The 576,716-nt window shown below is 39.1% G+C and overlaps 2 protein-coding genes across 4 annotated transcripts; both read right to left on the bottom strand.

Annotated features, from left to right (window-relative positions):
- Positions 1 to 105,961: 105,961 nt before the first annotated feature.
- Positions 105,962 to 108,097, bottom strand: TLX3 (T cell leukemia homeobox 3). The gene is made up of 3 exons (XM_049858885.1): positions 107,677 to 108,097; positions 107,084 to 107,327; positions 105,962 to 106,172 (listed from the first exon to the last, which is right to left on the bottom strand). The coding sequence occupies exons 1-3, from the start codon at positions 108,095 to 108,097 to the stop codon at positions 105,962 to 105,964; spliced, it is 876 nt and encodes a 291-aa protein (XP_049714842.1).
- An 11,575-nt stretch (positions 108,098 to 119,672) lies between these two features.
- On the bottom strand, positions 119,673 to 504,081 carry RANBP17 (RAN binding protein 17). 3 transcript variants are annotated; one of them, XM_049874299.1, is made up of 28 exons: positions 503,931 to 504,081; positions 498,041 to 498,187; positions 490,860 to 490,950; positions 488,362 to 488,528; positions 479,054 to 479,119; positions 471,548 to 471,652; positions 469,453 to 469,618; positions 467,025 to 467,098; positions 464,402 to 464,521; positions 462,342 to 462,488; positions 461,571 to 461,743; positions 460,069 to 460,262; positions 397,950 to 398,055; positions 385,187 to 385,322; positions 219,763 to 219,836; positions 218,593 to 218,673; positions 208,359 to 208,422; positions 208,159 to 208,267; positions 195,411 to 195,514; positions 189,779 to 189,867; positions 181,988 to 182,095; positions 178,798 to 178,880; positions 167,213 to 167,427; positions 165,077 to 165,215; positions 152,625 to 152,791; positions 123,839 to 123,937; positions 121,847 to 121,974; positions 119,673 to 120,062 (listed from the first exon to the last, which is right to left on the bottom strand). In XM_049874299.1, exons 1-28 carry the CDS (start codon positions 503,946 to 503,948, stop codon positions 119,963 to 119,965), a joined length of 3,270 nt encoding a protein of 1,089 aa, XP_049730256.1. In that variant the 5' UTR covers positions 503,949 to 504,081; the 3' UTR covers positions 119,673 to 119,962. The 3 variants fall into 3 exon arrangements, with proteins under 3 accessions (XP_049730256.1, XP_049730257.1, XP_049730258.1); XM_049874300.1 differs by lacking the exon at positions 464,402 to 464,521; XM_049874301.1 differs by lacking the exons at positions 119,673 to 120,062; positions 152,625 to 152,791 and having other exon boundaries at positions 121,881 to 121,974; positions 503,931 to 504,079.
- Between the last annotated feature and the right edge of the window lie 72,635 nt (positions 504,082 to 576,716).

Raw genomic sequence — 576,716 nt, 5'->3', positions numbered from 1 at the left:
AAAAGAAGAGGAGTAGCAATATTAATTTCTGACAAAATAGACTTTAAAGTTGAATCCACCACAAAGGATAAAGAAAAAGAAGGACACTACATAATGATTAAAGGGACAATTGACCAGGAAGATATAACCATATTAAATATTTATGCACCCAATGATAGGGCTGCAAGGTACGTAAAACAAATTTTAACAGAACTGAAAAGTGAGATAGACACCTCCACAATTATAGTAGGAGACTTCAACACACCACTTTCGGAGAAGGACAGGACTTCCAGTAAGAAGCTCAATAGAGACACCAAAGACCTAATTGCTACAATCAACCAACTTGACCTCATAGACTTATGCAGAACACTCCACCCAACTGCTGCAAAGTATACTCTTTTTTCTAGTGCACATGGAACATTCTCTAGAATAAACCACTTAGTAGGTCATAAGACAAACCTTTGCAGAGTCCAAAACATCAAAATATTACAAAGCATCTTCTCAGACCACAAGGCCATAAAAGTGGAAATCAATAACAGAAAAATTAGGGAAAAGAAATCATATACTTGGAAAATGAACAATACCCTGCTGAAAAAAGCCTGGGTTATAGAAGAAATTAAGGAGAGAATAAAGAAATTCATAGAATGCAACGAGAATGAAAATACTTCCTATCAAAACCTCTGGGACACAGCAAAAGCAGTGCTCAGAGGTCAATTTATATCGATAAATGCACACATACAAAAAGAAGAAAGAGCCGAAATCAGAGAACTGTCCCTACAACTTGAACAAATAGAAAGTGAGCAACAAAAGAATCCATCAGGCACCAGAAGAAAACAAATAATAAAAATTAGAGCTGAACTAAATGAATTAGAGAACAGAAAAACAATTGAAAGAATTAACAAAGCCAAAAGCTGGTTCTTTGAAAAAATTAATAAATTGATAAACCATTGGCCAGACTGACTAAAGAAATACAGGAAAGGAAACAAATAACCCGAATAAGAAACAAGATGGGCCACATCACAACAGACCCAACTGAAATTAAAAGAATCATATCAGATTATTACAAAAAATTGTACTCTAACAAATTTGCAAACCTAGAAGAAATGGATGAATTCTTGGAACAACACTACCTACCTAAACTAACACAATCAGAAGTAGAACAACTAAATAGACCCATAACAAAAAAAGAGATTGAAACGGTAATCAAAAAACTCCCAACAGATAGGCAGGGCCAAGATGGCGGACTAGGTGGACGCTACCGCGGATCCCTCTTGCAACAAAGACTTGGAAAAACAAGTGAATAGATCACATACATAACAATCTACGAACTCTGAACAACGAACACAGATTTAGAGACGGAGAACGAACAAATACGGGGAGGCAGCAATTGTTTTCAGAGCCTGGAGCCAGGGTACCAGTTAGGTGACCTTTGGCGCCTGATTTGGGGCAGAGCCCAGGGAGGCAGACGGCACAAACAAGGGGCCCAGCCCTAGCCCCCGAACTCATTCCGGGAGGGGGCCCAGCCGGTTCGCGAGGGCGGTGTGGTGGAGCAGCCGGTGGGAGAAGTCCCCGGGAGGCAGTGACTGGTCTTGGAGTGGGGAGAGCAGCGTCCCAGCCGTGGAGCCGTCCTGCTGGGATTTTGGCGGAGCGCGGGCGCGGCATAAGCCCGGGGAGCAGCTCCATCCCCCTGAACTGACCCGGGGGGGGGTCCAGCTGGTCCGCGCGGGCGGCGTGGCGGCGCGGCGGCGCAGCCGGTGGGAGAAGTCCCCGGGAGGCAGTGACTGGTCTTGGAGTGGGGAGAGCGGCGTCCCAGTTGGGACACGCAGTCGCGGGGCAGGCACGGGGAGCTGCTCCGCTCTCCTGAGCCGACGCGGGGGGGGGGGGGCCCAGCTCATTTGCGGGGGCGGCGCGGCAATGCAGCTGGTGGGACGGGGAGTCCCCGGGAGGCAACGACTGATTTTGGAGTCGGGAGTGCACCGTCCCAGTAGGGGAGCCTTAACCTTGGGCGTGGGGCTGACAGCGGAGGATCTGACCGTGACTCCAGCGGACCAGACCCCGCAGGGGCAATCTCCACACAGTCAGCACACATAGGCGACGCGCCCCGCGGAAATCTCAGATATAATAGTCATTCCAAGCAAGACAAGCAACTCTGGCTATATACCGAGGTGTTACTCTCCTATCTCGCTGATCCCTCCCCCACCCTCCCCAGGCGACTTCATTAACATCTGAATAGCCTGAGCCAGAGGGAGAACTCTGATAGGGATCTGACTGCATTTTTTTTTTAGCGGATTTTCTGGAAAAACTAGTTTCCCAGTGATGGCTCAGAGACAGCAGTCCATATCAAACCACATAAAGAAGCAGACCATGACAGCTTCTACAACCCCCCAAACAAAAGAATCAAAATCTTTCCCAAATGAAGATACAATCCTGGAATTATCAGTTACAGAATATAAAAAACTAATTTACAGAATGCTTAAAGACATCACAAACGAAATAAGGCAAACTGCAGAAAACGCCAAGGAACACACTGATAAAACTGTTGAAGAACTCAAAAAGATTATTCAAAGAACATAATGGAAAAATTAGTAAGTTGCAAGAATCCATAGAGAGACAGCATGTAGAAATCCAAAAGATTAACAATAAAATTACAGAATTAGACAACGCAATAGGAAGTCAGAGCAGCAGACTCGAGCAATTAGAATGCAGACTGGGACATCTGGAGGACCAGGGAATTAACACCAACATAGCTGAAAAAAAATCAGATAAAAGAATTTAAAAAAATGAAGAAACCCTAAGGATTATGTGGGACTCTATCAAGAAGGATAACTTGTGAGTGATTGGAGTCCCAGAACAGGGAGGGGGGACAGAAAACACAGAGAAAATAGTTGAAGAACTCCTGACACAAAACTTCCCTGACATCATGAAAGACAAAAGGATATCTATCCAAGATGCTCATCGAACCCCATTTAAGATTGATCCAAAAAGAAAAACACCAAGACATATTATCATCAAACTCACCAAAACCAAAGATAAACAGAAAATTTTCAAAGCAGCCAGGGAGAAAAGAAAGGTTTCCTTCAAGGGAGAATCAATAAGAATAAGTTCAGACTACTCAGCAGAAACCATGCAGGCAAGAAGGGAATGGGATGACATATACAGAGCACTGAAGGAGAAAAACTGCCAGCCAAGGATCATATATCCAGCAAAACTCTCTCTGAAATATGAAGGCGAAATTAAGATATTTACAGATAAACACAAGTTTAGAGAATTTGCAAAAACCAAACCAAAGCTACAAGAAATACTAAAGGATATTGTTTGGTCTGAAAACCAATAATATCAGGTACCAGCACAATACAAGGTCACAAAACAGAACGTCCTGATATCAACTCAAATAGGGAAATCACAAAAACAAACAAATTAAGATTAATTAAAAAATAAATAAATAAATAAAATAATACACATAACAGGGAATCATGGAAGTCAATAGGTAAAAGATCACAATAATCAAAAAGAGAGACTAAATACAGGAGGCATTGAACTGCCAGATGGAGAGTGATACAAGGCGATATAGAACGTTACAAGTTAGGTTTTTACTTAGAAAAATAGGGGTAAATAATAAGGTAACCACAAAAAGGTATAACAACTCCATAACTCAAGATAAAAGCCAAGAAAAACGTAACGACTCAACTAACATAAAGTCAAACACTATGAAAATAAGGATCTCACAATTTACTAAGAAAAATGTCTCAGCACAAAAAAGTATGTGGAAAAATGAAATGGTCAACAACACACATGAAAAGGCATCAAAATGACAGCACTAAAAACTTATTTATCTATAATTACCCTGAATCTAAATGGACTAAATGCACCAATAAAGAGACAGAGTCACAGACTGGATAAAGAAACACGATCCATCTATATGCTGCCTACAAGAGACACACCTTAGACTTAGAGACACAAACAAACTAAAACTCAAAGGATGGAAAAAAGTATATCAAGCAAACAATAAGCAAAAAAGAAGAGGAGTAGCAATATTAATTTCTGACAAAATAGACTTTAGACTTAAATCCACCACAAAGGATAAAGAAGGACACTATATAATGATAAAAGGGACAATTGATCAGGAAGACATAACCATATTAAATATTTATGCACCCAATGCAAGATACATAAATCAAATTTTAACAGAATTGAAAAGCGAGATAGATACCTCCACAATTATAGTAGGAGACTTCAACACACCACTTTTGGAGAAGGACAGGACATCCAGTAAGAAGCTCAATAGAGACACGGAAGACCTACTTACAACAATCAACCAACTTGACCTCATCGACTTATACAGAACTCTCCACCCAACTCCTGCAAAATATACTTTTTTTTTCTAGCGCACATGGAACATTCTCTAGAATAGACCGCATATTAGGTCATAAAACAAACCTTTGCCGAGTCCAAAACATCGAAATATTACAAAGCATCTTCTCAGACCACAAGGCAATAAAACTAGAGATCAATAACAGAAAAACTAGGGAAAAGAAATCAAATACTTGGAAAATGAACAATACCCTGCTGAAAAAAGACTGGGTTATAGAAGACATCAAGGAGGGAATAAGGAAATTCATAGAATGCAACGAGAATGAAAATACTTCCTATCAAAACCTCTGGGACACAGCAAAAGCAGTGCTCAGAGGTCAATTTATATCGATAAATGCACACATACAAAAAGAAGAAAGAGCCGAAATCAGAGAACTGTCCCGACAACTTGAAGAAATAGAAAGTGAGCAACAAAAGAATCCATCAGGCACCAGGAGAAAACAAATAATAAAAATTAGAGCTGAACTAAATGAATTAGAGAACAGAAAAACAATGGAAAGAATTAACAAAGCCAAAAGCTGGTTCTTTGAAAAAATTAACAAAATTGATAAACCATTGGCTAGACTGACTAAAGAAATACAGGAAAGGAAACAAATAACCCGAATAAGAAACGAGAAGGACCACATCACAACAGAACCAAATGAAATTAAAAGAATCATTTCAGATTACTACGAAAAATTGTACTCTAACAAATTTGAAAACCTAAAGAAATGGATGAATTCCTGGAAAAACACTACCTACCTAAACTAACACATTCAGAAGTAGAACAACTAAATAGACCCATAACAAAAAAAGAGATTGAAAGTGTGATCAAAAAACTTCCAACAAAAAAAAGTCCTGGCCCAGACAGCTTCACCGCAGAGTTCTACCAAACCTTCAGAGAAGACTTAACACCGCTACTACTGAAAGTATTTCAAAGCATAGAAAAAGACAGAATACTACCCAACTCATTCTATGAAGCTACAATCTCCCTGATACCAAAACCAGGTAAAGACATTACAAAAAAAGAAAATTATAGACCTATATCCCTCATGAACATTGATGCAAAAATCCTCAACAAAATTCTAGCCAATAGAATCCAACAACACATCAAAAAAATAATTCACCCTGATCAAGTGGGATTTATACCAGGTATGCAAGGCTGGTTTAATATCAGAAAAACCATTAATGTAATCCATCACATAAATAAAACAAAAGATAAAAACCACATGATCTTATCAATTGATGCAGAAAAGGCATTTGACAAAGTCAAACACCCATTTATGATAAAAACTCTTACCAAAATAGGAATTGAAGGAAAATTCCTCAACATAATAAAGGGCATCTATGCAAAGCCAACAGCCAATATCACTCTAAATGCAGAGAACCTGAAAGCATTTCCCTTGAGAACGGGAACCAGACAAGGATGCCCTTTATCACCGCTCTTATTCAACATCGTACTTGAAGTCCTAGCCAGGGCAATTAGGCTAGACAAAGAAATAAAGGGTATCCGGATTGGCAAGGAGGAAGTAAAGTTATCACTATTTGCAGATGACATGATCTTATACACAGAAAACCCTGAGGAATCCTCCAGAAAACTACTGAAACTAATAGAAGAGTTTGGCAGAGTCTCAGGTTATAAAATAAACATACAAAAATCACTTGGATTCCTCTACATCAACAAAAAGAACACTGAAGAGGAAATAACCAAATCAATACCATTCACAGTAGCCCCCAAAAAGATAAAATACTTAGGAGTAAATCTTACCAAGGATGTAAAAGACCTATACAAAGAAAACTACAAAGCTCTACTACAAGAAATTCCAAAGGACATACTTAAGTGGAAAAACATACCTTGTTCATGGATAGGAAGACTTAACATAGTAAAAATGTCTATTCTACCAAAAGCCATCTATACATACAATGCACTTCCGATCCAAATTCCAATGTCATATTTTAAGGGGATAGAGAAACAAATCACCAATTTCATATGGAAGGGAAAGAAGCCCCGGATAAGCAAAGCATTACTGAAAAAGAAGAAGAAAGTGGGAGGCCTCACTCTACCTGATTTCAGAAGCTATTATACAGCCACAGTAGTCAAAACAGCCTGGTACTGGTACAACAACAGGCACATAGACCAATGGAATAGAATTGAGAACCCAGATATAAATCCATCCACATATGAGCAGCTGATATTTGACAAAGGCCCAGTGTCAGTTAATTGGGGAAAAGGTAGTCTTTTTAACAAATGGTGCTGGCATAACTGGATATCCATTTGCAAAAGAATGAAACAGGACCCATACCTCACACCATGCACAAAAACTAACTCCAAGTGGATCAAAGACCTAAACATAAAGACTAAAATGATAAAGATCATGGAAGAAAAAATAGGGACAACCTAGGAGCCCTAATACAAGGCATAAACAGAATACAAAACATTACCAAAAATGATGAAGAGAAACCCGATAACTGGGAGCTCCTAAAAATCAAACACCTATGCTCATCTAAAGACTTCACCAAAAGAGTAAAAAGACCACCTACGGAATGGGAAAGAATTTTCAGCTATGACATCTCCGACCAGCGCCTGATCTCTAAAATCTACATGATCCTGTCAAAACTCAACCACAAAAAGACAAACAACCCAATCAAGAAGTGGGCAAAGGATATGAACACACATTTCACTAAAGAAGACATTCAGGCAGCTAACAGATACATGAGAAAATGCTCTCGCTCATTAGCCATTAGAGAAATGCAAATTAAAACTACCATGAGATTCCATCTCACTCCAACAAGGCTGGCATTAATCCAAAAAACACAAAATAATAAATGTTGGAGAGGCTGCAGAGAGATTGGAACTCTCATACACTGCTGGTGGGAATGTAAAATGGTACAACCACTTTGGAAATCTATCTGGCGTTATCTTAAACAGTTAGAAATAGAACTACCATACAACCCAGAAATCCCACTCCTCGGAATATACCCTAGACATACAAGAGCCTTCACGCAAACAGGTATATGCACACCCATGTTTATTGCAGCTCTGTTTACAATAGCAAAAAGCTGGAAGCAACCAAGGTGTCCATCAACGGATGAATGGGTAAATAAATTGTGGTATATTCACACAATGGAATACTACGCATCGATAAAGAACAGTGACGAATCTGTGAAACATTTCATAACATGGAGGAACCTGGAAGGCATTATGCTGAGCGAAATGAGTCAGAGGCAAAAGGACAAATATTGTATAATACCATTATTATCAGATCTTGAGAAATAGTAAGAATTGAGAAGAACACATACTTTTGTGGTTACGAAGGGGGGAGGGAATGAGGGAGGGAGAGGGTTTTTTATGGATTAATCAGTAGATAAGAACTGCTTTGGGTGAAGGGAAAGACAACACTCAATACATGGAAGGTCAGCTCAATTGGATTGGACCCAAAGCAAAGAAGTTTCTGGGATAAAATGAATGCTTCAAAGGTCAGCAGAGCAGGGGCGGGGGTCTGGGGAACATGGTTTGAGGGGACTTCTAAGTCAATTGGCAAAATAACTCTATTATGAAAACACTCTGCATCCCACTTTGAAATGTGGCATCTGGGGTCTTAAATGCTAACAAGCGGCATTCTAAGATGCATCAATTGGTCTCAACCCACCTGGAGCAAAGGAAAATGAAGAACACCAAGGTCACAAGACAACTAAGAGCCCAAGAGACAGAAAGGGCCACATGAACCAGAGACCTACATCATCCCGAGACCAGAAGAACTAGTTGGTGCCCGACCACAATTGATAACTGCCCTGACAGGGAGCACAACAGAGAACTCCTGAGGGAGCAGAAGATCAGTGGGATGCAGATCCCAAATTCTCATAAAAAGACCATACTTGGTGGTCTGACTGAGACTAGAGGAATCCCGGCGGCAATGCTCCCCAGACCTTCTGTTGACACAAAACAGGAACCATCCCCGAAGACAACTCATCAGACATGAAAGGGACTGGTCAGCGGAGGGGGGGGGGGGATGCTGATGAAGAGTGAAATAATTAAATCAGGTGGACACTTGAGAGTGTGTTGGCAGCTCTTGTCTGGAGGGGGGATGGGAGGATAGAGAGAGAGGGAAGCTGGCAAAATTGTCACGAAAGGTGAGACTGAAAGGGCTGACTCAATAGGGGGAGAGCAAGTGGGAGTGGGGAGTAAGATGTATGTAAACTTATATGTGACAGACTGATTGGATTTGTAAACGTTCACTTGAAACTTAATAAAAGTTAATTAAAAAAAAAAAAACTCCCAACAAAAAAAAGCCCTGGCCTGGATGGCTGTACTGCAGAGTTCTACCAAACTTTCAGAGAAGAGTTAACACCACTACTACTAAAGGTATTTCAAAGCATAGAAAATGACGGAATACTACCTAACTCATTCTATGAATCCACCATATCCCTGATACCAAAACCAGGTAAAGACATCACAAAACAAGAAAATTACAGACCTATATCCCTCATGAACATAGATGCAAAAATCCTCAACAAAATTCTAGCCAATAGAATTCAACAACATATCAAAAAAATAATTCACCATGATCAAGTGGGATTTATACCAGGTATGCAAGGCTGGTTTAATATCAGAAAAACCATTAATGTAATCCACCACATAAATAAAACAAAAGGCAAAAACCACATGATCTTATCAATTGATGCAGAAAAGGCATTTGACAAAGTCCAACACCCATTCATGATAAAAACTCTCAGCAAAATAGGAATTGAAGGAAAATTCCTCAACATAATAAAGGGCATCTATGCAAAGCCAACAGCCAACATCACTCTAAATGGAGAGAACCTGAAAGCATTTCCCTTGAGAACGGGAACCAGACAAGGATGCCCTTTATCACCGCTCTTATTCAACATCCTGCTAGAAGTCCTAGCCAGGGCAATTAGGCTAGACAAAGAAATAAAAGGCATCCGGATTGGCAAGGAGGAAGTAAAATTATCTCTATTTGCAGATGACATGATCTTATACACAGAAAACCCTAAGGAATCCTCCAGAAAACTACTGAAACTAATAGAAGAGTTTGGCAGAGTCTCAGGTTATAAGATAAACATACAAAAATCACTTGGATTCCTCTACGTCAACAAAAAGAACACCGAAGAGGAAATAACCAAATCAATACCATTCACAGTAGCCCCCAAGAAGATAAAATACTTAGGAATAAATCTTACCAAGGATGTAAAAGACCTATACAAAGAAAACTACAAAGCTCTACTACAAGAAATTCAAAAGGACTTACTTAAGTGGAAAAACATACCTTGCTCATGGATAGGAAGACTTAACATAGTAAAAATGTCTATTCTACCAAAAGCCATCTATACATACAATGCACTTCCGATCCAAATTCCAATGTCATTTTTTAAGGTGATAGAGAAACAAACCACCAATTTCATATGGAAGGGAAAGAAGCCTCAGATAAGCAAAGCATTACTGAAAAAGAAGAAGAAAGTGGGAGGCCTCACTCTACCTGATTTCAGAAGCTATTATACAGCCACAGTAGTCAAAACAGCCTGGTACTGGTACAACAACAGGCACATAGACCAATGGAACAGAATTGAGAACCCAGATGTAAATCCATCCACATATGAGCAGCTGATATTTGACAAAGGCCCAGTGTCAATTAATTGGGGAAAAGATAGTCTTTTTAACAAATGGTGCTGGCATAACTGGATATCCATTTGCAAAAGAATGAAACAGGACCCATACATCACACCGTGCACAAAAACTAACTCCAAGTGGATCAAAAACCTAAACATAAAGACTAAAATGATAAAGATCATGGAAGAAAAAATAGGGACAACCCTAGGAGCCCTAATACAAGGCATAAACAGAATACAAAACATTACCAAAAATGATGAAGAGAAACCCGATAACTGGGAGCTCCTAAAAATCAAACACCTAGGCTCATCTAAAGACTTCACCAAAAGAGTAAAAAGACCACCTACAGATTGGGAAAGAATTTTCAGCTATGACATCTCCGACCAGTGCCTGATCTCTAAAATCTATATGATTCTGTCAAAACTCAACCACAAAAAGACAAACAACCCAGTCAAGAAGTTGGCAAAGGATATGAACACACACTTCACTAAAGAAGATATTCAGGCAGCTAACAGATACATGAGAAAATGCTCCCGATCATTAGCCATTAGAGAAATGCAGATTAAAACTACAATGAGGTTCCATCTCACTCCAACAAGGCTGGCATTAATCCAAAAAACACAAAATAATAAATGTTGGAGAGGCTGCGGAGAGATTGGAACTCTCATACACTGCTGGTGGGAATGTAAAATGGTACAACCACTTAGGAAATCTATCTGGCGTTATCTTAAACAGAAATAGAACTACCATACAACCCAGAAATCCCACTCCTCGGAATATACCCTAGGGAAACAAGAGCCTTCACACAAACAGATATATGCACACCCATGTTTATTGCAGCTCTGTTTACAAGAGCAAAAAGCTGGAAGCAACCAAGGTGTCCATCAAAGGATGAATGGATAAATAAATTGTGGTATATTCACACAATGGAATACTACGCATCGATAAAGAACAGTGACGAATCTCAAACATTTCATAACATGGAGGAACCTGGAAGGCATTATGCTGAGCGAAATCAGTCAGAGGCAAAAGGACAAATATTGTATAAGACCACTACTATAAGAACTTGAGAAATAGTATAAACTGAGAAGAACACATACTTTTGTGGTTACAAGGCAGGGAGGGAGGGAGGGAGGGAGGGAGGGAGAGGGTTCTTTTACTGATTAATTAGCTGAAAAGAACTGCTTTAGGTGAAGGGAAGGACAACACTCAATACATGGAAGGTCAGCTCAGCTGGACTGGACTGGACAAAAAGCAAAGAAGCTTCCGGGATAAACTGAATACTTCAAAGGTCAGCGGAGCAAGGGCGGGGGTTTGGGAACCATGGTTTAAGGGGACTTCTAAGTCAATTGGCAAAATAATTCTATTATGAAAACATTCTGCATCCCACTTTGAAATGTGGCGTCTGGGGTCTTAAAAGCTAACAAGCGGCCATCTAAGATGCATCAACTGGTCTCAACCCACCGGGAGCAAAGGAGAATGAAGAACACCAAGGTCACACAACAACTAAGAGCCCAAGAGACAGAGAGGGCCACAGGAACCAGAGACCTACATTATCCTCAGAACAGAAGAACTAGTTGGTGCCCGACCACAATCGATGACTGCCCTGACAGGGAGCACAATAGAGAACCCCTGAGGGAGCAGGAGATAAGTGGGATGCAGACCCCAAATTCTCATAAAAAGACCATACTTAATGGTTTGGATGTGACTAGAGGAATCCCGGCGGTCATGGTTCCCAAACCTTCTGTTGGCACAGGACGGGAACCATCCCCAAAGACAATTCATCAGACATGAAAGGGACTGGACAGTGGGTGGGAGAGAGATGCTGATGAAGAGTGAGCTAATAATATCAGGTGGACACTTGAGAGTGTGTTGGCATCTCCTGTCTGAAGGGGGGATGGGAGGATAGAGAGAGTTGGAGGCTGCCAAAGTTTTCACGAAAGGAGAGACTGGAAGGGTTGACTCATTAGGGAGAGAGCAAGTGGGAGTAAGGAGTAAGATGTATATTAACTTATATGTGACAGACTGACTTGATTTGTAAATGTTCACTTGAAGCTCAATAAAAGTTAATAAAAAAAAAATGAACACACTCATTAGCAAACTCAAATACATATATATATCTTTTCTCTGTGGCATAAAAAGCAAAGTATATAAATTTAAGTTATGATGAATATCTATTAACTCAATTTAATATCAGTAAGTTACCTAAAAGACCTTGGAAATTATTTTAAGCCTGTATACCATAAAATATAAAAAAAAAAAAAACAACTAGATAATTACTGTTAAATAAAATTTGTTTAAATATTCCAAGCTTTCATTCAACTTCTACTATTTCCCATCTTTTCCTAAATCTAATTTTATTCCTTAAAGGTTTTATCAACTGGCTGTGGAAATCATAAAGTCTCTGCTCAAGGACCAGTTCATTGATATGGATATAACCTTAAGTCTTTTGGCTCCTTGAAATTCCAGTAGAGTGAACTTATTTACACCACTTTTATGATTGGAATCCACCCAATTTCTGCAAACTATAGTAGGCATCATTTTTCTTATTTTCTTTTGTCTAGAAAGGTCTCCACCTAGTTGGAAGGGGTCTTTCCAAAGCTTCCCTGGAGCTATATGCCTTGACAGGCTGTGGGTTAAGGAGATCTGATCCTTCCCTGCCCTCCCTATTTTTGCTTTTGAGTAGATACAAGAATTGCTTTTAGGAGCCAGTGAGTCAGTTCTGACTCATAGGGACCCTATGTACAGTAGAACAAAACACTGCCTGATCCTGCTCCATCCTCTCAATCCTTGTTATGCTTGAGCCCATTGTTACAGCCACTATATCAATCCATCTCCTTGAAGGTCTTCCTCTTTTTCAGTGACCCTCTTTTTTTTTTTTTTTTATACTTTATATTGTTCTTTAAGTGAAAGTTGACAAATCAAGTCAGTCTCTCACACAAAAACCCATATACACCTTGCTATGCACTCCCAATTACTCTCCCCCTAATGAGACAGCCTGCTTTCTCCCTCCACTCTCGCTTTTCCTGTCCACTTCTCCAGCTTCTAACCCCCTCCACTCTCTCATCTCCCCTCCAGGGAGGAGATGCCAACATAGTCTCAAATGTCCATCTGATCCAAGAAGCTCATTCCTCACCAGCATCCCTCTCCAACCCACTGTCCAGTCCAATCCATGTCTGAAGAGTTGGCTTCAGGAATGGTTCCTGTCCTGGGCCAACAGGTCTGGGGGCCATGACCACCGGGGTCCTTCTAGTCTCAGTCAGACCATTAAGTCTGGTCTTATGAGAATTTGGGGTCTGCATCCCACTGCTCTCCTGCTCCCTCAGGGGTTCTCTGTTGTGTTCCCTGTCAGGGCAGTCATCAGTTGTAGCCGGGCACCATCTAGTTCTTCTTGTCTCAGGATGATGTAGTCTCTGGTTCATGTGGCCCTTTCTGTCTCTTGGGCTCGTAATCGCCTTGTGTCCTTGGTGTTCTTCATTCTCTTTTGATCCAGGTGGGTTGAGACCAATTGATGCATCTTAGATGGCTGCTTGCTAGTGTTTAAGACCCCAGATGACACTCTTCAAAGTGGGATGCAGAATGTTTTCTTAAAAGATTTTATTACGCCAGTTGACTTAGATGTCCCCTGAAACCATGGTCCCCACACCCCTGCCCCTGCTATCCTGGCCTTTGAAGCATTCAGCTTATTCAGGAAACTTCTTTGCTTTTGGTTTATTCCAATTGTGCTGACCTCCCCTGTATTGTGTGCTGTCTTTCCCTTTGCCTAAAGTAGTTCTTATCTACTATCTAATTAGTGAATGCCCCTCTCCGGCCCTCCCTCCCTCCCTCCCTCCCTCCGTCCCTCCTCTCCTAACCACAAAAGAATGTTTCCTTCTCAGTTTAAACTATTTTTGAGTTCTTATAATAGTGGTCTTATACAATATTTGTCCTTTTGCAACTGACTAATTTCACTCAGCATAATGCCTTCCAGGTTCCTCCATGTCATGAAATGTTTGACAGATTCCTCACTGTTCTTTATCGATGCGTAGTATTGCACTGTGTGAATATACCATAATTTATTTAACCATTCATCCATTGATGGGCACCTTGGTTGCTTCCATCTTTTTGCTATGGTAAACAGTGCTGCAATAAACATGGGTGTGCACATATCTGTTCCTGTACAGGCTCTTATTTCTCTAGGATATATTCCAAGGAGTGGGATTGCTGGATCTTATGGTAGTTCTATTTCTAGCTTTTTAAGGAAGCGCCAAATCGATTTCCAAAGTGGTTGTACCATTTTACATTCCCACCAGCAGTGTATAAGTGTTCCAATCTCTCCACAGCCTCTCCAACATTTATTATTTTGTGTTTTTTGGATTAACGCCAGCCTTGTTGGAGTGAGATGAAATCTCATTGCAGTTTTGATCTGCATTTTTCTAATGGCTAATGATCATGAACATTTCCTCATATATCTGTTAGCTACCTGAATGCCTTCTTTAGTGAAGTGACTATTCATATCTTTTGCCCATTTTTTAATTGGGTTGTCTTTTTGCAGTTGAGTTTTTGCAGTATCATTTTAGAGATCAGGCACTGATCAGAAATGTCATAGCTAAAAACTTTTTCCCAGTCTGTAGGTAGTCTTTTTACTCTTTTGGTGAAGTCTTTGGATGAGCACAGGTGTTTGATTTTTAGGAGCTCCCAGTTATCTAGTTTTTCTTCTGCATTCTTTATAATGTTTTGTGTACTGTTTATGCCATGTATTAGGGCTGCTAAATTTGTCCCTATTTTTCTTCCATGATCTTCATCATTTTAGATTTTATATTTAGGTCTTTGATCCATTTTGAGTTAGTTTTTGTGCATGGAGTGAGGTATGGGTCCTGTTTCATTTTTTTGCAGATGGATATCCAATTATGCCAGCACCGTTCGTTAAAAAGACTGCCTTTTCCCCATTTAACTGTTTTGGAGTCTTTGTCAAATATCATCTGCTCATATGTGGATGGATTTATGTCTGGATTCTCAATTCTGTTCCATTGGTGTATGTATCTGTTGTTGTACCAGTACCAGGCTGTTTTGACTACTGTGGCGGTATAATAGGTTCTAAAATCAGGTAAAGTAAGGCCTCCCACTTTGTTCTTCTTTTTCAGTAATGCCTTATTTATCTGGGGCCTCTTTCCCTTCCATATGAAGTTGGTGATTTGTTTCTCCATCTCATTAAAGAATGTCGTTGGAATTTGGATCAGAACTGCATTAAATGTATAGATCGCTTTTGGTAGAATAGACATTTTTATAATGTTAAGTCTTCCTATCCATGAGCAAGGTATGTTCTTCCACTTATGTAAGTCTCGTTTGGTTTTCTGCAGAAGTGTACTGTAGTTTTGTTTGTATCAGTCTTTTACGTCTCTGGTAAGATTTATTCCTAAGTATTTTATCTTCTTGGGGGCTACTGTAAATGGCATTGATTTGGTGATTTCCTCTTCGATGTTCTTTTTGTTGGTATGTTTATCTTGTAACCCGATACTCTGCTGACCTCTTCTATTAGTTTCAGTAGTTTTCTGGAGGATTCCTTAGGGTTTTCTGTGTATAAGATCATGTCATTTGCAAATAGAGATACTTTTACTTCTTCCTTGCCAATCTGGATGCCCTTTATTTCTTTATCTACCCTAATTGCTCTGGCTAGGACTTCCAGCACAATGCTGAATAAGAGTGGTGATAAAGGGCATCCTTGTCTGGTTCCCGATCTCAGTGGGAATGTTTTCAGGCTCTCTCCATTTAGGGTGATGTTGGCTGTTGGCTTTGTATAAATGCCCTTTATTATGTTGAGGAATTTTCCTTCTATTCCTATTTTGGTAGAGTTTTTATCATGAATGCGTGTTGAACTTTGTCAAATGCCTTTTCTGCATCCATTGATAAAATCATGTGATTCTTGTCTTTTGTTTTATTTATGTGGTGGATTACATTAATGGTTTTTCTAATGTTGAACCATCCCTGCATACCTGGTATGGATCCCACTTGGTCATGGTAAATTATTTTTTGATGTTTTGTTGAATTCTACTGGCTAGAATTTTGTTGAGGATTTTTGCAGCTACATTCATGAGGGATATAGGTCTATAATTTTCTTTTCTTGTGCTGTCTTTACCTGGTTTTGGTATCAGGGATATGGTGGCTTCATAGAATGAGTTTGGGAGTATTCCATCCTTTTCTGTACTCTGAAATACCGTTACTAGTAGTGGTGTTAACTCTTCTCTGAAAGTGTCGTAGAACTCTGCAATGAAGCCATCCAGACCAGGGCTTTTTTTGTTGTTGGGATTTTTTTTTTTTTATTACCTTTTCAATCTCTTCTTTTGTTATGGGTCTATTTAATTGTTCTACCTCTGTTTCTGTTAGTTTAGGTAGGTAGTGTGTTTCTAGGAATTCATCCATTTCTTCTAGGTTTTCAAATTTGTTTGAGTATAGTTTTTCATAGTCGTCTGATATGATTCTTTTAATTTCAGTTGGGTCTGTTGTAATATCGCCCATTTCATTTCTTCTTCAGGTTATTTGCTTCCTCTCCTGTTTTTCTTTTGTCATTTTGGCCAGTGGTTTATCAATTTTGTTGATTTTTTCAAAAAATCAGCTTTTGGTCTTGTTAATTTTTTCAATTGTTTTTCTGTTTTCTATTTCATTTAGTTCAGCTCTGATTTTTATTATTTGATTTCTTCTGGTGCCTGTGGGTTTCTTTTGTTGCTCTCTTTCTATTTGTTCAAGTTGTAGGGATAATTCTTTGATTTTGGCCCTTTCTTCTTTTTGGATGTGTGCATTTATTGATATAAATTGACCTCTGAGCACTGCTTTTGCTGTGTCCCAAAGGTTCTGATAGGAAGTGTTTTCATTCTCATTGGATTCTCTGAATTTCTTTATTCCATCCTTAATGTCTTCTATAATCCAGTCTTTTTTGAGCAGGGTATTGTTCAGTTTCCAAGTGTTAGATTTCTTTTCCCTGCTTTTCCTGTTATTGATTTCCACCTTTATGGCCTTATGGTCAGAGAAGATGCTTTGTGCTATTTCAATGTTTTGGATTCTTCTAAGGCTTGCTTTATGACCTAATATATGGTCTATTCTACAGAATGTTCCATGTGCACTGGAAAAGAAAGTATACTTGGTTGCTGTTGGGTAGAGTGTTCTGTATACGTCTATGAGGTCAAGTTGGTTGATTGTGGCATTTAGATCTTTTGTGTCTTTATTGAGCTTCTTTCTGGGTGTCCTGTCCTTCACCGAAAGTGGTGTGTTGAAGTCTCCTACTATTATTGTGGAGCTCTCTACCTCACTTTTCAAAGCTGATAGAGTTTGTTTCATGTATCTTGCAGCCCTGTCATTGGGTGTATAAATATTTAATATGGTTATATTTTCTTGGTGTATTATACCTTTAATCATATAGTGTCCTTCCTTATCCTTTCTGATGGATTTAACTTTAGTCTGTTTTGTCAGAAATTAATATTGCCACTCCTGCCCTTTTTTGATTTTTGTTTGCTTAATATATTTTTTTCCGTCCTTTGAGTTTTAGTTTGTTTGTGTCTCTAAGTCTAAGGTGAGTCTCTTATAGGCAGCATATAGACAGATCTTGTTTTTTAATCCATTCTGCCACTCTCTGTCTCTTTATTGGTGCATTTAGTCCATTTACATTCAGGGTAATTATGGATAGGTGTGAATTTAGTGCTATCATTTTGATGTCTTTTTTTGTGTGTTGACAGTTTCTTTTTCCCACTTGATTTTATGTGCTGAGTAGATTTTCTTTATATATTGTCCTTTCCTCATATTTGTTGTTGTTGATTTTGTTTCTGCTGAGTCTGTATTTTTCCCTTGTATTTTATTTTGATGAGTAGGATAGTTTGTCTCCTTTGTGGTTACCTTATTATTTACCCCTATTTTTCTAAGTTTATAACTAACTTTTATTTCTTTGTATCACCATATCTTCTTCTCCATATGGCAGGTGTATGATTACATTTCTTAGTCCCTCTTTAATATTTCATTGTTGTCTTCTTTTATATAATAGCATCACTGTTCCCCTGTTTTGGGCTTTTTTTTTTTAAATCTTGCTTTGTTTTTTTGGATTTCCTTGTGTGGGTTGACTGTGACCCTCTTTTTTACTAAGCATGATGTCCTTCCCCAGGGACTAGTCCCTCCTGATAACATGTCCAAAGTACATGAGTCAAAGTCTCGCCATCCTTGGTTCTAAGGACAATTCTGGCCATATTTCTTCCAGGACAGATTAGTTCATTTTTCTGGCAGTACATGGTATGTCCAATATTCTTTGCCAACACCATAATTCAAATGTATCAATTCTTCTTCAATAGTCCTTATTCATTGTCCAGCTTTCTCATGCATATGAGGCAATTGAAAACACCATGGCTTGTGTCAGGTGTACCTCAGTTCTCAAAGTGACATTTTTGCTTTTTGACACTTTAAAGAGGTCTTTTGCAGCATATTTGCCCAAAGCAATATGTCCTTTGATTTTTTGACTGCTGCTTCATGGGTGCTGACTGTGAATTCAAGTAAAATGAAATTTTTGACAACTTCAATCCTTTCTCCATTTATTGTGATGTTGCTTATTGGTCCAGTTATTAGGACCTTTGTTTTCTTTATGCTGAGGTGTAATCCATACTGAAGGCTGCAGTCTTTGATCTTCATCAGTAAGTGCTTCAAGTCCTTTTCACTTTTAGCAAACAAGGTTGTATCATCTGCATAATGCAGGTTGTTAAGGAGTCTTCCTCTAATCCTGATGCCCGTTCTTCTTCATATAGTCCAGCTTTTCAGATTATTTGCTCAGCATACATATTGAATAAGCATGGTGAAAGGATACAACCCTGATGCACACCTTTCTTGACTTTTAATCATGAAGTATCCCCTTGTTCTATTTAAATGACTGCCTCTTGATCTATATGTACAGGTTCCTCATGAGCACAATTAAGTGTTCTGGAATTCCCATTCTTTGCAATGTTATCTATAATTTGTTATGATGCAGAAGGTTGAATGCCTTTGCATAGTCAATAAAACACAGGTAAACATCTTTTTGGTATCCTCTGCTTTCAGCCAAGATCCATCTGACATCAGCAATGATATCGCTCATGACATGTACTCTGATGAATCCGGCTTGAATTTCTGGCAGTTCTGGCAGCTGCAACTGCTTTTTGAATGATCTTCAGCAAAATCTTACTTGCATGTGATATTCATGATTTTTTTAGTGCACTTTATTCAAATAGACCAGTTTATATTAATATTTTTCAAAGTACATCTGGAAGTCTAAATCATAAGACAGACACAAGTACAGTTTTTGCAGACAAGGAAAGAACTGAGGTTTTAAGACAGCCTTTCAAAAAACAGCAACTGTCAGCCATGGTCTCATACCTGCAACTGTCAGCCATGGGTGGCCTCCAACCCAATACAAGATAGGAACTTGGACACAACGCTCTAGACCAGAAGCAATCTCTCAGAACAAAATGAGACAGAAAGACCACATACTCACCTGTCTGTGACGCCAGCTCAAAAACAGGCTTATACAAGACCACACAAAACAAAGATATGGGGAACTTAATTTCTTAAAGTGTATATAGCAATTTTTGGTAAGACCAACTCTATTCAGTGGAAAAAACAGGTTCTAGATAAAACACTAACTTGCTAGAAGCTCAGATGGAGAGGTCTCAGGCCCTCTGACAAACTCAAGCACAAAACAAAAGCTCCTCAAAGAGGAAAGAAAAGACAACACAAATGGGAGCTCATTTTCCCAAAGTGGAAGAAAAAAAGAAGAGCAGATGGGAACTCATTTTCCCAAAGTGTTCACTGAAATTTCAAATTACTTCTAGCTTACAGTGTTTTTAAACATGAACCCCAAACCAGTATCCCAGTGAGGGAGGGCAGAATTCAGGCTCATTTATCAAAGATGTTAAGTTCTAAGGTTGGAGCTTTTGGTTTCCTTCTTTTTGAACTTAATTCATTCTGCCACCTAGCAACCTAGTCTCTTATTTTAGACCTAAAGTACTAGTTTCTCCAATTAGAATGTACTTTAAAGTAGTTACTGATGATTTTAATTTTAACATTGAGATTCTTTATTGAAAAATCGTATCGCAAGACAAGTCAGGAGCTGCGACCACCCCCTGTGAATTGGTAGCACCTATTTTCTTGCATGACTTGGTGATTCCACCCAAATGTGTATTTAAAAACTTTAGAATTTGAAAGTGAAGCATTACTTTCAGTTCCTCAGAGCCAAGCCAAAATCTTAGTGACGGCCTGCCATGGAATTCAGCAACTGAAAAAACTTTGAGGTCCTTTGTAACAACCTTCATCAAGCCAATTTGTGCACCAAAATCCAGGACAACATAAAAAGACACACAGAAACAAAAGTGAAAATACAGGGCCGACAATAACAACAACAAAAACTCCCAAAGAGCTAAAAGGCATTCCAGCAGGTATGTAAGAAGGTAAGGGTGGGTAAAGGGAGTAACTATAGGAGGAGCAGAATGGGAATAGTGATCAGAGACAGGGTCAAAGACAGGAGTGGAAGAAATGGCCAAAGAAGTTACAGAGCTCTGACATTGCAATTTCTTAATTTGTTTGGACTGTTTAGAAAGAGTGTATTTTAAGAACACAAATCTACAGTCCTGATGCCCTTTAGATGCTTTTAAACACCAATCAAAAACAGAAAAGTGGCAATAAATCTCCCAAAGAGCCATCTATGCAAAAAAGTGGAGGATTGAGATTAGAGAGGATTTACCTTCATGACCCTGGGATTTTGTGGAAATAGATTGAGCACAAGAGGCTTCAGTTGCCATCTGAGCTCTGGTCCTTGACATTCTCAGAGTTCACTGAAGATAAAACTCCTTTGCAATCTTGCCAACTACCCCAAAATGTTGTAGCATGAAACTCTCAGACTCTGCTAAAGTAAAACAAAAAGGCTTATTGAAAGGATAAGAAACACTCGAATGGTGAGAAGTCAGCACACAGAGTGAAAACCAACGAATCCAAGGGGCGGCTGCTTTGCGAGAATAGATATAGGGCAGAATCAGGAACCTCCCAGCAAGATTCTGATTGGTTGACTCTCCCTGGACTTTGCCAGGCTTGCCCCGGATTGCTTAGGTGTAGCCATATTGTCTGTTGGTTTCACCCAGCCAGATGCCCAAGTCCATATGCATATGAATGGGTAGAAGTCAAAGTTACATTCTCAGGAATGCAGAAACAGGACTTGTAACAAATGGAGTTCTGCCTGCTCCTAGGCCAGCTACCCTAAATATGCCAGGCACCTCTGTTCTGAAGCTCTTATTCAACAGAAAGTTCTCTTGGCCAGGGCTGATCTAGAGGTTTGACCAGGTCCCTGTTCACTTATTGTGTCAGGAGGCACATAATGTCTAGTTGTCTTTCTTTTTGTGACGTTAAATTGTTCAGTCTATTTAGGTCTTGTCAGCCTGATTCTTCCTTTTTAAAGTTCACCACTCACCTTTCACCTAAGAGTTTTAGCAGATACTTACCTCAACCCACTCTTTCTATTTCTATCACTCCCTCTATATTTATTAACTTGAATTTTTCTGTAAAGGAGAACTTTCCCTTATCAAGTATTTGGTTATCTTGAGAACTGTTTATACAATAAAGATCAGAAAATGCTTAATAACCAAGTGGAACCCTAAGAGTCTCCAAAGGCGACTAATTCTTTTTTTTATGTACACATGAATTTTAACATAGCTGGTATTTCAATTTATCCCAAGAATTATTTTTTGGTGCTTGAAATAGCCCATCTTTGGCAGTGAGAGCCTGTCTTAGTTTCCTAATGCTGCTATAGCAGAAGTACCACAAGTGGGTGGCTTTAAAGACCAGAAATTTATTTTCTCACAGTTTAGAAGGCTAGAAGTCTGAATTCAGGGCACTAGTTCTAGGGGAAGTCTCTCTCTCTGTTTACTCTGGGGGAAGATCCTTGTCTCAGCTTCTGTAGCCCCAGTGTTCCTCAGTTCTTTGGCAATGTTCACATGGAATCTATCTTCCCCCATTTATGTTTGCTCCTGTATCTAATCTGCTGCTTTTATAACCCAGAAGTGATCTGGTATAGGACACTGATATGGCCTTATTAACATAACAAAGAAAATACTATTCCCACAGGTACGTTGTTTTTGTTGTTAGTTGCCATACATTCGATTCCCAGTCATTGCAACCCCGTATGTTACAAACTAGAACTGCTCCATAAGGTTTTCTTGACTGTTATATTAACGGAAGTAGATTGTCAGGCCTTCCTTCCAAGGTACTCCTGGGTGGGTTTGAACCACCAACCTTTAGGTTAGCAATCAAACAAAAACTATTTGTGCCATCTAGGGACCTTGAGGAGCATTGTAGAAACCTGTAACTTCATATCAAGGACTTTCTCCTGCTAATGTCATCTGTTGTTGCTGTTAATTGCCATTGAGTCAGTTCCAACTCATGGCATCATCGTGCGTCTAGAGTAGAACTGCTCCATAGGGTTTTCAAAGTTGTGACCTTTCAGAAGCAGATTGCCAGGCCTGTCTTCCTAGGCACTTCTAGCTGGTTTGAACTACCAACCTTTCAACTGGTAATCAAGAGCTTAACTGTTTGCGCCACCCAGGAACTCCCTGGATTTTTGGATTTGTGGATGTATAGTTTCCATCAAATTTGGGAAAAAAACTTGAAATTTTACTGTGGTAAAATATATATATATATAGATGGGGCCAAGATGGAGGAATAGACAGACACTTCCAGCGAGCACTCTTTACAACAAAGACCCCCAAAAACAAGTGAAATGAGTATATTTATGACAAGCTAGGAGCCCTGAGCATCAAAGGCAAGCTTAGAAAATGAACTGAGGGACAGGGGAGGAAGAGATGGTTCAGAAGCAGAGAGGGGTTACCAGACCTGAATTAGGGGAAGCCCTCAGGCACCATTCCTGGGAGCTGTGGCAGTGGGCTGGTACTAGCATTTTGCCGCAGTTTCTTCAGGGAGAAGCGGCCAGCCACACAGCCTATGCACACCTCCAGAACCAGAGAAGAATGGCGCTCTCAGCAAAAGCTAAGTACTTACGTATATTTTACCATGCCCCCACCCCCACCCCCAAGCCGGCTTCAGCGGCTGAATTCCCTAGGCCTGAGACAGACCCTGCTGAGTGCCTAGAGCCATGATCCCGGCCTTGGAGAAGGAAAAAAATTGCATTTGGGGGAAAAGATAATTTTCCAGTTCCACTAACTGGGGGAAACTCAGGACAGAAGTGGCTCCTATCTAGGCGTAAATGGTCCATGGACTTTGAGTACTTTTCCTCTCTGGATGGACCTGTGTGGACCAATTTCAGGAGAAGAGCCTCTGGTTGGCAGACTCTGACCATTTCAGCTGTGTGGCAGAGAGTTGGGTGTTTGATGTTTGACATTGCTTTGCCTATTGAACAGGGTCCTCACCTACCCACATCAGGGACCTAAGAACTGGTAGCTCCACTCAGGTCCCCCAGCCACCCACAACAGGGGTCCAAGGATAACTGGTACCTCCCAGTCCTTACAACCAAAAACATTGGGTGCCCATGGTCCATCTGCAGGATCCACCCCCCTGTACACTGTAGGGATCAGGAACATGTTTTCCTCAGAGACACATGGGGGATGATTCTCAGTCCCCTGCCTTGTTCAGAGTGTGACCTCCTGCTGCAAGCACATACCAGTACCTACACCAACCATCCCTGCCCCTCTAGGACTGTACAACAGAGCCTGTACCACACCCTTGATGATCAGCTACCTGGACACACGAGCTGAATTCATACAAGAAAAGTGAATGGACTCCTAGACTGATATACGTGGTAACAGCTCTAGCCATCTGGAGACCGGACTTCAGAGCTCCAAAGGTGAAAAAAATCAAGCTAGTTCACTCAAGCAACCCATTTGGGCATATCAAAACGAAACAAAGCAGAAGCTATGACACAGTAAGCAAACATAAAATAAACTAATACAATCATTTATAGGTGGCTTGGAGACAACAGTCAATATCAAGCCACATAAAGAAATACACCATGATCACCTCAACAAGCTCTCAAAACAAAGAATCAAGGGATCTTCTAGATGAAAGTGCATTCCTGGAATTACCAGAAGCAGAATACAAAAGATTAATATACAGAACCCTTCAAGACATTTTTTTTTTCAAGACATCAGGAAGGAAATGAGGCAATATGCAGAACAAGCCGAGGAACGCACAGATAAAGCAGTTGAAGAAATTAAAAAGGTTATTCCAGAACATAATGAAAAATTTAAAAGGATGCAAGAATCCATAGAGAGACAGCAATCAGAAATTCAGAAGACTGACAATAAAATTACAGAATTAGACAACTCAATAGGAAGTCAGAAGAGCAGAATTGAGAAGTGGAAGGCAAAATTTTTGAACTTGAAGATAAATCACTTGGCACTAATATATTTGAAGAAAAATTAGATAAAAGAATTAAAAAAAATGAAGAAACCTTAAGAATCATGTGGGACTCTATCAAGAGAAATAACCTACGAGTGATTGGAGTACCAGAACAGGGAGGGGTAACAGAAAATACAGAGAGAATTGTTGAAGATTTGTTGGCAGAAAACGTCCCTGATATCGTGAAAGATGAGAAGATATCAATTCAAGATGCTCATCAAACTCCAGATAAGGTAGGTGTTAAAAGAAAGTCACCAAGACATATTATAATCAAACTTGCCAAAACCAAAAATAAAGAGAGAATTTTAAGAGCAGCTAGGGATAAATAAAAAGTCACCTACAAAGTGGAGCCAATAAGAATGAGCTTGGACTACTCGGCAGAAACCATGTAGGCAAGAAGGCAATGGGATGACTTATTTAAAAAACTGAGGGAAAAAAATTGCCAGGCAAGAATCATATATCCAGCAAAACTGTCTCTTAAGTATGAAGGTGAAATTAGGACATTTCCAGATAAACAGAAGTTTAGGGAATTTGTAAAAAACCAAACCAAAACTACAAGAAATACTAAAGGGAGTTCTTTGGTTAGAAAATCAATAATATCATGTATCAACCCAAGACTAGAACACTGGGCAGAGCAATCAGAAGTCCACCCAGACAGGGAAATCAAAAAAACAAAGCAAGATTTAAAAAAAGCTCAAAACAGGGTAACAGTGATGTTATTATGTAAAAGAAGATGACATTAAAACAATAAAGAGGGACTAAGAAATGTAGTCATAGATCTTCCATATAGAGAGGAAGATAAGGCAATACAAAGAAATAAAACTTAGGTTTAAATTTAGAAAAATAGGGGTAAATAATAAGGCAACCACAAAGGAGACAAAGTACCCTACACATCAAAATAAAATACAAGAAAAAAGAGAGACTCAGCAGAAACAAAATCAACAGCAAAGAATATGAGGAAAGGACAATATGTAAAGATAATCTACTCAGCACATAAAATTAAGTGGGAAAAAAGAAAGGTCTACAACAGAAAAAAAAAGACATCAAAATAATAGCACCAAATTCATACCTATCCATAATTACCCTGAATGTGAATGGACTAAATGCACCAATAAAGAGACAGAGAGTGGCAGAATGGATTAAAAAACATGACCCGTATATATGCTGCCTACAAGAGACACACCTTAGACTTAGAGACACAAACAAACTAAAACTCAAAGGGTGGAAAAAATATATCAAGCAAGCAATAATCAAAAAAGAGCAGGAGTGGCAATATTAATTTCTGACAAAATAGACTAAAGTTAAATCCATCAGAAAGGATAAGGAAGGACACTATATAATGATTAAAGGGACAATACACCAAGAAGATATAACCATATTAAATATTTATGCACCCAATGACAGGGCTGCAAGATACATAAAACAAACTCTATCAACATTGAAAAGTGAGATAGTCGGCTCCACAACAATAGTGGGAGACTTCAACATACCACTTTCAGTGAAGGACAAGACAACCAACTTGACCTCTTAGACATATACAGGACACTCCACTCAACAGCAGCCATGTACACTTCCTTTTCTAGTGCACATGGAACATTCTCTAGAATAGACCACATATTAGGTCATAAAGCAAGCCTTAGAAGAATCCAAAACATTGAAATAGCACAAAGCATGTTCTCTGACCATAAGGCCATAAAAGTAGGAAATCAATAACAGAAAAAGCAGGGAAAAGAAATCCAACACTTGGAAACTGAACAATGCCCTGCTCAAAAAAGACTGGATTATAGAAGACATTAAGGATGGAATGAAGAAATTCAGAGAATCCAGTGAAAATGAAAACACTTCCTATCAGAACCTTTGGGACACAGTGAAAGCAGTGCTCAGAGGTCAATTTATATCAATAAATGCACACATCCAAAAAGAAGAGAGGGCCAAAATCAAAGAATTATCCCTACAACTTGAACAAATAGAAAGATAGCAACAAAAGAAACCGTCAGGTACCACAAGAAAACAAATAATAAAAATTAGAGCAGAACTAAATGAAATAGAAAACAGAAAAACAATTGAAAGAATTAACAACACCAAAACCTGGTTCTTTGAAAAAATCTGTAATATTGATTACTGGTCAGTTGGCCCAACTGACAAAAGAAAAACTGGAGAGAAAGCAAATAACCCAAATAAGAAATGAGGTGGGCTATATTACACATACCCAACTGAAATTAAGAGAATCGTATCAGATTACTATGAAAAATTGTACTCTGACAAACCTGAAAACCTAGAAGAAATGGATGAATTCCTAGAAACACACTACCTACCTAAACTAACGCAAACAGAAGTATAGCAACTAAACAGACCCGTAACAAAAGAAGAGATTGAAAAGGTAATCAAAAAACTCCTCCCCACCCCCCCCCCAAAAAAGCCCTGGCCCAGATGGCTACACTGCAGAGTTCTACCAAACTTTCAGAGAAGAGTTAACACCACTACTACTAAAGGTATTTCAGAGTATAGAAAAGAACGGAATACTCCCAAACTCATTCTATGAAGCCACCATATCCCTGATACCAAAACCAGGTAAAAAAAAAAAAGACAACGGTAATAAAGAAAATTACAGACCTATATCCCTCATGAACATAGATGCAAAAATCCTCAACAAAATTCTAGCCAATAGAATTCAACAACATATCAAAAAAATAATTCACCATGACCAAGTGGGATTCATACCAGGTATGCAGGGATGGTTCAACATTAGAAAAACAATTAATGTCATCCATCACAGAAATAAAACAAAGGACAAGAATCACATAATTTTATCAATAGATGCAGAAAAGGCATTTGACAATGTTCAACACCTATTCATGATAAAAACTCTCAGCAAAATAGGAATAGAAGGAAAATTCCTCAACATAATAAAAAGCATTTGTACAAAGCCAATAGCCAACATCATCCTAAATGTAGAGAGCCTGAAAGCTTTCCCCTTGAGATCAGGAACCAGACAAGGATGCCCTTTATCACCGCTCTTATTCAATATTGTACTGGATGTCCTAGCCAGGGCAATTAGGCTAGATAATGAAATAAAGGGCATCCAGATTGGCAAGGAAGAAGTAAAAGTATCTCTATTTGCAAATGACATGATCTTATACACAGAAAACCCTAAGGAATCCTCCAGAAAACTACTGAAACTAATAGAAGAGTTCAGCAGAGTATCGGGTTACAAGATAAACATACAAAAATCAGTTGGATTCCTCTACACCAACAAAAAGAACATTGAAGAGGAAATCACCAAATCAATACCATTTACAGTAGCTCCCCAAAAGATGAAATACTTAGGAATAAATCTTACCAAAGATGTAAAAGACTTATACAAAGGAAACTACAAAACACTTCTGCAAGAAACCAAGAGACCTACATAAGTGGAAAAACATACCTTGCTCATGGATAGGAAGACTTAACATTATAAAAATGTCTATTCTACCAAATGCGATCTAGACATTTAATGCAATTCCAATCCAAATTCCAAAGACATTCTTTAATGAGATGGAGAAACAAATCACCAACTTCCTATGGAAGGGAAAGAGGCCCTAGATAATTAAAACATTATTGAAAAAGAACAACAAAGGGGGAGGCCTTACTCTACCTGATTTTAGAACCTATTATACTGCTACAATAGTCAAAACAGCCTAGTACTAGTACAACAACAGATACATACACCAATGGAACAGAATTGAGAATCCAGACATAAGTCCATCCACATATGAGCAGTTAATATTTGGCAAAGGCCCCAAAGGAGTTAAATGGGGGAAAAGACAGTCTTTTTAACAAGTGCTGCTGGCATAATTGGATATCCCTCTGCAAAAAAATGAAACAAGACCCATACCTCACTCCATGCACAAAAACTAACTCAAAATGGATCAAAGACCTAAATATAAAATCTAAAATGATAAAGATCATGGAAGAAAAAAACAGGAACAACATTAGGAGCCCTAATACATGGCATAAACAGTATACAAAACATTACTAACAATGCAGAAGAAAAACTAGATAACAGGGAGCTCCTAAAAATCAAACACCTATGCTTATCCAAAGTCTTCACCAAAAGAGTAAAAAGACTACCTACAGACTGGGAAAAAGTTTTTAGCTATGACATTTCTGATCAGTGCCTGATCTCCAAAATCTACATGATACTGCAAAAACTCAACTACAAATACACAAATATCCCAATCAAAAAACGGGCAAAAGATATGAACAGACACTTAACTAAAGATGACATTCAGGTAGCTAACAGATACATGAGGAAATGCTCATGGTCATTAGCCATTAGAGAAATGCAAATCGAAACTACAATGAGATTCCATCTCTCTCCAGCAAGGCTGGTCTCAATCCAAAAAACACAAAACAATAAATGTTGGAGAGGCTGTGGAGAGACTGGAACACTTACACACAGCGGGTGGGAATAAAAAATGGTACGACCACTTTGGAAATCGATGTGAGGCTTCCTTAAAAAGCTAGAAATAGAACTACCGTACGATCCAGCAATCCCACTCCTTGGAATATATCCTAGAGAAATAAGAGCCTTTACATGAACAGATATATACACACCCATGTTCATTGCAGCACTGTTTACAATAGGAAAAGCTGGAAGCAACCAAGGTGCCCATCGATGGATGAATGGATAAAGAAATTATGGTATGTTTACACAATGCAATACTACGCATCGATAAAGAACAGTGAGGAATCTGTGAAACACTTCATAACATGGAGGAATCCAGAAGGCATTATGCTGAGTGAAATTAGTCAGTTGCAAAAGGACAAATATTGTATAAGACAACCATTATAAGAACTCAAGAAATAGTTTAAATAGACAAGAAAATATTCTTTTATGGTTACAAGAAGGGGGAGGGAGGGATGGTGGGATAGGGGCATTCACTAATTAGATAGTAGATAAGAATTACTTTAGGTGACAGAAAAAACAACTCACAATACAGGCGAGGTCAGCACAATTGAACTAAACCGAAAGCGACGATGTTTACTGAATAAACTGAATGCTTTGAAGGCCAGGATAGCAGGGGCAGGGGTTTGGGGACCATGGTTTCAGGGGACATCTAAGTCAATTGGCATAATAAAATCTATTAAGAAAACATTCTGCATCCCAACTTGGAGAGAGGCATCTGGGGTCTTAAACACTAGCAAGTGGCCATCTAAGATGCATCAATTGGTCTCAACCCACCTGGATCAAAGGAGAATGAAGAACACCAAGGATACAAGGTAATTATGAGCCCAAGAGACAGAAAGGGCCACAGAAACCAGAGACTACATCAGCCTGAGACCGGAAGAGCTACATGGTGCCTGGCTACAACCGATGACTGCCCTGACAGGGAACACAACAGAGAACCCCTGAGGGAGCAGGAGAACAGGGGGATGCAGACCTCAAACTCTCATAAAAAGACCAGACTTAATGGTGTGACTGAGACTAGAAGGACCCTGGTGGTCATGGCCCCCAGACCTTCTGTTGGCCCAGGACAGGAACCATTTCCCCAAGCCAACTCTTCAGACATGGATTGGACTGGACAGTGGTTTGGAGAGGGATGCTCGTGAGGAGTGAGCTTCTTGGATCAGGTGGACACTTGAAACTGTGTTGGCATCTCCTCCCTGGCGGAGAGTTGAGAGGGTAGACGGGGTTAGAAGCTGGTGAAATGGACATGAAAAAAGAGAGTGGAGGGAGGGAGCGGGCTGTGAGAGCAATTGGGAGTATGTAGCAAGGTGTATATAACTTTTTGTATAAGAGACTGACTTGTAAACTTTCACTTAAAGCACAATAAAAATTAAATATGTATATAAATTTTCCATTTTTACATGTCTGTTTCAGTGACATTAGTTACATTCACCATGTTGTCCAACTGTCACTACTATCCATTTCCAAAAGTTTTACATCACCCCAAACAGAAACTCCAGTACCCCTTAAGTAATAACTCCCTATTCCCCCTTTCACTTAGCCCCTGGTAACTACTTATAAACTTTTATCTCATGCTTTTGCCTATTCTAGATATTTAATATAAATGGGATCATACAATGTTTGTCCTTTTGTGTCTGACATATATCACTTAGCATAATGTTTACAAGGTTCATTGGTGCATAGCAGAACTTTATTTCTCTCTGTGGTTGAATACCCACACGTGTCTGTCAGTTTGTCGTACTGTGGGGGCTTGTGTGTTGCTGTGATGCTGGAAGCTATGCCACTGGTATTCAGATACCTACAGGGTCACCTACGGAAGACAGGTTTCAGCTGAGTTTCCAAACTAAGACAAACTAGGAAGAAGCAGCTGGCAGCCTACTTCTGAAAAAAATTAGTCTGTGAAAACCATATGAATAGCAGCAGAACATTGTCTGATATACTGCCAGAAGATGAGCCCCCCAGAATGAAAGGCGACTGGGGAAGAGCTGCCTCCTCAAAGTAGAGTCAACCTTAACGACGTGGATGGAGTAAAGCTTTTGGGACCTTCATTTGCTGATGTGGCACGACTCAAAACGAGAAGAAACAGCTGCAAATATCTAGTAATAATTGGAATCTGGAATGTATGAAGTATGAATCTAGGAAAATTGCAAATCGTCAAAGATGAAATGGAATGCATAAACATCGATATCCTAGGCATTAGTGAGTTCAAATAGACTGGAATTGGCCATTTTGAATTGGACAATCATATGGTCCACTATGCCGGGAATGACAACTTGAAGAGGAATAGTGTTGCATTCATCGTCAAAAAGAATATTTCATGATCTATCCTGAAGTACAATGCTGTAGTGATAGGATAATACCCATACACCTACAAGGAAGACCAGCTAATATGACTACTATTCAAATTTACACACCAACCACTAAGGCCAAAGATGAAGAAATTGAAGATTTTTACCAGCTTCTGCAGCCTGAAATTGATCGAATGTGCAATCAGGATGCATTGATAATTACTGGTGATTGGAATGCGAAAATTGGAAACAAAGAAGAAGAATTAGTATTTGGAAAATCTGGCCTCGGTGACAGAAGAAAAATGCCAGAGAGCAAATGATAGAATTTTGCAAGACCAGTGACTTCACTGCAAACACCTTTTTTCACAATATAAAAGGTGACTATACACGTGGACCTCACCAGGTGGAATACACAGGAATCGAATCGACTACACCTGTTGAAAGAGGTGATGGAAAAGCTCAATATCATCAGTCAGAACAAGGCCAGGGGCCAACTGTGGAACAGACCATCAATTGCTTGTATATAAGTTCTAGTTGAAACTGAAGAAAATCAGAGCAAGTCCATGAGAGCCAAAATACAACCTTCAGTATATCCCACCTGAATTTAGAGATTATCTTAAGAATAGATTTGATGCATTGAACACTAATGACCAAAGACCAGATGAGTTGTGGAATGACATCAAGGACACCATACACGAAGAAAGAGGTCATTGCAAAGACAAGAAAGAAAGAAAAGACCAAGATGGATGTAAGAGGAGACTCTGAAACCTACTCTTGAACGTCGAGCAGCTAAAGCAAAAGGAAGAAATGATGAAGTAAAAGAACTGAACAGAATATTTCAAAGGGCTGCTGGAGAAGACAAAGTAAAGCATTACAGTGACATGTGCAAAGAACTGGAGATGAAAAACCAAAGGGAAGAACACGCTCAGCATTTCTCAAGCTGAAAGAACAGAAGAAAAAATTCAAGCCACAAGTGGGGAAAATATTAAAGGATACAGGAAGCTTCAAAAGAAGGTAGATGGAATGCACAGAGTCATTACACCAAAAAGAATTAGTCAACATTCAACCTTTTAAAGAATCAGCATATGAGCAGGAACCCATGGTGCTGAGGGAGGAAGTCCAAGCGGCACTGAAGGCATTGGCTAACAACAAGGCACTAGGAATTGACGGAATACCAACTGAGATGTTTCGGCAAATGGATGCAGTGCTGGAAGTGCTCACTTGTCTATGCCAAGAAACTTGGAAGACAGCTACCTGGCCAACCGACTGGAAGAGATCCATATTTATGCCTATTCCCAAGAAAGGTTTTCCAACCAAATGCAGAAATTATATAACAATATCATTAATATCACATGCAAGCAAAATTTTGCTGAAGATCATTCAAAGGCAGCTTGCAGCAGTATATCGACAGGGAACAGTGAGAAATTCAGGCCATATTCAGAAGAGGTTGTGGAACCAGGGATATCATTGCTGATGTCAGATGGATCCTGGCTGAAAGCAGAGAATACGAGAAGGATGTTTATCTGTGTTTTATTGACTATGCAAAGGCATTTGACTGTGTGGATTGTAACAAATTATGGGTAACATTGCAAGAATGGGAATTCCTGAACACTTAATTGTGCTCATGTGGAACTGTACATAGATCAAGAGGCAGTTTTTTGGACAGAACAATGTGATACTGAGTGGTTTAAAATCAGGAAAGGTGTGCATCATGGTTGTATCCTTTCACCACACTTATTCAATCTGTATGCTGAGCAAATAATCCAAGAAACTGGACTATATGAAAAACAGGGGATCAGGATTGGAGGAACACTCATTAACAACCTGTGTTATACAGATGACACAACCTTGCTTGCTGAAAGTGAAGAGGACTTGAAGCACTTACAGATGAAGATCAAAGGCCACAGCCTTCAGTATGGATTACATCTCAACATAAAGAAAACAAAAATCCTCACAATCCACCAATAAGCCACATCATGATAAACAGAGAAAAGATTGAAGTTGTCAAGGATTTCATTTTACTTGGATCCACAATCAACACCCATGAAAGCAGCAGTCAAGAAATCAAGACACATTGTATTGGGCAAATCTGCAGCAAAGGACCTCTTTAAATTGTTGAAAACCAAAGCTGTCACCTTGAAGATTAATGTGCGCCTCACCCAAACCATGGTATTTTCAATTGCATCATATGCTTGTGAAAGCTGGACAATGAATAAGGAAGACCGAAGAAGAACTGACACCTTGGAATTGTGGTGTTGGCAAAGAATATTGAATATACCATGGACTGCCAAAAGAACAAACAAATCTGTCTTGGAAGAAGTACAACCAGAGTGCTCTTTAGAAGCAAGGATGGTGAGACTGCGTTTCACATACTTTGGACATGTTGTTAGGAGAGATCAGTCCCTGAAGAAGGGCATCATGCTTGGTAAAGTACAGGGTCAGTGGAAAAGAGGAAGATCCTTGACGAGATGGATTGACACAGTGGTTGCAACAATGGGCTCAAGTATAACAATGATTGTAAGGATGGTGCAGGACCAGGCAGCGTTTCATTCTGTGGTACATAGGGTTGCTATGAGTTGGAACCAACTCGATGGCACCTAACAACAACAACAACAAAAAATGATTTAAAAGAGAAAAGGAAATTAAAACTACAATGAGATTCCATCTCACTCCAACAAGGCTGGCATTAATCCAAAAAACACAAAATAATAAATGTTGGAGAGGCTGCGGAGAGATTGGAACTCTTATACACTGCTGGTGGGAATGTAAAATGGTACAACCACTTTGGAAATCTATCTGGCGTTTTCTTAAAAAGTTCAAAATAGAACTACCATACAACCCAGAAATCACACTCCTTGGAATATACCCTAGAGAAATAAGAGCCTTTACACGAACAGATATATGCACACCCATGTTCATTGCAGCACTGTTTACAATAGCAAAAAGTTGGAAGCAACCAAGGTGTCCATCAACGGATGAATGGGTAAATAAATTATGGTATATTCACACAATGGAATACTACGCATCGATAAAGAACAGTGACGAATCTGTGAAACATTTCATAACATGGAGGAACCTGGAAGGCATTATGCTGAGTGAAATTAGTCAGATTCAAAAGGACAAATATTGTATAAGACCCCTATTATAAGATCTTGAGAAATAGTATAAACTGAGAAGAACACATTCTTTTGTGATTACAAGGGTGGGGGAGGGATGGTGGAACAGGGTTATTTACTGATTAGTTAGTAGATAAGAACTACTTTAGGTGAAGGGAAGGACAATACTTAATACAGGGAAGGCCAGCTCACCTGGACTGGACCAAATGCAAAGACGTTTCTGGGATAAACTGAATGCTTTGAAGGTCAGCGGAGCAAGAGCAGGGGTTTGGGGACTATGGCTTAAGGGGACTTCTAAGTCAATTTCCAAAATAAATTCTATTATGAAAACATTCTGCATCCCACTTTGAAATGTGGCGTCTGGTGTCTTAAATGCTAACAAGCGGCCATCTAAGATGCATCAATTGGTGTCAACCCACCTGGATCAAAGGAGAATGAAGAACACCAAGGTCACACGATAACTATGAGCCCGAGAGATAGAAAGGGCCACATGAACTAGAGACTTACATCATCCTGAGACCAGAAGAACTAGATGGTGCCCGGCCACAACCGATGACCGCCCTGACAGGGAACACAACAGAGAACCCCTGAGGGAGCAGGAGAACAGTGGGATGCAGACCCTAAATTCTCATAAAAAGGCCAGACTTAATGGTCTGACTGAGACTAGAAGAATCCCGGCGGTCATGGTCCCCAAACCTTCTATTGGCCCAGGACAGGAACCATTCCTGAAAACAGCTCATCAGACATGGAAGGGACTGGAAAATGGGTTGGAGAGAGATGCTAATGAAGAGTGAGCTACTTGTATCAGGCAGACACTTGAGACTCTGTTGGCGTCTCCTGTCTGGACAGGAGATGGGAGGGTAGAGAAGGTTAGAAACTGGCAAAATGGTCACGAAAGGAGAGACTGGAGTGAGGGAGCGGGCTGACTCATTAGGGGGAGAGTAAATGGGAGTATGTAGTAAGGTGTATATAGGCGTGTGTGTGACAGACTGACTTGATTTGTAAGCTTTCACTTAAAGCACAATAAAAATTATTTTAAAAAAATGGTCGAATAATATTTCATTGTATATATATATCACATTTTGTTTATCCACTTATCTGTTGACGTACTACTGGGTTGTTTCAACTTTTAGCTGTCGTTCTAAAAGTCAGAACCACCACTCATCTGTCAGTTTGTTGTACTGTGGTGGCTTGAATATTGCTGTGATGGTGAAAGCTTTGCCACCAGTATTTCAAATACCAGTAGGTTCACCCTTGGTAGACAGGTTTCAGTGAGGCTTCCAGACTAAGGCAGACTGGGAAGAAGGACTTGCTGATCTACTTTTGAAAAAACTGGCCAGTGACAATTTTATGGGTATCAGTGGAACATGGTCTCATAAGTGCCAGAAGATAAGCCTCTCAGGTTAGAGGCACTCAAAATATGACTAGAGAAGAGCTGCCTCCTCATAGTAGAGCTGACCTTAATGATGTGAATGGACTAAAGCTTTCAGGATCTTTATTTGTTAATGTGGCATGACTCAAAATGTGAAGAAACAACTGTAAGCATCCATTAATAATTGGAACATGGAATGTATGAAATATGAACAAGGAAAATAGGAAGTTGTCAAAAATGACATGCAACACTTGAAGATAGATATCCTAGACATTAGTAAGCTGAAATGGACTGGTATTGGTCATTTTGAATCAGACAATCATATAATCTATTATGGCAGGAATGGCAAATTGAAGAGGAACAGTGTTGCATTCATCATCAAAAAGAACATTACAAGATCTATCCTGAAGCATAATACTGCATAATATCCATGCACCTACAAGGAATACCAGTTAATATTGCTATTATTCAAATTTACACCCAAATCACTAATGCCAAAGATGAAGATATTGAAGATTTTTACCAACTTCTGCAGTCTGAAATTGGTCAAACATGCAGTCAAGATGCATTGATAATTACTGGTGATTGGAATGTGAATGTTGGAAACAAAGGAGAAGGATCAGTAGTTAGAAAATATATCCCTGGTGATAAAAACAACGTGGGAGATCGCATGATAGAATTTTGCAAGACCAAGGACTTATTCAATGCAGATACCTTTTTCAATAACAGAAACAGTGACTATACACATGGACCTCACTAGACAGATTACGCAGGAATCAAATCAACTACATCTATGCAAAGAGATAACAGAGAAGCTCAATGTCATCAGTCAGAACAAGGCCAGGGTCAACTTCGGAACAGATCATCAATTCCTCATATGCAAGTTCAAGTTGAAGCTGAAGAAAATTAAAGCAAATCTATGAGAGCCAACATACGAACTTGAGTATATCCCACTTGAATTTACAGACCAACTCAAGAGTAGATTTGACCCATTGAACACTAAGGACCAAAGGCCAGGCGAGTTGTGGGATGACATCAAGGACATCATACATGAAGGAAGAAAAAGGTCATTAAAAAGACAGAAAAAAAGAAGTCCAAAACGGATGTCAGAAGAGACTCTGAAACTTGCTCTTGAATGTAGCACAGCTAAAGCAAATGGAAGAAGTGATGACATAAAAGAGCTCAACAGAAGACTTCAAAGGGCGGGTCGAGAAGACAAAGTAAACTATTACAACGAAATGTGCAAAAACCTGGAGTTAGAAAGCCAAAAAGGGAAAAACATGTTCAACATTTCTCAAGCTGAAAGAACTGAAGAAAAAAATTCAAGTCTCGAGTTGCAATTTTGAAGGATTCTACGGGCAAAATATTGAACAATGCAGGAAGCATCAAAAGAAGATGGAAGGAATACATACAGTCACTGTACAAAAAGAACTGGTCAACGTTTAACTATTTCACGAGGTAGCATATGACCAGGAACTGATGGTACTGAAGGAAGAAGTCCAAGCCGCACTGAAGGCATAGGCGAAAAACAAGTCTCCAGAAATTGATGGAATACCAATTGAAATGTTTCAACAAACGGATGCAACACTGGAAGCGGTCACTCATCTATGCCAAGAAATTTGGAAGACAGCTACCTGGCCAACTGACTGGAAGAGATCCACATTTGTGCCCGTTCCAAAGAAAGATGTTGCAACACAATGTGGAAATTATCTAACACTATCATTAATATCACATGCAAGTAACATTTTGCTGAAGATCATTTGAAAGTGGTTGCAGCAGTACATTGACATGGAACTGCCAGAAATTCAAACTGGATTCTGAAGACGATGGGGAACGAGGGTTATCGTTGCTAAGGTCAGATGGATCTTGCCCGAAAGCAGAGAATACCAGAAAGGTGCTTACCTGTGTTTGTTGACCATGCAAAGGCATTCGATTGCGTGGATCATAACACATTATGGATAACGTTGCAAAGAATGGAAATTTCAGAACATTTAATTGTGCTCATGTACATAGACCTGTACATAGACCAAGATGCAGTCGTTCGAGCAGAATAATGGGATACGGCGTGGTTTAAAATCCAGAAAGGCGTGCGAATTGTTGGAAGACTTGTTAACAACCTGTGATACGCAAATAACTCAACCTTGCTTGCTGAATGTGAAGTGGACTTGAAGCATTTTCTGATGAAGATCAAAGATTACAGCTTTCAGTATGAATTACACATCAACATAAAAAAAAAATTCTCACAACTGGACCAATAAGCAATATCATGTTAAATGGAGTAAAGACTGAAGTTGTCAAGGATTTCAGTTTACTTGGATCCACAATCAATGCCCAGAGAAGCAGCAGTCAAGAAATCAAAGGACATATTGCATTGTGCAAATCTGCTGCACAAGACCTGAGGACTAAGGTGCACCTGACCCAAGCCATGATATTTTCAATCACCTCATATGCATATGAAAGCTGGATAATGAATAAGGAAGACAAAGAAGAACTGATGCATTTGAATTACGGTGTTAGCGAAAAATATTGACTATACCATTATGGACTGCCAGAAAAATGAAAAAAATCTGTCTTGGAAGAAATATATCCACAATGCTCCTTAGAAGTGAGGATGGCAAGGCTTCATCTCATGTACTTTGGACATGTTATCAGGAGGGACCAGTCCTCGCAGAAGAACATTGTGCTTGGTAGATGGTCAACGAAAAAGAGGAAGACCCTCAGTGAGATGGATTAATATAGTGACGGTAACAACGGGCTCAAATATAGTAAAGATTGTGAGGATGGAGCAACACTGGGCAGTGTTTTGTTTTATTGTACATAGGGTTGCTATGAGTTGGAATTGACTCAACGGCACCTAACGACAACAACAAAAGTCAGAAATATATAAAAAGGAATGCTTGGAGGGGAGTCACTCCCGTTTTCCTTTCTGCCCTATTCGAATCCAGTGTCTGCAGGTACCACCACCCATGTGTCAGTTTGTCATACTGTGGTGGCTTGTGTGTTGCTTTGATGCTGGAAGCTCTGCCATCAGTATTTCAAATACCAGTAGGGTCACCCCTGGGGGACAGGTTTCAGCAAAGCTTTCAGAATAAAACGGACTAGAAAGAAAGGCCTGGTAACCTACTTCCAAAAACTAACCAATGAAAATGTTATGGATCATAACAGAACTTTGTCTGATATGGTGCTAGAAGATGAATCTCCAAGTTTGGGAGGCACTACACAGTAGCCGCAACAATGGACTCAAACATACCAATGATTGTGAAGATAGCGCAGGACTGGGCAACATTGCTTTCTGTTATACATACATTTCCCATAAGTTGGAGTGAACTGGACAGAAACTAACAACAAGAAAAGTCTGTAGGTAACTAATCTCATTAGTTTCTGATTTATTCTTGCTGTATTTCATTTTCCACAGTTGAGCAGCAGGGACCTAACTAGTATGAGTGATGGAGGTACTCACTTTGGGCCCACAATTTAAGAGGGGTGCCAAAATACTCTGTAATCAAGACAAGTAATTTTTTTTAATTTAAATAATATTTCATTGTTTAAGGGGAAAGTTTATAGAGCAAATTATGCTTCCATTGAACAATTTCTACACAAATTATTCAGTGATATTGTTTACATTTTTCACAATATTTCATCATTCTCATTCATTCCATTCTGGTTGTACCATTTCCAGTATTATAATTTCCCTGCAGGAGGCCTGGTTAAGTGCTTTGCTACTAAACAAAAAGGTCAAGGCTTGGAAGCCACCACGTACTCTGCAGGAGAAAGATGTGCCAGTCTGCTTCCATAAAGATTACAGCCTTGGGAACCGTACGGGGGCAGTTCTACTCTGTCCTATAGGGTCATTATGAGTCGGAATCAATTCAAAGCCAACTTTTTCTTTTTTTAACTTTCCCTGCTCTCTTTTTAAAAATTTTTTTTTTAATTGTGCTTTAAGTGAAAGTTTACAGTTCAAGTTAGTTTCTCATACAAAAATTTATACACACATTGTTATGTGACCCTAGTTGCTCTCCCTATAATGTGACAGCACACTCTTCCATTCCAAACCGGATTTCCTGTGTCCATACAACCAGCTCCTGTCCATTTTTGCCTTCTCATCTTACCTCCGGACAGGAGCTGCCCATTTAGTCTCATGTATCTACTTGAGCTAAGAAACACTCTCTTCGCGAGTATCATATTACGTTTTATAGTCCTATCTAATCTTTGTCTAAAGATTTGGCTTGGGAATGGTTTCAGTTCTGGGCTAACAGACAGCCTAGGAGCCATGTCTTCTGCGGTCTCTCCAGTCTCAGTCACACCATTAAGTCTGGTCTTTTTACTAGAATTTGAATTCTTCACCCCATTTTTCTCCTGCTCCGTCATGGACTCTCTGTTGTGTTCCCTGTCAGGATGGTCATTGGTGGTAGCTGGGCACTATCTAGTTCTTCTGGTCTCAGGCTGGTGGAGTCTCTGGTTTATGTGGCCCTTGCTGGGTCTTGGGCTCATATTTTCCTTGTGTCTTTGGTGTTCTTCATTCTCCTTTGCTCCAGGTGGGTTGAGACGAATTGATGTATCCTAGATGGCCGCTTGCTAGAGTTTAAGACCCCATATGCCACTCTCCAAAGGGGGATGCAGAATGTTATCTTAACAGATTTCATTATGCCACTTGAACTAGATGTCCCCTGAAACCATGGTCCCCCAACCCCCACCCCTGCTATGCTGGCCTTCAAAGCATTAGGTTTATTCAGGAGACTTCTTTGCTTTTGGTTTAGTCCAGTTGTGCTGACTTCCTCTGTATTGTGTGTCTTTCCCTTCACCTAAGATAATTCTTGTCTACTATCTAGTTAGTGAATACCCTTCTTCCTCCCTCCCCACCCTCGTAACCATCAAAGAATGTTTTCTTCTGTGTTTAAACTTTTTCTTGAGTTCTTATAATAGTGGTCTCATACAATATTTGTCCTTCACTCAGCACAATGCCTTCCAGATTCATCCATGTTGTTTCGCAGATTCATTGTTGTTCTTTATCGTTCCGTAAAATTATGGATTTTCATGCAATATTCATTGCATGAATATACCATAATTTGTTTATCCATTCATCTGTCGATGGGCACCTAGGTTATTTCCATCTTTTTGCTATTGTGAACAGTGCTGCAATGAACATGGGTGTGCATATATCTATTTGTGTGATGGCTCCTATTTCTCTAGGCTATATTCCAAGGAGTGGGATTGCTGGATCGTAGGGTACTTGTCTTTCTAGCTTTTTAAGGTAGCATCAAATCGATTTCCAAAGTGGTTGTACCATCTTACATTCCCATCAACAGTGCATAAATGTTCCTGTCTCTCCACAACCTCTCCAACATTAATTATTTTGTGTTTTTTGGATTAATGCTAGCCTTGTTGGGGTGAAAAGGCATCTCATTGTAGCTTCAGTTTGAATTTCTCCAATGGCTAATGACTGTGAGCATTTCCTCAGAATCTGTTATCCACCTGAATGTCTTCTTGGTGAAGTGCCTGTTCATATCCTTTGCCCATTTTTTATTGTGTTTTTTGTCTTTTTGTCATCAAAGTTTTGCAGTATCTTGTAGATTTTAGAGATTTGGCTCTGAAGGGATATGTCATAGCCAAAATTATTTTCCCTTTCTGTAGGTTGTCTTTTTGCTGTTTTGGTGAAGTCTTTTGATGAGCATAAGTGGCTGATTTTTAGGAGCTCCCAGTTACCTAGTTTCTCTTCTGAAGTTTATGAATTGTTAGTAATGTTTTGTATTGTTTGTGCCATTTATTAGGGCTCCTAGCATTGTCCCTATTTTTTCTTCTATGATTTTTATCATTTTAGATTTTATATTTAGGTCTTTGCTCCATTTTGAGTTAGTTTTGTGCATGGTGTGAGGAATGGGTCTTGTTTCATTTTTTTTGCAAATGGATATCCAGTTATGCCAGCACCATTTGTTAAAGACACTGTCTTTTCCCCATTTAATGGACTTCAGGCCTTCGTCAAACAACAGCTCCTCATAGGTGGATGAATTTACGTCTGGATTCTCAATTTTGTTCCATTGGTCTATGTATTTGTTGTTGTACCAGTACCAGGCTGTTTTGACTACTGTGGTGGTATAGTAGTTTCTAAAATCAGACAGTGTGAGGCCTCCCACTTTGTTCTTCTTCTTCAGTAATGCTTTACTTATCCGGGGCCTCTTTCCCTTCCATATGAAGTTGGTGATTTGTTTCTCCATCTCATTAAAAAATCCCATTGGGATTTGGATCAAGATTGCATCATATCTGTAGATTGCTTTGGGTAGAATTGACATTTTCACAATGTTGAGTCTTCCTATCCATGAGCAAGGTATGTTTTTCCACTGCACGTTTCTTTTGGTTTCTTGCAGTAGTGTCTTCTAAGTTTTCTTTGTATAGGTCTTTCATATCTCTGGTTAGATTTATTCATAAGTATTTTATCATCTTGGGAGCTACTGTAAATGCTATTGTTTTGGTGATTTCCTCTTCAAAATTCTCTTTGTTGGTGTAGAGGAATCCAATTGATTTTTGTATCTTAAGATAAATAATATTTTCATACAATATTCTTTAAAGTAAAACTAATTCAAAGGTCCATAATAACCAAAATAAGAAAATTTTAAATAAAGATCAGTGCCTTGCTGGGACATATTGGTGCCTGAGGCAAGAGGAAAAATATGCACGCCTTCCATGAGGGAGACCAGGTTCGATACTCTGCCAATGCACCTCATGTGCAGTCATCACCCATCTGTCAGTGGAGGCATCTCTGTTGCTAGGATATTGAACAGGTTTCAGTGGAGCTTCCAGACTAAGACAGACTAGGAAGAAAGGCCTGGCTATCTACTTCCAAAAATCAACCAACACAAACCCTATGGATCACAATGGTTCTGTTGTGCATGGGGTCACCTTGATTTGGGGGCCGACTCAATAGAAGCTAACATTTCCAAACAAGGTCACGTTCACACAACACAAATTTCGATGGACGCGATTCAATCCATAACAGTGTGTTTCTGAAGAATTCGTGAAAATATCCCGTGAGACCAAAGGCCAGAATTTGGGCATTTGCTACAGGCAGGGCACTGGTGCCAGAATAATCTACCACTAGTCAAATGAGTGCCTGGTCTCTTTTCCTCTCATCCCTCCTTCCCATCCTGACCCTGGAGCACCTAGCAGCAGCAGGGTGCTTAGAGGATGAGAAGTGGACAAAGTGACAGGATAGGAAAAAAACCACACCCCTCCTTAACTGCTGTAGGTGGTCAAGCCTGGATGGGGCCTGAGTTAGAAGTGAAGGGAGAAGCTGTCAATAGCATTAGAAATTGAAGTTGTGATTTAAATGGACCTGGACTTGTTGCATAATGGTTAAGAGCTACAACTGGTAACACAAATGTTGGCAGTTTGAATCTACCAGGCGCTCCTTGGAAGCTGTATGGTGCAGTTCTACTCTGTCCTATAGGGTCACTATTAGTCAAAATCAACTAGACGGCAATGGGTTTTTTTTTTTTTTTTGGACTTTTAGTACTGAAAATAAGACTGTTCTAATATCTGAAAGTGAACGGAAAAGCTAAGAGGTTTCCTTAAGACACTGTACAGATGGTGAAGGGAGATTAGACCAATTAGGCTTAAAGAGTAGTGATGAGAAAGAATAGAGGGGGGAGCCAAGATGGCAGAGTAGTCGGATGCTTCAGATGATCCCTCTTACAACAAAGACCAGAAAAATAAATGAAATGATTATATATAGGACAAGTTAAAAGCCCTGAACATCAAAGGCAAAGTTAGGAAATTGGACTGAGTGGCAGTGGGAGGGAGAGACGGTTCAGAAGTGGAGAGGAGTTGCTGGACCTGACTAGACGGGAACCAGTGCCCATCAGGCACGATCCCCTGGTGTGACCCCGGCGGAGCTGGCCATGGTGTTCAGGATACAGTTTTTGTAGGGATAGACAGCGAGCCACACAGCCTGCTCACACCTCGGGAACCAGAAAACATAAGCGCTCTCGGCAAAAGCTAAGTACTTGCATTTATTTTACCGCACCCCCAGCCCCCAAGCCAGCTTCAGTGGCTGTCAGTTTCCCTAGGCCTGAGATAGGGCCTGATGAGCGCTCTGAGCCATTCTCCCAGCTTTGGAGAAGGAATAAATTAACAACTGGGGGTAAAGATAATATGCTGGCACCCCTAAGCTGGGTAGCTCAGGACAGAAGTGGCTCCTGTCCAGGCACAAAGGGTCTGTGGACTTTGAGTACCTTTCACCCCTGCATGGACCTGTGAGGGCACATTTCAGGAGATTAGGCCCTTGTTGGAAGACTGTGTATGTGCTTGAGTTCTGACTTCAACTGTTTCAGCTGTGCAGTGGAGAGGTGGGATTTTTTTCTTTTTTAATTTTTATGGTGCTTTAAGTGAAAGTTTACAAATCAAGTCAGTCTCTCATACAAAAATTTATATACACCTTCCTATATACTCCTAGTTGCTCTCCTTCTAATGAAACAGCACACTCCTTCTTTCCACCCTGTATTTCCGTGTCCATTCAGCCGGCTTCTGTCCCTCTCTGCCTTCTCATCCCCCCGCTCCGGCAGGAGCTGCCCACATACTCTCATGTGTCTACTTGAGCCAAGAAGCTCACTGCTCACCAGTATCATTTTCTATCCTATAGTCCAGTCCAATCCCTGTCTTAAGAGTTGGCTTTGGGAATGATTCCTGTCTTGGGCTAACAGAAGGTCTGGGAACCGTGACCTCTGGAGTCCCTCTAGTCTCAGTCAGGCCATTAAGTCTGGTCTTTTTACGAGAATTTGAGGTCTGCATCCCACTGCTCTCCTGCTCCTTCAGGGGTTCTATGCTGTGTTCCCTGTCAGGGCAGTCATCAGTTGTACCCAGGCACCATCTAGTTCTTCTGGTCTCAGGATGATGGAGTCTCTGGTTTATGTGGCCCTTTCTGTCTCTTGAGCTTATAATTACCTTGTGTCCTTGGTGTTCTTCATTCTCCTTTGCTCCAGGTGGGTTGAGACCAATTGATGTCTCTTAAATGGCTACTTGCTAGCATTTAAGTCCCCATATGCCACTCTCCAAAGTGAGATGCAGATATTTTCTTTCTTTTTTTTTTTTTTTGGTGTTCCCAGGGTTCCTTGTTTTTTCCCTTTCCAGTTGGCAAGTAATTTGTGGGATGGTAACTTTAGCACCATGCACAGCTCTTATTTCCCAGTAACCCTTTGCCTAACGGTTTTTTTTTTAATATACATGTAATTTTTATTGTGCTTTAAGTGAAAGTTGACAAATCATGTCAGTCTCTCACACAAAAACCCATATACACCTTGCTATGCACTCTCAATTACTCTCCCCCTAATGAGACAGCCCGCTCCCTCCCACCACTCTCTCTTTTTGTGTCCATTTCGCCAGCTTCTAACCCCCTCCACCCTCTCATCTCCCCTCCAGGGAGGAGATACCAACATAGTCTCAAGTGTCCACCTGATCCAAGAAGCTCACTCCTCACCAGCATCCCTCTCCAACCCACTGTCCAGTCCAATCCATGTCTGAAGAGTTGACTTCGGGAATGGTTCCTGTCCTGGGCCAACAGAAGGTCTGGGGGCCATGACCACCAGGGTCCTTCTAGTCTCAGTCAGACCATTAAGTCTGGCCTTATGAGAATTTGGGGTCTGCATCCCACGGCTCTCCTGCTCCCTCAGAGGTTCTCTGTTGTGTTCCCTATCAGGGCAGTCATCAGTTGTAGCCGGGCACCATCTAGTTCTTCTGGTCTCAGGATGATGTAGTCTCTGGTTCATGTGGCCCTTTGTGTCTCCTGGGCTCGTAATCGCCTTGTGTCCTTGGTGTTCTTCATTCTCCTTTGATCCAGGTGGGTTGAGACCAATTGATGCATCTTAGATGGCTGCTTGCTAGCATTTAAGACCCCAGATGCCACTCTTCAAAGTGGGATGCAAAATGTTTTGTTAATAGTTTTCCTATGCCAGTTGACTTAGATGTCCCCTGAAACCATGGTCCCCAGACCCCTGCCCCTGCTACGCTGGCCTTCGAAGCATTCAGTTTATTCAGGAAACTTCTTTGCTTTTGGTTTAGTCCAGTTGTGCTGACTTCGCCTGTATTATGTGTTGTCTTTCCCTTCACCTAAAATAGTTCTTATCTACAATTTAATTAGTGAAAACCCTCCCTTTCCCCTCTTGTAACCATTAAAGAATATTTTCTTCTCTGTTTAAACTATTTCTTGAGCTCTTTTAATAGTGGTCTTATACAATATTTGTCCTTTTGCAACTGACTGATTTCACTCAGCAAAATGCCTTCCAGATTCCTCCATGTTATGAAATGTTTCATGGATTCATCATTGTTCTGCATTGATGTATAGTATTCCATTGTGTGAATATACCATAATTTATTTATCCTTTCATCTGTTGATGGGCACCTTGGTTGCTTCCATCTTTTTGCTGTTGTAAACAGTGTTGCATGAACATGGGTGTGCATATATGTTTGTGTAAAGGCTCTTATTTCTCTAGGATATATTCCAAGGAGCGTGATTGCTGTATCACAGGTTACTTCTATTTCTAGCTTTTTAAGGAAGCGACAAATCGATTTCCAAAGTGGTTGTACAGCAGTGCATAAGTGTTTCAGTCTCTCTACAACCTCTCCAACATTTTTTATCATTTTTTTTTTTTGATTAATGCCAGCCTTGTTGGAGTGAGATGAAATCTCATTGTAGGTTTGATTTGAATTTTTCTAATGGCTAATGATCATGAGCATTTCCTCACGTATCTGTTAGCTACCTGAATGTCACCTTTAGTGAAGTATCTGTTTGTATTTTTTGCCCATTTTTTAATTGGGTTATTTGTGTATTTGTAGTTGAGTTTTTGCAGTATCATGTAGATTGTAGAGATTAGTTGCTGATCGGAAATGTCATAGCTATAAACTTTTTCCAAGTCTGTAGGTAATCTTTTTATTCTTTTGGTGAAGTCTTTGGATGAGCATATGTGTTTGAGTTTTAGGAGTTCCCAGTTATCTAGTTTCTTTTCTGGTGTTTGTGCATTGTTAGTAATGTTTTATATACTGTTTATGCCATGTATTAGGGCTCCTAGCCTTGTCCCTATTTTTTCTTTCACGATCTTTATCATTCTAGATTTTATATTTAGGTCTTCGATCCATTTTGAGCTCTTTTTTGTGCATGGTGTGAGTTATGGGTCTTGTTTCATTTTTTTGCAGATGTATATCCAGTTATGCCAGAACTATTTGTTAAACAGTCTTTTCCCCATTTAACTGACTTTGGGCCTTTGTCAAATATCAGCTGCTCATATGTGGATGGACTTATGTCTGGTTTCTCAATTCTGTTCCATTGGTCTATGAATCTCTTGTTTACAAGTACCAGGCTGTTTTGGCTACTGTAGCAGTATAATAGGTTCTACAATCTGGTAGAGTGAGGCCTCCTACTTCGTTCTTTTTCAGTAATGCTTTATTTATCTGAGGCCACTTTCCCTTCCACATGAAGTTGGTGATTTTTTTCTCCATCTTATTAAAAAATGTCATTGGAATTTGGATCGGAATTGCATTGTATCTACAGATGGCTTTTGGTAGGGTAGACATTTTGACAATGTTAAGTCTTCCTATCCATGAGCAAGGTATGTATTTCCTCTTATGTAGGTCTCTTTCGGTTTCTTGCAGAAGTGTCTTGTAGTTTTCTTTGTATAAGCCTTTTACATCTCTGGTAAGAATAATTCCTAAGTATTTTATCTTCTTGAGGGCTACTGTAAATGGTATCGATTTGGTGGTTTCCTCTTTAATGTTCTTCTGTTGGTGTAGAGGACTCCAACTGATTTTTGTGTTTATCTTGTATCCTGAAACTCTGCTGAACTCTTCTATTAGTTTCAGTAGTTTTCTTGAGGATTCTTTAGGTTTTCTGTGTATAAGATCATGCCATCTGCAAATAGAGATACTTTTACTTCTTCCTTACCAATCTGGATGCTTTTAGTTATTTATTTAGGCTAATTGCTCTGGCTAGTACCTTGAGCACAATGTTGAATAAGAGCAGTGATAAAGGGCATTCTTGTCTGGTTCCCATTCTCAAGGGGAATGCTTTCAGACTCTCTCCACTTAGGGTGATGTTGGCTGTTGGTTTTGTATAAATGCCCTTTATTATGTTGAGGAATTTTCCTTCTATTCCTATTTTGCTGAGAGTTTTTATCATGAATGGGTGTTCAACTTTGCCAAATGGCTTTTCTGCATCAATTGATAAGATCACGCGGTTCTTGACTTTTATTTATATGATGGATGACATCAATTGTTTTTCTAATTTTGAACCATCCCTGCATAACCAAAAAACCCACTGCTGTCGAGTCAATTCCGACTCATAGCGACTCTACAGGACAGAGTAGAACTGCCCCATAGAGTCTCCAAGGAGCACCTGGCGGATTTGAACTGCCAACCTCTTGGTTAGCAGCCGTAGCACTTAACCACTATGCCACACGTACCTGGTATGAATCCAACTTGGTCATGGTGAATTATTTTTTTGATATGTTGTTGAATTCTATTGGCTAGAATTTTGTTGAGGATTTTTGCATGTAAGTTCATGAGGGATATAGGTCTATAATTTTCTTTTTTTGTGGTGTCTTTTCCTGGTTTTGGTATCAGGGATATGGTGGCTTCACAGAATGAGTTTGGGAGTATTCTGTTCTTTTCTATGCTCTGTTCTGAAATGCCTTCACCAGTAGTGGAGTTAACTCTTCTCTGAAAGTCTGTAGAACTCTCCAGTGAAGCCGTCCGGGCCAGGGCTTTTTTTTGTTGTGAGTTTTTTAATTATCTTTTCAAACTCTTCTTTTGTTATGGGTCTATTTAGTTGTTCTACCTCTGTGTTAGTTTAGGTAGTTAGTGTGTTTCCAGAAATTCATCCATTTCTTCTAGGTTTTCAAATTTGTTAGAGTACATTCTTTATAGTAGTCTGATTATGATTCTTTTAATTTCAGTTGGGTCTGTTGTAATATCGCCCATCTCATTTCTTATTCAGGTTATTTGCTTTCTCTCCTGTTTTTCTTTTGTCAGTTTGGCCAATGGTTTATTAATTTTGTTAATTTTTTCAAAGAACCAGGTTTTGGTCTTGTTAGCTCTTCTGATTGTTTTTCTCTTCTCTATTTCGTTTAATTCTGCTCTAATTTTTATTATTTTCTTTCTTCGTGTGCCTGAGGGTTTCCTTTGTTGCTCTTTGTATTTGTTCAAGTTGTAGGGATAATTCTTTGATTTTGGCCCTTTCTTTTTTTGTTGTTATATCAATAAATGTGTGCATTTATTGATATAAATTGACCTCTGAGCACTGCTATAGCAGTGTCCCAAAGGTTCTGATAGGAAGTATTTTCCATCTCATTGGATTCTATGAATTTCTTTATTCTATCTTTAATGTCTTCTATAATTCAGTGGTTTTTGAGCAGAGAATTGTTCGGTTTCCAAGTGTATTATTTCTTTTCCTGTTATTGATTTCTATTTTTATGGTGTTATGGTCAGAGAAGATGCTCTGTAATATTTCAATGTTTTAGATTCTTTTAAGGCTTGCCTTATGACCTAATATATGGCCTATTCTAGAGAATATTCCATGTGTGCTGGAAAAGAAAGCATATTTTGCTGGTGTTGGGCAGAGTGTTCTGTATATGTCTATAAGGTCAAGACGGTTGATTGTGACATTTATATCTTCCATGACTTTATTGAGCTTCTTTCTGAATGTTCTGTCCTTCACAGAAACGGATGTGTTGAAGTCTCCTACTATTATTGTAGAGCTGTCTAGCTCACTTTTTAATGCTGTTAGGATTTGTTTTATGTATCTTAAAACCCTGTCATTGGGTGCATAAATATTTAATATGGTTATATCCTCCTGGTATATTGTCCCTTTAATCATTATATAGTATCCTTCCTTATCCTTTATGATGGATTTAACTTTAAAGTCTATTTTGTCAGAAATTAATACTGCCACTCCTGCTCTTTTTTGATTGTTGTTTACGTGATGTATTTTTTTTTTATCCTTTGAGTTTTGGCTTGTTTGTGTCTGTAAGTCTAAGGTGTGTCTCTTGTAGGCAGCACATAGACGGGTCTTCTTTTTTAATCCATTCTGCCATTCTCTATTTCTTTATTGGTGCATTTAGTCCATTTACATTCAGTGTAATTATGGGTAGGTATGAGTTTCGTGCTGTCATTTTGGTGTATTTTTGACAGTTTCTTTTTCCCACTTAATTTTTTGTGCTGAGTAGTTTATATATTATCTTTTCCTCTTAATCGTTGTTGATTTTGTTTCTACTGAATCTCTATTTTTGTTTTGTATTTTATTTTGATGAGTAGGGTTGTTTGTCTCCTTTGTGATTACCTTAATATTTACCCCTATTTTTCTGAGTTTAAACCTAACTTTTATTTCTTTTATTGCCTTGACTTCCTCCCCATATGAAAGACCTATAGTCCCTCTTTATTGTTTTAATGTTGTCTTCTTTTACATAATGATGTCACTATTTTCGTATTTTGAGTGTTTTTTTAATCTTGATTTATTTTTGATCTGGGTTGACATCTGGTTGCTCTGTCCTGTGTTCTAGTCTTGGGTTGATATCTGATATTATTGATTTTTTAACCAGAGAACTCCCTTTAGTATTTCTTGTAGTTTTGGTTTGGTTTTTATGAATACCCTAAACTTCTATTTATTTGGAAATGTCCTAATTTCACCTTTATATTTCCGAGACAGTTTTGCTGGATATATGATTCTTGCCTGGCAATTTTTTTCCTTCAATTTATATAAGTCATCCCATTGCCTTCTTGCCTGCATGGTTTCTGCCGAGTAGTCCGAGCTTATTCTTATTGGCTCTCCTTTGTAGATTACTTTTTGTTTATCCCTAGCTGTTCTTAAAATTCTCTCTTTATCTCCGGTTTTGGGAAGTTGCGTTATGATACATCTTGGTGACTTTCTTTTAACATCTACCTGATGTGCAGTTCGATGAGCATCTTGGATAGATATCTTCTCATCTTTCACAATATCAGGAAAGTTTTATGCCAACAAATCTTCAACAATTCTTTCTGTGTTTTCTGTTATCCCTCCTTGTTCTGGTACTCCAGTTGCTTGTTGGTTATTTCTCTTGGTAGAGTCCTACATGATTCTTAAGGTTTCTTCATTTTTTTAAATTCTTGTATCTGATTTTTCTTTGAATATATTGATGCCAAGTGTTTTATCTTCATTATCACTAATTCTGCCTTCCACTTGCTCAATTCTGCTCCTCTGACTTTCAACTGAGTTGTCTAATTCTGTAATTTTATTGTTAATCTGAATTTCTGGTTGCGTCTCTCTATGGATTCTTGCATCCTATTAAATTTTTCATTATGTTCTTGAATAATCTTTAATTTCTTCAACTGCTTTATCTGTGTGTTCCTTGGCTTGTTCTGTGTTTTGCCTGATCTCCTTCCTGATGTCCTGAAAAGTTCTGTATATTAATCTTTTTTATTCTGCATCTGGCAATTCCAGGAATACACTTTCATCTGGAAGATTCCTTGATTCTTTGTTTTGAGAGCTTGTTGATGCGATCATGATTCTTTACATGATTTTACACTGACTATTCTCTCTAAGCCATCTATAAGTTATCGTATTAATTTATTTTATGTTTTCTTACTGTATCCTAGCTTCTTGCTTTGTTTTGTTTTGATATGCCCAAATAGGCTGCTTGAGTGAGCTAGCTTGATTATTTTCACCTTTGAAGCTCTAACATCCTGTCACCAGATGGCTAGAGCTGTTACCAAGTATATGAGCCTAGGAGTCCATTCACTTTTCTTGATTGGATTCAGCTCAGGTGTCCAGGTAGTTAGTCACCAAGTGTGTGGCACAGGCTCTGTCCTATGGTCTTAGAGGGGCAGACATGATTGGTGTAGGCATAGGTATCTGGTTGCAACAGGGTGTCACGCTCTGAACAAGGCAGAGGGCTGACAACCATCCCCCGAGTGTCTGCAAAGAAACTGTGTCCCTGTTCCCTAGAGTGCACAGGTGGGTGGATTCTGCAGCTAGACCATAGGTACTCAATGTTTTTGGTTATAAGGACTGGGAGGTACCCCTTATCCTTGGACCCCTGTCATGGGTGGCTAGGTGAGTCAGTCCTCAGGCCCCTGATGTGGATAGGTGAGGACCCTGTTTAATAGGCAAAGTGGTTTAAAACATGAAACACCCACCTTTCCACCACATAACTGAAGCAGCTGCAGTCTGCCAACAAAGGCCTATTGTCCTGAAATGGGCCCACATGGGTCTGTGCATGGGTGAAAGGTATTCAAAGTCCATGGACCATTTGTGCCTGGACAGGAGCCACTTCTGTCCTGAGCTCACTGGCCTAGTGGAGCTGGCAGATTATCTTTTCCCCGAATTGTAAAGTTATTCCTTCTCCACAACTAGGAGAATGGCTCAGAGCATACAGCAGGGCCTATCTCAGGCCCGGGGAAATCAACAGCCACTGAAGCCAGCTTGGGGGCTGGGGCCACAGTAAAATTAACGCAAGTACTTAGATTTTCTGAGAGCGCCATTCTTTTCTGGTTCCAGAGGTGTGAGTAGGCTGTGTGGATCACTGTCTCTTCCTGAGGAAACTGTGTCTGGAACACTACCACCAGCCCCACTGCAGTTCCTCCAGGGAATCGTGCCTGAGGGTTCCCAGCAATTCAGGTCCAGTAACTCCTCTCTGCTTCTGGACCATCTCTCCCTTTTCCTGCCGCTCAGTCCATTTTCTAACTTTGCCTTTGATGTTCAGTGCTCCTAGCTTGTTATAAATATAATCGTTTCACTTGGGTTTTTTTTGGTCTTTGTTGTAAGAGGGATCACTGGAAGTGTCTGACTACTCTGCCGTCTTGGTCCTGACTTGAGAGGTGGGTTTTTGGGTGCCCATGGTCTGGCTGCAGAACCCACTCACCTGTGCACTCTAGAGAACAGGGACGCAGTTTCCTCACAGGCACTCATGATGGTTGTCAGCCCCCTGCCTTGTTCAGAGCATGACCGCCTGCTGCAACCAGATACCTGTGCCTACACCAATTATCCCTGGCCCTCTAAGACTGTAGGACAGAGCCTGTATCACACACTTGATGACTAACTACCTGGACACCTGAGCTGAATCCAATCAAGAAAAGTGAATGGACTCCTAGGCTCATGTACCTGGTAACAGCTCTAGCTATCTGGTGACAGGACGTTAGAGCTTCAAAGGCAAAAGTAATCAAGGTAGCTCACTCAAGCAGCCTATTAGGGCACATCGAAACAAAACAAAGCAAGAAGCTAGGATACAGTAAGGAAACATAAAATAAATTAAAGCAATAACTTATAGATGGCTCAAAGACAACAGTCAATATCAAATCACATAAAGAAAGAATAGAAATGTTCCCTGCTTCTCTCCTCCCATGTCCTGCCTGCTTAATATGCCACATTTTTGTGAGAACTGAGAACCCAACTCAAATTAATTTGAACAAAAGAGACAAGGCAGCATTCGGTGGATTTGATACATAGTGGTGCAAGGTGCCATCAGGGCCATGGTGACTGAAAACCTCTCAGCTTTACCCTAGTCAGCTTTTGTGATGGTTGATTTTACGTGTCAACTTAGCTATCAGACAGAATCCCACAGTGCTATATTCTTTCCTGGCTTCCTCTCCTACAGTATTGCATTGCAAAATCATTTCTTTGTTAGGCCCCCTGCCCCCTCAGCTTTGCATTTCAATCCTGCTTTTGCTTGGAGGTTATATGTAAACCCAACTGCACCTGCATAGTATGATTAAGAATGTTGGCGATGTAACTTGTATGAAGCTCCTACTTTTAAACCCCTTTAAAAGTAACCTGCCTGCCTGCCCTTGGTGAGCAGTCTTGGCAGCAGCAGCTCCTACTGACTCCATTTTCCTTGTACAATGAAATAAAGGTGCCTTTCTTGTTCACCCACCTCAGTCTCTCATTTATTGGGCAATATGAATCAGGCCAAGTAAGAACCTGGGGTTTCCACCCAGTAACAGCTAGGCTATGGTGCCCAGTCTTTTGGTTAAACAATTGTCTAGGTGTTGCTGTGAAAGTATTTTGTAGATGTGATTAACATCTACCATCAGTTGGCTTTAATAAAAGGAGATTACCCTCAATAATGTGGGTGGGCCACATCCAATCAGTTGAAGGCCTTAAGAACAAAAACTGAGGTGTTCCAGAGAAGAAGAAATTCTGCCTGAAGACTCCAACAAAGAAATACTACCTGAGTTTCCAGCCTGCTGCCTGCCCTTGGTCTTCAGATTTGCCAGTCCCCACAATCGCATTGTCAACAGCCCCTGAATTGGTCTGTTTTCTGTTCATATCCAAGAGACAAAAGAATGCATATCTTCCTTCAAACTATCAAAGAAAGTCTAGGGATTCTCTCTGATTGAAATCACAGGTTCCCCCCCAACCCCAGCTCCACAACAATCCATGGCTTGGGAAATGCTACGCCATGATTGGTTCAGGCCTAGATTACCTGTTCATCAGTCATCCAATCCCTGCGAAGGGTGAAGGGTGTAGAACGTGGTTTGTATTGAATTGTGTCCCCCCAAAATGTGTGTCAACTTGGCTAGGCCGTGATGCCCAGTATTGTGTGACTGTTCATCATTTTGTCATCTGATGTGATTTTCCTCTGTGTTGTAAATCATACCTCTATGATGTTTAGAGGCAGGATTAGAGGAAGCTGCATTAATGAGGCAGGACTCAATCTACAAGATTAGGTTTTGTCTAAATCAATCTCTTTTGAGATATAAAAGAGAGAAGTGAGCAGAGAGACAGGGAGACTTCATATCACCCAGAAACAAGAGCGAGGAGAATAGCTTGTCTTTTGGACGTGGGGTCCCTGCGCTGAGAAGCTCCTCGACAGGGGAAGATTGATGACGAGGACCTTCTCCCAGAGCTGACAGAGAGAGAAAGCCTCCCTGGAGCTGGCACCCTGAATTTGAACTTCTAGCCTCCTAGACTCTCAGAGAATAAATTTTTCTTTGTTAAAGGCATCCACTTATGGTATTTCTGTTATAGAAGCACTAGATAACTAAGACAGACTCTCAGGGCACACCTTGGAATTGATGGATAGGCCAGTCCTACAAATGTCACATGACTGGAAATTTCGGGATCCTGATAAGACATGGGGTGAATATTGGGGCAGCAACTTCATGACTTTTTTTTCCAGTAAATAATGTTTATTGTTGGTTCAGTCTATTAATCTATCCTAAACAATAATAATGATATTGTTCGATAATTTCCACATTTGGTTGGATCATCTTTCTTTGGATTAGAGATAAATATGGATCTTTTCCAGTTGGTTGGCCAGGTAGCTGTCTTCCACATTTCTTGGCATAGATGAGTGAGCACTTCCAGCCCTGTATCCATTTGTTAAAAGATCTCAATTGATATTCCATCAATTCCTGGAGTCCTGTTTTTCACCAATGGCTTCAGTGCAGTTTGGACTTCTTCCTTCAGTACCATTGGTTCCTGATCATATGCTTACCTCCTGAAATGGTTGAACATAAACCAATTCATTTTGGTATAGTGACCCTGTGTATTCCTCCCATCTTCTTTTGATGCTTCCTACATCATTTAATATTTTCCTCATAGAATCCTTCAACATTGTAACTCAAGGCTTGAATTTTTTCTTGACTTCTTTCAGCTTGAGAAATAATGAGTGTTTTCTTCTAACTCCACATCTTCACACATGTCATTATAATACTTTGTCTTCTCAAGCCACACTTTGAAATCTTCTGTTCAGCTCTTTTACTTCATCATTTCTTCCTTTTGCTTTAGCTACTCAACGTTCAAGAGCAACTTTCAGAATCTCTTCTTCTGAAGATCGTTACGGCTGCAGCAGTAACAACAGGGAACTGCCAGAAATTCAGAAGAGGATGTGGAACCAGCGATATCATTGCTGGTATCAGATGGATCCTGGCTGAAAGCAGAGAATACCAGAAGGATGTTTACCTGTGTTTTATTGACTATGCAAAGGCATTTGACTGTGTGGATAATAACAAATTATGAATAACATTGCAAAGAATGGGAATTCCAGAACTCTTAATTGTGCTTATGAGGAACATGTACATAGACCAAGAGGCAGTCATCTGAACGGAACAAGGGGATACTGTGTGGCTTAAAGCCAGAAAAAGTGTGTGTCAGGATTGTGTTCTTTCACTACACTTATTCAATCTGTATGTTGAGCAAATAATCCGAGAAGCTGGACTATATGAAGAAGAACAGGGCATCAAGATTGAAAGAAGATTCATTAACAGCCTGTGTTAAGCACATGATACAACTTTGCTTTCTGAAAGTGAAGAGGACTTGAAGCACTTGCAGATGAAGATCAAAGACCTTCATTATGGATAACACCTCAACATAAAGGAAACAGAAATCCTCACAAATGGACCATATGCAACATCATGACAAATGGAGAAAATATTTAAGTTGCCAGGGATTTCATTTTACTTGGATACACAATAAATGCCCATGGAAGCAGCAGTCAAGAAATCAAATGGCACTTTGCACAGGGCAAATCTCCAGCAAAAGACCTCTTTAAAGTGTTCAAAAGCAAAGATGTCACCTTAAAGTCTAAGATGCACCTGACCCAAGCCATGGTGTTTGAGTCGCCTCATATGCATGTGAAAGCTGGACGATGAATAAGGACAATCGAAAAAGAATCGATGCCTTCGAACTGTGGTGTTGGTGAAGAATATTGAATATGCCACGGACTGCCAAAAGAATGTACAGATCTGTATTGGAAGGAGTATAACCAGAATGCTCCCTAGCAGCAAGAATGGCGAGACTATATCTCACATATTTTAAACATATTATCAGGAAGGATCAGTCCCTGGAGAAGGACATCATGCTTGGTAAAGTAGAGGGTCAACGAAAAAGAGGAAGACCCTCTATGAGATGGATCGACACAGTGGCTGCAACAACGGGCTCAAGAATAACAACTATTGCGAAGATGGCGCAGGACTGGGAAGTGTTTTCATTCTGTTGTACATAGGGTCACTATGAGTTGGAAATGACTTGATGGCATCTAACAACAACAAAACAGTAATAGTAATAACAACAACAAAAGTACATTTAACAATAACAGTAGTAGCCGGTTGTTGATGAAGCTTTCAATTATGTATTTTATTGAACTGTATTTCATAATGCTAAGATGGGACAATGTAAAATTGGAGGCTAGATGCATAAAGGGATTTCCTCCTCTATTCTTATGTTATTAGTTATTTTAAATCTATACTCTGAGATTTCCACCTCTAATGAGGAGAGGGCAGAGTTTAATGACAGAAAGTGCAAGGGCCACCACAGGTGTGGGTAACAATTAGGTGATGGAGACGTGCCATGAGTTTGTGCTCAAACACCTTCCTTCACAGTGGAGAAATTCTTGCTGCAGTTGAGGCAGTGGCATCACTAGGGTTAATGTCACCCAGTGTGGTAACTCATGGTGTCACCAACCCTAGGCTGTCCTCCCAGACCAGACCACACAAAATCCTTAGTAATATTTTTTGTGCTAATGTTACTTGTAAATTGTAATTCCCGTATATCACTCCTTCTTTTCCTTTAATTACTACTTCATTCTCAGAAAAGTTATTGATACAGGCTTACAAATACTAATTTCCACAATTTTGTTGCTAAAACACCAGAAAACTTGACAAAATCAGCAACTATAAAAACACTGGCAGCAACGAAAGTAACATACCAAAAAAACAGATGAAACCATGTGATTCAAAGCATCACCATACTTGGGTAATAATGACAGCTCCAACAGGAGGGCATTAAACCAAAAAAACCAAACCCAGTGCCGTCAGGTCATTTCTGACTCATAGCGACCCTATAGGACAGAGTAGAACTGCCCCATAGAGTTTCCAAGGAGCGCCTGGTGGATTCAAACTGCCAACCCTTTGGTTAGCAGCCATAGCACTTAACCACTATGCCACCAGAGTTTCCAGGAGGGCATTAGAAGGTTCAAAAAATAAATTACCCTTGTAGGCATATTGATACATGTAAACTGGGCTTACAAAAAATATTTCGTTGTTATAACCAACTTTAGGGATATTTTTATACACTGTCATTTTGATGACACCCCCATGACAGTGTCACCCAGTATGGTCTGCACCCCCTCGCCCTCCTAGTGATGCCACTGAGTCGAGGCTCAAGCTAGTTGGAAGAAGGGACTTCCCTTTCATTGACCCCCAGTATTAAACTTTGCCTTGTTGTATTTTATTTACATGACTGTCTTTCTCACAGTGAGTACTTTGAGGGCAGGGAACTAGTTTTATTTATTTATTTATTTATTTTAATAAATTTATTAAGCTTCAAGTGAACGTTTACAAATCCAATCAGTCTGTCACATATAAGTTTACATACATCTCACTCCCTACTCCCACTTGCTCTCCCCCTCTTGAGTCAGCCCTTTCAGTCTCTCCTTTCTTGACAATTTTGCCGGCTTCCCTCTCTCTCTATCTTCCCATCCCCCCTCCAGACAAGAGTTGCCAACACAATCTCAAGTGTCCACCTGATATAATTAGCTCACTCTTCATCAGCGTCTCTCTCCCACCCGCTGACCAGTCCCTTTCATTTCTGATGAGTTGTCTTCGGGGATGGTTCCTGTCCTGTGTCAACAGAAGGTCTGGGGAGCATGGCCGCCGGGATTCCTCCAGTCTCAGTCAGACCATTAAGTTTGGTCTTTTTATGAGAATTTGGGGTCTGTATCCCACTGATCTCCTGCTCCCTCAGGGGTCCTCTGCTGTGCTCTCTGTCAGGGCAGTCATCGATTGTGGCCGGGCACCAACTAGTTCTTCTGATCTCAGGATGATGTAGGTCTCTGGTTCATGTGGCCCTTTCTGTCTCTTGGGCTCTTAGTTGTCGTGTGGCCTTGGTGTTCTTCATTTTCCTTTGCTCCAGGTGGGTTGAGACCAATTGATGCATCTTAGATGGCCGCTTGTTAGCATTTAAGACCCCAGATGCCACATTTCAAAGTGGGATGCAGAATGATTTCATAATAGAATTATTTTGCCAATTGACTTAGACGTCCCCGCAAACCATGTTCCCCAGACCCCCGCACTTGCTCCCCTGACCTTTGAAGCATTCATTTTATCCCGGAAACTGCTTTTGGTCCAGGCCAATTGAGCTGACCTTCCATGTATTGAGTGTTGTCTTTCTCTTCACCTAAAGCAGTTCTTATCTACTGATTAATCAATAAAAAACCCTCTCCCACCCTCCCTCTCTCCCCCCCTTGTAACCACAAAAGTATGTGTTCTTCTCAGGTTTACTATTTCTCAAGATCTTATAATAGTGGTCTTATACAATATTTGTCCTTTTGCCTCTGACTGATTTCGCTCAGCATAATGCCTTCCAGGTTCCTCCATGTTATGAAATGTTTCACAGATTCGTCACTGTTCTTTATCGATGCGTAGTATTCCATTGTGTGAATATACCACAATTTATTTACCCATTCATCCGTTGATGGACACCTTGGTTGCTTCCAACTTTTTGCTATTGTAAACAGAGCTGCAATAAACATGGGTGTGCATATATCTGTTTGTATGAAGGCTCTTGTATCTCTAGGGTATATTCCTAGGAGTGGGATTTCTGGGTTGTATGGCAGTTCTATTTCTAACTGTTTAAGACAACGCCAGATAGATTTCCAAAGTGGTTGTACCATTTTACATTCCCACCAGCAGTGTATGAGAGTTCCAATCTCTCCGCAGCCTCTCCAACATTTATTATTTTGTGTTTTTTGGATTAATGCCAGCCTTGCTGGTGCGAGATGGAATCTCATCGTAGTTTTAATTTGCATTTCTCTGATGGCTAATGATCGAGAGCATTTTCTCATATATCTGTCAGCTGCCTGAATATCTTCTTTAGTGAAGTGTGTGTTCATATCCTTTGCCCACTTCTTGATTGGGTTGTTTGTCTTTTTGTGGTTGAGTTTTGACAGAATCATGTAGATTTTAGAGATCAGGCACTGGTCGGAGATGTCATAGCTGAAAATTCTTTCCCAATCTGTAGGTGGTCTTTTTACTCTTTTGGTGAAGTCTTTAGATGAGCCTAGGTGTTTGATTTTTAGGAGCTCCCAGTTATCGGGTTTCTCTTCATCATTTTTGGTAATGTTTTGTATTCTGTTTATACCTTGTATTAGGGCTCCTAGGGTTGTCCCAATTTTTTCTTCCATGATCTTTATCATTTTAGTCTTTATGTTTAGGTCTTTGATCCACTTGGAGTTAGTTTTTGTGCATGGTGTGAGGTATGGGTCCTGTTTCATTTTTTTGCAAATGGATATCCAGTTATGCCAGCACCATTTGTTAAAAAGGCTATCTTTTCCCCAGTTAATTGACACTGGTCCTTTGTCAAATATCAGCTGCTCATACGTGGATGGATCTATGTCTGGGTTCTCAATTCTGTTCCATTGGTCTATGTGTCTGTTGTTGTACCAATACCAGGCTGTTTTGACTACTGTGGCTGTATAATAGGTTCTGAAGTCAGGTAAGGTGAGGCCTTCCACTTTCTTCTTCTTTTTCAGTAGTGCTTTGCTTATCCGGGGCTTCTTTCCCTTCCATATGAAATTGGTGATTTGTTTCTCTATCCCCTTAAAATATGACATTGGAATTTGGATCGGAAGTGCGTTAAATGTATAGATGGCTTTTGGTAGAATAGACATTTTTACTATGTTAAGTCTTTCTATCCATGAGCAAGGTATGTTTTTCCACTTAAGTATGTCCTTTTGAATTTCTTGTAGTAGAGCTTTGTAGTTTTCTTTGTATAGGTCTTTTACATCCTTGGTAAGATTTATTCCTAAGTATCTTATCTTCTTGGGGGCTACTGTGAATGGTATTGATTTGGTTATTTCCTCTTCGGTGTTCTTTTTGTTGATGTAGAGGAATCCAAGTGATTTTTGTATGTTTATTTTATAATCTGAGACTCTGCCAAACTCTTCTATTAGTTTCAGTAGTTTTCTGGAGGATTCCTTAGGGTTTTCTGTGTATATAATCATGTCATCTGCAAATAGTGATAACTTTACTTCTTCCTTGCCAATCCGGATACCTTTTATTTCTTTGTCTAGCCTAATTGCCCTGGCTAAGACTTCCAACACGATGTTGAATAAGAGCGGTGATAAAGGGCATCCTTGTCTGGTTCCCGTTCTCAAGGGAAATGCTTTCAGGTTCTCTGCATTTAGAGTGATATTGGCTGTTGGCTTTGCATAGATGCCCTTTATTATGTTGAGGAATTTTCCTTCAATTCCTATTTTGGTAAGAGTTTTTATCATGAATGGGTGTTGGACTTTGTGAAATGCCTTTTCTGCATCAATTGATAAGATCATGTGGTTTTTGTCTTTTGTTTTATTTATGTGATGGATTACATTAATGGTTTTTCTGATATTAAACCAGCCTTGCATACCTGGTATAAATCCCACTTGATCAGGGTGAATTATTTTTTTGATGTGTTGTTGAATTCTATTGGCTAGAATTTTGTTGAGGATTTTTGCATCAATGTTCATGAGGGATATAGGTCTATAATTTTCTTTTTTTGTAATGTCTTTACCTGGTTTTGGTATCAGGGAGATGGTGGCTTCACAGAATGAGTTGGGTAGTATTCCGTCATTTTCTATGCTTTGGAATACCTTTAGTAGTAGTGGTGTTAACTCTTCTCTGAAAGTTTGGTAGAACTCTGCAGTGAAGCCGTCTGGGCCAGGGCTTTTTTTTGTTGGGAGTTTTTTGATTACCGTTTCAATCTCTTTTTTTGTTATGGGTCTATTTAGTTGTTCTATTTCTGAATGTGTTAGTTTAGGTAGGTAGTGTTTTTCCAGGAATTCATCCATTTCTTCTAGGTTTTCAAATTTGTTAGAGTACAATTTTTCATAATAATCTGAAATGATTCTTTTAATTTCATTTGGTTCTGTTGTGATGTGGTCCTTCTCATTTCTTATTCGGGTTATTTGTTTCCTTTCCTGTATTTCTTTAGTCAGTCTAGCCAATGGTTTATCAATTTTGTTAATTTTTTCAAAGAACCAGCTTTTGGCTTTGTTAATTCTTTCCATTGTTTTTCTGTTCTCTAATTCATTTAGTTCAGCTCTAATTTTTATTATTTGTTTTCTTCTGGTGCCTGATGGGTTCTTTTGTTGCTCACTTTCTATTTGTTCAAGTTGTAGGGACAGTTCTCTGATTTTGGCTCTTTCTTCTTTTTGTATGTGTGCATTTATTGATATAAATTGACCTCTGAGCACTGCTTTTGCTGTGTCCCAGAGGTTTTGATAGGAAGTATTTTCATTCTCGTTGCTTTCTATGAATTTCCTTATTCCCTCCTTGATGTCTTCTATAACCCAGTCTTTTTTCAGGAGGGTATTGTTCATTTTCCAAGTATTTGATTTCTTTTCCCTAGTTTTTCTGTTATTGATCTCTAGTTTTATTGCCTTGTGGTCTGAGAAGATGCTTTGTAATATTTCGATGTTTTGGACTCGGCAAAGGTTTGTTTTATGACCTAATATGTGGTCTATTCTAGAGAATGTTCCATGTGCGCTAGAAAAAAAAGTATATTTTGCAGGAGTTGGGTGGAGAGTTCTGTATAAGTCAATGAGGTCAAGTTGGTTGATTGTTGTAATTAGATCTTCCGTGTCTCTGTTGAGCTTCTTACTGGATGTCCTGTCCTTCTCCAAAAGTGGTGTGTTGAAGTCTCCTACTATAATTGTGGAGGTATCTATCTCGCTTTTCAATTCTGTTAAAATTTGATTTATGTATCTTGCAGCCCTGTCATTGGGTGCGTAAATATTTAATATGGTTATGTCTTCCTGATCAATTGTCCCTTTTATCATTATATAGTGTCCTTCTTTATCCTTTGTGGTGGATTTAAGTCTAAAGTCTATTTTGTCAGAAATTAATATTGCTACTCCTCTTCTTTTTTGCTTATTGTTTGCTTGATATACTTTTTTCCATCCTTTGAGTTTTAGTTTGTTTGTGTCTCTAAGTCTAAGGTGTGTCTCTTGTAGGCAGCATATAGATGGATCGTGTTTCTTTATCCAGTCTGTGACTCTGTCTCTTTATTGGTGCATTTAGTCCATTTAGATTCAGGGTAATTATAGATAAATAAGTTTTTAGTGCTGTCATTTTGATGCCTTTTTATGTGTGTTGTTGACAATTTCATTTTTCCACATACTTTTTTGTGCTGAGACGTTTTTCTTAGTAAATTGTGAGATCCTCATTTTCATAGTGCTTGACTTTATGTTAGTTGAGTCGTTACGTTTTTCTTGGTTTTTATCTTGAGTTATAGAGTTGTTATACCTTTTTGTGGTTACCTTATTATTTACCCCTATTTTTCTAAGTAAAAACCTAACTTGTATTGTTCTATATCGCCTTGTATCACTCTCCATATGGCAGTTCAATGCCTCCTGTATTTAGTCCCTCTTTTTGATTATTGTGATCTTTTACCTATTGACTTCCATGATTTGCTGTTAGTGTATTTTTTTTTTAATTAATCTTAATTTGTTTGTTTTTGTGATTTCCCTATTTGAGTTGATATCAGGACATTCTGTTTTGTGACCTTGTGTTGTGCTGATATCTGATATTATTGGTTCTCTGACCAAACAATATCCTTTAGTATTTCTTGTAGCTTTGGTTTGGTTTTTGCAAATTCTCTAAACTTGTGTTTATCTGTAAATATCTTAATTTCGCCTTCATATTTCAGAGAGAGTTTTGCTGGATATATGATCCTTGGCTGGCAGTTTTTCTCCTTCAGTGTTCTGTATATGTCATCCCATTCCCTTCTTGCCTGCATGGTTTCTGCTGAGTAGTCAGAACATATTCTTATTGATTCTCCCTTGAAGGAAACCTTTCTTTTCTCCCTGGCTGCTTTTAAAATTTTCTGTTTATCTTTGGTTTTGGTGAGTTTGATGATAATATGTCTTGGTGTTTTTCTTTTTGTATCAATCTTAAGTGGGGTTCGATGAGCATCTTGGATAGCTATCCTTTTGTCTTTCATGATGTCAGGGAAGTTTTGTGTCAGGAGTTCTTCAACTATTTTCTCTGTGTTTTCTGTCCCCCCTCCCTGTTCTGGGACTCCAATCACCCGCAGGTTATCCTTCTTGATAGAGTCCCACATGATTCTTAGGGTTTCTTCATTTTTTTTAATTCTTTTATCTGATTTTTTTTCAGCTCTGTTGGTGTTGATTCCCTGGTCCTCCAGATGTCCCAGTCTGCATTCTAATTGCTCGAGTCTGCTCCTCTGACTTCCTAGTGTGTTGTCTAATTCTGTTATTTTATTGTTAATCTTTTGGATTTCTACATGTTGTCTATGGATTCTTTCAACTTATTAATTTTTCCACTATGTTCTTGAATAATCTTTTTGAGTTCTTCAACAGTTTTATCAGTGTGTTCCTTGGCTTTTTCTGCAGTTATCCTAATTTCATTTGTGATATCATTAAGCATTCTGTAAATTAGTTTTTTATATTCTGTATCTGATAATTCCAAGATTGTATCTTCATTTGGGAAAGGTTTTGATTCTTTTGTTTGGGGGGTTGGAGAAGCTGTCCCGGTCTGCTTCTTTAAGTGGTTTGATATGGATTGTTGGCTCCGAGCCATCACTGGGAAACTAGTTTTTCCAGAAAATCAGCTAAAAAAAAAATGCAGTCAGATCCTTATCAGAGTTCTCCCTCTGGCTCAGGCTATTCAGATGTTAATGAAGCCGCCTGGGGAGGGTGGGGGAGGGAACAGAGAGTTAGGAGAGTAGCACCTCAGAATATAGCCAGAGTTGCTTGTCTTGCTTGGAATGACTATTGTATCTGAGATTCCCGCGGGCGCGTCGCCTATGTGTGCTGGCTGTGTGGAGATTGCCCCCGGGGGGTCTGGCCCGCTGGAGTCACGGTCAGATCCTCCGCTTCCAGCCCCACGCCCAGCGTCAAGGCTCTCCTACTGGGACGGTGCACTCTCGACTCCAAAATCAGTCGCTGCCTCCCGGGGACTTCTCGTCCCTCCAGCCGCGTGGCCTTGCCGCCCCCGAGAACCAGTTGGGCCTCCTCCTGGTTAGTTCAGATGGGTGGAGCAGCTCCCTGTGCTTGTGCCGTGACCGAGTGTCCCGGCTGGGACGCTGTTCTCCCCGCTCCAATACCAGTCGCTGCCTCCCGGGGACTTCTCCTACCGGCTGCGTCCCACGCCGCCCGCGAGACCCAGCTGGTCCCCTTCCCGGGGTTAGTTCAGGGGGGTGGAGCAACTCTCCGTGTTTATGGCGTACCTGCGTCCAGTCCAAATCCCTGCGGGACGGTTCCCCGGCTCGGATGCTGCTCTTTCTGCTCCAAGACCAGTCACTGCCTCCCGGGGACTTCTCCTACCGGCTGCGTCCCACGCCGCCCGTGGAACCGGCTGGTCCCCCTCCCGGGGTTAGTTCAGGGGGGTGGAGCAGGTCTCTGTGCTTGTGCCGTACGTGACTGGTGTGCTGGCTCCAGGCTCTGGAAACAATCGCTGCTTACCCGTATTAGTTCGTTCTCCGTCTCTAAATCTGTGTTTGTTGTTCAGGGTTTGTAGATTGTTATGTATGTGATCGATTCACTTGTTTTTCCGTGTCTTTGTTGTAAGAGGGATCCGAGGTAGCGTCTGCCTAGTCCGCCATCTTGGCTCCGCTGCCTCGGGAACTAGTTTTATTTTTACATCCACCCCTAATCCACATTCCCAATGAATGAATGAAAACCAGGAAATATTAATGCTTCTGCATTAAGGTTATACTAGGACAGCTCCAGCTATTTGAATCCTCCATTTTCTAAGTCTGATTTTTTTCTGGGTTTTCCTGGCATGTCATACAACAGTAATTAGAAGAATCAATTGGTGTCATCCATAGGCTAACCCCTTCTCAGGAGTATTGCCTCTTTACATAGATTATTGTCTTCTTGTGCAGTAGAGGTATAAGTAGAATTGGTGGGAGGTAGAATTGTGGAATGCTTGTTGTTGTTAGTTGCCACAGAGTTGATTATTACTCTTGGTGACCCTGTGTGTGTAGAGTAGAACTTCTCCACAGGGTTTTCAAGGCTGTGACCTTTCAGAAGCAGATTGCCAGGCCTGTCTTCCAAGGTACCTCTGGGTAGGTTCGAACCACCAACCTTTCAGCTAGTAGTCAAGCGTTTCAACTCTTGTGCCACCCAGGGACCCCTATAGCACATTTAGAAACTATTTGTTAGGGATTGAATTGTGTCCCCTTAAAATATGTGTTGTAAATGCTAACCTGTATGCCTTCATGGCTTTAATCCCATTTGGGACTGGGTTGTCTTTGTTATGTTAATGAGGCAGGATTAGTGTGTGTCTTAAATCAATCTCTGATAAGATATAAAAGGAACAGATCAAGCAACAAAGGGAGGGAAAGAGAGATGCCAAGCCACACTGGAGATCTCCAAGGAGCCAGGTAACAGAAGCTGAAGAGACAAGGACTTTCTCCAGAGCTGACAGAGAGAGAAAGCCTTCCCTAGGCACCCTGAATTCAGACTTAGAGCCTCCTAAACTGAGAGAAAAGACATTTCTGTTTGTTAACGCCACCCACTTGTGGTATTTCTGTTATAGCAGAACTAGATAACTAAGACACTATTTATCTTCAAATTTTTATTAGGAATTATTGAAATCCTTATTACTTAATAAGGATTGGGTCAGTAAAATTTGAGAGCTACAAGAAATCAGTATATATAACAAGGGCGGAAAACATTGCAGAGCAGCTCACACAGCCCTATTCCAGCCACCTAATGTCATAGGTTGGGTTCTGGGAGCCAACTCTGAGACAAGGATTTGTGAAGGAAGTTCTCTGAGGAAAAGCAGGTAGGGGTGTGTCTTAATTTGTTAGTGTGGCTACAACAGACACGCAAGTGGATGGCTTTAACAGATAAATTTATTTTCTCACAGTTTCAGAGGCTAGGAGTCCAAATTTAGGGCACTAGCTCTAGGGAAAGGCTCTGTCCGTTTTAGGGGAAAATCATTGTCTCTTTCACCTTCTTTTCCTCCTTTCCTTGGTGGTGTCCATGCAGCATCAGTCTTTCCCCCATTTGTGTTTGCTTGCTTCTGTGCCTAATCCGGTCTTTTTATATCTCAAAAGTGATTCGCGTAAGACACATCCTAGGCTATTTTGGCCTCAGTAACATAACAAAGAAAACCCTATTCCCAAATGTAATTACATCCATGAGTATAAGGGTTAGGATTTACAATGCATATTTTGGGGAAGACAATTCAAAACAGGGCATAGGGAAGTGGGATGGAAGAGAAAGAGGCCAAGCAAAGATGTGGTAGCAAACAAAGTAGATGGAGGGTAACTTCGGCTCACTTTCACAGGAGAGCTCTTAACATTGTCAACAGGACTTACATTGTCCTGATGAGGAGCAAGGGAGCTGGGGTACTTATACCGCTACACATTTTAGTGATTGGTTAAGGGCTGTGAAGTGCGTGTGGGAGGGGGGAAGTGTAAAGGCACAATGGTTCCAGCAGTCTGAGGGCATGCCGTTGACACACAGACCCAGATATTGGCTGTTGTAAGCAAAAGCATATGAGGAGCTGTGTGTCCCAAAACAGTAAAGGAAACAGAGAGGATATGGGGAGAATACTGACAGCATGTGTTAGAGTCCACCCCTTGCACTACTATTATGTCTCCCATTAGGTTCACTCCAGTGATTCTTTAGGTTAATGGCTCACCACAATTTTTAGACAAAAGAAACTTATGTGGAGAGAGAGCAGGATGAGCTATAGTACCTGCTAGTTGATCCTGAGTCTATAGTTGGTATTTATCATCTCTTCCCCTTACCACACAGAATCTCCCTCAACTCAGCTAGCACTTCTGTTGTTCTGGGTTGCTTGCCTGATGGGACGATCTAGACTTTTACCCCAAGTGACTTAAGTTTCTGGTTACCGTGTGCTTGTCAGGCCATGGTTCCTGAATTGTCCACTCACATTTAAAACCAGGCATGGAACCATCAAGAGTTGTTCCAGTGGATCTTCTGAGTTCCGGACATGCTCCTCCTCTCATCCTACATTGTGCTGAAGCAATTTAACCTCCTCATGGGATGAGAAAGGTAAATTACTCCTGACAATATGATAACTCCTTTCTTTATCTGCTGGCCCTCTGGCATGAGAAGGCCAAAGTGACCAGGTAGCATTCATAATTTTAGGGAGCTCTTTACAGTGTGAATAGAACTTACATTGCCCTGATGAGGAACAAGGGAGCTATTTATACCTCTACATCTTTTAGTGATTGGTTAAGGGCTGTGGAGTGTGTGTTTACGGTCCTCTAATGGAGGTATCTCCACTTACCTCACTCTCCTACCATGGGTCAGGACTTCTACCTGCACTAAACCTGAAGTTGAAGAAAGGGGAAGCATGAGTCCCCCGGAAGGTTACTGGGCATGTCGAATAGCCACTCCTACCACCATTCCTTGGTTCCCGAACCCATGTCTTCTCTCCAATGGGAAAATAGCACCATATAATGGCAGTTGGTATATACCACATCTTGAAAGAGCACCCAACCCTGCAGGGGTCACCTCCAAACTTAGCTGTATCTTTGGAGACCACACCAATGTTCTATCAGTCTGGAATCTTTTGGTGATTTTTATATGCTAAGACCAGTAGATTCAATAGTTGTGTCCACACTGATATTCCTCTAATACCATAAAGTGGACCCCTTGGTCCAAGAAGATGTTATGTGGGGGTCCCATGTCAGTAAATGGGACATTTTGTGAGACTTTGGAAGGATGAGTTACTGCCCTTTCCAGAATGGAAAAGCCATTGTCTTCAATTTGTTTCTGATTCATAGTGATCCTATAGGGCAGGGTAGAACTTCCCCATACGGCTTTCACGGAGCGGCTGGTGGATTCAAACCACCAGCCTTTCGGTTAGCAGCTGAGCCAGAGTGGAATGGGCCCAATATTACCAAATTGACACCAAGTATCTGATCATTCTCTCCTAGGAATGGTAGCATATAGAGGGCCTCACAATTGGTTACTGGTGCTGACAAGTCCAGCATTTAGCAATGACATTAGCTATACCAGACATGGTGAGAGTAAGCCCATACTATTGATATTTATCTCTGCCACTATGATTACTCCATTCATGAGCCACTATATGAGCACTGGGGTAGCTACAGAAGCTCACTGACATCTGAATGAGTCATCGTGTTCATAGTTTTTTAGTACCTCTTCTGTAGTGGTTGCTCTCTGATGGGCATATGTGTGATTCAAAGGTCTGCCCATTTTATGTCCATTCCATACAGCCATCTGCATGCTTTTTCCCTTGATCAACTCCTGTTATCTCTGATCTTTCAATCTTATTTTTTCTGGTCCCTGGCCAGACAGCCTAGCCATTTACTACTGCACATGAGTTTGTGTATTTCCTTATACAAGACCAGTTTATTCTCCACACAAAGTGGATGGCTAGGGGAACCACCTGAAGATCTGCCCACCGGGAAGATCTTCACTCTTCACTGCCTTTCAGGGCCAACTCTGAATGGGGCTGTTATGCAACACGGATCTTTTCAGCTTGCACCAACATGTTGAGCTGGCCTATCTATGAATCATGACCAGAATTTTTACTTTCAGACAGCTAATAGTTAAGAACTTCTCATGAGGCCATAGGTATAAGCTGAGGAAGAGACATTGCTGCAAAAGAGGTAGGTGACATGGGGATCTGGGCCACCTGTTCATAAAATTTATTTGTGCCCTTTGGACCTGCTTGAGCCCAGTCCTGGATGTACCACTTCCATTGTACAGTGGAGTGCCATTGTGCCTACTCTATCTTACAACTTAGTGGGTTTGACAGTCACTTGATTCCTGTAGTTAGAAACTCAGATTCTACCAGGACATAATAACGCTCTGTGGCTCTCCTATAGGGCTTAACAGAAACTTTACATTGTGTCTTTACCAAACATCTCTCCAACACAATAGATCTCTTGAGTCATATGGTCCAAGTGGCAGGCCCAGTTATACTGCAGCCTCTATGGCTCTGAACCCCACTCAAGAAATGGCCTCCTTCCAAGTCACCTGATATATATAGGTCAGAACAGTATTTCCTGTTGTAGAATGTGCTGCCTCCAAAACCCAAAGAGGCGTATCAAGCTTGTGCCTCTTTCTTAGTGGTAGAATTTTCCAGGTGCAATAACTTGTCCTTGACCTCAGAGATCTTCTCCCTACATACCCTATACCAACTGATCCCTCAAATACTTCACCAACTTGATGGGTTTCTGTCAGTTTCAACTCATAATGACTATAGGACAGAGTACAACTGCCCAATAGGTTTTTCAAGGAGTGGCTGGTGGATTCAAACTGTAGACTTTTGGCTAGCAGCCAAGCTCTTAACCACTGTGCCACCAGGGTTCCTAGCTGTTCATCTCTCTCTTAATAAAACACTGTGTTCTATTAGCCATCTTAACCCATCCCTTTGAGTCAAGGCCTCCTGGAGACTATTCCAGCCTTGCTGCCCATTATGCTACCCACTGACCTTGCCTTTGGCAGTGAAGTATTACACCTAGACTCAGAGGATAGCGAATACTAAGCTTCTTAATGATGACAATACCCTCTTACATTCGTATCATTTAATGAAAGGAGAACCTCTGGACTCTCTCGCCTGATCATCTGGTGGGTTCTCAAGTGGTCTTACATAATGAGCTTTTTTACGTCTTCTTCAGCACTCTGCCCAAACACATTTCTAAGATATTTACTTCATATCATACGAGCCATCATTTTTTTCCCCCAAATTCTAGAAGCTTTCCCAGCTATGTGTTAGGACTGGCTCCAAGACCCCTACTAGAGTGCCACATCCTGAGCCATGGAAGGATATCTCCATTTCAGCAAACTCTTCCTTATACAACCTTATATTTGCCCCTCATCCCTTAAGATTCACTCTCAGTGAATATTTTTCCTATTTCCACATCCAGCGGTTTCTTTGGTGAATAATTCCTTTTCTACCCTAGCAGGCCCTCTATTTCCCCAGACAGGCCATGCTGTGACATGCTCTAGTCTTTGGTCTAATAGCCCGTAGGAGATATGGGGAGAGACCCTGAGGAGGGCAAGTATCATCTCAAAAGGCATCTACCTTGGTTGAAACACATATATTCTTCAGGCAAGGAGAAGGTGCTGTATTCAGCTAGGCCTGCAGGTTCAGAGGAATCTGGAGTTTCAATGTGGTCAGTCAAGTTCTACCCAGATATGAGACCACTTCAGTTCTCGTAGTCCTGACTTTTGCATAGGAGACTTTCTGAGGCTACGATTCAGGATGGCCTTCTTGTAGTTCTGTTACTTTAAATGCCTGGGCCTCGTTTTCAGCATGGTTTACCTCTGGATGCAGGTATCTGTAAGTACCACCATGGAGGCCTTCTGACTCATGTCATGTCCTGAATTGGAAGTTGGCCAACCTGAGCCTATAATTTTCTTTCTTCAGAAGGCTCAACTGGAATAGATATATTCCGCATCTGGCAGAATCATCATATTGATTCTCTGATCTGTGAAGTGAGGGTTATTATGATAGGAAAGTACAAGTAGAATCCACCATAACTACCTCAACCTATGAAAATAGTAAGCCAAAGAGCAATACCGGCATTACTGGAGGTAATGTCTTTTAGAATGCAGTATATACGGGAAGCAACCTAACTGCCTATCAATGGATGAATGGATAAACAAAATATGGTACATACATATGATGGAATACTACCCAGCTAGAAAGATAAATGAAGTCCTGATACGTGCTACAACATAGATAGAGCCTGAAGACATTATGCTGAGTGAAATAAGTCAGTCACAAAAGGACAAGTACTTCTGTACAAGCTCAGTTACATAACAAGCCAAGAACGAGCAAATGTATAGAGCTGGAAATTTATTAGTGGTTACCGGGGGTGGAAGTGGGGGGGAGGTTTGCTTATGGAACACTGAGTTTTGGTTTATGGTGATGGAAAATTCACATTCATTAAGGGTAATGGTTGTACAGCCGATTAATGTAATTGTCAATAAATTGTATACCAGTAAAAGTTGAATTATCAAATGCTGTGTGATACATGGAAACCCTGGTGGGGTAGTGGTTACAAGCTAGGCTGCTAACCAAAAGGTCAGCAGTTTGAATCCACCAGGAGCTCCTTGGAAACCGTATGGGGTGGTTATTCTCTGTCCTATAGTGTCGCTATGAGTCGGAATCAACTTGATGGCAATGGGTTTTAATGGGTGTGATATATATTTTTACAAATAAATAAAGAGAGAGAGAGCAGTTGCAGAGGCTGCTTATGTGCAACCAAATACCTCATGGGACTTGGTTTCTTGGTTTAGGGTAATGGTTTCAGGGGACATCTCAGGTAATTGGCCTAATACCATTTTTCGTGCTTCTCTTCTACCTCCTGGTTCGTTGTGTAGCGCCTGGGGTCTTAAAAGCTTTCAGGTGGCCATTCAAGGTACAACAATTGGTCTCTATTCACCTAGAGCAGCAGAGGAAGAGAGAGGGTCAGGAATAGGAGGAAGAAATAGAATGCGTGCCCAATTGCATCCATGAATAATGCCTCCTTTGCCATGAGACCAGAAGAACTGGATGGTGCCCAGCTACCATTACTGAGCATTTTGATCAGAGATTCTATGGAAGAATCCTGATCCAAAGAAGAGTGGGGGTGCAGAACAGAATTACAAAGTCTCATGGAATCCAGACTTTCTGAAGCCATTGAGGCTGAATGAACCCTGAAACTGTTGCCCTGAGATAGTCTTTAACCCTTAAACCAAAAATATCCCCTGAAGTCTTCTTCAAAGCAAACAGTAAAAAAAAAAAAAAAAAAAAAAAATTTTTTTTTTTTTTTTTTTTAGTAGCTTAGCTTAATTAGTAAAGAATGTCTGCCTTGAGCATCGTGCTTTTTTGAAGAACTATCTATATGGGATCAAATTGACAAGAGAACACAAAAGCTCAGACAGGAAGCTTAGGGGGAGTGAGTTTATGTTAATGAAGGAGGAACAATTCGGAAAAGGAGGACAAAAATCATTGTACAACTTGAGGAATAATCAACGTCACTGAAATGCATGTGTAAAAATTGTTGAATTGGTATATGTTTTGCTGTATGTACTCTCAACAACAATTTTTTTTTAAAGGACACAGTATATGCTCTAAATCAATCCCTAATGTATAGCCATGTTCGCAGAAATCAAGAGTGAAAACGATACTGGTAACCATGAGATGAACCACTCTTACTTCCACCCCTGGTGACCATTAGCAAATGTTTTGCTTCCTATTCCCTTTTTGGGCTCTGCTGGTCTAGAGGCCTTAGCTCCCAAGGAAGGACAGCTTCCACCAAAGCACATAGCAAAGGTTCTCAGCTAGAAATTGAGACGGTTGCAAGGCCACTGTGGACTCCTCGGGCAAAATGAGTATTTCTGCACTGGCTAGGATGGTTGATTGTATTGAAGGGAAATTGGGTTACTAATACGGGATGGGGGCAAAGAAGAATATGTCTGGAATACAGGTGATGCCCCGGGGTACATCTTAGTACTCCCTTGTCCTGCGATAAAACTTAATGAAAAACTACAACAACTCAATAACTCAGTATTTAAATTACAGGATATAAAAGAACGAGAATGACTTGGCTAGAAATAATCTACAAGATGGCTACGGTCATGTATGGGATTTTGTATCCTTTTTTTGGGAGACGGTTAGCATGCTTTTTATTGTATGAGGGATAGCTGCAACACGTTAGCCAAGCATGATTTTGCTATTGCCTTTATTTGGAAGGTAAGTGTGGTTCATAGAGGCAGGCTGAACTGTGGTGATTTTGTATTGTGTCAACCTGGCTAAACTGGAACTCTCTTACCTGGTATTCCCCTTCCTGTAGGGTTCCAGGTTAAGGCTGGCCATGAGAAAAATTTGTATGAGATTTGGAAGATGAGAGTGAACTAGCAGCCATTAGGCCCTGAAGGTCAGATCAGAGCCCAGGTGCTGCTGCAGCTGGTTACTGTTGTCCCTGATCGGCTGTCTCCTCCTCCCTAGATCTTCTCCTTCAGTTTTCCTGCATCCTGTGCTAGGTGCATGAGCAGCTCTGTGGTAAAGGGCAAGAAGCTGAAAAACAATGTGGGCTTCCAATATGTCTTCACGGGTTTCAGTCTATCTTCAGCCTCCCCTGTTTCATATTCAGTTTTTATTCCCACCTTCCAGCCCTGCTGACCTTCAGCAACTTCAGGCCAACCAGCAGACCCAAAGACAACAGCTTTCCATAGACCATAGAGCCTTCGTGGTTCCTGGTTGGTGACATTTCTCTGATTCTCTAGCTGTGCCCTTCCAGACTTTACTGCTCCAGCTCACCCTAACTCTGACCCTGCATATTTGTTTGTTGTTAGGTGCCATCAGGTTGGTTCCAAATCACAGCGACCCTATGTGCAACAGAACAAAACACTGCCCGATCCTGTGTCATTCTCACAATCGTTGTTATGCTTGAGCCCATTGTTGCAGCCACTGTGTCAATCCATCTTGTTGAGGGTCTTCTTCTCTTTTGTTGCCCCCTACTTTACCAAGCATGATGTCCTTCTCCAGGGACTGACCCCTCCTGATAACATGTCCAAAGTACGTGAGACAAAGTTTCCCCATCCTTGCTTCTAAGGAGCATTCCGGCCACACTTCTTCCAAGACAGATTTGTTCATTCTTCTGGCAGCCCATGGTATAAACAATATTCTTCACCAACACCACAATTCAAAGGTGTCAATTCTTCTTCAATTTTCCTTATTCATTGTCCAGCTTTCACATACATATGAGTGATTGAAAATACCATGGCTTGGGTCAGGGGCATCTTAGTCTTCAAAGCAACATCTTTGCTTTTTAATGCTTTAAAGAGGTCTTTTGCAGCAGATTTGTCCAATGCAATACATCATTTGATTTCTTGACTGCTGCTTCCATGGATGTAGATTGTGGATCCAAGTAAAATGAAATCCTTGATGACTTCAATATTTTCTCCATTTATTATGACGTTGTTCCTGATAACATGTCTTAAGTACATGAGAGGAAGTCTTGCCATCCTCGCTTCTAAGGAGCACTCTGGCTGTGCATATTTAGAACACATTTATACTAAAAAAAAAATTATTTGTTGTTTATACGAAATTCAAATTTCACTGGGTATCCTGTATTCTAATTTGCTAAATCTGGCAACTCGAATTGGAGAATAATAGGCAATAAAAGTACACTAATCTTACCTGTAAGGAGCCCTGGTGACACAGTGGTTAAGCACTCAGCTGCTAACCAAAAGGTCAGTGGTTCGATGCCACCAGCAGGTCCTTAGGAGAAAGACGTGGCAGTCTGCTTCTGTAAAGACTACAGCCTTGGAAACCCTATGGGGCAGTTCTACTGGATCGACTTGGGGCAATGGGTTTATGGTTTTTTTTTTTAAATCTTATCTGTACAGCTTGATTAATGTTTATATAAGTGTACATTCATGAAATGTTGTCCCTGGGTGGTGCAAACAGTTAAGTGCTCTGTCAGTTACCATAAGGCTGACAGTTCAAATCCACCCAGAGTTGTCTCAGAAGAAAGGCTTGAAGACCTACTTCCAAAAGATCACAACCATTGCAAACCCTATGGAACACAGTTCTACTCTGAAACACATGGGGCCCCCAGGGGTCAGAATCAACTCAGCAGGAACTGGTTTAGGTTACGTCCAAGCTCCCAGCTCAAGGTACAAAACTCCAGGCTCCTCCCAGTCAACACCGGCCCCGAGGGGCAACCACTGCTCTCACTTCTGTCACCATGTATCTGCTTTGCCTGTGTCCTTGAACTTCATATAAATGAACTCATACAGTATGTATTTTTTTGTATCTGGCTTCTTTCACTCAACATAGAGTTTTGAGATTCATCCACATTGCTATGAATCAGTGGCTTCTTCTTCTTATTTCAAAGTACCCAAATGGTTGATGAGCAAAAGTTCTCTGTAAAACAATTATACCTAATAAATTCAGAACAATTGGTAGAATTAGAAAAATTATCATTTTTGATCCCTAATGAAGTAATGGAGCTCTTCTGGCACAGCGACTAAGAGCTCGGCTGCTAACCAACAGGTCAACAGTTCAAATCCACCAGCCGCCACTGGGAAACTCTAAGGGGCAGTTCTGTTCAGCCCTGTTGGGTTGTTATGAGTCGGAACTGACTCAACAGCAACGGGTTTGGTTTTTTGGTTAATGAAATAATAGATCCAGGTCATGATCAAGGGATGTTTAATCATTACTAAGTGAAAGGTTGATCAATCTTAGATTCTCTAAAAGTGGAATAGCAGGACTTAGTGGTCAATACACTGTCTCTCGGAACAAAAATGTTACTCTCAGTGAGGGACACTAGTGAGACTCCACATGATGGCACAGATGAGCCATCTGAAGAGGTGAAGTACGTCACAAAACGGCCCATAAGTGCAAATTGAAGGGGTTAATGGCAATTCAGTTCCAATCCAAGGAACTCTAACCAGTGCATAGTTTCAGCCAGTGATGCATGGAATGTGATTATAACTTGGTTGTTAGGTGCCATCAAGTAGGCTCTGACACACAGCAACCTCATGTACAACAGAACGAAACACTACTTGCTCCTGCCTCATCTTCACAATTGTTGCTTTGTTTGAGTCCATTGTTGCAGCCACTGTGTCAATTCATCTCATTGAAGGTTTTCCTCTTTTTCGCTGACCCTCTTTATCTTAACAAGCATGATGTCCTTCTCCAGGGACTGGTCCCTCCTGATAACATGTCCAAAGTATATGAGACAAAGTCTGGTCATCCTCACTTCCACGGAGCACTCTGGCTGTACTCCTTCCAGACAGACTTGTACATTCTGTGACAGTCTATGGTATATTCAAAATTCTTTGCCAACAGTGTAATTCAAAAGGTATCAATTCTTCTTCAATCTCCCTTATTTGTTGCCCAACTTTCCCATACATATGAGGCTATTGAAAACATCATGGCTTGGGTCAGGTGCGCCTTAATTCTCCAAGTGACATCTTTGCTTTTCAACACTTTAGTGAGGTCTTTTGCAGCAGATTTGCCCAATCCAGTAAGTCATTTGATTTCTTGACTGCTGATTCCATGGGCATTGACTGTGGATCCAAGTAAAGTGAAATCCTTCACAGCTTCAATCTTCTTTGTTCATAAGGATGTTGCTTATTGGTCTAGTTGTGAAGATTTTTTTTTTTTGTACTTTAGATGATGGTTTACAGAACAAACTAGTTTCTCGTTAAACAGTTAGTACACATTTTGTTTTATGATATTGGTTAACAACCCCACGACATGTCAACACTCTCCCTTCTTGGCCTTGGGGTCCCTTTTACCAGCTTTCCTGTTCCCTCTTGCCTTCCAGTCCTTGCCCTTGGGCTCCTTTAGCCTTGTTTTATTTAATGGGCCTGTCTAACCTTTGGCTGAAGGGTGAACCTCGGGAGTGACTTCATTACTGAGATAAAAGGGTGTCTGTGGGCTGTACTCTTGGGGTTTTTCCAGTCTCTGTCAGACCAGTAAGTCTGGTCTTTTTTTGTGAGTTTGAATTTTGTTCTACATTTTCCTCCAGCTTTGCCTGGGACCCTCTATTGTGATCCCTGTCAGAGCAGTCAGTGGTGGTAGCCAGGCACCATCTAGTTGTACTGGACTCAGTCTGGTGGAGGCCTTGGTAGATGTGGTCTATTAGTCCTTTGGACTAATCTTTCCTTTGTATCTTTAGCTTTCTTCATTCTTCCTTGGTCCCGACGGGGTGAGACCAGTGTTGTATCTTAGATGGTCCCTCACAGGCTTTTAAGACTCCAGACGCTATTCACCAAAGTAGAATGTAGAACATTTTCTTTATGAACTATGTCATGCCAATTGAGCTAGATGTTCCCCGAGACCATGGTCCCCACAGCCCTCAGACCAGCAATTTGTCCCCTCAGGGAGTTTGGATGTGTCTATGGAGCTTCTATGATCTTGCCTTGTAAAAATTGTGCTGGCTTCCCCAGTGGTAACCAAAGTTACCACTTACCTATTGTCTATTTAGTGTTTTTCCATCCCCACCCTTCACCTCCTCGTAACCATCAAAGATTGTTCCTTTTTGTGTGTAAACCTTTTCATAAGTTTTTACAGTAGTGGTCTCATACAATATTTGCCTTTTTGTGATTGACTTATTTCACTTAGCTTAATGCCCTGCAGATTCATCCATGTTATGAGATGCTTCACAAGTTGTGAGGCTCTTTGTTTTCTTTATGTTAAGGTATAGTCCGTACTGAAGGCTGTAGTCTTTGATCTTCATCAGTAAGTGCTTCAAGTCCTCTTCACTTTCAGCTAGCAAGGTTGTGTCATCTGCACATCACAGGTTGTTAATGAATCTTCCTCCAATCCTGACACCATGTTCTTAATATTGTCCAACTTCTTGGAGTATTCACTCAGCATACAGGTTGAATAAGTATGGTGAAAGGATACAACCCTGGCACACACCTTTCCTGACTTTAAACCACTCAGTATCCCCTTGTTCTGTTGACCAACTACCTCTTGTTCTATGTACAGGTTCCACATGAGCACAATTAAGTGTTCTGGAATTCTTAGTCTTCCCAATGTTATCCATAATTTGTTATCACATAGAAACTTGGAAGTGGGTCCTTCCTTCCCTCCCCTGCCTGATGTAGGCCATGGGAGTCAGAAGGGGTGGTCCACATCCTGCTAGTTAAGGGGAGCCCAGGAAAAGGGGAGAGCTGGAGTTGGCCTCTCAGTGTAGTGTTACTAGTTGCTGTCAAGTTGATTTCTATTCATGTCTGCCCCTACATGTGTCAGAATAGAACTGTGCACCCTAGGGTTTTTAATGGCTGGCTTTTTGGAATCAGATTGCCAGGCCTTTCTTCTGAGGTGCCTCTGAGTAGACTCAAACCTCCAACTTTTCAGTTAGCGACTGAGTGTGTTAACTGTTTGCACCAACCCAAGGACTCCCTGTGTAGCATTAAACCAAAATGAATAAACCACAAAACCCATTGTATTGAGTCAATTCTGACTCATATGACTTTATGAGACAGAACAGTAGTGCCCCGTGGGGTTTCCAAGGCTATAATCTTCATGGAAGCAGACTGCCACAACTTTCTCCCAAGGATCTGCGGGTGGGTTCGAACCACTTACCTTTTGGTTAGCAGCTGAGTGCTTCACTACTACGTCACCATGGCTCCTTCATATAGTGTTACCTACCTGAAAATAACGCATTGATGGAGAATCCACTCCGTTATCTTTCATGGTAAATTGACATACTGGCATTCTGCTTCTTGTCCTTCCTTCTTATTCGATTCATCCAGCAGATATTTAGGAAGGGCCACCCATATGCCAGGTGAGAGGAAGAAAGAATTCACACATAGCTCCTAGATTTTGGAGCTGAGCCACTGAATGAATGGTGGTCCATTAATAGAGATGAGAAGACTAGGGGGTAAATCAGGTTTGGGCTGGAGTAACGAAATCAAGAGGCCTGTTCCGGAGATGCTAAATGTGAAATGGCTATTAGTATCGTTGATGAGGGCAGAGGTAGGAGCCCAGGAGCTCAAGGTAAATGACTGGGTTGGAAAGAGAACTCCTGGGAGTTCAGCAAGTGTATATCGGTCCCTGGGATCTGCTCAGGTCTGGATTTACCGTCTATATTCAAGTTCTGAACCCTAAAAGCTGAGGTCCTGACCCAGACCTGTGCTGACCCTTCTTGCTGACTTCTGCTTTCCCGATAAAATAGAGCGATAAACTTTAGAATAACAGCAGAGGGCGCTGTGGAGCTAAACTGATCCTAGAGCACAATAAAGGTTTAGGGTATACAGGATCTGATTTCGGCTTATAACATTAAAATAATGGAGAAAAGGCCTATACCATAGCTTGGCTTTTAACTTAAAATGAATCATAATCTGTAATATTTTACCTTGAAATAACACCAAATTTGTCCCGAAATGAAAAGAATATAAATAACAAATATTAAAGAACAATTTTTGCATTTATGTGCCGTGGTTTAGGATCCTATGAAAATTCTTTAAACTCAGAATACTAGCAAAGAGCAGGCATTTTAGGAAGGACATATTTTATGCCTAACTATGTATTTACAGAATAAAATTCTGGTCAAATATTTTCTTTTAAGAGTTATGAATAGATAAAATATGGACACAGTAATTGCAGTAAACATGCTCATTGACAGGTGATATTAGCAACCCCCCCCCAGCACATATGAAGCAGTTCTGATGATACAAATTACTTGTAGGGCTTAAATATCACAAACCAAAGGAAAACAAAGGGCAAAATAGTAAATATATGTGCAATTCAAAAATTAAAAAAATAAATGTATTTTTTCATCCACCTGCAGTTTTATATATAAGATGAAGTGAGACTAGCCTGATTGTATTTGTGAAACATTTAACACAGTGCCTGGCACGCAGCAGGCATTCAATAAATGCAAGTTCCTTTCTTCCTTTGCTTGCTTATTGAATTCTCTTTTCAATTTACTTCTAATAAAAAATATTGTGTTTCCCACATAGATTAGTAACATTAAATATCATTCTCCGTTATTGATTTGGTATTTTAGGAATGCAAAAGATAAAATGCAAGGGCTCCTGGCTGACAAAAAATAAACTTACAATTGAGAAGTCACTCCACAGGCTTGTGTTGCTGTTTGTTTTTGATAACGTACAACTACAGAAATTTACAAAGATCCTTTTCAGTAGGCAATGTCTTGCTTTCAGAGCCAGTTTGCTTAGGCATAGATCAACCCAGAGACTGACTGTCGCCTTGCTATTGAATTAGAGCTATGTTTTTGACAAGAAGGGCAGCCATATCATCACTTTAATCACCCAACAATCCACTGTGTCTCTTTATGCTAATAAATAAAACATCCTGTGTTAAATATTTCCTAGTAAGCAATAGCAGACCTGTAATCTCTACCCCTATATGTTACAAAGTAAAATGATATAACAGTAATAAAATCCAATCCAATCATGTCTAGGAGTTTTATAGACAACTAATAGCTGCTATTGCAAAGCGCACATCAGATACCAATTGAAGGGTACTTTTTAATATAATGTACTACGCATATTTCACTAACTGTCTTGTGATATCAAATGAATTTAACAAGATGATTATGTAGGTCAAATGACTTAGTAAGTTCTTTTAAGAATGGCTTTTAGACCTATTATGACTTTTAATGGTGCAATTTGTTAAATGAGTGGAATTTCTAGAATCCTGCCTCCAAGTGCCTGTCAGAGACACTTGCTCTGCCCTGGTGATCTATTTTTAAAACCTCCTTCTTGCTTGTGGCAATTGAGACAAAACGGCCACCAAAGAGCAACTTCTTGCAGCTCATTCCTCATTTTCAATTATTTAAACTACTTCCTTATTGGCAAATTATAATTTGAATATTCTAATTTCCAATAGCCTTCTGACCAAATTTCTTCCAAGTCTATATGAAGATGTCCTGAAACTTCTTTCTTTCTCTTTCTCAAATATTAAATGTGACACTGCATAATTTATCTCAGGAGCTATAAACAAAATAGGTATTATTACGGTTTAAACTTTTTTTAAATGATGGGTTGTTTTATTGTGCATCACTGATGGTGAATGTTTCTCAAAAGAAAAAATGTTTGGAAAAGTGATAGAAGAGACAAAAACAAGAATTTAAAGAGAAGAACCAATGAAAATATGATTGAAATATTTCATCTTTGCACTAGAGTATTTGTCTCTGTCCATGTTGTCTTTTGATACTTGTACATATTCCGATTTGTTTCCATTTGAGAAAACCTACTATCCGAGGTGTTTTAAAAAATTGCACACCAAAAATCACACAGCAATCTACCTTCTATCTTTAAAAATTATTATATAAAGTAACTTGAAAATGCCTTAATAAAATAATTAGCATTAAAAGTCAACATCCTGGGGTGCCAAGGTGGGGGAAAGGAAGAGTCTTTGCTTGGGGGACATTGAGTTTATGTTAATGGTGGTAGAAAAACTAGGAAGAAGGTAGTGATGGGGTTTTACAACGTGAAGGGTGTAATCAATGTCATGAACTGTACATGTAGAAACTGTTTAATTGGCCAGTATTTTTGTTGTGTATTTTCACCCCACACACACAAAGTCAACATCCTTTAAAACCAATCTTATCATCTCTGGTTTCAATACACCTTGTATCAAAATTCCCCCAAACTCCAAATCTAGCCTTAAAATCTTTGTCCTCTCCAGTAGCTCTGGCCAGTAACAGATGCCTCTGTGTCCACGAGAGCAGAGAGCATTCTGGGGCAGAAGTTCCAGATGGAGTTGGAAGGTGGTGGTTCTGTTCTCTCTCCACTCCTGGCTCACTAGATAACCCCAGGTGAGAGTCCCTTGGCCACCTGGAGCCCCTGGTGGCAGCTTGGAAATGAGGCCAACAACTCTTGATACCTGCTTCTTGGAGTTGTTATGAGGCTTAATGAGATCATCACACACATTCTCATTTTCTCCTTCATTGTCTTCAGTGAGACAGAGGTAGGGGGCAGAGTAAAAGCAGAATATGGAAGTCGGCTTGTTTGTCTGGGTGAAAGTCACTATACAACAGTGTTATTTAATTTTTCTACTTCTTTCTGTTCAATGGATGTACAATTCACAATCCTCTCTAAGCCCATCAACCACAAAAACTTAATTAGATATTATATCTCCTTGGTTTAAAATAGTATTTAATTTTCCATAATGTGTTCAGTCAAAATATTAGGATTCCCTAAACAGAAATGTTCCCTCAATTTTTTCCCTTGGGCCTTTATTTCAATTTTTTTGTAGCTTTTAAAAAAATTATTCTCCTTACAGTATGATTTCTGCAGTTTCCCTCTGTGAAACATCACCAACTCCCCCGCTACCACTACTTAATTGGAGATGTAATCCTCACTTAGCGACTGGGCTGCCTCACAGATACCAAGCGCCGCGACGAGTAAATATTAACATCCCCGTTCAATGTGCGCTGCCTCTTATTCCTTTCCCCCCACAAATTGTCTTCCTGCTCCTCCGAGTGTCATCTCAAGTGAGATGATATTAACTGTGCCGTGTATGGGGCTTGCAGCACAGGAGTTGAAATGAATGGGTAAATATCCTGCTCCCTTGCAGAGTAAATGAACACTCCATCTTTGGGCCATACCCAGTGTTGCAGAAATGCAGAGAAAGAGGGCCAGATCCGGGGACCGACACCACACTTTAGGCAAGATCCAAGCCTTCCAATGCTTGACTGACAAAAATTAAATTAAATTAAAGCGAATTTTAAAATGAATAAGCAACCCTCAGAACGCAAAAAACAGCTTGGAACTGTATAAAATGAGGTCAAGATTACCTTCTTACAAGATCTCCCCAAAATACTTCGGTGCTCTGTTTCAGTCCCTGGGAGTCTTATTATTTGGTCAGTTTCCTGTTCTGTAAGACACCTCAGCTGAGACCAACACTGAGGTTGATGTAATAGGGCACCCGGTGCCCCGCGGGGGAAACCTGGCCCCCAACCCAAATAACTCCAAACAGCAATAGGCCCAAATTCAGGTGGAAACTTTGGAGAAGTGGAGAGCAGTTTGTTTTCCTTCCTTGCAGGAGACATTTACGGCTCCCTAAAGAAGCGTTTTTTTTTTAAAGAAGCGTTTGTTTCCCAAATTACAGCAGAGGGCACTAGAGACTACCACACTGCCAATTTAGCGCCACTGTGGCGCTTCGCCGCGACCCTGCGTGGGGACCGGAGACCTCACCACAGAGGTCAGAGCTTTTCACTCTCTCTCAGCCTCTCTCGCTCGGTCTCAATCTCTTCTCTCTCATTTCTCTTTCTCTCAACCTCTCGTCTCTCACCTCTCTGTCAATCTTCTCTCTCAATCGCTCTCTTTTTTTCTCTCTCTCAACGGAGATTCCTCCCCGTCCCCCGCCCCCATCATTTTGTTTCTGTAATACCGCGCTGTGAACAGGTATTGCTCTGGGGACTCCATCCTTACATTCTGATAGGTATGAACGGGTGTCCAGTACGCGTGTCCCCGTTAGCATTGACACATTTGCGTACATAGATGCACATGTATCATTTTTTAATCAAAACTAGAGGAAAAATTATTACATAACAACAATCGCAGTTCTACAGAGGGACCTGTCATGGAGATCCTAAGGGGCTGCGTGAACATCTGTTCAGCATCAGTCCCCTGTGAAGAAATTATTCTTACGCTCATTTGAAAGACAGGCAAACTAACGGTCAGACTGGTAAGACGACTTGCTAAAGATGACAAAACAAGTCTCCATCAGCAAAATAATAAAGCTGCAGAGTGCAGCTAGCAAAGCCTTCCAGAGCCAGACAAGCAGTTATTTGTTATTCCAAATAGCATTTAAGGCAGACATTAGTTATGAAGGCCAAAAATCATGATTAAAATGCTGCTGCTTTTCTGAAGCACCTGGGCAGCTTCCAGGCCATTTACTATGCTCAGTGGCAGCTTTAGCTTCTTCAGAAAGCATTTGTTATGAGGGAGAAGTACATGGTGAGTCAGGTTCCTTCCTGGCCCATCAGAATGAGGGAGGTAGCTCTAGTTGGGTTCCAACCCTAGAAATTCTATCCATCCCAGGGCTCCTAAAGGGACAGTCAGCCTTGGGGTTCCCTCTTACAGAAAGGGTCTGGAAAGGATTAATTGTAGGATAAAGCTCTTTGCTGGTCTCTTTGTGTCTCCCTTCCTTGTATTCCATCGAGGAGGTCAGAATGTCAAGTTTGCAAACTCAGGCTCACAAAGACATACAACTATTTCTCCAAAAGGCAACTCAGTTTCTTTTGTGAGCACCATTCTGCCAGGTGACAGCGAGTGACTCTCAGTCAAGTCAGGGTTTCCCTGGGTTGGTCTCAATGCTGCAAGGCATCAAGGCAAGCCAGACCCTGGTCTTCAGCCACTGCCCATCATATGGCATCTGGGGTAGTGAGCGTCCTCTAACTTTGGTCTTGAGCCCATGAAGGATGCTGCCTGTGGTCTTCATTCTCAACTGTGAGGCTCCTACAGGAAGGAGTTCTCTACAGACATGCACTCAGCTCTTCCACAAGCCCCCACCCCCACCCCATATGGGAGGGAGTCATTTTACAAAGCACCTGTGCCTTCTGGAGCTCAGGAACTCTGGCGCAAGTGCCTAACCACAAAGCTGTTTCTACCACAGGCTTGTATTTTCCCTGAGCTTTGAGTGGAAGCAGGGCACAGGGTCCCTCTGGGACAGAAATCTTGCAGCAGTCTGGGTTTTCAGCTGTTCCCTCTCTTTCAATCTTCTTTTGCTCCTCTGGCCCGAGAAGCTTCAGCCAGCTTTGCTCTGACTCCTTACCTCCTCTCCCAAACCTACTGCTCAGGCCCATAGCCCTCCAGGGCCTGGGCTTTGGAAACTCAAAAGCTTTTTCTCCTCCTTCTACTGTGACATGCCTTCCCTGAGGCAAGGGTGCCACCTGGTCGTGCTGAATGAATTGGGGGGAGGGGGAAGGCCCCATTACCAGAAAATACAGGGAGGAAAAAGTGTTAGCTAAAAATTCAAAATATTATCTGAGCCCACAGACAATAAAATAAACTATATATGAAACTATAAATAGAGGATCAAGGACAAGGAAAATGTAATGGAAATAGAAAATCAAGCCCAGAGGTAGGGAAATTGTCTAGCATACAACTGACATAAAAAAAATAGTTAACATATAATTGAGCTTGGAATTTGTCTCTGAGCTTCCTGGCAGCCAAAGGGTTGGGGAGGGTTGGGTTGGGGTGGGGTGGGGGGGAGACTTAGTCACCCCATAACTCTTATTTACAAAACAGAGAAGATACACAAATTCATCAAAAGAGGTAAAGAGGGCTTTTTCCTATTTGCTCTGAATTTCAAAAGAATTGTCACTGGGAACCTTACAATGGCAGCATCAGGGGAGGCGAACTGGGCATCACCACCGTGTAGAAACCAGCTGCAGTGGTTCCTTGGTCCTGGTTCCTCCAGACCAGATGCTCCAAGTCAGAGCAAAAGGACCTCATGGCTGGCCTGGCATCCCGTCAGCTTGCCTGCTGCCTGCCCCTTCCTTCCTTCAACCCTATTCCTTCCTCCCTTCTCTTTTTCTTTCTTTCTTTTTTGACATTTTTAAATATTAAATGCTTTCAATAGACATAAAATGTACACAAGGAAAAAAAGAAAAGAAAAAGGGTTCAAAAACTAAAAAACAGTATTAAAAAAATAGAAACAACCAGTTGCCATCGAGTCGCCTCTGACTTATGGTGACCCCATGTGTCGCAGAGTGGAACTGAGCTGCACAGAGTTTTTAGAGCTGTAACCTTTTGGAAGCAGAATGCCAAGCCTTTCTTCCAAGGTACCTCTGAGTGGCTTCAAACCGCCCACCTTTGGGTTAATAGCTGAGTGCTTAACCGTCTGTGCCAACCAGTAGTAAAACACCTATCTCACCCCCCTCGCCCCATCTCTGTCTCCCATTCCCCAATTCCCCTCCCTAGAGCAGCTACCGATACCAACTGCTCGTCCAGCCTTCCAGACTTGATCTACGCATATCTTAACATATATGTGTATTTAGTCACTCCCATATTTTTTATAAAAATGTGAGTTATTATGCACACTATTCTGACCCTTGCTTTTTCACTTTGCAGTAGATCTAGACATTGTTACATATCAGCCCCTTTTTTAAATGGCCGCACAGTATTCCATAATATAGATGTCCTGTATGTTATGTTCTGTATGTTCAGCCCCTTATATATTCATTTAGGTTGTTTATAATCAATTGCTTTTTTAAAACGGAGATGCAGTGAATTACCTTGTACAAACTTTTTACTTTTTTAGTACATGTTTATTTGCACAAACATAGAAGTATTGGATAAAGACCTATGAGTGGGGTCATTCAATTAAAGGGTATAGGCATTTTAAATTAGGGGCTGTATTATCAAATTGCACTACAGAATGTTGAACCAATTTAACCTGTCCATCAACAGTATATGACAATGCCTGTTTCCACCACTCTTGCCAACATAGTGTAACATCAACATTTTTATCTTGGGCAATTGGATAAAATGCTCTTTCTTGATTATTCCGTTGTTCTATAATAGAGGAGGAAAACTGGGTGGGGGAATGCTCAAAAGTAGGGGGGTGTTTTGAACCATGTAGGCAGGGCTGGCTACATAATCCATGGGGCCCAATGCAAAATAAAAATGTGGCACCCCCTGTTCAAAAACTATTAAAAATTTCAAGATGGCAATAGTAGAGCATTAAAGTGAGTGTGGGGCCTTCTGAAGGAGTCCTTGGGTGGTACAAATAGTTAACTTGCATGGCTGCTAACTGAAAGTTTGGAGGTTTGAGGCCACCCACAGATTCCTCAGAAGAAAGGCCTGGAGATCTACTTGCAAAAAATCAATCATTGAAAACCCTATGGACCACAAAAATACCATACTTAATGGTCTGATTGAGACTAGAGGAATCCCGGCGGTCATGGTCCCCAAACCTTCTGTTGGCCCAGGACAGGAACCATTCCCTAAGACAACTCATCAGACATGGAAGGGACTGGACAGTGGGTAGGAGAGAGACGCTGATGAAGAGTGAGCTATTTGTATCGGGTGGACACTCGAGACTGTGTTGGCAACTCCTGTCTGGAGGGAGGATGGGAGGATAGAGGGAGTTGGAAGCTAGCAAAATTGTCACGAAAGGAGAGACTGGAAGGGCTGACTCATTAGGGGGAGCGCAAGTGGGAGTATGGAGTAAGGTGTATATAAACTTATATGTGACAGTCTGACTTGATTTGTAAACGTTCACTTGAAGCTCAATAAAAGTTAAAAAAAGAAAACCCTATGGAGCTCAGTTCTATTCTGACACACATGGGGTCACCATGAGTCAGAATCTACTGGATGGCCACTGGTTTGGTTTTTTGTGGGGAGGTCCTTCTGAGTGTGAGGACTCATGCAGTTCCACAGATCACACGCTCATAAAGCCAGCCCTTCATAGGGGGCAGAACAGAAGAATGGAATATCATGCAGTCCTTAAAAGTGGCAAGCCTGACATTCCATCAGGACAGGGAAATAGACATGAAAAAGGAATTACAACGTAGTTCTTGCACATAAACTGTAGCGTCATAAACATGGACGTGCTTGAATAAACAGAGATCAGACACGTATCATCTTAGCGTCTCAGTAAAGAGAGCTTATGCAGCTAAGACCTTTTAGTTAAACCGTATGGAATTGCTGTGTTTGTAGGAAGCCGTTTCAAATGGTTCTATCTATATCGCTAACCCCATCTTGCTCCATTTTGGGATTCCCCAAAAGTCAGACCCTGAGGCAAGGATTTGGGTACACGTAGTTCATTTGGCATGAATTCATTGCCAGGAGGCAATGGTGGGAGAGTGAGTGTGGGGAAGTGAGACAGGAAAGGGAAGGCAGACAATGAAATATGTGTTATCAAGATGGTTCCCATGTGGGCAACTGAAGCTCAATCTCAACTGAGCACCTCTAGGAGACAGAGCATTCGCCTCTCAACCCAGGGCAAGGCTTTATCCACCAGTCCCCTGCGATCATCAGCTGAGGGCAGTAAGCAGTAACTCTGGCCCACGTGCTCCCCTGGCCAGGGAGGTTAAAAGCCCTCAAGCGAGGGGCTCAGGTGTCTGCAGGGAGGTGAGCACCGAGGGGACACAGGCTTGGGAAGGACACCAATAGCCTTCTCCTTAGGGCCCACAACTATAGTCATCTGAAAGGGTGGTCCACAACAGGCCCAAATAACCTCACACAGGTAGCAGCATCTGCTTAGGCACCAACACAGGCATAGTGACGTGTCACGTCATCAGGGTAAATGTCCTCTGGGTTGGTTTGTTTCAGAAGCTGAATTTTTGGGCAATACAGTGAGGACCGCTGTCTGAATGGAAGACTCGTAGAATGCGTGCACTCTTGGAGCAAGAGCAGATGTTACATTTGTGAGCAAGAAGTTGCTTGAGGACTTGGAAAATCAAGGCATCTTTGGTAGATTTCTCTTGTGGTATTTTACAAGTAAGCCATACAGTGGAGTCCCTGTTGGTACAAATGGTTAACACACTGTGCTGCTAACCCAAAGGTTGGAGGTTTGAGGGCACCCAGAGGCACCTCGAAACAAAGGCCTGACAATCTGCTTCTGAAAATCACACATTGAAAACCCTTTGGAGCACAGTTCTACTGACACCCATGGGGAGATATATATATATATGGAAACGCTGGTGAAGTAATGGTTAAGAGCTATGGCTGCTAACCAAAAGGTTAGCAATTAGAATCCACCAGGCTCTCCTTGGAAACGCTTTGGGGCAGTTCTACTCTGTCCTGTAGGATCGCTATGAGTTGGAATCAACTTGACAGCAACGAGTTTGGGTTTGTTTTGTTTTTTATATTAAAAAAACAAAACAAAACACTGCTGTCTAGTTGATTCCAACTCTTAATGAATGTATAGGATAGAGCAGAGCTGCCTCATTGGGTTTCCAAGGCTATAATCTTTATGGAAGCAGGCTGTCACATCTTTCTCCCACAGAGCAGCTGGTGGGTTCGAACTGCCGATCTCTTGGTTAACAGCTGTGTATTACACATAACTTGGGAGGTGCAGCCATGAGGATTTCCCTTTGTTATATGTATTTCTCTTTTAAGTTGAGGCAAAACACTTGTAGTCTCCCACTAGCTGAAAGAACCGATTTCTCAGAGAGTTAGTCACTGACGTCTCAATGAGCAACCTGCCGGTAATAAATGGCTGTCCCATGGCCTCCCTGCAGGCTCGTTCGGGGGACACATGTCAGCGTGTGGCCAGCTCCAGCAATTCCCCAAAGGTGTACTTTTTGGCAGGGGCAAGAAATTCTTTGGCTTTTTCCTTAAAGGGAATATCAGATGCTGGGTTTAGTTTTTGAATCGTGGTATTTTATTGGAAACACCTTCCTAGGAACCTTTGAGCATTAAACACATTTTAAATAAACCAAATAAATAGATATGTGTCTTTAACACAACAGCAAGTTTCCATAAAAAAAAAAAAAATCAAAAAATTTGCATCAGGGAAGGCCCTGTTTGTTTTTAGGGGGCAAGGACTTCATAATATCTGAGAACAAGCACCCTTTTCTGAAGTTATCCATTGGCACCTTCCCTGATGTCCACCACTCTGAGTCACCTGTCGCCTCTCTGGAGGCAGCTGGTGAAATTCATGCCAAGACAGAAAGAAGGAGGCCAGACCGAGAGAGAGACAGAGAACAGCGGGCAAGCAGACGCATCTGTGGTCTTGGGTGTTCCTGCCAGGACTGACACGCTACTCCTTTTTTTTTCCGCCTTGACAAGAGTCTGTTTGTAAATGTACCCGGACTGGCCTGTGGCTCTCTTTTCCTTGTTCAAAGGTCTCTTTATTCAATAGGGCCTCCGTGATTCACTCCACACAGCGCCTTCAAAAGCAACAACGCAGGGGGCTCCCCAGAGGTAGGTATTTGTGGGGGTGCTGTCCTCCAAGTGCCTTGTTGAACATCCCGATTCCACCATCCCCACTATTTATTGAGCAACTCGCATGTGCTGGATTAAAAAAAAGGAAAAGAGAAGCTGCCTTTGAGTTGATCTTTACTCATGGAGACCCCATGTGTGTCTGTAGGGTGAACTCCACAGGGTTTTCAATGGCTGAGTTTTTGGAAGTGCCTACTGAGTGGACTCAAACCGCCAACCTTTTGGTTAGCAGCCAAGTGCTTAACCATTGTGCGACCAGGGCTTCTTATGTGCTGAACGAGTGTTGGGGGAGGTCTGGGCTGCAAATCACCCTTCAGTCGGCTTCATCTCTCTCACCCAGGCCGCCATACCTCCCCACTCACTCAGTGGAGCTGTCTCACTTTGGAGGACATTCTGGAGACCCGTGCTGCCCCCCCGCACCCTCCTGGGAACCTCCCTTTACAACGAAACCCTTTAGTCTTGCTTCCAGTCTCATCTCCAGTCCCTTTCCATTCCCCTCTCACGGCCACCAGGGGGACATGTCTAAAATTCAACATCTCCCCCCCACCCCCGGCCCCCTTGCATAAAATTGTTGAGTGAGGCACCATGACCCACTGGAAAACCTCCCAACTCCTCCACACGAATTCAAGCCTCCTGAGTGGGCCCTTTCATCCCATCTCTTTCACATGCTGTTCCCCCCCATTCTTGTGGGGCTTCTCCTCCCCTGGAAGCCTCTACTCCTCCTGCCCTCCACCTCAGCACCAGCTACACCCTGGCTGCTGGGGTGAATGCTCTCTTTCCAGTGTTTCCTCTGTGCCCAGTCCCTGCCAACAGGTTCTCCGGTGGGTGAGGGTGCCTATGCAAAGGGGAGGGGGATGTTGAATTTTAGAGAAGCCCCCCTGGTGGCTGTGGGGAGTAGAGAGGGATTGGAGGTGAGACTGGAAGCAATTTCCCAGCCTGAGTTCCTCCAGGGCAGGGCCCTTTTTATTGTAATGTCTCCTGCACCAGCCACAGAGCCCAGCATATGGTTGGTGATCAAAAGTGTTCATTAAATCCAAAGGTGAATAAATGGACTTTTGATATTTGTAAGAAGTTAACTACACTTAGGAGGATTCCAACTGGCCCCCTTGCAGGGGAAGGTTTTCATAAAGGAAGAGGACAAAGGGGAGATGAAAGACTGGGAAGGCATTAGGAGCTGGAAGAAAGGACCAAAAAACCACAACAGATTCCATATGGTACCAAGTTTGCAAACTTTCCACCCCTACAGTGTCTTTTTGTGCCTGGCTCACCTATTCACCCAAGGTGGATGTTGGGGCCAGTTGAGGTCTTTTCTCCAGGTAACTCCCAGGCTTCTATTCTCTCTCTTGTCATCTCCACGCTTTGTGTCTCTTACCACCCCAGCCCCCCACCCAGCACACTCTGCACTGCAGCCTATCTACAGTGAGTAAATATAACCCACACTTAGCGCGTATCTAAATTCGTTCATTATGGAAAAGCGATCGGTGTTGATGTGTAAGGACATCCATTTTAATTATGGAAAGGGGCCTTCTTATCAATTATTTAGAGCCCACAGAAAATAATACACTGAAAATAAGAGAGAAAAATTAGCTGTCTCTTATGCCCTGAAAATCTGACACAGGGTCCCTAACGGTACATGCAAACACACACACACACACACACACGCCCTTACACATTCACACGTATGCTCACACACACATGCACACGTGTGTGCTCACAAGAAGAAACATACAAACACTTGGGTCCATTGGTGACTTTGATTTCTATTCTAGCAGGTCCTAAGGCTGTTACATTATGAAAAGGAGTGAAACAGCAGAAATTAAAATGTTGGCTGTGTTTGAGAAAAGCCATTGAAAAAGAAACAAAAAATATCCCGACTCGGCAACATGAATTTGAAAAAATATTTAGTTGAAGTAACCCGATACCCCTTCTGGCCTCAAATCAGTTTACAGAGCTAGTCAAAACAAAGTGAACGATTGAGAGATTTATCCAGACCATTCAGGGTGGAAATACCTCCTGAAGCATCCAATCATTGAGGTAAAAAGGCTTCCCTGGGCACTGGGCATCTAGAGTTGCACAGCTAGCCTCCCTTTGCACTTCACACGCATAGCTGAGCCATTTTGTCTCATAAACATGTTATGTTCAATGTCTCCAGTCTGGATTCTGAACACTGTAGGAAAATGCAGTACATTTTAAAAATCTTTAAAATTGTTTGAGGGTTGAGAACTTTCTGAGTTTGTATGACCTTTGAGTCATGGGGCTGGACGCTGGATAAAACACAAAGATAAGGCAGGCAGCGTGAGTAGGGCCCTGTGTAGTCTGAAGTTTTATCTTTTGATATTTTATTGAGTTTTTTTAGTGCTACTTTAAAAAACAACCTCGGTATCTTACGTATTAAAAAAAAAAAAAACACTAAAAAACTGGCAGGACTGTGGGCTATTTTATTTTGTCCTCATGGGTCTTCTGCATCTTAAATATGATGATCTCTTTTGACTTCATTCGAGATACACTCATTTATTTTCAAAACATGTTTAATTTTTTCAAATTACAAAGTATATCCAGTGAAAAGCGAAAGCCCCCTCCTTCTCCAGTTTCCCTTCGTCATTGGTAACCTGAGGAAATCACTAGGTTGGTATTTATCCTTTCAGACTTTTTCCTATGCCTATATAAGCCTTTTTTTTTTTTTTTATACAAGCCATGCTTATGGTTTTTTAATGGAATATAATATGCATACTGGTTTGCAAGAAGTTGTTTTCACTTAACAATGCATCACGGACTTCTTCCATGTCAGTACCTATCGATTCTCGCCATTCATTTTGGTGGCTGCATCGCATCCCACGTAGGAAAGATTTTATTTGACCCATCTCTGAATGATGGCCATATAGTCAATTCCAATTTCTCCCTCCTACAGACCCTGCTGTGATGAACACATGTAGCTTTGGGCACTTACACTAGTAGTTCAAAAATTCATTTTTTTTAAAATTGAGGTCTTTGAACTAGATTGAGGTGATGTTTGCACACCATTATTAATATACTAAATGCCACTGAATTGTGCACTTTCAAATGGTTCGTTATATGGCATATGAATTTTACCTCAATAAAGTTTTCTAAAAAAAAATGTGAGGCGAAATTCACATGCCATACAGTGAACCATTTTAAAGTGAACAAGTCAGTGGCGTCTAGTGTATCCACAATGTTATGTGACCATCATAATGTCTATTTTCAAAAATTTTTCATCACCCCAGAAAAAAACCTTGTACCCATTAAGTTATCACTCCCCATTCCCCCTTGCATCTACCCCAACCCCTCCCAACCACCAATCTATGGATTTACCTATTCTAGATACTTCGTATAGATGGAATCAAACAATATGTGACTTTTTAGGTCTGGTTTCTTTCACTCAGCATCATGTTTTCCAGGTTCATCCATGTTGTAGCATGTATCAGGACTTTGTTCCTCTTTATCGCTGAATAATATTCCATTGTATGTACATACCACAATTTCTTTACCCATTCAGCTGTGGCTGGACTAAAATTCCTTTTCAGAGAGAGCCGTCATGGTGAAGAGCAGGTTGCTCGGATAAGCTTCACAGGCCGCTCACAAACCAGCCCTGGTCTCCGGTGTTATGTTCTGGAAGCGGCCCAGGCCCTTTCGCCACATATCGTGGAAGACTTCCGCCCAAGAAGTTTCGTCAGTCTTTTTTTTTCTGTGAAGCAAGGGTAAGATAAAAGAGACAACAGCCTTCAAGTGCCTCATGATATGGTGTTTCTCAAATTGGAGAGTGTCTGGTCAGTTTTTATCACGTGAACTAGAGAAAGAATCAGCTCACGGTACAAAGGATTCCCGCAGCTCTGAAGACTGGCCCACAGGGCTGGAAAAAATGGCAACAATAACCCCTCAGACTTCAGCCAGTGTTGTGTGGGCGTGAGGTGGGGCAACTCCTGCGACATATTCACCTGGGGTCATCATCACTTTTGATGATGTGATGTTTCTCCCAAACACTGCAGACTAAGGCTGTATTCGCCTCTCTTTTTTGCTTTCTTCTTTCCGTCATCCCTTAATTCCCTTTTTAAAGTGCCTACTATGTGCCATGCACTGAGGATCCAAAGAAGGTAAGACACGGCCCCTACCCTTGTGAGTTCATGGACACACAAAGAAATCACACTGCTACTGTGGGGTAAGCAGTACAATAAGCAAAACCCAGTTCAGTTGCTGTTGACTTGGTTTCAATTCATGGCAACCCCCCGTGTGTCAGAGGAGAGCTGCGTTTCGTATGGTTTTCAATGGCTGTGACCTTCTGGGAGCAGATCACCAGGCCTTTCTTTCAAAGCAATTCTGGGTGAACTCGAACCTCCAACCTTCCCGTTAGTAGCCAAGCGATCAACTGTTGGCATCATCCAGGGACTCCGAGCAGTACAAGAGAGGATGGGAAGGCACCAAGCAGCTAGATGAAAATGGAAACACCCAGTGGTTTGTCTACATACTCCGCCTTTCCCCTCTACCATTTGGGTGCCCATTTGGCTGACATCATGTAGACAAAACCTGCAGGAGAATAATGGACAGGCTCACTCCTCTCAGAGTCTCTGGGGTGTACAAACAGTCAACATTCTCAGCTGCTAACCCAAAGGTTGAAGGTTTGAGTCCACACAGAGGTGCCTCAAAAGAAAGGCCTCCCAATCTCCTTCCAAAAACAACCCAGCCACGGAAAACCGTGTGGAGCACAGTTATACCCCGACACACGTGGCGTTGCCGTGAGCTGGAGTCGACTCCGCAGCAACCGGCTTTTCGCGCCTCGCACTGGTAATGCCTATCAGGTGACCGTGCTCCGAGGTTCAGGGCACAGGTCTGGTTTGTGGGCGGTCTAGGTTGTGAAGGTGACCCTTGGCCAGCTAGATTCAGGGCCTCCTTCCATGGGCTGATGATACTTCAGTAGCGCCCGGGAGGGGCCTTCTTGAAGGCTGGACTCTTGTTTCCCCTAGAACCTCACCAAATGGGCTTTGAAGTAACCAGGAAACCTCTGTAGCCACGAGAAAGACACAAAGATGGCTCTTTGAACCTGTAAAAGCAGCACAGACCTGGGTTCAAATTCTGCTCCATTCACTAGCTGTGCAACCTCAGGCTAGGGCCTCACTTCCTCCCCCATATATGAGGATAATGCTCTCTCCCTTAGGGAGATTAAAATAGAAACATGTTTAAGCCAATGACACATAATAGACACTCAATAAGTATCATTCTCCCCTTTTTCTGATGGTCTCTGGGTGGCTCAGCTGCTAATCTAAAGGTTGGTGGTTCAAACCCACCCAGTGGCACCACAGAGGAAAGGCCTGGCAATCTGCTTCTGTAAACACAGCCAAGAAAATCCTATGGAGCAGTTCTACTCTGTAACACACGGGGTCACCATGACTTGTAATCAACTCGAAGGCAGGGGATTTGTTTTTGTTGTTATTGTTTGAACTAAAAGCAGTCTAGCTTCTCTAAGTCCTGTTTCCAACTAGGACTAAAGACCAATAAAGGAAATTGGCTAGGGAGGGCCTCAGGCTGGCCCACATTCCCCTCCTACTTTGCAGAAAACTTGGTGTCTTTGAAGTTAGAAATGGTATTCTCTATCATGCTCCTAAAACTCCCCTCTCTCTATTCAGTCCCAAGTCGTGGTGGTTGGTGGCGTTAGCTGCCATCAAATGGGCTGGAGACTCATGGCAATCCCGTGCACAACCGAATCAAATGCTGCCCAGCCCTATTGCAGATCGGGCCTTACCGACAGTTCCAAGTAAACCTCCTTTAAAGGAGCGTTTCCCACCTTCAGCCCATGTGGCCTGGCAGCTCCTGAGAGTCACCCAAATCTGGCCTCCCACAAAAGGCTACAGCCGTGCTGTTCTCTCCTGACAAATTGAGCCCGGGGCCGTTAAGATCTCTTCTGTTAGAACTTTCTAAGGGTGTCATAAATCTTTTATTAACATTTGGTATTATACTAATTAAAACTGTTCTCTGTATGTATTATTAATTTCCCTAGCACTTCTTGCTGGGGTGACGTTTTTAGCCAGCTAAGCAGAATGTAGCCCAGTAAATAAGAAGAAACTCATTTCCAGACAATTAGCCTTGCAGAAAAATAAGTTGGTTAATGGAAGGCATGATGATTACAAATTTTACCTAAATAAACAGGGTATCTTAATGGTAACTCTTCAAGCTAAGTAAACAGATTGGGGTGGTAATGTCCTAAGCAATACTTAAATGTAACTGTTTAATAAATTGGTAAATTACTCATTTCATCTTAGAACAAAATGGTAATACTGTAGTAATAACCTAGTATATATTCCGTAAATATGAAGCATTATCACTTTAGCTCTGTAGAAATCACCACAGTGATATGTCAGCATTGATCTAAAGCTGCAGCATTTTATCTCAAGTTTATTACCCATTTTTGAGAATCGCTGAGATTTTCAGAGCATAATGGCAATAAAAGAAGAATTTAAAAAGCGCTTTAATGTGCATAAGTTAATCAGAGGTATCCTCGGGGGGGAAAGGAAATTTGGTAAAACATGAATTATAAGCATCATTTAAACTTACTTTGGACACTAGAGATAATAAATGGCACCATAATTTAGAAATAGCTTTTAACATCAATGACGGTAAGTACCACTTTACTGTTCATAAGAATTGCAGAGCAATGGTGCTGAGGCCAATTTTATTAGCCATTTTTTTCTTTATAAAAGCAATCCAACCCTTTCCACAACTGAAGAGACAGGAACAAGAGTTACGTGCTAATATGCAAAATGCATTTAAGTTTTTTGAAATAGAGAATAATAAATTGTGCCAAAAGATAGAGTCTGGAGACAAATGAATGATCATTTAAAAAGAATAAGGCGCTCTCAGAGTTTACATATTTGGGGAAACTTGATAAAAAAAAAAAAAAGCCAACAAATTGTTCATACGTTTTTCCATTTGCCGGAGCATGCCTGTGTGCTTTCTCATAGGGAGATGAGGCCATAAATCGCCGCGGTCGGGAGATGCTGCAACAGGAATATATTTTCGTAAATTGTTGCCACTGACAAATCATTTTAAAACTGTATCAACTGCAGGTTCAACTTGCCCTTCAGAGTACCCTGGTGACCTTTCCACAGGGACCCCGACCTCTACTTACCAAACACAGCCAGGTGGGGTGGGCTGCTGGCAGCCTCGCAGCTCAGCTGTGGGTCTGACAGCCACCAGGACTTTGTGAACCACCTACTAAGCGTGCAGCACCCTGCTAAGCGTTATGGGACCTCAGGAGAACAAACGTGGTGAAACTTGGCTTATGTGGAAGAAACACATTCAAGATGTTAGGCCAGAACCTTTCAGGGCTTAGTGGCTCAAGGCTCAAAGTCTGCTTTTCACCTAATGAATTCGGTAACAAGCAAAACAATCCACCTTACTTGATCTTTTTATCTTGGATTTCATTGAGTCACACAAGTAAGTGCCCTCCCTTCCTTGGCTCATAAATAGGCAAAGCAGCTCTCAGGTGAGGCTTCTTGGCCATCTTCTTACAGGCAGGGAGCAGGCCTTTGGCCATCCGAACCCCTCAACCTTGACTTCTCCTTTATATTCCCCTTGTCTCCAGACATGTTGTCACTCTCTGGTCACTAAATATCAGTGACACTCCCTCCCTCAGAGACAGCTCAGGAACTCAGGGTTGCCTGTCCTCCCCCGGAAGAAGCTGCATCTTGTGTAAGAACTACACCCCCCCATAACCGTGTTTGCCCCATATTTGAAGAACACCCCTACTTTGGTTGAAGACTTCAAGGCCAACTCTCAAAACAGCTTAGTAGATCAAGAGTGTTCAGACAGCCAAGTGACCTGAGGCAAATAAACGTTAAAGCCGCTGAGCCTCAGTGTTCTCATCTGTAAAATAGGATTTCAAAACTGTTCTCTAAGATTACTGTGAGGATGAGAAAATACACACCATGGTCCTGAGGACAGTGCTCATCACGTAGTGGGTGCGCCACACATATTAGGCTTCTTTCCTCTCTGGAGTTAGAACACCTGTATTCCAGTCCACACTCTGGAGAACATTGCTAAGTCATCTAACTTCCCTAACACTCAAATAGCATTGCTATGAGTCGGAATTGACTCGACGGCAATGGGTTTGTGTTTTTTTTTTTTTTTTAATACTCAAATTTCACATCCGCAAAATGAGGTATTAGTACGTACGTTCTACATTTGTTCTGAAGGTTAAATGCGAAAACTTGTGCAACATGCTTAGTTCACTACCTGGCCCACAGTAGGTGCTCAATAAATGCTACTTACTATTACTATTTAATAAACACAGGCTGACCACCTGTAGCGTGCCAAACATCAGCAGCCAATGTGAACTAAAACCCCAGAAGGCAGCCCAGTACTGGATTACTAATACTTACAATAATCTGGATTTTCAGCTATCAACAACATTTTCTAGAAGATTCTCTATGGGGGGAGACATTGCCTATACTAAACTCAGACATAACTGGGTTCGAATTCCGACATCACCATTTAATGCCTGACCGTGAGCAAGCTACTCATCTTCTCTGGGTTTGCTTCTTTCTCTCTACGGGGAGAACAAGAACAATATTTATCTTGTGGAAATTTAAAATACTTGTAAGTTGTCTGGCACCTAGCAACCTCCCACTAATGATAATAGTAAATATAACCTAATACTGATGGTGTATCAGGCTCTAGTGAAGTGCTTCATGGATTATGTCATTTAATCCTCACACAACCCCACAAGGACAATCTATCCTTACAGAGAGATCTTACAGACAATAGTGCTGAGGTGTAGAGGTATGAAGTGACTTGTCCAAGACCACACAGCTGACGAGTGGTAAAGCTGGGATTTGAACCCAGGCCTGCTAAGGCTCCATATATGTTGTGGGCACTTCGGCACAGGAGGCAAACCACATAAATGCCATCTTCCGGACCTAGGAAATGTTCTTGGGGAGCACAAACAGTTTATGCTCGACTACCACCCTAGAGGTTAGAGGTTGGGATCCATCAGCCATCCCGTGAAGGAAGGCCTGGTGATCTGCTTCCATAAAGATTACAGCCTAGAAAACCATATGGAGCAGTTCTATTCTGTAACACATGCGGTAGCCAGGAGTCAAAATCGGCTCCATGGCAACGGGTTTGGTTTTTGGTCTTGTCCTACAGCTGGAAGCCCTCAGATTTCGGCAGCAGCCAAGGGCTAAACTGTGGCCCATCACCACCCACAGGAGAACACTACAGCCTGGGCTGGGATGGGAGTGGGGAGGGAGGAGAAGCCCTTTGAGTCCCTTATAAAGCATAAGGGCACTTTCCATCCCTCTTCTGGAGGCTCAAAAAAGGAATAACAGGATGGTAATGACAGCAGCAGCAACAACGTTAATGTCTAAAACACAACCCAGGACTCTGGTTTATGTCTGTTGTTATTTGGGGATGATAATATTCAAATGGGTCTGAGCTTCTCCAGGCAGCTAGGGAAGATGCTGTCTTTAATAACAAGGAGGGTTGAGGGGCCCTATGAATAAAAGCAGCTGAGCTGTTTCCTTGAAGCCCCAACACTTTCTAACCAGTGGCCAGTGGTGTTGTGGATACCATGAACTGCTCCCCAAAACCTGTTTCCTCATCTGTAAATTGGGAATTAGAATAGTGCCCATCTCTTAGATGCGTTATGAGGATTACATGAGATTGTATAGGTGCTCACAACAAATGATAGCCGCTGGGCACCCAGGGCCAGGTCTCTGGGATCCATGAGGGAAGGTACAAGTGGTGGCAGTTCGGAGGGGATTCCGGGTGCTGGAGCCTGGGCGGCGCAGGACCCCATCCCGGCTAAAGGGTCCCACCAGCACCCTCCAACAAACGAACTTGAAACTGTAGGCACCTTAATGAAGTAGACCCTGGCCCAGGGTCCTCTCTGCTTCTTCCTGGGGTTGGGTTTCCTCTCTGCTCTCCCCACCCCCTCCTCCTTAGTCCGCCTCGGTCCTAGGAACAAAAGTGCCCCAGCTGTGGCCCCCCAAAAAGCAGAAGCGAATGAACGGCTGTTTGTCATACTGGGTATTCACTGGCGCCTGTCGAGCCCGGGACCACCTTCCCCAGCCCCAGAGTCTTGGAGGCCCTGGCCCACCTGTACTCACAAGGGTAGACCTAGGTGAGTGGAAGGGGAGGGAGGGCCGGGTGTCTTCCTAGAGCGCTCTGCATCGCTCATGCTGGCCAGTCTATGCCGGCTGGAGGAAGGAGTGGATTCTTCCTGGATGGCGGACGAAGGAGGCAAAGGGTGCGCTGCCGTCCCAGCTTCCAGGCGCTGGAGAGTTTCAGCATGTCCGGGATAAAACGCAGTGATCAATAGGACTTGAGAGCAAAGCCAATGCACTCCGGGTCGCCGGCCAGCGGTGTGAGCTGCGCGAGGTCTGGAGGCTTTTAAAGCCAATCTAAGGCTCTCGCTCCACTTGAGGATCTGGTTTCTTTAATATCCGGGGAGTCTGGGTCAGCACAAATCCCTTTAATGAACCCGAGTCCCGAGCAGCTTTTCCAAGCTGCGATGTGAGATCGGATGGGGACATAGCCGGGCTCCGGCTCTACGGTAACACTAACGCGCAAGGGGACCCGAGCGTTTTGAATCTGCGCAGGGTGAACCTGGGCGTGTCACCTGCCCTCTCTGCTCCCTCACTTTCCTTGTTTGTAGAATTGGAGGCACAGGGCTGTTCTGGGATTTAATAGGATGGTAGAAGGTGTGGAAACCCCAGTTCAAATATTCTGCTCAAATATATTTATTCTTTCTCTTCCCACCCCACCTCCTCTCTACACCAATTGGAAGCATGCCAAAGGAGTCTATTAAATTATTAATTGACAGCCGGTCTGATACTTACAAGAACAACTTTGTCAAATCATTTCAACTAAAGATAAGCCCTCTGACTTCAGGGCCACACCTGGAGCCAGGATCGGTTTCCGATTTCTCACCTTTTCCACCATCAAGACCACTACAGAGCGACCCTGGAAGAACTGACTGCAGTGGAGGACACTGACCCTTCCTGCCGCTTCCTCCAAAGGAGCAACACCTCTGAATAACGCCAGCAGTATTAGCAGGCGTTTAATTAGATTTCTATTCCCCGTAAGTATATTTTAAATGCTTTTATTCCCATTATAAATTGGTAACCAGATATAAGACATTTTTTTTTTTTTGCCCCTTTTCTCTGGAAGACTCCTTAAAGACTATGTAGCCCTGATTTTACAGATGAGGAAACCAAGGCACAGAGCGGAGAAACAACTTGCTCAGGGCCACTCTGCCACTCGAAGAACTCTACAAAGCCTGCGGCTGGGTTGCCTGAAGCAAGGCACGGATCATTGAGACAATTCCCGAGAATCTTCCAAGTGTCTCAACCGAGAAAGTGCACGTCTGGGTCTGGGCCTGACGCTGAGAAGACGCTCGTACAGAGCGGATGCTGGGAAATGTGGGGGCCGCATGGCAAGCCAGCGGATTTTTGACCCGAAAAACCACCACCCGTGCTGATAAACCTGCGCTGTGTCAGAATGCAGGCGCCGGCACCACGCCGGCCGCTCTCTGGCATTAAAACACGGGTTTTAGTTGCTCCAGGGCAGAGGTCGGGATTTGGCCAAGGTTCCCGGGAACTTTCAGCGCGGCCGCAACCCTAGGTCCGGCCCTGGGCGGGGCAGTCTTGGCGGAGAGCTGGAGGCCACAGTCCGCGCAGCCTAACCTGGAGAGCGTGCCCGGGCCTCAGCGGCACAGACCGCACAACGCCCGCTGCAGCCCGGCCGCGGGCGCAGAAACAGCGCAGCTGGCGGCCGGCCCTGCTTGGGCAAAGCCGCGTCCTTCCGCAGCGGATCCTCTGGAAGCGCCTCAGGGCCCCACTGCGCACCACTCAAGACTAGCTGCCGAGGCCACTTCGGCCCTAGTGGCTCAGCAGGGCCTCTGGGTCTCACAGTTGAGCTCGAACAACGGGTCTGCCGCGGCGAAGCCACCCCGATCCTGCTCTGGTGGCAAACGGGGTTCGGCGCGCAAGGCCAGGAACCGAGAGGGGCTGGGTGCCTTCGAACCTCGGAGACTGAGTCCGCCTCCCAAGCCGTAGCGCGCAGGCCCTTTCTGCCCCCACTGAGACCCTCGGGCCCAGTTTTAGGGTGGCTGCAGGGTGCCCCGAGGCCGCTTCCCCATCCCTCACCAAACAAAGCCTTTTTTCCTTCCAAGAGTTAGAGCGGGTGGTTTGGGGGTGACAGTACGGAATGCCCATTCAGCAGACGGATCTGCCCCCGCTGCGTGACCAACCCAGAACTAATGGCTGAACTTCTTTGAGCCTTAGCTTTTTCAACTGCAAAGTGCGGGGGGGGGGAGGCATTTAAACATTGCAGAGATGTTGTGAGTTGTATATCACACACGGTGCCCCCTAGCTCCACGTCCCCAGCGTGCGGTGCAGTTACTGAATATGAATTATTTCTCATTTGCGGGAAGCGAGCGGCAGACCTCAGAGTTTTCGGCACAGTCTCTAGAGAGCTCAGATCGGGCCAGCTCCCCCTTGCGTTCTCCAGCCCCAGTCTCCAACTCCCAGGCCGGGCGCAGCAGCCTAACTCTCCTTGCGGACGCCTCCGGCCCAGGCCTTCCCGCATGCTGCTCCGGCCCAGGTGCAGCCACGAAACCAGGGCCCAGGAAAGCCTTCGGAACAGTCGGCCCTGTCAGCGAAGCGTCCTTCCGCCTCACTGCCCGGCATCTGTAAAATGGGCGCGGCATTAGAGACAACGTGAACCGAGGCTAGGGAAGGCCAAGGTAAAACTCGGCGAGGCAAAGTCTGCAGCCCTCGCAGGGAGGCCGCTGCTTCTCGCTCTCAGTCCCCCTCTGCGGCCGAGCTGGGCGTACACACTTACCCGCCTGCCTCCGGACTCTCGGTTGCTTCCGCAGGCCGATGTGGAGCCCAATGCTGGGAGAGGCTGGTGAAGGAGGCACACCGGCGGGACCTCCTACCTGCTCCGTACTTTCTCTCCCCTAATCTCAGCCTCAATAAGCCCTGGTGGCTCAATGGTTAAGCTTGGTTGCTATCCTAAAGGTCGGCTATTGAACCCACCAGCGGCTCTACCGGAGAAAAGACCTGGCACTCTATTCCTGTGAAGATTACAGCCTCGGAAACCCTGTAGAGTAGTTATGCTCTGTCCTGTAGGGTAGCAATGAGTCGGAATTGACCACACACAACAAAGCTCAGCCTCGGGGCACCTGCCTGCTGGAGATATAAGCGCCCGCCGACTCTGATTGGGGCTGTGTCTCTTTACCGGGCATTCTCGAGCTATGGTACCTCGCGGCTTTGCACGTAGGGAGGAAGGAGATTAAGCACTAAACGCCCTTCCGCGGCCAGGCGGACGCGTCCACCCGCTGTGGGAGCCCTGGGTGCTCGCCGTGAGCGTGAGCGTGGGCTAGAGACGGCCCGACCCGCCCAGGTTCAGCGCTCTTGCATGAACAGATTTCCTCTGTCTAGCTCGTCTCGGCCTCAGTGAGGCTCGGACGGGGAAAATCTCTCGGAGACGGCGAAGAGCGCGAGGGCACCGGAGTGGGGAAAGCCAGGCGCCTCTGAGGTTCGCAGCAATATCAGCCCCCCCATCCTCGGGCCTCTCTGGACGCTGACCATGGCAGGCCTCTCTGCCAGAAACCCTTTGTGCAAAGCTGAAGAAGGAAAAATACAAACTGTGTATGTGCCCCCAAAGAGGTCCAAGAACGGAGGACAGCCCTGGCAACAAAACAGAAAGAACATAGAAAAACAAAAACTAACCTTATCACGGGGAAATAAACTAAAACAGAGGGAGCATTGGAAAACGAGGCTAGTTCCCTGAGGAAGGGGCTGCTCATCAGCAATGGCAAGGTCAGAAGCTCCCTTTTCGTCTTAGGTGCTCAAGCCCCCAGCCCAAGGGCCAACCTCTCCCACCTTGTTCGTCGGGCTTTTAAGGAAAACACCCTTGGAAGACACTCTGAGTCCACCCCAGTCCCTCTCTGGTGTGTCTATATGTCCCCCCAGCGACGCAGATTCCGATTCGCAAGCCTGGCGGTGGAGGTGAGGGCAACAGCGCTGGGAGAGCCAGGTTACTTCTCAGACCGCCGCCCCTTTCCCTAGCCCAGCAAATGCAGTCGGGCACCTGCCCGCGTACGACGAAGGCGCTGAAGCACCGAGCCTGCAGAGTGGCGGTTGGCCCGGTGGAGGCAGTGGGACGGGACAGTGGGGTGGTCCGGGCCTCTGGGACCAGCCCCCGAGGATTTAGCCTCAGGGAGCTACTGGGAGCCGGTCCCGGAGGAGGAAAGAGGGAGGAAAGGGAAGAAGGGACAGAGGAGGGAAGGGAGGAAGGAGGGAGGGAGACACAGAGAGCGAGACTGCTTCTGAGAGAGAAGAAAGGGAAGACAAAAAGAGAAGAGGGAGGAGGCAGGAGAGACAGAAAGAAAAGCCTAGCGAGAGAAGAGACACAGGGTCAGAAATGGGGAGAATAAAGAAGAGAGAATATGACAAAGAAACAGAAGCTAAAAGTTACAGAGAACGAACCATGTAGAGAAACATAAAACTATAAAGGAAATAAATTTAGTAAAACAGAGAGGAAGAGTTACAAACAGAAGGAGAAAGAGAAAATTGAAGAAAAAGAAATAGGCTAGAAAACAGGAAAAGTTTAAACCTATGGAAAGGGAGAACACAAAAGGAAAAAAACCTACGGAAAGGGAGAACACAAAAAACACAGAAGGGCAAATGTTCACAGGACGCTTCATGTCTGTTTGTCCTTTTGGAAGGGGCCACTCGCTCCCGACCCTGCGATCCCGAAAGCTTCCAGAAGCTCTTGAGCGGTGGTAAAACAGGGTGGACCGGGCTGTGACGCTTCCACACCGGGGCTTGGGGTTCTGGGCTTTGCGGGTGCCCCGCCCCCTCTTGTACAGAGACGCGGTGAAGGCTGCAGTGACGACACGTGACGTCACACCCCACTTCGGGTCCCAAGCAAACCCGAGAAGGTACTGGGGTCCCGGGGTCTTGTGCTGCACTTGCTTTCCAGGCACAGAGCGCTTTGAGACCCAGGCCGTGCACTCGGCTCTGAACGCATAGCCCGCACACTGTGCAACCAAATTCCGGATTTGGACCACGAATCGAGCCCAGGGCCGCTCTGAGGCCTTGCGGGAAAAGAAGGAAAAGTTGCTGGTGGTGGGTGTTTCGCTTCCAGCTTCCGTTCCCAGGAGTTCGAGGCCTACGCCCCTCCCACTTCCCCAGGTGGCTTTGACCTGGTGACCTGGCTGGATGCCGATCCAGGCCCCGGCTTTTGGTCCTAAGTCGCCCAGGCCCGGGGTCTGGCCTCTGGGGCTGGATCCCACTTCCCACTGCACTCCCCATCCGCGGGCACAGAGGCTGCGGGCACCGCACTCACTGACCTGCACCGCGGGTCCTCCGCGGGGCCCCGGACTGGTGTTTGAGCTGAGGCGAATAGCGACGAAGCTTGGAGAAGAGTATGCGCCCCCCGCGCACCGCCGCTTGGCCTCTACAGCCTAGGGGTGGGGGACAGGACCGGGGATCGCAGAGCATCATCCGAACGAAAACGAAATAAAAGCAGCATTAAGTGAAATAGCCATATAGCTAACTTTTTATTATTATTATTATTATTAAATAAAACGGCTTAAATAAAAGGAACGGAAAAAGAGAGGAGGGGACCCAGCCTAAACGCAGGGTGCCCCCGGCCCCTGGCACTTCCCCCAACCCCCGAGTCGGCCGCCCCTCCTTTACGGCCCCGCAGGGGAAGCAGGTGGCCGATTTCTAAAGAAAAAAAGCCAAAACTTTTATTATTTACACATTTGGGCAAAAGTACAAAGTATAATACAGGCGCCCAGCCCGGGGGGTGCGGGCGGGGGGCGGAGAAACGTAAGGCGCTTTCTTTGTCAGGCCAGGGCCTGGGGCACGATGGGGCGCGGGGCGGGGGCTCGGATTGTGCAGCCGCGCGGAGCCCGGGCCCAGCCACCCTCCGCAGCCGGCGGGGTTGCGGCCGCGCCCCGGGCCTCCTCAAGCTTGGCAGCCCCTTTCCCTCTCGGCCCTGGTTTTCCCCCAGCCCGGCTGGGGGCCCAGGGCACCTCGCCGGGTGGAGGCGGCGGTCCGTGGCGACATTTCGCGTGGGTGGGTCACACTAGCGAGGTGACGGCGGGAACCTTGGAACTATCCTCCTCCCAGGGCTGCAGATTCTGCAGAGCGAAGAGTGACGAGTTGTGCAGACAGAGCGGGTCGGGCTGGATGGAGTCGTTGAGGCTCTTTTGGAAGGCGTCGTGTTGCAGCTGCAGCATGAGCCGGCTCGCCTGCTGCCGCTCCGCCTCCCGCTCCTCCGCCGTCTGCCGCCTGCACCAGGGGAGGGAGAGGGACAACACCGTCATGCACTCGGCAGCCCGCGGCTCCGAGGAGCCGGGGACGTACGAGAACCTGGAGGCGCAGAGCCGGTCTACCTCTGGTCCCGCGCGGTGCGCCGGGGGCCCGCGCTTCGGGGGAGGGGTTGGGCTCATTTGGTTTAGCTATGCCTGGGGGTCGCAGGGAGGGGCCCCAACCGTCGCCCACCTGCACGCCTGGGTATTGCGGTTTCGCCAACAACAAAGATTGTTGCTTTCGCGGCAAAACAAGGGGGTATGTGTAATTGACTCGGCCTTCGGGCACCGGGTCACTTGGGTCGGCGGGTGGGCAGACAGGCTCTGCACCGTCCGCGCGGCGCCGCCTGGCCAGGTTAGCCTCAGCTAGTTGTCTCATGCCCTGTCTCACGGCCTTCTTCTTGGATGCGATCACTTCGCAGTTCACGGGTTGCATCAAGCCAGGGACCGGATCAAAACGCGACTGGAGTTGAAATAGGGAGATAGAGGGATACCCGGAGCCCGCGCGGACTGTCGGAAATACGAGAAGTCGAGCTGGAAAGCGGGAGGGAGAAGGAGAATGCGAGAGGCCCCGGAGGTGTGTGTGTGTGTGTACGGGCGGAGGGCAGCGGTGAGAAGAAGCCGAGTGCAGCAGACCGAGCAAAACAAGGAGCAGTGTTGGCGAGGCTCAAGGGAGAGACACAGGGATGGGAACGGAAGGGAAGCTGGGGCGCGGGAGGTGCGAGCAGAGAAACAGGCCTGCAGGAAGGTGAGAAGGGAGGAGATAACATCCGGAAAGGAGTAGGGAGTCGCGGTCCTGAGGGAAAGTGGGTAGGGGGTAGCACAAGGGCGGGGAGAGCGCGAGACTGTCGCGCAGCGCGGGGCGGGTGCAGGGCAGGCCGGGCCTCTCACCGCCACTTGGTCCTCCGGTTTTGGAACCAGGTCTTGACCTGCGCGTCCGTCATTTTGAGGGACTTGGCGAGCGCCGCCCTCTCGGCCGACGCCAGGTACTTTTGGCGGTGGAAGCGCTTTTCCAGCTCGCAGATCTGCACCCGGGAAAAGGACGTGCGCGGCTTTTTACGCTTGGGCGGCGTCCGATTCTGGTAAGGGTGGCCGATACGCCGGGTCACGGTGAAGGGCGTGAGCGCCGCCGCTGCTGCGGAGACACACGAGGCCCCCTGAAGCCCAGCCTGGCCTCTGTTCAGGCCCTAGGCGGACCCCCGTGCCGCCCCGTGGGGCGCCTAGCGCTCCGCTGTTTCGTTGGTCCCGCGCGTCCCCAGCCGCAGCAAGTCAGTCGGGAGACGCCCCCCTTTCTCCCCGGCACAGCCTAATTTCCCGAAGTTCCCGGGTTTCCCTCCCCTTACAGCTGTCCCGGGCACTTAGGCTCTGAGGCCTCAGCCGCGCTAGGGCCTCCGGAATCGTTTACTGGAGTGGAGCGCATAGGGCGCGGCGCCTCTGGCCCCAGGAAGGCCAAGGCCCGGAGCCTGTTTGCCCGCCCTGCTCACCTGTGAAGCGGTCTTTCACGAAGCGGCGGCTGCTCTCCATCCAGGGGAAATTGAGGCCGCCCAGGCTGGAAACAGTGGGCACGGAGGGCATGGCGGGCAGCGCGCTGGGCAGAGGCGGCGGCATGGCCCCTGGCAGCGGCCTGTGCGCCGGCACCCGGATCACACCAGCGGGCGCCAGGCTCAGGTTGACACTGTAAGATCCCGCGTCCTCGAAGGGTGCGCCGAGGCCCGCAAAGGAGGCGGGCAGAGAAGGGTATGTGGCGCCCGGCCGGCCCCCCGGGGGGCCTCCCAGGTAGCTGGCGCCGTCGGGGCCCCGCGGGGCGGGCGCGCTGTCCTGGTCCGGGCTGTTGAGGATCTGGTCGATGCCAAAGCTGATGGGCTCGTGCGGGTGTGGGGTCTGCGCGCTGGCGGGCGCCTCCATCCTGGGCGGGCGGAAGGGCTGGGCTGGGCTGGGCGGGGAGGCGGCTGGGTCCCCGTTATGGCGCGGCCATGGAGTGCCCGGCGCCTCTCGTCGCACTGAAACTTTGCCAAGAGTGCGCGGGCCCGACAGGCTCTGTGTCATCTTTCTTGAACCGAACCTGGAGTTTCCGCTGCTAATTCCTCTCCCGCCTCAGCCATTGGCTGCGATCAACAAGCCTCTCTCCTCCCATTGGCTCCCGGCTTTCAATAAAGGCCTAATTCATGGAAATAGGAGCTTAGGGACTGTTCCAAGGTGACATCATTTTAACAAACGAACAATAGGTCAAATTTATTAGCTAGGATAATGGGCGGCGGATATTAGCGCCCGAACCGCAGCCTCCCAAACCTGAAATCTAACGAAGCTGCAATTAGCAGACGCTCCCCGCTCCTCTGCCTCGGCCGCGGCTCTGCCGCCGCGCGGGGCGGGTAGGGTGCTCAGCGTGTGAAATTGGTGTTTGCTGAGGGTTTTTCGTTTTCTTCCAAATTTTTCCTTCTGAGCAAAAACCAAACCAAATGAATGCTTTCAATTACAATGGAGTTGCAACCCACAAACGACCCTGCGGAACCCGCGGAGGCGTCTTGGACACTTCGCCGCCGCGGAAACAACGAAATGGGCGCACCCCAGGGCGCAAGCCCAGCGTACTCTGCGCGCAGGGTGCGGGGAGCGTCATCTCGTGCCCAGCGCTTCCGAGGATACAGACCCGCGTGGGAAGAATTTGTCCCCTCGCCGGCTTCGGCCGTGGCGTTGCGGCCACTTTGGAGACACTCCCTGGAGGACCGAGGCGCAACTCGCAGGTGCCCACGCTAGCCAGGCCAGGTTTGGCTAGGGACCCCGGATGGTCCGGTGAGAAGCGGGGATCCGGCCCCTCGAAATTCGTTGCCGGATGGACCGGGCTGTGGTCGCGCGTAGGGTCCCTCCTTTGGCGCAGCAGGAGTTGGGATCCTTGGGTTCCCGAGGGGCCAGGGCCGGGGCGGCTCATATTTAGGTATTTAGAACTCTAATATCCGGATTTCTCTGAGTAATTAATGCGCTCAGCGAGTCCCTCCCCGGTCCCGTCCAGCCTAGGCTCTGGGACCACGTACTGCTCTGCTCACGCCCCGGGGAGTGTCCACGCGGGCCTAGGGGCAGACCCGGCCCAGAATACTAGGGGGCGGCCACCCGCGCTTCCAACTGTCTCCCTTGGGGGAGACGTACGGAATCGCTTTCTCCCTACTAATTCTAAAACCGTTAGGTACAAACTGACTGCTGTAGCCAGGCTGGGCCTCTTCCTGGATCTCCCCGTGGGGCAGATACTGGTGAGAGCTGGAAGGCTCGGTTGGCCAAAAGTGTGTTCGCCGCTTTGGGCTGGTCACTTCTTAACTGAGCGACCTTGAGCGAGTGACTCCCGATCTTTAGGCTTTGGTTTTCTTACTTATAAAATGGGAAATAACGCGCGTGTTGGGGGACTGTGGTGAACTGTGAGCGAGATGCCTAGAGAGGCAGAGCTTAGGGCCTGGCACATAGTAGGCCCTGGCGGCAGTGGCTTCCCTTAACCCCACCCCCTCCCAGCATGATGGTTGATGCTTTATTGTCTTGATTCTTGTTTATTTTGTTTGCAAGGCTCCTTATCTTGAATAGCAAGGTGCATTTGTCCTTGGAGGGTGGAGAAGGGTAGGAGGTAGCAGAATGGGGATTCTTCCTCTCTGCCTCTACAACTGAGGGACCACACAGCAAGATTTGCAACCTAAAGCCTGGGTCCAGAGTTAGGCCACTTGTCCACTGTGTGACCTTGGGTGAGTCGCTAGCCTTTGAGGAACTTCTGGGTCAAGTGGGGAGAATGAGGCTGTGGGCTGAGAAGATGAGGAGCGAGGGTGCCTGGGGTTTGGGCCAGTGCTCCCTCTCTTGGTCCCTGGGGACAAGGCCCCCCCCCCAACCAGGGTAGACACCATTGCTACAGCTCAGGGTGTCTCCTGCTTCTAATTGAGGCTCTGCCTCTGTCACCTGGGGATTACTGGATCCTCCACTGCTCTTCCTGGAGCCCCGTTTTCCTTATTTCTAAAACAGAAGAGGTAATAGCTACCCCCAGGGTGACTGTGAGAAGTAAATGAGATGACGTCTATGGAAGTGCCTGGAAGAAACTCTGATGATTATGTAATAACTTTAACAACTGTAAAGCTAGTGTCTGTTGAGAATTTAGTGTGTGCCTGGCACGGGGGTGATCATTATTTAGTCCTCAAAACAACTCTGTGAGGAAAGGGCTGGTGGTGACCCAGTTTTTAACAGATGAGGGAACCGTGGCTCCAAGAATTCAAGTGACTCATAGCCCCCACTCAGGGGCAGGAGTTGGTTCCTCACCAGCTCCACTTTCCTTCTGGCTTCCAGAGCTCTGAACTCTAAGCCTGTCCCTACCCCTTGCCCAGCTCTGCTAAATGGGAGTAATGAGGCCCACTCCACAGAGGTATGGGGCCCAGGATCAGGGAAAGGTGCTGGTGGCTGGCCAGCATAGTTCCCAAGGCATGACCAGTGGCCAGTGCAGTGCTTAAGAACTGGATTCCCACGTCAGCTTACCAGCCTTCGAATTGAATTACTCATCATCTTTGTGCCTCAGTTTCCTCATCTAGTAAAGCAACAGTACCTACCTCCTGGGATTGAATGAGCCCATCTGGGTAAAAGCAGTAAGCATAGCACCTTGGCTCCCAGCTTCTTGAGATCCCCAGCCCCTCAGAGGGCATAGGAGCTTGCATTGATCACGAACCCTCTTTCATCTTAGATGAAAAAAAAAAGAAAGGCAGGCAGGAAATGGAGTCAACTGGGGCTGGTGGCCTCTTAGTAATCCCTAGGACAGTGGTTCTCAAAGTGTGTTTTCTGGACCAACAGCAGCAGCATCCATCACCTGAGAATTTGTTAGAAAAGCAATTTTTTCCCCTTTTTGTATTTTTATTGTGCTTTAAGTGAAAGTTTACAGATCAAGTCAGTCTCATACAAAACCTGATATACAACTTGCTATATACTTCTTGTTGCTCTCCCCCAGACAGCACACTCCTTCTCTCCACCCTGTGTCTCCATGTCCATTTAGCCAGCTTCTGCCCCCCTCGGCCTTCACATCTCCCCTCCAGACAGGAGCTGCACACACAGTCTTATAAGTCTACTTGATCCAAGAAGGCTACGCCTCACCAGTATCATTTTCTGTCTTCTAGTCCAGTCCAATCCCTGTCTGAAGAGTTGGCTTTGGGAATGGTTCCTGTCTTGGGCTAACAGAAGGTCTGGGGACCATGGCCTCCGGGGTCCCTCTAGTCTCAGTCAGACCATTAAGTCTGGTCTTTTTATGAGAAAAGCAAATTCTTGGACCCCAGCCCAGACCTACTGAATGTGGACCTCTGGGGTGGGTCCGAGCAATCTGTGTTTAACAGGCCCTCCAGGGGATTTGGATGCACGCTGAAGTTTGGAAACAGAATATTGTCCATTTCAGCCAAATTTTAAAGCATCTCGTTAATACTTTTTGGGAAGATTCTCTCATTTAAAACTCATCTGAATCTGTGATAATGTCCCCTGATTTTTATTCTCAGTGTTACTCATTCGTGCCTTGTCTTTATCATACATGCCAAAGGTTTGTCCGTCTTACTGGTCTCAAAGAAAAGCCTTTGATTTTGTTATTCTCTTTTTTACATCATCTATTTCATGAATTTTAAAATTTTATTTTTATTAATTTCTTCTACTTTGTTTAAGTGAAAATTTAGTTCATCTTGGCCAATTTTTCTTATTTTCTAAATACATGCATTTAAGGCCATAATCTGAGCACTGCTTTTGGCCAAATATATTTTGATGTGTATTTGGTGTCCCTGAGATTGTAATTTTCTGCCACCCATTCTCACCTTTGAGCAATGAGACACACATGCACAGACACAGACACACAGACAGACACACACACACAAAGGGCGGGGTGTTCTAAGAACTGGGACCTGGGGGACGAGGACTCCTGGGGCCAGAAAGGCTTTCAGGACGCAGCACATCCTTTGCTATGGAGAAGCTGGGAGAAAGGGGCAGAGCTGGTGAAAGTCATATAGGAGAGGGAGAGAGAGAGGGTGGGAACTTCACCATACGAGGCAGGATGCTGGAGTTTCCAATTTTCAGATGCAGAAGGTTTCCCGTGTGAATTGGTACTCAAATTCCCTGTCTGTAAAATGGGGTAGAGAGTGAATCAGGGCTCTTATACATATTTAGGTCAGCAGCCCTCCTTGAAAGACTGGTGGAAATATGATGCACTGTAGAAAAAGACAGAAACCCTGGTGGTGTAGGGGTTAAGAGCTACACCTGCTAACCAAAAGGTTAGCAGTTCGAATCCACCAGGTGCTCCTTGGAAACTCTATGGGGCAGTTCTGCTCTGACCTATAGGGTTGCTATGAGTTGGAATCAACTCGACAGCAGTGGGTTTTTAATAGAAAAAGACACATGCACATAATTTGGCACACACACAGTGCAACAGGTTGCTGACCTACCCTGCCCTGCCACCATTATTGGTTCATACCTCAGTCTCTAGAGGCCCTGGCCGTGCAGTGGTTAGGAGCTCAGCTGCTAACCAGAAGATTGGCAGTTTGAATCTACCAGCCATTCCTGGGAAATCCTATGGGGCATTTCTGCTCTGTCCTATAGGGTCGCTATGAGTTACAAACCACAATGGGTATGGGTTTTTTTTGTTTGTTTAGGGGCCTCCCAGTGCTCATGATGGGAGGCTTTTGGCACCTGCCCAAATTTATTCACCCATTCACTCAACAAATACTTACTAAGCACCTACTCAGATTTTCTGGACCATGCCCCAACTTTGGGCTTCAGTTTTCCCATTTGATTGTGGAAGTAATGGAGTTTGAGCTCTTCAGTGGAGGGGACTTGGGAAAGGATCTTCCTGGGGAGGTCAGAAGGGCCCAGGACTTTACCAGCAGGAAGAAGGAAGGAAAAGGCCACCAGGCACCAGAGGCTGCTTCAACCATTCCATATTTGTCTTCTTGACCAAATCCACCACAGTCTAGGAGGCTGGAAGGACAGTTGGCTTAGGAGAGTGAAATTCCTTACCCAAGGGCATGGAGTGGGGAGGGGTGTAGCTGGAATTTAAATACAGGGCTATCTTGACCACAAACTCCATGCTTTCCCTTTATTTCACACCCCGTTTGCACTCTGGGAGCAGTCAAGGTTCCCAGTAGCTGACCAAGTAGGGAGGGGAGAGCAGCAGAAGGGAGTCTGGGTGAAGGAGCCCAGAGAAGGGGAGGGTTGGCCACAGGAGTGGACATCTGCCTTCCCCTCTGGCCTGGGAGTGCCTCCAGGGCAGAGCAGTGTTAGCAGTGTCCAGTTCCACGTCCAGGGCTGAGCCCAGGGCTGGGCTCACCATAGAGCAGCCATCAAGGGTTCGTGGTGTTATGCTGAATAGCATACAGTAAGGTTAGATGAGGGGATAAGGACAGAGGGGAGAAAACTGGGTCCAGGACTTGGAGCAGACTCAGTTCTGCATTTACCTTCCCCAGCTCTTCCCATGGCTGGTGCCTTTGCATCTTTCAAGACTCCGGTCAGTGGTCACCTCTCTGCCCATTCTGTGTGTTTATTTCCCTCACTGTGCTTGTCGTCCTCTGAACCCATCTTGTTTATCCTGCTCCCTAGTTCTCTGAGGGCAGGGACTTTGTCGGTCTCGTTTACTGCTTTATCTTTGGTAGGTGAATGAATACATGATTTCCAGGATCCTTGTGTGGGTCAGGTCCAGACCCTGGGCTCGAGGAGGGGGCAGAAGGCAGGGAGGGGAGGCTGGTCACAGTGCTGGGGGTTAGAATAGAGGTTTAAGATGGAAAGGTGGAGGGGAAGAGGCATGGGGGATGCAGAGGCGTGAATGAGCAGCAGTGTGTGCAGAGACTGTGTGCAAGAGACATGCAGATGGAGGTGTATGCAGGGTTGGCAGGGGCTGGTCAGCATGTAGGCTCTGGGGACCAAGGACAGGTGATATGGCCGTGGCCCTCTCAGGCACCTCACACCCCATCTGGTGCCTTTGATGCTTCCCTCCCCCGCCCATCAGCCATTTTTCCCATTTTGTGTTCTACAACTTTCCTTTCTTCCTGACAGATTCCTCTACTAAATTTGACTTCGTTTCAACACTTTTGTTGGGCAAATTACATTAAGATGGATGTTGCAGGTACCTTTTATGGTTTATTTATCATGATACTGTTTGTATCTCACGCTTATAAATAACTTATGTTATAGCTTTTGTTTGTGGAAATGTAACTTACATATTTTATTACGCTTTCTGTAAACCTCAAAAAGAATCTTGTCAAGGAAGCGCTCTTATCAGCAATCCGAACTATGGGACGTAAAAACCGACACTAACATTATTTTTTAATACACCAAGGAGGCAGGTTACTCTTGCTGTAGTTTGAAAGGTTTGCTGTCATCGTAAACTTGCACCTCAATAAAACATTAAAAAGTCTCCAGGATGATTTTATAAAGTTCAAGGAGGAGGAGGAACCAGTGGCATATGAGGGGCTCATGCACTGGGCTAGCCTTTCTCTGCGAGGGCCCGGCCCCATCTGAGAGTCCAAAGGGCTCCACATCCCATCCGTCAACTGTTCTAAAGGCCCAGGTGTGTGAAGTACCTGTTTAGGGGATTATAAAACATGTTACCCATTGCTGTAAAGTGGATTCTGACTCATAGTGTCGAACAGAGTAGAACTGCCCCATAGGGTTTTCACTCTTTATGGAAGCAGACTGCTACATCTTTCTCCTGAGGAGCAGTTGGTGGGTTTGAACTGCAGATCTTTCAGTTAGCAGCAGAGCATTTAACCACAGTGCCACCAGGGCTTCTTTAAGTAGTATTAAAAAAAAATTGTTGCCATCGAGTTGATTCTGACTCCTAATGACCCTATAGGAGAGAGCAGAACTGCCCTATAGAGTTTCCAAGTTTCTAAGGAGCTGCTGGTGGATTTGAACCCAAACCAAACCCAGTGCCGTCGAGTCGATTCCGACTCATAGCGACCCTGTAAGACAGAGTAGAACTGCCCCATAGAGTTTCCAGGGAGCGCCTGGTGGATTCGAACTGCCTACCCTTTGGTTAGCAGCCGTAGCACTTAACCACTACGCCATCAGGGTTTCCTTAAGGAATATAGCAGGGAAAAATAATGAGTTTTGCTACCATACGATCCAGCAATCCCACTCCTTGGAGTATATCCTAGAGAAATAAGAGCCCTCTCATGAATAGATATATGCCCACCCATGTTCATTGCAGCACTGTTTACAGTAGCAAAAAGATGGAAGTGACTTAGGTGCCTGTCGATGGATGAATGGATGAACAAGTTCTGGTATATTCACACAATGGAATACTACACATTGATAAAGAACAACGATGAACCTATGAAACATAACGTGGAGGAATCTGGAAGGCATTATGCTGAGTGAAATTAGTCGCAAAAGGACAAATATTGTATGAGACCACTGTTATAAGAACACAAGAAAAGGCTTAAACACAGAAGAAAACATTCTTTGATGGTTATGAGGGTGGGGAGGGATGGAGGGAGAGGAGTATTCACTAATTAGATAGTAGACAGGAACTATTTTAGGTGAAGGGAAAGACAACACACAATACAGGGGAAGTCAGCACAACTGGACTAAGCCAAAAGCTAAGAAGTTTCCTGAATACAACCAAACACTTCGAGGGACAGAGTAGCAGGGGCGGGGTTCTGGGGACCATGGTTTCAGGGGACATCTAGGTCAACTGGCATAACAAAGTGTATTAAGAAAATCTCTGCCTCCCACTTTGGTGAGTGGTGTCTGGGGTCTTAAAAGCTACCAAGTGGCTATCTAAGATACATCAATTGGTCTCAACCCACCTGGACCAAAGGACAATGAAGAACACCAAAGACACAAGGAAAATATGAGCCCAAGAGGTAGAAAGGGCCACACAGACCAGAGATTCCATCAACCTGAGACCAGAACTAGATGGTGCCTGGCTACCACCAATGACGGCCCTGACAGGGAACGCAACAGAGAATTCCTGATGGAGCAGGAGAAAAGTGGGATGCAGACCTCAAATTCTTAAAAGACCAGACTTAATGGTCTAAGACTGGAGGTATTCCAGAAGTCATGGCCCCTGGACTCTCTGTTATCCCAAAACTAAAACCATTCCCAAAGCCAACTCTTCAAAGATTAGACTGGACTATAAGACATAAAATGATACTGGTGAGGACTGTGCTTCTTAACTCAAGTAGACACATGAGACTATATGGGCAGCTCCTGTCTGGAGGCGAGATGACAAGGCTGAGGGAGACAGGAGCTGGTTGAATGGACACAGGAAGTACAGGGTGGAGAGAAGGAGTGTGCTGTCACTTTGTAGGGAGAGCAACTAGGGTCACATAACAATATGTGTATAAGGTTTTGTATAAGAAACTGACTTGAATTGTAAACTTTCACTTAAAGTACAATAAAAAAAATGAGTTTTGGTGTTAGGCAGACCTGAGTTTGAATTCTGGTTTGTCCACTTTATAGCTATGTGGCCTTGGGTCAGTTTTCTCATCTCTAAAATGGGGACACTATTAATACATATTTGACATTCTTATTGGGAAGCATTAAATGAAATAGCAATTTACAATGCTTAGCAGGTGCTCAATGAATGACAGCAGTTCTAATATTTAATGTTTGTTTTGAAGCCGTTCCTTTCTCCTTTCCCACTCCGTCCTCTCTTCTCTTCAGGCACTCCTCCTCACTGCAAGGAGCTGAATTCTCTCAAACGCTACTTCCCTAAAATTGCTGGACCAACCCACATCTAGGTAAGGCTCCCATATCTTTTACTTTCCCCAGTTTCTCTCACCAAACCTATGCAGTTTTTTTGGTCATCATGGTCAGGTCTCTGATGCCAGTTAGCTAATTTGCTCACTGATCTCAGCTGATGGCTACAAGCCTGGCCCTCCCAGGTTGGTTTTGCCTTTGGTAAGGAACTTCCAATACCATAATCAAAGGCACTTCTGGTTTGGCTGGACCAGTGGAAGGGAGACAGGGGACCAAGAGGGCTTTTCTGGACTGCTCTGATCATCACATACAGGGCAGGGACCCTAAGTTCCCTTGTCTTGCTGTCCTAGTAAGAAGCATGGAAAAACAGAAGCACTGAGAACATAGGATATAGCTTTCTCAGGGCTAGGTTCTGAAGTCAGGTTTTGGAGGTGAAAATGGATCCAAGTCTAAATACCTTTAATTTGTTTCTTGCCTGATCATCAGCTGAAGCCATTGACTTGTATGAAAAAATACATGTTAGAATTCCATCAGAGGGGTATGTTGTACAGTGGACCACAATCCTCTCTCATACGCACTCTTGGGGCACTGCTTGCTAAGTGGTAGGCTCTGTCGAACTGCCAGCACCATTTATTTGTTCCTGTTGCTGAATGTGACTAAGTTAAATATACCTGTGATATGATTATACAATATAATCCCAGCTGCCATGTTGTGAGCTGCCCTGTGAAGAGGCCCGTGTGCAAGGAAGGGAGAGGGGAGCTGGGGCTCTCAGTCCAACAGCCTGTGAGGAACAGACTACTGACAGTAACCACAAGTGAGCTTGGAAGCAGAACCTTCCCCAGTCAGCCTGGAGATGGTCACAGCCAACAAACCTTGATCACGGCCTGTGAGAGACCCTGAAATGTGGACCCAGCTACAGATTCCTGACTGACAGAAACCGTGAGATACTAAATGTTGTTTTAGGCCACAAAACTTTGGGGTAATTTGTTATGCAGCAATAGATAACTAATACAAGAGTTTTGAAAAACAAATGAAAATGGGCCTAATGATTAAGTGGTGTCAACTCAACATTCTGAAATATAGGTCTTGTTTGGCAGAGATCAGGAATTCCTTTGAGGTGAGAGAGATCTGGGTTCAGATCCTGGCTTGACATGTTGTAAACTATATACCACCCTTGAGCCTTAGTTTCTTCATCTGAAAAATGGGGACAATGCTGTCTACATTCCTAGGGCTGGTGTGAGGAACAGGGGCGGTAACGTACATAGAGGGCATGATCGGTACCTGTAGCTATGTGGAGGCTGTCCCAGCCTGTGCATGCTGTGCACAGTGTGCTTCCTGATCCAACCCCACAAGCAGGCCTCCTTGGGATCAGCAGTGGGGCAGGCCTGGCAGGTCCTCCTCCTAGAGCCGCGATCCAAGGCCAAGGTCGACAGGGCCTGCCCTGCCTGGTATGAACCACCAGGAGACCTTTGGTGGTGTGGCAAAGAAACGCAAGAGCACACTGTCATTTTCTTTTGAGCATTTGAATGCAAAACCATATGGTGCTTTCAGTCCTAGACTTCTGTAAAGAAAACAGTGCCAGAATAGGATAGGCCTTCTGTGAAGCATTTTTGTGGGATGAGGGTACAATAATAAGCTTCTGAGAAATAAAAGTTCTCAATCAACCTGTCTAAATGGTGTTGTTTAGAGTTCAGAATTTGCCTTCTCAAAGAAAATTATGTTTCCCCTTCCTAATGAAACACAGTGTAAGGCCACAGCCTTGCTTATTCATTAGATACCAGAAGTAATTCCACCTATAACACACTTTTCCCTGATTCTCTGGGTTCACACATGGAAGACAAACATTTGGAAATAAACTTGAATGACTCTGCTTTTATATCACAAGCCTGTTGCAAAACTCAACTATCAAGAGAGGTTTCCAGAAACACTAATCTGAGAAACAAGATTATAACAGTAGCCTGTGGATTTACTTCTTGCTCAACAGTAAGGCTAGCCTTTCATGTCTTACCAGAAACAAAGGGCAGGGTATTTATTACAAGTCTGGGCCATGAAGACAGAGCAGTGGCAAAACCGTTTGACAGTGGCAATCTCAAATTAATAGCCTCGTTACAGAAGATCACAGACTGTAAAGGCCTACTCCGTGTGTTGGATTTGGGTTACGTCACTGAATCATATCTCCTGCCACAATCCCAACAGTCGTCAGAGTTGCTGTGGAGGGGTGGAAACCAGCTGTTCCTCACCCTCTGAACTTTTCCATCACCATGACTCTGAATTTTAGCACCCAGGACTATTTTAGATGGTCCAAGAAGGCAGAGCTGCTTCAAGTCCTGTATTTTAATAACTTTGGCTTCTCTTAAAATCAGATAGGAGCATAAGGCCTGGGTGCTGACACCCAAAACCTCCTATTAGGGCTACGTGACTTCTGAAGAAATCTCTCTGCAGGCAGTGATTGCATGGCTTAATTCTTCTAGACTGAACCACTTCAGATTTATGCCAGGGAAAAGCAAACGTTGTTTGTAAGTCATTTAATTGTGTTACTGTCTCTCAACTTTATCAGATGCTGCTGAGGCAGCGAGGCCTGTGTGTGGTCCTTTGGGATGTTCTGCAGAGCTCCCAGGCTCATTCTCAATGCCCACAGTGCAGGGTCCCTAATGCTGCTGCTTCCAGACTCATAATAAACTACTCGTTTAACAGGTTCAAATGGCATTTGTCTCAATCCAGGGTCCATGTTGAAGGCTGCATCACCAACAAACTCACAGCCTTGATTGCAGAGCCATTAACCAGTACACACTTAGATGCAAACCTGGTTTATTATGTTCTTTGGTTAGATATCATTTATACACCCTTTCAGAGCAATACAAGAACAGAGATAATGATATCTGCTAGAAAGATGGAAAAGATGTCTTTTCCTTTTTCAGAGCAAAGACTGAATTGACACTGTTTGTACTATTATAAACTCTTATAATTAGGCCAAACTTATAAAAAAGTAGGGCTTTTTGTTGCTGCTGTTGTTTATTTTGAAAAATAGATGCCCCTGGGTTAGCCAATGTCACTGTCCTGGGACCCTGGCCTACATGGGTCTCGAGAAAGGCTGGGTCAGCTCATCATGTCCAGGCTGCCTGGTGGTTCGGTGCTGCCGTCACAGCGCAGGGCCTCTGCCACATCTCTTCTGAAGACGGACAGGTTCTGGGTGAACCTGTGGAAAGAAGAAAAGTTGGCAAGGCTGCGCTGCTCTGACCCTCAGGGTGGGAAAGCCACGATGGCGTTCAGGACCTTGGAGAGGGCTCCTTCTGGCGGAGGGCTCTGGATCAGGGCTGAGCTCCTTCCTCTCCACTTCTACCGCGATCACTGCTCGCCCACCAGCACCCACTACCCTTCTGCCTCCCCTCCTGGCACACGAGAGTTACCACCACATTCACGCTGACCATTTCAAGGGGTGGTTCCACTGTTTAATTTTATTTAAAGTCAAATTACAAAAAGATAGTACGAAATATAAGGAAAAGAACCAAAGCTTATGTGCCAGGTACTGAATTGACTGTGTGTTTTACAGAATTCATTTAATCATCACAGCTCTTCGCAAAGGTATATATTAATAGCCCCATTTTACAGAGGAGAAAACTGAATTTAGCAGTTCAAAAAGAGGGGGCACTGGGATTAGAATATCTGGGTTCAAATCCTGGCTCCACCACTTATTAGCTGGGTAGTCTTGTATGAATTACTTAACCTTTTGGTGCCTACCGCAATTAGTTACCACAAGTGACTGTAGGAAGTGAAAACTCATTGAGTCAATTGAGACAATGCCTGTAAATGCTCAGCACAGTGCCCGGCATGTGGAGAACATTCAGGCCATGCTCACTCTTCAGCTAGGAGGGCTGCCTGGCACCCATTTCACAGAGTGGCTCAGGAAGGGGTGCTCAAATTGCCACCTAGGTTTGCCCTTCTCTGCCTGGTGGAGGACCTTGGTGTGAAACAAGCAGTCAAGGGCACGTGTCTGCAGGACCCTTCCGACTTGGCTTGTATGATTGAAGCCCAGGCCGGTGACTCCATGATACACTGTGGCTTTGGGCATGACCTGCGAGGCACATTTCAAGTGGTGCAGCATTTGAATGCTACCACTTTTATGAAAGAATGGTGCAGATAGTTTTTTTCTGGACATGTTTTCTTTCTCCATCATTCATTATTGCCTGTCCCCTCCACTAGAGTGAAGATCCAAGAGGCAGGAGCCTAGAGCACTTAGTTCACGATGGGTATCCTCCATGCCTGGAACATAGTAGATCCTCCAGAAAGTTTTGTGAACTGAATGAATGAAGAAATGAATGAACAAATTCTGGCACAGCTGATACGTTCAGGTTCCTCTCATTTACATCTTACTGGCAGTTGCAATGCCAGCCACTCTTAAAGGACAGCGGAGGGAGGAACTAATATTTATTGTAGGTCCTATGTTCCAAGTTCCATGCTTTACTATCCTGTGATTTAAGCATCACAATCGAGTATTATCATCTCCATTTAACTGGTGATGAAAGTGAGGATCAGAGAAGCTAACTGCCTTGCTCACTGTCACACAGCCTATAAGGGGCAGAGCTGAAATTTAGCTTGAACTCTGGTCTGACCTCAAAGCCTGTGCTTGTTCAAATGCCAGGAAGCCTTTCTCGTTCTCTGCAACATATCTGAGCCTTTCTTCTTTTGACCTTTTCAAGTACAGTTATTTTTCATATCTCTCCTGTTGGATTTTAAACTACTCAAGACAAAGGCTGTATTTTATTAATCTCTGCTTCCCTGCACAACGCTTAGCATGATGTTTGGAACAAAGCAAATACCCAGCAATATTTACCAAATGCAACTGAATCGAGTCCAGGAAAGCAAGGGGTAAGAGAAAAGCCACACCAATGTGTGAGTGGTGTTAGGCGCAACCCAGTTATTTCTACAAACCTGGAATGTCCACCTTCCCCACAGATGCTGGGCCTCTTGGGCAGTGCTTACCTGTCTCTGTTCTTGATGGACAGGTTCTGCTCCACTCCTTCCATCAGGTTGCTGAAGCACTGGGCAAGGACCTCCCGCTTGGGGAGAGGTTGGCTGTTTATCAGACTTGCCCGCAGTTCACTGAAATACTGTTGGGAGATGGAATGAGCATGAGAGCTCTGACCCAAACCTGCTCCTGGAGAGAGCCCAGGGTGAGGCTGGGGATTGGGGTAGGACCAGCTCTGACCTACTACAGACTCATTTCATTCCCAGAGGAGTTTTTGTCCAGGTCCACTTTGAACTTTAAGCCCTTAGAGGAAACCAAAGCAACAGAGACATTGCTAGGTGTAAACTGATATTCCTTCCCATAAATGTCTCTGCTGTAATTGTTCCATGGTCACTGCCTATGCTGATGGAGTCCCTGCCTCCCTCCTCCTGTGGGGATCTAATGCTTAAAGCTCTTCTTGACTCCTCTCCACTCATCGCAGAAAGGCCGAAAGAGGAAGTTAACTAAAAACGCCCAGGGAGCGCTTTGGACGACTGAAGTCCAGGCCAAGGGTCCCCCCAAAGGCCTCGTCCTCTTCCATGGCTTCAGTGAATCCTCCTCCACTGCAGGTTGTATCCCAAGTCGCTGTGCTCCTGGGTCAGGATGGGTCTGCCCTGCTGAGCTGGGGGACTAAGCTTTCTGGCACTAAGGAAAACTTGTCACACTTGGTCACAAATAACTGCACAGCCACTTCTTCTCTGCTGGGCCTATGAGTTTTCATACAAACAAAAGCTCTTATGCTAAACACAGCTCCTAATCATTGGAAATAGCCTAATTTCAGCACAAAGACAACATTTTGCCAGTCATGCATTTATTCTTCCAAGCCCAAACAGCATGATATTTAATTTCTATCATACACTAAAACAGCTCACATCAAAAACACCCATAATTAATATGTAGTCAGACTAATACTTAACTACTATATATCAGAGGCATTACACTTAAACCACAATGTCTTCCTGAACAAGATCGGGAATGCACAAAATGACTTATTTTTCCCTTTTATAATGATGCAGTGACTCACACCAAATAGAAAATTATTAGTTTTTCATCCCGAACCATGAAATATTGCCTCCATCAGTAAAGTATAATATTGTGATGTCATAAGCTTTTTCTAAACACTGAATTTGCCCTTATTCCCTCTCAATCATTTTAAAAGAACTGCTCTCTTTTATAGAGCTTGGATTTAAATCACAATAACACCGAGGGAAGATGAATGACAGTGCTATTGAATGTGGCTAAAATTGGATACTTCAGTACAGGTGAATGATGAGACAGCTCTTCTCTTTTTGATATATTTTCTTCTTCTATTAGTTTCCTTCCAAGGCTGGGATTTCAGTTTGAATTTTAATGTATGCGGCTGCCTCTAATCTCACTGTCTTTCTCCCCAGTACTATCTTATTGTATAGACAATTCATTCTCCAAAGCGGTAATGCACTATTCCTACTGACTGCTAGGGAGACGAGGTGAGTTCAAGAGGAACCTGGAGAGGCATGGGAGACAGCCTAGGGTGACGAGTGCGCTTAAGAAGCTGGAGACAGTGCTCCCTGATGAAGGGTGCTGGCTCTTTGGATGAATCCCTGAGGGGCTGCTGCTTCCACTGAGGACAGTGGGGAGCCCAGATATAAAAGGAGGTCAGAGGAAGGGGCCAGGAGGGTTGCTGCTCAGAATTCCCCTGGAATGAGGGGAGGGGAATGAGGGCAGGCTCAGAGTGCTACTGAGCAAACTACCCACCCAGCAGAGCTGGTGTTGGAGCTACTCTTACCTGAAGATCTGTGGCCTTTGAGGAAGGGCCTTCTGGGGGAATATGCACTTGCCCTGGAGTTCTCAAGGTCTCAGCCCAAGCTCAGGTGGCCCTGCCCCTCTGTCCTTCATTGTCACAGCTTAGCCTGGTGCACAGCCTCTCTACCATTTTCCCCCTCCTCCTGGTGGCCACCTCCCGTGGGCCTTCCTGCCATCACACTCACCTTCTCGTTGAGCAGGATGAGCCCCAGGAGAGGCCTGGACACTGACCACTGGTTCCGACAGTCTTCGAAGACGATGGTGTTCATGAGGACAGACATCATCTAGAAGACAGAGCCACATGAAGACACTGAGGCCTTGGCTCAGAGTTCTCCCTAATCCCAAGCCTTTTATGACCTTATCTTCCACCCCTACATCTTGCTAATAGCCAAGAAGACTCTTCCTGGACAAAGAGCTTTGACAAACAGCCTGTGATGTTACCTGCAGGGACTCTTGGTAAAGACCTCCGGCTCCCCAAGGAAGGGTTTCCACCACCAAAAGCTTTGGTGAGAACCTTGGAGAGGGTAGAAGTCAGAGGCCTGAGGGCCAAGAGCATAAATACTTGCCTCTCAGCCCTGATGTGCTTTCTTTTCAGCTGGGTCACCAGGCCGAGCCCCAGCTTGCCTGCTTTTCTGCTTCTCATTTCACCAAAAAGGGTCAACAGTTATGGAGAGGCCACATCTCTCTGAGGCCTCTCTCCTCAGAGAGAGAGGAAGGGGTCACATTCTATGTGACCTTGGAAGGCCATGTTTCCTGTTGGCTCAGGCTGCTAAAGGCTTCTCATTCATTCACCATTCACTAATTCACTCACTCACACCTACATGCAGACAGTCATCCATTTTCTTAACTTCAAAGTCTGCAAGACAGCTAGGGGGAGGTAAGACAACGCAGCCATCTACCACAACTCTGCTGCCCTTGAGGAGTCTGACGCCTCTTGGTGGAGAGACAGTAGGTAACAGGGCTGGGCAAAGTGCTGTGGCTGCACAGTGGGGAAGGATCCTCAATGAGAGGCCAGGGAAGATTCTACAGAGAAGGTAACACTTGAAGAGTTCGTCAAAAATATGCTCTGTGCTGAGAAAGTGGCAAGAAAGGAGGCTGGGAGTTTCCACTGTGGGTTCTACAATGGTATAGAACTCAGTGTGGCAAAGAGAAGAGAGGCAGGCTGGAAGGAGACCTCAGTGCCAGCCTGGAAGACCATGCTGATAAATCTGGCCTTCATTCTGATGGCATTGGGAGCCACTGATAGGTTTGCTGCAAAGTAAAGACATGCTCAGATCTTCACTTAAGAAAGATCCCCCTGGGGACATGTAAAATGTGTACTGCATAGGTGAGACTAAAGGAGGGAGGCCAGGGAGGAGGCAAATCACTTCTGTGGAGCTGATGGCAAAGTTTCAGCTTTTGGACCTCTTTACCTCTCCGCTAGCTCTTCTGTTCCCACAGCTTCTGAGCTCTTCCCCAAAGGGGGTTGGGGGAAATGGCAAATTTGTCTTCTGCATCCTACCTCACACAGAACATAGACCATTACACACACCCTCCTGACTGGACTTACTTTGGTGACTGGGCTCACTTTGGAATATATTTGGTTTTGTCCACTGGCATTTTTGCAATTGGATTTACCCTGTTATCTCAGATAACCTGCATCTCTCTCTCTCTGTGTCTCAGTTTCCTTAGACATAGAAATAATAACCCAGCACTAGGAAGCTATGACAATCAAATGAGATGGTGTATATAAAAAGTGCTGCAAAGAGTAAGAAGCACTATGAACATTTAAGGTATATAATAACACAACAGTAATGAGCTTCTTTGCAGCTCTAAACACCTGCTGTTTCATATATCATCATCAAAACAGCAGTTAGGCTGATTGTCCATGAAATCTGCCAATTGCTATTTCTTGTCTGTCCAGTCTCTTTGGAGACTGGAGTTGTACGGCTTGTGCTTTCAAGAAAGCCACATCCATGCTGCCTCTGGGGAGAGGGGAGGTCCTAAGCCTGCCATGTTGAACATCATTTGCAGATCATATGTTTCCATGTACAATCTAACAAGCCACCCAAAGTCATACAGCCACAAATTAAATTGACAAGTGAAACTAACAGATCCATGGAGACAGTCTAAAATATTATGGGCTTCACAATCTGAAGGTAGAATGGATATTTTAATGAAAAAGATTAAAGTTAGAGGCACCAAACTCCTCCAGTAACTGACAAAGCATTCTGAAGTGATGTGCCAATTACTTTATACGGTTCTCCCGTGGATTCATTTGTCTGAATGCATGTATTTATGTCTGTAATAAGTAAGGAGATGTTTGAATAAAATATTTTTCTAAAAATAAAGTTGGCTAAAATGGCTGATTTTTTTTTTTTCCTTTTTACTCTTCCGGAAAAATGGAAATGACTGAGCAAATCTGCTCAAATGGTATTGATGTGGCGGCCCGTTTCCAGAATTCTCTTTTTGAGTAATCCGCGGGTCTGGCTAGAGTAGGGTATGGGAGAAAGAGCCCAATCAGTGGGGAAATTTCTTGGAAGAAGGGCCTCCATATGGAGGAATACTGGGTGAAATGCTCAAATACTGAGTCCTGTTCCAGGTACTGTGGGATCTCTGGTGGGAGGCTCTCTGTGGTTAAAGACAGGAATATTGAAGAATAAAGAAGAGAGCCCTTTGCAGCTCTGTCCTGCCCACCCGACTTCTTACCAAGTCACAAAGCACCATCATATTTGGTATAAGGAATGGTTGTGAGAGCTGGGACTCCACTCCCCCAACTTCTGCTCACTCCAATACTGCCATAGGGATGGCTGGAATAGCCATTTCAAATCCGCCCAACCCAGGCTACGTTTTCTAGGGCCTATGTCCTAAATACAGTATCCCACTGCATTATCCTAAGCACCTTTCTGACAAACTGGTGACGGGAACATTTGGGAAGGGGAGTTTCATGGCTTGATCCTTTCAGGAAAGCCACACCCATGCTGCCTCAGATGTGTTCTAATTCTCTATCCCTTTCTCACAGACTTTGGTTTGACATGAGTTTGTAGGAAATTCGTCTCAATGAAGGGAAAGTACATGGTGTGGTGGAGACACGCTTTGGAGCCAGTCAGAACTGAGCTCAAATCTGGCCCCATCACTGACTTAACTTGGGGCCCTGGATGAGTCATTTTACTCCTCTGAGCTTTTATTTCCTTCCCTATAAAATGGAGGGAAACCTTGGTGTTGTAGTGGTTAAGAGCTACAGCTGCAAACCAAAAGGTTGGCAGTTCAAATCCACCAGGCACTCCTTGCAAACTCTATGGGGCAGTTCTATTCTGTCCCATAGGGTCACTATGAGTTGGAATCGACTCGATGGCAATGCGCTTTTGGTTTATAAAATGGAGCATTATAACAACTACTTTGAAGGGCTGCTGGGAGAGCTGAGTGAGTGCATGTGTATCAATCATTCTCTACTGTGCTTGTCACATAGTAGGCACTCAACAAATAACAATACACTCATCCATTCTCTTTAAATTCAACATCTGCAAGACATCTAGAGGAGGTTACCCTACCTGGCCTGACCCAGTGGAATTTCATGGCTGCAGGAAATATCCCATTTCATATCTTGTATTAGCTACAGATAAATGAGATTACAGTCTCCTCACAATGATCTAACTTCATTGAGAGTTGCAGTCACAAAAATAACCTAAAACAAAAAATAGTCCAGAAAGCATCCTTATTTGGTCTGGTGCAGGTATTAGTATGGATTTTGAATCAAAGTGTTTTTGATATTCTGAAAACTTGTAAACATGAAGCTATTCTACAAATATCTCACCTGAAAAAATAAAGCAAAAAAACAAAACAAATGTTATGTTAACTACATCTCTTGTCACTCCCCAGCTCCTCTCCCATTCTTCTACCCTGCTGTGGGATCCAGAGAATCATTCCTCGAGTGGATGATGGAAAGCACAAAGCAAAGTGGACTTTCCTACCCAAATATGCCAGTCCATACTTTCCCTGTAGCAAGGTGCTAATTAAATGCTCTCACTTCGAATGCTCCCTGTTTGATCTCCTGCTGAGGTAGAATAAGGAAAGATCTGGTTTGTGTTTGATGCTTTACCACTACACGGTGAGTATACACTCTTTCTAAGAAAATCCAGACGCCAGATAGAGCAGGATGGCTGGAGAGATGTGAGTGGAGGCTTAGTGGGAACAGAAGTGAAGAGAATGGACAAAACATGCTTGAGTGAGTACAAGGGGCTGACTGCAACTGAGGTGAATGGGGAGACTAGTCTGCAAACTCCTGGGGTGCTGGAACCATGTGGGACTCTTCTCTGTATCCCCAGTGCCTAGCACAGATCATGGCACACATCTGAAGCTTAGGAAATAGCTACGGGATGAAAAAAATGAATACATAAATGAATGCATGGAAGAGGTGAGTGAAGAGAGATAAAGGGGATTGTACAGGAAAAAAAAATATATAGAGAGAGTTATCTCAAGGAGATGACTCATGTGGTTATAGAGACTGACAAGTCTCGAGTCTGTGGATCTGGCGTTAGGCCGGAGGCTTCTCCTGACTCAAGGAGCTGTAGGGGCTGCTGAAGCCAAGATCGGCAGGTCAGACAGCAGGCTGTTGGCTCACTGGCTGTGGAGGCTGATGAATTCAAGACTGGCAGTTAAGATAGCAGAAGGTCAGATATGACAAACAGGTTGCAGGATCCAGAGCCAGCGCGTGAGCTTTGCCAGAATGTGTGCGTGTGGACACACACACACACACACGCACGTATATAGGATACGGGCCACACCCCCAAGGAAACTCCCCTTACAACTGATTGGTTGATATCAGGTCACATCATGGAGGATGACTATATCATAAGTACTAAATTACATCATTACATAACTGCCAAACTGTATCAGTACACAACTGCCAAACCACTGACAGTCACGGTCTGGCCAAGTCCTTAACCATAACTGTCTACTCCTAGTCAACTTGAGACCTGTACGCATCTCTTTAAACCATACACAATCTCTAAAGATGGACAATTACAAAGTCATACTTACACCTAACATGATACAACTAACATGCATACAACTGAAAATGCACTGGCCCTGTTTCCACCTTATATTTTATAAGTGAAGAAAGCAAAAACATTTGATGCACACATACAAGGAAGAAATGCTCATAACAATTGAAATCCATGTTTCTGCAACTGGTCACATGGTCACAACTGGTATTTAGAAGTACCTTCTTCCACCACCAATTCCATATTCCCTTTACCCTCAGCTGGTTGTGGTTCTTTGCCTGGTGGGGTGACCCCAGCCTTCATTCCTGAAGGGTCTGGACCATTAGTAGTCATTTTAGAATTGGGCTGCTATAGTTTTCCACTGACTTTAATTACAGGGCATGGTACTACTAACAGATGCCCTGAGGGATCTCCAGTATTCTAGACACAATCATCTTTACCTCCATTATGCAACACCAGTCCGATTTCCCCTTGGTTTTCAGGATCAGTCACATCAGCCAAGATGGTAACGCCCTTCTTTGTTGATTCAGAGGTATGAGGTGCCCAAAGTGGCTGGGTGACATTCTTAACTATCAGTTCAGTGGAATCTGTGTTGTATCTCCAGGTGGGAGCATTTCTCCCTTTGGAACTAAGACCTCTAGACTGCAGCACATAGGGTTGAGGGGACAGGAAGTCAAAATTTTGCGAGTGGGTCACTAGGGGTAATAGGGAATGGGCCACTCCCATTTCTACCCCTTGATTCCTGGAACCATGAATCCTGCCTATGAGAGAAACAGTACCATATATTGGATGCTGGCTTAGAGCATATACAGCCTCCTGGAGAACACTGCTCCAAACATGCAAGGTATTGCCACCTAGCTGGCACCGTAACTGTGTCTTTAGGAGGACATTCCATCGTTCTATCAAGATAGCTGCTTCACGATGATGGGGAACATAGTAAGACCAGTGAATTCCACAAGCATGGGCCCACTGCTGCACTTCATCTGCTATGAAGTGAGTCCCTTGCTCCAAGGCAATGCTGCGTGGGATACCATGACCATGGATAAGGCATTCTGTGGGTCCACAGATAGCAGTTTTGGCAGAAGCACTGAGTGCAGGGAAGGCAAATCCGTATCTAGAGTAAATGTCTATCCTAGTAAGAACAAAATGCTGCTCTTTCCGTGATAGAAGTGGTCCAGTGTAATCAACCTGCCATCAGGCTGCCGGTTGATTGCCTTGAGGAATGGTGCCATAGTGGGGACTCAATGTTGGTCTCTACTGCTGGCAGATTGAGCACTAAGCAGTGGCTGTATCCAAGTCAGCCTTGGTGAGTGGAAGTTCATGTTGCCGAGCCCAGGCATAACCTCAATCCCTGCCACCATGGCCACTTTGTTCACGAACCCATTGGGCAATGATGGGAGTGGTTGAGGAAAAAGGATGACTGGTTTCCACAGAATGCATCTTCCTATCCACTTAATTGTTAAAATCCTCCTCTGCCAAGGTCACCCTGTGGTAAGCATTCATATGAGACACGAATATCTTCACTTCTTTGGCCCACTCAGAGAGGTCTATCCATGTATCTCCTCCCCATACCTCTTTGTCACCAATTTTCTAATCATGTTTCTTCCAAACCCCTGTTTGTTCAGCCAAGCCACTGTCCACAGTCCTACAGTTGCACACCTGGCCATGTATTCTTCCAAGAAAAGTGAACGATCAGGTGCACAGCTCGAAGTTCTGCCCATTGGGAGGATTTCCCTTCATGACTATCCTTCACGGAGGGCCCAGAAAGGGGCTGTAGTGCTGCCACTGTCCACTTTTGAGTGATGCCTGCATATTGTGCAGAACCATCTGTAAACCGGGCATGAATTTTCTCTTCCTCAGTTAACTGATCATAAGGAACTCCCCATGAGGCCATGGGTGCATATTGGGAGAGGGCAGGTAATGTGACAGGAGTGGAGACCACGGGCATTTGGGACACCTCCTCATGCATCTTAGTTGCGCCTTCAGGTCCTGCTCACTTCCATTTAATGACGGAGAGCTGCTGTATACATTTGACTTTATGGTTCTGTGGATCAGAAAACACCCAGCTGATGATGGGCAGCTCAGACCACATGGTGCCTTGGTGGCCCATGGTTAAGTGTTCAGTCTCTATTAAGGCCCAATAACAAGCCAAAAGCTGTTTCTTGAGAGTGGTTATCTGCAGAGGATGGCAGGGCTTTGCTCCAAAATCCTAAGGGTCTGTACTGTGATTCACCAATAGGGGACTGCCAAGACTCTAAACAGCATTTCCATCTGCCACTGACACTTCAAGCACCATTAGATCATCCAGATCATGTGCAGCAAGGAGCAGAGTGGCTTGCATGGCAGCCTAAATCTGTTGCAGAGTCTTCTCTTGTTCTGGACTCCAGTCCTGATACCAAATGTCTTAGGCAGGGTTCTCTAGAGAAGCAAAACCAGTGAAGTGTGTGTGTATGTATATATGTGTGTACATATATATATATATATACACATATATATATTTTTTAATATTTTGGGTATATATATATATATATATATATATATATATATATATATATATATATATATATATATATATATATATATATAATATATATAGTTGTTGTTAGGTGCCGTTGAGTTGGTTTTGACTCATGGCGACCCTATGTACAACAGAAGGAAACACTGCCTGGTCCTGTGCCATCCTCACAATTGTTCTTATGCTTGAGACCATTGCTGCAGCCACTGTGTCAATCCATCTTGTTGAGGGTCTTCTTCTCTTTTGCTGACCCTCTGCCTTACCAAGCATAATGTCCTTCTCCAGGGACTGATCCCTCCTTACAACATGTCCAACGTATGTGAGACGAAGTCTCACATCCTTTCTTCTAAGGAGCATTCTGGTTATTCTTCTTCCAAGACAGATTTGTTTGTTCTTTTGGTGGTACATGGTATATTCAATATTCTCCACCCACACCATAATTCAAAGGCATTGATTCTTCTTTGGTCTTCCTTATTCATTGTCTGACTTTCACATGCGTATGAGGTGACTTGAAAACACCATGGCTTAGATCAGGTGCACCTTAGTCTTCAAGGTGACATCTTTGCTTTTCAACACCTTAAAGAGATCTTTTGCAGCAGATTTGCCCAATGCAACGTGTCATTTGATTTCCTGACTGCTGCTTCCATGGGTGTTGATTTGGATCCAAGGAAACTGAAATCCGTGACAACTTCAATCTTTTTTCTGTTTATCATAATGTTGCTTATTGGTCCAGTTGTTAGGATTTTTGTTTATACACACACACACACACACACACACAGATTTATCTCATGGAGTTGGCTCATGAGGTTGTAGAGGCTGGCAAGTCACAAGTCTGTGGGTCAGGTATCAGGCTGGAGGCTTCTCCTAACTCACACAGATGCAGAGGCTGATGAACCCAAGATTGGCAGGTCGCTGGCTCAGGGGCTGTTCAGGCTGATGAATCTAAGATCAGCAGGTAAGACAGCAGGCTGCTGGCTCAAGTCCCAAGAACCAGAGGTCAGATGATGACTAGCCAAATGCAGGATCCAGAGCATGTGAGTGAGCTTTGACAGAATATCCATATATATATTGGATGCAGGCCACACCCCCAAGGAAATTCTCCTTGCAAATGATTGGCTGATAACATCAGAGCACTTCATGGAGGGATGACTAAATCACTACATGACTGTCAAACCACTGAGAATCATGGCCCAGTCAAGTCGACACACAACCTTAAGTATCACAGGTACCATATTTTGTAATAAGTGCTTCTACCTAAGAAGAAGCTCTGCCAGGTCAGTTTTCTCACTTCCCAACACCACCACCACCCATCACTTAGGCAGAGCCTCTGTGTGCTCAGCATTCTGCTAGGTACTTGCATGCAATGCCTCTAGTCTTCAGCTAGCCCTGGGAAGTAGGTATCATCCCCATTTATAGATGAAAGATCCAAGGTCCTGAGAGAGAAAGTAATGTGCTTGAGCTGCCGAAGCATCCAGGATGTGTAGCTGAACCAGGATGTGTGCACAGGTCTGCCTGCCTCCATAGGCTGTGCCTGCACCATCATGTCAGCCTGCTGCCAGCCATCCTCACTGTCCGAGTGAGGGACAAGACCATCAGCAATGGCAACAGAGGCAGTGTGACCCGCTCCTGCTGTAGATTTCTGGAGGATTTATATATGAGAGGAAAGGCTCATTTCTGGGCATGGCTCATCCTCCCAATGTCAAGGAACTGCACAGACATGCGGCCCAGGCACAACAACTTGGTTCAGCCACTCTGCCCCTGGAATGAGTCAGGCAGCCCCTGAAATTTCTGAGATTAGAATCTACGGCAGAGGTTCTGCGGACCTCGCAACAGACCTTCCTGCCTCCCACCTGAAGTTTTTATAAATTTGGTTAAGAAGTTTTCAGACTCTCGAGATGAACAACAGTAGATGTGATTAACAGGTTGTCTTTAGAAAATGGCCCATTGAACACTTTTATAAAAATAATGGCTTCCCTCCCACCAAGTGTACCATGTACACAGTAATTTAACACCCTAGAAAACATTAGGAAGTTAACCAATTTCCTCTGAGTTACAGCCATCCTTATAAAACGAATACTTTTCATTGTTAATATTCCTTGGGCATGCTGAATAATACTGATATGCCAGGTTCCTTGAGCATACTGAATAATATGAATATAATTAAAATTATTCCACAAAGTTCTAATGAAAAGGTAAAAAATTCAAGCTCCTCTCTCCTGCTCCCCATCTGTACCATAAAGACAAAACTGAACCTGAAGTGATATGAGCCCTGGCCCTTATTACAAGGACAAATCCGTAATATTGTTAGGGAACCTAACTAGCTCTAGGCTCTCTACCCAGATCCTAGCTCAGGGTTGGATGACATTTTAGTTATAGTTTGTTTAGTTAATTGCCTCTTAGTTAGAGAAATGGAAAATGGGAATGTGACAAGAGCAATTTATCTTGTCCAAAAGGTAGCGGAAAGGAGGGCCAGAGAGGGAGGCTTTGGTTTAAGATGAAGGAAGAATAACATGGATAGACCAAAGAGAAGAGGAAAGACCAAAGCAAAGTATTCCTGTGGCTAGACCTAGATGGGGGTGAGGGGGACAAAGGAAGGATGGTCAGGCCTGTGCCTGAAAGGGTATGCACTGCAGAATGGGGCACCTTAATCTGTTAGTGGGGGCATTAACGGGAAGAGGGGTAGAATACAAAATAATGGGTCTCTCTGGCCCAGCAAGAGTGTCCTTGATTTTGATGCAATGAGTTGGCGATGTTTTGAACAACAACCAATAATCAGTAGAAGAGTTTCCTGTGAAGTCTCAGGGATCCTTCAGCATATGTAATTGGCTCTTCAGAAGGCCAGTAAGAGGGGAGGGGGAAGATTGATCCTAGCAACAATAGAAACAAAATAAAAAACAAAACCAGTGCAGTAGGATTTGAAAAAGCAGAGAAATCTTCATATCCATCTCCTCAGCAACTTCTTCAGAGCCCCGGGCCCTAGTTGGAGATCCAGTATCTGGGAGACTCTGAATGCTGTTGAGGGAGGAAAAGCACCCAGATTCCCAGTGTTTGTGGAAGTGAGAGAGCTGCTGTCATTACTGTTCTTGAGGCCACATGCACAGCAGATATTGAAATGTGATCCTGCTCAAATTAGATACTAGTCATCTTTAGGAAAAAGGAATCAATGGTTCTCTTCGTCTCCTGTCTACCAATGTGATATTGGCGGAATGTTATGAAAAACGAGCGTAATGGACAAATAAGCATAAATTTTGTTTTGACTGTCTACATTAACTAAGCACCACCATCAAAGTGATGTTAAATCTTTTAACATCTGTACATATTAAGCACTTTCCTAAGTAATTATAGCATCTTTGCAGCCTTATAATAGAAGTATTTAGCACTTTAAATGAAAACAAAAACAAACAAAATACAAGATAAAGTGAGCCTTTTTTTTTTTTTTTTTTTAAAAGAAACAAGATCGCAATCAATTACGGGTGACCCATTTCCCCTGGAAAATCATTTGGGAGCTCTGCCTACTTGGCCTTTGCACAATGCTAGCCTTGCTTGCTCTTCAAAAAAAAAAAAAAAAAAGCTTTTTCTCAGAGAAGACACCGCAGGACCAGTAAACTCAGCTGGCTCTGGACATATATTAGCACTGCATGTTTCCACCTCTAAATGAACAGTGCCCTCCCTCTGCCACCCTCTTCTTACAGGCAGTTAAGAGATTTTTTTTTCCAAGTGATAAATTTCCCAGAATATTTAAAAACTCTTCCATCCATTGTAAGATTGAAGGAAAAACACAACCTAGTTTTGCTGTTGTTTCAATTTTCTCTACTACCAACATTACCCTTAGTTCTTGAAACATTCATTTTAATCATAGTTTATTGGGGGAAGAATTACCTGTCAGTTCTCCTAGCTTATAAGAAAGGAGATAAAGTTAGAATGAAACTTCAGGATTAATTAATTGAGAGTACTGCATGTAACGTGTCCATTCTGAATGTTAGAGCACACATCACAATGAAAACAGTTTTATTTTCCATGGTTGAAATAAATTATAATAAATAATTCATCTCAATGACAGAGATGTACTGGAGAGCAACAGAAACAAAATTGACTACACTACATTGTAAGTCTCATTCTTGAATCTTCATTATCCATTTGAAACTTTTTACGAGTAGTAAATCATATTTCAAGTGGCGGCACATCTCATAAAGCAGCTTGCTGCATTAAAATAAAACCAGAAAACCTGGGGCATGGAAAGGCTGCGGGGTTTGCCACTCAGCACTATTTGAAAAACTTTCACTCTTCTCTTGCCAACATCAAACAGAACACTTTTCAATTTGATGTAAAAATTAAGCATCACTTGTCAAAAACACCACCTAAATTTCCTCTGGGTAGGAATGTTGGGAAAAGGTGGGGTGGCTTCTCATCCTCTTAGTAGGTAGAAGCACAACACTGAATAAGAACGTAGGGGAATAATGGTAAAGTAGGAAGAAGAAACACAGTGAGAAACGACACAGGAGGCAGGGCTTGGCATGTTTAAGGGATGTACAGCCTCTGTACAGGAGGCTCCTAAGAGACCTTTGAACAAAAGGGAGCAGAACGTAGGTGAAGAGCAGAGACTGGGCCGGTCTAAGCTATTAAAGGTCTTTTATGCCATGATAAATGCAGAAAGAGGAGCCCTGGTGGCACAGTGGTTAAGTGGTTCAAACCCACCAGCTGCTCCACAGCAGGAAGATGTGGCAGTCTGCCTCTGCAAAGACTGTTGTGTTGTTATGTGCCACCAGGTGGGTTCCAACTCATAGCAACTCTGTACAACAGAATGAAACACTGTCTGGTGTGGTCCTGCACCATCCTTACAATAGTTGTTATGTTTGAGCCCACTGTTGCAACCACTGTGTCAATCCAGCTCTTGGAGGGTCCTCTTCTCTTTTGCTGACCCTCTATGTTAGCGAGCATGATGTCCTTCTCCAGGGACTGGTTCCTCCTGATACCATGTCCAGAGTACCTGAGACAAGGTCTTTGCCATCCTAGCTTCTTAGGAGCATTCTGACTGTACTTATTTCAAGACAGATTTGTTTGTTCTTCTGGCAGTCCATGGTATAGTCAATATTCTTTGCCAACACCATAATTCAAATGCATCAATACTTCTTTTGTCTTCCTTATTCATTGCCCAGCTTTTGCAAGCATATGAGGTGACTGAAAATACCATGGCTTGGGTTAGGTATACCTTAGTCCTTAAAGTGACACCTTTGCTTTTCGACACTTTAACAAGGTCTTTTGCAGCAGATTTGCCCAATGCAGTATGTCGTTTGGTTTCCTGACTGCTGCTTCCATGGGCATTAATTGTGGATCCAAGTAAAATGAAATCCTTGACAACTTCGATATTTTCTCCCTTCATCATGGTCCAGTTGTGAGGATTTTTGTTTTATGTTTGGGTGTCAAGATTACAGCCCTGGAAACCCTATGGGGCAGTTCTACTATGTCCTATAGGGTTGCTATGAGTCGGAATCAACTTGATGACAATGGGTTTTTTTTTTTTTTTAAATGTAGAAATGAGTTCAGGCCAGTAAATAAAGGGTAGCCTCCAAAGGATTTTAAACAAGAAAGTGACATGATGAGATCTGTGATTTAGAACAATAACTGATGGGGGGCTCTGGAGAATGGCAATGATGGGTAGGTACTGGAGGCAAAGTAAAGAGTTTAGATACTAAATTCAGTGGAGAAATGATGAGGGACTCAATCAAGGTTGTGGTAGCAGAAATGGAGAGAAACGGTCAGAATCCTTGACTACAACACATCCCTTTTTCTTTCCAGACAATGAAATCTTTCTAAGAAATATAACCTGATACTGAAACTGCAGATAAACTCAGAGCTTTAGGAACATGGTCTCAAATTTAAGGCTGCCAGTGGCAAGAAGGGTTGGACACCAGACTGGCCAGCAATTCTATGCGTAGCGTACTGCAGTTTAGCAGTGCAGGAACACAGACTTTAACTTTGGGAATAAGTAGCAATGAGCCAGTGTAACTATATTTGCATGGCAGAGATGACTACAAGCACATGTTTACATTAAATATTCAGTGATAAAGTAAACTCTGAGGCCATTCAAAATCAAGGAGGGAGCAGGGAAGCAGTATGGTACTTTATTGAACAGTCACAACATTTCCCAATGAAGATCGTATTTCACGAAAGAACATAAGGCATAATGGCATGAGGGTATCTCATACAGTCATCAAAGCAGAGTGCAATGAATATTGTATTTCATAATAAATATATTATCCCTATAGTAGGAGGTTCAAAGTTTCATTGCCTCTTATCTGTCACTACATTCTCCCTGATTTCCTGAAGGGATTTAGTTAGATGGGCCTAAAAATCTCCGTAAGACTAGTGGAGGATTATTTTACTTATCAAGTTCTAAATGTTTTCATGTGGGGGGAAAAAAAAGGCATTTTTGTGGAAAATTCACGGGGCCCCTCAGAAGCATTTTCCATTAAAGATTAGAGTTTGCATTTAAACCACAGAGGACAGCATGCTGCCTTTCAGACTTGAGGGTTTTTATTTATAGTTGTCTAAATGGCATAGAAAGTGCTGGTCGAGAGGCTGGGGGAGATGATTCAAAGATGTTACTGAGCTTTAGAAACTCTTTTCCCTTAATACTTACACAGTGAGCCTAAGGAATGATAGTCACTAAAAATGCCAGGAATAGAAGTTATTTTTCATTTATTTAGACTTTTACTCTCTGCTTTGTGCCTGGCTCTGTGCCAGACCTTGAGGATACAGAGATGAACAAGGCACAGTCCCAGTCCTCAAAGAGCTCACAGTCTAGTAGGGGAGAAGATACACAGTATATAAACAATGACAATGCAGTACAGTAGGTACCACAAACAGAAGCCTGCACAGAGGGTGTGAGATGAGAGGAGACAGACTCTGCTCAGGGATGGGGGCGGGCAGGGAAGGCTTCATAGGGAAGGCGATATTTGGATCTGTAGGAGAGAAGAGGCAAAGTCTGACAGGCAGTCAGGTGGGAAGAAGGGCAAGCAGGTGCAAAGGTTTGGAGAAGTGTTTGGGGGAATGACAAGCAGTTCTGTGTGTGCGGAGTGGTGGTGGCCAATGAGGCTGACGGGGTAGGCAGGGGCCAAGTCTTGTGAGGGGTCTAGTAATGCACGCGACAGAATGTAGTCTTTATTCTGGAGGATATAGGGTGTCATTAAAGTTGACTGAATCTTTCTGGTAGTGATGTGGCACAACAGACTGTTGGTATAATCATTCTCCATAGGGTCAGAGGTCTGGACCGTCTGACTTCTCCCAAGGGGAAGTGGCTTTTTTTCTGTGCTAGGATTGGGAAGCCACAGGCCCCAAAGGTTGCCTGATTGGCTCCTGTGCTTCAGTCAGGATATTTCTTGGCTCCTGCTTGCTGGCTCCATTGCCAGTACCCTGAGAAATGGTACTGCCATTACTTCTCTTGGCCCACGAAACATAACTTAATAGTGTCCTCTGTCAGGAATGGTTCTCTTTGTCAGGAAGCCTTTTATTGATGTTCAACCTTCATTTTCCCTTTCTTAATATTATCCCATTATGCCAATACTCCATTGTGCCATGCTAAGTAATTCTCTTTCCTCCTTGGCATTTACATCTTCCAAGTATTTATAGACTTATCAAATGCCCCATTTAGTTGTCACTTAGGCAAGCTATATATATTTAGCTTCTTTAATCTGGCCCCATAACCCAGCCCTTCCATTCTCCTAAATCACTTGAGTTACTTTCCTCCAGGTTTCTGTCAATTTGTTTCTAGCCTCTCTGTAATGCAGGGGGCTCAGGAGAAAGATGGGGTGGTGGAGGGAGGGCTTGCTCCCTCTGGGATAAGACTACACAGTATTTGCCTAGGGCGGAACATCTGTCCTTAAGATGCAATCTCCAAAACAGGCCAGGCCTCTGGAGGGGCTAGGAATGCAACACACGTAACGTTATTGAGCTCCTACTATGTGCAGGCACTGTTGATAGAGAACTAAATGAACTGTGGCCCCTGTGGCCTTAAAGAGCTCATGTAGCCTAAGTATTTATTAATCTCTTACTGCCTACCCATAAAGTTGTTTTCTTCTAGTCTTTAAGGTCATAGAGAAATCATTCCTAAATGCACTTATCTCTAATTGATGCATTTAGTTCCTGGAGTGGAATTTCTTTGTCCCATCTTAAATGAGATGCCACATTAAGTATGGGCATTAACACAGAGCTCTTGCTTAGGGTTTTCTTTCTGGTGGGGCTCATTGGGGCCTAAGAGATTTCTCTTTAGGCCTTGCACTTTCCATTGCTGTCCTTCTTGGCACTTTACTTGATGTTCCCATTTGTTCACATGACCTCAACTAAGTGTGCTCTTGAATTCTTTTCTTTTCCCTGGTACCAGTGTTCCAAGTTATAGGAGTGACGGAATGGAAGAAAATCTAAGACAGTGAGTCTCAGCTCAAGTCTTGGGTGTCTGGGTATTGGACCACAGTAGGGAGTGGTTCAGGCTCTTGATCCTGGGGGCCAGTTCAAGTAAGCGATAGGAGTCCTCTGGTTGAGGTGTTACTATCTTCAAAGAGGTGAAATAACTATTCCAAGGTCACACAGTTAGGAAGTAGTATGACTGGTATTCAAAGCCAGGTATATTGGCTGCAAAATCCATGTTTTTTTCCACTGTCTTCTCTGAATGCTGTAAAGTGGTAAGTTCGCAACAAATGCAGAGAATTTTCAATTAAACAACTTTGAAAGAAGGATGGAATTTCAAGAGTCCGAAGGCACTCAGTCTATATTCTCCTAAGAAAGATATCAGTAACCAATTGCGGTTGAGCCATTTCCGACTCATGGTAATCCTGTGTGTCGTAGAGTAGAGCTGTGCTCTATTGGGTTAATGGCTGACTTTTGGGAATTAGATCACCAGGCATTTCTTCTGAGGTATCTCTGGGTGGACTTGAACCTATAACCTTTCAGTTAGCAGTCGAACAAGTTAACTATTTGCACCACCCAGGGACTCTAAGAATGACAAAGGATAAAGAATTAAGAAGCAAGAGTTCTTCTGGGCTGTAAAATGTACAAGGCAGCACTAACTCTTGAAAGGTAACAGGTTTCTGCTTTGCTCTTAAAGTAGCTCACTGAAATAAGTACTCTTCCTTAAGGTACTATATAAGCTCACAGCCACATCAATGGCTGCTTCTGGTTAAACTTTCCAAGTGCTACGATAGAAATGAATATGAAACTTAGGTTCACATTTCCAGCACTAACATACTTTGGGAAAATGTCATGTAGTTTATTCTTTAAGTATGTGGAAAACTGGTAATAATTGCAAAATGAATAAATCGTGTGGCCATTTAGCCAACGCTCACTTTATACTATGCCTTTCTTTCAAGAAACTCAAAGACCTTCTCATACCATTCACAATGCCACTCAGAGAAATGAAGGTAGAAGAAACTCTGTCTTGGTTTTCTTTTCTGTAAGATAGGATACTCGTTTATCCTGCTGTCTCCCTGGGACAGGGATGAAGGGATAAGAAGAATGCCAGGAAGGAAGGGTAAGTTCAAATTCTGGGAAGCCTTGGTATAGTGAATACTATGAGATACATAGACACGAAAGTCTTGGTTATAACCTAAAAAACAAAAAAAACTGTTGCTGCTTGGTCAATTCTGATTCATAGCAACCCTACAGAGAAAGTATAACTGCCCCATAGGGTTTCCAAGGCTGTAATCTTTATGGAAGCAGACTGCTACATCTTTCTCCCTCGGAGCAGCTGGTGGGTTTTCAGTTAGCAGCTGAGTGCTTATTATCTAGGCACCGCTATTTACTGGTTGTGTGACTTTGGTCAAGTTACTTAGCTTCTCTGAATTCTGCATACTTCTCTCATAAAGTTACTGTGGGATTAAAGACATTGATGTACCAACACACTCAAGTGAAAAAATATCCACATTGGCCCTATCTACTCATTTGAGTTGTTATGAGAATTAGGAAAGCCATTAGGTAAGAAGATACTATGTAAGTGGGAAGAGTTATGAGTTTTATTTTCATTTTTGCCATTGCAAGGAGATGCCTGGTGTGTGCAGGAAGAATAAGTGAGAGGAAGTCAGTTTGGGGCCAAGTATCAAATCCATGCCACACAACGCCCCACCGAGGCCAGTGAGGGTTTGTGACCTTGAGAATGCTTATCATAGAAAGAACACCAAGAAAGGTAAAACACACGGATATCAAAAACCAAACCCATTGCCATTGAGTAGATTTCAGCCATAGCGGTTTCCGAGGAGTGGTTGATGGGTTCGAACTGCTGGCCTTTTGGTTAGCAGCTGTAGCTCACCCTAGCTCTTAACTACTGCGCCAAACAGAGGGCTCCAAACATGTGGATGGGAATATGGAAAACCTAAGTACGCTGGCTGAAGTCATGGCTCTAAAAATCAAATAATCTTGTGAAATCAAGTCTTGGGCTTGGAATTTCCTGGAAAGAATACTTTTCACATTTATAGGTGTGGCTGCTCAAGGATATATAAAAAAGTGACTGGTATCTGCATATCGTTTTTTAAACTAAAGGCTAATTTTACATATCTGTTGACTACTTTCTATGTGTTAACTGCGTCTATACTTACTGGTCCATTTTGTCCTTGCAACTTCCCTGAGTCAAGAATCTTTTGGCTGTGAGGACAGCAACCACCGGAGACAAAACATAGGTCTAAAAGGGGTAACCTAAGGCCCCGAGAGTAGGAGTCCAGTCAGGCCTCTTGAGGGCTGGGCACCAGGGGCAAGAAGACTACATCTTTCTCAGAGCCTCTCTCTGGGCCTGCCTGGCCTGCCACCTGAGATGCTCTCAACACATATGCTTCTTTCTTCTTTCCCTGCAGACGGCCTGCTTCTCTGAGCACAGGGCAGGGAATGACCTTCCTATGGCTCTTGAGCTTTCAGGTCTTCAATTCAGGTGAGGACTAGAGGCTAATGAGAATCTTTTAAGTCCAAGTCTCTAAATCATGGAACAAAGACTCTGAGCCAGCTTGTCCTTGTGAAATCAGTTCTCAAAGGAGATAGTAGGCTCAATCAAGATTTTATAAATGAATGAATGAAAGAAATTGTGTCTCCCCCTACACGCCTCTCTGTTCCCCTCCAATCTGGTTTCTAAGTCACTTAAAATAGTACTGGTTAAGAACACAGGTGGTTCTGCTTATTAGCTATATGCTATTAGGTGAGTTACCTAAATTCTTATTTTGATTATAAAACAAAGATAAAAACACCTACCTCACAGAGTAATGAGACTTAAATAGAATATACATATATTTAAAACCTAGCAAAGAGCTTAGCACATAACTGTTTCTACCTCTTTTTCATCATAATCATTCATCATACTTCTGTTTGAGTTTGAGATTCCCCTCCCACAGTGACCCCTTAGGTCCCAGCAGTCCTATAGGACTCCTGGAGGGAAAGTCTCCATCTTTAAGGAGGAAGTGTGAAGGCTCTCACACTTTGGAGTGGTAGGATTGCTCCTAACCCACACCTTTCTGGTCAGGGCAGCCAGCCTCTCTGTGATACCCTCTGGGGAGTCCTGGCTTGGATTGGGTGTGATGTAGGAAGATGATCTTAGAGTCATCTTCACATGTCACAGAAACACTGATCAGAGTAGAGAGACTGTACTTGTGTCAAAACTTAAGAGTGCTAATAAAATCCCCAAAACTTCAATTCATGAAATACAGATAAATGCTGCTATCTGTGCTGTGTTGGCATAAAAATGCAGATACCATCCGTAGCGCTTCCTTTTTTTCTGAGTTCTTAAAAACAAATAAACAAACAAAATAAAACAATAAAAACCAAAACCAAATCCACTGGGAGCTGGCAGACAAAACTGTCCCTTTTGATTGTTAAGCATCTTCCCGGAGCTGGCTTCAGTATTTAATCTATGGGTGAGAAATTTTCATTGCAGAGGCTTTAAAGGAGGATAAATTCAGTGTTTTTTTTTAGTCTTAATCGACGATGGTAACTAATAATGCAAATCACCATTAATGAAGAAGTTAAAGGCCATTTTAGCTGCCATTTGCCACACTTGGAGAGACTGTTATAAAGCATGTCTATTATTGGGCTAAACCCGTGTAAAGCTCTGTGCTCTTTTTCCGTATAAAATATTCTCTATCTGCTTCACGTGAGTGTGAAGGAAAAGGTATGGCCATTGCTCATTTTTTATAACCCCTTTGCTATTCCTAGAACATTTGCTGCAGACTAATAGCAAAACTGACTGTGTTAAACTATAGATAAAAGAATGACGACAGATTGCAGTCACTTTAATTCATAAGGAAAACACTTGGAGCCCCTGGGAATGCGAAATCAAGCCATGGCACCCAATGACTTGGCTCTAAGTTGGAAACTACATTGTTTATTTTTAGTTTAAAGACAAAGGCTAATGGCCATGTGACTTATTTATTCCAAATCCTTCTTCATAAAGAGCTAGCTCCTTCTTTTGCCTCAGCTCCTTGGAAAACATTATAATTCCCCTATTCTATAAACATACAAATATAATTGTAAAATGACATCATTCTGTTTTCATTTAATTACCCCTGAAATGCTTTCTATTTAATATTCATTACTCAAAAGCTAATTTAAGAGAGAAAGAGATGCGACTTATTCAAAAAGATGTACTGTCATTCACAGCAATAGTTATCTAATATACAGAAGTTAATAAAGCAGATTAATCTACAAGTCCCTTTAAGCCATTCTTGAGTTTTGAACAACTGCCTCTTTGACCTTTCACCTTCACGCTGTGCACCAGTAGCAGGTGCCAGCTGTACAGAAATTATGGCTGCCGCGTTTGAACGCAAAATCTTTTCTTACTTTGCTTCTGACCAGCAGCTGACCCTGTAGGAGTGATTGTTTCTGGTGCCGGCCTAAAGGCTACATAAACCAGTAGCAGATAAACAAAAGGCTACATATACCAGCTGCCTTGCCTAAGGGTACTATCCTAGACTGACACCTCCACTCCTTCTCCAGCGTCCCAAATTGCCCCTTGTTTGTTTTCATACATGCATTTCATCCTTGTTATTTTGTGCAAGGGGCTGGGGGTAGGAGGAAACCTCCCTAAAACAAAAAAACAAAAAAAAACCTCCCTCGAACTTGACTTTTGAGTATTCCATGTCAAACTGTGCTATTATGATGCTAATCTAGGCCTGATTTAGCAACTTTAATAAGAGGCTAAACCCTCCTGTAATTAGATAATAAAATTTTATTATGTATTTTAATATTAAAAGTCTTAAAATCAAACTCTTCAAGTCATATGTTGGCACAAAACTAAGGTACTTAAATATCACAGCCCCAGAAAATGGGAACCTGAAAAAGCACATTGCGGCTAATTTTTCATTCTCAGAAATGTAAACATGGAATTCCTATGTGGTGGCAGTGAAGGCTCCAACACTCTTAATTATGTGCAGGGAAGAATGAATCTATTCAACTATGAAGCACACTGTACCATTCCAGCAACAGCATGAGATGGCTTTGACAGTTATTTCTTGGATACAAATTACACAAGTATAAAAACAATCCCCATAATGATTAAATGCAGTTATGTACATAGGAGAATACCAGTGCAAATGGTAACATATTTAAATGGTTTTCCTTCATTAAAAAAATTATATATGATATTAAACCATCAATCAATGCTGAGGCACAGGAGTCTAAATGTATTGTCACTGGTTGAAATAAATGACTTGGAGACTGGATTCTGGCTCACTCAATATGGTGTCTTTGCTGTTGCTTAGTCACCCAACTCTCTGCTGGTTTGGGCTACATCTGGTGGATTTCTATCCCTTTCAATTAATAAGGCAAGTTATGCTATCAATGGATTACATGCTTAAACTGTGCTTAGAGGTAGAAAAAACACATGTCCTAGTGAAAAAGAACAAAACATTTCACTGTCCTCTTAACCATTTAGAACAATATTTGAGGTACTTCTAGAAATGTTCTGTGAAATTTCAGTGGGGCTATTTTACAGTTATGATGATACAATCTTATTTTAACATTATCATTTGCTTTATTATGCACTAGTCTATGACCTGCTAGATCTCATACCAAAAGCCACTGCAGATTTTCCTTTTGAAAATCATTTTTTTTTTTGGTTTGCTTTGCAGACAGTCATTTGCAGACAGTCATAGGCTTTGCTAGGTGCTGGGGCAAGTAGCAAGATGGAGGGGATCTCTGGGGGTAAAAGCCATTCTGTAAAAATAGGTATTTTTATGGCTATAACATTAATTTGTTGGCTTACAAATCAAGAAAAGATTTCTACTTTAATTGCTTTTTCTGTTTTAAAATACATATTTTCGTTACAGTTGAAATAGTTATTCAAGAAATATTTATATAACATAAAAACCAATTCAAATTAGAAAAGAGATGGTAACTAATAAAGGATTTGGAGTAGAATCATCCTTCTAAAGACGGATGGACACAAATAATTTTATAATACCATGGATAAAATGCCTTTTAAATAAAAAAGACCAGTGTTTTTCTAATTTTAAGTTATAAACACTAAGCTTCTGAACTGATCTTTGGGGGTGTGGCCAAAAACGCTTTGTTCTTAATTTACTATCTACCTTCTGGACTTTCTGGACTTTTATTACTTGGTTATTATCTAGATACTTTTTCCCAGCCCTGGTCCTCTAAGATATTCTGATTTGATCCTTAGTAATTAAACCGCATGTATATATACACACACACACATATACACAGGACCAAACTGAACTTGATTTCTACCTCAAACAAATCTGGTTATTTTGGGGGAAAAAAAGTTTGGAAGGTGTTGAGTTTCAGGGCCTGTTCAATGCATTCTTCTGTATGCAAACATGTGAGTGCCCCCTTTAAGTTTCAGTAGAGACTGAAGTATAAAGTCATTGTGTGTAAAAGTAAAATAATCACATCTTCTTGAATCAACTAACCAAAAGAGTATGGTTCAAAAATTACCAAAAAATCAGGGAGAAATAAAAATACCACCATAGCGGTGCTACAGGGGATAACTGTGAGAAATACAAGGGATGTGTAGTGTGAGATTGTCATTCTGAAATCCTGGAAGGTACATGATACAGAGATGGTGAACTGGGAGCCAGACCTACAGTGTTGGCTTACAGAGTGGTTTTTTTTTTTAACTTTCAATCAGTGGCAATATTTAAGCATCTGGATTTCTGGCTTATCTTGGCGGGGGAGCTTCAGTATATCTGGCAACACTGGGACTTACCTTCTTACATGGCAACAGATAGTAGAGACTGCCCCTTTTAGACAGGGATGTGTACTCAACTTTAGGTTTCTTCCTAGTCTACTTCATTCATTAATGTTATCTGCTAGGCCCCTATAGGCATCTTAGCTTGTGATACCTTGTGTAATGGTTAGGAGGGGGAGAGAAATTCTCAAAGGGAATCAGGTGTCAGATGTACTCTAACAAATGTGAGAGGCCCTTAAGAATGACCACCAATAGAGCTACCAGTACTCAATGGTAGGAGCTTCCTTTAGAAAAGAACAGCTGTTTACAACCAGAAAGAGGTGAACAATGGCATTCTATAGGGATGAATCAGTGGTGAGAGTCAGGACAAGTCTGAAGATATGCTGGGTATGGGGACTGATGCAAAGCACATGTTGCTTCCTGACCTTCATCTTACAACTGCTATATTGATTTCTAGCCTACAGCAATCAAGTTAAAGTAAACTTCAACAGCTACCTCAAAGGCATTAAAGTCACAAAAGAGTATCATGAGACAGTTATATTATTTGACTCTGACCTTCTTAAGGATGCATGTCCTGCTAAATTGTGCACCCTCACTGTCTGGCTAGAGAATGAATGAATGAGTATGGGTGTAGAAGAAGACAGCAGAAGCTCTGCCTTAGCAATGGTGAGAGCCACAGGGCTTTTTTTGCACCAGCTGGCAAAGCAACCTCCCTCTCCCTTGCCCGCTGCCTCCTTAGGTCACTGCCCATCTGTTTCGTCCTGTGTGCAACACAAAGTTGGGATGTAGGGTGACTGTTCTAAATCATTCTACCCCAAGGACAGCTCCAGTGGAATTTACTGAAAGCTCAACTTGCCCCATTTTGAGTGTTCAAAACATACAAACTCCTTCAGATTAGCACCTACCAAACAAACTACGGAGCAGAAACTTTTGTGGTTAAGTATGTGAACTCTGGAGATAAACAGGCATGTGTTAAAATTTTAGTCCTTCCACTTACTGACCATGTGACCTTGGGAAAGTTACTTAATCCTTCTGTGCCTCTGTAAAATGGCAACAATAACACTATAGCTTCACAGAGATACTGTGATGATTAAATTAGATAACACACATGTAAAGAAAGAGCTTAAGCTAGTACTTGCACATCGTAAGCACTTAGATTTTGCCAATATTATTTCTTTTCCTAAACAAACCATAGTGACCCTATAGGGCAGAGCAGAAACTGCCCCATAGGGTTTCCAAGGATTGACTGGTGCATTTGAACTGCTGACCGATTGGTTAGCAGCCGAGCTCTTAACCACTGTGTATAATACATACATAGTTTGCTATGAAGACCAAGATTGCAGCAGCATGTGAAAAAACCAACTTTATCATGAAAATTTTCCACTTTAAGTGCCTAAAGGCATATCCCTTGCTTCTCTCCCTTAAATCCATGTCACCCTCTGATCCAGTTGTGAATGTCCTTTCAGCTTGTATTTTTGATATTAATCTCCTGTCATATTTTTGATAATAAAGTTACAAACCAACCAGTTGGAGCTAATGGGTTATACAGGGGGCACAGTTTTTATTTAAAGATCACTATAAATGTCTTTATTATTAGTATTACCAAGTTTGGCTAATTATTCTTTTTTGAAGAAGATAAGAGATGTGAATATGTTTCATCTACTTAAGTGTTTTCTACTGTGAGCATCTTGCTGAGGCTCTACAGGCTGAAGTCTCGCTATCAGTTAAATATGCGACTGCACTTTCTGCTACTTAGTATTATGGGCTGAAATCTTAAGCATGAAATATGTCTTGTATAGTATGTCAAAATGTTGAGCAATATCATTTCAATCTAAACACAGAAATGAAAAAAGAGCAGATGATTTCCCTTTTGCTGTAATTCACTTTGGGATGCATGTCATGAAGAGCACTATACAAAAGCAATTTTCATTGATTGACTGACTGATTGAGGAAAAGGGTGAATGTTCTTTTAGCTTACGTCCCTTCTGAAGCATGATTCTTATAGCTCCTGACAGCTCTTCACAATTTGTAGTTAAATGCCACGTTAGCAAAAAAAAAAAAAGAATGATAATTATTTCGGTTTTTAGTACAGCTGGTTTGAGCGAAGTAGATAAACAGCTGAAGGGTGAGAAAAGTTCAAACCTAAATGTTCTAATTCCTCCATTCCGTGTATTTAGATTTTAGAGACAATGTAGTTAGATTTTAGAGACTATAATTGCTAAAAATACCTTATTAATAAGCTCACTGCATAATCTACTCAGTACTGCTGATAAACACATGACTCCTGCTCTACTTCTGTGGAAGGTGCTACTCTTTCTAGAGCAATTCATTTCAGGTGAAATTCTGATCAGGGTAGCATTCAGCATCAGTGCCCTTAACATCTCAAAAACAATCAGTCGTGCCTCTGAAATGCACCTCCAGTTCTATGAAACATGTTCCTTAGTTCAGCCAATTTGGGCACATCTTTCACTCTGTGACAGAACTAAATGAATGCTGACCTATGGGTTACAGATGCAAACACTTACCATGACCAGTGATGAAACTGAAAAAATTTCATGGAAATGTTATGTTTGAAATTACTCTAACAGATCAATGCCTAATCACTGTTACTGTTGGTCTGTTCTTAAATTTTTAGCTTATCCTCATAATGACATGAAAACACTTGAGGAATTTTTGCCCTTAATTAACATAACTGAATTTTTCTCAATTGTTAAGCCAAAGCAATGCTGCTGAAACAATGATTCTTACTTGAAATAAAATAGATGCAGTTAATTACAATGGGTCTTCAAACAGACTGAATTTTAATGCTTTCCAAGTCAGATTTGCTTGCAAAATATGGAAGATGGCTTATTTGGAGGGTGTTTTTAAAAACATGGAAGATGTAAAGCTGCATAGCCGGTCATAATAAACGTATTTCCAGGTGAGAGGCATTTAAAATGTCTTTTTCCCAGGCTGCTGCATACAAATGCACAGGCCTATAAGAATGTTCAAAATCTCTTTATATAGGTTCATGGTCGGTTTACTATGGAAACTTGAGGAGACAGCTTTTGCAATTTGGAATTGACACTCTCTTCATGCAATTAAGCTTCCGCAAAATAGGTTCAGGCTGGGGGAAAAAAACAGCTCAAACTAGTAAATAATTGCAGTATCATTGCATCAGTTTAGTTTAAAGAGCTGACAAACCCTCTCTAAACTCCAAGCACAATTAGTCATTAGGGTCTAGTTTTTCAGCGCTGTTAAGCAATTTGTAACCTATTCCTTTTAATAGGGTTAGGCATTACTTAACCGACACAGATGCCTTGAAAACTGAAACCTTGAGTTATGAAGCAGCAACCTTGTTCATTACCTTCTGTGATAGGCAAATCATCTATAAAAACAGCATTTAATGGGCAACCAATGAATAATCAATGGCTTACTTTTCATCTGAGTGTGAAAATGAGAATAATCTAATACAGAGTCCCTCTGGTAAGAGGATGAATCCTGGGTTCTGCTGCTCTTCAGGGCTGATTTATAAGGTCTTGGAAAGCTGATGTAAACAGATGATCAATGGGACCCATCCCTGCTCATAATAACCCCCAACTGGCCCACTCCCTCTTTTCCAAGTCCTTCCCTTCAGGCTATTAGCTCTGTCCAGCTAATTCTTCCCACTACTCCTGCCTGCTGCTTTTACTCCGGCCATCCGTTCAGTCCAGCCGACTCAGAAGTAATTTTATACGCAGCAGAAAGCGGGTGGAATTGATTTTTCACTCAGTGCTCAGTTCCCATCTGAATAATTATCAATTTTACTGCCTCATAAAGGGAAGAGTCAAAATTTCAAATCAATTCAAAAGAGCTTTTGAGACGATAGAAACTGTGCATAAGAATAGAGGTCAAAGTTGTCAGCGACCTAAGGAGATGATGTCAGATATTACTATGCCCAGTGGCTGACATCAGAGGCACTCACAATGATATAACCTGGTGCTAATGCAAATCATGTTTATGCTGACTACCAGAGACCAGCCATCAATATTTAAAATGCTCTCTGAAAGCCTACATTCCAAATAAATAGAATGTATTCTACTGTTAATAAAGATACATCACTACTTAGTCATATGCTATAAAGTGAAGCATTACCAAGTATTATTAACACACAGAAATTACTTAAACCAACAAATGCACAGTAATTCTGAGTGAAGACAAACCTGATTGTCTCCTGCACAACCACATTACTTGCTCTGCAGTCTGATGGTATTTTGTTGAGGACCACAGTCTATTGATTTTTGCTAAAATTTTCTACCAACTTAAAAGTTTCTGCCAAAGTTTATGGGACAACGCTGTGATTATGGCCGAGGGCTGGCGGGAGTGATTGGGTGGTGGACTTGCTGCTTGCCATGGCGGGTGGGGGCTGGGTCTGATTCTTGGTCAATTCACGGGTATTTATTTTCTCCAGTGGCTACCTGCCTACGTCAGTGGTTCTTAACCTTCTCCATGCCAAAACGCTTGAGGGCTAGGATGTACTCCCCCCAGTACCAGTGGCTAGCTACTGCAAGGGGCAGGGTAGGAGAGAGGAGAGGAAGGGTGCAATCAAATCTTGACAGCATATATATTTTGAAAAGCTCTTCAGGTGAATCTGAGATGTTAACCCCAGCAACTATCTCCTTGAGAATCAATAGTGTAAGTAGTAAATACTTTGGCTTTTAAGCTAGACAGACCCTGGTTCAAATCCCAACCCCATTACTTCCCAGTTCATCTCTCCACACCTCAGTTTATTAATCTGTAGAATGGGGATGATGATATTCACATTTCAGGGTTGTTGTGGGACCAAAGGGGCTCTGGTGGCACAGTGGTTAAGTGTTTGGCTGCTAACCAAAAGGTCAGCAGTTCGATTTAGCCAGCCACTCTTTGGAAGCCCTATGGGGCAGTTCTACTCTGTCCTAGAGGGTTCTATGAGCAGGAACTGACTCGACGGTGATGGATTTTTCTTTTACTAAATGAGAAGAGTTTTCTGACAGTCCCCTCCTCCTGTGTCACTCACTCTGGCATCATATATTAATTAAATTATCACATAACTGGGTAGTTACTTGTTTCTCTCTGTCTTCCCTGAAAGGAAACTTTTTGAGAGATTGTCTTATGAGTCTCACTGGTTCTTATACCTTGTACATAGTGAGTCCTCAATAAATGTCCTCTTCCTTTACTTCTATAGGATCGCTATGAGTCGGAATCGACTCGATGGCACCGGGTTCAACGGGTTTCCTTTACTGTATTACCAATATGTCATAACAATTCTAGGGTCATACCAAATAGTTAGAGGCCTACAGTCCTTTGTCTAGTTACACAATATCTTAATTGCCTCCACCTCCATGGAAAATAACTGGGTAACTGAAACATCACAAGTGAATCATTTAAATATTAGCAAAAAATGACATGGCCGTCTCATTCCACTTTCATCATTTCCCATCCAGAGTGACATTTTCCTGCTGATTGTAGGTGACTTATTTGTTGGTTAATGATCATGTAGCAAGACACTATTGAAGTGTTTACATTTGTACAAATGATTTGGTGAGAATAAAACAACTGAAAATAGTGTGAAAATATCTTCCAAATTTAGTGGAATTAAAAAATATCATAGTGATAGTATCTTCATGGAAAACCGGTATTGTTATCATTAAAATATTTCCTATATGTATATTCATTTTTTAAATGCATGCTGTTATTATGATTTGTAGAAATATTATTTTTTTCCCAGCGTTAAACTTGGACCTAGCCCATTTTAGCCAGTTAGAAAACATGTTTGAAAATAAAGAAAAAAATTGAGATTTTGTTACTTATTAAATGCTCTTAGGAACACTATCTACCTGAACCCTGATTTCTCCTCTTTAAATGGGAAAAGTACCAACTATGGGACGACGGACAGTTGCTAGTAAGCTGCCCGGCACAGACTAGGAGCCCAGCAAAAGGTAGTTTCCCCGTATACCAGAGGGCTCACAAGACAAACTTATGACATTATCAGAGGCTCCAGGAAAGAAGTCAGAGGTCAACCGTTTCTAGTTGCAGCTTGGCCCTATACTTCTCTGAGGTCTCTGAAAGAGCTATCCTCTTTTTAAAGTCTAGCTTCGCTGAGGTGAGATGAAACACCTAGGGGTTTCTTGAGGGTGGGTTAATCCTGAAGCTAGCACACTATCCCACTTTCAGGGACAATATTCTTTAAGAGTAACTGGTAAAAAATCTTGGGAAGACTGGTTGCTCTAAGAGATATTCAGGGGCCAGGTTGGCTTCTGGGAAACTATATTTCTTAAGCCACCAGGTGACCAACCACCAGTTACCTGCTGCAGGACATCTGGGTTTTGCTGCATAAAGTGTAATAGTCTCTGACCATCCTGGGTAGCCTCTCTGTATCGTAGTGGCTTCTTGCCCTCTTTAGCTATGTGCTTGAAGAGGTAGGTGACGATGTAGTCTAAACTGGTACAGCAGCTGGAGGAGACAACTGTATCTGCATAAACAATAAACGAGAATTCATTTACATTGCTGAAGTGTTTGTTTCATCTATTAGTTATTCTGCCTCCATTAAGACAAAATCGCTTTCTAGTTTCGAAGCACTTTTACCAAACTGTAAGTTCCTTGAGGGCAGGGATTTTGCCTTGTTTAGCTCCTTAAACCCAGTATCTACCACAGGGTCTGGCTTAGAGACACATTAGTAAGTAAATGATTCCTGGATCGTACTGAACAGAATTTTCCACTTGTGACCTTAAAGGTCTTCACAACAACCCTCTACTATTCAATTCAAGTAACTTTGTTATCTACTTGGTACAAAGTGCTCTGCATCAGGGGAGGCAGGGGCCCAACCACCACCCTGGTGTCAAATAGCTCACGATTTCATATAAAGCTACTCTAGCACAATGCTTTGTAAAAACAAGGTAATACCTAGATATGCCCAACTGAAAGATTATTCCAGTTAGGCATAAGGAAGGATGGTTTTCAGACAGAGATTAGCATAAGGCAACATAGTGTTGTGGGAAAGGCATGGACTTTAAAGGCAGACACCTCTGGTCCCAAACTCCATTTCCAATTACTTGCTGTGTTGTTACTTTGAAACAGCCACTTAACCTTTCTCACCATTTATAAAATACCTTCCAGAGCTATATGAGAAGAAAACAAAGTACAGCAATAACAAAAATAGCTGATATTTATTGCGAGTGTTAGTTACTGCGCTAAGTGCTTTACATGTGTGATATTTAATCCCCACACCACACTATAATGGTTAGTATTATTATCTCCACTTTACAGGCCAGGACACTGAGGCTTACAGAGATTCTGTGATTGTCCAGTGTCATATTACTAGAAGATTGTGGAGCCATGGTCTGAAAGTAAACAAGGATTTGGACTCTGGATCCGTACTCTTAGCCAGTACATTAAAATTAGATATTAAGCAAAAATATATGTAAGCATCAGTGCCCTCTTAAACACACAACAGGCACTCAAGAGACAGAAGTTACTACTGGTTTGCGTTCAGTGGTGAAAAAAGGAGAGTGTGTTTGGGGAGCAGGACTTTTGGTTTCCGTGAGAGAAAAGTGTACACGTCATACAGAGGAGGTTGGGGTTTTACTTAGGGCACCCAACCGTGGGCTGCCATATTTACATTTAACTTGGAAGGTCAAATAGGTGTTAGCTGTAGGTTTTCTGAGCAATTAAGTGACAGGATAGAGCAACCATCTGTTGAGTATCTCCTTTGTACACTAAAAGCATCATTCCATTTACTTCTAATTATTTTGTATAGTAGGTATTGCGACTGAAATTTTTCAAACAAGAAAACTGAAGCACAGAGATTATTAAATAGTTTACCCAAAGTCTATGATTTCGATTCATAGCATGATGCTACCCAGATTTTTCTGGCTAATGGCAACACTTGGACGTGATCCCTGGCAGTTTATGATTAGTAAGAGAAACAATTACAAGAGAAAAATTAAAAATGGTGAATATGGTAGACTCAAAAGAGGGGAAGTAGACTGGGAGAGTAGGTCTGGGAAACAGTAGACTATATACTTCCTAGGGAATAAATGGTGGTGCAGTGGTTAAAGCACTTGGCTGCTAAAGGTCAGCAGTTCAAACCCACCAGCGGCTCTGCGTGAGAAAAACATGGCAGTCTGTTTCTGTAAAGATTACAGCCTTGGAAACCCTATGAAGCAGTTCTATTCTGTCCTATGGGGTCGCTACAAGTCAGAATCAACTTGATGGCAGTAGGCTTTTTTTGGGGGGGGGGTGAGGAATACAGTTTTTTATTCATCTCTGAGGCTCTGAGGCTGATGTGTGCCTGTCATAGATCAGAGGTAAAATATTAGCTGAATTAATTAAAGAATGGGTAGGCAAAGCTAATTTGAGAACGTTTTCTAGAGAAGGGCTTGAGTTGTATTTAGCAATAATACCCAGTACTGATATAAGACCAGAGTTTAAAACTTTCTCACATAGATCATTTTGGAAAGAAACGCCATGGTAAATAGAAAGCGGGAGATTTTGGGGGCAAATTTTGAAATCCAGACAGATATATGCATTTAAAATAGAATAATGGTAGCTCATGCAGTATCATCAGAGGTTGAGTAAAGGGTAGCATGGACAATGGTTTTGGGAAACTGGAGATATGAGGCTTTTAAGAAAAGGGCTTTCTTTTTTCCGAAAGCCAGGCACTCCTTGGAAACTCTATGGGGCAGTTCTACTCTGTCCTATAGGGTCACTATGAGCCAGAATCGACTCGATGGCAGTGGGGTTTATGGTATTCAAGAAGCAAGATAACTGGGTTACTTTTTAGAAAAGGGAGCTTGGGTTTTCTAATCCCGGAGGTAGCAGAGTATAGTGAAAACTACATAGGCCAGGAGTCGGACACGGACTTTTTGAGCCTGGTTGCTTTTCTCCATCACATTTATACCTTTGAAGTCCCAATCATAAAAAGTAAACAGATTAAGTAACTTAACATCTACAAAAGGAAGTAAGCAGGAAATAGATAAGATTCCTCTCACTGTGAAGAGCAATATGCTATCAATCATACAAAAATTATAAAGACTTCACGTAGCCTTGGTGACCACATGCCATGCAGGTTGCATTAAAAGGTTCTAATCCACTGAATTGGCTGTGAAAAAGCCAGGTAAACACTTTAGACATGAAGGCTGGAGCATACGTCCTTGCAATAAAAGCCAGGAGAAGAGATTCCATTATAGCTGATTTATGGTTGGGGGCTTTGAAAAGGATAAATGTTATTTCAGGGTAGATTTAAAAGTGTGGAATCACAAGGATCAGAGGGCATCTGGTCAAAAACAGAATGAATAGCAGTGAGGACTATGTATTATTATTGGTTTTCTTTATTCTCAGCTCAAGCTATTGTGTTAGAGCCAAATAATGAAATTTTCCTGATATAAAAGGATGGGCAGAAGTCATGACTTTTCATATTTTGTTCTAGTTCTTGGTGTTTAGATCCTTTACAGAGGATTCCATCCATTATTTAGATAATTCTGGAAATAATTTTTAAGCCTAATAGGCACTTTGCCCTCTCTAGCAACTTGTTTGGCACTGAAAACAACCAAGCGCTCCTTTCCTCCTGCAACCAGGCTCCACAGGAAGCCCAGGCATCATTGATAGCCCTCCTGCTCACTAAGACCCATCACTGAAAGCTGCTGTGAAAAGTTACCTGGGTAGGAAAGAGTTGTGTAACTGAGAGCCAAGAAGAATGATAATTTGGCTGAGTTGAAATTTGGCTTTGATTCAAAACTTCCCATCATAGAAGGGAGGATAAAGGTTTTGAAAAGATATGGTCTCAAAGGCAATTTCAGAAATGATTGCGTGGTGCAGTGGTTTTGGGAACAGGTGGATCTAGGTCTGAATCTGTATCTTTGAGATATCTCACTTCACTGAGCTTCAATTTGCACTTCTGTAAAATGTGCTCAATATTACCTACTTTGCAAGGTATTGTGAGAAGTAAGATAGTGTAAAGATTGTGCCACAGTGCCTGACACACAGTGTTGCTGTTGTTAGATGCTGTTGAGTCGACTCCAACTGACCTTACGTGTAACAGAACGAAATGTTGCCCAATCCTGCACCATCCTCACACCTGGTATGTTTGAGACCACCGTTGTATCCACTGTGTCAGTCTGTCTCACTGAGGGTCTCCCTCTTTTTCACTGACCCTTTGCTTTATCAAGCATGATGTCCTTCTCCAGTGATCGGTCCCTCCTGATGACGTGTCCAAAGTATGTGAGATGAAGTCTTCTCATCCTTGCTTCTACAGAGCATTCTGGCTGTACTTCTCTCTTGAGTGATTTGTTTGTTCTTCTGGCAGTCCATGGTATATTCAATATCTTTTGCCAACACAATTCAAATGTGTCAATTCTTCTTCAGCCTTCCTTTTTCATTGTCCAGATTTCCCATGCATTATGAGGTTTCTGAAAAGACTATGGCTGGGGTCAGGTGCACCTTTAGCCATCAAAGTGACATCTTTGCTTTTTAAGATTTAAAAAGGTCTTTTGCAGCAAATTTTCCCAGTGGAATATATCCTTTACTTTCCTGACTGCTGCTTCCATGGGTGTTGACTGTTGATCCAAGAAGGATGAAATCCTTGACAACTTCAATTTCTTCACCATTTATATGATGCTGTTTATCGGCCCAGTTGTGAGAATTTTCGTTTTCTTTACATTCAGGTATAATCCATGCTGGAGGCTGTAGTCTTTTACCTTCATCCGTAAGTGCTTCAAGTTGTCTTCATTTTTCAAAGAAGGTTTTTCCTTTTCAATTCCCATATGTTTTCCTGAATATTCCAACCCCTTAGACACCAAGACTGTCAGTCTCCTTAGCTAATTCATAGCCCTTTTCGCCCTTAAGCATTTTCTTTGGTGGGAGAAACAATGTACGAGGTCTCTATATTTATAAATATTTCCTGAATCTTTTACTCCCATATTACATTCATGCCACATATTCCATTCAATTCTAAATGTGTTCAAAATAACAACTTACCCTCTTTTATTCTTTACAAACGTTTCATTAATAATGAACTTTACGAGTGAAAATCTAGTGGTTTCTAGTTTGTTCAACTTCCTGTTTGCCCTCACCTTTCCTTGAGCTATCCTTTTCTTCTGTTTGGAATACACTCCTGTCCTGGCTATGGCTAATCTTCAGAGGCTTCACTGATGACTTTTTCACACCCTATTTTAATCCTTGTTTACCACTTATCGTTACTTGATATTTTCCTGTTTGTTTGCTTATTTACTACTTATCCTTCCCCACTAGAATACAAGGTTCACATGAGCAGGGACCTTATTTGCCTTATTCCCTTCAGTACCACCAAAGTCTAGAATGGTACCTAGTACATAATATGTGCACAATGGATAACTGTTGAATAAATGATTGAGAGCCATTACTAATTCAGAGTAGCTTTTTGTAAGCCCTGTGTTTGGTCTCTGTGTGTAAAAGTATGAGTGATTAAAAATAGAAAATATAATCTCTTTTGTCATTCACCTTTCTCTTTCCTCATCTAAAAGCTGACCTGAAATCAAAATGCTAATGAATGATTAATTAAAACATTTTTATATCATGTTAAGCATATTAGGCTAGTCACGACTCCATCAGTGATTCATCTTTTCTGTATAGTACCTCCCTCCCACTTTTTCCATTGAGGCTATAGTAAATATGAAACCTGCTTGTAACCCAAACAATACCTATAAATGCCTCTTGGCAAATTTATCATTGTTGGGAAAGGAGAAACCCAAGTGGCTACTTTCAACACTCTAAATAGTCCTCCTTTTAAAAGACACAGGACATAATTAATCTGCCAGAATTGTCCAATGGTTATAATGCCAACTTGCTGCAATACAAGAGGCTGTAGATAAAATCATGAATGCAAGCAAGATCATTTCTACCAGGCATCTAGTCATCAAAACTGTGACCTTTATCAGGTAGACCTAGCAAGGTAGTGTAGCAGAGAGGAATGGATTTCAGAGTTAGAAAAACCCTTAGATCAGGCACTTATTGATTGCATGACCTTAGGCAAGTTGTTTCACTTCTCTGAGCCACAGCTTACTCATCTGTATAATGAAATAATATCTAATTAATGCCTTCAATAAGCATTTATTGAGCATTTACTATATATGAGGCACTGGGAATAAAGTGGTGATTAAGACATTATTCCTGTCCTTCAGAAGCTTGCAATCAAGTAGCAAGTAAGGACATACAGACTTATTAGAGCACCTGGCCCAGTTTTGGTATGCAGGGTGGTTCTGAGAGTGAAATAAGCCAAGTTCACACATAAAAACACCTGTGACAGCATAGGTATCCACAGTCACACACTTAAGAAGTAGCAGCACTGGGACTTAAATCCAAGTTGAGTATTCCCTCCATAATGCCACTTTGTCAAAATTCCCTTGAGAGCCTTGTTAAGAACGCAGATTCCAGACCCAACTAAGACCACATTTTGAGCAACAACATAGCTGACTGCAACTAATTCAAGCTCCTCAAGTATTACTATGATGTGAAATAAAAGAATGTCAAGCCAAACTGTAATAATAAAGACAACAAGACTTCTGCTTCTGTCCATTAAGGATTAACTGCTACGAGAATTGCTCTCCTGTCATAAACAACTAGAAAATAGGACAAAATATATGAAACAATGGTTTTCAATTATTGGACAACAAGCAGTGCAAAACTATTAAACCGGAGAAGAGGGAAACAAATGAGGTAGTACTTACAACTGCTCAAGCTTACTGCCTAGAGGCAGTTTCCAGGCTGTAGGCCAAGAAGAGAGAACCCAAACAATGCCAAGTGGCCTCACTGAGCTGAAGAGAAACGAATGGAGTTTGGGAAGGCTGAGACAGTTAGAACTTATGGGACGGAGTACTGGAGAATAGGGACTGTGAAAAGATAGCATTCTGGAGATTTGCAGAGGAGTCCCCCATAGTTTCTTCTCCACAATGACCTGGGCATGTGTGAAAAGAAATTCCCCAAGGCTGGAGAAAGATCCACTGGAAAGCACTAGGTCAAATAATTCCTGAAGGTCACACAGAGCTGGGATTAGTTTGTAGAGAAACCTAGAGCATTGGAGAGTCCTCATAGGGACTCTTGGGGCAAATCCAGACCCTTGCCTTTTCCAGCTTCTAGAGCTAAATTACTCCAAAATAAAGGCTGCCTGTTAATCTTAATGAGTTGAATTGATTCAGAATTACTAAACTGCACATAATAACAAAATCCACAACCTTTAAAAATATATACCAAAATTCAGCACTGAACAATAAATTTTACAATGACTGACATCCAATAAAAACTAAGAAAGCATGAAAAAAATGAGACCATATGGCCCATGAGAAAGAGAAAAATAAACCAATAGAAACAGACCCAGAAATGACACTAGTAGACAAGGATGTTAAAATAGCTGTTATAAATCTTATACATATGCTCAAGGTTAAAGGAAAACAAGAACCCAACAAGCAGAAAACGGAAGATAAAAAAAAAAAAGAAGATCAATATGCAACTTTCAGAGAATAAAAATATCTAAAATTAAAAAAAAAAAAAAAAGTACCATATGGAGTTACTAGCAGATTATATATTATAGAAAAAAAAAATCAGTTAACTTGAATATATAGCTATAGAAACTACTCAAAATGACCACAGAGAAGAAATAAGTGTGAAGAAAATAAATAGAAAATCAGTGAGCTGTAGGGCAACAGCAAGAGGTATAATATATGTGTAATTGCATTCCATAAGGGGTGGCGCTAGAGGGAGACAGGTAGACTGTGATTATTTGAAGGTTAACTGTGATAATATTATTTGAAGATGTAGACTGTAAACCCTAGAGTAACCACTAACGAATAAAAAGGTATGGCTAATACACACTGACAGTAGATATAAAATAAAAGTAGGCTTATAAAAAATAGTCAATTAACTCATACCAAAAGAAGGCATGAAAAAGAAAAAAAGGAACAAAGACCAGTGGGATTGACAGCAAATAAATAGCAACACTGCAGATTTAAACCCAAACATACTGATACCAAAACCAGACCCAGTGCTGTTGAGTCGATTCCGACTCATAGTGACCCTATAGGACAGAGTAGAACTGCCCCATAGAGTTCCAAGGAGTGCCTGGCAGATTCGAACTGCTGACCTTTATGGTTAGCAGCCATAGCACTTAACCACTATGCCACCAGGGTTTCCAACACATACTGATAGTTACCTTAAATATGAGTGGTTGAAACACTAATTAAAGGACAGAGGTTGTCAGATTGGATATAAAAGTATGACTCAACTATATGCTGGGAGTTAGGCTAATATACCTACATCCTAGTCACCAGAATTTATGAGTATGTTAGGTTTTTTTTTTAGGCTACGTGGCAAAGGTTCCTAATCAGTTGACCTAAAACAAAGAGATTATCCATGATTATCTGAGTGGGCACAAGGTAATCACAAGGTTCCTGAAAAATGGAAAAGAGAGACAGAAGAGGTCAGAGTCAGAGGAAGATGTGTCTATAGGAAAATGATCACAGATACGCAATGTTGCTGGCTTTAAAGATGGAGGAGGGCACCACAAACTAAGGGATGTGTATGGTCTCTAGGGGTTGGAAAAAGCAACGATATGGATTTGCCCCAGGAGACTCCAGAAAGGAATGGACTCCTGCTGACGCTTTGCTCTTAGCCCACTGAGACCCAAGTCCAACTTCTGACCTACAGAACTGTAAGCCACCAAGTTTGTGGTAATTTGTTGCAGCAGCAACAGAAAACTAACACATGCTGTTTATAAGAAACCAACTTTAAATATAAAGACATAGAACGATTAAACGTGAAAAGAATGGAAAAACATGCTCACCCCAATCAAAAGAAAGTTGAAGAGTTAGTAATAGGAGACAAAGTAGATTAAATAGGAAAAAAGTCACCAAAAATTAAAAGGGTCATTTCATAATGATAAAGGGGTATCTTCATCAAAGAGACCTAACAATCTGAAATATGTGCCAAATAACAGAGCTTCAAAATATATGATGTAAAAACTATAGACCTGAAAGGAGAAATAGAAATATTTATAATTACAGTTAGATATTTTAGTATTCCTCTCTTGGTAATTGATAGAATATGTAGGCACTGGCTGACCGACCTGACCGACCCAACCCGACCAACCAACCAATCGGTAAGAATATAGGACATCTTAACATTATCAATCAACTAGACCTGACGGTTATGCAACACTCTTAACAACAAGCATGGAATACACATTCATTTCAACTGCGCATGGAACATTTACCATATTTTGGGCAATAAAAAGTCTAAATAAATGTAAAAAGCATAAAAATCATAAAGTATATTCTATAATCACAATGGAATTTAACTAGAATCAGTAACAAAAAGATATCAAGAATATTTCAATTATTTGAAGATTAAACAATGTGCTTTTAAATAGCTCATTAGTCAGAGAAGAAACCAGCAGGGAAATTATATTTATTTTTTAATTGAATAAAAATAAAAACACAACATATCAAAATTTGTGAGGTTTATCTACAGCAGTGATTAATGCATTAAATGCACACATTAGAAAAAGAAGAAAAGTTTAAAATCAATGATCACCCTGAGTCAGAATTGACTCAATGGCAACTAGCAATAACAAGACAAGCCTCTACCTGAAAGACACTAGAAAAGGAAGAGCAAAATAAACTGAAGGAAGGAAATGATAAAGATTCTACTTGAAATTGATGAAATGAAAAGAAGAAAAATAGAAAAATCAATGGCACCAAAAGCTGGTTCTTTACAATAAAACTGATAAACCTTTAGCCAGAATGATCAAGCAAAAAAAGAGAGAAGACACACAAAATGCCTCTATCAGAGATGAGAGAGGGACATTATTATAGATCCTATAGTAATCAAATTGGGTAACGAGGATATTATGAATAACTTTATGTCAATAAAGTTAAATGAACTTTAGATGAAATGGACAAATCCCTTTAAAGACACGAACTACCAAATGTTGCTCGAGATGATAACAGATAACCTTAATAGCCCCATATGTATTACAGAAATTTAATTTGTAGCTAAAAACCTTCCAAGAAAGAAAATTCTAGGCCTGATGGTTTCACTAGGGAATTGTATCAAATACTTAAGGAAGAAATAATAATTCTACACAAAGTTTTCGAGAAAATAGGGGAGGAAGGAACATTTCCTAACTCATTTTATGAGGGCATTAGACTGTCATTAAAACAAAGATATTAGAAGAACAGAAAATTGTCTTTATTTGAAGACAAATCTATATAGGAAATCTTAACAAATCTACAAAAAGCTACTAATAAGTGAGTTATGCAAAGTTGTAGGACACAAAGTCACTGTATATACATGAAAAAAAATCAATTGTATTCCATATGATGGTAAAGAATAGGAAATTGAAATTTAATACCAGTTACAACAGCATAAAACAGAATATTTAGTTACAAATTTAACAAAATACATATAAAATGCATACATTCCAAACTACAAAAACACTGCTAGGAAAGTTAAAAATGACCTAAATAAATGGAGAGACATACTACTTTCAGGAACTGAAACACTCCATATTGTTAATATATCAATTCTTCCCAAATTGGGCTATACAGTTAATGCAATCCCAATCAAAACTTCTAGTTTTTTTAAAAAATAGAAATGACTACATGATTTTAAAATTTATATAAAAATGGCAAGGGATTCAGGTTATCCAATAGAATTTTAAAAGAGGAAAAAAAAATTAGCGAGTTTACACCACCTGATTTTTCACACTATGGAATTAGGATAGCATGGTGTTAGCATAAGGATAAACAGAACAGAGTCCAGAAACGGACCAACACATAAATGGTCAACTGATTTTCTAAAAAGGTGACCAGGTGATCCAACAGGGTAGGATGCTCTTCAACAAAAGGTGCTGGAACAATTGAATATCCATATATATATATATTTTAAATCTCAATGTTTACCTCATACTGTATATAAAAATGGAAACCCTGGTGGCATAGTGGTTAAGTGCTACGGTTGATAACCATAAAGGTCGGCAGTTCGAAACCTCCAGGCGCTCCTTGGAAACTCTATGGGGCAGTTCTACTCTGTCCGATGGGGTCGCTATGAGTCGGAATTGACTCGATGGCAGTGGGTTTTTTGGGTATATATAAAAATAAAATTGAAATGGATCATAGTCTTAAGCATAAGAGCTAAAACTATAAAATTTCTAGAAGGAAATGTAGGAGAAATCTTTATGGCCTTGAGACGGGCAAAGATTTCTTAGGTTAGAACCACAAAAATATGAACCATAAAAGAAAAAATAATAAATTAGACTACCTCAAAATTAAAAACTTTTGTTCTTTGAAAGACACTGTAAAGAAAATGAAAAGACAAGCCATAGGCTGAGAAAATATTTGCAAAACATATAGCTCATAAAGGATTTGTATCAAGAATATAAACTCCTAAAAATGAGACAAACAACCCAGTTAAAAGATGAGTAAAATATGTGATCTAACACTTCACCAAGAAAATATATATATGAATGACAAAGAAGCACATGAAAAGATGCTCAACATCATTATTCACTAGGATATCATTATTCTTTAATAATTATTCATTAATGAAATGGAAATTAAAACCACAATGAGATTCTACTTCACCCCCACTAGGATAGCTAAAATTAAAAAGACTGATAATGGGAAGTGTTATCAAGGATGTGGAGCAACTGGAACTCTCTATATTGCTGGTGGGAATAAAAGGTGTGGTCACTTTCGGAAGCAGTTTGGCACGCTCTTACAATGTTGCAAAAACACTTAGCATATAACCCAGAAATCCCAATCCTAGCTATTTACCCAAGAGAAATAAAAACATGTCCACATAAAGACTTGCACATGAATGTTAATAGTAGCTTTATTTAAAATAGCCAAAACTGGAAACAACTTCAATGCCATCAGTTGGTGAATGGATAAAACAAACTAACTGGCATACATATTGTTGAATACCACTCAGCAATAAAAAGGAACTAGCTATTGATTTGGAAAACAACGTGAATCAATCCCAAAGGCATTATGCTAAATAAAGAGGCCAGACACAAAAGACAAATGATTTCACTTACATGAAATTCTGAAAAAGGTCAAACTATAGTGAGAGAGAAAACCCTGGTGGTGTAGTGGTTAAGAGCTACTGGCTGCTAAACCAAAAGGCTGGCAGTTCAAATCCACCAGGTGCTCCTAGGAAACGCTACGGGGCAGTTCTACTCTGTCCTATAGGGTAGCTATGAGTTGAAATCGACTCGACGGCAGTGGGTTTGGTTTTTGGTTATAGTGAGAGAAAGTAGATAGTGGTTACCTTTGGCAGGAGATAGGGGGAAGGGACTGGCTAGAAGTGGGCATGAGGGAGCTTTTTGTGCTGGTGGAAATGTTCTGTATCTTGACTGGGGAGGTTCCATGACTGTATATGTATGTGTCAGGACTCACAGAAATATTCACTTAAAAACTGGTGAATTTTACTGTATATAAATTATACCTAAATAAAAGTTGTTTTAAAAACAACAAACTGTATTATCAAAATATGAAAAAGGGCATTTTTCTACTGTAATAGTTATGAAATTATTATTACTTTTACAGTATAGAAATACTTTATTTCTTAATATAGAAATACTATAAAAGTAATAGTTATTAAACAATCTTTCAGTTTGTGCTCACATTATCTTTTTCCCCTTGGTAGGATGATAATTTCAATAAGCACATACATTCAGAGAGCACGACCCAGTTTTTCCTCTGTAAACAATGTTCTCCATGATCCTTACCAAGAGTAGTGAGTCCCTCTGAGATAGATGTGAGAACATACAGGAGTACAGGAGGCTCTAAGTTGGTGATGAAGCTCATGTGGTCCTGGGTGAGACATTCCAGAAGCGGATAATAAGACTGGCTCAGTTTCCGATATTGCTACAACACAGAGATATACTAAATGTCAAGCCACAGGGAAGAAAAACAAAGACATGTTACAGTCCAGTGGAAACTGCCATTTATAATATTGGAAATTGTAAACTTACCTAAACACAAGGCGAATAAATATATAGAACAAATGACATAATGATTCCCAATTCAGCATTTAAAGGAATAATAGCAATCTCTTGAAATCTAGAAACACTAATTTGAAGTTATAGTACATATGGCATTTCAATTTCATCTTATACAGCTAACACTTAAATGCAAGTAAATCTCTGCTGTATGAAATTTAGGAGCCTGGGTAAATTATTTTCCCATTCTGGAATACTACAGCACTGAACAGGGCTTAATAGTGGCTAGGCAATCTTTTTTTTTTTTAAACACAAAATTTGCTGTTTTAATAGAATTTGGCATATAGTCTCCTGTGTTCACACAATGTTAACCGATCTAACTAAATCATAATTTGGTAAATGGCTTAATATTTACCATATACCACAGGCAAAAGAGAAGCACCCAAGAAAGGTAGTTGGAACACCTCAAATGTAGCCCAAACCAACATTAAAGGACAACTCTCCTAAGAGAGAGAAACTAGACCTGCATTTCTTCAGGTGAGATTAAGACCACCTCCATAAGAAATGCTTGGGGTGCTTGCCAAAAATGCAGTTTCCTGAGGCCCATTCCAGAATCACTAAATGAAAGGCTCTGGAGTAAGGCCCTGAAATGTATATTTTTAACACATACAGTAAAACAGTCTTATGCACACTAAAGTTTGTGACCCGCTGAACTAGAGTTTTGCTTGTCTATTAGAAAATGGGTGAGAGAAAAATTCTGCAACCACATCAGTTTTCTTGCTGGACCTGTAGTGGAAAGTCCCACCGATGAGGCAGCTGTGACACATGGCTGGTCTAACTCAAGCTTCTACTTTGCAATTGCTGTCATGCAGGCACAGCCCTTCATGTGCATTCCAATCCACTATAAAAGGCTTAACAACTTTGGCTTGAGATGTGGTTCTATTAAGACTAGCTTAGAAAGATGGAAGAGGGCGCCACTAGTCCATTAGAAGGCCAAGGAGTATTTCTCACACAGGTTGACTGAAATGGCCCCCAGATCTTACTTGTAACCTTGGGATGTGAATAGGTGGACTAGGCCTATGCATATATTTGGCCATGTAACCCAAGTAATTAATTGCTGCAACCATATTGAGCACATATTGGCTCCTGTGTAATTAGGCAGAGATGTTAAAAAAAAAAAAAAGTCTGATAATGACATAGCTCAATGGAAGCGCCTGGAAATTTGAATTTCCAACAAGCACTCCAGGTGATCCTGAAAGGCCTCAGAGTTTGAAAACCAATGACATAAATCATAGAAACTAGATAGGAGAGCTGAAAAGGGACCCAGAGATCACTTGGTTTAATCTCCTCATTTTAAAGATGAGGAAATTGAAGCCTGGAGAAATAGAGAAGGTGATTTATTTATTTAAGGTAAATGACTAGTGAGTGGCAGAGCTGAGGCCATACACCAGGCTGCTCAACGTTCAGTTCAGCACTCTCTCCACCACACCAGAATTCTAATGGAGAGAAAGGCCAAACAGCAGGGGGAGCAGAAAGGGTAGCATGGAAAGAAGGAGAAGATTCTGCAGCCGGTCCTGTATTTTCTGCTCTAGGGAATAAAGGCTTTTTTGAATTATGAGTATAATTGTAAGCAATTAGTTGAAACTGCTAATTACATTTTCTCTAGATGCAGAAACTGCAGCACTCTGGATGACCAATTTGTCACAAGGTGGTAGCTGCAGCTTTCTAAAATGCACATTTATAAATACAGTCACTATAAAATAGTTATCCAAATTCTGGATGTTAAATCAAGTATGCTGTTTTAAAACGTAAAATACTCCAGTACGAATTCTAACGCCCTTGGCTTCATCCTAACAACTCCAAACTCGTGGTGGTGGTACTTCATATTTCACACAGAAACTCCCAGGATGCATGAGTGCTTACTAGTAAGTCACAGTGGGACACTGACAGCAGCATTTTGACAAAGGCCTGGAGTACACTGTCAAAATGGTTGTCCCCGTACAACTTGAAGACGCCAAAGCTGACATAATTTCCACACAAGGCAGATTTGAGAGCCGAATAGCAGATGGAGATGCCCTTGAGTTTCATTGGATAAATCTGATCTTTTGAGAGGCTCCCCAGGGACAGGATCTGATTACCTGTTTTAGGGTAAAAGCAGAAAGGGAAAGTGACATAAGCAGATATAATTCAAAGCAGTTATGGGGCAGACTATTTAACATTTTCACTTTACTGCTAATGCTCACTTCCCCTCACCATTGTTCCAAAAATTGCCCCATCCACTGTAATGAAAAATGTATGAGGCAGTTCACCCAGGAAGTACAAAGGGCCCAAAAACAACCCATCAAAGGTTGTTGGAAAAGTTCTATATTTTTATCCAGATGGTGATCACATGGATATATTCATCCAGTAAAAACCCAGTGCCGTCGAGTCGATACCGACTCATAGTGACCCTATAGGACAGAGTAGAACTGCCTCATAGGGTTTCCGAGGAGCGCCTGGCAGACTCGAACTGCCGACCCTTTGGTTTTTTTTGGATATATACATAAAAAATCTGTAAAAACCCCTTGAGTTATACTCTTAGGACCAAGTTCACGTAACATACTTTAATATACCTATGCTATATATATTTTTTATAACTCAGTAAAAAGTGCACAATAAATATTACTTCCTTTTCCTCCTTAGATCCCTTTTCAGAAGATCTCAAGAGATGATTGTTTATAAAAACAACTGTGCTTAAATTCTGTGTTGACCATCAAAAGACAAAAAGTCTTTATATAATCACCTTAAAATTTTCTATAGTAGTTAGCTTTTACAACCAATTTGTTTCTGAAATGTGTGCTAGCTAGGCATGTTACTAGGTAAGATCCAAGAATGTTGTTTTAAAAAATATAAAGTCATACATGTTTTTTAGCACTGCTTTTTTCTATTCAACTGAGTACTGCTTCTGAAGTTGAAACTAAATTCTATTTACAAAATTCAGGATATATTGTGGTGGTTTTATACTGTCAACCTGGCTGAACAAGAATTAAGTTTCCCAGAACCCATTTCCCTTTATGGTTGTGGGCTAGAATAGGCCAAAAGAGAAATTTCCCTGAGATTTGGAAGGTGGAAGTGAAGCAGCAGTCACGACTTTCTGGAGGTCACTGTGGTTGAGGTGGTGAAAATAAAATGCAGAAATTCCTCTGGGTTCTAATTTGTCCTTGTTCTTCCCTGCTCTGCATCCAAAATTACCAGCCTTGCTGACCAGTGACCCCAGGCCACCAACCACTTGACAGCACACTCACAGAACAGTAGCTGTGCCGAGACAACAGCCTTCCACTGACTTCTATACCACCTAACCAGCCTCCCTCCTACCCTCCACCCAGCATGTCCCACTCCAGCAGCTGGATGTTCCTAACTTCTAGATTTCCCTGCAAGATCCCACCTGGCAGGCCCATCCACGCCAGTGCTTTGGGAGAACTGATCAGTGATTTTTTTCTAAACTTCGAACTCTCCGCTTTGGACCTATTTCCCCATCTTCACCCACAATTGTACAAGGTCTTATTCCTGAAATAAATTCCCTATTCCATAAATACAATTGTGCTTTTTCCTTGTTTGAATCCTGACTGATACATACATAGTAGTAACCTTAACTAATAGGTTAAGAAGGACCAATACTTCCAGCAGACCATGAAACACAGAAGCAGTTCAAGGTAAAGGTTTGCTCTCCTTGATCTGCCTTACTGAAAGATTTCCATGTACGTGTCTTTTTCCGTGTAGCCTTAGAAGCCCATGAGGATTTGCGTATAATTTAACACATCTTAATGACAAAACCATTGTCTGGAAGGCCGAAGCATATCTTTGAATTTATTGACTAAAAAATTCTGTACCCTCTCTCATGACCTCATCCCAACTTACCTTACAGAGATATGGTAAGTTTTATAAAGATTCAATTCAATATGGCAATATTTATTTAACGGCTACTACGTGTGAGGGGCTGGGATAAACAAATGATTAAAATAAAACCTCTGCTCTGAGGGAGCACAGTCTGGTATGAGAAATAGATTTGTAAATAAATAATGCCATACAATGTGACGAATGTTACCAGACAGGTTGTGTCAAGATGTTAAGAGACTAACTCTTCTTGGGCAGGAGGGCAGTGGGGAAAGGTTTCACAGGACAGATGACTCCTAAGGGATCAATTGCATTTCCCAGGTTGACTCGGAGAAGGAGGAGTATATTCTAGGAAGATCAGTGCACAGGCATGGTACTGCAGGAGAGGTCTAAGAAAGTAGGATACTGCAGGATAGGTCAGTTCTCAACTGCTATTTCTATCTTTACCGAAAATTCAATTTAAACCAAGGTAGTCATTTCCGCTATCTCCTTTCCCAGGAAAGAATAGCACTACTTATGTATGATGGTTATTTTAGGAGGGGGATGGCGGTTACACGTTTTTGGTTTGTTGGAGAGGCCAGGGTCAGAGAGAGTAGACTGTGCTCTTTTGGGGCCTTTTTGTGCTGATGTCCTATGGGGGACGTAAAAGTCCTATATTCTGCATTAAAAGATGACCGACCAAGAACAGATAGGGAAAAACATCTGATTGCAAGGACTGGAAAATGTGTCATCAAAAAGGATTAATCATGTAGAATCACAGCTTTGATCTCTATATTGAAGTTGTAGTTTGGCAGGCATGTTTTGTCTTTCAAGCTATGTCAGACACATCCATATTAATTAGAATAGTAATTATTATACCATTATGACATTGCAACAGTAGGATGTTTAATACTTTTTTTTGCGATTTAAAATATTTTATTTATTTTGTTGTTGAGAATATATACAGCAAAACACACCAATTTAAGTTTCTACATGTACAATTTAGTGACACTGATTACATTCTTTGAGTTGTGCAACCATTCTCACCCTCCTTTTCTGAGTTGTTCCTCCCTCATTAACATAAACTCACTGCCCCCTAAGGTTCCTATCTAATCTTTTGAGTTGCCGTTGTCAGTTTGATCTCATATGGATAGTTCTTCAAAAAGCACAATTCTCAAGGCAGACCTTTTTTTACTAGTTAGTTCAGCTAAAACACTGTTTGGTTTTAAGAAGACTTCAGAGGGTATTTTTGGTTTAAGGTTTAAAGATTATCTCAGGGCAATAGTTTCAGGGATTCATCTACCCTCCACTGCTCCAGAAAGTCTAGAATCCACATGAATTTGAAATTCTTTTCTGCATTTCCTTCCTTTCAATCAGGATTCTTCTATGGAATCTTTGATCAAAATGTTCAATAATTGTAGCCAGGCACCATCCAGTTCTTCTGGTCTCATGCAAAGGAGGCAATTGTTCATGAAGGCAATTAGCTGCATATTCCATATCCTCCTCCTATTCCTGACTAGTCTTCCTCTGTTGCTCCAGGGAATAGAGACCAACTGTTGTGCCTTGGTTGGCTGCTTGCAAGCTTTTAAGATCCCACGCACTACACAACATACTAGGAGGTAGAACAGAAGCACTACACATGTTATTAGGTCAACTAACTGGGATGCCCCATGTAACCGTGACCCTAAACTGCCAAACCAAGAAACCAAATTCCATGAGGTCTTTGGCTGTACATAAACAGCCTCAGCAGCTACTCTTTTTGTCATTGTAAATGTGTCTATTACACAACTTTTACCAATTCAACTTTTTATAGGTGTACAACTTATTGACAGCAATTACAATAATCAGCTCTGCAACCCTACTCTTAATCAATGGGATATTTCCATCACCATTAAATCCCACTCCCTTTCTCCTCCCTCCTGCCCCTGGTAACCACTAATAAACTTTGTTCTCTATACATTTGCCTATATATGTGACCTCCTCCCCCCCGAAAAAAAACAAATCCACTGCTGTTGAGTCGATTCCGACTCATAGCAACCTTATAGGGTTTCCAAGGCTGTAAGTCTCTATGGAAGCAGAATGCCACATCTTTCTCCCCCAGAGCTGCTGGTAGTTTCAAACCTCCAACCCTTTGGTTAGCAGTTGATGGCTTTAACCACCGTGCCATCAGGGCTCCTTTATATAAGTGATGTCATACAATATTTGTCCTTTTATGATTGACTTATTTTACTCAGCCTAATATCTACCAGCTCCATCCACATTGTAGCATGTATCAAGACTTCATTTGTCCTACTGGCTGAGTGCTATTCTATTGTATGTACATACCACATTTTGTTTATTCATCTGATGAACATTTAGGTTGTTTCTACCTTTTGGCTATTGTGAAGACTGCTGCAGTGAACACTGGTATACAAGTTTCTGAATCTGTTTTTGAGTCGTTTAGGTATATACCTAAAGGAGTGGAATCACTGGGTCATACGTTAGTTCTATTTTCAGTTTTTTTAGGAACTATCACACTGTTTTCACAACAGCTGTACCATTTTGCATTCCTACCAGCAATGGGTTAGGGTTCCAATTTCCCCACATCTTCACCAACATTTGTTATTTTCAGTTGTTTTTTTTTTTTTAATCTTAGCCATCCTAAAAGCAAAAAAAAAAAAAAAACAAAAAACCTGTTGCTGTTGAGTTGATTCTGACTCATAGTGACCCTACAGGACAGAGAAGAACTGCCCCATAGAGTTTCCAAGGAGCGCCTATGGATTCGAACTGCCTATCTTTTGGTTAGCAGCTGTAGCTCTCAACCATTACCCCAGGAGGGTTCCCTTTAAAAAAAAAAAAAAACCCATAGCCATCCCAATGGGAGTGAAATGGTATCTCACTGTGGTTTTGATTTGCATCTCTCTGATGGCTAATGGTGCTGAGCATCTTTTCATGTATTTGGGTGGTGGCCATGTGAATGTCCTCTTTGGTGAAATGTTTATCCAAGTCCTTTGCCCACTTTATGACTGGGTTGTCGTTTTGTTGTTAAGTTGTCAAAGTTTTATATTTATTTTGGTTATTAAATTCTTGTACTATACAGTGAAACCTGGGAGGGCCAGAACTTGACAGGACTGCCTTGTTTTTCTGGGTCTCACAAGTTTTATGCCCTTGACAGGGTACAGTCTTACCACTTTTCTGTTGCTCTCTATCAGTGGAAAATGTTTGAGTTTTCCTTCTCTGACAGGTTTCTGCCTTACACAGGTTCTGGCTTTTGCAGGTTTTACTATAGTGGCATCTTGTACCAGGAGGAACTAAGAGTATGAACAATGTTATCTCCTGACTTACAAAGCAATCCACTACAGCGATTTACCTTTTCTTTCTTCCTTTTAATCTCTAAAAAATGAAAGTAAATTTGATATTTAGGTGACAGCTCCATAGGTTTAATGTCTTCATTCATCTTCAGAACAGTTATGGGAAGAGAACTGGAAGCTGCTGACATTTCTTTACTTCAGGAATGCCTCTCTGCAAACCATTCAAGGTCCCTGGTTTGGGACAGAATCTAAGCTATGAGGGCTGGATAGGAATATAAACAATGTAGTGTTGATAAGGATGTGGGAAATGAAGCAAATTGTAAGGAATGTAAATTAGTGTAACTTTCCAGAGGGTAATTTGGTAATATTTATTAAAAATCTTTTAAAAATGTGTCAATTCACTTGTGGGAATATATTCTTAAAAGAGACTTTCACTACTATGCCATCCTATCTATTAGCATTTGTGCTCACATACACACTGTCTTCTATAAAGGCCAATTCTTCAACATGTTCATCTAGATCCTATCTCTTCTTACCTGCTTAAGGACAAAGCACCAACAATCTCCCCTTTCCTCTCCCATGCAATCACTTTTTTTCCTCCTCTCTTTTAGATCATACTATTATTTCTTCCATTATAAAACCTTCTTTTGACCCTACTTTCCCTGCTAGATAGTACTCCCTTTTGTAACAAAACTACTTAGAAGAATTGCATATATTCACTGTCTTCATTTCTTCTTCTCTGATTCTTTTTTAAACCCACTCCATTGCAACTGCTCTTTTCAAGGTTACCAATAACCTCCTTGTTGTTAAATGGTCAGTAATGAGAGTAATGGGTGACTCTCAATCCTCATCTTACTTGATTCATTGGCAGCTTTAGACAAATCTGACTGCCTCTTCTTCCTTGTCTTCTAGGACACCACACTCTCCTGGCCTAGGAGAGCATGGGAATTTCAGTGTTCCCTTCTCAGTCTTCTTTGCTGATTCCTCTTCTTCTCCCTTATCTCCTAACACTAGGGTACCCCAGGGCTTAAACCTACATCTTCTTCTGTATTTACATTCACCCCCTCCTTAGTGATCTTACCTAGTTTCATGGCTTTAAATACTATATACAAGGGTCAAGAACTTGCAGGTTTGTTTCTTTAGCCCAGCTCTCTCTTCCAAACTCCAGACCAGTAAATCCAGCATCTTCCCTAGGATGTCTAACCAACCTCTCAAGCTTAAAACGACCAAAACAGAAGTTCTAGTCCCCCCACACCCTTCTGCAGCCTTCCTGATCCCAGTTGACGGAAACTTCATCCTTCCAGTTGGCTTATGCCAAAATCCCTTGACCACTTTAGATTGGCTGTGAAATGAATTCTTCAAGTCCTTGCCTTTGTAAGCTACCTAATCCTGGTTTTAGGATCCTCTAGGTGTTGATCATGCCACTGCCTTCACAAAGCTTTTATAAGCATTACTTTACTACTTTATCATTATATGTTCCCAAGCAAGTTTCTGATAAGATCTAAGGCCATATCTATGGCTTCTGGGTAATCTGTTTTCAAGAACTGTTATTTCTTGGTGACATTTTATTAAGTCTCTACTTACTTCAAGACCAATGCATTCTTCAGCCATCTTCCTGTAATCACTTTAACACAATATACACTCATAATCCTTTATTCTTATAATGCATCTTCTAATAGTATATGCCTGGAAACCCTGGTGGAGTAGTGGTTAAGTGCTATGGCTGTTAGCTAAGCGGTTGGCAGTTTACATCCGCCAGGTGCTCCTTGGAAACTCTATGGGGCAGTTCTACTCTGTCCTATAGGGTCGCTATGAGTAGGAATCGACTCGATGGCACTGGGTTTTTGGTTTAATAGTATATGCCAGTAATTTGAAAGCTCTTAAGTTTTTTTTTTTTTTACACCAGTTGACCCCTTTTGCAAACACATCTAGTAAAACTACATAGCTGGGTGGTTCTGGTTGAAGTGGCAGCAGGTCCCCTCCTTCTCCAGTGCCTTTCTATGGCACTTTCACAGACCTCTGGAGCCCTGCGCTATCCAGTCTGAAAACCACTGGCCTGTTATCTAAGTCACAACAAGTAACAGCTTGTACAACACTTTACAAATCCAATTTATGCATATTATTAAGTTATAGCTTAAATGCTCCTGGGGCATGCTTTATACTGCTTAAAAGAATCCTGATGTAAATTCTTATGTTTGGTGAGTAACTATAGCCTGGTCTATCCATTTTCAAGGTTTAGATTTTTACACATTGAGCTTTCTTAAGGCAGGTACTTAAAGAAGGAATAAAAGCAGTTCCATTTTGGCCAGTCTTATGAAAACAATTGCTATGTCGCCCTTCTGTGCACTCCTCAGCCAACAGATGTCACTAAAGATACCAGTACCCAGAGGCAAAGGGAAGAAAAGATTAGCCAAATGGAAACTGAGCATAAAAAACAACCAGTTCTTAAAACTGAGAAGTAGGTTTCCAAAGTAATAACATTTATTACACTGCATGCAACGTTTTAACGAAAAATTTAAGAAAGAAATTTCTTTTATTAAGTTGCTCAGGCTGAATGGATCATACACAGCACCAAGTTTCGAAATACATGTTCTTGAAGCAATTTAAAACTCATTAGAAATAATAGGCTTGGGCTAGTAGAAAATGTGGTAAAATTTAATCCTCATCCAAATGTTACCTGGGCTGTACAAACAGGAAATTGTTTTGTGCTACTGTGGCTAACCTCATTGCTGACCCTGAGCTGTAACGGAGAGAACAGCTGAGAGCTGAAGCAAAATTAAAAACTTACATCAAAGTATATCATGACAGAATGTAGATAAATAAAACAGCATATCACAAGTATTATTTTTCTGCCACTCTCAAAGAGCAGCAAGGTGGAGGTGTTCCACAAAATGCGTAACAAATTAGGTGCATTTGGATATGAGTCCTTCCCCCTCTGCATCACCCAAATTAATGGCCACCCAGATACTGCCCATGAGAGGTGAGCAGAGCAGAAACCCAGTGAGGATGGGGACAGATGGGATCACGGAATGTTCTGGACTCTTTCCTCCATGGACTTCTCCTGCCTTCACCTTGGCTTACCGAAGAAATAAATAATGCTGGCTCTTCTGTGTCTTCCCAGTCACTCTCTACCTCATGTTCCAGACTCCTGAATGGTACCCACATAATCTCCCTCCAATGAGCATATTAGAATCTCCAGGGGTAAAAGCATGGGTAGTAAAATGTTACAGAAGGTAAGAATGAGTAGAGGATGAAAGACCCTTTCCTATTATTTAATGCAAAGTGCACTTGTTAATGTCACTGCAGGCACAGCTGAAAGGCATTTTTCCATTGACCCTTTGATCTTCCTTAAGTTTTGGGATAGAAGTCACCATATTTTAAAGAACAGTGGTTCATCATGAACATCCACTCTTCCTGTGGCAACTCCCAAGAGGCAATAAGGAATATGGAAAGACTAATTGAATTCCCATTCAGCTATTTGCTAACTATGTAATATCTGGGAAATCTCTTAACCTCTCTGAGTTTCATTTCTTTGTAATGGTAATCATAGTAGCTAACTGGTCTAAGGGCTTTACATTACCTAATTGAATCTTCACAATGATCTTATGAGGCAGGTATTATTTTCTCTGTTTAACAGAAAACTGAAGCAACAGAGAGGCTTAGCAACTTAATCAAGGTCACAGAACTATTGAGTGGCAGATAATATAATACCAACCTTGCAGGGCTAATGTATGTTAGTTAAATGGTTTAGTATAGGAGCAGACGAATACTAAAAAAAAATGGTTTAGTATAGGAGCAGACGAATACTAGCTGATTAAAAAAATGGAAGCTACCATTATTACTTGTCCAAATTTATGAGCAGAGCCTTACACTCCTTACTGTTTTCAATTCCCAAGTATGCTATAAGGGTGTTTTCTCTTCCCCCACTCCACCTCCCTTCTCTTCTTCCCTTTTTTTTCTTCTCCTTCTGTCTCTTCTTCCTCCTCCGACGTAAGCCTCACAGTTGTCTGTCTCAAGTTTTGCTGCAACGCTTTGTCTCTGTCAGACAACCTAACTGGCGACTGGATGGGCTTTGAAGCCCATAGATTTGGCGTGGTTCAGTGAGATTCCTTTTGGTGTCACTGGCTGGACGTACATTCTGTCTGAGAGATCCAGTGATAATGGAAGAGAAAGAGGTCACTGTTCTTACCAATCCCATTGAAATAGTGAATAAGCCCCAAACAAAAAAAATACATTTGGTGAAAGAAACTAGATTCAGAAAAAGGGGCAAAACAGATACTGCTGTGATTGGTAACAGTAATCTAACAGTATTTATATAGCTAAAGCTTTATCATTTACCAAGATATTCTTCTATATGCACTGTTTCATGATGGGAATTATTTTCTTTTAAAATGTATGGATATAGAAACTCAGCACTGGTTACAGGCAGAAGGAAGCAGGACAGTGTGGTCCAAGCAGTAGGTACCACCAAACAAAAAAGTGACACTGGTCAGTGTACCTACGTCTCAGGAAGGCTGGCTCAGTGAATGCAAGAAAAATGCTTTGGATCAAGGAAAGGCATATTCTGTAAGTAACTATTGCATGGCAGACCCTGTGCCAGGTCCTTTACTCAGCAGCTTAATTAATCCCCCTAATTTTAAGTAGGCAGAAGATCAGTAGGTATTTATTATTCTTAATTTTACACATGAGAAAACGAGGCACAAAGATGTATTGGGTCTTAGCTGAAGGTCACTGAGTTGGTAAGAGTTGGTACTAGGACTCCAGTTCATATCTATTAATCTCTAAAACCTGTCCTTTTTCTAAGATACCATGTTGTTTTTGGAAAAAGGTCTAGACATATATAGTAGTATGATAAGACATTGAAAGGAATTAGATATACACTGAAAGTTAGGCAGACTGTTTAGAATATTTAAAAAGGGGTCCATTTCTACTTTTAGGAAGAAGAGTATTTCTACTTAACAACATTCTAACGTGTCTATTTTCAAACAGATGCAGACGTTGTGGTAATGTAGTCGTTGGTACAGATGAAAATTAGGGAGAGCAATCTGGCTGTCTTAAACAGGTGCTTTCTGTAGTCTCTATACTTACAATCTCGAACTCTACAAATCAAATGTGTAATTAAAAGTAAACATTTTAAACAGGATTATAATGCATACAGATCTGAGCCCCAGAATGTGTTTTGAACTGAAGTAAAAACTTAAAACACCTCCTTTTATTCTTTTTAAAAAAGTAATAGGCTTTTTATGGTTGTTCTCACACACAAACACACACACACTTAAAGAAGCTTTACAAAACCTGATAAAATCTGTTTCTAGGTACTCAGAAAGAAATACGAAAATCACAGGCAATTTTTGAGACCAAATTTACTTAGAATTGGCTGCTGATTTGAGAAAGTGAGACTAGACAGGCAAAAAAGGAGACAAAGAAAAAGAGCACAGGGAAACCTCTCTTGGGGCAAAGTGCACTGTACAGAGGCCAGCTCAGTCAGCAGTCAGTCAGGGTGCCCAATTTGATTACAGAGGATTCTTATCTACCCTATCTCCGTTCCCTGGCTATATAAAGGCCTCAGAGAGCTGAAGATTTCATTAATGAAACAGTCAGAATTAGGAAGTGTTAGGGATTATGGTAGTCCTAAGGCCCAAACTGCTAACCAAGTTCTAAAAATTTTAGACTGTAATTGAATAGGACAATCTTTACTGTAGAACTCTGTTTCTAGGAGTTCAGTGCCCAAAAGGCCCCCACGATAAAATACTTACTGTATTTTTACATTTCTTTGCCAGCTGTGCCCTCCCCCCGTGAGGTATTTTCATTAATGCTGCTATGCCAATTTTTTTTTTACATGCTGCTGTAAAAAAAGAAAAAAAAAATTACCATAGTATGCTTAATGAAAATACCTCACGGGGGGAGGGCACGGCTGGCAAGCTAGCGTAAAAGGTGCACGTTATCTGTGTAAAAATATGGTACTGCTCCTTACAAGGATATTTTTCCAAAATTCAGTGCTAGTGACATACTCAGCTAAGCAGTCCTTGACCCAAGATAGCAAACTACATGATATAACTTCGGAAAATTTTGAATATGCTCTAAGTTTTCAACATTCTACCTAATGTGTTTCTTTTGTTTAAGAACACTGAAATTTTATCCAAAATAAATTCATCAAGTTGGTCCGGCATGCTCTGTAGTCAAAGGCATGATGCTTACTTTTCCTGATGCCAATATGATAGCTACCTGGCTTTTTGCACTCCTATTACCCATTTCACAAATTCATACAGATATGAAGTTTCAAAAGAATAAAATAACTAACATCTTTCTTTCCTCCAAAGAGATAAAAGTTATATTACAGAGACAAATATGGAAAAGGATACTCACTGTAAGTGCAAATCATTTTACTAGCTTCTCTGAAGAGAAGAATTCCATTCGGAGATGATACATCAAAATTCAAGCGCTGAGATCTAAGAAATATAGCAAAAATTAGACTGCATGTGCAGATAAAGAAACCAAATACAGGCTTAAAATGTCTAGCATTTTCACTTATTAGAACTAGCAGCAGTACAGTTATCGCTTTTTTAAAGTGCCATTCCAGTCAACAAGTGTTGATAAAATATGTATGTTCATTTTCTCACTATAAAGCTACTAGGCCAATTAAAGGAGTTATTTTCATTTATTTGCTGATTTGAAGAACTCATTCATTGTCTGATACAGCCCCTGTCAAAATAATGTCTGACATCCTACATCACAGACATTTTCCTACCTCCTTTCAAATTTAGTTGGTTTGCTCCTTCTTTGAACCTTTCTCATTTAATTATGGCAGACCATTTAAGAAAGCCTCACATATATGACTTGAGTTTTTTCCTACCTATAATTTCAAAGTATCAAAAACTACCACCACCACCATTTAACAGAACATTTAGTGTTTGCCTGGTACTTTTGTTATATTTATTTCTCAGAACAACCTTAATAAGGGGAGAATTATTCTGTGTATACGTACTTTTTATGTAGAGGGTCTATAGCTTCATTTCATTTCCGTGAAATGAGGATTTACAGAAGTACTTGTCCAAGGTTACACAGTTAGTAAGTGCAGGAGCCAGGGCTCAAACACAGGCTTGTCAGATTAAAAACTTGAGCTCTTTTTAGACTGTCGTGCTGCCTTCCGCTAAAAAATCATAGTCATATATCATTCTTATTAAAAAAATAGAAGCAATAAATTGTAAATTGGAAGGCAAGATAACTGCATTTAAAATACATAAAAACACATCAGTATCTGTCTTTAGGTGAGAAAAATTTTTTTCCTGTAAAAGGTATTCTAATGAGTACATCTGAGAATTGATATTTTTAAGTCATTACTACCTAGAGAAGTTGCTTTTAACTTTTTGGGTTATTGACCCCCTTGAGAAGCTGATGGAAGCTATAGACCCTCTACATAAAAATACATATACACAGAAATACTTTACAGTCAGTTTCACAGGGCTCACAGATCTTAGGGATCCCTGAGCTAGAAGGATTTGTACATCTTTTAACTGAAATGTATGTAAAGTGGTTGATGAAATAATAGTAACAATAACAAATATGTATAAGTTTATATAGATACCTGGGGAGACACATATATGGATGAGAACTCACATACTCCTTCCATATTTACATCTGAGATCTCCTACAGGACCCACTGGAAACCCTGGTGGTGTAGTGGTCAAGTGCTACGGCTATTAACGAAAAGGTCAGCAATTTGAATCCACCAGGTGCTCCTTGGAAACTCTATGGGGCAGTTCTACTCTGTCCTATAGGGTCTCTATGAGTCAGCATCGACTCGGTGGCAACAGGTTTTACAGCACCCATTACACATTTTTTTAAAACAAATTCTAAAGTGACAGATAGGAAAACCAGAACTCTTTTACTACACACATGCATAATGAATCATCTGATACTTTGAGCATTTTTCAAACATATTAAATTACATTATAAACTACAGTTTCCACTGCACATAGCTCAAGTAAAGAGAAATATACCCCTGAAGTTTTCTGAGAAGAATAATTCTACTTCTCTGGTTCCTGACCGGGGAGGGGGTGGGGGGAGAACAGGCAAGAACGGGTAAGAACCACCCTGACATAATATTTGCCTGTTTAATATTACTTTGGCTTTAATCGGTGCTGATATGCCTTGTCACTTGTACTTCTAAGAAATAACTGCATATTTTAAAAATGATTAGACAAAAACATGGAACTAGGTCATAGCAAAGAAATACCAGAAAGCAAACACATTTGCTGAAGTGCTATTTGCCAGAAATAGACCAAATTGTTGCTTGTCCCAAAATGCTTTCGAGTTAAGTGCAATTATAACTTATTAGAAATGTTACTATGAACATCTTATTGATGGCATATGATTCCCGATTAAAGAAAAGAAATGTATGTACATAATTCACATTACATTCTAGAGAAATACAGACAAGATATTTTCTGAGGTAACAGATTTTTACTAAGTACAATTATACATCAGTAAAACATAATATCAATTACCTGATTGGAAAAATTAGAATTTAATCACAGACTAAATTTTGATATAAAATACATAGCTACCCTTCCTTTAATATTTAAATTAATATTAATATTTAAGGTATTTATGAAAATGATTTTTTAAAACTAATAGCTTTCAAAAGAATGATACTTACATTTGTCAGATCTTTTTCCTCCTTTTGATTTAGAGTAAAAATTATAAATTACTGATGTGAAAAACTCAGTACCAGAGAAAATATTAGAGCTGCAACCCCTACTCCTTCCTGTATGGATAGCTCCTAACACACAGTTTACAAAGAGGAATTGATGAAACAGAATGGCTAAGTGACAGGTAATTTGGTACCAAGCCATATTCACAGCGACATTTTTTAAAGGGGTAAAACCAACTAGCTTTTTGCATTTTTTCTCTTTTAGCTATAACTTTGTTAATATTTACATGCAGAATATTTTAATCTCTGCTGGTCTATGCAAATTATAAGGTCAACTAGGCAATTTCTGACAAGGGTTGTAGTTGCTATTTAAATGAAAACTGTGAGTGCATAAATCAGCCAAATATATGTATCTTGGCACAGAGGAAGAAGCATAAATTAGATGCTGAAGCAGGGACAATCTCTACGATTCCTGGGACAAACTATGTGGCCATGAATTGCTTTGGGTCTCAGTTTCCTATCCATAAAATGAGGTCTCTCAACTCAGAGACCTCTAAACTTCCCTGCTCTGAAAGTCTACAGAATCGCAGGTAAGCAAAAAAAAAAAAAAAAAGAAAGTTAAAATAGCTGCCTTCCCCCATTTTGTGCCTTTGAATATTGTAAGTAAAGATAGCTGCAGACTTAGTTTTTTTTTCCCCAAGATCTCACAGTCCCCATATAGACCTAAACATACTCCACCTCTTTCTCCCAAAAGGTCTAATCCTTATCTCTCTATTATTTTTATTGATCATCTCAAGGCTCTTGCTAAATCTTGAATATACACAAAATAGGCAGGAGAGTATGACCGTTTGAGACTGCAGCCAGCAGTAGATTTTTTTTTCACTCCCCAATCACCCTGCTCACCTGTTTTGCATCAGTTCTGCCATCAGTTTTAAGATGGGGGTTGTACATGCTGGCTCTCCATACCACTGCTCAATAGCCCTCTGTAGAACAGGAAGGTACGTTGGGTACCTTTTATAACGTCTGTTAAGGAATTTAAGGGTCAAAAGAAATATCATTCCTGAAAATTAGTGCCACTTAAAAAGGAAAAAAGGTCACTGTCACTTGTTCTAGGTTTAATATACAATAGCAGTTTTATAAATTGCTCTCCCTACCCTGTTCTACTTTTCTGAGGGGCTGCAAACAGTGCTCTTTCTTGTAACATATCCCACATATTATATTGCATTATTCTTGGCATAGTCTATAAATAAATGACACAATTTTACAGTGTCATATAATTGATACATTTAAATAATTATGTTTAAGATTATAGGAAAGAAAAATTTAGTTAATCGGGCTAAAAACACATTTGAATTGCTATTATCAGGGTTTCTTGGACACCAAACTATGTAGGAAAAAACTGATACTATGAAAAATTTTTAGACATACAAAAGTAGAAATCATATAACAAACCACATTTTTATCTACTGCCCATCTTCAAGATTACATATATTTGTCCTTTATTTTTTTAAGTTACTGACTTGCTCTGCTTGGTCCCATATCTCCAAGGGATATCTGGGATGTCAGCTTGAAGAAAAACCTTGGGTAACTTTTAATCTACTCAAATGTCACCAAAATTAGTCCCAATGCATACCCATGGAGAAATCCTCAAATAGCCTCGTCAATACTCAGGAGTGTGTGCCTCTGGTAAAGTCTACACCAGAGACCATCAGAACCTAGAAAACTCTGACTCAGCTTCACTGGTCACTTAACCCACAACTAGCCTCCTCCTTGTCAAATGGACACAAAAATATACAGCTAAGACACAAGGCTATAGGAGAAAAACTCTTTGACACTGCCTTCCCATTTCTTTTCTCAATCCCTAAGTATCTCTTTTCTTCTGATGTTTTCCAATGTACTTGTCTTTTTCTTTCAGGTGAAAGTGCTGAATTGAATCACTTAGTGTTCTTCTTTCTATGTGGTATGAGTAGAGACCTCCGTGGTGAGAAAGGTCACCACGATTTCCTTCTTCTTAGAAAAAACCTCAAAGTCCTTAGCATGGCACATGAGGCCCTTTAAGATCTGGCCCTTGCCTACTTCCACCCACATCTCTGATTACTTCTATCCTACCTATGGTTTATCTATTCAGAACTCCCTGAAAATCCACTAACGCCAACTCTCTCAAGTTCATTCTTCTGTATACTGCTTCTTCTGCCTAGCCCATTCCTAACCATCTTTCAACACCTAGTTCAAGTTTCACTTCCCTGGGATGCTTTCTCTATTTTCTCGAAAGTCACCAATCTCTTTTCATCTATGCTCAATGAGAACTTTGACCGCATCTCTCTTAAAACACACTGTATTAGGGCTGGTTGCTAAAGGGCATAGTTTCTAAAGGGCAGAGACCTGTTCTTCCCTACCATCTCTCTGCGAATTCCTATCTGTCCTTGAGAAATCAACACAGATGTCAATTATTCTAGGAAACCTTCCTTGACATCACGTGCGAGACCCACTGACCGCCCCAGGTTAGGCGTGTCTCCCGTGTATGGCATGGTACCCTGTGCTAGCACTATCATAACATTTGTCTCTCTATCCTCATTTAAGTTTTTTGAGGTCAGGGACCAGGTACTCATTGTACACATGGCCCTGGTACCATGTAGACACTCAATAAATATTCCTTGTTATAAACCTGCCAACCTAAAAATGAGGTGTTACACATTTATTACAACTACCTATTTAATTCTTTTTAACTGCACATTTCACTTTGAAGCTTCAGGAAATAATCCATATAAATTTCGATGAAAACGAGCCCTCTAAAACCTTAGGAACGGTAAACCCAGTGCTGTCGAGTCGATTCCGACTCATAGCGACCCTACAGGACAGAGTAGAACTGCCCCATAGAGTTTCCAAGGAGCGCCTAGCAGATTCAAACTGCCAGCCCTTTGGTTAGCAGACATAGCACTTAACCCACTATGCCACCAGCACCCCCAAAGTACATAAAGCAATATTTTTCTGTTTCTTCCCTAGAGATACTGTATTAAGGCTCTATTTGTGGATATTGAAACTGTTTATTTATTTATTTAGGGTCTACTCTATAAAAAGCACTGTTTTAGACTCTCTGGACACAACAGTGAACAAAATATTAAAAAAAAAATTCCTGTCCTCCTGGAATTTATATTCTAATAAGAAAAGACAGAAAATAAAATAAGCATATAATGTTAGAAAGCAGTAAAGAGAAAAAGCAGGGAAGGAGGAGGGAATAAGGAGTGAGATCATCTGTGTGAGGTTTCGCTTGGATGAAAATGGAAAAAATCAGTTTGCCTGTTAGCTAACTCACTGTTTTGTTTTTTGTATTGACTAGAAAAATCTGTTACTTTTGATAGATGGTAGATACTATGTGCTATGTATTGTGCTAGGGGCTGGGATCCTGCGATGAGTAAGACATGGCTTTTATTCTTGGGGAGCTCATGCTCCAGTCAGGATGGCAGACACACAATAGGGATGCTATGAAAACGAAAACTCAGAAGAAGGGCCAGAGGAGCACAGGTGAGAAAGTACCCTACCAAGAGATTTCGAGAGAACAAGCCCAGTGATCACTAATGGGAAAGCACCTGGAAGGCTCATCAGGAAAATGGAAAAGACCCAAATCTCACAACCTAAGAGTATCACAGGCATACATACATGCCCCTTTGCAAGGCATTCTAGAAGGTATCAGGGCCATCGTATTTTTCAGAGCACATGGCATTCACTATGGGATAAGACCACAGGATATGAGGGGATGCTCCCTTTTCTGTGTGGAATGAGAGCGGTGCCAATTCTAATATGCTTCTGACAGAGGTGACTGCCACAGAGAAAATGAGTGATTATTGGAAAGCAGAGTAGAGGTCTACTAAGCAGGAAGGTTAAAAGGGCTTCAGAGAGAGTGTCAGACTCTCATAATAGGGTGGGAATCAGAACCCGCTCTAGGAGTTTAATTTTCCAGTGGCCTTGTGAGGACTACATACATGTGAATAGGTGGAAGAAGGTGGGGGGGCCCTAGCAAGAAGAGGCACAGATCTAACTTCTTTCACCTAGATCTTCTCAATGAATTCCTAAGGTTCACATTAGACAAATTAAATATTAAGGGCATTAATGACACGTTATTACCTTACAGGATACCAGTATATGAAAAGATGAAAAGCATCAGGTTTGCTTCTTGTAACCGACATTCATCCTTCCATCATTCCACTCAGTCATCCACCCATTCATTCAGTAGTTACTAGCACTTAATATGCGCTGGTCCCCAAGAAAAATGAGTTAAAACATAATAATTTGTTCCCTTTGGGAGTTCGCAGCAGAGAAAACATCATAATAAACTAGAAGGCAACGGAAGTGTTCTTGTTAAAACTGTTGGGATTATGAGGGTGTGATGATGTTTCCAGCACAGAAAAAGCCTGTCAATTCAGAGCTTATTTTAAAGGCACTTCATGAACCTGCATACACCTGTACCTTTGTTCATGAAGGCGATTGCTGCTGGACGGCCGTTGCTATACTCTGCTGTGCAAATGACTAACCATCTTTCAACACCTAGCCCAACTTTCACTTCCCCTGGGAAGCTTTCCCTATTTTGTCAAAAAACACTAATCTCTTCCTCATATATGTTCATATGGTCCTTTGCATGCATCTTTGTTATAACACACTGCTATTTAGTTTATTAGTTGTTTGTATATCCATTAGATTGTGGACTTCTAAAAAGCAATCCATTTTATTCATGCTTCTATTCCTAGTGACTGGCACAGAGAAGATGCTAAAAAAATACTTGAACAAACAGTGATTTTTAAGGTTCCTTCCTTTCCGAGGAGCCCTGGTGGTGCAGCAGTTAAGAGTTCAGCTGCTAACCAAAAGGTCAGCAGTTCAAATCTACCAGCTGCTCCTTGTAAACCCTACGGGGAAGTCCTACTCTGTCCTATACGGTCACTATGAGTCGGAATTGACTTGACAGCAACGGGTTAGGTTTGTGTTCCTTCCCTATTACAGTTTGTCCAATGATACTGACAATTTCTCTCTTCTTGAAATAAAATTCTAGTTTTGTTAGCCACTCAAAACCGTCAATGGCTTTATACAACCTATGGAATAAGGGTTTAAATTCCCTTAGCCTCAATTCAAGGGTCCCAAACAATCTACAGTTCCAACCATGAAATAAGTAATAATACATCTTCTTCTCCACTACTCCTAAACCTGGTGTTTAGGCTGACTGACAACCTGTTTTTTTTCTTATTTTCATATGGTCCAATCCAACCTACTTGGTAAGATGCAGGGCAGTATCTTCACCTTTACAGAGCCTTCCCTGATTCTCCAGCTAATGAAATTGTGCCATATCAGTCATTTATTGTAGGCATCTGACTTACTCTATTACGTTACAAGCTCATGTTAAGGTAGGCTCTATGTTCTAGTAATCTACATCCCTCATAACACATGGCACAGTTCTTAGATCAATTTGCTGAATAAGTGAGCTAATGGGATTCCTTTGTTTCATTCCATAATTAAGGAAATGAATAACAACAACAGTATTTATTTTGTGCCAGCCAATGTGGTAGGCCCTTAACATGTCAGTTCACTCACTTCTTACAATACACCTGTGAGATAGGTATCATTAGCCCTATTTTATGGAAGAAGATTCTGAAACATTAAGTGACTTACCCAACACCCCACAGGGTGTTTAGTGGTGAAACCAGAGCTGGAATCTAAGACTGTCCTATTCCAAAGTTTGTGCTCTCCTACATAATCTTATTGTTTTGTCTTGTCTTGGTAGAACGTGTTTAAACACATAATTTGGTCTTGAATAAACAGTGCTGATTGCCTGACTGAAAGACAGTGGGCTCAAGGGTCAGACCATGAGAATTAAATGACTGAGCATGAGGAAATAATATCATATACATTCCTTTACTTGTCTCTCAACTTCTCTCTGGATTTTTGATACTTCAGTCTAAGTATGATAAGGGAAAAGTTTAAACAAAGCAATTAAATGCACTGTAAGGTAAAGTGCTTATTTTCGTAGTGTTTTCACTAGAGGCGCAAGGAAGTATATCAATGATCTCCCTTCAATTCTCCAGTAGTGGAAACAATTTATGCAGATGGTTGCTGCGTAGTTTCAGAAAATTTAGTTTGGGAAGGACAGAGTGATAAGTAATGTAGCAGTTTGTGCCGCAGTTAATGCAGTCAGTATAGAAATGTTTGTGAATTAAATAGATAACCACTAAAATAGCATTTTATCAAATAATCTCCATAAATAAAATGCATTTTGACTTTAAGATGACACGTGCTCTTATAGAATGTTTCCTCTGCATGTTAAGGACTGTAGAACAAATTAAAGAACACACATTTATGTGGATAAACGGCAAATAAACTTTCCCCAGCAGTAATGTGGGAATCATCACCAGTGGTTTGACATATCAATATTTCAGGAAGAATAAATGACTTTCATATCCATGTTTTTTTTTAATCATATACTTATTCATTTTTGCATTGCTTGAATAGTTTGCAAAGAATTTGTACTTTATCACCTGAAACTGCTTAAAGTATTTTGAAATATTTTAATAAAGCTTTTTGAATTATCAAATAATGTAACTTTTAAACAAATTTTACTATTATTATAAATATTTGCTCTTCATCCCTTGCCCAAAGGAAAACTATAAATCTTGTCTCAACTGAATGAACACCATTTATCATATTCATTTTGTTGTCAATACAATTATGAAAAGCCTTTGGCCTTTTCCCAAGGAAGCTGATTTGCTACTGAAACTCAATTATTATAAGCAAGGCAGGTACCAAACCGCCCTGCTTGGTAATCTAACACAGCTTCCTGCATAGCTGATACTTTGCCCTCCACCCCTGACCCTAGTAACATCAACATCTATAGTCAAAATGGAGAAGACAATGGTTTCTAGTTCAAAACAAAACATTAAGTCCCTAGGTTTTCCATTTGCTGTTTTCTGCCATCTGCTGGACAAAAGTTTCATTTCTGATGGGTGCCAAAAAAAGAAAGAGCTAAGTGAGGAAATGGAGAAGACTTAATTGAAAACTTAAATTACAGTAATTTCTCTAAATCAAATCTTAGGCAGTATCAATTATGGCAGGCATTTCCATCCTTTGGCACTGAGGAGAAAGGTTCTGACCCTGACTCTTGGTTAAAACTGCTGGTGAGGAAAACATGAATGTTAACTGCTGAGCATCCTGGGGTCGTAGTTTGGCTTCAAGATCATCATCAATTCCAAAGTGCCAACACTAGATTTTTATGATGTTTCACATAAATGAAAGTTTTCACTTTGGGAGCTAAGCCAGCTGCTATTTACATTTAGAGAAATAAAAGGACTTATGTAATTCTAATTAATCCTTCACAGTTAATAGTGTGACTTTCCGTGCTAAAATTTACAAGCTCTCTCTGTACATGCACATTGTATGCTGATTTAAAGATAGACGTGATTCCTCAGTTATATGGAAACTTCTTATCTCTCTCCCTTCCATGGGCACGTAAGTCCAATGAAGGAGGTTTTTAATAATAACAAATATATGCCAACTACTCAAATTAATCTCTAAAAAATTTTGTGTAGAGTTCTCCTGAAAACATGCCCAGATCCCCTTTTTAGGTATATCTAGGGCCATAAATGTGGTATCAGTAGTTGAAAATCACCTTTGAAGAAGTTTCTTTTGCAATTTAACTTATGAGAGATGCTTAGATAGGATGGGTTTGAATATAAAGAAATAGCATAACTTGAAAAACAAATTAGCTTTAAGATTAAAGAATTTTTCTTATGTATTCTGATGGTTTCATGTATAAAACACATGAAAGCCATTATACTCATAAGACTTGCATAGATTGTCATTTCCTAGTGGGCCCTCTGATGATTCTTACAATACTAACTCCTAAAACAATACTAATAATAACCACTTAGGACCATGGAATATGTGCCAGACATGTACAAAATGCATTATCTATTCGAAAGCTCATAAAAAGACATGATACTGGATTATCTCCTTTTTTTTAGATAAGGAAACAGACTCAGAGAGGTGAAGGGACTTGGCCAGGTTTACAGAGTAAGTGGAGAGCTGGGATTTTCAGCCTGGTCTGTCTGACACCAAAGGCCATTCTCTTTTCACTCTTCCACGATGAGGCATTTCTGTGTGGGATGTTTATTCATTTATTTTTGCTGCCTGTACTAAATCCTGGCAAAGGTAAATCCAAATTTTATACTGAATGAGAAATCTGAACCATTTATTTCTCCCCTTTCCTGTCCATTAATATTTTCATGACGATGAAAAACTACAGCATGATGAGTTAAGCCTCAAACAGATGAAGTAACACGCTCAGCCCTGCTAATTGAGATGGAGCAGACATTCGAATCTCCTCAAAAATGCCAAATGGTAGGACTCATTGATTCTGAGTTAAAGACATTAGCCAGATTATCCCTGCAACACCAACATAAACAATCATTTGGGGATGTGATTTTTAAGCTGTCAATATTTAATGGCACCAAAAAGTGACCTTTCTGAGCCAGGTCTCCAAGTGCTGTGCTCAGTTATCTGCACTGCTGCCACTGTGCTGTAATTTTTAGCTGATTACACATTAGCTCATTTAGCTTTGTTTCCTCTTCCCTACTGTGCCATACTATTACACGAAAGCGAGGGGCCTGGCATCCCTCTGTGCACAGAGCTGGTATTGTCACAGTGTAATAAGGATACACCCAGTCAAACAGCATGGTGTAGCTGGTCTTTGTGTTCAGTGCAAAGGCAATCCCTCGAAGATCTCTTGCCAGCCCGATCAACATACGCTGTCAGTGGGAAAGAGACACAGTAATTGATTTTCACGTTAGCGCAGAGCAGATGGAGTAATAATCAGGCAATAATGACCACATATCTGATTTTGATTCATTAGCTAAAATGTCTCGCTCAGATCCCCTTCTGTAGCAAACCATAGACTCATAGACTCTTTAAACAAACAGACCATCAAATCTGCTGACCAACTCCACCTTACTTCTTATAAACGGATCTAAGTCATAATTCCAGTAGCTTACGAACATTTAGGTTCTAAATGTACTTTGTGTCTGAATAATGCCAAAGTGGGGGGGGAGGAAAAAAAAAAAGACCAGAATTGATAATTCCACAAAACAGAAATGTACATGGTCTAGACATGATTTAATAATAGCAAATTTTAACCACATTGGCTTGTATGAACCACACTCTTTGGAGTTTATCCTGGAAACACTGGCATTTAAAGATCCCTAATGAATATCCTTAGTAACCTAAAAAACCTAGGACAAAATAAAACTACTCTAAAATATAAAAGTTTATTTAAACAAACAAACAACTGGCCTGGTGACCTACTGGTGCTATGACGTATCCAGAATGGTAGTTGCATTCCCCAAGCAAGGAAAAGACATAGTAAAGACAGTTTTATACTCAATGGCAGAAGACTTGGTTTGAGTCCAGCTCTAGTTCTTAACTCTAAGGCTTAAGGCAAAGCATATTAGCAGTCTCAGTTTTTCATATATAAAAGTGGCTAATAATTTCTCTTTCACAAATTACTGTGAGGAATAAATTTAATAAGTTTATGGAAAAATGTCTAGCACAGAGCCTGACATATACGAGGTGTTCATAGTATGTACTTTTAGATGGAAAACACTTGACTCTTAAAGGAAGGAGATCTGACTTGTACTCTGGACTCTTAATTGAGCTGTCCTTCGGATGAAGCTTGGGAAGAAAAAGAAAACCCATGAACAGATGCCAGTATGTCAGAACAAAGAGCACAAATAAACATAATCGCAAAACAAGGGGGTGGGATAATTGAGATATGCTACCGTGATTTCTGAAGATAATGTTTCAGCGGAAACATTCTGGCAGAAAATGATAAGTGAACTTTTCTCTTTACCAGGTTTTTTTCTTTCCTTCCATTTTGGTAATAAATGAAAACCTCTTTTGGAAGGAGTTTATCATTAAGGAGACAGAAAGTGAGTCCTGACCTTGTTAAAATAGCTGACTAACATTTCAAAGTAGCACATAATAGTTCACCTAACTGTCAGAGCAGCTAGGATTTCTCTTCTGCTCCTCCCATCTAAACGGTGGCTCAGTGTGACTAAATGTTGTTGTAAGAATATTCCATTTATACACAGCCTAACAATTTATAGAATGATGGCTACCTGAATTTCTGATTCTGCTTCTTTAAACAACTTCCTCTGTCTTCTCTCATATTCCCACCAGCTTTTGTTTTTCTATAATTGGCTGGTCTCCTTGCATTTCTCTCATGTGACTTGCATGTGACTTGCTGTTTTTTAAAAAACCATTTGGCTGTTTACGTAACCTATTTTCACCACCTGAAACCTGTTTCAGCCCTCAAAACAAAATATGTCTTAACAAGCCTTCTTCCAACAAGCCTATTCTGACTACTTAGCTTTGCAGTCTATTAAAGTGGCCTTTTGGTTCTATTTTTATTATGTATAATTGCAGGCTATTCTTCAAATAATCTTAAAACTCTCACGAACACATAAGGTACCCCCAACTCAACTGTAAGTCAGTCAATAGGAACCATGAGTTTTACTTTTTTGTGCCTAGTACAAAGGGCTCGTAATAAAATATTATTTTAGACTATCTCCATCACACAAAAAAGGTTAATTTTTATTTTATCACAATTTTTTCCTTTAAAAGATGTCAAGTTAACAGAAGTCCTCCAACTGACAGGGAATCTATGGGCATTTTTAATTCAGTAAAATGTGGCTAGGGGATTACACCAAATTTTTATTTTAGAAAATGCTACTGCAGAGCAGAGGAAGCACTTAACAGTTTAATAACCAAATGCATATTTTAAATAGATTTAACTGAGCAGGAAAAGAAAGTGTTACTGTAAGTAAGAAACAGACTTCTTACACTTAGATAGTACCTTTTATCTCAAAGCAGCAGAGTACTAGAACAATCTACAGACACACTAACAACACTAAGGGAGTACTTTCTCCACAGCTCAAACATACCTAGTCCTGATCCGAGACCGTTACCTTAAGAGCTCAACCAGGCCACTAAACAATCTGAGAGAGAGGTGATCTGGCTGAAATTTAGAGGGGGAGGAGCCATGATTTACCATCTCATTTAAAACAGTGCAAAAAGGTCTATTTCAAAAGTGCCTTTCTTTATCCTCTTCTATGCTGTGGTTGGTCAACATTTGTTTGACTTGAAAAGTGACAAGCACCTTTCTTTTTAGGGAGGCTGTTTTGGGGAGTGGGATAAGTCTGGGGTAGATAATCCTAAGGATTCCTTTTTGGGTATTTCAAGGAGAAACTGCTGAGTGCTTCAGTCCCCTGCACGGTGAACGGTTGTCTGTGTGCCAAGCATGAGATGGATGGGCTGGGAACAGCTGAAACACGGCTCCTTCCACCCTGACCCCCAAAACAGGGTTTCTGATGGAAAGTCTGACAGACCCTTTACTGTAGTGGCACTACTGGGGGCAGCTATAATATTATCCTCATAATTCTACTATATAATAACAACAAAGAATAAGAAGGTGAAGGGTCATTGTGCTTTGTCTTTAGAATTAAGATGGCTGTCTTCATCCTTACAGCATACTCTTAATTCTGGAGACACATCTTAATAACCTCTAAATAGTTCCAACAAAAGAGCCGTGTCAGAGGAATGAGCAGGCCCCAAGGTGTTTCAACTGGAGTGTTTTCATCTGCCTTTATTGCTCTATCCCTCTCCAGAATTAAGGCAATAACCTGTGATAAATTATTCAGGAACTGCTACAGGGATCAAAGCAAAATCATTCTGTTAAAGTGCTGTTTGCAACATTTGGCACTTAGTGCGAAAACTTTTAATGTGCGCATGCTGAAAATCAAGGATTTTAAATAATTTAACATTGTGGAGTTTTTACGAAGGGACTAAAGATAGCAGGTTCCTATTTAATTTAACCGCTCCTCTTCCTCCGAGAAGTTTTCATTCATTTTCCTTAAAACCGATGACATCATAGCCAAATCAAAAATGATGCATGGGTCAGGAGAGTATTGAACTACATTTTACTATGGATGTAATTTTAGAGGGGAAAAAACCTGTATTTTGAAATAATGCTCTGGAGCCAGAATTTGTCACAGCATTTTCTCTTCTTTACTTTGGAGAGAAAAGCCCAAGACAAAAATTCAATGTTCTCTTCAATTTTATTGCGACTAAGTAAAAAAACTCAAAGCTATAAATTTAAGAGTTTTGCAGCATCCTCTCCCCTTCACAACCATGTTTCAGTTTGGCAACACAGGCCCTTAATGTTTACGTTCATCCTGAAATCTGCATCTGAAAAAATATCTATAAATAGGGAGTTAGAAAATCCTGGTAAGGACTGCAAATTAAATGAATTTGGCAGTCCTGCGGCATTTTCATAGAGATATTTTAACAGCATCACCTCCTGTGGATTGGAATACTAAATACTTTATTGAAGAACAAAACAGAACTGTTTTTATCTCTAGTACTTGCAAAATGAAGTACCTAAAAGCACTTTTGCATGTATTATTTATTCATCATGATAGAAAAATAGCCTTAACCTAATAAATTACATTTTAAAGCATTTAGTGCAAAAGTTTTGTTTATGATAAAGCAACAGATTTAGTTCTTTATCGGTAGCTTAAAGCACCAAGTTTTCTTTATACAAATTAGACAGATGGTGCTTACAGTAGAATTTACTAAAGGTCTGTCACAACAAATGCAGCCAAGCTGCATATTTAATCACTGCAGAATCTTGTCTACCTGCAGCTGCCAACTGCTAATCCAATTTCCCTGATAAATGTGGCAAGAGACACGATCAGCAATAAAGAGCATCTAACTCCATTTTCCTGCAGGGCGTCTTTTGATGAACATTTAGGACGGAAGCACGGAGTGCACTGTGTGGCCTTGGTTCGTGGCAGCTGCATGCATTCTGAGGCACAGTTCTCAGGTTACTCACTTAATTCTGCCACTATCATTACGTTGCTATTGATCTCAGTAGCTGTTGCCTACACAGCATTACTCTAGATGAAGCTGAATCAGGCAGTTATCATGCATCAAACTTGCTCAAAAGCCTGGAGATTTCCCCTTAATTACTTGTGATTTTATTTGCAAATACCGTTAAAGGGTAATCAAGCAGTCACTTTCCAGGGTCGTTAAGAACTTGCTGGTTTAGGGATATATCACTGGAACTCCATTAAAAATGTCTCTAGGAAGATGGTTTCTATCAAACTAGATGGGATTATATCAAAACGGGCTTGGAGTATAATGAAATCTTCAAATGAGACAAATGTAATTTTTATAAAGATGGTGTTTTTTCTACCTCACTGTTTCTTTTTGATATAGTATTTGGTTAATTGCTTTTTTGTAGAAGAGTTACACTAAAATAAGCATCAAAGGCCATCCACTGTTTATCTGGCTTCTTACTACTAATTTTTTTATTTTTGGTGAAGAGAAGATGAGCCATGCAAAATGACAGCTAATATTTCTAACATAGATCAAAATAACAATAAAATATGACTCAAGCATCATCAGCAAAGGTGCCTGCATTCTCTGGAGTGCATTTATTAGTCTTTTAAAAATAATAATCAGTGTCAATCTATTTAATATAGCCCCAATACATTATCATTTCAGGAGGTGCTGCTTCGATTTAGCTAATCTTGTGCTTCCCCATCCCCCAACTTAAAATATGGGGCTGTTTAGTCACAAACAGCTTGCTACACTTAAGGATTTTACTAATAAAACATAATGTTGTCTTAGACAGTATGACTGTTGCCACAGCTGAACTGACTTGTCAAATCAATCCTAATATGGCTCCCACAGGCACATAAAAACCTTATTTAGCTATCAGTTATCCTAATCACTTTGTTCAGTTTAAGAATGCAATACTTCAAGACCAGCTCCTATTTATACTTATATGCCTAGCCATTTAATAAAGTCTTGATTTATATAAATTCTTGTTTAAAAAATATTTAGAGATGTACTGTTTTAGCATGTCTATGTCTGTGCATTCCTTCATATAAATATACTGAAACATTCACTGTAGGGTAGGTGAGAGAATAGGGGTGTTGAAAGTGGTGTGCCCAAAAGAAATGTCCTACTAAAGATACTAACTGCCATCAGAGACAAACCGGTGCCATCTAATCATGACCTGACTGGCCAAAACCATTTGCTGACCTCAAAGTCGGTTAGGTATGAGAAACTAGAAAAGTGCATGTATGAAAAATACAACTCAGAGACACATGAGATCGGGAAAGCAGGGCTGATGAGTCACGAAGCACACAGATACGCAAAACCCTCTTCTGGATCTAGATATTCTGTAAAGAGCAAAATTGTCTTCTCTCATGTTTGGAAACAAACCCACCTTTACATCTTCTTGTTTAAAGTTGTTGTTGAATATCTGTAATACTGTTTCGAAAGAGACTGTAAGAGGCAGCATGAAATTCTCAAATTCATCCTCATCTTCACCTATCAGAGAAACAAAAGGGTCACCATGGTTTAAAATGCAAGCTGTTGTACATTAGCCTCGGCAGTGAGTGGTTCATTCAGGCTTAGATACGTTCCTGAGAGGGGGTCATCCTGCATTCATACCCATGCCACATTTTGTGCTTTGGCTCATTGAATATTCTGGTCTTTCGCCTTCTCTTTTGCACTAAATGAAATAGCAAAATTACTTACCAGTCATTTTTTTTTTCCCTTGCTTTTTATTGGATCAAACAGATTCATGCCCCAGGCATCACAGCCCTTTAGCTCTTAGGGGCCCCAGAGCTTTCCCAATGCCTCAAGGAAGGCCGCTTTCAAAGCCTCAGAGACAGGGTTTTTTTTTTCCCTTCTCTTTAGGTGCCAAGGCCCTAAAGGGATTTCAGACTCAGGTGCCCAGATACCTCTGAGTTATTATTCTGTTTTATTTATGTTCCTTTGTATTAATTTGTTAAATAGATGGAAGGGAAACTTCTCTTTATCTGCCAAATAGGATGGGGTCCCTCATGGGTCATTTTGATTTTAAGTATATTCTCCATGGAAACACTTCCCCTTGCACTAAGCTTCATTTTCTGTACAGAGAAGAGGGAAAAGAGGAGTCATTTTGTTAGCCTCTTCACTTTAATCTGTAGTTTCCTCAAGGATTCTATCAAAGCAGAATCTTCACTTCAAACACAGATATGCACAATTGATAAATGATAAGGTATTCATTTCAAAAGGGGTTTCTTTTAAATGACAGACTTGATTCTCTCATTTATCCTGTGCCATAGGCAGCTATAAGCTCCACTTTACTGATGAAGAAATAGAAAGGGAAAGGCTGACTTCTCAAGGTGGCTTACTTAGTTGGAGATGGAGCTAGATGGCTCACACTACCTGATTTCTATGCTATTAAGCCAAAAAAACCCATTGCCATCGAGTCGATTCCGACTCATACTGACCATATAGGACAAAGTAGAACTGCACCATAGGGTTTCTCAGGTGGATTCGAAGTGCCAGCCTTTTGGTTAGCAGGTGAACTCTTAACTGCTATGCTACCACGGTTTTTAGAGTTATGAAATAGAGTATTAAAGAAGAAACGAGATTTCAGAGATGATCTCGGCAGTTCGCAAGCTTTGGTCCCGGAATTTGCAGCATAAGCATCACCTGGCAACTTGTTAGATACAAATTCCCAGGTTCCACCTCAGAATTACTGAATCGCAAACTCTGGGGTTGGGGCCCAACAATCTTTGTTTTAACAAGCCCTCCAGGTGATTCAGATCCATGCAAAAGTTTGAGAAACACTGATCTATAAGCCATTTAACAGAAAAGAAAACTGAGGTCCAAGGCCTCAAACACAGAAGATCAACGGTAGAATCGGGATCCTGTGACTCCTAAGGAGTGGCTGATCCAGCACACACCCTAATCTTTTGTGACTTCTCTCTCCCTGTCAACCCACATACTTTGTTTTGGCAGTCCTACAGAAATCAGGGACCTAGCTTTGTTCACAGAGATGTCAGAGGCAAAGACCAACGAGTGCTTCACAGTATGCTGCCCAAGACAAGGGTCAGGGTCCTAAGTGAAGGGTAAGGCAAACCAAATTATAATCCCTGCTCTGTCAATTTGGTTATGCGACTAAGTTTTTTTTTAGATATACCCTCTGTCAACTGGTGATGACATTAGAGACCTATACAGAAGCCATTTCTATCTTTCAAGGCCCACGTCAAATGACTGCTTTCCCAGTGTCTGAGTTATGCTCTCTCTGGTCCCACTGCAAGTACCGTCCCTTCTCCCTTTTGGTTCCCACAGCATTTTGTCTGATTCTTTACTACAGAAAGCATTTATCAGTTTGCCTTGAATTGTAGCTATTTAAGCACACATATTTTAACACTAATAATACCACCTACATCATGCTTCCGAAACCACTACCACCATTTGTTAAGGGTTGCTGTGGGGATTAAGTGAGAAAAAACTTCTAACATGTGTATGTAAATTGTTATGTCTATCAGCCTACAATGACAGTATCTCTGCCTTAGCTTTTGGAGAGCCGAGACTGTGTATCTTTGTGTTTCTTAATGAAGGAGGATGATGTAGGGCTCTGCAGTCAAATAGACCACTTGTCTGGTTCCACCACCTGCTGTTTAACTTTGGATGTTTTACTCATTGCTCTGACTCTCAATTTCCTCATCTACAAAATAAGGGTAAAAATACCTATCTTTGAGGGCTATTATGAAGATTAAACGTTATGACACATGAAAAACACAACATGCTCAAAAAATAGTAATGGTAGTCCTAGCATTATAGTATTAGAATAGTGCCTGGCATATATTAGGTAAATTCTGTATTTGAGTGAGAAGTAAAAAAAAAAAGTAGTTGCTCAATAAAGATGAGTTTTTAAATAGGCCTTACTATGCCTGATATAAAATAATACAATAAATACCTGCTGTTGTTAGGTGCCGTTGAGTTGGTTCCGACTCATAGTGACCTTATGTAGAACAGAATTAAACACTACCTGGTCCTGTGCCATCCTCACAATTGTTACTATGTTTGAGCCCACTGTTGCAGCCACTGTGTCAATCCATCTCGTTGATGGTCTTGCTCTTTTTCGCTTACCCTCCACTTTACCAAGCATGATGTCCTTCTCCATCATCAAATCTTTAAATACGTTTAACATAAAAAAATATATGTCCATTATATTTAAACCATGTAATCTTACTCTTCTAAGATAAAGTATTTTCTAAATGTGGAATAATGAGAACAGTGATAATTATCACTTCGGGCAAATAAGGGCGCTGGTAAAAGTGGTTGCTTTGAAATCAGAAAGCTCTAAGCTTGAGTCCCGGCTCTGTTACTGCCAGCTGTCTGTTTTGGGGCAGTCACTTTACTCATCTGTAATTAAGAAGCATAATATTTACTTCATAAAGTTAGCTGTGAGGATTAAATGGGAAAACATCTGTAAAGCCTCTAGCTCAGTGTCTGGCACTTACTAAATGACAGTCATTAGCATTTTTGTTGTCTTCAGTTTAACATGGATTTAGAAAGATGATCAAATGAAGTGTGATGGTCAGGCTGCCAACCTGACACTTCCTTTGAAAGCAAAGCTTTTCCACGGGAAAGATGTTCTCTCAGAACAAAGGCAAATTCAGAACTTTAACATTTCAACCCTTTGCTGAGTAGTACACTACTATACATACTATACTAAGCCACAGATCAAAAAACTTCCTGACTCCACCTTCTGAAGCCAATGAAAATTTGACTGGCTGAGGTATACAGAAACACCAGAGGCACCCAGACAAGGCACCAAAATGTGCAGCGAGAAATCGAGGAGTAAATACTAAAGAAAATAACATGGGAAGCAGTTCTACTTAAATGTCACTTTCAGAGAGGCTTGCGCTGGTTGCTCTATCTAAAACAGCACTTGCAGTCCCCCTGGTCACTTTCCAACCCCATAACCTGTTGATTGTCTGATGGGACCTACTATGACTGGCTATTAATTTACAGATTTGCTCATTTATTGTTTGTCTGCTAATGTTACCTCTTTGGTGGAGAAACTTGGTATGTAGTATGTGTTGTAAATCCTAACCTCTAAGCCTGAAGACCCTCAACAAGATGGACTGACACAGTGGCTGCAACAATGGGCTCAAGCATAACAATTGTGAGGATGGCACAGGACTGCGCAGTGTTTCCTTCTGTTCTATACTGGGTTGCCATGAGTCGGAACTGACTCCATGGTACCTAACAACAACAACATGCCTGTGGTTATAATCCCATTTGGGAATGGGTTGTCTTTGTTATGCTAATGAGACAAGATTAGGGTACGGTGTGTCTTGAGTGAATCTCCTACAAGATATAAAAGGAGCAGATTAAAGAATTGGAGAAGGGGAAGACTGATGCCAAGCCACATGGAGATCTCCAAGGAACAAGGAAACAGGCTGAAGAGACAAGGAAAATATCTTCCCCCAGATCTGAGAGAGAGATAGTAAGCCTTCCCCTAGAGTTGACAACACCTGGAATTTGGACTTCTAGCCTCAAAAACTGAGAGAAAATAAATTTGTCTGTTAAAGCTACCCACTTGTGGTATTCCTGTTTTAGCAGCACTAGACAACTAAGATAGGTACTTAAATTTATTTAACATTTTTGTAGCTCTTACTATATTCAAAGCACTGCTGCAAGTCATTAATGAACACAACAACCCTATGAAGGTGTATGATTTCCTTCATTTTACATGTGAAAAAAGAGACCCAAAGGAGTTAAGTACCTGGTCCAACATCATGCAGCTGGTAAATGTCAGTGAGCTAGGATCCCCATGTAGGTCTGCCTTACTCCCAAGCTCATGCTTTTCCCCTATGTCTACGATGTTGGGGCCAAAGTCAGGGTCACAGAACATTGAGTTTAGAGCCACATAATGTCAGAAGAGGGTAAAGATCAGGTTGGTTCTGATGAGAAAAAAATTTCGCAATCACTTGAGTTTCAGGTAGGCAAATGTGAGACGCTGGTGCACGATTACCACAGAAATGTCTGCGCTGCGGTTAGTGCTGTGCCTTTCTGACTGCAGTGTGATCTGTTGTATCGGCTAAGATGGAGAGCTGGCCGTTTTTGTTTACATCATGCAACCAACTTTATATTACATCTACTGAAGATTTTTTCTTCATTTGCATTACCCACAGAGGTATCATTTACTGTTCCTAACGCCAAAGAGGAAAACAGGAGCTCATCATCTTACAAGTATGCGGTCATATATATAGTATGTTAAAACTGTACGTGATCATTTTATAAATAGGCATTGAAGCTGCCAGTTTTTTTTTTTTCCCAACAAGAAAAGATCCCAGAAACCAATAAGATTCGAAGGTGAAGTGCCAAGTTACAGGCTAATATTTTCACTGGCATTAGGAAAAGTAAATATTAACATAACATGTTCTCAGTCAAGCATAGATAAAAAATGATAAATTCTTCAGCTTTTCACTTGAACCCAAAGCTAGTCACCTGTATTGTGTTTCTGAGGATCTGATTCAACAGAAAGTCATTCATTTTACGAGTTCCAAACAATTTTTTTTTTCTTTCAGAGAAGTCACATTAAAATAAAATAGTAGCTCTTTTAGTATGTTGGCTGTCGGATATTTTATTTGCAAGACATTTCTTTTTTTTTTTTTTTTGATACAATTAAAAGCCTCTAGTGGCCCTGGTGGTGTAGTGGTTAAGTGCTACAGCTGCTAACCAAAGGGTTGGCAGTTTAAATCGGCCAGGCGCTCCTTGGAAACTCTATGGGGCAGTTCTACTCTGGCCTACAGGGTCGCTATGAGTCGGAATGGACTCGACAGCATTGGGTTTTAGTGGTGGGAATGTAAGATGATGCAGCCAATATAAAACGGTGCTATCGCTCTGGAAAGCATTTTGGCAGTTCCTCAAAAAATTAAATATAGAGTTGCCATATGATCCAGCAATCCTACTCCCAGGTATCTACTTGCGATGATTAAGGTTGTGTGTCAACTTGGCTGGGCCACGAGTCTCAGTGGTTTGGCAGTTATGTAATGACGTAGTTATCCTCCATTTTGTGATATAATGTAATCACTTTCATGATGTGATCTGATCTGATCAACCACAGTTGTAAAAGGAGTTTCCTCAGGGGTGTGGCCTGCATCCAATATATATGGACATTCTGGCAAAGCTCACTGGGTTTTGCTTACTCTGGATCCTGCATCCAGTTTGTTATCATCTGACCTCTAGTTCTTGGGACTGAAGGCAGCGGCCTGCCGTATTGCCTGGTGATCTTGGGATTCGTCGGCCTCCACAGCCTGTGAGTCAGCAGCCTGCCATCTCACCTGCTGACCTTGGATCTGTCAGCCCCTACAGCTAGGATTCAGGAGAAGCCTCAGCCTGATGCCTGACCTGTGGAGTTGAGACTTGCCAGCCTCTGCAACTGTGTGAGCCTTCTCTTACATGGCTTCACTGGTTTTGCTTCTCTAGAGAACCTAGCATAAGACAATACCCAACAGAATTGAAAGCAGAGATCTACACAAAAACTTGTACATGGATGTTCGTAAGAGTATTATTTCATAATAGCCAAAGAGTGGAAACAATTTGAATGTTCATCAACTGATGAACAGATAAAATGTGGTATAGTCATAAAATGGAATGTTATTCAGCCACAAAAAAACAATAAAACTGAAGTACTAATACTTTTAGTTATTTTTGTAGGTCTAGGCCCACATCACTGGCTGTTCCCCAGTGCCTCACTAGGACAGCATTCCTAAAGTTGTATTACAGTAAGACTTGAGAAGTGTGCTTAGCTAGGTCCCTCTAACTTGGCCCAGGTTTTCATTTCAGTTTTCCTCTAAATTGTCTAGAAGTTCTAGCTGGATTTAAAATGACTTGTGACTTCTGCCAGGGGAAGATTTGTTATCTGTTGGGAAGTGGCACCAGCTCTTGCTCCTAGAGGAAAACAATAGCCATGGGCACTGAAGGCAGAGTAGCAGCATTAAGGGCTCTGAACTTGCCTCATTCTGAGGTCCCTGTGACAGTGCCTCTAACAGTGCACTTAATAAATATTTGTTTCTTAATTAATATTTACCAAGCACTTGTTTTGTGATAGTACTTGCTCAAGGCCCTCTCAGGCCTTAGTTAAAACCACATGACAACTCTTCAAAATAGATATCATCTCCATTTAATAGATGAGATAACCGAAGCTCCCTGTAGTTTCTCTCCTTAGTTCCCGGAAGAGAAACACACTGCCCACTGTCGACCATTGCTATTCATTTTCTAAGAAACCTCTCCTTAGAGTTTCATCCTCGAAGCATCCCATTCCCTGGGGTGTTCTGGACTCTCTACCCTCAAAACCAGGTAAGTTATTAAAACTGGATCTGGACTTAATGGGCTGCTTTCCGCCTACAGGGCCAGTTAATTAGTCTTAATTATCTCATTACAGATTCTAAGTATTTCCAGCTGCTTCTTTACCCCTTACTGCCCACCACCCCCCCATGTGTATTTTCTAGATAGCCTCTGCCAAGTCATGGACACAGGTGATATATTGATGTATTCTTCCTATCTATCAGGAATATTAGCTATTCCTGATCATGCACCTCACCTGCTACATTTTCTCGGAATATCTAACCCTGTGTTCCTTGAGCTAGGAGCCCTGGTGGCACAGTGGTTAAAGTGCTCGGCTGCTAACTGAAAGGTAAGTGGTTTGAACCCACCAGCTGTTCTGAGGGAGAAAGATGTGGCAGTCTGCTTCTGTAAAGATTACAGCCTTGGAAACCCTATAGGGTGGTTCTACTCATTCTACACGGTTGCTAGGAGCCAGAATCGACTCAACGGCAGTGGGTTTGGTTCCTTTATGAGAAGATACCTGCTTTGGCCAACTATTAGACATAAGCACAAATATAAAAAAATTGTATTTGACTTTCACTGACTATAGAACTGTAATATACCCATAGAGGGCAAATAGTAAACATGAATATATTTTGTAGTAGTTTGGAAAGTAATCCCTTCTTCTCAATGCTCCCAAATGCCAAATGAATCATCCAGTCCAAAGAGTTCAAATAAAAATGAAATTAAAACAACAACAAAAAAACTTCCCTAATTGATTGAGGTAAAAAGTGAAGTAACTGCTTTACAAAGTGAAAGAGAAGGTGTGGTCAGAGGGCTACCAGTTATATGACGGACCTTGGGCAAGTCATTTAATCTTTCTGAACCTCAGTTTTCTAACAGACTAACAATGCAATAATATCTATTTCATGGGGGCTGTTGTGAGGATGAAATAGGATAATGTATGTGAAAGTGCTTTGCAAAATATTAATTTGTAAGCAAATGTTAGTTATTAAAAAACGGAAAGGTTCCTTCCTCTATTATTTTTATTTCTATCTTTAGTAGCTATTTCTAGAATACGCTTTCTTTTTTACTCAAGTCATTTCCTTGTTATTTAAAATTTCTCAAATTTAAGCTAAGGTATCTTCAGGTGCCAATTACCTATTCTAAGTCAAAGTTAGATGGATACTATGTTACCCTCGCTTCTAAAGACAGAGTATCTCTTAACAACTATAAATAATCATTTTAATATTAGTATTCCCACCATCATTGAAAAACATGACTGCTTTTCAAAGAGTTTTCACATCCGAGGAAAGCACTGTTCACTCAAATTCTATCTACCTCCTTCTAATCTAAGTCATTCAATATCAGGTACACTCATGAAATGTCCCAGGGAAAACAACTGTTAATGACACCGAGCAATTCTAAATTTGAGGCCGGTAAAAAACTTAGTTTGCAACTAATAATATTTGGTTCTCCACAAAATGAAAAGCTTTGTTACAGATCTTATCCACATTTCCTTTCTCCAATAATTTGTCAACTGAATTCACTTCCATTCAAATTAAATAAAAAAGAAGGATTTTATTTATTCAAGTGTTTTATACTAACCAGCTCCCAGGAGGTTCTCCATTTACTGGCTTGGGTAATACTATCTTTCCTTTAGTTTATTAGTTTGACAAAGTTAATTTAAAAACAACCTAGGGAACTTTAAGTGATTTCTGGAAGGGCTAACATGTACGCACATATGGTCGGTCACCCATTTTCTCCTGCACGTGTGCGATCTCATGAAGGGATTTTTTGCGTTCATTTTCACAATTTCTTAAAATACAGAAAATACGTTTCGAATGTTTCCTATATGTTTTGAAAAGGGAAAATATTCTGACGATGAAATGCTTTCAATTCTATTCTTTATACAATTGAACATTTGTTTAGTTCAGCCAAGGAGCACTTTGATAAAATGCTACAACAGTTTATTGCCAAAAAAAACTCCCCCCGTTTTCATCTGAAATACAACCTGGGGCACATAGCATCTAATTAAATTCATATGAAGTACAAATTATTGAATAGAAACCAAAATGCATTTCAAAGTAAATACCAATTAATATGACACCCAATTTCTTTCCCCCTTTTTAATCATTCCAATATGCATGGCTTATCTACAAAATATATTCCATTTATTTTGCAGGATTCAATTAGAATATGCTTTATGTTTCAATCCAACAATCACATCCAATGCTTTGCAAGCAGGTTGTTCAGGTATTTTTTTCTACTTGATTCTTAACATCCACCTGCCAAATCAGTGATACAAAAGTCCCTCCTCAAATTTTTCTTTAGCTTAAGAATGCTTCTCATTACCTAATTATTTTTATTTCTTTTAATACATAGATCTGTGCTTCTATTGACAGGAGTACTATCTCCTTCCTCCTTGTTTCCATGACAGTGAACACACAATAGAAAACTATAAAGTCATATATACAGCAATTCTGCCAGCAACGTTCCCGTCAACCTAGTTTGTGAGACAAGGCTTCAAATAATAGAAACTGTGTTCAATAACACTCAACAAATGATCGTCTATAAAGTAACATGCTTTGAACAGAGAGCAACAAGGGACTAATCTAGCACAAGAATGGCCAAGTGTAGCTAATCGCTTGTGAAAGTAATCAGCCACTTGATTTGTTTTGTCTTGGAGAGGCCAACGATCAAGCTACTTCCAGAGAGAATCTGGCAGACAGAGCTGATGCCATGAACCATGATGATGGCATCTTGGTTACAGTATACTTGATTGTCATTTATTCAACAAGTATTTACTGAGCACCTACAATGCTGAGACACTGAGCCTGGTGCTAGAAAAACATGAAGAGATGAATGAAGTTCAGCATATTTTGAGAAGAACAGCTACTCTGGTTCTAGTAAGGGAAAAAAGCTCTGGTAACATATATCACACATCACTTGATGCTTATAATATGCACATAATTATTTAAAAAAAGGAAACCAATAAATAAGAAAGGAGCTTCTTTCAAACAATGTGAAAGTTCCATGAGGGTAGTTACTATGGTTTTTAATTTTATCTGCATCCAGATTCAATTAACTTGCATTGAGCACCTACTGTGCACCATAGACTTCCTTATAGCCTATCTCCGTGTTTCTCCCAAGTTGTCTAATGAAGTGCTTGCAATGTAACAGATATTTACCTTATTTATTTTTTTTTACTTTGAACTAAAAAAATATCAATTTATAGTTTATGTTGTTACGAACTAAATATTTCAAAGGAACCTAGTCCTGGGAAGCCTAATAAAATCCTATTAGTTATTCAAATTATATATGTTTACTTCAGTTTTCATGCCTCAAAGTTCACATTAAGCAATGTTAAATAAAACTAAATGTGTCTTCAAAAAAGGAAGTGTGCAATGCAGGGTCTTTCTGGGCATCATCATGACTATCAATTATTAATGCAATGCCAAGTGTAGTAGTGCTATAAATATAGAGTCTGGGCTGTGTTCAGACTCTGAAAGGGCTACCCTGTTGTTTAGGCTACCACAAATATATGGGGGGCGGAGGTCCCTATGTCTGTGATGACTATATGAAAAGGAAATCCTGACCTGTTCCATTTCCAGGTCCTGAGGATTTAAGCGACAGAAACCTATTTCTAGGAAATCTCCTCCAGGTACTTCCTGTAACTTTGGTCCCCCCTCCCCCACTTCTTTCACTCTGACAGGGTTTTCAAGATCTTCTTTAATGCTTGGACAATTGGAAAAAGCAAGAAGGCAAGCTCCTTGAGGGTAGGGGCCCATATGCCTGATTTATCTTCGTCTTGCTCCCAGAGCTCAGCATAGCGTAGTGCGCTCTCTAAATGATTGTCGAGGACAATGACAACGCGTCTGGGGCTGCTCCTCTTCTCTCCAAGCCAGCTGCCAAGAGGTAATACTGGCCAGTGTGCAGTGTGCAGAACTGTCACTCAGTTAGATCTCCCACTTGCCTAAGGTAGCAGATGATTGGGTTTTGCATGCCTGGTTTACACTCTTCAAATATTTATAGACAGTTCTCTTTGCCTCCAGCCCTAGTTGTCACTTAGCCAAGTTATACATACATGGTTCTTTTAATCTTTTCTTAAAAATCAATCCCACTAAGCTCCTTAATCATTCTGGCTGCATTTCTCTCAACTTCTGGCTGTTTGTCTTTCTGGTAATTTATTCTGTTGAAATGCATGAAAATAATACAGGTAAAGAGCAGAGAGGGGTTAGTCACCTTTCCAGTCCAAGGTTCAATGCATTTTATAGGCAAAATAAAGTTATTTATCCTCTTTCCTTTTGTATGATTTAAAAAATTCATATTTATGTTGATGGATCAATCAATACATTGTAAGAGAAAGGAAGGAAAAAGTATCATCAGTATTATATTCTCTAAGGATGATATCATTGATTGAACTCTCTTACATGGCTATGACTGATTCATTTAGGTTGCAGTATTCAAATTCAGGGGCAGGGAGTAAGGAATGGGAACCCAGAACGACACGGTCACCACAAAGTGGCTTAAGTGCTCATTCTGAGGTACTACGTACCTACAGACACGAAAACAAAACCAAACCTGTTGCTGTCGAATTGATTCTAACTCATAGTGACCCTATAGGACAGAGTAGAACTGCCCCATAGAGTTTCCAAGGAGCGCCTGGTGGATTTGAACTGCTGACCTTTTGGTTAGCAGCTGGATCTCTTAGCTACTATGCCACCACCAGGGTTTCCGTACCTATAGATACTTATGGCTAACTTCAGTTTCTCAATTAAAAAAAAGTTAAAGATAAGTAATATATTAAAGGAAAAATTCAACTAATCAGAAATGGGGGAAAATCACCAGAGCAAATGGGTACATCCTCTTTATGATCCTTATACTTTCATCTTATTCTTCTCTAAGGGACACAAACCCCAGTCCCTTAAAAAAAAAATTTTTTTTTTTTTTTTTTTAAGGGACTGGGGTTTGTGTGAGTTGTGCCATTTTGGTTGGATGGGAACATTACTCAAAGACAAACATTTAACATTTTTGAAGAATTTCAGCCTTTTTGATATATTTTTCCCACCAATAGATATTTTGAGGTAAAGAATTAGTGTATTAATTGAAGTGAAATATGTTACCTTTAAGACAGAAGTCCCCAGGCTGTGGAAAATTCCACTGCCTCAAGCAGCTTGCTTGGCATGCCCCGTAGTTTTACATTAGAATCCTGGTTCCTTTGCTTGGCATGCCCCGTAACTTTACATTAAAATCCTAGTTCTCCTCTCCTTAAGTACTGCCCCCACACTAGAGGAAATTGGTGGAAACTGGTTTAGGTGCCATGTTGACATTCAGGATAACCTTTTAGACCTCATACATAGTAACTTCCCAGCCTCTGGGTGGAGCTTAACTGCTATTTTCTGAACACACGATGCATGAAGTTATATGTAAACTCCACTGCACCTGCATAGTATGATTAAGACTGTTGCTGATGTAACTTATATCAATTTCCTACTTGTAAACCCCCTCACCCTTGCTGAGCGGTCTTGGTGGCAGCAGCCCTGACTGTTTCCTTTCTTTGAGCAAGGAAATAAAGGCGCCCCTCCATTCTCCCACCTTGGTCTCTTGTTTATTGGCTGAGCCGAGTCATGCCGAGCAGAACCTGGGGTTTCCACCTGGCAATGCCTTAAGTACACAGATTTTTCTTTTGGCTCTAATGCTAATAAGGGTATGTTCAAATCTTAGAAAGGTATAGAAAGCTGTCAAAGATGAAAAATTCTAATAAGTTAGATGTTGTACTCACTAGTATCTTTATTCACACAAGTATATCATTGATCCCTTATTAATTAAGCTTAAAGTCTCAACCTTACCTAGATCTACCATCAGAAGACGAGTGAGGGCTGTGTAGAAGGTTGTTCGGCATCTGAAGTCAGTGAGACTGTAACATTCACTGATGCCAAGAAAGGGGAAGTGTTCACTCTAATGAAAGCAAAAGAGCATCCAAAGTTACTAACGCTTTATCTAAACTACCAGGAAAATTCTAGTCATTAACTATGGAGATAAGACTTACCGTGTGGTTTTTTAGCATAAATTTCACGGCATCTATCTTCACAAGTTTTTTTAAAAGGATATAGGTAATAGAAGTTAAGGAATCTGGGGAAGTATAATTGTCTTATCAATACATAATAAATCACAAAATAATACTGAACTATAATGGCATCAGTTTCTACTTATGAAGAATAAATAAGAGTATACCTATAGAAACGTCTTTTATTCTGTTAATCCATTATTAAGCAGTGCAATTACTTTTCATATCTTATACATACTCTAGTTATGGAAAGGAAGAATGAATTTTATAATTAAGATAAGAACTCCTTTAGTATTAAAGTCTTGATAGTAGAAAATTAAAACTGACCCTTTTTACGTTTTGGGTATAACTTGAGAATTTCTTTTTACTTTAAGTTACTTCATAATAAAATAATTATAAAAGAACCATAATAGGCTATCAAGAAAGGGAAAATTGTTCAATTGTAAGAAACCATGAGCTCAGTTAGTAGAAATCTCAGGAAATTCTGCTTTAGATGGAGAAGATCAGAATACATTTAGGAAGATATAGCAGATTGCATGTCGTAAGTGTTGGGACAGGCTTAAAAGGAACAAATATTTCTCAAGTACCTACTATGTACAGGGCATTTTACACATGTTAAATCACCTAATCTTCACAATTACATATTAAATATGATTTATTATTTCTGTCCCATAGATAAGGAACCAGAAGCCCAGAGAAATTAAGTTGCTTGTGCAAGATTACACAGCTATGGCTTAATAGTACAGTGATTTAAACTGATGTTTGACTGTAAAGACCATGTTCTTTCCACTGTAGCACATCATCATTTGAACAGTTTAGTTCAGAGTGAGAGTAAAGTTGACACGTCATAAACATGATCATACCCCTAAATCATTTCTGGTAAATGCTACCATAAAAGAATGGCTTTAAGAACACCTACTCAGTATGCAAACACTCTCTTCTCTTACTTTGGCCTAGTCACTCTTTACTGTGGCTAGGTTAAGAGCTACAGCTGCTAACCAAAAGGTCGGCAGTTCGAAACCACCAGGCGCTCCTTGGAAACCATATGGGGCAGTTCTACACTGTCCTATAGGGTTGCTATGAGTTGAAATCGACTCGATGGCAAGGGGTTTAGGGCATCTCCTGGCCACTATCTACATACAAACTCATGCCTTCCTTGCAGGCTATAATAATCTTGGTATGGCTCTATTCGTGTTCCAGTGAAAAAAAAATGGGTGCCTTCCTTTCCTTCACATCATCTACAAATACACAACTCTGTATGTCCCCTGGGTTTTGGTGGGTATGTGCCTCTGTAGAGTGGCACTGGTAAGTCTAATTTTAAATTCTAGTCACTCAAGCGTGGGTGTGAAAAAATGGAAAACACCCTGGAACTTGAGTTAGGAAACCTGGGCTCTAGGTTTGACTATACCATTCAATCAGCTGGTCTGAGTAATATACTTGGTGGCACTGAGCCTTAGTTTCCCTCTCCAATGAATGAGGAAGAAATCTGTGCTTAAGTTATCTCAGAGGATTGTTCTAGGATCCAAAACCTATTGCCGTCAAGTCCGTTCTGACTCATAGTGACCCTAAAGGACAGAACAGAACTGCCCCTTAGGGATTCTGAGTGGCTGGTGGATTCAAACTGCTGACCTTTTTGTTAGCAGCTGAGCTCTTAACCACTGCACCACCAGGGCACCATTGTAAGGATCAGATGGTGAAAATGTCTTTGCCAATTATAAATCAGGGAGGAAGATACGATGATGCAGAGATTTAACATTTATGGAATATTTACTACCTGCAAGGTTAATTCTCTTAATTCCATGAGATAGGTGGTATCAGTTCTATTTTTTTTCAGATGAGGAAACAAACTAAAAAAATTAAATAACTTGTCAAAAGACAAACAATTAGTATGACTTATATCCAAGTCCCTTTATCTCCGAAGCAGCCTAGTTGCATATTAAGCATGTGTATTTGGCTCACTCCCATACTGGACTGTAAACTTTCTAAGGGCAGGACCCGCATCTATGCATTTTTCTCAGTGCACAGCTCTGAGTGGGTGCTCACTGTGTCTTTCTAGCAGGCTGAGGGGCAACAAGATCAGGGCTGATAGGTAGCTGATGGATGCAGATGTGACGATTCTTCCCAATGTCAGTCACTGCGCAGGAGAATTGCCACTCAGATTTCACTCAGTTAAACAGGAGTGGGGATCAATAAACTGAGAAATATCTTAAGTAATTACCTAATACAATTCTCTTAAAACTGCAAAGTTAAAAGTGACAGAGTCTATGGGCAATAAGATTGCTGCCATTAATAGGAATCTTCCTGTCAGTGCTGTTAATAAACAGCAAGTCATGTTTTGACAATAGAATATTTATGGTAGCAATAAATAGAACATTTATAGGCAGAATCTCATCTGCCAAAGACACATTTTCTGCAGAATTGCATCTGTGCACTTTGTACCAAGGCCAGCCTCACTGCCTTTTAATTCTAAAGGGGGAAAAAAAAAAAGATTAAAAATAAATTTTTACTTTATTTTAATAAAGAAAAAAAAAAGGATTTAATCTGCATATTTATGTTCCCTTAAAGGAATTCAACTGAAAGATAGTTATGGTAGTTAGGAGGGTTTGTAATGTTAAAAAAAAAAAAAAGGCAAATGGACATATCATTTTTATGATCTCTATACTTTCATCTTACTCTCTAAGGGATCAGGGTTCATATAAGTTGTACCATTTTGGTTGGATGGGAACATTAGATAAATTATGGCAGATTAGATTTCAGAGTCTTTCAAAATAGCTCTGAGCAGTGAATGTGGTATCAGTGGTAACAGAAATAGCAACAGTAGTAGGAGTCTTGAGAAGAGAATTTAGTAAAGGTCACGATACAGCATGTAAATGGTAGAACCAAGATTCAAATACAGGACTGTCTGACTCAAACATACAACCTCTTTTTCACTAGGTTAGAACATATCCATTTGGTTTTAAAGAGGTTAGTGTTCTTTCAGGGATCACTGGCTTCTTACGATGTAACCAAAACTGGAACCAGGTCCCAGAAGGAGTGAGGGGAATCTCTTCTTTTAAAAAAAAAAAAAAAAAATGGAGCCCGGTGGTGCAGTAGTTAAGAGCTTGGCTACTAACCAAAAGGTCAGCAGTTCAAATCTACCAGCCGCTCCCTGGAAACCCTATGGGGCAGTTCTACTCTACGCTATAGGATCACTATGAATCAGAATCGACTCGATGGCAATAGGTTTTTGTTTTTTAAATTCATTAATGAGCCATCACATTCAGGTCAGAGCAAACTCCACAGCCTGGATGACATTAACTCATTCAACACAATTCCCAGAAAAATCCTGTATCCATGTGGATATAAAAACACTGAGGTAGGTGAAGATGGCCTTACCGACAGATGGGGAAAAGCAAGGAAAGGAAGAAACAATGGCATAACTTGTAGATAGATAAATATTCTGAAAATCTGTATCCTGTAAAAAAAGAGGGTAACTAAATGGGTACGAACTGGTTTTTTAAGTTACAGGAGTACCATACACTTTGGTAGCTGATGGGTACTGTAGCACCAAGTATGCCTTCAATTTCTGGTATCAAGCTTTTCTAAGTACCTACCATATTTCATCAAATCTAAAATGCCACTGAGGATATATATATCTCCCCATTATTTTGTATTTCAAAATGTCATAAGTCGTAAGACACATTCTATTTACAGAGGTGTCAAAGTGTGAAAAAAATTGTTTTAGAAACAAAGGAGTTGTTAAGGAGTAGAGTATTATATACGTGATATTCACTAAGTGCAAGAAGGTGGATGAAAGTATGATGTAGGCAAATATGTAAAAGTAACACATGTTTATAGATAGTTTTGTAAATAGAATTAGATCTGATGACAAAAAAAAGAATATTACATGTTGGCAATGACTGTAGGTGGATGATGGATACAGAGTATAGTTACTAAAACTTAAGTCTGGTTACTCCAGAAGTAGGATTATGTTCACGAACCCTACTAGACTGAAAAAATTCGAACAGGTGGATTCAAGATGAAGAATCTTTAGGGATACTAACAATTACTTATAAGGAACAGGAGTTAAGGCTTGGTCATGCAACAGGAGGGGAATAATATGTTCTAAATGCCGACTACAGGAAGTTTTGAAATTATAAAGGAAAGAAAAAACAGAGTCCTAATCTTTAATAATTTACAACCAAATAGAAGACAGGGCTAGCAAACGCTAAGCTATGTTATATTCATACCCAGGTATACAGATAAGAATTAGGTGCTCAGGAATATAAGAAAAATAAAAGATGACAGGAAAGAATATGAAGACTTAATATTTAGTGAGCACCTACTATGTGTTAGGGTTGTTAGTACTAGATGCTTTATCATTAACCCAAATACCAAACCCACTGCTGTCGAGGCAATGCTGACTCATAGTGACACTATAGGACAGGGTAGAACTGCCCATTGGGTTTCCAAGGCTATAATTTTTACGGAAACAGACTGCTACATCTTTCTCCAGCAGAGCTGCTGGCAGTTGGAACCGCTCATCTTTCAGTTAGCAGCCACTTAACCACTGCACCACCAGGGCTCCTTTTATTTTTATTAAATAATATATTGTTAGATATTTTTTTACTGCCTTTATATTATAAAACCCTAAGACCTACTATGTGACAGAGTCAGTAGTATTAGGTCTTTATTATTATTAGATAGTATTAGATAATACTGCTACATGTTTATTATTTCATTTAATCCTTATAAAACCATAACAGTTCGACAATATTCCCTTCCTACAGATGAAAAAATTGAGGCTCACAGAAATTAAATGACCTGTTTGTGTTCTATTGGCTAACACCTTGACTAACGATTACAACTATTTCTGGATAGCTTTACTAAGGAAACAAACCTTTACCGAGAATTGAAAGTATGAAAAAGACCTACCAGAGTTACAACGTGTCAAACGAGTGAGAATGGAGTATGTGGCGATTCAGTGAATGATGATGAACAGTGTCAAGGGGAAGGTAAAATAAATTTCCTTGGCACAAATAAAAAGTACAAATTGTGGTTCAGTGGTGGATCAGGAAATTAGTTATGGGAACTCAATAAGTTAAGTACCGTTAAAGGACTCAAGTTCAAATCAATAATTTTACTTTGACCTGAGAAGCAAGTGGAAGTGATTCTGGGCTTTTGGGAAGAAGAATGATGAGATCAAAACAATATTTGAGAAGGTAATCTTGTGAGGCAAGAATCTAAAGAACTTGATAAAGGTCTGAACAAGGGGGCTACAAAAAGTGTAGAGATGATTCTTACATCTGATTCTAGTATAAAAACAAACAGAGCAGATAAATTATGGGAGGACTTTTCCATGGATAATAGAGACAGAAAACAAAGAAATGAAGCAACATTTCCTTTGATGAGAAATGTTAATAAAAGTATGCCTGAGGGATGTATGCTGATACCAGTTTTATTCAACATTCTCACAAACCATCCGGACATGCTGGTATTCACTGGAACAAAGCAGTGCATTCTGATACTATTTCAACAACGCAGAATTACAACTGTTTGTTACTAAATATTTGCTGTAACAGACATACTCAATTTTACTTTTATCCTTCACCCTTATTTCACCATCTCCATCCTCTACCTTTTCTGATCCCTAATTCATTCAGAATTCACACCTCAGTGGTAAGAAGATCAGTTTGTACATTACCTGGTAATTTGACAAGTTGTATATTTAATGGTTTGCTATGTCTAAATGCCCTCGAATAAAAAGGCCTCCTTCAAAGCAGCCATATTAAAATGTCACACATCCAGATTCTTTAGTGAGCAGATTTTTTAGAAAATTAACATGTAATTTATTTGAACTAAACTTTTAAAAATCTGTTAGAATTTAAAATCTTTGAGGACAGCGTCCATGTTTCATTTGTCCTTCTGCTCTGGTCTTAGCAAACGCTTAATAAGTATTTGCTGAACTAAAAGAAGTCAATACAGCAATGTAAATCATTAAGATGGGTATGGAATTATAGTTAAAAATCACAATTTTATTGCTACTCAATGTTAGATCTATATAAGGATGCAGTTCTGATATTGTACTTCAAACAAACAAAGAAAAATGAAACTGGTAAGGGTCTAGGGTTGAAAAATGAAACTATCATGGTGACCAAGTGGCTTTGACAAGAAATAGACTCTGGCTTGCAAAAACTAAAACAGCTGAAATAAAATGATAGATAAATAGATTTGTGATGTATGTGGACAGGGATTATATTCATCAAATTCCAGTATACAGGGACTAAGGAGAGAATACCAAAGTCTTGGATAGTTAATCAGAAGCAAATGGATGGAATTCCTTCTTCATGAAAAGGATAACCAGGGCCAGCTTCATGGGCATGTAATCTTTGTACTTGCACAGGATCCCATGCTTACAAGGGCCTATGTTCAGTTTAATGTTCTGCTGTCCTGTTCTTGAAATTCTCAATAATTTTTGAACAAGGGACCCCATATTTTCATTTTGTACTGGGCCCCATGAACCATGTAGGTGGTCCTGCAATAATATGGAGAAGTCATTAATCCTAAGAATGGCTGAAGTTAACAGTATCAATGGGGTTAAAAAAAATATGTTTGGATACATTCATAAATTAAGGTAAAATTCTTTTATGGGGTCCGTTTTTAAACTGCTAAAGATATTTTTGGGTTTTCTCAAACCTTTGAGATGATGTAATAAAGGGCAACTACCAACAGAAGGCTTGAAAGAAAGTCAATTTCCTTTCTTATTATCTATCTGAAACCCAAAGGGAGATGTGTCACTGCTGTAAATTTGAGTAGACAATGAATTACAGTAAAAAAAAATTGGGCAATTATTTTTCAAAGGAAGGGAAAACTGAGATATTGATCAATGAACAAACAGAATTTTAGACGAAATGTAATGTTTTCCTCCCTCTTCTTTATCCTTTAAAATAAGTTTATCTGATTGCTCTGCACGATCCGTATTCTCTCTCCAGTTTCCACAGCAGCTTCTTTGTTCTGACCACTTGGACAATCCCACCCCTTTCCTGGTTAGATATAAAACAAAATTTCTAACCAGGAAATATTTCAAAGAGGAGAGAAGATCCCCAAGTATTGAGCCTGACTGTGGAGGGCTTGCCCTAGATAGAGCCTTTTCAGCTCTGTGTATGTCAGAATAAGCTATTTAGAGCCAGAAATTCTGGAAATTTAAAGAGTAAATTAAAAAGTTACTTAAATGCATCTGCTAAGTGTATTTGCGCTGTGTAATGAAACTGGTAAGAAAACAAACTTTCTCTCATTGGATTTTTAAATTACAATAGTCTTACAAATCTGAAAAGCTTCAAATTTGGCAAACAGCAACCCTGGGGTAAAATGCAACAAGTTATCCATAGTTACAATCCGGGACTCGTATATTGGCACTCTCCTTGCACGTTACTATTTGGGGAACTGTTTTGCATGTTATTATTTGGGGAACTAGGCTCTCTAAAAAACATCAAGTCTGCCTTTTCCTAGTGAGGACAAAGTTCTACAGAGAAGTGTCTGTGGGAGAGGTACGTGACTTTGCTGTTTAGGACGTATAATCCGGCTGCATTTTCTAGTTAACTCAAGGTAGAAGTTCTGAAAGTACAGTCCCTGAGCTGCCAGTATCATTAGCATCAACTGAGTCCTGTTAGAAATGCAAATTGTCAGGCCTCAGCCCAAGGCCTCCTGAAGATGAAAACTCTGGAGAAAGGTCCAGCAATGCCTTCTAGGTGATTCTGACGCTCACTGAAGTTAGAGATCACTGCCTTAACGCCACTGAACATGAGGCTTTTAGAATGTCCTAAAAATGAGGATCTTTTGTGGTTTTAATTTCCAAACCAGTGGTTAAATACAAGAACACCAAAGTACAGAGACTGGCTTTAAGCATCATAAACACTGAATAAAGGTTCATGCTGAAGCAGATTACAGAGGCAAAAAATAAAAACAAAAAACCCCAAAATATCTGAAGACATGCATTATAAAATAAGGGGCATTCAAAAAACTTGATTTTATAACAGCAGGATTTCATCAATAATAAGATAATATGACTTTCATTTATTTGTTACTAATATTTTAAACAAAAATTTCAATGTTAACATATAAAGATTCCCATTAATAGGGGGCCAGTAAGTGATGATTTTTATCTTGTATAACTGTTTCTCGCTCTGAAAGGTACCATCTTATTTTCAATACAGAAACAACGCATTGCTTTAAAATCAGGATTAAAAAACACATTATAATAAAGACATCGATTGGAAACAACAAATACACATTAGGTAACCAGCAACTGCACTGAAATAGATACACCACTCACATATTCCATTATGTAAATGAATTCAAAGATATTTCACGACTGATCAGCTGGAAGGGACATAATGATTTATAATTCAAATAACTGAGCACTGAAATCAAATTGAGCTAATATATATTTCTAAATATGCAAACTTGAAATAATTGTTAAAATATATAAATCACTGTATCCACGTTGAACTCATTCACATCCCTTGGTTTGAAATGTTACCACTTTTAAACTTTTATTTAACAAGTTTTCTGAAAATATGATTTTTTATTAGCTTTAGAAGAAGCACTCAAATGAAATAAACAGCTTGTAAAATAAAAGGTTATAATTTTAGGATTAAAGAATACATAATAGATATAATATGCTAAGAAAAGAATCTTAAAAACAGATTCAGATAAATTAGGCATTATGCAAATTATACTAAAAAGAATACAAATCAAATTGATTTTATATTAAGTTCCAATTTCAACCTAAAGAGCAGAGTAAATCTAAACAATAGATACGTACTATAGAATAACACAGGCTTCTTTCTATATAATGTGCTATCGAAGTAATTCATTGTGAAGAGGCCAGAGTTTGCAACACTAGGAAGTACTTATAAACCACTTCATATGTTAGAAATAAAGAGTATTTCAGTGTTATTATTAAAAAAAAAAAAAAGGTTCAGTTTTTTTTTTTTTTTTAATAAGAAGAAATACATATCTTTAAAAGCCAAAATGACCACTGGAATTGGGTTGTACATCACTTTCCAGTAAAAAGGAAAAACAGCCTGGACAGGTGTAATTTATCATTTTTCTGATTTAATATCAAAGAAATATATTAAAATAATAAAAAGAATCCTGAAATCCTCAAAATTTGTAGTGATAAATAGCCCTCCCTGTCTTTATTGCATTATACCTACTAACAGAAATATTGCATGGTGGATTTTGCCAGACAAGGACGATTATTTTCCAATAAAAAGTTGCATATTAAATTCCAGCACAAAAGTGGGTGTCTAATACTTGGAAAATCTTTTATGGTTTGCCAAGGAACACAATTTTAAACTTAACTAATACAAACATATTCCTGGAGTGAACCTATATTAAAGGTTTCCATCCAACTCCACCCATTTTCAGAATGTTGCTCTTATATTAAAATATTGGCTAATCTTAGTGGTTAACTCAACCAACACTTATTTTTCACAACTCCTATACATTTGATAGCTGACATATAAAAGACAATCTACATGCTACTCTCTCACTGGTCGATACATGACAATAGTATCAAGTACATTCTAATAAGAAAAGATGATTTCTGGTTTTAGATTTAAAAAAATCTGTTATAGGGAAAAATTGAAGCATTTAATTTGTAATGAGAAATCTTACTATAAACTACTTAAGTTGTTGATTTGGGAGGGCCAATAATCAAAGAAGTGGTCAAAAAACTTACAATTTTCTTCCTATTAGTGCTTTGTGCCTCTCAGCTAATGAAAATGATGTTCTCAATTGAATATTGAAAATACATTTACTCTTAGGACTCAGTTTACATAAGGTGATTTTTTTTAAGAACATTTTGACCTTCTTAAAATTACACATTTTGCTTCAGAACGAGAACTTCCTAACAACTAGGAAAAACCATGGACTAAAGCACATTTGGTTGCATACCTTCTTATGTAACCATTTATTAACCTGGGTGGGTATAAACATAACTTTAACTAGTTAAGGAATCTATATATCCATATAAATTCAATTGCAACTCTGAGTAAGCGCTTCATAGCATGCAATCAATATAAACCTTTCAAAAGAACGCATTTGCAGAGAAGGCTAAATGAAAGGCATTATATTAAAAAAAATATATATAAAGAAGGAAAATACCTGGCCAATAGAGTGTGCTTGTTAGGTTGCTTATATATAATATCAGATACATAGTTAAAAAGGATATCCAACAGAAAGGTCATTTAGGAACTGAAGAGTCCTTGAAATTACGGGTTCACATCTTCCCCAGTATTTAAGGTTTGTAACACTAAATATGAACAATGAAAATGAAAAAAGGCTTTAATTATAAGTAAGATACTTAGTTGTGTAGGAAGAGCCATGGAAATGATACCTTCATTCATGTATGTTAAGTTAGATGACCGAAACCACAAATATCTCACCAAGTAAAAAGCAGTTTCAAATACCAATGGAACATTTTCTATTCTACTCTTTTTATAGCACATTCAAAATTATATACTATCAATCTACAATGAACATTATTCTCCGAATGGTGTACAATTCCATAAATTGTTTTGTAAATTAAAAAGTTGCCTGAGTGTTTCACAGAAGAAACATTAGGTTTGTATTAAAAACAAACATATTAGGGAGTGAAAGCAGGAGTTACAAAGGGAGTCAAAAAGAGACTCACAGTTACTGTCAAGAAATCAACTAACAAACTCCAAGACTCACTTCTCATGAAGTGGCCCTGAGACTCACTTCTTATGATCATGACTGTTTATCTAGCTTTGTTCTCTGGAGCCAAGTGGAATGCCAAGTAGAGGCACGCAGGGTTAGCCTAAGTGTGCAAAGTTATGTCTATGAGTACAAACTAGTTAATTCTGCTAAGATTATAAGGCTCACTGAAGAACAGTCTTCCATGAATGTTTCTGACAGCCATAGGTTCCTGTTGAAACCAATGAATGCCCTGTCTTAAGGCAATCAGGCCTCTCTCAATGATTCTAATTTGCAATAGCTCTTCAGTTGGTCTTTAAAATTAAAAAAAAAAAAAAAAAAAAGAGCTATCTAATTGACCTAAAGAGTCAGGTGTTAGCCAACTTTTTAAAACTGTGTTTTGATGTTGCATGGATACCCTGACAATCTAGAATGTTGTTTGGGTAGTATCTGAGTTTTAAACATGTGAAATTAACTTTCAGTTAAGAACAAAGCTAATATGCCAAGAATTAAAGCATAATTTAAAAATCCTTTATTTAAAAACAATTCAGGATCTGTGAAGAGATTTAAACACAGTAAGGAGAATAAGAATCAACTCAGTGTCAACTAACAACAAAAACAAAGCGACCTATTAGATTTAAAACAACAACAAAAGAAATATCAAAGCAGCAAAGTAGGAACTCACATTTTCGTCATGAATGTTTCTAGAACGTGGTTGTCATCTGTTATTCCTAAGACTTCTGACATACGGGCATATACCTGCATGAAAACATTTCATTGTTAAAAGCTTTAACATTAACATATATTCAGAAGAGTATTCAAACTGAACAAATACAAGATTTAGTGCATTGTTGCATCCATGCTGAAGTTAAGGTGTGGGTGAGGACAGCAAATGAAGAATTAAAAAAATTTATTATAATTTAAAAATTTACTAATACGTCCTTCAGGAAGTACCTCTCTTGTTTTGAAATAAACACATATACACACACACTCACAATTTATTCCCATCATACCATATAATAATTTATTTTTTCTCAAAATGGTATATCATACCTTTTTCAAAGATGGGGACAGGCATGCAAAGGACAAGAAAGTGGAGTGCCTCAATAAATGGCTCTAACATTATAAAACCGCCATCTATTCCAGGTCTCAGCAAAACACCAACTAACTCAGGTTCATGCAAGGCAGTTATAAAAATAAGGATTTCAAAAATCAAAGGTAAAAAATTTATGGAAATTCTTCCCAAATACCCTCTATTTAAGCTCCCCCACATAGAGCTCTTACTTTCCATGCCGAAATCCCAAGCTTAGGGCTTCTCTGCTGAAAACATCAGGGGCTGGGAATCCACTGAGCTTTCGATTAGGGAGTGTTGGTTGCAGAGTATGGGGTGCAACATTTCAGTCCAACCCCAGCCACAGTGAGCTTATCAACACATGTTTCACTCCAAGTGGGAGAATGGCACCGACAGCCAATGGAATGTCCCTAGTAGCCTGGCAAAGCTGAGAGATGGGTTGACACCTCCATACTCCCTGATGCTCTGGTGCGATTCCAGGCCATCCCTGCCAGACGCCAGCTGTATGGGTGATTTCTCTTCTGTGATTTGATCCCTTGTGGTTGTATTCTCTCACCTTCTCCTAATCTGTCCCTTTCCTATAGTATAGCAACTTAGCTTCCACTTCCTCTACCTTCTGCTTTTGGTTTGTAAACACCAGCCTGATAGAGTGCCATAGGTCATGAAGGTAAGATAAAAATCATAGGGAGCCGCCAATCACCCAGAGTTATACAGTCTCATATCTGGACTTCAAACACCATTCAAACCAGAAGCTTGTGTTCCAGAGTTTTGATCTAAGTCCTACGTCCAGAAGGTTCCTTAGGCTGTAAGACTGAATTTAAAGGAGGAACAGAAGTGGGAGAAGTGGAGATGAAAGGAGAGAAGGGGCAAGAGGGCGGAGAGGAGAGGCTGTGGGAGAGAGAGAGAGAGAGAGAGAGAAAAGAAGATTGGAATTCAAATTACTGTTGTCTCTTCTGCTAACTTCTGAGCCCTACAGAAAGGCATTTCAATGGCCACACCTGTGACTTTGCCCATAAGGTTAGGCATGCTTGTTAATATATTTGAGGGGAGGAAGGAGCTAGGGAGAGAGAACCTAGGGAAGCCAGTTACCACCAATCCTCCAGGATCAGAAATCTTCAAGCGTACCTAGAGGGCTCGAGGAAGAATGGTATGTAGAAAGGGAAGTTTCCCTTGGGAAGGAACTGGGCCCCTAGGAAAATACTGACAGGATTAATGGCACGCAAGGCCCTTCACGAACTGAGCCCAACATACCTCATCTTCCACTATTTCTCTCAACCTCAAGCCACACTGAAATGCTGATGGATCATTAAAGGTTTTCACGTGATTTCAGATTTCTGTGTGTTCGCTTGCTGTTCATTTTGCCTGAATTAGCCTTCTTTCTCTTCTTCCCCTGATTATCATTCAAATGTCACCTCCTCTGAAGCCTTCTTCCACTTCCCGGGCAGGATGAACTGTGCTCTCCTTTATGTTTCCATGGCATTTGGTCCATTCCGCTATCATTGTGTTTTTCACACTGTAATTGTTTGGGTATCCATCACTCCTACTACACTGGGACTCCTTAAGGACGGGTACTGTGCCTTATTCTTTGTGTCCCAGCACCTAGCACAATATTTGTCAAGTAAATAATACATGTGTTCTTAATGTGTAACGACAAGAGTCATGAGTTTGCTCCACTGGGGCCATATTATAATGTGACTATTACACAGACGATGAAAAATGAAGATCTTTCTTATTAAGTATATATTGGATTCCATGGACAAAAGACACAGGATCATAAATTACAACAGAAAAGAAGAGGAGAAAGTAGCTCGTATTGTTATTTTTAACTTACGAATATCTGGTAGTTGATTATAGCAATTGTCTTTAAACTTCTATTTTAGCAGCACCTTTTTCGAATGAAATCTTTCAAATATGCCTGATTTTTAAAATCTGGTAACAGTGGGGACTCGATACCCTACTGTCTGCCTTGCTGTCCCAATTTTACTCTGTTCCATGGCCTCAGACTGTGCCCCTAACTCTGACTGGAATTATAAAGGCACTTTCATGTAAGAAAGATGAAAGCATGGCTGGATCAGTTTAAACCGGCCCTTCCACAACTCAAAGCACAAATTCTTCTGGTGTTACAAAGGATCATCCTTATAGATAAACAAAATTAATAACGATTCCATGTTTCTGACTTACTGGTTTGTGGGAAAGGACATGATGATGAGATTATCCCAACTAGCCTATTTTCCTTTCATTCTTTCCTCCAGGTTAATTTTCTTATTTTGAACAATACGATGACTACATTGCATTTTTGTAAAACCAAATTTTACATTTTCAAGACCATAAGTGCTACTTTTTTGTGGCAAAGCTCAGAATATATCTAATTTTGATTTTAACTATGCCACAATGAACAATAAGAGTAATTAAAAAATTTCTAAAAGGTGATTTTTAACACTTAGAAAATGTATTCTTTTTAATTGGTGGTTCTTACAAGGAAAAGCTTTCCTCTGATGTGTCCCTGGTGTTCAAGTGAGGAAAAAGCTAAGCAGGCAGGTCTGTTGTGCTCTGCTGTCAAAACAGTTTCTCAAAGCATCAGATTCGACCCAATAAGATACTAGAAAAAACAGTCAACATTGACACATGGCAGTGCTTTAATCCACAATTATCCTTGTAACTTGCACCATTCCTTTTATCATCCATTAGCTTTGATTCCCATTATCCCATCTAGAACTGTGTCAACGCTTTTGTCCCTGGGGATTTCTCTCCACTACTAGGATCTGACAGTCAAGCTTGAGTACTAAACAGGATCATTACCTCTTAAATCCACTTATCTGATCTACTGAATAGTAAATTGAAAAGCTCATTAAGAGCAACAATCTGATTTGTTTTCACGTGTGACAGGGTCATTTAAAATCAATGTATGATTACAGCATTTATTTTAAAAGACTGTCTCACATTTTCCAAGGCACCTTATCATTCAAAGAATGTGCAGACAATATGAAAATGTCTCCGAACATTTGGAATTTAATTATACCACCAACAGTAAGATCTTCATTGAATAGTTTTGAGGTAAGAAGTAATTTGTCCAGTGAGGACATACCTACAAATTGTTTATCATAAAACACAAGTCTGTGAAAAATTTTCTACCAAAAAAAAAATTTGAGTACAATGTTTAGGATTTTTCAACATTTTCCAAAACTTTCATTACTTCACCAAAAATATTTTATAACAGCAAAAACAAAAAACTACATGTCACAATACTCATTTTAAGAAAAGATGTAGGAGTGAGCATAGGAATGCAAGAAGAGAAAACAAAAAACCTCATATTTAGTTTATAGACCCCCAATCTTTTATTTCAGAATCAATTAAGATAATCTGATCATAATGAAAAATTATAAGCAAGAATCTTAGAAATAAGAGACTAAACTCATTGTGTTGTCATCTTTCACAGAAGGATGGGCAATATAATGCTGCTCAATAGACAGTGACGCCTTTGGTTAGGTTTCACACAGCCAGAGGTGCACATGTGGCAACCCAGTTTTTGCCTGTCTGCGCCTTCCTTCTTTTTCACATGCCTTCATCGTCCCACTAGACTACAGGCTCCATAGGGGCAGAGATGATGCTCCATCTTGTATCTCCCATGCCTAAAACTCAATAAATGTTTGTTAAACAAATGAACAGAATGTAATGTTAAACTGTACATTTTGGGCCAATTTCATTTCAGTCATAATTTTTAACAAAAGGAAAAGAATCAAAAAAAAAAAAAAAAAGCGTGTTTTTAAAAAGGGCTTTTTTGTTTTCTTGTAAAAATAATATACCCGTAATCCTATTCTCCAGAGATAAACACTGGCAAAATTTTGTTATTTTAAAAAAGTATAGCTTTGATGCTTAAATAATATTTTTGGACAGGCACTCCTGGATCCAGTAAACAGGGCTCTCTTCTGCCTCTAGTCCACAGAGCATTCACTGTTGCCACCCTGTTGTACACACTTCTCCTACAGTATAATAGAATATCATCTTGTTGTAGTATTAATTTTCTATGCAAATATCTCCCCCTCCTCCAGTTTAAGCATGTGTCCCCTGAGGGCAGGGAAAATGTCTATTTGTTTGCATCTCCAGTAGTGCTTAGAATACTGTCTTGATAAACATAGCAAAGTAAAAAACAGCGTAGGCTTTGGTCCCAAAGATATCTGGATTTGAATTCTGTATCTGCCACTAACTAGCTGTTACTTAAAGTCTCTGAATCTTGGTTTTCTGATTCAGAGAAACAAAACAAGCACAACCTTAAAATTTATATTAATAACTGAAATCTCTACATATATATTCAGTCAATCAACACATTTTAGTCCCAGTCAGAAACTGTATTTGTTAAAGGTATAAGGCAATCGCTTCAAAATTTCATGATAAAAAAACAATTCTTTCTACTTCTAAATTGTTGTCTTTTCCAGCTGCCATTGAATCAATTCCAACTCATGGCAACCTCATGTGTTTCAGAGTAGAAATGTGCTCCATAGGATTTTCGAGGCTGCAACCTTTCAGAAGCAGACTGCCAGTTCTTTCTTCCAAGGTACCTCTGTGTGGGTTTGAACCACCAAACTTTCGGTCAGTAGTCAAGTGCTTAACTGTTTGTGCCACCCAGGGACTCCTGTCACTGTCTTAGATGCTAGCAAAATCACCCATTTAAACCAGTCTCCCATTTTTCCAGTTTTGAAATATAGAAATTAGTTAGAAATATAATTATCATTACAGAATTAAGAAGGCATGCTCCCCCAAAACGGTTTTAATATATCTGTTTTCTTATTTCTATTTAATTTATTGCAAAGGTGTTTATAAATTTCAGAACAGGGCATTCGGGTATATACATAATGCTTCAAGGATCTGATACTGTCCCTAACGTCTCAATCCAATGACAGATACTGCCTGTGCATTTGCAGGTAGCTTAAACGATCTTGTATGTGGTTTTAAAATGGAAAACCAGACAAGGAAATAAATATACTAACAGCAACAAGATTCTGAGTTGTAAGACTAATTTAATAAAGAATAAAAGAATATGGTACGATAATTTTTTTAAATTGCTTTCATTTTTCCAGTCCTAATCCTTGGTCTTGGGTATCTGCAGCTTTGTCTCTAACATTCTGGTTATAACTTTGAAGAAACTAATTATGTCAATTCTTAAATTTGAAGTAGATTACAGAACTGGGAAACCCAGAATATTAGTTCCTAAAGGTTGTATGGATATATAATGACAGTCACAGAAATTCAATAACAGCCCTCTATGAAATGTACTCAAAAGCACCACATGAAACAAATTAAAAAGAACAATGAATCTCTCATTCTGTGCAAACAAGAGAAAACACTGGTTCTATAGGTTTTCATAAGAGTTGTTATAATGAATTAAGGTTTTGGATAATGAATCTTCAGAAAATTACAGTAAGTTAATACCCTTAGGCCTCCTATAAACGTTTAAGACATTATAACTTCTCAAAGAGCTTTAGCACATTGTAAGCAAGCTCAATGCTGAAAATTAGCAGTGCTGTGGAAATCAACAACAAAGTATCCTGCTGTCAAATGATACACTTTTCCTGAGCTAATTTATTCTAAAAAATTCACATCCAATAATACAAAACTGATACACAAAATTTAAAAAGAAAGCAATTGTTGTGAATTTTAAAGTACTGTTTCAAACTGTTTGTAATTTAGTAATAATAAAAGCATTAATGCTCCTTAGGAAGAGAATTTAGGAACTATGAACTTACTTATTATGAGTGAGAAACTGATTTTTACATTTTTGTCTTAGGCTTCAAGTATCCTTGAGGTCAACACGGTGCTTCCTATAAGAGATCCTATGGAAGTGAAAGGTGTTGGTAGGGGAGGGAGCAGAAGAAGGAATATAAGGGGGAACTAATAGAGCATCTAAAGACTTGGATCTAAATCATTTGGAACTAAAGATACTCAGCTCTCTCATTAACAGTCAAAGCAGAATAAAACATGAACTTATCACCACATCAAAAGAATTAATGATACAAACATCATTGCTGCACATTAAAACACAAATTCAGTGACACTGAAGAGATCCTTATTAATCTTGGTGGCTAATTCTTCCATATCATTTAAAATATCACTAAATATAGGGCCAAAATTAAGTTAAGAAATCTTTTGTCAGAATTTAATTTTAAACCATAATTTATTTTGGAAACCAGGTGGTCAAAGGTTAGGAGTCAGCTTGCCTTATTCAGTGAAGTACAGAATGGCATCCCATAAAGAAAAGCTGGCTATAGAAATGTAAAATAAACATGCATAGTAAGTATTTATTTCAATTAGAATTTCTGAACCCACCATCTGTGGTAGCCATCTTGTTAAGGGAACATGCACACCTAACAAATCTCTTAAGAGGCATTCCGATCTGCTCGAATAAGCTATTGTATAAGAAAATTTGGAGCGACCACTTTGGCCTCACATTTCCTTCGCTCCACATCCTGTGGCACAAACATGAACTCAGCAGGCTGGGGTACAGGGCTGCCTGCTGCCTTGTGATAATCCCCTCTCCCAGTAGGGGCCTCCACTGATGCATGGCTAAGAACATGCTTCCTCTTTTGCTCACACCCCAGTGGGGTGTCCATTCCTAACTTGGGCCCAAATCCAGGCTGCTAAGGAAGGTGGAAAAGTTAGAAGACTCCAGATGCTGCTAGAGATATTTTTGGATTAGTTTCTAAATAACCATTTATTAGAAAGAGGGGTACGAGTACAGTGTGAAAACCAGCAGCACTGGTAATTTTGGAGAGATTCTTTCCCTCCCACCCCCCAACCAGATCTTAGGTCTAACTACCACCTGTTCAACAGAAGCTGGCTGTTTGCCTCATTTTCCTTCAGGGAGCCACTGACTAAGGATCTCCACCAGCATGAACCTAATGCCTCCCGACAGGCCTCCACAAGCCAAGAGGGACCAGGGTCGAGTGCAGCAGTTCCTGGTCACAGGATACACAGCCCATAGAAAGACTCCTGTGGTGTAACCAGCTGAAAGCCAACCAGAGAAGATGGTGAGTATACATTTGTCCTGACACAGCTTTGCTCCTGCCGGCTGCCAACTTACTCCACGGCTGGGGCCAAGCTTCTGTTAAACTGATCTTCTGTGGATAAAGGCATGGTAAGTCCCGGGTAAATAAATATATTATCTCTCCAAGTCCATACAATAAGAAATTAATCATGGCTAAGGCACAAGGCCACTGGAAGAAGTCTTGACTAATTTACATTTAAAGAACAATTTTTAACTCTTTGTAATAGCAATTTACAAAAATGACATGATCATATTTTAGAGCAAAGAAGTTGATGTTGGATGAAGTTTGCGAGAAGGTGATGGTGGAGATAGGGAACCGGGAAATAAAAGGTTCTTTTTACTCCCATCCTCCATACATCTGAAAGGTGTCACCCAGAAACATACTCTGGCACAAGGGATACATGTGCTCTAAACACTGTTCAATAACAGATGCTATTCAATGTAGCCAAATAAAATTTTCTGCTTTCATGTATGAATAACTGATTGAAGCTGACCACTAAGAAATGTTACAATCAAGAAACCTAGGCTGCTTTCACACTATGCAATTACACCAATCAGTCTTTACAGTTAATACTGCTCATTAGCTGACTATTGAACATTTAGCTGCAAAACGTGCATACTACAGGATTATACAGTGCATAAAAAAAGGGACCAGGCCAATGCACCCCTACGCTTATTACTGTGAGCACAGGCCTATGTCAGCAACAAGCATCTGGTGCTGTGGTGAGGCAAGCATAAGGACTGGTGATCCACTACCATAATCAGCAACTCAACTTACCTTAGCTATTTTCCAATCCTTCTCTGGAACTGCGGGCACATTCCTTCTCAGGCGTACACCCTAAAAAGCACAGGGTTTAGGGGCCTGCCACCTGGCATCAGGGATAAGGGAGTAGCAGAAGGCCTTCCCAACCTCAGACACGGAGAAAGTGGTTCAGGATCATTGTAATTGTCACTTAAAATATTATTGGGACTTTGATTTTATTCTGAAGCTCATGAGCAGAGTCATGGTGAAGTCCTATTCAACGTCTGGATGTGATTACAATGGGTTTGTTTCAATAGAATAATTCAAGAAACCAATTGCCAAAGGCTAGCTTAAAGAAAGAACAAGTTATAAATAACACTTGGCAGTAACTATTTTTAAGAATCTCTTAGTACTGTTGTTTCTCATGAGGCACTCTCATTATCAAGTGTGGCAACCAGGACAAATGATTTAAGGAGGCCAAGGTATCTTCTGATGGTAAAAGTACATCTTTAATAAACAGAACTCACTTCTGTAGTCATTCAGAAGGTTAAGTAAATCGCACTGAATCTTTCACCACTTCATCTAATTCTTGAATGCCCCCCTCCCCAATCCTCTAAAAGCACACCAAATTATAGCTACAGCGGGTGTTAAGGCTTCACCAGGTCTCTGTCTTTACTTTTAACATCTTCAATTTATTCATACATGTTTCTTATTGATAGAATTCTATTTCTGCTTCCATACTGCTGCTCTGAAACCATGTTCCATTTTCCATATAGAAAACCACTTCTGCACTTTCCTCCTAAGAGATATTCAACTTTCTATTCCTCTAGAAGAATAACGTGACATGAAGAGTTGACATCTACAAGAATGATGAACCAAAGAATGAAAAAGGGGTGTCAATAACATCACCCACATTTTTACTGCTCTGTCAAATCAGCTATTTCCTTATATTCTCAAATTTTTCTTGAAAATGTTATTACTACATCCTTTGTGTATTTAATTTCTCTCATACTAACCTGTTAATAAAAACTTTAAACTACCCCAAATGTAATGGATCAGAATTCGCTTTCTGAAGGCTCATTACCTCCTTCAAACACTAATATTTGGTTTAACTTTAAGGCAGCAATATTTGTAGCAATAAGCTAAGTCTTGCTTCTGTAGTAGTCTTCCTGTAGAACATTACTATTTTGAAAATTAGCCATAGCATGTGCAAAAGCCCAAATGGTAGACCAAGACAATACACAGTTTCCCAGGATGCATATTCTTCTCTCAGTAACAAGACAGAAATAGGCAAGTTTATTGAGTATAAATGTTAGGTAACTTCAACTAGGAAGAAACGCAGAATGTAATGAGTCATGTAATACACACGGGGTTTGGAGTGAGCCTATCTGCTAGCCTACCACAGTGCTTGGCAGATAACACTCGATAAATATTTGTTATTTAAAGAATTAGCACTATAACACTAGTTAAATAACTTAGTTTCTCTGAGCCTCTGATTCTGTATCTGTAAAATGGAAATAATAATATCATGAATTAGGAGGCAGTCTAGTGAGGTAGTTATGGGTGGATTCTGGAGCCTAAGATTAGTTGGATTCTGCCACTTAATGAGTGATTGTGAACAAGTTGCTTATCCTCTAAGCCTTAATTCCGTTAAATACAAAATGGGGACGACAGGACGTAATTTATGGAATTTTGAGGAGGATTAAATTAATTAATTTATATAAAGCACTCAGAACAGTCCTGACACATAGTAAAATTTCCATAAGTGTTATTAGCTATTACTATTATTGGCATCACATGCTATCTTATAGGCAGCATTGTCAGCACAATTTCAGGAATGCTCGGTAAGTTTTTTAGTACATAGTAAATGTCAAATAAATACTAGTTATTAAAATTTTTTTTATTATTATTATTAACTAATAAATAGTCAAACATTAGTTTGACATTAAGGTTACGAGGTATGCACCAAGATGGCAGTCCCTTTTCTTTGGCCTTACCTGGACTAGATGCTGGAAAATAAATGTATGTTCTACACTGGTATGTGAGTAGCTTTAATAGTGGTTAAGAGTGATTAGAGGGAGGAGAGCCCTAATGAGAGTGAGCATAACTCCTAATCTTATGTAATGGGTCAAGGCTTGCCAATAATACAAAGAAGGGGAGCAAAAGTGATCAGAAGGAGACAGGAGGAAAATAGGATGGCCTGTGGCATATGGTGATTTTTTATCTTAAAGACTCATCTGCATCACCTAAGTTCCCAATTTCAAAGCCCTCATCCTCCTTTTTTGAGTCATCACAAGCTTGTTTCCTGTCTCCAAGGCCTCTAGTTCTCAAATCACTGGGTAACTATTTGATTGGCATTCCTGTGCCCAGTAAATTAGCAAAGTCTTCCCAATTAAGATCAATGATTCCATTCAATTCTCTGAGTTTTCTTTGCTGACTAATACACACAGACAAGAGGTTCCAAAACACCCTCATTAGAGTTTTAAGTGATCAAAAGAGTTTTTATGCCATAGGTCCCCATGGGGCACGCTTTCATAGTTAAGAGCAAAAAGGGGCTGCTTTTTATATACAAGTATAACATTATTGGTCTCTGACACCAGGCCATGGGTTCTGAGTTGCTTCTCCTATAGTAGGGTGGATTCTAAGACTTTCCAGCTTAGTTCTCCTGTAGCAGATGGCTAGCCAGGACTAGAAGCTAGGTTGTAGAAATGAGTTTTCTCCTTGGGCAATAAAACAGCTCATACGTGGAGGAAACTTGTGATGTTTATCTTATTAGCCGTCATACTCTGAAACTGATTCTGTCTGGACTCATACCTAAATACAAACTTAGGCAATGTGATACAGTGGAAAGCAAAGTGGGTTTGGTTGAGATGGGATGGGTTTGGTTGGGGTGGGATGGGTCTGGTTGGGGTGGGATGGGTCTGGTTGGGGTGGGATGATTTGGTTGAAACCCAGGGTTTGCCACCGAGCAAGTTCTCAAACCTTTGGAAATGCTGTTCCAAGTTCTGAAAAATGAAGATAAGTACACCTACTAAACGGAATATTGTTGAGAAGACTAAATGAGAAAATGTAATAAATAACTCAGCAAAGTAGTTAGCATAAAGCAGAAACCCAATACAGGTTAGATTAGGCTTAAAGATAAAACATATTCTCAAATGATATTTCCTAGGCATTTCTCACTCTACACTACCTGAAAATACAGAATTCATAATTTACGGCATTGATAATGTTTTAATATTCAATACCTTGAACTTCAGTAACTTCAGGAATGTGAAGGTTGGAAGGTATCATGTCTTAGGTGGCTGCATCTGTTGCGGGGGGGGCGGGGAGGCGGTGGTATACAGCCCATGTCTTATAATTCAAACGACCAGATAAAAAGAAGGAAAGTTGAGAACTGGGACCACCAAGCATGGAAACATTTCTAAGGAGCCAGAAAAGTAGACCCAGAGGAAGCATTGAAGGAAGTGGCCATCAAAACTCAGAGATAGGAAAGGACAATAACTTGTCAAAGGGCAAAAAAGTAGGGGTTAAAACAGAGATTGCAATTCCCAGCAAATGTAAAGCCACCAGTGCTCCAAAGTGTTGGGCACATCACAACACTATCACAATACCCTCATTTTACAGCATCCCTCATTAAGAGTTTCCAACTAAACCTACTGGGTGTTAGGAGATTTTTCATGGAAATGCATTTCCAATTTTATAATGGGAGTCAATCAGAAAATGTAATCCACATTGGAGAAATGTGTTTCAAAGCCAACTTAGCTCAAATACATCTATTCAGTAAAGCAAGGGATACCGGCACTGGGGAAGCACGCAGGCCTAGGGGAAAACAAAATCCCAATACATATGCCAAATGTGATTTTATATCTCAAGACTCCTTCAACAGAAACATTATGGGGAGATAAAAATTAGGAAAACACTGAACTTAACTAATTCACTGTGTTGCAAAAATATTTAGCATTTACGCTTTATAACCAAGTGCTTTTCCCACATTTGTCCCAAGGCAGCAGACGAAGCGCTATATTCACTATTGCTAATACTAGCAATTGGAACATGCTCTTTGGCAAGGCAGAAATAAGATAATTGTTCAACATAGGCTGGCTTTTCAGAAATACTGGAAGCATTGCCTGTAATTATAGACATCTGTCACTGCTAGCCACTCAGTACTAACCCTGACATCAATATACAACCATAGCACTGAACTGCCTGCAGGCATAGCAATGGAGACCAGATACGCTAGGCAGGCAATCATCTGCTTCATCCAAACTATCTGTCAAAGGTTCCCAACCACAAATAGCTCTTACATTTTGTATCCTTAGGATAATATGTTGATTTATTGTAGATTCTCTAATATTTACAGTCTAGGCCATCTACTAAAATAAAGAAACAAAACTTATGGCTAATGGAGGCAGTTACTGTTCACAGTCATCATAAAAGGTCATAGCTCAACCCTCAAATGTTAAAAATTGATGGCAGCTTTAACCATGTGCTATCATACAGATGTTTCCTTTTGTAGAGGCAATTATTTTCAATAGCAATTCAAAATGGTAAATGCAATCTTTCATCAGCAAGTATGTTGCCACATTGATCTAATAGAAATGCTCATATTTTAAAGCCTTTTTTGAGAAGTAAAGATAAGTTTCAATGTTGAGTACTGAAGAATACAGATTGTCAGTTTGGGTTTAGCTTTATATATAGTACCTTATCTGGTAATTTTTTTTTTTTATCTGGTAATACTTTTTTTTTACATATACAAATGATGTGATGTCTAAAATCTAGGAAATGATATTGAAGGAAAAAAAATTTGGTTAATAAATGAGTCAACTGACATATAATCTTGCCAGGTGTGAAACTGACTGAAATATATATGTGCATGTACATTCACATTTTAAAGGCTGAAAGACAAACTGTGGCTTTAAATATTGCTCTTCTTTCTTTTAAGCAGTCAGAGACGCAAGCTGAAAATTATTAGACATTTAGACTAATTAGGAATAAACGCTCTCACAATTATCATAATGTGTTACTAAAAACTCAGATATTTCTTGGTCTGATCACGACAACCTATGCTGAAGAAAAACTATTAATTACTGACAGACAGTTAGCTCACAAGTGAGCTGCATTTTAAAAACCTCCTTTAAAATACAATTGCTAAATGCCTTACAGTGCTGTAATGTGAGACAGGTTCAAATCTTATTACTTCACTGAAATTAAAACCTAAGTTTTAATACTGTTCAAGTCGAACAATGATTCCACACTTTATTGCTTTTGAAATCCCTTGATGATCATAGGAAAAAATGCCCCCGAGAAAAAAAGACTGTTTTCGATAAACAGAAAATACAGTTTGCACTCTTAGCCTCTTTGTCATCACAAAAAAAGGATTTAATGCCAATTCTTTAAAAAAAGACTTTTTTTCCCACAAAATGTGCACCTTGTGTGCCATTTGTAAAATCAGTTCACTTTCTTTTATTTATTACTGCAGCGCAGCAAGGCAATAAAGAAGCTACCGATAGCTAATAAATTACATGCCTTTTAAAACAATTCTCTTGCTACAAAAACATGTAACTACAAAGGTTTACATTTACATGGTACATCACATGAAATGTCTATATTTGTGTCCTATTAACCATTTTGGCAAATTGTGGACTTTCACAAAATAACTGATAGAAAAAAATAAAGTGATCCACAAATGTCTACAGGCTGTAAAATAAAAACCTTCAAGAAAACTACCCTTATGCTATCTGTACTTTCTAAAAATACTCCAACATTTATTTTAAAATGTTTTGATAAATTATTTTATGCACCAGAAAGGTATTCTACGATGTTCTAATCAGGATTAATTTCAAATTTACTCAGTGAAGACTGAGAAATGAGAAAGTCACTTTTTTCCTTTTAAAATTTACGTTCCTCGTATCATGCGGTCTTTTAAAAATCACAGCTCCTAGCAGTTACTTAGAACAAATTATAAAAGTTGATTTCACTGGTTGTAAGGCAAAATGCCCCAGATCTGTTGCATTTCCTTAATATATATTGTATTTTTAGAAAGAAAAAGAAACTTGGTTGATTTAAGGAACATTCAGATTAAGCACGTTTTGCCTAGTTATAATTTCTTTTAAAAGAATATTATCTTCACATATTCACAAGAACTGCTTTAAAAACTGTACTTTATAAGAGTAAGTTATTTATTTTGTTTGTCTATGTATAAATGAATTCTGAAATATCAGTAGTGCAATTCCAGGATTAGGGTGTTCAATTAATCAGGGTATTTGCTCAATGCTCTCATCCTCCAATCTCATGATGGGCATGTATTTATGAGGCAGTGTATTTACTGCCTTTTATTATTAATTCCCTCCATTTCCTGTAATAGCTATCATAATTGTGGCTTTGATACTTGCCTTTTACTTTTCTCTCTTTTTTGGTTTCTTACCTATAAAATTTCAACTTCGTTCAATTATGAATGATGAAGAACACTTCAATTTTCAAAACACAAATTTTGTTCCATTTTTACTTTACTTCAAGATGACAATACACTTTACAAATGAGTAAAAATTTTATATTCTGTAGCACTTCATTTTTCTATTCAGATCTACTTTTCCTCCTCTTTTTGAAATCATCTTGACTATTATAATTAAATATTAGGAATTTGTGGGATACATCTTTTCGGAAGAATTCAAAGAAATAATTTTACTTTATCTCCACAGATTTCTGGAAAGGGAATCATTACAGTCATAATATTCTATAATCCATATACCTACATATGCAGGGAGTCCTGGTATATTCACCATCTAATCTTTTTAATAGTAAATGCTCATATATTTGTTGAAATCATGACTTTTTCTTATACTGCAGCTGATTTAAAATGAAAAAAATTCTCAATTTTTAGCCCCCCCCAAAAAAATGCTGACAAAATATCTAATTTCTTTATGCTCTCATTCTCTCCGTCTAGTATCTCACTTATAAAATTTTATTTTGAATCTTTAATTATGTAGATTATCTTCTTTTTGGCTGGGGGAGGACTCATTCACTCTGTTCTCTCTCAGATCACTAACGATACGGATTCAAACAGGTAGGGGGCAGGTATCATTAATCCCACTTTTCAGAAGACTAAAATAAAATAGTGGTTGGAGATTTCCTGGTAAAATGGCTTCTTCTCCAACATTCCATTCAAGCTTCTAACTATTTGACAATGCTGCTTCCCAGCTACTAGGTGAAAATCTGTGCTCACTGACATTTATTTTAGGAAATCCAAATAAAAGCTTCTACTGGAAACTATACCTCATTCAATGCAAGGAAAATAACATTGACTTACACCTGGCACCTATCTGACAAAGTAGAAGCAGTGGGTGGTGGCAAGTACCTCGGTCAACTGAGATGTATGGGGCAAATTCATTTGTTTTACTACGTGCTGTCTTAGAAAACGTGGCACATTAACTTTGTCATCAACCTACTTAATTTGGTAAGCAATCTGAAGTGCACTGGTATTTAGATTTCTTGGTCTTGTTTGGCAATATCAAAACAGGAAAGTGGAAAACATAACGCTGAACCACTCTAGTCTCTCTTTGCACCAGCATGCAACTCCTAGTTCTATCTTACTTAACTGTTTATGTGATACACAGAACTGAATGACATTAAAAGAAACCTCAAGCATCCCCTGGGAGTCCTTCCCTAGCTTCTCTCTAAGATTTCATTAGGTATCTTCCTATATGTTCACATGGGTCTCTGCCTATCAATCATGGGCTTCATTACACTGCACAATAATTGCCTGTCAATTTGCCTGTATTCTCCACCAGTCTGTGATGGCAGGGACGATCTCTCCCTAGTCAATACTGTGTTGCATTGTTTAGCAAGCACGTAACAAAACCCAAAAACCAAACCTGCTGCCATCAACTCAATTCCCATCCACACTGACCCTACAGGACACAGGAGAACTGCCCCAACCGGTTTCCAAGGAGCAGCTGGTGGACTCGAACTGCCAACCTTTTGGTTAGCAGTCTCAGCTTTTAACCACTGTGCCACCAGGGCCCTGTTTAGCACATAGTAGGCAATCGTAAGTATATCCAATTATCAGTTTTGTATAATGAACAAAAAGAGAGCAGGGATGAGCTGGCCCCAAATAATTTTGTTACAGCCATGCCAGATACTGCTCTCCAATTTACTTTCCTTAAAAACTCAGCACTGGCTGGTTCCAATTCAATGTCACCTAATAAAACCCTACTCTTATTAGCAACACCTACTTCAGAAAAATGACTAGGATCAGAATCAAATTTCCCTGTTATTGCCACCATGAAGCCTACCCTCACCCTACCGTATCCATATCCAGTCAATAGAAAACAGTTAATAATCTAACAGTATTCTAGCTGTATTGATAGATACAAGATATGCCTAAAGTATCGCCCCTGTCCTCAAGAATCTCAAACCCTGTTAAGAAAATAAAGAGATAGAAAATAAAATGTTTACGGAGCAAGATCAGGCATTATACAGTTCATTATTTAATGGATTTAGAGTTAGACCGACCAAATTTGCAGATGACATGATCGTATACACAGAAAACCCTAAGGAATCCTCAAGAAAACTGAAACTAATAGAAGAGTTCAGCAGAGTATCAGGATACAAGATAAACATACAAAAATCAGTTGGATTCCTCTACACCAACAAAAAGAACATCGAAGAGGAAATCACCAAATCAATAACATTTACAGTAGCTCCCCAAAAGATGAAATACTTAGGAATAAATTCTACCAGAGATGTAAAAGACTTACACAAAGAAAACGATAAAACACTTCTGCAAGAAACCAAAAGAGACTTACATAAGTGGAAAAACATACTTTGCTCATGGATAGGACGATGTAACATTGTAAAAATGTCTATTCTACCAAAAGCAATCTATAGATTTAATGCAATTCCAATCGAAATTACAATGACATTTTTTTAATGAGATGGAGAAACAAATCACCAACTTCATATGGTAGGGAACGAGGCCCCACATAAGTAAAGCATTACTGAAAAAGAAGAACAAAGCAGGAGGCCTTGCCCTACCTGATTTTAGAACCTATTATACCACCACAGTAGTCAAAACAGCCAGGTTACTGGTACAACAACAGATACATAGACCAATGGAACAGAATTGAGAGTCCAGACATAAATCCATCCACATATGAGCAGCTGATATTTGACAAAGCCCCCAAAACACTTAAATGGGGGAAATGACGGTCTTTTTTTAACAAATGGTGCTGGCAAACTGGATATCCATCTGCAAAAAAATGAAACAGGACCCATACCTCACTCCATGCACAAAAACGAGCTCAAAATGGATCAAAGACCTAAATACAAAATCTAAAATGATAAAGATCATGGAAGAAAAAATAGGGACAACATTGTTGTTCTTGTTGTTAGGTGCCGTCGAGTTGGTTCCCACTCATAGCGGCCCTATGCACAACAGAACAAAACACTGCCCTGGTCCTGAGCCATCCTTAAAATCCTTGTTATGCTTGACCTCATTGTTGCAGCCACTGTGTCAATCCACCTCTTTGAGGTCTTCTTCTTTTCTGTTGACTCTGTATTCTGTCAAGCATGATGTTCTCCAGGGACTGACCCCTCCTGCCAACATGTCCGAAGTATGTAAGATGCAGTCTCGCCATCCTTGCCTCTAAGGAGCATTCTGGCTGTACTTCTAAAACAGATTTGTTCATTCTTTTGGCAGTCCATGGTATATTCAATATTCTTCGCCAAGAACACAATTCAAAGGCGTCAATTCTTCTTCAGTCTTCCTTATTCATTGTCTGGCTTTCACATGCATATGATGCGATTAAAAATACCACGGCTTTGGTCAGGCTCACCCTAGTCTTCAAGGTGACATCTTTGCTCTTCAACACTTTAAAGAGGTCCTTTGCAGCAGATTTACCCAATGCAATGCATCTTTTGATTTCTTGACTGCTACTTCCATGGCTGTTTATTGTGGATCCAAGTAAAATGAAATCCTTGACAACTTCAATCTTTTCTCCATTTATCATGATGTTGCTCATTGGTCCGGTTGTAAGGATTTTTCTTTTATGTTGAGGTGCAATCCATACTGACGGGTGTGGTCTTTGATCTTCATTAGTAAGTGCTTCAAGTCCACTTCACGTTCAGCAAGCAAGGTTGTGTCACCTGCATAACGCAGCTTGTTAGTGAGTCTTCCTCCAATCCCGATGCCCCATTCTTCTTCATATAGTCCAGCTTCTTGTATTATTTGCTCAGCATACAGATTGAATAGGTATGATGAAAGAATACAACCTTGATGCACACCTTTCCTGACTTTAAAACAATCAGTATCCATTGTTTTTTCTGAACAACTGCCTCTTGATCTATGTAAAGGTTCCTCATGAGCACAATTAAGCGTTCTGGAATTCCCATTCTTTGCAATGTTATCCATAATTTGTTCTGGTCCACACAGTTGAATGCCTTTGCATAGTCAATAAAACACAGGTAAACATCCTTCTGGTATTCTCTGCTTTCAGCCAAGATCCAGCTGACATCAGCAATGATATCCCTGGTTCCATGTCCTCTTCTGAAACTGGCCTGAATTTCTGGCAATTCCCTGTCGATATACTGCTGCAGCCGTTTTTGAATGATCTTCAGCACAATTTTGCTTGTGTGTGATATTAATGATATTGTTCTATAATTTCCACATTTGGTTGGATCACCTTTCTTGGGAATAGGCATAAATATGGATCTCTTCCAGTCAGCTGGCCAGGAAGCTGTCTTCCATATTTCTTGGCATAGACGAGTGAGCACCTCCAGCGCTGCACCTGTTTGTTCAAACATCTCAATTGATATTCCATCAATTCCTGGAGCCTTGTTTTTCGCCAATGCCTTCAGAGCACCTTGGACTTCTTCCTTCAGTACCATCGATTCCTGATCATATGCCACCTCTTGAAGTGGCTGAACATCGACTAATTCTTTTTGGTATAATGGCTCTGTGTATTCCTTCCATCTTCTTTTGATGCTTCCTGCATCGTTTCATATTTTCCCCACAGAATCCTTCACTACTGCAACTCGAGGCTTGATTTTTTTCTTCAGTTCTTTCAGCTTGAGAAACGCCGAGCGTGTTCTTCCCTTTTGGTTTTCCATCTCCAGCTCTTTGCACTTGTCATTATAATACTTTACTTTGTCTTCTTGAGAGGCCCTTTGAAATCTTCTGTTCAGTTCTTTTACTTCATCAATTCTTCCTTTTGCTTTAGCTGCTCGACGTTCGAAAGCAAGTTTCAGAGTCTCCTCTGACATCCATCTTGGTCTTTCTTTCCTGTCTTTTCAATGGCCTCTTGCTTTCTTCATGGTTGATGTCCTTAATGTCATTCCACAACTCGTCTGGTCTTCGGTCACTTAGTGTTCAATGCATCAAATCTATTCTTGAGATGGTCTCTAAATTCAGGTGGGACAGACTCAAGGTCATATTTTGGCTCTCGTGGACTTGCTCTGATTTTCTTCAGTTTCAGCTTGAACTTGCATATGAGCAATTGATGGTCTGTTCCACAGTCGGCCCCTGGCCTTGTTCTGACTGATGATATTGAGCTTTTCCATCATCTCTTCACACAGATGTAGTCAGTTTGATTTCTGTGTGTTCCATTTGGTGAGGTCCGTGTGTATAAACTGTTTATGTTGGTGAAAGAAGGTATTTGCAATGAAGAAGTCATTGGTCTGGCAAAATTCTATCATTCGATCTCCGGCATTGTTTCTATGACCAAGGCCATATTTTCCAACTACTGACCTCTTCTTTGCATCCAACTTTTGCATTCCAGTCACCAGTAATTATCAATGTATCTTGATTGCATATTCGATCAGTTTTGGACTGCAGCAGCTGATAAAAATCTTCTATTTCTTCATCTCTGGCCCTCGTGGTTGGTGTGTAAATTTGAATAGTAGTCGTATTAACTGGTCTTCCTTGTAGGCGTATGGGTATTATCCTATCACTGACAGCATTGTACTTCAGGATAGATCTTGAAATGTTCTTTTTGACAATGAATGCAACACCATTCCTCTTCAAGTTGTCATTCCCAGCATAGCAGACTATATGATTGTCTGATTCAAAATGGCCAATACCAGTCCATTTCTGCTCACTAATGCCTAAGATATCAATGTTTATGCATTCCATTTCATTTTTGACAATTTCCAATTTTCCTAGACTCATACTTCATACATTCCAGGTTCTGATTATTAATGGATGTTTGCAGCTGTTTCTTCTCATTTTGAGTTGCGCCACATCAGCAAATGAAGGTCCCGAAAGCTTTACTCCAGCCATATCATTAAGGTCCACTCTACTTTGAGGAGGCAGGTCTTCCTCAGTTATCTTTTGAGTGCCTTACAACCTGGGGGGCTCATCTCCCAGCACTATATAAGACAATGTTCCGCTGGTATCCATAAGGTTTTCACTGGCGAATGCTTTTCAGATGTAGACTGCCAGGTCCTTCTTCCTAGCCTGTCTTAGTCTGGAAGCTCAGCTGAAACCTGTCCTCTATGGGTGACCTTGCTGGTATCTGAACACCGGTGGCATAGCTTCCAGCATCACAGCAACATGCAAGCCCCCACAGTATGACAAACTGACAGACATGTAGGGACAATGTTAGGAGCCCTAATACATGGCATAAACAGTATACAAAACATTACTAACAATGCAGAAGAAAAACTAGATAACTGGGAGCTCCTAAAAATCAAACACCCATGCTTATCCAAAGACTTCACCAAAAGAGTAAAAAGATTACCTACAGACATGGACATTACCTACAGGTATGACATTTCCAACCAGCGCCTGATCTCTAAAATCTACGTGATACTGCAAAAACTCAACTACGAGAAGACAAATAACCCAATTAAAAAATGGGCAAAAGATATGAACAGACACTTCACTGAAGTAGACATTCAGGCAGCTAACAGATACATGAGGAAATGCTCACGATCATTAGCCATCAGAGAGATGCAAATCAAAACTACAGTGAGATTTCATCTCACTCCAACGAGGCTGGCATTAATCCAAAACACACAAAACAATAAATGTTGGAGAGGCTGTGGAGAGACCGGGACACTTATACACTGCTGGTGGGAATATAAAATGGTACAACCACTTTGGAAATCGATTTGGCGCTTCCTTAAAAAGCTAGAAGTAGAACTACCATATGATCCAGCAATCCCACTCCTTGGAATATATCCTAGAGTTAGACAGGCCTCAGGTCAAATCTTTTCTATGCTACTTCCCACTTACGTATATTTAGTCAAGCTACTTCACTGTAGAACTGGAGTTAGTAACACTTTCATCATATTTTTTGAGGCTTACAAGATAGAATGTATGTAAAAGCCTTAATATAATAGTGGCTATTTTTGGCATATATAATAACCAATAAATGAGGGCTAGCATTATCATCATCATCGTTATTATTTAACTAAGTTTTAACGAATATGATCCAGGTATTAAGGACTGCAAGAGCGCATAGAAAGGAAGTTCATTAAAGGCTGGGTAGGCAGGAGAGGCTTTTATATCAGAGACCTGTTGTCTCTGATACCATGTGTTCCCTCTCCTTGATATTCTGAGCTTCGTGGCTGTCCTACTCTTTGGTTTCCCATTTCTCTAATTCTTTATTTTCAGTTAGAAATTTCTATTCAATTCCACATCCTTGATCTGAGAGTCCTCTCCCTCCTCATAGGTCCAGTTCCTTGGGGGAGTTCATCAGCTCACAAAAGTTCAAGTAAATATGTAACAAAATAACTCTAAATCCATATTTCTAAAAGTACTGAATGTGGAAAAGAAACCTCTTCTGCCTTAGTTGTATTACTGAAGAAAATGTGTACTGATAATAGTTATGGCTGGGGATTGAATAGAAATGCTAGGGTGGCAAAAACTATGACACTCTTAGCTCTCTTTTCTTGAACTAGAGGAAGGGCTAAAGTAGACCAGTAACCTGAAAGAGATACTGCTGCCTATGTTAATTCTATAAATGCACGAAGTGCCAGCTCAATGATTCACCTAGTTCATTACTGTCTCTGATAAAGGCTCCAATGTACTACCCTCCAACAATGACCATTACCTCAAACGGTTAGAGATGTAGCCCAGATATTTCTATCTTTCCTTAATAACTAGCTGAGAATCTTTCATTCATGGACTTATCAAACCTATTTGTATTTTCAGTTTGTACCACTACTTAGAAAAACAAGTTCCATAAATTTTATTACCCATCATAGAAAGTAGATTTTCCTTGAACTTCATGTAGGCTTTAAGGGGATTCTTGAATTTAAATATTTTGAAATTTTCAAGTTGTACAAATATCCTGGGTAAAAAGCAAAACAACAAAATCTGATCCTCCCTCTATAGTGAATATGTGACCTTTGCTGTAAAAAAAGTACAATGTGAATATGGATTACGCCTATCAATACTTTGCTTTTAATTCATTCGAGCTGCACCTCCACCAACTGCATCTTTGGGTCTGTTTTGCACAGAACACATTTTAGCATAGTGATGAAGGTCATGAAACATATAACAACATAGCCATTCAATTCTGACTTCAATTTTGAAAGGCTACTAGAGGACTGAGTGATGTTGACAAAGATAGAAGCCTTGAAGAAAAAACAAATTAGCTGTTGTAAATTCTTAGAAACATCATGATTTGTTCCTTTACTTTGTCTTTAAGTAAAAGCCTTGAAAAAAGCCAAAGCAGAGGAACAATGCCAACAGTATTTCTCAATGACGAGGGAAGAAAATAAAGTGCTTATAGACCACACAAAGTCTAGAAAGAGTGAGGAACTTTATGAAGCAAATGAAACGTGCTCACTTCCAACTACATAAAATGAACCATCCCCAATGCCTTATGGAGAAGCCTTCTATACGCGCTGAATTATCTCATTGATGTGACGTTTTGAAAAGCTGTGTAGCAGAGCCAGAGAAACCAGAGTTCAAACCCCTAGTCTTGAGTGTGACCCTGAACAATTTTCTCAGCTTCACTTTCTTCTACAAAATGAGATACTAATACATACCTTGCAAGGCTGTAGTGAAGATTAGCCATCCAAAACCAAATTCATTGCCACTGAGTTGCTTCCAACTCATGGTGATCCCAGCTCTTACCAAATAGAACTGTTTCATAGGATTTTCTTGGCTGCAATCAGAATGGAAGCAGGTAGCCAGGCCTTTCTTCCATGGTGCTGCTGGGTAGGTTCAAACCGTCAACCTTTAGGTTAGTAGATGAGCACAAACTGCTTGTGCCTCCCCGGGACTTAGGATTAGCAATAATGTGAACAAAATGCCCAGACAGTACCTGGTGCACAATACATACTTTATAAGTACTACTTCTATTAAGAACATCCATTGTATATCTAGAGAACAATTAAGCCTATGAAGAATTAGGAATTTTCATTACATTGTATAACGCTTTTCTTTTTTAATGCAAAGGGGTAAGTAAACCATCATTTACGTTCAATCACTATGCATTTGCTTTTAGTGCATTACACTATTTAAGCAATTGTGAAGGGATAAAAATATTCTCATCATATAAAATATAGCACAGTACACCTAAATAAAAAATAACATTTTCTTGAGAGTTAAACAGAGGTACCCTAAAAGCACAAGGCTTTTAAAAAGTGGTATGGATTCCTAGCTTACTATGAAAAATTCTCAATAATTTTTAAAGCTTTTAAAAACTCCAAAATGGCTGACAGTAGGTGAAGAGAACATAAAAGCAGATGGTTTGGACAGTCTGAATACAAAAAAGCAGGTGCTTAGCAAAACAGAGCATTTGCCAGTTTGCCAACACTGCTGGTTCCTGCTTCCACACCCCTCTGCATCCTGCCCCCCGCCACAACATCTGCTCACTGGTGCTCATGTGATACATTCAAGTGACTCACAGGATGAAGAGCAGAAACTTGCAAATCCAGAGCCTACTGAGGAGATCTGTCTTGTTTTTTTTTAATGAGATTTTCTTCTCTTTGCAGGTTTCTCTCACACTTTAACTTTGGATGGAAAAACTATCTTTCTTCAAAATTAAGATATATTCCTCAGATTTAATATAATTATTTTTAAAAGGACACACAAAAGGGATAGTAATGCCTAGCTTATGGAACACATTAATATAGACAGATATGAACTAACTCAAAGTTCAGACCATGCCTACAAATTTCACTCTGTATTGTCCAAGTACAGTACAAGAAGAAATTACCATACATTAGCTTCTAGAAATAGAAAGAAAGCAATCATAGCAGTCTATCTCCTGCAGATCCAAACTACATGTTGTTTCTCACAAAACCTTGTTTTTTTTTTTTTGCCTTTGAACAAACTAAGCTGAGAACTTCAAACGAGATTATAATACAAATTAGAGGAAGGCTGAAAATACAGTAAATTAAAAGAATAAAATTTAAAGTCACATGGAGAGAAAACCCAGACAGGAAACATAGTTCTCCCTGCTTTTAGATTCCCTTGTAAGTGTGACATGGGATTTAAAACAAAACAAACAACTGAAGTATATAAATGCTTGGCATTTTAATGGATACTTCTGAAAAACGAGCATAACTCAGACCTCAATAAAAAGGAGCTGCTTAAAAGTCTTAGGACGTGTTCAAAGGGGGTTAGGGATGCTGAGTGCGAATGTTGGTAGGTATCAGACTAGGAATAGAGACCTTGTAGAGTGGCCACGGAAGCTGAGGTGATTTTATAGAACTGATGAAGGCAGCATGTAAAGTTAGATAGCTTGTAAGTGATAGCTACAGAACTCATAGTCAGGTTTACTCTGCCTCCTAGGTAGCCCTCTTTTTTTTTTTTTTACCCTACTGCTTGTATGTACTAAAGTTCCAGGGTCAGGGATGACGACAATGATGATGAAGATAAAATGAGCAGCTATCATTTGTTCTTGCTGTTAGCTGCTACTGAGTTGGCTCCAAATGCTGCTGCCTGGTCCTGTGCCACCTTCACGATCGTTGGTATGTTTGAGACTACTGTTGCAGCTATTGTGTCAATCCATCTCACTGAGGGTTTCCCCTCACTTTCGTTGGTCCTCTATCAAACATGCTGTCCTTTTCTAGTGATTGGCTTTTCCTGATGACGTGTCCAAAGTAAATGGCTGAAGTCTCGCCACCTCACTTCTAGGGAACGTTCTGACTGTATTTCTCCTAAGACCACTGAGTGCTTACGTGCCAGGCACTATGCTATGTATTTTATGTCTGATCTCATTAATCATTATGGTAATGCTATGAAGCAGGAAAGCAGTAATATCGCAATTTTACTGTTGAAGAAAGCTCAGAGAAGTTAAGTGATTTATCTATTGAGTAACACAGTTTAAACCTGATGGAGCTGAGATTTGAACCCAAGTCAGAATAACGCCAAAGACCACATTCTTAGCCAATTATTTTTTACATATGATCATGAAATGCTCTAAAAAAAAATATAGTTATATTAATACTAAATAGGATTAAACTATAAAACTGTTTACAAAGCACACCTGATAGCCTCAGATATGGTTTCATATTCATTTATACTATCATAAAATCTCATTCTTGAAATGGGTTTCTTAATATATTGAAGTTCTCACTATCAGACAGTTTATTACCAGAAATTAGAAATTTTACACCCTTAGCTGTAAAGAGAAGATGAATATATCATACTTTCATATATTCTTCTACATTTTTCTTCATGATTAGGACAAAATAATAGCAAATATTTACTGAATGTTTATGCGCCAGTCAATAGGCTAAACCAGGACTTCTTAACCTCAGCACTACTGACATTTTGAGTCGGATAATTCTTTGTTGTGGGGGGGCTTTCCTGTGCTGGTCTCTAGTATCTAGCAGCATGCTCCCTCCTCACCCCCTAGCTGAGCTGTGACAACCAAAAACGTCTCCAGACATGGCTTAATGTCCCCGGGAGATAACACTGGCCTTGGAAAAATCACTGTGTGAAGCTATTTACACATATTTACTAATTTAACGCTCACATGTACCGTGAGGTAGGTACTATTACTATTCTAGTGTTACAGATGTGGAAATTGAGACATACAGCAATGAGGTATGTTATCTGAGGCAACGTAAGAAGTTGATTTAGAGTTTAAATTTAAGCAATCTGACTCCAGCACCCGTATTCTTACCTACCACATTACGCTCCTTCTGAAACAAAAGATAGGCTTCTAAGCGCTAAATGAATATGGAAAATATTTTTCCCCCTGGTTTAATGTGCTGCTATTACCCTGGAAAACGTTAAAAAGAGGAATATAAAACAAGACTCACATAGCTCCAATTCCCCCAACCAGTTCTTGCCTTATACTACCATAACACAGAAAAGGTTTTTAACTTTTGGGAGGGGTTATAATCTCCTTTGTGAAGCTGATCAAAGATAGTGACCCTGTTCCAGAAAAATTTACACATACAACATTTTACATACCTTTTTTTTTTTTTTTTTTGGTGTTGAGCACCAAATTTAATGCTGGTCCCAACACTTAACAGCTGTATGGCTTTGAGGAAATGACTTAATCATGCTGACCAGCCGGTCCCCTCTGTAAAACGAGGAGCAGAACACTTACGTAGTCTACGTGATTGTTGTGAGGCTTAAACTGATTACATGTGTAAAGCACCTAGCAGCGTACTGGCACATAGAGGCTATACAATAAATGGCACTTCCATCTTGATAATTCTATTTTCTGGTTCTGCATTCTCTACAAAAGAAAGCCTCATCCACTTTTCAATATGTCCTAGATCTTTAGTGCATATTTCTCATCATCTGTATGTCCCCTGTATGCATACCATCCAAATTTAGTTTTTAGCTTTATTCATCAGCTGTTATTACCACTCATTCACCTCGCCCCAATACCCAGGGTGGAGGGTGGAAGGGAAGGTGAAGGCAAATCTCCTTGGATGCATTAGGAACGAGGCAGAGTCTCATGGGATTGTTGCAATGAAGAGAGAAAATTTGTTTGGCGTTGCATATTTTAAGTGATTAATAAACTTTTATTTCTCCTCCTGGGGCTTATTACGGAAACCCTGGTGGTGTAGTGGTTAAGAGTTATGGCTGCTAACCAAAAGGTCCACAGTTCAAATCCACCAAGCGCTCCTTGGAAACCCTATGGGGCAGTTCTACTCTGTCCTATAGGGTCGCTAGGAGTCGGAATCGATTCGACGGCAATGGGTTTGGTTTTTTGTGGGGGCTTAGTACACACAATATGGTGTTTCCTCTGAAAAGCTGCCCTTTGAATACTTAAAAACTCACCTTAATACATACAGTGATTAGGTTTTTCCCTACATTTGTTGTCTGTCTGTTAGATTTTTAAGGAAAGGTAAGGCATTAACCAACCATGGAAACACTATTTCTAAGGAATGAAGTATAGAGCCACTTATGTGGCTTTCAGGAGACTAGATATGACATGTACTTTGGGCCTATCGCCTTATGCTGCCATGGGCAGCTTCTGGTGTGAGACTTCCTGAAGCAGTGTAATTGGTTCTTGCTTCTTATTTTACACAATCTTTCTCTGTTACTCTGATAAAAAGGCATTCCTTTATTTTTGCTAGTGTCAAAACATTAAAAAAATCCACAAAAGGGCTGCTGAGAAAAGTCTGGAAGGCCAAGGAGTAGAAAGACCCTGAATGGAAGTAATGGCAAGTTAGCTCCTGGGGCTTTTAGAATATAAATTGTCTCCAGGAATTTATACCAATGAAGTTTCTGCTCCTCCTCTGTGTCTTATTAGAGAACGACAAATAGCTCCTGCTTAGGACAAGGTGAAATATAGAGTTTATTTTCAAGCATAGGTGGTTTAAGAGATGAAAACAGGCTTGGAGGCAGAGGATGATAAGATGCTTACCTGGAATGCTTGTTGACTACAGAGTACAATGGCAGGAAAACTAATTCCAAAACCACTTGTTTGGAGCTTTTGATGAGAAAGAAAGCCTCAGGTTTCTTAAGAGGCACTGCTAAGGTTACTAACTAATTCAAGCTAAGAAATCTAGTTTTGAGTTTTCTCTTTACATCCAGAAACCCTGGTGTTTAATATCTAGCCTTCATAGAATATGTTAAAGCACCTTTTGATAAAACAATCGCGCCTTTGATTTAATATCATGCAAGCACCACACAAATCATTTAATACTGTATCTAGTCACAGAAAAGCCAAATGAAACATAAAATACTCTCCCAACAGGCCACTTCTCCATACATCTTTACGCCTGGAGCCAAAATCCATCACAAGCGAGAATACTCAAGAGAAATAATAATATAAAAATTATGTGTCCTTCCCATTCTCAGTTCCTCTGAACCAACTGCAGAGAACTCCATGGTCTGTGACATCCAAAGAAGATGATGACAAAAGAAACTACAAATTACACTGCCTCATAGTAACTCATAATGTCATTTCAAGTGAAGCAAAACACAAAATAAGATTTCACAGACAGTCAAACACTCAGTTTTAAAGGGCTCTCTAAATCTGATCTATGCTCTTTTGCGGCAGGCAGGCTCTGTAAAGGACAAAACACCTTTAACAAAATAAGCACTCAGAATGGACACTTGTTGCTATTGAGAATGAGGATGGGGTACCACTCGCAGACAGTTTGTATTTTTTTTTTCCAGGACTAGGCCACTGTCGCCACAATAATATTTTCTGAAATACATAAATGATCAATCACTTCTCTTACTTAATTAAAAATCTGCAAAGGTACCCTATTTCCTATAGGATAAAACCTTTGCTTAGCTGCTCCAGAGCATTATTCCTAATCTGGCCCTTCCCAACTCTGGCAATAACCTTTCCCCCAACTCCACCATATCTCAGTGGCATTTTATCCCATCTAGCACTCTGATGGAAACCCTGGTGGTGTAGTGGTTAAGTGCTATGGCTGCTAAACAAAAGGCTGGCAGTTCGAATCCACCAGGTGCTACCTGGAAACTCTATGGGGCAGTTCGACTCAATGGCAATGGGTTTTTTGTTTTTTTTGGGGGGTGGGGGTGGGGTTAGCATTCTGACATGGGCTGATCACGTCATGCCATTTCACACCTCCATGGTGTTATACATACTGTTCCCTCAGCTGGCAATAATCATCCTCCCTTTTCAAGCTGGCAAATCACCTACATCTTTAGGACCTAGTTCAAATGTAATTTCTCATGCGGTGAGTCTCTTGACTTCTTTCATATGGCACTTAATAAACTTCCTCTTCATACTGTGCTGTCAACGATTTGTTTATCCATCTGTCTCTTCCACTAGTCTGCGAGCTCCGAGCATAGTGACTAGGACCCAGCAGCTACTCAGTAAATGTTTACCGAAGAAATGAATAAACTACGGCACTGTAAACTCTGGTCCAGCAAGTGAGATTATCTTGGAAAAGTAATTTGCTTCTCTGGGGCTTCAGTTGCCATGTGTAAAATTAAGAAATGATCAAAAAATTTTTCTGAAGATGCGAAAACATTTCTTCTAATAAGAGCTTACCTGGAAGTCCAATATAAGAAACAGATGAAGCAGAATGCTCTGTTTTATGGGAGGGAAAACTTGCTAAGCTCCTCCTCTTCCCCCTGCAACAAAGTGTTGGCCTCCATAGAGCTGGCTGAAAAACTACTGACTATATATTTTATGATCTCTGGTTAAAGCAATCGGCTGCTAACCAAAAGGGTGGTGGTTTGAAACCACCAGCGGCTCTGTGGGAGAAAGATGTGGCAGTCAGCTTCAGCAGAGATTTGCAGCCTTGGAAACCCTATGGGTCGCTCTGAGTTAGAATCGACTCGACGGCATTTCTAATATTCTGTGATCCTCTGGTGTTACTCAATGTTTCAAAATGACACATACAAGGGTTAGTAAGTGGAAAAATTCAACTGTTCTATTATCCTTTAAGAACAAAGGCCTCAATTTGGAACTATATTTTCCCATAATAGATTATTTTGTGGATGTGTCAAATCTGGACTCACTAACTGCTACTCAATTCTGAGTAACCATTGAGCCATTTATCCCACTATCTTACCAGATAAAAGCAGGTTGTTTGTAACAATCGTTAATTCTAGGTATAAAATATTACAACTGACAGGATAAAGTTTAAAAATAAAATGCTGAATAATCTTTTAAGAAACCAGGACTGTATGACTTACTCTGGAAAGAAAATTTCAAACTTCATGTGCCTTTGTAGTTAAGAGCTTTATGTCTGAAATGTTGCTCTATGATTCAGCTATCACTGACAGTCATTTATGTTGAATCTTAATGTTCTCACCTGTAAAACTGGTATAATAATGGTTTCACATGGTTGTTATAAGGACCGAAGTAAATAAGGTATCTAGCATGCTGACTGGGTATATGGTAGGCCTTTGAAGCAGTCTGTATTTCATTCCCTAATAAATGCTAATGAATCCAAAGAGGTAGGCTTTACTAAAGTCCTACCAAAAAGTCATTTGGACACAGATGGCATTCACAACCAGTCATCTTGCCATGTTTGAATATCACTATGAAGAAACATTGCCACTGAAAAAGCAAATTTAGAATAATCCCATATTCATAATGGGCATAAAATATCTTTATCTATAAAGGGCAGGGTAGAACATTTTAGTTCAGATGCATCGAGAAGAGGGGTCACAGTCTGGACTCCAAGATCTCACCACATAATAGGAATACACATTCACTGGACATTCAGTTAGGGACACAGTGCTGCACAGCTGTCCTCTAACAATATTCCCCCCCTCCCCGTTATGGTTTAAACAATTGAAACTTCTTTTTAAGTGAAAAATGCTACGGAAAAGAGACCACCAGCCTTGCTTTCATGAATCACCTATTATCTCAAAAGAGAGGCTCTTCCAATAGTGTATAGAATACAGGAACCAAAATAGCAACTCTCTTACCATTAAAAACCAGAAGCAAACCAATGGCTATATCAGCAAGAAACTTAATATCTCTATTTCCAAGATCAGTATATAAGAAAGTTTCTCAACTAATGACAGACTAAAAACCAAAGCTACTGCCCCGATCTGATTCTGATTCCTGGTGACCCCATCTGTTACAGAATAGAACTGTGCCATAGAGTTTTCTTGGCTGTAATCGTAATGGCAGCAGATCACCAGGTCTTTCTTCTGCAATGCTGCTAGGTAGGTTTGGACCACCATGCTATAGGTTAGCACTCAAGTGCAAATCACTTGTGTTACCCAGAGACCTTGAACTAATGAAAGAACTTAGTAAATTTTAAACAATTTATATCTGTTGGTATTTTATCAATAAATCTGAATTTTTTAGTCTTGATTTCACCCTGAAGCAATGCATGTTATACACTTTTACATGATATACTAGGCAGAAAATAAACCAAACAAATCATTCAGTCTGTCTATACCTATATAAGGAATATAATAACTCCTATGATAAATATGCCAACTGTTCTATGCCACATGTATTAGCATTAGGCCATCGTGCACGGTTAAAAAACCGAATTCTTGAATACAATCATAAAAAAAATTGAGCGATTGGATTTGGGGTTGGTAGCAGCAAATGTTAAAACAGATATTCCTATAAATACTTTGACTTTTTTCTTTAGTTGCTGTTCAGTTGATTCTGACTCATGGAGACCAGACGTGTGTTCAAGTACAACTGCACTCCACAGGGTTTTCAATGACTGATTTTTCAGAAGTAGATTACTGGGACTTTCTTCTGAGGTCCCTCTGGGTAGATCTGAAATTCTAATCTTTTGGTTAGCAGCTGAGCACATTAACTGTTCGCACCACCCAGGGACTACATTTTCATTTTAGTCTTCTCTAAATTAACCAATTCTCAAGTTTAGGCCTCTTGCTAGATCAAAGTAAATATCTTGGCATTTTTTTGCTTCAACCTTGATAAATCAACTTAAAATACTACCTATTTGGTTGAACTCCTGAGTCTTAATATATTTTCTTTTCATTGGGCAAGAGATCTTATCCTGGCGTTCATTTAGGAGACCATGTTATATTGAAAGGTCTTCTTTTAATACCTTCATTTCCATTAAGTAGCTATCCCAGTAGGGAAAAGAGGAAAAGAAAGGAAACATTTTTTAAGGAACTTTACAAATGCTTCTTAAATGAATAGCATGAGGAAGAATCAGGAGAAGATGAGTAAGGGCAGCCTATGAAATAGAATGGCCTCAGAGCTGTCCAAATACGATCAAAGAGACAACAGTAGTTTTTTTTTTATTAATTCATTCAATTCCATGAAACTAGACTGGGATAGAGGGTAGGGGTAGGACATAGGTAGTGTTGAATATTCTAGACTTGGAATACCTTTTCACGTTTTCACAACATATAGACCCTCCCTCCTCGTGCACTCGCACAAGCTCGTGCATGCATACACACACACACACACACAAAGTAAGATAGGGTGAAGAGGTCGTTGGGTACAGAGTAGACACCTACCTCAAAACACTTGGAATATTTTTTTTTTTTTAAAGTTGGGTATAGTTTACATACAATAAATTCACCTTTTCAAAGGTATTCTTTGTCAAAGGCATATAGTTGTGTAACTACCATCACGAGCAAGATATGGAACATTTCCATCACTCTGAAAAGTTCCCCAGTGCCCAACGGTAGTTAATCTCCCGCCCTACACCCATCAGGGATTCTTGAGGCTGGCGGGACTTGTATGAAACAGAAACAAAGACTGACAATCGAAAGGGACTTGGGTTGGAGTTTCTTAAACCGAAGCATGATCTGATACCTGCTCTTTATAGCCTATACTCTAGTCATAGATAAGACTGCTAATCTAATGTTGGGCACATGTACCCATTTGTAGTTCTAGCTCTACCACTCAGCCCAGTATATAGTTCACTTAAAAAATTTCAATTGAATTTGACAAATGTGAGTTTAACATATATGCCAACATGTGTGAGACATTGCCAGATGCTGGCATGAGCAAAATCAAGCATGACCCCCGTCCTCATGAGGGTTACAATCTATTGAAACAGATATTAATCAAATAATCACACAAATAAACATTATTACAAACTGTGAGAGGTGCTGTAATAGAAAACTGCAGAGTACTCTGACAATAAATCAAAAGGTAACCTAACCTGGTCTGGGAGATCAGGGAGAGTATCTAAGATATTAAGCTGAAAGCTGAGAGGTGAGCAGGCATTAACTGGGTGACAGGGGAGGTTTGGGAGAAATAGAAAAGAGTGTTCCAAACAATACCAACAGTATGTGCAAAGGCGTGGAGTTTTAAGATCATGGTATTTCTAAGAGGCTTAAAGAAGGCCAGTAGGCTGGCTGGGAGAGTAGAGGTTACGTGAAATTAAAAAAGTAGGCTGGAGCTAGACCAGTACGTAGGCTATGTGAAGTTGGTAGCTCTTAACCACTATGTCACCAGGGTTTCCCTAAAAACAACGGGAAGCAATTTAAACAAGTGGAAAGACAGAATCAGTTTTATTTTTTGAAAAGACGACTCTGGCTAGAATGATGCCATTCACCAAAAGAAACAATTGTGGATGATCAGTTTATTTCTGTAAATATTACTGGATATCTACCATGGAACACACTGAGGATTCAAAGGAAAGTCAGCATATACATGAGTCTCATATAATGGGGTAAGATCCATGACAAAGGGTAAACAGAGAGAGGAAGCATGCCCAAGCCAACAGTGGTGGACAGCAGAGAAGAGGTAGTTGGTAAAGATTTTCTGGAGTTGGTAACTATACGAAAATTATTAATAAGAATTTAACTTCTTTGTGCTTTAAAATCCCCAACCTGCCAAATAAGGAAACTATCTTTATTTCAAAGGAATATTGTCAAATAGAAAAAAGTATGGTCACTGCTTATTTTTTTAAGCTTTCTATTTTGAAATAATTCCACAACTACAGGAAAGTTGCAAACATAGTATAGAGTGTCCATATACTCTTCACTCAGTTTAACCATGGCATATGTGTCAAAAATAAATACTTTGGTACAATACTATTAATTATACTACAAACTTCATTTGGATTTCATCAATGTTTCCACTCATGTCCTTTTTCTGTTCTAGGATCCAATCCAGGACCCCATATAACATTTAGTTCATGTCTCCTCAAGTCTCCTCTAACCTGTGAAAGTTCCCTAGTCTTTCCTTGACTTAGTGACCTTGAGGTAATTATGAAGAATACTGGTCAGATATTTTGTAGACTATCTCTCAGTTGGGATTTGTCTTATGTTTTCTAATGATTAGATTGAAGTTATACAGTTTTAGCAAGAATATCACAGAGGGAAGTACCTGTTAATATATCTTATTACTTGTGATGTTAACCTTGATTTCTTGCCAGGTTTTTCTACTATACTTTCCCCATGTAGTTAATAAATATGGGAAATAAGTGAACTTGTGGAGACTAGGAAAATAACCTGCTTATCTTTAAACTTTTGCCCATTAATTTCAGCATCCATTGGTGGGTCTTGCCTGCAACAACTATTACTGTGGTATTCTAACAGCGATTTTCTATTTCCCTAATTTCTTCTACCACCACTTGTCTGTTGGTTTGTTATACTGTGGTGGATTGTGTGTTGCTGTGATGCTGGAAGCTACGCCACTGGTATTTCAAATACCAGCAGGGCCACCCGCGGTAGACAGGTTCAAGCAGAGCTTCCAGAGTAACACAGACTAAGAAGGAGGATCTGGAGATCTACTTCTAAAATACCGGCCAGTGAAAAGCTTATGAATAGCAGTGAAACACTGTCTGATATAGTGCCAGAAAATGAGCCCCTTAGATTGGAAGGCACTCAAAATACGACTGAGGAGCTGCCTCCTCCAAGTAGGGTCAACCTTAATGATGTGGATAGAGTTAAGCTTTCAGGATCTTCATTCGTTGAGGTGGCATGACTTAAAATGAGAAGAGACAGCTGCAAATGTCTGTTAATATCTGGAACATTGAACGTACAAAGCTGAATTCAGAAAAACTGGAAGATGTCAAAAATGAAATGGAATGCTTCAGGATTGATATCCTAGGCATTAGTGAGCTGAAATGAAGTGGTATTGCCATTTTGAATCACAGTCATATGGACTACTATGCCAGGAATGAAAATTAAGAAGGAATGGTGTCGCATTCACTGTCAAAAAGAACATTTCAAGGTCTATCCTGAAGTACAACGCTGTCAGTGGTGGGATAATATTTATACACCTACAACAAAGACCAGTTAATACGACTACACACCAACCACTAATACCAAAGATAAAGAAATTGAAGTATTTTATCAACTTCTGCAGTTTGAAAATGATCAACCATAAAATAAAGATGCACTGATAATTACTGGTAATGAGAATGCGAAAGCTGGAAACAAAGACAAAGGAACAGTAATTGGAAAATATGGCCTTGTGTCAGAAACCATGCCGGAGATCACATGAAAGAATTTTGGCAAGACCAACAACCTATTCACTGCAAATACCATCAACAGTGGCTATACATGTGGACCTTCCCAGATGGAATATAAAGGAATTAAATTGACTAATCTGCGAAAGAGACGATGGAAAAGCTCAGTATCATCAGTCAGAACACAGCCAGTGGCCAATCACGGAACAGACCATTAACTGTCCATACGTAATTTCAAGTTGAAGTTCAAAATTAAAATAAGTTCACCAGAGTCAAAATATGATCTTGAGTATATCCCACCTGAATTTAGAGACCATCTCAACAATAGATTTGATGTGTATTAAACACTGATGATGGAAGTCTAGATGAGTTGTGGGATGACGTCAAGGACATCCTACATGAATAAAGCAAGAGGTCATTAAAAAGGCAGGAAAGAAAGAAAACACCAAAATGGATGTCAGAAGAGACTCTGAAACTTGCTCTTGAACATCAAGTAGCTAAGGCAAATGGAAGAAATGATGAAGTAAAAGAGCTGCGCAGGAGATTTCAAAGGGCAGCTTGAGAAGACAAAGTATTATAATGAAATGTGTAAAGACCTGGAGTTAGAAAACTGAAAACAGAAGAACACACTCAGCATTTCTCAAGCTGAAAGAACTGAAGAAAAAATCCAAGCCTCCAGTTGCAGTTCTATGGGCAAAATACTGAATGATGCAGAAAGCATCAAAAGAAAATGGAAGGAATATACAGATTCACTGTATCAAAAAGAATCAGTCAATGTTCAACCATTTCAGGAGGTAACATATGATCAAGAACTGATGGGACTAAAGGAAGAAGTCCATGCTGCAGTGAAAGCACTGGTGAAAAACAAAGCTCTAGGAATTGACGGAATACCAATTAAGATGTTTCAACAAATGGATGCAGCGCTGGACGCACACACTCTTCTATGCCAAGAAATTTGGAAGACAGCTACCAGGCCAACCGAATGGAAGAGACTCATATTTTTGTCCATTTCAAAGAAAGATGATCCAACAGAATGCAGAAATTATTGAACGATATCATTAATATCACATGCAAGTAAAATTTCACTGAAGATAATTCAAAAATGGTTGCAGCAGTACATCGACAAGTAACTGCCAGAAATTCAAGCCAGATTCAGAAGAGGACATGGATCAAGGGATATCATTGCTGATGTCAGACGAATCTTGGCTGAAAGCAGAGAATAGCAGAAAGATGTTTACCTGTGTTTGATTGACTATGCAAAGGCATTCGACTGTGCGGATCATAACAAATTAGGGATAACACTGCGAAGAATGGGAATTCCAATATACTTAATTGTGCTCATGCAGAACCTGTACATAGATCAAGAGGCAGTCATTACAACAGAACGAGAGAATACTGCGTGGTTTAAAATCAGGAAAGGTGTGCATCAGGATTGTATCATTTCACCATACTTATTCAACTCGTATGCTGAGCAAATAATCTTAGAAGCTGGAGTATAAGAAGAATGCGGCATTAGGGTTGGAGGAAGACTCATTAACCACCTTGCTTGCTAAAAGCAAAGAGGACTGGAAGTACTTGCTGTTGAAGATCAAAGACTACAGCCTTCAGTATGGATCATACCTCAATATAAAGACAACAAAAATTCTAACAACTAGACCGATAAGCAACATCATGATAAGTGGAGAAAATATTGAAGTTGTCAAGGATTTCATTTTACTTGGATCCACGATCAATGCCCATGGAAGCAGCAGTCAAGAAATTCAATGACATATTGTATTGGACAAATCTGCTGCAAAAGACCTCTTTAAAGTCTTGAAGAGCAAACACATCACTTTGAGGACTAAGGTGTGCCTGACCCAAACCATAGTATTTTCACTTGCCTCATATGCAGGTGAAAGCTGGACAATGAATAAGGAAGACTGAAGAAGAATTGATGCCTTTGAATTACGTTGTTGGCGAAGAATATGGAATATAGCATAGACCGCCAGAAGAACAAACAAATCTGTTTTGGAAGAAGTACAGTCAGAATGTTCCTTAGAAGTGAGGATGGCGAGACTTTGCCTGACATACTTTAGGCATGCAATGAGAGACCAGTCCCTGGAGAAGGATACCACACTTGGTATAGTAGAGGGTCAGCAAAAAAGAGAAAGACCCTCAACAAGATGGACTGGACACAGTGGCTGCAACACTGGGCTCAAACAATGGTTGTGAGGATGGTACAGGACTAGGTAGTATTTCGTTCTGTTGTACACAGGGTTGCTATAAGTAGGAACTGACTCAATGGCACCTATAGACAATTCCTTCTAAATTTATTAAAATTTGGAAAACACCCATAAGGGAAAAGTAACCCTTTTTCATTTAATTATTCAATTTTATAGCAGTGTGAACTCATAAATATTTAACTTATTTTGTGAGTTATAATCCAGTGTTATCATTATTTATTTCATTACTGCTCAAAATTGTTCAAGCTTTGGCCAGTGGGAGTTCTTTCGTTTGCTTCAGTGCCTTCCTGACATGTCCCCATCCTTTTGAGTATTTACTTACGTTTTGGCACACATGATGCTCCAGGCTCATCTTGCATTTTCCCTGTTTCAGTTCTGGAATCAATCATTTCTCCAAGAAGCCTTGGCTCTTTTTATTGGAAAATGATATTTAGAAATAAAGATCTGAGAGCTAATTGTGTTCGCTGATATTGGGGTTTCATGGATTCTAGGCACTTTCAATGTAAAAGCAAGAAAATGTAAGTATGATTACTAACCCATACATACTTGCAACTATACTTCTGTATGTATCTGTATACGTAAACACCATGAGTTCATACTAATACCTACAATTCTGACCAAGCACACAGAATTCATTCTAGCATCTCCCATTTCCTTTATTGTTACTCTTTTCTCACTTTCTATTATGTTCCATTGATCTATGTTATCTAAGCTTCTGCCAGTACCAAACTCTCTTGATTACTATAGCTTTGTGGTAAGTCTTGAAATTAGTTGTGTGTGCCCTCTAATTTTGTTCTTCTCCAAAATTGTTTTGGCTATTCCTGTTTCTTTGCCTTCCTACATAAATTTTAGAATTGGTTTGCTGATATCTACAAAAAATTCTGCTAGGATTTTGATTGGGATTGCATTAAATCTATAGATCAGTTTGAGGAGAACTGACATCTTAACAATATTGAATCTCCTGAATCATGAACATGGTATAGACCTCCATTTATTTAGGTCTTTGGCTTCTTTTATCAGTGCTTTAGAGTTTTCAGCATTCTGATCTGCATATATTTTGTCAGATTTGTATCTAAGGATTTGATTTTTTGGTGTTATTTTAAATAGTACTTAAAACATTTACAATTCCAAGTGTTCATTGCTAGTACACAGAAATGCAACGGATTTGTATACTGACCTTGTCTCCTATAACCTTGCTAAACTATTAAAGACCTTTTTTTTTTTTTGTAGATTCTCTGGCATTTTCTACACAATCAAGTCATCTTAGAATAGAGACAGTTTAATTTATTCCTTTCCAATCTGTATGTTTTAAAAAATTATCTTTCTGCCTCATTGAACCAGATAGGATTTCTTGTATGATGTTTAAAAGGAGTGTTGAGAGAGGACTGTCTTCTTTGTTACTACTCTTAGAATAACATTGTCTTTCACTATTAGGTATGATGTTTATCATAAATAACATTTCTTAGGTTAAGGGAGGTCCCCTGTATTTCTGGTTTACTACATTTTTATCTTGAATGGATGTTAAAACTTTTATCTGTTGAAATTATAATATGGTTTTCCTTCTTTAGCCTATGAATATGGTAAATTACATTGACTAGTTTTTGAATGTTGAACCAGCCTTGAATTCTTAGCATGAATTCCATTTGGTTGTGATGTATTATCCTTTTTATTTATTACTAGATTTGATTTACCAATATTTTGTTGAGGATTTTTCTGTTTATGTTCATGAGGGATATTGATGCTTAGTTTTCTTTTCTTGTCATATCTTTATTTGGTTTTGGTATCAGGGTAATGTTGGCCTCATGTAATGACCTGGGAAGTGTTTCCTCCTCTTCTGTTTTTTGGGAAGAGACTGTGTACAACTGGTATTATTTCTTCCTTAATTTTTTGGTACAATTTGCCAGTGAAAAAATCTGGATCTGGAGTTATCTTTGTTGAAAGGTTTTCAACTATGAATTCAGTTTCTTTCATAAATATAGGGCTATTCTCGTTATTTTTTTTTGAGTGAATTTTGGTAACCTGTGTCTTTCACAGAAATGGCCCATTTAATCTAAATCATTGAATTTATGGGCATTAATCTAAAAGAAAAAAAATACTTACGAATAAATTTAACTAAGGAACTGAAAGACTTGTAGACTGAAAATTATAAATAATTATTGAAAGACATCAAGGAAGATCTAAATAAATGGAAGGATATTCTGTGTTCATAGATTGGAAGACTTAATATTGCTAAAATGTCAATACTACCCAAAGCGATCTATAGATGCAATGCAATCCCTATCAAAATTCCAAGAGCCTTCTTTGCAGAAATAAAAAAGCCAATCCCCAAATTTACATGGAGCTGCAGGGGCCCCAAATAGCCAAAGCAATCTTGAAAAAGGACAAAGTAGGCGGACTCACAATTCCCAATCTTAAAACATATTATATAAAGCTATAGTAATCAAAACACTGGTACTGGTATAATGAACAATGCAACAGAATTGAGAGTCCCAAAATAAACCTGTACATCTATGATCAACTGATTTCCCATGGGTGCAAGTCCATTCAATGGGGAAAGAAAAGTCTCTTTAATAAATGGTGCTGGGACAACTAGATTCCCACATACAAAAAAAGGAAGTTGAACTGATATCTCACATCATATAAAAAAAATTAACTCAAAATGGGTCAATGATTTAAATGTAAGACCTAAAAACTCTTAGAAGAAAATACAGGGGTAATGCTTTGTGATTTAGTATTTAACAATGGCATCTTAGGTATGACACCAAAAGCATGAGTAACTAAAGACAAAATACATAAATGGAGTTTCCTCAAAATTAAAATTTTTTGTTCATCAAAGGGAAACCCTGGTGGCATAGTGGTTAAGTGCTACAGCTGCTAACCAAAAGGTTGGCAGTTTGAATCCACCAGGTGCTCCTTGGAAACTCTATAGGGCAGTTCTATGAGTGAGAATTGACTTGACTTGACAGCAGTGGGTTTGGTTTGGTTTGGGTTCATCCAAGGGCTGTACCAATAAAGTACAGAGACAAACTATTGACTGGGAAAAAATTTTTGAGAACTATATATATATTGGGTCGCTATGAATTGGAACCGACTTGATGGCAGTGGATTTGGATTTTTTTTTGGGGGGGGGCATGTATCTGATAAAGTCTTAATATCCAGAATATATAAAGAAGTCCTAAAACTTAAGAACAAAAAGACAAACAACCCAATTAAAAAATGGGCAAAGGGCTTGAACGGCCATTTCATCAAATAAGAAATACAAAATGGCCCACGAGCATATGAAAAGATGTCCAATGTCATTAGTCATTAGGAAAATGCAAATTAAAACCACAATGAGATATCACTTTAACCCCTTCTAAGATATTGGGTTGCTATGAGTCGGAATTGACTTGATGGCACCGGGTTTGAGTTTGGGTAAGATAGTTATGATTAAAAAAAAAAAAAAAAAGGAAAACAACAGGTGTTGATGATGATGTGGAGAAATTGGAGCCCTCACCCATTGCTGGAGGGACTGTTAAATGGTACAGCCACTGTGGAAAACAATTTGAAGGTTCCTCAAAAAGGTAAACATGGAATTACCATATGATCCATCAATTCATCAATTCTACTCTTCTGCTTATACCCAAAAGACTTGAAAGCAGGAACACAAACAGATAAGTATACACCAATGTTCACTGCAGCACTATTCACAAAAGCTGAAAGGTGAAAAGAATCTAAATGCCCATCAACAGATGGATGGATAAACAAAATGTAGAATACATTATATAATGGACTATTAAAAAACCCACTGCCATCGAGTCGATTCTGACTCATAGCGACCCTATAGGACAGAGTAGAACTGCCGCATAGAGTTTCCAAGGAGCGCCTGGCGAATTCACACTGCCAACCTTTTGGTTAGCAGCCTTAGCACTTAACCACTATGCCACCAGGGTTTCCAATGGACTACTACTCTGGCATAAAGAGAAATGAAGTTCTGATATATGCCACAACATGGATGAATCTTAAAAACATTATGCTGAGTGAAATAAGTCAGTCACAATCATGAATATCATATAATCCCACTTATATAAAATACCTAGAATAGGCAAATGTATATAAACCAAAGTTTATTAGTGGTTACCACGGGTAAGTGGAAGGGGGAAATGGGGAGTAACTGCTTAAGAGGCACTGAGTTTCTGTTAAGGGTGATGAAAAAATTTGGAAACACATAGTAGTGATGGTTATAAAACGTGACAAATGTAATTAATGTTACTTAACTGTATACGTAAAAATGTTGAAATGTCAAGTGTTTTATATACATAATTATCACAATTAAAAAAAAGTATGGTCATTAAGTTCTTCTGCGAGATCTGCAGTGATATCCCTCTTTCATTCTTAATGTTGCTAATTTGTATCTGCTGTTTTTCTTGGCAAGTTTGACTATATAGTTATGAATTTTATTGATCTTTTTCACTAGGTTTCAATGTTTTTCTCTATTGCTTTTTTGTTTTCAATTTCACTGATTTATGCTGTTATCTTTATTATTTCCTTTCTTCTTCTTGCCCTGGGTTTAATTTGTTCTTTTTTCTAGATCAGGGTGGCAAACTATGGCCCATAGGCTAAGGTCGTTTTATGGCCCTCGAGCTAAGACTGGTTTTCACATTTTAAAAAAGTTGTAAAAACAAAACAAAACAAACAAAAGAACAATATGTGATGGAGTCCATATATGGCCTATAAAGCCTAAAAGATTTACTCTTTGGCCCCTGACAGAAAAAGTTTGTCATCCTCTGCTCTAGATTACTGATTTAGGAGCCCTTTCTTTTCTAATGATCACTTAATGCTATAAATTTCACTCCAAGTGGTATTTTCGTTTTCATTCAGCTCAATTTTTTTTTTTTTTTTTTTACTTACCATGAGACTTCTTTGACTCATGGATTATTTAGAAGTGGTTGTTTAAATTTCCAAATATCTGGAAATTTTCCCAGTATGTTCCTGTTAACTGATTTTGAGTTTAACTCAGTTTTTGTCTGAAGACATACTTTATAGGACTTCTATTCTTTTAAATTTGTTTATGTGTGCTTTATGGCCCAGAATATGGTCTAACTTGGCAAATGTTCCAGGCACATCTGAAAGTAATGTATATTCTGCTCTTGTTAGGCAGAGTGTCCTATAAATGTCAATTAGGTCAAGTTAGTTGATAGAAGCACTCAAGTTTTCCATAGTCTTACACATATGTAATACTGTCCCATAGTTCTTGGATGGTCTGTTCTACTTCCCCCGCCCCCCAGTGTTTTTTTTCTACTTGTGTTTCAGTCTGGGTAATTTCTCTTGACATATCTTCAAGTTCATCGATTCTTTCCTTGCCTGTTTCAAATGTATTGATGAGGGCCTCTGAACGCATTCTTCACTTCTATTACAGTGTTTTTCATTTCTAGCATTTACATCAAATCTTTCTTAAAATTTTCAACTCTCTCCTGAAATTACCTCTCCGATTTTGCATACTGTTTACCTTCACCATTAGAGTCTTTAACATATTAATCATAGATATTTTAAATTTCTTGTCAAACAGTTCCAGTATCTGTGTCCTATCTGAATATGGTTATTTGCTTCGTGGCTTTTTTTTTTTTTGGTCTTTCTATACAGATGTAATTTTTTGTGGAAAGCTTGGTATCTTGGGTAGGCTCAAGTAAAATGGTTTTTACTCCTGGAAATGGGTATGCCTTTCTTTCTGCTAGGTCTTTGGGGATTTGAGTTGTTAGGAGGTGGGCTGGGTTTGCCATTTTTTGTTGTATGGTTACCCACGGTGCACCACAGGCTTTAAGTTACTCTACTGATACTTTTTGTTTAAGGTGGGAGTTGGTTTGCAAGAGGGTTTTTCTCAATGTCTTCTCTCCCTGAGGGGAGAGCACTGCCCTTTGTGCTGTGAGCCTCAGAGAAAATCTGTCTCAATGCTCTTGCAACTCTTTGAGCAGTATTCCACTATGACATTATTATGTGTTACTCAATGCTTATCAGGCCGGTGATGGGGAGTGGGGAGAAGTATTCTCTACTGTTCTGATTAAGCCTTAGTCTTAGGCTTGTGCTATGTGTCTGGGCCTTGGGGGTGTGGCCTTCTCAGTGTTCCTGTCCTTCCTGCAGCTGTAGTTCTGCGCCAAGCCCATACTCTTGCCTTCCCTCTCTCCCTCCACCCACCCAACAGAGTTTTTTTTTTTTTTTTTTTTTTCTGTTCTTTTCTCTCAGCTGCATCATGTTTTCATTGTGTGCCTTTCCCACTAGGAAATGTATTAATTTTTTCAGTGGGGAAGAGGGAAGAGAAGGATCCAGGCAGAGTTTGTACCCCTTCCATTGCTGTTCCCCTCCTCCAAGCCTGCGCAATGGGGATGCTTTCTCAGGACTCTTGCCATTTTGGGGGGCACAGATGTGTGGCCACCTAGTGTAGTCTCTAGAGAAAGAAAATGCAAAATTCCATATTTACTGGTGGCCCCCTGAGGCTCTGCTTTCTCTCACCAGCATGCACTTGCCCTGGACCAACCTGTTAACTATTCCAGCCCAATTATTCTTACTGGGTGTCTGGCTGCATCTGCTTCAGGCAAGAAAGTACTCCTGTCTCTTCTTTCATAGCAGACACCTATCTCTTCTTAGATTTTTGACTATTTCGTTGTTCTGTGACCTCAACTCTCTGAGGTGTTCAATAAAAGTCATAAATTTGCAGTTTGTCCAGCTTTTTTGTTGTTGCTATAAGGGTGGGAGTGCTGTTCTTTCCATTCTTCTATAGCTCTAAGAGAAAACCGGAAGTCCTCTACCGTTTTTAATCTTAGAATTTGAGTCAGAAAGGTCTCAGAGGCAATCAAGTTCAATTCCTTTATTTCATAAATGAGAAAACTTAGGGTCCAAAAGAACCTACTTCTTTTGTTATTTAGTGACAGACTCAGGGCAATTTTATTTATTTACAGTGATTTATTCTATATGGTATTTGGGGTGGCATATAAAAAATCCAGAAAAAAGCAAAAGATGAATAAAAATAAAATGTGAAGATCAAGTATAATATAAAGTTGAATAAGAGTACAGATGGGGAAGAATGATCAAAATTCATAAAAGCAGGATCTACTCAACTGCATGGTTGAGTGATAAATTGCTGCCAAATTTCCAATGGCCAAAGTGAAAAGGGAAAGATTTCATAGCTTTTTAAAAATTATTTATTAGGGGAATCTATCTACCTACCTGCCTAACCTACCTATCTATCTATCCCTGGTGGTACAGTGGTTAAGGACTTGGCTGCTAATCGAAAGGCAGGCAGTTCAAACCCACCAGCCGCTCTGCGGGAGAAAGATGTGGCAGTCTGTTTCTGTAAAGATTTATAGCTTGAAACCTTACGGTGCAGTTCTACTCTGTCCTATAGGGTCATTATGAGTCGGAATCCACTCAATGGCAATGGGTTTGGATATATGGTGGTGTAGTGGTTAAAAGCTCAGCTGCTAACCAAAAGACTGGCAGTTCGAAACTATCAGCCGTTCCTTGGAAACCCTATGGGGCACTTTTACCCTGTCCTACAGGGTTGCTTTGAGTCAGAATCAACTCGACAGCAACGGGTTTGGTTACATACAAACACACACACATGATAGACACACATACATATATACACAGAGCCCTAGTGGCGAAGTGGTTAAGAGCTCAGGCTGCTAAACAAAAGGTCAGCAGTTCAATCCACCAGCTGCTCCTTGGAAGCACTATGAGGCAGCTTTACTCTATAGGGTCGCTATGAGTTGGAATCACCTCGATGGCACACAACAATGACTACATCCATCCATACATATATATTCATTCTCTGGGTGGAGCAAATGGTTAAGCTCTGTACTACTAACCAATAGGCTGGCAGTTCAAATCCACCCAGAGGCACTCAGAAGGCCTGGCAACCTGCTTTTGCAAGGTCATAGCCTTCATAACCCAATGGAGCCGTTCTACTCTCCACACATGGGGTTGTCAGGAATCAGAACAGACCTGACAGCAACTAACAATAACAACAAATGTATGTGCATGTATATGCACACACACATATACATACATAAAAATATATAATACATGTATTATATAATGCATATTATGTATATATACATAAACCAAAAACCAAACCCAGTGCCATCGAGTCAATTCCGACTCATAGCGACCCTATAGGACAGAATAGAACTGCCTCATAGAGTTTCCAAGGAGCGCCTGGTAGATTCAAACTGCTGACCCTTTGGTTAGCAGTTGTAGCACTTAACCACTACGCCACCAGGGTTTCCATGTATATATACATAGATATGTATATATGCATTTATTACTCACTGCTGTTGAGTTGATTCCGAACCCAGAGGGATTCCAAGGCTGCACATCTTTTTTAAATTCTACTTTAGATGAAACTTTACGGAGTAAACTAGCTTCTCATTAAATGATTAATACACATGTTGTTTTGTGACATCGGTTGCCGACCCCAAGACATGTCAACACCCTCCCTTTTTTGACCTTAGGTTCCCCATTACCAGCTTTCCTGTCCCCTCCTGCCTTCTTGTCCTTGCCCCTGGGCTGGTGTGCCCTTTTAGTATTGTTTTATGGGCCTGTCTAATCTTGGCTGAAGGGTGAGCCTCAGGAGTGACTTCATCACTGAGCTATAAGGGTGTCCAGGGGCCATACTCTCGAGGCTTCTCCAGTCTCTGTCAGACCAGTAAGTCCGATTTTTGTTGTTGTTGTTGAGTTAGAATTTTGTTCTATGTTTTTCTCCAGCTCTGTCTGGGACCCTCTATTGTGATCCCCGTCGGAGCAGTCAGTGGTAGTAGCCAGGCACCACCTAGCTGTACTGGACTCAGTCTGGTGGAGGCTGTGGTAGTTGTTGTCCATTAGTCCTTTGGCCTAATCTTCCCCTTATGTCTTTGGTTTTCTTCATTCTCCCTTGCTCCAGATGGGGTGAGACCAGTGGAGTATCTTAGATGTCCACTCACAAGCTTTTAAGACCCCAGACGCTACTCACCAAAGTAGAATGTAGAATATTTTCTTTATAAACTATGTTATGTCAGTTGAGCTAGATGTTCCCCAAAACCACAGTCCCCACCCACAGCTTTCTCCCAGGGAGCTGCTGGTGGTTTCGAACTGCTGATCTTTCAGTTAGCAGTTGAGCGCTTTAACCACTGCACCACCAGGGCTCCATATCTATATCTATAGATATACAGATAGATAGATATGGATTTCTTAAGCAAATAAAAACATATCTTAGCACTAAATTTTAAAAGAAATTTCTCTCATGTGGCTTCATATAGGGACCACTAGGAAAAACAATGGATAACACCTTCAATAGTACTCTTGGAGTAAATCAGGTTTTATACAAAGAGAATTAGACCCTGGATGGAAGTGTTCAGTATTACACTAGTTGTACTCCACTGTGTGGTCTATACTATAGCAATTCACAGAGATAGGCTGCAGTTACGCAAACTACAAATGATCATTGGTGAATCGGTTACTGTCAAAATAGGTAATCTCCTGGGTTACATAACTCGTTTGGATAGGAAGGGACCTCATCAACTTGTCCCATCATCTCAGTTTAGAAATGAGGAACTGGAGCATGGTAAATGCATTTTTGTGAAAAATGTTTAAGTACAAAAAAATAAAATTTTTTTTTTTTTTGTTTAAGTACAGGTAAGTTAAATTCCTATATACTTTAAAAAGCAGTCTTTTAAAACCCAGACAATCTGACAAGATAGTTTCTCTTTAGATAGCTAATTGAACTTTATAAATATTTTATAGTAATTCCTAGGAATCAGAAGCAGAAGAAAAGGAAAGCAAAAGCCAATTACCAGGCTTTCGCAATGCCAGCAATTTACTGGAGTGAAAAAGGTATAAATCTAGACAGAAAGACTGGGAGAAACCATGAAGATTCACTCTAAGGATAATATTTTCTACGATTTTCAAACTATATAACTTTGTAGTTTCAAGTTTCTTTTTAAAGTCTATGATTAAATTTTTATTTAATTTTTTACATTAAATAGAAAATGACTGATTTCTAAATAGTCACTGATATGAAGGCAGATTGAGCTAGAAAAGACCTAGGCTATGAAGTAATACATATCTATACATACTAAAGACATTTAAAGAGGCATTTTAAGTTGCATGAAGCTATAATTAGTAATAAAAACTCTGCTAAAATGATGTTCTGAGTTTCACTTTAAGACCAGTCCTAATAGCAAAGCTTCTGAAAAAATAAAAGATTGGTTTTGGATACTGTTAAAAAATGTTTGCTGCTGAAAGTGCTCGGAAGACCACCTCTTTATAATACAACCAAAAATGAATCCTGCATGATGGACCCAGAGGATAGAGTTAAAAGACTCCAGCTCTTTTTCTCTTAAGAAAGAAAAATAAAAGAGAGACAGAAAAAAGGGGGAGATACGAATAAAATGAAAAATTTTTTTTTATAAATATGTAGATATATTACACACAGATATCTATTATACATATGAACACTCAGTTACTAATCTTAGGCATCTTGACATAGAGAAAATAATTTCCCTTCCCATTTGGCATTGGCTAACTCATTTGAAAAAAATAAACATTTTTAATAATACTAATATGGGAACATACTTATACAAATTAAAGAGAAGGAATGTTACTTCGGATCTCTAATCTTGCGGCGTTTCAGTTGAGATGCTAGTTACCTTAATGAGAGAACTTATTTGATCCAAGCTATCAACTAAATAGAAATTAAGATGGACATAAATGCATAAAAACTAAATTAACTGTCTATGGCAAATGCATGCCTCATAGCACCTGTCCTCACATGTAGAAAAGAACATCAGCCTTTGACTGATTATTTCTTTTTGACATGATTTATCACCCAGTATTCTTTAAACTTGATAAAGCAAATTAATCTTTGATTGCAGGCGGCACTGGAGGTTGCCATTAGTCATGTAGTTTGGTGAGGTTCCTTGTGTTTCATTTACCAGGCACACAGAAAGAAAGAGCCCAGAAGCAATTGCCTCAGCTTTGACTTCTTTCCCAATCCACCCAGGAGAAACGATCAAAGAATTCAATATACAGTATTTTAAATTACTTCTATAGAACTGACCAACAAGGGGAAAGGAAAAAAAAAAAAAAAAAAAAGAATGTTCTCTTTACCCCATTTTTGTAATTATTTTTTGACCAACACTAAAAACTCAAATGGGCTTTTGTTTGCTTTAGGGAGTAGAGCGGCAGGACATAATTAAGAATTACAATTTAAAAATCTAAATCTTAAGGAAGGACATTTAGGAACTGACTATGCAGGAATACAGAAACAGCAGATAGATACTTAATACAGAAGATTCTTACAGGCTCAGTTTATCAAAACCATCACTTCCATTTTCCGAAATACTGAAAACGAATGATCTTCTACAGTAGTAAACATCTCATCCTAAAAAGTATTATCCAATTTTTTCTGATTTTTTTTTTTAATTAGCACACAATGATAGGAAACTTGGTATGATTTTTAAAACTGATTTGTTTCTGGGGTTCTAATTCCATAATTTAACATTCAAAGAGCTTTACATTACTTATCCTAATAACTCAGCGTGCAGAAGAAAGAGAAAGATTTACTTTTCTGATGAAATGACGACTCGGGAACAAAGTCAGAGTTAGAACTTAGGGCTTTCTGCTTTTGCCCCTTTATGTAACTGACAATGCCTTTGAGAGATATGTCCCACAATCTCAAAAACACAAATTCTTCTATTATACTACCATTAACAAACTATCACTTCAAATCTAATTCTTTCAACAAAATACTCTTCAATCTAGGCATAGCTACAGGATTGAAATTTGATCCTTAAGAAAGGTGAGTTAATTTCTATTAAGTTAAATATTAAATCTCCTAAAATTGCCAGAAGAACAATTTGAAGAGACGGCTAGAGAATTTAATAGATACCCTATTTTTACAATAGCCTCAATTTCCAGTTAGCCTGCATGGAAGACATTTCTACACCTAAAGGGGAGGAAGAATTCACTGTGCAGCCTAAAACCACCTTTTACAACGTAATTTATTCTTTTAGAAAGGAATCCAAACAATACATAAATAACCATTAAAACATCCATGTTCATTCAGGACTTATGCAATGAGTCTTCATTTTCAAAAAACGATACCCCATTAAAAGTAACTGACTGATGTAGACCTAACATCAAAGCTTCATACATTTAACTTTTGGTAACACCATCTGTTCAAAGAACAAAATTCTGCAAATGATCCAGATGTACAAATAACGGCATTATATAGTGCTTAACAGATCTTTTTTCTTAAATGAAATACAAAAGCAGTTCCTAATGCACTGAAAGGTATGGAAACAAACTAAAAGCTCAAGTACAACGAGGCTGTTTTCCAAAATAAGAACTGTTGGTATTCTTATTCCAATGTTTTGATGAAACACACTCATCAGACTCCTGGTTATACACTCGAGCACAAACAAATACACTAACTAGGTTTCCCTCAACTTTCCTACCATCTATATAGAAACTAAAGATTCAGGGTAGCCTCAGGCACACAGATATTTAAAGACTGAGCAATTCTATAATCTTTGTACAAAACCATGGGAATAGTGTCATGAAAATATAATTTCCTAACAGCAGGCCGGAATTTTCTTTTATTACATTTGAAAGTTTGTTGGAATTATCATTTTTTAAATAAACTGTAATAAGAGGCATAAATCTTTACAAATGATTACATTAAAATAGGTGAATTTGGCATATACTGTTTCTAACTGCAAACAAAATGAATTGATTGGTTTGGCACTATTTATAGAAACTTTACAAAGCTAGTAGGATTAATTAATTACAATATTCACAACAATCAGATTTCTGAAAACTATGTATTTCCTAAGGGCAAATACTAACTATAAACAAAAAACATGTATGTAACTCCACATTAAAAAATATTATGCCACATTATTTTTTCTACATTTCAGCTTAATTTTTTTAAAAAGGCAACGAACTCTAATTAACCTATGAGTTATTTAATGAGCAATTTAGTTCAAAGATTTTCTTCTGGAGTCAGTATAAATTATCATAGTTTAGAAAATCAGAGTACATCAGAAGAGTTGAAAAACTGTCAAAATGGGTGATCAAAAGAACTTCAAATATTCTATACTAAAACATATTTTTGTATCTTCCCTGCAGATACCACAAAGGGGGTGGAGACAGAGAAAGAGCCTGTTCAATAATAAGGATTTAAGCTTTTCATTTTCTTTTTTGTTTTTTAGGAAAGAACAAATTCAGTATGATAGTTAAAAATACCTTTCCCTTTTAGCTAACTTTAGTTATAACTTGTACGTTTATTTAAAGCAGGTTCACATGCAACAACTTACTATTTATATATGAATATACGCTTACTGCTTGGCTCCATTGAGAAACTATAAATTTCATCATTGAACATTAGCAAAAAATTACATGTGTTTATCTTCTGGATTATTCTCAGATTAATAGAGATAAATGACAAAACATAATCAGTAGCAGCTCTGCAACTTAATCATTGCATCTGAGCTATAGGAAGCACTTAATTACTCTCATTTACTAGGTTCAATCTAATGAGAAAGCATTAGCCAAATGAAAAGAATGCGGTACAAACAAACAAAATAGTTATACCATCATTAAAAAGAAACTCTGACAGTGCAGGTGACAGCATAGGCAGGATAAATTACCATAATGTTCTAAATGCTGAGCTGTCAGCATGCTAATGCCGTGATCAGATACCCTGGGAATCTCAGCACTATAGCTGTCAGAAACAGGTATCATAAATCACCTCTCTCTACTGTACTGCTCATTATCACAGCTATAGTATACATGTTTTTCAGCATACTTCAGTACAAATTTGAAGTCAACACTTATTCTTATGTGTGGGTCCGTTTACTCTTTCAGACATTGTAGACAATTCTTGCCTAATAAATGGATACTTTATTTTGCAATAATGAACTACAGGATCTTAGAACATGATAGGCTTCTGCTTTTAATTCATAAACCATTTGAATGAACAGACTGCAAAAACAGCACTTTTGCCCAAGATATACAATACAGAAGCAGTGAGCTAGATATTTAATTAAAGTTGGTCCATTTAAAGGAATACCATTGTTTAGAAGTTACTTCTGTATCTGAAAAACAATAGTGTTGTTGTTAGGTGCCGTCAAGTTGGATCCGACTCATAGTGACCTCATGCACAACAGAAGGAAACACTGCCCAGTCTGCACCATCCTCACCGTCTTTGCTATGTTTGAGCCTACTGTTGCAGCCACTGTGCCAGCCCATCTTTGGGGGTCTTCCTCTTTTTTGCTGGCGCTCTACTTTACAAGCATGATGTTATTCTCCAGGGACTGGTCCCTCCTGATAACATGTTCAAAAATACATGAGACAAGTCCTCCTTTCTAATGAGCATTCTGGCTGTACTTCGTCCAAGACAGATTTGTTCGTTCTTCTGACAGTCCGTGGTATATTCAATATTCTTTGCCAACGCCATAATTCAAGGGCATCAATTCTTTGGTCTTCCATATTCATCCAGCTTTCACATGCATACAAGGTGACTGAAAATACCATGGCTTGGGTCAGGTGCACCTTAGTCCTCAAAGTGACATCTTTGCTTTTTAACGCTTTAAAGAAGTGTTTTGCAGAAGACTTGCCCAATGCAATACGTCACTGGATTTACTGACCGCTGCTTTCATGGGTGTTGATTGTGGGTCCAAGTAAAATAAAATCCTTGAGAACATCAATCTTTTTTCTCCATTTATCATGATGTTGCTTACTGGTCCATGTCTTAGATATCTAGTATTGTTATAACAGAAATACCACGAGTGGATGGCTTTAACAAAGGGAAATTTATTCTTTCACAGTCTAGGAGGCTAGTAGTCCAAATTCAGGGTGCCAGCTTCAGGGAAAGGCTTTTCTCTTTCTGTAGGCTTTGAGGGAAGGTCTTTGTCATCAATCTTCCCCTGGCTGAGGAGCTTCTCAGTGCAGGGACCCTGGGTCCAAAGGATGCGCTATGCTCCCGGTGCTTCTTTCTTGGTGGTATGAGGTGCCCATGTCTCTCTGCTCGCTTCTCTCTTTCATATCTCAAAAGAGATTGGTCAAGACACAATCCAATCTTGTAGTCCTAGCTCATTAACATAAAAATTTTTTTTATGTTAATTCCATCTCAGCATCATAGAGATAGGATTTATAACACATGGGAAAATCACATTGGATGGCAAAATGGTGGACAAACACACAATACTGGGAATTTGGCCTAGCCAAATTGATACACATATTTTTAGGAGACACAATTCAATCCATGACAGTCCAGTTGTGAGGGTTTTTGTTTTTCCTATGTTGATGTACGATCCATACTGCAGGCTGTAGTCTCTGATCTTCATCAGTAAGTGCTTCAAGTCCTCTTCACTTTGAGCAAGCAAGGTTGTATCATCTGCATAACACAGGTTGTTAATGAGTCTTCCACCAATCTTTATACCCTGTTTTTCATATAGTCCAGCTTCTTGGATTATTTGCTCAGCATACAGATCGAATAAGTATGGTGAAAGGATACAACCCTGACACACAGCCATGCAGTATCCCCTTGTTCTGTGCAAATGACTGCCTCTTGGTCTATGCACAGGTTTCACATGAGCACAATTAAGTGTTCTGGAATTCCCATTCCTTGCAAAGTTGTCCATAATCTGTTATGATCCACAAAGTAGAATGCCTTTGCATAGTCAATAAAACACAGGTAAACTTCTTTCTGGTATTCTCTATTTTCAGCCAGGATCCATCTGACATCCTCTTCTGAATCCGGCTTGAATTTCTGGCAGTTCCCTGTTGACGTAGTGCTGCAGCTGCTTTTGAATTATCTTCAACAAAATTTTTGCTTGCATGTCATATTAATGATATCGTCCAATAATTTTTACATTTGGTTTGGTCACCTTTCTTTGGAATAGGCCTAAGCATGGCTCTCTTCCAGTCAGCCAGCCAGGTAGCTGTCCTCCGAATTTCTTGGCATAGACGAGTGAGCACTTCCAGTGCTGCATCCACTTGTTGAAATATCTCAATTGTTATTCTGTCAGTTCCTAGGGCCTTGTTTTTCCCAATGCCTTCAGTGCAGCTTGGACTTTTTCCTTCAATACCATTGGCTCTTGATCATATGCTACCTCCTGAAATGGCTGAATGTCAATTCTTTTTAGTGCAGTGACTCTGTGTTCCTTCCATCTTCTTTTGATGCTTCTTGCATTATTCAATATTTTCTCATAGAATTCTTCAATACTGCAACCTGAGCCTTGAATTTTTTCTTTAGTTCCTTCAGCTTGAGAAATGCTGAACGTGTTCTTCCCTTTTGGTTTTCTAACTTCAGGTCTTTGCACATTTCTTTATAATACTTTCCTTTGTCTTCTCAAGCTCTCCTTTGAAATCTTCTGTTCAGTTTTTATATGATCATTTCTTCTGTTCACGTCACTTGTTAGTTCAAGGCACTAATGAATGAAGACCAGGCGAGTTAAGGAATGACATAAAGTACATTATACATGAAGAAAGTAAAAGGTCATTAAAAAGACAGGAAATAAAAAGGAAAGTCAGAGACCAAAAGGTAAGTAGCAGATACAAATTAGAACCACTTCCAATGCCTATGAATATTTAAGACATACTCTATATTTTACAGGAAAATAGAACTAATATTTTTTGAGAGCTTATTTTGTATAATCTCCTTTAATCCTTATAGTAGTCTTGTGAGTTAAGCATTACTATTTTAACCTCAGAGACAAGAAAACTGAAGATTTCAAAGTTTGATAAATTTGCCTAAAGGCCACTAAATGGCAGAACCATGTTTGAACCCAAGTCTGTATAACTGAAAAGTTCATGCCCCTATCACTGGCAAAGTTAGCAAACGAATTTTAGAAACAAAAATATATGAACTTATGAAACACGAAAGATTTCTCAAAAAATGTGTATGAACAAGAATATGTATACTATATTTCCAGTATAAGTAAAAGGGCATCAAACTTCTAATTTCCATTTCACCAAAAGGAATAGCTAGAAGGGAAACTAGGTTTTCAACCTCACAGCATAGCTTGTAATACAATTATGCTAAGATAACAAACAGCCATCCATGATGATGTACCTGTATCCCCAAAGTGGCTCTTACTAAAAATCACGTAATATATTTGAGAAACAAAATGGTGTTTTTACACACAAAAAAATATTTCTAAAGTATTTTGATGGATCATACTCTAAAAATGCAAGGAAAAGAAAAAAAATACAACAGTACATTCAGGAAGAAAGGCACGATTCCCAAAATGAATGACATTTTCTTCTAAGTTGTTTGCATGTTCTCCAGTGCTTATTCTAAGGCAATGGTGTTTCTTATTGGCTTCTTGTGTTAAGTGGTAAGGGGGGGAGGGGGAATTATGCTCCAAGAATTGTTTTCATGTTCTTTTCCAAGGTACAACTTAATTACACGTTGAAACCTCAGTTTTAACTATGATGATGATATAGTTCTACTATGCTGTAACCAGAATACTTACTAATGTGAATTGAAGTCCACCTCTGATTGAGCTATATACCACAGCCCATGATTCTTCTCTTAAGAAGCAGAGCTTTGCCACAAATAAATTTGCCTCATGTTCACTTTCTTTTTTAATGTGGCACAAAAGGATTTCATTATTTTTGTGTAATTTTGATCCTTTTTCTGGCCCCACCTAGTTCTGAATCTGAAACATACAATGCACTGCCTTCTGAGGGCCTTTTATGTCCCAAGCACTTTACACATAGTAGAAAAATCCTGCAAGATACTTATTACTATCTCCATTTTTATAGATGAAGAAACTGAAACCCAGTGAGTGGCCTGAATCTAGGCCAGTATTGGACAAAGGTTGTATACTACTACTTACTGTATAATACTGCTTTCGACCATGTGTGTAAACTTGATTTCTTAGATTTCCATAGGGGAAAAAACTCCATGAACCTCATCCTAATTTATTCCTCTGATATTATTTTACAGAACTGATAACCAAACTGGTAGCTCTGGTGGCTGCTGGCTAATTCAGTACCACTTGACAGGCTTCGAAAATGGGGAGAAGAGTTATGAAAGAGCCTGAACCTACAAGCTTTGGGGGAATGCCTAGGCACAGAATTAGTGTTCTCCATCACCTCTCCTGGACCCTAGATGGCGCTCTGTGCTCAACTGCAGTGCTAGACTGAAGCAACTGGTGGAGATGCAAGGAAAGTTTGGGGCATAGGTGAAGTGGAAGGAAGAGAAACTATGTAAGTTAAAAGCCCACACAGCAGCTTTCCTTCTTTTACCTATGATCCAGTTATCAGAAATACCATCTCAAGCATAAGTAGGGCTATATTTCATTTTTGCAACAAATGGGCTTGGTTTTTTTTTTGTGTGTGTGTGGCAATGGAATTGTTATGAATTGATTTCTACTGACCTACATTGTAATTTCAGAGGTAATATTGATAAAACTGCATTTTTGTTTTGATTGATTTTTAGGAATAAGGAGTGCTAGACTTGTAGCTTTATGTTTCTCTACCCATTCCCCCCTCTCCCCCTTTTGCCCACCTCCCCCTCCCCGCATGTGGTTAATTATTTACAAAACCTCTAAGACACTGGACAGTCTCTGTGCTAGAGAATAAAGATAGGGAGAGACAGGTTACAGCATCTGTATCCACTAATGTAGAAACATAACCTTTTCAACTAGATTATAAACTCACTGAGGGCAGGGCCAGAACTAATTTATTTTGGTATCCTTCATAAACAATAACTGTTGAAAGAATAAATAAGCAAATATGATACTCATTGCCATTTACGTGTTTAGAGAGCAGAGCCTTCTTCATTGCAATTCATTTTCAAACTTCTTGAAGTTCACATGCTCACTAGTCACAGTGTTCAGGACTGCAATCCGCTCTGGCCACTACCCGCACCTGTTGCCATCGAGTTGATTCCAACTCATAGTGATGCTATAACCTTTTCATTCCCACACTTGCCACATTTCTCCCTTCCATCCCCTCATTACCAGCATGATAAACAAAGTTCTCAAGTCGTTGCAGAGAATGGTTAGGCTAAGGTTCTAATTTTTTTCTGAGTTAGCTTGACACTACATTCTTTAAAAGATGTTAGCTAGTCTCAGGTCTTACTAGCTCATACTCCATTAGAATAATGAGGAGGAGTAGTAGTAGTAAAAACCAGCAGGTTTTAAGAGATTTTTACTCTATTCCTAGGCAAACTGTCATCTATGAATTCCAGGCTAATGGTATTCACCATACAGGAATCCCAAGTCCCTCTGACCATGAAACAAACGCTAGTGATGCTTGTTGGATTTACTGCTAGACTGAGCACAAAGTAAGCGTGGCAGCAAAAATTAACACTATGAGACTACCTCTCCCAGCATTAATGGGGTATATATCCACTATAGTAGATGGATATGGAGTTTAGATATTTAAAATCTACACTGACATGTTACTCAACCTCCTGGGAAATTTAGGATATCATTTCCCTGTGATGGTGGTATGTACAACCCAACTTGGCAATCAACTTTGTCTTATAGTGAACATTTTCCTAGATCTACTATATAAATAAAGTAGATACTACTGTCTCATTTTATCTTGAGGGCTATTAAAAAACATTTAGTCATTATTTTAAGAAATACTTTAGCATTGTATTAGATCTCAATAACTGCAATTCTATAATTGGAGTAGGAATTTATTACTAATTAAACTACACTCATATTGAATAAGCTAAGGCCTTGTAGTCACATAAAACCAATGATAAATATCATCCAACAAGAATAAAAAAGATGTTATTTCTAAGGAGTTTAATATAGTTTGGCAAAAATATTTTTCTTTTTTTCCTATCTCCCTCATTCAATATAAGCTTCTAAAGAGTCAAGACCACATGCGGTCTATATCCCTAGTACATAAACACAGAGTCTGGTATATGCTTAATAAATGTTTGTTAAATAAAAGAAATTAACGGTTCTTTTGGAAACCACTCAGTGTCTTTATCATGCTTCTCAAATGCTAGAAAACATATAATCAGATAAACCCTATTAAAGATATACAGCCATTTCATTAGGTAAGAGACAAAAACAGAATATTTGCTCGTTATGGTTGGCTAAGCTTCTGGAGGTGGTGATATACTAATTTCAATACTAGTCATATAGTAAAATACAATGTTTAAACATGTATATACAACCTGCTTCAACTGTCACTTTCTAAGTATTTCATAAAAAAAACTTTGGAAACTGACTTAAATACACCAGAATTATGATGTCTTGGTATTTTGGATTATAAGCTGTTTTGAGAAGACAAACAGTGTCAAAGAATATATAAAGGTCTCAGGTATTGCTGCTAGCCCTTTCGACAACTTGTAAGAAAGTGTTATTTTTTTTTTAAACAGAATAGCAGAATTCTCTGAAATTGGGCGGTCAAGTTTAAAGACCCAAAATGCACACCAAAAGGAAGGTTCTGGGATATGGGGATAACAGTGTGGAGCAGTAGTTCTCAAATTTTTTGGTCTCTGGATCCTTTCACACTTTCTGGACCCTTTCACACTTAAAAATTACAGAGGAACCCAAAGAGCTTTTGTCTATATAGGTTATGTCTACTGATTTTATCATATCAGGTATTAAAACTGAGAAATTAAAAAAATATTTATCAGCTTATTTAAAAAAACAATAATAAAGCCATTACATGTTAACATAAAAACATTTTTAAATAAAAAAAGAAACTATTTTCTAAGACAAAAAATGTAGTAACAAGAGTGGCATTGCTTTGTATTTTTATAAACGTCTTTAATGTTCTAGCTTAAGAGAAGCTGCTGGGTTCTTAGGTCTGCTTCTGCATTTAATCTGCTATGCTATCACATGGCATACAGTCTCTGGAAAACTCTACCCTACCCGTGTGAGAGTATAAAAGTGGACAAGGTAAATTCCATCCTAGCACCATTATGAAAATAGTTTTGATCTCACTGATCCCCTGAAAGGGTCTCAGGGATCACCAGTACTCCCTGGACCATATTTTGAGATCTGCCAACACAGAGGTTAAAATCAGATTCTAGAGTCAGAGTGCCTGAGTCTGAATCCTAGATCTTCCTCTTACTAGCTATGTGAACTTGGGGAAATCATTTAACTTCTCTAGGACTCAACTGGTAACCCTGGTGGCATAGTGGTTAAGTACTACGGCTGCTAACCAAAGGGTCGGCAGTTCGAATCCGCCAGGTGCTCCTTGGAAACTCTACAGGGCAGTTCTACTCTGTCCTATAGGGTTTGCTTTTTTTTTTTTTTTTTAGGTTAGGACTCAATTATATTACCTGTAAAATGGGCTTTAATAATAATGCCTACCTTGAAGGAGCTACTGTATGAATTAAGAGAGAATCCACGCCAAGAGCTTAGCCAAGTATATAGTGATTTTAAATAGCAACAAAATAGCCAGCATTTACAAACCTATTACTTTAAAAGAAGTATGGGTATCATCCCACTTAAAAGTTGCTGGGCCCAGCCATTTTACCAATGTATTGCTAATGTCTAGCACAGTGTCTGGGGCACAGGAGATGCTCAAGTTTTTGTGAATGGGTGAATGAATGAGTGAATCAGTGAACGGCTGTCCACCTACAATGACTGCTTTCATATCCCAACAGTAACATAATTCCTCTCTATTTTTAGATACTATCAGCATGGGCAATAACTGCCAAAAATGCTCAAATCTAAATAAATTAACCATTGGTAGTTTAGCAGCCAAGGACAAGATGTGTGATGACATGAAGGGTAAATGATATGGTAGTGGCTGTTTAAGTGAGGACACTGATGGTTTAATGATACATCTTCAGACTGATTTATAACTTGCAGTTTCGATGGGCTCCTTTATTAGGATTTTACTGTACAGTGTCACACTGGGAAGTGGGAAGGAAGAAAGGAAACCAGCTTTTATTAAATACCTACTCTATGTCAGTCACTGTCTTGAAAAGTAGGAATTTTTATCCTCAAATTACAAAGAGAAAACTAAGGCTCAGGCAAGTTATATAACTTTACTTGTGGTCACACAGCTAAAACTTGGCAAAGCTAAGAAGAGCCTGCATTTTTTTTTTCCTGTTTTGACTGTTTATTGCAATGTCTCTAAACATTTTTCCAGAGTTTTGTCTAATTCCTTGCAAACTGTATGTGTTTAATAAATACTGAGAGAATGATGAAGGCAGAGCACTTCCAATCCAAAGTGGGTGGATACTTAAAAGGACAGCAAAAGTGAATCATGAAAACAAAGAATATTATGCAGTAAACAGATCACCAGTCACTGAGGAAATCTGCTGTAAGATTTCTTTAGAAGGTCTATATACTGTCACCTTGAGAGCCTGGACTCATTAAAAAGGAGATGGAGAAGGACAGACTGATGAAGGAACAGCAGTATAAGATATGATTTTGACTTTACTTTGCACTACAGATGTCTGATCATTTGAGGGCCACCATTATACCGGCTCAGCAAGTAACACATTACTCACCTTTCTGACTCAATATACCCATCATGGTTCATAATTAAGATGGTGAGAATGATTATTTTTGTTTATTATGATTTTTTTAAATTGGATATGAAGTGTTTTGGTTTGTTGAGGAGAATGATTATTTTTTTAAGAGAGGTTACTAGAAAAACAATCACGGTTGTGTTGAAGACAAGGTGAATCTGCCATGTATAATAGGAACAGGTGAATAAGCAGTAATAGATATCATTTTATAAGCAACATTCATCACCTGTAACTTGACATTTTCCCATCAAGCTTATGCTTTCATTCAATGTTTACTGAGTGTTTGACATTTTCCTAGGCACTAAAGGTGCTGTTGTTGGGTGCTGTTGAGTAGACTCCGATTTACAGTGACCCTATGAGACAGAGCAGAACTGCCCATAGGTTTTTTGGCTGTAATCTGTACAGATGCAGACTGCCAGGTCTTTTTACCACAAAGCCACTGGGTGAGTTCAAACTACCAACTTTTTGGTAAGCAGCTGAGCACTTAACCGTCTGTGCCACCAGGCTCTTTGCACTAAATGTACAGAGATAAATAAGGAATGGTCCCAATGTTTAAAGGGCTTACAATCTAATGCAAACAGACAATTACCATAGTGTATGACATGCTTTGAGGACATTATGTACCATGTGTTAAGTCAATATGGAGAAGTGTCTAACATTGGGAGGAATCATGGGAGGTTGGAGAGCATCCAGAGAAAGGGAAGAGCATGTGTGAGAGCCCAGAAGTACTGAAGGAGCATAGTTGAAAGTATCTGAACATAATCTTTAAAGAACTGCAAATAGCTCAGTGATGCCTCTGCAGGTGGAATGATTATAGACAGGTGACACCAGAGCAGAGACTAGGTCTTAGTGGTATGGACTTCACCTTGAAAGCACGGGGAATCAAAAACACTGCTCTTGCAGTTTTGTGTAGGATGTTTACGATGGGTGGTTAAGACTAGCATTAGAGCAACCCATTATAGGGTAGAAAAGAAAATAATCCATGACCTGAAATGTAGAAGGGAAAGAAAGAAGCAGAAGTGTTTAAGAGAATTTAGGAAGATAGAAGAAGAGTCTAAATGACTTCCATATCTGCTATTTTGTGACTGAGATGAGAATGACATCTACTCTGCAGGAGAGGGAGATATTTGGGAAGAAGGTAAATGATTAAATTTTGAAAATTATGAGTTTGAAGGAGCCCAAGGGACATCTAGCTGGAGATATACGCCAGGAAGATAGATATGAAAGCTAAAGGGCTAGGGAACAGCCATGAGTAAAGCAAGGGACTGTGTGCTGTGCCATTGCACTAAAAGGGTTTGCCCTAAAGAGAGCGGGCAAGATTACAGCACTCAGGGCATTATGAGATTCTGTGTTTACTAATTTTAACTTCACATATGTTAACTAATTTAATTCTCACATCAACCCTCCCATTTTACAGATAAAGAAACTGAAGTATAAAGGGGTAAAAACATTTGTCCAAAGTCACATAGCTAAGAAGTAGCAGAGTTGAAATTTGACCCAGACAGGCCTAACAATTTGTTATTTTTTTTTTTACTCATAAACAGATTAGGAAAACATTATTTTTAGAGACCTGTAGCCAATTTTTAAGCCAATTTTTTTAAATGATAGAAGTCCCTGCATGGTATAAACAACTAACTGGTTGCTACTGACCGAAAAGTTGGCCATTTGAATCCGTCTAGTGGCACCTCAGAAGATAGGCCTCGTAATCTACTTCGAAAACATCACAGCCATTGAAAACCCTATGTGCAGTTCTACTCTGAAACACATGGAATTGACTCAACAATGACAGCAGTGATATTCAGAGACAATTTTAATTATAATAAATTTTTTTCTCATAAATAAGGGGGAGGAGGAAAGCATATAATATTACCACCTCAAGGTAATCGCTATTCACATTTCAGTACGTTTCCTTCCAGTCTTTTTTCAACTGGTCATCTCCACTCCTGTATATGCACTTTTAGAACCTACTCTGTAAAATTTAAGATAACATAACTATTTCTCCAGGTTATTAAAATTTCTGCCCTATCATCATACTAATAATTATAATACTTCTTCAAACAGAGCTACATGATGCAGTCAATGAATAAGTGTTGGACATTTATGCAGTTCTCAAAAATCTCACTATTATAAAAATATTGCCGTGAACACCTCTGCACACGATACTCTTTCTGTCCATAATTATTAAGAAATAATTTCAAAACAATATGTAGAGAGAGACTGCAATGGATAAAAATTATAAATATAACCTAAGTATAACTTTCTTCTAGAAAGGATTGTCAAAACATACTAGTATATTATTTAACTTTAATAGAAAATAATTTTAAAAACTAATGCAATAAAGGTAACATAATAAACAGAAAGATAGTTAAACAACAAAAAACTAGCTTAATTTGAGCAGTTAACTTTAAATTGTAGCAGATAATCTGAAATACGTTAAAATAGCAACCCTTCACCTGGGTTGTCAATTAGCATTTTCAGTTTTACTTAATTAATACACATTCCATTATTTTTTTTTCCAAGATGAGTGAAATAGTTTCAGTCATTTTTCTGACAAAGTTATCTGACTTGAGTGAAATATTGGATAGAAAAAGAAGTATGATACGCAAAAAATTTAACAACTACAGAATTTCACCTGAACGCCAATCTCTTAAATTATATTTCAAGTATACTGATATGTATGTCTTTCCTTTCCATTACAGTTTGAAATATCATTTAGTTCTAAAAGTACTCCTAGTAACTACACTGCTTCATATGTACGAAACTGAAAACAGTACTAAAATTGAAACAAAAAAACAAAACAAAACCCTGCTACTTATACAAATATTTGGTATGGCATCTAGCTTACAAAAATTTCTCTCCCCAAAAGTAAGAAATGGAATGCTTTGCACCACGCCAATTTTATTTTTTAATCACACAATGAGAAGATGAGTAAATTATAATATCCATTACCAATAAGCCTTCGCTGAATAAGTATCAATTGACTCTGACCATAATTGATAATCTAAGCCAATAAATAGTACATTCTGTTACAATTCCAGGTTCAAAAGGTTAATTATGGTCTGGCCACAGGCTCATCCGGAAACCTGAAACTGATTGCTATATGCTTTCCTAATGAAGATGTACTGCATGTATTATACGCGCACACTGACAAGTGACTGGACCTCCAACATCAATGAAGCAAGCAAGCATTAAGCTTCACCACGTCAATTTAACTGTCATTCTCACAGTTTATATCCTGCCAGGTCCTTTTATTCTATGGGAAAGAAAGCGTCTGATGACTGTATTTCCCTTGCAAAGGCAAGATTTCCCTTTTCATTCTAATGAATACAAGGATCAATAATCGTAAGTCGATTCAAACTATGTTATAAATTAACAATACCCAGGAAAGTTATGAGATAAGAGCGATAATGAGGGTTATCATTTGTCACCAAAATCTTTAATCTGCATGTAGATTTACTGCCTCAGTGCACATGGGACTAGAAAAATATCGGTATCTTTTCTTTCTTTTCGAGAGGCACATGCACTGCCCCTTTTCTTATTTAGAGGCCAAAAAAAAAAAAGCAGGCTGAATTATGAGCATCGGTTGTTGCTACTGTTAGTTGCCCTTGAGTTGACTCCAACTTACGGTGACCCCGCATGCGCAGAGGAGAACCACTCCATAGGATTTTCAAGGCTGTGACCCTTTGGAAGCAGATCTCCAGGTCTGTATTCCAAGGTGTCTCTTGGTGGGTTAGAGCTGCCAACCTCTTGGCTAGTAGTCTAGTGCTTAACTATTTGTGCCGACCAAGGACTCCTCACAAATAAAACCAATTTAGCAAGCCTCATGGCTTGCATCTAACACTCAACTGCCAGTTTGAGGGAGAACAAGGAGTTAGAGATGCTCTAAAACAGAGTTGTTAAGGACTGAGATATTTTCAATACGACATAGCTTTTGAACATATTATGTGATAATAACTAGCGATAAAATTACTCCTCTGATGGTAGGCAACAGAGGAGAGTGGTGTAATAAAATAAGCAGTGGATTATGAGGCTGACAGTGTCATGGCTGTGTTCTTTACTATCTGTGTGGCCTTTTACCAAAACAGCCTTTGAGTCTCAGTTTCTCCATCTGTAAAATAAGTAAAATAATTTCCATAAGGCAGAGGTTTGTAACCATTGTTATGCACCAGAACCAAACTGAACTTAACAACAACAACAACAAAAAATATATATCTGGGCCCCACCCCAAGAAATTCTGACCTAATTGGTCTAGTGTGGGGATCAGGCGTGGGTACTTTTTGATGGCTGTTACTCAGAAAAATGTCTTCTAATTTTACTTTTTCAACTTTTTATTGTGGAAATGTTCAAACATACACAAACATAATGAGAATACTTTAATGAGCCCCAAGTACCCATTACCAAGCTTCAATGATTATCAATATTTTGGCAATCTCTTATCATCTACTCCCCTTCATTCCCAACATGCAAAAAATTTCTGCTGGAGTAATCTAAACCAAATCCACACCAGCATTTACAAAAATCTCCCTATGTGATCATAATGGATAGCCCGTATTAAGAACCACATGAGAATTCTGAAAATATTTTCCAAATTACAAAGGAGCAACACTAAAACCAAATCCATGCCCAAATGGATTACTAGGCTCAAACACTTTTTACTGGAACTGACTGATCAAGCCAATAGAATAAAATAATTAGTTTGGCGTATTCCATTTCAATCTTTTCCCCCCTCTGAACGGCCTGGATCTTTGACAAAATAGCCCCTCCAATTGACAGGCTATATACTGCAAAAATGCCACAGTTAGAACAATCTCATTCTTCCTTAATGCCCAATATCTTCATCCTTCTTCTCCATCTTACAGTTCCCCAAATGTGTCATTCCCTCAACCTGGAAAAATTTCTCCCCCTTACATTTATCTGCTCAACTATCATTTCGCCCTCAAGGCCCAGACGAGTGATTACCAGCATGAAGTCCTCTGATGCCCCTCCCCAATCTGTTCTGCTCTCCCCAAGCCTGAAAAAGGTGCCCTGCTAAGGGCTGCCACAGCCCTGTGTTTACCTCAATAACAGCATTATGACACTGAACTGTTTGTCTGTATCATCACTAAATACAGGGCTCTTAAGGGTAGTGATTATGTCACACCGTGCAGTCTACAATAGGCACGCAATATATGAATACTTCAATCTTCAAAAGTGTAGGTCAGCCACTTTCTCCAGTGACCAAATTAGATATGCTCACCAATTTGCCCACCGACCTCAACTGACTGCCAAAAGGGCAAAAGCAAAGGTGACTGTTTAATAGATAAAATACAGAGAAATATAAGAATGCATAATGAATCTTAACTACATTTCCCCCTCAACCTCAGAATGTTCTGCTGCAGCAAACTCTGGCTTCAGTATCAGGCTAATGTGCAGAGATGGATTCTAAAAAATACATGTAGGCTTTTCTTATTCAAAGACATAAAATAGAGGGAAAGGTTTAAAAAAAAAAAAAACTTTCCAAAAGTTTTAGTGTGAAGATACAAAATGCTAAGAAGCAAAGCATATTAACCTGTAATTTGTAACACATGGCCCCCACTTATATAAATACATCCCCTGTGATTATTTCCCAGTGATATTTCTTTGACTTAGGGAACCACTGGGAAAAAGAAATGACTGCATTCAAAGATGATAATACTAACAGTTGTAATAATAGTAGTAATAACAACAATAACAGGAGCATATAATTCTTAATGAACATTTTTATGTATCAGTTATTGTGCTAAACATATTAGCTCAAGTCTCACGTTAGCCCTATAAGGTAGGTACTATTATCCCCATTTTATGAGGAACCTGAAGTTTAGAGAGTTTAAGCAATTTACCTTGGAAGAAAAAAAAAAAAAGCTAGTAAGTAGCAGTACAGGGACTTAGTTTGTCTAGCTCTTGACCACTATGCTATCATTATTCAAAAGCAAAGATAATGCTACCAACAAGGTTATCTTTGTTCCGTAGAAAACAAATTCATAGATATACCCATTGAAGTATTGTGACAATGAAGTAGAAATGAACAGGCAACATTCTGAATAGTTTTCAAAGCCCAATGTATCAAAGGCCTTTTTATTTTTTAACTTCATCCTCAACACCAAAACTAATTTTACCACTGTATTCACATTTCTCCTTCTGAATCAACAGAGGAGTACTGAAAATTAGTACCATAATTTACTTATTCCATCTATAAGATAATTAAAGAGTGCATACAGATTAAACTCGTCATTTTGTCATTTCTTATAGGACTCCTGATAACTTCTCAGAGCCTCCATTTCTTTTTCTGTAAAATGAGAATAATCCATAGGGTTGTTCGTTCATTTGATCATTCATTAGTTTATTCATTCATTCATCTATCTAACTAACTATATACATTTACTGAGAGCATGGCTAATGCCACGGATGGTGTAGATGGAGACTCAAAGCTGTACATTAAGAAATTTACAGTCTAGTAGTCCATTTCAAAGATTAAATGAGATAACATGTTAATATCCAGAATCCGACACATAAGAAGTACTACTACATGATCATTATTTGCCTTCCTTCTTCTCCTATAGTTTCTTAGTGAGATAATATATGACAGAAAATGTTAGGAATATGGTTTTCTCAATCTTTATAATCTAAAAAGGAGCCCTGGTGGCACAGTGGTTAAAAGCACTTAGCTGCTAACCAAAAGGTCAGCGGTTCCAACTCATCAGCTGCTCCGTGGGAGAAAGATGTGGCAGTCTGCTTCCATAAAGATTTACAGCCTTAGAAACCCCATGGGGCAGTTCTGCTGTATCCTATAGGGTCGCTACAGTTGAAACTGACTCGATGGCAATGGGTAATGCGTTTATACATTTAACATACTTCTGAAGGAAGAAAAGAGCTATAGAAAGAAAGACATGAAACAAGAAGGAGCTCATATGATCTGAGTTCTTCCCACCACTGCTTACTCATGGCTTGGAACAATTTCAGTAGTGGATTTAAAAAATCACTAAGGAAAATTTCTTCAGTATCTCCTTGAAGCAGAAAAGTAATAATTGAGTCCTTTTATAAAACACAAATTTGCAAAATCAGATATAAAGTCAAGAATCACATACTTAAACTATACTTCACAATTAATACTTTAAAACTTTACTTAAAATGATAATAATTCCTTTCGTACAAATGTATGAATTTCTAAAAGTTCCAATGCATCCTTATCTTCACTAGGATCTCAGAAATAATTCATAAACAGCCTACTCTCCCCCATCCATACACAACTTCTTCTGATGATAAACTAGATTCTAAGGCAGACACTGATCTTTAAAAATGTTAATGAGAATTTAACTCTTTCTTTAGAGATGCGAAATTTAGGCCCTATCCTGGTTACATTATTATTTTCCTAAAGTTATTCTTTCTCTGTAAATTGCAACATTTCCCCTGAGTACTCAAAGTGAAGTTAATTCATAATTTCTTATCCTGTCTATTTGGTCTTTATATCTTTTTCTTAAGATTTTACCTCCTTATACAAAATACCTCTCCAGGTCTACTATATATTACAAATCTCTTTTACAAACCACTCCTGTCTGCCATCAACAATCCAATTTGCACACTTCATTCTACCTATGAGAATGAGCCACCTAAATTTTTATTGCCTATGTAGCAAACTAATTCAACATCCTTACAAAACATTTTCCTCCTCAGGTTTCCTCTCACTTCACCATCTTTGCCAATAATAACATCTACGATTCAATAGCTTCATTAGTGACCTCTGCTTCAAATTCTTTTTGGAAGGAGATTGGCATAAATAAGTTAATATGTACAATATACCAACACTTAGACTCTTTCTTCAAAAGATTAAAGGCTACTAATACTTTAAAAGTCCTTTTCGATGCATTTTACATTATTTTATCTGATCTTCACACAATCCACTGAAAATAGAAACAGTAGCTAATAAGTCCACATTATACTGGAGAAAACTGAGGCCCAGAAAGTTTATGACATGCCAAAGGTCACTGGACTACTAAAATCCTTCTAAATTTCCATGACTTTATTTATTAGTAGATTTCCTTTGGTAGGCTACAAACCTAACACCATATGGAAGGGACTGTGCATTATCTTTTTTTAAAATTTCTTTATAGTAGCCAGCAAAGTACTAGGTAAGTTCAAATCCAAGATGATAAGCTAGAAAAGGAATCACACAGCCATATAAACTCTATAGCCCATTTCTATTCCCATCATAAACTTCACTTCTCCGTGAACCATTCTAACTATGATTAAAGTCATTACAAGTACATCAATGGGATGGAGAATGAAGAAAACAAGATAGAATAAAATTGCAAACCTACACGCCATCATGAACTATTTAGTGAGAACTGATTTGAAATTCACACAGCTGATCTTATTAGCAGTTAATGGATTCTGAAAGCTCAACAGAAGCAAATAAAATTAAATGAATTATCACAAAGAAAAGACAGAATAGGCTACAACCGATGACTGCCCTGACATGGAAAACAACAGAGAGCCCCTGAGGGAGCAGGAGAGCAGTGGGATGCAGACCTCAAATTCTCATAAAAAGACTAGACTTAATGGTCTGACTGAGACTAGAAGGACCCTAGTGGTCACAGCCCCCAGGCCTTCTGTTAGCCCAAGACAGGAACCATTCCCAAAGCCAACTCTTCAGACAGGCATTGGACTGGACAATGGGATAGAAAAAGACGCTGGTGAAGAAAGAGCTTCTTGGATTAAGTAGACACTCGAGACCATGTTGGCATCTCCTGTCTGGAGGGGAGATGAGAGGGCAGAGGGGGTCAGGGTCAGAAGCTGGCGGAATGGACATGAAAAGAGAGAGTGGAGGGAAGGAGCGGGCTGTATCATTAGGGGGAGAGCAATTTGGAGTATATAGCAAGGTGTATATAAATTTTTGTATGAGAGACTGACTTGACTCGTAAACTTTCACTTAAAGCACAATAAAAATTAAAAAAATAAAAGACAGACTATAGAAAATTTGCCAATATGAGGAAAGCAGGGCTATCACATAAACACTGCATAAAATGAATGCATTCCTCTTGGCTAAACTACAGACATTACAATTTATGAGATTATGCCATATACCATTACCAGATAATAAACTCTTCCCGTAATTCCTCTAAGTGAAGATACCATGGTTCTGAAAGATCAGGAGACTCAGATGATAGGCTTAGGCAAGAACAGTAAAAACTTAAGAGCCTGCAGAATCTGATGCAGAATTTTTGCTCTCAGATGCCTAGAGAACGTCTACGGGTGCTCAAAGGATCTATTTCTAAGGCACAGAGAAATACTGGAAGGAACCACAAAGGCACAAGTCCACCTTAAATGCGTAGATCATTACATGAAGATTATGATGATGACAACGATGATGATGATGATAAGAACAATGAAAATAAATGATTCAATCTATAGATGAATTTACAAAATACGAGCCACTGGACTGAACATTTTGCAGACATAATCACTAATCCTTATAATAACTTTGCAAGACAGGTATTATTGGCCTTCTTTTCACTACGGAAAATGTAACCTTGGAGTTGAGCTCATCTAGTGTAGTACTCGGTGCATTGCCTAAGGTAGAAATCTCTAATCATCTAGCACCCCAGATGGAAGTCACACATATGTTGGCTGCTGCGATCCTGACCAGGTCCCAATCTGAAGACTACTACCTTCCATTAAATAAAAAAAGCACAAGGCTTTGCAACAGAGCTAGTTGATTTTTCACTCCTTGGACTGTTTCAGAACCTAGCCTTTTTAGGTAGGCATGTTTCTCCAAGGCTAACATATGCCGAAATACATTGCATGTTGGTATACTGTACTTTCAAGAGAACAGACCCCACTCCTTTAAAATAGTTTTTCACATCCAATGACTATTTTTAACAATGCATTTTTTAATACTAAAATAACATTACCTACCACTTATGGAATAGCTTACTAGGAGCCAGGCACTGTGCTCAGCCTTCATGTATGTTGCCTCAATTAATGGGGATCCAGGTTTAACTGATTACAAAGCCAGGGATCTTTCCAATTTATCATCTTGGCTCAAGCCCAGCTTTGATTTAGTCTGCATTACTCCACTGCCCAAAGCACTAAATTAGACTGATGCAGATAGAGGATTACTGCTACAAGTGAAAAAGCGTGAACACATGCACACTTAATCTGATTACATTGCTGGACTGCATAAAACCTAAACTGAAAATAACCAAGAAATTTCTACAGTCATTTTAAAAATATATACAACTATTTATGGTTCATGAAAATTATAGTAGCATTTATGATTATACTTGTCCTTTGTCCCTGAAAATAATATAACAGACAGTGATAATTGGCAGGTGTTTTTCAAGAAGTTCTCTTCCTACATGAGGTATCATATACAACCAGGTTCTTGATTTTTTTCTTGTAGAAAGGGATCATTATAAAGGCTATCAGTGGTTATTTTCATTAACAATTCACTTATTACATCATGTGTGTGATTTTGTGAAATCACCAATTTAGTAAACATTACTGACTGTCTAATACGTGCAAAGTAGTAATAAACACTAGAGAGAGTTATAAAAATGAACACAGTTTCTGACCTCAAGTAACTTACAGTCAATCATAGGGGACAAGGACATATATAACATACATTGACTGTTCATGGTATGTAACAAAATATATTTCTATTTTTTATAACAAATTTGGAGCATTAAAACTACCTATAAGGGCTTAGTTGGTAGAAAACAGGGACAGCAGAAATCCGACTTGAACACACTTGTCTTCTCATGAATTCAAAGATAGAAGTATAACCAGTAGACATTATATATAGATGAGTATGTGCCATTGTACAGAACCCAACCCAAACTAAACATTAGTGGAAGTTCACCAAATACCAAGCACTGAGCTTAAAGACTAGAGATCACAGGTGAACAATGATTCTTCTTAGAACTTAAGAAGCTGGTGGTGTGCAGGACAGGATCCTCAAGCACTGCTACCATGGGGCTAAGAATAAGCTGGGCTTCCTAGATTCTGTTAGAAGTGGATGGCCTTTAGAATGATCATGTCACTATGACCTGAAACAGGTCTTCTAGGAAAAATAAATACAGGTGACAGGTAAGCTCTCCTGGTTGAGAATTTCTCCAGCTAGATAGAACCTTAGCAATAATCCAGTGTAAGCCTTTATTTTATAAATAAGGTCTGAACAGTGTAAGATCACACAGCTAGCTGGAAGTAGAGGCACACAACTTATAGTCACCTGGTTTGTCCTAGTGGTTGGAAGAGAAGTCTCAGCAAATCTCTTTTATCTCAGTTTATTTTGCAGACACTATTATGAAAGGTAAGTATTTATTATGGAAATAAATACGACATTATAGACCAGTCAAAAATTGGGAACATTTTTGTTTTAAGAGTCACTGCAAGAGAATTTGTCTATGTAGCCATAGATTAATCTGGCTAAGTATTTTCAGATCTTCAATATTATTTGAAGTATCATTCAATATATTATTGGGAGTTTACTATATGCCAGACGCTGAGTTTAAGAACTAGAGATCAAAGATGAAGAAGGATTCTTCTCAGAACTTTAGAACCTCCTGGTAATATGCAAGACAGACATGTTAATATACAATATAATTGCTGCAATAGAAGAATGTATAAGAAGCTTTGAGAAGGAAAACATACCAATTTTTTGGAAAATAGTTTTGGTAGAAATCAACTTGTTAACTCATCTCACAATGTATGGAAACAAAATAGCTCAAGAATAAAATACTCAAATTTAGACTTCACCAGGAAATAGGACGGTTATGTGTTCTTAAGAGGAACAAAGTGGGACCAACACAGATGCAATAAGAATGTAAAAATACTTAAGATTAAATAAGAGATTTTGGAACAAAGAAAAAAAGTTTTTTTTTTTGCTTCATTGCAATTTTTTAGGTATCAAATAGTATTTTCCCACGGTTTTAATAAATTTAAACATGGCCTTTGCAAAAGTTTGTGGTTTCCAAAACAGATGTTAATAGAATGAACTCCATCAAAACATTTTAACATTAAAAAAAAAAAAAACTACAGTAACCAGTGTAAAATATAAATACAAATACAAAATAACTAAAGAATTACTTTGATATTTATAAGAGGAGTATAAAAGTTAAAGCACAAACAAGAAAAGGATCTGGACTCAATGGAACACCCTACATGGAAAAACCCACTGATTTGTTCACTACATACGTCCTATCATGCTGGGTAGCTACTGTCTTTTTAAAGTTTGACATGTTTGCTTGATAACACAGGCAAGGATAAAAACTGTAAAACAGTAAGTAAATAAACTCAGCAGCACCTTTTTTTTTTTTTTTAGAAGTTACAACTGGTCATGCCCACAAAGTTGCAGCACAACAATGAGGTTATACATCAAACCCAGATTACAAAACCTTGTACTAGCAAATAATAAGACACCTAAATAAATTACTGTGACAAAGCAGCAATTATCTAAGAGTTCAAATGCTTTCATATATGTTAATTCAAATGATTCTACACCATAACCCTGGTTGGTAGGTACTTTAATTCCCATTTTGCAGATGAGAAAACCGCGGCTGCAAATGGTTATGTGACTTTCCAAGTTCACACAGCAAATTAAGGAAGAGTCATGCCGGAACGCAGGGCTTCTGGTTGCTACTACACTCTTTTCAGAGGTCCCAAATCAGTGTAAGTGTTGAGCAAAGGGGAAATGAGACCGTAATTTTGATCTAAGATGGTTACATTTCTTACAGCATCTTCTAACACTGAGACTACCTAAGAGTCATCCTCTCACCATAAATTCAACTGTTTCCTGCAAGCTCAGTAGTTAACCACCCAATCAAACTTCCTCTTTTATCAAATAAAGAATTAATCATCATGTACCTGAAAACTTCAGGCTTCCAGAGAACATGAGAAAATGGCTGGTCAATCATTCTTCGATTTAGCACCTTTAAAATGCCTGGAGTAACAATGCTTTTGTTTTTTCATATGAGAAACAAAGATAAGTCACTCTGCTTCAGGTAAGCAACACAGTATTATCAATTCAAAGAAAGCCACTGGATATTAGAAAAAGAAGGAGCTCTCGTGGTATAGTGGTTAAGCGCTCAGCTGCTAACCGAAAGGTTGGTGGTTCAAACCCACCAGCTGTTCCTCAGAAAAAGATGTGGCAGTCTGCTTCTGTAAGATTACAGCCTTGGTAGTTCTGCTCTGTCCTATAAGGTCCCTATGAGTCAAAACTGAGTCAACAGCAATGGGTTTGGTTTTGGGTTTAGGAAGAAAGGGAGGAACACTTAAATATACTATAGCAAAAGTTATTTTTAAGATTGTTTTATTACTTACAAGTATGTGATAGAAAAGATGACTTCGAATCAAAATTCTAAACCTAAGGAGTTAAAGAATTTTACGGTCATAAAACTTTAGAATTAGGATTCTCAGATTGTTTAGTTAACTTTAGTTTCTAAATATGGAAATACAGAATGAAAAAATGTTAAGTGATTGTTTCACAACGAACTAATAACACAGCAGGGAATTCACCTTTCGTTGGAAAGTATTTATATTTAACACATCTAAACCAAACCCAAACCAAACTTGTTACCCTCCAGTCAATTCCAACTTATAGCGACCCTACGAGGACAGAGCAGAACTGTCCTGTAGGGTTTCCAAGGAGTGCCTGGTGGATTCGAACTGCCGAACTTTTGGTTAGCAGCCTAACATGAATCATAATAAGCTGGTAGAGAGCTATCCCATTTTTTCTTTCTAAAAATTCCCAATAATTAACTATAGAAATCTAAAACTTAAAATCCTACCAAATCAGGGGATTTTATGTAAAAAATTTTATGTACCAGTACATCTTCCATGATTACCCATTATCATAAAGCTAGAGTTGCTATTCTCAGTTTGAATTAGATCATTTCCAAATCACAAAATACCTTACTTTCTTCCAGGTAGCAGCTATACAATGCTATGTACGAATTAGATGAACAGATGGAAAGTCAACTGTTCTGTAGTGGCAAGGTTACCATATTTTAAAGTATTAAGAAGAGAAATATTTTTTTAACAATGAAATCCATAGTTTTATACCTTCAAGCAAAGGACACTATATGACATGTTTGGTTAATATTTGAAAACTTGTATCACATTGCAGCTGATTGTGAATATACTGCTAAATGCTATATCAATCTAATATCTCATAAATCATTCATGAAAAACAAATCTGCAGAGTATTTTGGGAAGCAGTTCTCAACCCATATCCCTTTATTCAATGACCACGGTGTAGCTCTTATCCTCTGTTATTAAATGATGTGGAGATCTGTCACTTCAGTCAGTTTTACTGACTGGGGTAAAAAGAAGAAAGAAAGAAAAACACTACTACTGAAGAAATAGAGTCAAAGGTGAGAACACCTATTGAGTGCCTGTCCTCAGAGATGAGGTTGGGAAGGTGGTAAAAGCATAGGCTTCAAACTCAGATGGACCAGGGTTTTAAATATCAGTTCTAACCCTAGCTAGTTAGATGATCTTAGACAGAGCCTCTGGGCCTCAATTTCATCGTCCATAAAATGGAGTCATATCATCTACCTTAACACAGAACACATAGTCCAATGCCCAGCACAATGCAGTGCTCAACATATAACTTGTTATTGTGTTGAGCAAAAAGTCTGTCATGGAAATCACACAACAGACAAAAACAAAATTGTGGAAAATAGCCCTCTTTTTTCATACAAAAATGCCCCAAAAGGCTCTGTATTACCATGGCCAGTCATATACAATTTCTCCCTTATAATAATGATGAACAGTGTTCTATGCAGAATGTTCTATTTGCAGCAGTGATTCATTGTGTGCATGGAAAAAAACTGCTGACACGTTGAGAAGATATTTTCCCGTAAAAGGTTGAAGTCCTTAAGCAGCAAAAAACACCAACGTCCATCATCTTTAAACCCTATTGATTTCTGGTGAAGATTTAAAAGGCTGTTTACTTATTTCCCATCATTTCTGTCAGAGCTGTAACAGTTCTCTTCCCACTGAATAAACCTCTCATGATCCTCCTGGTGATTAAGGTCAGACAAAATGTCAAACTCCTAATGCTAAGTGCTTTTGCATTAAAAATTCATATCAAATCACCAAGTAAAATCCAAACAAGAAGTCAGGCATGTAAACAGTTCACAAAAAAGGGCTGCAGTGACCATTACAGAATACAAGTCCAGCACAGATGTGGAAAAGGGTTTGGCAACAGGTCAGAACACACTGCCTTCGCCTGGAACCTTCGCCATCATTTCCTATTTTAGGATTAGTAGGCTATGCCAGACTCAAGTCTCTCTCTCTCTCGTGTGTGTGTGTGTGTGTGTGTGTGTGTGTGTGTGTGTGTGTGAGAAAGAGAGAGAGAGGGAAAGAAACCTGTAAGTCATCACCAGTATCATTCCAAATCATTATCAGCCATCTGGTTCTACAAACGCTACAAGTTCATCATGGTCTGTAAAGCAGGGAAGGAGTATTTGCTTACTATGTGAAATAACCGTTGCTAATTATTCTTGAGGGGACGCTCGTGGTTCAGCGGAAAATTCTCACCTTTCATGAGGGAGTCCCAGGTTTCAATTCCTGGCCAATGCATCTCATGCACAGCCACCAACCATGTGTCAGTGGAGGCGAGCGGGTCACCATGATGCTAAACAGTTTTCAATGGAGCTTCGAGGCTAAGACAGACTAGGAAAAAAGGTCTGATGATCTACTTCCAAAAATCAGCCAGTGAAAGCCCTATGGATCACAACGGTCTCATCCAAAACTGATTGTAAGGATGGCACCGGACCAGGCAGTCTTTTGTTCCACTGTTGATGGGGTTGCCATGAGTCAGGGTCCTGACTGATGGCAGCTAACAACAACAGCTTTTTTTTTTTTTTTTTGTAGGCATGGTTAGATTCAGGGGCTAAAACACTCTTTTTTAGGATCTGGTGTCTATCTGGAAACTCTGGTGGCGTAGTGGTTAAGTGCTACGGCTGTTAAACAAAAGGTCGGGAGTTTGAAACTCTATGGGGCAGTTCTATTCTACTCTGTCCTATAGGGTCGCTATGAGTCAGAATCGACTCGAAGGCAATGGGTTTGGTTTTGGTTTGGTATCTATCCATCTCTCAGTTCTTCTTTTCTGTTTTCCTTTATTCTCAAACTGGCTCTCAGAACACAGGAGCCCCCAGCAGCTCAAGACTTACATTTTCCCAGCTATAAATTCAGTAGAAAAAGAACTTCTCTTTCTAATTAGTTTCAATGTGTCTCAGAATTAAATCTCACTGACCTGGATCTGGCTTGGTTCATGAGTTCATACTGAATCAGTGATGTGCCCAGAGGGAAAGAACAGTCTTATTAGCCAGGTCTATATTTGCATTCCAGAGTCTAGGAAATGGGGTCAGTTTTCCATAAACTAAGAATAGGTAGGGGTATGGTATTCACTTGACAACAGAAATCAGTATATGACTATACCAGTAAAAACCAGTTGTTGCTGAGTTGATCCCCACTCATGGCGACCCCATGTGTGTCAAAGTCGAACTGTGTTCCACAGTGTTCTCAATGGCTGATTTTTCAGAAGTAGATTGCCAGGTCTTTCTTTCAAAGTGCCACTGGAAGGACTCAAACCTCCAGTCTTTTGGTTAGCAGCTAAGCATGTTAACCATTTGTACCACCCAGGGACCATAAAAAGATATTCTCTGATAGGACCAACAGGAGATTTCAGTTGTCACTTAATAGTGACCATAGGCAAAATATTTTACTTCTGGGAGTGTTAGGCTGTTCATCAATATAATAGGGATGAAAAGACTTACCTTGGGGAGATTATTAAAATGCATAGGTAAAGTACCCAGTTTTGTGTAGAACTCATAGTAGGTACTCACTGAATGGTAGTGTAGAACTGGACTGACTAGAGGAGATGGTGACATTAGCAACTCAAGTGTCATGTCTGTTATATGATGAGAACCCATGAAGCAAATCCATCATTAAATCTTTCAGGTTATCTGATCCCGTGTTTCTTCAGATAAGGTCTTAGCCAGGGTGTCAGCAAATATTCAAGAAGAAAATGAAGCATCAACAAAATCTATGTTAAACTAGAGCATACAGGCAGTCCCCGGGTTACAAATGTCTACCTTACAAACAACCTGTAGTCACAAACCCCTCTAAAGTGTATTAAAACTTTGAGGTACGTACAATGGTTTGTAATAACAAATGTGTGCTACTTTGTGACACACATCAAAACATTATTATTATTATTATTACTGTATTATGTTAAAGATGTTTCAGTATATCTGGAAGTGTTTCTTGAAATGTTTTTTTATGCACAGAAAGGTATAAGATATAGTATATACAAGACAAACATTTGGCTAACTGACATTAGACACAAACTATACCTAACTGTTCCAACTTACATACAAATTTGACTCAGAGAAAGACTTAGGAATGGAATTCATTTGTAACCTGGGAACTGCCTGTATTCTACTTATTAATTAAACAAAATCTCTATTGGTGTGCTTCGATGGCTGAATGGAGCCCTGAAATTCATGAGGAGAACATTTCTGTGATGGTTAAGGTTGTGTGTCAACTTGGCTGGGCCATCACTCTCAGTGTTTTGGCAGTTGGATAATGTTGTGATCACTTCCCTGTTGAAATCTGATACGTGATCACCCCAATGATGGAATCTGCTAACTGGTACCCGTAGGGGCAGGGCCTTTGGCAGCTCACTGTCCCCTCAGCCTCCCTCTGCCCTCTTTCACCTACTTCCTTCCTGTTCCCCTTGCCAGGGCTTTCGTTTGTTCTAGATTCTGCAGCTGGCTTCTGTTCTTTTGTTTGTTCTAGATTCTGCACCTGGCTTCTGTTCGTCTGACCTCCGTTTCCTGGGACTTGAGTTAGCAGCTTGCCTGCTGATCTTGAGATTTGTCGATCTTCACAGCCTGCTACAGCCTGCTCTCTGATCTTGGGTTCGTCAGCCCCTGCGGCTGTGAACAGGCAGAAGTTTATAACAGCCTCACTTTCCGACCTGCCTATTTTGGGTTCACCAGCCTCTGCGGCTACGTGAATCAGGAGAATTCTTTTTCCTGCCCTCACGGACTTGGGACGTTATCCAGCCTCTAAAAACTGCCTGAGCCACTTTCTTGGTATAAATCTCAATCTCTCTCTCTATATATGCTTTACTGGTTTTGCTTCTCTAGAGAACCCAGCCTAAGACAACTTCCAATGCCACAGTTCTAGGATATTACAATTCTGAGGTTATTACCTATGTATAGCGTACTATACATAGTACATACAAGTGAGTGACAGATCTATTGATAGCATAGACAGTAAAAATAACCACTTGTGCCATTACAGGGAAAAAGTATATAGTTATATTTACATAACATATTGTTAAAATATCTAGGACTAAAGTGAAGATGATTTTTTTGTTGTTGTTTTTACAGCATAAGAATTAATGGTTTATCAAATATCCCTTTTTTGTACAGACTGGTCTTTGAAAGAAGTGTTTGTCATGGTAGAGAAAAATGAAAATCCCAGGCTTCTCAGTATCTCTATTGCTAACCAAGGTGTTTTTCCAATTCAGCTGTTAGAGTGCCTTAAATTTCACTTAAAGTATTATTATTTGGGTTAAAAAAATATTCTTTTTAAAATGCAAATACACTGAGGAAGCAGAGGACGTTTACTACTAATATTTTTTAAATGTTAAATCCACCATAAACAAAGTCAAGACAAGAAACGAAGAGAAACAACTACAACACATGACAAAGAGCTAATTTTCTTATTATACAAAGGGCTCTTAAGAACAGACAGGAAAAAAGACAAAAATAAGAGAGAAATGGGAAAGAACACAAATAGGCAATTTACAAACAAAAAACATGGGATGGAAGTCTAGTACATATATACTACTTGACAATTAAGAATATCAGTGAGGTACAGCCATATATCCAAATACAGAATAATGTTAAGAGGTATGTGGAAAAAAGTAAGCTACAGAACTGTATATACAGATTATCCCACTTGTATGAAAATACATACATAGATATACAAAATACTGAAAGGATATAAGAAACTGTATGTTGGCTTTCTCTCTCAGGAGAGGTTGAGTTTTTTTACTTTTTTCCCTTTGTCTTGTTAAAAATAGTTCTTAAAATTACTATTATTTAAAAAAGCAAAACCAATGGAAACAACCCAAATGTATATCAACAGGAGAATGGATAAACAAATTGTGGTATATTAGCAATGAACCAATCTACATGCCTCAAAATGAATCAACCTAAAAACTTTATGTTGAGTGAAAAAGTGCCAGATATTACAAGAGTACACACTGTATGTTTCCATTTATATGAAGTCTAAGAACAGGTAACACTAATTTTTGGTGACAAAAATTAGAAAGGGTTCACCTTGTGGGTTGGAGAAAGGACACTGACTGGACAAGGAAATGAGGGAATTCTCTGGGAAAATGGTTACCCTGGTGCACGTATTTGTTAAACTCATCAAATTGAACACTTAAAATTTGTTTACTTCATTGCAAATAATTTATATCTCAACAAAGTTTTAAAAAAAAAAAAAATTCACCGCCACACTGAATTCTGCAAGGAAACAACTCTAGCAAAGACAGTCTAAAAAAAACCCAATGCTGTCGAGTCGATTCCGGCTCAGTGACACAGTCTAGAGGTCAGAAAAGACTACAATCATACCTTCTCAGAGAATAGTACCAGTGTCCATCAGGTAGACAATCAAGACAGACAGTAGAGGTGAAGAAAATGCAATGAAGGGGAAAAGTCACAAGGGTAGAGATTCTGGCAGAGAGAACACAGAGGAGGTAGGCATATGTGTCTCCTTAAAAAGTACACATCCTCATTTAGGAAGTAGTCTTGACATGCCACCTCCCCCCAAGAAAAAAAAATCAAAACTGAAGTTTTTAGATCCCACTACTCATTTACAGGAAATACAGGGACAGAGGAGCATGTTAAACTATGTCATGTGGATGCAATCAGTAAAATCTAGGCTGGAAGAAATTCTACAGGACAAACCACGTGGTTTGCTGCTTATATATAAATTTAAACTTCTTTAAAAGAGAAGACACTATGAACTAAGTAAGAAGACATGCAACATGGATATGTATAGAACAGCTCCATAAAAATATGTAACAAAACGATAATTATGGTCTCTGGAGGCCAGAATCTGATGGCTGAGGGGCAGATGGGAAAGAGAATTATCTCTTAATGTTCTTCTATTTTACGTTTTGTACTATGTAAATGTATTACTCTTTCTATAAATACATATTTTTTTAAAGATATGTGAAAACCACTAAAATGACATACTTAAATTACAGAAGCAATCACAAACTCTTATCCTATACTAGGATGTTAACGAGATGCCTAGCCCTCCACCACTGACTTGATTCCAGAGGGCTCAAAGCAATATGCAGACACAGGGGCCCTGAAGGAGGAAAGTAAAGAGGGAGGAAGGGCTCAGAAAGTGAGCTGCTAGAGGGATGGAGGTGGAAAAGATGAACTAAAGGCAAATTTGTCTTATTGTACAATTTTGTCTAATGCCCATATGACTTTTAGACGTTTTTACTCATTCAACAATACTGTAGTACAGAAAACACAATCCCTACTCTCAATAAGTTTATAGGCTTTTAGGAGACATACATGAATGGAAAAGATTATTATTAGTCAAAATTACAAGTGCTCAAATCCTTAGTTATAAAGTTCAAAGAAGGCACATGAAAGGGTATCTGAACCAATCTGGCACAGGTGGGATGGTTAAAAAAGGCTTACTGTAAAATGCCAAACTCTACTGAAAAATGCACTCTGAATTCACCAAACAAAAGGACAAAAGCAGAGGACAAAGCAATACCCTGTGATCATATATTAGAGGCATTCTGCATAAGGCACTCATGTTCACAAACAGTTTTCACAAATGTACATGGGGACTTTAAACCTCTGCTTTCTGAGAGGAACCTTGTGATCATGTAAGAGAGGTACGCACTGTAGTTGCGCCATACCTGCTTTTCAAGAGATTACAGAGCGACAGATAAACTACTTCCATCTGAAGCAGTGATGAGGGATAAAAGAAGAGCAGGGAGGGAGGAGGTGAATTTATAGTTTGAAAACAAAGCAGGACTTGGTCCCATTGTTTTGATTTACTTTTAGTCATATTTCATTAGAGTTGAAATTTCAAAATAATGTGAAAGAAAGGCATGATATTTTTATATCATCAAAAGGTGGTAATGGATTTTAAAAAGTTGAGAAATACAGAATTCGTTTTCTCTCTAGTTCCCCTGGTAAACTCACCCTTGAATACACAAATTAAGTATCACTTCTTATGGTATCATCTCTTCCAGGCTGTCCAGCAGTACTTTATAAATTCCTTGGTATTCCAACATTACAGGTTTAACGCCTTGGGTTTGGCACCACATGGTTCTAAGATAAAATACTACTTGAAGGCACTTCCTAGATAAGTGTAATTATTTGTCTCTTCCTCAGTAGACATACATGAAATATATATACATACATGATATACGTATATGCATATAAAATATCTCTAATCCAGCACCACCGTTCTAGCCTTCCCTGTTGCTTATTTGTAACTTCCTACTCTGACAGTGAGAAACATGGCTCTCATATCTACAATATGTTGACTTATTTGTTAAATCCTAGAATACACTTAGTTTTAGAACTGCTAACTGATTTATCAACTAGAGTACAGTGTTTATGTACAGTTTTGCCTTTAGCCTTATACTATCCAGTCAAAACACCATTTTCAAAAATTACTTACATCAGCTCCTTTTCCCCACTCCCTTCACTGAAGTCACGTCTTACATTTGTAAACAGATTCATTCGTTAGTCTCCATTCTACCCTGGAATCCTCTGTCTGCCCCCATTGCCTGACACATACACACATACAAATATCTTGGTTGATTTTTTAATTTGCACCAGTAAAGTTCTCTCTGTAGGGGTTTCAACAAATGCAAACAGTCATGTATTCACCATCCTAGCACCATACGAACAGAAAAATTCCCATGTGGCCCCTTTCTAGACAATTGCTTCTCTTTCCCCTAGCAACTACTGATCTGTTTTCAGTCCTTGATAGTTTTGCCTTCTCCAGAATGTCATAGAAATGGAATCATATAATGTGTTGCTTTTAATTCAGGCTTTGTTCACTTAGCAAAATGCAGTTAATATTTATCCATGTTACTGCAGTGGGTTTTGGAGTGGACTGCATGAGTGAACAGCTCATTCCTTTTTATTGCTGAGTACTATTCCACTATAGCACTCACCTGCGTTTTATTCATTCATTTGTAGAAGGACATCTTGGTTGTTTCCAGGTTTGGCGATTATAAATAAAGCTGCTATAAACATTCACACACGGGTTTCTGTGTGAACCTAAGTTTTCAATTCACTTGGGTAAACACCTAGGAGTAAGATATAAGAAACTGTCAAACTGTCTTCCAAAGTGGCTATACCATTTTGCACTTCCAGTAACAATGAATGAGAGTCTCTGTTGTGTCACATCCTTGTCAGCATTTAGTACTGCCAAGTTTGTTTTTTTTTTAGCAATTCTAACAGGTGTGTAGTGTTATCTTATTGTAGTTTAGTATGCATTTCCCTATTAATAAGTGATGTTGAATATCCTTGCATATTCTTATTTGCTGTATATCTTATTTTCTGTATATCTTCTTTGGTAAAGTGTCTATTCAGACCTTTTGCCTGATTTTTTACTAATTTTTTTATTTTTGTATTTGTTTTCTATTGCTGCCGTAACAAATTATTGAAAACACAGTGGCTTAAAACAGTACAAATTTCCTACATTACAGTTTTGTAGGTTAGAAGTCCTGACACAGGTCTTATTGTACTAAAACCAAGGTATCAGCAGGGCTATGTTCCTTTCTGTGAGTCTTGGGCAGGATACACTTTGTCGTCTTTTCCAGCTTTCAGAGGACACCTGTGATCCTTGGTGTACACTCCCCTTTTTGCATCTTCAAAGGCAGTAACATGCAACTGATGTCCTTCTCACATCACTCTGACTTCCCTTTTGGCCACTGTGTTCCACTTTTAAGAATGTTTATGATGACATTTGGAGTTCCTGGGTGGTGCAAATGGTTAAGTGCTCCACTACTAATTGAAAGGTTGATGGTTTGAACCCACACAGATGCACTGTGGAAGAAAGTCCAGGTGATCTGCTTCAGGAAAAGTCACAGCCTTGAATACCCTATGGAACACAGTTCTACATGTTAACACATGGGGTTGCTACGAGTCAGAATTGACTCAACAGCAACTGTTTTTTTTTTTTTCTTATGATTATATTGGATTCACCCAATAATAATCTAGATAATCCATAATAACCTCCTATTTTAAAGTCAACCGATTATCAACCTTAATTCTACCTGCAATCTTAATTCCTCTTTGCCATGTAAGGTAACATATTCAGAGGTTTCAGAGATTAGATGCAGATGTCTTTGGAGGCCCATTATTCTGCCTACTATAGTCCATTCTGTGGAACCCAAAGATGCACATCTGTCCCACATGCAAAATACATTCATCTCTATCCCAAGGTCCCTAGAAGTCTCATTCTAATAATAATAATAATAATAATAAAAACTCATCAGCTAAAAAGTCCAAAATCTCATTGTCTAAATCAGGCATAGGTGAGGTTCTGGATCACAATTCTCCTCTGCTTTTGAACCTATGAAACTCAAGGAACAAGTATCCTGCTGCCAAAATTCAATGGTGAGGCAAGCATAATAGTTATAGGCATTCCCATTTAAAAAAGGGAGACAAGTAAAAGAAAAAGAGGGAGTCACTGGTTACAAACAGTCTTTAAAGCCAGCCAGGAAAACTCTATTTGGTTTCAACATCTGGGAAAAATCCTCTGTGCCTAGCAGCTCCACGCTATGAGCTCAAGGCTTGGACCTCTGGAACTGGGGCTCTTCCCTTGGAGTCATCCTTCCTTTTTCATGAAAGGTAGTGCATATTTATCAGCCTGTATGTTGCGTGTAGAATTTTAGAGTTCTAACAGTCTTTTTCATTTTATCTTCTCTCTGTCTCTTTTAGTCCAAGCTTCTGGTGTTTCTGCTAGTATAATATTCTCAATAAATATTTTGGATCTCCCATGCATATCATGTGGATTCACTCCATTAGAAAAGTCACTCTTCTTTTTAATCAAAATCAATATTTTTATGCATAACATAACACACTATTTTACCTATACAATATGCATATTATATAACATAATAAATAATATATATATAAATAATATATCAAAAGCACAGATACAAAGGACTTCATATAACTCATTCTGCTTTCTTTACTTAACGTTACAACATTAAACTCTTCCCATTTTCGTAAAACAAAATCTTATGACTGTGATTCTTAATGTGCATGGTGTTTCACTGCAGAGATGTGTCTTCACAAGCTACTCAGCTCAGCCTCTTCCCTACAACTGGATATTAAGGATGTTTTATGTTTCCTACTGGAGCCCTGGTGACAGAGTGGTTAAGGGCTCGGCTGCTAACCAAAAGGTTGGCAATTCAAATCACCAGCCACTCCTTGGAAACCCTATGGGGCAGCTGTACTCTATCCTATAAGGTTGCTATGAGTCGGAATCGGCCTGACAACATTTTTTTTCTTTTTAATGTTTCCTATTATCATAATCAAAACTCTGATAATCATGTCTGTACAAACATATTTGGACATGCTTATGACTGTTACTTTAGGAAAAATTGTTTTTTTTTTTATTGTGCTTTTAGATGAAGGTTTACAGAGCAAATTAGTTTCTCATTTAACAATTAATACACATATTGTTTTGTGACACTGGTTGCCAATCCCATGACATGTCAATACTCTCCCTTTCTTGACCTTGGGTTCTCCATTACCAGTTTTCCTGTCTCCTCCTGCCTTCTTGTCCTTGTCCCTGGACTGGTCTGCCCATTTAGTTTCCTTTTGTTTTACGGGCCTAATCTTCGCCTAAAGGGTGAACCTCAGGAGTGACTTCAACGCTGAGTTAAAAGGGTGCCCGGGGCGCCACACTCTCGGGGTTTCTTCAGTCCTCTGTCAGACCAGTAAGTCTGGTCTTTTTTAGACAAGGCACTCTTCTACAGATCATCCCTAGATAATGCTATCTCTATTTTTGGATTCTGCTTACATGGCTCAGGGGATCTGTAAGTCATGCTCTTAATCTTTTCAAAAAGCATTTTGTGCGACTGAATATATCTGATCTATGGATCTTTTTGAGGTATTAGCAAAAGGTTGCTAAGCCACGTCCTTGACTTTTTGTCTAGAGCACAGATTCCAGACAGTGAATCTCTTAATTTTAGCATGTTCTACAATCTGGATAGACTGAAAATTTCCCAAATCATTAAGTTCTGGTTCCTTTTTTTTTTTTTTTTTAACAGTTCTTCCCTCAATTTATCTCTATTCACTTACATTTTACTGTAAGCAGAAAGAAGACATCAGGCCACACCTTAAACATCTGGGTTGGAAATGTTATCTAAACGTTCTATTTCATCATTTACAAGTTCTGCCTTCCACGTAACAACAGGACACAATTCTGCCAAGGTTTCTACCACTATTAGACAAGGATACCTTTTCATTCAGTTTCCAATCACGTTCCTCGTTTCCTTCTGACCCATCACCAGCAGCGCCCTTATCATCCATATTTCAACTTACAGTCTGTTCATGGCAATTTGGGTGTTCTCTAAGGCAATTTATGTTTTCTCTACCATGTTCCTCACTTCTTTCTGAGTCCTCACTAGCAGAGCCATTAACATCCATATTTCTAATAAGCCTGTTCAAGGCAATCTAGGCTTTTTGTATCATGATCCTCAAAATTCTTCTAGCTTCTGCCCATTGCCCAATTCCAAAGCCACTTCTACATTTTTAGGTACTTGTCACAGTGGCACTCTACTTCTGGTACCAGAATCTGTATTCATTTCCTATTGTCACTGTAATAAATTATCACAAATCTAGTGATTTAAAACAACACAAATTTACTAAATTACAGTTCTACAGTTAGAAGTCTGATACAGGTCTCACTAGGCTAAAATCAAGATGTCTACAGGACTGTATTCCTTTCCATGGGTTCTAGGGAGGAATCCATTTCCTTGTCTTTTCCACCTTCCAGAGGACACTTGTGATCTGTGGCTCACAGACTCCTTCCTCCATCTTCAAAGCCAGGAACACTGGGCCAAGTCCTTCTCATATTACATCACTCTACTTCCTCTTCTACCTCCCTGTTCCACTTTTAAGAACACTTATAATTACAATGGGTCCATTCAGATAATCCAGAATATTCTCTCTATCTTAAAGTCAGATTACCAACCTTAATTCCATATGCAACCTTAATTCCCCACTGACATGTAAGGTAACAACATATCACAGGTTCCAGGAATTAGGACGTGGGCATGTTTGGGAGGATATCATTTTGACTATAACACTTACTTTTGAGATTTTAGAGTTCTTTGTGCACTCTTGATGTAAAATGGTTGGATATTTAATATCTACATGTTTTCTCCAATTTTGTGATTTGTCTTTCATTCTCTTCCTGTGCCATTTGCAGATCCAAAGTTTCAAATTTTGATGAAGTCCAATGTATCAACTTGTTCTTTTATGGGTTGAGTGATATGAAGAACACAGAATGAGGATTAGAGGAAGCCTCATTAATAAACTGTGGAATGAAGATGACATAGCACTGCTTGCCAAAAATAAAGATGACTTCAAGCATTTACTGAAGGTAAAAGATTACAGACTTCAGTATGGATTGTGCCTGAACATGAAAAAAATGAAAATCCTCACAACTGGACTGATAAACATTATGATAAATGGAGAAAAGACTGAAGTTGCCAATGATTTGATTCTACTTGGGTTAACATTTATGGAAGCAGCAGGCAAGAAATCAAAGGATGTACTCCATTGAGCAAATCTGCTACAAAGGATTTCTTTAAGCAAAGATGTCACTTTAATGACTAAGGTGTGCTTGTCTCAAGTCTTGGTCTTTTCAATTGCCTCATATGCATGCAAAAGCTGGACAATGAAAAAGAAGAGAGAAGAACTGATGCATTTGAACTGTAGTGGTGACAAAGAATATTGAATATACCATGGACTGCCAGAAGAATGAACAAATCAGTCTTAGAAACAGAACAACCAGAATACTCCTTAGAAGCAAGGGTGGTGAGATACTGGCTCACCTACTTTGGACATGTCACTAGGAAAGACTGATTGTGAGAAAAGGACATCATGTTGGGTAAAGTAGGGGGTCAGGAGAAATAAGAGAAACCTTTAATGAGATGGACTGACATAATAGCCAAAAACACTGGATTTAAACATAGCAAAGATCATAAAGATGGTATAGGACTGGACAACGTTTCATTCTGTTATACATAAGGCAGTCATGAATCAGAGCCAACTCCAAAGAAACTACAAAAACAAATAAGAATATAAGATAATCTATTTTATCAAAAGCTAGTTTTTTAATACACAGAATTTGCTTGCTTTGACCTACAGAAAGGTTAAATTTTTCCTGTTAAACACAAAAAGGAGAAATACCAACATGTTCAGCCTTTAAAGTCATCTTTTAGAATTCTGTCTACCTATTAAGTTGCAAGAGTTTTCCTTGATTTTATTTTACGTTCAGGGAAAGAAATTGTTAACTTTTACATCTTTTATAAACGGGGCAGATCCAAGTTTGATAGGCAATTTTAGAAGCTTAAGCTTCAATAATATGGTACATGTCTATTGTTATCTCTTTCTGCTCTCATCATTACTCTATTTTGGTTTTATCTCCATTTTTTCCTACGGCTTTTCAAAATTTAAGTCACAAAGTCTATCCCCCATCCATGTCCAAAGCATAACAAATCATACTCTCCTCTGTACAACATCTGATCTTAATGGTATTGTACACATTGCATGATATAACTATTCGTGTGTTTGCCTCAGTTATTAGGCAGAGTTCCTCAAGATCGCATATAAAATCTTATTCCCTATTTCACTGATGCCTAGAATACTGGACTTGGCACAAAATGAGTGTCCAGTAAAGGTTGAGCTAAACAAACTAAATACTAGAACCAAGTAGTTTGAATCACACCTTTAATAGCAGCGCTAAGAAGCTGTGAAATATCTCAACAGTAATCCTAAAGCCAGAGGACAATAAGAAGAATGTCTAAATAAATCCATTTTCTAAGTAATCAAGGGTTGACTTATTAAAGAAAGCTTGATGCCAGGAAAATGCATTGAATTGTGAAGAGTCTCCCGGGGAAGTTAAAGGAATTTCATCACTGAAAACATCAAAATGCTAAATTCAAACATTAATGGAATTTCAGACTAAAGGGAGATCCTTGGCTTGGTACCAGATCCTGTGGGATTTTTAAGAATGGTTCCATCTCAGATTTCTATAACTATCTGCACAGTTTCTGAATGTCTGTATATCTAACCTAATCAAACTAATTTTTAAGATCAGGAACAGTCAAATTAAATCTGTGAAACCTTTTAGAATATCGCATTATATAAAACGTCCATCATTTCTTAAGCAAACACTACAGAAAATATTTTTTGACCCCAAAATTTGTGTTTTCCTTGTGGCCAATAATACCTAAATCTGTAATCTAACTTTTAGCACCAATAAATAACTTGCGTGTACTATTAGTTAAGATATTTATGCCTTACAAAACAAACAAAAAACCAAAAAGAACACCACAAACAAAAAACACCAAACCCTTTATAAGTAGTCACAAAATATTTTTAATTACTTTATGTTCCTGAGACATAAGTATGCATATATGATTTATTTAATAAACTCAGGTTAAACTTTTAAAGTACTTAATCCCAAAACCCAGTGCCATCGAGTCAATTCCGACTCATAGCGACCCTATAGGACAGAGTAGACCTGCCCCATAGAGTTTCCAAGGAGTGCCTGGTGGATTCGAACTGCCGACCCTCTGGTTAGCAGCCATAGCACTTAACCACTATGCCACCAGGGTTTCCTTTAAAATACTTAAGCAGATGAAATACAGTTTCTGTAAATGGTCATGTTTACAGTGAGCACAAATTTCAAGATGATTCATTTTTACTAAACATCAAATGATATTTCCATTAGCTTTATTCATAAAAACTTTATAATGACTGAAACGTCTAGGTGGCATATATTATCACAAAGACACAGAGATATACACGTACACAAACATGCAAGTGATGGGGCTTACTTCAAATGGGAATCCAAAATGTTACATACTGGTTTTGTTCAATTTACCTGAAACTGCACACAAATCCCTTGGTTTATTAACACCAAATGTCCTTGATAGCTGGATGGAAAAATGAATCAGTAGACACTCAATGAGATCATATATGTGCCAAACAGTCTGGAAAATATAAGCATGTTTTTTTTTAGAGAAGGGGGACCTATAGCTTGATTCAAAAGAATAAGGACAATTTAGGGAGGTTCTGAATCTGGCCAAGATGGAGAAAGCAAACTCTACCCTGTCCTCCCACTGAGTGCAAATATAAACACTGGCCAGAATGCATAGAAAAGCTACCTGAAGACTCTAAAAAGTAAATTGTAGTAGATTATGAATGAGACGAGAATTCAAAGTACCACCAAACTGGTGGTAAATTTTGCATTGTTCTTTCCTCCAGTATTGTTCAGTCTGGTCTCAAAGGCAGCTCAAAACCTGGAAGTATGCATAGAAGTATAAAGAAAGAAATTAAAGAGAAGCCCTCACTTTCTGGGCCAAGTGGTGGAAAACAAAACTCTTAGGTTTTGTGCAAGTGGGGAAAATCTGTTTTTCTTTTATCCAGTCTCTCAATCTGAGCTCTCAAATAATCCCATGGCAATGCAGTGGCAGCAAAGCCTGGGCAGGCATCTAAAAGTCTGAGAAAAGGAAATCCTCCTCTCTGAATAGAGGAGCTGTGGTCTTAAAAGGGTGAGATGAATTCACATTGCTTTTTTTCCCTATCTCTGTCCTCCTGCCTCTGGGCCCTGGATGCAGACACAGTCGCAGGAAGTGTGTGGGACAGTGGAAAAACTAAAGCCCTAACATTCTGGCCAGGAGTACTACAGAGAGGGGCCCAGGGAACAGTGAAGTGTCCAGGATATCACAAAGACAAGAGAGCTTAAGAAACCTATTCCATTGAGTGGTATATGAAAATTGAACTCTACAATGACCTCTACATGTGTAAATCTAACATACCAAAAGCTCTGAGAATTTAACTACTAGGCTAGATCGCTGGCCAGGTCCCATATGTGCCACTGGATGATGTAGACAGAGGACAGATTCTAATAGTGTTTTAAAGGCTCTAAAACCTACATTGACCTAGAACCACAACCCACAAAAGGAGGGTTAGAACTGTCCTGGACCTAACCTGGCCAAGTATCTGCTAAAATAAACAAATAAAACAAACAAAAATTAACCTTCTCATAAGGATTTAAACGAGATCCAGATTGCATCACATAATGTTCAAAGTATCCAGGATACAAGCCAAAAATCATCTTTCATCATATTACAGACAAAAATTAACTCAAAATGGATCAATGACCTAAATATAAGAATTAAAACCATACAACTCTTAGAAGAAAACACAGAAGTAAAGCTTTGTCATTTTTGACAATGTTTTTTATTCTTAGATATGACACCAAAAGCATGAGCAACTAAAGAAAATATCAGATAAATTAGATATCATTAAAATTAAAAACTTTTGCACATCAAAGAACTTTATCAAGAGTTAAGAATCAAATGAATAACAGGAGAAAATATTTGGTAACCATATAACTGAATACATAAAGAAGTCCAACAACTCAACAAAAACAACCTAATCAAAAAATGGGCAAAGGACTGGAATAGACACTTCTCCAAAGAAGACAAGCAATCGCAAATAGGCACATGAAAAGATGCCCAACATCATTAGTCATTAACCTGTTAACCGTCAAGTAAATTCCAACTTATAGCAACCCTATTAGACAGAGTAGAACTGCCCTATAGGTTTCCAAGGAGCAGTTGGGGGATCTGAACTGCTGACATTTTGGTTAGCAGCCAAGCTCTTAACTCCTGTACCACCAGGGCTCCACATCATTAGTCATTAGGGAAAACCAAATTAAAACCACAAAGAGATTCTTCTTCACACCCATTAGGATGGCTGGTATTAGAAAAATGAAAAATAACAAGTGTTGGTGAGGACGTGGAGAAATTAAAACCCTCGTGCAGTGCTGGTGGGAATGTAAAATGGTACAACCCCTGTGGAAAACAGGGCTTTGAACCAATTCTAAGGGTCTTATTAAAATGTAGATTCTGATTCATTATCTCTAGGGTGGAAATGCAAATTAAAAAGACTGTAATGCAAAGGATTGAACTGGAATGAACCAGTTTGAAGCCCTGGTGAAAAACAGTTTGATGGTTCCTTAAAAAGTTAAATATGCAATTACCATATAACCCAGCAATTCCACTCCGTAAGTGGAAAAGATGTGAAAGCAGGGACTCTTCCCAACAGACACTTGTACACCAATGTCCTCTGCATCATTATTCATAATAGCCGGAAGGTGGAAACAACCCAAGTGTCCATCAACAGATGAATGAATAAACAAAATATAGTATGTGTACACAATGGAATATTACTCAGCTATGAAGAGAAATGATGCTCTGATATATACTATGACACTAAGGAACCTTAAAAACATTGTGCTGAGTAAAATAAATCAGACACAAAAGGAAAAATATTCTATGATCTCACTTATATGAAATGTCTAAAACAGCGAAATGCATTGAGACAAAAGTTTACTAGTGGTTATGAGGGGCTGAAGAGAATGAAGAAATGGGCATTATTACTTAGGGGGTACTGAGTTTTTGTTTGGAGTGATGAAAAACTTTTTGAAACGGATAATGGTGATGGTTACACAACATGGTGTCTGTATCAATGTCAACAGATTGTATACTTTAAAATGGTTAAAATGGCAAGTGTTGTATATATTTTGCCACAATAAAATTTTAAAAGTCATTTTTCACAGAAAGAACAAGGAGAACCTCAAATCTCAAGGGAATAGAAAATAAATGATGAGGAGGTGGAGCCAAGATGTTGGAATACACGGATGCTTCCGGCGAGCACTTTTACAGTAAAGACCCAAAAAAACAAGTGAAATGAGTATATTTATTACAAGCTAGGAGCCCTGAACATCAAAGGCAAGCTTAGAAAACAAACTGAGGGGCAGGGGGAGGAAGAGACAGTTCAAAAGTAGAGAGGAGTTACCGGACTTGAATCATGGGGAGCCCTCAGGCACCATTCCTGGGAGTGGTGGCAACAGACTGATACCAGCATTCGGACACAGTTTCCTCAGAGAGAAGCAGCCAGCCACACAGCCTACTTATACCTCCGGAACCAGAGAATGGCGCTCTCGGCAAAAGCTAAGTACTTTCATATACTTTACCGTGCCTCCCCACAAGCCAGCTTCAGCGGCTGATTTCCCTGGGCCTGAGATAGGCCCTGTTGAGTGCCTATAGCCATCTTCCTGGTCTTGAAGAAGGAATAAATTTGCAATTGGGGAAAAGATAATTTGCCAGCTCCGCTAACTAGGGGAGCTCAAGATGGAAGCAGCTCCTGTCCAGGCATAAACGGTCCATGAACTTTGAGTACCTTTCCCCTCTGCATGGACCTGTGTAGGGCCTATTTCAGGAGAACAGACCCTTGCTGGCAGACTCCAACCATTTCAGCTGTGCAGTGGAGAGATAGGTGTTGGCTGTTTGACACTGCTTTTCTATTAAACAGGGTCCTCAACTACCCATATCAGGGGCCTAAGGACTGGTGGCCCCACTCAGGTCACCCAGCCACCTGTGACAAGGATCCAAGGATAACTGGTACCTCCCACTCCTCACAGCCAAAAACACTGGGTGCCCATGGTCCATCTGTAGAACCCAGCCACCTGTATGCTCTAGGGACCAGGGACATGCTTTCCTCAAGGACACATGGGGGATGATTCTCAGCCCTCTGCCTTGTTCAGGGTGTGACCTCCTGCTGCAACCAGATACTGGTACCTACACCAATCACTCCTGCCCCTCTAAGACTGTAGGACAGAGCCTGTACCACACACTTGATGATCAGCTACCTGGACACCTGAGCTGAATTCATACAAGAAAAGTGAATGGACTCCTAGACTGATACACCTGATAACAGCTCTAGTCAGCTGGGGACAGGACATCAGAGCTCCAAAGGTAAAAATAATCAAGGTAGCTCACTCAAGCAAACCATTTGGGCATACCAAAACAAAACCAAGCAAGAAGCTACGACACAGTAAGCAAACATAAAATAAAATAATACAATAACTTATAGATGGCTTGGAGGCAAGGGTCAATATCAAGTCACATAAAAAAACAGACGATGATTGCCTCAACAAGCTCTAAAAACAAAGAATCAAGGGATCTTCTAGATGAAAGTGCATTCCTGGAATTACCAGAGGCACAATACAATAGATTAATACATAGATCCTTCAAGACATCAGGAAGGAAATGATGCAATATGCAGAACAAGCCAAGGAACACATAGATAAAACAATTGAAGAAATTAAAAAGATTATTCAGGAACATAATGAAAAATGTAATAAGCTGGAAAAATCTATAGACAGATGGCAATCAGAAATTCAGAAGATTAACAATAAAATCACAGAAGTAGACAACTTGAAACAAAGTCAGAGGAGCAGAATTGAGCAAGTGGAAGGCAGAATTTCTGAACTTGAAGATAAAGTACTTGGCACTAATATGTTTGAAGAAAAATCAGATAAAAGAATTAAAAAAAAATGAAGAAACCTTAAGAATCATGTGGGACTCTATCAAGAGAAATAACCTATGAGTGATTGGAGTACCAGAACAGGGAGGGATAGCAGAAAATACAGAGAGAATTGTTGAAGATTTGTTGGCATAAAACTTCCCTGATATCGTGAAAGATGAGAAGATCTCTATCCAAGATGCTCATCAAACTCCACATAAGGTAGATTTTAAAAGAAAGTCACCAAGACATATTATAATCAAACTTGCCAAAACCAAAGGTAAAGAGAGGATTTTAAGAGCAGCTAGGGATAAACGAAAGGCACCTACAAAGTAAAGTCAATAAGAATAAGCTCAGACTACTTGGCAGAAACCAAGCAAGCAAGAAGGCAATGGGATGAGTTATATAAAGCACTGATGGAAAAAAAACTGCCAGCCAAGAATCACGTCTCTCAAATATGAAGGTGAAATTAGGACATTTCCAGATAAACAGAAGTTTAGGGAATTTGTAAAAACCAAACCAAAACTACAAAAAATACTAAAGGGAGTTCTTTGGTTAGAAAATCAATAATATCAGGTATCAACACAAGATTTGAACACCAGGCAGAGCAATCAGAAGTCAACCCAGGCAGAGAAATCACAAAAAGAAATCAAGATTTAAAAAACGCTCAAAACAGGGAAACAGCAATGTTATTATGTAAAAGAAGATAACATTAAAACAATAAAGAGGGACTAAGAAATGTAGTCATAGATCTTCCATATGGAGAGGTAGACAAGGCGATACAAAGAAAATAAATGATGATAACCCTAAAATGACAGAGATGTCAAAATTGTCATGCCTTTTGAAATTACCATGACTTAACAGCTACTATAATCATGCTCCATCTAGTAAGGAAGAATACTCTTGAAATTAATGGAAAACTAGAAAGGAGAACCTAAAAGAAATTTTAGAAATGAGAAATTCAGTAGCATAATGAAAATGATTGAGGAAAGAGTCAGTGAAACTGGAGACAGATCAATAAAAATTACCCAATCTGAAGAACAGAGGGAAAAAAATAGACTATGGGAAAATAAAAGATCTAATATTCATGTCATTGGAGTCCTAGGGGGAAAAGTGAAAGAGTGTGGTGTAGAAAAAATATTAAGAAATAATGGCTGAGTGATGTTATGGAAGATGGGGGAATAGGACGCTCTAGGAATTGGTCCCTTTACAGAAAAAAATACTAAACTGCCAAGAGCTGTCAGAATCAACTATTTTGGAGGTCTAGAGCCTATTTTAACATTTGAGACATCCAGGGGAGTACCTGATGAAGAAAGATGCTGATAAATTCTGGTGAATTTCAGCATTCTGTCAGCAGATACCATTCCCCGTCCCTGTGCCAGACAGTGATGGGGATGGTGGCCCATGTTCCTGGTGTGGTTTGCTGGTGCCTCACTGGGCAACAAGGACTCTGTGCTCCAAAAATTGGGGTTGTATGTTTGGATCTGTTTGCTGATTCCCTGAGGGACTGGCAGAGGTTGGCCACTGTTTCAATCCCGTTGAGGAGAAATGGCTTTCTGCGCAGCATCTATTGAAAGAAATTAATGAAGTCAAACTTTCTTTTGGTTCATTTGTTTAATCTTTTTGAATCCAGGCATTCAAGAAAATCTGTTAGGTCACTGGCTGAACTGCAGAAATAATGGCAAAGAGTTCAGTGACAACACACAACAAAGAATATAGTCTTAAAAAAAAGTCACTAAACAGATGACTGCAGACCTCAACACACAACAACAGCAATCTGTAGTGAGGAAAAATATGATTGGCAGTTATCACATTACAATTTCCAAAATTAACCATTTCTTAGGAAAACTTACAAAGCATACAAAGGGGAAAAAAAGACTATGACCCATTTACAGGAAAACAAAACAAAACAAACAGAAGCCATCCTGAGGAAGTGCAGACATTGGATTTACTAGAAAAAGACTTTAACTCTCTTAAATATGCTCAAAGAGCTAAAGGAAAGCATGAACAAAGAGCTAAAGTCAGGAAGATGGTATGAACAAGTAGAGAGTATAAAGAGATAAAAATTATAAAATGGACCCAAGCAGAAACTCTGGAGCTGAAAAGTATAACTGCAATGAAAAATTCACAAGCTATGAGCAGGCAGAAAAATCAGTGAGCTTGAAGATAGGGCAACTGAAATTAGCAGTCTAAGGAGCAGAAAGAACAACAACAAGAAGAACAAATAAATAGAGCATTTTTTTTTTAATAACTTTTATTAAGTTTCAAGTGAACGTTTACAAATCCAATCAGTCTGTCACATATAAGTTTACATACATCTCACTCCCTACTCCCACTTGCTCTCCCCCTCTTGAGTCAGCCCTTTCAGTCTCTCCTTTCTTGACAATTTTGCCGGTTTCCCTCTCTCTCTATCCTCCCATCCCCCCTCCAGACAAGAGTTGCCAACACAATCTCAAGTGTCCACCTGATATAATTAGCTCACTCTTCATCAGCGTCTCTCTCCCACCCGCTGACCAGTCCCTTTCATGTCTGATGAGTTGTCTTCGGGGATGGTTCCTGTCCTGTGCCAACAGAAGGTCTGGGGAGCATGGCCGCTGGGATTCCTCTAGTCTCAGTCAGACCATTAAGTTTGGTCTTTTTATGAGAATTTGGGGTCTGTATCCCACTGATCTCCTGCTCCCTCAGGGGTCCTCTACTGTGCTCCCTGTCAGGGCAGTCATCGATTGTGGCCGGGCACCAAGTAGTTCTTCTGGTCTCAGGATGATGTAGGTCTCTGGTTCATGTGGCCCTTTCTGTCTCTTGGGCTCTTAGTTGTCGTGTGGCCTTGGTGTTCTTCATTTTCCTTTGCTCCAGGTGGGTTGAGACCAATTGATGCATCTTAGATGGCCGCTTGTTAGCATTTAAGACCCCAGATGCCACATTTCAAAGTGGGATGCAGAATGATTTCATAATAGAATTATTTTGCCAATTGACTTAGAAGTCCCTGCAAACCATGTTCCCCAGACCCCCGCACTTGCTCTGCTGACCTTTGAAGCATTCATTTTATCCCGGAAACTTCTCCGCTTTTGGTCCAGTCCAATTGAGCTGACCTTCCATGTATTGAGTGTTGTCTTTCCCTTCACCTAAAGCAGTTCTTATCTACTGATTAATCAATAAAAAAAACCTCTCCCACCCTCCTCCCTCCCCCCATCGTAACCACAAAAGTATGTGATCTTCTCAGGTTTACTATTTCTCAAGATCTTATAATAGTGGTCTTATACAATATTTGTCCTTTTGCCTCTGACTAATTTCGTTCAGCATAATGCCTTCCAGGTTCCTCCATGTTATGAAATGTTTCAGAGATTCGTCACTGTTCTTTATCGATGAGTAGTATTCCATTGTGTGAATATACCACAATTTATTTACCCATTCATCCGTTGATGGACACCTTGGTTGCTTCCAACTTTTTGCTATTGTAAACAGAGCTGCAATAAACATGGGTGTGCATATATCTGTTTGTATGAAGGCTCTTGTATCTCTAGGGTATATTCCGAGGAGTGGGATTTCTGGGTTGTATGGTAGTTCTATTTCTAACTGTTTAAGATAACGCCAGATAGATTTCCAAAGTGGTTGTACCATTTTACATTCCCACCAGCAGTGTATGAGAGTTCCAATCTCTCTGCAGCCAAATAGAGCATTTTTTTAAGGGACCTACAGGACACGATCAAACAACCTCACACATACTATAGCAGTTCCAGAAGGAGAGGAGAAAGGGGTAGAAAAAATACAAAGAGAAATAATGGTGAAAAGGTCTCAAATTTGATAAGAAGGATATATCTACACATCCAAGAAGATCAACAAACTACGGGCAGGATAAACTCTAAGACATTACCATTAAAGTGACATTATCATCAAGCTGATAAAATACAAAGGAAAATCTTGAAAGCAGAAAGAAAGAAGTGAGTCATCACATACAAGGGATCTTAAAAAAGATTAACAGCCAATTTCTCATGAAAAACTATGAAGGTCAGAAGGTAGTAGAATGATATATTTAAAGTGCTAACAAGAAAAACAAAAACAACAAAAAAACCTGTCAACCAAGAATTCTGCATCTGGTAAAGCTATCCTTCAAAAAAAAAAAAAAAAAAGATATTCCACATAAACAAAAGCTAAAGGAATTCTTATATAATGACTTTGCAACAAGAAATAAAGATCTTTGGTAAAGGTAACTACATAGGTAAATATAAAAGCTGGCATTACTGTATTTTTGGTTTGTAACCCCTCTTCTTGTTTCCTATAAGATTTAAAGAAAAAAATGCATAAAATAGTAATTATGAATCTATGTTAACAGGCACATAATATATAAAGATGTAAATTGTGGTAATAATATAATGTAAATATTAAAGCTCACTTGGAATCAATTCAAACTAAATTTATGATCTTAACTTTAATCTTCATGGTAACCACTAAAAACATAAATAAAAATATTGAAAAGGAAATGAGAGAATCAAAATGGCACACTAGAAAAAAAAGCAAACACACAAGAAGGCAGGACTGGAGGAATGGAGGAAAGAACGTTACAAAACATAGGAAAACAAAGAGCAACCAGCAAAAGACAGGTATTCATATCAGTAATTATTTTAAATATAAATGGGTTAAATTCACCAATAAAGACATAGATTGGCACAATGGATAAGAAAACACATGATCCAACCATATGCTGCTTACGAAAGACTCACTTTATATACAATGAGAAAATTCAGCTGGAAGTGATAGGATTAAAAAAGATATTCAATGTAAATGGCAACCAAAAGAAACCTGGGGTAGCTATACTAATATCAGACAGAATAGATTTTAAGTAAAAAATTATTACAAGAGAGAAAGGATATTATATATTGAAAAAAGGGTTAATTAATCAAGAAGGCATAATAAGTATAAATAAACATAAAACAACAGAGCCTCAAAATATTTGAAGCACACACTGACAAAATTGAAGAGAGAAACTGACAGTTCTAAAGTAATACTTGGAGACTTCAATACTTCGTTTTCAGTAATTGAGAGAAGGTCTAGACAAAAGATCAATAAGGATATAGAAGACTTGAGCAATACTATAAACCAACTATACCTAACAGACATATACAGAACTCTACCCAATGGCAGTGCAATAAATATTCTTCTCAAGTGTACGTGAAACATTTTCTAAGATAGACCACGTTAGGTCATGAAACAATCCTCAAGAAATTTAAAAAGACTGAAATCATATAACGTATCTGTTAAGGACTGAATGTTGCCCTCACCCCACCCGCACCCAAGTATTTGTTGGAATCCTAACTATTCAAGGGAATAGTGGCGGCCAGCGGGTCAGATGCGAAGGAGCTGGGGAACCACTGGGCTTAAAGCTGGTATCCTGAGGGGGTTTAAGAGAACCATCAAATCTGTAGCCAGCAGGTCAGAAGTGACGGAAGCCCTGGGAATTCCCAAGCTTGTAGCTGGCACGTGAAGTCTTGGAATGCCCAAGCTTGTAGCTGGCATGTGAAGTCTTGGGCAGACTTGGCATCTGGAGGACTGTGTCCTTCAAATTGTGAGATCTGACTTATCTCTGAGTGGATAGGGTCAAAAGAAGTACCGAAGGTGCTGCGGATGTCAGAACAGAGGGGAAGAGAATTGATAATGATTTTAATTGATGTGATTGATCCTTTCGTTTAAGTTGCAGAGAAGTGAAAAGTAGAGATTTGATGTAACCCAAATAATAAAAAACAGAACGGGAGAAAATATTTTCAAACCATGTATCTGATAAGGGTTTTGTATCCAGTATATATAAAGAACTCTGTTCATTCCACAAAAATCCAAACAACGCAATTTAAAAACGAGCAAAGGACTCCAAAAGACATTTCTCCAATGAAGATATATAAATGGCCATGAACACATAAAAAGATGTTCAACATCACTGGTCATTAAGGAAATGCAAATCAAAATCTCAATGAGATAACCACTTCACACCCATCAGAATAGTTATAATCCAAAAAAGAAAAAATAAAAAATGTTAGTGAGGTTGTGAAGAAACAAACCCTCATGTATTTTTTTCTGGTAGGAATGCAAAATGCTGCAGCCATTGTGGAAAACTGTTTGATGGTTCATCAGAAAGTTAAATATAGAATTACCTTATGAATCAGAAATTCCACTTATATATATCCAAGGGAAATGAAAAAATTGCTTTCTAAAAATGAAGACAACTTGAAGCAGTCAACAATGAAGATCAAAGACTACAGCCTTGAGTATATTAAGCATGAATGGGAAGAACACAAAATTCCTCACAACTAGACCAATAAACATCATGATAAATGGAGTAAAAAACTAAAGTTGTCAATGATTTCATTCTACTTGGATCAGCAATCAATGTCCATGGAAGCGCAGTAGTCCAGAAATCCAATGACATATTGCATTCGGCCAACCTGCTGCAAAAGACCTTTTAAAGTTTTAAAAAGCAAAGTTGTTGCTTTGATGACTAAGGTGTGCCGGACCCAAGCCATGGTCTTTTCAATTGCCTCACATACATGTGAAAGTTGGAAAATGAGAAAGGAAAATTGACACATTTGGATTGTGGCGGTGCTGAAGAATACTGAATAACCCAAGGACTGCCAGAAGAACGAATAAATGTGTCTTGCGAAAGTACAGCCAGAAAGCTGGTTAGAAGAGAGAATGGCAAGACTTGTCTTATTTATTTCAGATACGTCATAAGGAAAGAACAATCACTAGAAAAGGACATCATGTTTGGCAGAGGGTCACAGAAAACCAGTGAAATGCTCCATGAGACAGATTGATATGGGGGCTGCAACAATGGGCTCAAACATATCAAAGATTTTGAGGATGGCACAGGACTAGGCAGTTTTTCATTCTGTTTAACATAAGGTTGCCACGAGTTGGAACAGACTGTTATTGTTGTTGTTAGGTGCCATCGAGTCAGTTCTGACTCATACCAACCCTATGCACAACAGAAGGAAACACTACCCGGTCCTGAACCATCCTCACAATCGTCGTTATGCTCGAGCTCATTGTTGCAGCCACTGTGTCAATCCACCTCGCCAAGGGTCTTCCTCTTTTCCGCTGACCCTGTACTCTGCCAAGCATGATGTCCTTCTCCAGGGACTGATACCTCCTGACAACATGTCCAAAGTATATAAGACGCAGTCTTGCCATCCTTGCCTCTAAGGAGCATTCTGGCTGTACTTCTCCTAAGACAGATTTGTTCATTCTTTTGGCAGTCCCTGGTATATTCAATATCCTTTGCCAACACCACAATTCAAAGCTGTCAACTCTTCTTCCATCTTCCTTATTCATTGTCCAGCTTTCACTTGCATATGATGTGACTGAAAATACCATGGGTTGGGTCAGGTGCACCTTAGTCTTCAGGGTGACATCTTTGCTCTTCAACACTCTAAAGAGGTCCTCTGCAGCAGATTTCCCCAATGCAATGCATCTTTTGATTTCTTGACTGCTGCTTCCATAGCTGTTGATTGTGGATCCAAATAAAATGAAATCCTTGACAACATCAATCTTTTCTCCATTTATTGTGATGTTGCTCATTGGTCCAGTTATGAGGATTTTTGTTTTCTTTATGTTGAGGTGTAATCCATACTGAAGGCTGTGGTCTTTGATCTTCATCAGTAAGTGCTTCAAGTCCTCTTCACTTTCAGCAAGCAAGGTTGTGTCATCTGCATAACGCAGGTTGTTAATGAGTCTTCCTCCAATCCTGATGCCCCTTTCTTCTTCATATAGTCCAGTTTTTCGGATTATTTGCTCAGCATACATATTGAATAGGTGTGGTGAAAGAATACAACCCTGACACACACCTTTCCTGACTTTAAGCCGATCAGTATCCCTTTGTTCTATCTGAACAACTGCCTCTTGATCTATGTAAAGGTTCCTCATGAGCACAATTAAGTGTGCTGGAATTCCCATTCTTCGCAACGTCATCCATAATTTGTTATGATCCACACAGTCGAATGCCTTTGCATAGTCAATAAAACACAGGTAAACATCCTTCTGGTATTCTCTGCTTTCAGCCAGGATCCATCTGACATCAGCAGTGATATCCCTGGTTCCACACCCTCTTCTGAAACCAGCCTGAATTTCTGGCAGTTCCCTGTCGATATACTACTGCAGCCATTTTTGAATGATCTTCAGCAGAATTTTGCTTGTGTGTGATGTTAATGATATTGTTCTATAATTTTCACATTCGGTTGGATCACCTTTCTTGGGAATAGGCATAAATATGGATCTCTTCCAGTCAATTAGCCAGGAAGCTGTCTTCCATATTTCTTGGCATAGATGAGTGAGCACTTCCAGCACTGCATCTGTTTGTTGAAACATCTCAATTGATATTCCATCAATTCCTGGAGCCTTGTTTTTCGCCAATGTCTTCAGAGCAGCTTCGACTTCTTCTTCCTTCAGTACCATCGGTTCCTGATCATATGCCACCTTTTGAAACGCCTGAACATGGGCTAATTTTTTTGGTATAATGACTCTGTGTATTCCTTCCATCTTCTTTTGATGCTTCCTGCATCGTTTCATATTTTCCCCATAGAATCCTTCACCATTGCAACTTGGGGCTTGAATTTTTTCTTCAGTTCTTTCAGCTTGAGAAATGCCTAGTGTGTTCTTCCCTTTTGGTTTTCCATCTCCAGCTCCTTGCACATATCATTATAATACTTTACTTAGTCTTCTCGAGAGGCCCTTTGAAATCTTCTGTTCAGTTCTTTTACTTCATCAATTCTTCCTTTTGCTTTAGCTGCTCGCTGTTCGAATGCAAGTTTCAGAGTCTCCTCTGACATCCATCTTGGTCTTTTCTTACTTTTCTGTCTTTTCAGTGACCTCTTGCTTTCTTCATGGATGATGTCCTTGATGTCATTCCACAACTCGTCTGGTCTTCAGTTCCTAGTGTTCAATGCATCAAATCTATTCTTCAGATGGTCTCTAAATTCAGGTGGGATAGACTCAAGGTCATATTTTGGCTCTCATGGACTTGCTCTGATTATCTTCAGTTTCAGCTTGACCTTGCATATGAGCAATTGATGGTATGTTCCACAGTCGGCCCCTGGCCTTGTTCTGACTGATGATATTGAGCTTTTTCATCATCTCTTTCCAAAAATGTAGTCAATTTGATTTCCGTGTGTTCCATCTGGTGAGGTCCATGTGTATAGTCGCCATTTATGTTGGTGAAAGAAGGTATCTGCAATGAAGAAGTAGTTGGTCTTCCAAAATTCTATCATTCGATCTCCGGCATTGTTTCTATCACCAAGGCCATATTTTCCAACTACTGATCCTTCTTCGTTTCCAGCTTTCACATTCCAGTTGCCAGTAATTATCAATGCACCTTGATTGCATGTTCGATCAATTTCAGACTGCAGCAGCTGATAAAAATCTTCTATTTCTTCATCTTTGGCCCTCATCGTTGGTGCGTAAATTTGAATAACAGTCGTACTAACTGGTCTTCCTTGTAGGCGTATGGGTATTATCCTATCACTGACAGCATTGTACTTCAGGAAAGATCTTGAAACGTTCTTTTTGATGATGAAAGCAACACCATTCCTCTTCAAGTTGTCTTCCCAGCATAGCAGACTATATGATTGTCTGATTTAAAATGGCCAATACCAGTCCATTTCAACTCATTTAATGCGTAGGATATTGATGTTTATGCGTTCCATTTCATTTTTGACGATTTCCAGTTTTCCTAGCTTCATACTTCATACATTCCAGGTTCTGATTATTAATGGATGTTTGCAGCTGTTCTCATTTTGAGTTGCGCCACATCAGCAAATGAAGGTCCCAAAAGCTTTACTCCATCCACGTCATTAAGGTCAACTCTACTTTGAGGAGGCAGCTCTTCCCTAGTCATTTTTTGAGTGTCTTACAACCTGGGGGGCTCATATTTCAGCACTTTATCAGACAATGTTCCGCTACTATTCATAAGGTTTTCACTGGCTAATGCTTTTCAGAAGCAGCCTGCTGGGTCCTTTTTCCTAGTCTGTCTTAGTGTGGAAGCTCCTCCATGGGTGACCCTTCTGGCATCTGAATACCGGTGGCATAGCTTCCAGCATCACAGCAACACGCAAGCCCCCACAGTACGCCAAACTGACAGACATGTGGAACAGACTAGTCAGTAACTAAGAAGAGAGGAAACAATTTACTGATAAAAAAAAAAAAAAAAACCCATTGCCGTCCAGTCAATTCTGACTCATAGCAACCCTATAGAACAGAGTAGAACTGCCCCATAGAGTTCCCAAGGAGCGCCTGGGGTATTCGAACTGCCAACCCTTTGGTTAGCAGCCGTAAACTTAGCCACTACGCCACCTATGTGCATAAAAACAGAGAAATCTCATAGACATTGTGCTAAGTGAAAGAAGCCAGTTTTAAAAAGTCACATAGTGGATGATCTCATTCTGGAAAAAGACAAAACTATAGAGCAAGGGAAATCAGTGGCTCACATGGGTTAGGGAGGATTTCTTTTTTTAAAATGTGATAGAACTATTCTGTATCCTAGTTATGGTAGTCACACGAATCCACAATTGTGTTAAAACTCATAGCAAAAAGAGAAAAACGCGAAAAACAAAAAAGTGAATTTTACCACAATGATTACCCTCTCCCCTCCAAAAAAGAAGGTTTTAAGATTGTGTATTCTTAAAGAGGATATATTACTTTTTTCCCCAGAAAGATAAAATTAGGATGCTATATTTGTCATTACTAAAGCCCTTGTTCTCATTCATTTCTGATTCAAAAACAATTAGAATTAGAAAGGTCTGTTAAGTGAAAGTGATTAAGAAGAATATTGTTTTTGACATGCACAATGAGTTATTAATATAAATCTTTCTGCTTGAGAATGAGAATAAAGCTCTTCCATATATCTATAATAAGGGCCTGAAGAAAACTCTTCCATAGCTTGTAAAATGAAAATTAATCAAATCTCTTATATTACACCATATATTCCTGTGCCGTCTGAACACCATCTTAAGATAAACTGAGTCACTGATTTTATCTTCTCCTGAATAAAATCTGTTGATTCTTCTCATAGATACAATTATGTCAAGCATTACACTGGATATTGAGGGGCTTTTCTTCTTGTCATCTTTTTGCTCTGAATCTGTGCCAAACCTTTATCTTCATGCAAACTAGAAATAATGTTTTCTCTCACACAAGAGAAAAGAACATTATAAGCATTACAAAACTGTTCAAATTGTTTGTTAAGTTACACATTATAATTAGTTTGGCAGAGCTAATACAAATCACATTTGCAGACTAACAATAATAAAATTGAAGTACCAGTTAAATATCCAAAATAATTAAAGGAATCATTTTTAGCCTGGTATAATTAGCTAATTCACTTTACAAGCATTTATTAAAATGAATTCACATGTTATTATTCCATAGGTAGTTACACAATAGTGTTTATAAAGGAAAAAATAATGAACCAAACTCTTTGCATCCAGCCCTCCACAATTAAAACGAAGACTCCCCAAGTAATATCAATCTAGGATAGACTAATTAAGTTTGGTTTGATAACCATTCATTTCTTCTATTGCCTCTGAGCAAATTGTTTATTAGAGAAAGTTATTTTACACAAATCAAATCAAACTGGGTAAACCATTATATTTGAGAGAAACTTTAGCCATCAGTCAATTAATCCATCATTTTCTCCAGACACTATTGTTTAACGAGCAGATCATATTATCAACAATTTAGGCATCATATGATTCAATTACAACAGTAAATTTATTGACAGTTTCTCTAATACTTTTATTATGAGTAAATTTGGAATTCTCTTTACCTTTGTGAGCAAAGCAAAACCAATCTGGGTATATATTCAGACATCAAATAAATATAAAATTCTCTATAAATTTCATAATAGCTTAAATATACAGTATTATTACAAAAAGAAAAATAAACCTTAATGAGTTAAAACTGCTAATAAAGTTTCGACATAATAAATCATTATTAAAGTATTTCTTTGATACACTGAAGTATATCTACATGACCTTAAAGTTATATTAAAAATTCATTTTAAGAATGGACTTAAGAAAAAATTAATTTGTACTCAACAAGCAACTAGAAACAATTTGTCACTTTAATCTTAATGTTCAAGCTGTATGCCACTGAATTTACACGAGCTATTAAAGCCATAGTCTGGCTCATTAGATTTCTAAGAATACAGATTTCACAGGAAGCATTAAAATAATAATGCCATAAATATTAATATTTACTATAGACAGCATGAGAAAAAAATACAGCAGTAGGAATGATTGCTAGTTCTTAGGAGGAAATGCAAAAATATATACTTTGTTAGTTCACCAAAATTAGATAACATCCCTAAGAAGAACTTTAAAAAAAAAAAAAACCTAAGGATCTTAAAATAGTGTCTTTCTGTTTATGCTTGCCTCTTTATAAGTTTGGGTCCTAGTGTCCAAAACAAAACAATTTATTAATAGTTTGTTATACATCGTCTCTAATAGTTTTATGCTGGTTAGCTTTATCTCACCGATCTGAGTTTAAACCTTCAGAGTTAAGGATCATGGCTTAATACTTTTTCTCTACCTTATAACAGAAAAATTCTAGGCTCTCCATCAATGTTCAATAAGTATTTACTATGAGAACAACAGAATGTTAGGTGCTAGAAACAGCTTCTGATTTGACCTAGCCCAACTCCCTCTTATTACATACATATAGAGAAACCGAAAGTCAGAAGTGTCTGACCTCATACTGCATACCTATTATCACAACATGATAAACATGTTGGCTAACAATAACGTTTGTATGCAATAAACATATTCCTATTTAACAACTATACAGTAAGTCCCCAGGTTAAGAGCATCCGATTTACAGACAACTCGTACTTAAGAATGGACTGCCATGAAGTCTATTACATTAAAAATCTGATTACTGCATTATTATTATTACGTACTATATTACTAAGGAGCCCTGGGGCAGTGGGTAAAGTGCTCGGTTACTAACTGAAAGGTTGGCAGTTCGAACTCACCAGCAGCTTCACAGAAGAAAGATGTGGCAGTCTTCCATAAATATTACAGCTTTGGAAACCCTATGGGGTAGTTCTACGCTGTCCTATAGGGTCTCTATGAATCAGAATCAACTCTACAGGAGTGAATTTTTTTTTTTACTGTATTACTATGTTTAAGATGTTTTAGTGTGTTTGGAAGTGTTTCTTAAGTGTTTTATATGTGTAGAAAGGTAAAATATATAATACTAAGACAAACATTTGACTAACTGATGCTACATAAGGACTGCATGTGCCTGTTTCAACTTACCTACAAATCTGACTTAAAGACAGACTTAGGGGCGGATCTCATTTGTAACCCAGGAACTGCCCGTAGTCACTTCTGGCTAACCTACGTGGTTTAACAGTGACAATGAGGCAAGTCTCATCCAATAGCCAGATGAAGAGCACACGGCCTATGAATTACAAATTCCTACATATGTCCACAGTTCTCAAAACGCACTCCTCAGAAGTGTAGAATGACAGAGACACCTCAGTGGCATCACACAGAGAGCGGGAAAGGACCAAGCCACTAGAACATCTGGCTCCCTGCAACCTCTACCTCCTCATTTCAACCACAACCATTTGCTTCTGTGTAAAGTTTCATTTGAAGAAACAGTTCGGCTGGTTATAAAGTAGTTTGAAATCACTATCTTATCAAGTATATATTCCTGGAATGCCTAGAATAAAGTATTTTAAGTAAAAAAAAAAAAAAACAGTGACCTTATGTTTATTTTTTAAAAAGAGAAAGCATACTTCATTTTACATGTTTGACTCAGAAAGAAGTATTTATTACAAAATTACATGAATATCTGCATGAAAATATTGTAGTCAGTCACTGATACCCAAACCAAAAAAACCCATTGCCGTCGAGTCGATTCTCTGATAGAGGATGATATTTGCATGATACAAACTGCTTAACATTAAGTACAAGAAAGCAGTCTACAGTCAATACATCAGCTATATCTCTCTTTCTGGAGTCATCCCATATTCATCCACTTTTGTGCCATTAAGTAAATACTTCTCGTTTGTTTATTTATTGGTAAATTGCATATCCTCTTTTACAATATGGCAGAGCAGACTTTATGCAACTATTTCTCCAAACATCCACAATATAAACTCCCTTTGTAAAAAGCACAAATTTGAAAGAATAGCGCTTTTCTGTGAACTTGGTTTCCTAATAAAAAGACGATGTCCCTCTCTAAAGTGGATTATTGCAATCATTAAATGGTTCTTAGAAAACATTTAGCCCACTGTAGTTTTGATTTATAGGAATAATTAAGAAAAGCAACGCAAGAAGGATACTATTTGGAACCTCAGAATTCAAAAATGATTCAAATGTGAGTGACACTATGGTAAAATCATTCTTGATGTTCCTGTATTGTCCTCAAGATATTAACAAAGGGAGAATTCCTCTTTGATCCAAACAACTCACCAGCATTAATTAATCATCTCTTTCACCACAAATATTTCATTAACACTCAAAACAACAAATGTATTTAAGTATACCATCTGCCTTTAATGATGTAGTTTAAAAAAATGATTTTAACTAGGATATAGAGAACTTTCTTCAACGAGTAAAACATATTTTGGTATTTTATCACAAATAAGATTGTGGAGGGGTGGTGGTGGTTTGTTTTGTTTTGGGAGATGTGCTGTTTTGTGCCCCATAATAGTTCAAGAATATCAAGGGATCACAATAAATAAATGGGTGACATCAATTACTGAAATAATTTGCTGCTTAATAAATATTCCATAACATGGCCTTGAATTTTTACATTAGCTGTAGAAAGGGATGTGGGCGGCGTCTGACCTCTTCTAACTTCACAAGAATCAAGATTAGCAGTCCAAGGCTGATTCCTATGAGGCAGAGGTAAGACATGCTTCCTCTCTCTGCCATCTTTACCAATTCTCATACCAACTGTTCCTCCCATGGCACTCTCTACTTCTCTGCTGGGTTGGATAATTAATTACAATGGCCACATAGAACTCGCAGACAATACTCACAATTATGGGGTTTATTAGGGAAGTAACAGGTTACAATTCAGGTTCAGGAATGCTCAGGATACAGTTCTTCCATCAAGACAACCTCTTCTCAGCTGTGCCCATAGGTCTCTCTCTGGCCCTCAGCCTCTGCCCTGCTTGGACAAGTGTTACAAAGCTCTTTTAGCTCTGCTGATAAATGCCCTGAGGTACCCCACTCAGCCAGTTAGCCTGGGTCCAAAAGCATCCAGCTCTAGTTCCATGGGTCCTCAAACCTAGCTCCATCAAGTGCCCGGAGGCATCCTACTCTATCGGTAAGCCTACTGCCTGAAGACATTCACCCTTCTCACTCTGTGGGCTGGGAGACCCAATGTGCTGTCTCCTGCTGCCATTTCTCTGCCACCACTTCCATCATCTTCACTGTTGCAGCATTCTCTCTCTCTCTATCTTCTGGTTCCAGGAGCTTCTTAGCACAGGGATCCCAGGTCCAAAGACGTGTTCCACTCTTGGCTCTTCTTCCTTGGTGGTGGTGAACTCCTTTCCTGCTCTAGAATTGGCTCTCTCTTAAGCCTAGCAGGATGGCAAAATGATGTTGCATTCACTGTCAAAAAGAACATTTCAAGATCTATCCTGAAGTACAATGCTATCAGTGATAGGGATAATATCCATACACCTACAAGGAAAACCAGTTAATACAACTATTAGTCAAATTTATGCACCAACCACTAAATGACAAAGATGAAAAAAATTAAAGATTTTTTTAACCAATTTCTGCAGTTGGAAATTGATCAAACATGCAATCAACATACATTGATAATTACTGGAGATGACTGGAATGAGGAAGTGGGAAACAAAGAAGGATTGGTAGTTGGAAAATACGGCCTTAGTGACAGCAATGACGCTGGACATCGCGTGATAGAATTTTGAAAGACCAATGACTTAGTCATTGAAAACACCTTTTTTTAACAACATAAATGGTGACTACATACGTGGACCTCACCAGATGGAATACACAGGAATCAAATGGACTACATCTGTGGAAAGACACTGTGGAAAAGCTCAATATCATCAGTCAGGAAAAGGCCGGGGGCTTGACTGTGGAACAGACCATCAATGGATCATATGCAAAGTAAAGCTGAAGCTGAAGAAAATTAAAAGAAGTCCACAAGAGCCAAAGTACAACCTTGAGTATATCCCAGCTGAATTTACAGAACATCTCAAGAATAGGTTTGATGCATTTAACACTAATGACCAAGGACTAGGAGTTGTGGGATAACATCAAGGACATATATATGAAGAAAGCAAAAGGGCATTAAAAAGACAGGAAAGAAAGAAAATTCCAAAACTGATGTCAGAAGAGACTCTGAAATTTGTTCCTGAATCCAGAGTAGCTAAAGCAAATGGAGAAATGATGAAGTAAAAGAGCTGAACAGAAGATTTCAAAGTGTGGCTCGAAAGGACAAAGTATTAGAGTGAAATGTGCAAAGACCTGGAGTTACAAAACCAAAAGGGAAGAAATGCTCCGCATTTTTTAAGCTTAAAGAACTGATGAAAAAATTCAAGCCTTGAGTTGCAATACTGAAGGATTCTATGGGCAAAAACTGAATGACGCTGGAAGCATCAACGTAAGATAGAAGGAATACACAGAGTCACTGTACCAAAAAGAATTGATCAACATTCAACCATCTCAGGAGGTAGATTACGAACAAGAACTGATAGAACTGAAAGAAATCCAAGCTTCACTGAAGGCACTGGTGAAAAACAAGACTCCAAGAAGTGATGGAATACCAACTGAAATGTTTCAACAAATGGAAGCAACACTGGAAGTACTCACTCATCTATGCCAATAAATTTCAAAGATAGCTATCTGGCAATTGACTGGAAGAGATCCATATTTGTGCCCATTCCAAAGAAAGGTGATTCAACAGGATGCGGAAACTATCAAATAATATCATTAATATCACATGCAAGCAAAATTATGAAGATAATTAAAAAATGACTTCACCAATACATTGACAAGGAACCGCTGGAAATGCAAGCTGGATTCAGAATAGGACTTGGAATGAGATACATCATTGCTGATGTCTGAGGGATCATGGCTGAACACAGAGAACACCGGAAAGATGTTCCCCTGTGTTTTATCGACTACTGAAAAGTGTGTGTCAGGCTTGTATCCTTTCACCACACTTATTCAATCTGTATGCTGAGCAAATAATTTGAAAAGCTGGACTATACGAAGAAGAACGGGGCATCAGGATTGGAAGAAGACTCATTAACAACCTGGGATATGCAGATGACACAAACCTGCTTGCTGAAAGTGAGAGGACTTGAAGCACTTCCTGATGAAGACCAAAGACTACAGCCTTCAGTGCGGATTACACCTCAACATAAAGAAAACAAAAATCCTCACAACTGGACCAATAAGCAACATCATGATAAACGGAGAAAAGATTGAAGTTGTCAAGTATTTCATTTTACTTGGATCCACAATCAATAGCCATGGAAGCAGCAGTCAAGAAATCAAAAGACGCACTGCACTGGGCCAATCTGCTGCAAAAGACCTTTTTAAAGTGTTAAAAAGCAAAGATATCACCTTGAGGACTAAGGTGTGCCTGACTCAAGCCATGGTATTTTCAATCGCCTCACATGCATGCAAAAGCTGGACAATGAATAAGGATGACCAAAGAAGAATTGATGCCTTTGAATTATGGTGTACTCAAAGAATAATGAATGTACCATGGACTGCCAGAACAAACAAATCTGTCTTGGAAGAAGTACAGCCAGAATGCTCCTTAAAGGATGGCAAGACTGTCTCAAATACTTTGGACATGTTATTAGGAGGGATCAGTCCCTGGAGAAGGACACCATGCTTAGCAAAAGGTCCGGGAAAAAGAGGACGACCTCAATGAGATGGACTGACACAGTGGCTGCAACAATGGGCTCCAACACAGCAATGATTGTGAGGATGGCGCAGGGCTGGGCGGTGTTTCATTCTGTTGTGCATGGGGTGGCTGTGAATCCGATCCACTCAATGGTATCTAACAACAATAACAACAGTTCCTCTGCTCCTCATTTCCTGCTATAGAAGTCAATTAGTTCTCAAAACTTTTTTCAATTTAAGGACCCCCCCTTTTTTTTTTTACAGGATTAAAGATCCCTAAAACGCTGCTTGCCATGTATTTCCACTTTTCAGCAACCCAAATAAATAAGATAATAAGATTTCACACGCTTTAACTGAGCTATGGAGCTACTTTGGGAGGGTCATTAAATGAAATAATGTTTGTTTTTAGTGAGTTCTAGAAGTAAATTGAAAAACAATACCAGTGATAAAAGTTTAAACATTTTCCAGTTATAAGCTCTAAAAGTATAAAGGAAAAGTCCATAGCTCACACTCTGAGAATTTCTGCCACAACTTACCAAAAATAAAAACCTCAATCGCCATGAAAGATATAAACAACTGTTATGGTAAAAGTGTATCCAAATAGTTAAAACCAGGTTACTTCCAGTACATTAAGAAAGCTATTAGAAGTACCATTTGACTTTGAGCTACCTATTTAATAGTAAAAATCTAACCAAATAATAAAAAAAAATCTTTAATAGTATTGATTTCATTATAAATCTTGAAAATTACTAAAGCATCTTTGAATTTTTTTTTATCCTTCACCTCCCTCCCCCCGTTTACTCTGCTGAGCCACACTGGCCTTGCTACTTTGCAAATGTACCACACATTCTGTCTCAGAACGCGCGCATTCACTGTGACTGGGGTATTTTTATCACAGATGCCATCATGGCTTGCTCCTATACTTTATTCAGAATTTTGCTCAAATATCATCTCCTTAGAAAAGCCTTGTATAAAGATCTTTTCTAAAACAACCCCACCTAGCACTCTCTAGCCTCCATATCCTGTTTTTTCTTCTTAGCATGCATTGTCTATTTTTATTATTTTATTTATTATTATTTTTAACATTTATTTATTGCTATCTCGCAAACTCAACTATTAAAAAATACACAAACCTTAATTAATTCATGTTCTACCTTGTTCCCCAGAAGATTCTGAGATGGTAACAAATCTAGTACAACCTCAAATCCTGCTCAAAATTATATTAAGAGTAATATGAGCCACAGACGATTTTAAAGATTTAAAATGCATCTTTCTAACGTATCCAAATGTTTCTCCTCTCTTAATAGTCCTAGCATTTTGCTTTTGCATTTCTTTTCCTGTTCTTACACAGAAACTGCTCAGAAGTGATGAAATGAATCAAGGGAAAGTTAGAAAAACACATAGTTCAAAATGGCTGTATACTCTGGTAAGCATGAAATGAAGTTGGTTAGTTAGGAGGTTTTACAGTTTCTTACATTTTAAGAACACACTAGTTGGAATCGGGTGTGTCATAATTTAAGTCTATGTCCCCTCTGCCAATTCTGAACCCCCCTTTTACATGGTGTCTCTCAATGCAGTAAGGGTACACCTTGATAAGTGTTCAGGTTTTATACCACTGCAACCACTCTATGTGCTACAAAAAAAATATGCTTTACAAAGGTGGTAATGGTAACTTGTCATGCTTTAGTGGTTTGTAAGGGTATTATAACCCAAGAAAAGCAAGATATCCTCTTTTAGAAGACTATGTTGTCTTTTCTAATTTTTCAGGTTATTATTATTGCTTTGGCTAAGGATTTATATGTAAAGTGTTTTATAAACATGAATATATTTTATGCTAGTTTCTGATTTTTATATTGTCATTTGTTATTTAAATTGCCATTGTGCAAATCAGAAGGCCATGCTGCAGTAGACAGAGCTATGGACGCAAGCAATGACCTGAGCTCAAAAGTCAGTGTGCTTGGCTTTCTTCTCTTCTAAACCATGCTCTCAATGTTAGAGCTCATAAACAAGACTCAATGGAGACTGATGAACATATGCACAATTTAACTAGCATGTTCTAGTGTCGTGGGAATATTTTTTAATATAGAGGCAATATAGTTCTTCTACTTCCCTCTTTGAAACATCAAAACTCTTTTGTAAACAGGCCCCAGGCAACTGCTTCATATTTTACCTCTCTTCATTGCTTTGAATATTGCTGCATTCATATACTTATTATTTCAACTGAAGAGCCAGAAGACCACTGACCTATTCACACTGTTAATAAAATGTACAGAGTCCTGAAAAATTTGGACGATTTAATGCCCACCCTTCAAATTTTCAGGCGTAGCAGAGATGTCCAATTTCTAGAGTAGCAAAATGCAGATTCGAAGTCCACTCCTAAGCATCCGAAGTGCGTTAGACTATAAAAGGATACAAACAGGGCGGGGGGGGGGAACCTTTAAAAAATATTAAGAGGCTATGATTTATGAAATACATAAACAATAACCTGAGTATAACAAATATATTTGACCTTTAAAGTAATAAAAACAAATGTAAAAAGAGTCTCCAGTTTTCTATTACTGCCAAGTTAATTTTCCTCATAAGTTTCACCCCATTATGGTACAATAATCCCTCATTACCGTAGCACAATAATGCATAGTCTATACTCCACCTATAGTTGTCTTGTGTCTATTTAGTTTTATAGCAAGCAAGCGATTTGAGAATATGGTAATAAAGCCTCAATCACAGTAATGATGTATGATGGGCTGTAATTTCTCTGTGCTAATGGGTTACAAACAGTATTACAGTGATGACGGGAATCTCACTGATTCATTATACGACTGCAATAATATCAAATGACTTAATATAGATCACTATTAAGTCATGCACATGCTACTAACAACCTCTATATTTCACTATATAGATATATAGGGAAATAAAATTAATATTAGTCTTTCTAAATAAAAGTTCACACAGCACAAAACATTTTGTGTTGAGTACCCTAAATCAATGTTTAAAGTTGGAATTACTGCATTGCACTGGTTCTTTGAAAAGAAAACCATTGATTTTAATCTGCTTGAAGCAATCAATTACTCCCTGTCCTCTTTATTCCAAACTGTAATGAAAACTAAACTGCGTTGTCTTGAAAACTAAATGTGAAGATGATCATAAACAGAATTTAAACTCCATGGATTATTCATATCTACCCATTTAGATTTGCCATTTCCATTATGAGTACATTTGCCATGAGCATTTAATGGACATCTAAAAGGGAATTCATTAAAGCAGGAGCTGTTGGCAGCACTTATGGGCTTCAGACTGCTTTATTCTTGCCTTTAATAGCTCACTATTATAAAAGTGATATATTGTGTTCATCCCATTAGTAGTGAGCAGAAAGGTCTGCAAGAGATAACAAATCCTTCTGAATATTTCCAGAACTGAAAGTAAATCATAGTTTGTTTGTTTTAAGAAGCATATTCTAACAATATACAATTTTAGAGAGCTGGCTAAATTTAGTTGTTTCAAGTCAAATAAGATTTTAGCAACTGCAAAGACATTTTGTGAGGCAGGCACCACCTTTCTGAAATATTCTGTAGTTATTAACTTGAGATATTTGTAGCTATCAGATAATCAAACGAATGACTTGAAGGTATAGTAGAGATAAGAGTAGGATACACATTTCTATGGGTTAATGGTAAGAGTCACCAAAAGAAAAGCTAGGTAGGGTATTCCTATTCAATTCCATGCTGCCACTACTCAGGAAGTATGATAGCATTGTTCTGGCATCTTAGATTCCTTAAAGAGCTTCTTAGAAGAAATGTCACTCATTGGTCTTTTTTGTTTTTTTCTGGTCCTACAGAGGGTACAGAAAATGGACACAAGGAAATGTATAACATGATTTTAATGTTACTCCTTACTAGAGTAATGCAATCAAATCCTAAGTGGAAAGGGAGAATGAGGGAAGAACTCCCCAATTTCAGCATGCCATCTCCAAAATGCCTGGGTGGTGCAAATGGTTAAGCACTGGACACCTAACTGAAAGGCTGGTGGTTCAAACCTACCCAGAGACACCTTGAAAGTAAGGCCTGGTGATCCGCTTCTGAAAGGCCACAGCCCTGAAAACCCTATGGAGCAGTTCTACTCTGTACAATGGGGTCGCCAGGAGTCGGGATTGACTCAGCAGCAACTAACAACAACAACAAGAGACTATGTTTTATTCCAAATCCAACATATTTTAATGAAACAGCAACCCAGAAGTTTACGGTGGGTCAGTAGCATCTTCTTGTATTAGAAAAGGCAGAGTACCCCTATCTACGCATGGGAGAATCCACGTATCACATATTTGGCTTTCGAATGGATCAGTTGCTTAGTTTTCATATCAAAATTACCTTTCTAATTTTGTTTTGCTTATCCTAAGGTAAAATCAGCTAGCATGCACCTTATTATACACACACACTGGGCAGGGTAAGTGAGCTATCTCTGAAATGTGCTAAATGGTATAGAACAGAAATATTATCACAGGAAATCTATAATCTGTATATTTAAAATCTATAAACCTCTATGTAGATAACTGAAAGCTGATTTGGCTCTGATGTTTTAAGGACCATAAACTGATCTTTCAAGTCTTTACATTTTAGTTCCATTCATTTATTGAAACAGATGTTGTAACGATTTCACTTCTAAAAACACTGAAATGTCTAACGTTCATATATGTGTCTAACTAAAAAGTTACTGGTTACAAAAGTAAAAGAAAGGCCATTGCATAAGAAGGAATAAAGTAGGAAAGGTTATCTTTAAAAATCGCACTCTTTTAGGTATACATGTACTCCCAAAGCCAGTCAAATATAAGACACAAGCTTCATTCCGTTTTGTTAATTTCTTCAAAATTACAACCCTTCAACAATGTAGTTGATTTGTCCAAGCCCAAGAGCACCAAGGGAAATCTGCGCTACTTACTAAGCCTTTGAAACATGCCCACTGCGTTCACGACAAGACAGATTCTAAACTACAACACAGATTTAAATGTGCATGACATTCCTGGCTTAGTAATGTAATTCCATTTTCTAAATATTTAAATTACTTCATGTATTTATATGATCTGGTTAGGATATGTTTACATACTCATACAATGCACATATAGGAACCTAATCGTCTTAAAATAGTCATGATCTAGTGGGAAATAACTTTCTATTAGAATCTGAAGCGGAGTGAAATAAATACCACTCCTGTTCAAGAGAGGTATCAGTGGAAACATTTTAAAACTCAATAAATAATTTTCTATTCTACATGAACTAAACTAAACATAAGGGGAAAAGAACAAGAGATTTGTGCCCAACAAATCTGGTTTCCAAATTCATGCTAACTTAATTATAGTAATACAGAATCAAGTAAACAAGTACTTTAGTTTCAATGGTAAAATACCAGGTGGTTTTTAACAACGGATACTTGAAAAAGTTGCTTTTCCAGCAAAAAAGAGAAGTTCTTTTGCTCAAAGCTATTACTGACATTTTTGAGAAATAAACGCAAAACAATGCTTCTAAAGAGGTCAGAGGTAAAAGTGATACACCGTTTTGCTTCATGGTTTATAAAATTTCAGAAGAGATAATCTCTCTTATTCCCTGTAACTAGGACTCTCTCCTTAACGGTAGCGAAGACACTGAAGTGTATTAACTTCAGGTCATAATTTATGAATCACTTGGAAAATTAGCCAATAGGATAAGGTAAAAAGCCCAATTTACTTCTAAAAAAAAAAAAAAATTTTTTTTTTTTTGTGTGTGTTGGTGAACGGCAGAGACAAGGTGTATCAGAGGAGAACTACTTTTGTCTTCCTCACAATTAAATGTAGTGTCATTACCATGATAAAACGAATTAATGATTAAAAAATTTTTTTTTTTTTATAAAAGTCACCTCTAAAACAAAACTACATGTAATGTACAAGGTAGATTTTTTCCCAATTAAAAAACGTTTTTTTTAAATTAGTTATCTAGAAAATGGTCTCATAGCTACAGACCTAATTTGCTGCTCAAGTTTGAAGATAGCATTGAGGTACAATGCCAGGCTTCAATTAGCTAGGACCACTCGCCTGAGGAGTAATCATAAATTTCTTCTTGTAACTAGTATATGGATGTTGGTACAGAAGAGGGAAATTCTACTCTTTGCCCTTAATCACTCTGACATTAAATGAAAGAATCCATGGCAAACCAACAAAAGACCTTTGTGATGACCATGGGCGTAAGCAAACGTTAGCTCCAATATTCTGAATCTACTTCAGGTTCCAAGACATCTACAAACAAAACTAAAGCTATTAAAATTACAAAGGTCCAAGATGATACATGCTGAACTGATTTTCAGTTCCTCTAAACTCTTAGAAATTCGATGAAACAGAGACAAGGATCAGCACTAAAATTGCAACCAGAAATACCTATCTGTCTCAACATCCGTCTCTCTCTTTTCACCCCACACACATACTACTTTGAAGATTTCTAGAATTGAAGATGTGCAAGTACCCTCCCTATAAACTACAGCATTATTCACCAAAGAGAATTTTTATAATGATGTGACTAAGCATTAATAGTTTAGGTGGGCCCTAGGAGTAAGGGACAGATGAATGGTATCTCTCTCTGGGGACTACCCACTGCTGTCAAGTCAATTCTGACTAGGAAACGTTAAAAGCTAAAACTAACTGATGCCGAGTAAGATCATGCCTGAGTGTGACTTACCTGGCCAGAAAAGAAATCAGCTTAACATATAGACTGACTTGCCCTCACCTGGACCCTTAGAGTGTGATCCCTGGTTCAGGTGATGATGGATCAGATCATTCTCAGGGAGGAAGAAACGGAGTTGGACAGATTTGCCACAAGCCCTTCACAGGGAGATGCCAGTCTTCTGTGCAAGACAAAAAACAAAAGAAAAAAGGTACAGTGGCAGTGGATGAATTCTCCTTTCTTCGGAGAGGAAAAAAAGTCAGGTATGCATATCCTCCATTAGCTAGTTCTCTTCTGTATGCAAGGCAAAGAAAGTCTCTACAAAAGTTGGGAGAGACAATGGTATCAAAAGTAAAAAATCACCTTGGAATATAGATTACAATAATAAAGATGCTAATCATAACTGATCATTTTCAAGGCCCCTTAGAAATAAGTTTTGAGAAGATCAGCAATCAAAAGTTTGCTTCTACGGGCAAAATAATTAGTCCTAGATAATTTTTGAAATCCTTAAGACTGGATATGGAGAATGTCCATAATCCAGTGTCAGTCCATATGATTAATTCTCTAGTGATGTCTGAAAAGACTATATCTTCCCAGAGTTGAAGTTATATGGCATTCCAAAAGCTAATACTTGATGTCCCCAATATGGTTCAGTCAGGTTTTCCATAGGTATTAATTATTTTTGAAGAAGTTTCCGAACAAGAATCTTAAAAATATATATTTCCTCCTCCAAATTGCTGATTTCCCTCATTCAATTTTCAAATCTTATATTTAAAAATCTCTATCAGCCTTCCTTATATATGTGCACAATTTCTATTTTAGAGAATTAGTAAATCCCAGAATTTTACAGTCTATTTTGCCCTCTTAAAAACTACTAATTGTTGTTTAGTTTAAAAAAAAATAATTTAGCTGTTTTTTCAGTGCCTTATAAATCTAATACTAATTTAACTGTTCTCTTTCAAGGCCAAGTCTGGAATTTCAATACTCTTGTGTATATGGATATCACTTAATTTTATTTAAAAATAAACAAAAAATTCCATTTCACGTAAGTGAGATAATACGGTGAGATGATATGGGAAGCTAATAAATGAGACTTTAAGAAAGTACTCAGAATAAGATGGTTATAAAAGTTCAGTAGCTACTATAAAAACCTAACAAAACAAAAAAACCCATTGCCATCATGTCGATTCCCACTCATAGTGACATTATAGGGCAGGGTAGAAACTGCCCCATAGGGTTTCCAAGGAGGAGCTGGTGAATTTTAACTGCTGACCTTTTGGTTAGTAGCTGAGTTCTTAACTACTGCGCCACCAGGGCTCCAAAAACCTAACAGACCAATTAATAGATGACAAACTTATACAAAATTTGAGAATTCCACAAAATAACCAGGAACTACTAGGTCTAATAATCTATGCTATCCTATAGGGTTGAAGAGGCAAATGAAGAGTTGTTGTGATCTCTGTAATGAAGATCATTTTAGCAGGCTACAAGGTATTAAACTTAAGTGTGAAACGGAGTTAAGAAACAAGGCTTGATGATGATGAGGGTTATTGTTATCAATTACAATATGGTACTACTGTGGTCAGATCAAATGTTCCATGGACTCATTTTCATTTTGCATATATAAGTAGCTGAGTTTCTTATGAAAGGAAGTTGTAAAACATGGAAAATTTCAGAAAAGAAGTACAATATTGTCTGCAAAACTCTCAAACACATGAAAAACAAAACAACCAAATTCATTCCCATCGAGTCAATTCCAACTCATAAAGACCCTACAGGACAGACTAAAACTGTCCCATAGGGTTTCTGAGGAGCAGCTGGTGGATTCAAACTGCCAACCTTTTGGTTAGCAGCTGAGTTCTTAACCACTGTGCCACCAGGGCTTTCAAACAGGAGAAGGGGCAACATATTTAGCTCTTCCAAAAAATATCATGGCTAATACTCCACCTATGCTTCCAAAAAATATCATGGCTAATACTCCACCTATGCTTCATGAGCATTACAAAAACGTAAGATGCCTCATGACAAGAATGAGTTTGCCAATGCTGAAAGAAATAATAAAAATGAATTCATGCCATTAATATATCATTGAAGTAGCTGCATCTTTAGACTCCTAAACCATGCAGTAATAATGGAATGAAGCTATGCTATGTTGTCTCAAAGCAGGGCCTCACTTTATGTGATAAACTCAGTTAAGAAATGGACTCTTAAAAATCCATTTTTTATTGCTTGTTCTAAGGTAGAGAAAATGTGAAACATTTCATTATTTAACTTGAATTTTTGAGTAATTTCCAACCTAGGGTCAAAACCTATTATATGGCACTAAGAAAAAAACTGACTGTCAAAAAGAATAAGTTTATTTTTAAATTGGGTGTAATTATTGCAAAGTTATTTCAGAGTATATCTTCAAATACTCAAACCAAATGACTAAATTTCAGTATTTCTTCAATATTTCCCACATTTTTAAATCTAAGAAATATATGTATTTCTATATTATGTGAATATAAAATATAAATGAATATATGAGCTAGTATGTATAGAGATTGTTTAACTTTAATCCTTTCAATTACATGGAGAGAACATATAATAAAGTAGTTGGCAGCCTATAGTAAAGTTAAAAATTGCAGGAGTTTACCCAGTAAGAATCTGGTTAGGAGGTAGCAACACACAGTGAAGCAGTTTCTGGAGAAAGAACAACGGGGTTTGAATCCTAGCTCTGCCATTCATTAACTGTGTTACCTTGGGCAAGAGAAATAACCTCTCTGAGCCTCAGTTTCCTCACGTAAAAATGGGGATAAGATTAACTCCATTGTAGGGTTGTTGTGAGGTGAAAATAAGATTGTGCATGTAACAGTGAATGACAAGGCACATGGGAGTTGCTCAATAAATGGCAGCTATAAAAAAAATTTTTTTTTATTATCTATTATTATTCTTTACTAAATTTCTCCCAAGGAGTTTAAAACCCTCCCAAAGAGTAATTATAAGGTTTTTGTGATAATTAAAACATATAATATACTCATTTATGATTTCATTGCAAAAATATTTATTGAATGTCAGGAAATGTGCTTGGTTCAGAGGATAAGACAGTAAACGAGACAGATACAATTCCTTCCATTATGGACCTTATAGTTTTGTGAGGAAGAAAAACGAATAATTACATTAATTATAGTTGTGATTCATCACAGTTGTATAAGTGCTCTGAAGACTAAGGGCAAAGTAATATGAAATCATATAGATAGAGGCCCAAAGATGGAGGAGGAGAGAACGCGAGGGAAGCCTGCCCAGAGAACACAGTGTAGGAATTAGCTAGGTAAAGAAGAGAGGAAAGACCACTCCAAGTTGAAGAAATAACACATGCAAAGGCCGTGGTAAAGCACTTGCAGGATTTAGGAACTGAAAGAATGCCAGAGAACCTAAAGAACAGAGAAGGGGGGTGGGGCAGGGGAAGAGGGGTTGGAGAGGGAGACAGAGAATAGTTTTTTCCATAGATTCAATAAACCAGGGAAAAAATTTAGGTCTTTAACCTAAAACCAATGGGGAGCCACATATTTCCATTTTAAAGCAATCACTCTGGCTATGGTACCTGATGGACCACTTTGAGGGATTCAGGAATGGATATGCGTAGAACTGTGGGAAACTACCACAGTGGTCATGAAGAGGTGGCCTGGACCAGAAACATGCAGCACAGTACAAAATCAAATACTTAGAAGAAAAAGCTGAAAGATCTTGGTGACTGACCGGTTATAAGAATTAATGCTAGGTTTTTGACATGAGTATTAGCTGTTATTTACTGAGATAGAAGCAGCTTTTGGAGGCAATGTCATGATTCCAACTCATAGAGACCCTTTAAGACAGAGTAGAATTGCCTCATAGGGTTGAGCTCTATTTAAAAATTGTTAAATTTAAAGTGACAAATTGATGTCATAGAGATATTCTGACACATAAGTCTAAACTTCAGAAAACAGGTCTAGCTAGAGATACATATTTGGAAGTTATCAGTAAATAAATAGTAACCGAAAACACAGGGGTACATGATACTTAGGAGAAAAAAGAGTAGTAACACAGGAAGACCTCAGCCTAGCCCTAAGAAACTCCAATATTTAAAGGTCAGATTGAGGAAGGTCAGTACACAAAAAAACACTAAGAAGGAACAGCCAAAGAAGTTTGAAAAACAAATAAGAGAACATGGTATCAGAAAAGCTAAAGGGAAGGAAAAATTGTTTCAAAGAGGAAGTAGTTGACTATGTTGAATGCTGCTAAAAGTCCATTAAGGGTAGAAAAGCATATACCAGCTTTAAAAGTACTATAGTCACTGGTAATCTCAGCTCAAGTAGCAAGCAGTGTGGATCTTTTATGCTAGGGATTGGCAAATTTTTCTTAAAGGGCCAGATAATAAATATTTTAGCCTTGTGAGCCATATCATCAATGTCATAACTACTCAGCTTTGTCAATGTAGTTCCAAAGCAGCCACAGGTAATATGTAAATGAATGAGTGTGGCTGTGTTCCAATAAAGCATTATTTACAAAAGCAAGCAGCCAGCCCTCAGCCCAGTCTGCCAATCCCTACTTTATATCAATCAAGTCTCAGATCAAATATTACTGTCACGATAAAGCTTTCAAGCTCTTCCAATATAAAGTAGACTCTTGCTCCATCACTCTTATCATAGCATTCCGCATTATTGTCTTCATAGCACTTACCTATTATCTTAAGTTATCTTTTTGATTTGTTTAGTTATTTAGTGTTTTTCTGTTTCCTCTGGAATGTAAGTTCCATGAGAACAGATACCAGGCTTGTACAGTTCACATATATATCTCCAGCATGTAAAACAGAAGTATAGCTCCTAGTGTATCCAAAAAATACATATTTTAAAATTTTTCCAAAAGAATAAACTTGCTCTTCTAGCCACCACATAGGAAGAGGGCCTAGGTCTACCCTCTTGCCTTAAACAATAAGAAAATGTAATTAAAATATGAAACAATAGTTTTGTGACAATGGACAACAGGCAATGCTGAATTGGGATCCCTGAGAACACTATGAACTTCAGAGAAGAAAGGGGAATCCTAAGTAGAATATGGAAGTTGAGTTGAGGAGACAGAGATAAGAGTTCATAGACTACGGCAAGGTGAACTTTCAGAGCAGAATATCAGAAACAGTTCCGGAATGTTCACAGGTACATAACAGGACACATTCTAATTAGCTGAAAGAAAACACCAAACTGGAATTCTATATCCAGTAAAAATATCTTTAAAATATAAGGGTGAAATGAAAAAATTTTCAGCCAGAGGAATAAAGCTGACAGAATCCATTGCCAACAGACCTGTACTACAGGGAAATTTAAAGGAAGTTTTTGAAATGGGGGGGAAAAAACCCAAAAAGCAAACAGAAACATATCTGTGCAGAGAGATGAGTGTCAAAGAGCAAACATGTGGCATATATAAAAACTTCCCTCTCATTCTTCAATTACTTTAAAAGATAATAAACAGAGACTTTCTGCAATATGGTGACATGAGCACTTCCATGTTCTCATTCTCCTGCAGAATCACCAAGGAAAACCACCAGAAACTGGTAGACTCGACTTGAGAAGACTGAAAAACAGATGGCTGCATCAACTAAGTGAATGCTTAATCAGGAAAAAGGTGACTTTTAATCAGTAGGGAAGCTTTGATTGCCAGCATTCCTCTACCTTCCCAGTTTGGCCATCTTAAAGTGGTGGTGGTGGTGGTGGACTGTGCTCCCAGAGAGGGGGTACTGATCTCTGGCACTAGGGTGAACAGAGCAGACTTTGCTAGCAGATTACTGTGTGTGTCTATTCTGATCTATCTGGGGGCTACCTGAGGAATGAAGTGGGGTGTTACTCTTGGTTTGGCTTATCTCAGAGCTTATGGTGGTGGGGATAGGGCACAGCAGGCAATGCCTAAAGACTGTGACTACCCACAGCCACCTAGGGCTAAACAACAGTGCAAATGGAGCATACAATAAACACCCAAGGGCTGAAGGAAGGGCTGGAGGGAGAATTTCTTTCAGATGTTTGAGCTTTCAAAAGAACTGGGCATACTAGGAAAGTAAGAAAGCCAAATGAATGAACAGGGCAAAATGCATGCACAAAAACACTTAAGAAGACTCTACACTTTCACCTCAGGCTGATCCCTAATAGTACTGCAAGCCAGAACAAATCTTGAAAAACGGCCCCAGCACAGAGCCAATTTGTAAAAAGTGGAAAAGGCACCCCCTCCTCTCACCCTAAGAGTACAAGGAATTGTTTTTCAAAACACTAGCTAGGCATGGTCGGGGAAACAGAGACCTTGGTGTCCGTGCACATCCAGAAGGGAAGTCTTTGAAAAAACTGTTGGAGGATGTTGCTAAGCAGATGGACAACTACAGCCTTCAACAATTAAAACAAAAAAGTTTTAAACCTTAGGGAAGGGGAAAAACCCCAGTTCAAGGGCTAACACATTATGATATTCAAATGTTCCAGTTTCACAACAGAAAAATCACAAAGTATACAGAGAAACAGGAAAGGATAACACATTCAAAAGTATAAAGTGAAGCGACAGAACTATCTCTGAGGAGCCCAGATAATGCACAGACTACCAGTTACCATAAAGTCCATTCTGACTTATGACAACTAACTCCACATGTGTTGGAGCAAAACTGTCCTCCATAGGGTTTTCAGTAGTTGGTTTTCCAGATGTAGGCTGCCAGGCCTTTCTTCCAAGGCAGTTCTGGGTGCACCCAAACCTTTAATCTTTTGGTTAGCAGCTAAGCATGTTAACTATATGCACCACACAGGGACTCCAACAACTTTAAAATAATAGTATTAAGTATGCCTAAAGAGCTGAAGGAAAACACAGACAAAGAACTAAAGGAAATCAGGAAAATAACACATGAACAAAACAAGAATTTCAATAAGGAGATAGAAACTATAGAAAGGAAACAATAATGGGAACTAGAAAATACAATAACTCAAATGAAAAATACTTTGGAGATCAACAGTGGATATGTGCAGACAGAAGAATAAGCAAATTAGGAGATGGGCAACTAAAATTATTGAGTCTGAGGAGCAAAAGGAAAAAAGAATGAAAAAAAGTGAACAGATGCTGCAAAACTGGATATCATTTGCAGAAAAATATAACAGGATACATACCTTAAACAATACACAAAAACTAACTCAAAGTGGATCAAATATTTAAAAGCAAAACTTAAAACTATGAAGACCATGAAAGAAAACATATGGATAATGCTAGGAGCCCCAATTTATGGCATAAATAGAATATCAAGCATAACTAAAGATGCACAAACTCCAAAGAAGATAAACTAGATGACTAGGGCCTCCTAAAGATTAAACACGCTCATCAAAAGACTTTATCAACAGAGTAATAAGAGAACTTCCAGGTTGGGAAAAAAATCTTTGGCAACGACATATCTGAGAACACTCTAATCTCTAAAATATATAGAAAACTTCAACAACAAAAAGACAAACAACCCAAACATAAAATGGTCAAAGGACATGAATAAATACTTCACCAAAGAGGACATTCAGGAGGTCAACTTAATACATGAAAAGATGTTTGCAATCATTAACCATTAGAGAGATGCAAATCAAAACCATGATGAGATACCACCTCACCCCTGCAAGAATGGCATTGGTAAAACAAAAAACAAAAAACCCAGAAACATGAAGATCAAAGACTACAGCCTTTAGTACGGATCATAATTCAACAACAACAAAAAAAAAACAAAAAAGCCTTACAACTGGAACAATAAGTAACATTATGATAAATGGTGAAAATACTGAAGTTGTCAAGGATTTGATTTTACCTGGATCTACAATTAAAGCTCATGGAAGCAGCAGTCAAGAAATCAATGTACATATTACATTGAGCCAAGCTGCTGTAAAAGATCTCTTTAAAGTGTTAAAAAGCAAAGATGCCACCTTGAGGACTAAGATGCGCCTGACCCAATGGTATTTTCAATTGCCTCATACACATGCGAAAGCTGGGCAGTGAATACGGAAAGCCAAAAAACAACTTATGCATTTGAATTATGGTACTGGTGAACAATACTGAAAAAAAAAAAAAAAACCATGGAACAAATCTGTCTTTGAAGAAGTGTAGCCAGAATGTTCCCTGTAAGTAAGGATGGGGAGACTTTGTCTCACATACCTTGGACGTGTTATTTGGAGGGACCAGTCCCTGGAGAAGGACATCATGCTTGGTAAAGTAGAAAGACAGTGAAAAAGGAAAACCCTCAACAATATGGACTGATGCAGTGGCTGCAACAATGGGCTCAAACACAGCAACGATTGTGGGGATGGCGTAGGACCAGGCAGTGTTTCTATTCTGTTTTACATATGCTCACTATAAGTTGGAACCGACTCAATGGCACCTAACAGCAATAAATACAACACATTAATTGAATGATGGAAAAGAACCACCATGATCATCCCATCTGATGCTGAAATGGCATTTGATAAAATCCAACACCATTTCATGGAGGGAAAACATTCACAATACATATGCCTGACAAAGGACGGGTCTACTGGATTTATAAAGAACAGTTTATAATAAGAAAACAAATACCCTAATAAGAAATGGGCAAAAGACTTCAACAGGCACTTCACAAAAAAAGATATATGAAAGGCCTGTGAAAAGATGCTCAATCTCATTAGTCATCAGCTAAATGCAAATTAACATCACAATGAAATTCCACTAAGCACTCGGTAGAATTGCTAAAGTTAAAAAGAGTGACAATATCAAGTACTGGTGAAGATGAGGCATAACTGGAACACATACATTACTGGTGAGAATATCAAATGGTATAACCACTTTGGAAAACAGTTTGACAGTTAACATTTCCTACTGTATCACCTAGTTGGTACAGTTAATGAATGCACTTAGCTGCTAACTGAAAAGTCTGGTGGGTTGAATCCATGCAGAGGTGCTTTGAAAGGAAGGTCTGGTGATCTACTTCTGAAAAATCAGCATTGAAAATCCTATAATGCACAGTTCGCTCTGACACACATGGGGTCACCATGAGTTGTAGTCAACTCAATAGCCACTGTTCTTTTAGTTTATTCTATCACCAGACAATTTCACTCCCAAGAGAAATGAAAACATGCTTCCACAAAGACTTGTACACTAATGTTCACAGCAGCTTTTGTCATAATAAATGAAAAAAGAAAAAAGGGAAAAAATCCATCAACAAGTGAATATAAACACAGTGTGGCACATCAGGAGGATGGAATACTATCGCTGTCAGCTGCTGTCCATAGGCCCCCGATTCGTGGTGGCTCCACGTTACAGAGCAGAGCTGCTCCACAGGGTTCTCTTGGCTGTAACGTCTACAGAAGCAGTTTACCAGGACTTTCTTCCACGGAGCCACTGAGTGGGTTCAAACTGCCAACCTGTAGGTTAGCAGCAGATTGAAAAACACATGTGCCACCCAGGCTCCTGAAGAAATACTACTCATCGATAAAATGTAAAAGTATGCAATAAAATGCTCAGTCTCAAAAATAAATTTGACGAGAGAATGAGTATATACTGTATAATTCTGTATAAATACACTGTAGTACACTCATACACTGGAATAATATTCAGCAATAAAAACAAACAAAATATGTAATTACATGGGTCAATCTAAAAAATATTATGCTGAGCAAAAGAAACTAGACACAAAAGAATACATTACTGTGTAATTCTACTTGTATGAAACTCTAAAAAAGACAAATCTATAGTGATACAAAGCAGAGCAGTGGTTGCCTCTGCCTGGGAAGAGGGACTGACCAGAAAGGGGCACACAGGAACCTTTTGTGATGACGGAAATGTTTTATATCTTGATTGTGGTGATTGTTATATAGGTGTATATACCTCCATCAAAACACACTGATTATACATTCTGTAAATTATACATCAATAAAACTAATTTTTAAAAAATTAAAAAAAAAAAGAATAACTTGGAACAGGGTAAAAGAATGAACATGATCAAGCTGAGAAATGAACAGGTGATGAAGGCCATGGAGATCAGTGATGCAGACAACTCTTCAAAAAAGTTTGGTTTTGAAAGAGAAAAATAGATGAGGTAGTAAAAATAGGGGAGCCAGCCACGTGGTTTCTCAATGGGCAAGTGGGTTGGGGAGAGATTCAAAGTCCAACATCTAGTGTTCTGCTTCAGATTGGTGCTCCATTGTGGTGTTGGGCCTGAGATGGTAACAGTAGGCTGAGCAAGTCAATGTCTGGCATCTGAAAGGTACTCAAAATAAGAAACTGGATGTTGGGGCTATCATCGTTGAGTTTTGGAGGCTACTTCCAACAATTTCATATATATGTTAAAAAACAAACAAAACCATTGCCAGTAGTAGCAACTAAATGATTTTTCAGTAATATTACTGCATCATTTTAAAGCAATTCCAAGCCAAAGCTTTAAAATGTGTACACATTTCCCAACATGACCAGATGGAATGTATCTTCTGAGAGGTAGCTCTATAGTTAAAACAGGTGTTCAAAGATGCTGTACATTTTTCAAAAACTGACTGTTCCCCTGTTTGGGCTACTGGAAAGCAAACTGATGGAAGATGAAGGCAGAGGATTCTTAGCAAGATTGGAGAAAGTAAAGAGTAACCATTTTGTGACTTGATCATACCTGTGGTAAACATATACATTCCTGTTTTTAAAAGTATTCTTTAAATTTAGAATCTAAATGAAAATATCCAGTTTGTAGAAAAAGTCCAAGTTAAAAAGTGATAATTTCAGCATACCGGAACTATCATTAAAATCATGAGGCAAATGAAAATAGAAGAGTAAATAATGATTTAAACAACAAGATAATATATTCACATCCCTTTCTCTTTGGGTCTCAACATTGGAAACTTCTCAATAGACTGCTTAACAATTTCTGCTTTCACTTATGAAAAGCACACTTCTCAAAAGACTACATATCTGACCCACTGTTTCTTCCCTCTCAGTAAAGTGTCACAATCCTTATTTGAAAAAAAAAAGTTTTTTCAAAAAAATCCAAGGAAAATGTGAAACAATAATACTTAGATTCTAAGAAAGATTATTCAACAAAAGCATTCAAACTGAAGACACTGAGTATTTAAAAACACTGGTAGAAACCTTGGATGAAAACTAAAAAGTAGCTCATTTCCTACATATAAGACCATGAAGGTAGGCAATAACACTGTAATGCAGATTTGATATATCCAGAATAACTGTGTTCATTTAAAGTTTACAGTTTTGGATTTTTTAAAAAAAATCTATTTGTTACATAGTTTGTCCTTGGTCTGAAGTGCTCTCTTTGCAAAAATTTTTATTAAGAATTATCTTTTTTCAGCTAGGTATTATTCTTGGCAATACTGTTAAAACTGAATCTAATACTGAGGGAATAACCAGAAAAATACAACTGTAGAACTTTTTACTTCCAAAAATGTGAATTATTGTGAAAGAACAACAGGTGGTATAACCGTTTTATATTGAAGCAGGCTAAAAAGACATGACAACTAAACTCAATACATGATCTCTGGTTCCTGCATTTTAAATAAGGCTATACAGGACATTGTTGGGGCAAACAGGGAAACTCGACTATGGGCAATATATTAAATAATATTCTTATATCATTGTTACATTTATTAAGTGTGATAATGGTATTGTGTTTATGTATGAGAAGATCCCTGTTCCCGGGAAATCCATACAAAGTAGTTATGGCTTAACTATCATGATGTGTGTAACTGATTTTCAAACGGTTCAGCAAAAATAAGAGTTTATATACAATATGTGCATGTAAACGTGCATAAAGACAAAGAATGAGAGCGATAAAACATGCAAAATGTATGGTATAAAGGTATTCATTATATTATTCTTTCAACTTCTATGTAGACTGGAATTTTACATAATTATATAAATTATTAGTAAAAAAATCAATTTCCATGATTATCACGAAAAAAAGTTCAAAATTCAATTTCTTTATGAATAATACAAATGACAGAAAGAATAACTTCCCATTGTAGACGTACTCAGGAAGACAATATAGGCCATAACTTATACTGATTGGCTATCCTCATTTGACAGCTAGGTCATTTCTGCTTATAAAAGAAATAATAGTATCAGTAGTCATTCACATTCTTGTGTGATGACAAACTAAAGAAAACAAAGAAATACAGGCTAATTTAATTAATCTTAAATCGATGAAAATTCTTTCCTTTCAAATATAATAATTTGCATATGGTTTGAAATTATAAGGGACTTTTGGGTCTGGGTTATAATTTTTAAGGTTATTTGATACAAGTTACTCCACCATTACCAGAAGCCAGATGACTGAAATGATTACCTTTGGACAGCAGCAAACATTTATATTCTGAGGTCTTGATTAAAAAAATTCAGAATCTCCCTAACTCTGAAAACATTGAGATACACTGTACAACATATAATCATGAAATTTTACCACTTGAAAAGAAAACAGAAATCACCTAGTTTAGTGTTTATTCTTTTGGGGGATTCATAAACACTTTGAGAATCTGATGAATACTATGAATCTTCTAAGTATGTATAATAAAATGTCTGCATATTATTTCAAAGATCCTTAAACCCGTTTCTCCTAATCTAGTTCAATCCTTTCGTTTTACATGGGCTAAATTTGAGATTTGGCTATACATAACTTACCCAAGGGTACACAACTAAAGTAATGCTAATAGCGATGATTTAGAAAATGCCAATCCTGTGTGAAGCACTTTATATTTATTATCTCTAACTCTCATTACAGCCCTGCTAAGTGAGGAAAAGTAAAACCTAGAGAAGTTACAAAAATTGCCCAAGGCCACAGACCTACTAAATGCAAAAAACTGGCACAGAAATCATGTCCAAAATGAAAATATTTTTCACTAAAAAAATGCAGCATTATTGATAGAAACAAAACTAGGCAGCAAGTCTCTTGACTCTGTCCTCCTCATTGTATGAAGTGGATATGTACGCCCAAGCCATGGCACTGAAGTGAAACTTCAGTAGTGCAAAATAAATTAAGTACTGTTATATAACCCACTGCCATTGAGTTGATTCCGACTTAGTAATGTGTAAATTATAAAAGTTAGAAAAGTACATTGTGTGAAATTGTGAAGCCATCTATATGCAACAGCTGTCAAAACACCCTTTTAAATGTAGTAACAGTAAAGTGGGACACATTGTTGTAAAGAGTGGAGACTTTTTATAAATCCAGGTAGATTTCAACACTCAATACAAACATCCAGATTTAAAAGCAATTCTGCATTGATAGGCCTAAAAAGACTATCTGAACTAAAAAGCTTGGTTATAGCCATTCAGTTTTACTATGAAAGGAATTTACATACATTTTATTTTGTATAGATGAAAGACTTCAGTAAGATTAATATGTATTAGGTTATAGCAACTGTATTAAAATTCATCTATCTCCAGTCACATATTTTAACCATCCTTGAGAATTTCCATCATATTTTTCTAAGTACATAAGAAACCAATCAAACTGAATGTTAACAGTATTTCTTTTTAAGTTTGCAAGAGATGGTATCAATTCTGAATCATTTAAATATTAGTTTACAAATATTGTTTATAGCTTAATAGCATTGTAGATGCAGCTTCACAAAGATATTGGCTCTAGACAGTAATTATATACTCAGCCTAATGTTTCAGTTAATGGACGCACATTTCAGTGATAATTGCAATGCTTGAGCATAATGTGCCTTTATTAGCAGTATAAAATAAAGCCAACTTATACCAATTGAAAAGCTAGGTTATTTATTTTTATAATTACTTAATTTTTATTGTGAATATACTATATGGAAAAAATACTGTAACACATACTAGGATTTTATTTACAATTCTAGAAATATACTTAAAACCTTAGATTACAGTGAACACTGACATGGGCTCTATTTGTGAGAAATGTATTAATGGAATGATCCAAGCATGTAATTAGATAAGAGCCTTACATTAGGAAAACAGAGGTCTAGGCTGTAGTTTTCTCTCTAGCCCTTACTAGTCATGAGGCCTTGGGCAAGTCACTTAACCTCACTGGACCTCAGCTTTAATATAGGGTTAATTAATGTTTTCACTATCTCAAAGTAGCATCTGATCTGTCAAGATACTCTCTAGTTCAAAACTTTACAGTGCTATTATAGTATGTTATTGTTGTTACTAGATGCCATGGAGTTGGTTCCGACTCATAGCAACCCAAGTACAACACTGCCTGGTCCTGCACCGTAAAACCACAAAAGTAAAGTATCCCTAGGCTCATGAACATTCTTTTTCTACACTGAGAAAAATATACTCACAATTGATAAATCGCCAAAAAAAAAAAAAAAACTCTGGAATTTCCATTCTAAAAAAAAGTGTTTCATGTAAGTTAAAAACCACAGCCTCAAGATCTGCACCCTTCTGACAGATTTTTTTTTTTCCACTGAAACTGTACTACATAATTTACTTTCTCATTAGCAGAAGCATGTAGAAACACATTCAAAATACAAGAAAGCAGACCAGTCAGTCAGTAGGTCCAATTTTAATTAGCAGTGGTTAAAATACTTCAAGGACCTCAAAACTATTAAACTATTCAATGAAAAGGGCTTAACATTGGATTAATATTGCTATCAAAGCACTTTACTACTTTTAGTAGTGATGTTCTTTTTAGGTGTATATACATTTTTCATACTGTGTAGACTTAAATACTGTGACAATGTAGAGTCTAACTACAATCATTTTGGTAATTTTACACAGGTAAGAATGAAACAATTTTTTTTTTTTTAATAAAAAAACCTCCAAGGTTTATAAAAGAGCTTCTATGTCTAACAGCTCCACACCAAAAGTAGCCTGAGTGTTCCCAGTTATTTCAAAAGGTAATTGCCCCGATCTAACAATTATGTTCTAGATGCTATAGTCAAACGGTACACACATGAGGATAGAATTCCTTAAAGTCAATGAAGTACTAAAAAACGATGAACAACATAAGGTTTTAAAACACCAACTTTACTATGAACGGCAAACCTATGTGCATTTGGCAGACTTCATAGCATCCTATGAAACTAAGTATGACAGAAAGTAATATGAAAATCCTTAGACTTCCATCTGTATAATCAAATTAACTGTGAAGACATAAAAACAGTTATTTTTAAATTAATTTTTTCTCTAATTAAAAAATAATACTGGAAAATTCAGAAGAGTAGAAGAAAAAAAATTCTCTGTAGTTGTGCTATGAGAAAGAAAAGACTTTAGTTTATTCCCTTGTAGTCTTTTTGTCCTCCTTTTATTATATCATCGTAGATATCACATCATTATATATCATAAATATCATATTACATATTTAATATTGTGTACTGTATCCTAGTAAAATCAGCATTTTCTCAAGTCATTTCAAGAATTCCTATATTGATAGATGTTATTCTGTTTATCCTAAATTTACCACTAAAAATACTAATGCAGCGAGGATTGATAATTTCCTAATAATCGACTTCTAGACATGGCATTGTTGCATCAAAGAGTATGTACATTTTTATGGCTCCTAACATATATTGTAAATACTTTTCCAGACATACTGAATTACTGTGCCCTTTCCTAAGTTTTGAATAAAAGGCTAAAAGACATGAATATCAAATACCCACTTAGTCAACTAGCATTTATTTAATACTAGAATGAGTAGGATTTCATTAAGCCAAACAGGCAAATAGCAATTTAAATCAAGCAAGCCAAAAATACTTTCGTGAGGGGACTTATAAAGTCATCCCCCCTTGATAGGCTATCCAATATGTGAACTGGGAGGTAGAACTTCGAGACCAGTGTTTCTCAAAGTGTGTTTCAGGGACACTATGCATCAAAATCACTAGGAGGGCTTTTTAAAATACAGATGTCCAGGTTCTTCCCCAGATCTACTGCATCGTAATCTCTGAGGGACACAGGAATCACCACTTCACAAACTCCTAGAGGATTCTTATGTATGCTAGAGTTCCAGGAACCACCTTTCTAGACATATCACAGTGATGACTTCGAAGTATATGCAGTTTTAGGGACTTAATTGTAACTGTTTTCCCCCTTTTGGGATAGTAATCCACTCTTCAATTTTTCAGAAACTTGCTGCAGTACAAATAGGAACACAGTCAGAAAAATTTTATTCTCTTTTTTAGTAAGGTGAGAGAAAGATAAATTATCTCTTTTCAGTAAAAAAGTAATAATGAATTAATGTAACTTGAGATATATCTTTTATTTCCACAACCAAAAAGGCATGTGTTAGACGGAAATTAGAATCCTAAATATGACCCACAGATAGAGCAAGTGCTTTGGAATCTGACCAAACCAGGTCTGAACTCTGTCCCTACCACATTTTATCTGTGAAAATTTTTTGACGTGCTATAACTGCAACATCAAAGTCCTCCAGAAGAGAAAATATTCTTCATATTTGCCTTGTTTAGCATATTATGAAATGAAATAAATTCCCAATTCCAAATAACCAATCTCATAATGACCATTTTTACTTCTTCTGAAGTCCACTTCTGGTATTACTAGAATTACCCCACCGAACTCATTGTCAAGGATTTCATTTTACTTGGATCCACAATCAACACTCATGGAAGCAGGAGTCAAGAAATCCAAAGACCCACTTCATTGGGCAAATCTGCTGCAAAAGACCTCTTTAAAGTGTTGAAAACCAAAGATGAAGACTAAGGTGTGCCTGACCCAAGCCGTGTTTTTTCAATCGCCTCCTATGCATGTGAAAGCTGGACGATGAATAATGAAGACCAAAGAAGAAGTGATGCCTTTGAATTGTGCTGTTGGAGAAGAATACTGAATATACTATGTCAAAAGAACAAACAAATCTGTCTTGGAAGAAGTACAACCAGAATGCTCCTTAGAAGCAAGGATAGCGAGACTATGTCTTACATACTTTGGACGTATTGTCGGGAGGGATCAGTTCCTAGAGAAAGACATCATGCGTGGTAAAGCAGAGGGTTAGCAAAAAAGGGGAAGATCCTCAGTGAGATGGAGTGACAGACTGGCTGCAACAACGGGCTTAAGCATAACGACGACTGTGAGGCTGGCACAGGACCGGGCAGTGTTTCGTTCTATCGTACACAGGGTCGTTCTGAGTCGGAACCGACTCAATGCTACCTAATAAGAACAACCATCCAACTCAGATTTCTATAAAAAATTTTCTACACACCCTATCTTTTATTTCACTGATATCACTGTCCACTAATGTCTTTATCTTTTTATTCATTCATTACCTTGGTATTGAGTAAAAAAATAGCTTCAACTAACGAATTTACTGACAATGAGAAAGAAGAGGGTCCTTCAAATATTTTCTCCCTCAGACTTTTAGATTCTACTCCTTTTGGTGTGGAGAGATTATCCTTTGATATTATGAGGTTTTTTTTTTTTTTTTTTTAAATACCTTTATTTGGGCAGTTGGGAAAGGGAACTGAAAATATACAAATCCAGAGATAAACAATATTAACATTTTAATATATTTTCTTCCAATCTTCTTTGGTGACTTTAAAAGAACATTTATGTGTATATAATTTATTATCCCCTTTTTCAATGTAACATTATACCAAAACATCATACCTTGTCAATAAAACTTCTGAATAAAAGCAAAAAGCCTTGAATGATACAGTGCTTGTGCCTAGAAAGTAGTAATACAGGTGATAAGGTACAAAAATTTCACATTCAGTGTAAACAAATTTCATTGTCTGCTTAATATTTCATCATATGGCTGTAACACATAATTTATTTAATCTTTTACTCTTTTAAATATCACTGGGATAAATACCTTGATATAAAAGCTTTAGCTGCATCCAAATTACTTCCTCAGGCTAGACTTCCAGATATGAAATACTGGGTCAACAGGTATGAACATTTTTAAGAACCCTGATATTATAACGACACTTTAGTTTGGTTTCTCTGAAGTCAAAACATGAAGGAAAAGTGGGTTACAAAATAAGTAGGAGAACAAAAGATAACAGTATTATAACTTTGAAAGTGAAAATTTCACAAACGGACCTTCAATCTAATACATAGGGAATTCAATCTAATTTACAACACGTGACAAAAAATGGAAAATTTTGTAGGTAGCTTGGCCATAAATTTAAAGACCTTAAGGAAAAGATACACATACAGCAAATTTCAGAAATGTTTCCATTTAACACACAAAGTCCCATATAAGATTGTAAATATCTTAGTTTATGACAATATACAATTATATACATTTATTTATTCCAAATGATGTTTGTTTGATTTTCTGCCATTGGCTGATTTAACTATCAATATACATTTAAAAGCAGACATTTCAATATACATCAGAATTAATTCCCTTTTCACTGAGAATTCTGTCTGCATAGAACCTCAACAGGTATCAGCTATAAGGGCTATGCTATCAGGCCAAATATTATCACAGTTTTGCATGTAAAAATTGCTAGATGTTTTAAAATTACAGGCACTCTGTCCCTTTAGGTGAATGCAACAGTCTTAATTAAAAAGTCAAACCTGAATTTAATGAGTCACTGATTTATAAAAAGAGAACTTAATAGAGCTTGCTGATAATCTATCATGTTGATTAAAATGTATAGCTTTGAATAATCCTATTGCTACTTAGTAGACAATTTCTATAACTACTTCAGATAATGGCTACTACAGGGTATTTGGAAGGCAACAAATAAGCAAACAAACCAATAACCTTCTTCTCCACACATACATGACTTTCAGATGTTAAGTGTACATGAAGCGAGGTTTGTCTGCACTTCTTGTCATAGAATCTGGTCTTTTTTAGTCATCTTTCTGTCAGTGTAGAAAGATAATACCAATTCTCTAGTCACTGAGGATCATGCAACTCTTAAAATTTTATAAAGATCCACCTCTGGAAATCCTAGACCCATTCCTATAAGACCTGGCAAATGATAACCCATCTCATACCTATAAATCAAAACTGCCAGAATAAGAGTCTGAGAATCTTTATTTTTAACATGCAACCTAGAAACTCTTAGAATTAGGCAAACAAGAGAAGCACTACACTGGCAATCTCTGGATTATGAACGAGGTCCATTCCTAAGTCTGTCTTTAAATTGAATTGGTAGTTAAGCTTGAACAGTTAGGTACAATTCGAATCTAACATCAGTTAATCAAATGTTTGTCTAAGTGTATACAGTGTACCTTTCTGTGCACAAAAAACATTAAAAAAATTCTTCCAGATACACTAAAACATCTTTAACATAATAATACAGTAAAAACACTAATGCTTTGATGCTCGCTGCAAAGCAGCACCTGTTTGTTATTATGAACCACTGTATGTACCTTGAATTTTTAATATAATAGGCTTTACAGGGGTTGGTTCATAACTATAGGCTGTACGTAAGTCGGATGTTTGTAACCTGGGGTCTGTCAGTGTTAGAATTCCATTCTCTTATCTTGCCACAGTATATCACAAAACCACCTCCAACTGTCTACTCATTCAAATAATTTTCCATTCTACATTTAAAATTTGATCAGAAAACTAAGAGAACATGACCAGGAAGATGTTTAGGTTCCAATCTGAGTCTACAGCTGTGTGACCATAGGCAAGTCATTGATTTCTAAAGAACTGGGGGATAAGGAAAGGAGCCCTGGTGGTGCAGTGGTTAAAGCACTTAGAACCCACCAGCTGCTCCATGGGAGAATTATGTGGCAGGCTGCTTCTGTAAAGACTTACAGCCTTGTCAAGGTCATGGAAGCTCCAGAGATCCAACCAAACTCCCTGAGGAGCTGAAATGCTGGGCTGAGGACTGTGGGGACCATGATCTTGGGGAATATCTAGCTCAACTGCCATAACATAGTTTATAAAGAAAATGTTCTACATTCTAGCTTGGTGAATAGTGTCTAGAGTCTTATAAGCCCGTGAGTGACCATCTAGGACACTCCACTGGTCTCACCCCTTCGGGAGCAAGGAAGAATGAAGAAAACTAAACATACAAGGGAAAGATTAGTCCAAAGGACTAATGGACCACATCTACCACAGCCTCCACCAGACTGAGTCCAGTACAACTAGATGGTGCCCAGCTACCACTACTGACTGCTCTGACAGGAATCACAATAGAGGGTCCCAGACAGAGCTGGAGAAAAATGCAGAACAAAATTCTAACTCAAAAATAAAGACCAGACTTGCCGGCCTGACAGAGACTGGAGAAACCCTGAGACTACAGTCCCCAGATACCCTTTTAGTTCAGCAATGAAGTCATTCCTGAGGTTCACCCTTCAGCCAAAGATTGGACAGGCCCATAAAACAGAATGAGTCTAAAGGGGCACACCAGCCCTGGGGCAAGGACTAGAAGGCAGGAGGGGACATGAAAGCTGGTAACAGGGAACCCAAGGTCAAGGAGGGAGACTGTCGACATGTCGTGGGGTTGTTAACCAATGTAATAAAATGATATAAAAAACAATATGTGTGCTGTTTAATGAGAAACTAGTTTGATCCATAAACCTTCATCTAAAGTACAAAAAAATAAATAAATAAAAGATTTACAGCCTTGAAAACCCTATGGGGTAGTTCTACTCTGTCCTATAGAGTCTGTATGAGTCAGAATTGTCGATGGCAGTGGGCTTGGTTTGGGTTTGAGGGGGTGAGGGGAGTACCTAGATATTTCTTTACCTATAAAAGGAAGTGGTTAGTCTAGATCAGCTTTTCTCAGATTGTATTTTGCAAAATATTAGTAGGTATTTCTCATTGAAAAAGTTTCTATGGTTAAGTAATTTTGATAAATGCTAAGGATTAAAATCTTTAATATGCCAGTATGCATTACAAATTTCCAAGAGATTTCCACAGTATGTTGGCTTTTCTGAATTTATTTGGCAAATTTTTTTTTTTTTTTTTTACCAGTACTATCAACCTGTTAACTTCTTTTTTTGCAAGAGCCTTGTGATCTGTAGAAAACAGCTTGGAAAGTGCCCATTCTGAGTTCTAACATTTTCTAACTCTAAAAACAGTGTGCACTGGTTAAATTGAAGTAGAAAAGTGGCAGCCATATCACTGTCATCATCGTCATCATCATCATCATAGCAGTTAACATTTTTTGAGCACTTATGCACCAGACACTGTGCCAACTATTTTATATATATTCTCATTTAATCTCAAAACCGTCCTAAAAAGTAGGTACTATTATTCCCATTTCCCAGATGGAGAAAAAATGGATAAGAGAGATTATGTATTTGCGTAAGATTAGAGGACTAATAAAGAGCAAAGCTGGGAATTAAATCCAAAACAATCTGATTCTAAAGCCAAGACTCTCGAAACAGACAAAAGTATGACTTCTAACCTAATGTTGCTATAATGTCTAAAGCACTTTTCTTAAAAATATTAATTTTAAAAAGTTAATACATTCATAGGTAGCCAATATATAGACACGCATAAAATACCAAGAACAGGGAAGAACTACATTTGAGAACTATGCTCAAGGCATTAGTTCAGATTGTAGTTCTTCTTTAAAAATCAATACGTTAAAAGAAATTTGATTTAATAACAATTTTGTCTTTAAAATACATCTTTATGAATAAAGCTGTTCATTTTAGCAACACCAAAATATCAAGGGGGACTCTAAGTGTTAAAAAATAGGAAAGGTTAGAATAACTCATAGTTTATTATATATGTACCTTGTATAACCATGTATATTATAGTTCTTGGGAGAGGAGAACATAGATTATATTGACTTATACATACTTCCCTACCCTACGGTATTCTATTTTACTCCAGAACACTTAATTGTGCTTATTCGAAACCTGTACATGGATTCAGAGGCAGCCATTTCAACAGAAGAAGGGGATAATAAGTGGCTTAAAATTGGAAAAAGTATGCAACAGGATTGTATCCCTTCATTTTACTTATTCACTCTGTACGCTGAACGTCTATGAAGCCAGCCTACAAGAGGAAGATGGAGGGAATCAGAATTGGAGGAAGGCTCATTAACAATATGCAGATGACACAATCTTGCTTACTGAAAATCAAGATGAATTGAAGCACTTACTGATGAAGGTCAAAGACCTTTACTACAGATTATGTCTAAACTTGCAGAAAATGAAAATCCTCACAACTGAACCAACTATCAACATCATGATAAATGTAGAAAAAATCAAAGTTGTCAACCATTTCATTCTCAGATCAACGTTCACGGAAGCAGAGGTCAAGAAATCAAATGTATTGCATTGAACTAATCTGCTACAAATGACCTCTTAGTTTAAGTTTTAAGAAGCAAAGGTGTCATGACTACTGGGCATCTGATCCAAGCCATGGCATTTTTCAATTGCCTCATATGCATGAGAAAGCTGGATAATGAAAAAGGAAGACAGAATAACTGATGCATTTGAATTGTGATGTCGGCAAAGAATACTGACTATTGGACTGTCAAAAGAATGAACAAACCAATCTTAGAAGAAATACAGCCAGAATGTTCCTTAGAAGTGAGGATGGTGAGACTTCGGTTTGCTTACTTTGGACATGTCATGAAGAAAAGCCAACTGCTAGAAAAGGACATCATGTTTGGCAAAGTACAGGGTCAAAAAAATGAGGGAAACCCTCAATGAGATGGATTGATACAACGTACTCAAACATACCAACAACTATGAAGATGGCACAGGACTGGAAACTTTTTGTTCTGTTATATATAAGGTCACCATGAGTCGGAGCCTGCTGGAAGGCAACTAATAACAAGGGAAAGAGTATTTTAGCAGTGTCAAGCATATAATGGACAAGCAGCCATTTTCTCCTACCCTTCTCTAGAGATTAGGTTAAAATGAATGTGAGAAAGGAGGGGGCTATCAGTTGAAAAAATGAGCAGGGGACAGACACACAAACAAAAAAACCTAGTCCTCTGTGATAATAAAAAGAAGACAGACCAAATATCTGCCTTCAAGCAAATAATTAAGTGGTTCTCAGACTTTCGTGAGCAGTAGAATCAGCTGTTGAAACACATATCCCTGGGAATCCCTCAGAGCTTCTGATTCAGTAGGACTGGGGTACGACCCAAGAATTTGGATTTCTAACATATTTCCAGATAGATTAATCCTGCTGATCTGGGGCCTCATTTTGTTCTAATTCAACATTTCTAATCTTTTAAAACACTATCCTCTTCTGATGAGTAGAAAAATCTCATTTTTTTTCTTCCGTTCTGACATTCTCTCTCACTCTCCTCAACCCGCCAAGAAAATAAACCCATTCATTTTCCTTCTCTTAAGATTCACTGCTTCACAGGAAGCAAACAGAAAAATTTGTACACCCAAGTTCATTGCTGCACTAGTCACAACAGCCAAAAGGTGGAAACAACCTAAATGTTCATCAACAGATGAATACATGAACAAAATGTGGTGTACACATACAGTAGAATATTACTCAATCATGAAGAGAAATGAAGTCCTGATACAAGCTACAACACGGATGAACCATGAAAACATTACGCTGAGTGCAGTAAGCCACAAAAGAACAAACATTGTATGATTCCACTTTAGTCAAAAATATAGAGACTAAAGTTTATTGGTGGTTACTGGGGGTGGAATGGAGGGGTACAGGGGAGTTACTGCTTGGAGGGGCACTGAGTTTCTGTCAATGGTGGCTGACTATTTTGGAAAAGGATAGTGATAATGGTTGTACAATATAAAATACATAATCCATGTCACTGAATTGACTACGCAAAAACTGTCAAATTGGCAAATGTTTTGTTATACGTATTTTTACCACAACTAAAAAAAAGTAAGAATCATTTCTTTAATGCTTTTTTGGTCAGCTTATAAGCAAGTGAAAGGTAGTATTCTCATTTTACATGGAATATGGAAACATGTACAATCAATGCTTCAAAGTTTGTAACTTACCTTCATGTATATTTATCTTATTTAGCATTCATAATTCTGTTAATTCTTATATTTAAGGTGGTGATAGGATTCCTATCTTGATAAGCTGTAAAATGTACCTCCTGTTCTCTTCTCTTCTGGTGACCCATCCCTTTTTTTCTATCGGAATTATTCATCTGATTTTTCTGTCAAAAGATATACTATAACTGATAAAGGATGTTGGCATAACACACTGATACAATCCATTAACAAAAAAAGCAATGAATATTGTTTTTATTTTACTGATGAGGAAGAAAAATGACCTTGGATAAGATGAGTACCACAGAGCTGGTCAATGGTCAGAATACCACGTGACTGCTACCTCCACAGATGATTGTATAGAAGCACAAGAGGAAGAAGGGAGGAAAAAACAAATTGAATATAAACATCAAAAGCAAAACCAAAAATGGAAAAATGGGAATTTTGAAGAAATTTTTTTTGGTTAGGTCAGAAGTCAAACTTCTGTCTGTTTCTAGAGTCTTGGCTTCAGAATCAGATTGTCTGGTTTTAATTTCCAGTTGTGCTTGGCATTAGGAGACAACACTAATTTAGATTATCTGCCAGTATTACAGTCATTATAAATACCTGTCCCAAAGAGCAACTGATTCCAAATTCTTCACCCCCCCCAAAAAAAACAATGATATGATAAATCAGTCAGTTTCTAATATGGATTGGGAATTACATTAGACATTCTAAAGATTAGATTACATGCAATTCTTTCACAAGAGAATTTTCCCATTATATTTAATGTATAGAAATATAATTTTTAAAACTTTTAGTCCTATCCAATAACAGCAGCTAACGTTTTTTAAGCTCCTGCATTGCATTAAATTCTATGCTAGGTACTTCACACAGAATTTAATCCTTACAATAACTCTGAAAGGTAAGCATCACTCTGGTTGATAGGTAAGGGAAGTGATATTCAGAAAAGTTAATAAATTTGCCAAAGGTAGCTGCTAATAAGGGGAACCCAGAGCAGGCTTGAAGTCTATTTGACTAAAAGCCAAAGTTGCTTCCCACTGCAACAGTGCACCTTTATTCTAAATAGATGAATCCTTTCTTAACTGCATTGCTGATAACTACCTTATTTGGGGGGGGGGGGGGGCGGGTAAAAAATCACTGATCAAGTTTCTAGAATATACAGCCTCTATTTTTCCATACTGCCTACCAGAAATAAATAAGGTAACTATCTTTACAATTGCTACCTTGGGTTAATTTTTTAAAAATTCGAAATAAATAATCATCCTTGTCTTATTATAAGAGATGACAGAGGTTATATGCCATTCTCATTACGTTGCTTTCTTAAAATCTAACTGCTAAACTTAAATGAGAGGCATTTGGTACAATCTGAAAAATATTCAGTTCAATTAAAAGTAATTGATGCATGGTGAAATAATTCTTCCCAAAGCTGCTGTAAAATCTTCAAAAAAATAAAGCTACTTAATAATTTTCATCTCCTACAGGCTAGAGAGAAGCATTATTGCATATTAAAAATTGGAGTGTAGTTTTCCCAGAGGTAAAAGAAAGTTATTAAAACAACCTATTTATTGTTGATATAACTATCCATTTGTGCTACACAAAAAGTAACAAATTTCAGTACATTAAAAGAAAAGCTAATTAAGGCATAATTAGTATTTTCTGTATTTTGATAATTAGGGGTTAGTTGGCTATTCCTTTTCAAATTTCTATTTGATGCACCCCGACAATGCCTTTAATGAGCAACTAACGCTATTGAATCCCTCATGGCAGAGGAGTTTAGTGACCACTACTACATTACTTTCATTTATCACTGCCTCTTTACCTATAAATTAATCTAGCCCTGTAGCTATGTTGATCTACTTTATATCAATTTCTTCATCCATATCAGCTGAATATGTATGGCATTAACCTCATTTGCTAGTTGAGAAAAGCAGAATTAAAATGAGATCTAATTTCTTGTGCACAGCACAATTTCAAAACTGCCTGCTAATTTCCACCACCTGTCAGTGTGAAGAGCCTTTACTTTCTTGTAATTAAATAAAACAGTATGTTTTTTTAGCAGCTCTGAAAAATGCTAATCTTTCAAAAGTGTTCAGTGATCATTAATCATTAGGACAGTAAAAAAAAAAAAAGGAGCCTTATTCAGAATGCTCATTTATCCTTTAAGTTAAAAAAATTTTTTTTGGCCTTTCCACAGGAAAGAAAAAAACATGTACCAGATGCAATATAAACATTAACTATTATATTCCACTCTGCTGAGATTCCTATTTATCTGGTCTACTGCCACATGGTGGTAAGAGGCTTAACGTTACATAACCTAGACATAGCTAGTTTGATAAAATAAGCAGAAATATAATGAGTACACGATTTTCTCTGAAATCAGTGGAAGTCTAATAAATGCACATTGCATCCATCTATGTGTAGTGGAACCTAAATTTTTAAGACCTACAGTACAGTGTAATTGAAGAATAACTTTTGACAACACATTTAAACAAATCCATTCAATAAACTGCCCACTATACTATACACACATTAAAAAAAAAAAAAAAAACACATTAAAGTGCTACCTAAAAATATCATCTGAACAAAGGCAGTACTATTCAGGCTCAGACAATTATAGTTAAGCATTTTTAATCGAACTTTACTGGATTTCCCAACTATATGTATATTTTCCAACTATACACACCATACATGTACACATATACATATAGTTGGGAAACCCTCGATTAAAAATGCTGAACTTTTCTCTACTGGTTACATCCATATAACCAGTAGAGAAACATTAAAAATATTTTTAAAAATCAGAAAGAAAATAATCGCCCATTTTTTTAATACCAAAGATAACAAATTAATATTTTACCATATTTCTTTCTTTTTCTGATACTTTAGTTTTTATTGTTTGTTTTACATCACTGTAATCATACTTTACACATGTAAGTTACCTACACATGTAACTAGCCTGCAATTCTGGCTTAACATTCATGTATATTTTTCAAAAAGCCTAACTTGTTAATTTTTTTTCCTGGATATTAGATAAGAAAATGGATTAACAATAAACAGTAAATATTTAAGGAAGAAAAATATAAACAAACACATACATATATATCTGAAATATTACTAAAATGTTTAACTACTTAGTACCAGACTCTTAGGCTAACCATAGCTATTCTTCAAGTACTAATACGCTTTAAGAATAACAGCCTATGAGTACTTCTTATTCTTATCCTACTAAAAAACATATAATCAATCTATTGGTACATAAATAACTAAATAATTAATATAACTTAGAAAAAATTATGAAATAAAGGATTATACATGGAATGATCCACAATGTTCTTCATTCAGTTTTACAGGAAACATCTGACACTACAGGATCACTATCTTGAATCCTAAAACTCTTCTGGAAACATTTCAAACACGCTTATTTACAAACTTGTAGCTGATACGACTTTTCCTATCTATCCATTCCATTATCGAACTATCATAATATATAATAGGTGTTAAGCATTCCCTCAAGCAAGAAGAAACAAAGACGTGGGATGGGTTATTTACACAGACTGAGTAGCTTCAGGGTTTCTGCAACAGAAATAGGAGGGATCCTACCTCATCCCGAGTCCCCCCATGCAAGCTACCTTAAAGCAGTAGGAGCAGAGGAAAGAAAGTACTTTCAGGAACGCAGTATGAGATTCTCATTGATAACTATTTTGGCACTAAATAATAAGAAGGAGACCCACTGTTGGCATACTAAATAATAAGAAAGACAACCACTTTTAGCACTAGCATCACAGGTGAACACATTTCCAGTAGAAATTCAGGAGAATATTTGCATATGCCTCTATCACCAAATGCCAAAGTTAATGACATACATTCACACCTGGCCTTCCTTAAAGCAATTTAAATATTTTTAAGACATCTGATTCCACTCCAAGGTTCTGGAAATGAAGGTTTTCTATTCCCATCTTATAAACTGTTCAATGAGATATTTGGTAGATTCTCCTCATTCCCAAGAATATCCACCCTTATCCCAAAAGGAAGAACTATCAAACAAATGCAGAGATCAAGTATGTATCCTCAAATGCAGACATAATTTAAATGATAACCCAAAACCCATAGGAAATCTTTTCTCCAGGAATGGACTGTATACTGCATACCTCATATTTTGATTTGTAGGGGAAGGCTGTCTTATGTATGATTTCTGCAAGACCCAATGACTATTAAGAAAAACTATTTAGAGTATTCTTTAGTGCTGAGAACTCTTCACTGGTACATCTTAGTCACATACCACATGATATTATTATTTTTACTGCATCAGTTTCTTAGAATCATTAGAAAACTTTCAAACCTCAGCAGCAGAAAACTTAGGAATCACCCTACCATCCATCTACTACCTTACTTTTCAAAAATTTATCATCAAACTCTAATTACTCAAGAGAATTATCCAAAAAATATCATCAATAATCTGAGGATGTACAGTTTTACTTTGTGCATTTTCCCTATAGAGCTCAAATTTTATAACTGCTTTAGGATTTTTAATCATTAAAAATAAATGGAAAAAAATGAGAAGAAAATATAAATTAAAAATATTCTGTGGGTAAGCATGCACTTTATCAAGTAATCACAAAGAATCATCATCTCTCTATTCTCCCAGGGTCTAGAATAGTGTTTGGCACATGGTAGACAGTTAAGTGTTTAATGACTGTATGTATAAAAAATTACATAATTTCATATAATTCATATAAGATCTGCTGTCAAGGAATGGTATATTTTATTTGGTGTAATAAATAATAAATCATAAGAGTCAGTATTTTAAAGATAACCCCAGCTTATACTACAACTTTAATTACCAGTGGCTGCTAAGATTTTAAGTTTTGCTGCCCCAAACCTCCCTGTTTAGTACTTAACGATCTTAAATCAATACTTAAATGCAATTAGGAAGTTCATATTTAAAGGTAACTTGGCAAATCCACTTACACAGCAAGGACCCATTTTTTTAAATAAAATAACGAGTCCTTTAATCCGCTTTGTAAATTCAAAAAATTTCTTGTAAGGGGTATAGAATGTGTTTGTTTGTTTTTGCTTTTTACAGTTAATACGTGTTATCATTTAGGATGAACTAAGTGGGAAGGCATATAGATAAATCATCTTTAAAAACAGGGCCTATCAAAAAACTGATATATATGTTATATATGTATTGGATGGATTATACGACAATTGAAAGGACAAATCCCTAAGCAATACAATATAAGCATTAACTTGGACTATTAAGCCTTTTTTTTTTTTTATTAAGCCTTAACCACTCACCAAGAAGGAAAACTTAATTCCCTCATATAACATCATAGAGACAGATTACATTTACAGAGCGTGGAAGTGAAAAAGTAGCCTAGACTTAAAGTCTGAAAAGTTTCAAAACTTAACAGAGAAGCCTCCAAAAGCCACAGAACATTATTTTCTACCTCTCAAGTTTCAAAGATAATCTGTCACAGATGCTTTTTTCCTATCACCTGCAGGCTATATTTGGTACATTGGAACATTTAAAAACACGTAAATGCTTACTGTTTAAAGTGTTTAAAAGTTGCTACTTGTTCTTCACCAAAGAGAAAATGCTACTGAATTTCCTGATAAACACTTTTGCTTAAAACTGTATATCAAATACAAAGAAACGTGTTGCCAGCAACTGAAATATATTCAAGTACCTGGAAACAGAGCAGCAAATACAGTATTTCAACATCAGACTGCACTTAGAGTAGTCCACTGAAGTTACTGTTATGATATGTTTTTCTGTTTCATTATTCAAGTGCTTTCCTACTCAATATGTCAGTAACTGTTAGCAACACACCATACAGGAAGACCTGACAACTGTAGGGAGAGAATGCCATCTGCTGCTTCGTATGTGTACTCAACAGTAGGAGAAAAGCTGGACAGCAGGTAGAATTATTACATAAAACGATTTAGAAATCCACATACAGAGATGAAGCTTGAAAATAAGAATAATTTCTATCCCTATTTTGGACAACTTGAAAATACATCAACGGGCATTTACCTGTCTTAACTCACATCCTAAGGTATTCCACAGAATCACAAGTACACGACATGCTTAATAGATCATTGGTTCATGGCACTTACCAAAGTACTTGGGCACAGAGAGCCAGAGAGTCAAAAGGAAAGGGTCACTTGCCTGGCCTGAATATAGGTTTTTTTCCCATCTATGAATTACTACTATCTCTAATTTATAAACATATGACTTATAAATGAATTATATATAATTTATCATTCAAACAGGAACACTTTTGAGAATGCAAAGTAGAGCTACTAATTAATAATCATGCCAACAAAACAAGTGTGAACTGGAACATAAATAGCTAAATCTACATGTATGGTCAACCCTATTTATAAATTACTGTCCTGCCTTTACCCCCTCTGGCTTTAGAGCCTTCCCAATGTCTGGAGAAACTTCATGAAAAGCAATTTGGAAATTTTTAGGAAATAGCTAGATTCAAGAGAACAAAAGCAAAAAGCTGTGGGAAGGAACCATGAGAGTACATTCCCGGCCCAGATGGTGCTGCTCCTCTCTCCCTGCAAGCAGCTACCTCAACACAGCCTGTTTTATTTTGGTTTTTTTACTTCAATTTGTTCTAACACCTGGAATTCTCTGGTACTAACAAACATCTTCTTTAGAAAAGGCAAATCCTTTCTAGAATTCATTCATATATTAGCATAACACCTTTTAATCAGAATGGTCTCCTGTTGACATTGGCAGATGCTAGCTGCTTGCAAAAAAAGCAAATTTGGGAGGGTGTGTGTACGTGTATGTGTCAGGCGTGGTGATGGAGAAAAGAGAGGTACAGATCATTTTAGAGGATGGAACCCACGGGTAGAGAATGGATAGCCTGTCAAAACATGGTGTGAAGAAAGGGAGAACAGGTTTTAAGGACAAACTTGCATATTTCAAATTTTAAATGCTAAAAGAGAAAGGGAACTTGTTTTCTCCTCAGTTTTTAGTGCTCTATTTTAGAAGGCCAGAATTCAGGCAAGTTCTAGACTATGCCTAATCAGTGTCATGGCTTAAATATATCCCAAGATCTAAACAACCACATTTCAACTAACTTTTGGGGTTCCACTCATTGGTGAGCTTTATTAACCAACACATTAACATAAAATTGACGGTTATGGTAAGTCTGACTTAATGAATAAAGGGATTTGGGAACAAAGTTCAAAACTTTCATCTTTTGGTAGATATTCAGAAGCTAAGATGTGTGTGTGTTTTATAGGGCCCTTCTTTATTCAGTTTTAAAAATTAAAATCCAATTTTAATTGGATTAAAAATTAAAATTGGCTTTTTTCTACTAAATGAATGGATATCTAGTACAAAAACGTAATACTTAAAACTGTTCTCAATTAATAAACCGAGGCAGTTTATAATTATGGTAGAGGGTGGCATTTACCATGAAATGAAACAAAGGAAAGCACTAGAAACATTCACTGGAGAACAAATGATGGATACAAAAACAAAGAAGAAATACTGCAAACTTCAGACATGCCTTTAAAAAGATTCTATTTAGAATGGTTTTAATATCTGAAATTGTATCCTAGTATTTAAAATGAGTGATCTATCTACATATACAGTAACTCTTAGCCACACTTTGACTAATACATTTTATCCCCTGACCACACTGATTATATGTTACTGAACTTCAAAGCAGATTATTTGTGTATCTCAAAAATACATTCCAAAGAACACCAAAGACACAAGGAAAATATTAACCCCAAGAAACAGAAAGGGCTGCATAAACCAGAGACTACATCAGACTGAGACCAGAAGAACTATATGGTATGCAGCTACTGTAAGGGGGAGGGGGAGAGCTTACACTGGGGAGGAGGAAGAGACAAGGAGTGGTGACATTCCTCAATAAGATAGTCCCTATTGAGGAAGAGACAGGGGGTGGTGACATTCCTCAATAAGATGGTCCCTACGTAGTTAAACATTGAGCCAAGGAAATGGTTCTTATAGGGGTCCCTAACTTGACAAGTTCCCTAACTTGGTAGTTGAACATTAAGCCAAGGAAATAGTCTCTGTAGGGGTCTCTGAATTGGCTGTTAAGCGTTAACAGGGAGAGATAAGAGATGAGAAGGGTATAAAACCCTAAGAAAATGACTATTGGGGCTCTCAGACTCTCTCTATATCTGAGTAGCCCGCTTGACACTCCCTAGTTAAGTGTGCTTTTACTACTAACCCTCTGCTTGTTAATAAACCTCTGCTTGCTTGGCACTATTTGTCTCAGTGTTGGAATTCCTTCCCACACTGAAGACAAGAACCAAGGCTATTCTCCAGTAACACTACTACCAATGACCACTCTGACAAGGACCCCAAAAGAAAGTCCTTGATGGAGCAGGAGAAAAGTGGGGTGCAGAACTCGAATTCTAGTAAAAAGACCAGACTTAATGGTCTGACCGAGACTGGAGGGACCATGGAAGACATGGCCTCTGGACCATTAGCCCAGAACTAAAACCAGTCCCAAAGCCATCTCTTTAGACACAGATTAGACTGGACTATTTTTTTATAAGACATAAAATGATACTCATGGAGAAAGTGCTTCTTAGTTCAAGTAGATACATGAGACTAAATGGGCAGCTCCTGTTTGGAGGCATGATGGGAAGGCAAAAAGGGACAGGAGCTGGTTGAATGGGTACCAGGAATCCAGGGTGGAAGGGAGGAGTGTGCTGTCACATTATAGCGAGAGCAACTAGGGTTAAATAAAAATGTGTGTATAAGTTTGTATAAGAAGCTAACCTGAACTGTAAATTAAAGCACAGTAAAATAAATAAATAAATAAATAAAAATACTTTCCAAGATCTAAATAATCACATTTTAACTAACTTTTGGGATTTAACTCATTGGTGAGCTTTGGACAACAAACTGGTCACTCTCTGGAAGCCTGAGTTTGCTCTGGTGCTCTAGACACAAGGCAGGCTGTATATGACTTCTCTCACTCTTAAAAAATCTTTTCTGTATATCCATCAGGTACTCATTCATTCAACACACATTTGCTGAGAATTCACTATATGTTAGATTCTGCAATGGTCACTGGAGTTATTGCAAGCCCTGGCTATCTTAATCTACTTGGATTTTTTTCAATGTAGAAACTTTGAGGCTTTGCATACTCTACTTCTACCTCCTAGAACACCGCCACCCCCCTCTTTCCTTCCTTTCCTGATATGGTGTCTACATTCTTCAGAAGTTCATTCAGGGATCCTCTCTCCCAGAAACCTTCTATGATTCCCAAAATCTGGGCTAAATATCATCTCCCGTGCTTCCATAAACAGAAGCCCTAGTGCCACAGTGGTTAAAGTGCTCAGCTGATAATTGAAAGGTCAGTGGTTCGAGCCCACCAGCCATTCCGTGGGAGAAGGATTACAGCCTTGGAAGTCCTATGGGGCAGTTCTACTCTGGCCTTTAGGGTCGTTATGAGTCAGAATCGACTTGATGCCAGTGGGCTTGGCTTTTTTTGTTTGTTTTGTGGTTTTTACATATACTTCCTTGATGACTAATGTTGACCATCTTTTCATGTGCTTATTGGCCACTTGCACATCTTCTCTGGAGAAACGCCTATTCACATCTTTTGTCCAATTTTTAAATGGGTTATTTATGTTTTTTATTATTAAGTTCTAAGAGTTGTTTATATAGTCTAGTTATAAGTCCGTTATCAGATATATGACTTACAAATATTTTTTCTCATTCTGTGTGTTGTCTTTTCACTTCCTCAGTAGTGTCCTTTGAAGACAAATAATTTTGATAAAGTCTTTAATTTTGACAAAGTCCAATTTAAATATATTTTTTCTTTGGTTGCTTGTGCTTTTAGTGTCATTTAAGAAACTAATGCAAAATCCAAGGTCACAGAGATTTTCACCTATGTTTTTGCCCAAGATTTTGTGGTTTTTAGTTCTTATATTTAGGTCTTTGATCATTTAAATTTTTGCATATGGTATTAGGTGGGGGTCCAACTTCATTCTTTTTCGTCTGGATATCCAGTTGTCCCAGCACCATTTGTTGAAAAGACTATTCTTTCTCATTGTCAAAAAACAATTGTACAACCTACAGACTGGGAAAAAATCTTTGGGAATGACATATCTGATAAGGGTCTAATCTCAAAAATATATATTGTTGTTGTTTGGTACTGCTGAGTCAATTCCAACTCATAGCGACCCTACGTACAACAGAACGAAACACAGCCCAGTCCTGTGCCATCCTCACAATTGTTGCTACATTTGAACCTATCGTTGCAGCCACTGGGTCAATCCATCTTGTTGAGGGTCTTCCTCTTTTTCACTGACTCTATACTTTACCAGGAAACCCTGGTGGCGTAGCGGTTAAGTGCTACGGCTGCTAACCAAGAGGTCAGCAGTTTGAATCCGCCAGGCGCTCCTTGGAAACTCTATGGGGCAGTTCTACTCTGTTCTACAGGGTTGCTATGAGTCGGAATTGGCTCGACGGCAGTAGGTTTTTATACTTTACCAAGCATGATGTCCTTCTTCAGGGACTGGTCCCTCCTGAACTTCAACAACTCAGCAACGAAGAGACAAAAACACAATTAAAAACTGGGCAAAGGACGTGAACAAACACTTCGCCAAAGAGGACTTTCAAGTGGCCAACAAACACATGAAAAAACGCTTGTGATCATTAGTCATTAGAGAGATGGAAAATAAAATTACAATGAGATACCACTTCATTCCTGCTAAAATGGCACTAAGTTAAAAAAAAAACAAAGCAGAAAACAACAAATGCTGGAGAGGATTTGGAGATATTAAAACCCTTAACCACTACTAGTGGGATTGTAAAATAGTACAAACATGGAAAACAGTATGGAGTTTCCTCACAAAACTAGACATACCTATATCTAGCAATCCCTCTCCTAGGTATATACCCTAGAGATATTATAAAAAAAAAAGAGATATTATACAAGGGACAAAAACAGGCATACACACACCTATGTTCACTGCAGCGCTATTCACAACAGTAAAAAGGTGGAAACACTCTAAGTGCCCATCAACAGATGAATGGATAAATGAAATGTGACACCATACATACAATGGAATACTATGCAGTCAAAGAATAATGGTGAGTTCTCTAAACATAAAATGTGGATAAATCTGGAGGACATTATGCCGAGTGAAATAAGTTAATCACAAAAGGACAAATACTGTATGATCACACTTATACAAGAAAACAAGAATAGGTAAATATATGGAGACCAACGTTCACTGGTGGTTACCAGGGATGGGTGGAAGGGAGGAATCACTCCCTAGTCAGCAGACGCGTCATTTTTGGTGATGGGAAACATAGCATCAAATGTGTGTGAAGTGTGCACAGCTTGACCAAGGTAAATGATGTCACTAAGAAATACACAAGAAAAAAGGGCATTTCTGGTAAAGGACACAAACCTGTTGCTGTCGAGTTGATTCCAACTCATTGCAACACTATAGGATAGAGCAGAACTGCCCTATAGGGTTTCCAAGGAGTACCCAGTGGATTTAACTGCTGACCTTTTGGTTAGTATCTATAGCTCTTAACCACTACACCACCAGGGTTTCCAGTAAAGGATAAAACATATATAATTTTGCAACAATATCAACACAACCACCAAAAAAAAAAAGTATAGTTACATATGTATGTATATATATGCATATATGTGTATGGGTATGTGTGTAGATAGGTATACATGTATAGATGTATCGATATGTATATGTATATACAGATATCCGTGTGCATGCATATATATTCATATATATAATAAATCACATAGTGGGCACAGTTTCTTAGACATAACCAAACACCTTCCAAATTTGGTTTTCTGGGTTTGAAAGCTTAGGACCATAGTCTCATGGGACAACTTGGTCAACTGGCATAATACAGTTTATAAACTTTATGTCCTACTTCCTAATTTGGGAGAATCGTCTAGGGTCTTAAAAGCTTGCGAGTGGCCATCTACAACTATTGGTCTCTGCTCCTCTGGAGCAAAAGAGAAAGGAGGAAACCAAAGACTCAGAGAAGAAACTAGTGTACAGGACTGACAGTCTCCATGAACTACAGCCTCATCTACCCTGAGACCAGAAGAACTAGAAGCTGCCCAACTACCACTACCTACCGTTCTGATCAGGGCCACTATAGACCGATTCTGATAGAATAGGAGGAAAAGGTGGAACAGAACTCAAATTCTTTAAAAGTCCAGGCTTACAGGACTGGTTGAGACTGGAGGACTCCCCAAGACTATCGCCCTGAGATACTCTTTAAACCTTGAGCCGAAACTATCCCCTGTGGTTACCTTTTAACTAAATAACAACAGAGTGGCTCATAAAATAAAGAATAGAACCCATAAGTACTACACTCCTTTAAAAAATCATCTATATGAGACCAAATGGTCAACAATTACCCTAAAGCAAAGACAAGAAGGTAAGGGGGTAGGGAAACTAGATTACTGGGAACAGAACAATCGGAACAGAATTAATGAGAATGGTGATACCTAGTGAAATATGTAACCAATTCATGGAATAAAAAAAAATGTGTATAGAGGTTGTTAAATGGGAACTTAATTTGCCGCCAGGTTAGCTCTCACTGAAAACACAATAAAATATTATTTTAAAAAAATACAGTAAAAAAAAAATCAATTAACTATAAGAGTTTATTTCTGGTTTCTCAATTCTATTCAATTGCTCAATATGTCTACCCTTATTCCAGTACCATATACTGTCTTCATTACTGTAGTTTTACAGTGAGCATTAAAATTACAAAGTGTGATTCCTCAAACTTAGTTCTTCTTTCAAGATTATTTTGGCTACTCTGGGTTCCTTTAACTTCTATATGAATTTTAGTTTCAGCTAATCAATTCTTATGAAGAAGCCAGCCAAGATTTTGATATGGGCTGCACTGAATCTGTAGATAACTTGAGGGATATTGCCAACTTAACAATATCAAGCCTTCTGATCTATGGCCATGTGATGTCTTTCCATTTATTTAGATCTTTAAGTTCCTTAAAAATTTTTTGTAGTTTTCAGAGTATAGGTTTTGTACTTCTTTTGTTAAATTTATTCCTAAGTACTTTAATCTTTTTACTGCTATTGTATACGGAATTGTTCATTAATTTCATTTTCAGGTTGTTCATTAAAAGAAATGTTGATTTTTTTTTTAATAATGATCTTCCTTCCTGCAAATGTGCTCATTTCTTTTATTGGTTCTAATAGTTTTTTAGTGGGTTCCTTAGGCCTTTCTATACACAGGAACACGTCATCTGCAAACAGATAGTTTTACATCTTCCTTTTCAATCTGGATGTCTTGTATTTCATTTTGCTGCCTGATTTCCCTGGTTGGAACCTCCAGTGCAATGTTTAATAGAATTGTCAAGAGCGAACATCCTAGCCTTACTTCTGACAGTAAGGGAAAGCATTTATAAGTTGTTGGATTTGGTTTCCTGGTATTTTCTTTTGAGGACTTCTGAATCATATTCATGAAAGATACTGGTCCATAGGATTTCTATCTTGTGATATCATCGTCTGGTTTTGCTATCAGGGCAATATTGGCCTGCTATGGATTGAACTGTGTCCCCCTAAAATGTGTCTCAACTTGGCTAGGCTGTGATTTCCAGTATTGTGTGATTCCACTATTCTGTCATCTGATGTGACTTTCCTATGTCTTGTAAATCTTACCTCTATGATGTTAATGAGGCAGTATTAGAGGCAGTTATGTTAATGAGGCAGGACTCAATTTACAAGGTTAGAATGTATCTTGAGTCAGTCTCTTGAGATATAAAAGGGAGAAGTGAGCAGAGAGACAGGGGACTTCATGCCACCAAAAATGGAGAACCAGGAAGGTAGCATGTCCTTTGGATCCCGGGTCCCTGTGCTGAAAAGCTCCTAGACCAGGGGAAGACTGATGACAAGGACCTTCCCCCAGAGCTGGCAACCTGAATTTGGACTTCTAGTCTCCTAGACTGTGAGGGAATAAATTTCTCTTTGTTAAAGTCATCCACTTGGGTATTTCTGTTACAGCAGCACTAGATAACTAAGACATGGCCTCATGAAATGAGCTGGGAAGTGTTCCCTTCTCTTTTATTTTTTGGAAGACTTTTTTTGAAGATTTTGGTGTTAATTCTTTTTTTAATATTTGATAGAATTCACTAGGGAAGCAATCCAGGCCAGGACTTTTATTTGTGGGTATTTTTTGATTACTACTTCAATCTCTTTACCAACAAACCAGTTGCCACTGAGTTGACTCTTGATTCATGGCAACGCCACGTATGTCAGAGTAGCCCTATGCTCTGTAATGTTTTCAATGGCTAATTTTTTGGAAGTAGATTGCCAGGCCTTTCTTCCAAGGTGCCTCTGGGTGGAATTGTACTTCCAATCTTTCAGTTATCAGCTGAGTACATTAACCATCTGCACCACCCCAAGGGACTGCTTAAATTTCTTTGATTGTCATACAGTGTTGTTCAAGTCTTCTATTCCGTTATAGATCTTCTGCTTAGTTTTCTATCCATTATTGAAAGTGAGGCATTGAAGTCTCCAGCTATTATTGTTGAGTTGTCTACTTCTCTCCCCATTTCTGTCCATTTTTACTTCCTGTATTTTGGGGCGAGTAAAAAAAAAAAACTGGTTTTTTTTTTACTGGGATGTAAGGTAATTTGTTTAATTGGTATGTATTCCTGATGGTTTGATCCTTTTATCAGTATACAAAAAAAAAAAATCCCTCTTTATCTCCAGTGACATTTTTTGTTTCAAAGTCTATTTTGTTCTGTATGAGTATACCTTCTTCAGCTTTCTTATGGTTGCTGTTTACATAAGTATCTTTTGCCATCCTTTTACTTTCATTCTATTTGAAACTTTGAATATAAAGCGTGTCTCCTGTAGAAAGTATATAGTTGGATATACATACATTTTTCTTTATTCAGTCTTAAAATCTCTGCCTGTTGGATGGACTGTATAATCCAGTCACAGTAAAACTCATGCTATCATTGATACAGTTGGATCTACATCTACCATATTCCTTTTTTTATGTCTCATGTCTTTTTTGTTCCTCTATCCGTCCTTTACTGCCTTCTTTTGCACAAAGTGAATATTTTCTAGTGTAACATTTTAATATCTCTAAGAATTTTTTCACTTTATTATTATTTTTTAGTTATTTTCCTAGCCATTGCTCTAGGCCTTACCACATACATCTTACCGTCGGAATCTACTTCAGATGTATACTAACTTAATTCCAGTAAGATACAGGAATATAGCCATATTCTTTTTTCCTCCATTTGTGCTATTATTGTTATACATTTACATCTATATGTTTCAAACCCAACAAAACACTGTTATGATCATTACTTGAGATATTTTATGTCTTTTAAAGAAGTTGAGAGAAAAGTATACATTTAAACTGCTTATTAACCTTTTTATTTATCATTTCTGGATATCTTCATTTGTTTCTGTGGATTCGAGTTACCTTCTTATGTCATTTCCTTATTCAAACACAACTTTTCTCCCACTTACCTCCTTTGTGCTATTATTGGCAAATATATTACATTTCTCTATGTTATAGGGCCATCAATAGAGTTATATGTTATACAACTGCTTTTTAAATTGGTTAGGAGAAGAATGTAGAAGAAATTTCCATTTATGCTGTATTTTATACTTATGTTTTTGATGTTGCTCTTAAAAGAGCGCAGTCTTGGGCACTTGCAGTCACTCTGGAACATTAGTGGTTTTAACAGGGCTCTCTGACTCTCTAGCTGTTCGGTCCCACTAACTGCCAGCTGATTGCTCTACTATCTTTGACAATGCCCTACAACATAAACTGTTGCACATTCTGATCCAGGTATATTCACACTCCTCTGCAGGCGTGTGTTTATGAGGTCAGTGTTTGAAGTTTGTTCTGATTCCGAAGGGTTTCTTCACTGCCTCTTTCCCTTGTTCTCTCTGGTAAACTAGCTGGCCTACACTTTATTTCACATCTCTCCTGAAGTTATCAGCCTCCTCTTAATTGTGCCACCAATACCTCCATTGTTTTTAAGAATGCCATTAGGCTTGAATGGCATTCAACTTCCCTATACTCTGTTTCAAACAGAGTCAGTTTCTTTGGAGAGAACTTTGAAGCTCTTCTTCATAGCCTGCCTTGCCCACTGGGCCAGCAGGCTCTGGAGCTGGGGGCAGGGACAGTGGCTTGCTTCCGAGTGACACATCTGCTTTAGGACAAGAGTACTGAGTGGGGGCAGTAATGTCTGGTCTACTTGGCTTGCCTCTTCCAGCATGGAACCAATACCCTATGAATGAGCTAGGGTGAGACCAGTCAGGGTCCTACTATTCTGAGTGTGCTGCTCCTGAAGTAGAGCCTACACCCTACGAGCGGGGGCAGAGTAGATGAAGGGAATCTCTGATCTCTTGGCTGCACTTGCCTGGAATTTATTCTCTGCAACACATAGTTGAAGATGAGAAGTATGCGTGGTCTGCTCTCCCAGAAAGATACCAAAAAAACAAACCTGTTGCCGTCAAGTCGATTCCAACTCATAGCTACCCTATTGGACAGAGTAAAACTGCCCATAGGGTTTCCAAGGAATACCTGGTGGATTTGAACTGCCGACCTTTTGGTTAGCAGCCATAGGTCTTAACTACTATGCCACAGGGTTTCCCAGGAAGATATAGTAACCCTCAATTGTGAGCTGAGGGAGGGGAGCCCTGTGTTCTCGGCTCTACCTGTCTGGAGTGGAGGTTCCCTCAAGCTGAACTGGGAGGAAAGAGGGAAGTAGTGGGTCATGGTTCAAATTAAATAAGGCCTAAATAAATGGACAAGGTGCCTTGGTGGCACAGTGGTTAAAGTACCCGGCTGCTAACCAAAGGCCCACAGTTCAAACCCACCAACCATTCTGCAGGAGAAGGATGTGGTGGTCTGCTTCTGTAAAGCTTTATAGTCTTGGAAACCCTATGAGACAGTTCTACTCTGTCCTACAGGGTCACTATGAGTCAGAATGGATTTGATGGCACTAAGGTTTTTTCAGTAAATAAAGCAGACAATTATATACTAAGTTTATGAACTGAAAGACTCGATGTTGTTAAGATGTCAACCCTATTCAAACCAATATTTAGATTCAGTACAATCTCTATAAAGGAAAGAGGATAGCTAAGACAATCTTGAAGAACAATATAATTGGAATATTTATATTACCAGATATCAAAATATAATAATTAAGACAGTGTGGAAATGATGCAAGGATGGACAAAAAGACCAATGGAACAAAACAGGGAGTCCACAAACAGAAATCTGTATGAAAATTACAACAAAGGTGCTTTTGCAACGTAGTGGGTAAAAGACTTCCAATATATGGTGTGGGATATCAGTACAGAAACAAAGCACAAACCTTCATCCCTACCTCACAACATACATAGAATTGAATTCAAAATGAATTAAAGACCTAAATATGAAATGTGAAACAATAAAGTATCTAGAAAAGAAACAGAATGCCTTCATAAGCATAGGATAGATAAAGATTTCTTGACCAGGACACAAAAAATAAACCATAAAATAAAAAATAAAAAAATAAGAGATTGATAAATTAGACTTTGTTAAAATTTAGAAATTCTGTTCATCAAAGGAAAATGAAAAGGCAAGCTGCAGACTAGGAGAAGATATTTGCAATGCTTGTATCTGACAAAGAACATGTATTCAGGATATCTAAAGAACTTTTACAAATAAGTTAAAAAAAAAAAAAAGACAAGGAGCTCTACTTCTGAAATGGTACTATGAGGAACTCTACAGACCTGCTCCCCAGCAAAACAAGTATAACTGGTGAAAATAATTTAAAAAACAATCAATTAAAATCTTTAAAATCATTAGGTTAATTCGTATGTACTTTGTGGTTGGTTTTTATTTTATACTATCACAGATGGGTTTTTTTTTTTAATTTCATTTTCCAGTTGTTTGAATATCAAAATACTTTTAAGTATGTCTTTAGGCACATGTGTGTGGTTTAAAGGTATATTGTTAGAATTTGTCTTTTTGGGTCAAGAATGCACGCATATTCAACTTTTCTAGATTTTGCTAAATCAAATGGTTTTCCAAAGGAGTTTTTCCAATTTAGATTCCACTAGCTTTTTTGTAGCACTGTAAAAAAAAAAAAAAAAGCAGTGGGCAGGAGTTCTTGCTATTTCACTTCCTCACCAATACTAGTATTATCAGACTTTTAAATTTTCTCTGGGTAATAGGTATAATATGGTTATCTCATTGTATCTTTATTCCCTGAGTCCTAGTAAAGGTGAACAGTTTAATTCATGTGTATTGGCTACCATGATTTCCTTGCCTGCGAGTTGTTTATTCACATCTTTGACCATTTTTCTATTGGGTTATTTTTCTCTTATTGATTTTTAGAAATTGTTTATATAACTGAATACTGATTCTCTTTAAATTACATGCATTACAAATGTCTCATTCCAGTCTATGTTTTTATACTGTGTTGATTGTGTCTTTTGATCCACAGGAGTTTTTACTTTTAAAGTGGTAAACCTTTGGGTTTATAGATTGGGCTTTTCATGTCTTAAAAAATCCTTCTCTATCCCCAGGTCATAAAGATAATCCCCCGCTTTTGACAATAGAGTCTTTTAATCTATTTAGAATTGATTTTTGTATGATGTCAAGTAATAACCCAAAATTTTACATAGGGATAAGCAAATTTCCCAAAAACATTTAACTGTCTTTTCCTTATTTTGTCCTATATTGTTTCAATGCATGAATGGGTAAATTTATAATTTTTTCTTTACTTGCTCATTTTCCTTTTTAATTTATTGGGGAGATGGAGGGTCCTGCTTGTCTTTGTATCCCTGGACTAAATACACAGTAAACCAAATAAAAAAAAGGACATAGTAGTACTTATTAATAGTCATTGAATGAATGAATGGTCACCTAAGCCAACCTTGAATAATGAATAGGAACAGGAAAGGGGGAAAAGGCAGCAGCACATAAAAATCATGTCACAGAGTAAAACGCAGAGTATCACAGGAAAAAGTTGGAAAGGTAGGCAAGGTTTGGCCATAAAGTGGAGTTTATTTTGTGAATAATAAAAAGCCAAAAAGCAGAAAATTGTCATAGGAAGATATGTTGTTGTTGTTGTTGTTTTTAAACTGGCAAGTATTCCGGCAATACAGAGCAATCAAAATGCATAACTATCCTGTGGGGGATGGAGCAGGAACTGTTATGACACTCAGAAGGGCAACTTGATACCATCTAGCAAAGTTGAAGAAACCGATATTCTACATACAGCCCAGCCATTCCAACCCTAGCATTTACCTTTGAGAAACCCGTACATATGCATGAGGAGATAGGTGCAGGAATGTTTATTGAAGTATTTCTGTAAATTTGAAAAACTGGAAAAAACCTAACATATACCAATAGAAAAAAAATGAATATATAACAAGTAATATATTGTAATGCCCAACAATAATTAACTATATGTATCATCACGGATAAATTTCAAAAACAGTATTGATCAAAAAAGGCAAGTCACTGAAGGAGCCAAACTGTGTGATACCTTTATATAAATTTAACAGTACTGTGTTTTGTTTATACATACAAAGATATGTGGAAAACAAAAACCCAGAACCATGCATGAAAATAACACTAAGTTTAGGACAGTCGTTACCTTTGGGCGAAAAGAGAGCAACAGAATAGAGCAGCAACAGGATCTTTAATGTTTAATTCAAAAATATATATCTCTGAATCAAACATGGCAAAATGTTAAGATCTGAAGAAGCTGGATGAGTGTTCATTACTCTCTCTACTTTTCTAAAAAAGAAAAGATTACTCTGGTGGCAGTATGGAAAATGGACTGGAGTGGGGAGAAGGCAAAATGGAAACAAGGAGGGCAATTAGAATACTTTTGAAATCCAGTGGAAAAAAACGATAAGCAGTGCAAGGAGGGTAAAAAGGTAGGGAGCAGGAGAAGGTAATGGAACTTAGAGATATTTAGAAATTAAAATAAGCAGGATTAGGTGACAAACCAGATATAAGGAGTAAGTGCAAGGAGGAAACATTTTGGCTCAATGTCATTCTTCCTTAAAACAAGAAAGTAGGAGAAGGGCATTTTAGATGATGAGTTCCTTTTTAGAACCTACTGAGTCTGAAGGGCCCATTGGATGCCAGAGGAAAGATCCAACAGGAGGCAGTATAGAAAAGCAGTTAGCAGCACAGGCTCTGCAGTCATGTGGCCTGGGTTCAAACCCAGGTTCAACCACTTAAGCAAATTATTTAACCTCTCCAAGTCTCAGTTTTCAAATCTGTAAAAAGGGAGTAGGGAATTTGTTAATAACTATTTCTTATAGTTTAGGTGACAAGGGAATTAGGTAATGTCTGTCAAGTGCTTAGCAAAGTATGTGGCACAGACTAACTGATAAATATCTATAGCTACTGTGACTGCTCTTCTTTCTCACTTCCGTGACATGCTTCTATTACATACAGCACTTAGGACTCTTCAGTGATTTCACCTTTGTTCCTGAGCATTTATTTCTGTAAATTACATTCTGTTGTGGATACAGGCTCCCCCCGCTCCAGACGCTTAATATTATACCTTATTTAAAATTGTTAAACAATTTCATTAAGTCAACATCATTTTCTAACCCAAGAGCATACTCTTCATTACCTGAAAGTATTATACATGAGATCTAAGCCCAATCCCTAGGGTGATAACAATAAACAATGCAGAAAGAGTCCTAAGCAAGATTACAGTCTAAACATACTTGCTAATAAGTAATTACAATGCAATGTGATAAATGCTAAAACAGGAGGCATAAAAGTGCTACAGAAGGCAGAGAAAAGGGATTCTCCCAGAATTTGAGGGTTAAGAAGGACATTGTAAAAATGGGACATCTAATGTCAAAGATAAGCAGGAGTTAGCAGAGTAAGGCAGGGAGGTGAAAGACGCATTTAGAAAAAAGTATCCTGGGCAGAGGGAACAGTATGTTCAAACACTTAGACTTGGCAGAGAATACAGACTGTCCAAGGAAGTGAAAAAGTTCAGGACACATGAAGTACGCAGTGCAAAGCAGGGAGCATTGGCCATGAAGCTGGTTAACATAAGCAGAAAAGAGATTGCGAAGAACCTTGTAAGTCATGCTCTATATGATTCAATTGAGTTAATGTTTAGTGTTTAGCACAGCTCCTGGTACAAAATAAATGCTCACTAATTGTTAAACTTTATTAGCTTATTAAAACTTCATGTGCTTATTAATATCTAATACACTCCCTTTTTCAGCCACAAGTTCAAATTCGACAACATTCCTACCCAAAAATATTTTCCACCCAGTTTTCCTTAGTTTATTGCCAGAAAAACAGACTACTTGCTTAATGTCTTTGAGACTCTGTGCCTTTATTTATAAAATTGGAATACTAACTCTGCTGGCTTGTTGTAAGGACTAAAGAGTGTTTCTATTAAGGCAGGTCAGCAGACAAGCCAGAGAAATATAAAAGTGGGAAGCTTCACCTTCACTTTGGTGTTACGCGATAGGAGTGCCTCAGAAATAAAGGCACGTTAGGACTAAACTCCTTTGAAAGAGGGTAATAGGCATGCACCAAAAAATATCAAAGTTATAATAAAAGAATCAACACCAGTTTGACAATGGGTTTATTGTTTCCTAACATGTAAGTTTTTTCAAAAAAGGAAAACTGACCTTCTATAATTCCCTTTTTTCACAAATTCCATATAAATCATATTTATCTCAAATATTTTGAAAAATAATTTCCCAAATCCCATTTCCCTAAACAACTAGTCTCATTTTACATATCTTTTTCCAAGTACTTTAAACACAATAATTTGAAGACTTTTCTTATTTAATATTATTGTGCTCTGATTTAAGATCCAGGCCAAATGTGTATTAGATTAGTAATGTTACCCACTTTTGCAAAAGCAAAATAATAAAATCCCTTGGTACATTTAAAACAAGACAATTTACCATAATTCATTTATCTCAACCTTTGAGTAACACATTTGGGATTTAAAGAGAGGCATCCTGTATAAATTTTATACCATGAAATTTCTGTCTGATTCTAATGTCTTATTGACAACATAAAACATTTATTTCTAACTACTTCTTTTCCTTCCTAATGTTCTTATTTAATGGGAGCTAAATTCTAAGAAAATTTTATTGATATTAATCCTAAACAATTAAATCACAATGTATTTGATAAAGGAAGCATCAAGCTACATCACTTTCTTAAAGAATGAAGAAAATTTTACCTATGATACAAGATGATCTTAACAAAACCAAATATTTTTTGACATTAGTATACAACTATTATTATTAGAAAGTCATAAACGAACTAAAAGTTTAGCTAAATTTCCTAAATAAAAAGCTCAATTCAATGTAATAAAAAGCTAAACCTAGAATTTTGAGATAAGAAATCCTTCGACGCTACTGATACAAACTCCAAACCAAACAAGGTAAGATTGTCCTTAGACTTCTTACCAGAGATGTTTTCGAAAGTTACTATTCCAGGAAGGGGGAAAAAAAAACCTCTTACAGATCTTATTCAGTCTCATAAGTACTAATAAACATCTGCTTATGGCTCACATAAATGCCCTCGATAAGCCCTCATTATGTCTAAAGATCAATTAATCTAAGCTTGCTGATGCTATACTGTCAACGATCATACTATGAAAAAAAAGAGTAACCCCTAAATTAAGGTGATTTAACTATAGCCTCTGAAGGATACATCCAACTCTCATGGTCCTCACTACTTAAAAAAAAAAAAAAAAAACTATGTAAAAATGCCAAGTCATGAGCAAAATATACTGGAAGCCACATAAACAAACACCCTCTCCACCCCCAAGAAAAAAAAAAAACAGGACTATTAAAAGAGTAAATCTTATGTTTTCAGTCTTGAAATACAGTAAGTCAAAAATCCATTAAGGTGTTTAAAATAATCTTAACTATTTAACCACTATTCACTTAAAAAATGCTCATTACCTCTCTCCCAATCAACCTTTAAAGCAAGTGGCAAATCCAGGCATAAAACAAGCAAATTAACTTCACATCACCTTCAATACCAATCCAACTGATTTCATTTGATCAAATTAAACTTCTTATGTAGGCATTTCTGAAATATATCATTTGGCTTAAGGCTATTATATGTGCATATTTTTCTTCATCTCCAATAACAATTTTTGTTTTTCTGATCTCTGGTAAAAACCTACCTTTGAGGTTCTTTGAAGCTGATCACCAACATATGTTTTACGAAACTGATCCAAGAACCACAGAATTGCAAGCTCTATTTTCTCATTAGAACACTGAGGCAATCCGGTATCCATTAAGGATATAAGCTGAAAAACTCTTTTCATGAAGGAAAAAAACAGCTTTCAGTAAAAATTCTTAAAAAAAAACATTAAAACACTTATCATCAAATAATATATAATTGCTGCAAAAAGTGGGAAAATATAAAAGTGTAAAAAGAAAATATTTTTTAATTATCTGAAATTCTACCACTGAGAAATAACTGCAATTTGGTCTAATTACTTCTGGTCTATTTTTTGACATATTCACATACACATGCATATAAACATGTATACATACACATATTATTTTGCTACATAAATATATATAAGTCCATGACATATACATATAAATATATATACATAAATTTTTAGTAAAAGGATGATTATTGAATGGGGAGTTTTGGATTTTACTTTTTCACTTCACCTTGTATTTTTAATAATTAAATATTTTGGAATCATATCAATCAAAATTCAAAAAAATATCAGGAGGTATACCTGTCAGGTTATATCACCTTCTTAAAAAATAGTAAAAAATTTTACTGAAATAAACCACAAAATGATTTTAACAAAATCAAATATTTTTACCAGTAGTATGCAACTATCATCAGAAAAGCATAAATGATTTTTTTTCTAATTTTTAAATGAACTGAAGGTTAAATGAAATTTCTAGAGAAAATAATTTAACTCAATGTAATGAAAAGTTTAGTCTAGAATTTTCAAAAAAGAAATCCTTCAACATTACCTATTTTCAATAAAATTTTCCAGTGTATGGCTGCTAAGTGTCTTGCACTAACAAAATCAGTACATTATAATTATTTAACAAACAGGAGAGGTTCTTAAAAAGTAGCACCCTTTTCTAATTTGCACAAAAGCAACTGTATTTAACCCTGACCCACCCAGCTCCTTCCATGTATATATATGCACATATGAACACAGACACACACATCACTAGTAGTCTGTGTCCTTCCAGAGATTTTTTTTAAATGCATATACAGGCAAATATGACTATATATTCTTTTCCCAGCCCTTTTAAACACATGGAGCATTCTATACACATGGATCTAAACCTGGCTTTTTTTCATATAACAATGTATCTTAGAAATCTTTCCATGCGAGACGAAAAGAGCTTCCTCATTCTCTTCTGCAGCTACTTAACATTCCATGATATGAAGGCACCATAATTTTATCAAATATTTCCCTACTGATGGACATTAAGGTTGTTTATAATTTTTGCTGGAATTAACAATCTTGTACATGTCATCTCACAAACATTTATAATATACATCTCTAAAAGTAAAACTACTAGCTCAGAGTACATACTTTTGTAATTTTGATGCTATTACCAAATTGCCCTCTGTAGAGATTGAACCGATTTATACTCCTATCATCAATAGTGCCTATATACACCCAGCAAGATAATTCAGGATGACATTAAACTTTAGAATTTCTGTAAATCTAAAAAAATTGCATCTCAGTACAGTTTTCATTTGTATTTCTTTCATGTGTGAGGGTAAAATTTTCTCATATTTTAAAGCCATTTATATCCTTTCCTACAATCTGTCTGTTCATATCTTTTGCCAATTTTTCTATTAGATTGTCTTTTTACTACTGATTTCCACAAACTCTTTATATACAGGTAGTCCCTGGATTACAAATTAGTTCCCTTCCTAAATCTTTAAGTCGAATTTGTAGGTTAGGTACGGTTCGTATCTAGTGACAGTCAAATGTTTTGTCTTCGTCTTGGTTGTATATATATTCTTCTACAGAGGAGCCCTGGTGGTGCAGTGATGAAAGCACTCAGCTGCTAACCGAAAGGTGGGCGGTTCAAACCCACCAGCTGCTCCTTGGGGAAAAGATGTGGCAGTTTCCTTACACCAAGATTTAGAGCCTTGGAAACCCTATGAGGCTGTTCTACTCTGCCCTGCATTCCAACTCAACTGCAGTGGGTGGGTTTGGGTGCTTTTCTATGCATAAAAAAACATTAAAGAGACACTTTCAGATACACTAAAACATCTTTAACATAATACAGTAATAACAATGTTTTGATGCACCTTGCAAAGTAGTGCCCATTTGTTATTATGAACTATCGTATGTACCACAAATTTTTAATACAGACTTTACAGAAGTTGGTTCATAACTATTGGTTGTACTTGAGTCAGACATTTGTAACCAAGGGACTGCCTGTATTAGAGAACTGAGCCCTTTGCCTGTAAATGGGCTATATTTTTTCTTTTGTCTCTTAACTTTGATTATGGTGTTTCTTAACTTCATGAAGTTTTTGTTGTTGTTTTCCTTATGCAGAAAATTTTATCAATTTTTTTCTTTTACAGATCTTACATAATAGCAAGACCTTCCTTGAATCTGAAATTTCTGTTTCTTTTCTTTTCACATTTGCCTCCATGGTACATTTGATCTTATTTTGACACAAAGGTTTAAGATACACCTCCAACATTATCTCCCGCCCACTCTCCAAGGCTAACCAGTTGCTTCAACGCCACTTCTTTCTTAAATAGTCCACCTTTTGCTTACAATTTTGAAGTAGCCATTACCATATATATTAGATTCATTTATGCACTTTGATTTCTTACTGGACCTTCTATTCTACTAATCTGTCTCACTTAATATGTTTTGACTAATTTTTTCATATTATTAAATAATTTTCAAAGCATTATCTTTAATGGTTGCATAATCTTAAGGCGATGTCAAAATTCAATCATTGTCTCATTTTGAACATAAATTCATATTTCTAAGTGATACATGATTATTGTCCTCTCCTACCCCAAAGATTTCTACAAATAAAATGTTTAGGTGACAGATATAAACTTATTTTAAAAACTTGGTACTTATTGACAAAGTGTTAAGAAAGATTATTTTGACAACCATATTACAGTGATTATTTCCTATATTTCTGTATTAAGTTGCTTATATAGAAGTACCTTCACTTTCCATGTCCTCAATACTGCTAAGATTTAAGAAGAACTTGCTAAAGATCATATTTAAGAATTAGATTACTGTAACCTTTTTTTTTTTTTTTAAATTCAGGGCTGACTGTGGAACCAGCCATCGATTGCTTATATGCAAGTTCAAGTTGAAGCTGAAGAAAATTAGAACCAAGTCCACAAGGGCCAAAATATGACCCTGAGTATATCTGACCTGAATTTAGAGAACATCACAAGAATAGATATGACACATTGAACATTAATGACCTAAGACCAGACCAACCATGGAACGACATCAAGGACATCATACATGAAGAAAACAAAAGCTCATTAAAAAGGCAGGAAAGAAAAACCCAAATTGGATGTCAGAAGAGACTCTGAAACTTGCTCTTGAACACAGAGTAGCTAAAGCAAAAGGAAGAAATGATGAAGTCAAATTGCTGAACAGAATATTTCAAAGGGCAGCTTGAGAAGACAAAGTAAAGTACTATAATGAAATGTGGAAAGACCTGGACTTAGAAAACTAAAAGGGAAGAATACGCTCAACATTTAACAGGCTGAAAGAACTGAAGAAAAAACTCAAGCCTCAAGTTACAATATTGAAGGATTTTATACGGAAAGGAAGCACCAAAAGAAGATAGAAAGAATACAGAGTCACTGTACCAAAAAGAATTGGTCAACGTTCAACCATTCCAGGAGGCAGCATATGAACAAGAACCAATAACACTGAAGGAAGAAGTCCAGGCTGCACTGAAGAGAATGGCGAAAAACAAGGCTCCAGGAATTGACAGAATATCAATTGAGATGTTTCAATAAACGGATACAATGCTGGAGGTGCTCATTCACCTACATTAAGAAATTTGGAAGACAGCTTCCTTCCTGGCCAACCAACTGGAAGAGATTCCTATTTGTGTCCATTACAAAGAAAGGTGATCCAACAGAATGTGGAAATTACCAAACAATATCATTAATATGACATACAAGAAAAATTTTGCTGAAGATCATTCAAAAGTGGTTGTAGCAGGGAACTGCCAAAGTTCAAGCTGGATTCAGAAGAGGACATGGAATGAGGGATATCACTGCTGAAGTCAGATGGATCTTGGTTGAATGCAGAAAATACCTGAAAGATGTTTATCTGTATATTATTGACTATGCAAAGGAATTTGACTGTGCAGATCATAACAAATTATGGATAACACTGCCAAGAATGGGAATTGCAGAACACTTAATTGTGCTCATAAAGAACCTGTACATAAACCAAGAAGCAGTCGTTCGAACAGAACAAGGGAATACGCCATGGTCTGAAGTCAGGAAAGGTGTGTGTCAGAGCTCTTACCATACTTATTCAATCTGTATGCTGAGCAAGTAATCCAAGGAGATGGACTATATGAAGAAGAAGGCAGCATCAGAATTGGAGGAAGACTCATTAACAACCTGCAATATGTAGATGACACAACTTTGGTTGAAGAAAGTGAAGAGGACTTGAAGTACTTACTGATGAAGATCAAAGACTACAGCCTTCAGTATGGACTGCACCTCAACATAAAGAAAACAAAAATTCTCACAATTGGACCAATAAGCAACATCATGATAAACAGAGAAAGGACTGAAATTGTAAAGGATTTCATTTTACTTAGTTCCACAATCAACGCCCATAGGAGCAGTGATCAGGAAATCAAACGATGTGTTGCATTGGGCAAATCTGCCACAAACGACCTCTTTAAAGTATTAAAAAGCAAAGATGTCACTTCGAGGACTAAGGTGCCCCTGACTCAAGCCATGGTACTTTTAGTCACTTCGTGTGTGTGTGTGTGTGTGTGTGTGTATCAAACTTTTTCTCTGTAATCATGTGATTTATCAAGCAACTTAAGGCATATTGTACTTTTAAATTCTTTATTAAGTAGGACCTCTCTTCTACTGAAGTTCCTTGTTGATTATATTTACTTTTACTCTCTTTTTATAGCATATATTCCCAAATACAGGAAAGATGTAGGACCAAAAGATGGTTTGTTGGGGTGCCTTTACAACTCATATTAAACTGGTGATTTGTGTTTGCCTAAGGGGCAATGATATCCCGAGCAGAAGAGTAGGAAAGAATCACAACAGGGTACATAATCTATTTGTAAAAGAAGTTTTGGTGGTTGTATTATTTAAAAGGTAGGATCAGGTCCAGCTGCAAGGGACTAAAATCCAAAATAACAATGGCTTAAACCATATAGATGTTTATTCCTCTCTCAAGCAAAAATCCAAGGCACTGCTCCAGGGCTAAGTTGGTGCTCCATGGTGTGTTCCTTCAATCTTGTTGTTACACTAGCCTCCATTCCCACAATCACCTCATGGTCTAAGATGGCTTCTTTAGCTCTACCCATTATTTCCACATTTCAGCCAGCAAGAAGGTGGATGTTTCTTCTCTTTACGGACACATCCCAGAATATACAACTTTCACTTACATCCAATTGCCCAGAACATAATAACTTAACCCTATCTAGCTGCAAGAATCTAGTAAATCTAGTCTTTATTTAGGGTTGCCATGTACCCAGAAAAATAATCAGGTATTTTACTAGTATGGAAAAAAGTTATGAAGAAATACTGGGGACAACTAGCAGTCTTTTACCACAACGTCCTTCATAGATTTGTAGTCACCTCTAACAAGTGCAGAAGACCAATGCTTGTACTATATATAATCTTCACTCTCAGCTTCAATTTATTGTCCTACATTTATTTTTCTTTTATCTTAAATCATTTGTAATAAAAAGCATCTAAAGAATAAATAGATAAAACACTTTTAATCCAAAATTAATCAGACCATTTCAAATACAAATGAATTTTGGATTATCAATTGTTCTGGATTACCCTAGACAGCCACTTAAATTGAGTAAGTATTCATTCAGAAAACAAATTTTTGAGGGCATACTCTATGCCAGGCGTGTGTTAGGAGTTCAGAATCCCAGAGTGAGCAAGACGTATAAATTCCCAGTCCTCCAGAGAGACAATAAAACAAGAAACGAGAATAAAAAAACGGCAAGTGCTATAATAAATGCTATAAAGAAGTTAGTGAGGATTCCTAATATACTAGGGTGGAGAAGGGTGGGAAAAGACAGTGTCTAGAGAAAGAGGAAAGTATGTACAGATCTCTAGAGAGGAAGAAAAAACACAGCCCATTTAAGAGCTAAAAAAGTTCAATACGCCTATAAAGCAGTCAGTAAAAGGAGAGGAGGCTAAAGAAACAGACAGGAGTCAGATCACGAAGGGTCTTATAGACCATGTTTAATTTAATTTCAAAAAACCATAAACCAAAGCCACTGCCATCAAGTCAACTCCGACTCATAGTGACCCTGCAGGACAGAGTAGAACTGCTCCACAGGGTTTCCAAGGAACAACTGGTGGATTCGAACTGCTGACCTTTTGGTTAGCAGCCGAGTTCTCAACCACTCCATAACCAGGGCTCCTTTTAATCTCAAGAGTAATGGAAAGTCATTGCAGAGTTTAAGCAAAGCACTGTCATAATCAGATCTGTACTGTAGAAAGATTACTCTGGCTGCAAAGCAGAAGCAAGGAGTCCATTTAAAAACTGTAGCACTAATCCCAAAGCACTGCATTGGGCAAATCAGCTGCAAAAGACCTTTTTAAAGTGTTGAAAAGCAAAGATGTCACCCTGAGGACTAAGGTGCGCCTGACCCATGCCATTGTGTTTCCAATCACCTCATATGCATGTGAAAGCTGGACAATGAATAAGGAAGGCCAAAGAAGAATTGAAGCCTTTGAATTGTGGTGCTGGAGAAGAATATTGAACATACCGTGGACCGCCAAAAGAATGAACAAATCTATCTCGGAAGAAGTACAATCAGAATGCTCCTTAGCAAGGATGGCGAGACTATGTCTCACATAGTTTGGACATGTTATCAGGTGGGACCAGTCCCTGGAGAAGGACATTATGCTTGGAAAAGCAGAGGGTCAGCAAAAAAGAGGAAGAAACTCCATGAGATGGACTGACACAGTTGCTGCAATAATAGGCTCAAGCATAGCAACAACTGTGAAGATGATGCAAGACCAGGCAGTGTTTCATTCTGTTGGGCACAGGGTCGATATGAGATAGAATCAACTCAATGGCACCTAACAACAACAACAATAATCCAGGGGAAAGATGGCAGTAGCTGAACTGGCAGGGGAGATAGAAATAAGTGGACCAATTGGGATAACTAGAAGATAGTGCCAACAAGACTTGATACATGGATGTACGGATCCTAGTGTATGGAAGCTGGAGAGAGAAAAAAGGGAATATTAAGGATAATTTCCAGTATTCAGGCTTGGGTAACTAAGTAGACAGTGATGAGACACTTAAAGACAGTCACAGCTGGGGGTGGATGAAAGAGGGTTTATCCCACTTGTGAACTAGAGACACAAGTGGGATAGAACATCCAAGTGAAATAGTCCAATAGGTATTTTGAGGTCAGAAGACAAGAATTATGAAAACAAAATAGAATCCCTGAGGAATGCTGAGGACCCAGGGGAAGTCAAAAACTATATATTAGTTGGCAATGGCACCTATCTACAGAGGTGTGTAATTTCTTTCATTAGCACCCAGAAAATTAGAAAGAAACCTGAATTCCATCAGGGTTAAGGTTCTGCCAGGCAGAAGATAGAATACAGAAGTGAACAAAACAGACAAAGCTTATCCCTTCCCTTATTTTAGTAAAATAAACAATGTCAAGAAGTGAAAGTACTATGAAGAAAAATAAAAGTAGGAGAGGGTATTATTGGAGGATAAAAGGCCAGAGAAAACCTCTGTGAGGAAAAGATATCTGAGAATAGACCAAACTGAAGTAAGGGAGTAAACGACACAAATATCAAAGAGAAAGCTTTCCTAGCAGAAGAAAAAGAAGTACTAAGGTCCTGAAGTGAATACATATTAGTATTATTCAAAGAATAGCAAGACAAATAACCCAACTAAAAAAAGCACAAAGGACTTGAACAGACATTTCTGTAAAGGCGATATACAAGTAGCCAATAAACACATGAAAAGATGCTCGAAACCATCAGTCATGTGAGAAACACAAATCAAAACCATAATGAGATACCACTTTACATCCACTAGGACAGCTGTTATTAAAAACAAAATAGAAAACAATAAGTGTTGGTAAGGATGTGGTGAAACTGGAACCCTCGTCACTGCTGATGGCAATGTAAAATAATGCAGTGGCTGTGGCAAACGGTTTGGCAGTTTGTCAAAAAGTTAAGCACAGAATTACCCATTCACCCAGCAATTCCACTCCTAGGCATATACCCAAAAGAAATGAAAGCAGGGACTCAGATACTTGTACACTGATGTTCATTACAGCATTCTTCACAAAAGCCAAAAGGTGGAAACAACCCAAGTGTCCATCAACAGATGTATAAACAAATGTGGTATATCTGCATCATGCAATATTAATCAGCCATAGAGAGAAATGAAATTCTGATAAAGGCTGCGACATAGACGAACCTTGAAAACATCATGCCAAGTGAAATAAGCCAGACACAAAGGGACAAATGTTGTATGATCCCACTTACATAAGATATCTAAAATATCGAGATAGAAAGTAGATTAGTGGTTACCAGGGGCTGGGGGAGGAGGGAATGGAAAATTATTGCTTAATGGGTACAGAGTTTCTATTTGGGATGATAAAAAGTTTTAGAAATAAATAATGGTGATGGTTGCACAATATTGTGAATATAACTGTACACCTAAAGATGGTTAAATTGGTAACTTTTATGTTATAAATATTTGACCAGAATTAAAAATAAAAAGAATAGTGAGGAGGCCAGTATGGCTGAGTTGAATAGGAAAAGGTATAAAATGAGATCAGAAAAGTAGCAGACACTCCCTTGGCCCAAGGCAAGGTCTTTGGATTCTGTCTCTCAAGTGTGACAGGAAACCACTAGAGACTTACGAGTAGAGAAGAGCATAACATTACCTCGTATAGATTCGAAAAGAAGTTAGATTCATTGATATGACTGTAGGGTTTGGGAGAGAGACCAAAACTCTGAGCTAGTTGCCAAAGTGTTCAATGAATTGTAAGGGATGACTGGGAGATGAACAGGTAAAAAAGCAAGGTAGTGTTGCTGAGTGGAGTGAGGCACTCTGCTAGCATTAGTGGGTTGAGAGGAGACAAGGATGAAGATAAAATCACTCCGGAATCTCTCAAGATATTTAAATGCTAGTCATAATGAATGAAACTAAAATGAGTATAAAATCATCTGTAATAGAACTACGTGGCCTGAGCACAAATATATTTATTTGCTAAGTTAAGGCAGCACATGTTTAACTATAATTACAAATTTATCACAATATTAGGAGCTTCTATGTATATTAACCTTTTCCTGCTAAAATGGCACAGAAATTTTTGACAGGAGCTTGGCGATCTAATCTGGCTGTGTTCACCCAGGAGTAGAAGAGGTATCACGTAACACACAGAAGGCAACACTATCACTGTTCCAGTTACTTGGAACTCTTCCATATGAAATTTATATTTTGCAATTTTATATAAAACATCATTCTTACTTTTGAATCTAATATTTTTAAAAACATATTTATATGTTTCTAGACAAATATGTTAGTATATGCCCCCACCTCAAATCTCCTTGGCCCTGCCTGCACACCCACCAACTCCACCACTACTTGCCTCCCCCACCTCTGGCCTCAGCCATCTGCCCTGTAGTCCCTGCGAAGGTTCATCCGGTTCTACGATTATAAACCCCAACCCACGGAAAACAAGAGGGCTGTCAAGCTCCAACTCAACAGGACCAATGGAAACTCTGCCTTCCCCGGCAGCTGTTCAATGAAGCCAGGAAACACAACTCAGAGGTGTGAAACACATAAAACACTCCATGGGGTAGACTTCAAGCAATAAGAAATGGGACATAGAAAGGAGCCAAGAGATAAACTGCTTACCCTCAGTACCCCTAACATGGACTGTTTTGAGGCACAGAGGCTCCATGTGACATCTGTGGAAAACTTGTGTGAAAGTAAACAACCACTGTTTTCTTTGTAATACAAATCACCTTATATTTCTCTTATTCTCTCATTTACTTTCTCTTTTCCTTCATTCTTTTTCCCCCTCTCCCTTCCCCCGAAATAGCATTAATATATGACTTGTTTTAGGCTCTGTTTTGTAGGGAATGCAGGCTAAAACACAGATTAAATCTTACTTAAACATGTTCGCTGTTAGAAGAAAAAAACGAGATTTTCTATCTAGGAAATACACACTTTCTTTTTTTTTATTTCCTGTTATATGTTTTCTCAGGAAAATAATGTCAGTGTTTTATTTCCCTGCCTGATGGTGAAAACTTTAAAAATATCAAAGTAACGATAGTAGAAAAGTATACCTTATTTCCACTTTACTAAATATGCAATGAATTGACTTGATGGCAAAGGTCTTTTTTTTTTTTTTGGTATATTAAGAGACGGTATAGAGGCAAATTGTACACTTGGTTTAAAATTAATCGAAGTGTTTTAAGAAGGCCCCCAAATACTTATTACTCATGTTTTCAAGTGTCTTAATTTGATATTAGAAATAATAAATTTTAGAAAACTAAAAAAAATTATGTTCCATTCAGATTCAAATATCACTGAAAAGATAGGTTATAGATTAAAAAGTGTATGGAATATAAAAATTTTTTCCATTCAAAATCACAACAAATTTATTAAACACTTACAAATATATTTAAAAATAATGAAGAAGACTATATGAGGAAGACTATCACAACTAGGTATGATGATTTTAATAGGGTGGTAGAGGTATAAGAATAGACTTCTAAGATCAATGGAAAAGAATAAAACGCACAGAAAAAGACTCAAGAATTAGTGTAAGACATAGGTATTTCAAATCAGTAGGGGGTTATTCAGTAAATGGGGTTAGCATTAAGTGGTTAACACTTTGGAAAGAGTATACACAACAAAATAAATTTCAGATATATTAAAAAATTAAATACAAAGCTGAAATCATAAAAGTACTAGGAGAAAATATAGGTGGATATTTTTATCATCTAGGTGTGGCAACATCTTTTTAAACATGAGCAGTGGAGAAAACATGAAGGAAAAAATGTAATGAATCAATATATAAATACTTAAAGCCAGTAAAAAAAAAAAGATATTTATAACAAAACTATGCAGAAAATACTTTCAAAATAAATAGCAAAATATTAAGATCTTTGATATAAACTCAGCTCCGAAATTAGAAAAGGTAATCATAGAAGCAAATTAGGTAAATATAGATATGAAAATTACAAAGAGGAAATACAAATGGCAAAAGAAGGGGTGGAAAAGAATGTTTGACACCGATAGTAACCAAAGAAATACAAACGAAAACAAAACATTTTGTTACCTATAAATTGTTCTATCTAGTGTTTGCAGAAAAATGGTCCCTTACATGGCCTCTGGGTTGGGAGGATAAACTGGTACAACTTTTCCAGAGAGTCATTTGGTAATCTGTATAGAAAATTCTTTAAAATGCCATATGCCCTTCAACCAGATATTCAACTTCTGTGAATTAATTTTAATGAAATTATTTAAATGTACATAAAGATATATCTACAAGAATATTTACCTAAAAGCAATTTATAAGAAGAGAAAATCAAGAAACATGTAAAATTCCAAAACTAGGGGTTTGCTTAAATAAATTATGGTACAGCTTAGGATATTTAATATATAAGTAAAATGCTCATGAGATTATGTTTGATTAAAAAAAAGTTGTTTTTGATAATATATTGCTTATCACTTCCCAGGCATTGTTCTAAGCATTTTAAAGATATTAGCTCATTTAATCCTTTTAACAGCCCCAAATGAGAAATTATTACTATTATTATTTCCATAATACAAAATAACAAAACATTATACAATTACACATGTGGTATTCATACACACACCCACATCCATTAATTAAAAAGACTAAAAAGTATTTTCAAAATGATAGTAGCAGTTACCTCCAGATTAATGTTTTCTTTACCTTTCAGCTGAATTTTTTAAGTCTTCCAAAAAATACATATCAGTTCACAGTAAATAAAAATGTTATTAAAAATAAAATATATGGCAACCTAACTCATTCATATTCACATGCAAAAATTTTCTTCAGTTAAAATAGAAACGTAAGAGGAATAATTCAGTTACTCCTTACTAGTGCTGTGGTCACTAGATGAGAAACCTAGTCAACAATCAAGCGAAGCCTGTGTTATATAACTATTCTTTGTTTTTTTTTTTTTTTCTTTTTTTGGAGTGGGGCGATCAGATGTATATCATCCCTATACACATCAATTCTGCATGCTTTCTTAGTTCCTAAGAAACAAAAAGCAACTTAAATTTATATGACACTACCACACAATGTTTTAAAAAAATTTTACTCCACTACTTACTAGAAGGAGCCCTGGTGGCACAATGGTTAAGTGCTCAGCTGCTAACCAAAATGTTGGCAGTTTGAATCCACCATCTGCTCCTTGGAAACTCTATGAGGCAGTTCTACTCTGTCCTTTAGGGTCCCTATGAGTTGGAATAGACTCTACGGCAGCAGGTTTGGTTTTGGTTTATTTATTTGAGATTTGATCTTTTACAAATCACTTAACCTCTAAGCCTTGGTTTTCTCATCAGTAAAAAGGGAGGTAATATATTCTTAAAAAAGACCAAGTGCAACATGCTTTAGCTCACAGTACCAGATCAATAACTAAATGTTTAAACTAATTAGTCAATTTCTGTAAATTATATGGCTATTACTTACCGACAAGATAATTCTCCATCCATAGCATCATGTTCATCTGTACTCGTATATGTTAATCTTCCTCCTACAACTGTCCCAACTAAGTATACCAGCCATGCAAGACGTCCTAATAATATATAATAAGAAAGAAAAAAGTTAAGTAACTGTTGATAGAAACAAAACTTTTTCAGAAAATTCCAAAATTAGCAAAATGATGTATTCTTGGAAACAACTAATAAACTATCGTGAAATCAGTTCTCCACAGAGTTGAGAGTTGGGTTTTAAGTTTATTAAGCCAGCATTATAGTAGAAATGACACAGATTTTAGAGCTAGATAAAGCTATGTTTGAATCCTGGCTCTAGCAATTAGCTATGTGGTCTTCCATTAAGTTACTTAACCTTCCGATTTTCATATGCAAAATGGGGAAAATAATACCTACCATGAAGACTTATTACTAAAATAAAGTTTGATAATAAAACACCAGATGTAATGTCTAGAACCAGGGCTATGATTCAGTCAGTGTACTGATCCAATGATCAGCATCTTTACTGAATGGTAGATGTTATGATAGTACCTGTCTGACCATTTTTAATACCAACTCTGCTTGAAACATAAAATGTGCTAATAAATTTATTTCCTTTGTCTTTTTCTGTATGATTTTTAAAAATCAAAGACTTGCAGTGTGCAACTCACATTGTTCGACAGCCAAATTAAGTTCACGGCCAATAACAGCAAAGGATTAAATAGTTTTACAACAGTGGCACAAAAGGCAACCTCTACAGTTTTCACAAATATTATTTCAGGACATCCAAAATTGACTAATTTAGAAGTGCAGACATTTAGTGAATGATTTCTGTTTAAGATATATTATTTTACATCTCTGTACTCACTGATCTAGGTATCAGGTTCTCCACAAATTTCTGGAAAATATTTTGGCTGCTAACCAAAATGTGGGTGGTTTGAACCCACCCGCTGCTCTGTGGGAGAAAGATGTGGCAGTCTGCTTCTGGAAATATTTACAGCCTTGGAAACCCTATTCTGTCCTATAGTCGGAATCGACTCTATGGCAACAGATTTTATAAGTAATTAACAACACACTACTTACCTATTAAAATGAAATCGTGCGCTGTATTTGTGGACTAATTTTTCAAATACAAGCAGGCTAGTCCGTAATAACCAATTATGTTTTTGAATTGAGAAACTTTTTTTTTTTTTAATTATACTTTAGATGAAGGTTTATATAACAAACTAGTTTCTCATTAAATGGTTAGTGAGCAGGCAGGCAGCCTCAGGGCCCAACCCTTCTGAGAGACACCTGCTCTGACTTATCCTCCTAAAAAAACACCCAGCAAAATAAGCTGCCCTTTTTCTTCTGAAATTGTCCTTGACATGATAACCACAGAACAGGCCATAAGCCAAAAAAAAAACCAAACCCAGCGCCGTCGAGTCGATTCCAACTCATAGCAACCCTATAGTATGGAATAGAACTGACTCATAGAGTTTCCAAGGAGCGTCTGGTAGATTCGAACTGCTGACCCTTTGGTTAGCAGCTGTAGCACTTAACCACTACACCACCAGGGTTTCCTAGAACAGGCCACAGATGGCCTCAACCCGCCTCTGGGCGGAGACTTAACATCCTAAGAAGAAAAATTCATTCCTTTCTTCATCCTGAGGGATCTAACCCTTTTCTCAAGAAAATGCATAGTCATCCCCAAGCTCTGAGCGCCTGCCTGAAGGTCAATCCTGAATATTCATGATGAATTTGCATTTCCCTGTCTACTTGCTATAAAAGCCCACCTCCCCAAGATGCCTGCAAGCAGTCTTGGAGGCAGCAGCCCTGATTGCTCCTTTCCTTGTACAATGAAATAAAGGTATCTTTCTGATGTCCAACCTTGGCCTCTTGTTTATTGGCTGTAACAAGTCATGCCGAGCAAAACCTGGGGTTTCCACCCGGCAATTAGTACACATATTGTTTTACGAAACTGCTTAACAACCCCACTACATATCAACACTCTCCCTTCTTGACCTTGAGTTGCCTATTACCAGCTTTCCTGTCCCCTTCTGCCTTCTAGTGCTTGCCGTTGGGCTAGTGTGCCCCTTTAGTCTCATTTTGTTTTATAGGCCTGTCTAATCTTTGGCTGAAGGGTGAACCTTGGGAGTGAGTGACTTCATTACCGAACTAAAAGTGTATCTGAGGGCCATGCTCTCAGGGTTTCTCCAGTCTCTGTCATGCCAGTAAGTCTGATCTTTTTTGTGAATTAGAATTCTGTTCTACATTTTTCTCCAGCTATGTCAAGGACCCTCTACTGTGATCCCTGTCAGAGCAGTCAATGGTGGTAGCCCGCACCATCTGGCAAAACTGGACTCACTCTGGTCAAGGCCGTGGTATATGTAGTCCATTAGTCCTGTGGAATAATCTTTTCTTGTATGTTTAGTTTTCTTGATTCTTCCTTGCTCCTGAAGGGTTGAGACCAGTGGAGAATCCTAGATGGCCTCTCACAGGCATTTAAGACACCGGACGCTACTCACCAAGTAAAATATAGAACATTTTCTTTATAAACTATTATGCCAATTGAGCTACGTATGCCCCAAGACCAGGGTCCCCACAGCACTCAGTCCAGCAATTTAGTCCCTGAGGTAGTTTGGATGTATCTATGGAGCTTCCATGACCTTGCCTTTGGCAAGCTGTGCTGGCTTCCCCAGTATTGTGTACTGTCTTACCCTTTACCTAAGTTACCACTTATCTATTGTCTATTTAGTGTTTTTCCATCCCCACCACTCATATCCCTCATAACCATCAAAAATTGTTTCTTTTTGTGTATAAACCTTTTCATGAGTTTTTACAATAGTGGTCTCATACAAAATTTGCCCTATTGTGATGACTTATTTCACTCAGCATAATGCCCTCCAGATTCATCCATCTTATGAGATGCTTCACAGGTTCATCATTGTTCTTCATCATTGTGTAATACTCCGTTAAGTGTATGTACCACAGTTTGTTTATCTATTCATCTGCTGATGGTACTTAGGTTGTTTCCTTCCATTTTTTGCTATTGTGAACAATACTGCAGTGAACATGGGTGAACATATGACTATTCATGTGACGACTCTTGTTTCTCTAGGATATAGTCCTAGGAGTGGGATTGCTGGATCATATGGTATTTCTTCTTCTAGCTTTCTAAGGAAGTGCCATATCAGCTTCCAAAATGGTTGTACCATTTTGCATTCCCACCAGCAGTGCCTAAGAGTTCTGATTTCCCCACAGCCTCTCCAACATTTGTTATTTCCTATTTTTTTTTTATTTGTGTCAGTAATGCCAGGGTGAGATGGTATCTCATGGTGGTTTTGATTTGCATTTCTCTAATAGCTAGTGATCTCCAGCATTTCTTCATGTATCCGTTGGCCACCTTAATGTCTTCTTTGGTGAAGTGTCTGTTCATTTCCTTTGCCCATTTTTTTAAATGGATTATTTGTCTTTTTGTTGTAGAGATGTTGGATTTTCCTGGAGATTTTACAGATTAGACCTTTGTCTGAATTATAATAGCCAAAAATTTTTTCCCAATCTGTAGGTTCTCTTTTTACTCTTTTGGTGAAGTCTTTTGATGAGCATAAGTGTTTAATTTTTAGAAGATCCCGCTTGAGTTTGTGTGTTGTTGGTTATGGTTTACATCCTGTTAATGTTGTGTATTTGGACCTCTAGTGCTGACCTTATTTCTTCTTCTATGAACTTTACAGTTTTTGGCTTTGTATTTAGGTCATTGATCCACTTTGACTTAGTCTGCATGTATGGTGTGAGATATGGGTCCTGTTTCATTTTTCTTGAAGCTGGACATCCAGTTTTGCCAGCACCATTTGTTAAAAAGACTGTTTTTTTCAACACACAATACAGGCAAGGTCAGCACAACTGGACTAAACCAAAAGCAAAGAAGTTTCCTGAATAAACTGAATGCTTCGAAGGCCAGCGTAGCTGGGGCGGGGGTTTGGGGACCATGGTTTCAGGGGACATCTAAGTCAACTGGCATAATAAAATCTATTAAGAAAACATTCTGCATCTCACTTTGGAGACCGACGTCTGGGGTCTTAATCAGTAGCAAACGGCCATCTAAGGTGCATCAATTGGTCTCAACCCACCTGGACCAAAGGAAAATGAAGAACACCAAAGACACAAGGTAATTACAAGCCCAAGAGACAGAAAAGGGCCACATAAACCAGAAACTACATCAGCCTGAGACCAGAAGAACTAGAGGGTGCCCAACTACAACTGATGACTGCCCGACAGGGAACACAACAGAGAACCCCTGAGGGAGCAGGACAGCAGTGGAATGCAGACCTGAAATTCTGGTAAAAAGATCAGACTTAATGGTCTGACTGAGACTAGAAGAACCCCGGTCGTCATAGCCCCCAGACCTTCTGTTAGTCCAGGATAGGAACCATTCCCAAAGCCAACTCTTCAGACAGGGATTGGACTGGACAATGGGCTAGAAAAAGATGCTGGTGAAGAATGAGCTTCTTGGATCAAGTACACACTTGAGACTATGCTGGCATGTCCTCCCTGGAGGGGAGATGAGAGGGTAGAGGGGGTTAGAAGCTCATGGAATGCACATGAAAAGAGAGAGTGTAAAGAAGGAGTGGATTGTCTCATTAGGGGGAAAGCAATTAGGAATATACAGCAAGGTGTATATAAATTTTGGTATGAAAGACTAACTTGATTTGTAAACTTTCACTTAAAGCACAAAAAAAATTAAAAAAGACTGTCTTTTTCCCGTTTGATGGACTTTGGGCTCTTGTTGAAGATCAGGGGAATGTAGGTGTGTGGATTTACATCTGTGTTCTCAATTCTGTTCCATTGATCAATGTATCTCTTGTTTTACCAGTACCAGGCTGTTCTGACAACTATAGGTGTATAGTAGGTTCTGAGGTCAGGTAGTGTGAGTCTTCCTACTTTATTCTTCTTCTTTAATAGTGCTTTACTTATCCAGGGCTTCTTCCATTTCCATATAAAGTTTTTCCGTATCTTTAAGGAATGTTGTTGATATTTGGATTGGTATTGCATTGTGTTTGTAATTGTTTTGCGTAGAATTGTCATTTTCACAATGTAGAGTCTACCTATCCATGAGCATGGTATGTTTTTCCATTTATGTAGATCTTTTTTGGTTTCTTGAAGTAGTGTTTTATAGTTTTCTTTGTATAGGTCTTTTACATCCCTGGTTAGATTTATTCCTAAATGTTTTATTTTTTAGGGGTTATTATAAATGGCGTTTTCCCGATTTTCTTTTCATCATTCTTTTTACTGGTGTATAGGAATTTAACTGACTTTTTTATGCTTATCTTGTATCCTCCTAATTTGCTGAATCTATTAGCTCCAGTAGTTTTCTCGCAGAATCTTTTGGGTTTCCTATGTATATTATCATATCATCTGCAAATTTCTTCATTACCAGTTTGGATACCCTTTATTTCTGTTTCTTGCCTTATTGCTCTAGCTAGGACTTCCAACACAATGTTAAATAGAAGTGGTGATAAAGGCCATCCTTGTCTTGTTCCCGTTCTCAAGGGGAATGTTATCAGCCTCTCTCGAATAAGAATGATGTTGGCTGTTGGTTTTGTACAGATGCCCTTTATCACGTTGAGAAATTTCCCTTCTATACGTATTTTATTGAGAGTTTTTATCAGGAATGGGTGTTGGACTTTGTTGAATGCCTTTTCTGCATCGACTGTGATGATCATGTAATTCTCTTCTTTCCTTTTATTTATGTCGTGGATTACATTAATTGATTTTCTAATGTTGAACCATCCTTGCATACCTGGTATGAATTCTACTTGGTTTTGATATATTATTTTTTTGATACGATGCTGAATTCTATTGGCTAGAATTTTGTTGAGAATTTTTGCATCTATATTCATGAGAAGTATTAGTCTGTAATTTTTTTTTGTGGTGTCTTTGCCTGGTTTTGGTATCAGGGTTATGCTGGCTTCACGGAATGAATTTGGAAGTATCGTTTCCTTTTCTATTTTCTGTTGTAAGGCCTTCTCTGAATGTTTGGTAGAATTCTCCAATGAAGCCACCTGGGCCAGAGTTTTTTTGACATTGTTGGGAGTTTTTTTTTTTTTTTTACCTTTTCAATCTCTTCTCTTGTTATGCATCTGTTCAGATTTTCAACATCGTTTTGTGTAGGCACTGTGTTTCTAGAAATTTGTCCATTTCCTCTAGGTTTTCAAATTTGTCAAAGTATAGTTTTTCATAATACTTTGTTATGATCATTTTTTATTTCAGTTGGGTCTGCTGTAATATGCCCCATTTCATTTCTTATTTGGATTATTTGGGCCTTCTCCTGTTTTTCTTTTGTCAGTTTGGCCAGCGGTTTGTTGATCCTTTCAAAGAACCAACTTTTGGTTTTGTTGATTCCTTCCATTGTTTTCTACTCTCTATTTCATTTATTTCTGCTCTGATTTTTATTATTTCTATTCTTCTGGTGGCTGTGGGGTTTTTTTTTGTTTTGTTTTGTTTTTTTGCTGTTCTCTTTCTATTTGTTGGAGTTGCGTAGCTAATGTTTTGATTTTGTCCCTTCTTTTTTTGATGTGTGCATCTATTGCTATAAATTGAGCCCTGAGGACTGCTTTTGCTGCATGCCAAAGGTTATGATATGTTGTGTTTTCATTCTCGTTTGATTCTAGAAATTTTTTTATTTCATCTCTGATTTCCTCTATTACTCAGTGGTTTTTAAGTGGGGTGTTATTCAGTTTCCATGTAGTTGATTTTTTTTTTCCTTTCTTCCTGTTGTTAATTTCTACCTTGAAGGCATTGTGGTCAGAGAAGATACTTTATATTATCTCAGTGTTCTGGATTTTGTTGAGGGTTGTTTGTGGCCTATTCTGGAGAATTCCATGTGCACTGGAAAAGAATGTGTACTTTGCAGCTGTTGGGTGGTGTTCTATACATGTCTATGAGGTCAAGCTGGCTGACTGTCCCCTTTAGTTCTTCTGTATCTTTGCTGAATTTCTTTTTACATGTTCTGTCCTTTACCAAGAATGGTGTGTTGAAGTCTCCTACTATTATTGTGGAACTGTCAATTTCTCTTTTCAGTACTGTTAGAGTTTATGTATTTTGGAGCCCTGTCATTGGGTGCGAAGATGTTTATCATGGTTATGTCTTCATGATGGATCATCCCTTTAATCATTATATAACTGCCTTTTTTTGTCTTTTATGGTGAATTTTGTTTTAAAGTCTATTTTATCTGAGATTAGTATTGCTGCTCCTGCTCTTTTTGGTAGTCATTTGCTTGATGTATTTTCTTCTATCCTTTAATGTTTTAAAAATTCACATCTTTGTTTCTAAGGTCTGTCTCTTGGAGACAGCATATTGACAGACTCTATTTTTTTATCCATTCTGTCACTCTCTGCCTCTTTATGGGTACAGTTAGGCCATTTACATTCACTGTAATTACTGATAGGTGTGAGTTTATGCTGTCATTTTGTAGAGCTTTTTTTTGGTTGTGCTGATATTCTCTTTGTTCCTCTTACTCTCCTGTGCTGATTTCCTTTTGTTTGTGGACTTTTTTCTTTCTTTTTTTTTTTTTGGTGTAGGTTTTGTTTTTAATGAGGCTTTATGTTCTCCTTCTTTATTTTGATAAGTAGGTTTGTTAACTTTCTTTGTGATTATCTTGAAATTTACCCTTATCTTTCTAGGTTTGAACCAGTCTATTATTACTTGGTATCGCCTTGCCTTCATCTCCATTAGAAAGTTCTATACCTAAACAATTATTCCCTCTTTTATTGTTCTGACATGGTTGTCCTTTATAGATTAACCTCACTGGTTCCCTGTTGTAATTCTTTTGGTTCTGGATAGTCCTTGAGAGTTTATTTCCTCGGCTGGCATCTGGCTGGTACAATCTTTAGTCCTAGATTCAGGCTGTGGTATGATGTCGTTTGTTTTCAAACTGAAAGACTCCCTTTAATAATTCTTGGGAGCCTGGATCGGTTTTTACCTATTATCTTAATTTCTGTTTATGTGGAAATGTCCTGATTTTACCATCATATTTGAATGAGAGTTTTGCAGGATATATTATTCTTTGTTGGCAATTTTTTTTCTTTCAAGGTTTTATATACATAAGCTCATTGCCTTCTTACTTGTATGATTTCTGCCAAATAATCAGAGCTTAATCTAATTGTTCCCCCTCTATATGTGACTTTTTGTTTTTTTCAAGCTGCTCTCAGGATTCTTTCTTTGTCTTTGGTTTTATCGAGTGTGAGGACGATATGCCTTGGTGATTTTCTTTTGGGTTCTATCCTATATGGGGTTTGTTGAGCTTCTTGGATGGTCAGCTTTTCATCTTTCATGATATTAGGGAAGTTTCCTGTCAGGAATTCTTCAATGATCCTCTCTGTGTTTCCCATTTTGTCCCCCTGTTCTGAAACTCTGATCATTCACAAATTTTTGCTTTTTGATTGTATCAAATATCATTCACAGGGTTTTTTCATTTTTCTTCATTCTTTTTTCTGATTTTTCCTCAAAGTTGTATCCAAGTGTTTCTCTTCAAGTTCGCTGATCCTGTCTTCCACTGTTTCAAATCTGCTCCTCAGCCCTTCTATGACACTGTACATTTCTGAAATCTTGTTGTTTATCTTTTGGATTTCTAATTGTTCTTTTTGTATGATTTCTAATTGTGAATTTATTTTGACACTTTCTTCCTGTATTTATCTTCTTGAACTTTTCCACTGTTTTGTCTTTTATTTTCCATGAATCTGTCTGCCTTTTCCATGAATTTGTCTATGTTTTCCTCATTTTTGCTTCAACTTTTGGATAATTCTGAACATTGGAGATATGAATTCCCTAATAGTTAGTTCTAGTGCCTTTTCTTCTACTGGAAAGTCATCTGGTGTCTTATTTTGGATGCCTACTGGAACCATCTTGTCTTTTTTTTTAATATGTTTTGATATTGTCTTCTGTCTTCAGGACGTTCAGTAGTCATTTTCTTCATTTATTGATTGTAATTTGTCCTGCTTTTTTGTTTTATTTGGTTATGTCTGAGCAGGCGGGCTGTGCGTTCTTTGTTGTTTGCTCATCTGTGGGCGTGATACTTTTCACCTCCTTGTTCAATGGCAGGGCCAGTCACTCAGCTATGGTGCAGCAGGGCAGAGCTACCTGAAAGGGAGGGGCTGGGATGATTGGTTTGTGTTAGGTATTAGGGCTGACAGGGCGGGACAGGAATCAGTGCAGGGCAGGTTCCAGTAGGCCATGCCTGTGCTGCTTAGAAGTGTGATATTCAGTGCATGGTGCTGGCAGGCGGGAAGTAAGGAGGAGGTTGTGATGTGTGGAGTTATCATGGGTATGGGAAAGGAAATAGAGAGGAGAGGGAAGCAGGAGCCAAAAATAAATAAATAAATTAAGAAAAAAAAAAGAGTGCTAAAGGAAGCTTGCTGTTGGAGTGGAGAGACGAGAAACTGAGAAATGGAGAAAAACAAAAAGAAAAAATAATGAAATAGATAAAAATTAGAAAAAAAGAAAAGCCCCCAGAGATTCTACCAGTGCAGCTGCGAAGACCTGGTAAATGGCTCCCAGGCTGCACAGTACAGCCTGGCTAGATGGGCTCCAAAGGCATGGAAAGAAAAAGAAAACAAACGAAACAAAAAACGAACAAAAAAGGAATACCCCAGGGATCCCACCAGAATGGCTGCACAGACTGGGGAAGTGGCTCACAATCCGAGCAGTACAGCACAGCTTGAAGGGGCTCCCAAGCCTCGAGAAGACACAAACAAAAAAAAAAGACCCTGGGGATCCCACCAACATGGCAGTGTGGCCTGGGAAAGCAGTTCCCCAGCCGAGTGGCACTTCACAGGCTTTCAAGAAGAAGTAAAGCTGGCACACAGAGCCAGATGTTTGAGAGAAATGGGGGGGGGGCAGGTGTGAGCAGCAGGGAGGAAACCAAAAAAAGCAACACCAGCAGCAAACAGTTGGCACTGATGAGGTCGGCCAGTGTGGCCAATTCAAATCCAAGCTCTGGCCAAGAGACTATGGCCGGCGGAAAGTGGCAGAGGTGGAGCAGCAGGGAGAAGAACGGGAGGTGGGAAAGCATTTATTGCTTGTTACTGGGTGTTCTGTCTCCTGCTGGGATCTCCATGAAGGTGCTTTCTTGTAATCCTTGTCCACCAATCTCCAATGTAGGCAGGGCGTATCCAAGTGACATGGACCCTGCACTTCCTGGCTGGCTAAGTGACTGCAGCCAGCTAGGAAGCTGCAGAGGCTGGGCAGGCAGGAGAAGGATGTGAGGTGGGAAAGCACATATTGCTGGCTATCGGGTGCTCTGTCTCCTGCCAGGAGCTCTGTGAAGCTGATTTTCTGTACGCCCCATCTGCTGATCTCCGACAGGAGTCCAAGATGGTGAATCCACGCTATGTTAGCTGATAGGAGACCTCCGCATATATCTCTCCTCGATCTCTGTTCTTTGTCAGTTTCTTATTCCATTAGGTGCTTGGCTGAGTTCTTTATCTCTTCATTTGATGCTTATAGTCCCAGGATTGATGTTTTTCTCTGTTTTACTTAGTCTTTCAGGTCTTTTTTGTGGAGGGACAGCACGGTGCTTCTGTCTACAGAGCCATGTTTGCTCCACCTGAGTAACCTTTTCAAGTGAACTGCTGCATGCTTTTAAAAAGGTGTTCAATTGAAGAGTCATAAAAGAGGCTGTTTGTGCTTATTAGAAGACTTAGGAAGGATAAATAAATAAATGTAGAAAAAGAACACATTCTTCCATTTTCATGTGGCTATTTTTTTTTTTTTTTATTACGTCATTATTACACTACAACTAACCAACAACTCCTTCAAAGCTTCTAGGGAAGCCTCAGCCTATTGAGGTGACAAACTTCCTATAAGGTAGAAATACAGCCCAGCAAGTATCCACATTCCTTATTCTAACACACAGCAACAGTCAGTAAATCAGAAGGGACCAATTATGCAACCTTGTACATTAGCAATGTGAAGCTGATTAAATAGAACAGGAACACTAATTTGATCAAGTAACCCATCATAGAACAGACATAGGCTTCAAGACATGTACAATCAGTGAAAAAAGGTAAGCAGGACAAAAAGCCCATGTAGGAAACTTAAGGTATCCTGAAAGTTACGTACTTCAAATGTATCTTATGAGCAATATTTACCATTGTTAGGTACTGTAGAGTTGATTAGGACTCATAACAACCCCACATGACAGGGTAGAAATGCCCCATAAGGTTTTCTTGGATGTAATCTTATAGAAGCAGATCATCAGGTCTTTCTCCAGCAGAGTCGCTGAGTTAGTATCAACAGAGCACATACCCATCTGTGTCACCAGGGCTCCTTATGAAAAACGTAAGAGTCTATAATAAGATGCCTTGGTGGTGCAAGGGCTAAGTGTTCAGCTGCTAAACGAAAAGGTTGGCAGTTTGAATCTACCAGCCGCACTTTGAGAGAAAAGATCTGGCAATCTGGTCCCGTAAGGATTACAGCCTAGGAAACCCTATGGCTAAGTTCTACCCTGCTATATAGGGTCACTATGAGTTAGCACACAACAACGGCAACATAACATAAACATATTCTCTTCCTTAATGAACCTTCTTCCCCTGTGGGCCTTTCTAAAGTGGAAGTTGCTTTCTCTTCTATACCTCTTATATTTTTGGCCTTATACATTAAGTACATGTTCTTTATATTCCTCATTTCAACTTCCAGGATAGTCTCCCTCTCTCCATGATAAAAGCATTCAGCATTATATCTGATGTCACCAAGCAATACTACCAAATATCTCTCCTGTTACAATTATCTACTTTTCCTCAGGTCTACTGTCCCTTAATTTTTGAATCTATTAATTCCTGACTCACCATTACTCTTTCCAAAATTATTTCTATCAGAATCACTAGTGATTTGAATATCTACACAGATGTATCTTCCAACTCAACAATCTTTCATCCTACTGGGAATCTTCAACCATGAACATCTCACTTTTTTAAAAAGCTTTACTGATATGTAATTCACAGACAATCCATTCATTTAAAGTACATAATTGAAAGCTTCTTAGTAAATCACAGGGCTGTGCATTCATTACCACTATCTAATTTTAGAACATTTTTATCACCCCTAAAAGAAACCCTACGTTCATTAGCAGTCACTCTGCATTCTCCCCCGCCCAAGCCCTAACTAACCACTAACCTACTTTATGTCTCTTCAGATTTTTCCATCTCTGGACAGTTCATATGAATAGAATCATCTTTGTGACTGGCTTCTTTCAAGGTTCATCCACATTATAGCATGTATTCGTATTACATCCCTTTTTTTTATATTAACTTTTATTGAGCTTCAAGTGCACGTTTACAAATCAAGTCAGACTATCACATAGAAGTTTATATACATCTTACTCAGTACTCCCACTTGCTCTCCCCCTAATGAGTCAGCCCTTCCAGTCTCTCCTTTCGTGACAATTTTGCCAGCTTCCAACTCTATCGATCCTTCCATCCCCCCTCTAGACAGGAGATGCCAACACAGTCTCAAGTGTCCACCTGATATAATTAGCTCACTCCTCATCAGCATCTCTCTCCTACCCACTGTCCAGTCCCTTTTCATGTCTGATGAGTTGTCTTCGGGGATGGTTCCTGTCCTGTGCCAACAGAAGGTTTGGGGAATATGACCGCCGGGATTCCTCTAGTCTCAGTCAGACCATTAAGTAAGGCCTTTTTATGAGAATTTGGGGTCTGCATCCCACTGATCACCTGCTCCCTCAGGGGTTCTCTGTTGTGCTCCCTGTCAGGGCGGTCATCGATCCTGGTCAGGCACCAACTAGTTCTTTTGATCTCAGGATGATGTAGGTCTCTGGTTCATGTGGCCCTTTCTGTCTCTTGGGCGCTTAGTTGTCGTGTGACCTTGGTGTTTTTCATTCTCCTTTGCTTCAGGCGGGTTGAGACCAATTGATGCATCTTAGATGGCCGCTTGTTAGCTTTTAAGATCCCAGATGCCACATTTCAAAGTGGGATGCAGAATGTTTTCATAATAGAATTATTTTGCCAATTGACTTAGAAGTCCCCTTAAACCATGGTTCCCAAACCCCCGCCCTTGCTCCGCTGACCTTTGAAGCATTTATTTTATCCCGGAAACTTCTTTGCTTTTGGTCCAGTCCAACTGGGCTGACCTTCCATGTATTGAGTGTTGTCTTTCCCTTCACCTAAAGCACTTCTTATCTACTAATTAATCACTAAAAAACCCTCTCCCTCCCTCCCTCCCTCCACCCCTCGTAACCACAAAAGTATGTGTTCTTCTCAGTTTATACTATTTCTCAAGATCTTATAATAGTGGTCTTATACAATATTTATCCTTTTGCCTCTGACTCATTTCGCTCAGCATAATGCCTTCCAGGTTCCTCCATGTTATGAAATGTTTCACAGATTCGTCAGTGTTCTTTATCGATGCGTAGTATTCCATTGTGTGAATATACCACAATTTATTTACCCATTCATCCGTAGATGGACACCTTGGTTGCTTCCAGCTTTTTGCTATCGTAAACAGAGCTGCAATAAACATGGGTGTGCATATATCTCTTTGTGTGAAGGCTCTTGTTTCTCTAGGGTATATTCCGAGGAGTGGGATTTCTGGGTTGTATGGTAGTTCTATTTTTAGCTGTTTAAGATAACGCCTGATAGATTTCCAAAGTGGTTGTACCGTTTTACATTCCCACCAGCAGTGTACAAGAGTTCCAATCTCTCCGCAGCCTCTCCAACATTTATTATTTTGTGTTTTTTGGATTAATGCCAGCCTTGTTGGAGTGAGATGGAATCTCATCGTAGTTTTAATTTGCATTTCTCTGATGGCTAATGATCGAGAGCATTTTCTCATGTATCTGTTAGCTGCCTGAATATCTTCTTTAGTGAAGTGTGTGTTCATATCCTTTGCCCACTTCTTGATTGGGTTGTTTGTCTTTTTGTGGTTGAGTTTTGACAGAATCATATAGATTTTAGAGATCAGGTGCTGGTCGGAGATGTCATAGCTGAAAATTCTTTCCCAGTCTGTAGGTGGTCTTTTTACTCTTTTGGTGAAGTCTTTAGATGAGCATAGGTGTTTGATTTTTAGGAGCTCCCAGTTATCTGGTTTCTCTTTGTCATTTTTGGTAATGTTTTGTATTCTGTTTATGCCTTGTATTAGGGCTCCTAAGGTTGACCCTATTTTTTCTTCCATGATTTTTACCGTTTTAGTCTTTATCTTTAGGTCTTTGGTTCACTTGGAGATAGTTTTTGTGCATGGTGTGAGGTACGGGTCCTGTTTCATTTTTTTGCAAATGGATGTCCAGTTATGCCAGCACCATTTGTTGAAAAGACTATCTTTTCCCCAATTAACTGACACTGGGCCTTTGTCAAATATCAGCTGCTCATATGTGGATGAATTTATATCTGGGTTCTCAATTCTGTTCCACTGGTCTATGTGCCTGTTGTTGTACCAATACCAGGCTGTTTTGACTACTGTGGCTGTATAATAGCTTCTGAAATCAGGTAGAGTGAGGCCTCCCACTTTCTTCTTCTTTTTCAGTAATGCTTTGCTTATCCGAGGCTTCTTTCCCTTCCATATGAAGTTGGTGATTTGTTTCTCTATCACCTTAAAAAATGACATTGGAATTTGGATTGGAAGTGCATTGTATGTATAGATGCCTTTTGGTAGAAGAGACATTTTTACTATGTTAAATCTTCCTATCCATGAGCAAGGTATGTTTTTCCACTTCAGTATGTCCTTTTCAATTTCTTGTAGTAGAGCTTTCTAGTTTTCTTTGTATAGGTCTTTTACATCCTTGGTAAGATTTATTCCTAAGTATTTTAACTTCTTGGGAGCTACTGTGAATGGTATTGATTTGGTTATTTCCTCTTCGATGTTCTTTTTGTTGATGTAGAGGAATCCAAGTGATTTTTGTACGTTTATCTTATAACCTGAGACTCTGCCAAACTCTTCTATTAGTTTCAGTAGTTTTCTGGAGGCTTTCTTGGGGTTTTCTGTGTATAAGATCATGTCATCTGCAAATAGAGATAATTTTTTACTTCCTCTTTGCCAATCCGGATGCCTTTTATTTCTTTGTCTAGCCTAATTGCCCTGGCTAGGACTTCTAGCACGATGTTGAATAAGAGCGGTGATAAAGGGCATCCTCGTCTGGTTCCCGTTCTCAAGGGAAATGCTTTCAGATTCTCTCCATTTAGAGTGATGTTGGATGTTGGCTTTGCATAGATGCCCTTTATTATGTTGAGGAATTTTCCTTCAATTCCTATTTTGCTGAGAGTTTTTATCATAAATCGGTGTTGGACTTTGTCGAATGCCTTTTCTGCATCAATTGATAAGATCATGTGGTTTTTGTCTTTTGTTTTATTTATGTGGTGGATTACATTAATGGTTTTTCTGATATTAAACCAGGCTTGCATACCTGGTATAAATCCCACTTGATCGTGGTGAATTATTTTTTTGATATGTTGTTGATCTATTGGCTAGAATTTTGTTGAGGATTTTTGCATCTATGTTTGTGAGGGATATAGGTCTGTAATTTTCTTTTTTTGTAATGTCTTTACCTGGTTTTGGTATCAGGGAGAGGGTGGCTTCATAGAATGAGTTGGGTAGTATTCCGTCATTTTCTATGCTTTGAAATACCTTTAGTAGTAGTGGTGTTAACTCTTCTGTGAAAGTTTGGTAGAACTCTGCAGTGAAGCCGTCCGGGCCAGGGCTTTTTTTTGTTGGGAGTTTTTTGATTACCGTTTCAATCTCTTTTTTTGTTATGGGTCTATTTAGTTGCTCTACTTCTGAATGTGTTAGTTTAGGTAGATAGTGTTTTTCCAGGAATTCATCCATTTCTTCTAGGTTTGCAAATTTGTTAGAGTACAATTTTTCGTAATAATCTGATATGATTCTTTTAATTACAGTTGGGTCTGTTGTGATGTGGCCCTTCTCGTTTCTTATTCGGGTTATTTGTTTCCTTTCCTGTATTTCGTTAGTCAGTCTAGCCAATGGTTTATCAATTTTGTTAATTTTTTCAAAGAACCAGCTTTTGGCTTTGTTAATTCTTTCAATAGTTTTTCTGTTCTCTAATTCATTTAGTTCAGCTCTAATTTTTATTATTTGTTTTCTTCCGGTGCCTGATGGATTCTTTTGTTGCTCACTTTGTATTTGTTCAAGTTGTAGGGACAGTTCTCTGCTTTTGGCTCTTTCTTCTTTATGTGTGCCTTTATCGATATAAATTGGCCTCTGAGCACTGCTTTTGCTGTGTCCCAGAGGTTTTGATAGGAAGTATTTTCATTCTCGTTGCATTCTATGAATTTCCTTATTCCCTCCTTGATGTCTTCTATAACCCAGTCTTTTTTCAGGAGGGTATTGTTCAGTTTCCAAGTATTTGATTTCTTTTCCCTACTTTTTCTGTTATTGATTTCTACTTTTATTGCCTTGTGGTCTGAGAAGATGCTTTGTAATATTTCGATGTTTTGGATTCTGCAAAGGTTTGTTTTATGACCTAATATGTGGTCTATTCTAGAGAATGTTCCATGTGCGCTAGAAAAAAGAGTATACTTTGCAGCAGTTGGGTGGAGAGTTCTGTAGAAGTCAATGAGGTCAAGTTGGTTGATTGTTGTAATTAGGTCTTCCGTGTCTCTATTGAGCTTCTTACTGGATGTCCTGTCCTTCTCCAAAAGTGGTGTGTTGAAGTCTCCTACTATAATTGTGGAGGTGTCTATCTCACTTTTCAGTTCTGTTAAAATTTGATTTATGTATCTTGCAGCCCTGTCATTGGGTGCATAAATATTTAATATGGTTATGTCTTCCTGATCGATTGTCCCTTTTATCATTACGTAGTGTCCTTCTTTATCCTTTGTGGTGGATTTAAGTCTAAAGTCTATTTTGTCAGAAATTAATATTGCTACTCCTCTTCTTTTTTGCTTATTGTTTGCTTGATATATTTTTTTCCATCCCTTGAGTTTTAGTTTGTTTGTGTCTCTAAGTCTAAGGTGTGTCTCTTGCAGGCAGCATATAGACGGATCGTGTTTCTTTATCCAGTCCGAGACTCTCTGTCTCTTTATTGGTGCATTTAGACCATTGACATTCAGCGTAATTATAGATAAGTAAGTGTTTACTGTTGTCATTTTGATGCCTTTTTATGTGTGTTGTTGACAATTTCATTTTTCCACATACTTTTTTGTGCTGAGACGTTTTTCTTAGTAAATTGTGAGATCCTCATATTCGTAGTGTTTGACTTTATGTTTGTTGAGTCGTTACGTTTTTCTTGGCTTTTATCTTGAGTTACGGAGTTGTTATACCTCTTTGTGGTTACCTTCTTATTTACCCCTATTTTTCTAAGTAAAAACCTAGCTTGTATTGTTCTATATCGCCTTGTATCACTCTCCATATGGCAGTTCTATGCCTCCTGTATTTAGTCCCTCTTTTTGATTATTGTGATCTTTTACATATTGACTTCAGTGATTCCCTGTTATGAGCATTTTTTTTTTTAATTAATCTTAATTTTTTTTTGTGCTTTCCCTATTTGAGTTGATATCAAGATGTTCTGTTTTGTGACCTTGTATTGTGCTGGTATCTGATGTTATTGGTTTTCTGACCAAACAATATCCTTTAGTATTTCTTGTAGCTTTGGTTTGGTTTTTGCAAATTCTCTAAACTTGTGTTTATCTGTAAATATCTTAATTTTGCCTTCATATTTCAGAGAGAGTTTTGCTGGATATATGATCCTTGGCTGGCAGTTTTTCTCCTTCAGCGTTCTGTATATCTCATTCCATTGCCTTCTTGCCTGCATGGTTTCTGCTGAGTAGTCTGAACTTATTCTTATTGATTCTCCCTTGAAGGAGACCTTTCTTTTCTCCCTGGCTGCTTTGAAAATTTTCTCTTTATCTTTGGTTTTGGCAAGTTTGATGATAATATGTCTTGGTGTTTTTCTTTTTGGATCAATCTTAGATGGGGTTCCATGAGCATCTTGGATAGATGTCCTTTCGTCTTTCGTGATGTCAGGGAAGTTTTCTGTCAGCAGATCTTCAACTATTTTCTCTGTGTTTTCTGTCCTCCCTCCCTGTTCTGGGACTCCAATCACATGCAAGTTATCCTTCTTGATAGAGTCCCACATGATTCTTAGGGTTTCTTCATTTTTTTTAATTCTTTTATCTGATTTTTTTTCAGCTATGTTTTTTTTTTTTTTTTTTATGTTGGTGTTAATTCCCTGGTCCTCCACATGTCCCAGTCTGCATTCTAATTGCTCGAGTCTGCTCCTCTGCCTTCCTATTGCGTTGTCTAATTCTGTAATTTTATTGTTAATCTTTTGGATTTCTACGTGCTGTCTCTCTATGGATTCTTGCAACTTATTAATTTTTCTACTATGTTCTTGAATAATCTTTTTGAGTTCTTCAACTGTTTTATCATTGTGTTCCTTGGCTTTTTCTGCAGTTGGCCTTATTTCGTTGCTGATGTCTTGAAGCATTCTGTAAATTAGTTTTTTATATTCTGTATCTGATTTTTTTTTTTATCTGATAATTCCAGAATTGTATCTTCATTTGGGAAAGATTTTGATTCTTTTGTTTGCGGGGTTGTAGAAGCTGTCATGATCTGCTTCTTTATGTGGTTTCATATGGACTGCTGTCTCCGAGCCATCACTGGGAAACTAGTTCTTCCAGAAAATCCGCTAAAAAAAAATGCAGTCAGATCCCTATCAGAACTGCCTTTGGATTATAACTGCCACCTTCTTCCCTGTAAGGATGAAAGTCTGAGATTTGGATCATATATGCTTGGTTGTAGCTGGTTCTGTGTTTTTAGTCCAATTAGGGGTGGATTTTTCGTCCCTGGGTTTTTTGTGTTTCCTTTTCTCAGGCCGGAGGAGTGGGTTAGGAAAAGACCAAAAGAAAAAAAAAGGGGGGGGGGTGAAGCAAAGCCGCCGCGGAGCCGGAGCCGTTCTCCCTCTGGCTCAGGAAATTCCAATGCTAATGAAGCCGCCTGGGGAGGGTGGAGGAGGGATCAGAGAGATAGGAGAGTAGCACCTCAGAATATAGCCAGAGTTGCTTGTCTTGCTTGGAATGACTATTTTCTCTGAGATTCCCGAGTGGCATGTCGCCTATGTGTGCTGGCTGTGTGGAGATTGCCCCCAGGGATCTGGCCCACTGAAGCCGCGGTCAGATCCACCGCTGCCAGTCCCACGCCCAGTGTCAAAGGTTCCCCTGCTGGGACAGTGCACTCCTGACTCCAAAATCAGTCGCTGCCTCCCGGGGACTTCTCGTCCCACCAGCTGCATCGCCGCGCTGCCTCCGCGAACTGGCTGGGCCCCTTCCCGGGGTTAGTTCAGGGTAGTGGAGCAGCTCTCCGAGCTTGTGCCATGACAGGGCCCAGTCAAAAGCCCAGCGACAAGATTCCCCAGCTGGGACGCTGCTCTCACACCTCCAAGACCAGTCACTGCCTCCTGGAGACTTCTCCCACCGGCTGCGTCGCCACGCTGCCCGCGCGGACTGGCTGGGTCCCCTCCCAGGGTGAGTTCAGAGGGGTAGGGCTGCGCCCCTTGTTTGCGCCGTCAGCTCCCCTGGGCCCTGCCCTAAATCGGGCGCCAAAGGTTACCTGACTGGGACGCTGGCTCCAGGCTCTGAAAACAATCGCTGCTTCCCCGTATTTGTTCGTTTTCTGTCTCTAAATCTGTGTTTGTTGTTCAGGGTTCATAGATTGTTACGTATGTGATCGATTCACTTGTTTTTCTGAGTCTTTTTTGCAAGAGGGATCTGAGGTAGAGTCTACCTAGTCCGTCATCTTGGCCCCGCCTCCACGAGAGCTTTTCATGAGTTTTTATTGTAGTGGTCTACACAATATGTGTCCTTTTGTGATTATTTCACTCAGCATAATGCCCTGCAGATATATCCGTTTTGTGAGATGCTTCGCAGATTCATCATTGTTCTTAATCACTGTGTAGTGCTCCATTTTGTATATGTACCATAGTTTGTTTATCTATTTATCTCTTGATGGGCATCTAGGTTGTGTCCATCTTTTTTGCTATTGCGAATAGTGCTGCAGTGAACATGGGTGTACGTATGTCTATTTTTGTGACAGCTTTTATTTCTCTCAGATATATTCCTAGGAGTGAAATTGCTGGACCATATGGTATTTCTATTTCTAGCTTTCTAAGGAAGCGCCATGTCCTTTTCCAAAACGGTTGTACAATTTAACATTCCCACCAGCAGTGCATAAGAGTTCCAATCTCCCTACAGCCTCTCCAACATTTGTTATTTCCTGTTTTTTTGATTCATGCCAGCAATGCTGGGGTGAGATGGTATCTCATTGTGGTTTTGATTTGAATTTCTCTAATGGCTAGTGATCTCGAGCATTTCTTCATGTGTCTCTTAGCCGCTTGTGTGTCTTCCTTGATGATGTGTCTGTTCATTTCCTTTGCCCATTTTTTAATTGGGTCGTCTTTTTGTTGTAGAGATGTTGGATATTCCTGTAGATTTTAGAGATTAGATTGGATTTGTCATACATGCTGTATTTTCTATGTGGTGATATCTTAGTTCATTAACGTGTGTCTGTTGATGACTTACTGTGTTTTGGGCTCTGGAGATACAGTAGAGAACCAAACAGACAAAACTGTCTGCCTTTATACATTTATATTGTCTTGGAATATGTAAATAACTAAGCGAAATAAGTAATCATAGATAATGATAAATATGTAAGGGAGAGCGAAAAAGTGGGAGGTCCCAAAAAACTTTTAGAAGTAATAAAGGAGATCACCAGAGTTGAAGGATAAGATGAGCATGTAAAATTCGACAGTATTTCTATACACTAGCAATGAATGATCTGAAAATAAAATAAAACAATTAGATTTAAAATAGCATCAAAAAGATTAAAATACATAGGTATAAATTTAACAAAGAAGTACATGACTTGTACACTGAAACTATAAAGGATTGAAAGAAAAAGAAGATCTAAATAAATGGAAAGACATCCATGATCATGGATCAGAAGACTTAATATTGTTAAGATGGCGATATTGCCTAATTGATGTACAGATTCAACCCAGTCCCTACCAAAATCTCAGCTGGTTTCTTTGCAGGAATTAACAAGCTGCTTTTCAAATTCATATAGAAATTCAAGGACCTCAGGATATCCAAAACTATCTTGAAAAAGAACAAAGTTGGAAGACACACACCTCCTCATTTCAAAACATACTACAGAGCAACAGTAATCAAAACAGTATGGTACTGACATAAGGGTAGATATAGATCTATGTAAGAGAATTGAGAGTACAGGTATAAATCCTCATCCATTCATTTTTTTTTATCGTGCTTTAAGTGAAAGTTTGCTAATCAAGTCAGTCTCACGCAAAAACTGTATACACCTTGATACATACTCCCAAACGTTGTGAAGAATGGGAATTCCAGAACACTTAATTGTGCTCATGAGGAACCTTTACATAGATCAAGAGACAGTTGTTCAGACAGAACAAGGGGATACTGATTGGTTTAAAGTCAGGAAAGGTGTCTGTCAGGGTAGTATTCCTTCACCATACCTATTTAATGTTTGCTGAACAAATAATCTGAGAAGCTGGACTACATGAAGAAGAACGGGGCATCAGGATTGGAGGAAGACTCATTAACAACCTGCGTTATGCAGATGACACAACCTTGCTTGCTGAAAGTGAGAGGACTTGAAGCACTTACTGATGAAGATCAAAGACCACAGCCTTCAGTATGGATTACACCTCAACATAAAGAAAACAAAAATCCTCACAACTGGACCAATAAGCAACATCATGATAAATGGAGAAAAGATTGAAGTTGTCAAGGATTTCATTTTACTTGGACCCACAATCAACATCCATGGAAGCAGCAGTCAAGAAATCAAAAGACGCATTGCACTGGGTAAATCTGCTGCAAAGGACCTCTTCAAAGTGTGGAAGAGCAAAGATGTCACCCTGAAGACTAAGGTGTGCCTAACCCAAGCCATGGTATTTTCAATCGCATCATATGCATGTGAAAGCTGGACAGTGAAAAAGGAACACCGAAGAAGAGTTGACACCTTTGAGTTGTGGTGTTAGCGAAGAATATTGAATATGCCATGGACTGCCAAAAGAATGAACGGATCTGTCTTGGAAGAAGTGAGGCCAGAATGCTCCTTAGAGGCAAGGATGGCGAGACTGCGTCTTACATACTTTGGACATGTTGTGAGGAGGGGTGAGTCCCTGGAGAAGGACATCATGCTTGGCAGAGTACAGGGTCAGTGGCAAAGAGGAAGACCCTCAATGAGGTGGATTGACACAGTGGTTGCAACAACAGGCTCAAGCATAACGGTTGTGAGGATGGCACATGACTGGGCAGTGTTTCGTTCTGTTGTGCATAGGGTCACTATGAGTCGGAACCGACTCGACAGCACCTTAAAACAACAACATATTCCAATTGCTCTCCCCCTAATAAGACAGACCGCTGCCTCCCACCACTCTCTCTTTTCCTGTCCATTTCGCCATTTTCTAACCCCCTCTACCCTCTTATCTCCCCTCCAGGGAGGAGATGCCAGCATAGTCTCAAGTGTCCACCTGACCAAGAAACTCACTCCTCACCAGCATCCCTCTCCAATGCATTGTCCAGTCCAATCCCTGTCTGAAGAGTTGTCTTTGGAAATGGTTCCTGTCCTGGGCCAACACAAGGTCTGGGGGCCATGACCACCGGGGTCCTTCTAGTCTCGGTTAGACCATTAAGTCTGGTGTTTTTATGAGAATTTGGGGTCTGCATCCCACTGCTCTCCGACTCCCTCAGGGGGTCTCTGTTGTGTTCCCTGTCAGGGCAGTCACCGGTTGTAGCCAGATACCATCTAGCTCTGCCGGTCTCAGGCTGATGTAGTCTCTGGTTTACATGGCCCTTTCTGTCTCTTGGGCTCGTAATTACTTTGTGTCCTTGGTGTTCGTCATTCTTTGATTCAGGTGACTTGAGACCAGTTGATGCCTCTTAGATGGCCGCTTGCTAGCATTTAAGACCCCAGACGCCTCTCTCCAAGGTGGGATGCAGAATGTTTTCTTAATACATTTTATTATGCCAGCTGGCTTAGATGTCACCTGAAACCATGGTCCCCAAACCCCTGCCCCTGCTACACTGGCCTTCGAAGCATTCATTTTATTCCGGCCTCTCTTGCTCTTGGTTTAGTCCAGTTGTGCTGACCTCACCTGTATTGTGTGTTATCTTTCCTATCACCTAAAGTAGTTCTTATCTACTATCTAATTAGTGACGACCCCTCTCCTACCCTCCCTCCATCCCCCCTCTCGTAACTATCAAAGAATATTTCCTTCTCCATTTAAACTATTTCATGAGTTTTGATAATAGTGGTCTTATACAATATTTGTCGTTTTGCAACTGACTAATTTCACTCAGCATAATGCCTTCCAGATTCCTCCATGTTATGAAATTATTCACAGATTCTTCACTGTTCTTTATTGATGTGTAGTATTCCATTATGTGAATATACCATAATTTAATTATCTGTTCATCGGTTGACGGGCACCTTGGTTGCTTCCATCTTTTTGCTACTGTAAACAGTCCTGCAGTGAACATGCATGTGTATATACCTGTTCCTGTAAAGGCTCTTATTTCTCTAGGATATATTCCAAGGAGTGGGATTGCTGGATCGTGTGGTAGTTCTGTTTCTAGCTTTTGAAGGAAGTGCCAAATGGATTTCCAAAGTGGTTGTACCATTTTACATTCCCACCAGCAGTGTATGAGTGTTCGAATCTCTCCACAGCCTCTCCAACATTTATTATTTTGTGTTTTTTGGATTAATGCCAGCCTTGTTGGAGTGGGATGAAATCTCATTGTAGCTTTGATTTGCATTTCTCTAAGGTTTTTTTTTTAATGGCTAAAGATTGTGAGCATTTCCTTATATATCTGTTAGCTACCTGAATGTCTTTAGTGAAGTGTCTCTTCATATCTTTTACCCATTTTTTAATTGGGTTATTTGTGTATTTGTAGTTTGAGTTTTTGCAGTGTCATGTACATTTTAGAGATCAGGTGCTGATCGGAAATGTCATAGCTAAAAACTTTTTCGCAGCCTGTAGGTAATCTTTTTACTCTTTTGGTGAAGTCTTTGGATAAGCATAGGTGTTTGATTTTTAGGGGCTCCTAGTTACCTTTTTTTTTTACCTAGTTTTTCTTCTGCATTGTTAGTAATGTTTTTTGTACTGTTTATGCCATGTATTAGGGCTCCTAGCATTGTCCCTATTTTTTCTTCCATGATCTTTCTCATTTTAGATTTTATATTTAGGTCTTTGATCCATTTTGAGCTCTTTTTTGTGCATGGAGTGAGGTATGGGTCTTGTTTCGTTTTTTTGTAGATGGATATCCAGTTATGCTAGCACCAGTTGTTAAAAAGGCTGTCTTTTCCCCGTTTAACTGTTTTGGGGCCTTTGTCAAATATTAGCCGCTCATATGTGGATGGATTTATATCTGGATTCTCAATTCTGTTCCATTGTCCGTGTATCTGTTGTTGTATCAGTACCAGGCTGTTTTGACTACTGTGGAGGTATAATAGGTTCTAAAATCAGGTAGAGTAAGGCCTCCCACTTTGTTCTTCTTTTCAGTAATGCTTTACTTATCCAGGGCCTCTTTCCCTTCCATATGAAGTTGGTGATTTGTCTTTCCATCTCATTAAAGAATGTTATTGGAATTTGGATCGGAATTGCATTAAATGTATATATCGCTTTTGGTAGAATAGACAGTTTTATAATGTTACGTCTTCCTATCCATGAGCAAGGTATGTTTTTGCACTTAAGTAGGTCTCTTTTGGTTTCTTGGAGAGGTGTTTTGTAGTTTTCTTTGTATAAGTGTTTTACATCTGGTAAGATTTATTCCTAAGTACTTTGTCTTCTTGGCAGCTAGTGTAAATGGTATTGATTTGGTGATTTCCTCATCGATGCTCTTTTCGTTGGTGTAGAAGAATGCAACTGATTTTTGTATGTTTACCTGGTATCCCGATACTCTGCTGAACTCTTCTATTAGTTTCAGTAGTTTTCATGAGGACTCCTTAGGGTTTTCTGTGTATGAGATCATGTAATCTGCAAATAGAGATAATTTTACTTCTTCCTTGCTTGTCTGGATGTCCTTTATTTCTTTATCTAGCCTGTTTGCTCTGTTTAGAACCTCCAGTGCAATACTGAATGAGAGCAGTGATAAAGGGCATCCTTGTCTGGTTCCTGATCTCAAGGGCAATGCTTTCAGGCTCTCTCCATTTAGGATGATGTTGGCTGTTGGCTTTGTATAAATGCCCTTTATTATGTTGAGGAATTTTCCGTCTATTCCTATTTTGCTGAGAGTTTTTATCGTGAATGGGCATTGAACTTTGTCAGATGCCTTTTCTGCATCAGTTGATAAAATCATGTGATTCTTGTCTTTTGTTTTATTCATGTGGTGGATTACATGAATTGTTTTTCTAATGTTGAACCATCCCTGCATACCTGGTATGAATCCCTCTTGGTCATGATTGAATTATGTTTTTGATATGTTGAATTCTATTGGGTAGAATTTTGTTAAGGATTTTTGCATCTAAGTTCATGAGGTATATAGCTCTGTAATTTTCTTTTTTGTGGTGTCTTTATGTGGTTTTGGAAACTCTGGTGACGTAGTGGTTAAGTGCTACGGCTGCAAACCAGAGGGTCGGCAGTCCAGATCTCCCCGGCGCTCCTTGGAAACTCTATGGGGCAGTTCTACTCTATCCTCTAAGGTCCCTATGATTCGGAATCGACTTGAGGGCACTGGGTTTCGTTTTTTTGGTTTTTATGTCGTTTTTTTTAAAAAAAACAATGGTGGCTTCATAGAATGAGTTTGGTAGTATTCCATCTTTTTCTGTGCTCTGAAATGCCTTTAGTAGTTGTGGTGTTAACTCTTCTCTGAAAGTTTTATAGAACTCTGCAGTGAAGCAGTCCAGGCCAGGGCTTTTTTGTGTGGGGAGTTTTTTGATTACCTTTTCAATGTCTTCTTTTGTTATGTGTCTATTTAATTGTTCTACCTGTTTGTGTTAGTTTAGGTAGGTAGTGTGTTTCTAGGAATTCATCCATTTCTTCTAGGTTTTCAAATTTGTTAGAGCACAATTTTTCATAGTAATTGGATATGATTTTTTAAATTTCAGTTGGGTCTGTTGTAATATCACCCATCTCGTTTCTTATTTGGGGTATTTGCTTCCACTCCTGTTTTTCTTTTGTCAGCTTGGCCAGTGGTTTATCAATTTTGTTGATTTTTTTCAAAGAATAGCTTTTGGTTTTGTTAATTCTTTCAATTGTTTTTCTCTTTTCTTTTCAATTTAGTTCAGCTCTAATTTTTATTATTTGTTTTCTTCTGGTGCCTCAGGATTTCTTTGGTTTCTCTCTCTCTATTTCTTCAAGTTGTAGGGATAATTCTTTGATTTTGACCCTTTTTTCTTTTCGGATGTGTGCATTTGTTGATTTAAATTGGCCTCTGAGCACTGCTTTCACTGTGTCCCAAAGGTTCTGATAGGAAGTGTTTTCATTCTCATTGGATTCTCTGAATTTCTTTATTCCATCCTTAATGTCTTCTATAATCCAGTCTTTTTGGAGCAGGGTATTGTTCAGTTTCCAAATGGTGGATTTCTTTTCCCTGCTTTTTCTGTTATTGATTTCCACTTTTAGGGCCTTATGGTCAGAGAAGATGGTTTATGATATTTCAGTGTTTTGGATTCAGCTAAGGCTTGCTTTATGACCTAATATGTGGTCTATTCTAGAGAATGTTCCATGTGCACTAGAAAAGGAAGTATACTTGGTTGCTGTTGGGTGGAGTGTTCTGTATATGTCTATGAGGTCAAGTTGGTTGATTGTGGCATTTAGATCTTCCGTGTCTTTATTGAGCTTCTTTCTGGATGTCCTGTCCTTCACCGAAAGCGGTATGTTGAAGTCTCCTACTGTTATTGTGGAGCTGTCTATCTCACTTTTCAATGTTGATAGAGTTTGTTTTATGTATCTTGCAGCCCTGTCATTGGGTGCATAAATATTTAATATGGTTATATCTTCTTGGTGTATTGTCCCTTTAATCATTATATAGTGCCCTTCCTTATCCTTTATGATGGATTTAACTTTACAGTCTATTTTGTCAGAAATTAATATTGCCACTCCTGCTCTTTTTTGATTGTTGTTTGCTTGGTATATTTTTTTCCATCCTTTGAGTTTTAGTTTGTTTGTGTCTCTAAGTCTAAGGTGTGTCTCTTGTAGGCAGCATGGAGACGGATCGTGTTTCTTAATCTGTTCTGCCACTCTCTGTGTCTTTACTGGTACATTTAGTCCATTTACATTCAGGGTAATTATGGATAGGTATGAACTTAGTGCTATAAATTTTGATTTTTTTGTGTGTGTGTTGTTGACAGTATCTTTTTTCCACTTAATTTTATGTGCTGAGTAGATTATCTTTCCATATTGTCCTTTCCTAATATTCATTGTTGTTGATTTTGTTTCTGCCGAGTATTTTTTTCTTGTATTTTATTTTGATGTGTAGGATAGTTTGTCTGCTTTGTGTTACCTTATTACTTATCCCTATTTTTCTAAATTTAAACCTAACTTTTATTTCTTTGTATTACCTTATCTTTCTCTCTATATGGAATATCTATGCTACATTTCTTAGTCTCTCTTTATTGTTTTAATGTTGTCTTCTTTTACATAATTACAGCGCTGTTACCCTGTGTTGAACGATTTTTTTTATCTTGATTTACTTTTTTGAGTTCCCTGTCTGGGTTGACTTCTGATTGCTGTGCGCAGTGTTCTAGTCTTGGGTTGATACCTGATATTATTGGCTTTCTAACGAAAGGGCTCCCTTTAGTATTTCTTGTAGTTTTGATTTGGTTTTTATAAATTCCCTAAACTTCTGTTTATGTTGAAATGTTGTAATTTCACCTTCCTATTTGAGAGACAGCTTTGCTGGATATATGATTCTCGCCTGGCAAGTTTTTTCTTTGGTTTTTTAAATAAGTCATCCGATTGCCTTGTTGCCTGCGTGGTTTCTCCTGAGTAGTCCGAGCTTATTCTTATTGGCTCTCTTTTGCAGGCGACTTTTTGTTTATCCCTCGCTGCTCTTAAAAGTCTCTCTTTATCTTTGGTTTTGGCAGGTTTGATTATAATATGTCTTGGTGACTTTCTTTTAATATCTACCTTATGTGAAGTTCGATGAGCATCTTGAATAGTTATCTTCTCATCTTTCATGATGTAAGGGAAGTTTTCTGCCAACAAATCTTCAACAATTCTCTCTGTATTTTCTGTTATCCCTCCCTGTTCTCGTACTCCAATCACTCGTAGGTTATTTCTCTTGATAGAGTCCCACATGATTCTAAAGGTTTCTTCTTTTTTTTTTTTTAATTCTTTTATCTGATTTTCCTTCAAATATATTAGTGCCAAGTGATTTATCCTCAAGTTCAGAAATTCTGACATCTACTTGCTGAATTCTGCTCCTCTGGCTTCCTACTGAGTTGTCTAAAAAAAAAAAAAAAATTTTTTTTTTTTTTTTACTCTGTTATTTTATTGTTAATCTTCTGAGTTTCTGATTGCTCTCTATGGATTTTTCCAGCTTATTAAATTTTTCATTATATTCCTGAATAATCTTTCTAATTTCTTCAATTGCTTTATCTGTGTTCCTTTGCTTGTTCCGTGTATTGCTGTGTTTCCTTCCTGATGTGTTGAAGTGTTGTGTGTATTAATCTTTTGTATTCTGCCTCTGGTAATTCCAGGAATGCACTTTCATCTAGAAGATCCCTGGATTCTTTGTTTTGAGATCATGTTGAGGTGATCACAGTCTGTTTCTTTGTGTTACTTGATAGTGACTGTTGACACCGAGCCATCTACAAGTTATTATATTAGTTTATGGTTGCTTACTGTGTTGTAGCTTCTTGCTTTTTTTAGTTTTGATATGCCCAAATGGGTTGCTTGAGTGAGCTAGCTTGATTATTTTCACCTTTGGAGTTCTGACATCCTTTTCCCAGATGGGTAGAGGTGTTATCATGTATATCAATCTAGGAGTCCATTCACTTTTCTTGTAAGAGTTCAGCTGAGGTGTCTGGTAGCTGATCATCAAGTGTGTGGCACAGGGTCTGTCCTACAGTCTTAGAAGTACAGGGGTGATTGGTGTATGTACCGGTATCTGATTGCAGCGGGGGGTCACACTGTTAACAAGGCAGGGGGCTGAGAACTGACTCCCGAGTGTCTCTGAAGAAAGCGTGTTCCTGCTCCTTAGAGCATGCATGTGGGTGAGTTCTGCAGATGGACCATGAGCACCCAGTGTTTTTGGTTGTAAGGACTGGGAAGCACCAGTTATCCTTAGACCCCTGTCGCGGGTGGCCAGGTGACCTGAGTGGAGCTACCAGTCCTTAGGCCCCTGATGTGGGTAGGTGTGGACCCTGTTTAGTAGGCAGAGGAATGTCAAACATCCAACACCCACCTCTCCACTGCACAGCTGAAATGGTTGGAGTCTGCCAATCGTGGCCTATTCTCCTGAAACAGGCCCACATGGGTCCATGCAGAGGGGAAATGTGCTCAAAGTCCATGGGCCATTTATGCCTGGGCAGTAGTGGCTTCTGTCCTGAGCTCCCCTGGTTAGTGTTAGTAGAGCTGTCAAATTATCTTTTCCCCCTATTGCAAATTTATTCCTCTCCAAGGCCAGGAGGATGGCTCTAAGTGCTCAGCCGTGCCTATCCGAGGCCCAGGGAATTCAGCTGCTGCAGCTGGTTTGGGGGTGCAGGGGCGTGGTAAAGTATATGCAAGTACTTAGCTTTTGTGTGAGCGCCATTCTTCTCAGGTTCCGGAGGTGTGAGTAGGCTGTGTGACTGGCTCCTTCACCCTGAGAAAACTGTAGCCGCCGCCGCTCCGGGAATGGTGCCTGAGGGCTCCCTGCAATTCAGGTCTGATAACTCCTCTCTGGTTCTGAACTGTCTCTTCCTCCCTCACCCCTCTGTTCTTTTTCTAAGGTTGTCTTTGATGCTCAGCGCTCCCGGCTTGTCATAAATATACTTGTTTCACTTGTTTTTTCAGGTTTTTGTTGTAAAAGGAGTTGCCGGAAGCGTCTGTTCCAGCATCTTGGCTCCGCCTCTGCATCCATTTATTTTTTATAAATAATTTTGTCATGGGAAGATACATATAATGAAAAAATTTTCATTTTAACCAGTTTTAATTGTATAATTCAGTGACATTAACCACATTCACCGTTATGTGTGAGCATCAGCACTATCTATTTCCAAAAGTTTTTCATCGCCCCAAACAAATTCACCGCATCCTCTGTAAGTAACTCCCATCCTCCTTCCCCCAGCTCCTGGCAACCACTAATATGTTTTTGACTGTATGACTTTGTATATTGTAACTATTTCTTATAAGTGGAATCATAGGATATCTGTAGTTTTGTATCTGGCTTTTTGCACTCAGTGTAATATTTTCAAGATTCATTCAAGCTGTAGCATTTGTCAGAATGTTATGGCTGAATAATATTTCCCACTGTGTGGCTATACCACTTTGTTGTTTATCCATTCATTAGTTGATGGTCACTTGAATTGTTTCCACCTTTTGGCTATTGTGAATATTGCTGTAATGAACATTGGAATATATGATCTGTTTGAGTCTGTAGTTTCAAGTCTTCTGGGCACATACCTACAGTGAAATTGCTGGGTCATATGGTTATTCTGTGTTTAGCTTTTTGAGGAACCGCCAAACTGCTTTTTACAGTAGGTGTAGTATTTTATATTTCTACCAGCAATACACAAGTATTCCATTTTTTCCACATTATTGCCAATACTTGTTTCCCATTTTTTGATAATAACCATTTGGTGGCTGTGCAGTGGTGTCTTATTGTGGTTTTGATTTCCATTTCCCTGATTACTTATGACTTTGAGCATCTTTTCATGTGTTTATTGGCCATTTCTAGGTCTTTTTGGAGAAATGTTTATTCATATCCTTTGCCGATTTTTAAATTGGGTTGTTTTTTTGTTGTTGAAGTCAATTGACTTTTGACAGGGATGCCAGGACAATTCAGTGGGAAACTAGTCTTTTTAACAAATGGTACTGAGATAACTGGGTAAGACCAAACCAAACCCGTTGCTGTCAAGTCAATTCCAACGCATAGTGACCTTATAAGGCAGAGTACACCTGCCCCACAGGGTTTCCAAGGAATGGCTGGTAGATTCGAACTGCCGACCTTTTGGTTAGCAGCCTGAGCTCTTAACCACTGTGCTACCAGGGCTTGGACTTCTGCCTCACACCATGTGTAAAAATTAACTCAAAATGAATCATACTGAAAAATATGTATTGAAAACTTTGTATAAATCTATTAGAAGAAAACTGATGAGTAAATATTTGTTAGGTACTGGTTTCTTAGATAATGACACCAAAAACAGAAGCAACAAAAGAAAAAAGTAGACAGCTTGGACTTTTTCAGAATTAAAAACTTTTGTGTTGCAGATCATACTTCCAGGAAACTGAAAAGACAATCCATAGAATGGGTGAAAACATTTTCAAATCATGTCTCTGATGTGGGACTGGTATCCACAATATATAAATAATACCTACAGCTCAATAATGAAAAAGACAAGTAACCCACTTTAAAAATAGTTATTTTTCCAAAAGAGACATACAGATGGCCAGTAAATACATGAAAAGATGCTCAACATCATTAGTCGTTGTTGTTGTTAGGTGCCATCGTGTCGGTTTTAACTCATAGCGACCCCGTGCACAACAGAATGAAACACTGCCTGGTCCTGCTCCATCCCCACAGTTGTTGCTATGCTTAAGTCCATTGTTGCAGCCACTGTGTCAGTCCATCTCATGGAGAGTCTTCCTCTTTTTCGCTGATCCTGTACTTTACCAAGCATGATGTCCCTCTCCAGGGACTGATCCCTCCTGATGACATGTCCAAAGTATGTGAGACGTGGTCTTGTGATCCTTGCTTCCAGAGAGCATTCTGGTTATACTTCTTCGAAGACAGATTTGTTCTTTCTTTTGGTAGTCCATGGTATATTCAGTATTCCTCACCAGCACGACAGTTTAAAGGCTTCAGTTCTTCGGTCTTCCTTATTCACTGTCCAGCTTTCACATGCATATGAGGTGATGGAAAATACCATGGCTTGGGTCAGGCGCACCTTAGTCCTCAAGGTGACATCTTTGCTTTTTAACACTTTAAAGAGATCTCTTGCAGCACATTTGTCCCATGCAATGCATCTTTTGATTTCTTGACTGCTGCTTCCATGGATGTTGATTGTGGATCCACGTAAAATGAAATCCTTGACAACCTTATTTTTTTCTCCATTTACCATGATGTTGCTTATTGGTCCATTTGTGAGGATTTTTGTTTTTTTTTATGTTGAGGTGTAATCCATACTGAGAGCTATGGTCTTTGATCTTCATCAGTGAGTGCTTCAAGTCCTCTTCCCTTTTCAGGAAGCAAGGTTGTGTCATCTGCATAATGCAGGTTGTTAATGAGCCTTCCTCTAATCCTGATGCCTCTTTCTTTTTCATTTAGTCCAGCTTCTTGGATTATTTCCTTAATGTACAGATTGAATAAGTATAGTAAAGGATACAATGCTGATGCACGCTTTTCCTGACTTTAAACCATGCAGTATCCCTTTCTTCTTTTCATAGGACTGCCTGTTGATCCATGTACAGATTCCTCAAAAGCACAATTAAGTGTTCTGGAATTCCCGTTCTCTGCAATGTTATTCATAATTTGTTATGATCCACATTATTCATTAAGGAAACGCAAATCAAAATCACAATGAGATACCACTTCGTATTCACTATGGCTATAATAAAAAAAGACAGATAATAACAAGTGCTGACAAGGATGTGAAGAAATTGGAACTTTCATACATTGCTGGTGCTAATGTAAGATGGTACAGGTGCTTTGGTTTGGCAGTGCCCCAAAGTGGTAAGTATAGAGTTACCATTTGATCCAGTAATTCTGTTGTTGTTGTTATTCGGTGCTGTCGAGTCGGTTCTGACTTACAGTAACCCTGTGTGCAACAGAGCGAAACACTACCCGGTCTTGCACCATCCCCACAATCATTCTTATGCTTGAGCCCATTTTTGCAGCTACTGTGTCAGTTCATCTACTTGAGAGTCATCCTCTTTTTTGCTGACCCTCTACTTTACTAAGCGTGATGTCCCTTTCCCGGGACTGATGCCTCCTGATAACATGTCAGAAGTGTGTTAGACAAGGTCTCGCCATCCTTGTTTCTAAGGAGCATTGTGGCTGAACTTCTCCCCAAATAGTTTTGTTCATTCTTTTATCAGTCCATGGTATATTCAGTATTCTTCGTCAACACCAAAATTCAAAGGTGTCAGTTCTTCTTTGGTCTTCCTTATTCATCATCCAGCTTTTGCATGCATATGAGGCTATTGAAAACATGGTGGCTTGAGTCATGCTCACCTTAGTCTTCAAGGTGACATCTTTGCAATTAGATCCAGCAGTTCTACTCCTCGTTATATCCAAGAGAAATGAAAACATCTGTTGATATAAAAACTTGTACGTGAACATTCATATGTTGTTGTTGTGTGCTGTTAAGTGAAGTCCAATTCATGGCAACCCTATATGACAGAGTAGAACTACACCTTAGGGTTTCCTAGGATGTAATCTTTACAGGAGCAGATCGCCACGCCTTTTCTTCTCTGGAGCTGCTGGTGGGTTCAAACTGCCAGCCTTTTGGTTAGCAGCCAAGTACGTAACCATTGTACTACTAGGGCTCATTTGAATGTTGATAGCAGCATTATTTATAATAGCAAAAACAAAAAAAGGAAACAAGTCAAATATCAGCGGATGAACAGATGAAATGTGTACATCCCAACAATGGGATGTTATCTGGCCATAAAAAGGATGTAATAGGAGGGGGCCAAGATGGCGGGCTAGGTAGACGCTACCTCGGATCCCTCTTGCAACAAAGACTTGGAAAAACAAGTGAATCGATCACATACATAACAATCTACGAACCCTGAACAACAAACACAGATTTAGAGACGGAGAAAGAACAAATACGGGAAGCAGCGACTGTTTTCAGAGCCTGGAGCCAGTGTCCCAGTCAGGAAACCTTGGCGCCAGACTTAGGTCTGGGCCCAGAGGAGCTGAACTCAAATTCTTCTGATGGCGCAAACAAGGGGCGCAGCCCTACCCCTCTGAACTCACCCCAGAAGGGGCCCCAGCCGGCCCGTGCGGGCGGTGTGGCGAGGCGGCTGGTGGGAGAAGTCCCCGGGAGGTAGTGACTGGTTTTGGAGCCGGGAGTGCAGCGTCCCAGCCAGGGAACCTTGGCCCTGGGCTTTTGACTGGGTGCTGTTACGGCGAAAGCACGGGGCACAGCCCTACTCCCCTGAACTAACCCCGGGAGGGGGCCCAGCCGGTGAGCGGAGGCGGCGCGGCGACGCGGCTGGCAGGACGATAAGTCCCCGGGAGGCAGCGACTGATTTTGGAACCAGGAGTGCAGCGTCCCAAAAGGGGAACCTTGACGCTGGGCTTTGGATTGGCAGCGGAGGATCTGACCGCGGCTTCAGTGCGCCAGACCCCCGGGGGCAATCTCCACACAGCCAGCACACATAGGCGACACGCCCCTCGGGAATCTCAGATAAAATAGTCATTCTAAGCAAGATAAACAAATTTGGCTATATTCCGAGGTGCTACTCTCCTATTTCTCTGAACCCTCCCCCATTCTTCCCAGGCGGCTTCATTAACATTGGAATTTCCTGAGCCAGAGGGAGAACGGCTCCAGCTCCATGGCGGCTTTGCTTTTCCTATTTTTTTTTTTGGTCTTTTCCTAACCCATTCTTCCGGCCTGAGAGAAGGAACCACAAAAACCCCAGGGACCAAAAATCCATCCCTAATTGGACTAAAAACACAGAACCAGCTACAGCCAAGCATATATGATCCAAATCTTGGACTTTCATCCTTACAGGCAACAAGGTGGCAGTTATAATCCAAAGGCAGTTCTGATAGGGATCTGACTGCATTTTTTTTTTTAGCGGATTTTCTGGAAAAACAAGTTTCCCAGGTCTGATATCTCTGCTTATTCCACAGAGCCCTAACTGACCCACAACAGGGAACTGAGGGCTGAAGCTCCCCCCAGATCACCTAGCCTCTTGCCTTAGGGGTCTAAGGAGGGTGACATCTACCAATCAGTAGAGATACTTGCATTGGGGGCCTAAGGTACAGCTGCAGTGCCCTCCCACCAAGGTGCTATAGGAATAGAGACACACCTACCTCACTGACACTTGGGGGAACCCTGTCAGCATCCTGCCCCCCCTGGAGGGGGAACCCCAGCTGTTAACAGAATCTGGTGCACACAACTATCACCACTACTTCTCAAGGTGGATAGGGGTTAGGGTGCAGCACACACTTGATGAACCAAAATCAGATTCTACTCAAGAATAGTGAATAGACTCAGGCATATATATCTGGCAACAGCCCAAACCAGCTGGTAGTAGGTCATAAGTAAGTCAAGGGCTACAACAAACAAGATAGCACACTCTAGTAGCCCATCCACGTATATTGAAAGAAAACAAAACAAGATAAGACTCAGTGAGCAATTACAGAATAAACCACTACTACATTTTTTTTAAAAAAAAAAAAATTTTTTTTTTTTTAAATATCTTAGTGATGGCTCGGAAACAGCAGTCGATATCAAACCACATAAAGAAGCAGACCATGACAGCTTCTACAACCCCCTAAACAAAAGAATCAAAATCTTTCCCAAATGAAGATACAATCCTGGCATTATCAGATACAGAATATAAAAAACTAATTTACAGAATGCTTCAAGACATCAGCAACGAAATAAGGCCAACTGCAGAAAAAGCCAAGGAACACAATGATAAAACAGTTGAAGAACTCAAAAAGATTATTCAAGAACATAGTAGAAAAATTAATAAGTTGCAAGAATCCATAGAGAGACAGCACGTAGAAATCCAAAAGATTAACAATAAAATTACAGAATTAGACAACGCAATAGGAAGGCAGAGGAGCAGACTCGAGCAATTAGAATGCAGACTGGGACATGTGGAGGACCAGGGAATTAACACCAACATAAAAAAAAAAAAAAAAACATAGCTGAAAAAAAATCAGATAAAAGAATTAAAAAAAATGAAGAAACCCTAAGAATCATGTGGGACTCTATCAAGAAGGATAACTTGCATGTGATTGGAGTCCCAGAACAGGGAGGGAGGACAGAAAACACAGAGAAAATAGTTGAAGATCTGCTGACAGAAAACTTCCCTGACATCACGAAAGACGAAAGGACATCTATCCAAGATGCTCATGGAACCCCATCTAAGATTGATCCAAAAAGAAAAACACCAAGACATATTATCATCAAACTTGCCAAAACCAAAGATAAAGAGAAAATTTTCAAAGCAGCCAGGGAGAAAAGAAAGGTCTCCTTCAAGGGAGAATCAATAAGAATAAGTTCAGACTACTCAGCAGAAACCATGCAGGCAAGAAGGCAATGGAATGAGATATACAGAACGCTGAAGGAGAAAAACTGCCAGCCAAGGATCATATATCCAGCAAAACTCTCTCTGAAATATGAAGGCAAAATTAAGATATTTACAGATAAACACAAGTTTAGAGAATTTGCAAAAACCAAACCAAAGCTACAAGAAATACTAAAGGATATTGTTTGGTCAGAAAACCAATAACATCAGATACCAGCACAATACAAGGTCACAAAACAGAACATCTTGATATCAACTCAAATAGGGAAAGCACAAAAAAAAATTAAGATTAATTAAAAAAAAAAATGCTCATAACAGGGAATCACTGAAGTCAATATGTAAAAGATCACAATAATCAAAAAGAGGGACTAAATACAGGAGGCATAGAACTGCCATATGGAGAGTGATACAAGGCGATATAGAACAATACAAGCTAGGTTTTTACTTAGAAAAATAGGGGTAAATAAGAAGGTAACCACAAAGAGGTATAACAACTCCGTAACTCAAGATAAAAGCCAAGAAAAACGTAACGACTCAACAAACATAAAGTCAAACACTACGAATATGAGGATCTCACAATTTACTAAGAAAAACGTCTCAGCACAAAAAAGTATGTGGAAAAATGAAATTGTCAACAACACACATAAAAAGGCATCAAAATGACAACAGTAAACACTTACTTATCTATAATTACGCTGAATGTCAATGGTCTAAATGCACCAATAAAGAGACAGAGAGTCTCGGACTGGATAAAGAAACACGATCCGTCTATATGCTGCCTGCAAGAGACACACCTTAGACTTAGAGACACAAACAAACTAAAACTCAAGGGATGGAAAAAAATATATCAAGCAAACAATAAGCAAAAAAGAAGAGGAGTAGCAATATTAATTTCTGACAAAATAGACTTTAGACTTAAATCCACCACAAAGGATAAAGAAGGACACTACGTAATGATAAAAGGGACAATCGATCAGGAAGACATAACCATATTAAATATTTATGCACCCAATGACAGGGCTGCAAGATACATAAATCAAATTTTAACAGAACTGAAAAGTGAGATAGACACCTCCACAATTATAGTAGGAGACTTCAACACACCACTTTTGGAGAAGGACAGGACATCCAGTAAGAAGCTCAATAGAGACACGGAAGACCTAATTACAACAATCAACCAACTTGACCTCATTGACTTCTACAGAACTCTCCACCCAACTGCTGCAAAGTATACTCTTTTTTCTAGCGCACATGGAACATTCTCTAGAATAGACCACATATTAGGTCATAAAACAAACCTTTGCAGAATCCAAAACATCGAAATATTACAAAGCATCTTCTCAGACCACAAGGCAATAAAAGTAGAAATCAATAACAGAAAAAGTAGGGAAAAGAAATCAAATACTTGGAAACTGAACAATACCCTCCTGAAAAAAGACTGGGTTATAGAAGACATCAAGGAGGGAATAAGGAAATTCATAGAATGCAACGAGAATGAAAATACTTCCTATCAAAACCTCTGGGACACAGCAAAAGCAGTGCTCAGAGGCCAATTTATATCGATAAAGGCACACATAAAGAAGAAAGAGCCAAAAGCAGAGAACTGTCCCTACAACTTGAACAAATACAAAGTGAGCAACAAAAGAATCCATCAGGCACCGGAAGAAAACAAATAATAAAAATTAGAGCTGAACTAAATGAATTAGAGAACAGAAAAACTATTGAAAGAATTAACAAAGCCAAAAGCTGGTTCTTTGAAAAAATTAACAAAATTGATAAACCATTGGCTAGACTGACTAACGAAATACAGGAAAGGAAACAAATAACCCGAATAAGAAACGAGAAGGGCCACATCACAACAGACCCAACTGTAATTAAAAGAATCATATCAGATTATTACGAAAAATTGTACTCTAACAAATTTGCAAACCTAGAAGAAATGGATGAATTCCTGGAAAAACACTATCTACCTAAACTAACACATTCAGAAGTAGAACAACTAAATAGACCCATAACAAAAAAAGAGATTGAAACGGTAATCAAAAAACTCCCAACAAAAAAAAGCCCTGGCCCGGACGGCTTCACTGCAGAGTTCTACCAAACTTTCACAGAAGAGTTAACACCACTACTACTAAAGGTATTTCAAAGCATAGAAAATGACGGAATACTACCCAACTCATTCTATGAAGCCACCCTCTCCCTGATACCAAAACCAGGTAAAGACATTACAAAAAAAGAAAATTACAGACCTATATCCCTCACAAACATAGATGCAAAAATCCTCAACAAAATTCTAGCCAATAGATCAACAACATATCAAAAAAATAATTCACCACGATCAAGTGGGATTTATACCAGGTATGCAAGCCTGGTTTAATATCAGAAAAACCATTAATGTAATCCACCACATAAATAAAACAAAAGACAAAAACCACATGATCTTATCAATTGATGCAGAAAAGGCATTCGACAAAGTCCAACACCGATTTATGATAAAAACTCTCAGCAAAATAGGAATTGAAGGAAAATTCCTCAACATAATAAAGGGCATCTATGCAAAGCCAACATCCAACATCACTCTAAATGGAGAGAATCTGAAAGCATTTCCCTTGAGAACGGGAACCAGACGAGGATGCCCTTTATCACCGCTCTTATTCAACATCGTGCTAGAAGTCCTAGCCAGGGCAATTAGGCTAGACAAAGAAATAAAAGGCATCCGGATTGGCAAGGAGGAAGTAAAATTATCTCTATTTGCAGATGACATGATCTTATACACAGAAAACCCCAAGAAATCCTCCAGAAAACTACTGAAACTAATAGAAGAGTTTGGCAGAGTCTCAGGTTATAAAATAAACGTACAAAAATCACTTGGATTCCTCTACATCAACAAAAAGAACATTGAAGAGGAAATAACCAAATCAATAGCATTCACAGTAGCCCCCAAGAAGATAAAATACTTAGGAATAAATCTTACCAAGGATGTAAAAGACCTATACAAAGAAAACTACAAAGCTCTACTACAAGAAATTCAAAAGGACTTACTTAAGTGGAAAAACATACCTTGCTCATGGATAGGAAGACTTAACATAGTAAAAATGTCTATTCTACCAAAAGCCATCTATACATACAATGCACTTCCAATCCAAATTCCAATGTCATTTTTTAAGGGGATAGAGAAACAAATCACCAATTTCATATGGAAGGGAAAGAAGCCCCGGATAAGCAAAGCATTACTGAAAAAGAAGAAGAAAGTGGGAGGCCTCACTCTACCTGATTTCAGAAGCTATTATACAGCCACAGTAGTCAAAACAGCCTGGTACGGGTACAACAACAGGCACATAGACCAATGGAACAGAATTGAGAACCCAGATATAAATCCATCCATGTATGAGCAGCTGATATTTGACAAAGGCCCAGTGTCAGTTAATTGGGGAAAAGACAGTCTTTTCAACAAATGGTGCTGGCATAACTGGATATCAATTTGCAAAAAAATGAAACAGGACCCATACCTCACACCATGCACAAAAACTAACTCCAAGTGGATCAAAGACCTAAACATAGAGACTAAAATGATAAAGATCATGGAAGAAAAAATAGGGACAACCCTAGGAGCCCTAACACAAGGCATAAACAGAATACAAACCATTACCAAAAATGACAAAGAGAAACCCGATAATTGGGAGCTCCTAAAAATCAAACACCTATGCTCATCTAAAGACTTCACCAAAAGAGTAGAAAGACCACCACCAGACTGGGAAAGAATTTTCAGCTATGACATCTCCGAGCAGTGCCTGATCTCTAAAATCTACATGATTCTGTCAAAACTCAACCACAAAAAGACAAACAACCCAATCAAGAAGTGGGCAAAGGATATGAACACACACTTCACTAAAGAAGATATTCAGGCAGCTAACAGATACATGAGAAAATGCTCTCGATCATTAGCCATTAGAGAAATGCAGATTAAAACTACGATGAGATTCCATCTCACTCCAACAAGGCTGGCATTAATCCAAAAAACACAAAATAATAAATGTTGGAGAGGCTGCAGAGAGACTGGAACTCTTATACACTGCTGGTGGGAATGTAAAATGGTACAACCACTTTGGAAATCTATTTGGCGTTATCTTAAACAGCTAAAAATAGAACTACCATACAACCCAGAAATCCCACTCCTCGGAATACACCCTAGGGAAACAAGAGCCTTCACACAAACAGATACATGCACACCCATGTTTATTGCAGCTCTGTTTACGATAGCAAAAAGCTGGAAGCAACCAAGGTGTCCATCTACGGATGAATGGGTAAATAAATTGTGGTATATTCACACAATGGAATACTACGCATCGATAAAGAACATTGACGAATCTGTGAAACATTTCATAACATGGAGGAACCTGGAAGGCATTATGCTGAGTGAAATGAGTCAGAGGCAAAAGGACAAATATTGTATAAGACCACTATTATAAGATCTTGAGAAATAGTATAAACTGAGAAGAACACATACTTTTGTGGTTACGAGGCGGGGAGGGAGGGAGGGAGGGAGGGAGATGGGTTTTTTTACTGATTAATTAGCTGAAAAGAACTGCTTCAGGTGAAGGGAAGGACAACACTCAATACATGGAAGGTCAGCTCAACTGGACTGAACTGGACCAAAAGCAAAGAAGCTTCCGGGATAAACTGAATACTTCAAAGGTCAGCGGAGCAAGGGCGGGGGTTTGGGAACCATGGTTTAAGGGGACTTCTAAGTCAATTGGCAAAATAATTCTATTATGAAAACATTCTGCATCCCACTTTGAAATGTGGTGTCTGGGGTCTTAAAAGCTAACAAGCGGCCATCTAAGATGCATCAACTGGTCTCAACCCACCAGGAGCAAAGGAGAATGAAGAACACCGAGGTCACACAACAACTAAGAGCCCAAGAGACAGAGAGGGCCACAGGAACCAGAGACCTACATTATCCTCAGAACAGAAGAACTAGTTGGTGCCCGGCCACAATCGATGACTGCCCTGACAGGGAGCACAACAGAGAACCCCTGAGGGAGCAGGAGATAAGTGGGATGCAGACCCCAAATTCTCATAAAAAAAAAAAAAAAAAACTTAATGGTCTGGATGTGACTAGAGGAATCCCGGCGGTCATGGTCCCCAAACCTTCTGTTGGCACAGGACGGGAACCATCCCCGAAGACAATTCATCAGACATGAAAGGGACTGGACCGTGGGTGGGAGAGAGATGTTGATGAAGAGTGAGCTAACAATATCAGGTGGACACTTGAGACTGTGTTGGCATCTCCTGTCTGGAGGGGGGACAGGAGGATAGAGAGAGCTGGAGGCTGCCAAAGTTTTCACGAAAGGAGAGACTGGAAGGGCTGACTCATTAGGGAGAGAGCACGTGGGAGTAAGGAGTAAGATGTATATTAACTTAGTGAGAGACTGGAAGGGCTGACTCATTAGGGGGAGAGCAAGTGGGAGTAAGGTGTAAGATGTATATTAACTTATACGTGACAGACTGACTTGATTTGTAAACGTTCACTTGAAGCTCAATAACAGTTAATAAAAAAAAAAAACTCATGAAAAGGTTTACATCCAAAAAGAAACAATCTTTGATGGTTATGAGGCAGAGGAGGGGTAGGGATGGAAAAATACTAAATAGACAATAACCAAACAACCAAACCCACTGCCTTCGAGTCGATTCCGACTCATAGCAACCCTATAGAACAGAGTAGAACTGCCCCATAGAGTTTCCAAGGAGCGCCTGGCAGATCTGAACTACTGACCTCTTGGTTAGCAGCCATAGCACTTAACCACTATGCCACCAGGGTTTCCAATTAAACAACAGACAATAGGTAAGTGGTAACTTTGGTGAAGGGTAAGACAATACACAATACTGGGAAAGCCAGCACAACTTGCCCAACGCAAGGTCATGGAAGCTCCACAGACACATCCAAACTCCCTGAGGGACCGCGTTGCCAGGCTCAGGGATGTGAGGATCATGGTTTCAGGGAACATCTAGCTTAATTGGCATAACATAGTTTATAAAGAAAACTTTCTACATTCTATTTGGTGAGTAGCATCCGGGATCTTAAAATCTTGTCAATGGCCATCTAAGATACTCCACTGGTCTCAGCCCATCAGGAGCAAGGGAGAATGAAGAAAACTAAAGACATAAGGGGAAGATTAGTCCAAAGGACCAATGGACCACAACTATCACAGTCTCCACTAGCCTGAGGTTGACCCTTCAGCCAAAGATTAAACAGGCTCATAAAACGAGACTAAAGGGGCATACCAGCCCAGCGGCAAGGACTAGAAGGCAGGAGGGGACAGGAAAGCTGGTAATAGGAAACCCAAGGTAGAGAAGGGAGAGTGTACACATATCATGGGGTTGGTAACCACTGTCACAAAACAAAACGTGTACTAAATGTTTAATGAGAAGCAAGTTTGTTCTTTAAACCTTCATCTGAAGTACAATAATAAAAAAAAGATAGAAATAGAGCAGACTAGGACAGAGGAGCTAGCAGAGCTGGGGGAAAGAGAGATGACACGCCGCATGAAGATCACCATGGCTGCCAAGGAATAGAAGCTGAAAAGGGACAAGAACCTTCTCCCAGAGCCAACAAGAAAGTCTTCCCTTAGAGCAGTGCCCTGAATTTGGACTTCTAGCCTCCTGAACTGTGAGAAAATAAATTTGTTAAATTCAAAAAGAAAAGAAAATACAGCATGAAGCAGAAAAGTTGACATTTTTTAATCAATTTATCAAACTTATAAAAGGTAGAGCCATTATTAAAAATAAATATTAATGGTAATTATTTCTGCTGCTTAAATAAAAGCAACTTCTTCTCAAAGCATATTAAATAAAAGATGTGATATTTCTCAGAATGTTACAGAGGTCATTATTAATAGACTAATCAAACTGTGTGTGGGCATACATACTTTATACAACAGATGTGAATCTGAAACACTGCAAGCATTAATTATGATGAATGTACTGTTATATTTTACCTGTCCTATGTCGACTGCACTGGGTTTACTGGGTTTATGGGAGTCACTATTTTTTTTTTTAATATCCTATTGTAAACTGTTTCTTAAAATGAATAATATTACTTAAATGTAGATAATTACCTATATGTCTTATCAGTTTAAATTTTTAGGTATCTGTTTTTCTTACAGCAAGCTTTGCTATTACTAATAAAACAGCAAACATTTACATACTGCTTACTATGTATTTACTATGTATTTTTTTCTACTATGTACTAAGCACTATTCTAAGCACTTGTCTATTACATGTATTCATTTAATCATCATAAATCCCTATTAAAAAATAGAGCTATGATTTAAATCTCAGCAAAGTTGTTTCAGAGTCCCTTCTCATAACATTCTATTAAACTTCCTTTCAACATACTGATAAAAGGAAGTTTTCAAATGACAGAGTTGTCAATTAATTAGCTGGACAGAACTCCAGTTCCAATAATCTCTTAAATGCTTGTTTAACACATTGATTCCTAATCCTGAACTGTCCTTTAGCTGTCTCCCTAATCTTGACTGCAGATGAAACTGCACAGGATTTGGGATAACTGATAAGTTTCATACTCTTGATTCCCAAAGCACTCATCATAAAACCAGGTATATGTGCCACTTGGTTTTATGATATATGTGACACATGAAATAAATGTTAAATAGTTGAACCTGAAATATGCAAACTTACATTTGTAGTTTCTCATTAATTTAAGTGTTAAAAAGGGAACAGATGTCACTTTAGGGACTAAGGTGCGCCTGACCGAAGCCATGGTATTTTCAAAGGTCAAATATGCATGTGAAAGCTGGACAATGAATACGGAAGACGGAAGATGAATTGATGCCTTTGAATCATGGTGTTGGTGAAGAATACTGAATATACATACCAGGGACTATAAGAAGAATGAACAAATTTGTCTTGGAAGAAGTAAGTACAGCCAGAATGCTCCTTAGAAGCAAGGATGGTGAGACTTTGTCTCACGTACTCTGGACACGTGATCAGGAGAGACCAGTCCCTGGAGAAGAACATCATGCTTGGTAAAGCAGAGCATCAGTGAAAAAGGGGAAGACCCTCAACGAAACGGATTGACACAGGCAACAATGGGCTCAAGCATAACAAAGATTATAAGGATGGCGTAGAATCAGGCAGCATTTCGTTCTATTGTACGTATAGGGTCACTGTGAGTTGGAACCAACTTGGCAGCACCTAACAACAACAACATTAACGCAACCACAGAGACATTTGCCTATTAGCTACTTGAAAACAAAGAATTCGACATACGTGCAATTTTAACATTTCTTTGTTGGAAAGTCAATATAAAAAAATAATGGAGGTACTATAACTTAACCACTAAGAGCACCAGGACTGCCCCATAGAGTTTCCAAGGAGCGGCTGGTGGATTCAAACTGCTGACCTTTTGGTTAGCAGCTGATCTGTTAACTACTGCACCAACAGGGCTCCACAAGAGCACAACCTGGTTCAAATCCTGTCTCTACCACTTACTAGGCAAGTTATTTAACTTCTCTTGGTTTTAATTTCCTTGTTTATAAAAATGAGACTGATAATACCTGGCTCATAAGCTTGTGACAAACAAATGCTATTTTGCAGGAAAAGTACGCCTAATAATGTCTGCTGCAAAGTAAGTGCTCAGTAAATGTTGGCTATTGTTACTACTATTTTATTAAATAAAAATGATTCCTTTTTAATGATTCCTCTATTATACCTACGAAAAACATAAAATATACCAATATGTAACATCTGGCATATGTTCATTCTGAACTATATTTTAGAAGCTGCTCAAAGAAAATGAAGTCACACAATATTTAAGAATTTTTAAGTTGTTTTCCTCTCCACCACAGAGGCTTGTTATAATTAATGCTAGTTACAATTAGTCATGTATACTTTCTTTATGCCCTTAGAACAACAAACAAAAAACTGAAAAAAAAAAAAAATCTCTAAGTAAAAGACATTCAGAAAAACATTTGTTGAGTACCTACTATATGTCATGGTCTCTGGTAGGGATGTAACAAAATAAGTACATGTATGGGGTAGGTGGGAGGGAAGGAAGAGACCCTGTGTTCAAGGAGTTCAGCCTAACGAGGCAGAAAGATAAGGAAAAGAAACCAATGACTTCTGCAATACAGTGTGATTACCATCATTGTCTAAGAATAAGAAAATTGAAGATATTAAATACAGGACATGAATTTTTCAAATTTTAAATTTTGTATTCTTAGTTCATTTATTCTGTGACCTTCAAATTCAACATTTTATATCAAAAAATGCCATGCAAAGACAGCATGTAATCAATCATGAGCAGTTTTCCCTAAAATTATGTAAATATTAAACAGAAGTTTATTCATTTAGAAAAAAATAGAATGTATATTCACTCTTTCCTTGTTTTAGAAAGTAATGATTTCTATTCTATCAACAGAGAAACAAAAGGAATCACTTAACCCTCAGAAACTTAACGAGTACTGATTGCATGAGTTAGGATTAGGGTTAGAAATGAACAATGGAAGATAAAGGCATTTTAAATAAGCTCTCAAATATATTTTTCATATTTAGCTGAGTGAGAAGCAGTATTTCTTATAAACACTAAACCTTTCCCTAAACCTCAATAATTTTAGATTGACAATCTTTGAAATAACATATGTTAAGAAGTTACTTTGGTTACAGAACTATATACACAAAGTTTAAAGAACTGTGTAAATCCATAAACAAACAGCATTTAGAAAAAAATATTCCATACATGAGTTTCATATCTATAATTAAAAGAAAAATCTTATCTTATAAGAAGACTAAATTTCCTTTATAATTTTCTATTTATCCTGAAATGTTCAGGGCACTTGTTTTAGCAGCTGTACCAGCACAGAACATTTTTTCTTTAACAAAATAATTATTGCTGTAATAATCTGTAATTATGGTTTATAACTGCAATAATCCCAAAGGAATCAGTCATTACCATAGATCACAAGTAATCGTTAACTACTGTTAATGACCTATTTCTTAGGGATTATTGTTTTCGTAAACCATGACCATATCACCACAAATATGAAAGAGCAAGACAATATAATACAAATGAGATCATAATATAATAATAAACTTATTTTGTAACATTAAAAGCCATTAAGCATCTAAATTAAAGCACACATAACGAGGGCATATAATTTTCTTTGTTCAACACTAACAGAAGTGTTTAGCCTGCACAAAGAAATTGAATACTAGTATACACAAACTAAAGCCATATTGGGTATTTTGTAATATAAAACAATCGTTTTTGAGCAGAGCAAAGTTCTCTTTAAAAAGCAGACAGATTCCTTCCTACTAATCTTTTGACTAGAAGGAAGGAAAGATTTATTAAAAGTTTTCTATATGCCAGGCGTTACGTTAAAGACGCTGAAATGTCATTTTATAAAAACTACATAGTACATCCAACTGCAAAAACGCCTTAATTTATATTTATATTTATCAAGAATTAGGATGCTTGGTATTTTACTCAATAGACCTATTTAATATTAATGAATTATTACATTTCAGTAAAACTCAGTCATATATCATAAAATATCTATGCTTTCATCCAATACCCTTCTGATGGAAAACAGGTCTATTATTTTGACAACTGCATCTTTATACATTTTATACTTTAATGTAAAATTTATATATATGAAATAATGAATATGCAAATTATCAAGTATAATAAAACTTTATTACATCTGTGAGCTCCCTATCCAAATTAACAACCAAGGCATTACCAATACTGCCACACCTATCTCCACATTCTTCCTCTAGCTTATCCCCCTACCCGCCCTAGAGGTAAATATGATCCTATATTCGGCATGTAGTATTCTCTTGATATTTTTTCCAGTTTTATCACATACACTTATATTTCTAAACAACACATTTTAAGTTTGACTTGTTTCTGAACTTTTGTATTAGAGTTTCATACTGTGTATAGCTTTCTGAGAATTGCTTTTTTCACTAAACATATTATCTCTAAGATTCATCCTTGTTGAGTATACCTGTAGTTCACTCATTTCTATTGTTGCATAATATTCCATTGCACAAATATTTTAAACCAGTTGCCTGAGAGTCACTTCTGACTCATGGTAACCCACTGTATATCAGAGTAGAACCATGCTCATATGGTTTTTAATGGCTGATTTTTCAGAAGTAGACTCTCAGGTCTTTTTTCTGAGGCATCTCCTTCCTTCTAGTCAAAAGGTTAGTAGCTAAATCCATTAACTATTTGCATCATCCAGGGACTTCATATTTACCATAAAAATGACCCAGCAATTCTAGCCTTAGGTATTCACTCAAGAGAGATGAAAACTTAACTAAAAAAAAAAAAAAAAACCACCACGTCTGTTGCCATAGAGTTGATTCTGACTCATAGCGACCCTACAGGACACAGGAGAACTGCTCCATATGGTTTCCAAGGAGCGCATGATGGATTTGAACTGCCGACCTTTTTGTCGGTTAGCAGCCATAGCTCTTAACTACCACGCCACCGGATGAGAACTTAAGTATGTACAAAGACATGTCGGCAAATGTTCATTGAACAATTTGAAGTATAACACAAATGTCCGTCAGCTAGTGAAGAGATAAACTATAGCAAAGACATACTGTAGAATACTATGCAGCATTAAGAAGGAAAAAAATATTAATATACCCTGTTTGAATCTCAAAAACGTTAGGCTAAGTGAACAAAGTCAAACACAAAAGACTACTTATATGATTCCATGTATACAGAAAGTCTAAAAATGACAAAACCACAGTGACAGAAGTCAGACAGTGGTTGCCTGCACCATGGATTGAGGGAGGGGATCGAAGGGCATGAGAAAACTATTTAGGGGTGAAGAAAATGCTCTCTACCTTGATTGTGGTTGTGACAACCAGGCTATGTATAACTGCTGAACTCATCAAACTGTACATTTAAAAAAAAGAAAGGAAAAATATATTTGCAACTCTTATTAGACAAGCGGCCCAATTTTCACCTGCAGGACTGGCAAAAATTCAAAAGCGTAGCAATAGTGTCCTATGAAAACTACACGAAAACACTCTTATAGATTGCTGGTGGCAAAAAAATTGGTACAGATCTAACAAAGAGCAATTTGGGAATATTTATAAAATTACAGTACAGGACTTCCGACTAACAGGACGCCATAGACAGAGGCACCACACCATCCCTCCACAGCAGAGACCCAAAAAACTAAGTAAAGCAGACAAACGTCATTGCTGGAACCCGAAGTGTCAAACGAAGAGATAAAGAACTCAGCCAAACACCAAATAGAATAAGAAACCGACAGAGGACTGAGAGTGAGGAGGTATACTTGCCGAGGTTCCTTATCAGCTATCGCAGCACGGATTTGCCATCTCCGACTCCTGTCAGAGATCGGCCGACAGGGAGCACGGGAAAGCAGCTTCAGGGAGCTCCCAGCAGGAGACAGAGCACCTGGTAACCAGCGATACACACTTTCCCACTCCCCATCCTCTTTATGCTGCTCCACCTCCAACCTTCCTGGCTGGTTGTGGTAGTTTTGCCAGCCTCGAAGTACAGTGTCTGTGCTGCTTGGATTCGCCCCACTCACATCACAGATCGGTGGACAGGAAGTAAGGGAAAGCAGCTTCACGAACTTCCCAGCGGGAGACAGAGCACTCGGTAATGAGTGATATACCCTTTCCCAACACCCACCCTTCTCCCCGCCCCCTTCAGCCTCCTCTGCTTTCCGCCAGCCATAGTCTCTTGGCCAGGAGGCAAATGCTTCCATCCCGGGCCACTTGGATTCAACCCATCCACAATGGCTGGGTCCCTGAGCTGGTGTAGATTTTGTCTCTTTCAGTTTCTTCAGTGTGTCCCACCACCTCCCTCTCCTTTCTGTCAAATACTTGGCTCTGTGTGCCACCTCTGCTTCTTCTTAAAAGGCTGTGAAGCCCCACTTGAGGGGGGATCCGCTCCCCTGGCCCGCAATACCATGCTGGTGGGGTCCTTGGGCATTTTTTTTTTTTTGGCTTGTTTTGTTTTGCTTTGTTCTGTTTTTGCTTTTTTTTCCTTTTTCTTTTCGCAGTTGGGACCCCTTTCTAGCTGGGCTGCACTGCATGGTCTAGGAGCCACTCCCCAGATCTATGCAGCTGCGTGGGTGGGATCCCTGGGGGTATTTCTTTTCTTTTTTCCTTCTCTCTTTTTCCCTTTCTGTCTTTCTTCAGTTTTCAGTTCTCGTCTGTCTATACTTAGTTTCTTTTCCAGTCTCCTGAATACCTGGTGCTGTGTGACATCTATACCCCACCTAGTCAGGCTATACTGTGTAACCTGGAAGACTTCCTTGGTCTTTGTGGCTGAACTGGTGGGACCCCTGGGGGCTTTTCTTTTCTTTTCCAGATTTTTATCTAGTTATCTTTTTCCCCTTTTCTTTTTTTTTCCTTTTTTCTTCTCTCCATTTCTCAGACTTTCATCCCTCTACTCCAATGGCAAGTTCCCTTTCTGCTCTTCTTTTTTTGTTTTTTTGGGTGTGTGTCCATGTATGTTTTTCCTTTGTTTTTGGCTCTTGTTTCTCTCTCCTCCTTCCCATACCCATACTAACTCCATACATCAAAAACTTCCCCCTTTTTCCTGCCTACCTGCACCATGCACTAAACAGCACATCTCTAAGCAACACAGGCACGGCCTACTGGAACCTGCCCGGCACTGATTCCTGGTCCACCCTGTCAGTCCTAGTACGTGCCAAAAACAACCCATCCCAAACCCTCCCCTCCAGCTGGACCTACCCTTCTGCACCACAGCTGAGTGACTGGCCCCACACATTGGACAAGGAGGTAAAAAGTATCATGACTACAGACAAGCAAACAACAAAGAACACACAGCCTGCCTGCTCAGATGTAACCAAATAAAACAAAAATCCAGGATGAAACAAACAAATCTACAATCAATAAATGAAGAAAATAACTACTGAATGTCTTGAAGACAGAAGACAATATCAAAACACATGTAAAAAAACAGGACAGTATGGTTCTGGAAGGCACCCAAAATAAAATACCAGATGACTTTCCATTAGGAAAAAAGGCACTAGAACTACATGACAGGGAATTCAAATCTCTAATATTCAGAGCAATCCAAGAGTTGAAGCGAAAAGCAGACAAAAATGAGGAAAAAATAGACAAATTTATCGAAAAGGCAGAAAAATTCATGGAAAATACAGACCAAAAAAATGGAAGAATACAGGAAAATAATACAGGAACAAAACGCCAAAATAAATTCACAACTAAAAACCATACAAAAACAACAATTAGAAATTCAGAAGATAAAAAACAAGATTTCAGAAATGGACAGTGTCATAGAAAGACTGAGGAGCAGGTTTGAAATGATGGAAGACAGGGTCAGTGAAATTGAAGACAAACACTTGGATACGACTCAGAATTAGGAAAAATCAGAAAAAAGAACAAACAAAAATGAGGAAAACCTGACAATTACGTGAGATACAATCAAAAGCAAAAATCTGTGAGTGATCCAAGTTCTAGAACAGGCAGAGAAAACGGAAAACACAGAGAGGATCATTGAAGAACTGCCGACAGAAAACTTCCCTAGTATCATGAACGATGAAAAGCTGACCATCCAAGAAGCTCAACGAATCCAATATAGGATAGACTCCAAAAGAAAAACACCAAGGCAATTTTTTATCATGAATGATGAAAAGCTGACCATCCAAGAAGCTCAACGAATCCAATATAGGATAGACTCCAAAAGAAAAACACCAAGGCATATCACAATCACACTCGCTAAAATCAAAGACAAAGAAAAAGTCCTGCAAGCAGCTCAGGCAAAACAAAAAGTCACATACAGAGGAGAAACAATAAGGCTAAACTCTGATTATCCGGCAGAAACCATGCAGGCAAGAAGGCAATGGGATGATATATATAAAACCTTGAAATAAAAACACTGTCAACCATGAATAATATATCCTGCAAAACTTTTGTTCATACATGATGGTGAAATCAGGACATTTCCAGGTAAACAGAAATTAAGGGAATATGTAAAAACCAAACCAAACCTAGAAGAATAATTAAAGACGGTCCTTTGGTCTTTTTTTAGTTTTTGGTCTGAGAACAAAAAACATCAGATCACAGCCTGAATCTAGGATGCAAGATTGTAACAGCCAGATGCCAAAGTAGGAAATGAACTCTCAAGGACTATCCAAAACCAAAAGAAGTGCAACAGGGAACCAGAGAGGTTAATCTGTAAATGACAATGCCAGAAAAATAAAAGAGGGTAAACAGTGTAGGTATAGAACTTCCTAACAGAGAGAAGGGCAAGGTGATACCAAGTAATAATAGACTGGTGCAAACCCAGGAAGATAAGGGTAAATTTCAAGGTAACCACAAAGAAAGTTAACAAACCTACTCATCAAAATAAAGAAGAAAAACATGAAGTCTCAATAAAAACAAAAGAAATGAAAAAGAAATCCACAAACAAAAGGAACTCAGCACAGGAGAGAAAGAGGAACAAAGAAAACGTTAGCACCACAAGAAAAAGCACTACAAAATGACAGCAATAAACTCACGCCTATCAATAATTACAGTGAATGTAAATGGCCTAAATGCACCCATAAAGAGACACAGAGTGACAGAATGGATTAAAAAAACAGAATCCATCAATACGCTGTCTACAAGAAACACACCTTAGAAACAAAGACGCGAACGTATTAAAAATCAATGGACAGAAAAAAAATATATCAAGCAAATGGCTACCAAAAAAAGAGCAGGAGTGGCAATACTAATCTCAGATAAAATAGGCTTTAAAACAAAATCCACCATAAAAGATTAAGAAGGGCACTACATAATGATTAAAGGGACGATACATCACGACGACTTAACCATAATAAACATCTACACACCCAATGACAGGGCTCCAAAATACATAAAACAAACTCTAACAGCACTGAAAACAAAAATTGACAGTTTCACAATAATAGTAGGAAACTTCAACACACACTCTCGGTAAAGGACAGAACATCTAGAAAGAAACTCAAAGAAGATACAGAAGAGCTGAACAGTACAATCAGCCAACTTCACCTCATAGACATATACAAAGCACGCCACCCAACAGCTGCAAAGTACACATTCTTTTCCAACGCATGTGGAATGTTCTCCAGGACAGACCACATCTTAGGCCACAGAGCAACGCTCAACAAAACCCAAAACACTGAGATGATACATAGTACCTTCTCTGACCAAATGCCATCAAAGTAGAAATTAACAACAGGAAGAATAAGGAAAAGAAATCAATTACATGGAAACTGAATAACACCCTGCTTAAAAATCCCTGGGTCACAGAAGAAATCAGAGATGGAAAAAAAAAAAAATGCCTAGAATCAAACGAGAATGGAAACACATCATAAAAGTTAAAATACATTTACCCTTTTACCAACAAAAATTTCACCTTTAGAAATTTATCTTCTGCATTTGCATACATGTAAAATGACAGAGATATAAGTTCATCTGTGCAGCATTGATTTTTTATTGTGGTAAAATACTTACAAAATTTTCCACCGTAACCATTTTTAAGTGTACAATTCAGTGACATTATATTCACAATGTTGTGTAATCATCACCACCAACTAATTCTAAAACTTTTTATCACCTTTTCAAAAAAAAACTCTATACCCATTAAGCAGTAACTCCCTATTCTCCCCTTTCCTCAGCCTCTGGTAATCACTAAGTGCTTTCTGTCTCTGAATTTGCCCGTTTAAGCTATTTCATGTAAGTGGGATCATACAATATTTGTCCTTTCGTGTCTGACTTATCTTACTCAGCATGTTTCTAGGTTTATCCATGTCACAGCATGTATTAGATTTTCATCCCTATTTATGGCTGAATAATATTCCATCGTATGTATATACCACATTGTCTTTATCCATTCACCTGCTGACAGACATTTGGGTTGTTTCCATGCTTTGGCTACTGTGAATATTGCTGCAGTGAACACTGGTGTACAAGTATCTGTTTGATTCTCTGCTTTCAAATCTTAGGTATACAGCCAGAAGTAGAATTGCTGGCTCATCTGGTAGTTCTATGTTTAAGTTTTTGAAGAACTGCCAACCTGATTTCACAGTGGCTGTACCATTTTACATTCCTACCAACAATGTGCAACATTCCAATTTCTCCATCTACATCCTTGCCAACACTTGTTGTTTGTGTTTCTAGTAACTGCCATCATCGTAAACCAAAAAAAAGAAAAAAAAAAACCACAGTTGCTGTGGAGTCTACTGTGTCAGAGTAGAACTGTGCGCCACAGGGTTTTCAATGCCTATTCAAGCCCTCTGCCCATTTTTTAAATTGGTTTTTGTTTTGGAGTTGGAGAAGTTATTTATAGATTCTGGATATCAAACTCTTATCAGATATATGATTTCCAAATACGTTCTCTCATTCTGTAGGTTTCCTGTTCACATTGTTGATAATGTCCTTTGATGCACAGAAGCTTTTAATACTGGAGTTAAATTTATCTATTTTTTTTCCTTTCATTGCTCGTGCTTTTAGTACCACATCTAAGAATCCATCGCCAAATACAAGCTCCTGAAGCTTTACCTCTTGTTTTCTTCTAAGAGTTTTATGGTTCTGGCACTTATATGCACTTACGTTGCTGATCCATTTTGAGTTAATTTTTGTACGTGGTCAGAGGTAGGGGTCCAACGTCATTCCTTTTTATGGGGAAACAGACTGTCCCAACACCATTTATTGAAGAGACGATTCTTTCCCCATCGAACAGACTTGGCACTCGTGTCAAAAATCATTTGGCCGTGTATGGTCAGGTTGCTTTCTGGACTCTCTATTCTGTTACCTTGGTCTATATGTCTATCCTTATGCCAGTATCATGTTGTTTTGACCTCTGTAGCTTTGTAGTCAAGTTTTGAAATAAGGAAGTGTGAGTTTTCCCACTTTGTTCTTCTTTTTAAAGATTGTTTTGGTTATCCGTGGGCCCTTAAAATTCCATACGGATTTGAGGATTACTATTTATGCAAAAAAGATTGTTGGAATTTTGATGAGATCTGTATTGAATCTGTAGATCTCTTTGAACAGTACTGACATCTGAACAACATAAAGTCTTCCAAACCATGAACACAGGACGTCTTCTTGAATTTCTCTTAGGAATGTTTTACAGTATTCAGTATATAAATCTTTCACCTTCCTGCTTAAATTTATTCCTAGGTACTTCATTCTTTTAGACGTTCTTGTAAATGAAATTGTTTTTCTTAATTTCCTTTTTGGAACGTTCATGATTGGTTGTGATGATTAAGGTTGTGTTTGACAGGGTGGCTGAGCCACGATTCTCAGTTGTTTGGCGGTTATGGTGTAGTTTAGCAGTTATGTAATGGTGTAATCATCTCCATGATGAGGCTGTGAGCATCCAATCAGCTTCAAGTCTCCTTGGGGGTGTGGTCTGTATTCAATATATATGGACTTTCTGGCAAAGCTTGCTGGCTTTAGCTCACTCTAGATTCTACTCATCATCATCTGACCTCCGGTTCTTGGGACTTGAGCCAGCAGCCTGCCATCTTACCTACTAATCTTGGATTCATCAGTCTCTGCAGCACATGAGGCAGCAGCCTGCCATCTGACCTGCTATCTTGGGTTTGTTAGCCCCTGCAGTTATGTGAGTCAGGAGAAGCCTCCAGCTGGGCACCTGACCCACAGATATGAGCCATTTCCTTGATATAAATCTCTATAAACATACATACATACACACATACACACACACACACGTACATACATACACCTCATGGTCTTGCTTCTCAAGAGAACCTTGCCTAAGACATATGGTACCAAGAGTGGGTCTTGGTGAGTGGAAGTCCATGTTGTTGAGCCCATGTATAACTTCTATGCCTGCCATCATGGCCACTCTGTTCATGAGCCCATTGCAATGATGGGAGTGGCTGGGAAAGAGGATGGCTGGTTTTCACAGAACATGTCATTCTATCCACTTGACTGTTAAAATCCTCCTCTGGTGAGCACTCACATGAAGACAGAAATATCTTCACTTCTTTCTTCTGTTTAGAGAGGTCTATCCACATACCACTTACCCATACCTCCTTTTCACCAATTTTCCAATCATGTTCCTTCCAAGTCCCTGACCATTCAGCTAAACCACTGGCTACAGCCACTGCTGAGTACCCAATCTGCCAACAGCAGAGATCAACACTGAGGCCCTGATATGGTACCATTCCTCAAGGTTATCAGCCAGCAACCTGGTGGCAGGTTGATTCCATCAGACACTTCAATCATGGAAAGGGCAGCATTTTGTTCTTACCGGAACAGACACTTGCCCCAGATACGGATTTGCCTTCCCTACACTCAATGTTCCTGCCAAAACTACCATCTCTGGACTTATAGAATGCCTTATCCACTGTCATGGTACCCTGCACAGCATCACCTTAGATCAAGGGACTCACTTCACAGCAAATGAAGTGTGACAATAGGCCCATGCTCACAGAATTCACTGCTCTTACCATATTCCCCATCATCCTGAAGCAGCTAGCTTGATAGAACAATGGGATGGCCTTCTAAAGACACAATTACCTTGCATGTTTGGGGCAATGTTAGGCTGTATATGCTCTAAACCAGCATCCAATATATGGTGCTGTTTCTCCCACAGCCAGGATGCATGGATCCAGGAATCAAGGAGTGGAAAATGGGAGTGGCATCATTCACTATTACCCCTACCCACCTACTAGTGACTCATTAACAAAATTCTTGCCTCCTGCCCCATGACCCTCTATGCTCTATGAGTCTAGAGGTCTTAGTTCCAAAGTGAGGAATACTCTCACCAGGAGACACAACACTGATTCCACTGAACTAGAAGTTAAAAATGCCACCTAGACACTTTAGGCTCCTCATGCCTCTGAATCAACAGACAAAGAAGAGACTTACTGTACTGGATGCTGTGACTGATTCTGATTACCAAGAGGAAATCAGGCTGATATTACATAATGGAGGTAAACAAGAATATGGCTGGAATACAGGAGATCTCTTAGGATGTCTTAGTACCACCATGCCCTGCCATTAAAATCAATGGAAAATTACATCAACCCAATTCCGACATGACTACTAAGGGCCCAGACCCTTCAGGAATGAAGGTTTGGGTCACCCCAACAGGCAAAGAGCCACAACCACTGAGGTGCTTGCTGAGGGTGAAGAGAATACGGAATGGGTAGTGGAAGAAGGCAGAAATACCAGCTATGACCATGTGACCAGCTGCAGAAATGAGGACTGTAATTGTTACAAGTATTTCTGCCTTGTATGTCTGCATCAAATATTTTTGTTTTCTTCACTTATAAAACATAAGATGTAAACTGGGTTAGTGCATTTTCGGTTGTACACGTGTAAGTTGTAACATGTTAGATGCAAGTATGACTTTATATAATAAAAACAGATCACGTATGGTATAGGGAGATGTGCACAAGTGCCAAGCTGACAAGGGATAGACTGTGATAATGAAGGTTGTGTGTCAACTTAGCTGAGCCATAATTCTCAGTGGTTTGGCAGTTATTACACAGTTTGGCAGTTATGTAATCATGTAATCATCTCCATGATGAGATCTGATATAATGTAATTACCTCCATAAAGAGACCTGCTATGGAACAGCCAATCAGCTGAAAGGGAGTTTCCTTGGGGGTGTGTCCTACAGCCAATATACATGGACTTTTTGGCACATTTGCCTCGCTTCTGCTCATTCTGGATCCTGCATCCAGCTCGTCGTCATCTAACCTCCAGTTCTTGGGACTTGGGCCAGCAGCCTGCCATCTGACCTGCTGATCTCAGGTTCCTCAGCCCCTGCAGCTATGTGTGAGTCAGGAAATCTTCCAGACTGACACCTGAACCATAGACATGGGACTTTCCAGCCTCTACGACTGTGTTAAGTCATTTCCTTGGTATAAATGTCTCTCTCTTTCTACATATACACACATATGCTTCACTGGTTTTGGTTCTCTAGAGAACCCAGCGTAAGACACTGGTGTATAGAAATGCAACTTATTTTTTTGTGTTGATCTTACACCCTGTAACTTTGCTTTATCTGTTTATTATCACTAGTGGACTTTTTGAGATATTCTATATATAGGATCATGTCATCTGCTAATATAAATAGTTTTACTTCTTCCATTCCCATGTGTATGTCTTTTATTTTTGCCTAACTGCTCTGGCTAGAACTGGTCAGTATAGCTGTGGTGAAAGTGGGTGTCATGGATTGAATCATGACCCCCCAAAAATGTATCAGTTGGGCTGGGCCATGATTCCCAGTATTGTGTGATTTTCCTATATGTTGTAAACCCCACCTCTATGATGTTAATGAGTTAGAATGGGCAGCAGTTGTGTTAGTGTAGTAGGACTCAACCTACAAGACTGGATTGTGTCTTGAGGCAACCTCTTGAGATATAGAAGAGACAAGCAAGCAGAGAGACAGGGGGACCTCATACCACCAAGAAAGCAGTGCTGAGAGCCGAGCACGTCCTTTGGACTCGGGGTCCCTGTGAACAGAAGTTCCTAGTCTGGGGGAAGATTGATGAGAAGGCCGACAGAGAAAAAGCCTCTCCCTGGAGTTGACACTCTGAATTTGGACTTTTAGCCTGCTTTACTGTGAGGAAATAAATTTCTCTTTGTTAAAGCCATTCATTTGTGGTATTTCTGTTACAGCAGCACTATATGACTAAGACAGTGGGTATCATTGTCTTGTTCCTAATCTTAGGGGGAATGTTTCAAATCTTTTCCCAAGGAGTATGATATTAGCTGTAGGGGTTTTGTAAATGCCCTTTATTGTGTTGAGGAAGTTGCCTTCTATTCCTAGTTTGCTAAATGTTTTTATAATTAAAGAGTGTTGGATTTTGATAAATGCATTTTCTGCATCAATTGAGATTACTTTTGTTTTTTGTTCTATTAATAAGTTGTGTTACATGGAATGACTTTATGTTGAACCACCCTTGCACTTCTGGAATAAACATCCTTTGTCCATGGTGTATAACCCTTTTAATCTGTTCTGGATTCAGTTGGCCAGGATTCTGTTAAGGATTTTTACATCTATATTTATAAGAGATATTGGTCTGTAATTTTCTTTTCCTGTGATTTCCTTATTTGGCTCTGGTAGCAGGATAACGCTGGCCTCATAGAACTGAGTTGGGAAATGTTCCCTCATAACACTTTTGGAATAGTTTGAGAAAAGTTTTCTGGAAGAGTTTGAGAAGGACTGATATTAATTCTTCTTTAAATGTATGGCAGAATTCGTCAGCAAAGCCATCCCATCTTGGACTTTGTTAGGAGGTTTTTTGATCACTGGTTCAATGTCTTTACTTGTTATATGTCTGTTGAAATTTTCTATTTTTCTTGAGTCCTTTTTAGGTAGCTTACATGTTTCTAGGAATTTGTCCATTCCATCTAAAACCAAAAAACCAAACCTGTTGCCGTTGAGTCAATTCCAACTCATAGAGACCCTATAGTACAGAGTAGAATTGCCCCCTAGGGTTTCCAAGGAACAGGTGGTAGATTCAAACTGCTTACCTTTTGGTTAGCAGCCAAGCTCTTAACCACTACGCCACAATTTGTTGTCATACAAATTATTGTGTTCTCTTACAGTCATTTTTATTTCTGTGCAGTCAGTAGTAATGCCCCCACTTTCATTCCTGATTTTAGTAATATGAGTCTTCTTCCTTTTTTCATTTGCCAGTCCAGCTAAAGGTTTGCTGATTTTATTGATTTTTTAAAGAACCAATTTTCGGTTTCATTGATTCTCTCTATTGTTTTTTTATTCTCCATTTCATTTGTCTCCACTCTAATCTTATTTCCTTCCTTCTGCTAGCTTTAGATTTAGTTTGCTTTCCTATTTCTAGTTCCTCAAGGTATAAAGTTCAATTATTAATTTGAGATCCTTCTTGTTTTGTAATGTAGGCATTTAGAACTATAAATTTCCCTTTGAGCAATGCCTTTGCTATGAGCAGCATTTGTTTTAATAGCAGAAGACTGAAAACAACTAAAAATGTCCATGAATAGTGGAAGGAATGGTTAAATCAACTGATGCATTAAAACAATAAAATATTATACATCTATAAAAATACTTTGGACATGTTATCAGGAGGGATCAGTCCCTGGAGAAGGACATCATGCTTGGTAAAGTAGAGGTCAGTGAAAAAGAAGAAGACCCTTAACGAGATGGACTGACACAGTGGTTGCAACAATGGGCTCGAGCATAACAACGATTGTGGGGATGGAGCAGGACCTGGCAGTGTTTCCTTGTGTAGTACGTAGGGTTGCTATGAATTGAAACTGACTCAATGGCACCTAACAACAACAACATAAAAATAAGAGTTCTCTTTATACTGATTTGAAAATAGAGAATACGTTGTTAAATAAAAAAAAGCAAGGAGTTGAATGGTAGGTGTGGTATGTAAATAAAGGGGAGTAAGAATTTATATATTCATAATTGTTTGCACATGCATTTAGTAACTCAGTAAAGACCTGACAAACTAATAAGAATGGTTATTGTTGGCATGAAGAATGGGAGGACGGAGTACATGACTGAAGAGAACATATTTTTAGTTTTTAAAATTTTGAACAATGCAAATATATTACTTGTATAGACAAGTCACAAACTTGGGAGATGATATTTACAATTCAAATAATTAAAGGATCAGTGTCAAAAATATATAAAGAACTCCTACAAATCAGTAAGAGAAAGACAATCCAATGGTGGAAAAGCAGGGAAATGAACAAAAGCATGAATATACATTTCATAATGATGACATAACTATCAGTCAATAAATATGAAACAATGCTAACCTTCACTAATAATGAGGGAAGTGAAAATGAAAATACTCAGGAACACATCACTCCAACTAGACTGAAGAAAATTTAAGTTTAATATTATGAGCTGTTAGCAAGGATGTAGATCAGGGGTCAGCAAACTACAGCCTGTGAGCCAGCTGCTTGTTTTTGTAAATAAAGTTTTACAGGAACACAGCCACACCTATTCCTTTACGTATGGTCTACAGTTGCTTTCTGGCTAAGACGACAGAGATGAGTAGTTGAGACAGAGACTGTATGATCAACTAGCCTAAAACATTTACTATCTGGCACTTTAAAAAGAAGTAAATAGTTTGGCATTATCTACCAAAGCTGACTATGTACAGGATATATTTAACAATCTTTATAGCAGCACTGATTGTATTCACAAAAACCAAAGAAAACACAAATACCCAATGACAAGAGAATGCATAAATAAATTGTGGCATATTCGAACAAAAGAACAGTGCATGACAGTGAAAATGAGTGAACTATAGCTTTTATAGCTATACACATCAACATGAACACTCAACAATGCAATACTGAGAAAATAATAATGCGAGTTGTAGAAGAATAAATACAGTATGATTCCAGAAATATGCGAAACACAGTTTTAAGAATATATACATATACAGTAAAACTATGAAGAAAAGGCATAAACTGATAACACAAAATTCAAGATTCTAACTACCTTGTGCTGGTAGGTGAGGTAATAGGTTTGGAAAGAGGGGAGCTTCAAAGATATTAAAACCCAAACCAAACCCGTTGCTGTCGAGTCGATTCCGACTCATACCGACCAAAGGTATTGGTACTGATCTATTCTTTAATCTTGGTGATGGTGTTTGTTGCTGCTATTCTCTAAGTCTCAATATATAGAAATATCCTTTTTATATGATTTCATATTTAATAATTTTTTAAACTCTACTAAAAAAGAAATCAATCACAAAAAGACTAAATGCTGCAAAACACGTTAGTTATCCCTCATTTAATTTATAAATAATGAGACTGCAATAAAAGAGAGAACATTTAAAAAAGGTTAACTACTCACTATCCCCTCAGCACTGCTGTGTAACTCAATTATGGATGGATGGATGGGTGGGTAGATGGATGGCATTTTAAGAAAATATTATACAAATGTAAGAGATAATCTTTTAAAGAATTTTAGAAAAAATAGTTAAGATAGAAAATAATTGGAAAATTTGATTATCATCCCTTATCAAGCTCACTTTGCAAAACAAGATAAAAGTAACAAATATGAGAGAAAGAAACAAACATTCTGAAACTACAATTAAATTTCCTATTAGAAATCCCATTCTCATGATTCATCTGATTTAAACAATCTGAATAATGTGCTTACTTATTTTAATTCCCTGCTATGTTTCTGAAAGAATTTAAAGGGATACACAAAAATAAATTACCTCTTTCCACAACAAAGTATTAAAGAGAAAGCTGACAAGGAAATTAGAGAAAGAATAATAAAACCATGATGAAGGTTAATACACCAAATGCAAAACTATGATGAGGTCTGATGCAATTTTTAACTGGCCTGAAACTTGGCTGTGAATTTCCAATCAGCTACAACAAAGCAGGACATATAATTAGTTAAAAGATAGCTATAAGTTAACAAACTATCTGCTCAAGAATAATTGTCAGCTTTTCTTGATACTGATATCAGAGAGAATTATTTCCTGTGACTCTTATAAAGGAAAACTAAACATCGACCACCAAGCCATCAAAATATCGAGAAGAATAATAAAATTAAAAGTTTATTAGGGGCCCAGGAGTTGGGGGAAATACCTAAAAATGATATGCAAAGAAATTCTTAAACAAATTGATTAATGATGCTACTTAAAATTCAACATAATATTCATAAAGTAGTCATATAAAATTTACTGACCTTCCTGAATTGCCATGTCCACAGTTATCCCCGAAGCTGAATGTAGAAGTTTTTGGTAGTTCTGTGCATTTTGGTCAAACAACTGTATAAGAAGAGTGCATGTCTTTTCATAGTCACATCTACTAACAGTGCACAACTGCTCCAGCTGCTGAAACACAGTAGCAGTATCATCCAGTGGATCATCTAAATTATCTCTGCAAAGATACAGAAACCAAGTATACAAATGGCATTAGAATAAACCCAAAAACCCACTGCCGTCAAGTCGATTCCGACTCATAGCGACCCTACAGGACAGAGTAGAACTGCCCCATAGAGTTTCCAAAGAGCGCCTGATGGACTTGAACTGCTGACCTTTTGGTTAGCAGCTGTAGCACTTAACCACTACACCACCAGGGTTTCCAATATGATGTACTATTTCCCAGCAAAAAGAAACTTTATTTGTTAAATAAAATTCTATGACGGATAAAGAAATAAAAGACAAAAGGATCAGAAAGGATGAAATGAGACTGTCTATATTTGAAGAAAGGAGCCCTGATGGAACAGTGGTTAAATGCTTGGCTGCTAACCTAAGGGTGAGCAGTTCAAACACACCCGCTACTCTGCAGGGGAAAGATGTGGCAGTCTGCTTCTGTAAAGATTACTGCCTTGGAAACCCTATGGTGCAGCTCTACTCTGTCCTAAACCAAACCCAAACCTGCTGCGGTCAAGTCAATTGTGACTCACAGCAACTCTACAGGACAGAGTAGAACCGCCCTACAGAGTTTCCAAAAAGTGGCTGGTGGATCTGAACTGTGACCTTTTGATAAGCAGCTATAGCTCTTAATCACATGTCACCAGAGCTCCTATAGGGTTGCTATGAGTTGGCATCGACTCAACCTCAATGGGTTTTTTGGTATATTTGAAGACAACATGATTATCTACATAGAAAATGCTAAAGAATCCACAAAAAAAAGCTACTAGAACTAATAGGTGAGTTTACCAAGGTCACTGAACACAACTCAAATGTATTTCTATAAACTCTCAATAAACAACTGAAATAAACAGTATCATACAAAGGCACCAGAAAACATAAAATACAAATTAAATCTAACTAAACATATGAAAGATTTGAATGTTGAAAACTACAAAACACTGATGAAAATAGTCTAGGAAGATCTAAATAAATGAAAAGATAGACAAGTTCATGGGCTGGCAGACTCAAACCTGTTGAGACATCAATTTTCCTCCCCCAAGGCAACAGACGCAACGCAATCCCAGTCAAAATCCAGCAGAATATTTTTTCAGTAATTGACAGACCAATTCTAAAATTTTCATAGAAAAGCAAAGGAACTAGAATAGGCAAAAGAATTTCAAAAAGGGAAAACCAATTTCAAGGGCTCACATTCAAGATAACTCAGACAGCTGTACGCTCTCTGAATTTTATGGTAGGTAAATTATACCTCAATTAAATTATAAAATACAAAAGACGAAACTAAAACATAAAACATTTAATTTTTCAATACCTCACAACTATGGCAACAGATTCCAACCGAGAAGTGATAAAGGCCTTCGTGATTTCGGGTGCATAAGTGTCTAATAGATGGGGTTCAGTTGATTTCACAAAAGGAACTGATGCTACCATCCTTTGCCAAAGAGTTAATAAATAATGAACACTGTTGGGAGCAAATTCCCAATGCTACAAAGAAATAAACCAAAAGTTACTTAAAATTACATTCTGTTTTCCTAGATTAAGAATTGCAGAGGCAAGACAATGACACATTCGTTTTAAAATTAACAGTTCTTTTGTTTTTATAAGCAATGAACACTTAATATAGCAAATTTTATAAATGCAAAAAGTATAATGAAACAATCTTTATTCCACGACCCAGAAATGATCACTATTAAAATGTTAGTGTACTTCCTTCAAACCATCATCTTCTCATGAACATTTTTTTCAGAGTTGGCAATGTGAAGAAAATATGGTTTTCTAACCTCTCTCCCAGACTTATAAACTGAATTTTTCCATGTTAATACAACCTGTAAAAATATTTTTTTATTTCTTTACATAGACTTATTAGAGCTTCTTAGTCATTCTTCAATTATTAGATATTTAAGTGGTTTCTAAATCTTTATAAATACTGCAATGAACTTTTTTACCTAAAACTTTGCAAAGAAAATTTCTGTAAAGTACTCAAAGTAACCGACATTAAAAAAAAAAACCTCCCACCAACCAATACCAAGGAATTGCCTCAAAAGTGTCTATAGTTTAACACAAACTACACATTTTTACTTACCTGGAGGCTAGTAATTGTAAAATTAGCTATCAATCTGATAACTTCAGGATACTCCTTCACCATAACTAATTCTCCCAGCTGATAATTTGTCTTTAAACGAGCCAAAAATCGACAAAATTCATGATAATTACCTGGATCAGACAAACCCTAAATTATGAGACAAACAGAAAGGTTTTTAAACATACTTAGAAACAGACCAAGCTAAAAAAAAAACAATTATACCATGAATAAAATTCCAAGTGTATCTTAAGTCTCCCAGTTTTCACAAGTACTTATGGTACTTTGCAACACTGGGTAGATAACAATGAAAAAAAAAAACAAGTGACTTCTGCTGGATTTATTGCTGTCATTAATGATTAATAACAGGGACTTCAAAGCAGAGGCTTTGGATGAAACTTTGCACCATTATGACTGAATTATAATGTTTGGGGACTTACATTACATCAAAAACTGTGTGTATGAGTGTGTATTATGGTTTAAAAAGAAGTCAAAAGACAACTTAGAAAATATTTAAGACAAAAAATACAAATGGGCTCTTGAAACCTTGGAAAAGAGCAGCACTAACTGGACTAAGTTAAATGGTACGTGTGTGTATACACAGTTAAGAGAAATTTCTTCTAATTCAACAAGTACTTACTGAGAGCCTACAGTTACTGTACCCTCAAGCAACTCCCCAACTCTAAATAAAGACTCGGTCAAACAATGGAAAACAGAAAGTTTAACGATATTATCTCCAAGACATAGAAATAACTCTCTGGAGAGGATAGGTTAGAAGGAAAGATCAGGAAAGGCGCCCCTAGTTGCCTGCAAGCACCTGAAGACAGGGCATACGTGTTACTAGTCTGAGCACTTTGCCCTAAGCACTGTATCTGGAACGAAGCAGAATTAATACTGAAAGAAAGAGGTTCTAAGAAATTTCATTCACATGAGCTCCATGAAAGCATATAAAATAGTGTCTAATTATTAAGGGCAAATTGCAGAAAGATATTTTGTACTCAAAAGTCTTTTAATAAAAAAGTCTTTTAGTACATGTTTATTAGGCTAAAGTAATTAATAGGCTATCCAAACTAACTTATGCAGCCATTAAACATTAACCTGAAAGTATTGGAAAATCATTTAAGAGAATTATATGACATTTGCATGTTATCTCCCCGTATTGGTTGATGACAGTAAATCAAACAACTAAAATTTTTAAAGTATATTGGTAAAATCCCAGCTATCAGAAAACAGGTATATTTCACAGCTATGCTAGCACTGAAAAGATAAAACAAACACACGATAACACATTAAATGCTCCTGGGAATAGCTTGCAGTACACCCAGCATTTTTTAGAGGAAGGACATTTTCTTTCTGTAAAAGTAGTATATGCCTCCCCAAAAGTTATCAACCAAGAGACTTAGATAAACCTCCTTAACCATCCCTTAACCTTTAAAATCTGTACTTAATTATAAATATTTTATACCAAAAACAAAATAGAAAGTGGAACAAAAAATTTTTATCTAGGTATCCAAAACCACTCATTACTAATGGTTTTGCAATTCTCTGAGATGAGTGTTACCTTAGAAGCTCTGTCCTTAATGTAGAGAGTACTCTTTAAAATCTACAAATTCTTATTTGTCCACAAGAGGGCAAAAAGGCATTCTTTCATAATTTAAAGCCACTTCTTCCATTATTAACATTCAGATTTATATTAAGTTTTCTAGTTCAGAAGGTGGATATAACTCTGAATTAATCACTTCAGAACTTAAGGAAGTGCAAGCGAAGAAATTCAATACCATGGTAAAAGCCCGAAACATAATAACAAGATATATGAACTCTTTTTATACTCACCTAAAAGAATGGAAAAAATAAAGAGGGGGAACACCTAAGTCTGTCAGGTTAACATCCATTTTTAAAACAGCCCAAAGAACTGTTAAAAATGAGACGTAAAGAAGATGAATACGATACTTTGTATTCTCTTGCAGAATCATAATAAACTCATGCTGAGTTTATTATGCACCTTTTGGTAGATAAACTGTATTTCTATATGCTAAGTATTAATTAAATTACTTCATAAATACCTGAGGGTTTTCAAGTATCCTTTTTACTCCCTTAATTAAATTACCAAGGTACTTGGCACGTTCAGGACTGCTAAATAAGGACCTTCTTGTAGAAGCAAACTGAACTAAACATGAAAGTGCCTAAAAACAACAACAAAATTTATTTCAATTTTAAAAGCATCTATGGCCACATGTAATGAATACAAGTCTTTACATTAAAAAATTCCAATGATAAAAAAGCATTATAGAGTCTAAAAATAATGAAAGCTAAACATTATCAACCACCATCACCACCCACCACCCTTCCACCCCACCACTAAAATTCCTATTTGTGCGTTATTTCCCTCCAATATTTTTTCATATACCAAATCTGCCAGAGCAGCGCCTGGACAAGTGCATGTGCAGAAGGCTTTCCAATCGATTCTGATGCCCAGCTCTGTTTGAGAACCACTGAACCTGATTTTCTACCAAAAAGAAAATACAGTTTTGTGGTGGAATATGTTTGTGAAACTCTGCAGGTTATACACCGAGGAATCCTGCAAGGGGAAAACAATTCTGTAACTTTACTTAATCCAACCTGTCCCAAACTTATGTGGTTACAGAATATTTTACCCACACTATTATTAATATAAAAAAACAGAAAAACCCCTGGTGGTGTAGTGGTTAAGTGCTACAGCTGCTAACCAAAAGGTGAGCAGCTCGATTCCACCAGGGGCTCCTTGGAAATTCTACGGGGCAGGTTTACTCTCTCCTACAGGGTCACTATGAGTCAGAATCGACTCGATGGCAATGGGTTTTTTTTCCCCAGGTATTCATTCATATCTTAAAGGACAGTTTAGAAAATGCTGCTAGAAGAATTACATACCCCATAAATTACTAAAGAGTATCTGTGGTATAGTTGCCTTCCTAACGTCTTCAATATTTTACCAGATAATCTCACTACTTGGGTTTTTAATTCTACTGCTGATACCCATTGAAGTCAGCCTGATCATTGACTGCAAGAACCCTCAAACTGGCAACTTTCAGTCCAAACTGACCCATATATGTTTTGTTTTGGTCCATATGTGTCTGTTTGCCCACCTTTTTTAATTGGAATGAGTCAATATTTAGGTATTTAAGATAGGAGATTTCACATATGAAAAATGTTTGGCTCTCTTGGCAAGTGTGAGAATACTGACAAAAAAAAAATCAGAGCATGCCTTTTTAAACGTTCTCCAGTTTGCCACACACAGCCCCTAGTGTTAGAAACAAAAAGTAAAAATAAACGCCTTTCCTAAGCAATTCTGATAAGCAGGTTTGGGAACCACTCATGTATTAAAAATAGTCAGAGCTCTCGGCCAAAAAGACTTGGGTTTGAATTTTAGTTCCAATATTTACTTTGTTGACCAGGGAGATGTCACTCAGCCAGCCTGGGTCTGTTTCCTCCTCTATATAGAGTCGCTATGAGTCAGAATCGACGGCAACGGGTTTGGTTTTTTTTTTTTAAATAATACTTACCTCACAGGGCCACTATGAAGATTAAATGCGATAAGCACCAAATAACAGGGCCTGGTCAATAAATGCCACTTTCTCTCAAAGCAGCTATTTACACTTTATATTTTAAGCAGTGGTACTTTCGTTTCGTCCCAAAACATAATTGTATATGAAACCATGGTTTTTAAACAACTAAAAGCAAGACTGTGGTGGCTAAAAGACAGAAAGCTGGAGCCCTACAGCACCACCTGGAATGTCAGTGCCCTGTGAAACCCAGTCTGAAAACCAGCACCTTAACACTCTAGATTCAAAAAGTGACACGTTTTTTTCTTTTTTTTTAATAAAAAGGGGAGGTATTTTTTTGAACCTGTTTTTCCTTTCTAGGAGATAACATATCTAAACAAATATACTGCTCCTGTGTACCTTAAATTTGGAACATGTTTCCTCAGCAAACAGCAATATTCCCTAATTTTACTTGTGCAAACTTAAGGCATTAAATTTTTTTTTTTTTTTTTAAATCTTGCCGGGTCTCTGTTTTAGATTCTACAAAGGTAAGTCCCACAGTCTCTACATAACCAAAGAGTTTCAAGAATTTTTTAAACATGAATTTGATTCAAAAAACAAATGAGCAACTGGAGTTGCTCTTTTCTTACAGAATCATAATGTAATGAGCACAAAATCAAATGAGTAGATCCACTTCACTTCTCATTCACAGAGATCTGGTGAGGGCTGTCTGTCAAGTCTAAGACATGGAGCCAGGCAGGGTTGAAGAAAGACTTAGGGAGAGGGTAAGATAAGGGAAGGAGCTGATGGGTGGTAGATGCTAGACTAAGGCCCAGAGAAAGGGATGGGGACTGGTAGGAAGGAAGACATACTCAGAGACTGATAGTTTGTTCTGGCTCTGGGCAGGGGCTAAATCAACAGTTATTGGTTCTGGGCTCAACTGTGAAATGGAATGAACTGTTGACTATAAATATAATCTGACAAATAGTTTAAACAATATACATCGCAGGAGACTTAAGAATTTTTTGTGAGAAGTAATCACTAAACATGTGGAAAAACCCAATCAAGTATGTATATAATTAGAATTTTTTTTTAAGTAAGTATATACCACCCCTTACTTCAATTAGGCAGATACTTTTTAATGAAGTAATGAATGATTTTTACTTACTAACTGAGATAGTAGTGGTGGAAATGAATGATACAAATTGAAGAAAAGATCCAATGTTTCTGGTTCCAGGAAAACTGAAAAAAAAAAAAAAAAAAAATTTTCCCCCTAATACGGTTACTTGTAATTCACAAGGGACTTTTTCTTGCAGTGATTATAACATAGTAAGATATCACATAAAGCAAGAACTCCAAGACTTCTGCACGTGGTCACTCTTTTCAGGTAGGCCAATTTTTAATTTCTAGGTATTTTCTTTTGAAAGACGAAATAAGAGAGAGAGAAAAATTAACTAGCTAAGACGTTCCACATTTCTATGTAGCATCTATAGTTCTTGCTCGGAGAATCTTCTATTTTCACTTGTCTTAGAGTAACATAAACATTGTTTAAAAATTAAATAGTACCAAAAAGTCAACAGTAATGAAAAGTTTATAGTAAAAATATAGCTGACCCTACCCCATTCCAGCCACCTTTCAACTTTTTTAGCTACATTTATCTCCATGTTTCCAAATAACAATGCTGTATTATTCTTGATTTGATTGTTTTACTTTACACAACAGCTGAATTCCCATTATAGCATATGACATACAACATTATAGCTTACAACATCCACTACTCTCTCTACAATCCATTCTCTCTCATAAAATCTATCCGCTATGTCACAATTTGGGGTTAAATCAATTCTCAGGCAGTCCATTTCCCCAGATTTCACATCTTCCACTTTCATGGCTTGTACACCAAGTAGCTTCCTGAGAACAGGTACTTGGGGTAAATTTTGGGAGAGATTGCACGTTCAAAAATGTCTATTCTATCTTGATAATCTGGGTCTAGTTTAAAAATTATTTTCTCTCAGAAATCTCAGGATATTACTGCATTGTCTTCTAGCGCTGTTGTTGAGAAGTGTAATGCCATTTTATTACATATTTTGTAAGTGACTTAATGTTTTCCTTCTAGAATATTTTTGAATCTTCTCTTTATCTTTGCTATTCTCAAATGCCATGATTACGAGGCTTAGTGTGTAACTTTTTTTATTCATTATGCTGAGTACTTGGTGGGACCTTTCAATCTGAAAATTTATGTCTTCAGTGCTGAAAACTTTGTATTATTTGTTTGCAAATTTTCTTGTTTTCTGTCATCTCTTTTTAGAACTCCTTCCAGTCACGTCAGACCTCCTAGTTTCATTTTCTAATTTTCTTACATATTTTTTTCTCCTACCCAACATCTCTTTGAACTTGGTTCTACTTTCTGGGAGATTTCCTTAACTTTTTCTTCCAAATCTTCACTGAATATTTTATTTTGGTTACTGTCTTTTAAATGTGTAACATTCTCTGAATATTTCTTTTTAAAACAATTTCCTGTTCTAATTTCAGGATGTATTACCTTTTATCTCCCTGGGGATACTAAAGTATGCCTTTTTTTAAATTAAACTTTTTGAGGTAATTACAACTTCATACACAGTTGCAAAAAGTACAGAGACCCCCATCTGCCCTTTACCCAATTTTCCCTCAATGATAATATACAGCACAATATCACAACCAGGAAGCTGACAATGATACAATCCACTGATCTTACTTAGATTTCCCAGTTTTACACGTATGCATTTGCATGTGTGTGTGTATTTAGTTCTATGCAATTGCATTGCATGTGCTGATTTGTGTATCCACCACTACAGTTAAGACAAAGAACACTAAGTCCCTCTTTATCGTTGGCATTAGTATTTGATTTCCATATTAGAAAGGTTTTCATGAAATCTCTGGTGCTCCATCTCTGGTATCCCTGAATATGAAGCCTGTGCAGTTTAATTTTTTAAGGAAAAAAGCCCTGGTCTTGGGAAGCTAGTGGGAAGCGAGAAAGAAGGTGGGGAGGGAAGGGCAGTCACCTCACTGCAAAGACTGTACAGAAAATTCTGGGGAAGTTAACTATATAGCATACAGACTTTTTCACCCCTGACTTCAGGGGTACTCTAGTGCCACCGTTTTTCAGGGGTATATGGAGGCAAATCAGCTTGCTTTTTCTTGGTATCCCTCTCCGTAAAGAAGTAAATTGCAACTCTGCTCTGCTAAGTCAGTTATTCTATTTTCTTTATAATCGTAAAAAAATGGCGCTATCTCTTCTCAACTGTTATATCATCTCCCACTGTTTATCTGAGGGTTTCAAAACAGAATACCTGATTTCCCCTCCCACACCTGCTTTCCCCCAGCTCTAGAGTTCTGTCTTCTCTTTTTTCCAAATTCGAAATATGAAAGTTACTAGATATAAATAGGGGAAAATAGATTTCAAAACTGGCTATCAGCAACTACTTTGGGTTTAAATCCTTTTGAGGTTTTTTTGATTGTCTAGCAAAAAACAGGAGACAATTGTGCCTAGGGGAATTGTATTGCTTCACTGTGAGCCTCTTACGTTGACCATCATTCACGTTAAACTTTTTTCTTACTTGTTCTCCAGGTTGTTGGAATCTGCACTGTGCAGAGATCATCTGCAGACTCATCTGCTGAACTGCCAATGAAGTCAAAGTTAAGGCAGTTGAGGACCAGTTTCAAGACCTGCATTACAAGATTTTGTTGACACTGATCCTGCAGATTTAAAGGTTTGGCCAATACCTGAAAAAAAGTTCAAAGTCAAATAAAGCCTTATGAAACAAGTCAATAAACAAATTTTTCACGTCACATAACTTCAATAACTCTTCAATGCCAAATTAAAATTAGCAAAAAGAGTTTACAAAGTTTTGTTGCATACATTAGGAAAAAAAGGTAAAATCACAATCCACAAACTTCTATAACAGACTATTTTCTATTTTAATTTTGTGAAATGAGAATAAAAACATTTATGATTAACCTTAAATTGCAGGTCACCCTCTAAAATTGGAGCTTTACAACAAATACTTTAAATAGCACAATAGTGTAAACATATGGCATTCATTAGCTCAAAAGCTGTGTGGAACAAGTTGAAAATATAAATTTTCTTCAAGAAAAGCTAAGCTATAACTTCATGCATAAAAGATTCATATTCAGCTAACAGAGGCTCCCAGAGCTGTCTGAATGTGGGAGGACACTCAAAGCTTCTGGGGCGCAATCTTGACCCCTAAAAATGTCCACCTCCACACAACCAGAAAAGACGATATCTTTTAAAGATACACAGTGAAATATTTATGGAAGAAATGATACAAAGTTTGGGGTTCTGCTTTAAGAGTAATACAAAAAGAAATAAAGTGAGGAGGTAGGGGCAGCGATGAAACAAGACTGACCATAAGTTTTTAGCTGTTTAATTTGTTGATGGGTACAAGGGGGTTTCACTATACTATTCTGCCCACTTTTCTGTATGTTAAGATTTTCCATAATAAATTTTTTTTTAAGATAATAAAAAATCCACTGCCATCGAGTTGATTCTGATTCACAGCAACCCTACAGGACAGAGTAGAACTGCCCCCATGGGTTTCCAAGGCTATAATCTTTATAATTACACCATCCTATCTTTCTCCCATGGAACAGATGGTGGATTCGAACCGTCAACCTTTCGGTTAGCAACCAAGTGCTTAAACACTGCAATACCAGGGCTCCTTTTCAAGATAATAGAGGGTCTTTCGGTCTGACCTAGTTTAACAGTTATCATGTACCAAAGAACTGAAATACCCACTGCCGTCAAGTCGATTCCAACTCATAGCAACCCTATGAAATAAGTGAATAAAAATAAAATATTTTTTAAATAGTTTTTTTTAGCATAGCTTACCTGTGTTTCACAAATTGTTTTCTACTCAAAACTATTCCATCAGTCTCTTGGCAATTCACAATAATCTTTAGTATATTAAAGATTTTGATAAGTCCTTCAGAAAAGAAATCTACTTACCTCAGTTTGTTTTTTAAACTTATTTGACAATGAAACACTTTTGCTTACCTAATATCATTAAGACCCCAGAAACTAGTGCTTAATGGAACTTAGAGGAACGTATTTTGGGAAATGTTGTACTAGGCCAATTAACAAGCTTGAGCAGCATGATGAAGTCACTATATTATACAAGAAGACAAAACATAATCATGAATTATGCTATCCTTAATGTTCAAAAGGGAGCTAAGTTATAAATGGGAAAATGTGTCCAAATGTATTACTGAAGTCAACAATCTTGGCTCAACTATGAATTAAGTTTGATAGCTGATAAATAACAAAAACTTACTTCCATTTCACTGTTCATCTACACTCTAGAAAAATATGGACAGGACAGATAAAAGAAGACTCAGTTAGCTTCTGTAATAAAGAACCTACAGCAGGAAGATCATGAACTACTACCTAGAGATAAGTTACTAAATTCCTTTGGGATTTTACTTTATCAGATCCCGAGTAACTAAAAGAAATTTTTGGAACTTCTAGATTTGTGCAAATCTAATACACTTAAGTCAAGATTGTCTACAACATCTCTTCGGACAGCAAAATAGAGGAAAGAAAATCTATTTGAAATTCTTTTGAAACTCTGAAAATTTTCTAAATACTAACTAGGATAAAAAACCCACTGGATAATGTACTATTAAATAACTTACCTCTTTTAGAAGAGAGCATGCTAGCACTAGAATGTCTTTGAGAGAAGTGTCACGAAATGAAGTAGCTATTTTCCTGTGTTTTCCTGAAGATCTAGAATAGTCAATCTAAAAAGATCAAGATGAATTAGTTTAACTACACCTACCAAGGAGTAAAGCAAAAATTTATGGAATTAGAAAAGGAACGGAAGTAACGATTAAAGAGTCATAAAGTATTGAACTAAAAGAGCTTTTAAAAACCCACCAAGGAAGTGACCTATTCAAGGCTATTAAAGAGTTAATGGCAGAGCTAGGGTTAGAATCCAAGTTTCTGGATTGTTTTAATTCCGTGCTCCTTCTACAAACCATAAAAAATCCACTGTCGTTGACCTTATTCCAGCTCATAGCAGCCCCACAGGACAGAGCAGACCTGCCTCACAGGGTTTCCAAGGAGTACCTGGTGGATTTGAACTGCTGACCTTTTGGTTAAAAGTTGCGTTCTTAACCACTGCACCATCAGGGCTCCACTTACAAACCATACTGATGCCAAAATTAAAAGCCAGATTAATTACAGTTTCAGAGGAAACATAAATACAGATTAGAAAATAACAAGTAGATAATTTTTGTTGTTGTTGTTGTTAGGTGCTGTGGAGTCAAAGCAACCCTGTGTCCAACAGAACGAAACACTGCCCAGTCCTGTGCAATCCTCACAATTGTTGTTATGTTTGAGCCCATTCTTCCAGCCAGTGTGTCAATCCATCTCCTTGGGGGTCTCCCTCTTTTTCACTGACCCTCTAGATAATAAGACTATCAATTCCTGATCCATGCATCTTATTTCATATTCGGCAAGTAACAACTTCTCTGATCCTGAGGATCTACATGTAAAATGAGTAACCTCTGAAATAATCTTCGAATTCCAACTTCCTGTGAATCCCTATCAGCAAACTGAATTACAGAAAAATTTTTCTATATGAAAAAGATATTTCTATATACACCATGTCATTGGTTCATATATCTTTGGTATTCTGAAAAGAAAGTAAGACAAATTATAAATAATTAGACGTCTAATTTATTATATCATCAATATTCATCTTGAATATTTTCTTAGCTAATGATAACTAATTCTTAAAAATAAATTTACTAAGACTAGCTTTTGTGCCTCTAACCTAAAATATAATATAGTCAAAATAATATTATGTGAATACACCATAATTTATTTATCCATTCATCTGCTGATGGACACTTTGGTTGCTTCCATCTTTTTGCTATTGTAAACAGCGCTGCAATGAACATAGGTGTGCACATATCTGTTTGTGTAAAGCCTCTTATTTCTCTAGGACATATTCCAAGGAGTAGGATTGCTGGATTGTATGGTAGATCTAGTTCTAGCTTTTTAAGGAAGCACCAAATCTATTTCCAAAGTCATTGTACCATTTGACATTCCCACCAGCGCTGTGTAAGTGTTCCAATCTCTCCACAGCCTCTCCAACATTTATTATTTTGTGTTTTTTGGATTAATGCCAGCCTTGTTGGAGTGAAATGAAACCTCATTGTAGTTTTGATTTGCATTTCTCTAATAGCTAATGATCATGAACATTTCCTCATGTATCTATTAGCTATGTGAATGTCTTCTTTAGTGAAGTACCTGTTCATATCTTTTGCCCATTTTTTAATTGGGTTATTTGTCTTTTTGTAGTTGAGACTTTGCAATATCAGGTAGATTTTAGAGATCAGACGCTGACTGGAAATGTCACAGCTAAAAACCTTTTCCCAGTCTGTACGTAATCTTTTTATTCTTTTGGTGAAGTCTTTTGATGAGCATAAGTGTTTGATTTTTAGGAGCTCCCAATTATGTAGTTTCCCTTCTGCATTGTTAGTAATGTTTTATATACTATTTATGCCACGTATTAGGGCTCCTAGCATTGTCCCTATTTTTTCTTCCATGATCTTTATCATTTTAGATTTTATATTTAGGTCTTTGATCCATTTTGAGCTCATTTTTGTGCATGGAGTGAGGTATGGGTCTTGTTTCATTTTTTTGCAGATGGATATCCAGTTATGCCAGCACCATTTGTTAAAGAGACTGTCTTTTTGCCATTTAACTGACTTTGGGCCTTTGTCAATTATCAGCTGCTCATATGTGGATGGATTTATGTCTGGATTCTCAATTCTGTTCCATTGGTCTATGTATCAGTTGTTGTACCAGTACCAGTCTGTTTTGACTACTGTGGTGGTATAATAGGTTCTAAAATCAGGTAGAGTGAGGCCTCCCACTTTGTTCTTGATATCCATTTTTTTGAGAAACAGAACTGTGTATCCATTTTGTACTGCATCCCTATACCTCTATCACACAAACATATTTTACTTCTTGATGATTATACATTGAGTATATGTAAGAAACAGTAGATTTACCTTTTTAAAAAGCATAATAACTTAAATACTCTTTACTTTCAGAAAACCCCAAGTTTAGATCTTTGTCTTACATACATCCTGTTACTAACATTACATGAATTTACCTGGCTCACATCTGACAACCATAATATTTGATTTTCCTCATGCAATGCAGATATTTCTATTGCCTGGCTCAGAAGTGCTTAATAAATGCTAGTTGAAATTGTGAATGTTCTATAATTAGGCTGAGTAAAATGTACAGCACCTATACTATTATACCATTATACTATTCTCTTTGCTTTTATGAGGTTAAATTTTCATACTAAAATTATTTTAAAATATATATATATTTTAAAAAGCTACAGTTCAGACCAAATCAGAGTAAAGTAGGACCAGAATAAGCATTAACATGTCTCTGGAGAAATCATTTATTTTTTACCTTACGAAGCCTAAGTCACACTTCAGCCCTTGGAGCTTTTTTTAAAAGGCACTTGGTAATATACAAGATAAGCCTGGAACACCATGCAGTGCCAGGAAGAAAGACAGCATCCAAAGAGTAGTGAGAAAATGTCAAATCTACACAGAAGCCAGCTTGAAAGGGCTCTTACTGGCCAAATCTGGGGAAATTTAAGTATTGAAATAAATGATATTAGTAACAAATTATAACCTATTAAATAAAAAAAAAAATAGCAAACCAGGAATCCATACTGATATAAAGAATAAACTGAAAGTCTGATGAGGAATGGGCTTTTTCAGGATCTTACGTACCTCACCACAAAATAGTCAATAATTACAAAGAGGAAAAGAATAAATCTGCAATGGAGAGGGCTAGCACAGACCATTTTAATCAAGTGATCAAAGTAATGTGGCAAATCAAATCATGCACGTATGACAGGATGCACTGAGAAGGCTACATGTCATGTCTGTGATATTCCTGACAAATAGTATGCAAAGTCTGAATCTAATAATGAGGAAACATCAGACAATCCCAAATGGAGGGACAGTTTACAAAACAATTGACCTATAATCTTCACAAGTATCAAGCCCACGAAAGTAAAAAAAAAAGATGGAGGAATTTTTCCAGATTGAAAGAGACTTAAGACATGATGGATTCTAAACGGGTTCCTTCTGCTATTAAGGACATTTGGGGGACTAACTGGTAAAATTTGGTTGGGGTCTGAGGATTAGATGGTATTAGTATGTCAGTGTGAATTTCCTGATTTCAGTGGTTGTATTGTGGTTATGTAGGACAATGTCCTTGAATGTACCAAATACACACTGAAGTATTCCAGGGTGGTAGGGAATCATTTCAACAGCTTAGTATCAAATTCTTGAGGAAAAAAAAAAGCAAAAATCTTCTTTGTATTATACTTGCAACTTTTCTGTAAGCTTAAGACGGTTTATTAAAAAAAAAAAGTTCTTGATTGCTCTCTAAAAACTACACCTTTATTAAGAACTCCGTATTACCTAGCTGTGTTTCAGTAACAATATAAACACAGCAAAACGGCACCACCAGGGCAGCCTATTATGCTGTGAAGTAGGAAATGAATAAAACTGCTAGTCTTAAAATTGGCAAAAAGTTGACGATTGTAAAAGCTGGGTGATGAGTACATGGGAATTATTATTTTCTTTGCTTTTATGAGGTCAAATTTTCACACTAAGATTATTTTAAATATATATATCTCTAAAAAGCTACAGTTCTTCATATTTAGAGTCTAGTAGGATTAAAATAAGCAGGCACCAGTGTTTCTAGCCAAGGTTCCTGTCATAACATCCCTGCCAACATAGTACCTATGTTCCACATACAACCACCAGTCCTGGAGAGAGAGGTACACACGTACATACATACACAGATACATGCATACAAACTGCAGAGAAATCTTCACATACTCAAGGGCGGAAGGGTTGGGGAGGTAATGGCCATGGTTAAATAAGAGATCACATTAAGTTTTCGAAGTTCTTCTTATATCTTTAGAAATATTTCCTAATTCCTGATTGGATAGAAGTGGAAAAGGGTTATTTTAGATTTTTTTTTTCTTTCATTTAAATGCACAAGAACTACATTGTCACTCCAAAAGGAGCTGGAAAAGAGGTATGCATGCCTTCCATATATATACATAGCCAAGTCTCATTATTTACAGTAGTTATGTTCTATAACACTGAATTAACAAATACTGAGCATCACTGCTCTTAGGGGAAATATGGGGTTAGGTTCCTGTGAGCCTCTGGTCACATTTTTGATAACTGATCAATGCACAGCCTTCTTTTATGAGTAGTTCGGATTAAAAACACTTTATTGAATATAAACTGTTGATTCATTAACACTGAACTCAGTCAAGAGTACTATAACTCATGCCTGAACAAAGCTTATCTAACACAATTTCTCCATAAGGTACATCATAGACTTTTGTGTGTGTGTGTGTGTGTGCGTGCGCGCGCTTCAGGTGAAAGTTTACAGAGCAAACTAGTTTCTCATTCAAAAATTTATAAGCAAATTGTTTTGTACATTGGTGCAATGCTTGCATTATGTCAGCACTCTCCCCCTTTCCCTTTCCACCCTGGGGCTCCCCAGTTCCATTCGTCCAGTTTTCCTGTCCCTTCTCACCTTCTAGTCTTTATTTTTGGGCAGGTATTGACCATCTAAGAAGCACATTCCTCACGTGTGTTATTGTTTGTTTTACAGGCCTGCATAATCTTTGGCCGAAAGGTGAACTTCGAGAGTGGCTTCAGTTTTGAGTTAGAAGGGAGTGAAGGGACCATAACCTCAGGAGTTTCTCCAGTCTTTGTAAGGCCAGTAAGTCTGGTCTTTTTTGTGAATTTGATCTTTTGTTCTACATTTTTCTCCCACTCTGTCCGTGACCCTCTGTTGTAATCTCAGTCAGAGTGGTAGGTAGTGCTAGCCAGGCACCATCTAGTTCTTCTGGTCTCAGAGTTGTGTAAGGTGTAGACTAACTGCTCCCTTGAGTCTTTAGTTTTTTTTCACTCTCCTTTGCCCCAGATTAGAAGAGGCCGATAGTTGTACCTTAGATGGCTGCTCTCAAGTTTTTAAGACCCCAGGCACTACTCACCAAAGTAGGATGTAGAACATTGTCTTTAAGAACAACGTTGTGCCAACTGACGTAGATGTCACCCAGTCTATGGTCTTTTGCTTTTGAGCCTGGGAACTTCATTCCATGAGGTGTTTAGTTATGTCCGAGGTTTTCCTGACCATGCCACTTGTGTGTTCTATTGTCCATATTAAAATATGAGGAGAACCTACAGTCATGTATTCAGAAATTGCCACCACCAAATCTGTATCTGCTGGTGGATATACTCCCTTACCCCCTCCCTCATCTGCTAGTATTTCTACATATCCATTTGTAGACTACTGTTTGTTAATACTATTGCTGCAGGACTGTCTATGCTATAGTAGTTAGCAGAGTTGTCCTTTATTCCTGCATGCCTCTCAGTGTCCTATCTTGCCTTGGTCATGTTATGTTGACTTCTCTCATACTGTGTACTGCCTTTCCCTTCACCAATATTAACGTGTGTCTACTCTGTCTTTGGTAATTTTCCCTCCCTCCCCCTCACATCCCTGGTTACCATCAAAGAATTTTTATTTTCCTGTCCATAAACCTTTTGTTGTTACTTTATAATAGCAATCTGATACAGTATTTGTCCTTTTCCTATTGACTTATTCACTCAGCATAATGCTCTCCAGATTTACCCATGTTGTCAGATGTTTCACGGATTTGTCATTATTCTTTATTGTTGTGTAGTATTCCATTGTGTGTATGTAGCACAGTTTGTTAATCCATTCATCTGTTGATGGGCACTTAAGTTGCTTCCGCCTTTTGGCTACTGTTAGTGATGTTGCAAGTAACATGGGTATACATATGCCTATTCAACTATTACAGACTTCTTGCACTTAAGAAACCTAGACAGCACTTCAGCACTATGCTTGGGGGACATTTTAAATGGTGAAATCACCAACAAAAGCACAAAAAGACAAAAATTGTGGCACTAACAAGACCTCAAAAAGGACGCTTGTTAACATCATGAGAGCTGAAACAAGAAGGCAGAGGGTCACTTCCTTCAGCAGTAGCTGGAAACATACACATCAGGCAACTCAACCCTTTTGCAGCTCTGTACATGTCCATGAACGACTACAAATGTACTGACTTTGGGTTTACAAATACATTTTTAGCAACTAAGCTCACTTCCAAATACAGATTCCTGGGAATGAGGACTGACTGTATATATGAATGTGTCTGCATACACACACAAACATACACGCACAAACACACCAAAAACATACCATTCAGGATGACAATTTTAAAATTTAAATACTACATTACCTATTTTTTATAAAATTATTCCATACAGAACCAACTTCTGCTTTCGCTTCTGTTTATAACCATGTTAAGTGCAAAAGTAAACAGGAGGAGGTGATGATGTGCTCAGCTGCGGAGCTCTCAAAAGGACTATGGCAGGGAGGTATAGCTTCTGAGAACCGTTCTTGTACAGGGGGAAAACCCATATGAACAAGAGGCAAAGTACCAAGTGGCCTGCTTTTTGATGAGTCCTGCTGTGTAACCAATGTTGAGAAACAATTCACCAAACTGCTTGTCTTTTATTTGTAAGCAAATAAAGGTTTGTTTCTCTTTTCCATATAATTTTTTTAAATTTTATTGTGTTTTAGGTAAAAGTTTACAGTACAAATTAGTTTCTCATTCAAAAATTTATACACAAATTGCTTCGTGACATTAGTTGAAATCTCTGCAACATGTCAGCGCTCTCCCCCTTTCCTTTCACACCCCAGGCTCCGTGTGTCCATTCATCCATATAATTTGTTTCTTATGGTTAGTACGTTACAATCTATACAGAGGATAAAAGGACAATTATCCAACTGTCCATGGAGCAAGGACCATGTCTAATTCCCTGTTCTTTGTAGTACTTTATTCTACTGCTGATACTTTCAATAACAACAAAAGTGTTCTAATATGTAATAACCCACCCAATAGACCTAAAAAATAAACACTACTGGTTATTCAGTTTTATGCCACATAAAGAACACTGTACATTTTGCCACGAATAAAACCAGCAAATGAATAGCATTTCTTAAATAAACCTTAAGTCCCATTAGATGAAAATGCTTACCAGGTTCATTTCCTGCGTCAACTCTGAAAGGATTATTACTCCTATTATGCAGTGTTCTACAGTACCCTTTGGAGAAAATAACCAAGTTTAGCATAAGTGGAGAATTATGATTGGTTCTTTATGAATAAATCAGGCAATGTTTCCAAATAATGATATATTCAAGCATCACATTTAATTAATAATATATCTATTAAAATATGGAAAATGACTATGAGTTCTACAAACAAAGAATATCAAGCTCGTGTTTTGAAAATAAATTTATGTACACAAAGTTGAGTAGGGAAAAGCCCATCTACCTTAGAACTGCATGATACTCTTCAAAATGTTTTTGGCACCTTGGACTTACAATAAACTAAGCTTCAAAATTCAAGAGTTGCATTTAATATTTTTCATATAATCAAGAATGAGCAAAAAATGCTTTTTAGTTCTATAATTGTCTTGAAGGGTACTGACATAGCTATAATTAATAAGTAGCTTAGTAACAAATTCAAATCTCTGGATCTAATATCACTTAGGTCCTTTTAATATTATTTAATAGTGCATGTGTATGCATTTATTAACCCATTGCTGTAGAACTGATTCCGACTCATAGCAACCCTATAGGACAGAGTAGAACTGCTCCATAGGGTTTCCAAGGAGCACCTGGTGGATTCAAACTGCTGACCTTTTGGTTAGCAGGCAAACTCTTAATCAGTATGCTACCAGGGTCTTCATGCATTTATTAGTTACCTTTAATGAAGGCATCTAAAGTACCCAACGCACTGGGGTAAATACATGACAATACAGTATATACATTCTCATAACATCTATAATGTTTTTAGTCAACTCCCAATTTAGTCTCGAAAACTTCCTTCAAATCAAAATCCATATTTTACATGCACATTACTAACAAATTACCCTATTGCAAAATCACACCGGAAGTATGGAAACAATAAATGCAACACCCAATTATAGTACAATCATAAAAAAATCACTAGTACAGATGACACACTTTTCAAATCTTAATTTTACAGTTGATCATTCCTTCTAAGTATCACAGAATTGCACTAACATTGAGCAACCACGTGTAATTAAATTCAAATTATCTTAGGACAAAAAATGAAGAAAAGACACATCCAAGAATTTTTGCACTTTAAGACTTTATAGCTGGTTAAGACAGTCTGGGTATCTGAAGTGAGCTACAAATTTCCTACTCCCTGAAGCATCCATCCTATATACACTAAATCAGCGCTACTCCAAGTATGCTCACTGACCAGCTGCTGCACCATGAACCCACTGGTGGGCTGCAAACTTGATTCTAATCTGAGAAAGGTTTGTTACTGATCAGTGACAAGATATGGAGCCTGCACCAGGATATAAAACAGCTAGGTCACTAAACACACTGTTTAGGTCAGCTAGCATTCTTTTTGTTGTTGCTGTAGCAAGTCTTGGTCGAAGGAAGCACCATGTTGATTTACACTCTGACTCAAGCTCTGTATCTCGCTGCAGTAACACAGGAAAGAAGATGCACAAACTCTGAGTCAGTAAAGATTTAACAAACCTTGAAATAATTTTTAGGGCAAAACTCACAGAAGCTGCTAATGCCCAAAGGAGCCATGTGGTACTATTTTAGAGCAGAAGAACATTAAAGGCAATTGCTTTCTCATGACTCAAGGTTAGGTCAAGTCATATACCCAGAAAGCAAGTGCTAAATATTTTGTGATGACACTACAATAAACTTAGAAGATAAAATATCTTGTTTCTTCTGGCCTTCCAAACTGACGAAAGCTAACAGAGGACATGAACTCAGCGTAAACCGAACTTAACGCCACTGAGAAAGGAGCTTGAGAAATGTTAGCCAACAAGAATTATTGTACTCCATGCTGCGTGCTGCGTGCGTGTTCAGTGTTCGATCTTGATTTTACTTTAAAAGAACTCCAAGGTCTAATTTTGTCTGCGCTAATGACTTTTTTTTAAATATGGTTTTCCTTAATTTATTTTTCTTATTGTACTTTAGATGAAGGTTTACAGAACAAATTAGTTTCGCATTAAACAATACACATATTGTTTTGTGAAACTGGTTGCCAATCCCACAACATGTCAACACTTTCCCCTTCTCGAACCTGGGTTCCCCTTTACCAGCTTTCCTGTCCCCTCCTGCTTTCCCATTGTTGCCTCAGGGCTGGTGTGTCCGGTATAGTCTCCTTTTGTTTTACGGGCCTGCCTAATCTTTGCCTGAAAGGTTAGTTTCAGGTGTTATTTCAGTACTAAATTAAAAGGGTACATGGGGCCATACTCTAGGGGTTTCTTCAGTCTCTGTAAAGGCCAGTAAGTCTGGTCTTTTTGTTATGAGTTAGAATTTTGTTTTACATTTTTCTCCAGGTCTGTCTAGGACCCTCTATTGTGATCCCTGTCAGAACAGTTGGCGGTGGAAGCTGGACACCATCCAGTTTTGCTGGACTCAGTCCTGTGGAGGTTCTGGTAGTTGTGGTCCATTAGTCCTTTGGACTAATCTTTCCCTCCTACAATGTTCTCCATTTCATTTCTTATTTGGGTTATTTGCATCCTGTCCTGTTTTTCTTCTGTCAATTTGGCCAATGGTTTGTCAATTTTGTTGATCTTTTCAAAAAACCAATTTTTGGTTTTGTTGATTCTTTCTATTGTTTTTCTATTCTCTATTTCATTTATTTCTGCTCTGGTCTTTATTATGTCTTCTGGTGGCTGTGGGATTCTTTTGCTGTTCTCTATTTGTTCCAGTTGTGTAGCTCATGTTTTGATTTTGTCCCTTTCTTCTTTTTTGATATGTACATCTGTGCCTATAAATTGACCTTTAAGCACTGCCTTTGCTGTGTCCCAGAGGTTATGGTTTCATGTGTTTTCATTTTCATTTGATGCTAGGAATTTTTTGATTCATTTTTTATTTCTTCTATTACCCAGTGGTTTTTTTTTTTTTTTTTTTTAGTAGTTTTTAAGCAAAGTATTATTCAGCTTCCATGTATCTGATTTTTTTCCTTGCTCTCCCTGTTACTAATTTCTACTTCTATGGTGCTGTGATCAGAGAAGATGCTTTGTATTATCTTGATGTTTTGGATTTTGTTGAGGGTTGCTTTGTGGCCTAAAGATGTGGTCTATTCTGGAGAATGTTCCATGTGCACTGGAAAGAATGTGTACTTTGTGCTGTTGGGTGCAGTGTTCTACATGTCTATGAGGTCAGTCAAGTTGGATGATTGTGGCCTTTATATCTTCTGTATCTTTGCTGAGTTTCATTCTAGACGTTTTGTCTTTTACTGTGAGTGGTGTGCTGAAGTCTCCTACTATCATTGTGGAACTGTCAATTTCTCTTTTCAGTGCTGTTAGAGTTTATGTATTTTGGAGCCCTGTCACTGGGTGCGTAAATATTTATTATGCTTATGTCCTCTTGGTGGACTGTCCCTTTAATCATTACATATGATGTCCTTCCTCATCTTTTATGGTGGATTTTGTTTTAAAATCTATTTTATTTGAGATTAGTATTGTCACTTCGGTTCTTTTTTGGTGGCTATTTGCTTGATGTATTTTTTTGCATCCTTTGATTTTTAAGATATTTGTGACTTTGTTTCTAAGATGTGTCTCTTGTAGACAGCATATTGATGGTTTCTGTTTTTTCTAATCCATTCTGTCATTCTCTGTCTCTTTATGGGTACATTTAAGCCATTTATGTTCACTGTGATTGATAGGTAGGAGTATACTGCTATCATTTTGTAGCGCTTTTTTTTTTTTTTTTTTTAGTGGACTGACATTCTCTTTGTTCTTACTCTTCTGCGCTAAATTCCTTTTGTTTGTGGATTTTTTGTTTGTTTCTTTTGTTTTTGAAGGTTTTGTGTTTACTGAGACTTTATGTATTCCTTCTTTATCCTGGTAAGCAGGTATGTTAACTTTTTTTGTGGTTACCTTGAAATTTACCCCATCTTCCTAAGTTTAAACCAGTCTTATTATTTGATATCGCCTCGGCCCCCTCTGCCATAATTTATTCCCTTTTTTATTGTTCTGATGTTATTGTCATTTACAGATTGATCTCTCTGGCTCCCTGTTGTAAATCTTTGTTTTGTTTTATTCTTGAGAGTTCATTACCTAGGTTGTTACCTGGCTGATGCTGTCTTGCGTCTAGACTTAGGTTGTTGGTTCTCTAACTGAAGGACTCCCTTTAATCATTCTCTTAAGTTTGGTTTTTACATATTCCCTTAATTTCTGTTTATCTGGAAATGTCCTAATTTCACCATCATATTTGAGCAAGAGTTTTGCAGAATACATTATTCTTGGTTGGCAGTTTTTTTCTTTCAAGATTTTATCCATTGCCTCCTTGCCTGCATGGTTTCTGCCAAGCAATTACAGTTTAGGCTTATTGTTTCCCTTTGGTATGTGACTCTTTGTTTTTCTCAAGCTGCTCTCAGGATTCTTTGTCTTTAGTTTTAGCGAGTGTGATTATGACATGTCTTGGTGATTTTCTTTTGAGGTCTATCCTATATGGGGTTCACTGGGCTTCTTGGATGGTCGACTTTTTGTGTTTCATGATATTAGGGAAGTTTTCTGTTAGCATATCTTCAGTGGTTCTCTCCGTATTTTCCGTTTTCTCCCCCTCTTCTGGAACTCTGATAACATGCAAATTTTTGCTCTTGACTGTATCCCACATCATTGTCAGGGTTTCTTCATTTTTCCTCATTTTTTCCTCTGATTTTTCCTCAAATTAAGTGGTATTCAAGGATTTATCTTCAATTTCGTTGATCTTTCATTTTTTCAAATTTGCTTCTGAAACTTTCTATTGCACTGTCCATTTTTGAAATCTTGTTTATCTTTTGAATTTCTAATTGCTGTTTTTGATTTCTAGTTGTTTGACATTTTGTTCCTGTATTATTTTCCTGAATTCTTCCATTGCTTTGTTTTCCTTGATTTTGTCTGTATTTTCCATGATTTTCTCTATTTTCTTCGTTATTTTTATCTTCATTTTCCTTCATCTCTTGGAGAGCCCTGACTACTTCAGTTTTGAATTCCCTATCAGGTTGTTCCTGTGTCTTTTCTTCTACCATAAGGTATTCTGGTGTTTTTATTTTGGATGCTTTCTGAAGCCATCCTATCCTTTTTTAATATATGTTTTGATATTGTCTGCTATCTCTAGGATGCGGAAAGCCTGGTGGTGTAGTGGTTAAGTGCTATGGCTGCTAACCAAAAGGTCGGCAGTTCGAATCCGCCAGGTGCTCCTTGGAAACTCTACAGGGCAGTCCTACTCTGTCCTACAGGGTTGCTATGAGTTGGAATCGACTCGACAGCAGTGAGTTTTTGGTTTTTTTTTTTTTCTAGGTCAGTCAAGAATTTTTTTTTTACTGATTGTAGATTTGTTTGTTTCATCCTGCTTTTTTGTTTTATTTGATTATGTCTGGGCAGGCAGGCTAGATGTGTTTTGTTGCTTGTTCACCTGTGGACACAATACTTCTACCACCTTGTCTAGGTGGGCAGAGCCAGTCACTCAGCTATGGTGCAGCAGGGTGGGTCCAGCGGGTATGGAGGGGTGGGGATGAGTAGTTTGCAGCCAACAGTTGGTACTGGTGGGCAGTGCAGGGCGGGGTCCAAAGAACTACATCTGTGCCACTCAGGGATGCTGGGCACATGGCACGGATAGGCAACACAGAAGGGAGAGGATGTAATGTGTGGAGCTATGTGGGTAAGTGAAAGAAGAGAAGGAAGAAAAACAAAAGCAAAAAACAGAAGGAAAAAAGAAGGAAATAAAATGGTGGAGCGTTAGGATTTGGCAGGTAGGGGCATGGCAGACCTGGTGCAGCCACGTGCCAGTGGCTCTCTAGCTGAGCGTTGTGCTCGGCCTGTCAAGAAGGAGCATGGGAAGCTCACGGGGCTAGGTGGGCAGGGGAAAGAAAAGGAAAGAGGGGAAGGAAAAGATGAAACCAACCAACAAACAAATTAAAAAAATATATAGTGGTGGGGGAGCCGGCCTTTGGGGGCAGGACAGAATTGAGGTGGCAGCGAGGTGATATCTATCCAATCAGGCACAGCCCGTCAGGAAGGGGTGGAGGCACTGCAGGGCCTAGGTGGGAGGGAGAAGGGGAAAGAAAGAAAAATTGAAAATATGGAGCTGAGGGAGCTGACCTGTGGGAGTGGCGCAGACCTGGAAGGGCCACGTGCCAGAGGCTCTCCAGTCGAGTGTTACAGCACAGCCTGCCAAGGGCAGGAGGGGCACACAGAGCTAGGTGAGTGGGAGAAAGGGAAGGAAGGAAGGGAGAGAGTGAAGAAAAAACAAAAAAAAAAGTGAATAAAAAATTAATTATAAGGGACTGACAGATTCAGTCAGTGATAGCAACATAGATTTGGGGAGGCAGTGCACCGTGATCTCCGGCTCAGCAGTGCAGCTCAGCTCCTCAAGAAGGTTCAGAGGCAGTGCACAGGGCTGGGTGGGTGGGAGAAAGGAAAGGAGAGAGAGAGAAAATAAACAGAACAAAAAAAATCACAGCCCATCAGGAAGGGGAGAACAGCACACAGGGCTAGCTGGGCAGGAGAAAGGAAACGAAGGAAGAAAGAAGCAACAAAAAATAACCAAAAAACAAACAAAAAAAAATAAACCAAAACAACAACAAACAGAAAAACAGCACTGAAAGGGCCAGCCAGTAAGAGCAGGGCAGACCCGAGTGGCAGTTCGCTGGCATCTCTCCGGCCAAGCGACTGTGACCCGCTGGAAAGTGGTAGAGGCCACGTAGCGGGAAGAAGGGTGGGGATGGGAAAGCATGCATCCCTGGTTGCCAAGTGCTCTGTCTCTTGTTCAGAGCTCCTTGAAGCTGCCTTCCCATACTCCTTGTCCATGGTCCTTGGTGGCTAAGGTCAAAGATGGTGAATCCAGGAGGCAGCGAGTCAATGTCTCTCCGACTGAGTGACCATGACCCGTTGGAAAGCGGTGTAGGCCACAAACAGGGAAGAAGGGTAGGGGTTGAGAAAGCCTGTATCCCTAGTTACCGGGTGCTCTGTCTCTTGTTCGGAGCTCTGTGAAGTTGCCTTCCTGTACTCCCTGTCTGCATTCCTTAGTGGCTATAATCCAAGATGGCAAATCTGTGCCACATTAGCTGGTAGGGGACCTCCACTCCTTAGCTCTCCTCATTCTCTGTTCTTTGTCAGTTTCTTGTTCCATTTGGTACTTGATCAAGTTTTTTTTTTTTTTAATTGTGCTTTAAGTGAAAGTTTACAAATCATGTCAGTCTCTCACGAAAACTTATGTACACCTTGCTACATACTCCCAATTGCTCTCCCCCTAATGAGACAGCTACTCCCTCCCGCCACTCTCTCTTTTTGTGTCCATCTCGTCAGCTTCTGACTGCCTCTACCGTCTCATCTCCCCTTCAGGCAGGAGATGCCAGCATAGTCTTAAGTGTCCACCTGATCCAAGAAGCTCACTCCTCACCAGCATCCCTCTCCAACCCATTGTCCAGTCCAATCCCTGTCTGAAGAGTTGGCTTTGGGAATGCTCCTGTCCTGGGCCAATAGAAGGTCTGGGGGCCATGACCACTGGGGTCATTCTAGTCTCAGTCAGACAATTAAGTCTGGTGTTTTTATGAGAATTTGGGGTCTGCATCCCACTGTTCTCCTGCTCCCTCAGGGGTTCTCCGTTGTGTTCCCTGTCAGGGCAGTCATCAGTTGTAGCCGGGCACCATCTAGTTCTTCTGGTCTCAGGCTGATGTAGTCTCTGGTTTATGTGGCCCTTTCTGCCTCTTCGGCTCGTAATTACCTTGTGTCCTTGGTGTTCTTCATTCTCCTTTGATCTAGGTGGGCTGAGACCAATTGATGCATCTTAGATGGCCACTTGCTAGCGTTTAAGACCCTACTTGATCAAGTTCTTTATTCCTTCATTTGATGCTTATGGTTTCAGGACTGATGTCTGTATCTGTTTTACTTAGTTTTTTGGGTCTTTGCTGCAGAGGAACAGCATAGTGCTTCTGTCTATAGTGCCATGTTGGCTCTGCCAGCTGCTAACGATTCTTGATAAATTGTGTGGAATCTTAGTAAATGATATGAAACCAAACGAAAAACCCATTGTCATCTAGATGATTCTGACTCATAGCAACTCTATAGATATGAGGGGGAAGCTACCGTGTTAGCCAAAATTACAAGCACAACTCTAAAGTAAGAGCTCATCAGCCTCATAACAAACTATCCCTCTGCCTCACTGTACGCCGATCTCCTCAGGGCTAAGAAATGCACTTATTCCTGGGAATATTTGTTAACCAGCGATTTAATAACATGAACAAAAGAGTCTAGTATTTCATATTCTGAAGTTTTCAGTATGGAACTATATGATAGAATTATATCTTAAACAGTGGTTAAATTTTAAAGTTACTAAGAAGTAAAATTTCAAAGTGATAATTACCCCTAACTGCTAATAAACCAATACTGAACCATCTCTCAATTAATCCAACACCGTCAGTTTTTCTTCTAGAACTGTCACAGATTACTGTTCCTTCAGCTAAACACTAGCTAAGGTAGTGTCTTGTAATTAGTAACAGTGTTTGTAGGGAAAAAAGGGTATTTAAATATTTGAATTACACTGGATAGGGCACGGTTATCAAGAAGAAAGCACACAGGAACCAACAGCAGATTTAGATTTTCCACCTCACACTCACCCCCACACAATTACTGTGTGAAATGGCAAGTGGAATTGCTAGCACAATTTAATTTCCTCTTGCCTTTTTTTTTTCCAGAGTCCAAATACCTGAATTTGTGTAACTTAAATGTTAAAAATGCACATAACTTCAATCAGTTAGGTTGAAAAACATTCTTGAAAAATTGATACAGTCAAAGTGGTACAGTACAAAAATTTTAAATATGTCTATCTTAAAGGTAGAAGGCTTGTTGAAGTGCTAGCTCTATATTTTACTAGGTCACTATGTGACTTTATGGAGACTACTTGACCTTTCTAAGCCTGTTTTCTCACTGACAAAATGAAATCCATTTCACAGGATTAAAAGGAGGATTGAATTAGATAATATATGAAAAGCATTATACATGTTTTATATATATGTAGTACATAAATAGATACATATCACAAAAGAAGAGCATATATTTTTTAAATTAGAAAACATTATACTTTGCATTCTTCTGGTTTGGAAGTTACAGAACTCTATAACAGCATGATCCTTATTTACTTACAATAAAAGATAAATGACCTGAGAATGAATAATAAATCATAATTAATATGGTACTGGTTGCTACACATCAGATTACAGAGCTTTATAAGTAGTAGTATTCTAAACTAAAAAAGCAACTAGTGATGTCCCAATAATGTAATAAGACCTTCTTACCTGTAGAAACTTTTTCACATCAGCAATAATTTCTCTGAAGATAAACTGGTCTTTCTGAACCTCAAACCACCCCAACTTAGTTATTTTAGCAATGACTTGAACAAGAGCTTGGATGACAAAGGGAGCCAGCTTGGGTTGTGATGCCACATAATGCAGAATGTAGTTTCCTATAAAGAAAATATTCTGTGATCATTTGGACTTTTCAGTAACATAATGTAAGTCATGTGAAGAAAAAGAGACGTCAATAACTCTTTGACAAAAAGTTAACCCTTTTCCCCAAGATATGTACTTATTTATATAGTCAGTTCTAAGCCTTGTTTTAAAAACGCAAATTTGTTTCAATGCAATCGATGTATTAGGAGATATGGGCAGTTTCCGGGTTACGAATGAGTTCCATTCCTAAATCTGTATTTAAGTCAAATTTGTACATAAGGTTTAACAGTTGGGTACAGTTCATATCTAACGTCAGTTAGTCAAATGTTTGTCTTAGTATATAATATGTAGTGTACCTTTCTATGCATAAGAAACATTAAAGAAACACTTCCAGATGCACTAAAACATCTTTAAGGTAATAATACAGTAATAATAACATTTTGATGTGCATCGCAAAGTCGCTCCCATTTATTATAAACCACTGTACGTACCTCGAGTTTTTAATATAATAGGCTTTACGAAGGACAGCACGTTAACTATGAGTTGTATGTAAGTCAGATATTCGTAACCCGGGGACTGACTGCAGTTTGACTGTAATTTGAATACAACGAGAATGTTACTTTTGTTTATATGTGATTTCATCCACAAAAAAAAGCTAAGTGAATGCAGAAAACTCCAACCAGGCCAACTGAACTCAGCCATGTAAGAATACACAAAATGCACACACTTCTAACACATACCAGCTACCTAAGTTCACCCTGCGTGTTATAAGCCACTCTCATCCTCATCTGGTGTTATAACTTCCCATCTCCTTTCCATAATCTTCCTTCTACCACTTCATAGTAACTCATGAGGTGCAACCCTTCTGATGCCCACGTTCCCAAATAAACTTCGAGTCTTTATCAAGGTAACGTTTCGTATTTATTATTATAGTATTTATGAATTTCTAAACTATTTAATATGTATAAAACAACCTACTGCTTTTATTAGATTTGTCTTTTTTTTTTTTAATGTGCCATTGACAAAGTTTTTCAATGTTGTTTCCATAACCCCATTTTTCTCATAAGCCCTATGGCTTTTACTGCATGACATTACACAGCACAGTCAGTTTTAGGAAAACGCATGTCATGTTACAGAAAAACTATCTTGTTTAAGCAGCATACAAAAATACAAATAGTAAAAAAAAAAAAAAATTTTTTTTTTTTTAATAGTACATATGATAAAATACGTACAGAAATTTAAAAAAGTAAGAATAGAACAGTAAAGCTTGGAATAAAGTTAATATACCAAAATTATTAAAGGTGAGTAGGAAATTCAGCTATGAGCTTCTAGTGGACTAAGTAATTGAAGTCAGGTAACAAATACGCTACAAAGGCTACCAGAAAACATACAAAATAAATGTAAAATAAAGGGGAAAACAACAGCCTGAGACCAGAAGAACTAGATGGTGCCCGGCTACAACTGATGACTGCCCTGCCTGAAGGGGAGATGAGACGGAAGAGGCAGTTAGAAGCTGGCGAAATGGACACGAAAAGAGAGAGTGGCGGAAGGGAGTAGCTGTCTCATTAAAATTAGGGGGAGAGAAATTGGGAGTATGTAGCAAGGTGTATATGGGTTTTCGTGTGAGAGACTGACTTGATTTATAAACTTTCACTTAAAGCACAATAAGAAATACATGGAATAAAAAGGAACTACCACAAGATGCTCAAGAAAGGATTTATGTGGTGAGGATATGGAGAAACTGGAACCTTCACACATGGCTGGTAAGAATGCAAAATGGTACAGCCACTTTGGAAAACAGTTTGGCAGTTTCTGAAAAGGTAAGCATAAATCTACCTTATGGCCCAGCAACTGTACTCCTAGGTATCTATCTACTCAAGAGAAATGAAAACATATGTCGACACAAAGACTTGTATGTCAATGTTCAAGTTAGCATTATTCATAGTTAGCAAAAAGGAGAAAAAACCCAAACATCCATCGACTAGTGAAGAGATAAACACAGAGATTATTCAAATCTAATTTCCTCATTTGCACAAGAATAACAACAGTGCCCATCTCATAAGTTTGTTTGGAAGATAAAACAAGATTGTGCAAATCTAGCAAATAGTAAACACTATAAAATGCTAGCTATTATTTATTATGAAACTAAAATGCTTTTTTGATTACGTGTAGCTTTGTATAACACACATCACTGTTCATCACTGGATGGGAAAAGAAGACTTGACTACTCACCCTAAAAAAATGGCAGAATTAAATAATTCACATGCTTAGTAACAGTTTAGCAAATTAAAAAAAAAAGTTTATTTATAAAGTGCAATTTCATAAAAGCATAATAAACCACTTACTGATATCTATCCTCTGTTCAACAGGTAAAGGTCTGACTCGGCTAACGAGTTTTGAAAGACATGTTGCTGCGAGGAGCTGGGCATAGGATGTCTGTAAAGAACAATAAATTTTTATTTGTTGTCACAAACGAAATTAGAATGATCAAAACACTATGACAGGAACTTTTCCTAAGGAATAATGAGACTATTTCAGGTTTTCCAAATCAGCTCAGTAGATTTGCATAAAACACACACACACGCATATATATATACACACAACATACGACCCCTCATAAGGGATCAGTAGCTAAGGGAGGTGCAGATAGTATCCTCAAATAACAGCAAACAATCAGAGAAATAAATGACCACAGACAAATTCAAATAAAATACTCTTTACCATAGACCACATGATCAGGCCTCTGATTATCTCTTCAAATTCACCTGGTTCCACTCCTCACCACGGTCCATCTTTAACAGCCTTCTTTTTGTTCCTTTCAATGCCTTCCCCACTCTCACCTCCCTACTTCTTCAGAACCATGTCTGACTATTTTTCTCTGGCTATCAATTGTCTTAATGTTGTTGTTGTGTGTTGTGGAGTCAATTCTAGTTCATAGCCACCCTACAGGACAGAGTAGAACTGCCCCATAGGGTTTTCTAGACTGGAATCATTACAGCAGAAGATTGCCAGGCCTTTTTGCCTGTGGAGCAGCTTGCCGGTTTGAACCGCCAACCTTTCGGTTAGCAGCCTAGCACTTAACCACTGCCCCACCAGGGATCCTTAACTGTCTTAATGTTGTTTTTGTTAGACACTGTTGAGTCAGTTCTAACTCATAGCCATCCTATGTACAACAGAACAAAACCCTGCTCAATCCTCCGCCATCCTCACAACTGTTGCTATGTTTAAGCCCACTGCTGCAGCCATTGTATCAACCCATCTTTTTGAGGGTCTTCCTCTTTTTCGATGACTCTCTACCTTACCAAGCATGATTTCCTTCTCCAGGGATTGGCTGCCCTGATAACGTGTCCAAAGTATGTGACACAAAGTCTTGCCATCCTTGCTTCTAAGGAGCATTCTGGCTGTACTTTCAAAGACAGGTTAGTTTATTCTTCTGGCAGTCTGTAGTACAGTCAATACTCTTTGCCAATACCGTAACTCAAAGGCATCAATTCTTCTTCAGTCTTCCTTATTCACTGCCTGGCTTTCAAATGCAAATGAGGAGACTATGAATATCATGTCTTGGATCAGCCTTAGTCCTAAAACTGACATCTTTGCTTTTTAACACTTTAAAGAGGTCTTTTACAGCAGATTTGTCCAATGCAATACGTCATTTGATTTCTTGATTGCTGCTTCCATGAGTGTTGACTGTGGATCCAAGTAAAATGAAATACTTGACAACTTCAATCTTTTTTCTCTTTACCATGTTGCTTATTGGTCCAACTGTGAAGATTTTTGTTTTCCTTATGTTGAGGTGTAATCCATACTGAAGGCTATATAGTCTTTGATCTTCATCAGTAAGTGCTTCAAGTCCTCTTTGCTTTCAGAAAGCAAGGTTGTGTCATCTGCACATTGCAGGTTGTTAATGAGTCTTCCTCCAATCCTAATGCTGCGTTCTTCTTCACATAGTCCAGCTTCTCGGATTACTTGTTCAGCATACAGATTGACTAAAAATGGTGGAAGGATACAACCCTGATGCACACCTTTTCCTGATTTTAAACCACACAGTATTCCCTTGTTCTGTTCAAATGACTGCCTCTTGGTCTATGTACAGTTTCTGCATGAACACCAGTAAGTGTTCTGGAATTCCAATTTTATGCAATGTTTTCCATAATTTGTTATGATCCACACAGTTGAATGTCTTAATAGTGACTTACTCAAACTCTTTAAGCACGTGCTCATTCTTGAAAATTCAGTTCAGCTATTCATTCTACCCCCAGAAATTCCTTGCAAAGATAGTCCCTCTTTTTTTTCTCTAAGACAAGAGGTAGGCAAACTATACAGTCCATGGACCAAATGCAGCCCACTGCCTGTTTTTGTACAGCCCATGAGCTAAGAATGGTTTTCACAATTTTAAACAGCTGATAAAAAATATCAAAAGAATAATATTTTGTGATATGTGAAAATTACATGAAATCCAAATTTCAGTGTCTCTAAATAAATTAGAACACAACCATGCTCATTCATTTATATATTGTCTACAGCTACTTTTGTGCTATAAAGGTTAGAACACAACCATGCTCATTCATTTATATATTGTCTACAGCTACTTTTGTGCTATAAAGGCAGGGTTGAATAGCTGAGACAGAGACCATACGTGGGGCCCTCCAACTGCTGCTGAGCTCACTATAAATTTCAGTGGTGTAGTCATAACTCGACAGTATCTAGAGTGCCATGAGTATTGCCATGACATGGAATGTACTTTTTATTACCAGTGCATACCTATCGTGTCAAAACAACAGGAGGTAAAGGCAGATTTCAAATGTCTAGCTTTTAAGGCACAGTGGAATACGAATTATTGTTATTGAATTACTGGCAAAGCACTGCGCTTTTTATGCAATGACACTATAAAACCAAACCCGTTGCCGTCATGTCGATTCCGACTCATAGCGACCCTATAGGACATAGTAGAACTGCCCCACAGGGTTTCCAAGGAGTGCCTGGTACATTTGAACTGCCAACCTTTTGGTTAGCAGTTGAGCTCTTAACCACTGTGCCAACAGGGCTTTTCCGCAATGACACTATAACTGTCCTAAAGAATACAATATAGGTTGACAATACCACACTAAGCGCTTTTAACAGTCCCATCTCACAAGAAAGCAATAGTCAGAAAAAGCAAAAAATTCAGAAAACACCTCATCCCAGGGGAATTTCTTTACAAAAATAAAATACGAAAATAAGGCTGCAACCAATGTTGAGTTTCAACGTGGAAATTAACAAAACATTTGTTAGCCAAGCAAGAAAAGCCCTTTACTAATGGTAAGTTAATTAAATCATTATGGTTTTACTGCAGCAACAGAAGTTATGTATGTAGAAAAAACTTGAAGTTATGTATGTAGAAAAAACTTGTTAAAGACTACTAGTCTTTCAATGAGGACAAAAGCTTGAAGAGTTGACATTTGAATAACTTCAAAAGTCGATTTAAAAACAATGCAAATGATTTGGAGAGGTTCTCTCCTTGGTTCTTGATGAGTGGACAGCTGTTACTGATACTGTTGCTGTTACTGAGACATACTCTCTGTTATGCCAGAAGTCAATGCTGAGTTTGAAGCGACTGAAGAATTTGCCTCTATGAACAGTCTGTGTGGAACTATAGGCTAGAACATTTTCAAAGAAGTTAGGAAAACACCAATTCAGTACAACCTCAAGTAAAATGTGCTAAGATGTATTACAACCGATGGTGGTAAAAATATGTGGTGCAGAAGAGGGATTGGTTGGACAAATTTACAAAGCTTGTGAAGATGTAAGATGTTTAAAGCCTATGGTATTCACTGAATCACTCATCAGCAGGTGCTCTGTAGAAAATACTTGAATCTATCATATGTTAATGAATTGGTAGTGTTAACAGCAGACTGCATTTGCTTTTGGAGGCTTAAATTTATCTTCAGCTCTGTGAATTTCTTCAGAAATAGAAGCTGAGTATCTTGACTTTCCCTACCACACAACACTCAACAGCTTAGCAGTGGTGAAGTTTTACTGCAATTTTTTGAGCTCAGGACTGAAATTATCCTGAAAGGGAAGAACTACCTTCAAACACCACTACTGAACAATAAATGGCTTTGGAAATTGGCTTTTGTTGAACACTTGATAATGTGTTCCTAAAATTACAACATTTCCTAAAAGGTAAACAGAAGGTAAACAGTGCTGAGTGATTATGCTGCATAAAGTCATTTCGATGACAACTATGTGTGAATCACATGTAATGTCAAGCTGCTTTATACACTTTCCATGCTGTCAAAAGTTAAAACAAGTAGCGAGATCTCCACCTCCACACAAATTTGCAGCAGATGTATTTTCTGAGTTTAAGTTATAGCTCCAGCAGTGTTTTTTAGATCTTGATGCAAGAACAAAGTAAATTTCAAAATCCATTCAACTGCACAATTGAGGAGCTATTGGAAGTGATTTATCTACAATGTGATGACATGTTAAAAGGCAAATATCAAGAAAAAATTTAACAGAATTCTATAAAGGCCTTCAAAGTGATGAATATCATCAATTAAAATCATACACTCATGGGAGGAAACAGAATGTGTGGCTAATTGTCTCCCTAGACAACCGAACCCCCTTTCACCTGAGACCAGAGGAACTGGAGAGTGTCCACCTACTATTACTGAACATTTTAATCAAAAATTCTACAGAAAAACTTTAACCAAAAGAGGGGAAATGCAGAACAGAATTTCAAATTCTCACAGAATCCAGACTTTCTGAAGCCACAGGGCATGAATGAACCCCCGAAAACTATTACCCTGAGATAATCTTTAAACTTAAACCAAAAATATCCCCTAAAGTCTTCTTAAAACCAAGTAGTAGTTTAGTTTAACTAGTAAAGAAATGTCTGCTTTCAGCACTGTGCTCTTTTAAGATCTATGTACATGGGATCAAATTGACAAGAGCAACTCCAAAAATTAGACAGGAAACTTAGCTGGCAGTAAGTTTATATTAATGGGGAGGAACGATTTGGAAAGGGAGGGTGAGAATGGTTGCACAACTGGAAGAATGTAATCAATGTCACTAAACTGTACATGTAGAAAACCAAAGACACATGGAAAACACTAGCCCAAAGGACTAAAGGACCAAATGAACCAGACTCCACCAGCGTGAGACCAGCAGAACTAGATGGTGCCTGACTACCACCAATGATGGCCCTGACAGGGAACACAGCAGAGAGTCTCAGAGTAGGAGAAAAATGTAGAACAGAAATCAAATTCATGTAAAAAGACCAGGCTTAATGGTCTGACAGAGACTGGAGGAACCCCTGAAACTATGGCCCCCAGACGCACTGTTAACCCCAAACCGAAACCATTCCCAAAGCCCACTCTTTAGACAAAGATAAGACAGGATTATAAAACAAAAAAATAATACACATGAGGAATGTGCTTCTCAGTTCCAACAGATATATGAGACCAAGTAGGCAGCTCCTGTCTGAAAGCAGGATGAGAAGGCAGGAAGGGACACGAACTGGTCAAATGGACACAGGGAACCCAGAATGGAAAGGGGGAGTGTGCTGTCACATTGTGAGGATTGCAACTAATGTCACAAAACAATAAAAGAAAAAAAATTGTACATACAGAAATTGTTGAATTGGTATATGTTCTACTGTGCATACTCTCGTCAACAACAAACAAATTTAAAAAAAAAATCATTTGGTCATGGACTGATACAAGTATTTGGCAGTACTGATCTGTGAGAAAAGATATTTTTAAAGATGAAATCAATAAAATCTCATTACAAATGTGGCGTCTGGGGTCTTAAATGCTAACAAGCGGCCATCTAAGATGCATCAATTGGTCTCAACCCACCTGGATCAAAGGAGAATGAAGAACACCAAGGTCACACGATAACTAAGAGCCCAAGAGACAGAAAGGGCCACATGAACCAGAGAACGACATCATCCTGAGACCAGAAGAACTAGTTGGTGCCCGGCCACAATCGATGACTGCCCTGACAGGGAGCACAGCAGAGGACCCCTGAGGCAGCAGGAGATTAGTGGGATGCAGACCCCAAATTCTCACAAAAAGACCATACTTAATGGTCTGACTGAGACTAGAGGAATCCCGGCGGTCATGGTCCCCAAACCTTCTGTTGGCACAGGACAGGAACCATTCCCGAAGACAACTCATCAGACATGAAAGGGACTGGACAGTGGGTAGGAGAGAGATGCTGATGAAGAGTGAGCTAATTATATCAGGTGGACACTTGAGACTGTGTTGGCATCTCCTGTCTAGAGGGGGGATGGGAGGATAGAGAGAATTGGAAGCTGGCAATATTGTCACCGAAGGAGAGACTGGAAGGGCTGACTCATTAGGGGGAGAGCAAGTGGGAGTACGGAGTAAGGTGTATATAAACTTATATGTGACAGTCTGACTTGATTTGTAAACGTTCACTTGAAGCTCAACAAAAGTTAATTAAAAAAAAAAATCTCATTACAGATGAGCATTACCATACAAACATTTGCAATCAATGTTGATAATATGGAACAGTAACTATGAATCCCAATTTAGCAAAATATTAATCCCTAAATGAATAATTCTATCTTCTCATTAGTAGACCTGTATTTAAAAAAATGTACTCAACTATTATTATATCTTGAATTTCATCAATAAAACTTTGTGGAAATTTGTCTTTTCTCTTGTTATACAAGTACCTACAAAATATCCTAAATTTTGCCTGTTGGCCCACAAAGCCTAAAATATTTACTATCTGGCCCTTTACAGACAAAGTTTGCCATCCTCTGCTTCAAACCACACAGTCTTTTATCATAGTGATCACCTATCATTTCTCAGCTCTTTATTTACACACCTCTACCTCCCCAACCAAACCTTGAGCTACTTTAAGGAATGTACATAAACCAAGTAGGCAGTTCAGTGCCTGGTTCTGCATTTAAGGATTTGCTAAATGATTACTGAATGAACAGCTATGAACCTCTAGAGGGGAGGCAGGCAAGAGGTAGTCAGCATTCTTCTGAATCATTCCTTCATGTTTCAGAGTTAATTACAACCTGCCTCCTCTACCTAGATTTAAAAAAAACAAACAGCTGTTAGTCAACTTTCTAAAAATGTAATGCTTGCCTACTGATAACCCCACTGCCGTCGAGTCGATTCCAACTCATAGCGACCCTATAGGACAGAGTAGAACTGCCCCGTAGAGTTTCCAAGAAGCACCTGGCGGATTCAAACTGCAAACTTCTTGGTTAACAGCCATAGCATTTAACCACTACGCCACCAGGGTTTCCTGCCTACTGATATGAAATAGAAAAAGGAATCAGCCAGAGCCAAGAAACTATTTCAAACCATTCCTATTTCCACCTCCTGGGCTTTCCAGGCTTTTCAGTTCTTTCCCTAATTAATCTCTTTGACAGTGAAATAAACTACAGTAAAAAGACATGTGGCACTATCTATCAGTTATCAACACAAGCATACACCACTGCATTAACATTGACACATATCTACTGATCTTTCATGGTTAATCACTGTTATCAAATACTTACTGTTCCTTGTTCTAATAAAAGTTGACACTTGCTGAGACATTCTGGGCTGTCAATAAGTTCCAGGAGTGCTTTCTCAGCCTCTATTCTTTGGGTAAGATCAGTTCCTACGTACAGGTGAGTACATAGTGCTTCCAATTCAGCCAAACTCTTCAAAGGCAAAAAAAAAAAAAAAAAAAGAAAAAATTAACATTTTACTTGCATGAAAAAAAAAAAATAACCTAAGTATACTAACCACAGGAAATAAGTGATACAAAAATCATGATTTTACTCAATAACCGAATACATGATTATTGAGCTACCACTTCTTACTAGGGAATACAGTGCTGAACAAAACAGACACATCTCCTACCTCCAAAATTATTTCATTATAAAATTGATAGCTCCATGATAGAAAAGTAAGAGTACAGAAAAGGGGAGGACACGCATAATCCAGGGTGTTAGGAAAGGCTTGCCTGAAGAAGTAACATGTATGCTGAGAGCTGACAGAGTGAGCCAGATGAAAAAAGACTAGAAGCCTTTCAGGCAAAGAAATAGCATGTACCAGCGGGTTGCAGTGGAAAGGTGCTCAATCATTTCGAGGCATTAAAAGGTCAGTGCAATAGTAAACACACAGCAAGGAGGAAACACCAGGTGAGGCTAGAGAGATGGGTACAGGAATGATCATGCTTTGCAGTCACTCTGCCAATTTACGTTCTTTCTCAAATTGTAAGAACTTCAATTGCTCCATCTATAAAAAAGAAATGATGGTAATTATAAGTATATGCTGATTCGGGGCTTCTGAACTAACAACTTATAGTGCTGTAGGCCAACTATGTCATGATTTTCAGGAACTGTAACTTGACCCCATGGTATTTATAGCAATGTAATTACTAGGTATCATTTTGCAGGTCCCTATTTTATAAACAGTGGAAACCCTGGTGGCATAGTGGTTAAGTGCTACAGCTGCCAGCCTAAAGGGTGGCAGTTCAAATCCACCAGGCGCTCCTTGGAAACTCTATGGGGCAGTTCTACTCTGTTCTATAGGGTTTCTATGAGTTGGAATCAACGTTGGCAACAGGTTTTGTTTTGTTTTTTTTAATTTTATAAACACAAAGAATAATTCATTCTTTTTATAAACATAATCTCATCTGAAGATACAGGACACACGGATACAATCTGAAAGAATATAAAATAAGTCTGACATTCCTCTCTGCTTAAAAGAAGCCGTGCTAAAGGCACCTTACTAAAACAAACTACTTTCTTTAGAACCTGAACTAGAGAATTATTCACTGGAGCATAAAAAAAAGTTGGCACAGATTTCAATGTCAGGTAGACAAATGAAGGTGATGGAAATTTCTAAAGAAATTCTATTTTTTGTCCTTTTATGGCCTGAATATTTAGGTGGTAGCCTTATAGCTCTTCTAGTCCAAACATTCCTTCAAATGTATATTCCTTGTCCTAAGAGGTATACACGGGTAACACTGAAATGAGACCTCCTCCAGCTCCCTTTACTCTTTTCACTTCTCTCTCTTCCTCGGCTCCTTGCTGGTATTTTCCACTTCCCTCTCCAGGTTAGAGCCCAGCATTCCAGACTTGGGATTTTCTTCTAGAGTGAAAATAGATGTCCAAAAGGAAGGTTACGAGTGGATAAATTAAGACAGATGACCTCAAGTGAACCACATTTTAAACATTTTCCCCACCTAGATAGGTTCAATAAACCTTCAAACACTACCACATACAGTACATGATATTAAAATGCATAGAAAATTCATAGTTCATGAATACATATGAATTCTCAGATTTTCTCCAAGAGTAAAAAATATAAAAATGAAAAGGATTACATTTTTCCTTCTCATGACCAAACCTGAAGTCTTTTCCTTCATCTAATATACCTGAATGATTGAATTTTAGAACTGGTAAAACCCAGAATAATTTCATGATAAACGGATTCTGCTGTCATATATTTTTCTAGATCTAAGATTCCTTGAAGAAAGTAGGCTTTGCAAACAGAACAGGGCCAGAAAGCGCAACAAAACCTAACTGTTGAACAAAACAAAAGCCCTCAAAAAGTGATGCAAATACTAGTGCTTACCTCATAAAGTTGTTCAGAGGATTAAAGGAATCAGTACCACATGTGTTTATTACTAATATTATCTAATAATAATAACAACGTAGTCGGTTGAATTGTGTTCCCCCAAAAGATATGTCCAAGTCCCCAGTACCTGTGCATGTGACCTTATTTGGAAACAGAGCCTGTGCAGTCTATTGTAGGTCAATTATGCCTCAAAAAGTTAAAAAAAAAAAAAGAAATAAAGGCTTTTGTATCAGGGAAAAAAAGTCCTCTAATAGTAAAAAACTACTACAAAAATCCCACCTCAACTGTACTTAAAGCTCTTTTCAATTACTTCCTTCTATCTTTCCTGGCTTCTGTAATTAAGCCTCATGATTACCATTAGTAGACACTGCCTTTATCTTAAAGCTATTCATTTCCCATCCACAAACAGTTAAGCACTAAGCTACTAGCCAAAGGATTTGAGGTTCAAACCCACCCAGAGGCTCCTCCGAAGACGAGCCTGGCAATCTGCTTCTGAAAAGTCACAGCCTTGAAAATCCTAAGGAGCAATTCTACTCTACACACTTGCCATGAGTCGGAATTAACTGGACAGCAACTGAAAACAAGAACTTCATTTCTTCTTCCCCTCACTACCTTTTACTGAGCATCCCTGAAGGCTTATTTATTCCTGGGCATCGTAGAACTCTTACTTCTACAATGAATAGGATAATACTTGTTTTTGTGCCTGACAGTTTACAAAGTATTTCCTTTTTTTCCCCAAACTAATTCTTAAAAGTAGACTCCTACAGAGTACTTATTTTCCACACGCGCATTTTACAGACAAAAAAACTACGGCTCAGAGATCAAATATACATTAGCTGTTCAAGATCAAATATACAGTAAATGGTCAATTTCTAGACAAATATAAGTTTACAGACCCTAAGTACATGTTGTCTCCTCACTACCATGTGATTCTGACACCCATTACTTCAGTCATCATCTACCTGCAGATGACGTCCTAGTCCGTACTTTCGACCCTGTCTGTTCACCTTCTTTATACTTATCTAAAAATTTCATCCTCTTGGAAATCTGGAAAGTTGCTTAAAAAAAAAAAAAGAAACTGAATTAACGTATTTCCTGCTGATCTCCACTTGAAGTGTCTGTCCACTCCCCACTTTAAACATTTTCCCCACCTAGATAGCTTCTAGGCCTCACTGTTTCGCTAACTCTGGGTACTTTTCTAATTTGTCATGATGTGCTACCAATTCTCTTTCTATGAAGACTCAGATTTAACACCTCTCCATGACTGTCCAACACCTCTCCATGACCGTCAACAGTATCTTCTAACTGTGGCCTCCTCTCAGATAATCCAGATCCACTGCTTCCTAGAAGACAGGGTGCCCTAAGTCACATCTTCCTAACCAGACTGCATGTGCTTAGAATGGGTTATGGGTATACCTGGAATACTGATCCCCTTGCCCTCCTGACAGCCACACTGATGGCTGCTGGCTGTGACCAGCTTACCTCCATGAGCCACACGATTATAATTTTTTATGTATGCCATAATGTGAAAAAGACAGTAAAGCAGTGGCCTGTGTTCCACACAAATCAGCTTCTTTACCAATCACTCGATTCCATACTTTTTGACTACCTATCCTGTTGAGTAGATGACATTAAGATATGGCTAATGGAGAGAATATGAAACTTAAGAGTTATTGGGCCTACTCTAACTCTGTAAACTTGGACAAGCCCCAACTGTGCTGAGACTCCATGTCTTCAGGAATACAATATATATCTGCACACCTCTCAAGTTAGTTGTGGGGTTCAAAATCTACAATGAGCACGTGAAAACTCAAAATGCTAGGTACTAGTTATCACTATTAACAAATGCTCCTTGAGTTATCTGGATAACAATATGATCCCTTACGCTTAAAAGAATTCAAACTGAGAAATTTCAAAGTTTTTTTCTGGCCCCCCCCCCCAAAACTGTCTGATCTTTTATTTGTCCAACTCCACTTTGAGGCTGATTTATATCAGACCACAGCTGCTGCTAAGTACATTTCTGGGAAACTAAGATGGAATGGTAGTTTTCACATAAGCATCTAATTTTTCCCACACTGCATCTAAGTCTGAAGTCCTCTAGGACTGGGTGATTTATAACATCTTCCCAAGTCTGAAAAAGTTTCACTACACGTTTTAATGTACTTTCAAGATTTACACCTGAACTGTGAACATCTGATTACATTATTTACAATTCCTAAGTCTTCCCTGTGAGATTCTTCCCATGAAAATTTCCCAGAGGGTATATTTACTGAAGTGGTAATAAATACATTATTTTGACCTGGGGACCCTCAAAAGAGGGAAAGAGTCAAAATGTAATGTGTGGGGCTTGCTATCTCCTGGTTTATAACATCCTGGAGCTGTCAATTACCTAACAGGCAAGTGATTGGTTGGAAAGAAAAGACCCTTTGGAACAATCAATAAATAAGAAAGTAATGAGTCAGTGTGACCACAGGGGTTTCAAAGAAGTCTAGGAGGGGGCTGTGACACTTAGATATACTGTCTCCACGTTATGAAGCTGCCTACCTCTCCGAAGACATCGCCTACTCCTTCCCTTTTATATAACCCTATGCTCCAACTAGACAAAGCTTCCAAAATGTGCCACAATTCTTTGCCTCGGCGCATAATGTCCTCCTGTCTTTATACTCTTCTTCTTCACTTGTTCAACTCTCACAATTCTTTCAAGACCCGCCCCCCCCGCCCCAGATTGCACGTTCCTTGTGTAGAGATGGTGTTTTGCTTAGAGCTGTATCTTCAGCACTTAAGCATAATAGGTATTCAATAAACAGTAAGCCGAGGAATGGAAGCTCCTCAAAGCATCCCTTGTCTAGGCGGCACAGCAGTTCTGCCTCACTCCCTTCCAAAACACACACACACACACACACACGACTGACTGCACCCTTTCTGTGCTCCCATGATATCCTGTGCTTAATTCATAACATTTTCACATGTACTGTAATGATCTTTGAGCACTAAGAGAGCAAGAATAGTAAGATGTAATCCTTTACCCCCCAGAACTTTGCAGTGCTTAAGACACACTGGGGGGCTCAAAAGCTGCTTACAGAATGAACACCTGAACCAATATGCCAGCGCGCTGCCCTGTAATACACGGGCCTTTCTCCTCAAGGAGAAAGAGGACCATCCTTATCTCCGCGACCCTCTTGCGCGTGCCCTGCCTCCGCTCCCTCCTCCAGTGAGGCGTCTGCGGAGTCCTTCGCAATTCCTGACAGAAACGGCCCCTGCCTCCCCAGCCATTCAAGCCCAACAGCCGCCGCCGCCGCCGCTCTTTTGGCCGACCTCAGGCCCCTCTAGAGCTCCATTTCAACGGTGCGGAGGCCGACGACAGACCCAGGCCAGCGACGGGGCGCGAAGGCTGGTCCACGGCGCCGGCGCCCTCCCGAGGCGCGCAAAAGCCGGCGGGTCCGGGCTAGCACCTGCCCGGGAGCCACCAAAGACGCCGTTCCCGCCCGTTCCGCGGCGCCAGGGAAGGCGGACACCCGCCCGGCTGGTCCTCAGCATCCGCCCTCCCGGGAGGGGCGGACTCCAAACCCGGCCCCTGCTCCATCCACCCCCGTCCCCCGGCTCGGTCCGCCCCGCGGCTCGGGCCCAGGGTTTGCAGCCCAGGCCCGTGCCCCTGGGTCCCCGGCCGGGGGCGGGGGCAAGGGCTGCGGTTCGGGGGCGCCGCCCCGCGGCCCTGAAGCCTCCTCCACCATCCCCGGCCCACAGGGCCCAGGCCCCGGCGTCCTGCCGGGTTCCCAAGGCGGCGGAGCTGGGGGCCGGGGTGCTCGGCGAACTGACCTGGAAGTGCAGCGCCATCTTCCCGTGAGGCGGCGCCGGCCGGCCAGTCCCGAGTGCCTGAGGGGAGGGAGTGAAGGCGGGCGCCACCGAAACCCCAGCCGCCCGCGGGGTCCCTGCGCCGCTCGCTCTGCGCCTCAGCAGCGCGCGGCCTTCGTGTTAGAAGCGCCGGGCGGGGTGAGGGAGGCGGTGCGCGCGGGGCGGGTTCTCCGGCGGCGCAGGAATCTCAACCGCCTCCTGCGTTCAAGTTTCAACCGCTGCTTTGGTGGGCTGTGACCTCTGACCCCTGTTCTTTGACTCAGCCACAACAACTTAACTGTCAGTTATGACCCTTGACTCTTAAATCTCTCATACACTTTCTTGACTCAGGACCTCAACAGCACAACTATGGCCCATGCCTCCTGACTCTCACACGGCCAAAGATTTTCTTGTCCCCTAGCACCCACTTGACGTTCTCGGGTGATGCAAACGTTGTTTGGCCGCTAACCTAAAGGTTGGTGATTGGAGTCGGCCCAGAGGTGCCTTGGAAGAAAGGGCAGGAAATCTGCTTTCTAATAATCAGCTGTTGAAAACTCTGTGAAGCACGCTCTGACACACAATGGGTGGCCATGAGTTGGAATCAAATGAAGGGCAACTGGTGGTGGTGGTGAGCACCCACTTGCTACCAACACACCCAGTCAGCCATAACCTTTGACTCCCACATACCAGCTGCTTCCTGAGACCCCTGACTCCCAGAGCCCAATTTCCTTTCTTTAAATTTTAACTTTCTTAGACCAAAATTAAATTAATGGCGTTTGCATGATGCTAAGTTGTAAAATTCTAGATCATTTCTTACTCTTTTGTCTGCATTTCGTTGAATATGAAATTATATTTTCCACCAGATGATTCATTGGAATGAGAATTTGAGCAGAAGTGGGTCAAAATCTCTCCATTCTGATGTTCTTTGTTTCTATTTAAATAAAGTTCAACACTTCCATGTGTGTTGTTGTCCTTTAGCCTGAAACCTCCCTTTAGTACTTCTTACAGTTCAGTTCTGCTATTGACAAATTCTCTCAGCTTTTTAATATGAAAAGTCTTTTTTTAACCTTCATTTTTTAAAGGATAGTTTTGCTGGGAATAGAATTCCACAGAGTCTTTTCTTTTTTTAATCTTTCAGCATTATAAAGATGTGTTTCTGTTGTCTTCTGGTTTCTGTTGAGAAGGCAGCTGTCAGTCTGATTTTTCCTCCTTTTTCCTTAAAATGTACCCCCTCCACTTTTCCTAAACCCCAGCAACTTAAAATTTTTTCTCTTTCTCTTTGGTCTTCAGCAATTTCAGTCTGATGTAACTAAGTGTTATTTTCTTTGTAATTATCCTGCTTGGAATTCATAAAACTTTTTAAATGTGAAATCTGATACTTTCATTGGTTTTTGAAAATTCTTAGCTAGCATTTCTTTAAATATTACTTCTTTCCCAGTCTATCTCTCTTTTTCTTCTGGAGCTCCAATTATATGTTTGTTAGATCCTTTTGCTATATTCCATATGTTGCTTACTCTGTTTTCTATAATTTGGGGGTTTTAATTTTTTTTTTCTTTTTGTGCTTTAATAAGGATATTTTCTACTGACCTGTTGTCTGTTCAGTAGAAACTCTGTTCTGTTGTGTCTGAGCTGGTATATGACCCATTTATTGAATTTTTAATTATTTCTATTTGACTCCTCTCCCTCCCATTTTAAAAAAATAGATTCCATGGCTCCAGTGAAATTGTTTCTCTTCCCTCTATTTTATTTAACATTTTAATCATATTATTTAAACTCCTTATCTGATAACTCCAATACCTGAGTCATTTGTGGGCCCTCCTGGTTTTTGGTATTTGGATTTGTTTTTTTAGCATGCCTCATAATTTTTTACTGAATGTTAGACAGCGTGGAAGATTCTCTTTCTCCAAAAACATTGCTTTTTTTATTGTCATAGGCAGACAGAGTACCAGTTGATCAACTTAATCTTATGGAGACTTGGATTTAGGCTTTTTAATGCTGATCTATTTCAGTTTTGCTCTTACTTTTAGGTCATGATACTTACTAGATCTTACAAGTAAAATACTGGGATGTTTGCCAAAATACTTCCATGCTGGTGAAGCTTGTACTCTGCCTCCTTAGCACTGCAGTTGCTAAAATCTCCATTCCACTCCTTAGGTGCTCCTGTTCTTCTGGGTTTCTTGAAGCCTGTCCCTGTGCATGTGCAGCTAAGGAATTTGCTGGTGGTTTGAGGAGTATTCATACAGATTTTTGGGCTCAGACCTCTGCAGTTGCCTCCAATCTAGAATTTTGTCTCTCAAGTCCTAGTTGCTTTCATTCTCAAATTCTGACCTCTGCCCCTAGGCTATTGGTACTTACGTTTTCTTTTAGCTCTATTACCCCTTTCTGCCAGTGGAAACTGCTCTCAGGGAAAAAGCTTGAAGTGACATGGATCTCACTTCTTGCGCTTTTGTTCTCTCAAAGATTATGGCCACGCAACATCTCAAGTTCTGCCTTCATTGGTTGTTCTCTAATGCCTTCCAACAGTTGGATGGATGGATGGATGGATGGATGGATGGATGGATGGATGGATGGATGGATGGATGGATGGATGGATGGATGGATGGATGGATGGATGGATGGGTGGGTGGGTGGGTGGGTGGGTGGGTGGGTGGGTGGATGGATGGGTGGATGGATGGATGGGTGGATGATTATAGATAGATAGATGGGTGGGTGAGTGGGTGACTGCATGGGTGGGTGGCTAGGTGGGTGGGTGGACAGATGGAGGATGATCAATAGATAGATAGCGAGTGCACCGTGTTGGCACAAATGGTTAAGTGCTTGACTGATAACTGAAAAGTTGGTAGTTTAAACCCACCCAGAGGCCTGGCAATCTGCTTTATAAAGCTTACAGCCTAGACAACCCCATGGGGCAGTTCTACTCTGTCACATGGGGTCACCATGAGTTGAAATCCACTTGACAGCACCCAACAACTATATAGTGATCCAACTGAATGCAGAAATTATTGAACAATATGATGAACATCACATGCGAGTAAAATTTTGTTGAACATGACTCAAAAACAGTTGCAGCAGTATATCTATAGGGAAATTCCAGAAATTCAAGCCAGACCCAGAAAAGGACGTGGAACAAAGGATATCATTGCTAATACCAGACAAATCTTGGCTGAAAAGCAAAGAATACCAGAAAGATGTTTACCTATGTTTTATTGACTATGCAAAAGCCTTCAGCTGTGTGGATCATAACAAATTATTGATAACATTCCAAAGAATGGAAATTTCAGAACACTTAATTGTGCCTATGAGGAACCTGTACACAGATGAAGAGACAATCATTCAAACAGAACAAGGGGCTACTGCATGGTAAAAACAAAAACAACAACGTAAACAAAACAAATGTACTAAAAGCCAGAATTAACAAATGTTACCGTATTGAGGTATTTGCTCTAGACTTTGTCTTTTTTTATTGTACTTCAGATGAATGTACAGAACAAATTAGTTTCTCATTAATACACATATTGTTTGGTGATACTGATTGCCAAACTCATGACATGTCAACACTATCCCCATCTCGACCTTGGGTTCCCTGTTACCAGCTTCCCTGTCCCTTCCTGACCTCTCATCTTTGCCCCTGAGCTGGTGTGCCCATTTAGTCTCATTTTGTTTTATGGGCCTAAATGATCTTTGGCTGAAGGGTGAACCTCAGCAGTGACTTCAGTACTAAGTTAAAAAGGTGTCTGGGGGCCATACTCTCAGGGTTTCTCCAATCTCTGTCAGACCACTAAGTCTGGTCTTTTGTGTGTGTGTGTGAATTAGAATTTTGTTCTACATTTTTCTCCAGCTCTGTCCAGGACTCTCTATTGTGATCCCTGTCAGAGCAGTTGATAGTGGTAGCTGGAAACCATCTAGTTGTGCTGGACTCAGACTGCTGGAGGCTGTGGTACTTGTGGTCCATTAGTCCCTCGTGTCTTTGGTTTTCTTATTCTGTCTTGCTCAAGTTGGAGTGGGACCAGTGGAGTATCTTAGATGGCTGCTCACAAGCTTTTAAGACCCCAGACACTGCTCAATAAAGTAGGAGGTAGAACATTTTCTTCGTAAACTATATATATATACGTTCTTTATAAACTTATGCAAATTGAGCTAGATGTCCTCTTAGACCATGGTCCCCAGCCCTCAGCCCAGTAATTCGGACCCTCAGGGAGTTTGGATGTGTCTATGAAGCTTCCATGACCTGGCCTTGGTCAACTTGTGCTGACTACTTCAGTATTGTGTACTGTTTTATCCTTCAAAACCAAAGTTACCCACTTATCTATTGTCTAAAAAAAAGGTCTAGTTAGGTTTTTTTCCCTCCCTACCCCTTCTCTCCCGAGTAACCATCAAAGATTGTTTCTTTCTGTGTGTAAATCTTTTAACGAGTTTTTATAACAGTGGTCTCACACAGTATTTGTCTTTTTGTGATTGACTTATTTCACTCAGCATAATGCCCTCCAGATTCATCCATGTTGTGAGCTATTTCGCAGATTCATCATTTGTCTTTATTTTTGCATAGTGTTCCATTGTGCATATGTACCACAGTTTGTTTATCCATTCATCTATTGATGGGCACTTATGTTGTTTCCATCTTTTTGCTATTGTGAATAATGCTGCAATGAACATGGATATGCATATGTCTATTTGTGTGATGGCTGTTATTCCTCTAAGATATGTTCCCAGGAGTGGGATTGCTAGATCGTATGGTATTTCTATTTCTAGCTTTTTAAGGAAATGCCATACCATTTTCCAAAATAGTTGTACCATTTTACATTTCCACCAGCAGTGCATAAGAGTTCCAATCTGCCCGCAGCCTCTCCAACATTTGTTACTTTCTGTTTTTTTGATTTGTGCCAGTAATGTCAGGGTGAGATGGTATCTTATTGTAGTTTTTGATTTGCATTTCTCTGAAGGCTGCATTTCCTCATGTGTCTGTTGGCTGCCTGAATGTCTTCTTGGGTGAAGTGTCTGTTCATATCCTTTGCCAATTTTTAAATCAGATTATTTGTCTTTTTGTTGTAGAGGTGTTGGATTTTCCTATAGATTTTAGAGATTAGACCTATGTCAGACTTGTCACAGCCAAAAAATTTTTCCCAGTCTGTAGGTTCTCTTTCTACTCTTTTGATGAAGTCTTTTGATGAGTACAAGTGTTTAATTTTTAGAAGATCCTAGTTATATAGCTTATCTTCTAGTGTTTGTGTATTGTTAGTTACTGTTTGTATGCTCTTTATGTCATGTATTAGGGCCACTAGACTATTTTTTGAGGGAAATAAAATATTACAGATAAATATATATATATAAGTTTACACTGGACAGCAGGAGTTGTTCTGGAAAAACTGGGTATTACAGTCACCCAAATTAAAGATAGGTTTAAACTTTAAATACTTGTTTAAGAGTAAGCCCATTTACCTAAAATCACACCAAGATGTTAATGTGTTACACAAAGTGGTAAACCTTTGCTTTTGGAGGAATGCAAAGGATTTATCCAGTATAGGAGCTTAGGAAAACTGTTGGTCTTCAGACTAATGGGGACCTTCCCAGAGTGTTTCATAGGGAATTCACATCCAGAATTCTTCCCTTTCTAGCTAACCCAAGGAAAGTTACTTAATCTTTCTCAAAGCCTTAGGAGTATAACGCCAAGTACTTTACAAAGCTGTAAAAGTTTAAAGCATCTGGCACACGGTGATTAATGTTGTATTTTATTGATTCCTCATGAACACTTTGTTTTTTTCATATTTTATTTTTTCAGAAATCAAGGTGCATCTTACAGTGGACGGCTTCTTACTGTCAGGAACAGCCAGAAATAGTCTAGATGCAGTGTTCATTGCCTGCGTGTTTGTAAATTTGGGCATTAGTCCCAGTGACCTGACTGGAAAACTGCAACACTTCAATGTTTCAGTCAAAAAAATAATTTTAGAAACATTTGAGGAAGGCACACAAGCGTTGCTTGTTGATGGAAACCTTCTGCTGACCCCTTCTGGTGCATGTCATACTTTTGGGGTTCAGGGTCGCCAACAAAAGACACAGAGAAGACAATATTAGTGCGTGGAATGCTTTACTCGCATAGAGGCAAGACAGAGTGATATCAGGTTCTCTAGTGCACACCCGTCTCCCATGGCCCACGGATCATGCCCTCGTATGTCCGATGCAGGGCAAATGTTCTACATTCACCCCTCTTGTGCCATATAGGAGAGACCTCGTTCATTCCCCACTGAGAAAAGATATAAAAGTGGGGTTGGCCAAGGGCCATATGGTGCCTGCACATTTTCAAGAGACAAATTTACTCTGTGTCCAGAACAGAGGGAACTCTTCTCTGATAAGGAGAAGGTACTGGGGGAGAGGGAGTGTCCCAGTTCCCAGCCTCCTTATCAGAGGGGGTTCTGGGCCCAAGGCATTTACTTAGGCAGCCTGGATAGGAGGCACAGAGGCAGACCATTCCCAACTTTCAGAATGGGTGTCGGTGGCTAGAGTGGAGCCCTCTTTTTAAAAGTGCTACCAGAGGACAATTTAAAACGAAACAAAACGAAACAAAAAAAACATTGCTGTGGCATCGATGCCAACTCATGGTGACTATGCACTACAGAGTAGGAGAGCTCCATAGAGTTTTCTTGGCTATAATCTTTACAGAAGTAGATTGCCAGGCCTTTTTTCCATGGCACCACTGGGTTGGTTCAAACCGCCAACCTTTCAGTGAGTAATCAAGTGCAAACTATTTGTGCCACCCAGGGAACTATTCAGAGGCCAATATTCAATAGAAAAACATGGACACCAACAATTCAGAATTGAAAAGTGATTTGGAAGATTCAGGCTGTGTACGTGGAGATGTTTTAGGAATATTGGAACCCATTCATTTCACTTCAGTTTCCTTTTTATGTTTGCACAAGAATGAATGAGGATAAAATCCCTGTCCAAATAAGTCTAAAGATCTCTTTCAATAAGCACATAAGTATTCTAAATTATATATAATTTAATTGCCAGAGTTTTTCTTTCTTAAGGTTACATAAAATAATTGTGCTTTTTGCAGTTTATGTGTGCCTTAGATTTGGAGAAGTGCATTCAATGGTAATTTTTATTATCCTTGAAACCACATCACTTAAGCAGTTGCCTGCCCTGCCCACACAGAAAATAATCTGCAGAAACATGCTGAGATCCCTAGGATTGCTTCCTTGTAATGGCAGAATTCATGCTGAAAAAATATATCCTCTGAGAGACAGTTTTTACCTATTCAGTTGCCATCAAGTCAATTCTGACTCATGGCAATCTCATATGTATCAAGGTGATGAGTAGAACTATGCTCCATAGGGTTTTCAGTGGCTGATTTTTCAGAAGTAAATTGCCAAGTCTTTCTTCTGGTTACCTCTAAGTGGACTTGAATCTCCAACCTTTTGATTAGCAGCTGAGCACTTTTGCAGCACCCAGGGATTCTTTACCTTGTTGTTGTTAGTTGCCATCAAGTTGTTTCTGACCCATGGTGACCCAGTGTGTGTTAGAATAGAACTGTGCTCTGTAGGGTTTCCAAGGCTATGATCTCCAGAAACAGATTGCCAGGCCTGTCTTCTGAGGCACCTTGGGTGGGTTTGAACTGACAACCTTTCGGCTAATAGTCAAATGCTTAACCATTTGCGCCACCCATGGAGTCCTCATTTTTTACCTAGGAAGACTAAAAGCAGTGTCCATCATGTCTGTATCATTAGCAATACACTCAGGGGAAAAATGAATTTACATTCTAGGGACATGCCAGTCGCACTCATCATTAATTAACTGATAAGGTCCCGTTGTGTAGTATTCTGAAGTTAAAATGTTGGCCTCAGGAGGTCAGAAGAATCTACGTGAGTGATGGAAGTACAACCAAATTTTAGGGTGTTCAAGGAGACTATGGCTGAGTAAAGCATCAACCACCCCGATTAAAAAGGGAGGTCATGACATGGTGGTGCTAAACAAAACACTGAACATGGTGAGCTGTGCCATGTAGTGACACTAACAACCTTCTCTGGAGGGACCTGCTTATGAAGTGATGACAGTATCCATTTGGCAGGTGGACAAGCATAAGCATGGCGATTTCTAGATAGTTTACCAGAACCAACATATTTAATACTGGGGAAGAATGTGTGGCATTACCAAAGGCCTGATTTGAAACGAGATCAGCATTGTGAAGTACATTGTAACGTGACTTGCACGTACCTAGCACCTACTCATACACAGACATTTCTTGAGCTACCTCCCCTTCAATCAGCCTGGGATCAATCATTTCACAAAAGAGATAGCAGAATTTTGAAAATGGGCCAGGTCAAGGCATTTTTCGAATGAGCTATTCTTGGCCAAGTCTTCTACCCCTGTCTTTCCACTGTTCCACCCTCTCCCAACATGTACTTGGACAAGGTGTTTACAAATTGGGTGACTCAGGCTGTTTTACAATTGTGTCTGCTGCAGTGTCAATTGTAGATGGGTTAACCTTAGTTACTTTTCAAACTGGTTAACCTAATCTTGATCTTTGATTCACGGTTGTATACAGGGAATTTTTGCAAATAATTATCCAATTGCAAAAAATGTTATTGCATTCTAAGACAAAAAATAAATAAACAAATGGAATGCATAAAGTTCGATACCCTGAGCATTAGTGAGCTGAATTGGACTGGTTTGGGCCACCTTGAATCAGATAATCATATGGCCTACTATGCTGGGAATGACAAATTTAAGAGGAATGGCATCACATTCATTGTTAAAAAGAACATTTCAAGGACTATCCTGGATTTCAAAGCTGCCAGTGATAGGATAATATACATACACCTACAAGAAAGACCAGTTACTATGACTACTATTCAAATATACACACCAACCACTAAGGCCAAGGATGAAGAAATTGATTACCACCAACTTCTGCAGTCTGAAATTGATCAAACATGCAATCAAGGTGCATTGATAATTACCGGTGATTGGAATGTGAAAGTTGGAAACAAAGAAGAAGGATTGGGTAGTTGGAAGATATGGCCTTGGTGATAGAAATGAAACCAGAGATCATGTGAAAGAATTTTGCAAGACCAACGACTTCTTCATTGCAAATACCTTTTCTCAATAACATAAACAGCGACTAGACACGTGGACTTCACCAGATGAAAAACACGGGAATCAAATTAACTACACCTGTGCAAAAAGATGATGAAAAACTCAACACCATCAGTTAGAACAAGGCCAGGACACGACTGTGGAACAGACCATCAATTGCTCATATGCAAGTTCAAGTTGAATCTGAAGAAAATTTTTTAAAAGTCCACAAGAGCCAAAATACAACCTTGAGTATATCCCACCTGAATTTGGAGACCATCTCAAGAATAGATTTGATGCATTGAACACCAATGACTGAAGATGAGACGAGTTATGGGAAGACATCAAGGACATCTAAAGAAAATAAGAGGTCATTAAAAAGACAGAAAATACCAAAATGGATGTCAGAAGAGACTCTGAAGCTTGCTCTTGAACACAGAGTAGCTAAAGTGAATGAAAGAATGATGGAGTAAAAGAGATGAACAGAAGATTTCAAAGGACAGCTCTAGAAGACATTGTAAAATGTTATAATGAAATGTGCAAAAATCTGGAGTTAGAAAGTCAAAAGTGAAGAACACACTCTCTATTTCTCAAGCTGAAAGAACTGAAGAAAAAATTGAAGCCTCGAGTTCCAGTTTTGAAGCATTCTACACGGAAAATACTAACCGATACAGGAAGAATCAAAAGAAGATGAAAGGACTACACAGAGTAACTGTACCAAAAAGAATTGGTTGATGGTCAACCATTTCAGGAGGTAACATATAAATAAGAACCAATGGTACTGAAGAAAAAAGTCAAGCTACCCTGAGGGAATGGCAAAAAATAAGGCTCCAGGAATTGATGGAATGCCAATTGATATGTTTCAACAAACGGATGCAGTGCTGGTGATACTTATCTATGCCAAGAAATTTGGCCAACTTTTTTGTGTGCACTGCAAAGAAATGTGATCCAACAGAACGAAAAAATTACTGAACAATATCATTAATCACACACAAGTAAAATTTTGCTGAAGATAATTCAAAAACAGTTGCAGCAGTACATTGGCAGGAAACTGCCAGAAATTCAGGCTGGTTTCAGAAGAGGATGCAGAACAAGGGATATCACTGCTGATGTCAGATGGATCCTGGCTGAAAGCTAAGAATACCAGAAAGATGTTTACCTATGTTTTATTGACTACGCAAAGGCATTCAACTGTGTGGTTCATAACAAATTACGAATAACATTGTGAAGTGTGGGAATTCTAGAACACTTAATCATGCTCTTGCGAAAACTGTACATAGACCAAAAAGCTGTCATTCAAATAGTGCAAGAGGATACTGTGTGATTTAAAATCAAGAAAAGTGTGGGTCAGGGTTACATCCTTTCACTAGACTTATTCAATCTGTATGCTGAGCAGATAATCCAAGAAGCTGGACTATACGAAGAAGAACATGGCATCGGGATTGGTGGAAGACTCATTAACAACTTGCCTTATGCAGATGACACAACCTTGCTTGCTGAAAGTGAAGAGGACTTGTTGCACTTACTGATGAAGATCAAAGACCACAGCCTTCAGTATGGAGTATACCTCGACATAAAAAAAAAAAAAAAAATAAAGCAAACAAAAATCCTCACAACTGAACCAATAAGTAACTTCACGATAAACAGAAAAGATTGAAGTTGTCAAGGATTTCATTTTACCTGAATCCACAATCAACACCCATGGAAGTAGCAGCCAAGAAATCAGATGATGCATTGCGTTGGGCAAATCTGCTGCAAAAAACTTCTTTAAAGTGTTCAAAAGCACAAGTGGATAGCTTTAACAAACAGAAATTAATTTTCTCACAGTTTAGGAGGCTAGAAGTCTGAATTCATGGCGCCAGTTCTATGGGAAGCCTTTCTTCCTTTGTCAGCTCTGGGGAAGGTTCTTCACTCTTGTCAGCTTCCATTCCTTGGTTTCTTGGTGATCCTCGTGTTGGTATGGCACCTATCGCCCCCCATCTCTACTTGCCTTTCTATGCTCATTTTATATCTCAAAGGTGATTGGCTTAAGACAGACCTTACACTGATGTAGTCTCACTAATATATTACATCCACAATTATAGGGGTTAGGATTTACAGAATATATTCTAGGGAGACACAATTCAATCCATAACAGATTCATGAGGGATACAATGTATTTAATAACCGTTGGTCTGAGAGGAGACCTCCAAGTGCTAAATCTACCTACACCCTCTCCTTATCCCTGTTCCACCTTTCCCCTCATCCCACTGAGACAAACACAACCCTCCAAAATACAAGTATTTATCAAACCCCAGGATTATCCGAGACACATGCATGGATTATTTATATTATTACTGGATGTCACAAAGTATTTGAATGCCCCAGGCATAACAGATTGCTTACTTTTATTTATTAATATATTGAGCTCTGGTGGCACAATGGTTCAGCACTTGGCTGCTATGTGAAAGGTTGGTGGTTCAAACCCACCAGCAGCTCCACTGGAGAAAAGACCTGGCAATCTGCTTCTGTAAAGATTGCAGCCTCAGAAGCCCTATGGAGCAGTTCTACTCTGTCGATGGCATACACCAACAATTTATTAATGTACAAAGAACCTAAAACCTAAGAACTTTAAGTTCTTAAGTGGCCAAGTTTTACTCTGCCTTTTCAGTTTTAGAGTCTGTTAAGGAAATTTCAAGTTATATTACCAATTATCTTTAGTTGAGGTAGTTTGCCATTCAGTCTTCTGTACTAAAGTGGTAATATCAATTAGCTACTATGAGTCTTTATTCTATGCAAGGCATTGTACTATAAGCTTGATCAACACAAAATTTAAGACAATCTTTGCCTTTAAGAAACTTAGAATGCAATTGAAGAGACAAGGAATAAAGTGTTAAAAGCTCAATTTTGCATTCCAACATGAGGAAAATAATAACAAAACAAAAACCAAACCCAACCCAGTGCAGTTGAGTCGATTCCGACTCATAGCAACCCTATAGGACAGAGTAAAATTGCGCTATAGAGTTTCCAAGGAGCACAAAAAAAGGCATTACAAAATAAAAAAAAAAAATTAAGTACCCAATGAAAGGTCACAAACACTTAATAGTATTAGTATTCAAGGAAGGAGATGACTGTATACTTGAAGGTAAATACTTCACAGAAGTAGTCTTAAAGAGAGAAAAGACAGGAAGAAACATCATTCAAAGAACTGGGGTAAATCATTTGGCTCTAAGAGACGGCTTGGAAGGTAAGTAGTTGATGTAAGCTTGAAGAGGTTGGTTGGAGCATGATTACGGAGGGCTGTCAACGCCAGCTTGAGTAATTTGGACTAATTATTCTGCAGGTAAAGGAGCCATGGTGGTGTAGCAGTTAAAGTGAAAGGTCAGTTGTTCAGGCCCACTAGGTGTTCCATGGGAAAAAGATGTGGCAGTCTCCTTCTGTAAAAAGGAATCCACTCAATGGCAAAGGGTTTCTGGTATTCCTCAGGTAAGGAGCACTGGTGGTGCAGTGGTTAAGTGCTCAGCTGCTAACTGAAAGATGAGCAGCTCGAACCCACCAGCTGTTCCATGGGAAAAAGATGGAGTAGTTTGCTTCTGTAAGATATACAGCCTTGGAAACCCTATGGAGCAGTTCTACTCTGTCCTATAGAGTTCCTATGAGTTGGAATGGACTCGACTGCAATGGGTTTGGTTTTTTTATTCTGCAGGTAACACAAGGTGATAGGATGAAAATAATGATTTCAAAGGACAACTGTGGTTGTGGTACTCAGGATGAAGGGAAGGAGGAGACCCTGAAGGTAGGTAGACCAGTTGGCCATCTTTTATAAGACCTGAAAGAAAGATTAGGTGCAAATGAAACCACAATGGAAGTTAAAGAGCCATCATACTAAAAGGTGGATGCCGTTGGTCTTTAAGCATATTAATTTTTAAACCACAGAAGTAATAAATAATCATTATTATAAAGTCAGAGTATTCATTTATTTATTCTTTTGTAATAAAAACTAATATTAAGTAAAAAATGAAAACATCCCTTCTTATCCTCCTTCCTGCTCTCTAGGGGCAATTCCTTTTAAAAAATCTAGTGTGTTAAATATGGAATTACCATATAGCCCAGCAAAACCAATCCTAGGTATATACCCAAAATAACTGAAAGCAGAAATGCAAATAAAAACCTCTATACCAATGCTCTTTGTATCACTATTCACAATAGCCAAAAGGTGGAAACAACCAAAATGTCCATCAGCAGATGAATGGGTAAACAAAATATGGTACCTAAATATGATGGAATATTACTCTGCCATAAAAAGGAATGAAGTCCTGATACATGCTATGACATAGATGAAACTTGAAAACACTATGCTGAGTGAAATAAGTCAGTCACAAAAGTACAAATACTGTATGATTCCACTTACATGAAATAAGTGAATGTGTAGACACCAAAACACTTAATTGTGCTCATGAGGAACCTGTACATAGATCAAGAGGCAGTCTTTCGAACAAACCAAGTGAATACTGCATGGTTTAAAATCAGGAAAGGTGTATATCAAGGTTGTATCCTTTCATCATATTTATTCGATCTGTACGCTGAGCAAATAATTTGAGAAGCTGGACTATATGAACAAAAACGGCATCAGGATCGGAGGAAGACTCATTAGCAAACTGCGTTATGCAGATGACACAACCTTGCTTGCTGAAAGTGAGGAGGACTTGAAGCACTTACTGATCAAGGACCACAGCCTTCAGTATGGATTACACCTCAACATAAAGAAAACAAAAATCCTCACAACTAAACCAAAAAGCAGCATTATGATAAACAGAGAAAAGATTGATGTTGCCAAGGATTTCATTTTACTTGGATCCACAGTCAACACCCATGGAAGCAGCAGTCAAGAAATGAAAGGATGCATTGCATTGGGCAAATCTGCTGCAAAAAAACCTCTTTAAAGTGTTTAAAAGCAAAGGCATAACCTTGAAGACTAAGGTGCACCCGCCCCGAGCGTGGTATTTTCAATCGCCCCATAAGCATACGAAAGCTGGATGATGAATAAGATAGACTGAAGAAGAACTGATGCCTTTGAATTATGGTGCTGGTGAAGAACATTGAATATACCATGGACTGCCAAAGGAATGAACAAATCTGTCTTGGAAGAAGTACAGCCAGAATGCTCCTTAGAAGCAAGGATGGTGAGACGACGTCTCACATACTTCGGACATGTTATCAGGAGGGATCAGTCCCCAGAGAAGGACATCATGCTTGGTAAAGCAGAGTGTCAGTCAAAAAGAGGAAAACCCTCAATGAGATGGCTGCAACAATGGGCTCCAGCATAGCAATGATTGTGAGGATAGTACAGGACCGGGCAGTGTTTCATTCTGTTGTATGTAGGGTTGGTATGACTTGGAACCGACTCGAGGGCACCTAACAACAACAACAACATAGAGACCAAAGCTTATAGTGATTATCAGGGGAGGAAGGGAGGGGAAAAGAGGAACTCATTGCTTAGGGATTACTAAGTTTCTGTTAATGGTGGTAGAATAATTTGGAAAAGGATGGTGGTGATGTTTGCATAACATAATGAATGTAATCAATGCCACTGAATTGTACATGGAAAATTGTTGAACTGGCAAATTGTGTTGAATTTACCACAATAAAAACAAACAAACAAACAAAAGGTGTGCTCTGTCCACATGCTTTTCTCCTATATTTGACTTTTTCAAAGTACCGTCTATTTTTAAATAAAAAAATTAATTTTACCAGGATCAATAACTTCCAGTCTTGCCTGTACATAGGCTGTACCATATTTATTTCTGGTGTGGCAGATATAAACACCTTTGTCTTATTTCCCAATCCCTTGAATTTGCAGCCATCCCATCAGATCATATTTCTTTCTTTCTTTTTTTAAATTGTGATTTAGGTGAAAGTTTACATAGCAAATTAATTTCTCATTAATGAGTTAATATATAAATTGTTTTGTGACATTAGTTGCCAACCCTCTGATGTGTCAATACCCTCCTCTTCTCCACCCCAGGTTTCCTGTTTCCATTCCTACAGCTTTCCTGTCCCTTCTTGTCTTCTTGTCTTCGCTTTTGAGCTGGTGTGCCCATTAGTCTCGTAAACATGACTCAGCTATGAAGCATGTCCTTTATGTGGGTTATTGTTGGCCGTATAGACCTGTCTAAACTTTGGCTGAAGAGTGAACCTCAGGGAGACTTCAGTACTGAGTTAAAAGAGTGTTTCAGGGGCCATTGAGATTTCTCCTGACTCAGTCAGGCCAGCAAGTCTGATCCTTTTTTTTTTTTTGAGAATTTGAATCCTGATCTACATCTTTCTCCTGCTCTGTCCAGGACCTTCTATTGTGATCCCTGTGAGAGTAGCTGGTGATGGTAACCGGGCACCATCTAGTTGTTTTGGGCTCAGTCCCCTCAGACCATATTTCTGAGGTACACCTCTCAGCTGTTAGGAAAATTTTCTAGCAATTGTTTATTTATTTAGGTATAACATCTAATTATGGAAACTTGAAACATAAAAAAAGAAGAGAGATAGTATAATGAATTCTTATGCCCCATGACCCACAATATATGGCCAACTTTGTTTTATCTATTAGTTCCATCCCAGGATTTATCCCCTCTTGCTTATTGTTCTGGAGCCCTAGAGGAGCAGTGCTTAAGAGCTCAGCTGCTAAGCAAAAGTCTAGCAGTTCGAATCCACCAACCATTCCTTGGAAGCCCTGAGGGGCAGTTCTACTCTGTCCTATAGGGTTGCTATGAGTTGGAATCGAATAGACGGCACGGGTTTGGTTTGGTTTTGGTTTATTGTAAAGCAAATCTTAGACATAACACTTCAGTATGTATCCTTAAGAGATAAGGACTTTAAAAAAAAAAGCAAAACATTATAACCACAATCGTATTCTAGCCCCTAAAATTTTTTACAACTCCTTAATATCATCTAGTGGCCAGTCAGTGTTCAGATTTCCTCAGTTAGCTCATATTTGTATTTATCTTTATAGCTGTTTTGTTTGAATCAAGATCCAAACAAGGTCTATGCATTGTATTTGGTTGATACATTCTTTTAAGTCTCTTTTAATCTATGTTAATTTTCTCCCTCTTTTACTTGTCTTGCCATTCATTTATTGAAGAAAGCAATTTGTTTGTCCTGACTCCCCACATTTCAGATTGGCCGATTATATCCCTGTGGTGCCTGCCGTTGAACATATTTCTCTAGCCTCTGTATTTCCTATAAATGGTTAATTAGATCTAGAGGCTTGATCCAGATTCTTAGCAAGAATATTTCCTGGGCAATTCTGTGTTCTTTCCCTGTTGTCCCACTTCTTGTGATGTTAAAATTGATCAGGTATAAAGTCAGTTTGAGCAGTCATTGCTGTTTGTTACCTGGATTCATTATTTTATCAGAGAATGCAAAATGGTGACATTCTAATTCTACTAGTCTTTCTGCTTTTAATAACTGGAATTTTTCTACAGAGGAATCGTTCCATCTTATGAATTATTTGTTTACCCAGAAACATATTTTGCTTGCTTCTTTTATTTACAAGTTTTCAGGATAACAAAACCTCCAAAGCTGACCCATGAGTTTTTCTTAGTATTTTATGAATGCATGTTTTTTTAATCTACTTGGTTTCTTTTTTTCTTTGTGCTTGAAGTGAAAGTTTACAAATCAAGTCAGCCTCTCATACAAAAATTTATGCACAGGCGGAGCCAAGATGGTGGAATAGACAGACACTTCCGGTGAGCTCTCTTTACAACAAATCCCCGAAAAAACAAGTGAATCGAGTGTATTTGTGACAAGCTGGGAGACCTGAGCATCGAAGGTAAGCTTAGACAACCAACTGAGGGGCGGGGGAGGAAGAGGCCATTCAGAAGTGGAGAGGAGTTACCGGACCTGAATTGCGGGGAGCCCTCAGGCACCATTCCTGGAGCGGCGGCGGGTGGCGACAGCAGAAGTGGTGGGCTGGTAGTAGCATTCCATCGCAGTTTCCTCAGGAAGAAGCAGCCAGCCACACAGCCCACTCACACCTCTGGAACCTGAGGAGAACGGCACTCTCGGCAGAAGCTAAGTACTTGTGTATATTTTACGGCGCCCCCCCCCCCCACACCACCACCACCAAGCCAGCTTCAGCGGCTGAATCCCTGGGCCTGAGATAGGCCCTGGTGAGCACCTAGAGCCATTGTCCCAGCCTTGGGGAAGGAAAAAATTTGCAACTGGGGGGAAAAGATAATTTGCTCGCTCCATTAACCGGGGGAGCTCAGGACAGAAGCAGCTCCTGTCCAGGCATAAACTGTCTGTGGACCTTGAGCACCTGTCCCTTCTGCATGGACCTGCGTGGGCCTATTTCAGGAGAATAGGCCCTTGTTGGCAGACTCCAGCCATTTCAGCTGTGCGGTGGAGAGGTGGGTGTTTGATGTTTGACATTGCTTTGCCTATTAAACAAGGTTCTCACCTACCCACATCAGGGACCTAAGGACTGGTAGCTCCACTCGGGTCACCCAGCCACCCAGGGGTCCAAAGATAACTGGTACCTCCCAGTCCTTACAACCAAAAACTTTGGGTGCCCACGGTCCATCTGCAGAACCCACCCATCAGCACGCTCTAGGGAACAGAGACGTGTTCCTTGAGGGTTGGTTCTCAGCACCCTGCCTTGTACAGAGTGTGACCCCCTGCTGCAATCAGGTACCGGTATATACACCAATCACCCCTGCCCCTCTAAGACTGTAGGACAGAGCGGTACCATGTACTTGATGATCAGCAACCTAGAAACCTGAGCTGAATTCATACAGGAAAACTGAATGGACTCCTAGACTGAACTACCTGATAACAGCTCTAGCCAGCTGGGGACAGGACACCAGAGCTCCAAAGGTGAAAATAATCAAGCCAGCTCAGTCAAGCAACCCATAGAGGTATATCAAAACAAAACAAAGCAAGCAGCTATGACACAGTAAGCAAGCATAAACTAATACAATAACTTATAAATGGCTAGGAGACAACAGTCAATATGAAGTCACATAAAGAAACAGACCATGATCACCTCAACAGGCTCTCAAAACAAAGAATCCAGGGATCTTCTAGATGGAAGTGCATTCCTGGAATTACCAGATGCAGAATACAAAAGTTTAATATACAGAACCCATCAAGGCATCAGGAAGGGAATGAGGCAATACGCAGAACAAGCCAAGGAACACACAGATAAAGCAACTGGAGAAATTAGAAAGATTATTCAGGAACGTAATGAAAAGCTTAATAAGCTGGAAAAATCCATAGACGGACAGCAATCAGAAATTCAGAAGATTAACAATAAAATTACAGAATTAGACAACTCAATAGAAAGTCAGAGGAGCAGAATTGAGCAAGTAGAAGCTAGAATTTCTGAACTTGAAGATAAATCACTTGGCACTAATATATTTGAAGGAAAATCAGATAAAAGAATTAAAAAAAAATGAAGAAACCTTAAGAATCATGTGGGACTCTATCAAGAGAAATAACCTACAAGTGATTGGAGTACAAGAACAGGGAGGGATAACAGAAAATACAGAGAGAATTGTTGAAGATTTGTTGGCAGGAAACTTCCCTGACATCGTGAAAGATGAGAAGATATCTATCCAAGATGCTCATCGAACTCTACATAATGTAGATGTTAAAAGAAAGTCACCAAGACATATTATAATCGAACTTACCAAAATCAAAGATAAAAAGAGAATTTTAAGAGCAGCGAGGAATAAATGAAAAGTCACCTGCAAAGGAGAGCAAATAAAAATAAGCTCTGATTACTCGGCAGAAACCATGTAGGCAAGAAGGCAATGGGATGACATATTTAAAAAATTGAAGGAAAAAATTTGCCAGCCAAGAATCATATATCCAGCAAAACTGTCTCTTAAATACGCAGGTGAAATTAGGACATTTCCAGATAAACAGAAGTTGAGGGAATTTGTAAAAACCAAACCAAAACTACAAGAAATACTAAAGGGAGTTCTTTGGTTAGAAAACGACAATATCAGGTATCAACCCAAGACTAGAACACTGCACAGAGCAACCAGAAGTCAACCCAGACAGGGCAATCCAAAAAAACAAAGCAAGATTATAGAAGAAAAAAAAAAGCCTGACACAGGGTAACAGCAATGTTATTATATAAAAGAAGACAACATTAAAATAACAAAGAGGGACAAAGAAATGTAATCATACACCTTCCATATGGAGAGGAAGATACGGCGATTCAAACAAATAAAAGTCAGTTTTAAATTTAGAAAAATAGGGGTACACACTAACCTACTCATCAAAATAAAACACAAGGGAAAAATACAGACTCAGCAGAAACAAAATCAACAACAACAAATATGAGGAAAGGACAATATATAAAGAAAATCTACTCAGCACATAAAATCAAGTGGGAAAAAGAAACTGTCAACACACAAAAAAGACATCAAATTGTCAGCACTAAATTCACACCTATCCATAATTATGCTGAATGTAAATGGACTAAATGCACCAATAAAGAGACACAGAGTGGCAGGATGGATTAAAAAACAAGATCCGTCTATATGCTGCCTAAAACAGACACGCCTTAGACTTAGAGACACAAACAAACTAAAACTCAAAGGATGGAAAAAAATATATCAAGTAAACAACAATCAAAAAAGAGCAAGAGTGGCAATATTAATTTATGACAAAATAGACTGTAAAGTTAAATCCATCAGAAAGGATAAGTAAGGACAGTATACAGTGACTAAAGGGACAATACACCAAGAAGATATAACCATATTAAATATTTATGCACCCAATGACAGGGCTGCAAGATACATAACACAAACTCTATCAGCATTGAAAACTGAGATAGACAGCTCCACAATAATAGAAGGAGACTTCAACACACTACTTTGGGTGAAGGACGGAACATCCAGAAAGAAGCTCAATAAAGACATGGAAGATCTAAATGCCGCAATCAACCAACTTGACCTTGTAGACATATACAGAACACTCCACCCAAGAGCAGCCAAGTATACTTCCTTTTCTAGTGCACATGGAACATACTCTAGAATAGACCACATATTAGGTCATAAAGCAAGCCTTAGCTGAATCCAAAACATTGAAATATTACAAAGCATTTTCTCTGACCATAAGGCCATAAAAGTGGAAATCAATAACAGGAAAAGCAGGGAAAAGAAATCAAACACTTGGAAACTGAACAATATCCTGCTGAAAAAAGACTGGATTATAGAAGACATTAAGGATGGAATAAAGAAATTCAGAGAATCCAATGAGAATGAAAACACTTCCTATCAGAACCTTTGGGACACAGCAAAACCAGTGTTCAGAGGCCAATTTATATCAATAAATGCACACATCCAAAAAGAAGAAAGGGCCAAAATCAAAGAATTATCCCCACAACTTGAACAAATAGAAGGAGAGCAACAAAAGAAACCCACAGGCACCAGAAGAAAACAAATAATAAAAATTAGAGCTGAACTAAATGAAATAGAAAACAGAAAAACAATAGAAAGAATTAACAAGACCAAAAGCTGGTTTTTTGCAAAAATCAACAAAATTGATAAACCGTTGGACAAACTGACAAACAGAAAACAGGAGAGGAAGCAAATAACCTGAATAAGAAATGAGGGGGGCAATATTACAACAGACCGAACTGAAATTAAAAGAATCATATCAGATGACTATGAAAAATTGTACTCTAACAAATTTGAAAACCTAAAAGAAATGGATGAATTCCTAGAAACACACTACCTACCTAAACTAACACAAACAGAGGTAGAACAACTAAATAGACCCATAACAAAAGAAGAGATTGAAAACATAATCAAAAAACTCCCGACAAAAAAAAAGCCCTGGTCCGGAAGGTTTCACTGCAGAGTTCTACGAAACTTTCAGAGAAGAGTTAACACCACTACTACTAAAGGTATTTCAGAGCATAGAAAAGAATGCAATACTACGAAACACTTTCTATGAAGCCAGCATATGCCTGATACCAAAACCAGGTAAAGACACCACAAGAAAAAATTATAGACATATATTCCTCACGAATGTAGATGCAAAAATCCTCAGCAAAATTCTAGCCAATGGAATTCAACAACATATCAAAAAATAATTCACCATGACCAAGTGGGATTCATACCAGGTATGCATGGATGGTTCAACATTACAGAAACAATGTAATCCACCACATAAATAAAACAAAAGACAAGAATCACATGATTTTATCAATTGATGCAGAAAAGGCATTTGACAAAGTTCAACACTCATTCATGATAAAAACTCTTAGCAAAATAGGAATAGAGGGAAAATCCCTCAACATAATAAAGGGCATTTATACAAAGCCAACACCCAACATCACCCTAAATGGAGAGAGTCTGAAAGCATTCCCCCTGAGCTTCGGAACCAGACAAGGATGCCCTTTATCACCACTCTTATTCAACATTGTGCTGGAAGTCCTAGCCAGAGCAATTAGGGTAGATAAAGAAATAAAGGGCATCCAGATTGGCAAGGAAAAAGTAAAAGTATCCCTATTTGCAGATGATATGATCTTATACACAGAAAACCCTAAGGAATCCTGCAGAAAACTACTGAAACTAATAGAAGAGTTCAGCAGAGTATCAGGATACAAGATAAACATAGAAAAATCAGTTGGATTCCTCTACACCAACAAAAAGAACATTGAAGAGGAAATCACCAAATCAATGCCATTTACAGTAGCCCCCGAGAAGATAAAACACTTAGGAATAAATCTTACCAGAGATGTAAAAGACTTATAAAACCACAGTACATGTCTGCAAGAAACCAAAAGAGACTTACGTAAGTGGAAGAACATACCTTGCTCATGGATAGGAAGGCTTAACATTATAAAAATGTCTATTCTACCAAAAGCGATCTATACATTTAATGCAATTCTGATCCAAATTCCAACGACATTCTTTAATGAGATGGAGAAACAAATGACCAACTTCATATGGAAGGGAAAGAGGCCACGGATAAATAAGGCATTACTGAAAAAGAAGAACAAAGTGGGAGGCCTTACTTTACCTGATTTTAGAACCTGTTATACCGCCACAGTAGTCAAAACAGCCTGGTACTAGTACAACAACAGATACATGGACCAATGGAACAGAATTGAGAATCCAGACATAAATCCATCCACATATGAGGAGTTGATATTTGACAAAGGCCCAAAGTCTGCTAAATGGGGAAAAGACACTCTTTTTAACAAATGGTGCTGGCATAACTGGATATCTATCTGCAAAAAAATGAAACAAGACCCATACCTCACTCCATGTACAAAAAAGAGCTCAAAATGAATGAAAGACCTAAATATAAAATCTAAAACAATAAAGACCATGGAAGAAAAAATAGGGACAACGTTAAGAGCCCTAATACTGTCCATAAACAGTACACAAAACATTATAAAGAATGTAGAAGGAAAACTAGATAACTGGGAGCTTCTAAAAATCAAACACCTATCCTTATCCAAAGACATAGCCAAAAGAGTAAAAAGACTTTCAGAGACTGGGAAAAAGCTTCTGGTTATGACATTTCTGATCAGCACCTGATCTCTAAAATCTACATGATACTGCAAAACTCAACTGCAAAAAGACAAATAACCCAATTAAAAAATGGGCAAAAGATATGAATAGACACTTCACTAAGGAAGACATTCAGGTAGCTAACAGATTCCTGAAGAAATGCTCACGATCATTAGCCATTAGAGAAATGCAGATCAAAACTGCAATGAGATTTCATCTCACTCCAACAAGGCTGGCATTAATCCAAAAAACACAAAATAATAAATGGTGGAGAGATTGGAACACTTACACACTGCTGGTGGGAATGTAAAATGTTACAACCACTTTGGAAATCGATTTGGCGCTTCCTTCAAAAGCTAGAAATAGAACTACCAAACGATCCAGCAATCCCACTCCTTGGAATATACCCTAGAGAAATAAGAGCCTTTACACAAACAGATACATGCACACCCCTGTTCACTGCAGCACTGTTTACAATAGCAAAAAGATGGAAGCCACCAAGGTATCCATCAACGGATGAATGGATAAATAAATTATGGTATATTCACACAATGGAATACTACGCATCGATAAAGAACCGTGAGGAATCTGCGAAACGTTTCATAACGTGAAGGAAGCTGGAAGGCGTTATGTTGAGTGAAATTAGTCACTTGCAAAAGGACAAATATTGATAAGACCACTAGTATAAGAACTTGAGAAATAGTTTAAATTGAGAAGAAAATATTCTTTTGCGGTTACGAGAGGGGAGAGGGAGGGAGGGTGGGAGAGGGGCTTTCACTAATTAGATAGTAGATACGAACTGCTTTAGGTGAAGGGAAAGACAGCACACAATACAGGGGAGGTTAGCACAATTGGACTAAACCAAAAGCAAAGAAGTTTCCTGAATAAACTGAATGCTTCGAAGGCCAACATAGCAGGGGCAGGGGTCTGGGGACCATGGTTTCAGGGGACATCTAAGTCAATTGGCATAATAAAAACTATTAAGAAAACATTCTGCATCTCACTTTGAAGAGTGGCATCTGGGGTCTTAAACACTAGCAAGCAGCCATCTAAGATGCATCAATTGGTCTCAACCCACCTGGATCAAAGGAGAATGAAGAACACCAAGGACACAAGGCGATTACGAGACCAAGAGACAGGAGGGGCCACATGAACCAGAGACTACATCATCCTGAGACCAGAAGAACTAGATGGTGCCCAGCTACAACCGATGACTGCCCTGACAGAGAACACAACAGAGAACCCCCGAGGGAGCAGGAGAGCAGTGGGATGGAGACCCCAAATTCTCATAAGACTAGACTTAATGGTCTGACTGAGACTGGATGGACCCTGGTGGTCATGGCCCCCAGACCTTCTGTTGGCCCAGGACAGGAATCATTCCTGAAGCCAACTCTTCAGACATGGATTGAACTGGAGAATGGGTTGGAGAGGGATGCCGGTGAGGAGTGAGCTTCTTGGATCAGGTGGACACTTGAGGGTATGTTGGCATCTCCTGCCTAGAGGGGAGATCAGAGGGTGGAGGTGGTTAGAAGCTGGTGAAATGGACATGAAAAGAGAGAGTGGAGGGAGAGAGCGGACTGTCTAATTAGGGGGAAAGTAATTAGGAGTTTGTAGCAAGGTGTATATGGGTTTTTTTTGTGAGAGGCTGACTTGATTTGTAAACTTTCACTTAAAGCACAATAAAAATTATAAAAATAAATTTATGTACACCTTGCTATATACTGCTAGTTGTTCTCCCTCTAATGAGACAGCACACTACTTCCCTCCACTCTCTCTTTTCGTGTCCATTCGGCCAGCTTCTGACCCCTCCCCCCCGCTGCCCTCTCATCTCCCCTCCAGACAGGAGTTGCCCACACAGTCTCATGTGTCTACTTGATCCAAGAAGCTCACTCTTCACCAGTATCATTTTCTATCCTATACTCCAGTCAAACCCCTGTCTAAAGAGTTGGCTTTGGGAATGGTTCCTGTCTTGGGTTAACAAAAGGTCTGGGGACTATGACCTCTGGGGTTCTTCTAGTCTCAGCCAAACCATTAAGTCTGGTCTTTTTACCAGAATTTGGGGTCTATACCCAATGCTCTCCTGCTCCTTCAGGGGTCCCTCTGTTGTGTTCCCTGTCAGGGCAGTTATTGGTTGTACTGGGCACCATCTGGTTCTTCCGGTTTCAGGCTATTGTAGACTCTGGTTTATGTGGACATTTCTGTCTCTTGGGCTCATCATTAAGCTTGTGTCTTTGGTGTTCTTCATTCTCCTTTGCTCCAGGTGGCTTAAGACCAATTGATGCATCTTAGATGGCTGCTTGCTAGTGTTTAAGACCCCAGATGACACTCTCCAAACTGGGATGCAGAATGTTTTCATAATAGATTTTATTATGCCAATTGACTTAGATGTCCCCTGAAACCATGGTCCCCAAACCCGTGCCCCTGCTATGTTGGCAGTTTAAGCGTTCGACTTATTCAGGAAACTGCTTTGGTGTAGTCCAGTTGTGCTGACCTCTCCTATATTGTGTGTTATCTTTTCCTTCACTTAAAATAGTTCTTACCTACTATCTAACTAGTAAAAACCTCTCTCCCTCTCTCCCTCTCCCTCCCCACTCTCGTAACCATCAAAGAATATTTTCTTCTCTGTTTAAGCTATTTTTCGAGTTCTTATAATAGTGGTCTCATACAATATTTGCCCTTTTGCAACTGACTAACTTCACTCAGCATAATGCCTTCCAGATTCCTCCATGTTATGAAATGTTTCATGGATTCATCACCGTTCTTTATCGATGTGCAGTATTCCATTGTGTGACTATACCATAATTTATTTATCCATTCCTCCACTGATGGGCACCTTTGTTGCTTCCATCTTTTTGCTATCGCAAACAGTGCTGTAGTGAACCAGGGTGTGCATGTATCTGTTTGTGTAAAGGCTCTTATTTCTCTAGGATATATTCCAAGGAGTGGGATTGCTGGATCTATGGTAGTTCTATTTCTAGCTTTTTAAGGAACCACTGTATCGATTTGCAAAGTGGTTGTTCTATTTTACATTCCCAGCAGCAGTGTTCCAGTCTCTCTACAACCTGTCCACCATTTATCATTTTGTGTTTTTTGGATTAATGCCAGCCTTCTTGGCGTGAGATGGAATCTCATTGTAGTTTTGAACTGCATGTCTCTAATGGCTAATGATTGTGAGCATTTCTTCGTGTATCTGTTAGCCACCTGAAGTCTTCTTTAGTGAAGTGCCTGTTCATATCCTTGGCCCATTTTTTAATTGGGTTATTTGTCTTTTGTAGTTGAGTTTTTGCAGTATCATGTAGATTTTTAGAGATCAGGTGCTGATCAGAAATGTCACAGCTAAAAACTTTTTCCCAATCTGTAGGTAATCTTTTTACTCTTTTGGTGAAGTTTTCAGAGCATAGCTGTTAGAGTTTGAGGAGCTCCCAGTTATCTAGTTTCTCTTCTGCATTGTAGTAATGTTTTGTTTGCTCTTTATGCCATGTATTAGGGCTCCTAGCATTGTCCCTATTTTTTCTTCCATGATCTTTATCGTTTTAGATTTTATATTTGGGTCTTTCATCTATTTTCAGATAATTTTTGTGCATGGTGTGAGGTATGGGTCTAGTTTCACTTTTTTGCAGATGGCTATCCAGTTATGCCAGCACCATTTGTTAAAGGGACTGACTTTACCCCATTTAACAGACTTTGGGCCTTTGTCAAATATCAACTGCTCATATGTGAATGGATTTACGTCTGGATTCTCAATTCTGTTTCATTGGTCTATGTATCCGTTGTTGTACGAGTACCAGGCTGTTCTGAGTACTGTGGAGGTGTAATAGGTTCTAAAATCAGGTAGAGTGAGGTCTCCCACCTCGTTCTTCTTTTTCAATAATTCTTTACTTATTCAGGGCCTCTTTCCCTTTCATATGAAGGTGGTGATTTGTTTCTCAATCTCATTAAAAAATGTTGTTGGAATTTGGATCGGAATTGCATTAAATCTGTAGATTGTTTTTGGTAGAATGGACATTTTTACAATGTTAAGTCTTCCTATCCATGAGCAAGGTATGTTTTTCCACGTATGTAGGTCTCTTTTGTTTTCTTGCCGTAGTGTTTTGTAGTTTTCTTTGTATAGATCTTTTACATCTCTGGTAAGATTTATTACTAAGTATTTTATCTTCCTGGGGGCTAGTGTAAATGTAGTGATTTGGTGATTTCCTCTTCGATGTTCTTTTTGTTGGTGTAGAGGAATCCAACTGATTTTTGTATGTGCATCTTATATCCTGATGCTCTGCTGAACTCTTCTATTAGTTTCAGTAGTTTTCTTGAGGGTTTTCTGTGTATGTGATCATGTCTTCAGCAAACAGAGATACTTTTACTTCTTCCTTACAAATCTGGGTGCCCTTTATTTCTTTATCTAGCCTAATTGCTCTGGCTAGGACCTCCAGTACAATGTTGAATATGAGAGGCGGTAAAGGGCATCCTTGTCTGGTTCCTGATCTCAAGGGGCATTCTTTCAGACTCTCTCGATTTAGGATGATGTTTGCTGTTAGGCTTTGTATAAATGACCTTTGTTATGTTGTGGAATTTTCCTTCTATTCCTATTTTGCTGAGAGTTTTTATCATGAATGAGTGTTGAACTTTGTCAAATGCCTTTTCTGCATCAATTGATAAAATGTGGTTCTTGTCCTTTGTTTTAGTTATATGATGGATTGCATTAATTGTTTTTCTCATGTTGGACCATCCCTGCATACCTGGTATGAATCCAACTTGGTCATGGTGAACTATTTTTTTGATAGTTTGTTGAATTCTATTGGCTAGAATTTTGTTGAGGATTTTTGCATCTAACTTCATGAGGGATATAGGTCTGTAATTTTCTTTTTTTGTGGTGTCTTTATGTGGTTTTGTATCAGGAATATGCTGACTTCATAGAATGAGTTTCGTAGTATTCCATTCTTTTCTATGCTCTGAAATGCCTTTAGTAGTAGTGGTGTTAACTCATCTCTGAAAATTTGGTAGAACTCTGCAGTGAAGCTGTCGGGCTGGGGATTTTTTTTGTTGGGAGTTTTTTGATTACCTTTTCAATCTCTTCTTTTGTTATGGGTTTATTTAGTTCTTCTACCTCTGTTTGTGTTAGTTTAGGTAAGTAGTGTGTTTCTAGGAATTTACCCATTTCTTCTAGGATTTCAAATTTGTTAGAGTACAATTTTTCATAGTAATCTGATGTGATTTTTTTAATTTCATTTGGGTCTGTTGTAATATCATCCATCTCATTTCTTATTCAGGTTATTTGCTTCCTCTCCTATTTTCCTTTTGTCAGTTTGGCCAATGGTTTATCAATTCTGTTAAGTTTTTCAGAGAAGCAGCTTTTGGTCTTGTTAACTCTTTCAATTGTTTTTCTGTTTTCTATTTCATTTAATTCTGCTCTAATTTTTATTATTTGTTTTCTTCTGCTGCCTGTGGGTTTCTTTTGTTGCTCTCCTTCTATTTGTTCAAGTTGTAGGGATAATTCTTTGATTTTGGCCCTTTCTTCTTTTTGGATGTGTGCATTTATTGATATAAATTGCCTTTGAGCACTGCTTTCACTGTTTCCCAAAGGTTCTGATAGGAAGTGTTTTCATTCTCATTAGATTCTATGAATGTCTTTATTCCATCCTTAATGTCTTCTATAACCCAGTCATTTTTGAACAAGGTATTGTTCAGTTTCTGAGTGTCTCATTTCTTTTCTCTGCTTTTTATGTTATTGATTTCTGCTTTTATGCCTTATGGTCAGAGAAGATGCTTTGTAATATTTCAATGTTTTGGATTCTGCTAAGGCTTGCTTTATGACCTAATATGTGGTCTATTCTAGAGTATGTTCCATGTGCACTAGAGAAGAAAGTATACTTGGCTGCTGTTGGGTGGAGTGTTCTGTATATGTCTATGAGGTCAAGTTGGTTGATTGTGGCCTTTAGATTTTCCATGTCTTTATTGAGCTTCTTTCTGGATGTCCTGTCCTTCACCAAAAGTGGTATATTGACATCTCCTACTTTAATTGTGGAGCCGTCTGTCTCACTTTATTTAAAGAGTTCATTTTATTTATCTTGCAGCTCCTGTCATTGGGTGCATGAATAATATGTTTATATCCTTCTGGTATATTGTCCCTTTAATCATTATATAGTGTCCTTCCTTATCCTTTGTGGTGGATTTAACTTTAAACTTTATTTTGTAATAAATTAATATTGCCACTCTTGCTCTTTTTTGATTGTTGTTTGCTTGATATATTTTTTCCATCCCTTCAGGTTTAGTTACTTTGTGTCTCTAAGTATAAGGTATGTCTCTTGTAGGCAGCACATTGACGGATCATTTTTTTTTAATCTATTCTGCCACTCTCTGTCTCTTTATTGGTGCATTTAGTCCTTTTACATTCAGCATAATTATGGATAGGTATGAGTTTAGTGCTGTCATTTCGATGTCATTTTTTGTATGGTGTTAACAGTTTCTTTTTCCCACTTAATTTTTTGTGCTGAGTAGTTTATATATTCTTTTCCTCTTATTCGTTGTTGTGAATTTTGTATCTGCTGATTCTGTTTTTTTCTTGTATTTTATTTTAATGAGTAGGATTGTTCGTCTCCTTCATGGTTACCTTATCATTTACCCCTATTTTTCTAAGTTTAAACCTAACTTTTATTTCTTCATATCACCTTGTCTTTCTCTCCGTATGAATGATCTATAACTACATTTTCTAGTCCTCTATATTGTTTTAATGTTGTCTTCTTTTACATCTTTAACATCTTTTACTTCTTTAACATTGCTGTTTCCCTGTTTTGAGCTTTTTTTTAATCTTGATTTATTTTTGCGATTTTTCTATCTGGGTTGACATCTGATTACTCTGTCCAGTGGTCTAGTCTTGGGTTGATACCTGATATTACTGATTTTCTAACCAAAGATCTCCCTTTAGTGTTTCTTGCAGATTTAGTTTGGTTTTTACGAGTTCCCTAAACTTCTGTTTATCTGGAAATGTCCTAATTTCACCTTCATATTGAGAGACAGTTTTGCTGGATATATGTTCTTGGCTAGCAATTTTTTTTTCTTCAATGCTTGATATAAGTCATCCCATTGCCTTCTTGCCTACATGGTTTCTGCTGAGGAGCCCAAGCTTATTCGTATTGGCTCTCCTTTGTAGGTGACTTTTCATTTATTCCTAACTGCTCTTAAAATTCTCTGTTTATTTTTGGTTTTGGCAAGTTTGATTATAATATGTCTTGGTGACTTTCATTTAAGATCTACCTTATGTGGAGTTCGAGGAGCATCTTGGATAGATATCTTCTCATCTTTCACAATATCAGGGAACTTTTCTGCCAACAAATCTTTAACAATTTTCCCTGTATTTTCTGTTATCCCTCCCTGTTCTTGTACTCCAGTCACTAGTAGGTTATTTCTCTTGGTAGAGTCCACATGATTCTTAAGGTTTCTTCATTTTTTTTAATTGTTTTATCTGATTTTACTTCACATAATTGATGCCAAGTGCTTTGTCTTCAGTCTCACAAATTCTGCCTTCCACTTGCTCATTTCTGCTCCTCTGACTTTCTATTGAGTTGTCTAATTCTGTAATTTTATTGTTAATCTTCTGAATTTTTGATTGCTGTCCTCTATGGATTCTTGCCGCTTATTAAATTTTTCATTATGTTCTTGAATAACCTTTTTAATTTCTGACTGCTTTATCTGTGTGTTCCTTGGCTTGTTCTGTATATTGCCTGATCTCCTTCCTAATCTCGTTCCTGATGTCTTGAAGAGTTCTGTATATTAATCTTTTGTATTCTTCATCCAGTAATTCCAGGAAATCACTTTCATCCGGAAGATCCCTTGATTCTTTGTTATGAGAGCTTGTTGGAGCAATCATGATTTACTTCTTTATGTGATTTGATATTGACTGTTGTCTCCAAGCCACCTATAAGTTATTGTATTAGTTTATTTTATGTTTGCTTACTGTATCCTAACTTCTTGCTTTGTTTTGTTTTAATATGCCCAGATGGGTTGCTTGAGTGAGCTAGCTTGATTATTTTTGCCTTTGAATCTCTGACGTCCTGTCACCAGATGGCTAGAGCTATTATCAGGTTTATCATTTTAGAAGTCCATTCACTTTTCTTGTATGGATTCAGCTCAAGTGTCCAAGTAGCTAATCATGAAGTGTGTGGTATAGGCTCTGTGCTACAGTCTTAGAGGGGCAAGAGTGATTGCTGTAAGTACCAGTATCTGGTTGCAGCAGGGGGTCATGCTCTGAAAAAGGCAGGGGGCTGACAACCATCCCCCAAGTGTCTGTGAGGAAACTGTGTTCCTGTTCCCTAGAGCATACAGGTGGGTGGGTTCTGCATGGCCACCCAATGGGCACCCAATGGGCACCTGATATTTTTGTTTGTAAGGACTGGGAGGTACCAGTTATCCTTGGACCCATGTCACGGGTGGCTGGGTGAACTGAGTGGAGCTACAAGTCCTTAGGCCCCTGATGTGGGTAGGTGAGGACCCTGTTTAATAGGCAAAGTGATGTCAAACATCAAACATGCACCTCTCCACCGCACAGCTGAAGCAGTTGCAGTCTGCCAACAAGGGCCTATTCTCCTGAAATAGGCCTACACAGGTTCATGCAGGAGGGAAAGGTATTCAAAGTCCACTGATGGTTTATGCCAGGACAGGAGCTGCTTCTGTCCTGAACTCTCCAGGTTAGTGGAGTTGGCAAATTATCTTTTCCCCCTATTGTGAGTTTATTCCTTCTTCAAGGTTGGGAGAATGGCTCAGAGTGCTAAGCACAGCCTATCTCAGGCCCAGGGAAATCAACAGCCACTGAAGCTGGCTTGGGGGCAGAGGGCACAGTAAAGTATATGCAAGTACTTAGCTTTTGCCGAGAGTGCTGTTCTTCTCTGGTCCTGGAGGTGTGAGTAAGCTGTGTGGATAGCTGTTTCTCTTTGAGGAAACTGCAGCTGAATGCTACCACCAGCCTGCCACAGCCTAAGGGTTCCTGTTGATTCAGGTCCAACAACTCCTCTCTGCTTCTGAACCATCTCTCCCTCCCCTGCCACTCAGTCTGCTTTCTAACTTTGCATTTGATGTTCAGGGCTAGCTTGTCATAAATATAATCGTTTCACTTTTTTGAGGGGCCTTTGTTGTAAGAGGGATCGCCAGAAGCATCTGGCTATTCCACCATCTTGGCCCTGCCTCATAATCTGATTTCTTATAATCTGTTGCAACCATTCTTCTAACTGGTGCTTAAATTGTCCCATCTTTGACTGGAGGGAATCCCTTTGAGTTACTTCCTAAGTCCTGTTGATAAGACTCTAGTTGTCTGAAAAGTTTCTTACTTTGGAGTATGGCAAGATATTCCAGGTTCTACTTGCACATTTCCTTCCCCATACCTGGAATCAGCCATTTCTGCTTGGAGCCTTGATTCCTTTTAATGGAAAGTATATTTAGACACCACAATCTGGGTATTAGGAGTGCTCTTTACTACATGGTTGACCTTTGCTTCTAGGGCTTTTCATTGCTCAGAGTTAGGAAATAATTTTGTTTTGTTTTGCTTTAGAGTTAAAATTATATCATGAGTTTGTACAGACATTTCCCATCTAAATTTAAGGTTACAGGTTGTTATGGAGTGAATTGTACCCCCCCGAAAGATATGTTGAAGTTCTAACATCCGGTACCCATGAATGTGACCACGTTTGGAAATAGGGTCTTTGAAGATATTATCAGTTAGGTTAACATGGCATCACACTGAAGTGGGGGGAAATCCTAATTCAATATAAGTGATGTCCTTATGAAAAAGAAGATGAGACATGCAGAGAGATACAGAGGAAGGACCGGCCATGTGAAGATGTATCTACATGCCCAGATACACTTGGGACTACCAGAAGCTAGAAGAGATGAAGATGGGTCTTCCCTTAGAGACTTTGGAGAACTTTGGCTAATTTGGGCTTCTAGCCTCCAAAACTGTAAGATAATCAATTTCCGTCTTTACAAACCACCCAGTTTTTAGTGTTTTGTTACAGCAGCCTAGGAAACTAATCCATAGGTTTTAATTAACTTTTTATTTTATATCTATATTTATTTTCTTTAAGGCCAAAAACCTTGATTTATAATAACACTAACATAATTACTTATTTGATTTACCATACAATCTTACTAATATTATGATTACTGAATATAGATTAATTCTGCTTTCTATCCTTTTTTCCTTAGGATATATCACACTAGGGATACATAGTTACATTATTGTGTTTTGAAATCATCTTAAGTAAGTATTCTTCCTGTGATTAAGTCACCAACTTGATATATACTTAGGTCATTTATTTTACTTCATTTTCAGTTTTTAAGTATTACTTTTTTCTCTTTTTATTCAATTTTGGTTTTCATTATCATTTATGTATTTATATGGGTCAAAGTCAAAACTACAAAACAAGGCACATTCAGAGAATTCATCCCTTTTCCCTGTCTCCCTGCTAATAAAACCCCTTGCTGTCAAGTTGATTCTGACTCATAGTCTCTCCCCTAGAGGTCAAAATTTCCATTAGGTTTTGGCTTACCCTTCCACTATTTTTTTTTTTATTTCTCCCCTTGTTTAGATTAAATATGGCATTTTATAGTCACTGTTCTGCCCCTACAGCAATGATGTATGAAATAGTTAGGCACCCACACGTTGATCCTGTACAAAAAAATTGATGACCCACTTATTTCTGGTACTAACTTTGGTCTTATTACTGCTTCCCTTATATTTTTTTCAACTATCTCCCAAATTTTTATATCAGGTCTCTAACTCTCTAAGAGGTTTCTATCAGTTTCAAAATTCTTACTGCCTGTTGGTCATCTCCACCTAGATACTGTGCTGTCATGAAATCCCCCATATCTTGTCAGCTGCTTAGACTTGTCACTTTCTAATGTTTCCTTAGTCAACCACCTTCTTTCTATTTACATGGCCACCACTGCAGTTCAGGGCCTTGCTTCCTCTGACCAAGACCCTTATCTTTAAGACAGAAGTCCTCAGGCTGTGGAAAATTCCACTGCCTCATGCACCTTGCTTGGCTTGCCCCATAGCTTTGCATTAGAACCCTGGTTCCTTTCCTTGGCATACCCCATAGCTTTACATTAAAATCCTGGTGATACATGAAGTTATATGCAAACCTCATTGAGCCAGTACAGTATGATTAAGAATGTTACCGATATAACTTGTATGAACTCCCTAGTTGTAAGCCCCTTTAAAGTAATCTTTCCCCTTGCCCTTGCTGAGCAGTCTTGGTGGCAGCAGCCCGAACTGTTCCTTTCCTTGCACAATGAAATAAAGATGTCTTTCTACTGTCCCACCTCAGTCTCCCATTTATTGGCCGATACAAGTTACACTGAACAGAGCCTGGGGTTTCCATCTGGCAACATCATGGTGCCTTTACTATCCTACAGGCTTGCAGTCTCTTCTTTTTTTAATTCACCCTAACCTCCTGCTGGATGAACCATCCGAAAACATGACTTTAATCATGTCACTTAGAGCTCTTTCAAAAAACTTTAGTAGGCAACCGCTTGCCAAAAATGGAGAAATTTAAGCATCAAAAAATAAGGAATGAAATTGATTAAAACACATTGTATATGTAAAATATGAGTTCATAATGATATTGGAAGAAAAGACAAAACAACACAATTTACTGGAACTCATTGGAAGTAACTAACTCTTCACTCTGAAAATTCACAATTAAAAGAAAGAAATTTAGTATTTAACCTTGTTTTCCTATAAACATCGTATTTTTCAGTTAGTGAAATAGTCTTTACAGGAGAATTCTAGTCTCTAAACATGGAAGGAATGCTAGAATTAGAACATCGCCATTTTGTAATCCCTAATGAAAGAGTTGGAGTCCCTGCATGGTGCAAAAAGTTGAAGCAGTCAGCTGCTAACTGAAGAATAGGAGGTTCGAGCCCACCCAGAGGTGCCTCAGAAGTAAGGCCTAGCAATTTAGTTCCAAAAAGTCAGCCATTGAAAACCTTATGGAACACAGTTCTATTCTGACACACATAGGATCCACTCGATGGCAACTGTATTTTTTTTTTTGATTGTTGTTGTATAAATATATATAGCACAACATTTGCCAATTTAATGTTTCTCACATGTACAATTTAGTGACATCAATTATATTAATCATGTTGTGGAACTATCACCAATGTCCATTGCCAAATTTCCATCAACATAAACAGAAACCCAATGCTTCCTAAATATTGACTTCCCCTTTCCTCCTCCCATCTGCTCCTGGTAACCACTAATAAACTCTGTTCTCTCTACATTTAGCAACTGGTTTATAGTGAAGGAGTTTGTTCAGGCAATAGTCATCAATTGGATGAAACTGTTCATTGAAGGTGATGGGGAGCTTTATAATGGAGAGATCAGGCTTTCACCTCCTGAAACAACCGACCAATATTAGCTTTAGTAGAAGCAGGATGGCCAGACCTAGTGTACTTGTGCTGTGATGCAATAGGAAGCCCACAGAACCACTGTGAAAGACTCCTGATGAGAAAGCTGAATCTGAATGTAAACAAGCCTCAAAAGCTAACATACAGTAATAAGAAATATGAACAGAAAAACAACTTAAATGATCCTTTTCCCACCCCCCTACCTCCAGCCCTGGAAGGCCACAGACTAGTCCAGAATGTGGCATACTCCATAGGAATAAATCACCTGATTTCTGCCATATGCCAATGACATAAAAAAAAAAAGTGGGGGTGAAGGTACTTACCTAAACTAAAAGGACTTGAGAGTCATAATACCTATAATGTAGACTGGGTGTTAGATGATGCTAAGGAAATATTGTTATTTTTTTTCGGGTATGAAAAAGGCATTTTGATTATATAAAAAAATGTTCATAATTCTACAGACACACGCTGAGGCATGTAGGGTGAAACAATATGAAAGCTGGGGATTGGTTTAAGATATTTTGGGGAAAAAAGTAAAATAAAATAAAGATAGATGAGTCAATGTGCCAAAATGTTGATGATTGTTGAATTTGGGTGATGGGTCTTTAGAGCTTTATTATACTAGGTTCTGTACTTTTGAGTATGCTTGAAATTTTTTATAATGAAAATAAATAACCCTTTAGTGACTTTATGGCTTACTGTGAAAAATCCAGCCTCTGTACTTTGAGGTTCAGGGTCCTCTTATCTAACCTAGTCCTATTTTCCAGATTCATCTTTTACCACCCCCTCATACACACTCTACAAAGCTATAGTGAATGACTTGTGCATCATAATTGTCCTCACTGCTTTGCTTACACTGTTTCCTCCACTTAAATGTTCCGTCTACCCATTATTCTGAGAATACCCCAGAGATATGGTTGAAATGACTGATAGTAATGTTGCCTTTGTGTGCCTCCAAGTTGATTCCGACTCATAGTGACTCCATGTGACAGAGTAGAACTGCCCCATAGGGTTTTCTAGGCTGTAATCTTCATGGGAGAAGATCACCAGGTTTTTTCGCCCACAGAGCCTCTGGTGGATTTGAACCGCCAACCTTTCAGTTAGCAGAAGAGCACTTAACCATTGAGCCATCAGGGCTCCTACTGATGATAATAACTACCATTTACTGAGTGTTCGCTATGAGTCGGAATCTACTTGATGGCAACTGGTTTTTTTGTTTGTTTACTCTGGGTAGGTAATATGCTGGGAGCTTGGGTACATTGATTATTAAACAACCCTGGTACGATTCTGAGAATGTGAGGAAATAAGATTAAAAAGATGAAGTTATTCACTCATATTATGCCTCTGATTGATTGATTTTTTTATACCAGTGGCTGCCAAAATTTTGAGTGAATTGGGGTCCAAGAACAATTTTTTAAAAATGCAGATTTGTGAGGAACACCCTCTGAAATCCTGATCCTTTATGGCTGCAGTTGGGGCCTGCAGTTGGTCATTTCATGAGGTTGTAGAGTGATCCTGTAGCTTGAGGTCTTTGAACCACGTTTTGAGCAACATTGCACCATAGCAATATTGGTTGCCATTGAGTTGATTCAAACTTGTGGCGACCCCATGTGTGGCAGAGTAGAACTGTGCTTCATAGGATATTCGTGACTCTGACCAGGTCTTTCTTCTGAGGTACCTCTCGGTGGGTTTGAATCACTAACCTTTCAGTTAGTAGTTGAATGCTTAGCCATTTGTGCCAGCCAGGGACTCCTGGGTTACAGCATGCTATTACCTGTTTTATCTTTTATCTCTCTCACCCCATGCAGACTACCAGGTCATATTGATGTGATCATATACATGAAATGATTTCGTAAACCTTCTAACACCTTCAATATGTAAGATATTATTATATTCCCTGACATGATTATAATGGACATTTAATACTTCAGAACGGTATTATCAAATGTGATTTGGGAAAGAGAATTCATTAATGTCATCAAAAAATATATTGAGTGCCTGTGTGTGCAGTGCAAATAATTCACGTACCTGAATTGAAATACATGTATCATTGCCAGGGAGGAACATTTCGTCTGCCTTTTTCTTCCACTCCACATGTGGTATTGGATAGACTGAAACTTCACAACCACAAATGACATTACTTCCAGTGAAGCTCTCTGTATTATGAGTGGAAAAGAAATAACAGAAGTTACAAGACAAAAAATTAAGTCAAAAATGGCTCTAGTGTCTAAAAAAAAAATGGTTTTGAAAATAATTTGTGTGTGTATAAATGCAAGTGGCATAAAAAAAAATTGAGGGTTGTTTTTTATTCAGTACTCACATAAATAGTAGACTTTTAGCCAAAAAAATTATGAAAATATGTGTGGCATTTATACAGCTCGAAAACTGAAATCCCAACAACAAACAATCCTTGCATTACACAGTTATTCACAAGTGAATATTGTTTAATTGCATATGGCTTATTTAGGAGGGAATTTTTTTGTGGTTAAAATTTCCAAAAGCTTTGGTAAAAATGAAAGCTCTTTTAGACTCTGTTATGGGGGAGGTGGGGAGGAAAAAATAGGGAAAAAAGGAGGAAAAAGTGGTACTGTGTATCTGATAAGAGATCTGAATCTAGAATATATAAAGAACTACCACAACTCAATAATAAAAGGACAAATAACCCAATTAAAAATGGGCAAATGATCTGAATAGATAGTTTTATAAAGAATATATACGAATAGCCAATAAAAAAAGTCCACTGCCATCGAGTCAATTCTGACTCGTAATGACTCTATAGGACAGCGTAGAACTGCCATATAGAGTTTCCAAGGAGTGCTTGGCAGATTTGAACTGCTGACCTTTTGGTTAGCAGCCGTAGCACTTAGCCACTACGCCACTAGGGTTTCCCAAATAGCCAATAGGCCCATAAAAAGATGTTCAACATCATTAGCCATCAAGCAAATGCAAATCAAAACCATAATGTGATATCACTGCATACTCATTAGGATGGCTATAATAGAAAAGACAGGTAATAACAAGTGTTGGTGAGGATTTGAAGAAATTGGAACCTTCCTACTGCTTCATACTTCATACAGCTTGTGGGAATGTAAAATGATGTAACCACTTTGGAAAACAGTGTCACAGTTCCTCCAACAGTTAAACAGTTACTGTGTGATCCAGCAATTCCACCCCTAGGTACATACCCCAGATAAATGAACACATGTTCACACAACAACTAGTACTCAAACGCTCATAGCACCATTATTCATAATAGGCCAAAGTAAATACAACTCAAATGTCTGTCAACAGATGAATGGATAAACAAAATGTGGCATATCCATACAATGAAGTATTATTCGGCAATAAAATGGTATGAAGTAGCAATAGTGTTACAACGTGGATGATCCTTGAAAACAATATGCTAAGTTAAAGAAGCCAGCCACAAAGGACCACATATTATATAATTCCATTTGTATGAAATGTCAGAATATGCAAATCTATAGAGACAGAAAGTAAAGTAGTGGTTGCCTAGGGTTGGGGAGATGGGCGACTGGGGGATGATAGCTAAGGGGAACAGGGTTTCTTTTTGGGGTGAAAAAATATTCTAAAATTGTGATGATGCACACACAACACTCTGAATATACTTCAAGCCATTAAATTGTAAACTTTAAATGGGTGAATTATATGGCATATGAGTTATAGCTCAATAAAGCTGTTTAAAAAAAGACTAGTCAAAAAATGCAAAGATTATTATTAAAAACAATAATCTTTATAATATATGGAATAAAAACAGCCATTGCTCTAGGATCTCATTTCCATGACATTGACAGGAGAAAGGAGCAAATATTTTTTTTCACAGCTTATGTACTAAGCATTGTGCAAGATACTTTTGCTTATTTAACAAACACTGCCAGCTGGCAAGATAGGTGTTTCTCATTTGACAGGGGGCTTTGAAGGAGTTCAGGACCTCGCGCAGGGTCAGTCACATCTATAAGCGGCAGAGCCCAGATTTCAATAAGGGTTGTCTGTCTACGAATAAATATTCCATTACATCCTTTAGTCTCTGTATTATAACTGGTTTTATAATTTGATTTCCGTAATGGAGCTACATCTAAAACAGACCTTTTATTCAGAAAGGAAACATAACAACTTAAAAAATGTATTTTTATAACAACTTAGAAGACGATAAATCCTATTTCAGTGTTATTTTTACTTTTAAAAAATCACATAATCAAAAAGGGTCCTATAACCATCCGCAAACTGCTGCAGAGGAGATTTTTATCCATTTAAAGGATAAAATTCAAAATATATGCATGTGCGTATATTTAATTAATATTTAATTATGTATCCTAAAAATTCTCCCTGAAAAATAATACAATATCATTGTTGCGTAGCTCAGTTTTCTCTTACATGATGCAACATCTTGGAAATTGAATTTGTTATGGCCCAGGGTAAAAAAACAAATCAAACCATCTTTAATCCAGGTCTCAAAATTTTCTTGCCCATTTATTTAACTATTTATTTGTTTTGGTCTATGTAGCAATTTATTTAATAGCTGATATAGTCTCTTTTTTTTTTTTATGGTCCTATAAAAGGAGGTAGCTTTTATAAATTTATATACCATCACTTCTATTTCTTAATATTAAGTATTTTTTCATTAGTGGAAATCTGAATGGGTCATCAGTCATTTTTGCATTAAAGTAATTTTTCTTTTTGTCCTGGGAAAGCAAGAATGTGGATGTCAAGGGCACCAAATAAAAAACCAGAAATCACATAAATTCCCTTTTTCAAGGGTAAAACTACTCTCGTGGCCCTTGGAAGTATTAGGTTGTCCACATCCAATCAAAAATAAATGAGATAAGAAATAAAACAACAAAATGGACTGGTGTTAAATTGTTTCTTCTCAACATTAGGGAGTACATTTTATATCAAAAAACTCATAAAGAATGGGTGATTTAGCTTAGCTCTCCTATCCACCCAATTTTTTTTTTTTTTTTTTTTCATGCTGGCTTGTGCTAAAAGCTCCCAATATTTGGTGATGCTTTTCTTTTTCCTCTTTTGGGGATATTTTTTGATTGCTAACAATAGTAACCTTTCCTTGGGCTTAAATGAATTAAACCTATCAGTGGGTTTTAGTTAGTATCCTGATTGTCCGCAAATCAATTTTTCTCAGCTAAAGGGAACTCTGGTACTAACTTCATTGCCCCAGCTAATGTCACATATTCATCAGTGGGCCTGGCCCTTTAATTTCTCTGTGTATTAGAAACTTAATCTATCCACAATAACTTGTGCTAAAATCACTCATGATAAATCTACTTGTCCACGAAAGGTCTCACAGACTTTCCCTAGCCCCAGCGCGATCAAAGTTCAAACTCAATCCATCATATTATCTGCCAAACCCCAAAGAAAATTGTACCCAATGGACTGTTAGCTACACTAGGTTTGTATTATTTAGGTCAAAAATATTGAGTCAGATTTAAGTAAAATGCAGGCTTTCAAGTATTTTAAAGGATTCAACTCGCTGTTGCTGATAAGTACATGTATCAGTATGCTAAAATAACTGCAAATTATTTCTTATGAATGTAGGAAAATCAAATCATAATTATGTTGGTAAATTGGTTATTTTGCAAACGTGTGAATTCAGAACATTATAGGAAGTTATTAATATAGATTAACATAGAAAGGATGAACTATGTTTTTGTAAATGTGATTTTTAAAAGGCTTCTCACAAGATTCTGAAAGAATCCTATGGCTAAATTCATTTTATGATATTTCACCTTCAAATACTGATATTATCCATGTAGAAATTAGAGTGTGGAGAGATAACTGAATCGGGAATGAAAAAGTTGTGTACTCCCAAAACGTTGACATCACCAATCCTTTTAGTCCCATCTTCTCAGCCCTAAAACAAAAAAAGCAAACCAGTGGCCATTGTGTCAATTCCAGCTCATGGTGACCCCACATGTGTCACAGTAGAACTGTGCTTCATAAGGTTTTCAAGGCTTTTGGTCAGTAGTCTAGCGTTTACCCATTTCCACCACCCAGGCTTGGCCCTAGTAATTTACAAATTCTGCCCAGAAGCTGAGAATCAATGGTTGGAAGTGATGTCAAACCTTTCTGAAAACTAACCTCAATGGCCGTAAAAGGGATACTAGAAAAGCAGTCCAATTTTGAAAATTAAAAAAAAAAAAAGACACTAGAAAACTGTCTTATGAATAAATAATCATCAATAATAAATACGATAATGATATTGGGATCACTACACGCACTTCAAGTGTCGCTGAGGTTCTATTACTCTGGAGAAAACGACTGTTATTTCTCGTTTATAAGAGTACACACATAATATTAGGCTAGAGCCGATAGGAGAGATTATTATGAGCTTGTGGGTCTTTGGTGAAAACATTTTGTTTGCTAAACTATGTATTCTCAGGAGTCTTGCATTCTAGCACATCCAGTACTGCAATGCTCTGCGGACTGTGTGCCTGTATTTGCAATTCTAATACTGTATTAGGATGGGTCAACGTTATTACCCTTCCAGGGGCAGTGCGGTTAAGCCTGATTTCATTCTGGGAACCTGCTTCTTCAGAGCTCAAATGTTTACTTGTCAAAAACAGATGTAGCAGGGAAAATTAAACCAATTTTTTTTTTAAACGAAGTGGAATGACCTTTACTGACATACGTGTGTTTAATGTGCACATGTGACAACACACAGTGGATTTTAGCTACTGAGGTCACTGTTGAACTTGCCCTGTATCATTAACAGCTATCTCTAGAACTATACTTCGAAGCATTTAATGAGCAATTTAGAGCTCTGGAGAGTACCTATTAGCACATTTGAAAATCTGTAAGAAATTGGAGCCACTCATTTTTGAAGAATGAATTATATTAATACGGGGCCGTAAAACTATCTCTGTGAAAGTTGCTGTTGTAATTATTTTTCTTCATCTTTCCCAATGAGTAGAGTAGGTTTATGTTTACATCAGCTTCTTCATCCTATCGAGGAAAATGCAGCCTTATAAGAACTTTAGTTTGTCTTGTTACAGCTCTTAAGTGCACCAAAATAAATGAAAATGATCTCCCATTGATACAGGAAGTCTTTTCTACTTACTTTTCTAATAATGAAGATTTATCATCTATTTGCATGTGGTTCTTTCAAATTATAAAAGTTTTGACTCTCACACTAAATGAAAATTTCACCCAATTGATTATGTCTTGTCCATACTTTTTTGAAGTGTTGAGCCCAGCACCTATTTATCAAGTCATTTTACTTTTTATTCCTTCTTATAATTTTTAATTCCATCTAAATATCACTAAATAAAAAGTGAGTTGATTTTGTGTGATAACTTGTAGAAGAGATATAGGAAATTCTGTTAGTATTGTTGTGATGCCTGTAAACACAGAAACACTTGCTAGTATTTGATGAAGTCACATAGTTGCACTCTTTTACGCAGTTAATTTTTTGAAACCCTGGTGGCATAGTGGTTAAAAGCTGTGGTGGCTAACCAAAAGGTAGGTAGTTTGAATCCACCAGGCGCTCTTTGGAAACCATATGGGGCAGTTCTACTCTGTCCTTATAGGGTCGCTAAGAGTTGGAATCGACTTAACAGCAATGGATTTTTTTGGTTTGTATAATTTTATCTAAATAATAATAATAATAATAATTTCATCTACAGAGCGCTAAATCAAGCCCTGCACAATTCACTTTTCACCTGAGTTTTTATATCTGCCAGAGGCCTAATAGCCCAGAAATTAAGTCAGATTAGGACCAAAAATTGATACAGCAAAACCTTCGAAAGCTGGAACCTGTCAGAGAAGGAAAATTACAATGTTTCCCATTAATTGAAAGTGATAGAAAAGTGGTAAGACTGCACCCTGTCAAAGGCAGGAAACTTGTGATACCCAGAAAAACAAAGCAGTTCTGTCGAATTCTCATTCTCACAGGTTTCACTGTATTAAGCTCTTACATCCTTTCAATATACAAATGTTAGAAATAGAAAAATATGTAGAACTCTATATCCTTCAATCTTTGAAGATTCCACGAGATGGTGTGGGAATTCTGTATTACCTGAGTCACGAGGTCCTTGGTGTTTCAGGTGACTGTTGGCACCCTTCTGACAGTGCAGCTCCTTGAACTGGCACTCTCATAGGTCTTTCCTTTGAGCCCCCAGATGCTTTCCTGGCTCACACAGACTCATCCGGGCTCAGGAATTTCTCTATCCAGTGCCTCAGCATCCAGGACACATGCCAGGTCATGTCCACACTGACCATCACTGTTCCCGTCTAATTCACAGAGCTGACCTTCCACATTCTGAGCAGCAGCCAACACAATCCCAGCCAGACTGTCTGCAGGCTGGGAGCCGAGTTCTAAACCACATTTCCCACAGTCGTCACCGTCCCTGGATCATCTCAGCCACCTCTCGTGATTTAAGGTGGGGAGACTTTGCAAACCATGGAGCAGGGCAGCAAGGATCACTATGTTCACCAGAGGCTTCATTTCAAAAGCAGCAAGTACAAGCCCAGAATCTTTGGTTTTCAGCCAAAAGGAAAAAAAGTCTCTATTTCTTCTTTTCTTCTTTCCCTTCCTTTTCCCTCCACAAACATGTACAAATCTGCCGCAGATGATTTCAAGCCAATATTGACATCAGATTGCAAGCCTAGAAAAGATAAATAGAATATTTTAAAACCCGCAAATGCTCTTCTGGGATGCAATTTTTATAAGGACAGCCTTTGGATTTAAAACAAACTATACTCTTGACAGTGGAATTATAGTTTTTGCCTCCTGTTATTTCTGGAAGCCAAATCCCAAGACAGTTATTGTATGAGAACAGAATTGTTTTATACCACCTAATATTGAAGCCCAAGAAGTATTAATGAAGAAAAATTGTGTAGGGTATAAAGTTTATCATTTAAAACAAATTCAGGGAAAGGCCTTCTGTTCTTCTTTCCCATCTACCGTCTTTCTTTCATTCTCACTTTCCTTCCTTCCTTTCTTCCTCCCTCCCCTTCTTCTTCCTTCTTTCCCTCCCTCCCCTTCACTTTTGCTCCCTCCCTCCCTCCTTTTCTCCCTCCCTTCCTTCCTCTCTTCCTGTCTTCCTTCATTCTTTTCTCCCTTTCTTACTTGCTTGCTTCCTTCCTTTCTTCCTCCCTTCCTCTTTTCCTCCCTCCCTCCCTTTCTTTTGTCTTAATCATAAGAATCAAAGTTAAACTAACATGTTCACTAAGTTTAGGCTACGGTTTTATGAAATACCAGTGAGTACCTATGGCCCAACCTAATTAGCCTTTGTTTATTTGATGGTTAAGTGAGATTCTGGGCCATTATTTAATATACTGTGATTCTAAAATAAATGCCAAACAATAATACAATATAGGACTTCTGGTTAAACAGGGTAAAATGAATTCTCCCGTGTGTCCCTGTTCTGTCTTCAAATCTCACTAACATAAACATAAACAAATTTAAAAAGTACAAACCCACAAGGACAAAAGAAGGAGCAAGGACTCGATAGTCAATGAGAGAAATCAACACACTCTGGGAAGCTGGGAAGCCAATGAACAGGTGGTAACTGGTTTAGCACAGCAGAGAGAGTGGAAACCTAGATATCTGCAGTGGGGGCAGGTGACAAGAAGCCAGACACGTTGTGGTGCAGAACCTGAACCACTTTAAGTCAGAATGTCGAGACTTGAAAGCAGTATGAACCTCTGAAGATGGGGTTGTAGAGTGCGGTGGAGAATAGGGGGCTGTTTCAAAAGTTCTCCTGTAAGTCAGGAAGATTCCCTACCAGAGAGGGCAGTTGTGGTTCAGTAGTAGAATTTTTGCCTTCCAAGTGTAAGACCAGGGTTTATTCCCGGCCAATGCACCTCAAGCACAGCTACCACTTGTCTGTCAGTGGAGACATGTATTGTTGTGATGCTGAATAGGTTTCAGCAGAACTTACAGACTAAGATGAACTAGGAAGAAAGGCTTGGCGATCTACTTCTGAAACAATGAAAACCCTTTGTTCAGATCACTTCCCAGATTAAAACAAAACAAGAGTTTAATTTCTTGCAAGATTTGCTTAGTTGTCATCTGTGGTCTTAAAAGCCTGTGAGCAGCCATCGAAGATACTCTACTGGTCTCACTCCTTTGGGAGCAGTGGAGAATGAAGAATACTAAAGACACAAGGGAAAGGGTAGTGCAAAGGACTAATGGACCACAACTACCATGGCCTCCACCAGACTGAGGCCACTACAACTAGACAGTACCTGGCTACAACCACTGACTGCTCTGACAGGGATCACAATAGAGGGTCCTGGACAGAGCTGGAGAAAAATGTAGAACAAAATTCTAACTCACAAAGAAAAAGACCAGATTACCCACCTGAAACAGACTGGAGAAACCCCATGAGCATGGCCCCTGGACACCCTTTTAGCTCAGTAATGAAGTCACTCCTGAGGTTCACGCTTCAACCAAAGATTGGACAGGGCCATGAAACAAAATAAGGGGTTAAAGGGGCACACCAGCCCAGGGACAAGGACTAGAAGGCAGGAGGGGACAGGAAAGCTGGTAAAAGGAGACCCAAAGTTGAAAAGGGAGAGTGTTGACATGTCGTGACGTTGTTAACCAATGTCATAAAACAATATGTGTACTGTTTAATGAGAAGTTAATTTGTTCTGTAAACTTTCATCTAAAGTTCTATTTAAAAAAAAAAAAAAGATTTGCTTAGTTGTGGCAGGAGTAAAATGCTAGACAAGGAGAGTGAGTGCAAGACAGCATACTGAACAGCAGGACCTCAGGCCGGTTTCTCCTATGGGCTCCCAAAATGCTGGCAGCCAGGTTTAAACCTTCCAAGCAAGAAACTGAAGGATCCTCTTGAGGGAAACCAGCTTATAGGAGGCATAATCTTTGGATGGTAGCTTTAAGTATCAACCAACGGAAAAGCTGACCCGCCACTTCATCACCCTCTTATCAAGCTCACTAGTTAGATGTTCTACACAGCTTCCTGTGTCATATTTCAGAATACCTCAGAGTGACAAGGCCAAGAATCACAAAACATTTCAGGAATACCTCTAATATGAAAGGTGAGAACCAAATGAGCGCATAGAAAAACATTACTTAAAAGAAATTTTAAAAAATTTGGGAGTAGGACAAAAAACAAACACTTTAAACCAAGCTATAATTAATTTTCTTAGAAAGAGAGAAAAAAATTGTATCCCTGAAATAAGGACAGGATTTGATAATAAAGAAACATCCAGAGAATAAGAAATAGACCTTGGAACTGGAAAAATACAAATCCTACATCCACAAATAAGAAACTCGCTAGTTGGAAGGAAATCACCCAAAAAATAGACCAAAAGGGTAAAAAAGCAGGCAAGAAGAGGTGAGGCAGCAAATCCATTCAGGAGGTCCAGCATCTAATTAGTAGGAGTTAGAGAAATAGGGGACAGAAATTCTCAAAGGCAAGGAAATTACCAAATAAACCATATAGGAGATACTTCCAGAACTGAGGGATGTGACCCTCCAGATTGCAAGTGCCTATCCAGAGCCCAGGACAGTGAATGCAGCAGGCCTGGGGAGCCACCAGTGTGGATCAGGACAGTTCAGGGATCCAGAACGAACAGTGGGGAAAAAATACACATGCACACACAGAAAAATGATAGATTACTTGATGATTTGACCATACTGAGAGTTTTATGATTCTGGTAGAGAGCTAGGGATGAATTGGTAATAGAAACACAAGATACTCAAGAAGCGAGATGGTGGTGCCGTTACGAATTCCAGGGAAAACTGTTGCATGAGAAAGGAAAAATGGTCAAGATATGCTACTACTGTTATTTGTCTGTGAATAATATTTGCATGTCCAAAACAATGTAAACACTGACTACTGATTTAACCAAAAATTCTCATATTAGTATATTAGATGAGGGAAGAGGGAAGGTGTGTGGGGCGGGGGTGGGACATGGTGGTTGAAAGTTAAATCTTTATCTTTCATGGTAGTAAGTCAATTATAATTCTAAAATTCAAAAATCAAGAAATAGTAAATAGCGGAAAAAGCAGTTAAAGGAGTTGAAAGAAGTTTTCTTTGGGGAATGAGAATTGGGTAGCGGGGGTGGTACAAGAGACCGTTGTTTGTTCTAAGTCTCATGGAATTCTTTTAACATTAAATGCATGTATTACTAGGTCTCTGGGTGGCACAAATAGCTTGGCCTTGACTACTAACCTGAAGGTTGGCAGTTTGAACCCACCCTGTGGCACTGTGGAAGAAAGACCTGGCCTTTGTTTCCATAAAGATTATAGCTAAGAAAACCCTATGGTTCTACTGTGTAACACATGGGGTCGCCATGTGTCAGAATCAACTCGACGGCGACTTTTTTTTTTTTGTATAGAACATTTGGCTAAAAATAAATTTGAAATTAAAAGTAATGGTAAGAAAGCATAGTCAAATAATGAATCGTGGTTTGGCTTGAATCTTGGCTCTGCGTCTCATCAGCTTGTGGCCTTGGGCAAGTAATTTCACCAACTTGATCTTTAAATTTCCTTAAAATTGGGAAAACATTTGCAGAGTTGTGATGAGGATGAAAGGCGATGTGTATGTAAAAGCATCTAGGGGACACTGAAAGTACTTAATAAATAGCAGCTTTTTTTTTTTCGTTAGTTCGCAGCGATCAATAATTACCATGAAAGTGAAGGCTCTTAGAATAATTAACCTACTCTGGCATAGTAACCTTTGGTCGAATATTACTCTGGGCAGAATATTATATTGGCTTGCTTTAGACTTTTGCTAAGTGGCCTGGCTGTTGCCTGAGAAACAGTGATTTAAACTAGATGTATGGATTTCTGTCTAAGTGTGATAGATGAGGTAAGATAACAGTGGGAAAAGAGGGACGCTCGAGTAAGAGGGTGGAGAGGGGATTGATTTTTGTTTTCTTCAAAGGGCTGGTGTCATTTTTCTTGGATTTGTCATCATGTTTTGTTTGATCACTTGAAATCTAAGTGTCAAGTAGCAGCAGCATGCTTCACAAAAGAAGCAGGCTTTGTAGAGGAATTGAAAAAATTTGAGAGATAAAAAGGAAAAGAAGAGATGTGTGTCTGATGCCAGTTGCCACCTGGAGAAGGAGAGCGATGGCAGCAAAAGGGATTGAGATGCTTGAAAAATGATGCAGGATTAGAGGACCTGTCTGGATGTGAGTGTGGAAGGGAACAAACACCAAGTGCCCTCTGTGTTCCCAGTGGTGGGCTGGTCAGTTACATTTGAAACCTCACAACCCTAACCTTAACCCAGAGAGATGGCTGATGATGGAGTTTTTTTTTTTTTTTAATTGTGCAATGATCATTTATTTATTTGGCCTAGATTTTGTTTCTCTCTTGTTTTATAACAATGGATTTAACAGTCCAGAGAAGTCGGATGACATCATTGTTGTACTCTGTTGAGTTGATTCCGACTCATAGAAACCCTACAGGACAAGGTAGAACTGCCCCATAGGGTTTCCTAGGCGGTAATCTTTACAAGAGCAGATTGTGAAGTCTTTTCCCCTGCGGAGCCAGCCACTTGCAGGTTTGAACTGCCAGCCTTTCGGTTAACAGCCGTGTGCTTAACTGTTGCACCACCAGGGCTCCTTAGATGACATTAGTAGGCTTATTTTTTTTTATAGATCTATTTTTTTAATGTATGCTTCTTTTTAATTCTGAGATTTTTAAAAAAATAATTTTTATTGTGCTTTAAGTGAAAGTTTACAAATCAAGTCAGTCTCTCACATATAAACTTACATACACCTTACTACATACTCCCATTTACTCTCCCCCTAATGAATCAGCCCACTCCCTCCTTTCAGTCTCTCCTTTTGTGACCGTTTTGCCAGTTTCTAACCCTCTCTACCCTCCCATCTCCCCTCCAGACAGGAGATGCCGACACAGTCTCAAGTGTCCACCTGATACAAATAGCTCACTCCTCATCAGCATCTCTCTCCAACCCATTGTCCAGTTCAATCCATGTCTGACGAGTTGTCTTCGGGAATGGTTCCTGTCCTGGGCCAACAGAAGGTTTGGGGACCATGACTGCTGGGATTCTTCTAGTCTCAGTCAGACCATTAAGTCTGGTCTTTTCATGAGAATTTGGGGTCTGCATCCCACTGTTCTCCTGCTCCCTCAGGGATTCTCTGTTGTGCTCCCTGTCAGGGCAGTCATCGGTTGTGGCTGGGCACCATCTAGTTCTTCTGGTCTCAGGATGATGTAAGTCTCTGGTTCATGTGGCCCTTTCTGTCTCTTGGGCTCATAATTATCTTGTGACCTTGGTGTTCTTCATTCTCCTTTGATCCAGGTGGGTTGAGACCAATTGATGCATCTCAGATGGCCGCTTATTAGCATTTAAGACCCCAAACACCACCCTTCAAAGTGAGATGCAGAATGTTTTCTTAATAGAATTTGTTTTGCCAGTTGACTTAGATGTCCCCTGAAGCCATAGTCCCCAAACCCCTGCCCTTGCTCCGCTGACCTTCAAAGCATTCAGTGTATTCAGGAAACTTCTTTGCTTTTGGTCCAGTCCAGTTGAGCTGACCTTCCCTGTATTGAGTGTTGTCCTTCCCTTCACCTAAAGTAGTTCTTATCTACTATCTAATCAGTGAATAACCCTCTCCCACTCTCCCTCCCTCCCCCGTCTCGTAACCACAAAAGAATGTGTTCTTCTCTGTTTAAACTATTTCTCAAGATCTCATAATAGTGGTCTTATACAATATTTGTCCTTTTGCATCTGACTAATTTCACTCAGCATAATGCCCTCCAGATTCCTCCATGTTATGAAATGTTCCACAGATTCATCACTGTTCTTTATCGATGCATAGTACTCCATTGTGTGAATATACCATAATTTATTTATCCTTTCATCCGTTGACGGGCACCTTGGTTGCTTCCATCTTTTTGCTATTGTAAACAGTGCTGCAATGAACATGGATGTGCATATATCTGTTTGTGTAAAGGCTTTTATTTCTCCAGGATATATTCCGAGGAGTGGGATTGCTGGGTTGTACGGTAGTTCTATTTCTAACTTTTTAAGGAAATGCCAGATAGATTTCCAAAGTGGTTGTACCATTTTATATCCCCACCAGCAGTGTTTAAGAGTAGTAGGCTCATATTTTTAAAAAATATTTTTAGTGACAATTACTAAATACTTTACATATTTAGTTACACATTTTAGATATTGTTACACATTCAGTCTTTCAATGTTTGGAAACTAGGTAAGGGTCACAGCCCTCTCCTGGCTATGGTGGGGACACGCCACCCAATGGCAGCTGACATTCAATGGCAATTGAAAGGCTGTGAGGGCAGAAATTTACAAAAGGCAACATAAGGTTACAACATATACCTTTGAGGTTCTCTGTTCAGGTAATTCCAGTTTATTTGGCCTAGACTTCAAAGTGAACGTGGTTTATATACACAAAAGCTTTGTATTATATATTCTGCAGCCTTATGTCCCATTTGTGCATTAGCATGATGGAGCTTTTTTTTTTTTTTCACTTTTAAAATTATCTTTTTATTATAATTTTTTAAAATTGTGCTTTAAGTGAAAGTTTACAAATCAAGTCAGTCTCTCATACAAAACCTTATATACACCTTGCAACCTCTTAGTCGCTCTTCCCCTAATGAGAGAGCACATTCCTTCTCTCCACTCTGTGTTTCCGCATCCATTCAGCCAGATTCTGTCCCCCTCGGCCTTCACATCTCCCCTCCAGACAGGAGGTGCCCACAAAGTCTCGTGTGTCTTCTTGATCCAAGAAGCCCGCTCCTCACCAGCATCATTTTCTGTCTTATAGTCCAGTCCAAACCCTGTCTGAAGAGTTGGCTTCGGGAATGGTTCCTGGCATGATGGAGCTTTTTATACATCCATTTGACAGATGAGAAAATAGAAGCAAAGAGGCTAATTAAATAGTTTGTCTATGATTGAATACTTAGGCGACCCAGGATTTGTATCCAGGTGAATCTCATTCCAGAGCCCATCTACTTTTCACTGTGTCATTCTGTGTCTCCCCCAAAAGGGGAAAATCCCCTTTTTAAGGCATGAGAAAACAAAAACCAAACCCATTACTATCAAGTCGATTCTGACTCATAGTGACCCCATGTGTTACAGAGTAGAACTGTCCCATAGGGTTTTCTTGGTTGTAATCTTTACGGAAATAGATTGCCAGGCCTTTCTTTCGAGGTGCTGCTGGGTGGGTTTGAACTGCCAACCTTTACATTGGTAGCCAAGTACAAACTATTTGTGCCACTCAAGGACTTTCTTAAAGCATTATATAAATCCGAGACATGCTGATAACGTTTAACATTCGGAAAGGAAAAAGACAACTGAAAAGGAGAGATGCAGTTGTATTTGGGTAACACTCAATGTATTTCGTTCATATTATGTGCATGGAACAGGCTGGGAAGTGAGAAGGGACTATGAGGCTGAAATGGAGATGAAGTGGAGACAGATGAAAGGTTGTGAGTTCTTGTATTTCAAAGCAAAACGAATAATAAAACTGTCTCTGAGTAGTAGAAATTACTCACTTCAAACATTTGATTCTTGGATTGAAAATTATACAAATATATACCTTTACCAAATTTAAAATTAAACAGATGATTTCCAGAGGCAGTAAGTTTAGGTCCTTTCTACTCTAAATGTGGCCCGAGACCAGCAGATTTGGCCTCACTTACCAGACTCTCGGGCCCCATCTGAATCTACTGAGTCAGGAAGTGCATTTTAACAAGGTCCCAGGTGATTGGCATGGATGTTAAAGTGTCAAAAACATTGTTTTGAGACATAAAGGTTGTAGATAAAGAGCAAAGGACACGAAGTCAGGCAAGGGGTTTGTGAGATTACCTTTTTTTTAATGAGAAAAATGAATTACGGGGAATTTTTTCGTGAATGAATGGACTATGAATAAATCACTCCAATTGCCATAGAAGTCTGAACTGGACTGTGGCAGGTGAATGGGAGTGTGGGGAGGTGGGAGGAGAAGTTTCACTGTAAATAAAGCTCACTAATCTGTCAGTTTGTCATACTGTCAGTTTGTCACTCATCTGTCAGTTTGTCATACTGTCATGGTTTGTGTGTGGCTATGATGTTGGAAGCTATGATACCAGTATTTCAAATACTAGCAGGGTCACCCATGGTGGATGAGTTTCAGTGGACCTTCCAGACTAAGACAAACTAGGAAGAAAGGCCCGGCAATCTCCTTCTGAAAATTAGCTAATGAAAACTTTATGGATCACAATAGGACATTGTCCAGTATAGTGCTGGAAGATGAGCCCTCTAGGCTGGCAGGCACTCAAAATACACAGTGATCTCAGCAATAGACTCCAGCATACCAATGATCGTGAGGATGGCACAGGACTGTGTAACATTTTATTTTGCTGTACACAGGGTCTCCATGAGTTGGAGGCAATTTGATGGCAACTAACAACGACACAAGCCAAAAAAAAAAAAAGAGTGTATATATTAAAAGGAATCAGAACATTTAATTCAGTCTACTATTTGGCAGGCACATTTTAATTAGCCAAGGTGAACATGAGGGAAATTCTGAACATTCAGCTTAAGAAATGCTCTCTAATATGTTATACATATATTATGAATAAAACAAAAGCAGTACATTGTGGATTTCTCTTGTAAAAGCAATTCACTATTTCATAAAGAAGTTTAGTTTACCCTCAGTGTGCTGAGGAGGCAGGAAAGGGGTATCCTGCACCTTGCTTCACAGGTAAAGAAGCCAGCATTGGGGCAGGTGACGGTTCCCTTAGGCCTTCTGAATTCCAGAGAGGGGCTCGATCCCATTTCCTGGCAGTCTGTCATCGCCACTGAGACCTTTTGCACTCTCAGCAGAAGAGTGTATTGAGAATGTTTTGTGGAGGTGTAAGACAGGGAGAAAAGGAGCACTGGTAGCCCAGTGGTTCAATGTTGGGGATTTGAACCCACCGGCCACTCCTGGGAGAAAAATGTGGCCATCTGCTTCCGTAAAGATTACAGACTAGAAAACCCTATGGGGCAGTTCTACTGTGTCCTATAGGGTCTCTATGAGTTGGAATCAGCACTACAGCAATGGGTTTTAAGTCACAGAGACAGAGGTTTGGAAGGGTTCACAGCATGTAGCTATGGTCTCTGATGTAGAAGAAATTGCAACCTTTCAGGTTCTTAGGAAGTAAATGAAGAACTTACACTGTATCGGTCAATTCATTAACCTGTGTTTAGTAAGCACGTAGTCTATGAACATCTCCTTGCAGTACACCAAACTGTAAACCAGTAATTCTTTTCTACCAAGATTTAAAAATCTCCAAACCAAAACTGGCAGAGCATTACATGGAGCAGCGGGTGATGTCTGCTTTGGTAGCAGGGGGCATAGTAACAACACACTGCCTATATTTAGGACTTGACATTGGACAAAAAGCATTCAGAGTCAGAGGGAGGTCATCAATTTTCCCCTTTCCCAACCAACCAACAGTTGGCATCAAGTCGATTCCGACTCATGGCAACCCCATGTGTGTCCAAGTAGAATTGTGCTCCGTAGGGGTTTCAATGACAGATTTTTCAGAAGTGGAGCGCCAGACCTTTCTTCCTTTCCCATTTTAGAGCTACGGAAACAGGTTTGGGGAGGTTTAATGATTCACCCAAGGCCACCCCTGCTAGTACTCAGAAGAGCTGGGAATAAACCCCAGGCCTTCCATTGCCTAATTCTGTGAGGAAGAGTAACCCAGATGATGATGCTGATGATGGTGATGGTGGTGGTGGTGATAAGGAAGGGTAAAAAGATGAGAAAGGCAGTGCTAGGGCCTCTCTTCCTTAAGTGAAAGAAATGTCTCTTATTCCTCCCATTGGTATTGTTTGTTCTGGCTGAAGAAAAATGTTAGTAGCTTCAAGAGATGGAAACAGAGGAAAAAAAAAAAAAAAACAGACTGGGGTATCCCAACATGATCTGAGTACATGTGGGACTTCCCAGAGCTCCACACAGTGGATGTAAGTGAAGAATCCTTGTTGTAACCCACAACTGAGGTTAAAAAAACCAGGAGCTTCACTAAATACATCTGGCAAGCATTTCGTCTTCCTTAAATAAAATAAATTCTCTTAATAAAGCCAATGGAGGCAGGGTTGGTGGTAGGGGCGGGGGGTGTGTATGATTTATTACAGAGCGAAAAGAGGGCCTTGATGGCTCTGAACTATCTATTTAGAACTGCTGGCTCTAAAGCCAAGTTTTACACTGGTTTCTCTTTTTGTGCCAATCTTACATTTTTTTTTTTAAATATAACTTTTATGAATATCATCATTAGCTCTATAAGCATCGGGAAGTATAAGTTAATTCTACAGTAAAGTGATTATTAAATCCATTAGTCATATACAGGGAATCCATAATTAACTTATTCTCCAGCATCAAGTAAATGATTCTACTGTGTGCTTTAAGAAAGCAATTGTTCGCTAATATGCAAAATACAGCAGAACTATTAGATCATAAAGCTATGCAATCTTATAATTAAATTATAAATTTTACATATTTTAATAATGTGCTTTATATACTTTAATTGTTTTCTACGCAAGATTAAAAGGAGGTGCCACGGTTTTTCTCAGACATACTATATCTTGACCTGAACTGTGCAATACTTAATAATAATTGATGAGTATCTACCAGGGATGACAGCAGTCTTTCAGCAGCATCAGATATTTCTTTGGATTATTGCTGAGGACTAAAATGAGGATACACATTAGTCTTAAGTGGAGTCCCAGCTATACCCTTGGGCTTTCTTTTGTATTCCCTCCTTTCGCTGTTATAACAACTACAAGCATCCACGTTGTCTCTTCCCAAGCCTGGAGAATGGGCTGGCTCCCATTCACACTGCCTTGGCTGTGTATGTGGGTAAAGGCAATGAACACATTAAATACTCTACGGGGGACTTATGCACCCACATGAGCAATCTATTGCTGTTATTGTATTTTGGATTAAATAATGGTGCCATTCTTTTTCATGTGTGCAATTAAATGTGTTTGAAAGACCTGGGAAATACCACCATCTGTGCGGTGGGGGTTGCCTCTGTAACCTTCTGTTTTTCAAATCCTGATGGCTGCAGAGGGAACTGGAGTGCTGGTTTCCTTCCCCCGCCCCCTTCAGAGCAAGCCAACCTTTCTCTCAGATGATTACACCATTCCAGGCTGCTTTCCAGTTTTCAAAAGTAACATTGCACTGAGAATGCCCTCCACACAAGACAGCTAAGTGGTTCATTCATTCCTTCCCTAGTCAACACTTATGGAGGGTTTACCAAGTGCCTGACTCTGATCTTGATGTTGGTGGTGGAAAGATAGAAAAGATGAGGCTTCTTTACCTAGGTCCACAGAGGTGAATGGACCACTAAGGCCTACACAGGATGCTAAGCACCACCAAGGAAGAGTACTCAGCCTAGGCTAGGGTGGGAAGGTTTCTAGAGGGATGCTTTTAGTCTGAGTTTTGAATGGTAAATAGGAGTTATCCAGGTGAAGTATAGGGAAGGAGGGTAGGCAATCCAGGTGAAGAGGGTCATGATCGAACATTAGTTTTGTGTGTGGCTGGAGTATGGTGTGCTGGGGCAGGGGAAAGGGAGTAACACAATGAGAGGGCTGGAAGGTCAGCAGGAGGCCCAACCTTGGAGGATCTTGGGAATCATGCTAAGGGGCTTGGCCTTTATCTTGAGGCTGAGGGAAACCACTGAAGGATTGTCCACTGGGAAATGGTAGGATCGGAGTTGTTTGTTTAAATAGACTTTATTTTTTAGCGTGGTTTTAGGTTTACAGAAAAATGGGGCAGAAATTACCTGTAACCCATTGCTGTCCAGTCTATTCGGACCCATGGCTATCATATGTATTATGAAGTAGAACTGCTCCAGGGGGTTTTTTTGGCAGTAATCATTACAGAAGCAGATTGCCAGGCCTTTCTTCTGCAGTACTGCTGGGTAGGTTGAAAGTGACAACCTTTAGGTTAGTAGTCAAGCAGAAACTATTTGTGCCATCCAGTACGGAGTTTCCGTATACTCTGTCTCCCCCATTTATATTGTGTGTATTACTAATATCTTGCATTCCTGTGGTACATTTGTTACAGTTGATCAACCAATACTGACACGTTATTATTAACTAAAATCCTTAGTTACATTACAGTTTACTCTTTGTGTTGTACAGTCTAATGGGTTTTGACACCATAGGGCTTTTTTGCACAATTTTTCTGTAAACCTAAAAAATAAATAAATAAAAATTCATGGCTTCAGTTTAGATTACCATACGTTTACAATATGACCTTTACTTTCTACACATTTATGATGTGACTGTCACATTCCACAGCCTGGAACAAAAAATGTGAAAAGATAAACAATTAGCAATCTCTACTCTTAAAAAAAATAAAAATAAATTTTTTTTTTTTTTTTTTACTCTTAGAAGGGAGTCCTGGTGGCAGAGTGGTTAAGAGCTCAGGCTGCTAACCAAAAGCTTGGCAGTTTGAATTCATCAGCCGATATTCTGTCCCATAGGGTCATCATGAGTTGGAATTGACTTGATGACAATGGGCTAATGTTTTTTACTCTTAGAAGTACTTCTTTTGATGGCTTCACACTATTTGAAACAGTGTGTCTCAAAGTGTGGTCTGCAGGCTTTCCATCAGCATTTTTGGTGCTGAACAAACTACAGTGAACCAGGTACATGAATGCTCAGAGCAGAATGAGGGAAACCTGGGAAAACTTCTCAGAGGAGATGAGGCCTCAACTTGGCTTTGAAGTCTAGGTACTGACTGTGGAAAATGAAAGGTAGAGAGTGGGAGACTGGGTGCTACAATGTTCTTCCCGAAGAATTGGTCAGAGGCAGGGCCAAGATGGCAGAAGAGTCAGATGCTTCCTGTCATCCCTCTTACAGCAAAGACCTGAAAAAAACAAGTAAATCAATTATATATGACAATCTAGGAACCCTAATCATCAAAGACAAAGCTGAAGAATCAGACTGAGCAGCAGGGGGAAGGAGAGACAATTCAAAAGCAGCAGAGCAGTACCAATTGCAAGATCTCCAGCATCCTGCTAGCTGAGTCTGTGCAGTGCATACTGGCTAAGGCAAACAGCAATGTTCAAAGACAAACCTCACCACACTGGGTGAGCCAAGAAGCAGTGAACCTGCACATGCCTCCAGAACCAAGTAGGAACAACACCAGATCTGTGGAAGTTAAGTGCAAGCATCTAACCTACTATGTGGGGCAAAATAAATCCTTCCCCTTGCAGTTTCACAGTGAAGTGCTTCCTTCCCCTTACCTACTCCACACCCCACTCCACTCCAACATCAGTCCCGCAGTATTAAAAAATGCTATGCACCCTGAGCTGGAAACTCAGGGCTCTCTGCTCCCACACCAGTCTCGTGGCCACTTCCCCCAGCCACTAGCATAAGGCATCCACAGACTTGTAACACTCCTCACCTCTGCCCAGACCTGTGTGGGCTGGTTCAACACCACTTGCCTTTATTAGCATAAAACAGCAGGGCATACACCTGAAGCCCATTTTTAACTGCAGCAGCCAAGGGGGAGCTGCAGATTTGTGACATTTGACATCACCCTGCCCCGTAAGCAGAGGCCTCGCCCAACCACACTTGGGGCCTGATGGCTAGTACCACCTACTCCATCTAGCCACCCATGACAGGGGTCTGAGAATAAGTAGTGCCTCCCAGTTCCTCCAGCCAACAGCACTGGGTGTCCAAGGACCGGGTGTAATACACCCTCCACTACACACTCTAGGGGATGGGGCTTACCCTCCACCCAGGCACCTGGGACAGCCATCATCTATCTACCTTGCTGCACACATAGCCCCCTATTGCAGCCAGACACCTGTGCCTGTTCTGAACAGCCCATGCAGCCCTGCCTATCTAGGACTGTAGGTGAAAGTCTGCACCACACTTGTTGACTGACGACCTGGATACTTGTGTTGCACCCCTACAAGAAAAGTGAACAGACTCACACATCTAGTAGCTGCTCTGAACACCTGGAGACAGGACATGAGAGCTTCAAAGAAGCCAACAGCCAAAGTAGCTTACACACCCAGCCTACCTGGGAATATCAAAACAAAACAAAAAGTTAGGACACAGTAAACAAGCATACCATAAATAATCATAATAAATTATTGATGCCTTGGAGACAACAGTCAATACCAAATCACACAAGGAAGCAGTTTGAGATGACTCCAGCAAGCAACAAAAGAATCAGGAAACCTTCCAGAGGAAGATAAAGTAATGGAACTATCTGAGAAAGAATTCAAAAGACTAATATACAGAGCTCTCTAAGAGATCAGGAAGGCAATCAGGCAAAACTCAGACAAAGCCAGGGAACACACAAACAAAGCAATAGAGGAACTCAGGAAAACAATACAAGAACAAAATGACAAAATTAACAGGTTGATAGAAACCACACAGACAGCAACTAGAAATCCGAAAGGTTGATGATAAAATTTCAGAATTAGACAACTCAATAGGAGGTCATAGGAACTGAATTGAGACAATGGAAGTCAGAATTAGTGAGACTGAACCAATTTATATAGAAAAATTGGAAAAAAGAATTTTAAAAAATGAAGAAAGCCTAAGAATTATGTAGGACACTATCAAAACGAAAAATCTACAAGTGACTGGAATACCAGAACAAGGGAGAATAACAGAAAACACAGAGACAATGTTGAAGATTTGCTGGCAGAAAACTTCCCTGATATCATGAAAGATGAGAAGATATCTATTCAAGACGCTCAATGAATCCCATACAAGGTAGTCCCCAAAAGAAAGTCACCAAGACATATATTAATCAAATTTGCCAAAACCAAAGACAAAATAGAATCTTGAGAGCAGCCAGGAATAAATGAAAAGTCACCTACAAAGAAGAACCAATAAGACTGAGCTCTGACTACTCAGCAGAAACCATGCGGGCAATGGGATGACATACATAAAGCCTTGGAGGAAAAAAAAAAAAAATGCCAACCAGGAATTATATATCCAGCAAAACTCTCCCTCAGCTATGATGGTGAAATTAGGTCATTTCCAGATAAACAGAAGTTAAGGGTATTTGTAAAAACCAAACCAAAATTACAAGAAATATTAAAGGGAGCCCTCTGTTAGAGAACCAACAATATCAAATGACAATCCAAGAAAAGAATGTAGGGAAGATCAACCAGTTATCAACCCAGATAGGGAATTCTCAAAAACAAATCAAAGCTAAAAGGCTGAAAATAGGGAACCAGAGATGTCAGTGTGTAATCGATGACAATGTCAAAACAAAAAGAGGGAATAAACAGTGTTGTCATAGAACTTCCATTTGGAAAGAAAGTTAAAGCAATATCAAGAAATAAAAGATTGGTTTAAACTTAGAAAGATAAAGGTAATTTTCAAGGTAACCATAAAAGAATCTAAGGGACCTACCAGCAAAATAAAAAAGAAGAAAAACAAAGACTCAGCAAACATAACATCAACAATAATGAAAAAGATGAAGAGAAAATACATAAAGAAAAGAAGCTCAGCACAGAAAATTAAATGGAACAAAGAAACTCTCAACACCACACACACAAAAGAACAAATAAACAAACAGAAAATGACAGGAGCAAACTCATACCTATCAATAATTACACTGACTGTAAATGGCCTAAATGCACCAATAAAGAGACAGAAAGTGGCAGAATGGATTAAAAAAACACCACCCTTCCATATGCTGTCTACAAGAGACACACCTTAGACACAAAGACACAAATAAATGAAAACTCAAAGGATGGAAAAAAATATACCAAGCAAACAACAACCAAAAAAGAGCAAAACTGGCAGTATTGATTTTTGACAAAATAGACTTTAAAGCAAAATCTACCACAAAGGATAATGAAGGACATTATATAATAATTAAAGGGTCAATATACCAGGAGGACATAACCATAATAAATATATATGCACCCAATTACAGGGCTCCAAAATACATAAAACAACCTCTAACAGCGTTAAAAAGAGAAATAGACAGCTTCACAATAACAGTAGTAGTCTTCAACACATTTCTTTTAGTGAAAGACAGAACATCTAGAAAGGAACTCAATAAAGACATGGAAGATCTAAACACCACATTCAATCAACTTGACCTCGTATACAGAACACTCCACCCAACAGTGACAAAGTATACATTCTTTTCCAACACACATGGAACATTCTCCAGAATAGACCACATTTTAGGCCACAAAGCAAGCCTTAACAGAATCCAAAACACTGAAATACTACAAAGCATCTTTTCTGACCATAATGCTATTAAAATAGAAATCAGTGGCAGAAACAGCAAGGAAAAAAATCAAATGCATGGAAACTGAAAAACACCTTGCTTAAAAACTACTGGATTATAGAAGAAATCAAAGATGAGATAAAGAAATTCATAGAATCAAATAGGAATGGAAATACCTCTTACCAAAACCTTTGTGACATAGTAGTAACAGCGCTTAGAGGTCAATTTATATCAATAAATGCAGACATCCAAAAAGAAGAAAGGGGCCAAAATCAAAACATTAACCCTACGACTCAAACAAATAGAAAGAGAGCAGCAAAAGTAGTCCTCAGGCACCAGAAGAAAGGAAATAATAAAGATTAGAGCAGAAATAAGTGAAATGGAGAATAGAAAAACAATTGAAAGAGTCAACAAGACCAAAAATTGGTTCTCTGAAAAGATCGACAAAATCAACAAACTGACAAAAGAAAAACAGGAGAGGAAGCACCTAACCCAAATAAGAAATAAGATGGGTGATATCACAATAGACCCAACTGAAATAAAAAGGATCATAACAGAATACTATGAAAAATTGTACGCCAACAAATTTGAAAACCTAGAGGAAATGGACAAATTTCTAGAAACACGTTCGTTACCTACCAAAACTAACACACACTGAGGTAGAAAAACTGAATAAACCCGTAACAAAAGAAGAGATTGAAGAAGTAAAAAAAAAAAAAACAAAAAACTGGCTACAAAAAAAAGCCCTGGCCTGGATGGCTTCACTGAAGAATTCTACCAAACTTCCAGAGAAGAATTAATACTAGTACCACTAAAGGTATTTCAGAGCATAGAAAAGGAAGGAATACTCATTCTACAAAGCCAGCAAATAACCCTGATACCAAAGCCAGGCAAAGATACCACAAAGGAAGAAAATTACCTACCAATATCCATTATGAACATAGACACAAAAATCCTCAACAAAATTCAAGCCGATGGAATTCAGCAGCATGTCAAAAAAAACAAAAAAACAAAAAAACAATTTATCATGACCAAGTGGGATTCACACCAGGTATTTTTTTTGATGCAGGGATGGTCCAACATTAGAAAACCAATCAATGCAATCCATCATATAAATAAAAGAAAAGATAAAAACAACATGCTTTCATCAATCGAGGAGGAAAAGGCATTTGACAAAGCCCAACACCCATTCCTGGTAAAAAGTCTCAGCAAAACAGGAATAGAAGGGAAATTTCTTGACATTATAAAGGGCATTTATACAAAGGCAACAAAAAACACCAACACCATTCTAAACAGAGGGAGACCGAAAGCCTTCTCCTGGAGTATAGGAACCAGACAAGGATGCCCTTTATCACCACTCTTAATTTTTTTTTATTCAACATTGTGCTGAAGATCCTAGCCAGAGCAATAAGGCAAGAAAAAGAAATAAAGGACATCCAAATTGGTAAGGAAGAAGTAAAAGTATCCCTATTTGCAGATGATATGATCTTATACATAGAAAATTCCAAAAAATCCACAAGCGAACTACTGGAACTAAAAGAAGATTTCAGCAAAGTGGCAGGATACAAGATAAACATACAAAAATCAGTTGGATTCCTCTACACCAACAAAGAGAACTTTGAAAAGGAAATCACCAAATCAATGCCATTTACAATAACCTCCAAGAAGATAAAGTACTTAGGAGTAAATCTAACCAGGGATGTAAAAGACCTATACAAAGAAAACTAAAAAACACTACTTCCAGAAACCAAAAGAGACCTACATAGGTGGAAAAACATACCTCATGGATAGGAAGACTCAACACTGTGAAAATGTCAATTTTACCCAAAGTAATTTACAGATACAATGTGATCCTGATCCAAATTCCAGTGGCATTTTTTAACAAGGTGGAGAAACAAATCACCAACTTTATATGGAAAGGGAAGAGGCCCCAGATAATTGAAGCATTACTGAAGAAGAAGAACAAAGTGGGAGGCCTCATACTACCTGATTTTAGAACTTATTATACTGCTACTGCTACTGCTATGGTAGTCAAAATAGCTTGGTACCGGTACAACAACAGACACATAGACCACTGGAACAGAACTGAGAACCCAGACATAAATCCATCCACCTATGAGCAGCTGATATTTGACAAAGGCCCAAAGTCTGTTAAGTGGGGAGAAGACAGTATCTTTAACAAGTGGTGCTGGCATAGCTGGATATTCATTTGTAAAAAAATGAAACAGGACCCATACCTCACACCATACACAAAGACTAACTCAAAATGGATTAAAGACCTAAATATAAAATCTCAAATGGTAAAGATCATGGAAGAAAAAATAGGGATGACACTAGGGGCCCTAATACATGGCACAAATAGTATATAAACGGTAACTAACAATGCACAAACACCAGAAGAAAAACTAGGTTAACTGGAATCTTCTAAAAATTAAACACTTATGCTCAATCAAAAGACTTCACCAAAAGAGTAAAAAGAGAACCTACAGACTGGGAAAAATTTTTTGACTATGATATATCTGATAAGGGTCTAATCTCTAACATCTACAAGATAACTGCAACACCTCAACAACAAAAAGACAAATAACCTAATTTAAAAAATGGGCAAAGGATATGAACAAACACTTCACCAAAGAAGACATTCAGGTGGCTAAGATGCACATGAGGAAATGCTTACTATCATGAGCCATTAGAGAAATGCAAATCAAAACTACAATGAGATACATCTCACCCCAACAAGGTTGGCACTAATCCAAAAAACACACAAAAACAAAAGTTGGAGAGGTTGTGGAGAGATTGGAATACTTAGGAGCTGCTGGTGGGAATGTGAAATGGAACAACCATTTTGGAAAATGGTATGATGCTTCCTTAAAAAACTAGAAATAGAAATACCATACAATTTAGCAATTCTACTCCTAGGAATTTATTCTAGAGAAATAAGAGCCATCACATGAATAGACATATGCACACCCATGTTTACTGCAGCACTATTCGTAATAGCAGAAAGATGGAAACAACCTAAATGCTCATCAACGGACAAATGGATAACCAAATTATGGTACATAGACACAATGGAATACTATGCAACAGTAAAGGACAATGATGAATCTGAAACATGTCACAACACGGATGAATCTGGAGGGCATTATGCTGAGTGAAGTAAGTTAGTCACAAAAGGACAAATATCATATGAGACCACTATTATAAGAACTCAAGAACATGTTTAATCACAGAAAAAGTATTCTTTAACGGTTATAAGACCAAGGATGGATGGGGAGAGGAAATTGCTAACCAGAGAGCAGACAAGGATCAATTTTGGTGAAGGGGAGGACAGCACACAATACAGGGGAAGTCAACACAACTGGACCAAAGCAAAAGCAAAGAAGTTTCCTGGACACATCCAAACACTTTGAGGGACAGAGTAGCTGAGGCTAGGGCCTGGGGACATCTAGGTCAATTGGCATAACATGGTTTATAAAGAAAATGTTCTACATCCCACTTTGGTGAGTGGCAAGAGGCCATCTAAGATAAATCAATTTGTTGCATTCCACTTGGAGCAAAGACGAATGAAAACCAAAGACACAGGGAAAACACTAGCCCAAAGGACTAAAGGACCAAATGAACCAGAGACTCCACCAGCTCAAGACCAGAAGGATTAGATAGTGCCTGGCTACCACCAATGACAGCCCTGACAGGGAACACAGCAGAGACAGAGCAGGAGAAAAATGTAGACCAGAACTCAAATTCATGTAAAAAGACTAGACTTCATGATCTGACAGAGACTAGAGGAACCCCCGAGTCTATGGCCCCCAGATGCACTGTTAATCCAGAACTGAAACCATTCCTGAAGCCCACTCTAGATGAAGACTAGACAGGAGTATAAAACAAAAAATAATACACGTGACGAATGTGCTTCTTCGTTCAATCAGATATACGAGACCAAATGGGCAGCTCTTGTCCAAAAGCAGAATAAGGAGGCAGGAAGGGACAGGAACTGGTCGAATGGACACAGGAAACACGGGGTGGAAAGGGGGAGTATGCCGTTACATTGTGGGGATTGCAACCAATTTCACAAAACAATATGTGTGTAAATTTTTGAGTGAGAAATTTACTTGAGCTGTAAACTTTCACCTAAAGCACACACACACAAAAGAATTGGTCACTTCTGTTATACTACCCGTTAAGAGAGTCGCTGGTGAAGGGCCAAGCTCTTGACAAGAGGCAAATGCCTGAAGAACTCAGACCCTACCAGGTGTCCTTCCTTGGACCTTCCTACTCTGTGGCTACCCAAACCAAACTTGACTTCCCAGAATTGGCTGACAGAGCAAGAGCCCGTTTACTTTGTGAGTTCTGGACACACAATCATTCTCTGTGGCAGCTCTGATATTGGCAGATGGGAGATTTAGCTCTGTCCTGTTTATATAACAGCAGTTGATAGATAGTGACTTCATAGTTGGATATTTATGAGAGGTTTCATTTCAAATAATATAGTTTTGGCCTGTGGCAATGCTAAGGCTCTTACCCATTATTACTGAGAAGCTAAATCTTTAGGATATTGTAACTATAACTGCGGGGTCCGTTTGATCTACCCCAAAGAACTGGAAAAGTTAATTTTTTTTCAAAGCAATGAAAGCTTTATTATAAAAAGTCTCATTAGGAAGTTATCTGTCCTTAAAACATATAGGCAGTCAGAAGGTCAGGTATGAAAAAAGGCAACTTTTCATACTTTTTCTTTCACCTTATGACTGCTGTCAAACAACAAGGCAATTAAAAAAAAGAAAGTCTCCCGCTTTCCATTACAGAAAACTGAGCACTGTGCCATGCCCTCCAGCCAGGCCTTACCTCTGAGGTAAGCTGGTAAAGTCCATTCTTCCCCCATTGCTGTGTTAGGTACTGAGGCCTCCTCTGATTTAGTGCTGTTTTCAGCCCTATAAACCGTCATCAAATAGTGGAAGTCGTCTGTTTTCCCGCTGTGAAAGACTACTGACTGGGGTGTCTTCCAGAGTCACCAGGTGGTACAAATGTTTAATGTGCTTGGCTGCTAAGTGAAAAGCTCAAGTCCACCCACAGGTACCTTGAAAGAAAGGCCTGGCTATCTACTTCTGAAAAACCAGCAATTGAAAGGTCCCTGAGTGGTGCAAATGGTTTGCACTTGGCTGGTAACCAAAATTTTGGCAGTTCAAACCTGCCCAGCAGGACCACAGAGGATATAGGCCTGGTGATCGGCTTCCATAAAGATTACGGCCAAGAAAACCCTATAGAGCAGTGTTACTCTGTAATAGATGGGCGTCCTTCCAAAGCCGCAAAACAACAACAACAAAAATCATCGACAAATCAACAGCAAAAACAAAATAAAATCAGTCATTGAAAACCTGTGGAGCACACACGATTCTACTCTGACACACATGTGGTCGCCATGAGGCAAAGCTGACCTGACAGTAACTGGTTTGGGAGCATCTTCTGGGTACTTTGGATGTTAAATATTTATAATGTGACGGGGGATCCTTGACAGCTGGGGAAGTTACCTTCATGTAGTCCAGCTTCTAGGATTATTTCCTCAGCATATAGATTGAATAGAAAAAAAAATAGGTATGGTAAAAGGATACAACCCTGACGCACACCTTTCCCGACTTTAAACCATGCAGTATCTCCTTGTTCTGTCCAAACAACTGCCTCTTGGTCCATGTACGGGTTCCTCATGAGCACAATTAAGTGTTTTGGAATTTCCATTTTTCGCAATGTTATCCGTAATTTGTTATGATTCACACAGTCGAATGCCTTTGCATAGTCAATAAAACGCAGGTAAACATCTTTCTGGTATTCTCTGCTTTCAGCCAGGATCCATCTGACATCAGCAATGATATCCCTGGTTCCACATTCTCTTCTGAATCTGGCCTGAATTTCTGGCAGTTTCCTGTTGATAAACTGCTGCAGCCGCTTTTGAATGATCTTCAGCAGAATTTTGCTTGTGTATGATGTTAATGATATTGTTTGATAATTTCTGTATTCTGTTGGAACACTTTACTTGGGAATAGGCATAAATTTGGGTCTCCTCCAGTCGGTTGGCCAGGTAGCTGTTTTCCAAATTTCTTGGCATAGACGAGCAAGTACTTGCAGTGCTGTATCTGTTTGCTGAAACATCTCAGTAGATATTACGTCAATTCCTGGAGCCTTGTTTTTCGCCAATGCCTTCAGAGCAGCTTGGACTTCTTCCTTCAATACCATCGGTTCCTGATCACATGCTACCTCTTGGAATGGTTGAACACCGACCAATTCTTTTTGGTATAACGACTCTGTGTATTCCTTCCATGTTCTTTTGATGCTTCCTGCATTGTTTAATATTTTCCCCATAGAATCCTTCACTAATACAACTTCAGGCTTGAATTTTTTCTTTAGTTCTTTCAGCCTGAGAAATGCTGAGCATGTTCTTAACTTTATATGGAAAGGGAAGAAGCCCCGGATAAGTAAAGCACTATTGAAGAAGAATGAAGTAGGAGAACTTGCACTACCTGACCTCAGAAGCTACTATACAGCTACTGTAGCCAAAATAGCCTGGTACTGGTACAATGACAGATACATTGACCAATGGAACAGAATTGAGAACCCAGATGTAAATCCATCCACCTGTGGTCACCTGATCTTCGACAAGGGCCCAAAGTCCATCAAATGGGGGAAAAACAGTCTTTCTTTTTTTTTTTTAAATTGAACTTTAAATTCGGCCTTGGGTTTCTTATTACCAGCTTTTCTGTCCCCACTTGCCTTCTAGTATTTGCCCAGGGCTGGTGTGCCTCTTTCGTCTTGTTTTTTCCCATGGTTCTGTTCAATATTTGGCTGAAGGGTGACCCTCAGGAGTAGCCTCATTGCTGAGCTGAAAGAGTGTTCGGGGGCCATATTCTCAGGGTTTCTCCAGTCTGAAGACAGTCTTTTTAACAAATGGTGCTGGCAGAACTGGATGTCCATCTGCAAAAAAATGAAACAGGACCCATATCTCACATCATATACAAAAAACTAATTCAAAATGGATCAAAAACCTAAATATAAAGCCCAAAACTATGAAGTTCATAGAAGAAAAAATAGGGTCAATGCTAGAGGCCCTAATACACGGCATTAACAGGACAGAAACCACAACCAACAATACACAAACTCCAGAAGATAAGCTAGATAACTAGTATCTTCTAAAAATTAAACACTTATGGTCATCAAAAGTCTTCATCAAAGCAGTAAAAAGAGAACCTACAGACTGGGAAAAAAATTTTGGCTATTACAAATCATACAGAGGTCTAATCTCTAAAACTTACAAGAAAATCCAACACTTCTACAAAAAAAAAGGCAAATAATCCAATTAAAAACTGGGCAAGGGAAATGAACAGATACTTCACCAAAGAAGACATTCAAGCAGCCAACAAACACATGAGGAAATGCTCTCAAACCCTAGCCATCAGAGAAATGCAAATCAAAAACCACAACAAGATACTGTCTCATCCCAACATTACTGGCACAAATTAAAAAAACAGGAAATAACACATGTTGGAGAGGATGTGGGGAGATCGGAACTCTTAAGCAGTGCTGGCAGGAATGCAAAATGATACAACCATTTTGAAAAACCATATGGTACTTCCTTAGAAAGCTAGAAATAGAAGTACTGTATGATTCAGCAATCCCACTCCTACGAATATATCCTAGAGAAATAAGATTCGTCACACAAATAGACATATGTACACCCACGTTCATTGCAGCATTGTTCACAATAGCAAAAAATGGAAACAATCTAGATGCCCATCAACAGGTGAATGGATAAACAAACTGTGGTACCTACCCACCGTGGAGTATTATGCAATGATAAAGAACAACGATGAATCTGTGAAGCATCTCATAACATGGATGAATCTGGAGGGCATCATGGTGAATGAAATAAGTCAATCACAAAAGGACAAATGTTGTACAAGTCCAGTACAGTAAAAACTCAGGAAACAATATTTGATGGTTATGAAGGAGGGGAGGGGTGGGGGTGGAAACACACTGAATAGACAATAGATAAGTGGTAACTCTGGTGAAGGGTAAGACAGTACACAATACTGGGGAAACCAGCACAACTTGTACAAAGCAAGGTCATGGAAACTCCACAGACACATCCAAACTCTCTGAGGGACCAAAATGCTGGCCTGAGGGCTATGGGGAACATCTAGCTCAATTGGCATATCATGGTTTACAAAGAAAATGTTCTGGGTTCTACTTTGGTGAGTAGTGTCTGGAGCCTGAAAAGCCTATGAGTGGCCATCTAGGATAGTCCACTGGTCTCACCCCTTTGGGAGTAAGGTAGAATGAAGAAAACTAAAGATACAAGGGAAAGATTAGTCCAAAAGACTAATGGACCACATCTACCATGGCCTCCACCAGACTGAGTCCAGTACAACTAGATGGCGCCTGGCTACTACCACTGATTGCTCTGACAAGGATCACAATAGAGGGTCCTGGACAGAGCTGGAGAAAAATGTAGAACAAAATTCTAACTCAAAAAGAAAGACCAGACTTGCTGGCCTGACAGAGACTGGAGAAACCCTGAGAGTATGACCCCCTGGATACCCTTTTAGCTCAGTAATGAAGTCACTCCTGAGGTTCACCCTTCAGCCAAAGATTGGACAGGCCCATAAAACAAAATGAGACTAAAGGGGCACACCAGCCCAGGGGCAAGGACTAGAAGACAGGAGGGTACAGGAAACGTAATAGAGAACCCACGGTCGAGGAGAGAGTGTTGACGTGTTACGGGGTTGTTAACCAATGTCATAAAACAAAATGTGTACTGTTTAATGAGAAGCTAGTTTGTTCTACAAACCTTCATCTAAAGTACAGTAAAAAAAAAAAAAAGAGGAAAAAAGAACTATGGGTAGTGCAAATGGTCAAAGCAAGAAAATGATTGGCAGTTCAAGTCCACCGGGAGGTGTCTCAGAAGAAAGGAGAAAGGCCTGGTAATCTGCTTCCTAAAAACCAGCCATTGAAAACCCTATGAAGCACAGTTCTACTCTGAGACACGTGGGGGGCGCCACGAATTGGAGTCAACTTGAAGGCAACTGGAAGAAGTGTGAAACTTTATGTGGTGCCAGAGTTTGGTCAGATTGTCACTTGTGAATCCTAAGGCTTCTTACTGAGTTAGGCACCCAGCAGCCTCATTTTCCTTCCCCAATTCTCTGTCTAAAGGTCCCTAGGTTTTGCAAACTGTTTGGATTTGATTGCTAACCTAAAAGTTGGTGGTTCGAATTCGTCCAGTGGTGCTGCCAAAGAAAAGATCTGACAATCTGCTTCCATTAAGATTACAGCCAAGAAAACCCTATGGAGCAGCTCTATTCTGTAACACATGTAGTTGACATGAGTCAGAATCAATTCGACAACAACTAACGACAACAACAAAAATGTCTCCTTTATTCATCCAGAAGTAAATATTGTAAAATATTATTTTTCCAAGGGGACAGCTGCATTTTATCTAGGATTAAACCACAAGAAAAAAGGCTGAAGGTCCAGTCGGGAGGATTACCTTGGGCAGGAGGTCTACCCAGAGGTGGCCCTGTGTCAGTTCTGCATATCTACCAGGCTGCTAGTCTATCTTCAGTGATATACTAACGGCATTTTCTTTTTTTTTAAAAGAAGAGGTTTGGAACGTTGGACATGAGGGTTAAAACTTTATAATATAAAAATAAGAAAGTTCAGAGATTGCTATATCAGTTTATAATTCTATGGACTCTGATTTCACACTCCCACCAGTACTGATTTCCTACTTAAACTGGCCCAGCCAGTTGCCGTTGATACATGGCGACACCACGTGTGTCAGAGTAGAACTATGCTCCATAAGATTTTCAATGGCTGATTTTCTGGAAGTAGATTGCCAGGACTTTCCTCTGAGGTGCCTCTGGGTGGACTCAAACTTCCAATCTTTTGGATAGCAGTCAAGTGTGTTAATCATTTGCACCACCCAGTGACTCCACTTAAACTGGCAGGGGATATCAAATGGGCTTTATTTTAGGATGTCCAAGTGGGCTTCGGAAACCCTGGTGGCGTAGTGGGTAAGAGCTATGGCTGCTAACCAAAAGGTCGGCAGTTCAAATCCACCAGACATTCCTTGGAAACCGTATCGGGCAGTTCTACTCTGTCCTATAGGGTCACTATGAGTCGGAAGCAACTCGAAGGCAATGAGTTTTTTTTTTTTTGTAACTGGGCTTCAGTGTTAGCTGAGCCAAAACAAGAGCATCTGTTCTTGAAAATAGAAACCCCATGTTTAATACTCAGTCTTAGTTTTTAAGGCCGTCTTAAATCAAGAGTTGCAGAGTTAGTACCTGCCCTTGAAAACCGGTTAAACCTGAAACTGAATTCTTAACAATAATGTGTCCTTTATTTTTATATAGCAACTTAACAGCAAAAGTACCAGTAAAAAATGTCTAACATTTACTGAGCATGCAACAATATGTCAGGTGTTAAGTGTTTTGTAAACATTGTATATTCAAAGCTATGAGGTTGTTTTTTCCATTTTGCAGAGAAGCAAGTAAGCTTCAGAGAGGTTGGGTCGGGTCACACGACTAACTGGTAATAGGCAGAGTCAGGGCTCCAATTCAGGTTGACTTTGGTCAAAGCCACAGCTCCTGACCTCCTCAGTATATGGCTTGAATCAATGGTTAAGTGCTGGGCTGCTAAGTGAAAGGTCGGCAGTTTGAACCCACCAGCAGCTCCACGGATGGAAAGACCTGGCTATCTGCTCTTGTAAAGATTACAGCCTAGGAAACCCTACGGGACAGTTCTGCTTTGTCCCAGAGGGTCGTTGTGAGTCGGAATTCACTTGACGGCATACAACAAGAAGTTTGCTTTTTACTCATTGCCCTTGTGAGTTACTTACTGGCTCTAGAGATAGAAAGTTTAGTGGATATTTCTGAGAGGAAGGAAAGGAGTCATGTTCTTATTACTGTTGGCATTACTTTCATTCCTATTATTGTCTAACTCTGATCCTGAGCTGGAGACTTGTAACAAGTTGTTTGTGGGAAGCAGTATGGTTTAGTGGATGAAGCCATGGTCTTAAGGTCAAATAGACCTGGGTTCAAATCCCAGCTCTGCCACTTACCAACTGTATAACCTTGAAGCAGCCCCTAAGTCTCATTGAACCACAGTTTTCTCGTATGCAAAATGTGTCAACAATAACTACATTCTAGGATTGTCGTTAAGATGGGAGACTGGTTTCTCATAGGTACGTTAGGTGCCTACTACTACATAGCTGACAATAAATTGTAGCAACTAAGTGGCATTTACATACCACGGATATCTGTCCCTGGACGTGGTGTGACTCACAACATCAAGTCTATCTAAAGTATTTGAAGAAGCAACGTGAGGAAAACCACTGATAGATTGCACTGTGGTGATTATTTTTAACATTTCCTTCCAGGAAACCGAATAAAAGTTATTTTATGGTTGTGTTCTACTTGAAAAAATATTGAAACACTTTGCGCAGACAAAGTTCTGTGATAGCGTAGTGTTTACCAAAGCACTGTATGCTTTTCTGATAAAGATATAACTTTATTGCCTTTATGTACTCTCCTGGCTAATACAGTAGGCAAATGAGAAATAATTTGAAATACCTTTACTACCATTTATAGTGTCAGAACGTACAACTTACCTTTATAAATGCGAAAGATTCATTGCAATGGAAGGCCCTGCTTATACATACAAATACATTTTTTTAAAACAATCCACTTGTGCTGTGCTGAAAGTCTTCATGGTCTGGGCTCTTTCACCCCAGAAATGAAGTAGGATTTTCTTGCCAACCGTCATCTTGCAGCAGCGGGCCGGGTCAGAGATACATTCCGTAGGCAGGGTGCCAGCTTTTGCGATGTCCCTTGAAGGGGCTTTAAGAGGAAATGGGTAAAAAGCTAGGTTCTGTAGGCTGAAGAATGACTTTAAAAAGTCCTTTCTCGGGAAGAATGATCTGATTTGGTAGCTAAGATTTCAGAGATAGCTCTACCTTGAATTTCTGGAGGCAGAATAGTCCTGGCCGATCAAGAGAGATTGTCAAAAGTAGACCTCAAATAAGGCCATTGAACATTGATGGGGCTGTGGCTTTTTGTTATAGTGTAGACGCTTGAATCTTGTGGCGTGGCTTCTGCATGGGTGGTGTATGAAGCCACCCGCCCAGAATCATTTAGCGGGCGATGGGATGAGCAGAAAGAATGCTGGACTCAGGGACCTAGTTTCTAGTCCTGACTGTGCCCTGTGTCTGATCTTGGACAAGTCCTTTGATGTCTACACTTATGTCATACTAGCTGGTTGGACTTTATGATGTCCCAGAACCATCCTAATTAATCCTAATTTTGTAGGGGTCTGTGATATGTGCATAATCGTGTATCATATTAATTAGGATCCCAGCAATTCCACTCCTAGTTATACACCCAAAATAATTAAAAGCAGGAACACAAACAGATACATGTTCACTAATGTTCATTGCAGTTGTATTCACAACAGCCAAAAGGTGGAAACAGTTTAAATGTCTATCAACTGATGAATGGATAAACAAAAATGTGGTACATACGTGTAATGGAATATTACTCAGCCATAAAGAGAAATAATACATACTATG

This window comes from Elephas maximus, chromosome 2 (assembly GCF_024166365.1).
Source record: "Elephas maximus indicus isolate mEleMax1 chromosome 2, mEleMax1 primary haplotype, whole genome shotgun sequence".
Lineage (NCBI taxonomy): Eukaryota > Metazoa > Chordata > Mammalia > Proboscidea > Elephantidae > Elephas > Elephas maximus.
Note: the sequence above shows the minus strand (reverse complement) of the source record. Positions and strands in the feature narration are given on the sequence as shown.

Excerpts from the sequence above, each read along its gene's own strand:
- RANBP17 (XM_049874299.1), bottom strand. Across the intron at positions 398,056-460,068 it reads GGACATGGCAATTCAGGAAG|GACGTCTTGCATGGCTGGTA; the intron begins GTCAGTAAATTT and ends ATATATTATTAG. Across the intron at positions 167,428-178,797 it reads TAAAATGATTTGCACTTACA|GTAATCAGATCCTGTCCCTG; the intron begins GTGAGTATCCTT and ends ACCCTAAAACAG.
- TLX3 (XM_049858885.1), bottom strand. The coding sequence starts at position 108,097 with ATGGAGGCGCCCGCCAGCGCGCAGACCCCACACCCGCACGAGCCCATC. Across the intron at positions 107,328-107,676 it reads CGTGAAAGACCGCTTCACAG|CAGCGGCGGCGCTCACGCCC; the intron begins GTGAGCAGGGCG and ends GTGTCTCCGCAG. Across the intron at positions 106,173-107,083 it reads AACCGGAGGACCAAGTGGCG|GCGGCAGACGGCGGAGGAGC; the intron begins GTGAGAGGCCCG and ends CCCCTGGTGCAG.